General features: G+C 31.7%; 42 protein-coding genes, 1 long non-coding RNA gene and 3 other non-coding genes across 69 annotated transcripts; 23 read left to right on the top strand and 23 right to left on the bottom strand.

The window, feature by feature from the left end:
* Positions 1-40,336: 40,336 nt before the first annotated feature.
* Positions 40,337-42,327, bottom strand: Esg (escargot). Its single transcript, XM_026631988.2, has 2 exons — positions 41,982-42,327; positions 40,337-41,805 (listed from the first exon to the last, which is right to left on the bottom strand). The coding sequence occupies exons 1-2, from the start codon at positions 42,148-42,150 to the stop codon at positions 40,844-40,846; spliced, it is 1,131 nt and encodes a 376-aa protein (XP_026487773.1). The 5' UTR covers positions 42,151-42,327; the 3' UTR covers positions 40,337-40,843.
* A 27,523-nt stretch (positions 42,328-69,850) lies between these two features.
* On the top strand, positions 69,851-69,942 carry Trnai-uau (transfer RNA isoleucine (anticodon UAU)). The gene is given in 2 exon segments: positions 69,851-69,888; positions 69,907-69,942. It is a non-coding gene; the product is annotated as a tRNA-Ile (tRNA).
* Positions 69,943-108,700: 38,758 nt separating this feature from the next.
* LOC113394614 (programmed cell death protein 10) lies at positions 108,701-111,759 on the bottom strand. Its single transcript, XM_026632006.2, has 5 exons — positions 111,471-111,759; positions 110,897-111,074; positions 110,652-110,784; positions 110,097-110,258; positions 108,701-109,774 (listed from the first exon to the last, which is right to left on the bottom strand). Exons 1-5 carry the CDS (start codon positions 111,540-111,542, stop codon positions 109,690-109,692), a joined length of 630 nt encoding a protein of 209 aa, XP_026487791.1. The 5' UTR covers positions 111,543-111,759; the 3' UTR covers positions 108,701-109,689.
* A 1,116-nt stretch (positions 111,760-112,875) lies between these two features.
* LOC135194785 (uncharacterized) lies at positions 112,876-114,306 on the bottom strand. The gene is made up of 2 exons (XR_010309974.1): positions 114,224-114,306; positions 112,876-113,090 (listed from the first exon to the last, which is right to left on the bottom strand). It is a non-coding gene; the product is annotated as an uncharacterized LOC135194785 (long non-coding RNA).
* LOC113394616 (actin-related protein 2/3 complex subunit 5-B) lies at positions 112,946-117,058 on the top strand. The gene is made up of 3 exons (XM_064220688.1): positions 112,946-113,090; positions 114,224-114,291; positions 116,767-117,058. Exons 1-3 carry the CDS (start codon positions 112,946-112,948, stop codon positions 117,004-117,006), a joined length of 453 nt encoding a protein of 150 aa, XP_064076758.1. The 3' UTR covers positions 117,007-117,058.
* Positions 117,059-118,337: 1,279 nt separating this feature from the next.
* Positions 118,338-119,851, top strand: LOC113394615 (uncharacterized). The gene is made up of 2 exons (XM_064220753.1): positions 118,338-118,524; positions 118,788-119,851. Exons 1-2 carry the CDS (start codon positions 118,513-118,515, stop codon positions 119,430-119,432), a joined length of 657 nt encoding a protein of 218 aa, XP_064076823.1. The 5' UTR covers positions 118,338-118,512; the 3' UTR covers positions 119,433-119,851.
* LOC113394569 (protein timeless) lies at positions 119,845-134,546 on the bottom strand. The gene is made up of 17 exons (XM_026631919.2): positions 134,221-134,546; positions 131,260-131,363; positions 130,626-131,176; positions 130,284-130,437; positions 129,655-129,908; positions 128,864-129,147; positions 125,879-126,239; positions 125,524-125,715; positions 125,074-125,174; positions 124,492-124,690; positions 124,016-124,218; positions 123,084-123,574; positions 122,700-122,900; positions 122,326-122,506; positions 122,128-122,238; positions 121,174-121,365; positions 119,845-120,861 (listed from the first exon to the last, which is right to left on the bottom strand). The coding sequence occupies exons 2-17, from the start codon at positions 131,354-131,356 to the stop codon at positions 120,690-120,692; spliced, it is 3,744 nt and encodes a 1,247-aa protein (XP_026487704.2). The 5' UTR covers positions 131,357-131,363; positions 134,221-134,546; the 3' UTR covers positions 119,845-120,689.
* Positions 134,547-135,303: 757 nt separating this feature from the next.
* LOC113394598 (WD repeat-containing protein 55 homolog) lies at positions 135,304-138,918 on the top strand. Of its 2 annotated transcripts, none has more exons than XM_026631983.2 (5): positions 135,304-135,522; positions 135,842-136,176; positions 136,462-136,579; positions 137,731-137,899; positions 138,399-138,917. In XM_026631983.2, exons 1-5 carry the CDS (start codon positions 135,417-135,419, stop codon positions 138,895-138,897), a joined length of 1,227 nt encoding a protein of 408 aa, XP_026487768.1. In that variant the 5' UTR covers positions 135,304-135,416; the 3' UTR covers positions 138,898-138,917. The 2 variants fall into 2 exon arrangements, with proteins under 2 accessions (XP_026487768.1, XP_064076417.1); XM_064220347.1 differs by having other exon boundaries at positions 135,305-135,519; positions 138,399-138,918.
* Positions 138,919-142,158: 3,240 nt separating this feature from the next.
* On the top strand, positions 142,159-144,057 carry LOC113394600 (GDP-fucose protein O-fucosyltransferase 1). The gene is made up of 4 exons (XM_026631987.2): positions 142,159-142,396; positions 142,676-143,128; positions 143,237-143,522; positions 143,692-144,057. The coding sequence occupies exons 1-4, from the start codon at positions 142,294-142,296 to the stop codon at positions 143,990-143,992; spliced, it is 1,143 nt and encodes a 380-aa protein (XP_026487772.1). The 5' UTR covers positions 142,159-142,293; the 3' UTR covers positions 143,993-144,057.
* Positions 144,058-144,569: 512 nt separating this feature from the next.
* On the bottom strand, positions 144,570-146,042 carry LOC113394618 (large ribosomal subunit protein uL29). Of its 2 annotated transcripts, none has more exons than XM_026632011.2 (3): positions 145,956-146,042; positions 145,504-145,640; positions 144,570-144,818 (listed from the first exon to the last, which is right to left on the bottom strand). In XM_026632011.2, the coding sequence occupies exons 1-3, from the start codon at positions 145,956-145,958 to the stop codon at positions 144,587-144,589; spliced, it is 372 nt and encodes a 123-aa protein (XP_026487796.1). In that variant the 5' UTR covers positions 145,959-146,042; the 3' UTR covers positions 144,570-144,586. The 2 variants fall into 2 exon arrangements, with proteins under 2 accessions (XP_026487796.1, XP_064076718.1); XM_064220648.1 differs by lacking the exon at positions 145,956-146,042 and adding an exon at positions 145,813-145,834.
* Positions 146,043-146,696: 654 nt separating this feature from the next.
* LOC113394609 (alpha N-terminal protein methyltransferase 1-like) lies at positions 146,697-147,769 on the top strand. Its single transcript, XM_026632001.2, has 2 exons — positions 146,697-147,330; positions 147,498-147,769. Exons 1-2 carry the CDS (start codon positions 146,891-146,893, stop codon positions 147,730-147,732), a joined length of 675 nt encoding a protein of 224 aa, XP_026487786.1. The 5' UTR covers positions 146,697-146,890; the 3' UTR covers positions 147,733-147,769.
* Positions 147,770-149,578: 1,809 nt separating this feature from the next.
* Positions 149,579-151,845, bottom strand: LOC113394590 (uncharacterized). Its single transcript, XM_064220687.1, has 2 exons — positions 151,548-151,845; positions 149,579-151,368 (listed from the first exon to the last, which is right to left on the bottom strand). The coding sequence occupies exon 2, from the start codon at positions 151,359-151,361 to the stop codon at positions 149,790-149,792; it is 1,572 nt and encodes a 523-aa protein (XP_064076757.1). The 5' UTR covers positions 151,362-151,368; positions 151,548-151,845; the 3' UTR covers positions 149,579-149,789.
* Positions 151,846-156,984: 5,139 nt separating this feature from the next.
* Positions 156,985-161,593, top strand: LOC113394604 (plasmanylethanolamine desaturase 1). The gene is made up of 4 exons (XM_026631991.2): positions 156,985-157,356; positions 157,567-157,772; positions 159,734-159,952; positions 160,827-161,593. Exons 1-4 carry the CDS (start codon positions 157,101-157,103, stop codon positions 161,085-161,087), a joined length of 942 nt encoding a protein of 313 aa, XP_026487776.1. The 5' UTR covers positions 156,985-157,100; the 3' UTR covers positions 161,088-161,593.
* Positions 161,594-165,275: 3,682 nt separating this feature from the next.
* Positions 165,276-169,453, top strand: LOC113394581 (golgin subfamily A member 2). Its single transcript, XM_064220586.1, has 4 exons — positions 165,276-165,506; positions 165,594-166,553; positions 167,722-167,979; positions 168,619-169,453. The coding sequence occupies exons 1-4, from the start codon at positions 165,465-165,467 to the stop codon at positions 169,429-169,431; spliced, it is 2,073 nt and encodes a 690-aa protein (XP_064076656.1). The 5' UTR covers positions 165,276-165,464; the 3' UTR covers positions 169,432-169,453.
* A 2,601-nt stretch (positions 169,454-172,054) lies between these two features.
* Positions 172,055-178,679, bottom strand: Pss (Phosphatidylserine synthase). The gene is made up of 7 exons (XM_026631981.2): positions 178,294-178,679; positions 177,651-177,909; positions 177,153-177,463; positions 176,482-176,736; positions 175,483-175,705; positions 174,195-174,259; positions 172,055-173,692 (listed from the first exon to the last, which is right to left on the bottom strand). Exons 1-6 carry the CDS (start codon positions 178,455-178,457, stop codon positions 174,215-174,217), a joined length of 1,257 nt encoding a protein of 418 aa, XP_026487766.1. The 5' UTR covers positions 178,458-178,679; the 3' UTR covers positions 172,055-173,692; positions 174,195-174,214.
* A 1,199-nt stretch (positions 178,680-179,878) lies between these two features.
* On the bottom strand, positions 179,879-181,088 carry LOC113394603 (WD repeat-containing protein 82). Its single transcript, XM_026631990.2, has one exon. The coding sequence runs from the start codon at positions 181,086-181,088 to the stop codon at positions 180,144-180,146; it is 945 nt and encodes a 314-aa protein (XP_026487775.2). The 3' UTR covers positions 179,879-180,143.
* A 1,710-nt stretch (positions 181,089-182,798) lies between these two features.
* Kis (kismet) lies at positions 182,799-203,220 on the top strand. Of its 2 annotated transcripts, XM_026631916.2 has the most exons (16): positions 182,800-183,047; positions 184,980-185,183; positions 185,287-185,579; positions 185,649-185,770; positions 185,849-185,950; positions 186,059-191,903; positions 192,002-192,176; positions 195,314-195,401; positions 195,634-195,929; positions 196,006-196,095; positions 196,189-196,386; positions 197,068-197,305; positions 197,382-197,713; positions 197,851-197,997; positions 198,820-199,696; positions 199,974-203,220. In XM_026631916.2, the coding sequence occupies exons 2-16, from the start codon at positions 185,047-185,049 to the stop codon at positions 202,293-202,295; spliced, it is 11,262 nt and encodes a 3,753-aa protein (XP_026487701.2). In that variant the 5' UTR covers positions 182,800-183,047; positions 184,980-185,046; the 3' UTR covers positions 202,296-203,220. The 2 variants fall into 2 exon arrangements, with proteins under 2 accessions (XP_026487702.2, XP_026487701.2); XM_026631917.2 differs by lacking the exons at positions 195,314-195,401; positions 195,634-195,929; positions 196,006-196,095; positions 196,189-196,386 and having other exon boundaries at positions 182,799-183,047.
* Positions 195,488-195,565, top strand: LOC113394645 (small nucleolar RNA U6-53/MBII-28). The gene has a single exon (XR_003368592.1). It is a non-coding gene; the product is annotated as a small nucleolar RNA U6-53/MBII-28 (small nucleolar RNA).
* A 3,639-nt stretch (positions 203,221-206,859) lies between the features above and the next one.
* On the top strand, positions 206,860-207,970 carry LOC113394619 (probable NADH dehydrogenase [ubiquinone] iron-sulfur protein 6, mitochondrial). Its single transcript, XM_026632012.2, has 3 exons — positions 206,860-207,117; positions 207,365-207,541; positions 207,808-207,970. Exons 1-3 carry the CDS (start codon positions 207,001-207,003, stop codon positions 207,871-207,873), a joined length of 360 nt encoding a protein of 119 aa, XP_026487797.1. The 5' UTR covers positions 206,860-207,000; the 3' UTR covers positions 207,874-207,970.
* Positions 207,971-208,617: 647 nt separating this feature from the next.
* On the bottom strand, positions 208,618-209,216 carry LOC113394621 (uncharacterized). Its single transcript, XR_010309967.1, has 2 exons — positions 208,953-209,216; positions 208,618-208,765 (listed from the first exon to the last, which is right to left on the bottom strand). It is a non-coding gene; the product is annotated as an uncharacterized LOC113394621 (transcript).
* A 3,073-nt stretch (positions 209,217-212,289) lies between these two features.
* Positions 212,290-217,900, top strand: LOC113394613 (ras-related protein Rab-14). Its single transcript, XM_026632005.2, has 5 exons — positions 212,290-212,448; positions 212,880-212,989; positions 213,320-213,500; positions 214,477-214,659; positions 215,677-217,900. The coding sequence occupies exons 2-5, from the start codon at positions 212,884-212,886 to the stop codon at positions 215,846-215,848; spliced, it is 642 nt and encodes a 213-aa protein (XP_026487790.1). The 5' UTR covers positions 212,290-212,448; positions 212,880-212,883; the 3' UTR covers positions 215,849-217,900.
* A 774-nt stretch (positions 217,901-218,674) lies between these two features.
* On the bottom strand, positions 218,675-225,828 carry LOC113394583 (carnitine O-acetyltransferase-like). Of its 2 annotated transcripts, none has more exons than XM_026631947.2 (13): positions 225,595-225,828; positions 225,231-225,260; positions 224,901-225,140; positions 224,249-224,460; positions 223,962-224,112; positions 223,536-223,710; positions 223,152-223,336; positions 222,701-222,801; positions 222,274-222,393; positions 220,604-220,726; positions 220,080-220,278; positions 219,139-219,276; positions 218,675-219,054 (listed from the first exon to the last, which is right to left on the bottom strand). In XM_026631947.2, exons 2-13 carry the CDS (start codon positions 225,249-225,251, stop codon positions 218,839-218,841), a joined length of 1,881 nt encoding a protein of 626 aa, XP_026487732.2. In that variant the 5' UTR covers positions 225,252-225,260; positions 225,595-225,828; the 3' UTR covers positions 218,675-218,838. The 2 variants fall into 2 exon arrangements, with proteins under 2 accessions (XP_026487732.2, XP_026487731.2); XM_026631946.2 differs by having other exon boundaries at positions 225,426-225,824.
* A 1,465-nt stretch (positions 225,829-227,293) lies between these two features.
* On the bottom strand, positions 227,294-235,592 carry Kap3 (Kinesin associated protein 3). The gene is made up of 12 exons (XM_026631942.2): positions 235,390-235,592; positions 235,074-235,257; positions 234,288-234,526; positions 233,600-234,164; positions 233,415-233,515; positions 230,803-231,045; positions 230,554-230,728; positions 230,149-230,376; positions 229,958-230,076; positions 229,292-229,436; positions 228,087-228,159; positions 227,294-227,674 (listed from the first exon to the last, which is right to left on the bottom strand). The coding sequence occupies exons 2-12, from the start codon at positions 235,228-235,230 to the stop codon at positions 227,563-227,565; spliced, it is 2,157 nt and encodes a 718-aa protein (XP_026487727.1). The 5' UTR covers positions 235,231-235,257; positions 235,390-235,592; the 3' UTR covers positions 227,294-227,562.
* Positions 235,593-236,049: 457 nt separating this feature from the next.
* LOC113394573 (E3 ubiquitin-protein ligase Su(dx)) lies at positions 236,050-245,280 on the top strand. 2 transcript variants are annotated; one of them, XM_064220191.1, is made up of 14 exons: positions 236,050-236,200; positions 236,365-236,446; positions 236,849-236,975; positions 237,273-237,560; positions 237,652-237,893; positions 238,061-238,278; positions 238,796-239,103; positions 239,354-239,556; positions 239,663-239,956; positions 240,196-240,696; positions 242,905-243,000; positions 243,165-243,317; positions 244,429-244,560; positions 244,873-245,280. In XM_064220191.1, exons 3-14 carry the CDS (start codon positions 236,906-236,908, stop codon positions 245,008-245,010), a joined length of 2,643 nt encoding a protein of 880 aa, XP_064076261.1. In that variant the 5' UTR covers positions 236,050-236,200; positions 236,365-236,446; positions 236,849-236,905; the 3' UTR covers positions 245,011-245,280. The 2 variants fall into 2 exon arrangements, with proteins under 2 accessions (XP_064076261.1, XP_064076263.1); XM_064220193.1 differs by having other exon boundaries at positions 236,055-236,171.
* A 741-nt stretch (positions 245,281-246,021) lies between these two features.
* On the bottom strand, positions 246,022-250,502 carry LOC113394572 (alanine--tRNA ligase, cytoplasmic). Its single transcript, XM_026631925.2, has 2 exons — positions 250,382-250,502; positions 246,022-249,050 (listed from the first exon to the last, which is right to left on the bottom strand). The coding sequence occupies exon 2, from the start codon at positions 249,036-249,038 to the stop codon at positions 246,135-246,137; it is 2,904 nt and encodes a 967-aa protein (XP_026487710.2). The 5' UTR covers positions 249,039-249,050; positions 250,382-250,502; the 3' UTR covers positions 246,022-246,134.
* A 962-nt stretch (positions 250,503-251,464) lies between these two features.
* LOC113394602 (transcription termination factor 3, mitochondrial) lies at positions 251,465-253,087 on the top strand. Its single transcript, XM_026631989.2, has 3 exons — positions 251,465-252,070; positions 252,267-252,481; positions 252,604-253,087. Exons 1-3 carry the CDS (start codon positions 251,544-251,546, stop codon positions 252,879-252,881), a joined length of 1,020 nt encoding a protein of 339 aa, XP_026487774.1. The 5' UTR covers positions 251,465-251,543; the 3' UTR covers positions 252,882-253,087.
* Positions 252,549-257,041, bottom strand: LOC113394599 (endoplasmic reticulum-Golgi intermediate compartment protein 3). The gene is made up of 8 exons (XM_026631984.2): positions 256,760-257,041; positions 256,534-256,692; positions 256,314-256,450; positions 256,172-256,245; positions 255,899-256,064; positions 255,033-255,222; positions 253,115-253,316; positions 252,549-253,032 (listed from the first exon to the last, which is right to left on the bottom strand). The coding sequence occupies exons 1-8, from the start codon at positions 256,851-256,853 to the stop codon at positions 252,897-252,899; spliced, it is 1,158 nt and encodes a 385-aa protein (XP_026487769.2). The 5' UTR covers positions 256,854-257,041; the 3' UTR covers positions 252,549-252,896.
* LOC113394623 (reactive oxygen species modulator 1) lies at positions 253,854-254,360 on the top strand. Its single transcript, XM_026632015.2, has 2 exons — positions 253,854-254,079; positions 254,165-254,360. The coding sequence occupies exons 1-2, from the start codon at positions 253,949-253,951 to the stop codon at positions 254,271-254,273; spliced, it is 240 nt and encodes a 79-aa protein (XP_026487800.1). The 5' UTR covers positions 253,854-253,948; the 3' UTR covers positions 254,274-254,360.
* Positions 257,042-264,853: 7,812 nt separating the features above from the next.
* On the bottom strand, positions 264,854-271,048 carry Verm (vermiform). 2 transcript variants are annotated; one of them, XM_026631951.2, is made up of 5 exons: positions 270,832-271,048; positions 269,818-269,953; positions 268,229-268,359; positions 266,555-266,704; positions 264,854-266,318 (listed from the first exon to the last, which is right to left on the bottom strand). In XM_026631951.2, the coding sequence occupies exons 1-5, from the start codon at positions 270,881-270,883 to the stop codon at positions 265,159-265,161; spliced, it is 1,629 nt and encodes a 542-aa protein (XP_026487736.1). In that variant the 5' UTR covers positions 270,884-271,048; the 3' UTR covers positions 264,854-265,158. The 2 variants fall into 2 exon arrangements, with proteins under 2 accessions (XP_026487736.1, XP_026487737.1); XM_026631952.2 differs by lacking the exon at positions 268,229-268,359 and adding an exon at positions 267,959-268,071 and having other exon boundaries at positions 270,832-271,047.
* A 3,268-nt stretch (positions 271,049-274,316) lies between these two features.
* LOC113394605 (uncharacterized) lies at positions 274,317-355,797 on the top strand. Its single transcript, XM_026631992.2, has 5 exons — positions 274,317-274,328; positions 353,261-353,434; positions 353,619-354,047; positions 354,490-354,652; positions 355,556-355,797. Exons 2-5 carry the CDS (start codon positions 353,365-353,367, stop codon positions 355,779-355,781), a joined length of 888 nt encoding a protein of 295 aa, XP_026487777.1. The 5' UTR covers positions 274,317-274,328; positions 353,261-353,364; the 3' UTR covers positions 355,782-355,797.
* Positions 278,454-287,665, bottom strand: Serp (serpentine). The gene is made up of 5 exons (XM_026631953.2): positions 287,528-287,665; positions 281,850-282,010; positions 280,964-281,213; positions 279,677-279,998; positions 278,454-279,588 (listed from the first exon to the last, which is right to left on the bottom strand). The coding sequence occupies exons 1-5, from the start codon at positions 287,580-287,582 to the stop codon at positions 278,760-278,762; spliced, it is 1,617 nt and encodes a 538-aa protein (XP_026487738.2). The 5' UTR covers positions 287,583-287,665; the 3' UTR covers positions 278,454-278,759.
* LOC113394571 (adenylate cyclase type 8) lies at positions 306,773-328,614 on the bottom strand. 2 transcript variants are annotated; one of them, XM_026631923.2, is made up of 21 exons: positions 328,513-328,614; positions 326,233-326,898; positions 326,008-326,157; positions 325,661-325,776; positions 325,475-325,586; positions 325,272-325,399; positions 324,740-324,898; positions 323,735-323,873; positions 322,678-322,779; positions 322,317-322,408; positions 321,658-321,913; positions 321,229-321,312; positions 318,539-318,643; positions 318,006-318,217; positions 317,740-317,815; positions 317,448-317,670; positions 317,282-317,364; positions 317,101-317,202; positions 313,429-313,677; positions 311,192-311,341; positions 306,773-308,317 (listed from the first exon to the last, which is right to left on the bottom strand). In XM_026631923.2, the coding sequence occupies exons 2-21, from the start codon at positions 326,776-326,778 to the stop codon at positions 308,192-308,194; spliced, it is 3,210 nt and encodes a 1,069-aa protein (XP_026487708.2). In that variant the 5' UTR covers positions 326,779-326,898; positions 328,513-328,614; the 3' UTR covers positions 306,773-308,191. The 2 variants fall into 2 exon arrangements, with proteins under 2 accessions (XP_026487708.2, XP_026487709.2); XM_026631924.2 differs by having other exon boundaries at positions 326,233-326,790; positions 328,513-328,613.
* LOC113394570 (integrator complex subunit 2) lies at positions 330,876-335,001 on the top strand. The gene is made up of 7 exons (XM_026631920.2): positions 330,876-331,352; positions 331,458-331,831; positions 331,942-332,126; positions 332,195-332,543; positions 332,627-332,699; positions 332,819-333,002; positions 333,079-335,001. The coding sequence occupies exons 1-7, from the start codon at positions 331,063-331,065 to the stop codon at positions 334,996-334,998; spliced, it is 3,375 nt and encodes a 1,124-aa protein (XP_026487705.1). The 5' UTR covers positions 330,876-331,062; the 3' UTR covers positions 334,999-335,001.
* Positions 335,249-340,923, bottom strand: LOC113394577 (anaphase-promoting complex subunit 5). The gene is made up of 13 exons (XM_026631932.2): positions 340,595-340,923; positions 340,446-340,522; positions 340,161-340,377; positions 339,939-340,072; positions 339,552-339,664; positions 339,272-339,431; positions 338,972-339,159; positions 338,609-338,837; positions 338,272-338,422; positions 337,898-338,080; positions 336,708-337,142; positions 336,047-336,207; positions 335,249-335,965 (listed from the first exon to the last, which is right to left on the bottom strand). Exons 1-13 carry the CDS (start codon positions 340,722-340,724, stop codon positions 335,846-335,848), a joined length of 2,298 nt encoding a protein of 765 aa, XP_026487717.2. The 5' UTR covers positions 340,725-340,923; the 3' UTR covers positions 335,249-335,845.
* On the top strand, positions 341,289-344,107 carry LOC113394585 (frizzled-7). Its single transcript, XM_026631950.2, has 2 exons — positions 341,289-342,735; positions 342,819-344,107. The coding sequence occupies exons 1-2, from the start codon at positions 341,553-341,555 to the stop codon at positions 343,334-343,336; spliced, it is 1,701 nt and encodes a 566-aa protein (XP_026487735.1). The 5' UTR covers positions 341,289-341,552; the 3' UTR covers positions 343,337-344,107.
* Positions 344,843-345,651, bottom strand: LOC113394620 (protein transport protein Sec61 subunit beta). Its single transcript, XM_026632013.2, has 3 exons — positions 345,464-345,651; positions 345,186-345,388; positions 344,843-345,095 (listed from the first exon to the last, which is right to left on the bottom strand). The coding sequence occupies exons 1-3, from the start codon at positions 345,464-345,466 to the stop codon at positions 345,008-345,010; spliced, it is 294 nt and encodes a 97-aa protein (XP_026487798.1). The 5' UTR covers positions 345,467-345,651; the 3' UTR covers positions 344,843-345,007.
* Positions 346,275-351,442, top strand: LOC113394584 (2',5'-phosphodiesterase 12). The gene is made up of 8 exons (XM_026631948.2): positions 346,275-347,001; positions 347,082-347,205; positions 347,320-347,459; positions 348,462-348,624; positions 348,974-349,262; positions 349,821-349,941; positions 350,714-350,865; positions 351,303-351,442. Exons 1-8 carry the CDS (start codon positions 346,341-346,343, stop codon positions 351,408-351,410), a joined length of 1,758 nt encoding a protein of 585 aa, XP_026487733.2. The 5' UTR covers positions 346,275-346,340; the 3' UTR covers positions 351,411-351,442.
* A 4,083-nt stretch (positions 355,798-359,880) lies between the features above and the next one.
* Positions 359,881-361,359, top strand: LOC113394608 (uncharacterized). 4 transcript variants are annotated; one of them, XM_026631997.2, is made up of 3 exons: positions 359,881-360,049; positions 360,676-361,027; positions 361,151-361,359. In XM_026631997.2, the coding sequence occupies exons 1-3, from the start codon at positions 359,919-359,921 to the stop codon at positions 361,352-361,354; spliced, it is 687 nt and encodes a 228-aa protein (XP_026487782.1). In that variant the 5' UTR covers positions 359,881-359,918; the 3' UTR covers positions 361,355-361,359. The 4 variants fall into 4 exon arrangements, with proteins under 4 accessions (XP_026487782.1, XP_026487785.1, XP_026487784.2 ...); XM_026632000.2 differs by having other exon boundaries at positions 359,921-360,049; positions 360,679-361,027; XM_026631999.2 differs by lacking the exon at positions 359,881-360,049 and adding an exon at positions 360,109-360,411 and having other exon boundaries at positions 360,679-361,027.
* A 1,067-nt stretch (positions 361,360-362,426) lies between these two features.
* On the bottom strand, positions 362,427-367,164 carry LOC113394589 (RNA-binding protein 39). 6 transcript variants are annotated; one of them, XM_026631958.2, is made up of 10 exons: positions 367,001-367,164; positions 366,554-366,608; positions 365,956-366,004; positions 365,750-365,807; positions 365,421-365,500; positions 364,794-365,334; positions 364,443-364,709; positions 364,150-364,365; positions 363,770-363,894; positions 362,427-362,852 (listed from the first exon to the last, which is right to left on the bottom strand). In XM_026631958.2, exons 4-10 carry the CDS (start codon positions 365,750-365,752, stop codon positions 362,564-362,566), a joined length of 1,521 nt encoding a protein of 506 aa, XP_026487743.1. In that variant the 5' UTR covers positions 365,753-365,807; positions 365,956-366,004; positions 366,554-366,608; positions 367,001-367,164; the 3' UTR covers positions 362,427-362,563. The 6 variants fall into 6 exon arrangements, with proteins under 6 accessions (XP_026487743.1, XP_064076705.1, XP_026487744.1 ...); XM_064220635.1 differs by having other exon boundaries at positions 365,750-366,004; XM_026631959.2 differs by lacking the exon at positions 365,956-366,004.
* Positions 367,165-367,888: 724 nt separating this feature from the next.
* Positions 367,889-370,803, top strand: LOC113394612 (protein CWC15 homolog). The gene is made up of 5 exons (XM_026632004.2): positions 367,889-368,049; positions 368,173-368,358; positions 368,432-368,711; positions 370,156-370,260; positions 370,515-370,803. The coding sequence occupies exons 2-5, from the start codon at positions 368,228-368,230 to the stop codon at positions 370,650-370,652; spliced, it is 654 nt and encodes a 217-aa protein (XP_026487789.1). The 5' UTR covers positions 367,889-368,049; positions 368,173-368,227; the 3' UTR covers positions 370,653-370,803.
* Positions 370,804-372,937: 2,134 nt separating this feature from the next.
* On the top strand, positions 372,938-383,105 carry LOC113394596 (protein 60A). 2 transcript variants are annotated; one of them, XR_003368588.2, is made up of 7 exons: positions 372,938-373,446; positions 377,698-377,887; positions 378,352-378,506; positions 378,733-378,933; positions 379,504-379,612; positions 380,630-380,764; positions 381,594-383,105. XR_003368588.2 is itself a non-coding variant. In XM_026631982.2 (7 exons), the coding sequence occupies exons 1-7, from the start codon at positions 373,071-373,073 to the stop codon at positions 381,717-381,719; spliced, it is 1,257 nt and encodes a 418-aa protein (XP_026487767.1). In that variant the 5' UTR covers positions 372,940-373,070; the 3' UTR covers positions 381,720-383,105. The 2 variants fall into 2 exon arrangements, 1 of the variants encoding a protein (XP_026487767.1); XM_026631982.2 differs by having other exon boundaries at positions 372,940-373,446; positions 379,539-379,612.
* Positions 383,106-384,347: 1,242 nt separating this feature from the next.
* Positions 384,348-401,858, top strand: LOC113394579 (probable G-protein coupled receptor Mth-like 3). 2 transcript variants are annotated; one of them, XM_026631940.2, is made up of 9 exons: positions 384,348-385,740; positions 386,819-387,066; positions 388,258-388,441; positions 391,616-391,694; positions 396,574-396,758; positions 397,393-397,585; positions 399,775-399,965; positions 400,380-400,412; positions 400,953-401,858. In XM_026631940.2, exons 1-9 carry the CDS (start codon positions 384,765-384,767, stop codon positions 401,087-401,089), a joined length of 2,226 nt encoding a protein of 741 aa, XP_026487725.1. In that variant the 5' UTR covers positions 384,348-384,764; the 3' UTR covers positions 401,090-401,858. The 2 variants fall into 2 exon arrangements, with proteins under 2 accessions (XP_026487725.1, XP_026487726.1); XM_026631941.2 differs by lacking the exon at positions 400,380-400,412 and having other exon boundaries at positions 384,349-385,740; positions 400,953-401,856.
* Positions 401,859-402,728: 870 nt separating this feature from the next.
* LOC113394578 (sodium/hydrogen exchanger 9B2-like) lies at positions 402,729-448,721 on the bottom strand. Of its 4 annotated transcripts, none has more exons than XM_026631934.2 (13): positions 448,324-448,721; positions 426,272-426,498; positions 414,740-414,831; positions 414,117-414,216; positions 413,816-413,964; positions 412,980-413,211; positions 412,386-412,555; positions 412,090-412,304; positions 411,835-412,006; positions 409,725-409,879; positions 407,404-407,568; positions 406,552-406,756; positions 402,729-404,561 (listed from the first exon to the last, which is right to left on the bottom strand). In XM_026631934.2, exons 1-13 carry the CDS (start codon positions 448,540-448,542, stop codon positions 404,371-404,373), a joined length of 2,292 nt encoding a protein of 763 aa, XP_026487719.2. In that variant the 5' UTR covers positions 448,543-448,721; the 3' UTR covers positions 402,729-404,370. The 4 variants fall into 4 exon arrangements, with proteins under 4 accessions (XP_026487719.2, XP_026487722.2, XP_026487721.2 ...); XM_026631937.2 differs by lacking the exon at positions 448,324-448,721 and adding an exon at positions 441,852-442,065; XM_026631936.2 differs by lacking the exon at positions 448,324-448,721 and adding an exon at positions 437,645-437,734.
* A 6,667-nt stretch (positions 448,722-455,388) lies between these two features.
* Positions 455,389-472,537, bottom strand: LOC113394591 (sodium/hydrogen exchanger 9B1-like). 2 transcript variants are annotated; one of them, XM_026631962.2, is made up of 11 exons: positions 472,321-472,537; positions 464,016-464,079; positions 463,622-463,749; positions 462,432-462,660; positions 461,977-462,146; positions 458,932-459,143; positions 457,882-458,053; positions 457,326-457,480; positions 456,638-456,796; positions 455,979-456,171; positions 455,389-455,683 (listed from the first exon to the last, which is right to left on the bottom strand). In XM_026631962.2, exons 1-11 carry the CDS (start codon positions 472,328-472,330, stop codon positions 455,631-455,633), a joined length of 1,545 nt encoding a protein of 514 aa, XP_026487747.2. In that variant the 5' UTR covers positions 472,331-472,537; the 3' UTR covers positions 455,389-455,630. The 2 variants fall into 2 exon arrangements, with proteins under 2 accessions (XP_026487747.2, XP_026487748.2); XM_026631963.2 differs by lacking the exons at positions 464,016-464,079; positions 472,321-472,537 and adding an exon at positions 463,834-463,978 and having other exon boundaries at positions 455,390-455,683.
* Positions 472,538-481,428: 8,891 nt separating this feature from the next.
* Positions 481,429-499,583, bottom strand: LOC113394528 (sodium/hydrogen exchanger 9B2-like). 3 transcript variants are annotated; one of them, XM_026631872.2, is made up of 11 exons: positions 499,109-499,583; positions 498,942-498,999; positions 497,644-497,750; positions 493,442-493,679; positions 491,222-491,391; positions 490,728-490,942; positions 489,540-489,711; positions 486,513-486,667; positions 484,761-484,925; positions 481,836-482,025; positions 481,429-481,540 (listed from the first exon to the last, which is right to left on the bottom strand). In XM_026631872.2, exons 1-11 carry the CDS (start codon positions 499,131-499,133, stop codon positions 481,443-481,445), a joined length of 1,593 nt encoding a protein of 530 aa, XP_026487657.2. In that variant the 5' UTR covers positions 499,134-499,583; the 3' UTR covers positions 481,429-481,442. The 3 variants fall into 3 exon arrangements, with proteins under 3 accessions (XP_026487657.2, XP_026487658.1, XP_026487659.1); XM_026631873.2 differs by having other exon boundaries at positions 498,938-498,999; positions 499,109-499,580; XM_026631874.2 differs by lacking the exon at positions 498,942-498,999 and having other exon boundaries at positions 499,109-499,580.
* A 14,001-nt stretch (positions 499,584-513,584) lies between these two features.
* Positions 513,585-514,295, bottom strand: LOC135194773 (uncharacterized). The gene has a single exon (XM_064220566.1). It carries the CDS (start codon positions 514,293-514,295, stop codon positions 513,585-513,587), a length of 711 nt encoding a protein of 236 aa, XP_064076636.1.
* Positions 514,296-523,532: the final 9,237 nt, after the last annotated feature.

The following is a 523,532-nucleotide window of genomic DNA, read 5'->3' as shown; positions in this document are numbered from 1 at the left end:
TGTTAAGACATGACACTGTTTATGCAGAAGGTATGTGGTTTATAGCGTATAGATACGTATAGATTAGTGTCAGGTTTCATAGATTTTGCTGTCTCAATCGAAGTTTGCAAGATTTAACTTTCACTCCTCATGATGATTCATACTGTAGGCATAGTGTACGGCGCTCAGGGGGTAGACAGGTCAGATGTAAAACAGTTTCAATGAAATATAAACAATATTATTTTATTACTGATTTTGAAATTTCAAATTACATGTATTTCTAGTTACTAGAACTTAATTCTATCGAGTAAGTGACTTAGTTTACTCATATCTCTCGTATATAGGGATAATTATGTTAGTATAATAAAATACTATACATTTATTAGTTTTAAGCTTTTTCTGTGCTGTTTTTATGTGACGTACAATTAGTAAGTACTTTTTGAATGTTTAGCTCAATTTTAAGGATTTTTAATGTACATAAAATATATGTATTTGTCTTTATTTTTTTACTTCATCTATTGATTTAAATTAATTACAGATATCTTCAATTGTCTCGTCATAGTCTTTAAATAATTTTCGATAGTCCTAAAAAAAAAATATGGAAACTTTCCGTAATAGAACGTAAGTTACAATAAATTTAATAAACAGCGAATTTTCTCAGTTAAATCAGTATTTGGAACGTATCTAAAATTACTCTAAAGCATGACTTGAATTATATTACTTATTGACAATAAATATAAATAAATTTCTAATTTTTTTACATAAAAAGGTAAATAAGTCATAAAATCAAAATCGAAATATACTTTATTCAAGTAGGCTTTTACAAGCACATTTGAATCGTCATTTAACAAACTATATTAAGTGAAGCTACCACTGGTTCAGAATGCAGATTCTACCGAGAAGAACCGGCAAGAAACTCAGTAGTTACTCTTTTACAACATTTAAAAATACAAAGTTATGTTAGTTAAATACAATTACATGTGTATATAATACATCCTGCCTGGAAGTAAAGAGGTATTAAATACATAAGATTCATAATACTTATGTATTGGATGAACAGTGAGTTTGTATTCATGAGGAAGTCAATAGTGTAAAGTTAATTTTTTGTCAGGTGACTATCGCCATCTAATAGTAGTAATAGTAATACAGGACATGATTCGGAGAGATAGCGGACATGTCTGTGGCGTGGACACGCCTGATGCTCAAGATAAGGTGTAGCGCGTGTCCTGCGAAGCGCCTAATGGCCGAGATCGCCTCAGGCTCAACGTGCCTCACAGTTTAAATTGAACGTCAAGCTATCGATTTGCATAAATCACATCGTTACTATTTTCAATTATTTGACCGCTTATAAATTTATCCTTGACAATCTGAAACTATTTTCATTATCAGTCTATTCTTGCGATTTAAAGAATATTTTTGAATATTTGAACTTTACGTACGTAAGCTCGAAACTAATGAATCTTAGATAATAAATACTATTTTATTGTTACATTATTTACATATGGTCAAATGAAATTTTAAAAAGTTGTAATGCTATAAACTCGGTGTAGATTTTATTCTCACTAGATAGACTTTTCTTGCAATTTGTTGTTAGGTGTTTTAGTTTTTAAAATATTTAAAAAATAAAAAAAATGTACAATCTCTGTACAAGAAGTAAGTCCTTGATACTGGGTACTCCGTCCAACCACGGAGTCACAATAATGTTAATCAATAAAACGTAAAAGCATACAAACTTAAGTTTTTAATTTAAATTTTAATATATTATATTTTTATTTTTTATTTTATTTGGTTCTGCAACAATATGTACACTGATTAAAATAATATAATATAACAAAAATAAAATTATAAGTGTCACAATTACTTAAAAAAGAACACAGCATGCATAAAAAGAAAACAAATATTAATTTAATTTAAATTAAATCTTACATAAAGTAGCTTTTTAATTTTAAAACTACATAAAAAGAAATGTCAATCAAAAATAAATTATAAAAAACTATTTAATAAAAAATATATATTTGAGAAAGGATGCATCAACCTCTACATCATATTTCATTTATGGATTATTTATATATTATTTAAAATTAAAAAAAAAAATACAGTGTGGGCCACGTCTTCCAAGAAGTCCAGCGAAGATCTGCTGATGTTCAGTAAAAATATAAAATAACGCCAAAATTAAAAGAGTAAGTTTGAAATATTCAATACGTTCTGCGTAAGATTTGATTTAATTTGCTTAGCTTGCAACTAAAAGTTAAATACCTAATGATTTTTTCCTGGATGGACTCAAGTCTATCGATGTGATTTTTGTATCTAGGTGACCAAACTACGCTACTAGAAATTACTTCTCACCAATGCATTGTACATAAAAAAAATTGTAGTTGGTTGCTTGAAGTTTTTAGATTCTCTTATTAGAAATCCTAGTACTTTTGATGTCTTGAGGGCTATAATTTAATATGTTTATCGAATTTAAGTTTTTAATCAAAATTTATACCCAGATGTATATATATGTTATTTAAAATTATTAAATATAAATGATGGCCCAGTGGTTAGAACACGTGCATCTTAACCGATGTTTGCGGGTTCAAACCCAGGCGAGCAAGTCTAAATTTTCATGTGCTTAATTTGTGTTTATAATTAATCTCGTGCACGGCGGTGAAAAAAACATATTGAGGAAACCTACATTTCTTCAATTTTAGGGAGGCCTTTAAAATATTGATGTATATTTCGTTGCCTTTACATATATAAGTGAAGCTTAAAAAATCTTTATTTATTAGATTGTTTTACAAATTTTAATATATCCAATAGCGGTGAAATTGCTCGAGTCCCTGTTGACTTCACCGCCTCACTCAGTACTTACGAACACCCAAACTTTCCTTAGAGTCAGATGCTACATCGCAAAAATATATTAAATTCGTTATAATAAGTGAAACATAAATATCACGTAGGGATGATTTCCTTAATAATGCAGGAGTTCCCAATGAGCGATGTATGCAAGAAGACCATGCAACAGAGCTCGGGAACAATGGCCCCGCTGTAATACAAGCGCTCGAGACTTGCGCGGCCACGCCTGCCGCTTTCCGCGAACAACTTGACAGTTGATAAACGTGTACCTTATTTAAATATTTATGAATACGACCCCTCTGGTACGTCGTCATCGAATGATAACATAATTAAGAGGTTCGCTATATATGTAGGTATTATACCTCTCCGACCTTCACTCGCCATTGTCAATCGAAAGCGGTGATACTAATAAGGTTTACAGTTACTATATCTGTTCTTTGAACAACACATGTAATTACATATATGATATATTATACTAAATTTTAATATTAAAATATCTTTGTGACATTTAACTGCAAATATATAAAATAAACCTGTAAGTAGTTACGTGTAATTACTAAGAAAGATACCTTAAAACATATTTTTCAAACCGTTGACCTTTTATGGTGTGATGCAGTAAGGGTGTAGTCTATGAACAATTTGATCCAGTGAAATATTATATCCTTGATCGACATCTTTGTCCCGTAAAACCGAGGAGTTTGAAGATAATGGCTAAAAAACAGCTATGTCGATATCGAAACTCAATGTGAACGGAGCCTTGAACACAGCTCGTAATAATTAAAATTGACAAGTACGGCTTATATCTCGGCATCGTAGCGGCAGCGCATCAAACAGGTAGCTTAACTGCAAGCAGGCACGCGACACGCTAGTATATCTACCTTGCTTTTTTTTCTTAACTAAATATTACTTTTTGATAACTTTCGTATCATTAATTTCATAAATAGTATAAAAAATATTTCTTATGGAGACAAGCAAGTCTCATAATTATAATAATAGGCCTAGGCTTCCTTACCAATTAAGGAGTACATTCGAAGCTCATACCAGCTCTTGACTCTCTTATAACTCAAAAACTATTTGAGATAAACGTGTCAAATTTGGCTCATATATTGAGACTCACTAGGTACATATGTGTGCCAAATTTCATAAACGCATCTCAAACGGTTATTTAGATATTAACGCCTAAAAATCGTCATTTTTATCACTGACTGACCTTCTGATATAGTTCGTATATTAGAACTAGCCAAGACAGACCTTAGGCAACAATATATTATCCTAAGTTATAAGAATAAATTATATTTTATGTAGATATAAATACATTTCAGGAAGGACCATTGAACTTGGCACCCATTTAGATCTCACTTGTTTTGTCGTTGGAGTCAACAACCAAGGCATAAATCATAATATTGGACTTGGCTCTCATTTTTACATTTATGTTTTTGATGGGATTATAATATACTCGTAAACACAAACTAAGAACAGGATAACGGTGATTACAAAAGTTTAAATTTGCGTTCTTCGTATAAAAGAATCGTGTGTTCTATTCACTGGCCTGCTCATATACGCAGAAGAAATCGGAAAATTAAATCTTCATTGGAAATTTTAATTCCGATACATGAATGTAACAAAATACGTTTATAGAAACAACAGGTACCGAAACAAAAAGATTAAATCGTACATTAATAAAATTGTTTGAGTTTAAAAATTAAGTATTATGATTAAGCACAAATGAAGAGAAAAGCTGTTGTAATTTTTTTGCATCCCTATTTCTTACAACAGAGACCTGTGTAGCATTTTTGTTTAATGGGGCATTCTTGTCATACCTGGAAAATAAGCTTAGAAATATGCACACTAACCGCCTAGAGGCCAGTCTCGGTCGCTAATTAAAGCAATCATAATTCTTAACACAACAAGCATAGTGTCTCTGCTTATATTTACAGTTAAATACCCCTCTTATGCGTTATTAGCTTAGCGACATTTCCGTAAATATCATCTCGATGCGCAGGCGCATCTATATAACTTATATATGTAGGATAATAAATAACGTTTGTTATGACTGACTCCGTATTATAATTATACTAATGAACATTTTTACAATGAGCCGAGATGGAACATTGGTTAGAACGCATACATCTTAACCGATGATTGGGGGTTCAGGGAAGCACCACTGAATTTTCTTGTACTTAATTTGTGTTTATAATTCATATCGTGCTCGGTGGTGAAAGAAAACAACGTCAGGAAACCTGCATGTGGCTAATTTCAATGAAATTCTGCCACATGTGAATCCACCAACCCGCACTGGAGCAACGTGGTAAAATATTCTCCTAGCGTTCTCCTCAAAATGGAGATGTCTTAGCCCAGCTCTGGGCAATATACACGCTGTACATTTTGAACATTTATTTTTTACGTTTTATTTTAATTTGCTTTGGGATATATCTATGAAGGTGATTTTTAACAATGTTTAGTTTGAAATAAAATGTTAAGATTTAATATTATATTCAAGTAAAAAATCTAATTTATTTTCGTTTCATATTTTGTTTCCTAGTTTTTTCAATGTTTAATTACTTTGTCAAGTTAAATTTAAACGATACTACACCATACTTATTTAAGAACTTCTTCGAGCTATTTAAATTTATACTGCTACAATTAAAACAAGTGAGGTTTTCCGTATATTTCGGAACTCTTAAGTAATTGCATTTATTGTTCACTAAGTCTAAAGTTGCTTGTTGTCGAGAATGGTTATGATTACTATAAAAGTAGCAAACCTGATTAGGCGATTGCGCTATTGTTTGTTGGACGTTTTGGTCCCAATAAGGCGAGCACACCTGTTTACGCTACTAGATAGCTAACTTAGCCAACTTTGGAACATTATTTCATTTGTTTGTGACTCATAACTGTAACCAGTAAACTCTGAGCGTGAAATATGGAACAAACAAAAAGTTGATTTGGAAATTGCAAAACGAATATATTACAGTAGTTTAGTAATAATAATATGTAAGTAAAAGACGTGTGTTTTAATGGGAAACGTAAAAGCTTAGTACCTATGTAAAACTATAGACGAACTTTATTTAAAAAAAACAGTATGTATTTCAATTACCCTTTTAATATTATGGCATATGAGACATGGTTTACCTGGTGGGAACCGGTCACCTTTGCCCATAGGCTCTGCAAGCAGACAGTAATAACCACTCCTTTAAATGACATTGTGCCGCCATGGGATCTAACATTATATGTCCCTTGCGTCTGCAATTACACTGGCTTACTCAGCGTTGAATTTTTATTTGGCGTTAGAATTATCGATAAGTTGGTACTATGAACTATCTATACAGATCGAAGAGCATGTACCACTGTTTCAAATATATCGGAAATTGTAAGAAAAAAAAAATAAAAAGAAACAATTATAAAGGAATAAAATTTCTATTCTGCAACAGTTTGTACTAATGTGAGTAAGAAGCCTTAGTTGGTCGGGTCGACGGTCCGTAGGTGTTTATGTGTTATAATCGCGATTTACAATTGACAGAGCGTATTATTCTTTCATTGTGTATTTAACATCTGTTAACATATTTGGTAATCGTTTTAATTCTACTTTCTCTATCTTCTCGGTAACAATACTTGTAGGAAATTTAAGATATTATATGTTTTATTATTGTTTGTTAGACGATAATGCAGAAATATATTACTTGTCATCCCATTTTTGTTTATACGGATAATTTGTTATTATAGAATTTATTTTTCGTAAAATAAACAAAATAAACGAACAAAACACGAAAAAGGTGGAGATTAATCTTTATTAAATTATATGAAAACACTAAAGTAACTTACAACATAGATATTAAACTTATATATAGATATTTCGATACTAAAAAATACAATCTTGTTAATTAAATGACATTTTATTTTGATAGTGATATCCGATAAAGTAGAGTTTACACTTGCGTTAGAATACTTAAAGTAGACGTGCGTGAGAGGCAATATCTGGTGTTGTAGTAAGGATGCTGATTTGAGTGCCGTTACAGTATGTCGTGGTACTTGTGGTGCTGCGACGGCGCGGCGGTGCGGCCGAGGCTAAGGTGCGACAAGGGCGTGCGACGGACCGTTCCAATTTACGGGTCACGAGCGGACCACTCGCTAGCCGACCTATCTGCTTTTCCTCTATAATTGAATCCACTGGCGTGGGAGAGTCGACATGGCGATATAAAATAATCCATATCTGTTCCATTGTTAATCTTGCTTGTTATAACAATAAACTACCAAGATTTCCTTTATTGTCTTAGAATAAATTTATTTTCAGATTAGCATCCAAAGTGCTTGTATAGAATTGTGTGAAGCACTCACATAATTTATTGATATTACGAATAAAATATATTGATTTGACATTCCTAGATTTCATTTGCACCAACTGTTTATTTTTGGTTTAGGTTTACATATTATATTAGTTTACGTTTCACTTCAAATTTGTTAAATATGTTAATTTTCCTCGTAACACGTATAAAATCGGCTACATTAAATTCATTTTAACATATTTATTGTTTTAAGAGTACAACACTCGGTAATTAATACTAAAGACGAGCATATAATTCGATATTTAGGTCAGACGTAAAATGGATAATATTGCTTTACAGCAGCTCGTAAGCCTTTTTTGAAAGTGCGTCGGCGTCGGCGCCGCAGCGTCGCGGCACAGGTGCACGGCTGGCGCGGATCGAACGATAACACTACGACTGTCTATTTAAATACATTGAAACCGTGAAAATAGGATTAGCAAGCCGTAATGACTCAATGTTTTAACTACCTACTCTTTACACCAAGTCTATTGCAGATACAAACTAAATTATGTATTACAATGGTCAGGACGGGTACGGTCGATATAATTATCTCCAAAACGGTCTAGCTGTTTAGAATTTATTAATAGTGTAAAATATATATTTTTCCTTAATTGTATCTAAGAAGCCATTGCTCCAAATTTAGACATAGCTCGCAACCGTATATGCTCTATGGTGATCACATTATAAGGCACGTGAACTGCGATACGGCCACACGAAAGGTTAAGGGCACAAGGCACCACGTGGGAGGTGCCAGTTTAAGAAACCCGAGATCCTGTCTTGTTCACAAATGGCGTCCATATTCATTGCAACTTTGTCCTGCAAAAGCAATATGCAGGTACTTTGTTCTACTTCAAGTACTTTAAGCTATCTCGTTTGTTTGCAGTTAATATGAGAATGAATTGCAATTATTGACAGCAATGTTATATTAAACCGCTGTTATAGTACAGAAGGAGAATATGTGTAACATTACGTAACAAAAAAAAACTGTAAATCAACCTCCAACATTTACACACTCAGAATGTTATGTAGGAATCACGAATAAACAAGATTTGAGGTAACATTCACACCGTCAAATATCAAGAGGGATGTTTTATATGGCGACGGCTAAGTATAGCACGATTCGTGAAGGCGAGAATGGTGAACATGTGAGTTCGCAGGCGCAGTCGTGCACACGAGCCAGTTCATTATCGCGCGTGATGCATTTGCCGTCGCCCGCGCCGGCACCGCTCTCTTGCATCTTGTAAATACACTTGCATAGGAATGCCATAACCATTCATTAATTTTATAATATTCTACAAAATCGGAATATCACTTATAAAAACCTCTGTTATAAACAATCGCTTTACGAGTAGTACGACTTCCACGCATTTCCTTTTTCATTATTCATGAACATTGGGAAAAATAAACAACTACACCTTACTTACATATTGTTTTGCGACGATTGAGTTTAATTTGATAGACATCTTCAGTACGATTTCCAATGCAAAATGACATGTTAATGCTTGAGGAAAACCTTAAATTTCAAAACACGTACGTATTGTTGCCGTCATTCAAATAATACGTACAGGATATTATGACCGCGAGGGTAAATGGTTCAGATTTAAGAAGATAAGAGATGTTTTTGTTCTTCAAATATTATTTAAATGTCGTGTCACGATGTGTCTGACGTTTAATTTCAACGAAAATTCCGGAATGTACAGAACCTATCATCAGGCTTTCTATGAGTTTTATATATACTTTTAGTTATGTTACATATTTCTATTGCATTGTTAAAATACCGTCAACAGATCTCGGGCAGTCGATTCACCGTAGTCCTAATTCCGATCGGTGATTTACAACTTGTTAATAATACAGCAAGTTAAACCGCACACCCATAAATCAAGATCAAGACTGTAGCTTAAGACGAAAATATTGATTGTAATGCCTTGCTTTACGTACTTCGAGTTATATGTGTTACAATTTTTTGTTGTGTGAAGTTGGTATGCGAGTTTATGATCACGCTGCAATATAAAACTTGATTGAATATTCTCTCACATTTTTTGCCTTTTTTTATATTCCTGTCACTTCACCTTTCTTTTTTAAAGTCATCAATTTAGGAGACAAAGAACTTTTGCTTTCTGCGCTTTCATTAAGGGGAACTCTTAAAAAGCCAATTCATTTTAAAGCGATGTGTTAGGTTACATTTCACGCGCGGTAGTCATTACTACGGAGAGAGATTGCTGTAATAAATACAATTTTAACACGGTTAGATGTAAAGAATTACACGAGAGAAGAAATATCCGTTTCGGACGTAATTAGTAACGCAGGTGTAATTTGTACCGGTGATGGGCGTAAACCTTATTAGTGTTTTTAGGGAGAATAATTAAATTACTCGTATACTTTAATATTATCATTAATTGATTAACAATATTTACCTTCATCATATGAGGTAAGTAGCTATTGTTAATTAATTAAAATAATTTGTCATTTTGTTCTTAAACCTGTTAATGCAGAGTAACTTCAAGTGCCTAGCGTTAGCGTCCGAGATCTCTTGGAAGGTGGAACAATGAGGTCCATGAGTAGTAGACGTGCCGCGTGTGCCCGCACCGAGGTGAGCTGCGGGGTCACTGCTCTGACCTGTGCGTGGGCGCGCCCGTTTCCGCCCGCGAAACCAAATCATTGAGCTATACACTCCTAATCTTCGAAGATATTGTACTCACGACCGCAAACACATAAAACAATTGCTACCGAATTGATGCTCTCTACTTTCGATACTTATCGTGTTTGGAGGTGGACTAACTTTTATTTGAAGTTTCATTTATGTGCTACTGGGATATTAGTACTTAGTTGTTGTATTTTTGATTGATTATTGAATATAATTTTTTGAATTATTTATATCTTTAAAAAGATTACAAGTATAATTGTCTATATTTCGCACTCATTCTACGTTGCTGTTTTGGTAAGTATTGGCATTACTACAAGTATTAATTTTAAAATAACATTTTCAAATTATGCTACATGTAAAAGTATGAAATATCAATTATTGTTGAAAAGATTTTAATATTTGATAAACTAAGAAAAACAAAAATGACGTGAGTTACCGTTATGGAAATATCCGTATATTACAATAATTGAAAAAGTTTTTCCGGTTTCATTGTCTATAGTCACCATTTGCATTGTTCGTCGTTATCGGAACAATTAATAGTTTAAAACAATTGAGTTAAGAGAAGAGCCGTTAGTTCATTCCATCTGCGTCAAGGGAGCTCCGCCACACTACGCCGAAATATGTTTATCGGCCATCGTCGAAGCGTCGGGTCGAGCTCTTAAGAGTCCCCGAGGGCTAACAACTATGGAGAGGGTTTTTAATTTATTGTAAAAATCAATTTTATATATTTCATTTGGGTGTGCATTTCGATCATTTTTTTCTCTATATTTCGACAGATTTGCACCCGTCTTGGTCACAAGCTGACATGTTCGCAGACATGTTCGTGGTTAAAAAATGAATACATTATATGTATATCGCGAAATTTCAAACTGTACAATTATCGTAAAAACATTTAAGAGTTACGAATTCTAAACGAGAACATTTAAATAAAGTTTTAAGTATTTTTATTTATTTAATAAATTTAAAAAAAATAAATAGCCTATATAACAATTAATGTTACATTTTATTTATCTTTAATATTTCCGTGAAATCCTACTTATTCTCTATAATTTTTTTATCATTTAAGTTTATCATAAAAGAAAGTAAAATATTATAATATCGTAATTTTTATGTAGCAATAATTTACCTTTAATAAGAAATATACTAAAGTGTTGAAAGTCAGTTTCCACAATTGTGTCATGTTTGCAAGTCACAAAAAACCTATTAGCATACCCATGTAGGCAACTACAATGGTTGAATTAATTACAGATTATTTTTGTATGAATTAATGATATGAAGATAAGCGGTATATTTGTCTGCACGAACGTGTGTTTATAGGTACGTGTTACCTTTGTAAAAAATAAGTTTAAGTTATATTTTCAATGTACGTAAATGTTTAATGGGTTAAATAGTGTAATTCGTTTCTTGCTGATTTTCAGTATAATCTACATTCCGCTCTAACGCTAACGAAAATTTAATTAATTTACGAAGCTTTGTATTTAATTTCAAATAACATAACTGCTTATGGAAGCTCAATTGAATGAAGATCAAATAAAAATTATATTATTAACTTAGAAAATTAGGTAAGTATATAAAAAGTACTAAGTTGTTTATTATTTTATTAAAATTCTCTGTTCTCACGTCATTTGTATTTCACTGAGAGTCGGATAAAGGTCACGTACGCTTGGAGCAATCATAAGTCAAAAATGTTATAAATCTTTAGATGTTGCTTTCCATTATCTAAAGTGAACTTACAAATTATTATACTGGAGTAAATCGTGATTCTTTTGCTAAAGTTTTATTAGAATGATTTTAGTAAAAAAAACTATTTGTAAATAACTTAATTGTGTACTTGGTCTTATTGCTAGCTTATCTGAGGCTGATCTGAGCTGAGGTAGAGCCATTAAAATTCGTTTGGTTTTTCTACCCAGAAATTCTCAGTATGTCGGCTGTTTTACACTCTCATGCCTCAATGAGCAGGAAAAGCGGTTCTGCGTCTTATATTTCTCTGGTTGTTGTGTGATAGCAATCACATTTAATTCTGAGAGGAAGGGAATACAGAGTGTATGTTACCTACTTCTGTTTGATCAACACAACGTATCTCTTGTGCAGTTAGATAATTCTTGAGATTGGCCTTCGTGGTCGATTATTCGCTTTGGTGGATTATTATTCATTTCTATTTGAGTTTTTAAAACATGTAATATTTATAATTAATGGTCTCTACAAATTCAAAATAGTTTTTAATTATTTTCTCTAATTTTTTTACAAGTCTAAGGAGATGTCCATAATATTTCTTACTTTTATGGTTTCTAGCGTTTTATATACACCAGTATATACGATTGGTTTTAGTTATCTGAAATTATTAAAATTTGTACTACCTAATTTATTGTATAAGCTTTCTCTATTGAAAACTTCATCCGAATCTGTCCGACCATTTTAGTGTGGTTGATTAAATAACATCCACACTTTAATATTCATAATATTAGTAGGATTAAATTAACAATGGATTATTATTATAAAGTAACAATGTATCTAATATCCAATAGCCTGATAAGAGTAATGTCGTATTAGATACAATCTATGAAGCATCCATAGGTAAAAGAACTTTCATATGCCTTCTTTGTAAGCGTTTACACTCCAATATTTTTTGGCACCAAGCCATTGTATGCAAATGAAGAAATGAATGTTTTCACTGCAACAAATCACGAGTAACGGTTCCCTAAGTGAAGATTTGTCGGCCAATAATAATTATCTCGGGTTGTAACAATTCGTACACACATCGGCGCCTATACAATAAATTTATTTTATAAGTATATATGTACCTACGTACACGTAAAACATCACGAAATATTAAATATGTACCTTTTAAATTAAGATACTTATTCTTAGCTCAATAAGTATAACGAATTTAATTGATTGCTTATTAATCTTAAATCAATAGAAAATGTTTTTAACATAAAGAAAGCTTTTAAAAATCGATCTAAAGCTATTCTGCACTTTAAAGTATAAAGTCATGTCAGTGCCGTATCGTCATTCATCGGAGATACTTTGAAATCTTTCGGCGCGATAAGTGAAAGAAATCATAATTTCGTCAACCGATAGCAATGCTGTAAAGTAGTTTGCTGGTAGCAGTGAGGCAGTGACTAACGATTGATTCAATTAATGATTGCGTCCAGTCGTTCACTTGTCGCCGGACGCGGCCGCGGGATCGTCGCCGCATAGGCCACTGTCGACTCTAGTCTCCGCGAGTCCGCGTCATTGCACTCCGCACTCCGCACCACTCACTTCCCGATAGACGATACGATCTCACTTCAGTAGGTACCTACCGAATCAATGTCGTGATGTTTTAACTTCCGATCTAAAAACTAAATGGATGATGTTTTTAGGAGACCATTAGTGGGTCTTTATTGTTTGACTTGATGCTATGAAAATTGCTCGCTATTTCGTTTCTTTCAATCACATTTATTTTCGTAAAATAATCGAAGAGATTTCTCCGTAGATATATCTTTTAGGCATATTAGAAATCTGTGTCCATTTTATTAGATTAAAACGCGATGAATACTGTTCTGATAAACTTATTACATATTAAAAGACTATTAGTCCAATAAATAATGCAGTTGTCGTCTCGCGCGGTTTCAAGTTAATTTAACTTCTTTTGTTGCCATGAACAGAGATTAATAATAAGTCCTATTATTTAGCAGTAAGAATATTTTAACGGTCCCAAGAGCCTCTTAAGATTGTTTCTTAAATGTACCGAATTACTAATTTAATATATAATATCAGAAATAGAAAGATTGTGTCAGAGAAATTATGAAAACTATTTCTCTTACAGCTGTAGATTTGTATTCGATTCGTATTATATTTAAAGTCAGCTTTTAAGTACATACAAACTATAAATCTCAGTTTGTTAATTTACCCAGAAAAAATTTCCTACATTATTTTTTATTTGATCACTTCATATACATTCTTAATTAAGCATTTAAAATTATTTGATTACATTTAACTCTAACATAAGTATAACGTAAGTGACGTCAAAATTTAAACATTGTTTTCAACCAACGCAAGGCAATAAACAACGAAATATGTTTACCGTTGATTGATTACTCTTCCCACTATTTGAACATTTATGACCAATACCGACAAAAATAAGCCATTACAGGCCTATAATAAAGATAATAGTTCAATAGCAATACAAAGATCGAAGCTGTAACGTTTTTTAGCAGGTTGTTGGAGACCTCGCGGCACGTGAGAGCACTGGTGGGCGGACCGTTTCGACTTTTGGTAATTACATTTGGACACTTTAGACGGACATATGGATAAAATAGTAATTACGTTTCATCATAAATATTGTACTAACTTTTTGTCTGGTAGACTAGCCCAGCATTTTATTAACATCACGTCAAGTGATTTGGGTATCATAATCATTTCTTTACACGTAATAATCTTATATTAATAGAGAATATTTGTTTGTTTGTTTCATATTTAATTATAAACCATGTAGTATGTATTGAACTATTGTTAAATACCTCAAAGTACAACCTCATATCGCATCGTACATGACGTTGCGCAATGGGAAGTGTAAAATCCTACTTTTTTAAATTTATCAATTGTTTTACCTGAGGCTAAGTAGTGGCAGTATCGCCATAGATTCTATGTAATAATTTACTTCTGATATCGTCAATGCACAGTACACACAGTAGGAACTGTACTGTAGTGTTGCAAACAACATGATCGTTATAGTAAATTAAAAAATAAAAGTCGATTAAATAAAACATATTCTCTATGGTAGTTGATACGAACGAAGCCGTCTGCAGAAGTTTGTATTAAAGTTTTGTACGAATACATGAGAAAAATGCCTAAGGCCGATTGGTTAGAATTCGCGCATGGTAATAGTTGATTTGACGCCGTATATTTACTGAATATTATATAATGCAATTTTTGCAACTATGATATTTGGAGTTGAAAATAATTTCAGCTGTTTGCATTTAATAAATATAATTTTTTATACATATCCTAAACACAACGAATAAATAATTAATGATTTTTGTTGCTTTCTTTTTTATGTATGTATTTTAAGAAAGCAGATGAGAAAAATTGACCTGATGGTAAGTGTCACCTTTATCGGAACTGGAAAAGATTGCGTGGTACAAAACACAATAAAGCCCTACAAACGGTATAAAATTGCTTTTATTGTCAATAGATCTAGATTCATTTGTGCCAAGCGAAGCATTGGCATAGAAATATTTTTATTACTACAAACTAAAATTCGTATTACTTGCTCTTTAAGATGAATAAAGTGAAAGAAAATTTGGATTGTACCCTTTAGTTAAAGTTTAGCTGAAGAAAATCAATAAAAATAGAAAACAAAATATTCTTTAAGTAGGGTAAAATCAATGAATATTTACTAACTTCACACTTTTTTATCGTCTAAATAGTCTGACTACATGTCTGACAAATAAAAAAACCATAAACCACATTTTAACAAACTCACTAATTATGTTCTCGACTATTTCGATCTCTTTGTTTCACAACACACAACGTAAACAATAGAAAAGGTCACTGTGAAATCATTTAGAGTTTTCGGTTCTAAAACTTTCACTATTAAAATATAGCTCTAATAACTAGGTTAAACGGTTAGATCTTGGAAAAAGTAGAGCCGAATACGTGTAGGACACATCAATACGTAGTGGATAGACTAATATGAATCTTTGCTAAGATTGTACATACAATATATAAATGAATTTAGTTTTCGTGTAATTCATTAAAAATATTTTAAATTTTCCTATCATTTCATTTCTAAAAACTATAATATTTACTATAAATAACAGGTATTGAAAAAACTATTTTTTTACGTTGATAATCTTATGTTTAAATGCATATTAAGGTAAACCAAGTTTCCGACTCCTTGAAATAAATATCTTTTACTGCCAGGTTTGTTCTTATAACACAAATCCGCGAATGATTTAAAGGATGTACTTTATAAATTAAAAATAATTAATGTATAATGATTAATCATCGATACGAAATTAATTTTAAATGATATACCTACATCTTAAAATGAGCGGAGTTCGTTTTCGTTGATTTGCATGGAGAATTTATGTATTTGTATATGTTGCATAGATATATTCGCTTAGTTAAATGTCGCAAAAAAGTAGTTACTGAGTTTCATTGTCAGTTATTTTTTTAGTGTCCTTAAATAACTCCGGCTTCAAACTTCTCGTAAGAGATTAATTGAATATTCTGTATTTATTAATATGATAGCTATAAATACTCTTTGACTTATCATTTTAGTCATTTTCTGGTATTGATATACATATTACAAAGTCGCGCGCCGGAGGCTGGAGCGGATCGTGCGCGGACGCTCGCGGCTGATGATCATGCCCTGCAGCCACTTTGACTGTTGATGCACGATCTATTTGCAATTGTGCTGTAATTCACTTTATTTGCATGATTTCATGTATACTTGGCTAAGGTCATTCATAACCTTTTTAAATGTTCTATTTACATTGTTAAAACGATTCCATTTTGTCACAGATGACCAATATGGATGTACAAAAATAATTTTATACAAAATCATTAATGATGTATCGTGTTAAATCTGTCTTTTAAATATATATTCTTTAATGAATATTATCTTACTACGAAACACAATATACATATGGATGTGTGTATATTGTGTGTGTGTATATTTTTTCCATGAATTTGTTAGACATCCTTTATTCCGCATTCTTTTTTCGTTTCTTCGAACGGCAACAAAGAAGAACCGTCCTATATTTATAGCGACTACATTATAGATTCAAAAGAAAAAATTCCAAGCGATATTTTATAAATATCTATCGCAATATAAAATATTAATGCGTATTTAAAATTGTAACTCACAAAATTAAAAATAAATAAATTTAGGATAATGTTTATAATCACATTGCTATTATTAATATAAAACAGAATGTTTGAACAAGAGAATATGACAATAACAACAAAAACAATAGAAATATGAACAAAACAAAATGGAACTACATATATGCCATTAAAATATTTAGGATATTTCTAAAATATTATGTCAAAAGAGCGCCGGTTGGTTTTTCTTTGTCGGCTTCTAAAAGACAACTTGTTGCGTATATCATTGAAAGTTCCAAGATAAAATGTTAAAGTTTAAGATTTATAGACAAAGATAGGTCGTAAAAACTAATTAGCAAAACTTGTGAACCTATAAGTCAATATATACTCGTCGTTTGTGCTAACAGTTTTTTGTATTAAAATACGAAATTATATTTAATATCTACATATTTCGATTATTTAAATAATTACACGAAAATTATTTTGTTACGTTTAGTAAGTACCTCTATTTATGTAATGACAAGGTTTCGACTTAATCGTTCATAAATTATATTTCACGAACGTTAATATTATTTAACTAGTTATGTTTTAATAGGCGAAATACAAATCCTGCTATTTCGATATAGAATGGTTGTAAAAAGACTGACGTAGCGTCGTTTGAAGGTTTAAGCTCAGGTGCACAAGTGAGACATTCACCCCAAGCTCGCAGGCTCGGCACGCGTCCGCACTGATTTGGTCCTTACCTACTTGTAAAATATGTGACACTTGGCGCTTTTTATAAGACATATATATCATTATTTTAATATTAGTATTATTGTCATACATAACATCGTTTAATATTAGTATTATTGTCAAATGACTGGGCACATTACACGTATTTTTTTTAGGACTTGCTTTATTTTAATTACGGAACAGGATAAATAATTTGGAGAAATAACTAAGTAACATTAGTTTTTTATTATTTTTAATAATATATAAAATTAAAGACCACTTTTTTAAAATTGAAGAGAGAATGTACACGCCACACAAGAAAAAAGCGGCTGTGAACCATTTTTTTGGTATGCTTGATAACCTGAAACCATTACAAGGTTTTTTAAATCGTTTAGACAAAAAATCAAATGTATCTCTTTTACGGAAACTAATTTACAAATGGGCTACCTGATACTAAGTTTGACACCTTTGCCCATAGGTACTTGCAATACGCAAGAAGTACAAATCAATACGACGTTAATACTGAATCTGTGACTAACATATTGACATCTAAGGTATATGCCTTATGTATGTAATTACACCTGGCTCACTCAAAAAGGACCTCAACAATAGAAAACTCTTATATTTAGCGCTGTACTTACGGTACCAATAGATAGGTGGTATTTATTAGGTCTGCCCAATGCACCTTCACCTAGAAGAGTTCACATTATCACTATATACTTATACAATATTTAACTTAAGTGTCACAAACACTTAATACTTTATAGATATTTTACTCTAAAGATAGGTATATTAATTAATTACCAGAATAAGTACCAGCGTCTAGGTATGTACATCACATATTTCACCAGAAATCTGAAACCGTTATTCAAATTCAAAATATGACATTATCTCTAACGTATCTCTTACCTCATACAATTTGGAAATAAAGGTCTATAAACTAGACAATAGAAAACATTATTAATTATTTCTAATAAAGCATTAGCAGTTACACTGCGTATGTCCTTGTTTCAAATAAATTGTTCCAAACTTATGTAATTTTGAGATGTCTTACCGATAAGGCTAAACGTGACTTAACTAACCTCTTACTTAACACGATGTGCGCGGTAACCGTTGCGTTTTTAATACAAAAGATTGTTTGTAACTAATGTTAAAGTCATTTAGAGGTAACATTAATTTTAAATTATGCATCAGTGAAAATTAACATATAATGAATTGCCTTTGTGTGATCTTGCTCAATCATATTCATATTCTTACAATAAATAAAACAATGTACCTACTACATGATATTTCGTTTACTATCAACATATTATAACGTTTGTATAAATCTTATGGATTGAACACGAAATCTTCTCTGAAGTTGTTACTTTCTATTGTATTTTTAACAAAATACTTATCGTAAGTAATTTAATTAAAAGAATGTAGTTAAGAATCTAATATGATATACCATTTTTATGGTAATGTTACATAAATAATATAAATATTATTGCGAGTTAGTCACATTAAAGTGAAATGTAATAATTAATTCGCTTTGTTGTGAGATTCCTACAAAATATCAAAACATTACATTTTATTAGTAGTTGTATTTTCTATTGTATACAATCACAAATAAATCTTCATACAATGTATACAAAAATCCAATTAAACATTTATCCACAACTGATGGTATTTTGTGAAGCGTGTAAGCAATCCTAGTAGCGGGTAGTTATCGCATTTCGTTCCGGCTATGTCGGCTACGCGGCCGCAGGTAACCGTTGCATGTGGTCACCACCGCCCGCCAGCACGGACACCCTACACTAATTAAATAACTATCGACACGTGTCGAATTCGCGGCGACTGTATCGCACTGCTTTCTCCCAGTGACACACGAGAAGGCCCTTACTGTAAAGAGAAAATATAATTGCGGTTACTGTCGCCGATATAAATGATGTAAATAGCTATTTTACTGGCGAACAATAAAAGAAAATATTTAAAAATGTATTATTATTTACATATTATAATAGATTATTAGTGTTAGAAAGTGGTACGTTTTATTTTTTAACTAGCACTATAAAAATATTGCTTTTCTTTGTGTATTTCTTTTGTTTTAATAATTATCTAATTTTATATGCCGTTAAATTCATTTAAATTAGTAAATTATTAGTTTGTAGAACTAAGTATAACATAATTTCTTCGTATCTCTCATTCTATCATTATGAGACAGTTGACAAGAAATTAAATGTTATTTAAATTTTACTAAGACATACTAAAATGATTGTAAATTGATACAATAAATTGTCATTGCCTTATAGACAGTAATGACGCGTTCAATCCACGATTTCTCACGGGCAATACAGGCGTACTAATAGCGCTTGATCTGAATCTACGACTCGATAAACATGACTCTTGTATATCAATACTGACCGCCATAAAAATATTCTTGCACTACATATATTGACCATAGCAATATTATTAATTAATTTGTAAAACTTTTCTTATAAAATTGATTGATTTCATTTAGTCAAGTCAACCTAAGCATTATTTATTATAAAACAAAGTTGCAAACCACTTAATGGGGTTTGATACAGATTTCAGTTTCACTTTATAGAAAGAGCTATAATCGAAAATACAAAATGGGTAAACTATGACGATGCTTTATCGAAAATAAGCGACCCGCCCTGGCTTCGCACGGCTGCAATGCTGATACTAGATATACTACAGAATGTCTTACAACGTTCACAGCTTTTTTGTCTGTAATATCTTCGAAAATATTTATTTTGATTACATGCTGTAAAGGACCATATTGATCTATATTAAATGCACAATGTATTTACGGTACTTAATTGGATAAGGATTAATGCCGTATTGCTTAAAATTGCTTCGAAAATAAGTCATTATTTCTCGTAAAAAGTAAAGGATAAATAACGGTTATTGTGGGTTATCCCTAAGAGATAAACATATACCATCGTGAACTTTTTTGAAGACCTTTTTAAGGTGTACAATACTGTAGTACATTATTTTCATCTATCTCGTACGGTTCAGCCAGCGTTTGCAATGTAAGCGCAAAAATGTGTTTATTTACGACATCACTTTAGAAACCTCTAAAATAATCAGTGTTTCTCTTCTATATTGTGCATTTATTATACATATAAACCTTCCTCTTGAATCAATCAATCTATTTAAAAAAACCGCATCAAAATCCGTTGTGTAATTTTAAAGATCTAAGCATACATAGGGACAGACTGCGGTAAGCGACTTTGTTTTATACTATGTAATATGATATGGTTTCCGTACAGTTACGATAACGAAAACTTAGGAGATACGTTAAAATATACTAGAAAGTAGTGGTTTTAATAAGCTTATAGAAAATACTGCGATAGCACCTAAGACATATCTGAACGTAGACTTGAATTAAATGCAGGACTGTTTGATTAATTGCAGGACTCGCAGGGCTGCAAACCATACGATCTGTTTACTTTAATAAAGTTATGGATTCATTCGCATTATTGTCTATTTTTGCCTTTGACTTGACTTGGCCCTGGGCTGAAGCCCAAAAAGCCGTATGATAGATCCGGCCCTGACTGTGTGTCGATCAAAGATATATAATATAGATGACAATAAGGAAGTGTTTAAATTGAGCCTAACCTGCTATCATTATCGTTAATAAAAATAAGTAAATTCTTAACGAACAAAATACTTAAGCTACGGTATTTAAACTTGATGATTTATCACAAAGGCATAAAACGTTTCATTAAATGTAATAATTAACTTAAAATATATTCAAATACGAGCTACGATATTTTAACGAGATAATTGACCGTGATCTTCATAACGGTTCCGCTAAGCTACAATAGACTAAGTTCACGTTGTAGTTTTTGGAACACGTTCGCTTAATAATGGGTGTTTACGCTGTTCTTAAGTTCAAAAGTAAATAGATGTCGATCATAGCCTGTGTCTGAATTCCTTAGGCAACAATAATAGCTCACGCCGCCGCCGCCAATAACGAGGGCGAATATTTTTGAATAACTAACAAATATTCCAATATCGATTGAAACCATCTGAAACTAACGAATACCTTGATGTTGGTATTTTGAACACACGTAACAGGCAACACAGGAATTTGTATCCCTGTGTTTGATTACATAGTTGATTTGTTATAGGTTAAGTACCTGTAATCTAATTTATTTATTTGATTTTAAATTACATTTTGTAAAAAATGCTTTGTGTTTTTGTTAAACGTATTCTTGGTTATGTACGTAATGCGTGTATTTTTAGCTGACAGACATTTTACGAAAAGCATTTTATTCTCAAAAGCTACTCAACTTTGATAGCTTAAACTTGAGTAGCTTAAATTTCGTTTGAAATCAAGATTAATGGGTCTGGTGTACCATCCATTCTGAATAATTTCATACATATTTAAGGAATAAATTGCTTCATACTAAAGCAGTTTTATATCGAAGCCCTTTAAAAATTTAATTTATCTTGTTTGTCATGTTCTTGGTATCATATTATGCATCAATATATCACAGACTACAGACATGCTTACATGTCATTATTAAAGAGAAAATATGTATATTAACTTATGAGCGTAAAAACCTTCTCGGAAAAGATAAAACTACGCATCAATTGATATTTAACGTAAGATCATTGCGTCAGATTTTTGTTGTAATAACTACTGTCGAGGAAAAACATTGTTCCGTTCATACATATTTTTTATATTGTTAGGTTAGGTTAGTTCAAAGATATTTCTAAATGCAGTACATACTTTTATTGCCTTCAATATACTGTTGTTAATTATTATATAATTTACTGTTATTCATTTATATTCAAATTTTATAATAGTATTTTATATATTAATTATCATATGCTTTTAATTTTTATTTACTGTAAAAATATATAATTATAATGCCTAATAAAGTCCTTGATTTTTCTTTGCCTGTTTAATTTTATTAGAAAACTAATAAATTATTTTATGTTATATTAATTGTTTTTTAATATTAAATAACACTAAGGTTAAATAATAATATACATGCATAACGTACTTATAGCATGTTTTTATTAAAGTATTGATGTATTTTTAGTTTTCGTTGTTTCAAATATTTAGCTAATATTTGATTTGATCGCGATCAAAAACCCGTTATAAATAGCAAATATTTATAACGGAGTAATTTAGTGTAACGATATTTACGAGTCTATTAACATACAGGCAAAGAGGCGGTGGCAAGTTTGTAGCTAGATGATATAATTAAAATAGAGTTTAATGATGTCATATAAGAGTGTTACAAAAACTACTTGACGCTATATGATGTTGTAAAGTATTGAAAACAGAGATTTATGAACTACGAAGTTGCTAATTACCTATCAGATTAGGATACATGCACACTAAAGCATGCTTTTTTTTATAAACAGTAATACGATAAAAAAAATGCAAAACAAATATTTAGTAGTAATTGACTGGGTCTATTTTTTATTTTACATATTTTTAAAAAGCGGTTCAATTCTTTTATATATTTATGATTCGTTTTTGTTTCGTTATTTAAAGTATTACTAAGCCTCAACTTAATTGTAAACTGTACGTCGAGATGGAACGACAAAGAGAGTAAGTTGTAATCGAACTTAGTAAGAAATAATGTCAGTTAAAAGATTTGTGATACCAACCAGAATAGAAAGGTTACTGCAGTGTAGGTAGTACATAAAAAAATCGATATCAAAACTTTTTTGTCTGTAAATCACGGCAATAAATATTGTCTCATTTTATAGTTGTGTTAGCGAGTACCTACGCAAACTTAGTTATTTTTATATTTTTCAACTAGCTGTTACCCGTGGCTTTGCTCGCGTAGAATATGAATATTTACAAATTAACTTAAAATATTACGTTAATGTAAAACCGTGTATACCACATTGGTGTTTATTTCAGCCCTTAGGATAGAATATCCAGAAACGCTTAAATGCGCATTAACTAATTTTTAATCGGTAGCGCAAAAATAAAATTTCGAGCTTCTAACTTCAAAATGACGGACTTCCAGACTAACCTGAATACGAATGTCAACCCCTACTTTTTCCCTTTAGGCCTAAAATATCAAGAAACGCTTAAATACGTATCGTCTACTTATTTTTAATAAGTAGCCCAAAAATAAGGTTTCATGCTTCTAACTTCAAAACTGTCGGTCTTCCAGACTTACCTGTATACGGAATGTTAACCCAATATCCCTCCTTAGGCGTTAAATATCCAGAAACGTTTAAATACGTATCAACTCATTTTTAATCAGTAGCCCATAAATAAAGTTTCATGCTTTTAACTTAAAAAATGACGGACTTTCAAACTAACCTATATAAGAAATGTAAGAAAAAATAAAGTTTCATGTTCTAACTTAAAATAATTACGGACTTCCATACAAACGTTTTACCCCTATTTCACCCCTTTAGGGGTAGGATTTCCAAAATTCGCTACTTAGTGGGTGTCGTGATATGTTAGTTTTTAAGTGTACAGCATAAAATATAAGTTTTATGCTTCTAGTTCTAAAAATGACAATACTTTCAACAACTTACTACCTTTCACTCCCCTTTTCAACCCTTTACAGCACTTTTTTCCAAATAAAAAATCCTATGTCCTTTCTCAGGCTCTAGACAATTTGTGTACCAAATTTCATTAACATCGGGCCAGTAGTTTTGACGTGAAAGCGAGACAGACAGACAAACAGAGTTACTTTCGCATTTATAATATTAGTATGGAAGTATGGATTGTTATGAAAATAAATATATGAAGTGTAATGTCGGTGTGTATTGTGTGTGTATATTATATTATTACATAAATAATAAATAAATATTAAATAGAATATTACATTGTATTTGTGTAATTGTATAGTGTAATAAATAAATATGATAAATTAATAAACTAATTATAAACACAATAATAATTCACCTACATAGCTAATAAAGTGCGAGTCGGACTCGTGGACTGAGGGTTCCATATACATATTTATATATTACATTTTATAGGTATGTAAATAGCTCAGAGATGTACCAAAAGGGAATGATGCTTGAAGATATTTCCCTTTTTTAAGTTTTTTAAATATTCCAATGTAAGCAGAGCCCTGCTCCTAAGCAAAATGTACGCAGTGTGGGATCAATTTATATTGGTTTTTTTATAAACAAATAAAAATAAAAAAATCATGATTTTCAGTTTTTTTTTAGTTTATTGTGCTGTAATAACTATCTTCATGCCAAATTTCAAGTTTCTAGGACTACGGATTTTCAAGAAAAAAATACAATTCCCGTTTATTCCCTATTCCTTAGGAATTCCGAAATATCCTAAAAATAGTTTTTAGTTGTTGTTATAACCTACTTGCATGCTAAATTTGAAACCCCTAATAATTATAGTTACGGAGATAGAGCTACTTTGGTTCGAAAATATAAATCCCATTTATTCCCTATCCCGTGGGAATTTTAAAAAAATCCTTCTTAGTGCACCTCTAGGATACTCAGGTATAAGTGTGCCAAATTTCAAGTCTCTAGGTCCAGTGGTTTAGGCTGTGCGTTGTCTGTCAGTCACTCAATCACTCAGTAACGGAAGAGTTTTATATATATTGATATAAGATAATAAATTATTTTTATTGAACTTCTGTGGCACAGATTATATGAGTAAATAATATATTTTTTAATCTTATCAGTACGTATGTAAGATTAGTACCACACCTGACGAGTGTGACTTTTTTTTCCTTTCATCCAAATATTTGAAAATAAGCATTGAATCAATCAGTATTTCATTAATCACATCCGGTAACTAATTAAAAAAGGGTTCGTTTTGCGAACAGGTGGTAGAGATGTCTACGAAGCATAATTCATAACCTTCCCGATAAAAAACGTTTCGCATGTTTCGAAATCGCAAGCCTCTGACGTAAAAACTCATAAAAAAGGCGATCGTTTAATGATGTACAATATCGATTCGTTAAATATAGGAACCGAAAATAAGTCAAGCATATTGCTTTTCAACTTTATACGGAGTCTTTATAATGTGTTTATTAATTATGACACGACCATTTTGAAACATATACTGAATGTCCTGGAGATGAAGCCTTAAAATGATTAGAAAGATTCAAAGAAATGATTTTTAGCAGGTTTTACTTTTTTTGTATATCGATTATAAGTTTTTAAAGAATATGTTTAGTCATTTAGTATTTTACTCTGAAATTTAGTAAAATTATAACAAAACGGCTTTTTAAAACACAGTTTATAAGCCTCAAAATTAAAGTATTAAGTATATCAAATTTAATATAAAAATATTTCCAATTAATAGCGAAACCTTTAATTAGTTTACTTTTTAGCCAGTCAAGAGTAACATCTGCGGAAAATTAAGGTTTCTTACATTCAACACTCCAAAGAAATATATTTGTATATATTGTATCATTCTATATATTATATATTGAGATACCAGAATATACTAACGAATTTCTATGTATTTTCTAATCCAATATTTATAACATATCCTTTCTAGTGATGAGATTTTCATATTTCTTTCCCCTAATCATAGTGTAAGTAATCAAGTAAGCTTTGATTATTTTTCCTGTTTTATAAGAACGCATATGATTACAAAATTATGAGCGCTTAAAATTATTGTGACCAGAAACTTAAATTAATACACTACATATCTCCCGTTGTTCAGTAAATCACAGCGTTTATGAGTCATTCAAGTCAACGCTGTTCAGAACCGCGAGACCTCTGCGTTAATTTGCAATCTCAACTTCTCATTCTTGAGCCCTTTACATTACGATATAAATGATCTACGTTTTCGTATTTATATGTTATCCAGTGATCTATGATACACACTTAAATATTATTTCGAGTAATTTATATACTTGTGGTACCGTTCTGCGGTATATTTAAAAGCGAAGAGAGTATAAAATGTCCATAATGGAGTGGATTGACTGTTTTGAGAATTTATATGATTATTTATTATTGGTCCTAAGTCATACGCAATAATTGTATATTTAAGTGCCATATTTAAAAAAAATGAAACCATATTGAAACCAAGGAACAATTTGATATAAAGAAATAATATCGGTTGCTACATGCTTTTACAAATATTAATCTTTATACAAGAGTCTCTTTTATATAAAATAAATTAATTATAATTGATAAATATACTTTAAGCATATCTTACACATTTTATCATATCACACTGTTCCACGTTGAACGCAATTAAAAGGAGTTGTTTTCTTCTACGGGGAGGGCTTTGTTTGGATTAAATACATTTCCTCGTAATCCTTTTGTAGAGAAGGTTACGAGAGTTGATGCTAGAGCTTCCAGTTTTGGGAGCAAGCACGCACGCTAACTGCCTTCATGAATATTTAGATGGGCGAAGCTTCATTAGTCACTTGTTCGTCGTAGGAAACGGGCGTGTCAATATAATTTGTTCCCGGGGTTTATTCACCCTTGCGTTATTCCGTTTACGAAATCGATTTAATTATTATTTTATGTCAACAAATTAAGCCTAACTTCCATCCTGATAAATATACTACACATTTCATGCTTGTAAAAAACATACAAATGTTCTTGCGTAACAGATATTAAATATATGTAATAGTGAGTAGAGATTATTACAACTAAGATAAGCGTATAACACTCCACTTGATGTTAAATGATTGCTCGCGTGAACTTTCACACTATTAAAATTCATTCATCTGCTGTTAATAGTCAAACCCTCGCGAAATCAGCGCCATTGTTCCGTCAACGAAATGAAAGTTCTTTATTTGCATATTTGGTATTCGGCGTTATTATCTAGATTCATATTGTATGTCACATCAAAACAAGATTATTATCGCCTATAAGAAATTTCAATAACATTTTAAGCAGCACACATTATTATATATTTATATCACAGCGTTTTTTTATTACTGTATTGCTTATCAAGTGTGTTAATAACATTTATTTACGTCAAGGCCTCAAATAAATATCTACATATAGATGAAATCAATTTTTATTTATGACACAATCTATTTAGGTGTATCAACAATGAGTAAAATTTTCATGATTAAGTATCTTATGTAAACCACTTAGTACAATACTTCTCTACCAGTAATGATTAGTTCAGAAATGACACATAAGTAGGTACCAATACGTCACTAGCTACTAGCTACTAGCTACTAGCATACGAGTTTTATGCGCGAGGTAGAAAGAAACACGAGGCGTACATTATTGTTGTTGAACATGATGAGTTCTTGACGTTTGCTTATTACAATTGTGAAAGTAAGATATTTAAGCAGTTGAGCGTGGTGCCGCTGACACGGACAGGCGCAGCGTGGGCGCGCGGCTCCCGAACGCCGCCCCGGCGATACGTGTTGTGCCGCCAGACCCGGCCCTTCAAGACCAACTATGTACTTTAATAGTAGCTCATTATCATCATTAGTTAATAATTTCTATAGTTCCTAAATTTTTAAGCAGCTGTAAAGTATCCATAGGTAACGCGTTAGTTACGGTAATGCTATTTAGTCCAAGTACCACCTTGATTGTAATAGCGACGTATTTTATTAAGTTGGAAAAAGTACATTTAATAAAAATAACATAATTTATCTACTCACCGCAAATATTTTTGATCAAATAATAGTAATGCATAATTTATAAATAACATGAATATACAATATTATTTATGAATACTCAGAAGTATAAACAATTGCGATGATACACTCGTATCGTATCGAAATGAAAGAGTCGTAACACAAAATAAAAACTGTGGATGTTCATCAGACACGAAGCTATAAAACGAGCCCTAAAATGTTAAACGACTGCACAAAATTGGTGGTAAGAAGAAATTACAAAATAAAAGGATGAGATTACGGTACTTTGAATGATTTTTGAGAGAGTCCGTCTTAACCTATATTTCATTTTATGGGTGAACGATTTTACAGCCGCCTCGCAGACAATCCAAATGACTACGCCATCTTGTAGAAAGTTTCAGAAATAATATTGCAGTGATCACTCAGTTCATTTAACCTTCTGTTTATGTTTATATGTATTTTGGATAATGAGTAATCAATAAAATTCTGTAATTGGTGTCTCATATCGTATGTCGTATCGAAAGGGTAACTTTATATGTACCTGTTACGATCTAAATATTTTAATAAGAATGATACTATTAGTTGACGAAGATAAATGCTTAGTTATTCGGGGGCATTAACATATATTGTAGGTCAATTGAAATGGAGGTATCAGTGTACTAATCGGAGCAGGCTGTAACAAAGCGTGTCGCGCTGTGATCGACGCGTTGTCGTCGCGGCTCTATGACAAACGCACACTATGAGTGATTGTGTCCGTCCGTCGTACACTGGTTCTCTTTGTGCTTGAATAATCCACTGAGTCGTGATCTAGAGTCTAACGGTGTAGGTCTGCCAGCCTATTGAGTACGCTCTCGGTAATAGGCACAATTTTTCAAGCTTTCACATAACATCACTAATACTTGTTAAGCCAAAATCCAAATAATGATTTATGGTCTGTGAACTGAGTCGATACACATATGACATCATTATTTATGATATGTTATATTGATTTAAAAAAGCGTAATCAGTTAAAAAACTTAAGTTCTGAGAAGGGGATATACACATATAATGTGGCATAATATTTTTAAATGCTAAGAAAATGGTTCTGTGTGTGTTGTTGGGAAATAGAGCAAAAAGCTTTTTTTATGTAAACAGAACATTGGAGCAACACTTTTTTATAAATTTACATAATATTTTTTTATCTTGTTGGGAGCACGCGTGATTTTTCACACTGAGGTTAACGCGATTTGAGTTAAAATCTCAGGTCTCACCTGCATACAACCAGCCACCTGTTAACTGCAACTTGACTATATAAAAAAAGCAAAGGAGCGAGCGCCAGCCAATGCAAAAAACAAGAATCCAAGACGACACGTTTGGAAAATAAAAAAAAGCGTTCGCCCACCAGATGGTTGCCTCGACGCGCCGAGAAACTCGCTTCGAGCAGGTTGTGACTTACCACGCATTCTCATTTGCACTTATGAATATGGGTAAAAATTAAATAATAATTTAATCATTCAAATTACAATCGTATCCATTGATAAAAATACCAACATTTTGCTGTAATTTTTATTAGTTATCGTAATTTATTTAATTTTATGTAACTGTTAATCCAGTTCCGGGATTTATAAAATAAGCTTATTGAAATATAACATTAAACATTGAAATGTGTTACACAATTTTTAATTAATCGATTAAATATAAAAAAATACCTCACTGCTTAGGTGGAGGGATGACGAACGACGGCAATTTATTGTTATCGCGTAATACGTACTTATTCTGTATTACAAATTGAATTTTACTTTAACTCAATCACCAGCAAAATCATTTTGTTCAAATGAACATGACTTTAAGTTAACCTCCTATACTATAAAAAAATCTGTTTATATCTTCGGATTATAACGAAAAAGGGAACTTTTTTTTCTTTTTATTAATAATTATATGGCATTTTCATATAATTATTTAATATTAATTATGTATATTACTTTAGGTCATGAAAAATCCTTAAAAAAATATTTTTTTTTTATCAAATTACACAAATTATCATTTATATTTCACATTTTAAAAGTTATGTTATAAACTGCATATAAAAAACAAAAGGTGATTCGAGAATTTTAGACGAACTAACTTTTTTTATTACACCTCTCGAAATTGATTCAACTGCGCTCGTTTAGGAGAGTTAGCAGAAATTAATTGGCCATATGTTTTCTTTACATTGTCATTAAATTAGTCTTTCAAAAGATATGCCCCCATATGGTGCAATATTTTTTGTTTTGCAAAAACAAGTTGGAATTATTAAGCCGACAAAACAATCAAACAACTAATATGAAAAAAACGACGTTCCAACCTGTTTTAAATTTAAATAATGTGTCAAGTCATCTCATCACCTTAGTTCCTGTTCGTTCTTACGTATGTTTTTTAATTTATATTTGTAGAATGCTGGCGCATTTAGTTCAGTAACAATGAATTATCGAATAACAGTTTACATTTGCCCCGACATTTTTATTTAGTTGTACGTAATTTATTGGACGTATATTTGTAATAACACCTTATTAAGATATTGACACATACACATTATTAGGATATCACTGTAGGATTATTAGTAAATTATTTTTAAATTACTTAAAATATTTTGATATCAAATTATTTAGAACATTTTTAAAAGGTCAAACATGATATAAACAAGTGGTTTTAGTTACAATAAAAAAATACCTAATGTCAGATATTAAATGACGTTAGTACAATTAATTGCTTTAGCACTAGGTGGGAAATTGGTCCGCCTCCGCAATTAGTTCCCAGCTCACTAATGCTCGTGTAACTTATGGCCGACGATAGCAGCCGTCTTATGTCGCTCATTAATGGATAGTTTCCATTACTAATCGACTTCAAACAGCATTTCACTTTGTAATTTAAAGCGTAATTATCGCATTTGGCAAAGATTAGCCGTCGTGTATTTACAAAGCAAGGCCAATTTAAGTTTTACGTGTTCACAACTAGTTTAGTTGTCCAGACGAAATTATCCTTCAAAACATACGCAAATAGAAAGAAAATACTCAGCTGTTATTAATGTTTTTTTTCATAAATATTCTTATTAAAATATTTATGTAAATTATTCTTAAATATGTTGACGTGTGATGTTAATATCTTTGCGGTATTCTAAGCGAAATCAACGAAAAGAAATAAAAATCACATCTGTAAACTTAAACGTCAACTTTTTATTACTGACCAGTATTAAATAACAGGTGGACAGGAGCTCTCAGGAGGGAAGGAGTTTACCTGCATTAGTGTTGTGTGCGCACCTGTACCCGCATGGCTCATACCCACCTCTACGTAAATGGTGACACGTTGCGTGATATCCAACTAGCTTTTAAAGCATGTGTCGTATCAACAATCCTTTATATATTGATTGAATTTAACAACAGGCATGCTTACAAGTAATGAACCTATTCAGTACCATATAAGCACAGCTTTACATGCCTTACTAAGATATAATGAGGATGTTTTTATAATTATTCAACTCTCTTGATATAAATATGTTATACAATTTTTTTTCAAGATTATAAAAACAATACGTTTCGTTATAACGCCGATGTAATACGAGCATATATCTAATACGAACGTATGCAATAATAACGGCCTTTGTGTAACACCAAAATTACTCGAAGTAAATCAAAAGTAAGATTCAATCATTCGATAAAATAATAAATGATCCCACTCCGACACATCAACACTTAAATCGTTAAGAGCACTCCACATAATACTGCGCACGCGCTATTGACATGCACTTACGTATTACAGTGTAGTTGGAATATTTTTCTTGCGAACGTTCAGTTATCGTGATTGGTAGTTTGAGCATTAAAATGAATTATATTTATTTGATTTACAGGAAGCAGGTAGCTTAAGTGTGTTATATTTAATAATGCTGTAGAAGCAATGTCAGCTATTAAGACGTTCATGTAGGTTACAAAGATAGCCGGGAGCGGTTCGAAGCCCGGCGCGGATCGCCGCGATGGGGAGATGGCGGGCGGCACGGCTCCATCGGATCTTATCGTTTTATCTGCTATATTGATTGCGCCCGTGTCGAAAGCCTCGCCCGGTCAAAAAAAGACGCAAACGGAGATTGAAACTTGAACGTATGCGATGATTGATCACAATGTAATGGACACTGACACACGGATGCGATTCACTCAAAATACCAATGTGACAATGTTGTGGTATTTATGATACCCGTTTATCAATCACAGCGTGATGTATCTTACGTGATATCCATTAAGGCCTTTTTCTTATTTGCTTCAACGTGTACATAATATGTAAGCATTATTACCTATATAGTTTATACTTAAATATTATAGCATATATTAAATGTAAATAAAATACATTTTATTCTATTAATATTGCTTCTAAAATATATTTTATTCTTAAGGGTACGCCGTCTCTATAGAAATATAAATTACTGCCGAATATTTTAGGTAGGTACCTACCACAATATTACCAATTACCGAAATTTCACGCTCTTATCGACCCATAACGGTGATGTAATGAGTTTTAAACAGCTTTTTGAATTGCGAGGAACTCAAAATCTTTACATTCGAGCAAGATCGTAATCTAAAGATTGAAGATGTACTAAAGATTTTTCTGCACAAAATGATTTATATTCATGTTCTGGTAAGCATCACGATAAAAATATCAGGAAATTTTTGGCAAAGAAACGCTTTAAAATAATTTATCGAATGTTCGATTTTCCCTTGTAAAATGCCATCATAATTACAATAAAAAGGTTGCGAATTTTGATGAGGTTAATGTGTTGTCGCGGTGCAGTATATTATTAAGAATAATAACGGGTGATAAAGCTGTAAATTGCGAGTGCGTGAGGTCGAAGCACTCGGGCAAGTGCGAGACGGCGCGGGCGCCGCGCAGCGCGGTTGCCGGGAGCCGCATGCTCAGCGTCAATTGATTGATAATGTCTACCATCAAATCCCGAAACCGACCACATCATTTCCATTAACGTAATATCATGCATAATTATTTTCAATATGTTACGAAAATAATAAAATATGTAATATAATATAATTATAAACATATACAAGTATTCCTGAAAAGCGTAATGACTTGTCTTCCAAAATAGATAATACCATGCGTAATCTAGGCGATCGAGAGTTTTTAACGAAGCTGGCTTTGTCACAATAAGTTCGATATTATGTCAAAAGTCAATCGTTACGTCACTCTCTAGTGCATTTCTAATATCATGTCGTTTAAAATATCCTGCGACAAATACTTAATCTAATATGTGATTATGTATCTCCATTACTTTGTAAATAAGAGTAATTATGGAATTCCTTTTCGGTTAATTCCTAACTGTGGTAACTTTATGGGCCTACTTGAAGCTTATTTTTAATTTTTTTATGGTTATTTTTTATTACAACAAAGCCTTATATTATTTACCTTTAAACTTGTTGTTTACAATTTTTGGCCAATAAATTATTATTATTATTTCCTTATAAAGACTAGGCAGATGATTTTTTTTAATGTTACGATTGTCTTGCTTTGGATTATAAGAACCGCCGATCTTGCTCATATTATATTCTGATTATATTCGTGATATTCTAACCAGAATAAACGCAACTTTTACGCAACATTAAATTATCAAACATATTAATTTCAATAACTTGTATGCAATTAAAAAAATAAAAGTATTATGAAGAAGATGTAAGAAGATGAAGTACCTGTGTTTCTCCGTGTGTTTATTTTCAAAAATTTATTTTATTTTGACGATATACCTACATGTTTAGTTGATAATAGTTGAAATATCTATGTCTTATAGAGCATATATGAATGATGTAACGACGCGTGACGTCCACCTGTCGCGTGCGCGGCGCGTGCTTCCAACTGCCAACCGCCCGCACGCTCAACCGTGGCCGGCACTTGCAGCGCGGGCGCACCGACCGTGCAGTGAGCATACCGCGCACCAACACCTGACGCCGCTTATACTCCATAATGTCCTGTTACTATGACAACAATATTACAATTAACGCAAACTTAGAAATAACCATAAATCGTTTATAATTTCCTCAATAAAAGGTGTTCGATAATTTTTACTCCACTAAATCTCCAATTATTCTGAAGATATTTTTTTTCATTTTTATTGCAATATTTTCAAGACGTTTCTTTTAATATAATTAATTGTAGATATATCCATATGTATGGCGGAACTCGGAACTACGACCGCTTGTTAACTTTTTTAGGCACATACCTATGACTATACCCTGAATAGAGCCTAGCCATGGCATACCTAAGAGAATAGTTTTATTCGATCATGATGAATATTAAACATTCCATTATTTTTTCTTTCAATATTCACAAAGGTCTCCAACTGGTTTCCGTGTGTGCAAATGTCATTGTGCCAATGGCCACTCTAGTATCACGGACACAATACAGGGACTAATGAAAACAGTGATATATTGTTTACAAATTGTACGTTCACAGTTACACTTGTCTTCAGTTATATATGGTGCTATTATTTCTGTATCCGAAACGATCACACGAAATAATCTTACTCAATACAACAAATGCATGTCTTGGTTTATTTATAAGGTGCTTACTAAATCAGGTTATAAATAATAATGTTGAATAAATATTTGAATATATCTACTATGCATACTGGCAATTTAATTCTATAAAGACGCAAAGTCCACACAGGTATTCTAAAATCATAAAAAAATTACGTCTTAACCCAGTGGGAGACGTAAAAATATCGAGGATAATATCTGCCCGCTGGGTGGCCGCGGTGAACAAACAACTAGATCGCCTACGCTGCGTGCAGGCAAAGGTTATCAGAGCCCGCGAGAGATTACGCAAGTCAGTCTAGGATGTATAGCTATATATTCACACATAAATAACTTTTCCAACGAGAATGACATTAAAATGGACATTCGTGTTTGGCACGTGTTGAGGGTACATCGGCGCGTGCTCCGAGTATGACAGCACTAGCGCCCGCCACGCTCCGTTGCTCTACACCCTCTACCCCTATCACCGTGACATTACCACTTTTTACGATGCTCACACTAATATTCTTCTAACCGCCATGTGTGCGCCAGTTGGACTTAGAAGATAAGGTAAATTTAGTAATTCTATACAAATGTAATTAAAATTATGTACGATATATCTTTACGCCTTTCGATTCGGATAATGATCAAACACTGCCAAATTAAAAACAAGAAAACATAAAATGTAATTAAATATGTTATGGCCTGCATAAATTTATTGTTGAAATTATTGTAAATTGGGTAGTTGGATATCACTAGAAATATTTTAATGTGCGGATGACACGACGCTGGATAAGTGTCGACTCTTGGGTAAGAAGTATGTTGCGATGCTGCGGTAAACGCGCGCAGGCCACGCGGGGGCGGTGGCCGGCGAGGCGACGCCGGCTCACATTTACTATATCTTATTTATAATTACGAATGACGGCGTTCCGATACCCGGACCTGTTGCGATTTCACCTGTTATTATTGCCATTTTATTCATTGTCATTTCGTTTATTACGTCGCTTGTTACAGATTCTACGTCCGGAGATTTTAACGAATGGCTTTTAATGATGAGAGTATATCTTCGTGCTAATTTCTCCTTTAATGCCTGCATATGTAACGATTGCATCTTTAGTTAGTGTCGGCGACTTTATTGATATGATTAAGTTTTTATGTTTTCCAGATACACAATGTGAAAAGAAAGTAAAACGGAATTCAGCAATAATGTTTAACTTTCTTATAATAAATGTTACTTCTCAGATTATGCATTAATGATGCATTTTGAATACCGGCATTCTTAGTATTTAGTATTCAATAAAAGATCTTTACAATCGGTTTTATATAACCAAGGAATTTACCTATTTATTTTTATTTATATTCAAATGTTACATTTTCAGATAAGTAGTATTTGTTATCAAAACTGTCATTAGACTTTATATTGATAAGTTTCCACACTAATATTATATAATTGAAACGATCTTATACCTACCATCATAATTAGGTTCATTGAAATAGTAAAATCATAAATCACCTATGAAGTACACGGTTACGGTCGTTGCTATAAATACTAACTATAAGATCAATATTAATGATAGACTAGAATGAGTGCAGTAAAAAGTACGTGATATTATTTCGCGCATGCGATCTGTGGGTCGGTCGGAGTTGAGGGTCGGGCGCCTACGCGCAGTACCGTTACACACCGGTTAATTTTTAAATCGACAGGATTATTGTATTAAGTATTAACGCCCGCGCATTGCGCTCGACAGGTAACCATTCTGATACTTTCGTAAAATTATAAAAGCATTTGTATAAATAAATGAGTAAGAACATTTTTTATCACAGGATGAGACTGTTGTAATGAGTTAACGTTTTATCTTTGATTTTTATTATTTTTATTTTATTAATAAGTATATGTTCAAGTTTTTTCATGAATTTTATTATTTCAAAGTCATAATATATCAATTTGTAATTAAATAAATGTCACAGTCGTAAATAACAGTTATTACAATTGAAACAGTAAAAGAATATTACTACATTATTTATTTGAAAGGGTTAATTTGGATATTATTTTTATATATATTACCTACAACATACACGACTGACACTTTTTTTAAAAAACTATGTGATATTTTAATAAATAATATACATAGTATGATTTTGTAAGTTGTTACTTATTTAGCAGCTTTAAATATTTGTTTTCTACAATCTGAGATTTTTGCAGGTTCATAGATGTGCACTTAACATAATATGCCCAAACAATGTTCCAGTCTTTTATGTTTAATGCGTGTGCTAGGCTGTTTATGTTCTCTTTTGTACTTTAACGAACCCGTAACAAAGCCTCCATAAACAATCCATATCATAACTTACCGCACTTTGTGTACCGTCTCCTTAATTAAACAGTCTATACAAGGAAATAAGAAAGACAAAAAAACGAGTAAATGAAATAAATGCCCGACTTTCAAATTTATATCCTTAAGTTTCAGTTTTAATAATATACATGAAACACAAGAGCTTAATCGGGTATCTACACGATTGAAATGAGAGCGATGTGGTAGACGTCGCCGTTGATGTCTTTTGTACGGGGCGGATTTGGAGCGGCGCTTATTTATTAAATTGTACCCTATACCTTACTATTTCTCAGCTGTAACTACTATATAATAGCATTAAAATTATTATTGAAACGTAGTACGGAGCTTATGGACATAAAGTACTAGAATCCATTTAGACGAATCTGTAAAGGTTCGCTACCAGTGAATAATCTTTTGAAAGGCGTTGAAGCGCGTCGCACTTCGCCCACGCGTGGCCTGAACCATACCTTACCGTCTTGGCTGTAGTTATTGGCATAGGATCATGCGATTTATCGAGCCAACTCGCACTGTCGTACCTCAGAATACTCCAGACGCCACCTATACATTTTATTATTTCCATTGTTTATATTTTGGACAAGAAAAACTTATTGGAATAAATTATCGAGCCTTCCATAAATGTTAAATAGTGTGCGAATGTAAATTTTAACTTTATCGGCTTCGGCGGTGTTGAATAATTACTCCCCCTAAAAGACTTGAATGTATGAAGGAGGTTGGCCAAACACGTGCCGTGACTTTCGCACCTCCTATTGTATTCTCCAAGAGCTGTGACACCTACCAACTATGAGTTATATCTAACACATATTCTTATATATTTCATTGAAAATGACAAACTAAAGTTTAATGGAGAATTTTATTTGTCGAAAATAAATAATTTGCCGTAAAGTTATTTTAACCACTGGAATGCATATTTTTATGACTAGTAATAGTATAATGTTTTCTTTTTATTTCTATTTAATGAAGTTATTTTTTTTTAATTCGTAATAATTAGACCTTTGTTTAAAATATTTAAAAAAAATGTTAAAGTTATGATTTTGATCCCATATCATTCATGTTGCATCGTGCTGTACATCGTTTATCATCAAAAGGTTCTAAATCTGAAGACATTATAAATTGTAACATTGTCATATCAAGAGTGGGTTAGGTAATTTATTGAAAGGTGCGCATTGAAATCACGTTTATTTGTGCGCACGCGCCGACGTGCCACGTTACAAATCATGCTTATCGACCGAGCTCGACTTGGTCCATTGCCGCTGCTAGTTCTAAATCTAGACGGATCAGATACTCACCTACTCCTTGGTCTTCTCTATCTGTAGCGTCTTAATATAAAATTTGTTTTAAAGGCAACAAATATATTGCGTTGACAGTTGTTTAGTGGTTTAAAATACGCACATTGTTTAAAATGTAAAATTCCGCGACTGTAAAAGTAACAAATTTTTTCTTTAAACTTATACTGACTCTTAAGGACGTACATTCACTCTTAAATTAAGGTAGTAATTTAGGTTTATTTTCTTTTGATTAAACGTACCGTGAAACGATATTACGCCAAGACCTTTTGTATAAAATTCAATTAATTTATTTTTTACAATTAAATTCCATATTCCGAAAAGTAAGTCGTTAAGAAAATGTATTACTCGGTGAAATTATTTAGAAAGTTTCATTTGGTAACTTTTTTTTAATAAATACATATATATGCCAATGTCCATATTCATGTTAATAAATATTATTTTAGAAAAAAGATAATCTTGGCTGTCAGAATATATTTGTAACACTTATATAATAAAAAATTTGCAAGACTTAAAAATGGAAATTTACAATTTCTAGTTTCTTACAATAAATTATGAGTAGCAACATAGACTGGGAAGATGATGGTGGTAAGTTTGGAAACCTCGGAAAGCACGTTGATTCTGCACCTGATCTCTCGCCATTTGTGTTTAATGGTTCATTGTCGTCCCATCGGACTGCGACCTGAAGTAAACGAAAAAGAGTTTTCGCACACACGTACGCAGTATAATAACTCTTGAGTGGGCTAATCTTCATGTTTGCTTTAAAATATGTCACATAATAAATATTATTCATATTAAATTGTTACTTGTTGTTTTTGAATTTTTGTAATGGCTTTTAATTGAAAGACAGTTTCTAATAAGAATAATTGCTGTAACATTTATTACAAAGCCTATAGTATAATCACAGTAAATTAACAAAGATTTGTAAATGTGTCTTGTTAATTAAATCTTATAATAACAAAAGAAATCAATAACAAGGTCATATTAATATCGAAACCAGTTTGCCTTATCTTATCTTATATTGAAATGATCGATATTAGTGTAATAGAAAAGTTCAACATTTTATTAGACTATTAAGTGTGCAGTCTAATTGGTACGGCATATCGGTAGTCAATCTTGGATTAGATAATCACGATGCAAATAGGAACAGAATTAATTAATTAGAATGTGTTGGATTGGACGCAACGCGCGAACGCAGCGCACGCGCCGCGCCGCCGGCGGCGGCGGGTGTCGCCGGAGACCAATCACTACGAGTCGCGTTGCTCGCATGCGCACGTGCGCTCGCTAAGCAACTTCACCGGCTCTGTCTAATTGGCACTTGTGTAGGCTGATGTGAATATTTGCTGACTGTTAGCATTGATTCACGCAACGGTAACACACTAGCGGTAGCCAGTGCGTTTTTTATTATACTTTTCAATCAATGGCCAAACGACGAAAATGTTGTAATGTCCGTTTTTAAATATCGAGAAGAGCATTATCATAAACAAATAGTTTTTTTTTTTTTTTTTTATCTTTAAATGCGAAATAGTATTACATATTTTTTGAGATTATATCTAAATACTGAATTCGATTAAAACTTTATTCAACGGTAAAATATCTTAACTTAGAGAAACGTGCACTTGCTTGACAGGGTTAAAGGTTAATACAGAAAAGATTTTTATCTTATTGGACCACTTTCTACGTAGTTTATGATATTATGATAATAATCTCCATATTGATAAAAATCGTTATTTTCAAATATGTGATATAATATAATATGTCACAGAAGCAAAATTATCCATAGTTATAGTTTAATTCTATTGTATCAGGCATAGACTTACCTATGTATATTTTAAAATTACGTTTATTATTAATTGAAAATATCTCATTACTCTACTTACCATAAAATGAAATAGCTTTTATGTCTGTACTTTTAACATGTATCAGACGTTGTTAATATTGTGAATAGTACGATCAAAAACATCTTCGTTACCAAAGTCAAGGTTTATGGGACTGACTATCGATATTGCCACTGACTGATTTTATATTCAAATCTCATGATATATTTAGAGATTTATATTTGATTTGAAGGACCATAATATATTTTTAAATAATTCGTTCATTGGCGAATAGGCTACCTTACTATTTATTACGATGCTTACAAAGACACATGTACAAACAAATAAGCAGACTTTTTAATTCTTTTTTTTTAGGATTAATGTGTTTAGTTAGGTATCGTAGCAACAAAATCGAAATCTTTGTTTTATTTTTATTTAATTTGGCAATTTTATCATTCTAGTAAGTAAATGATATTACTTTATTATGAAAAATAGAAAGGAAAGTGGTTTCAAATAATAGATTGAATATAATTTTAAATTATTTTTTATTTTCTGCTTACGGAGGTAACGGAGGAGGAACGCAAATTGGCAACATTTTTATAATTTTACAGCCTCATGAATAGTTTTGTGCTTATAAATCTTATTAAATAATAAATCCCTAACATACAAACTTATAATTTTTACGAATATATTAATCATCTATAATTAAGGCACTTTGTACATGGCTTAGGATATGAATATATGCATCTAAGTGTATTACACTCGGCAAATGCCACATGACTAGCGATGCCGCAAACAGAGCGACTAAACGAGCTTACTCTAACTTACGGCTAGGTATCTTATTATACATTGGTCCGTTATGAAGCACAAAGTAACATAGCTTGAATGCTTAAACATAATATGCAAACGTTATTTTCTTTATATATTTATAAAAATAATTTATTTTAAATTAACAGTTATATTACAAGAGTGAGTGCTAGTTGTTGATCTTAATCTAGAGTATTCGAGATCGAGGATATTATGGTGTTCAGTCTTTCAATAAGCATGAACCGTTGCAGGTGGCGGATGTTGTTGATGCGCGTGCGTCGTTGGGAGAGCTTCACCGCGATACTCGTACGGAGACGTACCGGGCGCGCCACATCCTCCCTCTAAATGTTTACTTAACAACGACATGCGCGAAAAGGTCTTACCACACCCGGTGCACGAGTATTTCTTAACGTCTGAGTGAGTTTGTAAATGTGCACGTAAATTAGACCTATCAGCGAATGCACGACGGCAATGATGGCAAGAAAACGGTTTTTCACCAGTATGGGTTCGAATGTGTCCCTGTAACAACCAGGGTCTCGAGAAAGCCTTTCCACATAAATGACATTTGCACGGCAAAGTATGAGTTCTGATGTGCATCTTCAAGGCGCCCAGTGATGTATATACTTTAGCGCAATACTTGCAGCTAAATGATTTTCTCGCGAGACTTCCTTCTGCTGCAGCACAATGATACTGTTGATGTTTCGAAAGTCCAGAGTACGTCGAATAAGATTTCGCACAATCCGGGCACTGATAGCGTGGACGGCGCGGAGCAGATACAGAAACTCCAGAGTCAGAGGACACTGAACCGGGAGATCGAAGGTCTTCTGGGCAAGGTGGTGGCGAAATAGAGGAAGGTGGTGAGGCTGGCGAGTACCTAGCGTAAAGTTGTGGATGCGTAGGAGGTGAAAGAGATGGCGCAGCAGAATATAGTTCTTCCATAGGGTATGCAGGGTAGAGTGTTGGCAGATATGCATATTGAGGTGTCGGCCGTGCGAGTTCGGTGGGTATAGGTTCTAAACGTGCGCGACAAGCTGCAAGGTATTCTAGCTGTTGCTGAGGCCATTCTTTTGGTTCAGCTTTTATTATTGCTGTGGCAATAGGTGAAGTGGCTTTGCTGGGGTAGTTGCCAGTTCTAGACAAGTCTTCCGGCTTTGTGCTGAGATTTTCCGGTTCATCGTTTTCTGTTTCACCTGGTAACAAAAAAAAATGATAATTAATTTGAGTGGTATTAAAAATAGAAATCGGTTTCTATGCTACTGTTAATATTTAAGCTTCTAAAAAATTTTCATCAACATCTAAGGGTTATATTAAAGACTGAGGTTTGTATATTTTTATATAAAAAGAATATCAATAATATCGTACTTACAATGATAATCGTAATAAAGTCGCGTAGCTAAGTGGGCGGGGTGAGGCGGTGTAGTGGGCGGCGTCGCTGGACGCTCCTCCCGAACCAGCACCGGCCGCTTCTTCAGCGGACAGTGCGCATATTTTTTCGATAACAATGCTCTAGCAGTCTGCGAATCTTCCACGAGCATCTTGCACAATTTTTCACAAACACTTAACTTAATTTATTAAACAACAAAATCGTTTCAAGTTTTCACAAATTCACTAAAAGGTTATAAACAGTCCATTCATCGATCACTATAATTCTGCGTCCGAGTCGTAGTAATGTTGTGTTCGGGACGTAAGTGACGTACACGTGCTCTCGTCGACGTCCGGAACTCGAAGTGGTGCGGTGAGGGAAGACCGCGGCTTTTATGCGCTCCCCGTCAACGGCGGCCAGGTGGCGGCGGGTAGGCCGCGCACGTGCGTCGTACCCAATCGGCGGAGGGCGCGGGGCTCCGGCCAATAGGGGCGCGGCGCGGAGCGGGGCGGCGGCGGCACCTGCGCCTCCGCACCCGGCCGCATCGTTCTCAGTGCGATATGCCCAGCTTCAGCACCGTTCCGGTTGAAACCGTCGTCGTCTTAGCCAGCGATCTAATTTTTTGCGCAACTCTTGGGGTTAAGCACCTTTGAACTGAGCTATACATCTTTGTGAAACGGTCCCGTCAGTCTAATAATAATTGCGAGCGAACCGTCTCGTCGCGATTATTATTTAAATTCAAACTGGTCGTACTGTAAATCAAACCACCTTTTCTTATTTCATGCAGTTTTAACAGAATAGATTTAACGAATTCGTTTGATAATGAATATATATCTACATGTGAAAGATGTAGGTATTGCTGTCATACCTGAATGTATAGAAATAGCATTATATTTGACCTACTTCACTAAAAAGGAAGATGTTATAGATTCGTACGAGTGGAAGGTGACACATTAGTAACGACTAATAGAAATATTATAGAGGAGTGCGCAGACCTTGTCCTCCATAAACAGTAGATTCATCATTCCCTTTTCTGATTAATTGTGTCATGAATTTCATTTCCTTATTTTTACTTGATTAAAAATTAATTCGATCTTATAGAAAATATAACAGTTAAATATAATTATATACGTACCAGTAGGTAGGTGTAGGTATAGGTATATATAGGATATGGTGCATTTTCAAATTCTACTGTTTAGTAAATTATATTTTAATAGAAACCTGAATACGAATATAGAAAAATAGTTCTAAAACTATCCTTGTACTATATTGGGTGCATTGCATTGTAAAGCCAAAAATGCTTATTCGTTTGAATTTTATATAATAATTTAATTAATTTCTAGTACTTATGATTAATAGTTTACAATGATCGACAAGTGCTTCGTAACGAATGGACTCAATCAGCAGTTTATTAGACGTTTCAAATAACACATGTACGTGTCACTTGAATACTCAATGACTGTGAGCTACATTCCTTCTTTGCATACTTGCCTATCTAGCTCTATTAAAATAACTGATATAAACGTAGATAACTTAGTAGGTAGTACTGTCGGTACTCTCGGACCGATTGCCTTGTAGAATATTGAATTAAGTCAGTACAATTTACGTCTACATATATCCGACCTATAGGTAATATTATAACTAAGAACTAGAATCGAAAATAGTACCACTATTACAGGTGCTAGGATTTCTAGCATATTGGGTAGTTTTAGCGCAACTTTTGTGTTTCTTATGGGCTCTTCTTGATAGAATCTACATCCGGACCGGTAGTAGTATTGAATATATGTAGCACAAATCTGTAAAATAATATTTCAAAAATGCCTAAGCCTACATGAATAGTAGGTTTTGTTCTCGATTGTGTTATGCAGACACGAAAACGCAGACAATTTGGACAATCCATTAGTTATTCTAAGTACTAAATATCATTGTAACGTGCTACAATGATTATAATCTCACTACACGTAGCTAAATAAATACCTACATAAAATATTCATTATTCAAGAAGGCTCATAAAAGCACTTTTGAATCGTCATCTTAAAGTGTTGAATTAATATGTTAAATCCAAATTCCATTCATCAAACCATTATTTATATTTTAACTATTTTGTAAATTTTATTAAGTAATAGAGAATTATAGAGATTGCAATTGCAGAATCGGATAGTTGTACCTAATAAAATAATTAATTTAAAAACTACTTTCTCGATAACGGGAAGGACTGCGAACACGTTTTTAAAAGATACGTATCCTTGTTTTATTATCAAATCAGACTGGCCCGTCCCTAACCCCACCGTAACACGGAAGTATAACGACCATAAGTCTTTCATTGTTGTTTGTCGTCCAATGTTATTTCCCACAGACCATGTTCCCTGGGCAATTTAGTTTTTCTCACAGAACGTGTTTATCGTAGTTAAATAATACAGGTACGAATATTATTTTAATTTTTGCATTTTAAGGGATATATTTGCAACCACAGTGACTGTTATCGTTGCTCGATGTTAGTGGTGTTATGTACCTATAGCTTTACACAAAGGAACATGACAAACCTTTAGTTGCCTATTCTGCAAGATCAACGTTCATATAAATACTGATAATCCACATCATGATGACGAGGATCTTGTGTTGTGAAATTGTACCATGACTCAAGCTGTAATTGTGTCAAGGGATCGTCACGCGCATGCGCATCAATTCTTCGATTTTTGCACATCTGTGACTAATTTGACGTTGATCGGCGGTCAATTATTATAATCAATGTATATAATAATTTACAAGTGATAACTGTCTCAACTGACCGATTACTTTTAACTAATTACGGAACGACAGCAAAACAAAGCAATTAGTTTTATTTACTCATGTCATCGATAGTCATTACTTAAATATCTCATAGCGCAGCCCTTATGAATGAATTGATATCGTTATTTAGGCCTGGGAAACGTAAACAATTCTCAGGAACTCAAACAATACTGTAAACAAATGTAAATAGGTACTTAAGTATTTAAATGAATGACATCGATGATAACACCTTATCCATTATAAAAGTTATATAAGGAAACATAATCAATATTTTTTTAATTTAAATTTGAAACTAGAGGTAAGTACATTGCGTAGCAATCATACCTACACATTGATTTAAACAACGACATAGTTATTTTTTATTTGTTTCAATAAATGGCCAATTAATAATAATTCATAGTGATCACTTAATAATGATAATTATTCATTGATTAATTATAATTATAATTTACTTTAAGACTATTTTGAGTAATTAACTCAAATAATAATAATAATTGAATCGTGTACATTATTAAAGTTAGTAAATAAATAATCTAGTGCGATATAGCTTTATTATGAATATAAATTATCGATAATATGATAATTAGGAGGCGTCGATTGGTGTCAAATGGAGTGTCATCGCAGGACGGGTGTAGAGGGCGGGGAGGGTGTTTGCGGCGGCTGCGTCGACCAGGTGCGCGAGCGCGGGGGCCGGGGCGCGTGCGTAACGGTCGCGGCACGAGCTGCGCTGGCACAGGGGCCGTGCGCTATGGCGGAAATAGCGATGGACAGGGGCGCCGCGGGCAGGTGGTGCGCTATATGCCAGCCCGCTCTCAATGTCACACAATTGGCGGTTAATTCGTCGCATACATTACTCGATAGGAATAAAATCACTGTTGAGAGAGTTTAAAATGTGTTTTGTAACTATATACCACACATGTACCTATGTACCTACCAGATATTTTATTGAATTGCAATTCGTAAATATAATGCAAAGTAAAATTACAAATGATGAGAAATTCCGATCAGTGTAAGTATTTTGATTAGGAATTTTGTTGCTTATTTTACCAGAGCTAAAAATTCAAGACGTAGGCACCTATATAAATTAATTTTATAATTAAATTATTTATTAAATTAATTGCAGTTGAAATGTGTCGATCGTTAGATCACGGCGCACCTGAGCTGCGTCTACCTATCACCTATTGTTGATGCGTATCTGTATCATTGTTTGTTAAGTTTACCTTCGTACATAAAATGCTACACAAAGCAATATAGGCACCCATGAGCGTCGTCACTGCATTGAATTGAATCAGTGCACAGCTATGCCGGCAGCTGGCTGCGCGTGCAGAATCACATGTCTGTACCCGAATCGCACATCTGCATCGACCTAACCTCTCGACACGAAACGACGTACCTGCCGAGCGTTTCATATGATTTAATTCAACAAAGTACCTTTTGAAAGTAAGCGACTGGATTAGGGTCTCCCCCATTCATTGTTATGAGCATGCAGAGTAAAATGATGTAAGCGACGTACCCGGGTAAACTAACAATGATGTTTGATTATGTGAGCCCTTGATATTACATTTACCCTATTTTGAAATTGATATACGAAAATAAACTTTACTATTTAGTAGCATATGACTGAAATTTATTAATGTTTTTAGTACAAACAACGTTATTTAAGTTCAATTTTAAGCCTGAAAAATGTTTGACTTACACCGTTTTGATTTGTCAAACTAAACCTTGCAGGTAGGTGAGTAGTTTAATTTTAAATAATGGCATAGCTGTATAGTTCTATATAAAGCACACAGGGCCATTCAACGCTTTTATAAACACTTTTAATACAGATGGATTGAATAAGATTATACGGGTGTTATTTTTAGCGATGATCAGAATTTAAAAGTATAAGTATATATTTTTTAATTGAGTATGATCTGAATATAAAATTAGGCAATTAAAATAACTAAGGCATATTTAATTTTATATATTTTTATAATAAATCTATTTTGGATAAATTATAAACATTGTTTAATTTTAAATTTGTAAGTTACACTATTCGAGATATATTATAAAATTAGTATTCGAGTAAAATTCGAGGTATATTATTTTTATTTTTGTAACAGTATGTTTTTTAATCAATTTAAATGTCAAATAAGGACACCCTGTAGGTACAGGCAGTAACAGCTGAGATTTCGGCACACGCTATAGAGCGCGGCCGGTGCGTCACCGGCCACCTTTCACCCTCGCGCAAGTCGCGCATTCCCCTGGCCTCCTTACATACGCACTAATATACTCATTGCGCATACGTTCCTCAACACCACTTACATACTATTTAGTATTTAGGTATAGGGGACAATAATTAAATGCACATATTTTAGACCTTACCATTAATTTAAGTCCTAGTTGGTTATTCATTTTTTTGTCATACGAATTTTTGGTATAATTTAAAGAATATTATTATTGAGCCTAAAATAAATAATTATGTACTCGGCGTATTCTGATTATGCTGCTATTTATTACATGTTGTGCATCAAACAGAATTAAAATATGACAGTGTGAAGACACTTGCATGTGTTATAGAAACGAAAATATACGATGTTCAAGATTATTATTACATAATGAATGTTTTTGAATAAAACCTACAAAAACACCAGTTAGTTTTTAACTTTTATGAAAACTAGGATTATTTTTTAGTTTTGTTGTTTATTCTAAGTGATATGAGATTTTTTGTTTTATAAAAAAGTATAATATTAGTTAGATATAATAAGTAATGTTTTATAAGATGCATTATTTTTGCACTAGATTTGATAACTGGACGTATAGTAATAACGGCATTTTATAATAGGTAAACACGTACAATGTTTTTTATTGCGATCATAATGTACGCAAACAGTTTTTTTTTTATAATTGTCCTTAAAGAAGTGTAGGGAAACACCGATATCTCCGTTCCCACATTTAAATATTATTTTTTTAATTTTTCCGTTATTCGTATATTTTTTTGCATTGAAAGCTAACTAAAAAAAGTATGTATAGTGCAAAGGTAAGAAGGGAGAAACCTGGGGTTGGTGTCAGGGCAGCTGCATCACTGCGCCAGAGCAGGACCGAACAAGTTGATTGCTTGGGCTTGCTACAGGATTAAAGCAAGCGTAAATGACGGGTAACGGTTTTGATTTTTTGTGTGTTTCTTTTAGTTCCGCATTTTATGAGACAAATTATTTAATAGTTCAAATTGTACATCAATAATATCATCATATGTAATGATTTCTGTCAATCGAATATCAAACACGATAAGTGTATTCTGTTGTCGTTGGATCGTACCGTGATGTTATAAAATCTATAACTTTTATCGATGAACTTTTTTTAAATCAGACTGCTATTTTGCTAGTTCAAAGTAAGATAGTTCAAAGAACCAAAGGCAAACATAGATGTAAATGACGAATTATGCCGTAAACATATCAAATATTAGTATAAAACAAAATAGCTAGTGAAAGCGAACTAAAAATATCCAACATTTGGAGTACGCTAACTATTTTACACACCAATTGAACTATTTTAGTGTAAAATTGACTTACGAGGTCACAATATTGTCTTAAGAATGCCAAAGAAACCTAGATTCCTTACACCATGTGTATTACGTATATTTTATAGTATGTATGTGTAAATATTTTAGTAGACGAAACAGTTCAGTTCCTTATACTGATGTTTGTTAGCTATTAACGTTGTCAATAATAATAATTATTTTTGTGGAAAGAAGAGCAGAATGAAATTTGTTCGATACACGCAAATTCATATACGTACGTTTTCCACAATATTTCAATAATGATTAAGGTTGAATTCCGACCATTCTGCGAATCTAGTAGGTACATATAATAATACAACAAAATAACAAACGTTCGAAACGGACCCTCTCTCAGTTCTATATTTAGACCTTCAGAAACAATCTGAATAATAATACCTAATCTTTCATTGTCTAACGTATCTATTCTATTTAAATAATATGTAGCGTCAACTAGATATCGAATAAACCATAATTACTTAAAGCAAACTGCGGCACACCCGTTCCGGGACACCTTTTCATTTAATCAAAACTTGTTTGCACACCCAGCAAACGGTGTTTTGTTCGCAGAGGGCGACCTATCTGCGCCAGAGGAGCGCTGCATAGCTGCACCCGAACACCGGCACCGGTTTATTTGGCGTCGTCAGCTTTTCATAGACATTTTTTATGTATTGAAATTTATTAAAAGCGCAGTGAGGGTGCGCGTGCGCAGCGACGACAGAGATTCCTGCACCTGGCCCACGCGCGGCTGTCTACAATTGCACATTCTAAAAATCAACTATAAATATATATTCGTGTGCCTTATCGATTTATCCACAAACATAAACAATGCTCGTATATTCGCAGTAAAGGCTGACGAAATATTAAGTACCTAACACATTAAATCCCACCATAAAACAAAAACCACTAGCATCACCAATAGTTAGGCCAAACTTATATGTGTAATATTAAATATAAGAAAACAATATTTTGTATTATAATACTAGTGTTTAAGAATTCAAATTATTTTATTCATATTTAGACCAAATTTAGGTATGTAATATTAAAATATAAGAAAATAAAATTTTATTTTGTTTAAGAAATACAACAATTCACTGTGTTTAACATATTTTTACTTTTGATCATTTTTAAACCACCAAAAATATATCTTTATTGTTCTGCATTGTAATTGTTATTTATTTAGATATCTTAAACAGTAACTATATTATCATAAAGTAATTTCGATTGACTTTTATTTAAAGCAGTAGTAAAGTAATCTGAGAATGACATGTGTTTGTTTTGCAGGTTTTATTGTTGGCTGATAAGGAGCCGTGGTGTATTGCGTTGCTTGGACCACACGATCGAGCATCTAGTGCACGACGTGGAAGCAGTAAATCCGACCAATGTCAGTTTGTGCAGTGGATCGCGTGCGTGAACAGTGAGGCTGCGACGCTGTGGTCCCCGTGTAACGTAACGTCGATACGTGTCATACTATCGACCGCCCACTGAGCACCGCTTATGTGGTCTGCACTAATTCAAGAACCTGCTGGCTTCTACACGCTGCTAACTCCTTTTGTCTTAGTACTTTCCTGTCTTAGATTAGCTTGACCTCTAACATTTATAGCGGTAAACAATAACTTCATTGATCTAAGGAAATCGTACAAGTAAATATATCTTCTTATTTATTATTATTATGACAAATTACTCGAATAAATTGGTGCTCGGTATAGTATTCATTGTGGAACGGTCTTTACGTACACTTGATATTATACGATTTTAATAACATATATATATACATTATTTATTTTTATCTGATAGTAGATTAGAAGTAATGTTTTAAAAAATAGTTCCAATGCACATTTATGTCATTGATAAAACAATCAAGACAACAGTGAGTGCATGTTAGCTCAAGCAAGTCGGTCGTTGCATAGGGTACCTCAGTCCGCAGCTTCAACGTGGTTCTCGATCCGGCATTATACGGAAACAATGCGGACCACATTCGTGCATTGCGACCGCGGCGCTGTCGTGTTCGTCTGCGGCCCGATGTTTGCGATCATAAAGTGCCATTATGGTAACAGTACCTCTTTGTTGTTTTCGGTGTTGCCCGTCTCCCTATTTTCTCCGCTCGCCGTGTTAAAGCTCCGCGCGTCACGGCACGTTATGATCAAAATGGGTTACGACCAACTCTTGCGAAACTTTTACGGGCCAGCGTCTCCGTCGAAATCTCGTTCTGTTTAATGGCCGTCGAATTTTTAGCGCTAAAGAAAAGTAAATCATGTTGACGTGTCTTGAACTTAATTTTGTGATTGGATGTGGATGCGAACGTTTTCTTTCAGTGATATATCGTCAGACACAGTCAGTTAATTGGTTATAAATTGTTCTCTTTAAAATGTTACACCTAAAAATGAATATAAATATAATCAAATTAAATTATTTTATTGAGACTTGACAAACTGTTATTATTTCTTAACATTTTTATTATAGCATCAAGCAGATTTTTTACATTAGTTTTACTTTGATAAACGTTTTAACTAAACAAACCCTGATTTTATTAGATTCATTCTTTATTATTATTCTTAAAAAATGTTTTGTGTGTGAAATAATTATGGACTATCATTTAAACAATATAGAAACTAAAATAATATTCAAAATAATGTGAGCATAGTATTTATACGTTAACATAATCTAAGTATATTCATTACATCGATATTCATGTCCTATTTATTCAAATATGTATTACATAACATTTTTTTAACGTTTGGTTTGGTTATGTAATATTTTGCTTACAACAAACAGGAGTCATTTATCGATGCCAAACGTGTGCATTCAAACATTATCGAGGTGTCTTATTTTCCATATTGCATAAAAATACGTCACAGAAACACAACGTCAAGATTGTAACCTAATCACATGTTTACTAATATGCATTATCATGTAACTAATATTTATATGTATAACAATGTTCATTTACAATTGTAATTATTTAATTATATATATGTATGGCCGAGATGCTCGAATGGTCAGAACACGTGTATCCTAAATGAAGGACACGGGTTCAAATCCGGACAAGCGATACTGGGTTATCGTGTTACTCAGTTTCCCGTATCTGGTTAACTGTCGAATGAAATTTTACCATCTGTATTTCCATCACCCCAAACTGGAGTAGCGTGGTGGTATAAGCTTCAAACCTTCTCCATGACCATTATAGAAGAGGAACTCTATGGAGGTTTATGGACTGTTTAGTTTTAGGTACTTGTGTGATATGATTATCCAAAATTTATCTAAATGTCTACGTTAATTTTCATGTTTAAAAACAAATATAAAGTTTATGCCGCATAATTATTAAAGCTATGATTTATATTAAAATGGTTTCGTATATTTTAAGTACATAATGTCGGCTTAACAATTCAATATAATCTACTAACCTGGCCTTTGAAAGTGATACAGCAACTTTCCTTCTTACATTCACATCTTTATTACGATACTGTTTGGCTTTGTAATGAAGGCTGTTATTAGTATTGTGATTATGCTATTGTTTGAGAGTCGTAAAACAATGATTATTGAAAATCATTATGAAGACGTCAGCCAGTGATCAAAGTTTAATAAGAAAGTACGCTTCAATAAGCAAATATAATGGCCTTAATGATATGAAAGACAATGGAGTTCCTCTGGGTGCAGCATACGTTGTGACTAAAACTCACGTTCGGATTGCCACTTGACTGGACATAACTCGGTCTGGTGAACAAAACATTAAAACTTGTTTTGGTTATGATATGATTAATTTTCTTGGGCATTTGTGTGAACGCCTCGTCGTTATTTATTGTTCTTACAAGTAAATCCAAATAAGCGTTTATTTAGTTATATATGTATGGTGATACAGAATTAAGAAGTATATAAAGACATCAAAAACATTATACAACAGTGAAAATTATGATCTCCTACAAAAAGATTTCGGGCATGGAAGCCTACTCCACAGAACACAGTATTAAAGAGCAGAATTGTATGTACAAACACAACACAAGTATACTTCATATGCATAATCTGATTGGATGGCAAATCCGATAAGACTGGAAAGAGTTCAGGTTCAAGACCAACAGTTTTACGTACTTTTCGAGGCTCTTGACAACAAACACAATGATCTTCTAGACACCGGGCTGCTATTAAGAATTTCAATTAAGAAAAAAACAATATATTTTATTGACTCGAAGTTTTAACCCAAGCCCTCGTGAGTTGCGGCCTTAAAGTGAGCCACCACTACTAGACCAACGAGACAGTTATAAATATACATGTAAAGATATCATAAGTGATAGAAACAAAATATATTATATTTTTACTTTTTTTTAATCTAAATTTTAAAGACCGTGTCTAAATAGGATATTAACACATTGGAGATTTTTTAATGTATTCATACGGAACAGGTTGTCCAGGTAGGGCGCAGTATTGTTGAATGGAGGTGTAATCAGCGCTATTGAGTCGGAGTCGTCACCTGCAGAACTTGTTATTATTGTTTATAAGCATTCGCTAGGAGCTGAATGACGCCGCGGGGCCTGCAGATAGCGCTTTAACTCATTCAATCCATGAAAACCGAACTCACCCAACACTTCAACCGTTCGATTTGTTAAAATACCGGTTTTCATAATGAATATATTTTTTTATTACCAATAATGGCTACAAAATTGATATTTTTACGGCTACTAGTGTGCTGTGTGCACAAATTAGATTATTACTTATAATTAAAATAAATATAATAAAATATGTTATTAATAAAATTCATTGATAAAACATTTTTATTATTATATACATAATTATAATGTTTTACAAAAATCAATAACCAACAGAAATTCCATGACATTTTACACCGGATATTATCGTATGACCGGAAACACTTGTTTGGACGCTCTGCAGGTATGTTCCCATTGGATAATACGACTACATACTTACATGCGAGGCCCTCGGGACCCTCTGAACGCACGTGCAAGGACCACGAACGAGTACAATAATCTCCATCACATGATCCGGATTTTATTGCGTCGTACATCTTTTATGCCCTCAATACGACGAGTCGCTCCGCAATGAGCTAAGATTTTCTTTGTGACTTGAGTATGAAACATCTTTGTTAACTTAACCGTGTAATGAAAGGTTTTACATTAAGTTAAATAAGTACTTTTATATTTGACTAGAGTAGAAAAGTACTTTTATATTAAGTATTATTAAACTATGACGAATGTAAATTATTTATAAAAATATAAAGCATCAATGTGCATCAATTATGTTTGTGTTAGTATCTAATACATTTTATACGTTATGCAAAATATTTAATTGATATATTAATGTAAGATGATTTTTCCGATTAGAATTTTTACATCCAACACCACTGAGAATTGTTCCACATATTTTAAAGTCAGAAGTGCATGGTTATTAATCAAACAATGGGCATTCCGTGAAACAGTGTGTCGGCAAGATGCTCGATAAAGGTCTGGTAGTAAAACGATGTAAACGACTCCCGGTAGGCATTGACTCAGACGCAATAAGTATTTCGTGTTTATAGTTGAATGGTTTTGAATAATTGAAGAAGTTATTTATAAGTTTCCTCTTTAGAAACAAATCGTGTGCGCGATCGTAGCCGGATGCCGCCACCCTTCGGAGGGCATGCCTTCACAAAGGTATTTAGTCTATTTAAAGACATCCTGCTTAGTGCGGGGGCCCAAGTCTTCTCGCACGTGCGTCAAGTGTCCTGTGCTCGCCGACCTGTCAATTACTGTCACCCTCACCTATCTCCGCGCGTACAACGACTGCGCTGATAAACTAAGCGTTCGCCATACGTAGTATCAATTTGAGTATTATGTTTTACAAACGACTCGGTTTGACATTGAATACGTTATAATAACAAATGTACACGAACAACGAAGTACATATTAGGGAAGTTTTGTGAATTTAGTCTGCTTTAACATAACTTTATCAATTCTTGCCAAGTTGTATTCAACTTAATTTATATGTAAAATTTGATAGGAATGGTTTTTGTTACGCTCAGTCAACTCGCGTATTATACAAGAAGGATAAATTTATCTGATGAACACACCGGCAGCATAATGGAGCTGAAAACAATACGTTCTGATTATAAAGAGTAGTGAAGCGAAGATTATGGCGCTTGCTCTAGACAAGCGCGGGCGCGGCCGCTGCCGAGCGCAGAATCTAATGACACGAAGCCACTTGTACTACCTGATATTTGTACAACCTATTTGTAAGTACAATTCATTTTCTTCTAACATACTACTAAGTAAAAGTTTACAATATTATTTCAGTGAAACACTACTAGCTGTTCCCGCGACTCAATCCGCGTCATTTTTTCCGGAAATACCAATTTTTTTACATATATGTTCTTATCCAGATCCCAGGCCACCGATATGTCCATTTGTGATACATATTACAATCAGTTCAGCGGCTTAGATGAAGCAACAATCAGACTGATGAATTTACTTTTGCATGCTATAGCGATTTCTACAAAATTAGCTGCTACTATTTAAAAGCGCTACTCTAATTAAACACTGCCAATTTGTATGGGAATTCACTTACATTAAAAATCGTAAGTATAAGGATAACAATATTTATTTAAGAACTTATATAAGTAAGAAAATGAGATATACGACAGAGGGATATCACCTGCGTGCGCGCTTCCCGGACTACGAACACATATAGACGACAATCCCTCCCTTAGAATCTCACATGCAGCGACATTTCACGTCACACAGACGACAACCCTCCTTTTCTTTAAACGGGGCATTGACCTCTCTACGACGCTCCCCTCACAAATTTCAAACTATCGAAACCACATGTTCCTGACCTTCCTCTTTATGTTTTCAATAATTGTGATAAACGTTCTTCCGACAAAACTGGAATTATGTCTGTGTCTTTACATGAACTAAAACTGATGGCATTGATCAATCGAAGCGCACCGTCGAATCCCAACATTCTCCGAACTCACCATTAACATTGTTTCCGGCATCGATTACGTAACTCAATCAATCGAGTTCAAATATCGCACAGGCCATCTCATTTTCTAGTCGAGACACTTGCATAATTGGACCGATTTGCAAAGAGTGGCCGCATTGGACATCGAGGTAGGAGCGTAAGTCGTTGCGCAAACTAACAATCATCGTTGGTTTGACGATGAAACAGTGAAATCAATGTTTCGCTGTAACTCACCGCATCACTTGTTCCACATTTAATGGTGTATCTTATCTCGAAGTTTCCATTCATCAATTATGTTACGAGATAAAGGAGCGAATGTATCATAATTAATGAATGATACGATTGCGGATATAATTAATGAACAAAATATAAAAAACGGACAAACTGGCCCAACTGAAAGATTGCAATCCCTTCTTATTATAAAATTAAAGAATATTTTATTAAGCTAACATTCAATAACTATTATACTCATTAATGCTATTAATAAGGAACAAAAAATGTTTAGGTACTTTATGTAGATTAAGTTTTTAGAGCGATTAATCCCCGTAACACGATTGAAATTGATTATTCTTTTGTAATCATTACATTGAAATTATAGCATCGGTTAGCTAATTCTACAATTAAAGTTAAGCTGACTTGAATAATGTCAGTGTTTGTAATTTAATAGTATAGCGAACAGAAACGCGACTCACCGCCCGCGCCGCGCCAGCCGCGCACCCGGGCCGCCACCGCTTGCTCGCCTGCTCATAATTTCTCGCCGACCGCTGGTTACACCTACATGCAACACAGTATTTGCATGTCATATTTAATCATTCCCAAGCGCCACCGGCCACTAGTTCATAATATACAAGATTTAGATTAATAAGATCAATAACTAAGGAAGCGATAAATTCATTAGCTATTTAGTAAGAATCTTATTCACGTAAAAACACTTTAAAGGCATCGATAATTATTTATTTAATTAAGTCAACTACTAGTTTATTATACTTACTACACATTGCGGCTAATAGAATAAAGAACAAAGCTGCAATGAAGATACTACTAGAATAACGTCCATTGTTTATTACACCTATAAAGTTATTACATAAATTGCTTGCATGTTGAAGATATTGCTCGCATGTAGTCGGTACTAGTTCCGGGTAATCATTTCAGCATCTCGAAATCAAAAAATGTTCCTATATTGATTAATTAAATTATGCTATAATATTTAGTCGCTTAAAATTTTAACAATGAACATTTTTAATTAAATTAAATTTATACACGTATATAACGTGTATTTATGTATAAAGTATTAAGATAATTATCTGTCAGGTTCAATTTAATAATAATAAAATAACTATTTGCGTTTTAGTAAAACAGCACTAGACAATCATTTTTTATATATATGTACTTTTTTTTCGTATATGTTCTGAAGTTAATATTTCTTTTGAAACTTAGTACATATTTTCTTTTTTCTCCTTTTCTAATATAAACACATATAGCAGGGATTGCGTGATTGTACAAGAGATGAGGTATACTCGTATGTTGTAGTGAACATTCCATGTTCTCGGCTTATATATTACGGAGCAAGATTATAATATAAGAGAAGAGGTTTGCGGAGAACGATAATTATGTCATTTTATAGAGATCGTTTATCTAAAATGTTTGCATTATCATTAAATTGAAATTTAAATTAATTCGTCAAATAGATAATGGCGCAGTATATTTCATCATAGTCATAATAAATACTGTTATTGTAAACAAATTCAATCTAATTTCTTATTTAAAAAGTCTTGTATCTGCGAAGATCTAAATTTCGAAGTAGAAATAATAATGATGTCTAAGTTCACTCGATCACTCCTAAAGAGTCAAAGGCATCGTTCGTTTGACCTATGATAGTTGATTTCCGATAAGCGCTCAGATAAGGCTGTGAATCAACAATAATATATATCCGAACAATAAAGTAAAACAATTTCGAATTGTTCTATCGTAGCGACATGGCGCTTTGTCTGTGAAATAAACTAGACAAAGATAATTTCAGTTGTCTTTATAGCCAACCGGTCTTGTGAGTCACCCGTGATTGTTTAATTCAAGCTACTAAACGTGTCGCGGCGCATGCGCACAATCACAACAAGCCATATTTTCATCAGCCTAATTGTGTTTCAAGTAATAATTTAATGGGTACACAACAACTATTAACTATTTCGTTATTAATTGTTATAAACAACGTTATATGTGATTTAAAAATAAATATATTTTTCTACATGAACACGTTATTTTTATACGAAGTAATTGAAATATAATTTTATGATTTTTTTTATAAGTAATTTGCATTTATAATTCTTATAAATCACTGGTGATTTCTTATTTAGCTCATATTGAGCCGAGATAGCCCAGTGTTAACAAAAATGAAACTTCTAAGTTTGAGATTCAAACCAGGGCAAGCACCGGTGAATATTGATGTGATTAGTTTGTGTTTATAATAATTCATCTTGGGTTCGACAGTAAGTAAAGAATAACGTTGTAAAGGAAACTGTACGTGTCAAATGAAAATATGACACACGTGAGTCCGCCGCTCTATATAAGAGCAGTGTGGTGGAATAAGCTCCAAATCTTCTTCTTAAAGTGAGATTAGGCGTAAGCCCAGCAATATCTTTAACAGGCTGTTAGGTACTTTAATTGTTTTCTACTAATAACAAAACAATTATCTTTAGTATAGTAAGTATATAGTAGATAATATTTACAGATGTTTTTTTTTCAACTTAACTAATCATACTTAATTGCTGTTTATCAGTGCTTAAAGAGTTGATATAAATCAATTAACCTCATTAAATATGATATAAATTACTTTAATGAGTCTCACGTCGTAATATAATGCATTGATATAATTCTCAAAATTACGTTAATTTTAAAGGATAATATTATATACAATTATCCGTTATTCAGCATCCAATGCAAATAAAAGTGTTTATCTTTCGCTGACATCTTGCCATGACTGAATATCCTAACCTCTACCTTTTTATAAAATTAAAACCAATTTCTTAAGAAAAAAAGAAAATTTTATTCTTAATTTAAAAATATGCCTGTTATTTTTTCCAAATCGGTTATTCTTGAATGGCAACGAATTGTAGATTGTCTTCCATTTGATATCTTACCTACCTTTTTTCGCGAATATTGTTTTATTTTGTTAACTCGACGCAATTTATCGCTGATCGAGTTCATTTGATTGATGAATGAAGATTGAATCGGCCATTCAAAAGTTAAGTATTATCTGTAGTCGTAAATAATAGCGTGTCTATATAATTATTTATATAGTTTATAAAACGCTTATGTTATGTTAATAAACTTTATAGAAATAAGTTTTTTTTAATGTTTTTGTATTAAGGATAAAATCGTTTTAAAGCTTATGTATAAAATAATCGGTGACCTTGTACAGTGACATCTTATAATTTTATGTAGTTACTCATAAAGCAAAGCATTCAAAAGAAGCGACCACACTACACCTAAACTAGTAGATAATCGCGGGGGCATGTACCTGTTGCGTTGCGCGCTCCTTTCATGGCGTATTCTTCTTGTTATAGAGAGCACACGACACAATGCGGGTTTATCTGGACGCATTATGAGAATCATCTCCGCTCCCAGATCGCGCGATAATGCTCGTCGTCGCCGAGTCACAAAAGCGTTCAGCGAGGTGCGGCGGCGGCCCGGCGGGTCGGTGGCTCACGAGCACGGAGCGGCGGCGGAGTGGGCCCTGCGGTGTGCGGGCGGCTGCGAGCGATGTAAGGTAATCTCGAACCACGTTGACCTTTGTGAGCTACAGGCAACCGCTGTCGATCGTCTTTGTCTTGCGGCTTGCTTGTCAGCATCCTCTTGAGAAGGAACTTTGTTGTCTTTCTCCAAAAGAAAGTGGGCAGAGATATCGATGTAAGCATTGTTCCGATTTTGAGTTAATTCTATATAGTACTGTTGTCTATCTAGCAACTTTTTGTTTAGCATTTGAATAGAGCTCATTGTACGCAGCGCCAGAGGCAGGCGTGGCTTACAAAATCTAGTCTAGGTTAACGTGATTGACTGTCTTATTTTATTATATTTTACCATTTTTGTTTTAAATTATTTATTTGACTGTGCAATTTCGATATCTTAATGTATAACTAATATAATTTTTGATTTATAGACACATAGAATATCAAATTCAAACAAAACGTATCCTTGGTTACACAGAGGTCCGCGTCATATTACGTATCAAGGTTATTCTATTATCACCTCAATAGAATAGAAAGCGTTTCAGAGACTGCAGTTAAAGGAAGTTAGTGAGCTATTGTGAATAATAAAACGATAACATTCTCAGTGAGATTATCATTTATATGGTCACCCGTTTCAAATAAGCGTTGAAGAGTCGAGATGTGTCATCGGAAATCACTATAGAGAGCAACGCGTTTGTCAACTGTAGACACTTGGTTCGACCGTGAGATCGTCGCGACGTTTCATTCGTGAACACGCACCCGAATAAAGGCTTATTAACTTCATTCACATGCTTATATGCAGAGGCTTTATTCCTATAGAAAAGTGAACATCCTTTTTATTCTTGACTGCATGAATTAATATTTCTGTGTTTTTTTTTAATCCAATAATTAGAAGTCGGTGTGAACACTGCATTCTTAGTTTTAATACTTTTCTATATAATCATATTATAGATTGTACAGATATGAGATAAATTTAGATCTGAAATTGCAGTGACTAGAACACGTGAATCTTACCAAATATTGCGGGTTCAAACCCGAGCAATCAGCACTGTTATGTCAGTTTATAATAAGTATTTTTTGTGTTTATAATAAAAATTGCTATATCTATCCATAAATCCATAACCTGCATTATGTGATTGCAATTTTGTTAGAATTTGGTTATAAAATTTATACTATATAAATATTCTACGTTCTCTGACATTAATTGCCATGATCAAGTTTAACGTAGTTCAGAGAAACGATACCATTCTTCGTGGTTAATTTAAATAGCGCGGTCATCATTAATGGAACACATTATTAGAAACAAAACAGGTATCTCTCACAGATGACGCTCTAGCCATCGGCCAAAAGGGCAACTTCTGACAGATGCACCAATTTAATTCATGTCACCTACTTCGAGCCACTAACGATTAATAATGCCAATGTACGAGAAACGGTCAGCTGGCATATTTTTTACATTATCGCAGTCTCCGCCTTTTATTCGTCTGCTGACCCATATGTCTCGGTCGTAACGAATGCTCTATGCCGAAAATGTAGTAATTGCCAGACCGTCGACCGGTTAGACTATCGCTTCCATCGAATTTAGTAACTTATTGCTAAAGTTTGTGCTATTTTGCTGGAGTGATTTCACTTTCTTTAAGAAAATATTTAGATTTTTTTTTTTTCATAGGCCTTAAGATATTATGTTTAACTAACGATAAAAATGTGATATCTGGATTGTTATTAGCACTACAGTTTTTCTTACACATCCAAATTGATCTCTAAGTTGGTAAATTTATTAAAGTTAGAAGAATTAAAACTCATCAATAATGACACTAATGACAGTAGCGCCTGGCGATCGTAATGTTTTGACATAAACGACTTACACACGCACACAAACACAAACATTAATAACTTGTTGAGCAAATACAAAAAGTAACAATCCTCAGTAAAGTAAATACAGATTGAGACTTTTGACAACTTAATTCAATACTCTATAAAACTGCTTATCTAAAATACTTACAATTAAGTTAACAATAAAGCAAAAAAATATTTTTATGAAATATTATATGTTGTAAAATTGTTTTTTCGTTTTCAAAGAAACGTGCATAGCGCATACGCAGCAGCGGACATCTTTGAGATACGAGGTATTACATGAATGTGTAATCAGAGAGTTTATTGATCGCGGTAAGATTAACACCACTTCGCATTGTCTGACTTGGCACGTCTTAAATTTTCCCTTTTTGTGCCAATAACTTAAGGAATTCACGAATTAATTTTTTTCTTCACCTTTATGAACGTCGTCGTTTATCACACCAGGAAAGAATTATTCCTTCTTAAGTTGCGCTTTCTTAACTGTTTTCAGTTTTAAATTGTCATGTTTACCTCTTAGTTTGATTTCGATTTAGGACATGTTTTATTGATTAATAAATTCTTATTTTGTTTTCTTTTAAGAAAAAAACGCGAACGAATAAATGTACGAAATGCAAATAAAAATACTATACATTTTGCTTATATAATTTTAGATACTTACCAAAGAAAATCATTAATATAATGACACACTGTAAGCTCTCTCGTGTGCTATTTTCAACAGAGCAACCCTCAAGATTCATTTTATTTAAATAGAGTAGTATCCATTTACCAAAATAATTGTGTGATATAAGGGGGTGGCGGAGTCCCATGTGCGTGCGCATCCTGCGCCCCCGCACGTGCCGACCACGCGGCCGGAAGTGCCGCGCCATCGACACACTTATCGCGACCTTCGCGAATATTTATTCATATGCCCAGTATCCCTCAGAGTAACTGAAAATGTCCATGTTGTCGTCTAACGAACCGTTCATTAAAAGTAACAATAGCAACAAAAACCTAAGACCACTTCTATGTATTGTGAAATATATATATCAGACGATTCGGTTTTTATGAAGTACGTAGTGAACACACATGAAAAACTTGTATTTGAAAACGATGACTATCATTGTATTTGCATAGGAACTGTTGACAAAACTTATGCAGATAAGGAAAGACAGGTTGAGGCTTATCTCGATTCGAGGACATCCGCACGTCGCCTCGGACTTCGGACGTGCGCTATCAAACTAACATACATTTGAATATCACATCCCTGATCATGATCGGCCTCGTATAAGCGTTATGAAAAGATAAACTTAAAATAAAAGACCCGCTATGCCTTATATGATTCTTGTGATCGATAACATTTTAATAACTTTAAATATTTGATGGACAGATTAAGTATTCAGAAGTAACGATATAACAAATTGTTCATATATTTTTAAAAATACAAGAACTTGTAGGTATATGGAATAAAAAGAAAACACAAATAAAGATAGCTGATTGCAACAAATACACACAATATAATACACGACGGACTGAATATTTGACGTACTCGAAGGCACTACGATGAATATTGCAATTTCACCCAAGTGCTTCTAACGTTATAGACATTTCAATTTACGAGGCCAATTACCGTACAAAGTGCATTTATACAATTTACTTGAAACTTAAAATTCGATAAAACGAAAATACGCTACTGGTCATGACCATCGTAGGATTATTTGAATAAATAACTTTCATTAAAAACATTTTTTTAACTTTACGTATATGTACAAGAATATGAAATGCACGCTTATCTAGACTAAATTTAAAGCGAATGATACAGCGATGGGTTCCAGTTTCAAGGATGAGCCAATGCAAGTGCATAATGGACCTAACATCTTAGTTCCCAAAATTGTAGGAGCATTGGCGATATATGAGGTCGTTAATACTAATACCGGTACCAATGTCTATGGGTGGTAGTTAACACTGACCATAAGGTGGCCTAATTGCCAGTCCACATACCAAATTGAAATAAAAAATAAGTGTTTAAGAATAAATATGTACATATTTTTGTAATTTCAATTTATGTCTTTTGTGGTTTTACGCACGAGAAAAAATGAGAATATTGATCTAAAAGCTATATAAGTATTTGTTAGGTAGGTACATAAGTAGCGCAGTTTGTCACGGTTAACTGGAAACACAACAGCCCGATTGTTCCTCCATAAGGCTTGAACAATAACCTGTTCGAAGAGCGACGAATTTTTTCCAAAATGTTCTTTCATTCGAATTCAAAAAACTTAATGGAATTTCGCATTGCGCCATTCGATGTATTGTACAACGGTGTAGAATGTGGATAAAATCAACAACGCACTAAATCTCACATACCTACCTGATTTTTGAATGGTGGTTAAGAAACAATATTTGCTTTTCATGTTAAGAAAAAATGCACAAAAGATAAATTATTAACTCTAAATAAGAGCGTTCGACTGTGGATACGTATCCCATGACTTTGGATACGAAGGCTTTTACTAATGTATTTGTGAGGTAAGATAGCAATATGCATTACAATTTTTAAAGTGCAGGTAGCGAGACAAGATGCGCGCGTACTCGTAAATCTGTAAATGCGAGCGGTGGCGGAGCGCGATGTTCACGCCTACGGCGCGACTACACTCGGGACGTGCACGTTCACCGCTCCGATCTGCACGTTCTTAGCATATCTGAATCTGTACACATGCGGCGGCACACCACCATCACCTGATATGGGCAAAAATTGAAACACGGAAAGTAAATATCTGAGTAGGCTCTGCCCACATTTAAAACGTTTGGAGCTTTCTTTATGTTAACCGCATAGTGAAAGCAACAGAATTATCTCAACGCAGTAAGAGACAAGTTGCAAATATTACAAAAGTTTTCTTCGCATTACATAGCCTATTACAATTTGTGATAGGTACCGTATAAAGACCATATTACATTTTTGCATATAACTTGTAAAATAAAAAATTGAGAACATTCTACAACAAATATAGAAAATATAAACCACTCAGGGGTACAACTCTAAATCTAAAAGTATGTATCGAATTTAATGAATAAAAATATTAAAGAGTAAATGTTCTGTGCGAATAAAACACTCCCAGGCATTGGTATTGGAAATGTGTCCATGTTCAAGACTAAATGTAATATAACTGATATCAGAAAGACAATGACAGATATAATTCTACAAATATGCTTCTTAGTTCTAGTATATTTATACAAACCGCCCAATGAATCTACAAATAAATATAATTATTAGAAATAGCAAATAAAAAATATATCAGCACGGATTTGTACACGCTAGTAACCTTTACTATGCTCAATAGTCGGAGCGCGAGAGACGGAGGTTTTGCACATCTCTACCTGCTGCTGTAATCCCACGGCCTCGGCGCCTTAACAGGTGTGCACCTGAGAGTAAGCGCGCTTTTTCATTAAGTACACATACACAATCAAACAAAACGTTCGGCTCACATAAGAATGATGCCCGGAGTCCAGACCATTCATCGTTTCTCGAGGAATTCCTTTATGCTTATTGATCGAGCTTCGTGTTGTTTTTTTAAACGATTCATTATGACATTAACGATATCCGTAGTGGTATGTAAGTAAATAAATTCCTGGTGATATTTATTAAATTATTTGTAATGTAGCGAGATAATGTCTCCTAATTTCGAAACTCTGTAAGAAAAAATATAAATTTATTTGTTTTGTATTAATTGCTAATGTTAAACACATTCATTAAATATATTATTTACTTTAATCGTTCGAATGAAATTCGAGACTATAATTATGACATTGGATTTTTTTTATTTCAACATTATTATATCATGTTTAGTCAAAATATTTCCCACATCAGCACACGTGACTGTCGCATTAAATTTGCCAGTATGCACCGATCACATGCACGGTGCAAAATAAACATAATATGTAGTACTGAACTAAATACAGTATAATACAAAAGCATTTGTAGAATAATATTGAAAACAATATTTAACGGATTTTTCTGCATTTTGTATTAATTATACTAAGAAAAAAGTAATTTTGGTAAACTTAAACGGATCTTTAAAATAAGTACAATTATTAATAAAAACTTTTTAAAACGAGCTTTTATTTAAACTCGCTTGCATTAAAAAATATTATTCCCTTATACTTTTTTTATAAAACATTTGTACTTACTTATTTTAAAATGATATGACGTAACGCAACTCACTTTACCTGCAAACGATTTATATTAAACATAGATAGCATCAACCTTGAAAAATTCGGATGAGATAAGTAGGTAATATTTATTCAAGTATTTACATTGACACAGGGATCTGTGAAATATCTTAAGCAAGCAGACCGACAAGTCTCACTATTAGCTTTATACCTTTTTATCGATAAATTTGTTCTTGATTTACTGTACCCATATAGATAAACGTTTACCATAACCTTGATCTATCTACATTGAAAAGTATATCAAAATAAAGGTGTGTTTCGTTTACGTACAGTGCTATTGAACAACATTAAGTATTACTGACGTATTATTATTAAGCTTGTAAAGAGGTAATATTTTCCCACAAATATCTTTCTCATGATAGGTCCAGATGTTCCATGTTTTGTGACGAATTGAACAATTTCTTTACCTGCACCATCTAGTTCACTTTATTCGACAAACAATTGTCAGAATTATTATACTAATATAAATAAATTCGTAATAATATCTCGCATGAAATATTTCATTTTTGCTCTACATATACTTGTGTTTTTTTTTCGTAATCAATTCATAGTTTAGGTTATCATTTGAATATGTGTTTTGCTTTTAAATAAATGACGATTACTCAAAAACTGTATGTTGTTTTAGTTTTATATGCTGGTTAAACCAATGTGTATCAGATTTTCTAATTAGATCGAGTGTGTAGGCTGATTTAGGCGTACATTGTGGTGTCGGCATCGGTTGCGCAGCGCAGGCGCACTGGCGGGCCGTTATCGACTTCGACTGATCGCGTCGTGTTAATTACTTTCATTAAGGGCAATTGTCCTGCTCAATCGGACCGATCAGTCAGTTTGCCGCCATCCAATATTTCCAGTTCAGTCAGTGCCGTTAAATCATTCTAAATATACATTACAAACTATAAAGACGATGTATCGACTACATGCAATCACCTAGGGCATTCACTAAACTATCACCTATGGAATTTTATATATTATATTATTTATTATATAAACTTTCAACGATATTTAAACATATTTGCCTGACTCATCAACACACATACATAAATAACCTTTGTCGTAATACCAGAAATTGTCGTATAAGATACTTTTATTTTTGTAAAAAAAAGTTACTCAAAGGTTAACAAAAATTTATTAAAAAAAATGTATTAATGGCCAGCTATGACCGTTTTTGTTAAAACTATTTTTACTGTGATTTTGTGACTTGTTATTTAATATTACCGTGTTATGTATAGAATATATAAATATACATGTATGTATATTTGTATAAATCACTTATTAATACCTATCTGGGTTGCTAAGTCGCAATACATTTTATGAAAATGGTATTTGTCCTAGATTTAGTTTGCGCACGCTGACTAATAATCAAGTACAGGTGTATGAAATATGACAGCAAATTTAATTTGCGAATGCTATTTTTCGCATAATTGTTTAGGTTTATGATAATGTGAAACAAGTTCCAAATATTCAAAGTCTTAGAATAAATTACTTACAGATAAAATAAAACTTCTATGTTTTTTTTAAATATATTACAGATATATTTTATAAGCAAAAGCAAATCAGTGATCATGATCAAAATGATCTCTTCACATTTATTTTATCAGTCAACTTACACAATGACAAATAGTCTACAGAAAAGTACGCGTTCCTTTACTTCTTTTAAAAATATATGTCCTTATAAGTTTCAAACTCTGTCTTAAGGTTTGGTCCAAAATATAAAATATAATAAGAAAACATTTTTAATCACTAGTATCCTGTGCCTTACATAACATTGGGCGAGGCAAGGCAATCCACCAGAACCCCTAAGGCGAATGAGACTGTTAGAGAAAACATATTTATAATAAAACAATGACTTCTCAATTGACCTAACAAATGATGATTACACGTACTTATTATTGATATTTTCTATTTACTGTTTTCAAATTTATGGAAATCGCAGAAGATAAAACGTCATCTACAAATGAAGCATTTGTTTCGATGTCTTTCTGCACACTCACCTCACCTCAGACCTAAGAAGGGCTGGTGAAAGAATGTCAGCAGGTCATTGTTTTAAAAAATACTGTTTTTACAATGCAATTTTTATATTTATATTTAAAATTGTTTCTTAAAGTAACTTTAGTGGTTATATATTACGACAAAAGCTCTCTTCTGCAAAGCATATATATATATTTTTATTATTTAATTTACAACATCCACGAGCTCACAGTTGCCCGTGCCTTTTTTCACATTTTATTTTTATAAATTTTGGCGTTATTTTATATTTTTACTGAACATCAGCAGATCTTCGCTGGACTTCGAGCTTGTCGTCTTCTTGGAAGACGTGGCCCACACAGACTTTTTTTTTTCAATTTAAAATAATATATAAATAATCCGTAATAAATAATATATGATAATATATAAAAATACTGTATATAGTAGTTTTTTTTTATCCTAATTACTGCAATCCAGCGGGCCCTGCTCCGTGCTTGATCAGATAGAGCACAGCCTCGGCGGCTCTGATGTCGCGTTTATGTATAGATGTCTTGAGTCTGTGCTCTAGGATGGTCTTTTCTGAAACACCCGCCGCTCGGCCGATGAATCTGCCGATAGCGTCGCTACCATCGTCCGTGTAATAGACACAGGTGTTAGTGCTGCAAAGCATATTAATATCAGCTACATTACTCCCAAAGAAAAATACCAAAGATATTTATGCTGTGATGTGTGTGTCCACACTAAAATAAACAAGGCGTAACTCACACTCAGTAAACTAATCTTCTTAACCGCGAATGCTGCAGAACTCTGTCTACATGCCAATCCATTAATATGAGGGCATTGCAGCTTAGAATCTATGGGGATACCAAGAAATTTAATATGTCAATATAATCTACTATTTCCCCATAAAATGGTATGTCAGTTTTTACATATTTAATTACTAGGACACTACTAGGATATTGTGGTGCAGGCATGTATGTCTATACTCACTCTCTATTCCCTCAAGTCTATAATCTGATAGGACAAAAATCCGATACGCCCGACAGAGATCAGGTGAGGGCTAATAGCTTTACTTGTTTCCCAAGGCACGGATCAAACACTTCGTCACTCGTGTGGTAAATATAATTGATTGACAAAATAAACCAACACCTTGTATTGTTCCCATCTAGAATTAAATCCAAGGAACTCATGCTTGTGTCGCCTTACAACCTAACCATCAGACCAACAAAGGCCTTTTCTCCTCTTAAGAAGAGATTTAGAACTTATTCTAGATACTGCAGTACGAGTAGATACGCATGTGACTAAATTTCATCCAGATTTCCGTACAAGGATTCTTTTCACGGGGTAGAACTTGAAAGGAATGGTACTTGAATACGCAGTCGTGTAGTTTTTTTTAGAATCCCTCTAAGAAAAAGAGTAAAAAGATCGTTGTACCTAATATTAATATGAATTATACCCTTCATAATCGAATGCCCATTGACTGCATAGTTAATATAGATAAGTAGTAAGTGGTATTGGCCGTAATGCAGTGCCGGTGGCAGAGTACAAGTAAGGAGCAGCGAACAATAAAGTATATTCACCGATCGGTCATTAACATATCATTTGTTGCGCGCTAATCGAATGCCCCGGGGCCCGAGTTGTATCGGACAGCGTACCGCCACGTGAGGCTCAGAATCTTAAATTCTTGAGCATGGTATTCCTCCACCCACAAAATGCCTTTCATAATTAGTTATTTATAAAAGATTACCATTTCTATTTTAAAATAAAGTAAATCAATTTATCATAAAAATATGGTAGTTTATTGTTATTACATAATTATAATTTAAGAGTGTGCTTTGTTTTTAACATTTTATTTTGTTCCTGTAGAATGGTTTCTGAACTACCTGGATTATCTCATATTAAAACATCACGATTTTTTTTAAAATATTACAAATGAAATTATAAAAACAACAGCTAAGTTAGCACACAATAAAGACGAGGAGCAAGCCACAACACTCAAAACTGATAACCGTTGAGAAAGAAAAAATCTCGAATGAACACCACTCGGATAACCGAAAACAGTTTGTCCCCCGAAATGACTGAGGTGGAAAACGACCTAAAGAAGATAGCAGGAAGCCGCGGATTGTCCAGCACTTGACCTTAAGAAAATGAGGCAGATACATACCTATATGGCTGATATTTTATATAACAAGATTTATACGTAAAATGAGCGTACATCATTTAAAATATTTTTGCTTTTTATATCCAATTTAATAAACATAAACGTTACTTACCTACTTTTTAATTAAAGAAATATTATTTTAATTACTATCAATGAAAATATATATAGCTATTTATGTATTACGAAAATTTCTCAGCATTTATATTCATACAATACAATCAAAACCGCTAGCAGACGTTGTGTGCCAAGTATTATGTATAGTATAAAATCCTTATCCAAAAGGTTGTGCATTTTCTGCTATAATTTTAATGTACATTAGCTTAGTTTTTTCGATTAGAGAATACTAAAAATGACTCATTAATAAATATAGACTCTTTGCATCACCTTACAATTTAAATATAATTTACTGTTGTAGTATAATACAAATAAAAATTAACGTGCTTATAAGAAACTAACAATATTCAAATATATGTAATTATTTACATATATATTACAATTTAAATGCTTAATTAGTTTTTTCCATTTGCCTTATACAGCGAACTCCCCTAGATGAACATTAAATAATATCAAATAAATTCAATGCATGACGTAATAAAGTTCATTATAACGATGGATAGATAGGGCACTAGCGGAAGGCGCGGGAGGGGAGGGAACAGATGAGTGGCACGCGTTACATAATTTCGCTCGTCTGTTCATCGCTCCAGTGGCGCAATTGGTTAGCGCACGGTACTTATAAGACAGTGTTCGTGAGCAATGCCGGGGTTGTGAGTTCGAGCCTCACCTGGAGCATATTTTTTTACTTGTGGAAAATCTAACGAATATACCATGCATATTATAGTTAAGTAATATAATTGATTAATGTTTATTTAAAAATTACTGTTAATTTATTTCGTGAATAATTTTTTTGTTGCAATAAAAATGTTTTATTTTCATTTTCAGAAAAAATAAATCAAAATCAACTGTATTTTGTTAAAATAAACTTGACAATGAAGCGTTTTTGAATCGTCAATATTATAACTTTTTTTTTTTAATTTTGAAATTAGGCCTTTATTTACCTACATACTCATGGTTATATATGTATTTTAGTAGGCACATGTAAACCGTAACTTACCATGTGATAAAAATTAAATTATCTTCTCCTTCTACGATATATTATATAATAAACTTTTTTATATCAATTGTAAGTTAAGGTGTAGTTGTAAATTTGTTATTCACGACGTGTCGCTCTCGAGAAAGCGCAGTGAAATCGAACCGACGTTCGGCCGAATTTTTTATTTTCAACGAATGTTCGGTCGAACTTCGTATTCGGTTCATTCGCCCCATCTCTAGTTATTATGTTTAAATTACGTAAACGAATACACCATTTACGTGAATAGTAAGTTCGTGATGAATTCAATTAAATTGAATGTCATGTGTTTTTTTAATTGTCGTGTAAAAATGAGTTATTAGCAGTTTTTCATTACATATTCATACCTTATGTTGTATGTTCAAAAGTTTATTTGAATTCAAGCTAATATTAATACTATTTTTACTCTTTTAAGATCCAGTTTCGTATAAGTAATTAGTTTTGTCTTAAATTACAAATCTTACATTAAATGACATTATAATGTACTTACTAAACTTTCAATAAAGCATGTCAAGACTTAATAAATAAAGATATTTTTTTTTAAAACGTAAGAAAGAACTATTTTTAATAAACTAGCAACTAGTACTTCAGCGTATTCGGTAAATTTTCGACCGTATTCCTAATATTATATAACTCGGCCGAAAACCAAATATAAAAAAAAACAGGAAAATAGTAATTATTTCATATAACTAGTTTGATTCTCGAACTAGCAATATCCGTTTAGCGTGAATGTTCGAGATTCAAATGCAATTTTCCTAAAAAAGTCATATTTCACCAAAAAGGACACTTAAAATTATGCTAAATTCTGAAAAAAAATTACTTATTGTGAAGCTTGACTATAAACGGTACCAAAAAATTTTAGATTCGATCTGCTGCCGAATATACATATAATACTAATCTTTACGTATTAAGAAATAATAACATAATTCGGTGTCATGAAATATTTAAATATTAATATAATTAATGGCATCACACCGATACATAGAAGTTTATAATATACGTATACATTACCTTAATTATAGATAACCGTGACCGCTGTCGTTACAGCATAATGTAGTTCATTCGGTAGTCGGAGGGTGCTCGAGCACGACATTAGTAACTAATCTACTCGGTGCACGGCGCGCGACCTCATGCTCCTGACCTGCCCGACCCTCCGATCCCCGCCTGCGCCCGCGCATCGCACTCCGCCTCCCTGCACACTACAGTGCACTACACCACCTCGAGCCATTTGTTTACTCTTGCCCTCATCTGATTACAACAATGGAACGGTCCTTTATGACACGGAAACTCGTGTTACCTTTCTCCTAATCGACCTTACAAAAGCATTAAGTAATATCTCGAGATTCGCGGGAATTCTTGAAATGCTCGTTTTTGTGACCTACTTTTTTAAATTAGTTGCCCCGACCCGACACACCGACCCTTAGAAATCGTGAGGAATGTAAATCGTTGACCGTGCGCGAACAACCCCTTAGTCCAATCACAACCTATCAATTTTTTTAGCATCCACGCACGACATGCTATTCTTGGTCACATGAATGCGTGCACGTTTTAAAAGAATGTGGCGAGCTCACGCCGTAAGAAAACCGTATTTAACCGATGCAACCACAGCCCCGATAGGTACGACATTTCTTTACAACAATATAAGAATCGGTACGTACAGTAACAACGATATAAATATTAGATTACCAATTGATATAAAGTAGAAAGCAAACAGAACAAAGCTGGAAAGCAATAAAGATAACGACTCGTCGAGATATCACGTGATCAGCAATAATGTAGTCTACAGTCTCCACTGCATAGACATACATACTTTGACAATATAACATATCGAACATTTGATACTACACGCTATAACTTACCTATTAGTACAACATACATTCACTGCCAAGCGATCGTCTTAAATAAAGTTCCATCACTAATTACAATGGATTATAGTATTAACTTTAGAAATATGTTAAATAAATCTATTAACGTTTAGTTTATTTACATAGGAAAAAATATAAAGACCCTAATTTATTTATTTTATATACGTTGAGCAGACACGAATTAAAATTACAAACTGACGGTTTTGAGGAATCGAATCTTACATAGAAATAGTGTTAACATTTTTTTCTTATAGTTACTATGCAATTTTCACTGCCAATACTTGCACTGACTCACTTTAATAAATACCAAGAAACAACAACACGAGTTATTAACTTGTAATTTCTCTTGATTAGATACTTGAAAATATACAATGACCGGGTTTAGCATTGACTTTGTTACCAACAAAGATCACGAATTGCTCCGCTTTCGCCACTCACAGTAGCAGTCCATGAATAAATTAAAAAGATTCTGAGAGAGCATTGTCAAGATATTAACAGTAAACATGATATGTTCTTATAGCACTTTTGGTAAAGATTCAAAAGTAAATATAGTCAAATACAAAATAAGATAAAAGAAAACACATACTGTTTGTATTTATGAAATTAAATTTTTATAATTATGAAAATTCACGAAAGAAAAATACAAAAAAAAATTAAAATGTTAACTACACTTTAAAGTAGTTAAATATACATCAACTTATTTTTATGTATATGTCTAATATAGAAAACATATAATGCGATTTCCAACAGTTGTGATTTGTTCTTCTTGGATTGTTTATGGCGAAAGTTAGCACTTACCATCAGTAACCCATTTTCTCGCTTGTCAACCTTAAATTAGTAGAATATCAAATAAATTGAAAGATTTTCATCTGTTTATCATCATAAAGATTGTTTGAATCATTGACTCATTGTTATTGTATCAATTGTCTTTAAAATTTGACGAATTTGGATGATAAAAGTAAAAGAAATCCTTATTAAAGTGTACACAACATTAATGACATCGACAATAGCAGCGGTATAGATCGCATCATATCATAGGATCGAATGATGATGAATTAATGTGTACAATAGTCAGACACGTCGTGCACAGTCGCTTTAATAAACCTGCCTTAGAAATGAATATATATATAAATTCATTTCTAAGTAATTTTTTTAACTTACTTAACATAACCTAACCGGTATTTTAAATACTTTTTAAATCCCTCCCATATTTAATTATTTGGTCAATATACACACGGAGACGAAGTTTATGCTTTAGTATACATATACATATGTACATTTAACAAAATTGTAAAACGACGCTCATTTCGATAAAACTTAAATTTTACGATTCTAATTAACAAATTCTAATTTACAACGTCCCCTATAATTGCTGGTCGCAGCAATGTTGTTTATTCTGAGAAAATTGGCGTCTCTAAATCAGCGTTGACATTTATAGTCGAACAGTAAGTTCAAAGACAATGCGTTGGCAGATCGTTTGGGCATAATGTTCGGCGTTACTACAGTGGTAGGTAGTAGGTAGTAAACAGGAATCCACAAGCATGAGTCAATGTTGAGTGACGCGGGCGCCGGCGACGTCGGGTGGCGCAACGTAAGTCGCCACCTCGCAACCTCGCCTCGCCATTCGACGCTGCCCGATCCATCATACCACTTCAAGTGACTGCGTGACTGCCCATTGTTGCCGCAAAATTGAGAATGGTGTAAAAAATTGAGAGTGGAATAATTTAACACCAATGCATTACGTAACAACTATCATTGGACAATTCGGTACAAGGAACTTATTTTACAAATATAGTTAATAGGATATATCATCAATTCTTGTAAGTTCAACAAGCTCATATAAAGTAGATATTTAATATTATAGTTTCGCCCGGAATATGATTTGATTCTTGGAATATGTTATTATTATGTTGAACTTGAACACAAATAAATTTAAACTAAAAAAAATACATTGTTAAATTATACTTAATTATTCTTTATTTGTGTTAGTCATTTATTATTATTCAGGCAAAAGCAACTGATGAGGTCAAGTTTTAGAGCACAAAAACGGCATCTTAAACAAGTATGGTACACGTCCATGGCGAGCGGAGCGTAATACGATATTTATTGATTTCTGTCGGAGCGTCGCTTAATGAATGCGGAGCACATTTCACGATTTCTCACGATACGTTTGGGAACGAGATTTTTTCTCGTTTCATTTCTCTCCGCAAACAATAGATCACTGAACACGGATGGAGGGTTGGAAGTGCGTCGCGCCCGGTGCAATTGTGGCCAAAGCGACTGGGTGTAGTAAAAACCCAAAGATTTGGTCGTTTTTTCATTTCATTCGTAATGACTACATAACAAAAATTATGACTGATTGTAGATTACTTTGTATATTAAGTCTCTGCAATGAATGCTATCTCAAATATTTCCACAACATTTTCATCACAATTCTCATACTTTCATCATCCTTCGACTTTTATAAATTCAATAATATGTTTTTTACTATTAATCTATTTAAGTTAAAACTGATATCCTTCCATATAAAATATTTTTATTAGATATGAACGTATATATAATAAATAACGAATATTTTTTTACATTAATCCATCTTCTCCAAAGTAATCTTTGAACATTCAGAAACCAATGCATATGTCGGGCACTATACCATGGGGTCGATTGCTCCCCGCGTCGAATATAACTTGTTGTGAACTAGTTCCACGATATGTAACCTGTTGAATTACTTCCTCATTTAATTATTCAAATTTATTGCACTCTGTTCTGCACAAAATTATTCATACCGTAATAACATTATTCATATTATGCGTATAATTTTAAACTAGGTACCTGATATTTTTTTGTAAAGAAATGTTTAAGAAAATATTGCGTTAAATATTTCCATAACAGATGACATGAATAACTAATATTCATTCTTATCCATTCTATTTATAAAATCATGGAAGGGTTTAAATATGTCTCATCTACAGTACCTGACCGATACACTTACATATTGTAATGTAATTAGGTATTATTCCAATTTCCTTACCCAATAAAAGACAGCGGAAACTGCTACCTGTCTCGTGAGAATTGTCAGCGGATGTTGCAAAAGGTGTCCCGTTTTTTACACGCGAAGAGATTTGTTGAATTGAAAGAAAGTTAAAATTAGGGGTGATTCCGCCTTTCCGTCTCCTGCTTAGGGAGTACAAAAACACACTTTAGGTATGTATTCATAAGTAAAATACTATTGCTCGTCAGAACGTCGTCGGTTTCAAATTGCTTCAAATCTTTTACGTTACGATGTTTTCTACAAAAAATAAAGATTACGTAGACGTACTAAAAAACCTCCTTTTAGTATCATATATAGTATTAGTATTTAATTTTTTCCATCGTTTCATTTGGATAGTTGTTTAAAAGTTATAACATTGCATATCTAATGTTACAATGACGAAAATAAGCAAAAACAATTAGAAAATGTGTTAAATGTAAATTATATTATTTTTACAAGGAATAAATATTTTTATCTTTCACCTACAACAGTATTACTTTTCATGACACACATACATACAAAACGACTGTAATATCTCTTACGTAATTTGAGTGTGCATCCGTCATTATTTTTAAATTCCAAAATGAAGATTCTGACAATAGCAAGTAGTCCGCGTTCCCACACTGATCTATCACGATACGATCCGTACACTATTATGACTTTTATCACCTAATGCGATAGAAAGTTCACTAACCTTGATTTTGTTATCTGTATCATAATAAGGCATTAACAATATAAAAGCAATCTATCATTTGATATTAATATAATCAGTGATCGGCGCGGCGCGGCGCGACGGCTCAGCGGTAGATATCTGCATAGCTGGGCGGAATGGCGGTTAATCAGGTGGCCCGTTATTTTACATTGTGCTCGCCGTGAGTTCGAACCCGACGGAACAGGTTGCTCCAATGACAAAGGAGCAGATTCCATCGTCCGCAATCCGCGTCTGCGGGCTCCATATTATAAATAGTTCCTCGGAATAATCCGTTGTTGTACGTCACTCTGGCGCCCACCAACGTGGCCCTATTAGATACATTTTTTAATTTTACTAATAGCTTTACTAATGTTAGCTTAATGATTATTATAAATAAACCTTTAAAAATAATTCAATATGATAATATATATAACACGTTCTCAACCATGACTGCAATATTATTTTTTTAAGTTATAATATGGTTTAGTTAGGTTATTTTATAAATATAATATACATAATTATTTAGAGATATTAAAACAAAATTGCTTAAAAAAAACAACGCAACGTGTAGATTACACAGACGGTTATTCCACTGCGATAAACAAAAATATTTCCCACAAACAAAAAGCTATAAAATGAGTGTTTGAAACCTGCATAATAACAGTAGTAAAGCACAAACAATCGACTTTCATTTAAAAACAAGGATCAGTGCGCCACCTGCGCACAGCCTGGCGGAGCAATGCTTGAAGTCAATACTTTACTGCCAACCGGAACAATGGAGTGAAGGCTAGTAACAGTATTGTAAGAGCACGTGTAGCTAACAAAGTAGGCGTACTGTCTTATGCTAGCACCTGATTTAAATTAGTTTATGAGATCGTTTTGTTAAACGTAACTTACGAATTCTCTTTAAAAACGATTTAAATTTCGAAGTTCACAGACCATTATCTTTATAATTGTTTGTCAAATCATACTTGAATTACATAAATGAGGATGTAAATGTACCTTATTAAAAAACAAATAATATTTTCTAGTCATTCATAATTATCCACAAGAAATAAAATAGAAAATAACAATGAATCCCAGCTGATGCGGCACATTCAAAGATGTATCAAGGCGATTACACACCATTTTAAAATATAAACGATCGTAACGCCCTGGCTAAAAGGGTTAACCCTGGCAGCGGAAATTGATTTAAATTACACTATTAATAATTTTAATATAACATACTGCCCTATTTTTTTTTCTTTTAAACTTCTGTTCCAGATAATGAAATTATACAAGCGTTAAAATTCGGTCACAAAAAATAAAACCATGTTTAGGCAACAACAAATTTAATAACAGTTATTGATTTTTGATTTATAAAACAAATACTCATAATTAACTATTGTTTCTTAAACGTGGTAGTTTTGTTTGGACTACATTTATGATTTATTTTATACAAAAAATAATAATTAATTATAGGTAGGTAAGGCACTTTTAACGATTCTAGTAGAATCTTAACCCATTACTTGAGTCGGAAATAAATTATTAATAAGATTATGTTTGTTTTGGTTAATGGCTGCTATATAACTTATATTTGGGAGATCTATTTTTATACATAATTATTCGTATAAAATTAGATGGACGTTATACGTTACCAACAATACCATAATTACTAAAAAAAGGTCATTGATATATGCATGTGTTAAAACTTTAAGTATTTTCATATAACGAAATAAAATATTTCGAAAAAATCACAAGTACCACAAACACAGTATGAATAAATAGCCTAATTACTTCTAAAATATAATGTTGATTTTTTTACTAAGTTGAACGTGGTAGTATCGCTGCATATTTTCATTAGATAATGATAATAACCTGAATGATGACTTATGGAATGAAGTAATAATGTAATTGACTGTTGAACCTTTTGTCCAGTCCAAATATAAAAAAAGTTTAATTTAAAAAATAGTGTATCAGCGGTCAATTACCAGCGGGGTCAGTACCCAGCGGGCGTTATTCCGATTTTGGTCGAACAGATGGTTATTTTTTAACACTATGCCGTGACGGGGCGCTGAGTGTTGAGCGGGGTTGAGCCGGTGCGCCCTATAACCGTATAATTATATGTTGTAGTAACGCGCGCTCGTACATACAATTGGCCTAAACGAGAGCCTTCTTTGACGCGCCGCCGATTACGCTGTTTACCTCGATTATCCACGTGCTCACGATTTAATCAGTTGTAGTTATATCTAATAATTTAAAGGTTTGTTGAGTTTAAAATTAAGCAAATTAGTAATAAAATGCATTAACTACTTGAATAGATAAGATTGATATATGCTATTCAGTTTTACTCGGGTACAGTATAATTATCCCTGAAATTGTGGCTACTAATCAAAAGATATGATTTAATCAACAAATAAACATGCGTCTGTTCAACAAGTCACTAACTATCTGTGTCATCTATAGTTTACGGTTATATCGCACAAATGCCAAGGGCTACATCAATCAATCCAATGTTGTCGCAAGCGACTCTTAATCGACGGCTGCAGTCGAAAGTTGAGCAGCGACGTCGTGATTCCGAACTTAGCCTCCTTTGCACCGGTATACACATCGTTGTGAAAACGTGGCGTTCGGCCCGTCTCGATAATCACAGAGACAACGTATAAAAACAAATTATTAATCTCTCGATCGTGACTAACGATTTCGGATCATCGTTTACGCAAAAGTAGGTCGACAATCCAGATAAATATTGGATCAAAATTTGCGTGGTAAAGCTTTCAAATGTCGCATTCGTTGATGGCGCACTGACCGGTGCCGTCGGTACGCCGGTCACGCCGCGATCCGCCTTTACTGAAACTTATCTGCACACTACTCGTAACCTTTTATGATATTATAATTATAAATTTAAGTGGTGAATATCTTTTATTCCTAACGGTCTTCATTTAAAAGGTTTTAACTCTCAAATGTAGAGTAGTCATCAACATCCTTATTGATATTAAATATCATTGAAATACATTCGTATGGTAATTTCTCGACTTGCTGGTTAAATAAATACATGCCTCTAACTATATACATTTTCTTTAAACAATGACGATGATTTAATGACTCGAGTAAAGGCCTTTCAACCAAATCATTTTCTAGGATTGGATAACGTTTATCGTTGGCAGGTGCTAGTGAGCGGCGATAAATAATACCTCATAGATATCAGGCCGAAAAATGATTCTACTTAACACCTTGATAGATCGTTTTGACGGTTCAAATAGTTTACAGGGCTAATGAAACATAATAACCGACGATAAGCATCAGATGTGGAGTAAATTGTATTCATCAAAGACCTTGTTTGTGGTTTATTTTTTGTTAGGTCATTTTGTTTGTGATTTACTTTACTTTATTTTTTTAATTTAAGATAAAAAAATTATACAAATTATATACCTACATAATTTAAAAAGGATAATAAAAAAATACATCGACTGATCACTGTAAATTACTGTCAAGTACTGTTATTAAAAAAATGGTATCATGTATTAACGTATCTTTATTGAAATAACAAGACATATAATATAGTAGAAATGATATCTCATGTTATTATGTTTTCTTGTTATCTTAACGGTAAGTCCGTGTTCGCATTGACTGTAATCGTGTTCAATTAAAAATTTAATTTAATTGAACTTAGGTGAAGGGTATAAGGTATAAGGTCAAATGCTGACAAAAAGTAAGATTTGAATCTACACGACTTATATGAAAGCCACTGAAGTTACTCAACTTATTACAGTCGTTCGACAGAGTTGCGGTAAGCTGTCGCTTTATTAAAGCTTATTGTTTTAAGTACGATATTGCTCCATGCGTTATAGAATACGTCTGTATGTAGGCTAGCGAGATAATGATAGATAATACGACACAATGAAGCACGCGCCGCACCGGTTCGTTAGTGTAACTGTTGAGTCACGGACCCAAAGATCACCTGACGGGGTGCCTTTTGACAGCTCGCGATATTACATAGACGCCGCCGATAGTTGCTGCGCGCTCGCTTGCCTCGCCACCAGTCATCACTCGAGAGCTTACCAGGTTACATTCAAATAAACAATAATCATGAATCATAAAAGTCGCGCAGTTTATTCCATAGTAAAAAAATCGTACAATTGGGCAATTTTGGCATGACCACAAATATACCACTGTTAAGCCTGGTGTAAAACACCATACAAACTAAACATATTTTGATATAAATTTGTTTTTTTAAGTATCAATGTAAAGTTGTAATTTTATTATTCATTCCCTTTTTTCAGAGAACTTTGTAAATGGAATATAATTTCATTAAAGTGTAACGACGACATGGTACACGACCGTGAAAAAAAACATAGGTAATAAAATGTAATTAATTATAGTTATTGACAATTAAATCAAAATATTTTTTATTCCAACTCGATACATGCAAAACTTCGAAAGCTGTTCCCTTCAAACTAATATCAGTACTAGTTACTGATGCTATGCAACTCGATTGAGAGATAGACCGACAGATTGACATTAATGAACCTGGAAAATATGTTCATCATGAAACATACATTTTTTGGAAATACATTGCTATTTAATATGAAAACATTGAATAATCTACCGTAACAAAGTACCTATGTGGAAATAGATCTTCCACGAATCTTCTTTTGTTGCAATGACGACCTTCAACAGCGTGCGGTAATTTCACGACTTCACACAAAGACTGTCGAGAATAATTAAAGTAATTACTGTTTACAATAATTAATGACCCACATAACGTGATATGGTTTGATTGATCTCAACATAGTGACGGGATAATTATGCCTTGCTAGATACGATTACCACATGACATGTTAACGTCACTTTTCAATTACTGAATACTCAGTTTACTATAAATTTGCAAATAAATACAAACAATGTATTTTCAGGGTGCCATTGTCAAAGTAGAAACTGGTATTGTCTTTTACTGAAATGATAAACGTGTAAAATTAGAATTCAAAGCTAGACAGATAAGATTAGGCTTCTTAGAAATTAATAATATCTTGTTAAGAATTTGTCGTATATATTTTAAATCTGCATAAATTCTACATTCTAATTAGAGTTTTTTTTTCTCTTACTAACTACATAAATACGTTCATAGTGTCATTGAAAAATTCTTAATCCGATATAGTAATTTTTAAAGTTCTCGGATTAAAACCATATTCACTTTGGCTGCACAAATAACTTTATATAAAATGACATGTAGCATAAATTCTCTACGAATCTCCACAATCTGCGCGGCTTTACACAAACTTAATAGTATTATTAAAGCTTAAGATGAATTCAAAAACTATAGGCAAAAAAAATACATAATTTTTACCTAAATATTTTTGATTATTATTACAAAGACTTAATTATATGCAATATATTACATACATATAACCTATTTTTTGATACTGTAATTTTGAACATAATTTATTGATTTTGGTTCATTTTCTGTATGCTGTATTGCCAATATTTAATTATAAAAATATATTTTTAGTTAGAGCATATTAATTTATTTTATAAATAAAATGTAATAGAGGCGTATTTCTAATTAATGAGGACTATCGATTGTGCTTCAGAATAAGTGGCGAAGCGGCGGCGGGAGCGCAAGCGGCGACGTGCTGATAGCCGCGAGCTATCCGGTATATAGGCACTACATTAGGGCTCATGCGCCCGCCCGAGCGGCATCTTTGCCTTTGCCATAAAAGCATTTAACTTGTAATCACGTTTGCATTTCTCTTTTATATACACAAAAAGACGCAGAAGAGCGGTTCTTTTTTATTTAAAGATTACGCTAAATATGCTTATCTATTTTATGTTTTGTAAATCTTCTCGTACTTTATGTCTCTAAGAATATTTCACATAGATGACTATATTTGTGTAATAAAATATATTACATCTTAAAGGAAATTCCAAATAATAAATAAGAAATCGAAAATTGTCTACACGAAGCACATCCCTAATTAAGGTATTACGGCATGTAATCTAACCAAGGTTGACCCAGCCTCAGCCTAAACGCTGTTGGCATTTATTCACTGTTATCTTAACATTATTCAGAACACCTTACGGATACCTAAGCAGGTATAATGAACTACCATTTTAAGAGCCGCAGCAGTAAATCACGGTTACTTGATAAAGCATCGACTGCGCCTACACACACTAAGAAGGAAGTCTAGATGGAAGAAATGATTTGTTGATAACAATTTTTACAATTTATTTATTATATGTTTTAATGTATATGTAATTTAAGGAATTATTTAAGCACATACATTTAATCAAACTTCACTTTGGTATCGTGCCGAAATGATAAAAAAATAAAGCTCAATGTTAAGTAAATTTATTTTTATTAATCTATACATACATATATGCTTGAATGAAACTCTTTCAAAAGTCGTCAATAATCTTTTGTAAAAGCTATAATATAACATAAAAGCTACATTTATGTTACGTGGATTTAACTCGGAATTATTTCAGGTAGTTGCAAACTTAATTTCAAGAAGCGGCGATTACGGTGCGTGGGCGTGGATGACGCACCGCGATTGACTCGTCAGCGGCTATCGGACTCACTTAGCACTAACGCGAGCTTTATCGCTCAACACTATGCTGCTCGTCTGCGCCACGTAACGTGTGCCTTCTGTTCGTAAATATGCTATCCTATCACAAGTCATTTAACTAATGCCTAGATCTTTTTTTATGTCAATATTAAAATCTTATAATTCCCCAATTATAAAATACAACAAATTGTACAATATTATAGACTGCAAATCACAGAAAATATCTATAAATAAATAATTTATTAAATAATATTTAACGGATTTAATTTAATTATACTAGTGTAAATATACCAGGGACCGTACCCTATATTTTAGCGTTTTCGTTTTTAATACCCATTAAAAGTAAAAGTAACTTCACATTACAAACATGGAATTGATACGTTATTGCTTTCCTCTGTGAATTAAAATGAAACCGATTATCAATCGCCTTTAAGAGAACTGGGTTTATGGGAATTTTTATTTATTTGTTATTCAAATCGAAATTGGTACCGTAATATAGGGTTCTCACATATAATTTTAGGTTACGTTTACATTATTAAAATGCATAACAAAGAAAGTTAACAATATCGAAACGATTAATGTAAGCAATGCTTTATTAACGTCATTTTAACAAAGGGTTATATAACGGTTTCAACGATAACGACAATAATAGCAATAATTAGAATATGTATACATTGCAATTACCTTACAAATCTTTAAAAAGTTCACAAAAAACAAATCCCACATCGATTAATTTAAAACTCAATTAGCCAAATAACATTGAATCATCTTAAGCTCATTAATTGAAAATGTTTTTTCATTATTAAAATTAATAATGATCGGCTTACAAGGGTGAGCGCAAGGGTGGGCACAAACAGTGATGTGATGAGCGTTGCTAATCGACCACGCACCGTGTTGCAGCAATGTGCAGGTACAACATCCCTCACCGAACCTCACATTGGGGTCATGATAAAAACATAAAATATCATTTTTTTAGTTAATTCCTTAATTAAACCGCCACACATAACTAAATATATTAATAACAGAAGCCTAATGTAACTATGATTTTTATATTATCTGTATAAAAATTAAAGAAAATACCACAATTGGCTGACTATCAAGTTACAGCTTAAACTAATTGTTATTAGTTTTAAGGCGCACTATGAAAGGTCATAAAGGAAAGATAATAAATTCCCCCTTAATCTTCACCTTTATTCAATAATAATTTGTAATATAAAAACATAATAAGTAGTTATGGTATTCCCCGTGTGCCAAGAGTTAAATCGTCTCTTTCGACATACAAATCCATCTTAAACATATTTTATGTATAATTTATTGGAGGAAATAGATTATGATATATATAATAGCTATAAAACGTTGCATAATATACAAATCATGTATGAATATCATTTACAAATATGTAATGTGTGAATATGTCATTAATATTTTTCTTTTTGTGTATATGTTAGCAAATAAATGTTTGTTACTTCGACGGACTTATCACACGAAAAGCATATTATAATATTTTTTTTATTTTTACTTTCCGCGTTCGAATTAACGATGTTCCGTGCTTTTATTCCTAGATAGTGAAAATATCATTCCGAATTTAAATAGATAATTTTGTTGTTACATAGTTGCTTAAAAATATAACTAAAGTTACTGTAATACACTAAACAACAGTTAATCTGCATGTGTCACATTTCACGAATGTCATATTGGACTCTAAAAGAGGGGAGTAAAGCTTTCGATATTTGTAAAGTAAAGTTTAGATAAACAGAGATATCTGCGGACCGGTACTACGAGCTTACTCACCGTCTGGCGGCGCACGTGCGCGCGCGCCGGTAGGGACGGGCTCGCTAATCGCTCTAAGATTAGTGCCTTGCCTTTAATCATATCGATAACAATAATTCTATTTGTTGACCATGAAGCTTTCTTAAATGCTTTCCATGTTATTGAGTTCGTAAACTATTTCGTTTGTTTTGTAAAAAATATATCAACAAATTATTTCAATTACTTGTAGTAGCGTCGTACTCGTTGAAGTCGATACCATTTGCTTATTAAAAATTGAAGCTATATAACTGAATATAAACTAACCAATGTAAATTATTCATTAACATTTAATTTCTACATTTGTTAAAATATTATTTTTACATAGATTTCACGTGTTGAAATGGTATGTTACGAAACTGTACGTTAACATATCAAGAGAAGAGCCCACCCACACACTTGCGCGTTAAAACCTGTTAAACATATCTAAAATGTAATCATTACACGTTGTCCCCATAAATAAATATCAATAAAACGTTAACTTAATTTATTTACGACTTTTGATATAATATCTAAATAGGCAATAACTAAGCGCCATCTGATCATGTAACGGCTTATTGCGATTGTAAAATTAAGTTGTGATTAATATAATATAAATTCCTCGCAATCGAGCCTCGAGACCAATCACTAGGGCCGGTGTCCCGCGCACAATCGTATATATCAGACATTTAACACACAGTGGTTTCGCGGCTGGTCATTATAAATAGATTGTTGAGATACTACGACGTGTTTACAGACACTATCTGTCGATAGCCCGTCTAATATCAACCTAGCGTCATGCAATTAACTTTGATGACAAATAAGCTCGCATTCTCTAGTAATCTCATAGCAAGATAAAATAAGAAAACATCGGTACCTAATAATTAATAAATGAAGCGCATTTAGTTCAGCGTTAATATAAGAAGACATACATACCTAGGTATATATAAAATACGGTGGCATCATTTTTGTGTAAATATATTGAACTTTTAAAAACAAGCTAATATGTAGGTATATTGACAATTTTTTTCATTTATATTTCTATCAATAATTAATTATCAATAATTATGAAATAATTATATTTATATATATTTATTAAACGAATACAGCGAATAATCGTAGAACGCGTCTGCTTATCCTATTCGATAAAGTAGTTATTAAACAAAGCGACATACGAGCAAAGCCAAAACAACAACATCAGTGTGAACATATTGTAATATGTCAAAAAATAAACAAAATCTTTCAGTCATATTTCTATATATTTTATCACAATAGAAAAGGAATGACTTAATTAGTGTTTAACTTAAACACCATTCGTTAAATAAACATGGATGACAACTGGGTGTCATATTTTGAAAACTATACACTACTTAATTAGCAAAAAAGGACAAGAACAAAATGTACATTTACAATAATCCCAGTAACGAGATATCTTCACTTAGTTATTTCTGCTGTCAGTAACGAGAAATAACGATGTAGGAAGAACATGGAACTATTGCGTGTAGAAAACAACTGTAAGAAATGCCGTGCTCTATAATATTTGGTACAAATAAGTTTTGATACTTAAAAAAATTGTACATTGTATTCTAACTACTTGATTAATTCTACGTTTAAACATAATATAATTTTATTTTATTTTTTTTTTATTTTTGCTCGTTCAAGCTTAAACTTTATTTATACATATTATAATTTTGAAAATGGCAATGATAAAATAAATTTGGCACAATCTGCCGACATAATTAAAATATTAGAATTAGACTTGGACAACAACATTAGAATCGGACTTTATGGTTAAGAAGGAGTCATTAATTGCAAATGTATTCTAATAATTCAAAGCTAAATTTAAGCCAAAATTACAATAAAGTAGTTTTCAGAATCGTCATGCATTCGCTTATAAGTTGGACTGGTACTTTGGTACACGATTGTAGATTGGTGGCGGTCGCGGGCGCCACTTGCCGATTGTTCTGCTGTTCACGTCGCGACAAAAGGTAGACATTTACGGCAATTATTTGCAAATCCTATTAATAACTTATAGAAAACCTAAACTTATTAAAAATGTTTATTTTTACCCATATAGAATTATTAAACGAATATACACTTAATACGATTAATTAACGTTATAATGTGAGCTATACGAGTAATCATTAATGGAAAGACATCAGTTTTTAAGTATAATATATTTAAAAATATTTTAAACTTTGATTCAAGCAATAAATAATAGCAAGTAAATATTAAACATATACACTCAGAGCCGGTGTAATGGAGTGAACATTGACACACGCTAGGCGGCTAGACCAGTTCGGCGCGAGCGCACGCGGCACGCCACATTAATGACTTGTTGTAAATTATTAAACGCCTCGCCGCCGCCACACGGACAACGACAACGCCCAGCCACTTGTTCCATTGTTGGCAATCAGAACAAAATTGCGGAAACACTGACCACTTGCGATACAAACTGTTAATAAAACAATTATTGGTACCTACACACTGCTGTTAATTGTTGATTACGTTTTGTTCTTGCGTAATTTAAGATTAAATCCTACCGTTTTGTAAACATAAATCAAGAAATACATTACAACTCGTTATATCAAGAAAGCATCTTATGATTTAAGATTTGCTTTAGAGATAAATTCATACTGATATTTCAGTAAAAATTCTAAAATTATTCACGCGTAAAAAAATATTCTCGACATCAACTAGGCTTAAGCTAAGCTAGATGCCTATTTAATTTCAGCTATTTAACGCGACAACTGATAACTGGTTTATCGTCAAAAATGAATCCTAAAACATTACTATTGATTTCTTTTACTGTCTGTCTTTACGCATTACGTGTTATTGACACTTAAAACTTTTAGAAGCTACTGGATACGTGTTATGTGAGAAAAAGTATTAAAAAAAAAACTACGTAGCTAAAGAATTAAAGAGAACTACTACATTCGTGACATACAAGTAGTTAGTGAAATTAAAAAATGACAATATAAATATAACCATAAGATCGTCTAGATTTTAAGCTGATCTATTCCGCAACTAGGATATATCTGTGCGAACATGAATTTCGTAACTCCATACTAAGGTGGCCGAATTGATCGATGACGTGAAGCGTGCGCTCGCCGCTTGTCAATTATGTTACGAGTTCAGGGCCCGAGATACAGCTTATCTATGCCTAGCTATCTTTCTTCGCTTGCGTTAACGTTAACAAGAGAAAAGCTAAGCTATTAACGGATTGGATATTGACATTTAAAAATTTGTTCTATTTGGCTTACAAAAAACTTGAATATAAAACACGAGGTTTAATAAACTTAGTTAGGTATTTAAATCGTATAATTTTTGTCTAAATTAACACACAAAGGTTCTTTTTCGATTAAAAGTTTGATATTATCAGAATTTAAAACTACAGTTCAATTTTCAAACTAAAAAAGATTGATCAAAAGTTGTTTCAAGTCTCGTGTTACAAATGAAACCTAATAACAAATTTAAAATTTGTCTTGATTTTTTATGAATAAGTAGGTATAACTTTAACACGAACATTTTAACAAAATGAAGTACCATAATATTGTATGATACATATACAATAGGTATATATGATAATAATTTTTTACTTGTAATGTATATATTTTTAGTACCTATATCTTTGAATAAATGGAGTTGCATAATATGGATAGAAATTCACTTTAAAAATTCGTTTGTTCATTATAGGTGATGTATGTTTTGAGCAGCTGCCTCGGAATTTAATGCATTCTTTCGTAACAATAGGATCTTCACAGGTTGTTCCAGTGCAATGGGACCATCTCGCTTTCAAAGAAATTCATCGTCAATACCGCCAAAACTGCCTTTGCGTAAACTCTATTGTCCAAAAATTTGTTTTGTTAGCCTTTGTAAAATGACATCAGCTGATCTTTAATAAACATTAGCAACGTCATTTCAAAAATCTTATGCGAAATTAACCAATAAATACCTACCTTGTACAACGTGTTTCAATACAACGATGATTTTAAATAATTATTTACATTTGCGGAACTTTGTTTGCTGATAAACAATACATGGCAAAAAATACTTTGAAACTATTACATATTTCAAAGAACACACTAAAAAAACTAATATAAATAAATTGTTTATTTATGAACCGTTTGATACATTATTATAGCGTCTGATGATTGTAGTAAGGCAAGTTACAAATACTAAATCCGTATACCGAATCATGAAGCGTTGCACAAGGCAAAGCAAAGCAGGCGTGGTTTAATGTTACTCTTGTGGAAACAGCTGTACGCTCCCCTTTACCTGAACATTATGTACCGAGCACGTGTTATATGTGCCCTCGCCTTTTGGATAAATACGATTTGTATTTTAAGTCCTTACATCCGGACTGCTAGAGTACAGGACACAGGCGTCTTAGCCACTCGCACGGCTAAGCTTATTTGCATGTCGAAATTGCACAACCATAAAAAAAATTCAATGCAAATCAATTTATAATTGTTTTCTTACCATATTTAAAGAAATCGAATTTGCGCCTGTGGTTTTTATTAATATATGAATGTAAAAAAAATATGTTCGTTTCTGTTAATCACGTGTCTATTTATAGAAATATTTAGCACAAAGACAGCAAACAAACAGAACTTATTTATCTTAATATCTATGGGTAAATCAAGACGAAAATACTTTGACGTTTTATTAAGCATCATATCATATATAAATCAGTACTGAAAATATGTTGTAGATATAAGTATATAAGTTACTCACAGAGGTTGTATTGCATATTATTTAGTAGAAATTCATATTAACGTATTTGATTGAATATGCATCTCCTATAGGTACTTAATCAAACGTATTCAGATGAATCTCGTTTCGATCTAAATCACATACAAAAGAAACCGGATCAAAGATCTATTGCATATTAATATTGAATTAATTATAACTAGTTTTCAATTGTACTCCAAAGAGTAACTCTGTCAAATCCGTTTAACCGAACGTCTCCCTTTCAAAGTCAACAAATAAGCAATCGGAAGCTTCAGGCAGGTGTGTTTAATTCTTTCCCAAGACAAGGTTGGTATATTACTTGACAATAAAACGTTAGACGAAGCGTATTTGTATGTATGCATTAATTATCATAAAGTTCAATAAGTCCGTGGACATCATACATTTTCTCATGAATTTAGATTAATAACAAAGAAGAATGAACTCATCCACGTCGATATCGATTAACAAGTTTACCGAATAAAATTATATGTGAACGAATTATATTGCAGTAATATGGACTTATAAATAAATAAACATACCTGTTTTACAAAGATAATTTATTATCGTATTATTATATTTGCTTTATAATCAACCAAAATTAATGTTAGACAGGAAACAGCCTCTTTAAGAAATATTAACTGTGATCATTTGTGCATAAGATAGAATAGCTCAAAATTTTATGAGAATCGTAATTCATAAGTCAATAGGAATTGCGGTTTTGAGTGCATAGATCGCATCGTCGCAGTGTGTGTGAGTATGTTGCACTCGCTACACGTGTCGATCAAACGGAATTGAGGTTTTTAAACTAACCATCAATATGATTAATTTTTTTGAGGTTTTCATCTATAAATATTGCCTTAATAAACAAAAAAGATCATTGAAATATTAATATATTATAAGGTTGATTGTTTCAAATATTGTCTGTATTGTACTTATTCGATTTAACGTTATATTCACAACACTTTACACATACTGTCCTATCTGAGATTAAATAGTTGTTATCTATGACCAAATTCGGGGCATTAATTGCTTCAAATGTCGCAAAAATAAACGTATTAATTTTTATATAAGTAATGTATATTGATATAAGGTCAACCGAGGCAGCTCAGTGGTTGACTACGACAATTTTAAGAGAATATCGCAGGTTAAATCTGATCAAATCTCGGATGGTTCTGCCAATTGAGTATCCCGTAATGGGACATTCTGGAGGCATATTAGCTTTTTCTCAAGATATTAGAAGATTTTCACCTAGCCGTAGCTCACTTGTGGGATATTTATTTTTAATATAAAGTCATTCGTCCCGTAACCTCGATAAAACAATCGTTTTTAGTGGCGCTATATTTGCTCAAAGAAAAAGCCTACCCAAACAGGACCAAATAATTTCCTGTAACTGTATAGGTTATATTAACTTAATCGACAATAACGTTAACGTCACCATGTTTATTTGCCAAGTATGTACCTACTCTCAGGCCTATCTTAATACAGGTACAGGGAGCGGGGGTGCATAAATACCGGGCTCCGCGCGATGAGGGCACCTCGCCCATGATAGTCTGATATTGGACCATAGGAGAGCACCACAGCAGGTCTTTTGAAAATATATTTGTAGGAGGAAACGAAAGAACAGCGTTAACACCCGGCGCCTGTTGTGCCCAAGACGGAGCACTCTTATTGGAACACAATAAGTGCAAAGTTTATTTCTTACTGTGATCTTTAATAAAAACAAATTTTAAAATTCCATAATATATCAATACATATATTTAAAAAATAACTATAAAAACTCTACTTGTTGCTGTAAGCTATAATTTCAATCATAAAAGCTAATTGCCTCTCGTATCACGCGTTATCTAATCAGTTTCTGAAAGAAGCCAATGTGAATTCTGGCACACATGTGCTTGCGCGAGCGCACGTGTTCATTCATATATCTTATGCCTCAAAGGGGATCGCGATTCCCGACAGAAATAGGTAACATTAAGCAACACGTAAGTAAACAGGGTTCGCGTCGCCCTTGATAATGCACAAAGAAAATCCTTCTCCGCGCCCGATAGTCAACGGACTGGTATTTCTAAGCAGTGCAAAGGAAACACACGTGAGTCACGTTTTGTATAATAAAATTGCACCATATCACTGAAAAAAATATTTTAAGCCTCATGTTTATTTTGTCCGCACTGTTGCTCGTCAGCAAGTAAACATACAATTATATATTCTACTGACATTCAACTTATTAAATATAACAGATATATAAAGGTTTCTTAAATTACTTACACGAAATTTTACAAGTGTATGTTAATTATAAAGCTACTTTGTTTCGAAATTTAGATTATATCAAAAGAAACGCCAAAAAATCAATAGTTTCTCTTTTTCACAAAAAAATCATAGGTGTTAAATAAAATTTAATAATCCAACTTCACTGTTTTTATCAACTTAAAATCTTGTCTTGGATAATATTTATTTTTAATAAATATTTAATTAAAAACTCATTTAGAAAAAAGCAGAACATGGTGAAAATATAAATAAAAAAGTACGGATAAATAATGTTCTAATGTGTAAAATCTTTTATATGAACGATAATTTTTATTTTTGAAGGAAAATCGAATATTATTTAGACTTTTAAATTTCTTCGTTGTAAATATGGGCAAATAATTTTATGAGGACCTACAGACACAGATCGTGCACATATTTGCATTATGAATATAAATAATTCAATTCTAATAGTGTTTCATACATACATGTCGAACTGATAACCTCCATTTTATGGAGTCGGTTAGTAAAGGTAAAAAAATAATAAACTTCAAAGCAAATTTAAATTATTCCTATACCTAAGCACTATTGAATCGTCTTGTTAGATGATTAACTTGAAGGATTGTAACAAGATTTATTTGAAAAAGCTTTCTGATTACTATGAAAAAATCAAGTAAAGTTAAATTTGCCATTATGAATAAAAAAAATTATTGTGATACGTCTTTAAAGGTGTAAATAACATTTAAATTAAGAATGAAAAGATTTCAATGTCTGCAAAAATAAAAATATCTACGTTTTATTGATAAAAACTCATGGAAAATTTACATGCTATTGATATGAAAAAAAGATATCTAATGTTAAAAAAACAATAACAAATTGAATAAATACGTCGTTAAATCATACAAAACTTATTACATACGTTACAGTTCAGATATAGGGGTAGTCAGCAGCTAATTTTAATTTATTTGTGAGAGGGTCCGATACATCCAAACGAAATTTCTAATTGTAACATTTTTGTTGGTCATCCCTATCAATATGGCACGTCGCAACAGTCGTTAATTTCATTAAGAGCTTATTAAGCGGGCACGCGACCGTCGACAGTTGGGCTCGACACGCGGACGATATAATCGAAAACCTTATGGACTGGAACATAACTGCTGGTGTTTACGCTATAGAACACTATTTTGTTTTATGTTTAATTCAATCCGATAATTATAAATAAATATGACTCACGAACATCAATATATTAGCCCATTCCAACCACGAGAGGAACAAAGACAAATTACATTTGGCATTAAATTGACGGGATATAATTGGTCAAGAGATTAAATAATTTACTATAATCATTATGGATTCGCGAAAAAATGAACGTCGACGAAAATGTTATTGCAACTTTGAAAGCAAGATTAAAGTAGATATAATTACTTTATTCATAGAATAATAATGGCTATTTTAAATAAATATATATTTATCACAAACTGTCTATAGTGCACAATATAAAAGAGCGATTAGCGAATCCCATGGAATACATAGCCCAAAGTTACCTATCTTTATTCCTTCTTCGATTCAAATAAGCTATAGATCGACTCGCCTTATTATTGAAAAAAGGAAACGTATAGACATATGCGCGTTACAGCCCGCTTGTAATCGGGATGACGTCTGCATATTATAAGATATGCTGCGTGAGTTGTATGGAGAATACTTTTAATACTCTATTTAATATTCTCACCTTAGTGTCGTACGTTAAATTTTATAGAGAACCTTGTTTCTTGTATCAAAAAAAAAAAATATTATTTTTATAATAGTATTTTTAAACACAAATAAATATCATAATACAATAAGTCACCACACATATCCCACAATCTATCTCTCTCAATCTCGCGGTCAGAATAACAGAGTGAATGGCAATTTTTAAAATTATAAATTAAATATTATTTATGCAAGTAGGCACTTACAAGCACTTCTAGATCTTCATGTTATTAAGTATGTTAAAATATAAAACTACCACGAATAATAATTCAGAATGTAAATGCTGCTGAAAACATTGGACCAAAAACTGAGTAGGTACTTACTGTACTTACTCACTAATAAATACAGTTAATTAAAAATGTAAATAACAAATAAAATTATTTAAGTTGAAAAAAAGCTAGGTTTTTCTTTTGATGAGGATTACTATGTCTACTAAATGAAGTGAAGTATAAATGATCAATCGTTTTTTTTTCTTTGTAAAACAAAGATAAGAAAAAGCATCAAAATCGTATGAAAGTTGTCGTCGTGATTCCTTGGATATTTTGGATACAAATCTTTCACTAGAAGTTGGAACCACCATGACCTACCTACAACATGTATGTAATTTTCAGTCGGAAAATTATCAGTAGCAGGCTATTGTTTGAAAGTTGGCACTATTAACAGTCCATGCCTTGAAAAGTAAGTACAGCCGACGCCGACGGTCCTACGCATGAACTCTACGACCGTGTCGGATTGCCTTCCCATTGGAATATGATTGAGGGAATGGAGATTGCACCTGTGTTTGCTCAAACTTAGTCACTATAATACTTCCTTCACAAACTATTCTATGTTGAAAATGGTCTCCGTTACCGATACCCGACATCAACTTTATAGTTATAATTCGTAACTCATCCTTATTAAAGGAACAAAGGGGAACGCGAGTGGATGTATTTATCATTAATTTGATGATAAGCACAAACCACTACATTAAGCGGTCACGCAGTGATGCTCATCGTGTCATATGGTATGGACTATGCCATAATATGTCGTATATACTTACTTAAACCCTCAAAAAACGGGTTTTAAATAATTGACGATATCATCATCATATTTCATTAATTAATTTAAAAATTTAATATTGATCAAAACAATATTTTAAGCAAAAACGTCAAAACAATTGTTTTAAATTATCATTAGATAGAAAAGTCGTCGGAAAAATATATATTTTTCGTTTAAAGCAATGACTTTATGTTCCGCGTTTAAGGTATTATCCAATGTGTAGGCGCCTCTGCATTATCCATTGTGTACTTTATTGAGATAGGGATTTATTTAGTAATATTATTAATTGAAAGGTTTAGTTCACACAGCTTCCGAGGGGTAAGTCCGGGTGACCTGTCACGGGCGGCTCGTTTATTTGTTATTGTTGTATGATGTGCGATCGGTTTCCGAACACACTCCCACGACAGGGAACAGATGCCGGGTGCGGTGCGCAATGCGCTTGCGCTGGCGCCCGCTGCACCACCACTCATAATATTGTCTCACGAGTGACCCTTATTGGTCCTGTGGGAATAGATCCTACCCATGAGAATAGGATTGCAAAGTGTATGCACAATTAATTTACAATGAAAGTTTTCGTTTCATTGTTTGCTATTGTTAAATAAAATAATATTAAGGCGTACTTATTAACTAAATAATCATTTTTAATCCATTTTAAGTATTATGTATACATGTTATTTCTATTTTGTTTGAATACCTGTAATTTTGACGCTGTCGTTTTATTTGAGAGGAGTGTTTATCTTTGTTCTTCAGGAATTAAATTGTAATACAACAAACAGACACTTGACACGTCAAAACGGCGCATTATTCAACGTGAATGTTATTAGCATAGATTTGCCTGATGATCGTCGCCGGGAGACGCCATTGCATATGCGCCGCGGCCCCGCGCTTCGCCGCCACTACCTCGTCGCCAGCAGATGCTCCATTAATATTTTATTACGCATCGCATTAGACACGGGTTGCTATACAGTCAAAATTTCATCCTCACATCTGTCTGCTGAAACATGGAAATTTGACAAATCTGAAAACATTTAGGGAAATATATGTGACTGCCTGCCCGAGTCTATCAATATTTTGCTAGGCATACGTCTGTTACGGCAAATCTAGATTCTAGACATGAGTACATTAACCATATGTGCACCTGGTTCAGTTATTGAAGCTTTTTTATGCAATATTTTAACTATTACTATTTAAAAAAAAAGATAAAATGTCTACAACTCTTTATTTAGGGAGCTTTATATGCTAAAAGTACAGAAACAATAATATCAAAAGATATATATAAAGGAACATGCTACAGCTATTATTTATGTTTCAACAAAGCTTAGGTATTACTTTATAACAACATAATAATACTTAATTATATACATGTGCAGTCTCTTTGCGTCATTTTTTTCGTATGGTAAAACCGAAATATCTGTACGAGCACATGAAGTGATGTATGACGGTACCTAGCTCCGCAAGTATTATGACCGTCCATCCTGAATTAAGCAAAATCGTCGTTGAACTTTCATGCATCCCGCTCCGTATAATGTAAAATTTGAATGACCAGTATAAATCACGATAACAGTTTCGGTTATCGAATGTTAATATCTTCAATAACAAATGCTTTGTTTTTGCAACCAGGAACGGAGATTGATGTGCAACAATTACGGGATGCTCCTCAACCATAAATTCAAAATGTGTTGCATTGACAACTAGGTTTTTCTCAAGTCTGCTATGCTAATTTGTAAATGGTTATAAATGGAACTTTAATACAACCATCCATCGTCCATTTTAGGGGCATCGTAAGAAAATAATAGAATCCGCTTGGTTTTATGTCAGTCAACATATCATTCGTTCCATTGCTAAGTAATATTCTAGATTCAGATATCTAATACGAAACTGAATCGCTAAGCTGATTTAAAGTAAAACTTATTTTAAAGTTAGTAATTATTATATATCTATGTGCTCAGATTACAATATAAAACAATAAGCACACACACACTTAACATTGTAGTTGAGCAACAAAAGCGAATAGAAAATTAAAAGCGAATGCAAATTCTCGGTAGTTCTCACTATGACACGAAACGAAACGACACGTCTTTTTGTTAAATCAAAAGTGCTGTCAAATTTATTACAAATTTGACGTATAAAAAAATTACACACTACAGATAATATAATTTGCATTCGCTTTCGATTTTGTATTCGCTGTTGTTGCTTCACTATATTTTTTCGTGCTCTCCATATGTCTTTTAATACAAAATGAACGAAAGATATAAAATATGAGCCTACGTGTTTAAAAACTATGTACTTGGTACATGATAAAGGAATCTCTGTTACTTCACGATATGATAATCTTTTACATAATTAAAACTTAATTTTAAGTAACATATATTGGTATATTATTGATATGCATACAAATATATATACGCATTAGATATATTTTAGAAGTATTTGTCAATTGTTATAAGATTTTTTTCTTAATTCTCGATAAGGTTGCCTTTGAATTATTTATTCGCTAAATTGGTTTGACAAACATGAACAAAGACTCTATCACCTTATTTGTTCTGTATAGAAGTAACCTTATGGTTTATTTTTATTGTTTTGTCATAAAATAAATAAATTATAAAAATAATTAATCGAATCTTAAGATCACATAAAGTAACAGTAAAAGTCCCACTACTGGGCTTATGCCTCCTTCCATTTGTAGAGTAGGATGTTTATTAAAATATTATACCTCAGGTGAAATACACTTGAAGTCGGTATCATATTTTTCTGTTTAGAGATATATCTGACAAAAAAAATGTAGACGATTCTATGTACAGGCGTACCTACACAAAAAACATAGAATTATGTTTAAAAATTCGTCATATTATCATGGTGTCAAAGCGTCTGATACGATTTTGAAAATAATGCGTTATTTTACCTATTTAAATTTAATTTTCCTAGTTGTTGTAGTTTTTAACGTATCGATTTAACACCTTGACAATTAGTAGGTATATAGGTAAATATCGATGAAAAAATGTAATATATTCTAGAATAAATAAAATAATCCCAGATTTTCACCGTCAAATATTATATATATACATATATCACTTGCACATATTTTGATGATGAATGTTTTGTTTCGATAATTTCGACAAATAAAAGTATGCTCATTTGGCACGCAATAGCTTATGTTGTTGCTATTAGATATTTTGTAGCCCTAGCAACAAATATGTAACGACATTTTTTTATCAAACGGAACGGTAATATACTTTGGCAAAATTTGAAACTTATTCTTAAGTACCAATTCAACGAAACTATAATGATAAGTCATGATATTAATTTTGTACGTATTATTTCAACGCCTACGCAATATTTGATTAAAAATAGATTTTCCAAGTACATATTTGATATTTAATGTAGAAAAATAGAATGTAGAATTTTTGTAACCTTTGCATAAAATGTAACACCAACCTACCACTTTTTTTTCTTTTTTTTTCTCGCTGGAAAAACGCGTTACGCGCTTCCCCCACGTGATGGAAGGTGGGGGGGTGGGGCTCGCCGATGTCCAGGGCGCCGAGTGCGCCCCGGTCAACGGAATACCCACTAAAAAACCAGCGGTACCCTCTCCGTCTTTTCGACGGGCACCACGGGATCGCGACTTGACACTTTCGCAGAAGGAGCGCATCTCCGACCAGCACATCTCGCCACCAAGCATGGCAGCGAGACGTCTCCGCCCATAGTCGCCGCCAGGGTGTGCCTCTGGGGCCCCCACGCAGCACACTCGTAAAGGGTGTGGTACGCCGTGTCCTCTGGCGCACCACACTCGTGGCTGGAGGGTGACTCTTCCCGCCGCGCTATCCCGTGCAGGTACTTACCGAAACATCCGTGCCCGGTAAGTACCAGCGTCATTCTATACGACAGTGTGCCGCGCTTCCTCTTGACCCAGCGACTCAAGTGAGGACGAATCGCCTCCACTGTCGCCAGGCCCGCCGTGGGTGACCCCAGGTCCTCCTCCCATCGGAAACACCAACCTACCTACACCAACTAAACCGAACCTACCTTAAAAATTCAATTGACATTATTTTCTTTCCTGTATCACTTACGTTTGCTGAAAAACAAAATAGATGCCGCGATATTTTTATTATTAATTATTTTGAAAGCAAAGGTTTTTGTTACGAATATTAGCCCTTATGAAACTTTAGTTAATAAGCCATTTTATTTTAAAGTTTGTTACATTAATTTAACACAAATACCCATTTGGAATCAATTGGGTAGGATAATCAAATTATCATACCCAGAGGCAATTTATATTAATGAAAAACCTTTAATCAATTTAAGTATTACGTTTGTATTTAACAAAATCCTTTTTATATAAATGCAGTAACATACATTGCCTAACTACGTATGAATAACCAGTCATTACTTGAATACTATAATAACGAATACTTTACTATGTGTTGAAATAATAATTTTAAGGTCTTCATTAAACGTATTAACAATAAAAAATATATACCTATACCCAAACTTCCGTATTAATTTGACAAATCGTAAATAATATTATTGCAAGGAGTTATACAAAGAATAACTCAGGAACATCAAAAATCTTAATACAACAGTACTTTTACGTATTTTTTTTTAAATATAGGTCATACTAAAATGTGACTCGTGCTATTAGTGATCCACGACTGAAAAATTATCAAGCATAAAACTTTCATTTTTGTAACGGTTTTACTCGTCGTTATGGTTTTATTTACCTTTTATACTTGAACTATAGAAATGAACTGTATAAATGACAATTGATATAGGTACCACAAAAATGAACATATCGTTCGCTTTCATCTTCTTGTGGCGATGAGCGGCGCGGCGCCGGCACAGGACTGACACGTCAAGTTAAAATCGATTACGCCTCCGCCTTAAAGCTATGAATATTTTAACTGATCCGTATGATTGACTCATTGTTAGTTTCGGTGTCATAAGACGAACGTTCTTATTTGATCCGGAAAGAAAGTGAGCTATTGTATACCTCAATGTCTATAACTACTATTAATAGGTATCTAAACACTTAGGCAAACCGTCAACAATCAGTACAAATTTTAAAGAAAGTGTATAAATATTGTAAATTATAATAGACACAATAAAAATTATGCAAATATATAAAAATAGGTCGGCAAATACCTACTTGCCTACCGATTGTGTAATAGTATTTTTAATTACATTAATTAAACTACTTACTTATTAAAAATACGAACGTATTACGTACTTATTAAAAATACTATTAAAATTATAAATAAACAAAACAAATAAAAATTGCTTTCTAATATTAAATAAATCGAAGTTAGAAATAAACAAAAACGATATTAAGTAACTTTATTAAACATTACAATAAACATACTTAATATTTGCTATGAGATATTTCCCAGAACGTTCACATGTATCTAACTATTTATTTTACTTAAATCATTACGATTAGATAATAATCCTATTCGCTTCTGACATGTTTCACGGATTCACTGTTTACCTAAGTCAGTAAAAACCCGAATTTAGATTTGGATCGTCATTGACCAACTATAAAGAAATTGGTAAAAAAATGTGTACGCGGAAATATGTGAGGTCGTGGACCGCGGGTGCTTGTGTCAAGTGTCACGGGCAGGAATAGTTGAGACGCGTCGAGTTCAAGAGGCACGACCGTCGACCAGCCATTGTCCGCTGTCGCACGACGAGACGAATCACATTGCAGGCTTCATGACCCACGTCAACGCGGTCACGAAACTATTTTACCACCGTCTTTCACTAAAATGCATTAGAAACGATACCACAAAAAAAAATAACTTATAATTTCCCACGAACTCGCAATTTAGTAAGCCCGCACCTATGTCTTATTTTCAAAACAGGTCGTGTACGGGTCGTTAAACATGAAGCGCACTCTGTGTGTTAGATACATACACATATGTTATATACCTACACTATCAGCCAAAAGTTTGAGACTACGTTTTGTAAGACTGTCATCACCAATTAATTATTATAAAAGTACACATAAAAATTTAAAAATTCAGCACTTCTGCATATTCTACTTATTGCTATTAACAAATGTCTATGTGTTTATTTTTAAGTCGTCATACTAGGTATAAACATTTATTGATTCAAGATGACGACTGTATTTGTTGTGGGTTATTTAGAGCACTAATAAACGGAAGAGGTATTAAAAAAACATGGTGTGGCTTCAGAGCCCGGATTTCAATCATGTTGAATGTTTGAGCTTACAAGAGGACATGTGACTTTACATGAAAGCTAGAATTATATTTAAAAAGAAACAATCAATTAATTGATTGGCCCAGACTATTCACCAAAATTATTCAATGCAAAGAAACATTTTTTAATTCAATGATTTGTGGTGGATCTGATGTCACTTGAGAGGTGCTTAACCCCACTGTTAGTTAGAGTTGTAAAACATGCCTAATGTCGTTATTTTTTAAATTTAAAAATTTAAAAAGTTATTTTCCCTTTCTATGAAAATGTCTATTAAAGTTCTGCCTGCGCAAGCTTCTTGTATGAAAAAACTGTATAAGGACGACATTACCACACGGCACATATTATTTCGAAATATTCGGCGTGGAAATTTTTATTAAAAAGTAATGTGAAAATAATTTTAAACTCAACTTTGTTCTAATATCTCACTTTTTATGTAAGACATTAGGCATACAACAACAACAGACAAGACGTATTAAAGAACGTAGATATTTGTCAGTTGTAACAATACCTACCTAGACAATAAAGCTATACTCTTTTTTGGAATATCAAAATACTTAATTGTATTTCCTTATAGTTTGCATGTTGATCTTAAAATGTAATAAATACCAATATGGCTACAATGTTTTAAACATTTTCTATATTCAACTCTCATAAAAGTTGTTCAGTAATTAACTTTTAAAGAAGGTACAATAAAGGTATTAGAATTTTATTGATCTTTTGCCTAGGTCATAGAAAAAATATATAAATCTTATTAACACAGACCTGAACTCACGATTGTGCACACGCAAATTTGCCATATATGAGTAACGACCGCGTACCTCACCGAACGACGACCAGCCTCGACTGCGGCGTGAACACTGAAACGCCCAACCATACGCCCATAAAAGTACCCGCAGACACGATTTTCAGTATACAAACTGATCTGCTCAAATAAAACTGTGGTAAAGCTTGTGCCTGTGACAAGCCCATTATAAAATAAATTGTTCTAAAAGAATAACAATCGCCCCATCTCAGTTATTTTTACTACATCTACCGTACTCAACAAGAACTAGCAAAATGGACAGATTTTTAGTGTGAACGGAAAAATATCAGAAGCACTATTGCTTCGTTTTTACTTTTGTTACCCGCGACTATTCGCGGATAAAATTATAAATCAGATTTATAGCTTAAAATTTATTGAGGGCTAGATAAATTAATTTTTAGTTTTTCGACAGAGGATTCGAATGCTCGAACCCATTCGAAACTCATTGACATATATTCTACAATAGACATCATTATAAGTTCATGTAAACAATTTGTTCAAATACTTGTAAGCATTAGGACTAGAGTTCGCTGCAAAGTCAAAGTCAAAAATCTTCATTCAATATGGAAGTGATTACACTTGCTTATTGTTAGTCAAAAATCTATCACCAGTTCGGAAACTAACACCTAGGACCTGAGATAATAATAATAATAACCCCCCGTGGGATCACCTTTTCGTGGTGGGGGGTCTTACAGGAAGCAGATACAATAAATAAGGTTAACCATCTATAAAACCTATCCCATTAGGGAGATACAAATTTACAGTCGCTTATATCTGACACAAATACTATACCTTCCTACTAACGATCCCGAAACCCTTTTTATGGAAAAATGTCTAATCGAGTATACAATTTGCGGCCGCTACCCGGGGGTCGCCGGGGCACATCTGGAGCCGATGCTGGATGTAACAGCGTGCGATCCATTTGCGATGAGAAGTTGAACAGGCGTGCTTCCATCGCAAAATCTATTACAGCCGGTAACAGTTCCGTAGGACCATCTTATCGACCTCCACCTTCCACATCTACAAGTAATACGTCGCTCGCGAGAGTTGCACAGGAGACACTTAATGTCGAACAACTTGTGCCCACCGTTAGTACTAAGCGCAAAAAATGGACGCAAGACATGAACGAGTTCATACTGCGCACTTATCTTTACCTTACTAACATGGAAACAGATATCGTAGCCTATATATCACCTTTACATACAAAAGTCCTCGAAAAATATCCTCATATGCAAGTTAGCCGACAACGCGTTAACGATCAACGACGAGCCGTAATACGAAACAAATTGCTGCCACAGAATACAATTAAAAGTGTATATGAAGAAGTAAGATCCGATTTACAGACGTTTAACATAAACCTTCAACCAACTAGAAATTCCCATTCGACTCAAAATTACACACTCATAACACATGCACCGTTACACACTCGTATGCATTGGAGTAAGGAGCATAATGAAGCTATAATAAATATATACTACAGAGTTACATTAATGGAAACTAATCTAACGACATATAGGAAACGTTTCCATCTCTTTCGCATTTATCCGGCGGCTTGAAGAAATTAAGCAAGACGTAGCTAAAGATTTACAAATAAAAACAAATACAATCAATACAACGGTTCAAAATAGTATATCAGAAAATAATCACGAGTTAATTAATATTAACTTAAACAATAATTACACCCTTCAAGTGGATACGTTATTGTCTATACAACAGCCACTAATAATAAATAACGACATAGACCAAACGTTTAAACAAGCAATAGAGTATTATAGTAACATAAATCTTACTAATCGATCTTTTATACCAAAACAAAAGTCATCAAAGAAATTAGCGAAAATAGTAAATTATATTAATGAAAAAATATTACCCGAACACATTAATAAAGAAACAGAATTTAAGTCAACACAAACGATTATCTACTGCGCTGCATGGGCAGCAGCTAAATTGAATGGAGCTAAAATTCAAATCCCACATATAGAACGTAGCAATCAGAATCAGGAAAGAAAACCAAAGTGGCAAATAAGATTCGAAAGGAAAATAAAAGATTTAAGGAGTAAAATAGGAAGACTAACACAATTTATGAACGGAAATAGAAGTAGAAAGTTAACGAAACACGTCGAAGCCATCCTTGAACAATATAAAATTCATTCCACACACGAAAACACCAATACAACACTATTGCAATTTTTAGATACACTTAAACAAAAACTTACAGTTACCAGTAGTCGTTTAGCTAGATATAACAAATGCACACTCCGTGAAACACAAAATAGTAGGTTTATAAATAATGAAAAACAATTTTACCGAGAGTTAAAGAATGACAGCACTAATCAAGCACCTAGAAATTCATCCCATACACAAAATTATACAGATCCGGAAGAATTGCGAAATTACTGTGCAAACATTTGAGAAAATCCAATTAGACATAACACTAATAATGAATGTATTAATGTGAACAAAGTAAATTTAAGGAAACACAGGAAATGGTATTTGAATTTATTTCATTAGAGACATTTAATGAAGTTATAAGAAAATTGCATAATTGGAAAACGCCAGGTTCTGATAATATTCATAATTATTGGTATAAGAAATTTACATTCATTCACCCATTTTTGTACAATATCATTAATAGTTTTATTAAAAGCCCAGAATCAATACCAAATTATATAACAACAGGAACCACATATATGATACCAAAAGATAAATCCGACTATAAAAACCCATCCAAATACAGACCTATAACCAGCTTACAGACAATATATAAGATCATATCTTCATGTTTGACTCAAGAAATATACAATCACATAGAAAACAATAAAATTCTCACTGAACAACAAAAAGGTTGTAGAAAATTTAGTCAAGGCTGTAAGGAACAATTGATAATTGATTCTGTAATTTTAAAACAAGTTCAAATTCAGAAAAAGGATTTACATACTATGTACATTGACTATAAAAAAGCGTTTGACTCAATACCACATTCCTGGTTGCTACATGTATTAGATATTTATAAAATACACCTACAAATAATATCTTTCTTACAAAACACAATACTCAATTGGATTACTAGACTTAGGATCAATACCCCGGAGGGACTGGTAGTAACCACACCCATAAAAATTCAACGAGGTATTTTCCAAGGTGACGCTCTTAGCCCCCTCTGGTTTTGCCGTGCTCTCAATCCACTTTCTAATTCATTTAATACAATGCATGAAGGATACCAGTTAGATGATACCAACAGACAGACAAAATATTACATTAAATCATTTATTTTATATGGATGACATTAAACTTTATACATCTACTCAAAAAGATTTAGAGATCATAACAAAAAATATTGAACGGTTTTCACAGGATATTTGTATGGAATTCGGTATAAACAAATGTAAAATCAGCTCAGTAAAAACAGGCCAATTTGATAGGTACAGCTATTTTACAGAAAGTGGCGCCCAAATCGAACCATTAGATGAAAATGAAACCTACAAATAATTAGGTTATGATCATTCAAAGAAAATTTAACAAAATGAAACTAAAATGAAAATTGTATAAGAATTTAGACACGGAATAAACTCTTTACTAAAATCTAATTTAAACTCAAAAAATTTTATAAAAGTCATCAACAGTTACGCTATACCCACATTAACATACTCTTTTGCTATTATTAAGTAGACAAAATCTGATTTAAAGAAATTACAACGTATATTAAACACTACTATGACAAAGTACAGAAAACATCATCCCCGTTCATGTATTCAACTTATAACACTTCCTAGAAAAGATGGAGGAAGAGGCCCAATTGATATCGTAAATCTTCATAATAAGCAGATAACCACATTGCGAGAATTCTTCTACCATAAAGCTACATCATCAATTTTACATAAGGCTATAGTAGAAAACGATAACAAATTTACACCATTAAACTTGAAAGACAATAATATACAGAGAAATGAAATTTTAACTGACAGACAAATGAAAATGAAAGAATGGGCCCGAAAGTCTCTGCACGGAAGACACTATCAGGATTTGAACCTACCTAATGTTGACAAATTAGCGTCGAACGAATGGCTCAATCGTGGTGTGCTCTTCCCTGAGACGAAAGGCTTTATTATAGCAATACAGGATCAGGTTATTGAGACACGCAAGTATCAAAAATATATTATGAAAAATTCCACCTTACCGACAGACATATGTAGGCGATGCAATAGCTCTTCTGAAACCATACAACACATTACTGGTGCATGTAAAACAATAGGTCAAACTGACTACAAGCATAGGCATGACCAGGTTGCATATATAATACACCACAAATTAGCTTTAAAATTTAAACTTATAGATCCCAAGAATCGTACAGCTTACTACAAATATAAACCCCAAAGAGTTTTAGAAAATCAAACTACAAACAGACTATATTTTGACAGAGCAATTTAGCCGACAAAACTATACCTTACAACATACCTGACATCACTGTTATAAATAAAATAAATAAAACTGGCTACATTATAGATATTGCAATACCAAATACTCATAATTTACAGAATACTTGAAAAGAGATTTGAAAAGTTTAAACATAAATAATAATAATAATTTATTGGTTATTGGTGCAAAAGTAAATATTACAAAAGAAGCTTATATATATGAGTTTACAAAATAAGTATGAGTATTGTTAAATATTACTATTAGATAAGTACTCTATTTACATGTGGTTTGGTACTTTAAAAAGAGTAAAACTTATTATCCTTTATGGGTTATTTACATAATCTGTCTTAAGGATAATTAGCCCACCCCCTAATGGAAAATTAAAAGTAACATTAAATACATGCATAGCAGAGTCATTTGAAGAGGTAAAAACAAATTTAAGAAATAAATAACAAAACAAAAACATAATATAATTTTATATGAGGGAGAATGCAAAACAGCGCCACGGTTGAAAGCTTGAATGAGTATTTGTTGTTAGTGTTTGTGTGTGATGTGATATGATGTGTGTATGTGAACGTGTGTGAGGATGTGCTGAAATAATGTAATTTGTAGATCGTCAGATTCAAGCTAGAATTTTGTACTAAAATATTTTTCAGTTTCTTCATAATTTTTATTCAGAAGAAAATGTTATATATTTTTTATATTCTATGTATGGAATTTTGTAAATATATATATCTCTATTAATTTTATTGTATAAATGAGATGAACCGGCGAAAGAAACTCAGCGGGATATATTGTTATTTTTTTTAATTTTATTTTCATAAGTATAGTAGTATATACATATTATATATTTCATGTTTTCATGTATAATAATAATATACATATTTTAGTTTTTTGAAACAGCCTGGAGGCGATCATCTCATTCCCAAGGTGTGCAATCAACTAAAAAGTCATTAGTATTATAATATCCTTTAGCACACAAAAGCTCTTTAACGATTCTTTTAAATTTTACAATTGCATATTTTTGAACGTTTTCTGGGATCCTGTCGTAAAAACGTGTACATTGCCCCAAAAAAAAGTTACTAACCCTGTGTAATCGGGTACTTGGAGTAACAAGTTTATTCTTTTTCGTAGTATTAATGGAATGTATGTCACAATTTCTGGAAAAATCATTTATGTTTTTGCGTACATACATAACAATATCAAAAACAAATTGAGAAGCGACAGTCATGACTTTAATTTCTTTAAATTTACATCTTAACGAAACTTTTGGGCCCAGGTTATAGATTGCACGAGTAGCCCTCTTCTGCAATACAAAAATGGTATTAATATCAGCTGCATTACCCCATAGGAGGATTATTACGCCATAAGACATTATACTGTGAAAATAACTAAAATACACTAAGCGAGCCGTAATTGCTTCAGTCAAAAGTCTATTTTTTATTACCGCGTAGGCTGCAGAGCTGAATCTATTCGCCAATCTATTATATATATATCGGCCCCATTGGAGCTTAGAGTCTATTGTACTACTAAGGAACTCTGTTGTTTCTAAAACATCTAATGCTTCCCCCATTTAAAAGTACATTCGTTTTGACACATCTTACAATGGGAGTAGTGAATTTAATACATTTTATATTTTTACAGTAAATTATTAATACTAAACCAATGTAATCTTTCAGAGAGAGTTCACATCGTCATATATTAAAAGACGTATATTTATTTTAAAAATTAAAGTATCAGTAGTATCATCAGCAAACAATACTATCTCGAGTTTATTACCTAAAACATGTGGCAGGTCATTTATATAAACGAGGAAGAGAAATGGACTAAGAATTGATCCTTGAGAGATTCCTACAGTAACTGGAGCCCCGGGATTTCTCTTTCCATTTACACCAACCCTCTGAATCCGATTGCTCAGATACGAAATCAGAAAACTGAGTGCATTGACTCTAATTCTATAATAACGTAGCTTCCTGACCAAAGTTTCGTGTTTCGCCTTAGATAAATAAAAAAAATATCCTTAAGGAACCCTGTGACTCCTCCCAGGCCTTGTAAATATTTTTAACAAGCTCAACAGCAGCGTCAGTTGTCGAGCGACCCCTTTTAAATCCAAATTGTTTCTTATGTAGCAACTTGTTATTGTTAAAATGTACTAACATTTGATTGAGTAACTATTTTTGGTAGTACAGAGATGGGCCTATAATTATTGGGGTCTGAAGTACTACCTGACTTAAATATTGGTATTACTCTAATGTGTTTCATGAGGTCTTAAAACTTATATTACATTCTTCAACATTGTTTTTTAATCATGATTCAGCAACGATCGAACTTTCAAAAACAGTTGCAACATCCCGATCTGAGGAAAATAAATTATTATCAATAAATAAGCTAAAGTCGGAGATGTTGTTTTTGACTCTTCCTGTATCGCAATTAATAATTTTCCATGTCATTTTAATTGTATCTGGTGGGTCAATATTTTTTTTTATGTGTAATAATATGGCTGTATGACATACACGTTTGAATACTTAGAGTAGGCACTAACATAACTGATGAATGAAAAAGACCGGTTGTATGATAATTCACTATAAAGTTCGTACAACCTTTGCCTACACTTGTGAATTCCAACAGTCGCCCAATCATTAAATTTAGGGAAATTCCTAGAATTGACTGTCTTGGTAAGTAAATTTGGCATTAAATTCTGTTACAATTAATTTAAAGAAATTGTTCGTTTTTTTTTTATATTAATGTAAAAGTATTTGATGTGAAAAATATAGAAATCGGTCGCAAAAAACGCAAGCGTCTCAGTCAATGGTTCAAAATGATAACTGACTTCTCTATCTGCAAAGTTCAAAAGATTACTGGTCTCTAGCACTTTTTGTTTTTTTTTTTATATAATATATATTATTAATATAATAAATTTAAATATTAAGTGTTAAAAACATAGAACGTCGCTCCGTACGTGTAAACTGAATTAATGGAAAAGCCAAACGGATATCAGGTGAACAGTCTGCAATTCAGTTCAGTCGAACGGATTAAGCGTTCGGATCGCCATATCTAATTATCTAGTGCGTAGTATATATATGTATATCAAATCCGTAACCTAATGATTGCTGCTGTTCAATTCAAACACAAATATCTATAAATATTACATGTATGACATTCTTACATACAAAACAAAAAAAATAGAAAAAAAGGGCAAATTCTAATACTTACCTCAATTTTTTATTTCAAATTCAGGTCAAATTTTGACCATGAACGAACGCTATTTACATACAAAATGACGTGGGTCCCGAGGTAGTTTAAATAAAAACCATATCAAATTCTAATGTAAACTGTATTAGATTATAAGGTAAATAAAGTATTTAAAATTTACAGAATAACAACAAACAATATAATTATGTGCAAATCTAAATAATTATATCTCATTATTTATATTAATTTTCTAACCATAACCAATTCTTTTTTTACTTTTTACCAACTATTTTACGAATACTGAATATTTGCTTCGATTTTATTGACAACATTTATCGACAGGTACATGAGACATTATTATATTAACACTTTGTTATGTGGAATTGAGATATAATACATAAGAATCAATTTCTGCTAAGCATTCAGCATCTCTTCCTCTTAGATAGTAGTAGAAATTGTTTATTTGGAAAAAAATTCTAATAATTTTATTTTATTACAATAGATCGTAACACGAAATTTTATTGTAATTATAGAAAATTATTATTATTGTATCACTTTAACTTATAAAATGTTTATATTAAAAACTAGAATCAGAAATAAAAATATAAGTAAAAGAATATACAAATATATAATTTAGTTATTTGCTTTCTAGTAATAGAAAAAAGTAAAAAACTAAAGCAGTATCAATTTTTATTTTTTGTAGTTATACAACTTCAGTATTCATATACAGGGTATTATATAAAACAAACTGACACAATATTGAATATGTATTATGGACTATAAATTAAAAGGTGCAAAGTTTGTTTATTTTTATCTGTGTATTTTTAACAACTCTGATACATTTTCTGATTTAATGTCTTGGTTACAAATTATCAAACTACCTTAAGCTCTAATTTCCAAAATAATGTTCCATATCTAACAAAATGTTATTATTAGACTATAACATAATATTGATTTCTTATTTTTATATTTAGTGTTAAAAAAAATACTTACAAATTAGATTTTACTATTATATAACATTTATTTGTGGTTATTTCAATAAGGAATAAAAAACAAATAGTCGTTTAATTACTTTTGTATACATATTTAAGTATTTGTATATCCATCAAAGGTTTTACTCTGACTTATTTTTTACAGTGTATAAGATTTGATTTGTTTGGTAAATAAGATAAAGTGCACTCACAAATACTGCATTAGCCCTGAAATGGAAAATTTATTTTTAAAAATTTAATTGTCTTTTAATGAAGGAGTAAGTGAGAAAATAATTTTTAACAACAATTTCAAAAGCATTTTTTGTAGCAAAATAACAAATTTTGCCTTAAGGTCATAAATTATTAATTACCATGCAGTTTCTCATGGCTGAAAAAATATGTAAAAAAATGTGTTGTTGTCTAATCGTCTATATCTAATAATAGTGTCTCCCATAATCATTTAATTTTAATCAATGATATATGCTTTAAAACAGCTCCAAATATTGTGTGTGTGTGTTTTTGCATATTAGTAATAGCAAATTGTACTTACTGTCCTTCCTTAAAGTATTCCTTCAAGGTGTTAGAAAATCTTTTGGAATACTTCACAAATTCTCTTTTTCTTTGCTCTAGAGCCTGCTTTCCCTGACCAGGTGTATATGTGGAAACCTCATTAACTGCATCCAGTAGTTTTTTTATAGCTGATGCTATTTCTCTGTAAATATTAAAATATTTATAATTGCCCTTATTAATTATGTATTGGTTATCATATCATAGTTGTTTTTTAAATACAAATAAAACTCAACAAATAAAAAAAAATTGAGACAAAATCAGTAAGGCTGATATATGATTTGAATATGCTATCTAATATCACATTGACCATTAAATTTTGTCAAGATTACCATCCCAGCATAATGGTCTGTGTTGTGGCCACACTTCTAAAAAATCTCCTTCTGAGGATCAATCAAGAACATTCTGGACTATAATAGTGAAGAGCATCATACTTTGCTTACTAAAATGATTTTTTGTAACTGGTGTTGTCTTATGTCAACACCCTTATTGATCCATATTATTTACAGCCTCTATATTTTACTTTTGATTAACATACTTGATGGTTTCAAGAAAAGTCTTCCTGTCAGTAATTTCATCAGGGATCCTGCTTAAAATCTTTTTCAATGCAGCAGACTTCTTGTTAAGTTCCTGAAATGCTTCTTCTGATCTATTCAGTCTTAAGTCAGCACCTTTTAAATTTTGCATAAAGAAAAAACACTTACAATTTTGAAACATACAACAAAATCATATTTAAAAATATTAGTTATTCGGAGTAAATAAAATTAGTAAATTTATACAGACATTCAGCTTCAGTTAATGTTCCTTGAAGACGAAGTAAGCTTTCATTCATATTAACAGGAATATCAGCTCTTCTCATAATTCCAGCAACCAAGTCATAGTTAAGACCTGGCAGGGCAGCCTCAGCCTTCGTGAGAGCAGCTCGTAATGTTTGTGAAGCCCCCAAATCATATTTTTCTAACTGAAATTTGATATCATAAAGTTACTAAATTTGTTAAAGATAAATAAAAAAATTGTCAGTCAAAAATATTTGTACTAATTTAATGACACCTGTTTTCATAGATATCTATTCAAAGTATTATAATGATAATATTTAACTAAATTTTTATCTTAATAAGCCAAACCCAATTATGGCACTCTAAAATATAAGTTACAGAATCGTATATGACACAAGTCACAAATTGCTCTGATAACAACAATCAATGTGTGAAAGGACTTTACAATTATTTGTCAATCGCATTACTCGAAAATATTAATTTTGAAGCAGACATTTAACAAATAAAAACAGATTACTTTATAAGTATGGTTTACATGCTCTGCGTTATTTTTATAAGAATAGACTTGGGTTTTTATTTACCTGAGTTAAAACAGGACGTATGAGAACTGGTAAAACTAATGAGGTGACGGGCAACTCATCGCCCATTGTCATTCTGACCGAATGTGATTGAAATGTTACAACAAGAACAAACAATATAGAAGGAAAATGTAAGAATAATCGGAATAGCACTTATTAAACACAGTATGGTTTATTTAGAATGTAGACACTTTAAATAGTCAATGACAGCGACAGGAAATGTAATAAAAAAACTGACAATTTTGTTTGACAAGTGTGTAACTTGTCGACAGACGACAGAATATTGTAGCCATTGACTGTTAAAAGTTTATCGCAATATAGGGGTAAAGACATAGACAAGTATCTTAGTATTTAAAAAGTGTCCATCAAAATGTATGAAATATAGATAGCGCTTTTAAATCTATAAAAATACGCGCTAGCACTCTGTAAAGTAGTAAAATGAAATAAGAAAGCGAAAATTAAATATCCACCTGCAAAAATCAAATTTATTATTATGCCCTACTTATATACAAACAAAAATTGAAAATAGTTACTGTTCAAATCAGGATCACGTGGAATGCTGGTAGGAATGCTAACATCAATTCCCCATTAAATCGCGATTCAGGTCCTTTGGATAAAAAATGAACCAGACCTCCAGTTCATTTTTTATAAATCCCAATGAATAATGTTAATTTCAAGTAATACCCTAGCTTATTCTGACAATATAGTTCCGTAGACATTATGCCGAGTGAATATCCTTATGAGCTACTTCTATATTCCTTTAATGACGTAGGATATTTACAAAGAAGTACCACCATCTTATTTGAGACCCGGAAAATACTGAAACGTAATAAGTCTTACACAATTTCTGAGAATAATAATTTTTAATTCTTCTTTTTTATCGAATATATTTTTTCTAATACTGGTATCTCTTCTAAGTATAACATTTTATAAAATTGGCATTCAGCCTTGTCTAAGTTAATATATATCCCTTGTGCCTGTAATTGCCTCGCTCACCCTTCAAGCTGGAACACAACAATGGTACAGTTGGCCACAATTTTTCTAACCGCGTTTGCTGCAGAGCTGAGACTCTGTCAGCGACGATCAGTGAGGATTTTACTAAATTTTTGTCTTTCTAAACTACTAGGTTTCGTTCGAGACCTAGTGATGAGTTGGCATAATATAAGTATATTAAACAAATAAATTTAAACAATATTATGTATAGACTTTTATAAATTCTGAGCTTTCATAACTGAAAAAAAAAACCAAATACACATAATATACTAATCTGCACTACAATTACCACATCCACAGCTAATTTGACTAAAGTATACAATATAGAGGCATTACATTTTACAATATTGTCATTTGTCAATGTCAAATGTCAATGTAAATTTGTCACTAGAGTCGGTTTCTATTTTCACAACTGTTTCAGTTTAATTAATTTTTTTGATTAAAACTACGCTTTATTAGTGTTAAAGTTTGCTTACAATAAAGAAATGGCTAAGAATACTTCCAGTTCCGCATTTCGAAAAATTGACATTGATCAATACAACGAGGATAACTTCAAAGAAGACGAATCCGAACAATCCATACCAACTGGTCCTGATGAGGGAGAAGTCTGTGCATTACTCAATCAATATCCTTTTCAGTCTAACACCCGTTCCTACTCATTACAAATTAACATAAAAACAAAAATTTTACACTTTATCCGCCCTCATACCTTGGTAGTTTGTTGACATTATCAATTTAATGACTCATACTTGATTTAAAAAACGTATATTGGTATTTATCAACAATTAATAACTCCTACCAATAAAAGAATAACTGTAGTTCGTTTATTCTATAAAAATGTAATTATATTATAATAATAAATTTTAAAAACAAACAAAAACATTGATACTGCTTTTTGTGTTTACAACTTAGTACTTTAATTTATTTACAAACTTAAATGTACTCGCAATATAGATATTTGTGAATAAAATGTTATTGTAATAATCTTTTCAAATGTTGTGCATCAATGATCATACTCTTGAAAAATACTGAATGTATCGCTATGAGATTATAACTTTATAACCAATCCACACTAAAATTGTCCATAGATACTTATAGGTAATCATTTTTTTTATTTAATAGTGAAGAGGGCAGGTAACAGACTGCATTTAATAAACATTTATTATCTACTTTTGATCATATGGAACATACTATGAAACAATATATTCTAAAATAAGACTTGAAATTTATTGAAAGTCTTTTTAAATAAAGTTGCAATGTTAAAACTACTATACATACTAGTAGTAGTAATATATGACTATAAAAAAATAATAGGTTTGACAGTTTACATGTGTTGCACATAAAAAATAAAGTTAATGTTACAACATCATACACTGGTCTTGCTAATTGGTAACATGTCTATTGGTTAAAAGTAAAAACTAAAGGTAATGAAAAACAGAATATTGCATGAAATTTTGTTAACTTGTAAATTGTAATAGGTCTTATTAACTCTTCAAACAACAATAAACACTATAATATGAGTGGAGAATAAAAAGTCAGCAAACAGGTGTAACTTTTAACAAAATTCTTGATTTTTTATCATGTGTATTTAACAGCATCATCATTTTGTTACATTTGGACTTTCAATGATTGTAAATTTTAAAAATTATGTTCCACCTAGTATAGATGAAGATTTCAGAAATTATCTTCCATGTAGTAGTAGTAACTACATTGCTATTATCATACTCTGTCAATATTTTTTCTTAACCACAAAAATACAGGACGCTTTGTTGAAGCCCTTAAACATGTTTTGAACAATGCTCCCCTGGGATCGTCGAATCAGCAAATTAAAGTGAGTAGCAAGAAATTGCTTGTGTTACTGTCTATATAATATTTGATATTTCACATTGGCAAGAACACATGAACAACTTCTCAATTCCATGATTTTAGTTTAAAGGTATATTTTATATCAATGCCATATTTATGTATCACAATTATCTACAATAGGTTTAAGAAATCTCCGTCCACAGGTAGGTAAAACTACATTGATGCACTTTAGGGTTTTATGGAACTCCATAATGGTGATATAAACTCCTATGTAATACAGTAAAAAAGAATCAAGGCGAAACAATGATTCAATAATTACAATTATAATGAATGGGAAATTCATGTTTATGATAACTCTGCACAGTTTGGCAACAATCCGTTCCTTTTTTTCTCATTAGTAATGATATCTGAATGTATCATATCATATTGTATATTAAATTACAAAATATAGTCTACAAGTTAGCTGATGACTAGTAATTGTCGTCAATCTATGAAAACCACATTAAAGATTATATTGGTGTATAAACCGTACCGAAAAATCTCTTTCGTGTCTTGTCCATCTTACGTGACATTAATAATCTGTGCCCTGTCGGCACAACTAAAAGCCATTAAACTAAGAATTGAATTGGCGTTCTTTGGTTTGCCTTCGATAATGAATTTAAAAATTATTTAACATGGTGTACTTTTGAACGAGTATGATAACGTTTAAACGTGTTGTCTCTCCAAAAGCTGCTTAAACTTGCACTGATTAACTTATAGAACAACTCAGTTTGATAAAAAACTGAGTAACCAATCAATCACCAACACTTTCAAGCAGCATTGATATTTATCGACAAGCGGCGAACCGAGCACGCAAATCTTTACTCACCGACATATCCTGCGGGCAACAAGTCTTAATATGGCTGTTATTTTAATTATAATTTGTTTTTTTCCAAATCATAAAGAGACACGACTCATAATGCGAAGCATCAGAAAATGTATTACAATCCAAAATTATTACTTCTCATTTCAGCAACTATTTTTATAATTATACTCTTATTTGTTCGCAGAATCAAAATAGTTTGCATACATTTGTAAATCTTATAAAAAAAAAAAAAATTCATTGATTTCATGTGACATATGTATTAAGTACATTGTACGTAGGAAGGGGACATCCATTAATCACGAGACGTTTGAAAGGGGGGAGGGGTTGGATAAAAATCACGAAATATCACAAGGGGGGAGGGGTGGTGTAGTAAGATATCACGTGTATTTATTTTTTCGTCAAACACGCGATTTCTTAAAAATGGCTTATAGTGTAACCCTAAATGATGAAGTGTGATGACCGCGCTTGATGGACATGTGCGGAGTTCTCTTCGATCTATTCTTTCGGAATGCTTCGTTATACCTCCACCTATTTTACCGTAGTCCGAGGACATTGTTTAATTAAATATACATTATATGTTTTTTGGAAGATTACACCATTTGTTTATTATTATTTTTATGCCAATCAAAAACAACCTGCAACCATTCTGTCTTGACATTTTTATCATGGTCTTTAATTTCAGAATAAAATAAGATTATACTTTATACCTGTATTTAAAAATAATATTCTAAAAATTGTGTTGTAGGTATTAAAAATACACGTGATGTATCACGGGTTGTAGTCTTAAACCTCACCACGTATCACCAAGGGGGAGGGGCGGTTAAAAAATGCAAAAAAAGGATCACGTGATTATTGGACGGCCCCAAACTTAAAGAAAACAGTGAACACTTACGTAAAAAAATTAGTGACATCATATTTTTTTTCATAAATCCGTTTCACTAATTATATGCTGCCTATTGCTAATGACTATCTGACTCACTGTCGTTAAATTATAATTAATAAAAAACCAAAAGACTAATATTTTAAAATAAATAGAACAAATAAATTGGAATTTTTTATTTTCCTATTTTTTTCATATTTACGTCTAGCTCTCCAGAAATAAAACTACACAGTATTTAACAAAATATATGATATTATGCACCGATGTCTATATTGCACTAACATATGTATACATAATCAATGTAAATAATTATAAAATTGGTCGGCGGACAGGCAATTGGGCCACCTGATCGTACGGAGTTACAAGCGGCCATATATATTGGCGCTGTAAGAAATGTTTACCATTCCTAACAGTTAATTACATAAGGACCGCTTTAGTATAAATTTCGACAAACGTATTGTTTTTTGGTTTATTTTCCCCTTTTATGATTTTTTAGTACATACTTTACTGTATTGTTACTATAAACTGCATAGTACAATAAGTTTGCTAAAAAACAAAAATAAATCTAAATTATAAATCTCTTACGGGGTCCTATTTATATCATGTAATATCTATTGTTGGTTTTTTGTTTACAGTTGGAGCAGTATTATAGAGGAAGAGGACTCTTATTACATTTATTATTACTTAAAGCATATATATATATATATATATTATTTAATAATTTGCTTAGTGGTACAAATTTTTTTTTCTTTCAGGATAACGCACTTACTCTGACATTGAAAGTCCTACTCGCAATAAAGTCTGCGCAGATCGAAGAGGCCGTTGGTACTTTATCACAAGATGATATAGACATTTTGATGAAATACATTTATAGAGGATTTGAATATCCATCAGAAGGATCAAGCGGGCACCTTTTGCTATGGCACGAGAAGGCTTTTAACATTGGCGGTTCCGGTTCTATTGTCAGGGTCTTATCCGACAGAATGACAGTTTAAATTCTTACCAAATATTATACGCATTATAATTTATTTAATAAACTTTTCATTACATGGGAAACTTTTATTACCTTTCTACAGATTGCGTCTTGAGATGGATGGTATAATATAAATCATATTTCTACACTCGTGCTTTTTCATTCCGTTTTCTTTTTATTTGTTAAACAAGATATTATGAACATGAGTAAGATGAATGCTAGTGTTAGTGATTTACCATGTAACTATACTAGACTTGTCGAGAACAGTAGATCATGGTCAAGTGTTTGTATGAAAACTTTAATTTATGCACGTCATTTACGTAGCGGTCGATTTCGACGACGAAAATAAACTATTTTGTGACTTTTTATAACTCTGATAACTATAAAAAAAATATTCTTTTCTTTTTACTTAAAATTTATTTTCTCTTTTAGAGAAAGTATTTTTCCTCTAAACTACTCTAGTGGAGTTTATGGATTCATGTAAACGAATTTCATCCCTCATGACGTCCTCGCGATGTTTTCCTACACCGCTGAGCGGAAGATGACTTGCCCATAACAGTACCCGCAACTATTGGTACTAAAATTAATGATCTAATCGTTAGGCCATATTGTAACTGTTTTCTGTACAACGCGATTTATAGGCCCAGACTCAAGGCCAGGCGGTTTATTATTTTAAATGGATTATTTTTATTTTGAATATGAATAAGTTATTGTTGTCCTTCAAATAACAATATAACGATGAAATGAATGATTTTCGTTTCTCTTCGCTTCAAAATACGTATATTACATATATTAAATAATACAAGTTAATTATGAAATCATGCCAATGTATTTAAAATTTGTTTTACAGACAATTAAATTTAATTCGGACTTAACATACTAATAACTATACGAGCGATATCGCGGTTATATCTACTATCAGACTAATATGATGCGAAAGTAACTTTGTTAGTCTATTTGTTACCTCATCACTATTTAACCGGTGCTTATAATTATTTTAACTCAAAGGAATCGTGGTGAAGTAAAGCAAAGCCATTAATAACGAAATTATAAATTCGACGTGATTGGAATCGCAAGGAACAGATACATAGCATAACATAAATATAAACATCATCTTCCTGACAATGTCTCGGAAGTATAAGTTTACTTTCACATACGTATGATAGTAAATCTTGATTGAAATAAGGTTTAGTCAGTAGGTACAAATAATATCGTGCTATTAAGTATTTAATTATTGAAGTTTTATTTATCATAAGATGCTTTTCAAGTATATATAAATAATTTAATAAAATATATAAATGGATAGGTACTTAACGTTAAATTAAATGCAATTAAAGCAGTGAATGTTCCGCCACCTGCCAAGCTGCATCTACACAACGACGGTGAGCGAGTATTAAAGAAAGTAATCGTTAGTCCAGGTTACAGGCAGCCTCTCTTTACCGAGAGAATGCACTATATAAAGCAACTCAATACACTTGTCAGTCGATAGTTTTAGCTGTACCTTGGACTTACACTCACCAGCCGTACAATGGAAATACCGGTTAGTATTTTTTGTTTGTTGTGGCGATTGCACCGTAACTACTTGACGAGATCAATTGCTTTGCAACTCGGAAGTAATCACATTACATAATTTCTTATATAATATTGTTTCCGTTTTTTTTGACTCTAGCTTGAAAATTAAGCACTAAAAATTCTTACGTAAAGTGCTCTAGATTAATAATTATGTTATTATTATTCGTATAACATTCTTTGACAAAAAAAAATGACAATACGAATTTTATTAAATAAATTTATTTGTTGCAGAAATTAATAACATTACTATGCTGCGCTAGCATTTGCCTCGCATCACATTACACCCACACGATACCAGTAGAAGGTTATGAAACTGAGTTGCAGGATCTTGGTCAACATGTGGAAGTACCCGAAACTCCAGTTAAAGTAATAAAAATAACTAAAACAATTGCAGTGAAAATTCCTGTACCGTACCCGGTAAAGGTAGTGGAAAAGGTGCCTTATCCTGTTCATGTCAACAAACCATATCCTGTACCAGTACCTCACATTGTTAAAGTTCCCGTAGCGCACAATCCTAGCCACGGTCAGGAAGCTCTCGACGTCGGACATGGAAGCCAGTTCCAAAATCGTCAACACGACGGTAACTCATATCAAGTGCAAGAATCTCCTCATGATATCTCAACAGCCGGGGAACCGCACGATGGTTCTAACTCTTATGACGAAGGAAATCACGAAAACAGCTATGGAGCCAATGGTGAGGAAAATAATCAGGGCGGTAGCTATTATGCACACCCCTCGCAAGACATTCACGGATTTTCTGGCGACCAAGATGGCCATAATTCTTATCAATCGAATAGTTACGATCAAGCTATCCAGAACTATTTAAGCAATTTGAAACCAAATGAAAACATTGGTAGTTCAAGTGGTTATCATTAGCATTTATATTGTTTTAACATATAGTTTACTATAAGGTACCTGACTGTCATGAAGAAAGAGTTTCAACATTATACGAATATTACAAAAAGGTGTATTAGATAAACATTACGTACATATAATTCAAAGGTGCATTAATTGGTGCCAGGTAGAAAATGCCAAACGTGTCATTGTAAATAGTAGCGTGATAACTTTCACATAAACAGGGAGGACTTTAGAAAACATCTTAAAAACAGGTTTATGTTATCTGAAGGATTTTATGCATTTTAGATAAAATTATGCTCTTGATGTTTAAAATTAAATAAATGAAAGGTAACTGTTGGTGATTCAACTGTTACGAACTCTATTTCGAAATCGTTACTAGATGTGTATGTTATATGTAATATTGTTAATTTTGAAATAAATTATTAACACATTTTCTATACCAATACTTTTATTTACTGCCATTCTACAAACTTTTTTTAACCTAAAAAAATACAATTACATAACAAAATTAAAGTTTGCTTTCGAATGTCGGTACAATGTAAAAAAAAAGTTATGATATAATTTAACTCTTACAAAGTTACCTCCAAATATAACACTAAGATTAAGCAAAGACATAAAAAAACACCACGTATTATTTTTTTCTAATAAAATATATTATTCTTATCGCTAAATTACATCTTATGCTGACTGTATTTATTCTGTACATTTCAAGCAATGCTAGTGTTTGGAAAAGATGAGGTTGAACCCTAAAGAATGCCTATATAACTACAATGCATTTAATAATTTTAACGTTGTAAATATTTAACAGAATACGGCATATGCACATGAATACATTTACTTAGTAGCTATTAGTCACGACATTCAATCAATACCTACAACATTAATAAATAACTACTTCTACGATGTTGCTGCAATATCCCATTAATAAAACCTACTTTTCTATACAGCCGATACATTCTTTGACCGTTTACGTGACAAAAATACGTATTAAGCCTAATTCATTGTGAAGACAATTAGATTTTGAGTTCTGACACACGTAACTTAGCGTACCTGTCGACCGGATGCGGCGCTGCACGTCGAAAGTGTCGCGCTACTATCTTCCGCAAAACTTCTTCGAGAACTAGGTTCTAAAAGCTCGACATTTATATGTTTATTTTAGAAAATGTACAACACGGAGACTGAGCGACCGTACAACTCTTAATAAAATAAAGTTAAAAATTTAAATCATAGAACCATAAACTTAAAAAAATCCCAAATATTTCGAAAGTGCACGCACTAGTAGGGCGGCAGGTACTGCACGCGCGGGCGCTTGCCGGCCAGCTCGTGCCCGTCGGGGCAGCGCTCGTCGGGCGGCTTGAGGGAGCTGCGCAGCGGCTCGGGCTTGTCGTCCTCGTCCGACACGTACATGCGCGTCAGGTCGGACGCCACGGACGCCGTCTCACACACGCTGCACACGCACGCGGTATTACGACACGAGCACACACACATACATATACGCCCGCCTGCGCCGCTATTTCGATTTGGAAGATTAATCTATTCCATGATCGCGTTCACTTATTTCATGCATTCGTATGCCATTACAATTTGAATATTATATAACAGACATTAGATTTTCAGCAAAATAGTTAAAAAAATAGGAATATTTTATAAGATGGGAATTTCGGTTACAGAATTTTTTTTGATAAAACTTTTTAACATATAAATTATTGACCACTAATGTGATATAAAATATAGAAATTTGTAATCACTGATAGCTTACCTATTATTGTAATAATCAGAGTCCGTCAGTCGAGTACTGAAAGCGCTAGTTTCTTGCTTCACACTCATGATGGTCGGAAGTATGAGCGAGGAGCTCTCGAGGGTCCCGAGCTGGGTCACCTCAAGCGGGACGTGCGTTATTTCTTGAGGAGATAAGTCCTTCATTGTATCGTCTTCGACCGGTATAATTGATCTGCGAACACTTTTTTTGTTAAGAAAAAAATGTTTTAGTCGCTACTTAGTGGTACATACCCAGACGGGCTTGTACAAAGCCAGTCTGGGTACCACCCACTGATCAGATATTCTGTCGCTAAACCGTAATATATACTTAGTATTGTATTGTTCCGGGTTGAAAGGTGACTGATCCAGTGTAACTACAAACACAAGGAGCACAACATTTTAGTTCCAAAGGTTGGCGGTGCGTTGGCGATGTAAGGAATGGCTATTATTTCTATGGGCAGTGGTGACACATCAGGTGTCCCCGTCTAAGTATATCATAAAAAATTGGCTTTCAATAAATCACTTTTACCCAAATATCGGCATTATGAAACACGCTTTACACTGTCAACTCACCGTCCACCACGGAAAATTATATAATTTAGCTGTAAATATGCTTATTAACCATTCAAATTGAAATACAGCAATATCTTGAAGATGTCTTTTCTTCGTATTAAGTAATTATTTTTACGTAACTTTATAATAAAGATCAAGTCCAACTTTATAATGTTAATCAATTTATTGTAAAACCGTCGTAATTGAGGACAAGTGTTTATTTAAATTACATGTTTTGGGTATACAGAATTTAAGTTCCAAGTTTCTATATAAAAATGGGAATGAAACGCTCCTGACGTAAACATTCTTTGTATTTTTTTTAAATAGTTTAAAAAAAGACATTTAGATCAGAAGAAATCAGTTATAGTTAATTGATTATGACTAAACTATAATTATTACTCACTTTGCCAAATCTAGAGTGAGTTTGTATTTTTGAGATTTTTGTACTACGTCTAACCAGCCTGGTTTGTTAATAACAACTTCATCTTCGGTCGTGGAGAAAGATGATCCAGGCCTAGAAGAAAATAATGAAAAGTTTGTTACGTTTATAGGCAATTCTAACAAACACGCAAATATAATTCAATATAAGTAAGATACTTACATGGGCGTAAAATTCATAATCGTCGATAGTTTCTGCTTTTTGCTGTGTATTTGAAAGAAATTTTCGGGAGGTGGTGTTAACATTGAGCCCTTCGACATCTCTGGTAAGACGCAGTTTTTCGTCTCGGCTGAATGAATGATACTGCTCTCGGATATATCGCTCAGGGAGAACTTCAACTTTGCTAGAATAATACTTTAAATGTAAAGACATTTCGTACTCACATAATCTTATATGTAGTTCCAATGCAATCACAATCATAATATTTTTTATTTAATAAATGGAATAATTTAAGTATAAATAAATATAAGACAATAAGTATATAATAATATAAGAAAACTTATGATACGAATTAATAAAAGAAAAATATTCCTTACAAACATCAATAGGCGATATCTTGCCAGCCACTTCGTACAGGAAGTCAGGCGTCCAGAAGTTCGGTATGCTAATGAAAACTTTGCCAGTGTCTACTGGCATATGGAAACCAAGCTTATGTAAAAGTTGCAAGAATTTCAAGTCTTTACAAATTGAAGCTTGTTGGCAATTCCACGGCACCAAGGGTATGGATTTGTTCAGGACTATAAAACATTATTCATTATTATTATGTGAAAAAAAATCATTGTCATAAACAAACACAATTAACTGACAAAAATACAAAAAATCATCACAATAAGAAAGGATTCAAGATGTAGCATCGTCTTTCGAATTACTTTAAAACAATTAGGAATTTAATTTAAAATTTTAGTTAGGGATCTACTCACGCAAAGAATGGTACGATACTGGCGACAGGACGGGCAAGTCCGAGGGCTGTTTCAGTAATGTCTCGTATTCCTTTCCATTTGAATCAAACGTTTTCGTGGCGTTCGAACCGAACATGTTTTTCGCTGATTTTTCTAAATATATTTTCGCAAAACAAGTTTCCAAGAGAACGATTTGAACCCAATCCAAAAATTTAGGCATTCCATCCTGTCGGAGCTGTTCACACAATTTCCATATTTCATCTTCCCTATTTTCTTTCAACGTCTCGTGTGCTGCTTTGCTGTGGGAGTGCTTGTCGTTTTCCTTTTTCAAAAGGATTTCAAACTCATCTTTGCTGATGATAAATTGATTGTAAAGTTCCCTTACAACTGCATTTCTATTCTTAACGATGCCATCATCTTTGAACAGTTTAATAATATCACCGATCACGTCTGCTGAATTACTGCATTGCATGTAATTCCAACTCAACGAAGATAATTCTTCTTCGGTCCATCTATTAGAAAATGTAAACGCGTTTAAATTTTTAAATGAGAAAAATTAAAAAAAAATTATAACTTAAATTTAAGATAATATGTTGTTTTCATAATCGTACCAATTATAAGATTATAACTTTGAATAGTGTGTGGCTTGCCTTAACCAACCTTAGGATTTACAATCTTATATGCTAGCCACAAGAACAATATTAAATTTAAAAAAAAAGATCGACTTAGCGAAACTATGTGAAGCACATTTATTTAATCTTTTAGTGAGAAAAGTATTAATACAACCGTTAATATTGTTCTAATAAATGTTCACAAAATCATTTTGAAAACATGTACAATTTAAGTGCAAAGAAACATTGCTTAATGACAAATATTATTTTTTAAATCACGCAAGTTTCTACTGAAATAACCTTGTATATAAATGAAATAACATAGTTAGTAACCCACTTTACCTATTAGAGTCGCCCTCGGTCGAAAACTGAAACGATTTCTTCTCTTCTAGTGGTGGATTTAGTTCCTCAGCAGACAACAGAATCTCTTTCAAATGCTTATCGTCCTCGAAAATTTCTTTCTCTATGAGGCTAACGGTGTTTTGCATTTTATAAGGTTTCTTTATAAACGTGTTGATTACGTACTCAATTAAATCTGACCAATCCTAAAAATGGATAAAATATTTAACATAAATAAACCACTGAATTGTCAACATTCATTTCTTTAATTTGAGCTCATAATTCATATTGTGAGGCGGTGAGGGAAAAATAATATCATTATATACATGTTGTGTCGGATGAAAATCTGCCACATTAAAGCAGCGTGGTGAAATAAACTCTAATCTTCTCCTCAAAGGGAGAAGAGACCTTTAAACCAGCAGTGGGACATTCTCAGGCTGTTACATTTAAGAGATATATCACGTTATAGGTATACTTACGTCACATATTTCAAATTCCGATTTCCAGATAGATGTGAATGTTTTTAATATTTTCGGCTGAAAGAGAGAAATTAAACACCCGAGCTCCCCTCCGACGTGGTGCATAAGAGTGAAGATACAATCATTTACAAACTCTCCATTCCCCTCGTAATCCTCCAACAGAATTCCATACTGATACATTATTTCCGGGGATGAAAATCTAAAATAGAAGCCAAATTACTAAGTTAATGAAGTAACTCGTTATTATTATTATTCCTACACTTTTACTTTAAATACGTAATATTATTAATTTGAAATACTTGTAAAAAGTTGTAGTTATTATTTTGCTCGTTAACAATAATTCTGTACTTGAACATTAATATTGAGTAATTTCCACCAAGGTCCCAGTTACGTGGTGTTTCATTGGATATCTCAACTATTGCAAGCCCAGCAATATCCAATTTTACCAACATTCAAACCATTCCCTATACTGTTTATATTGTAAGCATACATAAATAATAAGAAAACATTTGAATTTCAATTCTATTCTTTAAGGATCAAAAACGAAATTACCTAATATTATAATAAGTTCAAATAACTTACTGTCTGATATGGTCGACCATTTTGCCGTCGCCTTTATAGTCTGGCATTTTCAATACATTGTCCAAGAATATTAGAAGAATGTGATTGGTAACAATGAGATCCTAAGGACAAGTTTAAATTAAAAAACAATATTCAAGTAGACATTTCCCCTTAAATTAAATAAAACAACCATTATAAAACTATTAGAAGATAAGAATAATAGAAAATATATTCTCCAAGGGTTTCAGTTGCTAGTACTTGCTTGCTACGAGCCTTGCTTGCCTTCTTAATAACCATTCGTTCATTCGATAATCAAAAATGTATCGTAGAAATCATTCACTTAGCCAAGTCATGTTAAAATATTATAAATAAACTCAACAATGTTGAACACAATTCTACATTAAATAACAAAGCATAACAGAGCGTTTTTTTTTTCTTTTTAATTAGAGAGAATAAAAGCGTTTTCCTTACTTGTAAATATTGTTTAGAATGATATTTCGGATTGTAGTATCTCAGAAGAAGAACTAATAGCAAACGCAGTTCTTCGGTTTCGCACATTTTTATCTGTAGCTTGATCAGAGCATCCTTATCGTCGTTACATATGTGAGCAGATTTTTTGTAAACGTCAATAGCTTGAATAAATTCTCGGATAGCAGTGACGACCTAAAGTAAGAAATAAGAGTAATTAATGTCTAAAGTATATGAATATCAATTAAAAATTAACTATCTACGAAATGAAAATGATATCAATTGCAAAATTATATGATTTGAAATATGATTAAAAAGAAATAGTTATTTTTTTCATTTCATTTTAAAGATCACTTACCAAATGTAATCTTCTTATTTTCGGTTTTAAGTCATTGCCATCGAGTTTAATAGCCAATTCGAACTGTTCGCACAAGTTGACTCCTTCAGCTGTGAGATACGAGACGATGTCGAAGGACAGCACCGAGCATACATGTTCCAAATCCAATTCAATCTGAGTTGCAAATTTAAGAAAGTAGGTGACGAGCCAAAAGAAATGTGACGTGTCGATCTCCAGTTGCATGTTCGTCAGTATCTGCGTGTGCAGAGTTCGGACCAAGGAGTTGTAGCCCTTCAAGAGGAAGTCGACTGTGAATTCTTTCAATACGTTGGAAATGTCTTCATCGGTCGGTGTATTGTGTGATAAGCCCTGAACATTTATACTGAAATAAAAATGAAAAATTTAAAATCATATTGATTGCGAGACATGCAATTTCAGAACTCTGGCAACTATTAGCGTAAACCCTAAATTGAATAGTTTGTGGACAAAGATGTATAAATAGTACATATCTATACTAATATATAAAGCGGAAGAGTTTGTTTGTTTGTTTGTTTAAACGCGCTAATCTCAGGAACTACTGGTCCGATTTGAAAAATTCTTTTTTTGTTGAATAGTCCAATTATAGAGGAAGGCTTTAGGCTATATAACATTACGCTGCGACCAATAGGAGCGCAGCGGCAGTGAGAAATGTTGCAAAAACGGGGAAAATTATTCACATTTATGGACTTTCGATGCGTGCGCAGCATAAACGTTTTAAGTTACTCAAAAAATGTGTATGAAAGATATATTCCTCTTTTAATAATAAAAAAAAAGTCCGTGACACTATATGTCTATTTGTTAAGAGTGTGCTAGCAGGCGGGGCGCGGCGGCGGATGAGGGGGAGGCGGGTCAGCCCCGCCGCCGCGCTCGCCACTCTCACCCGCGGGTGTAGTTCTGCGAAGTAGCAATGCACATAACGACTTAAAAAAATTAACATTCTTAATAGTTAAATTATTTATCAAAATTAGGTTTTGTTATCAGCTTATTAGTATTATTAATATTTTTTAGATTTATACTATGTAAAATGAAATTAAAAATATTTAGACTATTTAAAAGTCAGCAAAGTTATTACGATAATATATTATAGTTAAAATTATTGTTATTTTTGGAGGCGGTGTCAGCCAAGGTAGGTTTGTAAATATATGATATACTCCAAATTTGTAAATCTGGTCTATCGATAAATACACTTCTTCTTGATGTTTTTTTAAACCCTATACGTACATAGTGGTCCTATATAATGACAGAAAATTGGAATCAAAATTGAGTGTTTAAGCAAACATGTCTACCGTCAGGTATTACAATTCATGAACTTTTCTCCTAATCCAAGACAAAGAAAAGTCATTCTGATTTACTATTACATTTCCTGTTGAACGTTTTGTTTTTTTGGCAGAGTATGAATTTTGTTTGTGATTTATTTATTTACAATTGACTTTTTCTTTTGTCTTACATCCAGATGTCGATACACCTGCATCGAATTGTTAACAAAAAAAATATTCGCAATCGTACACTATTGTACAATATTTCTTTTATGTTTAAGAAAAGGGTTGTCATAATTGACCGTATAACAATAAGCAATAAAAACACAGATGTTGGTCATTTATTTAGACAAACTTTACCGGTAATTTTAAGAGGAACTAGAGCAGACATTGTAAGGTCTTGCCTTAAAAGTTCACCGTTATGGAAATTTGTCCATACCTTAAAACTATCTACGAATATGAGAGCACATTTGGGGGGAGGAAGTACAAATTTTCCTTCAAAGTTACTTTTAATAGGAGATGGAAAAGTACCTCATTCTGAAAATAAAATTGAAATTGATCGCGATTTAGGAGAAAAAGTGACTAGCATAGAGGATTTAATATCAAAAGTTTACCCTAATATCGTCGAAATAGAAAATAAAGATTACCAATGGATGTGTCAAAGGGCAATATTGGCGGCGAGAAATAGTAGCGTTGACGAAATTAACGACCTAATTTTAACCAAACTTCCAGGCGATATAACTACCTACACATCTATTGATAATGTAATGGATCAAGAAGATGCTGTCCATTACCCGCAAGATTTTCTCAATTCTTTAAACCCGAGCGGCCTTCCACCACATTCCCTGAAGTTAAAAATAGGTGCTGCGATAATTTTACTCAGAAATCTTAAACCAACAAATTTATGTAACGGGACCCGCCTTCAAGTAAAATTCCTTCGCAATAACGTGATCGTTGCAACAGTTTTGACTGGTCCGGCAGTTGGTCAAACAGTGCTTATACCTCGCATCCCAATGATTCCAAATGATGTACCTTTTCATTTTAAAAGAATTCAATTTCCCATTAAGTTATCTTTTGCCGTAACCATTAATAAATCACAGGGCCAAACATTTAAACACGTAGGAATCGATTTACGTCAAGACTGCTTTTCACACGGCCAACTATATGTCGCGTTGTCAAGATCGGGTTGCGGGCAAAATCAGTATGTTCTTCTACCACAAGAAAATAAAACTAAAAATATAATCTACGCTAAAGTACTGTAAAACATATTATTAAATCTTATTGACGATTATAATAACAAAAACCAACGTGAGCAATTAAACGATAATCATGATAGTGTTTCCGACAACTACGCGAACGAAGTCGCGGGCACAGCTAGTATTATATAATCCTGCAGATTTTGAGTTTTGTCTTCAGTTCAAATGTCAAATTGGGCCTATAAAAAGTTACCTAGATTTTTGAAACAATATAAAACTGAGTTTCTAAACAAAGTTCTCTTTGTATAAAACTAAATATGAAAGTTGCCAGCGCGCATATAAAGGCACGAACACGGAAAACAATTGAGAGTTATATAAACGAAGTCCTCCAAGTAACCGATGTGATACCGAAAACACGTGTTCGTTAAAACGAAATACTTACTTATTTCCGTATAACATTATTATATAAGTTTTGTTAATTTATAGCGATTAATAAACTATGTACATATACTCACATATTGGCTTTGCATCTTTTGACGATCTTTTTCCTTTTGCGTTCTTGGAGAGAAACGTTCACGCGGGCTTTGTTGTTAATTCTCTGTTTTAAAGGATGCGATTTCTGGTGAGCAGCTTTTTTTGCTGGCAATTCGTCTTCATTGCTCGAAGTCGATATTGCTCCTTGATTTTCTATTTGCGTACCGTAGCCGCAATCCGAATTTTCAGATATAACTGTTTTGATTTCATTTTTAATTCCGATTTTTTTGTTTCCTCCATTTTCGTTATTCATGGAATTATGTACCTATAATTTGTAATTGCAATTATCAATTATAGAAATAAACAATCGCTTACTTCACTTATACAATTAATGATCATTATTTGTATCAAAAGCTTGCGTTAAGACGTAACGCAAGTTTAGTTGAAGTCTTATATTTCAAAACGTGAACGTTTTGCTGCTTGGACGTAATGATGACGTCAGGCAGTGTTTATAAGAAAACTAACAATTGCCCGTATGATTGCAATGTCTTCTTTAATTTTCTATCAGAAACATGTACGCAAACAATAATAACACTAAACAAAACGTGAACACATAAAACACGAACTAACAACAAACAACTGTTATTTATAACCGACTTCAAAATAGAATACAGTTATTAATTTGGTTGCATTTTTGAATGCTTTTTGCCTCCATCAATTTTGAATTTTTTTTTAAAGATTATACTTAGCGTTCGGTCCAATTCAAATTCGAAAATGTTGACGTCGCTAGTTTTATCAGTAGGGTACATCGGTTTAGTAAAAAAATACTCACATTTTTCGGGCTCACGGGTTCCGAGCGATTGTATATTTTACTCTCGTTACTTTCGCTATTGTCGCCTGAAGTTTTATCATTTTCATTCTGCGATTGAAATGATTGCTTCCCAGTATCAATGTCGTTTCCAGAAGAATTATTATCCCATCCGTTGTTGACGGAGTTATGTCCTCCATTGCTTTTGCCACTCGCCCCGGTGTCGGATGAGTCTGACGTAGGATCTGATGTTACCATCGGCGATGAATGATCGCTACCTGTTTGATGAGTATTCGAAATATAATAAATTAAAAATATATATATTTATAGTTCTCACTATCTGTGTTCTGTGTAATTTTGATCCCGTGTTAAAGGTAATTCCATACTAATAAACAGACAGACAGATAGACAAGAATGATAATAGTTATTTTGGTAATTTGCAAATATCCATATCATCTATGAAATGGCAGTTTTTTTTATAATTACAGATTAACAGTTTAAAGTTAAATAAAAGTTACAGCCTGTTTTGTCAATCAACTGTTGGATTAGGTTATTCTCCATCTCGATTCTACAGACACTTTTATTTATATAAAACTTATCTAAATAAAATCGATAGCTCAGCTGAAGTCTTAGTTTGCACACATTGTTCATACCTCTGTTCGGTGGAGATGTATTACTCTCATTATCTTCAGAACTCTCCGAAAGGGATGTTTCGAGCCACACATTGAGCAGCTTATGCAATTTGGTTACGTGTTGATCTTTGAAAATTAAGGCTATTAGTTGGACCATAGTCACACCCCAATTGATCTGAAAATTAATGGAATACAAAACACACATCTTGATTCTTACCACAAATTTTATTCAAAGTATTAATTTATTTTTGCGTAATCAAAGCCCCTTTCGAAAAAATAAATAAAAAAAATTACCCTTCTTAAGTGATTTGAATTTCACATGACTGCATGCATGTCTACGACTACTTATAGCTAGCAACTTACCGCATCTGGTATCGTCATCAATTTTATTAGGACTTTGTCGATACTTTGACTGAATAAGTTCCATAATAGCTGATTTTGAATCGTGTGGGATGGATTAGAGAACGTTGGGTTGAGGTGATTAGTATCCTCTGGTATGTGTAAAATATTACGTAAGAATAAAAGTGTGTTACTGATATTCGAGCATTGTTCCGTATTTAAGTTCAACTTTGGTTCAATGTCGGCATTCTTTTTTAAAAAATCAATGATCACTTTACAAACTCGTTGGTCTGTGATCGCGGCCTTAGTTGAACAGAGCAAGTTGTTAATTTCAAATATAGCATGTCTGCCTATATCTGTTTTGTTAACAGTATCTACCGAAAGGAGACATTCCACGGGTATTGTCAAATTTACCAATATCTTAATTAATAATTCTATCGTCTTATCATCCTTGGTATTTAGTAAAAGAGGTATGAGGTCTTTGATAATGTTCTGACCAAAACTGATACTTCTCCTAAATGTGCGTAAATGTTTGTCTTCTGATAATATATTTTCAAGTATTGTTTCTAGAGCAGCTGGAAATTTAAAAACTCGATTAGAACTGTTAGTAAAACAACATTGTGTATTACAGTCAAGTATATAAAATAAAAAGACGTACCATTACAATTTTCGTTTACGTGATATCCATCTGTAGTTGCATAGCCAAGATTGCTAAAGGTATTATGTATCTGTGGACTTCTAAGAACCCACTCCATTTCGTAGCTGTAATAAAGAAAAACGAATAAAAATGATACCTAAAAAATAATCGGTAGTGATATAATAAGCACGGTATTACTTATTAAACAAGAACTTTCATATTATAAAAAATCAAAATAAACCCTTGGACTTAATATAAAATTTCCGTTACTAGTTATTATAGACGAGTTCAAAATTTAAACGCTTTTTTTACCAATTAAACAATATTTAGCTCATGTTAAAACATTATTGATTAAACATTCTTTTTCGGTTCACGACTATATAAAATAACCTCGAACAAAGTATATTTCGATATCAATATCGAGGTGGATTATTGCTGGATATTTTATATAATATAGACATAAAATAAAGACATTTACTTTAAGGAATCATATCGACGATTGGAAACTTCATTAAAATGCTTAAAGAACCAAGGGTTTCAAAATAATTATTAATACATCTGGCAATCCAACCCGGTAATTTTCCAAAGCCAAACTAAGTTACAATATCGCGAAAATTTTAGAAAAGTTGTAAGGATGTATTTAGAACCTTCAGGTTAACAATCAGTGGCAAATTTGCAAATGTAGGTAACAAAACGTTTGAAGTAAATTGCCAATTTTGCTGCTTCTTATAAAACTAAATTAAATAAATCTATACTAATGTAAAGAGAAAATATTTGTTTGTTCGTAATCGCTAAACTCTGAGGGTACTGTATCGATTTTATGATTAATAGTGATAGTTTCACTATTAGAAAGCTATTTTATACAAGTTAAATATAGGCTATATTTTAGTATAGTAATAAGAAAAATTAAGCCCGAAATTATGAGGTACTTGTAAAGAAAGCCAATGAAAAGGGGCTATCGAGATGCTTTATCCGCGGTCTCCTACATAGGAGACCACGGACATACATATGTATGTATGTAATCTTATATAGATACAAACAAAGTTCCCCGAGGGTGAACAGAATATAATGACGAACACGACTGACGTACTTAAAATTATGTATGTTTAATTAAATAACTAAAAAAAAATTGTGGCCGCGGAAATAAACAAGCCTTCTATTAACGTGAATTTAAAAGACAATACTGCTTTTAAATATTTCTATTTTGTTCTGGCTTTTATTTGTGCCAAGAGGGCACAGATTATTTCGCCAATGTCTCGTGCGATTTAAATATTACATACAAATACAGATACAATTTTTATTTTTTAAATTAAATATAAGATTTGTCACCTAGAATACTTTTTTCCAATTATAATAAATTAAGATTTAAGTGACTCGTATCACTAATAGTATATTATATCAAAAACATCTTAAAAGTATGGTACATATTTGACTTAATAGGTAACAATGAAAATATTTTTTCTTGGATTTACGAAAGCTAGTTTAGACTTTTGTGATATAAACACGATAAAACGCAGTTAATTGTTAATTGTACGATCCTAGTTAATATTTCCTTTTATTTTTTTATCATTTCCCTGTTTGTTTTCTATTTTATTTCGAAATATGAAACAAATTAAAGGTCCCATTGTCTCTTTAAAACGTTAAGCTATACTTTATACATACTATGAAATTAATTTGGACCATATTACTATATCATAAAAGGAGATTACATAAAACTGAATATAAGATAAAGCGTTTTATTTTATCAATTATCTACATAAACAACACTTCGCTCAGTTTCTATTCGTTTAAGTATATCTGTATAACTATACATACAAAATTACGGTGTCTAGCACGGTCCACGTGAGCGCAGTGAGTAGGTCACGCTTACAGTCGACTCGCGTGTACTGTGCACGTGCCGGTCGAACGCAATAGGTACGATCGACGTATAGACATCGCCCACTACTAGCTTTAAGCGTTGAAACGTAACACCAGACGGTTTTGTAAAATGTTTTTGAAATGATTATTAAACAATCTTTGTAGATATTTATTAATTCAATCACAATCCTAATTTTATTTTAACTATCTAATTAGTTGCTCAAAATTAACACATATTTACATTTTTTTTACATATAAAAAAAAATTAAAGTAAAACTTAGGTATTATTTCAAAATTGATATCTTAATTGACAAAAATTTAATACAGGAAATAAAAAAGAGATTGAATTATTTAATATAATCAGATCCTTCCATCATAGAATATATTGAAAACCATTATTTTTAGTACCTTATAAATGTTGATATCAAGTTCATAAAAAAACCTTAAAAAAAACTCACAATCAAATTAATGTGTTTAATTATATTTTTATTACTAAAATTATTTCAAAAATTTCAAATAATAATTTAAGAAATATTACTTTAAAAAAATGACATCACAAAGTATTTTATTCAATGTCATATACATTTATAGGACTAGTTGTTACTAGTACCTTGAATCTTGATAAAGTCTAAAAAAAAGATTAATTTGAAAAGTGTTATTATATTCAGCAATAACTTAATGGCATGAATTAATTTTTAACAATTACTAAAAGACACACTACACAAGTAATTACACAAAGAGACAAGCTTAGCTAAACAAATATAAAATTACATACTTATGATTTTATATCAATATGTTACTACGTTAGCTATTTCAAATATATATTACAGAGCTTAAAAAAATAAGAATGAGTACTTTATTTATGTGCTCTGACAATAGATATCCTGAAAAATAATTATTGTTATTTAGAAATTTTAATTCAATTTCACTCTGGTAATTAATTAAGCAAGTAAAATTAATATTTAAAAAAAATAATATCATTTTCATTAAAAAATACCCATATATTTTTGTCAATCATTTGATATTACATAATTCATAACTATGAGAATCAGAAATTAATAAGCATTGGCCAGTACAACAAAGAACAGAAAAGTAAGACAAATTATTACAAAAAATAAATATTACCTTGAATCGTTTTAGTTAAATATTTTATAGTTGAGACCATTAGCGCCGTGTAGACCTATTTATTTATTTTTCTAAAACTGTTTATAATAATAAATTTTATATAACTCCTCAAATTAATAAGGAAAAATAAAACAATCCTTATAAGAGTTTAATATTATCATATATTATTTATCATATATGAAGTAGCGTAACTAGTATTGACACAATTTATTTAAAGTCACTGGTATTTTAATACCACACTCAAATGTTTAACGAGTAAAATTCGACTGCGGTTACAAGCTCAAGATACAAACACTTTTTGTGTGGCTTGTACGATACCAAGTTCCAGTGTACACTGAATTTGACAATGACATTATCATTATCGGCGACCGCAATATCGGCATAAATAAAAACACAGCTGTTATCACTCTGTCTACATAGGAAGTAGAAAGTATTTTTTTTAGAGTTTTATAATAACTCCCACTATTTCTTTTTAATGATTCATTGGTTAGTATTTTTTTTTTGGCTTTTCTTAATATTTACTTTAGACATGCTTTATTACTTTTGAGAAACGTCAAATTGGTAAAAAAAATATCAAAGGTGTGAAAATATTCAATTATGAAATAAAATTACGATAAAGTATACGACAGCACTTAAAGATTGTGTTTATATTTGATACATATTTTCTGTTAATATGAACCACCAGTAATATGCATATTTTTTTCAAATTTGGGATAAAATATATATGTAAAAAGAAGGGGCACCTCCATTATATATGTTAAAGTATACACATTATGTAGATAAATACAAAATATATGTATGCTCCTCATATCAAACAAATATTGCTTATTAAAAATTAAACAAAATTTTAATTAATTGTATTTTTATTATTCTGGTGGAATTTTACAAAAAGCTACATAAAACAAAAATAGCGGCCTTGTATCGTATGTTAGTCAAAAAATATTATTTCTATCCGGAAGTATTGGTATTAATCAATTTCTCATATTTATAGTGTAGATATATATAGTGTATATATATATATATATATATATATATATATATATATATATATATATATATATATATATATATATTACATATACCTTGACAGTTGACATTGACATTTAGCATGGTATTGCTTTTAACTTAACCTCTGTAAAACAATTTTAGCACATTAAACATAATTCATTCGAAATTGTGTGAATTAAAATTATAAAATGACCCTTGACTTTAGGGATTTTGACAAAGATTCTTCTGATGACAGCAGCAGTGACTTAGGAGAGGATTCAGATATAAATGATGATATGTCCTTAAGTGAAAGTGGTAATATGTCTTACATCAAAACATTATTGTTTGAACTAAGTATAAGTATTCTTCAATAATTCTTTGCTTAGTCTTTTTGTATGTAAGGAAATTGAATACGTATTTAACTATATTTGCAATAGTGAACAATATACATAATATGAGGCTTATTGTTTTTTATTTACTTAAATATTTTAATTATTTGATCATCAATCATTTGATAATCATTTGATGACAATTACCCTAATATACCTAGCTCACATTTTTAACTGTCATGGGCTTATTGCAGCCTTTTTATGCCGTATCAAAATGAATGACTATATAATTTTAAATATTATAGGAGGAGAGGATGAAGAAGATGCAGGGAACAATATTAATCAGGAAGAGAACCTTGATAATTGTGATGATGAAGATGAAGTTGTAAAAGCTATTAAAGCAGAAAAAACAAAACCACGAGATCATCCGCCAAGTATTAAATGTGAAGATTTCATAGTAGATATTTCATTTCATCCTAATAAAAATATTATAGGCTTGGCAAATATAGTTGGAGATGTCTTACTTTATGAGTATAATAATGATGAAACAAAACTTATCAACACACTAGAACTACACACAAAAGCTTGCAGGGATATTGAATTTGATGATGAAGGATTAATTATGTTTACTACAGCAAAAGTAAGTTTTGTATAAATACTATTGAAAGCTAGTAGACATTGTTTTGCATATATATATTCATTAAAGTTAATGTACTGCATATTCAAACCCAACTGAAACATGAAAAAAAATATATATCAACAGTACAGGTATCAAATACACATCACAGTACATTAATCAAAAATATTATTCCTGAGTCACAAACCTCTGCATGGATTTTTGTTTGACTAAGGTTAAAAATGCGATGAGCATATTATTGTATTTTATAAGTACAGAATTTTTTAGGATTTATAATTTTTCTTATAGGATAAAGCAATAATGGCAACAGATGTAGAAACTGGAAAATTAAAGCAATGTTTTGAAAATGCTCATGAAGAACCAATTTATAAATTAATATCTTTGGATAGTAATAAAATAGTTACAGGTAAAGTTTAAAACATTTTAGATTACTATGTTAAGTAATTAGAGCCAGCTTTTCTTTCCAAATAAAATAAATAAAAACAGCTTGATAATATTTATTATAACTATGTTTGAGTGTTTAAGTAGCTAAAAACTAGGCAAAGTAATAAAAAGCCTTTCAATAATTGACATATAAATCAAACTTATGAAAAAAATATTTTAAAGTTCTTGTATTAGGTACTTCTGATTACAAATACCTGTTAGCAGGGCTTAATTTAGGGTACCCTCAATGCCTCCATATGATACGAGTTCAAGATTCAATAGAGATTTTCAAAAAGAACATAATTTGAACAATTTTCATGTTATATATGTATAGATGTAGTAAAATACAAGGTGTCATGCATTTTAGACTTTTATTGATTACTGTTTTAAATATTACTGATTCAAAAAGAAGAAAAAAAAAGGTTATCTGTTAATAAATTATTTAAAAACATAACTTACGAATGAAGTTATTCATATTAATTTGTAAAACAATACACCTCCACTCCTCTAAATCTAGCCTCAGTCAGTTCCACAATAAGGTTTTTCTATAGCAAAATTCCAGAGATAAATTTAACTTTGCCGATACATAAATTCAAATTATTAATAAATAAAACATATTAATTAACACAAGATTATATAGATGACAAAAAAATGTGAAGCTAATACTTGTTGATTTTCAGGTAGGATATATTATATATATAATTGTATTCTTCCAACATAATTTATCTCAAATGTTGGATAATAGTAACTACTAAGTTTCTTGATGGTTCTTCTCGGTATAATCTACATTGCGGACCATTGTTAGCTTTGTTTAGTATAGTTCTGTAAAAGGTTTATTCAAAAGTGCTTGTAAAGCAGTCTTGAATAAAGTATATTTATATTTTTGCCATTTTGTAGTAATTCTACTATGTTAACAATAATGCATCTTCTCCTGTAATCATATTCAAGACATACTTAAATTCTTCATGAGATTTGTACTGCCTTGGTAGTCATTTATTATTATGAGTTTTTGTCATAATCAATGTCGCTTGCACTAAAATTTAAGTGCCTTTGCCTGCAATAATAGTCAATATACAGTCAATATTTTCATAAACTATTTATTTCTATATATATACTAACTTATTTCAATTATAGGTGATGATTGTGGCACAGTTAAGCTTTGGGATATGAGGAAACAAAATCCTATATTTAGCCTAAAAATTGGAGAAGATTATATTTCAGATATGATAACTAATGAAGCTCAAAAGTACTTAGTTTGCGCTGGTGGTGATGGTATGCTCACTTCTATTGATTTGAAAGGAAGGTAAGTTCCATTTATATGGCATGTTATGCATACATTTATTGAGATGATTACACTAATAATATTACCTAAATATTCAATTTTTAACTTAGTTCTGAAAGGCAAACTTTTTGTAACTCAAAATATCCATAGTTTTTTAAATAAAAACATTTTGATTGTCAAAATGATAATACTCTGTTACTCTGATATATTGTATTTTGTACTTAAACCACATACATAATATAAATTCAATAGACTAATGCCTAGTTCCTAAATTTCCTATTTTATTGTTCCTATATTTTAAAACTGTTATAATACATCTGTAACCTACTATAATTATAATTTTTTACTTGACATTATACTTTTTTATCGGGATATGTTTGAAATATGCTTCATAGATAGTTGTACGATATGTAATGAAAATAGTAAAATGATTTAAAAAACTACACGAAAACTGCTTAACATAATGAACCAATAATTATAGATGAATGAATATAATCTCAACAAATATAATTATTTCTAGTAAAATATACACATCATCGGAGCAGTATGAATCAGAGTTAACTTGCATGGGACTATTCCGTTCAGAGTCAAAGTTACTAGTGGGATCATCAGTGGGTAAATTTTACTTGTTTAACTGGAAAGAATTTGGATTACATAGTGATGAATATGTTGGACAGAAACATTCCATACAATGTATGATACCCATAACACAAAATATAGTTGTGTCGTCTGGAGAGGATGGGATTCTAAGAGCAGCACACATGTTTCCACAACGGCAATTAGGAATTGTAGGACAACATAGTTTACCAGTAGAAGCTCTTGATATTAGTCATGATGGCCAATATATTGCATCTTGCTCACACGATAATGATGTCAAATTTTGGAATATTGCTTACTTTGAATCAATTGATACTATGATTGATGTGAACCACAAACAAAATAAAAAGAAGGATATGATCAATAATTTGCCATCAAGTAATATAAAAAATGCTTCAGATTTTTTTTCTGGTTTAGCGTAATGTATATTTAATCTGTTGATTAATGTTGAATAAAATAAACAAAAAGTTTAAATGTTCTTGTCTTTTCACTAAAAATGATTTATAAATAGATTTATGATAAACTTGATTTATCAGTACCTATACATATATGTATAGGTACTGATAAATCAAGAGACTTCTTTTTTGTATGCCAAACTAAAAAAACTTCTAATCCCATTATATACTTATTATATAAGATTTATACCAGATAATGCAGCCCTAAGAATAACTTTTTTTGGAATACGTGGCAAATTAGCAGCAGTTTCAACTGATGAAAAGTGACTAACACCGTCCATAGACATCAGCAACACTTACTGGACTTAAGGAATGGGTACTGGGTAGGTTCGTTTATTGAAGGAGTGTTTGTGGCTTGTGGGAAGCAGAAAATGCCTTAAAAATCGATCGGTTTTGACGATTTTTGGACATCAACCTGAAACGGATTCTGACGCGATGTCCGTAAATGAAATACATAGGCTGAGAGTTATCCGAGCGTTGTTGCTGACTCTGTCGCCGATGTGGTACTTCAGGGTATGAAACTGTTCATTCCGTATTCTGCGGTCCCCATCGGTGGCAAGTCCCAGTCCTGGTTTGGTCGTTTCTGCAAAACGGCTTCACGCCGAAAATGGGAACGCTACCAAGACTGGGCTAACGCATCGGCGTCTCGTGATGTAAATACCACTGCATTCAGAAAGGAATATAACTGCCTCTAGGTCCTTCAAAAACGTGATTGCTAGGGCGAAGACGGAGCATTGGCAGAATTGGCGAGAGACTGGTGCGCCTCCCTTCAGGAACACGTGCGTTCTGGTCTCTCGCTAAGGCTGTCTTAGGGAATTTCTGTCAGCCCTCTTTTCCATCTTTGCACAGAGACGGTGAGTCATTGGCTCATACCGCGAAGGAGAAAGCTGATCTTTTAGGCTCTCTCTTCGCGGCGAACTCGACTCTAGATGACCGAGGAAAGTCACCACCAACAATCCCGCGGTGTGATACCACGATGCCGGAGGCTACATTCCGGCAAAGTGCAGTTCGTAAAGCACTTCTTTCCTTGGAAATTCATAAGTCGAGTGGACCCGATGGCATCCCTCCAATCGTGCTACGGACTTGTGCTCCCGAGTTGGCACCGGTCTTAACGCGTCTTTTCCGGCAATCCTATGCATTCGGCGTCGTCCCGAACTCCTGGAAGACTACTTTGGTGCATCCGATCCCTAAAAAGGGCAACCGCTTAGACCCGTCCAATTATAGGCCTATAGCCATCACCTCCAAGGTAATGGAGTCCATTATTAACTGCCAGCTTCTGCGGTACCTAGAGGAGTACCAGTTGATTAGCGACCGCCAGTACGGTTTCCGTCGGGGTCGCTCAGCCGGTGATCTTCTAGTTTACCTGACTCATAAATGGGCGGAAGCAGTTGAGAGCAAGGGGGAGGCATTAGCAGCCAGTCTGGACATAGCGAAGGCCTTCGATCGCGTGTGGCACAAAGCGCTTCTTTCGAAGCTTCCTTCATATGGGCTTCCCGGGAAATTACTCAATTGGATTACCAGTTTTTTGGCAGATCGGAGCATCAAGGTCGTTGTCGACGGTGCATGCTCCGACTTAAAATTCGTCAATGCTGGTGTTCCACAAGGCTGCGTTCTTTCACCCACTCTGTTTCTTCTGCATATCAATGACATGTTGCAAATCAGTAACATTCACTGCTATGCAGACGACAGCACCGTAGACACCTCATACACCGGCCGTGTTAATATTTCTCGGGAAAACGTCGAAGAAAACCGGAACAAACTTGTGTCTGAAATCGAGTCTTCGTTAAACAAAGTCTCGAACTGGGTTCGGCTAAACCTAGTCCATTTCAACCCCAAAAAGACGCAAGTTTGCGCGTTAACTGCTAAAAAAACACCATTTGTCGTATCTCCACGATTCGAGAACATTCCGTTAGCCGCCACAGCTAGTATCGGAATACTTGGCGTCGATGTTTCGAGCCTCGTTCAGTTCCGCGGTCAATTGGAAGGCAAAGCCAAATTGGCATCAAAAAAGCTCGGTGTGCTCAGCAAGGCAAGACAGTATTTCACGTCGGCCCATCGTCTAAGACTATACAAGGCGCAAATTCGGCCTCACATAGAATACTGCTCTCACCTCTGGGCGGGTGCTCCCCAGTACCAGCTCCTTCTATTTGACCATATCCAACGTAGAGCGGCTCGAATTATCGACGATCAAGCCTCCTCCGATCTGCTTGATCCTTTGGCTTTGCGTAGAGATGTTGGATCGCTCTGCATCTTCTACAGAATTTATCACGGGGAATGTTCCGAGGAATTGTTCGGATTAATCCCGGCTGCTGAATTTCACCGTCGGACATCTCGTCAAAATTCCAAATATCACCCGCACCACCTAGATGTCCGAAAATCCACAACAGCGCGATTTTTAAGACACTTTCTGCCTCGCACAACCACTCTGTGGAAGCTTTCGCCGGTGGTTTTTCCGAACCGATACGACTTAGAAACCTTCAAGAAAAGAGCGTACTCTTTCCTGAAAGGCCGGCAACGCACCTGCAAGCCCCCCGGTGTTGCAGATGTCCATGGGCGGTGGTAGTCACTTTCCTGATGGAAATGGTGAGCCTCCTGCTCGTTTGCCACCTCTAATATAAAAAAAAAAAAAAAGATTAATTCAAACAATTCATCAGAACATTCCCCATAAGGGTGCGGTAATTTGCTATTTTATTTTTATTAAATCCAATTTTTTTTTAAAGTTACTGTATGCTAAGCTTAGTATTCCGACAATATTTTTTTTTTCCAGTTTGCAGTTATTTATTATCTTTATTCCTTACTGTTCGTCATGTATGACAGTATCATTAGGTATAGGTAGCTAAACTGGTAGAGGAAACGTCCACTACCATCTATAATATGTAGGTAGTATTAAATATAATTCAGAGGATAATAATTAATTTTATCACATGACGATTGAGTATACTAAATAATTAATAATTATTAATTAACGCCCGGAAAACCCATATTTTAAATGTAAAATGTATGTGGTATGATTTCTATCGTACTTATAATTAATCCTAAACAATCACTTAAATTAACACTTAATAATGGAATGTACCAAAATTTTTTTAAATTTTAACAGATTGTTGGGTTCATAATCATTTCTCATTATTAAAAGTGTTATTTGATATCAGGTAGACCGATAGTAAATCGGTATTCGGTTATCTACCTATGTCGTACGTCCCTACGTATTGACAATTGTTTTTTTTTTTATAAACATAACCTGAAAAATATCTTATAGTTAATAAAAGTAAAAAAATACTTTATTTATTTGTAGATAATCAAATAATTGTTGGTCTGCTGCAAAAATAACAATATGTTTTTGTCATTCCTTAAGTGTTCAAAATGGATAAAATCATAATTATAATAACAATATTTTTTTCATTTAATATTCTTATCATTTTTGGTACGAAAATTGACGGATATGTTATTTATTGTCCGTGTATGGGTAAGTACATAAAATTTTTAAATTTCCCGTTTTATTTGTTTGTTATTAAGGCACAAGTTGAAATATATTAAAAATTAACCTCAAATACTTGGTAGTAGACTTTTGTACAAGCCCGTCTAAATAAGTACCACCACTCATCACATATTCTATCGCCATTCAGTATTTTTTTAAGTAAAAGGTGAGTGTGTATTTACTATTACTGCGTTAACTATGGTAGAAAGGTTTAAAAAATAAAATATAATTTGTATGATATTAATGCATTTATTTCATTAATTTTAGGTAGATTTGGAAATCAAGCTGACCATTTTTTAGGGGCATTAGCCTTTAGTAAAGGAATAAATAGAACACTTGTATTGCCGCCATGGGTTGAATATAGATATGGGGAAATCAGATCAATTCAAGTTCCCTTTGATGCATACTTTAATGTTGATTCTTTCAAAAACTATCATCAAGTAGTAACAATGGAATACTTCATGAGAAATATCGCTCATGATGTATGGCCCCCACAAGAAAGAATCTCATTTTGTTATACACAAAGAATTGGAGAAATACAAAACAGCTGTAATGCAAAATCTGGAAACCCTTTTGGTCCATTTTGGGACACTTTTCATATCGACTTTGTAAAATCAGAATTTTATGGACCTCTTAATTATGATGCCCATAATGTTAACATGATGGAATTATGGAAAAAAACATATCCCCCTACTGAGTGGCCAGTATTAGCATTCACAGGTTTGTTTTTTTGGGTTGCCATTTGATAATTATTATAAATGCATACAATGCAATACTTATATTGAATGAATTGTATTATTGATATTGAAAATTTAAAACAAATTTCAGGTGCTCCAGCAAGTTTTCCAGTTCAGTCAGAAAATGTTTATTTACAACAATATGTTACTTGGAATGAGGACATTATTAATAAAACAAAACTTTTTATTAAAAACAACATGAGCGGTGGAGGTTTTCTGGGAATACATCTGAGAAATGGACAAGATTGGGTGAAAGCTTGCCAACATGTAACAGACAGTCCCAAGCTGTTTTCAGCACCACAATGTGTTGGATATAAAAATGAAAGAGGAAAATTAACAGCTTCAATGTGCCTTCCACAAAAAAGTGAAATAATCAAGTAAGTTTGAGTTGGTATAATATAATAAATATTATAAATATTTTAAATTAAAGAAATTATACTTACAATCAGAAAGAAAAATTAAAGATTAAACTTCCTTACTACATTGAGTGTGTTTAATGTCACATGTATATAAACTTCTCACTAATCAATATTTTCTTGTTTTCAGACAAGTTAAAAGAGCACTAAAAAAGTACAAGGATATAAAACATGTTTTTGTTGCATCAGATTCTAATCACATGGGAGAAGATTTTGAAAATGCTCTTAAATATATAGATGTCACTGTACATAGATTAAAACCAAGTAATCCTCATCTCGACTTGGCCATCTTAGGTCAAGCCAATTACTTTATTGGGAACTGTGTTTCATCATTCACAGCATTTGTCAAGAGAGAAAGAGATGTTAAAGGATTGCCTTCAGAGTTTTGGTCCTTTCCCGATAGAAAAAAATCTAAACATGAAGAGCTTTAAAAAATGAACTCAATTTTATTTTAAAACTGTTAGAAGTATTTAATAATCAGTTGATTGGTTATAATAATCTGAATGATTTCGACTGTTCAATTTTAAATTCATAAGTATTATTTAAATAAAACTATTTTATAAGAAAGTGTTACAATAATCTTTGATGATATTTTTCTATAAGATAAATAAAGACTGCAAAAAAAAGAATCTCTTTTTCTTCATCTTTGTGTAATTAGACAAATTTCTTCAATTTAATATTACTTAAGTGCAATTAGTGCAAATAGCAATAACCTAGTAACTTGCAACCTATAATTTTTGCTTTTGATAATGGTCACCAAATTCACATGTTAACAGTTTATAAACTACCATTAATTTTTTAAATTAAAATAAGAGGAATTTTCAAGAAAACAAAGTTATTGCTCCCCTTTTTAAGACAAAACTGTTCTGATTCAGACAAAATTATTTATGTAGATTCATTGTCACAGTTCAAATGCTCTGCATTTTCGAAAATTAACTTTGTATGGCCATTATTGCATGATAAAAATTTTAGGTAAATAATTTAATGCAGAAAATAATAACTCAAACAGTTATTTAAAAATTTATTTAAGCTTTTACAGCATACACTCTAGGTGGAAATAGAGACTTCTTTCGGATCTCTTTTTGAGTCTTGATTTTTGCCTCATGCTTAGTAAGAGCCTTGCGCATGGCACGAGTCTTCTTGGGTCTCAAATCAAGAGGCTTGTACTTTTTGTTTTTGTAATGATTTCTTAAATTAACTTTCATTTTTTGATGGTAGACAATGTAGACACGTGCTATGGCTTTCCTGACAACACGTCTGGAACAAAAAAGGAAAACTTATTGATGGTTACATTAAATTTTATAAGCTTATGTTATTAAACAAATTTTTAAATAACAAATAAATATAAGAATATAATATTTTGAAGAATTTTGTAGTAAGCAAAAATCCGGAATGAATCGAGTTGATAAAATACAATATTTTATAAGAGACATTGTTAAGTGTTTTCATAAAATACTAAAAGTACACCTAGTGCAGTGAGCAAAAAAAACAAAGCATAATATTTGAATATCAATAATTATTTGACTGCTTTTTTTTAAATTTATGATTTCAGTTAGTTCTGATTGTCTTAGCAACTTATCAGTTAGAAAATAAGATTTCTCTTTATAAGGTAATCAATACATTGATATGCTTTAGTAAATGGGCATTAATAAACAAATAAAAAAAATGTCCAATATAATAACTTTCTACAAGATTATTGCAATATGAAATAAAACGAGAATGAAATGTAAGCCGTGACACATATATCTAAGCTGAATCCAATATAATAATTTAATCACAATTTAAAGTTTTGACTTCTCACTATATTTAAGTACTTCTTGTTTTGATAGCAATTTATTTGTATTTGTTATTTTATAATTTAAGTAAAATTTCATATTATTAAATAAGCTAATCATTTATAAAATTGCTACAATTATACATACATTTATAAATATATACTCACATTTTAGATAGCTTTGAAGCAACTCCTCCAGTTACTTTAGCTACTCGGAGATTAGTTAACTCCGTTTTTAACTCTTCAAGTTGCTTGAAGAGTTCTTTTTTGTCTTTGGTGCGTAATTCTGAGCACTTAACCTTCCCCTGTTAAATTTTGATGGTTATAAATTAAAAATCACACAAATTTCATTTTACGTGTACTTAGAACTAAACAATAAACGTTGTTTTTCTATTTCATTATTTGTTTGATGGAAATTATATAAAACTGTATCAATAAATACTGTTATCATGAGGAATGTTTTAGGAAATAATTTACCATTGTTAACTTGAAAAAACTAAAAATCAACACATCAAAATATTTATACAATAATACTTAATAGTTATTTCAAATTTAAATTAAACATTCTCATTTGATGTGTATAATGTATTTAGATATTTTTAAAAAAATATATTACACACCATTTTCAAAACACCTTCTTGTCACCACCTAAACTGACATAAAGACAGATAATATTAGTGTTGCAAGCCTGCAAGCAAAAATTCTGTAGTAGGTTGCAAGCTTAAACGAAATTATTAAAAACATAATAATTATTTTAATAAATATAAATTAAAGATTAAAAAAAAAATGTTGTTGTATGAGTAAGTAAAAGTAATTGTCGTTTAATTAAGTTAATACATAATACGAACGAAAAACGGAATGCTATAGCTAGCTTCAAATGATAATGAATACGAAAAAGCAATGATTTTTTATTTATTAGGTATTTTTAGCAATAAATCATTTATAAAAAACTAATATTAACTAGTAGTACTATTATGTAATTTTTTTAGCAATTGTATAATATAGGACAAATAAAGGCACGATGTGACTATTTAGAGAGTAGTGTAGTAGTTAATGATTTGAAACGTAAACCTCACTGGCCACGGTACTTTATTATACGAAAATAATTGAAAGTCTTTATTTCGACACCTTTGGACGGCTTTTCCAATATGGGTATAATATTGGTAGAAAAAGAGACACTGGTTTGACATTGTAGACTTGTCTCAGCTCAATGCTTAATGCAAATATTTGCAATCATTGCCTATATATTGGAGTTCTTTTTAAAGAATAGGTACCCAAAATATTGACTTACAGTTAATGTCAATTTGACAGATATTTATTGAAAATATAAATAGCTAGAATGTTGTTTTATTGATGTAGGCACATGCGATAGGAGTTGTGGTTTTTAAATTTAAATGAAGTAAACATTTGGAAGAAAATAAAGGTTCATTTCAAAGATCCAAAACAAAATTGAACGTTGTAATTGTTTGTGCTGCCTATGCGTTATTTTAATAAAGTTACAATGGTGGCACGTTTTTGTATTTAACGTTATTCATTGATAACAAAGAAAATAATTATGACCGAAAAAAATATTAACTACAAAAAAGCTTCAGAATATTGGGCAGATATTCCAGCAACATTAGATGGAGTGCTTGGAGGTTTTGGTTATATATCAGATATAGATATTGAGGGTTCAACTCTATTTTTGAAATCAATTTTAGCATTAGAAAATGCACCTAAACCTGGATTAGCACTTGATTGCGGTGCTGGTATAGGTAGAATAACTAAGCATCTACTAGCACCCCTCTTTGAAAGAGTTGATGTTATTGAACCCGATGAAAAGTTTATTAATGCCATTTCAAGTTATGTTGGAGAAAATAAAATTAAAATAGGCAGTTTATATCAAACAAGCTTACAAAAATTTGTACCAGAGAGAAAATATGATATTATTTGGAATCAATGGGTTTTAGGTTACTTAACAGATATCGATTTGATTGCATATCTCACATGCTGCAGGTAAATTAATTCAAGTAAATACTGTAAAGTCGACATGCCATTATTCATAAACACAAAATTAGATATTATTGTTTATCCTTACTTATGTTGAATCTGGTCATTTTTAATTTTTATATGCTTTTGTACTAGTAAAGTAATTGTTTAAATGCTATTATAACTTGTTTCAGAGATGCCCTTTCAAAGAATGGAGTTCTTATTGTTAAAGAAAATGTCACTTCATCGGGAAAAATAGAGATTGATGAAACAGATTCATCAGTCACAAGACCCCTTAAGCAATATTTAAAAATATTTAAACTAGCCAAACTGAAAAGGATAAAACAGAGTAAACAAACCAACTTTCCTACGGGGATTTTCCCAGTTTACATGTTTGCATTACTCCCTGTTGACCCTGATGAATCTTAACATTGGTTTATGTTATAATATACAATATTTAATTAAATGTATGCCTTTTAAATCCCGAAAATTTATGTAAATAGTGCCACACCCACAACAGCACCAACCTAAAGTAACAACCTGCCAATGTGCCTCTACTCAACTAATACTTCCTATGATTTTGAGGAGCATATTTTTGAAGCATATTCCACCATGCTGCTCCACTGTCAGTTAATAGATACAGTTATGGCAGACTTTCACCTGATACATGCAGGTTATCTCATGAAGGTTTCCTTACAAACCTGCACTTGTTCTAATCACTGGGCTATTTAGCCTTTTTTTTCACACAGTATTTCCTGGGTGGGGAAAACGCGTTATGTGGAATTCCTACCCACTAAAACCCACTGTAATGGCCATACTCGGCACGGATTGGAGTGGCTGCGGGATCATGTCAATATAACGCATCCGTGACCCCTCCCGTGCAGTGTTCCGTTCGTGGCTCGTAGAAGTTCTCCTCAGGGAAAACGACCCGTGGCATAACCGCCGCGTCAGTCGTAGCCGTGGCTGACGAGCAAGCTCAAGTCGGCTCCGTTGCCCAGGAGATGACTGACCTGCACCCAAGTGGCTATTTAGCCTATTGCAACCTTATATAAATGAATAAAAATTAAATGTTGGCAGCACAAAGTTTAACATGCAGTACTCCGACCTACATGAGGTATCAATTTTTGTGTGATATTAAAATATATGATTCACATTTTATACATTAATATTATAAACATCATTCCTACATATTTGAATATTCTCGTAAGGTATATATTTTTATTTTCAATGATACCATTAAAACAAGATGTAGGTACAAAATTTGATTCATTACATTCATTCACCAATTTCGTAATAAATTAATATGAACAGTCAGTAAATTGTCTTAAATTTAATCTAAAACTGCATATTGCTTTCCGTCTGGTTCCTTGTAGTAGAAACACATGTGCAGGAAGTTTAAAAATTATAAATTCCATACAGTATATCAGTTTACATATATATGTATATTATACATTATTCAAAACTGCCTACTACATATAAGACCCTTATATCAAGGACAGAAACGAGAAAGGTTCGTTACAGTTAAGCTAGTTACAATCAATTTTGAGATCTCCCATTCAGTTAGACAAAAAATAATAATTATACTTACATGTAATGATAGAGAACCTTCTTAAAGATATGTAGCGCGACTGTGGGTAATTTTTCTGTTCGAGTGAATTTTGATCTCGAGCCGTTTATAAACATGTATTCTAATACAAAGTAGTAGTTAGTATATTCACACTTCCCCTCTTCAATATTTTTTAAATATACTTTACTCTTTCTCGAATCTTTTTTTTTTAGTTAGATAACGGTCGTAAATCCGGAATATTTATTTATTGAAACGCACAGTTAATAATTACTACATTTGACATTATTTTAAATGAATTATTACTTTTGAGTATTTTTAGTATAGCAGTATCCCATCATCGTGGTCGTTCTGCTTAATTCTAGTCAAGCCAGGTACGGGCATCGAGGTTTCCTTGCCCAGGCCGGGCATCTCCTCAAGCAAACAGTATGCATAAATTTGTATTCAGATTGTATGCATTGAATTGCTCTACCGTGGGCGCCAGTGTCAATTATCACGGTCACGCAGGTTGTCTGCTAAAATAATTGTTTTTTATGACTCAAATTGTTTTGCTCTAACATAAGTCTTCGGAATGCTACACCTGTAACCAAGCTAGTATTCATAAAAGACAACATTTACCGAGGTTTTTAAGTTTATAGCAATATCATGAATACAATACCATCACACCAAGAGACTCTATAATATTAATAAAACGTAATAAAACGACATGGGTACCAATATTATATTCTTTATGGCTTAATGTATACTTCATTACAAAATAAATAAAGTATTATACGAAAAAATAAATAATGGAAAAACTGACCTATTAACAAAAATCGCTGTCACAATAGAAACAGTAATGGGTAATTAGATACTAATAATACAAAAACATTCTGCTTAACTATCAAATTTTTACTATAAAAGTTAATTCGTTATTTTCTATTCATGCATCATAACGACGAATAGGAGATGTATCTACGTTGTAATTATTTATTTTTATATAGTTTCGTATGTATTCTCGATCACTGTCCGATAATATGGACCAACTTTCTAATTCAACTAATATTTCTAAGTTCATACAACTCTGTATTATTCTTTCTATAGACAACATAGTTAAAAAATCTGATTGCATTATGCGTAACTCTTTTAAGTATATTAGTGGGTTTTTATCTAATAACTTTACTACAAATTCATCAGTCAATTGAGTAGCTGTCCCTATTTGAATGAATTCTACGTTTATACAATTAGTCAACAAAAACATCAATTGTTCATCTGTAAAACTCGATACACAAGTTAATTTTTTTATGTTTCTAAACGGTAAAATTTCCAATTTTTTTGTAAATAGAGAAGTATGTTGAATTAAAGTGCAATTATAGAAAGTCAAAGTCTCAAGTAAAGGGCACATCTGACTTATATACATAAGAGCATTCAAATCAATTTGATCTACGTGTTCAAGATGTAACTTTAATAAATTACATCCTTTAACTTGAAGCACTTGTTTTATTTGATCGGCATAAAAATCGCATGATAAGAGCTTTAAATCATACAAATCTTTTAAACTTATTAATACCATTAAATCACTTTGTAAAGTATTATGAAAAACAGTCATTACACTAATATAAGGACACATTTGTACAGCTAATTGTAAGTGATGACTTGTAGCATATTTACTAACGTAAATTTTTAGATTAAGCGGACAAGTTTCAGGACAGTTAATGTGGATAAATTCTAGTACTTTACCAATTTCATCACAGCGGCCTATGTCTTCTAAATGTTGACAATTAATCAGCAAGTTTACATATCCCTCCCATGTAACAAATGTGTGATACAACTGAATGCTCTTTAAAGATTTTAACTTACTTATTATATTGATACTCTCGTTTGTGATGCATTTTGAACAAGACAGGTCTAATTTCTTTATTTTAGTGCAGTTTTCTACTATACATTTTAATATATTATCTGTACAGTCATAATTTATAAATAAATATTTAAGACAATGAAGTTGCTTTAAGGCCCGGATAATAGATTCCTCCATATCTGCAGTTTTCCAGCCACCAGAAAGAGAACCCAAATTTAAGTAAACAAGTCCAGACAACATATTTAGCTTTGAGTAGAAAACAGAACGCATCATTTTTGGTATTGTATCAATAGAAACGTATGTAACATTTTTCGTAAATAACACCTCAGTCATTTTTACAATTACATTCATTTGACTGACGAATTTTCCCATTGACCCCCGAAATCCCAACGAATGTTTCATTCTTTCTGAAAGTTCAGACAGAGCTTTAATAGCTTCATTTGCTAATTTGTCGTAAAGCATCCATGGGACATAAAAATCTAAATAGCGACGTATATTTTCGATTTTTTGGTTTAATGTAGTTTGAGCTGTGTTCGGATTTTGCTGTGCCAGTAAAGCAATTGGATTCATATTTGTTTCCGCTTGGTTTGCTATCCACTCTCCAAGTTTTATTAATGCCAGACATTCTAGTTGTTTCGGTTCTTTGTATCGCGTCATGATGAAACTACAATCACAAAATTTTATCGTTTTGAAATTGAAAAAACAAGAATTTTATTTTTAAAAATTCACTTAATTTATTCACATAATAAAATTAGCGACAAATTTAATTAATATTTCAAATTATTTAAATTTATAAAAAAATTACCACTGTACAGAAATTCAATCAATATTCTTGCAAGTTACCTTTGAAATTCCTTCCGAACTGTAATGCGCAGAAATTGAAACAATTCTCCGATATATATTTAACTATTCCTATGTTTACATAAGTTTATAAAAATAAATCGATAACAATTGATAATTATGACTTTTAATTCACTAAAACTGGTCACAATACTTCATTCCCCGTAGTTTAATGCTTTATATTGAAATTCAATTTTGCCAATGGACACACGAAAAATATAAAACGAACGCATAGACCGAATAACACAATATGTAACATGTCTATTTTTATCCCGGGCTTGAATTTTGATACTATAGCTGCAGTGATGTTACTATCGTTGCATTATAAATTCGCTTGAAACAGTTAGATTTAAAATAAATAAAGTGTAAAGAAAACACTGTTTAAAAAAACAATTTGATAGAATTTTTGCATACGGCAAGATGATGAATTTTTTTTACAAAATATAATATTTTGAATTTCATAATACAACCGGCCTTAAATGTTGTAGGTATAACATAGTAGTTACCTATATCTAGTACACAATGAAGTAAGCACGACCTTCAAGGAATCTGTCCGATTCCAGCCGCAGCGACCATTTTTTATAAGGAGACCAGCTAGGGCCGGAATTATATCCGTTCTATCATAAAGAAAAAAAAGAACACATTCACATAGTACCTACTTTTTCATAACATTTTAAATTTTTCATGTTCCAAAATTATTAGGTAAACAATAAAAAATAACTCATTCATAGTATCATTTCATAGTATTGTCCCAGGGATTCAATACGGCCTGAGACTAGACCATGAGAAATTATTTATAAATGTAAATAATTATGTATAAGTGTATTACACTTATACATAATTATTGTTTGTGCAAACACAGGTGAGCTCTCCATTCCCTATTCTTATATCACGGAGCGGTAAGACAAATCTGCTTTATTTCAAATAAAACTGCTACATTCTTAATTTCAGGGAGACTCGGGTTTGATTATATGAAGGGCCGTACAAACTAGAAGTCGAACGCGGTATTATAAAAAACATTAAAGTCAGAGTGCCAATTTTAAATGTGACTCCTCGTATTTTAAGCGGAAAATTAAATTGAATAACTTTTTCTTAAGATTGTCTTTATGTATAGCATGCGTCCAACTACGACGTTAAAGTTACAATTTTCGAGATATAGCTAGTTGAGATTTGATTTGATTGACATTTATCAGAAAGATATTGGTAAAAAAATATGTGACCATACTCCTATTTTGTATAATGCAATAATTAAGCGGAGAGAGACGGATCTACCAATGATGGCTTTTTGGGCTTCAGCCCAGGGCCACGTGGATAGAAGGGGGCCCCAGCTAAGTCAAGTCAAAGTAAAAAAGAAACAATAATGAGAAAGAATCCATAACTTTATTAAATTAAACAGATCGTATGGTTTGCAGCCCTGCAAGTCCTGCAATTAAGGAAAGCCATTAAATTAATTTAATTCAAGTCTACGTTCAGATATGTCTTAGGTGGGCCCCTAAGTAGTGTTAGCCCAGGAGTCCGGCCCTGGTTAGTAGTAAACAATATAGCTAAGCTATTAGAAAATCGCGTGCCATGCGTAAATCTAAGGTTTGTTTATCGTTATTCCTTCATCGAGTAGAAAATACTATCCATACGGTATTCCAACCATTAAAGTATGTACGCAAAAACATAAACGATTTTCCCAGAAATTGTGACGTACATTTTATTAACACTAGGAACAGGAATAAACTTGTTACTCCAAGTACCCGATTACACAGGGTTAGTAACTCTTTTTTGGGGCAATGTATACGTTTTTACAACAGGATCCCAGAAAACGTTCAAAATTATTCAATTATAAAATTCAAAAGAATCGTTAAAGAGCGTTTGTGTGCTAAAGGATATTACAACACTAATGACTTTTTAGTTGACTGCACACCTTGGGAATGAAATGATCGCCTCCAGGCTGCTTCAAATAACTAAAATATAATTATCATTGTACATGGAAAATGGTTAAAAAAAATATATATATATCTCGCTGAGTTTCTTTCGCCGGTACTTCTCAGGTCCGAGGTGCTAAATTCCGAACCGGTGGTAGATTTTTGACAATCAATAAGCAAGTGTAAACACTTCTATATTGAATAAAGATTTTTGACTTTGACTTTGAAAGGAAAAAAACCAAATAAACAACATTTGACAGCAAATTGACGCGATATCATTGGACAAGAGCTTAATTAATCTATGATATTTTCTATGGATATATGTAATAATGGCGTTTTGAACCTTGACGAAACTGTTAACGGAATTTTGGAAGTAAAATTAAAGTAGATATAAGTAGTTAAGTGTAATAGTATTGTATTTAATAATCATTTAGTAAAGCACAATATAGCTGAGTTTTTAGCAAATCTCATGAAATACGTAAATCTAAGGTTTGTTTATCTTTATTCCTACTTCCATTGGAACAGTGGAACATCAAAATTGCACTAGGAACCTTCGGAAGTAAGATATTATGTTCCTTGTGCCTATAGTTATATTGGCCAACTCACCCTTCAAACCGAAACACAACAATACTAAGTATTATTGCTATTTTAATTATTAAGTATGTGTTAAATGTTATTATTAATGCTAGTATTTATTGTTATTTGGTAGTGGAATATATGATAAGTGGCAGGTACCAACCCAGACGGATTTGCTCAAAGACTTCGGGCTGTTGCTGAGAATTTTTCAATAGAAATACCGAATAACATTTTATCGGCCTGATCTGGGCTTGAACCCAAGATCTCGGGATCCTTGATGACCTTAATAATAGCCACTAGACCAAAAATAAAATCAGGGTGGCTTGTTTCTCTGAATCTGGTGAGCGCCGTCGCGTCGTCGGGTCCCAGGCCTGCATCTGACGTCTGGAGCAAACGATGCGAGATATCATGTGAGTTTTAGGGCGTCCGCTAGCCAGTCACCGTACGTGTAAAAACCCGTCTCACACGCCGTGCCCAAATAGATCATACAAGTATTTTTTTAGTATACCGAATTACATTTTGTTACATTAAAAAATATTTTATAATTTTAACTTTTTTTTTTAAATTATATAAAACGTCACAAATGTGGCAATTCGCTAAAATCCGTGCCGTTAACCCATTTCCCACTTCCCATATATCGGTATTGCTGGCATGATACATAATTTTGGCATTTTCTTTGAATTTAAATAATAAAAAAAAATACATTTATTTTATCAGTGCAGTGAAATAATTTAAATAATAAAATTAGATTTTATTATCTAATTCGTTTGTTGTATTGGTTGGAAGTTATTTTGCATCGTTTCAGATCAATTTATTAGCTGTCATCCAATTTAAGGGTTAGTATTTGTTTGAAAATGTCGAAAATTTAATATGACAGATTTATTTTGCCTATAATTGGCTTTTATTAAATAAAATAATTATTCCATAATTTTTTCTTTGATGTAAATATGGATATAATTCCCATTTAATTTATGTGGTTATACTGGCCACACTCCCGCAATCTTTCAAAGTTTCAAGAAGTTTCGATTTCGTTCTTTTTGCATTTTTACATCTTCGGTTAACCACCGAATTCAAACTTCAAATTCGATATACTGAATATATCGGTAAGTTACCTTAATAGTTGAGTTTCTTAATTTGTGATTGATTATTACTTCAGTGCTTTAACGGCATATATCTTTTCAGAATATATTTATAATGGAGTTTTGAAGTTTGATAATACTTTATACAACGTATTTCTACCGACTTTAAAAAATTGTCTTTAATTCTTGTTTTTGCTTAAATGCGTTGGTTTGCAATTCAGAAAGTCGTAGTCATATTTAATTTGAGATTTACAGTGATTTTTGACCCATTGGAATGTTTCTCCGGAGTTGAAATCGTCATTTAAAGTAAGCAGGACTTTGAACCTCCAAAAGGTAAATTACTGCTTACATCCCTCGTTAAAGGTATTTATCTCTTGGTTATTTACTTGATTATTGAACCTATATATTTCGTATTGCAGGAGGTTTTTTTTTTACCCACCACATGGATTTGAAATATTAAGTGTGGACGGCTGCAGTTTCCTGGTTGAGTGTGTCCAGATAGCTGCTGGTGCAACTCCAAGGATGTTCCCTTAGATATAAACAAAATCCACATGTAGCTGGTAATTTGATGATGTACCAACTTTAATTTTTTATACAAACTTAGTTACACCGGCCTGGCGAACGGTGTATTAAATAATCAAATATACATTCTTTGAATGTCAGTGGCACCTAAATTTTAATATTTAATAAGATAAATTATAATGCATTGTATTTTCAAACATTCCTTTTATCCCAAGTGACCCACGCTGAGTCTAGCTGGCATATTTTTTAATTATCCATATTACAAAAGCTGTAACTAAATTAAGTAACAAAAGCTGTAACTAAACTTATTGTAAGATTTATAAATTTTGATTTCTCCAATTAAATAGTTATATAACAAAACTGTTTTCTTCAAATCCATACCCACAGAAAAAAGGTAACAACTTATATGATGAAATATCTAAGGTAAAGAATAGTCAAACAACACTAAAATGTACTTTTTTAGTAATAAAGCACTTAAACTTCATTAATAATTGACATATAAACAACTATCCTCTAGCTTTCCTGCAATCTTTGAGAGTGATTTCATGAAAAAGGATAAAAGTGTGTTAAAGGAAGCTAAGGCATCGCGTGCTATTTGATTTAACCAGTGAGACCATGCACATTGATAATTTTATCCGTCAGATGGGACCAACCCATTTCCTAAAGGATAATTTTAATGTTGCTTTTTTCGTTATATCTGATTTGTGATGTTAGATATTACACATCATATGCGACTAATTAATAAGGCTCGCTTGTTTTTTTTTTTAAAGAATAATTTTGCAAAATTATATAAAATCAATTTTATCGCATATCTACAAAGTTTTTTAAACGCAAAATGTCACACAGATTTTTTTTTAGATAGTAAAAATTATGTCGAATACTAGGACAGAGTCTTAAGCATTGTTAAATATTTACCAAAAAATTGTATCATAATATTATGTTCAAATAAAAACAGGATTTAAATGAGCATATTTAAGATGTAATGTCTAGTGTATACTGTCAATTTTGTTTATATTATTAAACCTACAAAAGTGAATTGTAAGCAAGCTCTGAGTTTGCATTTTCATTGGATAACAATATAATTTTCATAGATTCAAATAATGGGTTCAAAAATGCTTGCTCTTTTTATGCTTGATTCAATGCCTTTTTTCGTTACATACCTATATTTTACACTAAATATCACGTATTCCCCGTTTTATAAGACGTTTTCTATTTGATGGTATCACCCGTAAACTTTTTTGTCGCTACTGACAATATTGACATGAATAAAATTGATGTTTTTCTTATGTCTCAGATTGTTAGTTGTCATATTTGCCAAGTGATATGTCAAAGGCAAAGTGACAGTGAATTTGTCAAACTCGTGGTTATCAATCACGTACGATGTTCATGTACATTAATGATAAGCAATACAATTATCTAGCTTTAAAGATCATATTTTTTTTTTATAAAGTTTTAGAATCGTAAACATGACTTTACCATTACCTATACCACCTTGTGCAAAAAGAGATGGCTTAAGTGGTCTTAGCTGTGAACGCTTTGAGTACGCAAGTACTATGGCCACAACATTATTAGCTCCAGTAAAAACGGAGCGTGAAATTCTTGAACACTCTATGTCTGAAGATGATCCAAATGCCAATGTTCAACCAAGAAGTGAAGCAGGCAGGCCCCGGTGGGGTCCTCGTCACCGAGGTGCACAAGAACTTGCGGAATTATATAGTCCAGGTGAATATTTTCTCATACTGTTTTGTACCGTCAATTGAAGTTTTGAATTATTAATTACGTTAGTTGGAACGAGACAGTATTTCAGTTTAACCTTGATACCTTACTTATTAAGGAATTTAACATCAAGAAAATTTTACATTTATTATTCTGTACCATTATTTTCGAATTTATTTTAAAATAACAATTGCTTCAATATTCTAATATTTATAGGAAAACGGTTGCAAGAATGGGTATGTGTTGTAGTCTGCTGTACACTGTGCATATGTGCAGGCCTTCTAATGGCTAAATATCTACGTGCTGATGCTTCATTGTTACTGGCAGCTATAGCTGGTGTTCTCACAGCAGACTTTGCCTCGGGCCTAGTTCATTGGGCAGCTGACACCTGGGGAGCAGTAGATTTACCAATAATAGGCAAGGTATAGTCAAATAAATAAAAATAATGGCAAAGACTGTAGTGTAGTTGCAAAATTTTATATAGTTTGGACCATGCAATTCAAGCTTTTGCAGCTGTAGTATAATGCAATGTTTAATGTACTATATGACTGAATTCTTTTGCTATGTCTTGAGAGAAATTGAATAGAACCTTTAAAACCTGTATGCAAAGCTTAGTTTAATGTTATGCATGACATACTAAATTACTTAATTTAAAAAAAAGGAACAATTTTAAGTATATTAATATATAAGAATTTTCATCATAATTTTACATAAAAAAATAACCTGAACTCTTAAAGGAAGAAAGATGTTTCACACAATAAATATTTCCTGCAGTCTAGATGAGATTACAGGAAATAAACCAATCCACACTAAACATGACACAAGTAATGTAACTTGTGTTTGCTAGTTCAATCTGATTATCCAAACTAACTATACTCAAAGTTGAATCAGATTGTTCTGAATTCTCACCATACAAATTCACCACCAAATGTATAATACTACTTCTTTCACTATTTATTTTTGGGTGTAGCAATTGATCAATCGGTGTATAATTATTTTGTTTTATACAATTTACTTCTTGGTAGGGCTTTGTGGTTTGTTGTCTATCTGGGTAGGTACCACCCATTTATCAGATATTCTACCACCAAACAGCAGTACTCAGTATTGTAACTACATTGTAACTACAGGCCCAAGGGACATAACAGCTTAGGTCCCAAGGTTGGTGGCACAGTGGTGATGTAAGGGATTGTTAATACTTATAGTGCTATTGTCTATGGGCAGGGGTGACCACTTACCACAAACAAAAAAAATCTCTGTTTGTATACAAAACATCTGTTATCCAAATTACAAACAAGACAACATGACCAAAAGGACGATCTTAAAAGGTCAGCAAAAAACTGCTGTTTTCAGATGGCACATTAATGTAAAATAGCTTCAATGAAGATTAAAGAAATTATTCAAATAGTATTGATTTATTTATATTTCAATTAAAATTTATGCAAAAAAATTTGAATTAAAGATCATAATAGAAGATTTCAAGGCACTGTTTAGTTTATATGAGTTTAAGTTGTGTTTATAAATTTATTCTCATGCTCGGTAATAAAGAAAAACATGATGAGGAAATCTGCATGTGCAGGATGAAAGTCTGCCTCACGTCATCACCCAAACCAGACTACGTGTGGTATTACCGTACTACGTTGTGGTATGAGTCCCAAACCTCTTTAGGAAAAGTAAATTTGCTTAATAGTAACAATTTATATGCTGTTATATTTACCAATATTATGTATGTATATTAAAGTAATATTATTTTACGCGCGCATATGCCTTATGTCTGCTATGGCGGATAAGTACAGTTACAGCACTATTAAATTCACAAATTACCGGTAGTACGAAGTGAACCATCTTTATTACTTCGTTTTTTTTTTTTTTGTAACCTACCTAGGTGGATTTTGCAAATGGGTCACCTAAAGGCAAGTAGTGACCCTAAAAATTGGCGCCATTAGTAATTTTAACCACTTATATCGCCAATATAAAGAATGATTTGTGCAAGAAGAGAGTAAATGTGGATATGATTATAGTCTATTCCAACCGCAGTAGTAAAATCAACTTTGAAATTTTCGTGATATTATTGACAGAGATCTTGAATAATAATCTATGGTGTATACATTATGGATTCTCGAAAAATTGCAATTTGAATATCGTTGAAGTTGCTATCGTGACTTTTGAAGTAAAATGAAAGTGGATATAAGTAGTTAAGTAGAATGGTGTTATATTATAAATTACGATATATTAATCAGCAATAATGAGAGGAGAGAGTGAGAGATGGATGAAAGCAAAATCGCACTGTTTCGATTTCTCATAAATGGAATAAGGGCAAGCGAATGATGAATACATATTATATGCGTATGATATATAATATAGTAACGTATTTTCTCTTCGACAGAATTTTTTGCGGCCATTTCGTGAACATCACATCGATCCAACATCAATAACACGTCATGATTTTGTAGAAACGAACGGTGATAATTTTGCTATCACCATACCGGTGTTGGCGAGAATCGTTTGGCAGTTGCTTAGTTATGATACCTCGCAGATTGATGATCAATTTCATTGGATTGCGTATTGGTATTTGTGCTGCATTTTTGTGGCCATGACTAATCAGGTTGGTAATTTTTATTAATTTCGTACAATGCCGCCGGACCATTAAGTTTACTGTGATTAATTATTTTTAAACACTCTTCCAACTATTTCCTAGATAATAATCCTGTCTTTGCCATAGTTACCTTTCCTCTTGTAATGTATTAATTTGTAGGTAAGTATTGGAGGACTGGCATAAACGTTTATGAAATACTATGACGTAATACCATATTGATTGTGTTTTCAAGGTGTAAAGAAATTTTGTTAAATTTTCTTATCAGAATTTGATAAAGTACATATTATATTTTCATTCGTTATATCAATTAATCACTTAACAAACAATATTATTGCAAAAGTATTTATATGCATTATAGTTTAAAGGATTAAACATTCTTTGACAAAAACATAAGCTAATCTTATTAATATAATACTTGAAAAATTAATATAATTCGAAAGCCTTTATCAGTCCCACATATTATATACTGTAAATTTTGTTACAATACTAGTTTTCTTTTTAATAAGATAACTATTATTTTATCGTTGCCTTAAATTTATTGTTCTATATTAAAATTTCGCTCTGACTGGAATTTAAACAAAGTTTTACATCAATGTTTATTCATCATATTAAGTTTATTTTATTTTATGTGAATAATAACCATATTTTTACTTATCAAAAATAAAAAAGTCTTAAATTAATCTTCAAGGAACACCTATTCTTATTAGAGATCCAAATTGTTGAACTTTTAAGATTAAATATAAAGCCATAAAATTGAAAGTTCACTTTTTGGGACTGCCACTATTTGTATATACAGAAAAATATACAAATATAGTAAATATATAAAAGTCACTCGTATGAATATATCTATTTATACTTAATGAAAATTTGAATATTGTTGCAGATTCATAAATGGTCACACACATACTTCGGCCTGCCCGCGTGGGTGGTGTTATTGCAAGAGTGGCACATAATATTGCCGCGTCGACACCACCGCATACATCATGTGGCGCCGCACGAGACTTACTTTTGTATAACTACTGGCTGGCTAAACTGGCCTTTAGAAAAACTGCACTTTTGGTCGACGCTTGAAATTATTATAGAAGCTTTAACAGGCTGCAAGCCTCGCGCCGATGATATGAAATGGGCCCAGAAACGTTCCTAGAATTGATTCTGTCCATTGTAACAATTTTATACCGCTACAGCTAGACTTAAATAACTGTTGATATATTAATAATAACAATAATTTGCTACGAAGATTTTCTCGCTGTTATAAGTTATATTGCTTAAGGATAATTATTGTTATAAAAAAACTATACATATATTTACTAATGGGTCGGCAAGAAATCGTTTTGATATTTTTTGCATTTTTATAATAACTTTGGTTAGGTTTTGATCGATTAAATAAATAATTTTATCTAATTAAAAACTATCAATTTAACAAACGAGTGAATATTATATTCCGCCTGGGGTTTCCTTTACCTTAGCATTGTACATATAAGGCTACTGAAAACACATAAAAATAAGTATAATTGATATAATTTTCATGGGAAACGTCATAAATGTGTTAAGATTGTCCAAATATTAACTAAGTTGTTGTGGCCTTGCTTCTCTTTGAGATTAAAAGTGAAGAAGACTGGTTAAATGCAAATACGATAACCTATAAAATATTATTAATTATTAAAAAACTGTGATATGACGTCGTGATGACGTAGAAGCAGATGTGACGTAACTATAAAAATATTAAATGTAATAATTTAAATATCTATTCAAATAATAATATTAATAGGATGCAATTAATGATTGTATTGTTTGCTATACCAAAGTTTTGTAAAACCATTTTTTTATATAACCTTTAAAGTTTGCGTTAAATCATGTTGTATTTACCTACCCACATACGAATTACCTACTTGCATTTTTTACATTTATATATTATCATTAAGAGTACAGCACATACACAAAATTTAATAATATATTTTATTATAATTAAATTAATAAATCATATGGTTTAACTTAGTTGTAAGTTTTGAAGAATTATTTATAAAAATAAATTATCATTGCTTTAAATTAACTATTTTCATTATATGATCTTTTATTTATTTTTTCCACATAATATAGGTATATATGAAAATGCATTTGATAATGAAATTAGTGCGAAAGGGTAACATGCCAAATTAGCAAATACAAAGGTACAAGTTAATTTTACAAAATATTTTAGTTACGTTAACCTTTTGACTTTCGTATTTTGTTACCTAAAATGTATATTTGCAATTGTTATAAATAACATTTATCAAGACGGCCCTGTCCATGATACATTTTGGTCTTGACCCGCCACTGTTTATTATTTACGTCACAAAAATAAAACGTATAATCTCATTTGTTATCTTTTGATTAGGTTAATGTTTTAAGTATTTTATTATGAATGGTATATATTTTCCACCCTCTTTGTGTTTAGAACTGCAGAGCAATTTGTATGTTGCTTGTAGCGATGTCGCTCGTGCGACAGCTCGTATTCTGTGGTGGGTTTTTACTAGAGATGAAACGAATAGCAGTTTGGCCGTATACCGGATACCGGATATTCGGCCGACCATGTGGCCGGATAGCCGGGTATCCGGCCGCCGGATATCCGGTGAAATTTAGTCGATCGCAATTGCGACCCTTATTCTTTGTGGGCAGTTAATGCCAAACAATACCCAAATTTAACAATGTTTGCCAAAATCTACCTTTCTGCACCTTGCAACAGGATGTATAGTGAAAGACTTTTTTCTGAAGCTGGCCTAATTTATGAAGAGAAACGCAACCGCCTGCTACCTCACAATGCAGAGAAATTAATATTAGTACTAATTCATTCATTTTGTTTGTATTACATTAATTTACTATTGTGTGATTAGAAAGACTAACTAAAGAATCACTCAAAAATATGTTTCTTTTATCCAGTCTTTTTTATTCAGCCGGATGTCTATTCGGTATTCGAATAGTAGCTATCCGGTATTTGAATAGTAGCTATCCGGTATTCGAATAGTAGCTATCCGGTATTTGAATAGTAGCTATCCGGTATTCGAATAGTAGGTATTCGGTCGGATAGTATTAGGGCGGCCGGATAGGCCGGATACCGGATAGTTACTGGATATCCGTTTCATCTCTAGTTTTTACCAATTTCATTTTATAACCAGTTCATTGTTTTTTGTGACACTTGCTGCTGAGTTTTAATTGCAGAACTTATCTACACATATAATAAATTTGGAGTGTCTGTTTCTAATATTTAAATAATCGCTTTTTACTAAATGCATATGTATATATACACGGCACATATACCAAAATATCATTTTTACAATTTTTGTCAGTCTGTCTGTCTATCTGTTTGTTCCGGCTAATCCCTGGAACGGCTGGACCGATTTTAACGGGACTTTCATTGGTAGATAGCTGATGTAATAAGGAGTAACTTAAGCTACAACAATAACATTTTTGTTAAATTCAAACGTGCACGAAGTCGCGGGCACAGCTAGTTTATAAATATGCATACGATACTCAACTTTAACTGTCGCTTTAAATCAGTGCCTTAATTGACCCGGTAATAACTAATTGCAAAAGTACGGTAAAAGTTTATTCTGTTAGGAATATATGGGAAATCGGCTTAATTTGAGATATTATCCTCTGTACCATTTACAAAACACACAAATGAGTGAAATAATTAACGAATGATTAAAATACAATTTAGCAATAAATAATTATTAGACTGTACTTAATCACTACATAGTATAAAACAAAGTCGCTTGCCGCATTCTGTTTGTCCCTATGTATGCTTAGATCTTTAAAACTACGCAACGGATTTTGATGGGTTTTTTAATAGATAGAATGATTTAAGATGAAGGTTTATATGTATAATACACGCATAACATAGTAAAGAAACTGATAATTATATAGGTTTCAAATGTGATGCCGTATATAAACACTTTTTTTGGGCTTACATTGCCAACTTTGGCTGAATTCTACGAGAAAGATGAAAATAATGTATTGTTCACTTTAAAAAGGTCTACAAAAAAGTCCGGAATGGTATAAATGTCTATCTCTTTGGGATAAATTACAATAACCATTTTCTATTCTTATTTTTTACGAGACTAGCTTATTTACAGCTATTTTAAGCAATACAGCACAAATCCTTGTCCAATTTAGTACCTTAAATACATTGTGCATTTAATATAGATCAATATGGCTCTGAACGTACTGAAAAAGCTGTAAATGTTGTATATTCTGTAGTATATTTGGTATCAGAATTGTACCCTCAGCTAGATCATTACATTTTTTACATTAGCAGCCTTTAATTTCCCACTGCTGGGCTAAAGCCTCCTCTCCCTTTTGAGGAGAAGGTTTGGAGCAATTTCACCACGCTGCTCCAATGCGGGTTGGTGGAATACACATGTGGCAGAATTTCGTTGAAATTAGACACATGCAGATTTCCTCACGATGTTTTCCTTCACCGCCGAGCACGAGATGAATTATAAACACAAATTAAGCACATGAAAATTCAGTAGTGCCTGCCTGGGTTTGAACCCGATATCATCGGTTAAGCTGCACGCGTTCTAACCACTGGGCCAACTCGGCTCTTATAAAACCAATTTCAGTTATCGGCGAAAATCAATAATAAAACGAAAGCAATGAGGGTAAAGCAAACATATAATTACAATACATTCTATTATATTCTATTAAGGAAAGTGCTGAACGGAGATATACATTATAACATAAATTTTACTAAAAACCTACAACTTCAAAAACAGTTCTTAAGAAATACCTACAATTTAGTCTTATACACTCCGTATACTAATTACTGTAATGAAAATAATCTACTAAAAGAAGGAGCATAATTATATTAAACTAAAACCGAACTAAAAATAATTTTAAAAAAATGTGTTGTTGCATTAACTTGTTTGTCGTTTTTAATTATTTTTCAAAGATGATCTATGTGTAATGCATTAAATTTACACGAAATCGCATTTAACGAAGGATATATTTATCGTTTGATCTTGTAAGTGAATTACTATTATTAATGAGAACAAAATACTCTAAGCAAAATTAAACGACATATAATATTATATGTATAAATTTATATATGTAGGCATATAATATTCATATTACAGTTTTTCATAAAATTGTTATTGTAATATTTTTGGTAATAATTTAAATATTGTTGTTTAATAATCCTCAGTATTAGTGTTTTCGAAGTTTATGTATACAGTTTACTAAAAAGGGTCAGAACAGTAAAATAATAATAAAATAATAAACTTGAAACGAATTTTTACGAACGCATTTTAACAATATTGTCAGTGAAAATGTCATTAGATTGCCAGCATAACATTATTTATTGACAATTCATAAGTCAACATAATCGATTTTTATGTGATTAGTCGGATTAAAGTCATAAATAAAGATAATTGAAATAATTCTGATTATATTACTATTCAAAGTCAGAGTGAAAACTAAAATTCATAATATAATTTAACTAGAATTCAATTTCAGTTTGTTCTTCTCTTCTCCTTGTTAAAACATGGATATAAGAGCCGAAAAGTTAGCTAAGGCAAGAAAAAAGGTACCAAAATGTCATTTATTTAAGTTATCTTTTTACGATATTTACGTATTACTTATTAAATATTACATTTTACTTCATATATTTTAGTTAAGAGACCATCAAGAAAAGAAAGTTGTAACTGGTCAAAGAGAAGAAATATTGGACGAACAGAAGCCTAAAGGTAGTTTAAATGACAATTTGATGACTGTTAACAAAACTGTTCTTGATCGTAATCATGGAATAAATGGAAAACAAAAAGAATCTGTTGTTGACATGGACACAGACAAGAATGGTCCAGAAAGCAAATCAGACACTATTACTGAAATGCTTATATCAAATAAAGCAAACCTCGAATTACACATGAATGAAATGAGTACTAAACTAGCAAATTTAGAATCTCTATATGAATTAGAAATAAGTAATCATAATGTTTGCAAACAACAAAATATTGCCCTACAAAATGAAATAAGCGATTTAAAAACAAAGTATAAAATTGCTGTCAAAGAAGTTTCGACAAAAGATGAAGACATGGCACGATTAAAGGAGACACTTGATTATCTACATGAGGAAAAAAAGAATTTATTTGAACAAGTTGAATTAACAAAATCAATTTTGAATAGTAAAGAATTAGAAAATGCACAAATGTTCCATCAAATATCTTCATATCAGAGTCAAATTGATATGTTGCAAATTCAATTGCAACAATTATCAAATGATTCTTTTGGTACTTATGATCAAGGCTATAAAAAAAATCAAGATACTGAGACACTGTTAGACAAAATTTATGAGTTAGAACGTGGCATAGAGATGGTGCGAAGAGAAAAAGATGAACTAATTGAACATTATGACCATTTTGCGCAAGATAGAAATGAGCAACTACAGTTAGAAGAGCGTAAAAATGAAAAGATATCAAGGGATTTACGTAGACTTTATGATAGGGAGCAAAGTCTTGTTGAACAAATAAGTGAATTGGAAATACGCCTACAAAAAAATAATATTAGGAATGATGAACTGTGTCAAAACGAAAAACACAACCGAGAAGTCAAAAAACAATTAATTGCAACTAAAGTAAGTACACTACAACAAATTTTACATTTTACTTAAACAAATAATTTGCAAATTGAGTAGAAGTTTATTTTTATGCAAAATTGTACTATAAAAAAGGAAAACCAAAACTGAATTTTCAACTAATTTTGATTACCCATTTTAAATTTTAAAAATCTATCTCTTAAGTATAAAAAGTATGGTAAGTAATAAGTGTTATAAGACTACTTTTATAAAACAGATTATACTTTGAACTAGGGATGTTATGAATATGAAATTTTGGATACGGATTGGTTACGGATATAGGAATAATTATTATACCAGATATGGATATGGATATGAAATTATTTCGGATTATCCGTTAGTTTCGGATAATTTCGGTTACGGATATTAAATTTTTAAGGAATTATAAAAGTAAAATACAAATAGGTAATAAAATGGTTTTATTTTTATTTCACCATTTGGTAGGAAGTGGTGTCACCGGTACACCCTAAACGGTGTATCCTACCGAGGTACTGTCTTACTAAAGTACTTAAACTGTTCTACTTGGTGTGCATTTTCCACTATAAAAGTAAATTTTCACTGAGTGTCAACCTTTTCTCTCTATTGTATTCATTTAATAATCATTTTTTAACAATTAATTTATTGTGGACTGTATCATCATCATCATCATCATCACCACCTATATTTTGCTCTTCTCGTCACTTGCGCTTAATATTTCAGCTAGGACGCATTTTGTACCAATTCAATTTCAATTACGTAACACCTTTGTTTAATTAACACATTTGTTTCAATTTGTCGAACTATTTGTCAATGTAAAATTGCTAAGTTAGTTACAAGTATGATAAGGCGACAACAGAAGAAAACAATCAATGCGCGCGGTTTGTGTGTTGGATGCGCCCGACCGTTCAAAACAACTTGTCATAATGTGTCTCAATTAGGCTCCGCCCCTATCCGATTTTATCCGAAACTTTAATTTCGGATTCGGTTACGGTTATGGATATTTTTTTATATCGGATATCCGATAGTTTCGGTTACGGTTACGGAGCTCCCTAATATCCCTACTTTGAACCCCATAAAAACCCATAAATTAAAAAAAAAACAATTCTTAGGCTTAAAAACGATTATTCCCTGAACTGCGCTATCTGAAAGTTAATATTATTTGATATCATGTTACATATTTGAATTTTAGCAAGAACTTGAGGAAATTAATTTTAAATATAAAGAACTTCAAAAGCAACACATGTACTGCCAAGAAAAAATTCAAGCACTAACTCAAGCTAAAGAAATTGAAAATTATGAAAATAGCATATATAAGCAAGAAAATGTTAATATTTCTAAACTAAATGCAGACATAGTGAGTGACAAATTGGCTGCACAAAGAGCAACAGAACAAAATGAAAAGTTGAAAGTGGACATTGAAGACTTGGAACAAATTATAGTTAAAATGGTATCTACACATTGATAAGTATATCTAAATAAGGAGTTATTTAATATAAGTTTGTCTTACAAGCAATAATCATACTAATTATTAACTACCAAGTTGGGAATGTAGATTACTTAGTATACAGAGTATACTTTAATTTAGAATGCTCATTTTTATATAAATTTATATATATACATTATTGCACCCAATTATAGATTAGTAGAAGTATTAGAAAATTAAGGAAATTAATATAAATATCCTACTGATATCCACCAATGTTCTGAGTTTAATGTATAGAATGTTATGGTGCTTTGATTTGCCACATGTAACTTTATTATAGTCCAGTACCATTTTGTGTGGTTATCACACCCATGAATAATGGTTTTAGTTTCATTAAATTAAATACATCAATATTTTTTGGCAGACACATTCCTTAGCAAAGCTGTGCTATAAGATGGTATAGTGGGCAAATATCTTTAATATAAATTATAACAAAATGTTATAAATAAAAATATATGTTAATAAATCCAAAATATCAAAGTACTTACAGACTACATTGTTCGAAAAAAATAATTATATGTGAATTTAACCATATAGATGTGTCACCATTCTTATTTAGACTCATAATTAATGATTAGGTGCTAATATATCATTCTGTTTCAGGGTAAAGATAAGTTAGAGTTGACTGAGAAATGGACACATGAAAAACAATTAAATAAAGGATTAGCCCTGAAATTAGCAGAAGTAGAAGAGTGTGTTAAAAATTTGCAGAATCAACTAAAAGCTAAAGATGATGAAATGATAAGATTGCTAAACGAATATAGGGAAATGGAGAGAAAACATGAAAATACATTGAAAGATGTCAGTGAAATGAAGCAAAATTTAGATTCAGATAATATTCAGGAATGTTCACATGAAACACAAAACAAAACTGATTTAGATAAAGAGAAGACGTCACCTCTAACACCAATACCACAATCAAACACAAAAGTTAAACTAGACAATTTATGTATACCCAAAGAGGATGCGATGATCAAACTTCAAGAACGCTTTTTAAATATCATGGACGAAGTTGCCAACTTATCTGATGAAAAACATAGATTGGAACATATTATTCTCCAGCTACAAAACGAAACGGATACTATTTGCGAATATGTCGCGCTTTACCAACAACAACGAAGTTTATTGAAGAAAAGAGAAGAAGAAAGAAGTAATCAATTAAAAATATTCCAAGCTGAATGTGACAAATTAAAACGTCATTTAGAAGAATTAAGTGATCTTCTCTTAAGATTCGCAGCTGACGAGGAGCTAGCCTCATTTTTAAAAGAAGAAACTAGACATACTGATTTGGCTAGAGTGAAAGAATTGCTCGAAAAGCTGCAAAATTGTTCATTAATCAATCCCAAATTTAAAAACTTAGACTTAAACGTATTTTATCCCTGTCATTGTTGCTCTGGCCAACTCATCGATATTTAAAGTAATCAGTTAATAAACAGCAGTTATTTCTTCTAAATGAAGTAGTTTTATATTCCTGATTAAACAATTAGATAAACAATTTATTAATGAACAAGTCTATATTTTCAAAGTCTCAAAAATAAAGTTTTTTAATTAAGTATATACAATGATCATCTTTTAATATATGTGAGTACGTTTAATTTCTTATTGTATTGTACTAAAGTTCAAGTCATTTTTAAAATAGTATCCTCGATTTCTAGTAGGTCGTCGAAGAAGATGAATTTTAAATGCAAATAACATGCAGAAATAGATTTTAGTGTAATTTTATCTTAATCCTTCTATTTATCCATTCCGTTGCTATTAGGATGAGACCTTTTGGAATGGAATACTGACGTCAACTAACGACTGTCAGTAACATTAGCAAACGGTATCGAAATTATTTGTTTTAGTATTTTATGAATTTATGGCAATTTGCTTGGGAAATTCGTATAAAAGTAAACTTGTGTAACGTTAAAACGCGTTTTATATGTAGACTGGAAATAGTAGATGACTAGCTTAATTTGATCGTAATATATTTACCATTCGCTATTTACTGCAAGTTATTTTTTTCCTTTAAGTAAAAAAAGTTATTTTTATATGTATTTTATTCTGATAACGGTAAGCATTATCTGTATATGAACATTTTTTAAATCTTAAATTGACAAATTTACTAAAAACATTTTTATTGACTTCATCTTTTTGTTTGTCCTAAGCTATCTATCAATCTTTATTCATCATTACCTCATATCGCAGTTTCAAGAAGTCTTATCCTAACAGCATTTTGTTTTATTTTTTATAAATATTTTTATCTGTTTTTAAATATAATGTAAATATCAATAATAATTGCTTAATCAGGCTACTAAGTCTTTTTATTAGTCTGATGAGATTTTATTTATGATAATATATTTATTATTATATTTGTTGTTATAATAATTAATGATTCATATAATGATTCTATATCTATATCATATAATATTATTAATTGTAAAAATATTATATTTACAATTAATAATAGTAGTTATTTAGTACTAGTAGTAGTAGTAGTAGAAGTAGTAGTAATAATTAGTATAGTTACAATAGTAGTTACTTAGTAGGTAGTTATTTTGGGATTTCTGTCGGTCTGAATAAGCCCTGCCTGAACATTATTTTTCTCACGAATCGCTTACGATTGCCTATTAACATCAGCACTATAAAGAATGTTAACCATTTCTTACATCGTGGACATTGCCAATGCACCACGAACCCTGGGTACTAAAATGTTATGTCGCTAGTTACACTGGCTCCCCCACCCTTCCAACCAAAACACAACAATACTAAGTATTGTTTGATGGTAGAATATCTGATGAGTTGGTAGTACCTACCCAGACGGCCTTGCAAAAAGCCCGACTAATATAATCGTATAAAAAATCGTATTGTGTCGACAAACGCATCCTGAAGAGATTTCTAGATTTACCTAATTGTTTATTTATTTGAACAATGAGACGACTGTACTTGCTCAAAATAATGTTACTCAAAGATATTCATAAGAATTCAACTATCTTAGAAAGCGAAGTGTATTTAATGACTTATGTCTAAATAAGTCGTTAATGGTGCAGCCGACTGTCGGCTTGATACAATCACACTAAAAAGAAAATATTTTATCAAATTTATTTTAAATAAAGTAATTTATAAAATTAAAAAGTCTCATTGAATGTTATTATTGTTTATAAAATTGCATAACATTGCGAAATTAAAAATCTGTTCTCAGCGTAGAGGCAAATCGACAATATAACATAGAATTGACAGAAATAAATTTTGACTAGAACAGTGATGTCGTCGGTGAAAGCGGCCAATCTCATGGGAGACCAGCCAACTACATACGACATATTATAGTGCACAAATGTATGCGCAAACGCAGATGCACTCTCTATTCCGTTACTCTCATAATCCAATGGGACGGCAAACCCGACACGACACTGAAAGAGTTCAGGTGCAAGTCGGCTTTACGTGGTTTCCAAGGCACGAGAGTACACATCTAACTTCAAAGTTTTCGACAGAAAAACCAAATAACTTTTTATCGGCCCGAAATGGAATTTTAACAGAACGGTATCTATGGCCTTGTCAGGCCACTATACTAACGAGGAAGTCTGTAAAATTAAAACGATAATATATATATCCTACTTAAAATTAAAAAATATATATGTGGAAAATTTTGCTGTCTGTAAATCGCGCTGCCTAGTGTTTCTTGTAATTGGAGTAGATATATGCTTATGTCAATGTTATTACAATTGAAAAATTTTATTAAAGATGAATTCATAAAGTGGAAAATACTTTTACTTGTTTCCCCAGATTTATTTTATACCAGTCATTACATTAACATCTGTTGGCACATAAGTTTTGTCAAAAAAAATCCATACACAGATTTAGGCACAAAGTAACAACCTTGTAAATATACAACCGCCACGAACTCCTTTAACACATTGACGGTTGCATTTAGCTTCTGTTCGTCGTCCTACTACTCATTGACCGGAGACCTTAAAATTTATCAGAACTGGTTAAGCTTGAGCATAGTATGTAAATATCAAAACAATACAATACAAATTTGAGGTTAAATAAAACGACAACATAATTGAAGAACTTTATCTAGTCTAATCATACATTTATAGCAAACATTCTAATCACAACAAAATTAAAATTTTCCCTGTCGTTTTCGGCTTTCATGTGGAAAACACCTTATAACCTTACCCTTTCAAAGAACGCAAACGCTCAATTTTGTTTTTGTCAGTATTTAAATATAACCAATACTCAAATGATATAATAATTTAAGTACAATAAGTAGGCATACATACACTGTTTAGTTTCTATTGTAATCGTTTTCTCCTTCTCATAAAAAATATATAAAAAATAGTAATGTACTTCCAATAAAGAGTTTCCGTCTACTCAGTCTTACTCAAGGAATGTATGTAACTACTTTTTTATGTCATATCATCATATCATATCATGTCATAGGTTAGGACTTGACAATATGGACCGATCGTAAGTGATCGCCACTGCCCATAGACATATGTATATGTCCCACCAACTTTGAGAGTAATTTGTACTGTAAGCAATATTAATCATTCCTCATATCAAAAATGCGCCTGCAAGCTTGGGAACTAAGATGTGATGTCCCTTGTTCGTGTAGTTACACTGACTAAATGACCTTTTAAACCGGAACGCAACAAAACTAAGTTTTAATGTTTGGCCGTAGTATATGATGTTTGGGTGGGACTTATTCGGCTACGAGTTGCCACCAAGTAACGTGTCTAACTCAATGAAAATTTTAGTGTCTTTTTAATACACTGATAAACTTCTCGTAAAAACCATATTAATATTTCATTGGGTTTTTCACAATGTTTTTTGTGTTCGTCGGGTACGAACGATCTTTGTTTAAGATCTACTGGGGCATCTTGGCTCTCATTACTTACCTCTTCTTGTAGTATGTAAATAGATTAAATTAGAGGGAGCTGGTCGATGTGGCCAGGTAATTAAGATAACGTCGACTTAATTTTTTATAATAAAACAAGGCGCCCTAAATTATTATGACAGAAGGGTCATATATGTACAATAACAAACAAAATAATTGAATCGCATCTACTTTTGGGTGGTTATTGCTCTTTTTATTTACAATTCGAAAGAAGCGCTGCATAATGCGACTGAGGTGTCAGACGCTGATCAAGTGATTATAAAGGGAAACTAAAATGTTTTAGAACCACGCCATCGGATAGATCACAAAAGACAAAGCTCTCATTTCTGCTTTCGAACTATATATATTTTAATCATATATTTAATATGATAAATACGTTATTAATAATTATATTATCAAAATTAAAATATTGAACGTTTTACAGAAAACCTTTTTTTATTATATTACTTAATAGTAACAGTAACTTTCAATACAATTCGCACACACAACCGAAGCCAGGGAAAATATTCTACTTCCGACAAAAATATGTACATAGCACTCGTTAATTATTTTAATATCATGTGGAAGATTCAATTAACTACGTTTCTATATAATCAAATATTAACGTACAACACAGCATGAATGAGCAATACATCACTTTTTCTTATTTAACCTACAAAGTCCACATAAAACGCACGAGGTAACTAGTTTCAAGCTATCAAATAGTATTTGGTGTTGCTTAATAATTTAATAAAAATAAATAGCTTTAGTAAAATGTCATTCTGTATGAGCTAATTATGCTTGTCTTCAGATGTTCATCTGAAACAAAAAAAAACATCTTGATCATTTCAAATTATAAGACACGTAACTAATAATCTAACATCCACAGTGGGTCTGTACCTATAATAATCTATACGAATATAATTGAATTGTCCGACTATTATTTCAGAACTAGAATTTCTTTGTAAGTCTCTTGACTTTATGTATTATTGTTATTGTTACGTGTCTGTTTGTCCGGATGAAGATAGCCCTGAACAGCTAGAAATTTGAATATCGTAAGATACCGCTTAGTCTTTATTTCATCAAAATTATTTCTCGATAAATATGTAATGTTCATATACGTCGTTACATATTTGCTCAGCGTTAATCTGGGCATATAAGGAGATAATTATAAACATTAAAACTATACTATAATAATGCTCTTTATAGATAGATAGATTTAATTTCGTTAAACGTTTTCCTATTTCGGAATTTAAGTTATTTAAAATTGTAATAAAGCGCCAAAGTATAATATCTAAATTGAAGATAACGTTTGGGTTACCTGTATGACTTGTCGAGGTTCTACTCTTCTTTTTTAGGACTATCCACCGTAGCTTCCCTGTTTGGCTGAAAAGAAATAGAAATATTTTTATTAGTCTTAAGGACAAGCAAGCAGTGTCCTGGCGATCTAACAACACCCCCGTTGCCCCCACAAACTTTTTAAGAAACCATCTGGGTCCCTCACCGGTCGTCCAAGATCTGACCATATCGACGCGAGGCCCGGATCTTTTGCAATCCCGGAACCCTGGGTTAAGACGGGCCTGCCACCATGCAAAATTTGATGATGATCTCTCGAGTACTTAAGATGGGTAAGCGATAATCAACAAATAAACAAACTTACTTTTTTGATTGGCCATATTAATCAATAGAAAAAATATACGAATAATTTTAGACTTAAATTGACTTAAAGACTCGCCGCCGCAGGGCCAATAGGGCAATATACCTATCTTAGCAGTACGATACGATAGAGCCGCACATAGGTATGTTATTGATGTAGCTCGGCAAAATTAACACGAGTAGGTTTTCGTCACAACCCAAAGACGTGACTTGTATTAACACGCATCGTGTAGGCGGGAAGGTCGCACCATGAACATCGCCCTAATGTTTTCTAATTACAATTGTGTACTTTGTTGGATTTTCTTTTGTTTTCAACTCGAATAAATGTAAATTTGTATCAAGGTATAAGAATACCGTTAAAAGTAGTAGTAAAATATATAGAGCGGGCTGTGCGGTTCTAGTTGTGACTCTCGCAACATGCCATGGAGTGCGCTTAAGCAAGCTTAAGCAAGGCCGCCCAGAATATTATATTTATAATTATGTTAAATTAAAAAAAAATACTAGTAATAAAATACTAATAAATATATAAGATTCCTTATTCATAATTGTTATAACATACCGAATGTTTAAGACAAAAGGTCTCTGACTACAGGTGGTACTTATCAATGGTATTATCGATATCGGTGGAAGGGCTTTGTACAAACCCGTCTGGGTAAGTACCAACCATTCATTAGATATTCTACCGGCAAACAGCAATACAATCAGTCGTGTTCCGGTTGTTAGGATGAGTGAGCCAGTGTAACTACAGGCACAAGGAACGTAACATCACAGTTACTAAGTCGGTGGCGCGTTGGCGATGTGGCGAATCGTTAATATTTCTTACAGCGCCAACGTCGTTGTGACCACTTACGTACTACTATTGCTATTACATTGGTTCTACAGCGGCAGCGAGTCTTTAATAATACTATAGTTTTAATAAACAAAGTGTAATTATTAAACAATATTGTGTTTACCTCAAAATATTGATGATAAAGCACAACTCCATATACGCAACCAATTGAGACTAGAATTTGTATGATAAGCCATATGAACACATTCCACATTTGTGCTTGACCAAATAGTTCCTTGCCATTCTTTATACACAACATCGATTCAGTGACCATTATAGCTCCATAGACCCAGCACTGCGTTCCAACTCGTTTGCATCTCGGATCCGTAACGTAAGTATAATACTGCCTGAAATCAAAAGTTGAATATTATCGTTACAATATACGACCTATGCGTCTTAGCTTCGAATGGGACAAAAAGTAAGGTAAACTCAATGAGATAAACACAAATATGATGTATTCGTTAATCAGTTATTCGTGCGAGTCAAGCTTACCGTACGCACATCTTATCGTACACTCTTAGTTTATTCCAATACTTTGTAACAAACCAATATTTATCTTAATATTTGCAATTTTTATATCAAGAAAACGCTTAAATTTAATTTTTAAGTGTAAGGGACTGAGACCTGGACTATGAGTTAAGTGTCAAAAGAGAGGCCTCAAAAAGATTAGTGTTACTAATGACTGTGATGTTTATAGTTATATTTTTATGGGAATGGAAAGATAATATACGAACATTCTATGAGACTATTATAAAACGGAGAAAGTAATTTCGAGGTCTCCTTTGCAAAAAAAGAATTCATCATTGCTATGGATATCTTGTAGGACTTCAAAACACTGAACTACCCTTTCCATACTCTTTGCCTGATTTATGACTTCACCAGTTTATTCAAATGGTGGAAGAATAATCAGAAAAGAAGAATAATATCCAAGCACCAACAAATGTTACGCAAAAAATAAAATATTGATAGTTCCTGCATGGTTGAGTAAAGCTGTTCTAACTGGTCAAGCACTAAGTAAATTGTGTAAGTGTTAAGCCTAATGTTAATACCTAATGGTAAAAATTTTTGCTTGACATTAAAATTACACAATAATATTTTATAGCCTAGTACTTGCGATACTAACCTTACCGATGGGGCCACAATTACTCCAATCAAACATAGTCTTGCTATAACCAATGGATGTGATGGCGGCATTTCAAATATGTGTTTTAAAAAGAAAGTATTTAATTCTGAAATCTGCCAAAACACAACCAGCTGACTGAGTGCAAAGAATCTCATATATGTGCATGTTGGATCCAACCATCTTACAGGAGTCCAATAAACTGGTGTGAATTGAAGGATGGCTCTTTTTATCTTGCCTGTTGTAGATGATATATCCCTTGAAAGTTAAAAAATGTTCTTTATCTTCAACACAATATAATAATATAGTACTTTGCTATAATGGCTGGTAAATTATGTAAATAATGGTTGGTAATTTATTGCTGGGCTAAGGCCTCCTCTCCTACCAAGATTTTCAGAGTTTATTCCACCATGCTTATGCTGACACACAGCTTAATCACAATGTCGTCCTTCACTACTAAGCATGTGTGAATTGAATGATGGCTCTTTTCAACTTGCCTGTTGTAGATGATACATCTCTTGAAACTAATTATGAACACAAATTAAACCATAATAAGATTCAGTGGTGCTTGTTTTAGTTCCAATAATATATCTTTCTGTAAGGTTTAACAAATAGTATTTCATAATGCTTATGCATTTTTCTACTTGTAAATCTAGTAACTGGAATTTATTTACCTTATACTGACCCACTTATATTCTCTCATTTCTAATGCCTTACAAATTTTTAGACCACACCATATGCCAAAGCCATTACAAATCAAAACATCCAGTATAACAGAATCCCACCAACATTCTAAGAAATTTGGAAGTAGATGTGCAAATGCTATTTCTGTTATTTCCCACATAATGGATATAGCCCATAATAATCCCGTATGTCTAAAAAGTATAGCTTTAAAGGTCCATCCCAAAAAATGACCCCAAGCAAATACATCAACATGAGACCACATACGGGATAAAGTTAAGTCAGAGCAGTTAACAGCATATTCCTGAAACAACCATGAAAAATTATTTGTAAAATTAATACTTCAATTTAAAGGTGAGCAAAATGGACTACAGTCTATTTCAACCAAAGGAGGATAAATAAAATGGAATTGACATAGTATTGGTGAAATCTTGAATAATTTATGGCACTAGACACTAAAACACTGTTTTAAATGTAAGCAAATCACTCACCTTGTCCATGTCAATATGAAAATTTCGTAAGTTCGGATCAATCCAATACATTATTTCATATACAGTAGAATAGCTTTGAAATAATAAAAACAGCAGGGCAAGTAAGTACAGTACTGACATGCCAAATACAATTCTCCATACTGCTGGATGAGGTCTAGTGAATGGTCCATTGGGAAATGTAAGTACGGACACTATTAAAAAAAAGAAAATCACACAACATATTCCTGACCAAATGTTATCTTGAATCCTTGTTTCATCCCTAAAAACATTTCATAGTGTATTAGACTGGTACAAAAGGAAATCAGATAAAAAATTATATATATATTTTAATCCATACATTCATCATATTCATATGAGTATATTTTATAATAACAATAATATTATTACATTATTATATACTAATTCCCAGGCCAATGTTTTGATAATAAGTTTAATAGACCGTATATATACATAAATTTAATTCATACTTATAAAAATAATGTGTTGAATAGAAATGATGAAATTTAAGATATTAAATTCAATATTTAATTTAACTTAATATTTTTGTTTTACATTAGGACAATTATTTGACTTTGTAAGATCACTTAATTTACTACTAGAGCTGTGTAAATAACTAAAAACTAATAATAGATATTGTTGTTACCTGACAAACGCTGTATATATGACTGCAGCAATTGACACTGCTAATAAGGTTATGGTATGCGGTTTATAAAAAAATTCTAAAGATATGTCGTCTACTGGACGTTCATTTATATAACTAAAGGCATCCTTAGATTCATTGGAAACAGAAGCACTCCCAATTTCCATTTTAATTAAAAAAAAATAATATTTTTTCAATTACTATATTTTATTTTTATTAAATAAGCTTCCTAAGAATACTCATCTCTTAATCTGATACATATTATCCAAATTTAATTTTTAAAACACGTCAAATCCATTACACTTTGATATTCCTGCACTAAGAGCGAATTTTAATAAAATTTGAACAAAATGTGATAAAAGTCATAGATGTTATTACAACAGATTATATTAGATTGGATTGTATTCGTAGATAGCGAATGATTATTCATAATCATGGCCATTGCCATTACACCGATTTTGTGTAAAATGTTTTGTTACGTAAAATAACTTTGCTTTATTTTATTTTTTTCCAAATCTCAGCATTGAATTACAAAGTGAATAACTTTAACGTTGAATTTGAGTGTGAATGAAAGAGCAGCATCTCAAGATGGTCCTCTCAAATTTCCGAGACATTTGCCTCAATCTGTAGATATTTAGATAGTTTTCACCAAGGCGCGAGCTCGTCACGACCGAGATACAAGTTAGTTTTGATGAATATCGACAAAAGGCCGCAGTCCGTACGACCGGAAAACTATCACCACCACTGCCTTCACGATAATTTTGCATCTTATACAAAAAAGAAACGGAAACGTTTTAGGTTGAGAAAGATGTACGAAAAAAGATCACAAGCTGGGAACTAATTTTCTTAAGTGTTGGGCTTCGATGATGTGACGAACAAGGCATCTACTGAAGCGCCTCTACTGTATTCTGAATAAAAAATTAAGAAAATTTTTTTTTTTACCTGTTTTCAAAACTATAAAAACCCTTTTTTTCCTATTATTAATATGTTTATTATGTATTTGTATGTAGACACATTGAAATAAACAGTATTGGATTTGCCGCATTCGTACAAGAATTACTGAGTCAAACCTTATGAAATATAAACCGATTATAGATACGAATAACGTTAACCGATTATGACAATAATCGATTAACGTTATTAAATAATCGCTGGCGCACTAACCACACGTGTGTATTCGCAATTCTAGCTTAAGTATATAAAATACACCACTTTGTTTAACCGATTTTTCAAAGAATATTTAACCACTTTGTTTATCTAGTATCCGCTATAGAAGAATAATTTATACTACTTCAGAAACTAATAAATTTAATCCTCTGATTTTCTTTATCAAAATAATCTTTACAAAGATAAATAAAACTAACAATTTATAATTATTCTTTATTTAAATTGAAATATAATCATTTTATAAAATTACAGTATTAATTACTTTCATAGTCTTATGAACAAAGATATAAATTTCATAAAAGAATAGTCAAGACAGCAGTTGCTATACCAATTTGGTTTATGAAAGGAGAAATTGCATACTAAATTATATTAATTACAAAGGGCAGACTGCAGGTGGTTCTTGAAATTATACTCTGTTGTATTCACTTTGTTTAAATATCAAATTCTTAATGTTATTTATGTCTATTAGTTCATTTCATATGTATTCAAAAAAATAAACTGGAGAAGACATAAATTAATATAAACTAGTTTTTTCAAAGGTACTGTTTATTCAATTTATGAAGGCCATTCAGAAAATGGCATTTTTGAAGTTTATTATCTATGTAATAGTCTTGTTAACTTTACATTCAATTAATACAAAAGTTTGATCTTTACCTAGATTAGCATTGTCTTTATTTAGTTATACATTAAACATCGTCTATTGTTGGGAGCCAAAAAGCCATATTTGTACATGCTGATGCTAGTAACATATATTTTGGATTGAACTGAACACACTGAATAGGAGCTGGATGATCTCCATTTAACACACAGACTTTATAACCGGTATCTGCATTCCAAACATGTACTCTTCCATCTGTTGAGCCACTGAATATATATTGTGAGTCTGGACTGAATGATGCCTCAATAGGAATACCTTTGTTGTTAAGATGACCAGTAAATGTTTGTAATGGAGTACCATGGTAAGCATCAACTAATCTGATTATTGAACCATTTGTACTTATAAGCATTGTTTTACCATCCCTAGAAAACTTTAGCCCAGTCCAATCACATTCTTTCTCTTGATTTAATTTAAATGTTACAAATGGACCTTTGTCAAATGATCTTAAGTCATATAGTTTGATACTTTCTGAGTTCACCCCTGCTGCAAATATAAGGCCTTCTGGATCATATGCAGCAACAGGTCTTCCTGACAAGTGCATCAAGCCTTGACAATTTGGAGAACGCAAATCCCATAAACGTAAAGTTTTGTCTAAGGACCCAGATAAAAATGTGTCCTCCACTGGGGATAAGCATAGAGTAACTACTTTCTTGGTGTGCCCTGGAAAGTATCTGATATATTTGTTATCATGGAGTGACAAATATCTTATTGTATCATCCACTTTCGTCGAACTGTGGATAGCCGTATTCTTAGCGTGTGTAAAATGTATAAGATCAACACCATACTTTTTGCTGTTAACAGTTATCATTTGTGTTCCTTTTTCACAGTCATAAATAACGATTTGGTCATCTTCACTACAGGATATTAGAGTTTCACCAGTCGGTGAGAAATCTATACTGTTTATTTTGTCTGTATTTTCTCGAAACACCTTTGCCACCTTAAAACTTCTCACAACTTGGTCGACTAGTTTCATCATTTACAGCGTTGTTATAACTTCTATTAATAGGGTTATAAATTCGTTCAAAAAAGAACGTGCCGAAGATTTTTTTATCTTCTATAAGAATAGTTATGGAATGGATATTAGATATATTTGAGTTGTTTATTAGAACGGTTCATACCAAAACTGTCAAAACAAGACAATGCGAATGCCCAAATGCTGTTATTCAAACGTCAAACGTCAAGTCGAGTTGTGAACGTCAACCATATAACATAATGGTACAGCTTAACACACATTTTCATTTGATAAAGTACATTGGCCATGCGATAGTAATCCACGGAATGATAATGAAATTGTTCGAGTTTATAGGTTGTCATCTATAGAATATTTCTCATATAAACCAAGAAAATATTGAAGGAAATTTACTTTTACAAAATTATTAATTAATTACTTTTGGGAGATTATCCCAAAGATGGTTCACAAGTTTAGGATAATTAATTAACACCACAATATTCATCTTATTAGGATATGTGTGTGCTATCAATAAATTTTAGGTTAACTTCTCATAAAAGATAGTTAATACCGGTTAACTATCCCTCTGCGACCTATAATGATGGTATCTCTATTGGTATTTTCGGTATTTTAAGTAATATAACGAAAATCAAAGACCTTACTAAATTATTATTAGTATTAAAACTAATATTTTGACAGATTTTCAAAACTGATTTTCATTTGTTTTTATTTTATTAAATACATTTAAAATAAATGGAAATGCAGTAAGAACACATGATTATTTTAATCGAACAATTAAATAACAGTTAAAATAGCAATATATATGTATGTATAAATTAATACATATTTTTAATTAAGAAAACTAAAGACAAATCGTTTTATAATTAAGAATATTTAACAAAGAGGTGGAATCGCAAAAAAATTATCTTCCCCTGCCAACTTAAGAAAACTCTTTAATCTTAGTCTTAGGAAGAACATATACATCTTCGCTTTGGGTCTTGATAAGATAAGTTAAAAAGCTTATCCGACAAAGGAAACTAATGTTGGGCAATATTGACAAATTTCATAAATAATAATTATAAATTTCATTAGAGTCTTAGATATTACTTTAAATAAAATAAAATAATATTATATACCTACTTAAGCTTAGAAATAAATAAGCTGAAAAAGATTATCATCTCCTGATACTTATTTATGTATATATTAAAATTGAACACTATTATTTTTTAGTAGTAGTTTTTATCGCACGGTGGTGTATAATCTAAATACTTATTGTAATCGGTAATTAACGTGATAATTTTAATTATTTTGCCCTGCGAAACAAAATGTTTGTCTCCATATGCATCATGTTTTGATTTTACAATCTTCAATTAATGGTAAAAAAATGCTTTCTAATCATAAGCAAAAGCAGAATGCATTTAGATTAATTTTGTAATCATGAAAAATTGTTTAAGATGAATAGTATAAATAACTTAAACGATGATTTCATTTGTTCGTGTATTTCATTATTCTATAAATAAAAAATTCATAAACTTTGTGTTCTTATTGGTAATTATTATTGATTGTCTTAAAATAATAGACACATAATTTTTTTTCAATATAAATGTATATTAATTTATAATATCAGGGAGAACTTAATATACGACATTTGTTAATAATCTACGATAAAAATATTATTTGGCAGAATAATAATGGTTAAAGTCACAACCTAGAAAAAAGTAAATTTTCGCAGTCTCAACTCTCTAGTCGCAAAGGGAAACAAAATGGACGGAGTGTAGTGGCTACGATACTAATGATCTAAATATTGTGGGATAATTTGCAATTCGATTGCTTGGAATCTCAACAGTTGATTAATAATAATTACTACGTATACCACAATAGAATAATTTATCATAGACTGTATATTATACGCCTATAATCACCGTTCGGTTCTTTGAAATATGGTATCCATTTTGTGATCAATTGTATTGTGTGGCGCTTACAGTAAGTAACTTGTTATGAAATTAAATAACATTTTAATATTTTACTTTCTATAATTCCTAGTCATAAATTGTTAGCCAATCATTATTTATTTCTATAAATACTGTGTTAAATAGGTTGATGTTTAGATACTATTGATAGATATACATTAAGCTATGGTAAGTTATGTGCTAGAAGTTGTGCTAACCGCTAGAAAGGTGTTTTCTTCGATGTGTTATATGCTTTTACATATAAAAAAAATACCTTAATATCCTAATAATGTTTTTATGTATGATAAACGTGTCAAGTTAATTTAAAATTGTTTACTGTAAAAATAACTAAATATAGTTCCAATATTTACGCGGACTGTAATAAAATAGAAGATATTCATTTTTCTTATGCTGTGTAACTGAACGGGAGAAGTTGTAACGCTCTATGTTATCTTAGCACCATAAGCGTATAGCTTTTCCCCTTGGTTACACAAGCAAGGACTTCAGGAAGAACAGTTGGACAGAAATGGATTTGGAAAGGTTTTAATTACTTGAATTTACTTGTCAGTATCAAACTTAGATGCTATATGATATAATCAAATTATAATTTTTGTCCATTATTTTTTATTAATTTTCTTTATCTTTTTTCTTATTTGTTGTACATGTGATATAGTTGTTTATATAAAAGTAAAATTTTAAGTTATTTTAACAAATATACATTATCATGAATGAAAAATGCCAGATATTAAAATTAAGTACTGAAAAAATATATGGTGATGTTCCATACAGGATTGATGATATAAGTTGATTCCAGGGTAAATAATTCATTTTATTGTTCAGAATTCTAGCTTTATTTTTAATATGAAATGTAATATATTGTAGTATATAAGTAAATAATGTTCGATTCAAGGCACTACCATTGACTATATGTTTGCTTTATATTTGTATTGTATAAAAATAACACAAATAAAAAAAATAGATATTTATACATTGTTTAAAAGAATCCTTAATGATATTTTTAATATTAATTATATTTTATAATTGACAAAACAAATAAATTACTCAATTGTTGCTCAGTTGTTGCAAGTCACATATCATTGTTAAAAGTGATCAAAAATAATTTACATCAAATTAAAATTCTCTGAAATGTATTATATTATTTATACTTATCAGAATAGAGCTTTATTATTAAGTGAAATTATAATTTATTATTAAATATTTTGTAATTGGAAATACTTTTTGTGGTAAAAAAATATATATATTTTGTGACTCTTTTATATATTTTTTATTTGTATAGATTATATTGCAACAAATTATTAGTCTAATTTAAGCTTTAATTTAATAAAGTAATGAAAATTTACCAGTTTATTTAGTACATGTAAATTACTCCAGTTGCCTTGTAAATTAAAGGACATTCATTTATGAGAGGAAATCTGTTTACAGGTGTTACATCTGATTTCACATGAAAAAAAAAAAAAAAAATTATCTATTTGTTGTAAAATACTAGTTAATTGCTTATCATGAAACTTATTGTAAATAATAAATATTATAAGTAATAATTATTGTAGGATATATTTTCTATAACCAGTGAAAATTTTAAATTGAATTTGTAGAATTTCAAATATATGATTTTAATTTTACAGCATAATTTTTTTTTTTTAAGTTTCTAAATAAATTAGGCAAAATTTGTTGTGATTAGTAAACAATACTCATTCAACATTAAAACAAAATATTATTAACACAATTGGCGTAGTGCCAACTACATCAATTTTAAATGTAAAGAAAATTATCAAATCAGAATTAGATTTTTTTTTTCCATATTCATGATAGCTTTATGGGAGTATAACATTATTATTTTTTTATGTTTGATACACCAAGTGTTGCAAGATGGGAGTCAGATCCAGCATTGATTACTTGGGATATTTGCAAACTAACTGAAATATAAGTTTTGTCTTTATTATTTCAGATTAAGATGGGTGATCTAATTTGGAACATTCAATACAAACTCATTTTAATTCACTCTTAAGTGAGTGATGGACTCATATAATTTGTTTGGTGATGATGGAAGCGGTATGTTGGAAGGGCTTACTGATCTTGGTGGAGCAGACAGCTTTGCTGGTAGCTCTACATCTGGAGTAACAGGAGATAATAAAGATTCTGCTGAGAATAGGTAACTTAAACATACAACTTCTTATATCTTGGTATTATTCAAAGCAATCACTACTAAATATTTTTTTATAAAACCAAACAAAAAAAATTTTTTTTTTTTTTAGTTATAGGCAACCATACAATCCAAATAGTGTGGGACAAGAAGGAACAATACAAAAACTGGCATCGTTTGGGGGTGGAGGTGCTAGTGGCTTACCTAGCAGCTCACAGCCTGTGCCTAATCCTGGTCCTGGTCCACCAGGACCAGAGTATCATGATTATGGTGCCTATCCTCCACGGCCAAGATTACCTCAGCCCCCACATGCACCACTTCATCCGTCACATCATGTACATCCTTCACATTCATATCCCAGCTATCACCCTGGGCCAGAACCAATGTACTCCATACCTGAACAAGGTAATTAATGCTTTTCCATAAAATTTAAAATATTATAATCAAATTACATATATTACTGTTTATTTTAAGGGATTGCCGATATGGGTGTATGGTCAGGTGCACCAGGAGCAAATAGATATTCACCTATCACACCAGGATACAGACACTCCTATGAACATCAACAAAAGATGCATCAATATTCTCCTCAGCAGGTATGTATTATAAGCAAGCAAAACAATTAATATAACATTTTGCATTTAATAATATTAATTTTTTGTATAACATTGTAGGCATCTGGAATAGGAGGCCTTCAAGCACAAAATGGTGCATATATTCCAAGGCAGCCTCATTTTCCTCAACCAACATCACAACAAATTTATGGACAACAACAGGTTAGTATTAATAAAACAGAATAAGGTTTTATGCTTTATAATATTATTATAATACTACAATTAAATAGAGGTTTTCTAAATAACTAATAAAACTTAATTATATTTCAGAATTATCCAAATTATACCCAAATGCATCCTCCATCTGCAACAAGGATTTCTCAACATCCAACTTATCATCAGCAAATGGATGTAAATGCTCATCAATATGGTTTACCTCATAATCAGCAAAATCATGGTGCAATACCACAACATCAACCCCATCAAAATATACCTAGCCATCCAGGTGGTATTGGTCCAGGAATCCAGTCTCACCCAAACTCACATTTACACCATGCAGGAGCTTCCCCTTTACATCATGTTCCTCGTCAACCTCAAGTACCTCCCTCTTCTGTTGGACCATCACATGCAGTTCCGTCCCAAATGCCTTATGGGTCACCACATCATTCTGTCCCAATCAATTATCAGCCTCATCAAGTGCAACATCCTCTTGATGTTAATGTGACAAGTCAGTATAATTCCGTTAAACCTGGAGGAATGGATGCCGGAAGTCCACAATATCGACCCCCTTTTCCTCAGTTATCACCACAAATGTCACCAAGGGCACAGGTTTCACCAAGACAGCAGCCTCAATCGCAACCTCAACTGTCACCTCGACCCGTAATGTCTCCTGTTAAAGGACCTAGTGCGTCACCTCTAAGTACTCGTAATGTTGTACAACAATCGCCTGGTTCAGGTCCTCCTCCAGTATCTGCATCATTTTCGTCACAAAATACACTACAAGCTTTAGAACAAATGGTTTTACCTGCAAGTGGAGAGTACTCATTTCAACGTAATCCTGCATCTCCAGTAGTCGGTCACAATATAGTGCCTTCTCCAACACAATGGAATCCGAATAAAATATCTACTCCAATCAATACGTCGCCAGCAAACACTGAACCATCTTCAAAACCTTTAGAAACACCACCAATGCAAATCTTAAAACCAGAACAAAATAAAATGAGTTCAGTTTCCGTACCTAATAATGAAAATAAAAATTTGGATAAGTCTCAGTCTGACAATGAAAGAACGTCAGAAGACAATGCCTCTATGAGATTTATAACAAATACTCAGAAAGAAGCTACTTCAGTAAGCTTAAATAACTCTTCTATCTCACCTTCAACCAATTCATTAAATGTGTCTGTTGATAAAGTAGAACATAAAGAAAACAGTAGTACTCATAGTCAACTTTCAACTGAAGGAATATTTGAAATTGGACATTCCAAAGAAGAAAAAAAGAGTGATATTACAATAAATCATGAAAATAAATCGGACATCAATCTGAATGAAAATATCAACAAACAAAACAATAATGAATTATTAAGAAATCAAGGAACCAATTTGCCAAGTGGATCAATGAAGATTGATACGTCTGCTGATCATGCCACAAGTAGTGCTTCACAGCAAGTAAATATTTCAATTGGTCATCCGTTGCCAGCTAACACAACTAATAAATATGATAATACACCAAATTTAAACATTTCTAGAAGCCAAGGGTATCAAAGCAGTTCATTTCCAAATATACAGAATATGTTGCCTCAAGGGGTACCAAACTTAGTTACGAGCATTTCAACCAATATACAAAGTAATCAAAATTTAAATGTTCCTCCGACTTTTCAAAGTGGTTCCCCGGCAGCTACAACAGCAGTACCAAATATTCAAAACAGTATTCAGTCTAATCATTCAATACAACATCCAAATCTTACTAATACGGTGTCGTCAAGTATGCCAGTCCACAATCAACAAGGTAATTTGGCTTGTTTGCCACCCACTGTACCAAGTATGATAGGAAATATTCAACCAACATTACATACTTCTCCAAGTAATGTTACCAATGTACAACCTCCAACAACTATACCAAGTATTCAAGTTGGAATGCCTTTAAACCCTCAGAACATACATGGCAATCTTGGCCCTAATTTGTCATCAAATCAATCTAATGTTATGTCGAATATCCCTCATAACATTACTCCAAACATGATAGTTATGGGATCAAATAATTTGCCTCACCCAAGTTTATATTCTGCATCACATCATCAGGAGAGGGCAGCATTACAACAACAGATACAAGAAATATATTGCTTACCACCTTCAAATGAAAATCAAGAAAAGGTAAGGTGCTTACAGGAAAGGCTGTCTATGTTGCAGCAACATGAAACTAATGATAAATGTAACGGAGGACCTAATTGTATACTGCAAAATCCAATTTATGGATCCAAAATGGTAGAAAGTCCACAAGTGACCAGTACAACAGGACGTGGACGTGGAAAAGGACCTGCTAAGCCAAGAAAACCCCGCGTCAAGAAAGATAAATTAACTGCAATGTCACAATCTCTAGATCAGTTGCCTGTCTCAGAAGACTGCGTCACAGCAGGCACAGGCTTACAGAGTAATTCGGAGATTGATACAGAAGTGACGGAAGATATTACAAATTTAGACAGTAGTGCTTTATCAATAGACGAGATGAATATTGGAAAAGTAAAAAAACCTAGAGCTCCTAGAAAAAATAAAGAGAGAAAACCTCGTGTCCCGAAAGAACTAAAGGTTAACAAAGACTTGGGGGATAAGCCAGTAAAAGAACGAAAGAAACGAGAACCCAAAGATCCAAATGCCCCAAAAAGAAAAAGAAATGTCAAAAAGGGCATATCAGAAATGCATGCTGATACAACAACTTACAATGAATCTTTAGATAGAGATAATATAGATAATTTAAATGATGAAATGTTAAATAAAAGCATTGCTGTTAATGAAGCTTCGAAATCAAATATATCTATCACTCAAGAATTACCTTCATTGGATGACACGAATGTAACTGATTTTGATGATATTCCTGTTTCAAAAATTGCCATTAAAGATTTGTTAGAAGAAGCGGAAGCGAAAAAAGATCTTATCGATAAAGAAGATGAATTAGACTCCGTTAATCTGAAGAAAAAGACATCAAAGAAAAGAACATCTGGAGTGAGTAGTTGTAAAAAAGCGCTCAATAAAAAAACGCCTAGTGGAAAACGAAAGCGTCGAGGTGGCTTGATACCTGATTCTGATGGAGAACCCGATGATTTGATGTCTACCCCACCTCCATCACCTCCACCAGAAGGAGATGACAGTCTGAAACGTCGATCTGCCCGAAATACTCAACGTAAAAAGTACACGGACGACGTGTTGTTACGCTTGTCCGATGATGAATTTACAATGGCAACTCCCAAACAAGAAAGAGAATTGTTGGATGATTTAAGCCTTGACACTAAAGATATGAACAGACCGGAATTGACACCAAAACCCAATTATATGTATGTCAATACCACAGAAGAGGATTCAATGATAGTACAGCACGTTTTAGCATCTCGTATGGGTAAACGAGAAATAAAAAATGAAGTAAGTGAAAAAATAATAAAACAAGAAAAAGATGAAAACTGTCCTAATTTACTCCAAGAAAACCCAGACAATCAATCTCAAAACGAATCTGATGAAATTTCAAAAAAAGATGAAAATATTGAAATAGTAAAAACTGATTCTATAGAAGAAGAAATTCAGAATAAAGAAATTAATAAACTAGAGCCAGAAAAAGAAAGCGTGGAAGAAATATTACCAAAAACGATTGTGGTTGATGTGGAAGAATATTTTGTCAAGTATAGAAATTTTTCTTATTTGCATTGTGAATGGAAAACAGAAGAAGAATTATATAAGGGCGATAAACGAATATTCTCTAAAATTAAACGTTTTAAGCAGAAACAAGCACAACAAATGAATATTTTCGAACTCCTCGATGATGAACCATTCAACCCTGATTATGTTGAAGTGGAAAGAATATTAGACATGTCGGAGAATCAAGATCCAGCCAATAATACTGTTGTAAAACATTATTTGGTTAAGTGGAAAAGTTTACAATATGAAGATAGTACATGGGAGCTAGAAGAAGATATTGACGTAGATAAAATAAAACAATATAAAATTTTTAGTGAAATTCCACCTAAAGAGAAATGGAAGTTTAAGAAACGACCGTCTGCTGATCAGTGGGCACAATTGAAAGAGTCGCCATTGTATAAAGGAGGAAATACATTAAGACCATATCAATTAGAAGGTCTTAACTGGTTATTATTCTCTTGGCATAATAATCGTAATTGCATATTAGCCGATGAAATGGGATTGGGAAAAACTATTCAAAGTTTAACATTTGTGAATTCCGTTTGGGAGTATGGTATAAGAGGTCCATTCCTTATTATTGCACCACTCTCAACTATTCCGAATTGGCAGAGAGAATTTGAGGGCTGGACAGAAATGAATGTGATTGTTTATCATGGATCTCAGCAAAGTAAGAGTATGTTACAAGAATATGAATTCTATTACAAAAATGAAAAAGGTGAACCAATTAAAGAAATTACTAAATTCAATGTATTAATTACAACTTTTGAAATAATTGTAACAGATTTTCAAGAACTTAAATCGTTTAACTGGCGCTTGTGTGTTATAGATGAAGCTCATAGGTTAAAAAATCGAAATTGTAAATTATTGGAGGGGTTAAGACAACTTCATTTAGAGCATAGAGTTCTATTATCGGGGACACCTTTACAGAATAATGTTAATGAACTATTCTCGTTACTTAACTTTTTGGAACCTTCTCAGTTTTCTAGCAGTGACGCATTTTTGACAGAATTTGGTCAACTTAGGTCAGAATCAGAAGTTGTTAAACTTCAAGCTCTTCTCAAACCCATGATGCTACGTCGATTAAAAGAAGACGTTGAAAAAACTTTAGCTCCTAAAGAAGAAACGATTATAGAAGTAGAATTGACAAACATTCAAAAAAAATATTATAGAGCTATATTAGAGAGGAACTTCAGCTTTCTTCAAAAAGGTATAGCAGCAGCTGCGAACATTCCAAATTTAATGAATACCATGATGGAGTTAAGAAAATGTTGTATACATCCATATTTACTAAATGGTGCCGAAGATCAAATACAATTTGATTATAAACAAGCTAATGGTGAAGATAAAGAAGCTTACTATAAAGCACTTATTCAGTCTTCCGGAAAAATGGTCTTAGTTGACAAATTATTACCTAAATTAAAAGCTGGTGGTCACCGAGTTCTTATATTTAGTCAAATGGTAAGATGTCTTGATATTTTAGAAGATTATCTCTTATTTAGAAAATATCCATTTGAAAGAATTGATGGACGAATAAGAGGAAATTTGAGGCAAGAAGCCATTGACAGATTTTCTAAGCCCGATTCTGATCGGTTCGTATTCTTGTTGTGTACTAAAGCTGGTGGCCTAGGAATTAACTTGACTGCTGCCGATACAGTTATTATCTACGATAGTGATTGGAACCCCCAAAATGACTTGCAAGCACAAGCGCGGTGTCATCGTATCGGACAACAAAAAATGGTTAAAATATATCGATTAATATGCAGAAATACATATGAAAGAGAAATGTTTGATAAAGCATCCTTAAAACTGGGATTAGACAAAGCTATTTTGCAAAGCATGAATACTTCGCAGGGTAAAGAAACAGGCCTAAAACAATTATCCAAAAAGGAAATTGAAGATCTTTTAAAAAAGGGAGCATATGGTGCCGTCATGGATGAAGATAATGCTGGGGATAAGTTTTGTGAAGAAGATATTGAAATGATTTTAGCACGAAGAACGCAAGTTATACAAATGGAGTCTGAAAAGGGTTCTACATTTTCAAAAGCTAGTTTTGCTGCTACGGATCAAAGATCGGACATTGATATAAGAGACCCCGATTTTTGGAACAAGTGGGCTAAGAAAGCTGAAATAGATACAACAGAGAAGAAGGAAGATGAAGATTTAATAGTAACAGAACCGAGGAAAAGAACAATCATTAAAAGATATGGTCATGACGATGGTCCAATGGAAATGTCAGACATGGAAGTAACACCAGATTCAGATGAAGATGAAGAAGGTAATTTCTTTATTATATCGAAAAAAAATCTTGCTTTAAACTGTTCTAAAAAATCAATGTCAGGTAATTATCTTTTTATTTATTTAAAATATCAACAGGAATCAGCCTCAGAAGCAAAAGAAAGAAGGAGAAACTTGGTAGAAAAGGACGGCGATATGCTAGTGACGATTATGTGCCACGGCATGAAGGAGTCCCCATAGATGAAGAAGTCGTGTATGGATCCTGGACTAGATCAGAATGTTTTAAGATAGAACGAGGTCTACTCACATTTGGGTAAGCCTTTAATTTTTTAAATCCTTATGATCTTAAGAATGGACTAATTTTCGATCTTACGTTTTTTGATTGATTTAGTCAAAAATTCCTAAGGAGAACCTTTTTTGTTTTATTATGTAAGTGATTAAAACAAAAACAGAACTTTTAAACATATAACGTATGTAATAGTACTTACAATGTGTTTTGTTCACTTATACTTAGACCATATATAATACAAAACTGGAGGTTTCTTCGTTGAATCAGTTTAAAAAGATATAAGTAATATAAAGCCTCATGACTAGTAAATCTAACTAGTAAAAGTCCTGTGTAGCAAATATTTGGACTATTGCTAGACATATAATCTATAATGTTTGAACACCTGTGAATTTATGCTTTTGTTATTAAATCCAATCCTCGTTTATAGTTTTTTCAAATCTCATATTCTTGATTATCTCAGTAATATCTCATATAATACGGATATTAGAAAGAGGTAAGTATTGTTTATTAGTATTTTCCGGAATCCCACAAAAATACATATGTGATTGATATGAAAACTAAATAGTTTTTTTTTCTAAAAATAAGTAATTTATTTACACGATTAATTATTTCATTATTGAACCCGTACTTATATAAAAAATGTCGTGGGCGGTGCGTACGGTTATGTTTTACAACTAAGTATGAGCGGAGATATGGGCGCTTGTCATTTGACGAAGTCAATAGTGGCTACTTAAGCCACTAACTAACTAGTCTTATGTATAAAATTGATACTTAACTGACGTGATAGACTGCGCGTAGTGTAAACTATACTACTAGAAATGTAATGGCAGTGACTTGTTGTATTTTTGAAGCTGATTAAGAAAGTAATTTTTTTAACAAATATTTGTTTTTAGGGATTGCTGCACATGTAACATTAAATAAGCTTTGCATTAATATACCTTTTCTATGACTAATTTCTATGAATCATGAGTTATAATATGTACATAAGTTAAAATTTTTGCGGATTAGTTTTTGTAAACTCTATGAAAGAGCATTCCATCCACGATTCATACGTTTTTAGTCTAAATGTGAGAGTGTCAACCAAAAAAATATTTTGCGATATTATGTTAGAACTTGTGGTACCATAATAAAAAAATGTCTAGACATTTTGTAAGACCATTTATTGACCTTGGTTTTATTTGAAATTAAACATCTCAATTTCTGCTTTTAACCAAATGTGGCGAGCCGACTACGACCATCATTATTGACACAATTCAAAGGTAAGCCCTGGGATTTTCGCAGTGATCCGAATTTTTAAATTATCCCACGACAGATACATCATAATCAGGAAGTAATCGGCAATCGCTCACAATTATTGTATAATTGTACATGTATCATTGGCAAAAGAACAATTGGGTGCTGTTCTCATGTAATGTACATAATATGGTGTATGAGCTAACTCTACGTTTAGTCGATCTTCACCAGTTCTTGGATTAGAGAATACTATTGTTGTGCCAAACAAATAAGATATATCCACTTTATAACAAAGCTGTAAACCTTATAATTCAATAATAAATATCTAAAGTGTAAGAACGACAGTATTTTTTAGAATGGTTATGTGGATTAGATTGGATATGCATATTAAACAAAATATTTCACGATAGATTATGTATCTACTTATATTAACAAAAACAACCATAATCCTTCGAAAAATAACAGGTGTTTGAACTTAAATATAACTAAGGTGGTTAATCAATGTTCTTTTAAAATAACTGATGTTATAGTAAAAAATGTTTACTACTAGTTCTAACATAATATGGGAAAACTCTTTTACATCCGGCCTTTCACTTTTTGAACAAAATGGATGATGTCCTTTGAGAAGTATAAAATTTTAATTAAAATACCTACGACAAAACATATTAAGGGTCCGTTGCTATATTTTTTCCATAGTTCATGCAAAATAAAACAATTAATTTAACAGAAAAACTTATAATAACTACAGTTTACATCAATGGATGTATTTATAAGTATTACGTTTAGGAATGCCGCCAAAAAAAATGCATGATATATAATTAAGCTTTTGGTAACAGACATTCAATTCAGTTAGTTTAATAGATTTTTGTTATGTAACCAGTGGGCACAGACTCTTGCCAAATTCACGTAGGATGGAGAAGACACGAAGGAGAGTGATCTGTAGTGTTCAGTGAACAAAATCAATTAAATTTTGTAGATAAGAATAATAATAGAAATTTACTTATTAAACCTTAGTAAAGAACGTGCACATAATATCAAATGATATTATCTTGGTTGAATATGTTGTCTAGCAAAAGACGTTTCGTTTAGGTGGACCTTTTGTTAATTAGAGATATTAATCATGAGGCATTAAAGTTCTGGTCAATGTTAATGAAAAGATTTAAGGATAAGAATGAAATAAGAACTTTAAGTATTATTTCGACAGACATCTGAACCAGTACAGAAAAAAAATACATAAATAACTCATGAAATAACTTCGGTTTTGTGAAAAATCCATGACCGTGGAATGTGGCCTAACACGAAGTTGAAATATTTAACCATATAATGAGAGTGAACATGCATTATATACATGCTCATTGGTTAGTTTAAAACAATTTTGATGTTAACTTTTACAAGCCCATATTTTAAAATTATGAAGTAAAAGTTTATATTATGTATTTATCATTTTAAATGGTGTTGCTACTAATCATTCCCAATATGTTTCTTTTTTATCAAAAGTAAAAAATTAGTTCTGCAAATTCATCTTACAAATATTACTGATCTTTAAAAAAATATGTGAAAAATAATATAATCGTTCGTGACGTCTACTATAATATATTATATTTATTATAACCTTGCTGTAAATCTTAAAGCGAAACAAATTATAAAAGATATATACTTAAAAAAAATCGTTTTTAAATTATTTGTAGAGCTTATAATAACCAAACTACTGAGATATTATCATACATGGCTCAAATACAACTTCGTGTTTTCTTCTTGTTCGCCTAAACGATTAACATGGAAGCCCACATTTTGGAATGTAATTATAGTATATTTTAGTTTTTTGATAGTTAGTTATAAATCTAATAATGTCATATAATAGTTTTAGATATTTTTAATAGTATATTGTATATTAGTTTTACCTAAGTATTACTTTTACTGTCATTCAGATGGGCTCGTTGGGAAGAGATATTAGATAAAAATCAGTTTAGAAAAGGTTGGACACTACCAGTGATTGAAGATTGTGCACGAATTATTGTAAGTTTCTTATCTTCTAAATATAATTCGTTATTTATCATTTTAAAACTAGTGTAAATTATTAATATGTTTAAGAAAAACACTCAAACTTATGATGATTTGCCATGCTAATACCGAAAAAGTTTAAGACTTTTACTGAGTTAATTTTCAATTTTCTGAAGTTATTGTATTTGAATACTTTTATAATAACGCACATAGAGAACATAGTTTCATGTTTGGTTATGTATTGTAGGTGTTATATTGTTTGCGTCACTATAAGGGAGATGAGAAAATAAGAAATTTTATTTGGGATCTTATTGAACCTTGTGAGAATGGTGAAGTTACTATCTCAAGAAATCATAGTGGGCTACATAACCCAGTGCCGCGGGGTAGAAATGCAAAAAAGAAAAATAGGCTCAAAGAGATTCCAAAAGCTCATGATACTCAGAAATGGGAGGATCCTGGTCATTGGAGTTCAATAGATAAATATGATTGTGACGCCTATTTGGAAAGTAGCTATAAAAAGCATTTATTTAGACATGCTAATAAGTAAGTATACAATAATATATTATATTGAAAAAACTACTTAGATATTACTCTTTATTGACACATTCTATTTTTTTAGAGTTCTACTAAGAGTTCGTATGATGTATTATATAAAACATGAAGTTATAGGAGATTACGCTATTCAAATAGAAAATGGAACCCATGCCAGGTGAATTTGTTTTACATACTAGTAATAAAAAATAATATTATTTGGAATTAAGCTTAGAAGGTCAATATATAATATAATGTGTATCTGTTTTAGTACAATGGGTATGAGAGTGCCGCGTGGTGTGGACAGCGCGCCGCCCCGCCTGTGGTGGGACACCGAGTGCGACGTGTCGCTGCTCGTAGGCACATATAAACATGGCTATGAAAACTATTTGGCGATGCGTTCCGACCCGCAACTGTGCTACGTCGACAAACTTGGTCCACCTGACGATGCGGAGTGTACAGATATTAAGTAAGCAAATTGTACTGCAAAGTGGAAATTATTATTTGGCTAAAAATATCTATTTTATATTTCTATATATGCGAGTCACTGATTTTAGTAGAAAAAAATAAGTCATGCTGTATGCTGTTATATTGCTGAATTGAATTACCTCTTATTATATATTCTATTATTTAATTAAAGTTTAGTATGGATTGTGCAAAACCTTGTTAACTGTCAAGATGAAATATTTATTATTAACAAAATGTTACTGTGCAACCATCTATATGTGAAACACTTGTTCAAGTATTTGTTGTAACTTCTTTAAGATATTAACATATTTAGAATAGTGATTCCTGTATATCATTATAAAAATGTGTAGTACACCATACATCATATTTTTGTATGAATTAAATTATTAAAAGTATCTATGGTCTCATTCTTAACATTTTATACACATACATGCAGCAAAAAATTCAATTTATTTATGGCAATGTCCTGTCGATATAGTTTATTTCAGACATTTTCCTTTATAATATAATACTGTATTAAGTAAATCCCCACAGAAAACCTGACCTGTCAATTCTGTTTATATACGAATTATTTATTTCATCTTGAAAGTATACAAGGCGAATTTGTATTTCATATAAAAACACATACACATGTGCTTATGCATGATCATTTAACTTATTTTGAATCATTTCTTTGCCACAGAAGCGAGGAAAGAAAGGTGCTCGGGAGCGTGGCAGGCGATGAAGAGTGCACGGATGACGTGTCAAGCGGTGCGGGCGCCGCCTCGCCTGCCTCTCCGCGCGCGGACGACGACCTCTCGCTCGCCGCCACTCATCTGTGGCCCTCTATGCAGGATCTCAACACACGCCTTCGGCGCCTAATCACTGCCTACCAGCGCAATTACAAGCGCGAAGAACTCAAACTACAGCAGAAAGCTAAGGTTTGTCTTTTATTTTGAAACTTGTTTGTGTTTCTTAATTTTCTATTATAAACAAAATTTATATAATTACTTACAGATGGAGCGACGCGAGCGAATGGATCAACTCGCACGAGATGAAATTTCACAATGGCGTTGGACGCGAGCCGATGAGGAAGCTTTCCGAAGAACGGTCGCCTCTTACGGAGTCGAGTTTGATCCTGCCACTAAAAGCTTACGTTGGAGTCGATTTAGATCTTTAGCTCGTTTAGACTCCAAAAGTGACGATGCTCTGACTGACTACCTCAAGGCTTTTATGGCTATGTGTAAACGTCAATGCGGCCTCGCAGTAGGTGAAGCAGAATTACCGACTAGAGCAGATTTGAAAGCGGAACCTATTGGTGAAGAACGAGCCATTGCTACATTAGAAAGGTATGTTTATTATTGTAGTAAAGTAGTTAAAAAACCGAAAGGAGTAGAATCTGACGAAGTCATTGCTTTAACATTTGAAAATATCGTTATTATTGAACTTAATTTTTTTTTACTCTAAAATTATGCTTACATTTTAGAATTGATCTTCTCCGTGTACTACGCGAAGAAGTAGCGCCGCACCCAGCGTTGGAAGCACGCCTGGCGCTCTGTGAGCGGTCACTCGATGCCCCGCCCTGGTGGCAACCCGCACGACACGACAAACTCTTAGTTTTAGGAGTGTGCAAGTAAGCATGTTAAAAATATAGACAGTTGCAGTTTCTATCAATTGCTTGAGAGCAATTATTATTGTTCAGCTAATTACTATAAAATCTAAAAATATCGTATATATATTTCATGTTGTATCATTCATATTTCTTATAAATACAAGATTGTATTTATAAATGGTTAATTTTTACGGTATTCATTTTATATAGTAGTAACAACGTTTTATCGATCCAGAATGGGTGGAATGGATAGAAAATAATACAGTTTAAACAATGCAAGGATTGACATGAAATATAACTTGGGAAATCCATGCACAGTAAAATTACTCCAAAATAATTAAATGTCTAGGTGTCATGGTTATAAAGGTAAAGATCTTAAATTAATAAACCAGAAATATATATAACGGGCATATCTGGTGTAAAAGCGAATATGGTATGTTTACTTATTTAAGCATTGTGTTTTATATCAATTATTGTAACTTTTGAATGACCATCGTAAACATAAATTACCACCACTTTATTTTTCATAATTTATTAGCAACTTGTGCTTCTGTATTTGTTATATAGTTATTACCTGTTTCGATTTAGATAAAAATACTAAGCTGCTGTTGTTACTACAGACATAAAGTGTACAATTAGTAATTTTACTACGTGAACATGCTGAGACAAGTGAGGTGTAAAAAGTTATGGAAATGATTTTGTCTTACCCAGACAATGCATCAACCGTTCGTTTTAATTAACACTAACTGACGATGCTATAAATTGTTCTAAGTACTAAAATAATTAATCATCGGTTGTATAAAACCCTTCGTTTACGATTTCTAATATTCTTATGTATTACAGGCATGGCTTGGGAGATACTTACAATAAATTATTTTGCGACCCAAAACTACCTTTCGCGGATTGTGCTAGAAAATGGCATGCGAAATATAAAAGTGGAGCAAAAAGTGACACAGCAAAACCCACATCTGACGATGAAGAGAAAATAAATACAGAGGTCACCACAGAACCAAGAATGTCCCTAAGACGTAGCAAACGTACCTCAAACGTTCTCGAACGTGACACTGAAGATGACACGGATGCTTTATCGGAACTCGAAACTTTAGCAAAATTAGGTAGAATAGACGAAACTTTAACACCGGAACATTGGTTTTCGGAAAGAGCTCTTGAAACAAGGCTACATCATATTGCTCATGCGGTACAGAATTGCGAGTGGCCTTCGGCAATGTCAACAACTAGCTCTTCCAAAATCAGCGATGGAAACAGTACACAAGTAGAAGTCCCAGATGATCGTAAACAAAGTCAGAAACGTCATATTGCTATTGATGTTGAAACAGAAAGAGCTAAGTTACATGCACTACTTTCTTCACCGCAAGCCGCACATTCAGCCTCGCGTGAAACTCACAGATTACCAACTGTGCTAAATCAAGAGCGCGATGATGCATCTAGTGATTCTGGTTCTCGACGCTCTACACCTGCTCCTCCGCCAGCTCATCAACGCGTGGCACCTTCTCCCGCACCATCCGTTCCACCTTCGCCGGTGTCTTCTGCCGTGACTGTCGCGCCTGTTGACCTTTCGGCTCCATTAGACTTAAGCGAAGCACAAGATTTCTCTATTGGTCGTCGAACTCCACAGGCGGAAGCTTCGCCTGCCTCAGTTGCGCCGACTAGAAGTAGATTAGATGATACTCTTACAAGACTGATGAAAAGAAAAAATGTGGTATGTATAGATAAACAATTGAAAAAAAAAACGATATGATATATTTCATATCCTTAAATACATTTTTTCAATATGCAGTATTTTATCATTACTTTAGAGTGGTATGTACTATTTTTACATTTAGTGATAGTATAAAATCAATTAACATAAGTACCACAAATTCTGCTATATATTGAAGTAACGTTTTTCTTAAAACCGTTATTTTTTTATGTGTGTTATTTAATATTGTATTTAAAAAATAAGTTTATTGAAACTAATATGTAACATCTAATTTCAGCCTGCACCAGAACAAATTGTTAGTAAAGAAAAGAAAAGGAAGAAATTGGATGAAATTGTTCTAGGGCTTTCTGCGGCGAAAGGAAAAAGCCCTAGTAGTTTGGTAGGATCATGTGATCCCCCTCGTATTAAAAGTTCTACAGTACTTCCTGAAGTAACAGTAACCCCAGCAGCTCCGCCAAGCACTGCTAGTACTCCTCCAACACAAAAACCGTTTTCAGTAACTGTGACAAATGTACCATCTCCACACTCTTCCTCAAAAGAATTGTCGTCCTATTTACAACAATCACTGGAACAAAGCAACAAAAATCAAAAATCAACTACTTCTACAACACCTAAGCCTTATTCACATGAGGCTAAAGTTAATAAGTGGCTTGCGGAACAGACCAATGTAGACACCCGGAGACGTGGGTTTACACCACGGTTGGCACCAGATGAGCATGTTCCTGTCGTTCATCGTGTAACGGGAAAGAGACTTATAGGTCATAAAGCACCGCAATTAAAACATTTAGCACAGTGGATTGCAGAAAACCCAATGTATGACATTGATTCAAAGTGGACAGATGGAATTAAAGAACATGTTAAATTACCACAAGATGTACGTAATCCAAGACATTCCCCTATGCAACCTACAAGTTCTGTACCTGAGCGTAAAAAGGGAAGACCCCCAACCCTCGACACAGCTTCAACTAACGTGTTATCATCCAATACACATCTAAATCAAAATATTTCTGGCTTAAATCCTGCACTTCTAGCAAGCTTGTCTAGTTTAAGTGCTTTTGATCCAAAGACGTTAGCGGCAACTTTATCAAATTTAACTGGATTTGATCCAAAACTGTTATCAAGTCTTAGTAGTTTTGATCCTAAAAATAATCCTCTCCTAAACTCATTTAGTGGTATGCCCAACTTACTTGGAAATATATCAGGTGGCAACATATTTGCTAATTTAGCTGGTTTAGGTCTACCCGGTTTTCCTTCTCTTGATATGAATAGCTTAACGGGATCAAGTGGCTCTTCAGAGACTAAAAACAAAAGTAGAAAACCATCTGAAGCATCAAGTGCATCTACATCAAAATCCACAAATTCTCAATTTCCTTTTGTGTTCCCCAATCCTAACATGTTGTATCCTCAATTAGGTTTGAGTGGTCTATCGCCATTTGGAGTTCATTCTGGGATGTCATCTTATGATGCATTAGGATTGTTAAGTAGTAATCTAGCAATAAGTTCTTCCGCAACATCATTACATAATTCAAGCCATAGTTCACGTAGTACCAAAACTACTGCTCCTAGATCATCTACGGTAGTGACCAGTTCTTCTACATCGCGCCAACAAAAAGTGTCGGATCGCACTCAATCCGGTCATTTACCTCAAATACTTTTACCTCCTGATCCTTATTTACTGGAATCACTTTCCAAACAGACGATAAATTACGATACGGCCCTTAAAATGGATAAAAGAACTCGCGATACTGATACGCATGAAACTATAGCCACTGATTTATCTAAAGCTGACAAAAAGAAATTGTCCTATGATCCCCTCAGATCTCAAATGCCACCTGAATTTGCTGCTGTTCAAGAGAAACTTCTAAAAGGAGACAAAAAGGATATAGACATAAGTAAAATGCTTTTGGAACAAATGGCTTCTGGTGCCTTAAGCGCTAGCCTCGTCAGTTCGGCCGAAGCTAAAAAAACAAAAGACATTGACAAGGATTCATATGAAAAACTAGGTAAACCACCTGAATATATAACACGTATGCCATCCGATGACAATGGATCCACGGTAACTATTGCTCATAAAAGAACAATTGAAGAAATAAACAATGAACCAGAAAATTTAGCTATACAGTCAACACCAAAAAAAATAAAAGATAACTCTTTAGAAGTAATTAAAAATGTTGAAAAACAATCAGATACTACAAACACTGGAGAAATGGATTTAGAAGATTTAATAGCACCTTTAACAGTCATTAAAACTGGTATGAAAGCTAGTGATTTTGACATAAACAGAACAACAGAGTCCTCCAGTTCCTTAATTGTTACTAATACTGAAAGAGAGGAAAAAGTCCAACAAAATACATGTCGTGAAAGAGAAGTACAAAATGATAATGAAAATATGCAGAAACTAGATGGCTCTAAAATCGAGAATGATGGCAAAGAGGATGTTTCTGACGATGTGAACACTGGAGACGCGTCAAGTGATGGTGTACGTCGAGTGAATAAAAAGAAGGGTCGCAAGTCTTCAGAAGACTCTTCTTTTGGTCCACGGCGAGAACTTCGATCAAGTTCTGGACGACAATCTACAGAATCTTCATCAAATCATTAATAACATTATTATGAATGGAAATAGTATATAATAGTATATGTAATTAAAATAATTTCGATAATTCACCACCTAAAATCAATCAATAAGAGAAAATTAAAGTTATAGTTCGAAAAAATTAAGGCGCGCTATTGTAATTACGGCGGCCCATATACGATATGTGTAATTTAAAATCGAAATCAGCTTGATTTTTAATATCCTATCATGTGTAATATCAAATTGTTTTCAAAAACCTTTTTGTATAAATATCTGCACATGAAATGCATATTTACAATATTTTACTTATAATATGTAATATGTTCTATGAATAATATATCAAGGACGACTTTAAGCATAGACGTTTTTAAATCTCAAGTTTTGTAAATTTGTAGTTACATTTTTGAATAAAAATGTCAAATTAAAATCAAAGACTGGTTAATTCAAATTTAAATGAAAGGAAATTGGCATTTTATGACAATTTGTTAATGCTTCTTTAAATACAAGGCCATGATCAAGCATGAGGTTTAACATTGTCGTGTACCCGTTATTTATACAAATATAATGAATTTTATCTCGTCATATGAATGGCATGTTTATGTTAGATGAACACTGAGAAGTATTTACTATTTAACGATCTCGAAAATCTACGCTGTACAGCGTAAATAAACAGTTTTAACTCAAATCATTCTGATAAGTTTAATATTAAGAATGACTAGCAATATGGCTGAAGAACAATTTTCTGTAACTGAGTAAATGTAGTTTATAGAAAATTTAATAACTATTACAACTTTGACTTTTATATATTTTTCATTAAGTCAAATGCTGAATGTGATAAAATTATTTATTACATGTATTCTTATTATTTTGCATTGCTGTAATTGAATGATGAATTGTGTATTGTAGATAATAGTAAGATGACAAATCATAAGAATTAATAAAACATTAAAATGATTATGAGTTTATTTTTATACATCTTATACCTTTGTTCAACAATGTGGTATTGTTTTGTTGATCGAGGTCTTATCCATAATCAATATCTTAGACAGTTTTTGAGGCATAGAGCAAAAATTATAGTATAGTCAAATCAGAAAACCATCTTGTTTAGACATTATTTGAATAATTTTGTCAATATTATATTTTACCAACTAAATAACGTAAAATTAGTAATAATAACAATTTCCTTAAGTGTTAATATCACATTGTTCTTAAATAATGAAAATAGCCATTTCATTTGTTTGCTAAAATTGACACCTCACTCGTTCCATAACAATTATAATAATTAATTTACATGCGCAAAATTTGTCCTGAACTAAAAACGAAGAATATCGTCAATGGTCAACAACATGCACACGAAATTTTATATATATATAAATGATAGGTTAAAAAAAATATCTTTTACTATTGATGCAGTGTTAGTTTAACATTGAGTCTTCGAATGCTTAAAAACTTGAACATTCAAGAAAAAACTGCTAATAAAGAATGTGGTATTCATTTTTGTCACAAAGTCAGTGATGAAGGACTTATAATTTACCCGCAATAAAAAAGCTGAGCTGTACGAATATTACATTAACAGACAACAAATTTCACCATTGTACTATATAAAAGACCTCTGAGTTACTTCAGATCTAAACGATACGATACGAGATACGACACGCATATATTTAATATTTTATCTAAGGGATTTAAAATTCTTGTCTTTATACTCCGTACTATGAAGGACTTCAAGAAAATTTCTACCAAAATTAAAATATTCATGACTAGTTCGTCCCATACGGGAATTCAATAGCATTATATGGAATCCACAGTATGATGTCCACATCAATAGATAAGAAATAGTTCAAAAACGCTTTCTTTACCATCTCTCTTTTAGCGATTTACAGGTCAAAAATATCACGAGTTTAACGACAGACTTAAATATTATCACATGACCTCTTTTACAAATCGTAGAAATATTACAGATCTTATATTTCTGCACAAACTAATAAATGGAGTGATAGATTGTAGTAATCTTCTACAAAAGATTAAAATTAATGCTCCTCGCTTGCCCCGTATAAAAGCATATAACCTATTGAATATTCCTACATTTCAATCAAACTTAGGACATAACGCTGCTGTTCCAAGGCTCTATAGACAATACAACACACTTTCTAGAAATAATAATGACCCCGATATTCATCGCTACAGCTTGTCCAAATTCAGAGTGTGCCACACTAAGCTTTTAACCTAATACTAATATAATAATAAAACAAAGTTTAATTAATAAGCTAATTCTTCATTTTAAGTTTGTAATTTGTATTTTTATTGCTATGTATTATTTTTTCACTTTTTATCTGAATTGCTTTTAAATATTTTTTGCCTTTTCAATTAAAAGAGACCACAGCATGCATAGTGCATGCTGTGGTCTCATATAATTGAAGGAGCACACTATTTGTAACCCTTATAGTTTTATTTTAAGAATATGTATTTAGTGTGTATCTTTTGTTGGAGACTCATAAATTAAATACATAAATAAATAAATGACAACGTACAAAGGTATCTTAAGTTATGTTTATTTATTTCCCCAAAATTTTATTAGGTAATTGTAAGTTTTTAGAAATATTTATATTATTACATGGCTTCAAGTTTTTTTTTTTTTTTATAACTAATGCATGTTTTTGTCTTTATGATACAACTATGCAAAGTTGCTTGTACACTAAGGTAGAATAAAGGTGCTATCCTAGTTTTTGATTAGTTTCTTCAATACCTCGGTATATAGAGCCATGGCATTTTCAAGTTATATACACTAATTTACATATATATAATATACTAATATTATAAATGCGAAAGTGTCTGTTACGCTTTCATGACCAAACCACTGAACGGAATTTGATAAAATTTGGTATGAAGCAAGCTTGAATCAAGTAAAGACAGGCTACTTTTTTATACAAAATCATCATAATTATGTATGATCTTAATTTATATTTACATTATTATTTGACTCATCGTTCTAGCAAAATTTTATGGTTATATGGTTTGACATAAAAACGAATTTATGACTACATTTCAGTTGAAAAATGGTACCCCATGTGCCTCATCCGTCAGTACCTATGCGAAAATGATTCCGTTAAGCCCGCCGAAGAGACGGAAAGTTACCGCTGTTTTTTAGTGGTACCGGCGAGTTCCACATAACTTCAAGTAGGGGAAATGCGTAAAGCGTTTTTCCAGCATAAAAAAGGATTCCATGTACCTACTAATTTGATAGGATATGTTATAAATAATTACATGATTTGTTAAGTTACTAGGATAGGAATTTTGACTTTTACAATTATCTGATTAAAAGTAAATAGTAATAATACTATAGATATTGACAAAAAAAAAAAACATTTTAAATTAGGTAAGAAGACAAAACATTTGCCTTTTTTCTTTAAAATTATATACCAAAATCAACAGGCAGTGGCGAACTAACAGGAGTGCGGAAGGGGCGGCTCGCCCCGGGCCTCCAGTCTTGGGGCCCCCTCAAATGCATTCGTGTTTCCCTGATCAAATCCTAAACAAGACTTTAAAAATGTGCTTAGTACCTACATAATTTCATCAAGATCAAAACACTACACTCTACAGCCATCTACTTTTTAACACATAAACATAAATAAATATGTATAATAACAATAATAATAATTTAACACATCAATTTTGTGATTGTGAATCAACCAGGATAACAAGCCTCTACGTATATTGACAGTGTTTTTTGTTACTGTGAAATATATAATGTATCAATTATAAACAGTCTTACTATTGTCGAATATTTCCCGTGGAAGATAAAAAAATAATTTATTCACGTAAAATTATATGAAGACGAGACATAGTATGTGATGTCTATAATACCTAACTCAGAAATAACGACACAGGATCTAAATAAACTTTATACCTCTTTCTTTAAATTAATTTGAAAATAAAATTAAGACAGCAATGTAAAATTGATTTTAGCGATTGGGCTACTGTTGGCATTTATAAGAGTAGAAATCAAATATATTAATTATAGAATGAGAGGGATCATGAGACTACCTTTGTAGAACATGATAAACGCCATTCAAATACTTTTAAATAAGTTTGTATTCATACTAAATCTACTTATATAAGAAACAACATTATAATTTCAGATGATAAATTCAAGGCTACTTGGGATGCATTTACCCGTGTTAGCTCATTGCTGTGAACCTAAAAAGAAAATATTACCTATGGAATTAACCATTGGAAACAGATTTATGCACATTTGGATATGGAAGTAACATATGCTATTGAAACCTTTTTCGATAAAATACCCACCGATTTAACTTTCCACTTAAAATCATCTACTTTAAAGGTTAAAAATGTATATAAGTTATTATTGATTAGGAGTTCAAATTGAGCATAATATTAATGTTTTAAAAGATACTAAATAAATAATAATAAGTTTGTTAGAATTGTCACTTTGTTGTTTAGCTATATTTAGACGCTTTTACGGGAAAGAAATTTCACAAATCTGGCAACTTTTTGTGAATACATGATTTGGTGTAGGCTGTAGCTACCCGTCCCGAAGGCAAGATGACAAACTGGTAACACTGCTTAGTTATTCGCCGTAATGTCTATTCCTATTGTCTATACTCTATATTTATAACCAATAGCACGGTATTGGTGAACAATATTTTTCTTTAAAGTATTGTTCAATTTTGTAGCATAATCAACACTTACGGTTTAAATTGCTATCACAATAATGTATTCTGTTTCAAGGACTAGCCAAGTTATTAAATGTATTTCTCCTACAATTAGACCTTTGGTAATTCGTTGCATAACAAACAAAATAGAAGATGTGGGTACGCACACAGGGCAGGTAGGCAGAATAAAACGAAAATGACTATAGTAGTTTTTAAAATGTATATGAATAAATACAACGCAGCAGCACCAACAACTGACCTGGGTATTGCATTAACCATCAGGTTATGCATTTAAAAAAAATATTGACTAATAAAGTACCTTGGTAACTCAATAAACGTATAATGTGCATGTAAAATTTATACTTGTACACAAAAATTTATATTAAAGCCAGAAAATATACAATAAACTTGTAATTTTAATAGAAATGGGATTCTGATGACTATCGACTTGCCAGATTTGCATTGGCTCCAAAACAAGTAAACCAAAATTGGGCTATTAACTTAATAGCTGAAGTTCCACCAAAAGAAGTAACGGAGCGAGTGGTATGGTGTGATGGTGGAAGTGGGCCAGAAGGTCATCCGAGAGTTTACATTAATGTGGTAATTTTATTTGACTTTAAATTAACTAATATTAATCTATTAAAGTAGAAAAGCTGTCTCAGTCAATATTAAATCCAATTAATGTTTAGCTTTAAAGTATTAATGTGTATAAATCTGATAAATTTGAAAACCAAACAACACTTGCTACTATATAGTATGTATATAGGAACAGGTTTTTCATTTGATTTATTTTTAAACTATGCAATAGATATACATGGTATAATGATTTATAGATTAAATACATTTTTTATGTTTCTATTTTGTAGGACAAACCTGGCGATCATTCCTGTGGATACTGTGGGTTGAGATTTGTTAAGAAGGATCATCACTAAAAATGCTACCAATTCTTAAATATTTTTGTCTAAATAGAAATTGTAGTATCTGACTTTAATTAACTGATTGTAATAAAATTATTAAAAAATATATAAATTACTTATTTAATAAGTTAAAACAATATGTTATGGTCATATGCAACAGCAAATATTAACAAGTGATTATTATTGTGTACACAATAGGCACATAAAATCCTAATAAACACTTTGTTAATTAGTAATAGCAAAGTAATAAACTTTATTTGGATATAGAAGCTACTCATTTAAATCTAATGTCTTATTTTAGGAGTAATAATAGTACAAATATGTTTTTATGTAAAAATTGGTACTTTTGTATTATTAAAAGTATCAGAAAACATATTCCCTGCAGCTAGGTGGGACAATGGTATTCAACTTGAGATTTAAAGCTCAGTGGTGTGCCATGGGAAAGGCCTATGTCTAGCAATGGACTGACATGAATGATGAATCATACTTTTCTTGTCTGGTATCGTACATATTTATACATTGTATTAGTTTACCTATACATATTATTTATTAGGCACTTTATTTTTGCTGCATGATTATTTTTAACTTTATAAATAAATAAAACACATCTTCAGAGATTATATTGTTAACTATATGTATTTTTAATAGTTTTTATTTAAATATACACCAGAAAAAGAGTAACTTTTTCATTTTTTAAAAATAAAATGCTAATTGCTATATTCATATGAAGTAAATATTTCATTTTAAAATTAGTTAATATCTGTGTTTTCATTTTTTAGTTGTTGTCGTATATCTCTGTTAGATTGCAAGAGTTCTACCAATCTTTTATGAATATCATCATTTTTTTGTTCCAACAAATCTAAAGCTTGATTTAATTCATCCAGTTTTGTATCCAATAAAACATACTCTGCAAAATAAAAAATATTTTATTATATTCTGTGAGCAATTTTGGTTTAAACTAGCATTAGGGTGAAAAAGAGAAATATTATCTCTAAAAAAATCCAATAATATAATAATAAACATGCTGCATGCTTATAACATTCAAAAACAGGAATGTACTAAAACATACTTATACTTTTTTATTGGATATATACCTTCTCGAACATTTTCTTCGTTTTCTTCGTTACTTTCAATGTTATTAGATTCGGTATCATTATTAGGTTTATTATCATCAGAGCCTGCCATTTTAATGAATTTTGTAATATGTAAGTAAACTATTACTAGAATATTATAATCTTAATAATCAGAACTTTTTTAAACCAAAGTATTAAGTAAAATATGATAACTTTATGCTAGCTCTAATATAAATATTTAATATATGAAGATAAATGTCACAATTTGACATTAACAGGGTGAACAGCCCATATAAAGAAAAATTGGTGTTGAAAACAAAATAGATTTCCTTGCCAATCAATAAGGTCTAAAATATGATTAATTTTTTTCGTTTAAGTAAATGTGCGAGTTAAATGTACTCGTTTAACACTTTTTTCATATTAAATTTTAAATATGGCTTGGCATTCCTAAATGCACGAAAACAGCATCTCATAAAGTAAAAGTTGATGAATTGCCTATTTGTCTACCCTTTTCAGTTTTTTATTTATATTAACCCATTTGGCGCTTCTGTACCTGATTGGGTACAGCAAAACAATTGAGGATAGTTATCAAATTTTAAAAGTTAATGTTGCTTTTTTCGCTCATTTTAATAGAAAATATACAGTGTATTGAAATAAAAAACGAATTAAGCGAGTTTATTTAGTAACACTGAGAGGATTACAATTTATCAATATAATCATTAAATATTGGTAAGTACACCATTTTATTATTTTCTAGTGTTTACATATACCCAAATTTATTTTATGTATATTTGATTTGTAGTGTACGTCCTTATTTATCAAATAAATGATAAACTAATGTTTTGCAACTCATATTTTCAAAGTAGTCGCACTTGAAACACTACTGTACCTAGTTGGGTACAACGGCCGCATCTATATAACGATTGCACTTTTTTCTTCAGGTTTTTATTACAATGAGTTCGAAGCATCTTAACGTTTCTAAGTATTACAACGGCTTAGAGGAAACAGTCATTGAAGATGATAGTGACAGTGAGGCTTATTCCGAATTCGCGATTATACCACCAGAACCTAGCATCGTGACAGATGAAGAAGAAGGTGCCGACGAGGACATAATTACTGCCTCTTTACCTCGGGATGTACCTGGTAATATAGAGGTATTTAGGAGTGATAACGATACAATTCCATGTGGGGACCTTGACAGCAGCGATGATGAGCCTTTGGCTGTAAAAGCAAAGAGAAGTCGTCGTCAACAGCCAGATCAGCCAGTATGGCGTACGTGTTCACCAACATACTCTACTACAACTCAAGAAAGAACTGAAGTTATAGCTAGACAGAAACTAGTAAAAGAACAATTTCAAAATCTTACCCCAGTACATATATTTGAAAAAATATTTGATGATGAAGTGATTAGCTTGATAATTACAAACACAATTTTATATACTAATCAAAACAATAGACACACCTTTCAACTGGACTCTGTTGACTTGAAAAAGTTTATAGGCATATTGATACTATCTGGGTATCATAAGTAAAGTAGGTGTCGAAATGGTATCGAGATCCATGCCAAGACAAAGATTTCGGGATATAAAAAAGAATCTTCATTTCGTAAACAACGACGAAGCAAGTAATACCAGGGATAAAATGTTTAAAATTCGGCCATTAGCTGATATTCTAATAAATAAATTTCTTCAGTAGGGTTAGATGCACGACAATATTTCAATTGATGAATCGATGGTAAAATATTTTGGCCACCATCCTGCTAAGCAGTTTATCCGAGGAAAACCAGTGCGGTTTGGCTATAAAAACTGGGTAGCAGCAAGTTTAACGGGATACTGCTATGTTTTTGACTTGTATTGTGGAAAAGCTATCGAAGCTTCTACTGATCCTTTAGGATCAAGAGTAGTCAAAATGTTACTTCAGAAATTGTGGACTGAAAAAAGTGTCTCAAAACATTTTCATCTATAATACGCCGCTGTACACAATCGAGTACACCCCCCTCTGAAGGACCCTGATTATTTTTTTCTACTTTTTCCATACTTTTATTTTTATTTGATTCGTAAACAATAGTAAAATAAATGTTTCGTAAAAATATCACTTTTGTTTTTATTTTGGCGGTTAATGGGTTAAATAAACCATAAAATATAGGATTCCCAATAAAAAATAATTATTAAAATCTATTCACTACCGACGATTATATTATATATACAAAAAGGGAAGAATTTCCTAATTTCTTACTAAAAGAAGTGGAAGCTTTTCAACAAATTATTCAAATATAGTGTTACAAAAATTATCAAAAAATAATGTGGCGTAAAATTTAAAATAGAGAATTTAACATAATCAAATAACTTCTAGCAATAATTCTGAGATGAAAGCAAATTAACTTATTTAAATATTTATAAACTTATTTGTTTCGGAATATTTTAGATTTTCCTTAAAATATTAGTTTTCCTATTATACAAACGATTTTGCACAATTCAGTATTGAAATAGGGAAAAAATATTGTGATCGCCACCCTGTTTTAATGTACTTTTACATTATATTAGAAATAATGAACCATAAGCAATATGGAAGCTAGTCAAGTGACTTCCACTGACCACCAGTACCATAAATTGCCATCACAAGCATTGGACTAATATGATCGTATTCCTAAAATTTATTTTAAACAATTGTGTTCAATATTAAATTATTACATACTTAACATTGCTTATTTTTTATAATACATCTAAAAATATGCCTAAAACATACTATTTTACCATATTTGTATAATAAGAATATTTTGATAAAGATCAAACAAACATTGAAAAATGAAATAAATAAGGCTAGTTTTTTATTTTATACACGACACGATGTGTTTTTTTTTAGTGTATTCGTTTTAGCTGTCTTTAATACAACTTTATTTAAATATTTGTATCAACCTTCATACGATCTTTTCATAAGCGTTTTCAATAATTCCAATATCTTTTAGATATATTTTTTAATAAATCCATACACAACCAGACTGTTTAGTAAGTGGTTACTATTATCACACCAGGCAGTATGTGGAAATTTCTATTCTATTATATTATTATCGCTATAAACTATATCCTATAGAATTAGTATTTTCAAAAACCTGAAATATGATACTATTCTGTAAAATATATATAATATCGTATTAGACGTGATATCCAGAATAATTTATGTCAATTGTCGACGTCAGAGATTGTTCTCTCTCGCTCAGATTTGGAAGAAATATTTTGGTATAAAATTGCTTACCTAGAAATATTAATAATTTCAAACTTTAATTTCATCATACCCTTTTTAATGAATAATTAAATAAAAAATATTTTGAATTTTAGTTATTAGTTTCTTTTTTATCTACTTTATGTTTGATCTATTACGATTTACAATTACGACAGCTATCCGCTATATTATCTACATTGTGTGTGACTAATTGAGTATAGAAATTCTGAAAGTGAAAAATAAACCTAAACAAAAAGGTCTAATTAAGTTTGTAAAGTCTTTGATAAAATACATTCTAGTAAGTTTTTATTTAAGGAATATTATAAACATCTGTAAATACAATTAATTTAAAAAACCGTAAAAAAATTAGAGTGAGACGCCTTTATTTATATAAAAGTTAGTATATTCGTCAGCACCAGCACCTTGTTTTAAAATGTTGCGTATAACATCTTAATGTATATTGGTAGTTAAAAAAATTCAACGTCATAGTACACTAACTGTATCAGTAACTCAACTAAAGTAACGATAGTAGTAAACATATATTATAATCTATTGTTTTCAGGCTCCTTTTGTGATTGAATATAGAATGGATCGTTTTGCTGGAAATATTTCCATCAAATTTAATTATACCTTATCTATTTTTTTCAATATTCATTAACAACAACAATATATCTTATCACCAAAATTAGATATCTTAGCATTACTACTACTTTATTTCTATTTTTTCAGCAAAATGACATCTGGACCTTACAATTACTCGTATATTTTTAAATATATAATTATTGGTGATATGGGGGTGGGAAAGTCATGTCTTTTACATCAATTTACAGAGAAAAAATGTAAGTAAATATTGTTATAACTATTGTTTATTTAAATTTGCTTGCACAATTGCATATTCATGTCCTTATTTTTTTTTATAACAACAAATGGTTTAGATGAAATATATCTATAAATTTGATCAATTGCTTGTAGTAAATACAGTGAAGAATAAAATATTTTATATGTTATGTTTGTGTATTTTGCTCAGTTGATATAATTTATATCCATTATGGAAGTGAATGGCTCTTTGTCTTCAATTGCTAAATAAAAGCATATTAAATAAAGCTATACTAAACTTTCATACTACAATTTATACTGCAATGGTAAAAACATAAATATCCATATTACAGTTATGGCTGATTGTCCTCACACAATTGGTGTAGAATTTGGAACTCGAATAATTGAAGTTGCTGGTCAAAAAATAAAGCTACAGATTTGGGATACTGCTGGACAGGAAAGGTTCAGAGCAGTAACACGTTCTTATTACAGAGGAGCAGCTGGTGCTTTGATGGTATATGATATAACAAGAAGGTAAATTACTAAATGATATTTATATGTAGCAAATAATACATTCATTGTTGTGTACAACTTACTATATCAATGCATGATAAGCAATGTGTTTACTATTTTTGAATAAGAAAAGTTGCTTACAACGTTTTTAATACTAAAATATGACCTAACAATAATAAAAGCTTACTCATTATAATAAATAGGTGATAAAAATAAATTAGTAATTAAATATTAGGCAAGCTGCACTACACAATTCTTGTTTGTTAAATTTACAATCATGCCTCATGAATAGGATGGTCAATCAAAGCTAAATTTTTTAATTTTGAAGTTTTTGCATTTATTTAGTTCTTTATTTTCTTAATACTTAAAACGTTTACATAGCTAAACTGTAAATTTTAGGTGCTTTATTAAATCAAATGATAATATGTTGCTGTAAATAGTTTCAAAGAATATGGTAGTATTATGTGGTATGTAGCATCCTTGTATTATTTGTATGGTTTATTAAATCATCAATTGTATATATATTTTAATAAATTTTACAGACATGTCTGTGCTTTGAATTATCAAGTATTACATTATATATATTACTATTAATGTTACTCATATTTAGTATAATATTATTATTATTTGGCATCTACATATTGACAGCTGTTAATCCAACACTGCAGAAAAACATTAAGAAATGTTATTAGTAGTTATGATCAACATTGGTCAACATTGGTCAACTTTGATACTTTATTGAATTGTTAATGGTGAGATAATGTAAAGTGGTAATGTTTATAAATACATTTTTTACAGTAAACAAGCGCTATCATGGTTAGATGGTCAATATTACACGATATTTGTTGTATCAACATGTTTTTAATAAGAAATTGGCTATTTTAAGCCAAGATAAATCAGTCATTCACTGAAATTATAAATTGAACAAATCTATACTTTAAATGACCAGCATGTAATATTAAAGTGTGTAAGTTAATTCTATATAAAATTATTACAGATCAACCTATAATCATCTAAGTAGCTGGCTTACAGATACTCGCAACTTGACAAATCCTAGCACAGTGATATTTCTTATTGGAAATAAGTCAGATTTAGATGGTCAAAGAGATGTTACATACGAAGAAGCCAAACAGTTTGCCGATGAAAATGGATTAATGTTTGTCGAAGCTAGTGCTAAAACGTGAGTTAAATGTTTATATCATTATATACATGTAATTCTAATTTTTTCAACTTTATATTTATAATTGTGATCTAATTTTAATATATCCACTAAAAAAAGATGTCTGCTGTGTGTATTCATCATGTATATCTATAGTTATTATAAATCACAACTGTGATTCAGCACTACAATAATTTGAATACTAGTACTATAGTCTATTCCAATTGAAGAAGTAATGAAATTAAACAAATCTTAGATTTACTTATGCCATGAGATTTGCTTATAATTTAGCTATATTGTGCACTACTAATAGTTCTTAACAAATTTATCTTTATATACATTATACTATACTACGTTTATCTACTTTACTTTTAGTTCCAAAGTACTAATTACAGTTTCGTCGACGTTTATAATGCAATTGTTTTGCAAATCCATAATGAATATCATAGATTGGTCAAGCTCTCGTCCCTGTCAAGTTTAACTACAGATACAAGAGACATAACTTGGTGGTAGTTAAAATTTATTTCATATTACTGCTATGCATATTATAATTTATAAGTTATTATTTCTATAAAATAATATATAATAAAACGATTTTAGTAAATTTAGAAAGAAAGGGCATTAATCTCTCTATAAATAGAGATGCAGAAATGATTATTATTGATTTACAACTCAAGATCCAATACAGATCTCTGACTTAAATCAACAGTTTATGTACAGCATATGTGATCAATTTTAAGTAAAATCATTCTTATGATCAAGCAATGAAAATGTTCTACCACATGCTATCATTTAATTTTTGGAAAAAGAATTTGCATATGCTTTTTTTTGTATGAATTTAATCTTTTGTATGATAGAGGATTTTTTAACTAATAATATTTAGTATCTGTAACTTGTAATAGATGGACAGTTTACTCTCATTTGTCAAACATCTTATAGAGAGGATACTTAAAGACCAAACCTATACAATGTGTTCATAAAATCTATCTAGGTATTAGTATGAAGATAACATTGTACAAAAAATAAAACTAATTTCAGGGGCCAGAACGTCGAGGAGGCATTCCTCGAAACGGCGAAGAAAATATATCAAAGTATCCAAGACGGGCGACTGGACTTGAACGCGGCGGAGTCTGGCGTGCAGCACAAGCCGGCGTCGCCCGGGCGCCCGTTGGCCGCGCCGCCCGCCGCGCGCGACCACTGCGCCTGCTAACTCGCCCGCACGCCCTCGAATAGTGAATAAACGCTGTAATTATCCTCGATGAAATTATTTTTGACAAATGCGGTAGCGATAGACGCCTGTGTCGCGACTATTTTCGTGCCGGTAGGCGTGGCTAGGGAAGCGACGTCTGTCGCCGAGGTCCATTCTAACAAGCATTTCAAATTACACAATTGCTATAAAAGTAGTAATATTATCTGACATTTCACTGCTGTGTGATGGCCTCCCCTGTTTTAGTAGAATGATTAAATGTTAATTTCCTCTGGGTGATAAATGAAATCATACATTTAAACTTCGAGATAGATCACTGCATTCTCTCCATAAGGACATCCTGAATGCTGGTCTTTAATAAAAAGCAGTCAAACTCAAACATATAGGCAGCTTTTATAATAAAATAATAGTTGATGTTAAAACAGACTTGAAGTAAATATCCTAGCTTCGCCTATGTTTGTGCCGATTGTATATATAAATATATATATATATATATCTGTATGCAAAATTTTTATTTATACTTTATTTATAATTATAAAATTAGTAATATTTATAGTATGAGAAATATTGTTTGAAAAGAGCACCAAAATCTCATTTACATTCCACACAATTGGGTTCATGGAATTTATAATTATACATATAGGATAAGTGACTTGTTAGGATTGTAGTGAATTTCGTTAAAGATTGCACTTATAAGGATCATATTGGTTGGAATGAGTTAAAATAAACAATGCAGATAGTCAATGTATAACAGTGTAATAAATATAAAGCTAATAAATAAAAACATTTTAGCAGTTACGGATTAATTATTTTAACTAAAACTTTTAATTACTTATATAAAAAATAATAATCAAATGATGTATTAATAAATATTTAATCTTGTTCCGATTTTATCATTTAGGCTCTTAAAGATTCAATTGGTTAAATTATATTTTTCCGAACAATTATTAAATTACTGTTATTTCTCTATTTTTTTTTTTTTGTATACGGTATGTTATTAACGATCACTTGACACCTAGATATTATTGGTAGAGATTTAGAATTACGAATAAAGTTTGCTATAAGCAGAATATACAGAATAATTATATTTTTAAATTGGTTTTGATTTGAGTTACTCACTTCATATAATTAAATAAAATTTGTAAAAATTTTGAATATTCCTTAAGACATTGAAATAACTTTTACATCTCCTGATTTAATAATAAATATATATTTCTCTAAAACTAGTTAATATGTGAACCTTCATTCACGAAGGCCCTCATTCACCCCTCGACGTTAAATGAAATAATTTGAAAATTAACTTGAAAATAATGAAAAACATAAAGTAATATTGAGTTTCAACTAGTATTGATTATAATTGCATAAATTGTACTCTACCAAATTATCTAGGTCTTCACTGATTGGTTATTTAAAAATAAAATCATGGATACACTTAATTAACCTTAGCAGATTTTTGAGCAAAGAAATCTAAGGCTAGATCGTAATGTCAAGGTTAACTTTTACAGGTTGAATTGGGTACACAGTTTTTGTCACTAATATTAAAGGCTGTTTCTTAATTAATTCACCGTCAAGCGAAGATGTTAATCCATTTGGATTTAAAACCTAAAACTTTTTTGGCACTGATTTTGATAATCTTCATATATGTTGCTTACTAGAACACTTTAAATTATTCCCGAAATAGTGATTTGTTGTTTTCAGTTCTAAAACGGATTTCCTTTTAGTGGGGCGAAAACGACCCCAATTGCAAATGAGAGTTAATATTGTATTATTGATGCAAACAACAACTTTTTTAACAATATTTGAGCAGTTACTTCGTGTCCTACTCTAAATGAAAAATTATCATATCCAAGGATATGCTTTAATATTCTGTTAATTGTTTGAATAAGCGTATCAAATTATGTTACTATATAGATTGTGATGTAAATCTGAGAATACTATTGTTAGTAAATTAATGTTGTCTACTGAAGTTTCCATTGCTTTTGTATCTTAAGTAATTGAATAAATGTTAAATATGTTATTTTTAATCAAATGAATTATAATTTATTGCAATTTTAATTTTATTTTATTACATCATATTATAGACTTTGAAGTATTAAACCGTTTTATTTCTTACGACAAATAAAAAGGTATTTTATCAAAATAGGCAATTTAATGGTCTATTTTTTTAAGAAAGAATATGTGAATTATTTTTCTATTCGAAAGTTGGAAGAAATATTTTTTGTTAGTGTAATTAATAAATATGATTTATAAAAAAAATGACAATAAACAATAAAATTTAGGTTATAATATATTCCATTTATTTATTTAAACATTTTAATTATATATATATATATATAATTAAAATGTTTAGTATAGAGCCACATCTTTATATATATATATATATATAAAGATGTGGCTCTATTTTTTATAAAAAAATAAGTCCGTTGGATTCCTTCGATAACAATTTTTTAATGTAGATTATCAAATTTTTTATTAAAATAATTTGAAACTTCATTTATGGTGTTATGAAATTGATCTATATTTTTTACTCGAGAAAAAAAAAATAGGCGCATCACTAAAATTATGCTGCTGAACCTGCAGAAATAAATACACAAAGTTATATTCAATAATTTTATTTTGGTATTTGAGGTTAAAAAAATGAGACCGGGCATGCTCATGCACAACTAAAAGTCACAGTTTTTCCCATTAAAGACATAAGTTAACAAGTGTTTATGTTTTATATCTTTCATTTGCCGGTCTTGTGTAAATATCACATCTTTTTACAATATATAACATTAGTGTTATTAAATAAAATATTTCCCATACTTTCAAAATTGAAAATGAATAACGTATAGAAAATATTTTTTACCAAACCGTAAATATTTTGAATATATTACATATTTACAATGTAACTCTTAGTCTTAGATATAGTTATCAAAAATCATTTATGAATGTCTTATATCATTAAAGTAGATAATGACAATGCAAGCCAGCCCGTCACCACGGCAGTGCGCTCAGAGCTTGGACTGCGTGGCGCGCAGCAGCACGTCGTGCATGTCCGTGAGCGCGTGCTCGAGCGCGGCGCGGTACGGCGCGCTGGCGGTGTCGGGGTGCGCCGCGAAGGCCGCGGTGGCGAAGTTCACGTCGTCGTCGCGCGGGTTGTAGCACGTCGCGTACCCGTCCGGCACCAGCGGCCCGTAGCACATGAAGCCGTCGCACCGGCACGCCACCTGCGTCATACGGCCGTTCCCTCGGGTTATTATTAGTGTGTGACAATCGCGAGCGCCGTTACTGAAATTAGATTACGTAATCACCTGACTCGTGGAAATTCTCATGTGAGCGCTTCGTACGTATCCGGGGTCGGAGTATATTTTCGGTAATTCGATACCATTTTCGATCGCTATCAACTTCAATCCCAATAAATGTCTATCGACGCCTAAACCTTGTAATGCCTGTGAAAAACAAATTAATTACTCTACCACAAATCGACAAATAAACCAACTAGCTTAAAAAATATATTTACAATTTACATATCACGTACTTATGACTAAGTTGACAAAATGCCGATGTTGGAGGGTAAGTGACTCATAATTAGCATTATTGGTTCGAATATGTAAATATTAGCAGTAGGATATTAAACGGTCTTTATGAAATTTTATCCTAATTATTAAGGCTTTGACCGACACCGCACAAGCACCTCAACTGAAGAAAATCAAATCCAATCGAGGAAAAACGTACGAGGGAAAATTATCTTTACGAGGACTCTTGCCCGAAAATCTCGCGGTGTACAAAAGTGTAGGGAGATACTAATGCAGAAACAACTCTCACTAATGATAAGAGAATCTGATCTGACATTCTTTGTTTGATTAATGTCAACGCAAGATGGGTGCCGAGAATTCTCATATAAGATGAGTATCGAGTCGAATTTTTACTGGAGACATAACCGCCCAAGAAATTAAGGAGCCACAGCCGATCGGAAAACTATTATTTTGAGACTGTGGAGGAATCATTTTCGTCGATTTTAAAGATAATGGCGTCCCCAGAACTAAATGAAATCCTAGAGCGGTTAAAAATCCTACCAAAAAAAGAAGGTTCAAATGGACTAAATAAGTTGTACTTTTACGTGAACAAAAAAACAATTGGAAACAATAACTTCAAACAGAAACATACTCTATACGAAGAGTATTATTAGGTTAACTAAATCGCAGATCGATTTGATGGAATCTTACGCGAAAAAGCCCGCTCGAGCGCGTACCTGCACGGTGTAGTCCTTGTGCGCCTTGACGGCGCCGTGCAGCGCGGCGAGCTTGTCGCGCGGCGCGGCGCGCGCGTCCAGCATGGCGCGCGCGAACTGCACGGACTGCACCGAGCACGAGCGGATGGTCTCCGTGCGCCCGCCCGCGTACATGCGCGTCGCCGCCGACTCGTAGTGAGCGCCCGGCGTGCCGTGTAGCCTGCGCCGCATTGTCATTTCACATTTTCAGCATGTTATCATAATAATATAGAAATGCTTTTACTTCCGTACAAATTGTTATAAATGGATCTAAATGTACAAAATGCGACGCGCCGTGATTGTTAGAACGCCATTATGATGTCGCGTACCGTGCTAAGTGTTGTGACGTCAAATAAGCATGAGAACTGTGGGCCCGATGATTGAAATTCTCTTTTTTTAGGAGTAAAATGAAAACCAAAAAATAAACTAGACTAAAATAATGTTCGTTAATAAAGTTTTTATTCGCATAAACATACGAATCTGCAAGTTATTAAATACTATCTCACTTGTAAAAAGCATATTGCATTGCCATCTGGAGATAGCTGTCAGGGCTCATTTTGTGCGACTTGATAAAGTTCTTGCCGTATCTGTCGAACTTGAAGCAATTTAAGTCTAGGTCTGCAACTAATCTGTAAGAAACGATAAAATATCTTCTTTAGTGCAACAATAAAGTGAAAAATATAATATTTGTTGGTTAACGTGGTACAATTACACATGGCACAGGGCCCAAGGCCATTTTCACGAGATCTATATTTTCGATTATACAGTAAAAAAATCTATTTTATATTGAAATGGAATAACAACAATATTTGGAGAGTAAATGAGATTTTTTTTTAAATTATCTGACAGCACTGAGCGATAATAATAAAAACTGGTCAAGTGTCTGTGTCAAGTCGATAACACTACATTTTATTTATATAAGAACATTAAGTTCTTAAATATATACAAATATGAAAGAAAAATAAATACTGTATAAATCTTGACCGACTAAATGGTGACAAGAATGCCAGCAGCATTTCCCCGTTGAATCGCAATTCAGATTTTCTGGGCAAAAAACGAAACAGCCGTCATGTCACCAGTGGAGGCAATAAGGCGAGGTGTTATACTTTTAATTAAGCTTTTTGCACTACTACTCCAAGGGCCAAGTGTTTCGACAGCAAATGGGACATATCACTTATATTTACGTATCACTTGGTCATTTTTTTAACTTCCAACGGGGCTCATATTCTCGTTTGACAAAGTGCCCCAGAATGGGCTAAGACAGCTCTGATAACGAAATGATAAGTTTAACTATTTTACGTGGCACGTATCACCAAACTGAAATATAATATAACCGTTTGTCCTGAACTTCTTTCCGCCGTATTGGATACTATTTAATCCAGTAACGAAAATACAGTAATACCCACTATGGTGTACCTGCGTTTATGAATACACTTGTTAACTGTAATGATCTTGTAGGGGTACTGGTCCCTAGCTTACTTGTTGTTACTATTCGTAGATATTTCTTGAGTAAAGAACACTTTCTTGCTGGTCGGATCGGAATGATTTTATTTTAAAAATGTGTCGATATATATACAAACACTAGGAATAATATTATCCAATGAAATAATTACAGTGCATATTTACAAATTCTTTCGTCCAAAGAAAACGCTTACTTTTCTACCAATAGAAAGTTACACAATTTACAATGATAAAAATTATGATTCAGCCAATTAAAAGTTATACATTACAATTGAAAATATTTTGGAAATTAAACTACGAATTAAATGTTCGATTTTTCGACCAATGACGACGTCGCAATTTCGTATGTTCATTTCGTGTGTTGACACGAAAATCCGATAGAGCGCGCTGGGTAAGCGCCGTATGCGCTTGCCGATTTCCGCGTAGTATAAATAGCTCCCGAATTTGGTTTTTAATTTAGTCGGAGCGCGTCTCTGGACGTCGACGCATGTATGAACAATAATGTTGAATGCAATTCCTACAATCTCTTGCATTTATCTTTGTTGAGAATAGCTGCTGTTACCGAAATCGCGCAAGAGGACCTCATGATCATCACCACAACAACAATTATTATTAAACATTTTCGATTTATTTTCACAAACCACTATCTTTAAACTTGAGAAACTAGTCATTGTTCTATACTCCCAAAGTTATTTAAACATAAACAGTTACATACTTATCCAAGTTAGTTTTTGCTGTTGATATCATCTCGGCGACTTCTTTGTTAACGTTGAATGTGAGTCGGACAGGATCCTTCGGACTCGAAGATGAAGATTCAACCGGTTTATCTTGCTCTCTATAAAAATAATAAAAGTTATATTCATTTTCATTATATTAACTTGACAACATTATCCAGTGGCTAACATAATATACCATCTGTCTGTTGTTCTTTCACGGCCAAACTACGAACAGATTTGATAAAATTTGGTATGAAGCAAGCTTAAACCCAAAGGTTAAAAACGGTTAAAGTAAAAACCGTTTTAGCTTTTTATTTTGGTTTATTTTTTTTATGCCTAACACATGGCGACCAAACCCTTTAACGTAAGCAAAGCCGCGGGCGACAACTAGTAACATATAGAACAATGTGTCCAATACAAACTTACATGTACTTAATAATGAAATCAGTCAGTACAGCTATCGGTTGTCCTTCAGCAGGGGAATGTTCGTAAGTGAGGCCTGTGATGCCGTCTGCTCCGACGATGAACTAAGGGTTTGTAATGTTTTTAGATACTTAAAATACATTTAAGGATTCTATATAAGTATATGTATTTAGAAAAAAATTGTTTCTGTTCATTATTAATTTAAAAAAGATAATGTTTATTCGGCGGTGGAATTCGTAACATCTTTTTTTAAATTAATAGTTCTACATATATCATACATTTGTCAATGACCAGGCAGAACGCGGTTATTTTTTTTTTTTGTCAAGAAACCATAATAATGCCGTTAATCCTGCCACTGGAAAAGGCACAGTGTGTAATATAAAAAATTACTACCATCAACTGCATATTTTTGTACGGTTGTAATGATGATAATTATTACACGGCATTCTTCTACCTGTATAGTTTTGTCGAACCAGCGATTGGCGCCGTTGCTGCGCGAGCCGCCGCCGTGTATGGTCTGAGCGGCGGCGAGCGTGCGTTGTGGGTCGCCCTCCAAGCGCCACACGCCTGTCGCGGCGTCCAGACACAACACCGCTAGGCTCGTCTCGACGTCCAAGAGGGACTCTCTGTTCACTTTATCTGAAAAGTATAGGAAGGTGGAATATATTTCGTTCTGCTATTTAGATTTTATTATCCACCCAGTAATCCCATATATGATTGTTAGTTTTGTACTTTTAGTTATTTCTGCAAAAATCTTGTACGTTTATATTGGGATATAATAATTTAATTTTGTGATTTCTACTCTATGATGTATTTGATTAGATAAATTTAATCTTACCTTTACTGAGCAGCTGATAAGCCTTTGCCCAGTTATCTCTGTTTTCGGAGGTAAGAACACCAATTGTATCACTAGCTGGAGTCGATGATAAATCAACTACTTTCTTTAAAATTTGAGAAATTTGATCTTCATTTAACCTTTTGCCATCACTGCCCCAAAGATCGACTCGGAAAATCTGCAAATATTTATTAACAATAAATTTTTCTAGGAATTATAGTTTATTTATATACAATAAAGCACTGAAAAGCTAAACATGAGACGCCTAGCGTCTTTGAATGAGAGCTTGTAAGTTTTATTGGAGCGGAAAATAGCAATAGTAATAATTTCTCGACGCAGATATTTTTATATACTTTTTTTTTAAAGAAATATTTGTAGAAGCAATTTATTGATAACTGAATTAATTTATCAGTATTAAAAATATCTTACATGGTTATTATGTATTACAGTTACATGTTTAGAATCATTAAATGATAATTTGTCTCGTTTTTCAATTGGTATGCGGCAAGTTCCAAATATCTTTTTATATTGTGACATATCCAGGGGACTTTTTCCCATCATTTCAACTGGAATTTTATCACTAAAAATAAAAAAAAACAACATAAAATCTTTAGAAGATATTATATCTTTTTTCAAAAAGATATTAATTTTTGGATGGCTTTTGATATTAATTAAATATTATTAATTTGTAAAAAGAAAATGTAAAAGTAACTAACTTATCTATTAAAGCCTTGTAATCTAAGGCAGCTAATAAAGTTTTAGCTGCATACTTTAATTGGTCTTGCTGGTTGTTAAATTTACGGAAAGGAAAAACCAGGCCTGGACTAGAAAATACTACAACAGGGTCACGATATTCTAAGTATGCTGTATTAAGCCACCAATCTTCAAGCCAGTTTTGATGTTGTTCAGCTCTCTTTTCTAAAAGACTCTGAAAAATATATTATTAATAAATTAAAAATGCAATATCTTATCTTAATATGGAAGTTAATTTTGTTTATTTGTAAGGGCAGTTGAATTTTGTATTTTCTAATAAACAAATGCTATATAATGACAATAAAAGTGTTTTCCTGAGATGATACTACATAACGCCCATTTAATTTAAAAAAACCTAATAAAGAAAAAATTTCCGAAATTTTATAAAATCTTTTATTTTATCTAAAAATTAAAATTAATAATGTATTTAAATTATTTTAAGAATACAATCAACTTTTTTTAATTTAAAATTGAATTTAGAATGTGTAGATTCAATGTCACAAACTCTTATCTTAGTTAGTTACATTTGTAATAGGTATATATTTAGTAACATGAAATTATTTAACTTTATTTCCTTAAAGTTGACTATTATTGTGGACATTTATTTTGATTTACCTGTAATTTTTTCCCCATACCACTTTCAAATTCCTTGACAAGATTACAAGTTGTATTAAATTCTGCATCATTCAAAAAGGGTTGGACTGATTTCAGATATTTATTCAGGGTATCTCCAAGTTTTGGCACTGGCAGCCTTGGCAAATTTTGCACCTTACTTGAAGGTTTAGTTGATGTGTAATTGCATTTTATGTGAAAAGAGCTGGCATATGGTTCTAAAAGACAACTCTTCAAGGATGTCTATAATAAAAATAATAATGTTTAATTTACTGGTTTTAATATTTTTACTTTTAAAACAACTTTGCTACTTTTTCAACAAATAATACTTACTAATCTCAACCCACGAAGCATGTTAAATTCCTGCGAGATAAGGAAATAATTAAAATAAAATAAAAAAGTATATTTAAACTACAATTTCATAATTATTTATTTGTACTCTTTACTTATTTAACATATTTTTGCTCAATATGGTTCAAAATAATGACATTTTGAATGCAGGTAGCATAAAAATTTATGAAAACTTACTTCGTACTCGAGATTGGACTTTTGAACTTGGCTATTGATAGACATGAAAGTAACTTCACTAAAAAAGATATGTTATCAAAACAGCGATCTCATGCGATATAGGAAAGTGAAAGGAATCTGTTAGCTGGTAAGTAATTCACACATAAAATATCGCTTGCCATTCACTTACTAGTTTCTCAAAACCGGTTGTTTTATCAACTTTAAAACATGTAAACTGTATGAAACGCTCGTTCGTTTATACTGAAAATCTACAAGCACTAACTTTTTACCTAATCTTGATTCATGTACCTATTGTATAATACATAAATTAAGGAAAACACAGCTACTCAGTCGACACAAGCTGTATCTTTGTGAAATGCTAAGTATTACTAATATATATCGCTCGTATCATTTGACATTTCATCGGTAATGTATCCTCTATAAGTCTATAGGGAAGAGTTGTCATGTGTCAAATGACAAAAGAGTATATTGTTATGATGAGTAAATGTCAACCGTCATCTTCATGTTTTGTTGGCAATTGGCATTAATGACATTTTATTTTATGGTATATATTCTGATTTAAAACTAAAGACGAACAGCTAACGAACAGCTGAAGTAGCAAAAAACATATAAAAATTAAGTACTTTCTTATTAAAACTCAATTCTAACAAAATAAAATTTCATCGAACAATTAAAAACAGTTAACTAGTTGTATGTATCTTCACCCCCAACTTAAGACAACTCGTATATCTCTACACTCGTATCTCTCTACTAATTGTTAGACGACATAAAACAAATGTTTATCATTTGTACCATAATCATAAACAATTTAGGTCCGTCTACATCAGATATCACATGAGATTCTTTTGGACTTTTACCAATAAAGCTCTCTCAAGAGCAACAGCTTTGAAGAAAAAGACCGACAGTATAATACACATCTATATGTGTCTAGGTACTTCTTGTAGCCCGGGTTTTCCTTCAGGGAAGGCCTTGTGTCCTTACTATTATTTTCAAATTTTATTAAAACTCACTGTTTTCCAATTAAGAAAAGAGTAAGGATAAACAAACCTTATAGGTCTTCTATATAATGTACTAAAAACATTTAAACATAACATTAACAGCCTGTAAATTTCCCACTGCTGGGCTAAAGCCTCTTCTCCCTTTGAGGAGAAGGTTTGGAGCATATTCCACCACGCTGCTCCAATGCAGGTTGGTGGATACACATGTGGTAGAAATTCGTTGAAATTAGAGACATGCAGGTTTCCTCACGATGTTTTCCTTCACTGCCGAGCACGAGATAAATAAATTATAAACACAAATTAAGCACATGAAAATTCAGTGATTCAGGTAAGCAATTGGGTTTGTACCCGCAATCCTCGGTTAAGATGCACGCGTTCTAACCACTTAGCCATCTCGTCTCTATGTCTAACTCGGACTAAAACATTTATTGATTAATTAATAAAAAAGATTTTTAATAATACAACACTTACCAATATATGTTATGAAAACAATAAATTATTTATTTGAGATCTCGATATTATGATAATAATTCAAGGTCTAAGGTGTTTATTTACCTTTACTCTTCCTGCTATTGGAATAGGCTTATAGGTATTATTTAAGGCATACTCACTTTTTGTGGCAAACATATATTGTAAAAAAATAAAAAAAACAGTTTGGTATAAATACATATTTATTTGCACTTGAACATAATGCATAGTATCAGATATTTATATATAGTGTAGAATATAACAAAAATCGAATACTTTTTTATAAAGCATATGATTGTAGGTTTTTTATTAAGGTTTAAATAACTATATTAGTAAACATTATTTTTTTATTTGTTTTCTCTTATAAAAAGGAACTTTTATTGCTCTAATAGCATCATCATTAATATAATAATATAAGGGTAATGAATCAATGTTACAAGTTTTCTTAAAAGCTTGATGCGAAATAAAATATTATCTAATACGAATAATTATAAAAATATGTGTAAAAGTCGATATTCTAAAATGTTGAATTATATGCAAGTAGTTCAATAATTTAAAAACTTAACAAGAAAATAAATTATTTATGAGAGATCGAGTTAGATATCCAAATGAATCAAGCAAATATAATTGTCACTAGGATTTTAGTGTTATTTTCTATAACAATAAATATGTTAGGCAAATACTTTAAGCTTCTTAGTGAATTGCGTGTCGTCTTCTGACGTTTTTCCTGATAACGAATCTGATAATCCTAATAATTCGTCACTTTGTCCATCTTGGGTATTTCTAAAAATTACAATAAATATATAATTAAAAAAATCTTAAGGCATATAAAATACGCTTTTATTAAAAAAAGAAAATTTAAGTATTCACTATTTAAATATAATTTTCGGCGTGTATGTTTTGCAGAATTTCGAAATAGAATATAGCACTATAAAATAATGTTATATTAATTTCCTTATATTCCTTATGTGCCTAAACATATCTAATCTATAGTATTTGTTTTAGTTTATCTTATGGAAATACAATGATAGTTAAATATTAATTAATAGATTATTTTTAATTTTACCAGAACCCATTCGTTTCTCACTGTTAACTTTTTATTTACTTGTAATTTTCTTACTTAATAATCAAATTTATAAAATGAAATTAACATTATTTACATTAAGGATTTTATTAACATAATATAATACTTTACCTGCTGTTCGCTCGATTAAAGTCAGCCTCTCCAGAAAAACTGTCTGAATCGTCATTAAGTGATATTTGGGAATCTGTAAAGATGTAACAATCTATGAATCATAACATAATGGATGGATAAAGGTGTTGTGTTACGCAGACGACACCCTCGTCACGGCGACGGGGCGGGAATATCAGGAGGCGGCTCGTCGGCCGAAGTCGAAACAGCTTTCACCGTTGATCGGTTGGAAATACTGTGATTGAGAGTTTCCATATCCAAATTGGAGGACCTTTTTTCCACGGTCCACGAAAGGTGATAAAGATGCAGACTTAGTTGAACTAGCGGGCCCGATTCTGATCGAACGATAAAGCTTCGGGCAGCATTTTGTCCAATTTGGCCCGAAGCTGGTCAACACCGCTACCACCCTGAGTCGCCAGCCCGCCACGTACCGAACGTGGGAGAACCGATTAACTATGCCGGCAGGTCTATGTCAGGTTAATGAGATGTCACTGTACGTCAATCAATTTGGATAGACGTCCTCACCGCTCGCAATCGGGCTCTCTTGCGGAAGTAGCAGAGGGTCATATCTGTGAGCGGGATTAGAGGGTACTGTACAGTGCTGTGGACTACAGTGACACTTTTCGCGGTCCATTCTGAGAACTCCAGGCGGAGGTGCTCGCAGAGATGTACTGGTTCTGGGCAGAGGCGACGAACGACGGTCACCCACGGCGGGCCTGATGACAGTGGAGGCGGTACGTTGAAAAACGCAACACGTTCACGTTCAGGATGACCGCAGGTACGTACCGAATACGAATACTTCGGCAAGTACCTGCACGGTATAGCTTGGCGGGAAATGTTACCCTTCTTCCACGAGTATACATCTAAATCAAGTTATAGGTTTGGTTACATCAAAAGCATACTAATCATTATACCATATTCATGTAACTTTGTGCTACCGACCACTAGCTGGCGTTTTAATAGTTTCCTAGATCACACGACAATTTGATTTGATACGTTACTTGTACATACTAACTTTAATAAATATTTCAGTTCAACAACAGTGCGGAGTGTAATTTAGTAGCAAGTAAAGACAGGCAGGAGGAGGAAAGATAAATATACCTTAGATTTACATGTGTAGAAAAATAAAGAGGTTTCTTGATTGCAATTTACTAAATTGTTACAATTTATCAAAAAAAAAAAATTGTAACAAACACCAAGTTACATACCCGAGGTGGTGAGGCGGTGCGTGGTGAGGTACTCAGCCGAGAGGTAAGGCGGCAGGTCGTCACTCGCGTCGCCTGCACCGCCCTCCGCGCCCAGAGTCTCCACCACAGACAGCCACTGCCCGTTGTGGCAACGGAACCGCTCCAACTGTAGGATGAATGGATTTACTAATGTAAGTCTTGCAGTTTATAAAAATACTAGAGATGAAACGGAAGCCCGGTAACTATCCGGTATGGATATAGGTACTATTCAGCCGGATGTCCATCCGGCTGAATAAAAAAAAAGTTAGTTTTAGTTTTCGTACTGCACTAAGGGCAAATTATGGTAAATAATTACTAATTTCTCTGCATTGAGAGGCAGCAGTCGGTTGCGTTTCTCTTCATAAATAAGGCCAGCTTCAGAAAAAAGTCTTTCGCTATACACACTGCTGCAAGGTGCAGAAAGGTAGATTTTGGCAAACTTTGTTAAATTTGGGTATTTGGGTCGCAAATGCGATCGGCTAAGTTTCGCCGGATATCCGGCTATCCGGCCACATGCTCGGCCGAATATCCGGTATTCGGCATCCAGCCAAACTGCTATCCGTTTCATCTCTAATAAATACCTCGTGTGATAAGTAATAAAATAACTTTCGTTTGTTTTTATCATTACTTAATACAAGTCCAACTCACTTTAATCCTCGCGGCCCATTCGTTTTGCATTTGCGAGATGATATCCAAACATGAATCGCACATTTTTCTTATTTCCACATTTTTGTCTTGCATGAGATCGATGAGGTACGCCGGAGCTTCTGCAAAGCATGAGAGACAATGAGCGTTTGTTTGGGGCGCGCGAGGTGGCGCATCGGGCGGAGGCTACGAACCCGTGCTCGAGACGAGGTACTGCGCGGCGCGCGGATGCGACAGCAGCTGACGGAAGGCGAACACGGTCTGCAGCACGTGGTCGTCGTCGGCCTGGCGCTGCCGCAGCGCCGCCACTAGCGCCTCGCCCCCCCCTGCCGTCACCAGCGCGGCGGCCGCGCGCTCCTCCGCGCCCATCGCGCCCGCCGCCACCACCGCCTCCAGCACCAGCTCCGGGTCGCGCTGGTTAACTGCGGATGTTGTAACAAAGTATTTAAGTGAGTCATAGTTTCGAATGATTGGTAGTGCTCAAGTCTGTCTAGCCTGCTCTATTGAAAACTACTAAAAAAAAATTGTGTGCACCGACTAAAAAAATATGTCATCCTTAGGACAAATTATTACAAGTTTTATTTTTCTTAGAAACCTACCTGGATCTAATATCTTTAGGATGCACGGAATTAAGTTGTATCTTTCAACGACGGCATATATATCGATATTATTGTTCAAATTCAGAATGTTGCTCAGTGTTCCCATACATTCGATGACAAATTCTTCAGACGCCTCATCACTCGTAACCGCGCCAGCTATATCTCCTACGAATTCCTGAAACATATATCTCCATCAGAGAAAGTAGATCAATGCAAACGTTCGACAAAGCGCGGCGCCGCCGGACTGACCACGAAGAGTGCCTTGTTCTGACGGTGGTGCGACAGATTACGGACGAGCTTCATGAGCACGGCGTTGCGGTGTCGGAACGCGCGCGCCAGCAGCTCCCGCAGACGGCCCTCGGCCGACATCTGCTGCGCGGCGCGCTCGCTCCACGACAGGTTGACGCACAGCGCCAGCAGCACGTCCGTCGTGCCCGGCCCGCTCTCGCAACGCGCCTCGCTGTTCACGTTCAACAGCAGCATATCCGTCAACTGAAGGGGCAATAATGGAATGGTCAGACGCATAGATAGTTAACTGCAAAAGTATTTTAAAGATTATTAACTTATTATTTACAAAAAAAGAAGTTTTTTCAACCATTTGTATTGGAGAATAGCAGACTATATATTCTGCGGTCCCCATCGGTGACAAGTCCCAGCCCTGGTTTGGTCGTTTCTGCAAAACGGCTTCACGCCGAAAATGGGAACGCTACCAAGACTGGGCTAACGCTTCGGCGTCTCGTGATGTAAATACCAGCGCATTCAGAAAGGAATATAACTCTGCCTCTAGGTCCTTCAAAAACGTGATTGCTAAGGCGAAGACGGAGTACATTGGCAGAATTCGCGAGAGACTCGTGTGCCTCCCTTCAGGAACACGTGCGTTCTGGTCTCTCGCTAAGGCTGTCTTAGGTAATTTCTGTCAGCCCTCTTTTCCATCTTTGCACAGAGACGGTGAGTCATTGGCCCATACCGCGAAGGAGAAAGCTGATCTTTTAGGCTCTCTCTTCGCGGCGAACTCGACTCTAGATGACCGAGGAAAGTCACCACCAACAATCCTGCGGTGTGATACCACGATGCCGGAGGTTACATTCCGGCAAAGTGCAGTTCGTAAAGCACTTCTTTCCTTGGATATTCATAAGTCGAGTGGACCCGATGGCATCCCTCCAATCGTGCTACGGACTTGTGCTCCCGAGTTGGCACCGGTCTTAACGCGTCTTTTCCGGCAATCCTATGCATTCGGCGTCGTCCCGAACTCCTGGAAGACTGCTTTGGTGCATCCGATCCCTAAAAAGGGCAACCACCGCTCAGACCCGTCCAATTATAGCCCTATAGCCATCACCTCCTTGTTCTCCAAGGTAATGGAGTCCATTATTAACTGCCAGCTCTTGCGGTACCTAGACTCCTCTAGGTACTAGCTGCTTAGCGACCGCCAGTACAGTTTCCGTCGGGGTCGCTCAGCCGGTGATCTTCTAGTTTACCTGACTCATAAATGGGCGGAAGCTGTTGAGAGCAGCTAGTCTGGACATAGCGAAGGCCTTCGACCGCGTGTGTACCACAAAGCGCTTCTTTCGAAGCTTTCTTCCTATGGGCTTCCCGGGAAATTATGCAATTGGATTACCAGTTTTTTGGCAGATCGGAGCATCAAAGTCGTTATCGACAGTGCATGCTCCGACTTAAAATTCGTCAATGCTGGTGTTCCACAAGGCTGCGTTCTATCACCCACTCTGTTTCTTCTGCATATCAATGACTTGTTGCAAATCAGTAACATTCACTGCTATGCAGACGATAGCACCGTAGACACCTCATACACCGGCCGTGCTAATATTTCTCGGGAAAACGTCAAAGAAAACCGGAACAAACTTGTGTCTGAAATCGAGTCTTCGTTAAACAAAGTCTCGAACTGGGGCCGGCTAAACCTAGTCCATTTCAACCCCAAAAAGACGCAAATTTGCGCGTTAACTGCTAAAAAAACACCATTTGTCGTATCTCCACTATTTGAGAACATTTCATTAGCCGCCACAGCTAGTATAGGAATACTTGGCGTCGATATTTCAAGCCTCGTTAAGTTCGTCGGTCAATTGGAAGGCAAAGCCAAATTGGCATCAAAAAAGCTCGGTGTGCTCAGCAAGGCAAGACAGTATTTCACGTCGGCCCATCGTCTAAGACTCTACAAGGCACAAATTCGGCCACACATGGAGTACTGCTCTCACCTGTGGGCGGGTGCTCCCCAGTACCAGCTCCTTCCATTCGACCGTATCTAACGTAGAGCGACTCGAATTATCGACGATCAAGCCCTTTCCGATCTGCTTGATCCTTTGGCTTTGCGTAGAGATGTTGGATCGCTCTGCATCTTCTACAGAATTTATCACGGGGAATGTTCCGATGAATTGTTCGGATTAATCCCGGCTGCTGAATTTCACCTTCGGACATCTCGCCAAAATTAAAAATATCACCCACACCACCTAGATGTCCGAAAATCCACAACAGCGCGAATTTTAAGACATTTTCTGCCTCGCACAACCACTCTGTAGAACCAGCTTTCGCCGGCGGTTTTTTCGAACCGATACGACTTGGGAACCTTCAAGAAAAGAGCGTACTCTTTCCTGAAAGGCCGGCAACGCATCTGCAAGCCTCCCGGTGTTGCAGATGTCCATGGGCGGTGGTAGTCACTTTCCATCAGGTGAGCCTCCTGCTCGTTTGCCACCTCTAACATAAAAAAAAAAACCTGCACAAAGTCAGTTGCAGTTTAGGTTGATTGCTACTTTCAAGAATGTAAACAATAAAGTAATGAATAAGAGTTAATAATTATCATTTACAACTGTTGTTGGTTGAAAAATTTAAAAATGTTTATTATAATTACTCACCAGTTTGACACAGTCAGATTGTGTAAACATTTGTTTGACGCGGTCATCCATACTGAGGTGGTAAAGTATTTTCATTGCTAAGTTTATATGTTTATCATCACCTTAAATTGTAAAATTGTGTTCATTTACTTTTCAAATTCAATCTTATATCAATTTACATAATTTGCTAATATCGAATAACTTACTAGTAAATTGGATGAACTTTGGTAGCAAATTTATTTTGATCATTTTATTTCGCAATTTAGTATCGAAGGTCAAATTAAAGAGTAGTTTTAAAGTAACATTCACCAAATCAGCATTAGGAGAATCTAACAAAGGAGCGAGTTTTTCAATAATTCCTTTGGAGGCCATGGCATTCTTATTTTCAACAAAAATTGATAACTTTTGCAAAAATGAAACAATTAAAATCAGCAAATCAATATTTGAATGTCTTTCCATAGCTCCGATGAGCAAACCAACTATGTCCTTTTTATGCATTTTTTCTTCTACTTTTACATTATCTGCTATGTTTAAAAGCATGTAAAAAGCAACTCTAAGCAACTGTTCTTGTCTTTTGGATAAAGTCTTGAGTTTTCTCTTCAGTTGTTCCTCATCACTCTTAGAAAGGAATTCGTCTGATGCATGACACAGATCTTCATGATAACTAGACACAATAGATCTAGTTTTTTGAATATTGACATCAGTGACTGCCCAAGTTCCAGATTTAGGACGTCTTTTCGGTTCTGGAATACGACTCTTTGGCAATTCATTCTGAAAATTATAAAAATGCTAATTAAAAAAATATTACGTTTTTAATAAAAAAGCAAGCCACAAATGATTTGTTTTCTGATAGAACATTAAAAAAATAACAAAAAACATTTATGAGTTACTTGCTTTATCTGGTGTAAGAACTTGTTTTTTTCCTTCAACTTTTTCTTTCCATTGATCATATCGTTTGAGTTCATAATCAATAACATCCATACATAGTGAGCCAATTTTGTACTGAATTATAACAGAATGAAACTCTATATAAGTAGAGAAACAGAAAAATGTATAAACAATGTTTGTACTTAATTCAATACTACGTTTCCATTCTTCTCTTAAGACTCTAGAAAGAGCACTCAGCAGGGCTTCTGAAATTTATGATTTAATATTAATTTTACAAAACATGTAGACTTCTAAAACCTTTAGACACAAATTGCCACTATTTAATTTATTGAATTTAGTAAGCAAAATCAAGCACTACCCCATAGCGCTTTGAACAAGCTCATGTGGGTAGGTACTACCCACTTGTGACTTATTTTAGGCCTTTATAGCACTACTTAGTTTGGTTCTTGTTTGAAGAATGAGTGAAGCAGTGTAATTACAAATACAAGGGGCTTACTTAATCATCTAACTTATTTTATCAGTATGTTTTCTTTTATATCTATATATATTCAGACACATAATTAATAGATAACATTCAAATTATCGCTGCTCCAAACCTTCTCCTCAAAGGGAGAGGATTTACAGGCAGTTAATGTGATGTATTTAAATTCCTTTAACACAATGTGACAAATTCATCAGCACAAAAAAGAAATTTTACATCTTTCGTACATATTATCATTCATATTATTTAAAAAAAAAATGAAAATCCTTGCAATTAAGGTGAATGCATATTCAACATAAAAATTAAATTACCATTTCTAGCCAATTCAATTAAATTGTCTGGGTTCCTTGCAAGTTGTAATATTAGAGCAGATCCTTTAATTTTTTCTGGAATGTCATCATAAAGCAGTTCAACATAATCATCAATACGATTTAAGACAGCAACTGGAACACTTTCTATGGGACTCATAGCAGATGTTTCTTAACAAATTCAATCCTGGAATGGAATATTATTATAAAAAGTGTGCAAGCAACATTAAAACAATTAGGGACCCTTAAATTCTATCCATAACAACTATTTGGTCTAAGGATTAATGAAAATAATTTATATAATATTGATTATGCTAACAATCTTATAGAATGTTCTTCTATGTAGTCGTACATAAATTAACGAATTCCCTTCTATTAAATCAAATAAGGTTTTTAATAAAACTGTTATTGATCAATTGCTAAATTTAGTTTTATTCCCTTTTGTATTGGTAATTTAATGGCCTTGTAAACTTGTATTGGTATGCACTAATCACTATTGAGTATTGACTAATATCATAGTCATAGACTAAAAATTTTAAATGACAATTGGTCTAATTGACATTTCACTTTGAGAAAATCCAAAGAGGATTATCTATGTCGAATGTAATTTTTCTTAATTAAGATAAACAGGTCATTCAAAATCCTGCACAAATAATATTGGTTCAAAGACAATTGTTGAAATTATTTAAGTAACATATATAATAATGTCAGAAAATAAATTAACAATATTTTTTATCTGATTTTGATATACAAGTCATATTAATATTTATTAATATGAATTCTACTCCTATTTGATTCTTTGGAGCTTAGTTTTGTTAGGTTTGAATAATAGTTTAATTATATAAATATTTTGAAATAGAATCTTATAATTGATACGATTTTACAACATAAATAATATCTTTATATCTAATTTCATCAAATAATATGTAAAATAAAATTAAATCTCTTCTAAGCCCGCATGAATATGTTGTGTTTGTTTTATCTGTGAGCTCATAGCACTTTTGAGGTTTTGAGTCGAAATTAACACAATAAAGTGAATATGTATAGCATACAAAGTTAATCTGTGAAATAAGAAATTAGTAATCTGTTTTGTTGGTGCTAGTAAGTTGCTTAAAAAGTATATCCAGTAGGTAATTACTAACTTGTGACTAATAAATTTCAGTGTTATTTTGTTTATAATTACAGCTTAGTTGTTTGACGAAACATCATATTTACAAAATAAAACAGTTCATTGTTTTTGACAAACTTGACTATTGTGTAGTGACAACTGATTCTAAAGTCTATTTCCTTTCAGTCTTAACTTCTTCAGAAAGATAAGGAAAAACGATAATGACCTAATCGGAAAAAATTGCATACATCGGCTTTACTCAAAATTGGTAAATATTTATTAATTTAATTATAAAGTTGGCTCTCGTGATCAAGTAGTACCGTAATATTAGTTTGTAAAAAATCTAAGAAATTTATTGTTTGTGAATGTTTATTACGTGGAGTTAAGTGCTTAATAAAATTATTCAGCAGATTATTCATAATCAATATTACTGATTGTGACGTATTTTTAAATACTATATAGTTGATATAATGAAATTGAAATCAGTTTGTCTTTAATTATCAATTGAAACAACAACTTATCACTTCTTGTTTTTATACTTTAAATGATATAATGGTACAGTACTGTGAGTTGTTACTTTAACAAATAGGTTTGTTAAAGTAACAACTCACAGTACTGTACAATATAATATGTTAGAAAATTATAATAATGACTGTCCAATTACTTACAGATTTATAATGTGGAAAAGTTAATTGTCCAGAAAACATTATGATATAATCATATCACTATGACAGAAAGCATTACAACACTTACTGCTCCAATTTCTCTATCAACATATCATCAGCTGAGTTTAACTGGTAAGTATTTGAATAACTATTTGTTCTTTCTGGCTTAAATTATTAAATTTTGTGTCTTGAAGTATGAGTATTTTGAATACTGTGCTATATTTTGTTTTTTATTTATATATGAGTCAATTGTTTTTATCTATACAAGAACCAATTGATATATAAGATTGGATGCAAATATACAGAATGATAAAATACTAAATTCAGTAATTTGTTGAGTCATGTTTCATAAGAATTAATTAATCATCCCTAAAATTAACAAAATATGCAAAAACATATCATTCTAATTAAATCTATTTCGTATTTCAGTCGAATCAGCTAGTATCCGTAATTCTGGACTTTTTAAACCAAATCCCTATTTGCAACTTATAATAGATGATAATATTTCAAGAAGAACTGAGGTCATAAAAAATACATTGCATCCAAAATGGAAGGAAGAATTTACAGTTTTGGTTACACCTCTATCTCAACTAGTATTGCGACTGGCAGACCACCACAGTTTTCGAAAAGATCACATTATTGGCGAGAAAAAAATAAATTTCTTAAAAATTCTTCTTTATATCAATGGAAAATGTGAAAATGTGGAATTAAGTATTGGTAAACATGAAGTTAAAACATCATTTTGTTAGTATACAGTTTTTACGTTGAAATAAATTTGTGTAAGTCTAATATTGCTGCTTTATTTTAGATTTGATGAAGAGTGTTTCTCAGGATAATGCTTCTAATGGGAACACAGAAGTGAAGGCAGCTGAGTTAGTGTTGCTCTTAGATGGCTTAAGAATTGACCCATCCATTTTAAATCAGTCACATGAAGCATTAGGAGAAACTAGTAATTCCCAAAGCCCCCTTAGTGAAGGTGTTCGATGCAGGTTTAGAATAAGAAATAATTTAGAAAACCAGAGGTCTGTGGTGCATCTTCGAGCATTGCGTGTATGTATAAATATTTTTACTATGATAAAACTTGTATTAAATGAAACTTTTTGTGCAAAGGTGATTTGTGCACCAATTTATAATTGAGAAAAACTAATTATGATAGTTTTACTGTCAATTACTCATTTTCAATTAGTGTATTATGCTAAAAATTCTAAATATTATAGCCCCCGCCGGGTCCGCCTCCACTGAGCAATGGCGCCGTGTCCGTGAGCGCGTTGGAGAGTGGCGCTGGCCCCTCGCGGCAGGATGAGCCGCCCGTCGCGCCCGTCGCTACGCACCTCGCGCCCGCCCCCGCCGCTACCCCCTCGGCGACGGCCGCTCCCACTGCCGAGGAACCTCTCCCACCAGGATGGGAAATGCGTTACGATGTTTATGGGAGACGGTAGGATATTTACCAGACATTTTTCTATGAATCTATGTCTATATAAATAAATATGTAATCTATTTATTCTAATTTAAATTAAGTTTTTACCTTAATGTTTAATATAATTTAATAGCTATCAAGTAGTTTTTCTTTATTTTAAATCATTCACTGGTGACCCCATTAGTTCTGATAGGCTAATCGAAGCTTTTAACATATTATTGCATTTTCATATGATGAGCATACTTTGGATCCAAATTACTGACTATACTTTAGTCTGGTTATGCTCGAAATATTCATCATATTAACTTAATCTTCATCTGGTCCAATTTCATATTTTGCTTAATGGGGCGTTTGCTACGAAATCAAGTCGAAAGGGAATGAAAAGAGGCTCTTTAAATATTCGTGCTCGTTCCTGGACTTGTCTTTCGTCATTCGCGCGAATGTTTTAATCCAACTTAAGACATCAAAAAAGCGGTTATGTTATGTTAACCTTGTTCAATGACGAAAAAAACAAAAACTTTGCAAATATTCATAGGTACTATGTGGACCACAACACGCGGTCGACGTCCTGGGAGCGGCCGCAGCCACTGCCGCCGGGCTGGGAGGTGCGGCGCGACGCGCGCGGCCGGGTGTACTACGTGGACCACAACACGCGCACCACCACCTGGCAGCGGCCCGACACGGAGCGTCTGGCGCGCTTCCAGCACTGGCGCGGCGAGCGTCGCCACGTAGTGGCGCAGGGCAACCAGCGCTTCCTCTTCCCGCCGCCGCGCCCGCACGCTCCTCACTCGCAGCCGCTGCTCCTGCCCGAGCCTCTCGACGCGGACCACGACCCGCCCCCAAGTAGGATCACTGTTTACAAACTATACTTCAGTATTCGAATTGAAGTTTCAGTATTGTATACGTGTCAGTCGGCACATTTATGTCCTCAAATTTACATCTCATCGAAGACTAGGGTTAAAATTTCGTGATTAAACAAAAAAAATTTGACAGTTAATCAAAAAAGAACCACTTTATTGTAAAGAATGGAAGAATATCAACTTGAACAAACGGACGCAAATGGCTAAACTAAAATTACAAAATATGAAATCAGGCGGAAGTGGCGCGAGCGGCCCGCCCGCAGCGCCCAGCGCGGCGCCGAGCGCGGCGGGCGCGACGGGCGCGGGCGCGGGCGCGGCGGACGAGGCGCTGGGCGCGCTGCCGGCCGGCTGGGAGCGCCGCGTGCAGCCCGACGGCCGAGTGTACTTCGTAAACCACAAGAATCGTACCACGCAGTGGGAAGACCCGCGCACCCAGGTACAGTCGCAACCTGCACGTGTGAGGTGAACTTGTGTTACGTGCGAAGATTACATGTATCTCTACAGTGTAGTATGGTAGAACATAAAGGACAAAATATTTTTAGGGACAAGAAATCAGCGCGCTAGAGGAGGCTCTCCCCCCCGGTTGGGAGATAAGGTTCACAGAGGAGGGCACGCGATACTTCGTTGACCACAACACGCGCACCACCACATTCCAGGACCCTAGGCCGGGCGCGCCGAAGGGTCCCCAAGGGGCCTACGGCGTACCCAGAGCCTACGAACGCTCCTTCAGATGGAAACTTAGTCAATTTAGATACCTATGCCAGAGCAACGCTTTACCCAGTCACATAAAAATTACGCTATCGCGGCAGACACTTTTCGAAGATTCGTATCATCAGGTAAATTTATCGTTTAATCATCTAACGTAAACATGACATACAAAGCTCTAGATTTTATCAGTTGTTAATCAACAGCCGGCTTATCAGTTGGACTCATTTAAATGTGCGTAATTGTATATCATCTAGCGAGATATTCAAAACTGATAATTTACTTTGTTAATTTTGCCCCACTGTCATTGTAAATACCTTCAATTGTCCAAGTTAGATACTATATATTTTTTTATTTCTTTACTCTTCAGATCATGAGGCTACCTGCATACGAACTTCGGAGACGATTGTATATAATATTCCGCGGAGAAGAAGGATTAGATTACGGAGGAGTTAGCCGTGAATGGTTTTTCTTACTATCCCACGAAGTTCTCAATCCAATGTACTGCCTTTTTGAATATGCAAACAAAAATAATTATAGTCTTCAAATTAATCCAGCCAGTTATGTTAACCCAGATCACTTACTTTATTTTAAATTCATAGGAAGATTTATTGCAATGGCTCTGTACCATGGAAGATTTATATATTCCGGTTTCACTATGCCTTTCTATAAGAGAATGTTAAACAAAAAACTGACAATGAAAGATATAGAATCAATTGATCCAGAATTTTATAACTCGTTAGTTTGGATTAAAGACAACAATATCGACGAGTGTGGCCTTGAAATGTGGTTTAGTGTAGATTTCGAAGTTTTAGGACAAGTGATACATCATGAATTAAAACCGTCGGGTGATAAAGAACGTGTTACAGAGGTATGTTTCTTACATAATAGATAACTCGTCAAATTAAATTAAGCCATTGGATCGTGAAAAATGTTTGCATCACTTAAACAATTTCATTAATGTCTGTAAACATTTACCATAATAATATTTATATATTACTGGGGTTTACCAATGATCATAACTGATGTCTGAATCATGCTCGTGATCTCGGCAAACATCCGGTGATAGCGATTATAACAAAGTTTATACAAATATTTATATTTATTATTAGGTGTTAAATTTAATAATTATAAATTTATCTTGTAATTTAATTAATTTGGTCCTAATCAAATGCTATGGCTATCATTGATAAATTCATCCTTATTCAATTGACTGTTTTTAACCTTTTCTCAATTTTTTTATATATTATTGTAGTAAACATAAACCCAAAAATTAATTCTTCTAAATATTAAAAAAAAATTAAGATAATATTACTAAATTGGGTTTATTGCTATCACATTAGAAATTACTTTATCTAAAGAGATATTAAATTTGTAAACATTCGAATGATTGAACCTTAACAAATTTTATGTTGTTTTAGCTTCAAAACAAATGCATTAACTTTAACTAGACTTTTCTGTAACATTTAATTAATGAAATGTAAAAAATATGTTGATATGATATCTACAAACAATATATCTTCATAAAATCTGTCGAGAGAGACTTTAAACTTTCGAAAGCTTGGGAACCGAAACACACAGCTTTCGGTAGATCTATCGAAATTAATATAAGTTAAATTATAAAAAGTTTAATTTGTTTTTTCACGCAATAGGAACGTTCAGAACGATACGCGGCCCCTTATTCGGGTTTTTACCTACTATAACCACTATGTTGTCCGTGTTCGGTACGGTTCGGAAAGACTACGGGATCGTGTTAATATAGAAACCCGCGTCCCGTCCCGTACTTAGCTTCGCTCCTCTGGGCCGCCTTAAATAGTACACGCGCGACCCCAGGGCTACGCTCTAATTTTTAAGCCCCAGGTATCGAAGGTGAGAGGGCCGAGCCGAGACGACATATACGTCGTTTCCACTCCTTTGTTCGTCTTTAGACCATGACGGTTTCACAGAAAGAGGCTACGGCCCTCCACGCAGAAAAACTAACCTAACCTAACCGAAAGATCATAAACTATCAAAATTGCATACGTTCTATTGTAAGTTTAATCAAGTTCACAATCTTTCAATTTACAGTTACTCGCGTGCTACTTTATAATCTAACGTTAATTAACATATAATTAATAATATAATTTTACGGTAATATTTATATGTCACCGTAAGATTACAAACATCGGTAGATTACAATTTATCTCGTCAGATTGTAAACTGTCGAAATATTGTGAACCGTGAAATATGATTGCAATTTAACGCATTATTTTTCGCTATATTGCAATCTATCGATGGGAAGCGGTCAAATTGTGAACTGGCGTAGAACGGAATGCATGTCGCGCGCTGATTGGTTGAACGTTATGTGCCCCCGCCTTCCCGGCATCCGCCATATTATTTCACCGTAAAATTGCAAATACCGTTAGATTATAATCTATTTCGCGCAATTGAAAACTGTCAATAGATTGTGAACGTTTATTCAATTTGCAGTAAAATATAAACAATTTCGATAGTTCATAATATTTCGGTTAGGTTAGGTTAGAGTTTTTATAATTTAACTGAAATTTACTTCGATAGGTTGTAAGCTACCGAATAATAACGGTGACATATGATTGGTCGCTCTTACAATAAGACCGGCCAATCAGGAAGAGCTTTCGACAGTTGACAATTTGACGCGGGACAAATTGTAACTTCGATAGATTATAATATAGCGAAAAATAATGCGTCAAATTGCAGTTCACAATATTTCGACAGTTGACAATCTGGCGAGATAGATTGTAATCTAACGATGTTTGTAATCTTACGGTAACATATACATTTAATTGTCATTCATGCTGTAATTTCGTTTTAGAAGAATAGTAACTACTGAGTTATTCTCGTTGAATATACATTTTTATCAAGTCGTAGTTATATATTTAATTGAATAGTAACGTGACGATTCCAATGTATGTACATGTGTATGTTTGTCATTATCACTTAAATGCTTTAACATGTTTAGATGTATGGTGTATTGTTAGATCCTTTACAATCCGAGTGGCACGGGTATTAATTCTTCGTCGTGTTTTTTTTAATATTCAAGGTAAAATTTGTTTTCTTTCAGGCTAATAAAGAGCAATATTTACAATTAGTTACACAATGGCGTATGACTCGAGGAATTGAAGAACAAACGATCGCTTTTCTTGACGGTTTTAACGAGGTATTCTAGTTTATTATATAAGTTTTAAATTTAATTTACGTTTGATACGACACACTCGATACAGCAATTAATCGTATACACATTATTATGATGCCAAGTGTTTCTAAAGAGTACAATTATAGAGTTTCTCATCAACGATGTGATGATGTCATTGAAATTTGCAGGTGGTACCGTTGGAGTGGTTGAAGTACTTCGACGAGCGCGAGCTGGAGCTGATGCTGTGCGGCATGCAGGAGGTGGACGTGGACGACTGGCAGCGGAACACCATCTACCGCCACTACACGCGCACCAGCAAGCAGGTCGCTTGGTTCTGGCAGGTTGGCATTACTCTTTATAAAATCTGTAGATAGATATTACACAAAACTTCATAACTTTAGTTTATAATACTAGTGTAAAAATATTTTTTTTATGTATAATGACATTTTTTTTAAATTCTTAATAAAACTAATAGTGATGATGATGTCGTGTGACCGATTTTGGTCACACCAGTCAATCTTCAAGGGAAACGAGCCAACTATGCAGGATATATTATAGTGCCCAAGTCAGTGCGTCAACACAGTTCACTCTGCTTCGTCATTCATCATCCGATAGGGCGGTAAATCCGACACGGCGGCATAGAATTGGGGCGCAAACTAACGACTTCCGAGGAATATTCACACTTCCGACTTCGGGCTGTCACTGAGATTTTTTTCGACAGAAAAACCCAATAAGTTTTTATCGGCCCGACCTGGGTTGAAACCAGATTCTCAGGATCTGTGACTTTATATATAGCTACTACGAGGCATTCAAAAAAAAAATACTGTATATAAAATTCTAGTACATACACCTAATTCCAATAGAAGCGGAAGGTAGAGCAACTGTACGATAATAATATTCTATAATAATAGTACTGTTATAACTTATTTATGCTACATAACTTTTCCACTTAACTACTAATACCCATTAAGTTCCCGCCAGTGTCGCTGTCGAAGTTATAAGGTTGGCAAACTCCGACAAAAAACTTCGTCGACATTGAAAACTATTTTTTTATACTAATATCTTAGATTATTATTAGATCTCGATCAATAATGTCATGCAAATTTAAGGTCACAGTTGTTTTTTACCTTAAAATCTGTGTGTGGAATTGGCTAAATATATTAAGTACCTTTTAAAGTTTAAAATCCCTAGGGCCTGAGTTTGTCTTAAAACATAAAGTAAAAAAGTTTTTAGCTAAGAAATTCTTGGAGAAATCCGGAGTTTAGTATTTGGCAAAGTTGTCATTTCCTCGCCTCTGAATGTATTGTTTGTATGTATTTCTATATATGATTTAACTGTTGACAGTGAATATAAAATGTCTTCTCGTGCTAGTCATTTTTAATTTTCATAGCTTCATAAAATTTATTTCTCTAAACAGGGGAATGGTTACTGATACTCTGTGCATAATTTCAGTTTGTGCGACAAATGGACAACGAAAAACGGGCAAGATTGCTGCAATTCGTTACAGGAACTTGTCGAGTGCCAGTTGGTGGATTTGCTGAGCTTATGGGTTCTAATGGACCTCAACGCTTCTGTATAGAAAAGGTAAGGAGGTCTGGAAGAAGATTAACTTTAAATTTATACCTTACCTTAATAAAATATACATATCAATGTAAGGTATAAATTTAAACTCTACATTAAATTTCACTATGAAGAGGTGATAAACAATACAATAATCACAACCTGAACTTGCAATATATCCTTACATAATAATATAAACTACATTATTAATAGCCTGCCAATTCGGTTTGGTTTTTAAAATTGAACATTTTTAGTTGGTTACTAGTAAGCATTATTGAATTTTTTTATATATTAATAATACTAACTACGAATTATTTTTATTCTTTAATAATATAGGTCGGAAAAGACACATGGCTACCGAGGTCACACACATGCTTCAATCGCCTTGACCTACCGCCTTATAAAAGTTACGAACAGTTGTGTGAGAAATTGAACTATGCGATCGAAGAAACGGAAGGATTTGGTCAAGAGTAATAGATTTTGCTAGTAGCACTAGTAGAATATTGTAAATTATTAATACTTTAATTTAAATGCACCAACCTCCATGAGAGGTTTTGTTCAATTGGAATTGGTGCCGTCGTAAAAAGACCAACCAAATACTTGTATGAATATTTGTTTATTAAACAATAATTTTATTGTGTAGATATCTTTTAGTGTATTATGTCAGTTATATAAGATATATTTTGTTTGAACTATATTTATAAAGTTCGTCTATAAAGTTCAATAAAAATCTTTGAAATGTAATTTGTCTTATTCTTTTTTGATATTATTATTTATCACAGTGTACTAAAAGAGTTGTATACATATAATACAACTTTTATAAGCAGAATAGCATGTCCACATATCTTTTTTTCAATATACGAAAACATACTGTCCCTTGGCCTTTTATATATACTATACTTATATCTGATGTAAACTAGTGTTGCATATCGATAGTCCACTATCAATAGACTATCGATAGTTAAGGTGTTAGATATAGTATCGATAGTACTGTCACGTGTCAATACTGTCGATATATTACCGATATAATCGATAGCTCCCCATGAGCAATAGTATTACTTTTAACTTAAACTATCGATAGTCCAAAACTATCGATACTATCGATAGTATTGTTCACGAAGAGCTATCAATACTATCGATAGTTCTGCAATGCTGATATAAACATACATTGTTGTTTAAAATAACGATGATGGTATAAGATTTTATGAAAAAGTATTTATAGTGTAGCGCATATGGGTAGGTCGCAAAGAACAGAAGTTATAGGAAAAATAATGAAAAATAATATATAAAAAATTCATATTCAGTTATTTTTTTAATATATATATAAAATATATTGTGTATAAATTTAATATATAGTATGGTTATTTTTATTACTTTAAAGATGATGTTTAAAATTCGAAAAGCAATATACAGTTTGCATCTCAAATAAAAGTTAAATTTAGTTTCAATAAGTTTTATTTCTGCTAATTTACAAATAAAAGGCGATTATTTTACGAAAGCGTATTTCTAAAATCACTGCCAATCATAAGTGTAGCAATAAAGATACAATTTTTTTACTATAAAAAGAAATAAATAACAAAATTAAACTGCATTTTTAATTAATACAATTTAGAAGTAGCAAATTCGCGTGCCTTTTTAATAGCTTCATCTAAAGCCCTGATATTGTTTCCAGAGGCTTGAGCAGACTCTGCCTTACCACCACCTTTACCACCAATAATGGGTACAATGGATTGAATCCACTCAGATGCTAGTAAGCCTTTTTCAATAAGATTTTTAGGTACAGCTACCAAACAGAAAATTTTATTTGAGTCCTCATCAACAGAGAAAAACATTGCAGCTGAATTAGGCTGTAACTGCTTTACTTGTTTTAAGGCAGCATCTAATGCTTTTGTATTACTATACGCCTTTAGCTCTTCTATGATTATTTCCGACGATTTATCCCCCAAACATAATTCCTTCGCTTTTTCAATTACTAAATTGATAGTCATTGCTTTAGCAGCTCTTTCTTTGTCATCTAATTGTTTCTTTAAATTCTTAAGCATAGTTCGTAGCTCTTCTTTCTTCCAATAAGATATCTGGGCCTGAGAGACATCATTTGTAAGGTCAACAATTTTTTTTACAATTTCCTTGTGATTAATATTTTCACCTTGTTCTTTTATGAAATTAGCAATGTTATTTACTTCATTTTCCAGAATGCTCATTTTATTAATAGCTTTCAATGCTTCAGGCCCAGTTAATGCTACAATTCTGCGAATACCTTTTGCAATTCCTTCTTCACTTACGATAACATATTCACCAATATGTCCAGTTTGATGTAAGTGAGAACCACCACAAAATTCGACGGAAGTTTCAAAACCAGTTGATGCATCTGGATTTTTTTCCAACTCATCAACTGAAATGCCAACTGAAACCACACGGACTGGATCTGGGTAGTGTTCATCGAACATGGCACGAAGTCCTTTTATTTTTTTAGCCTCACTCAAACTGGTGTGTTTTGCGTAAACACGCTTGTTATCACTTATAATTGATTTTATTTCGTCTTCTGTGTCTTTTATTTGTTTAACAGTCATGGGACCTTTATTAGTAAAATCAAATCTAAGGCGATCTGGCATCACAAGAGATCCTCTTTGATCAGAATCGTTTCCAAGCACTTTTCTTAAAACATTATTAAGTATATGTGTTCCTGTATGATTGTTCATAACTAATCTCCGTCTTTCTGTGTCTATATGCAGTGTAACTGTATCTCCAACTTTAAGTGTACCTTCAATTTTACCTATATGAAGAACATAACCACCCTTTACCTGAACATTAGTGACTGTAAATTCTACACTGTCATCGTCAGACTTTACCATATAGCCTTCATCAAATATTTGCCCACCCTGCTCAGCGTAGAAATTTGTTTTGTCTAAAATAACACCACATTCCTGGCCACTACTGACCTCATTTACGAATTGTTTGTTACTGCGTAATGACAAAATTTTTGCAGAGCATGGTGCAAACTTATATTCAGCATCTTTATCAGTGGAAGATGGAACATAATTATATTTAGGGGAATCATCTGTGACGGGCACTCCACTTTCCTGTAAATGACTAATAGCATGTATATCTAATGCCAATAAATCTTCCTGGCCTAAAGTTTTTCCTTGTGATGATAATTGAGATTCTTTTTTTGCTTTTTCATAACCTTCCATGTCAATAACCAGATTATTTTCTTCACACATTAATTGTGTTAAATCAATTGGAAAGCCATAAGTATCATACATACGCCAAGCAACATCTCCAGGTACAGATTTAGAATCACCAAGTTTCTCTATTGTTCTGTTAAGCAAATTCCGACCTCGACTTAATGTTTTCAAAAACTGAATTTCTTCTTCATTAATAATTTGAACAATTGATTCTGGATCTTTTTTAATTTCAGGAAACACATCACCAAGTAGTACTACAACAGTATGTACCAATGAAGCGAAAAATCCTGGTTTGGCATTTAGTTTTTCTGATGCAAATCTTACTGCTCTTCTTAAAATTCTACGGAGTACATAACCTCTGCCGGTATTATCTGGGTGACCACCATCAGATAATGCAATTGTTAATGTTCTTGCATGGTCAGCTAGTACACGGTAAGCCATATCAATACCATCCGTGTCATCAGAACCTACTTTACCGGTATAAGGTCTTACTTTAGTGCCATTTTCAATGGCTTTAAAAATAGGCATGAAGAAATCAGTATCATAATTTGCTCTTTTATTTTGAATTACAGAAACTAATCTTTCTAATCCCAATCCACAGTCAATGTGCCTTTTGGGCAATAACTTTAATGATCCATCAGTTTCTCTATTAAATTGAATGAAAACCAAGTTCCAAATTTCGAGCACATCAGGATCATCCATATTAACAAGATGAGCAGCATCTCTTCCACCGATCCGATCATAATGTAATTCAGAGCATGGTCCACAAGGTCCTGTTTCACCCATTTCCCAAAAGTTGTCTTTCATATTCCCCGGTAAAATGTGCGATTCTGGAACTCCTAAATTTAACCAAATGTTCTTGCATTCTAAATCTGGTTCCAGACCAGATGACTCATCTCCCCCAAAATATGTTACATATAATCTATCACCTGGAAGCTTATATACTTGCGTTAGAAGTTCCCAAGCCCATGCACATATTTCGTTTTTAAAATAGTCACCAAAAGACCAATTTCCCATCATTTCAAAAAATGTGTGATGATATACATCTTTTCCTACATCATCTAAATCATTGTGTTTTCCACCAGCCCTTATACATTTTTGAGTATTTACAACTCTTACATATTGAGCCATATCAGAGTTGGGATCTACTGATCCTAAAAATATGGGTTTAAATTGATTCATGCCAGCATTTGTAAAAAGTAAGGTAGGATCATCCAAAGGAATTGTAGATGAAGAGTGAACATACTTATGGCCTTTATTGATGAAAAAATCTATAAAAGCTTTTCTTATTTCACTTCCAGTCATTGAAGTATTCATTATGGCGTTGATCTAGAAATATAAAGAATGTTATTGTTAATTTTTAAAATTTTTAGTTGGAAACGAAAATATTTAAAATTAAATTGAAGTCATTGCTTCAATATGTGGTAACATAAAAACACTTTTTTAAATTTTGTTATTATTAGATGTCTATTCTCTATCTATTCTTCAAGAAAAATCATATTACACTACTGAATGACAAAATAAGTAATTTGTCTAATTAATTTTATACAAATAACTTATTTTTTGTGCATAAATATGGTATTACCAGAGCTAGGTAACAGACTTAAGCAAAGCATGTATTTTATAATACTTTGCTTAAATTAAAATACAAATTACAAATATTCTTTGGAACGTATTGAAAATATGAATTATAAAATACTGACATTGTGTATTTGAAAGTATTTCATATTCAGACCACTTGTTTGAACTATTTTTTTCAAACCTCATAATTAACTTTCGCTCATAACAACTTTAACTTAAACACTTAAAAGTAACATATTGCTTACATAAACTTGGAATTTCGTTTTTTATGGATGATTGTACAATTTCAATACAAATTGAATACTAGTAAGTTTGTTTACAATGCAGCTTTTTGCTAAATGTATTTTAGTAAAATATATATTTAAGAAATAAATATTTCAAATAAGTTACTACTAAATTTTTTTAGAAGTAACTATAACATAAATACTAAATAAGTTTTTTAATTCAAATACTGCCCACCCCTATAGCTATTGCACCATAAAAACCTATCTTACATTAATTATACCATATGGGTCAATTTTAAGTGAATGTCACATAGTTATGGAGAAAAGGATAATTTCGTTTACAAATTGCCGCCTACTTTTCATTGATATATAATATTTTAAAAAATTATCTATATTTTTAGTAAAATTACTAAAAAAATAGGTAAATATTTAGAGACTAGCAAGAGTAACTAAAATATATTAATTTAAATAATAGAAAATTATAACTGAATGAGGACCATATTACGTACCTGACTTATCAAAAAAATTTTAAATATTTATTCAAGGGAATATACAATATATTAAGTATATTAATTGACAAAAGGTTATCTTAACACATATTATTTTAATGTATACACAATCAGAAACAGGAACTTAAAGCTAGTGCTAATTTCGTCACAAATGTTTCAAAAGGTGACAAAATATTAAATTATTTATTATTTTATTATCCATATGGATCAGAGCAGTCAAATACAGTGAAAGTAAGTAACCTTTTGACCGAATAAAATTAATTGTGTATGCAAAATTTGATTTCTTGAACTCGTAAATTCATGCAAATATAGTTCATTATAAAATATAAATTGAAACACCAATTACCTTGTACTTGCACAACGAAAAAAAATGAAAAAGTGTAGTTACTCCAGTGATAGAGCAATTAGAAACATGCTCCACATTGCACCACAGACTAACTACTTCAGTCTTCCGTCTAAATTTTAGATTCAGTGCAACGTTGACATTTAACAAGTATGCAATAAAATGACAACTCATGAACTCAATATTTCCTTTAAGTTGGCAAGGGGAGATCAATTTTAAACATTTTTGCTTTTTAAGCAGTTCTTTAACTGTCCTTAAAAAAAATATATTTTTAGTTTTTTTTTTCTAATAAAATACTATCTCAACGAAGTACCAAATATACTATAATTTTTTTACCTTTTTTTATTTTATACTTTCTATTGATTGTTAGATTAAAAAAATATCTATTCATATTGAACTCTTTAATATTTTAATTCTAAAAGGCATTCTTTTATTGCCACTATATACATATTAAAATAATGTGAATGTCAATTTTTTTTGCACCTAAAATGTATTTTAGACTTAATGAAAAAAGATGACATTTTAAATTTTATAAAGAAAAAAAAGTTTTTTTTGTTACTCTGTAAACTTTTTTCTTCTCTCCCAAAAATTGTTCGTTAGTTGTATTTAATAGTATTCTGTTGAAAAATAATTGAGCTTCTGGTAGCAATGATTATAATGTACCTCTTTATTTAGATTATATTATGAACTGACTGTCATTGTCGATGCTGCTGATCCGTGGCAAAATCTCCAAAACGCGGCGAATTACGTGTGGATATTGGGGAATAATATTTAGAGGGATTGAGGGTATATAAGCCTATTACTTAAAAATAAAAATTAAGTTAGATTCCAAAATAAATTTAAAGATTGAAATATTTTGTAATAATATAATTAAATTTAGTTTAAGGCAATTTAATTTGAATTATCGCGCTATTATAGGGTTGAGATAGTGGAGTTTTTTTTAATTACTAGGGAGGATTTCCACTATGCATGTGGGGATGTGAGCTAAAATGCTGATGCAACATTGTTAATAATGGGAAATTTGGGTTTTCGCAATTGATACACTCTGACTTCTGAAGTTTTGAGTATTCTACATTGTTTATGGATTTGACACTTTTTATTCAAGTGTAAAAATACAAATATATTATGAGTCTACATAAAATAATTTTAATGTTAGAATAAAAATATGTTTAATATAAAAATGGATTTGTGTCATTTGATTAGATTTACAATTGCTTACAATGCTAACATCAAAATAAGCAGAAATTTTAGTAGTGTAGTTTTGTCTAATTCTTTAGTAGGGGTTAAATATGATCAAAAGAACACCGTGCTCGAATCTGTGAGTGAAGATTTATCAGAAGTAACTCCATACTTTCCTGAATCATTTAATATAGCTGCTTATGTTAACAAATCTGAAACACTTCAAAACCTTATTAAACTAAATGTGAATCTTAGCAAGATTGAGAAGAAACCTCACATAGTAAACAAACTATTAAAAATGGATTTTGAAAAAGATATGAAAAACAACATATTTTTTATCAAAGATTTCGTTGATTCAGAAAATATTGGAAATTATATTACTAAAAATCCTCTTATCTTATGTGAAACTATAGAAAACTTTCAAGTAAGAATTAATTACCTACAATCAAAAAAATTTAGTAATTTGCAAATACACGAAATAATAGCAAGAAATCCTTTTTGGTTAATGTTTAGGTAAGAGTATTATTTAATTTTAAATAAAAATATCTCTAATGAACTTTTACACCTAATGTAGTATAACAGTAGTTTGTAGTTGTAGTTATTGTAAAATTAAATCATTTAATATATGAACTAATTATTAAAAATTGATAAAATTAATTAATAGGATGAGAATAATACTCAATATAGTAAAAAAACTTATGATTTTCAGCACTGAGAGAATAGACAAAAGGCTAGGATATTTTCAAAATAAATTTAGTTTAAATGGGAATGAAGTAAGATTACTTGCAACAAAGCAACCAAAAATAATAACATATAGTATTCAACACATCAATACAAATTCATTTGTTGTCAAAGAAGAAATGGGTTTTAATGATGAAGAGGTGAAAGCTTTACTACTAAATAAACCCAAAATATGGATGACAAGTAAGCCATGTATTCATTCATTTGGTCAAAATACTTATATATAAAAATGAGAAATGAAAAGAAAGTATGTATAATCAGAAACTTTATTAAAAATTTTAACAAGTCTAAAATATTTGTTTCAGGTCAAAAATCCTTGTTGGAAAGATTCAATTACCTCCATAATGTCATTAAGATACCCCATAGCTCAATATTGCATTATCCTAATGTGCTTCTTTGTAGAAATTTCAAGGTGAAACAACGTCATATGTTTTTGCAGACCCTTGGTAGAGCTCAGTATAATGCAAATAAAGAAAATTATATTCCACTGAAGGCTTTGATTGAAAACACAGATTCAGAATTTTGTAAAAATTATGCTAAATGTAATGTTGATGATTTCAATTTGTTTTTAAAGACTTTGTGATTTAGTATCTATCATTTAGCCTGCTTTGCCCAATACAATTTTGTTATGAAATGCATTAAGAGAGTGATACAATAGTGTGTCAAATATACCGGCAACAGTGAAAACACCTCCAACTATTGCACAAATGTTTGTAGCAAAGTGACCAATTGACCTGAAAATAAAAATATTATTAAAGTTAAATTATTAATAAACTTTGTTTTTATTGTGTTTATTTTTGTTAAGTTTCTACATACCTTCCTTTTTCAGTATATTTCACCATTAGAGGTGACAGTTCATAACTAAAGAATGCCCCTGGCATTCCAGATTCTGTATTAACATTGGAAACAGATTTTTGATGTCTCGTTACAGAGAACTGGTTAGTGTGTAATACAGTATTATCTAATCTAACATACACGGTTGGAACTATTTTTAAGTAATACTGAAACATAACAGCACCTGCAACAAGGTTAAAAAAAAAATAGGCTAGGTAATTTTTTAAATGTTAAAACAGGTTGAAGAATTCATGTATATATGGATCATGGATGGCCAAATCCGAAATTATAAGATATATGGAAATATTACAAAAGTATTTAAAATCTATTTCCTTATTCCTATAATTTAAATTTTTTTATCATAATTATTTTAAATATATAAACAAACATATATAATTCAATATTACGCTAATTTATCATCATGTTTTAAAGTGACTAGTAATTTAATCAACATTTTTTGAAGTAAAAACTGTTTTAATGTACGTATATTTGCAGCTTTTTTAAAGTAGAACGGCTGAGTATAAGTTAAGGAAAGTCAAGGCCAATGTTTTTTTTTTATGAAAACAAATGTAATAATTGCTGTTTCTTGTATTTAGTGTTTATTTTTAAGTGTTGTATTATTTAAGTAGTGGAAACGATTTGGTGCTATTATTTTATTAACGAGGAAAAATAAAACTAAAGGTGTTAGGAACGTTATTTGGTAAAATTGGACGATGTAACTTGACGTTTTTGACATTGACATAAGCATTAGTGTAAGATCAAATCTAATTCCTGTGAATTCCGTAAAGATATTTTGTACTTTTTAAAGCATTTATCATGCCAGTTCCCGGAGGCCTTTATCAAAATCAAGGACCTACTTGTTTTGATAAAATGAAAATGGGTTTTATGATAGGATTTTGTGTAGGCATGGCAAGTGGAGGTTTATTCGGCGGATTTACCGCTTTAAGGTTAATATATAAATTAGTATTATGTTAGAGTAAAATGTCATATAAAAAGTAAATAAAAAATTTATGAAGTATTTTTGAATTACAGATATGGCGCTAGAGGCCGTGAACTAGTTCATTCTGTTGGCAAAGTAATGCTTCAGGGCGGTGGAACTTTTGGTACATTTATGGCAATCGGAACAGGAATTCGCTGTTGATATATTATAAATTCAAATTGTAAATACTATTACTTTAAAATGTAGTGGCATATTGGTTTAATTATAAATAAAGTTTCTTTTTAGGATTATGGTTATATAAATTCTTTTCGTGTGAATCAACTCAACTAAAAACTTTCAGTAATTACATGTGCCAACTACAATAAAAGTATGTAGTTGGCATATGTAATTTATGTCTTAAACAATTTATTCATTCAAAAACAACCTGTATTTTTTAGTAAGTTTGAAGTTATGGAATATTAGAAATGTATAAAAGTAACAGTTGTGCAGAATTGTTGTAATTTTAATGAATACAGATAGACTGAATAAAATAAAATAAGACTCAAATTGAACATGTAAAATAAAAAAAATACAAAAATATTTTTTAATAATACTCCTACTTATGATTTACCACATTTACTACTGTGTCAATTTGAATAGTCTTAGCAATAGGTAGCAAAGCACCTGCAGAGCAGGATCAGGAGGATAAGATGAAAAAATGTTTGTAAGAATAAATTGTTTATATTGATTTAATTTCAAGTGTCTTTCGAACTTATGAAATGGAATTTAAAAAGCTAATAATTACATTAATTAAAAAGCAACTTTTAAGTAATGTCTGATTTCAAAACATTAACTTTAAGTAGACCATATCTCATATAAACATGTCACAGGCACATTGAATACATGCATAATTTTAGTGGCTTAATATAACCATTACCAATTTGATTAAAAAATTCAATTTTGACACTTTAAAAATCTTACCTTCATTGGCTTGTCCAATTACACCATCAAGAGGAGCAGTATTGCCACTCTCTATATCTGTTCCAAATGATAAATGCTTTATTATATGTGTTGTGTTAAAAACTGAGGAGGAAAATGGTTGGACATCATGAACATGTACATGATTTATGGTAAAACTTTTGCCTGGTGCTATGTGGAAACTTCCACCAACCTGAAATATAATTGTATTCATGTATGTGTCTGAATCTTGTTCAAATTAAAACATAGAAAACTATTTTTAGTTAGCTTTAGGACTTGACACAATAAAAATTACTGGTGATTAATTTATAATTAAGTTGAAGCAACAACCTCATTTTTTTCTGCAATATTTTGTTATTAATAAATTACATGTTGGTAATCCTTGATAAAGTTACAATGTTAACTTGACTACAAACAAAAACATGTAAAACTGGGTTCTATTTCTCTTTCAATTAGAGTGAATCTGGGAAACTTTCTAAAACAAAGTTATAGCTTAAATTACTAATACATTAATAGTCGAGTTAAAGCAATGCTAGCTTCACTTCTTGCAGGTGCACTTATTCAAGTCAGCACAGCTGGTGACTCGCCTAGCAGGCAGAGAATATGTAGGGCCACCCTAAAGTTATATTTAAAATTTGTTGCAGTAGTGTATGAGTTAATAGATGTTATTAATATGATACAAAATACTTGAGTAACATGAAATGTAATCATCTTACTGATGTGGCGCATGCTCATATTATCATACTCTATATAAATTGTTACTTCTGATATATGTATTTGATTATCATGATAAAGACGTACTTGATATCCCTGTATAAATAATATTACAATACAATAAAGCAGAAATCAAGTAGGTGATATAATAATACCCTATTCACTTCCATGTATCCATAAATCTGACAGCCTTCCTTGAGGGCCAGGTTAGTTCTATCTAATGATTCATCATCTTTACATTGTTCAATAGTTGACAAGTCAGGTAATGCCCATCTTCTTAATCTATAGGCTTCTTTGACATCATCACAAGTATTACAGCACCTTTAAAACAAAGTTTGTATTTAATCTTGAAATAATATGCTTAGGGTGCTAAGTAAAATTATTTCATAAAATTATGGCTTATTTAATGCAATATAAAAAAAACTTACTGGGTTTCATTGAAAGCTGCACCAAAGCAACTTCCACATGTGATCTTGGCAGTCTTAGTAGTATTTTGCTTAACCTAGAAATAGTCAATTGTATGATAGCTAAAATTAAATGTAAAATTCATAGTTAAGAAATTAAACATACAGGTGACAAGACTGGAAATTCTTCTTTTTTAGGTTCTTCTATAGGTGTGCCATTCAGATCTAAACGTCTCTTATGTATATTGTGATCCATTTGAAGATGCTGTTCACCAGAAGAATCCATAGCATCTAATACCAAATCTATGAGATTGAAAATTTAACAAATTTAATTTGTTGAGTAAAATGTATATAGTACTTAGAAATTTATAATGCAATATGCTTACAATCACAGGAAATCCTTGGTACTATTATGTCAAAATTTATTCTTAATTTATGTCCACGTGATGTATCAACAAATAATTCTTCTGATATATTAGGTGATAAATATGTATGCATTTCAGATAGAATTAGTAGAACCATTATAACTGCACCCGTTATAGTAACTGAAACAAAAAAACATTAAAATAATCCTCCAATAATATTAAATAAACAATAATAATTTATACTTACTAAATGCTCCAGTGGCTGTTTTCACTCTAAAGTCTTCTAAAGTTTTAGCATAAGCATCAAACTGCTTAAATTTATGTATAAATTGGGAGTCCATGATAATACCATAAAATTTTGGTAAATATTAGTGTACGAAAAATTGTAATAATCTATACAAATTATTGTACGTTGTTTACGCCGATTTATATTCTATATAATATAAATAATGCACTTTCGTTTATTACAGTTTATTTTTTAGTTTAACATTACCAATAAAGAGCACTTAAATTTCTTATTAATGTAATAATATCTGAATTTCGGCTATTTTATACTGTTTTTCGATGGTTTGTCGCTTGTGGAATAAGAATGAAGAAATGCTGATGTTGTCTATATGTCAACTGTCAAGTGAAGTGTGAAGTATCAGACTTTTTTGTCACTGTCAAGTATCATATTGCAACAAAAAAATGTTAGTGTCTAATACGAGAAAATCAAGGATCAAAATTTAGTGTTGAATATCGATAGTCTACTATCGATAGTCTATCGATAGTATGGTCATGTGTCAATACTATCGATAGTATGGTAAGCTGCCCATGAGTAATACTATTGATACTATCAATAGTATTGCAAAAACCATTACTTTTCACCTTAACTATCGATACTATAAATAGTATCAATGATCTTTAGTCAGTACATAGGTGAACATCATGTCAATTGAGCGTTAATAGATTGAAATTAGTCGACTTTTTATGGATAATTAATTTATTATAAAAAAAGAAATTAATAATAGTCCAAATGAAAAACTTTAATCAAAGTTTTAATCAAAGCTGATGATTTGATTATTTTTAATTGTTTTAAGGGCATACTGTAAATAAATTATTAGTGTAAATTCATTAAAATTGTATAATACAAATTTATTATTGGTTCAAAATTAATGACTTTATATTTTGAACCAATAATAATTTATGTCTTTCTCGTAGATTTCGCAATCCTAATAAGCTCTCATCAGCGCTCCTTGCAGGTGCTTTCAACGATAAATCAAAAGCGTGGGGATCACGTGTTGGGTGATAGAGATCGGGCTGGTTTTATAAAATCAGGGATTTGTAAACACCTGCTTACGGCACAACGGAGTTTCAATATTTGATCCTATTCTAAGCTCGCATTTGCGCGTCGTGGAGAGTCGTGGAGAGTCCTGGAGGATACTGAGACTTTGTAAGACAAATGTTGCATATGGTTTGATATCTCATAACTTTCAATGAAGCCGAAAGTTCAGGCACCGAATAGTGTAAGACGGCAGTGGAGGTTAAACTGCCTTGACGAGAACATATCCGCTGAATCTGCTCTAGTTCAAGTCTGGATTTTGATGTTGAAGTAGAGAAAGTTAGGTTGGCTTCAGATGTGAGCAATAATTCGAGTAAAGTCACGTTTGTCTGATGTGGTTTCCCAGGGTGAAGTGATGGTTGCGATATCCTTGTATTTTACTAGCGCTTTCAATACGACGACATGGATCGAGTAATAACTTTTATTTTGAAATCTCAAACAAAAAAAAAACATTATTTTACATAAATACAATATAAATTAAAACACAACCGACGACATAGATGATGAGTTCGTCACGATGAATTCTTTTCAAGGTCTGTATAGTTAGTCGTGACAGTTCAGAGCTGTTTCTCAAAAAAAAAATCATCCTCCTCAAAGAGGAAAAGTACGCTCTAGTATTTCTGTCGGCGCAACATGAAGAGAAGCTTCTGAATCATAGGGAACATTACGAAGTTACTGTTGTCCAGAGCTTTAGCGATAGTGGCTTAGACGCCATTGTAGTGAGATATGATAATGATTCTCACGCTTTTTCTACCGGGTTGCTATCGTAGTGTATGTACTTACTTAGTGGTATTGAGTTGTGGCTGGTTCATGTTACGATGTCGTTATTTATGTCTCTCATCAAACAGTAATACCGGAATCACGACCGACTGTTGCAGAGCGTTGCGTTCATCCTGGCTGGCTTGACGCATTTATCGTTTTATACGAAAAGTGTCGTTTGTAGCAAAATGCTTGTCCTGTTTAGAGACGCCCTCTTAGCTTAATTTTAAGGTTATCATAATTGTCATTGTAGCATGACGTAATAGTATTCACCTAGTTGTTTCTCTAAATGAGACAACATGCTAGCCATAGAAAGTGCAACCTGCACATATCTCTTTTAAGTGTTTTATCACGTGCAAATAATGATCTGGTTTTGTGCTGGTTTATGCTGGTGTAGGTAATCGATCAACGGGTGCGTGCATGTTGTAGGCTAGCGTTAAGTTTTATATCCACTATGGAGTTATACATTTAAGAAAATCGACATACGCTGAGCGTATAAAAGGGTATATAAGTAAGTTAGGAAAACTTATGATTTAGTAATACGTCTTAGTCTTAAGAGCGTAGTTTGTAAGCGTGGGAATTAATTTTAGAACACACACATAGGTACTTTTCAATAATACAGTTGCATTGTGCAGTGTATCGTACGCATCCCCGGAGATAATTAGTTGCTTGTTTTCGGTTCAACGAATAAATTAAATTTTCATTGCGCGTTCATAACGTAGGATTTATAAAAATACATTTAATTACTAGTAATGTATTAGCTATAAGGTTGTCACTCGCAAACGCAATTATAAATTATTTGTTAGCATAGGGTGCGGTCAGAGTGCATTAAGATGCCAAATATTCATTATGATTTTTATTGTTTCAACTGCTTTCGTCTAACTAAATAATAATAATTATTTTCTTGATATTTTAAGGTTGGTAGATATACCGAATTAAATTAAAGGAAAGACACATTAAATAATCACTATATATAAATAACGGAGTTAAATATAATTTTTTTCAATACTCTATTTTTAAGTAAAATATTCGAAATAAATATTTTAAATCAACTTTTCGTCCATTTCGGTACAAATACAATCGCTCGACAACTGATGCGACAATAGCACTTCTTAAACATATTTTCGATGCTTGACAAAAATCACAGAATGCTATTGGAGTATTCTGTGATTTGTCTAAAGCATTTGATTGTGTAGAACACGAGACGCTTCTTTATAAGCTCAAATACTACGGTATTAAAGGTAAAGCTCTTGATCTCATTGCTTCATATTTAAGTCAAAGAGTCCAGCAAGTTTTCATTAATGGCATTAAGTTTTATGGATCTACGTTATAAATGAGTGTTCCACAAGGATCAATTTTGGGTCCCTTTCTATTTCTAGTATATATAAATGATCTTCCTTTCTATGTTAAAGGTATTTGTGATATAATGTTGTTTGCTGACAATACTTCACTGATTTTTAAGGTAGACAGGAAAAAACTGACTATGACGATGTGAACGGTGCATTATCACAGATACACGATTGGTTTACAGTAAATAATTTAGTTTTGAATACTCAAAAAACAAAATGTGTAGTTTTTACCCTACCAAATTTATATAATATATCTATAAATGGTGGCCGTCTTGATGTAGCCAATACTACGGTTTTTTTTGGGAATAGCATTGGATTCCAAACTTCAGTGGAGTCCTCATTTATCGTCCCTGACAGGAAGACTCAGCTCCGCAGCATAAAAATTAACAATTGTGTCCCACGACACTCGCGCCCCACCCTTATGCTAACTTGTCTATGTGTGCGTAGACGTTTTGCGAAATTATAAGAGTCGGCTCGAAATAAAAATTGACGTGCTCTCACCTTGGGCTCTGGGGAGGGACTGAAATTTTATTGACAACGATGTCGAATAATAAGTCAAAACCGTCAAATTATTTTCTCCATACTAAAATGTATGGACGACGAATGCCAAAAAGTAAGCAATATTTAAATAAAAATTACTATAATATTGTGTGATATAATAGAAATTGAACACGGTGAACTTATTATTTACACTTTTGTGTCCCCATTTAACCAAAAATACATGTATAAACTAGCCGCTAAATAGCTTAAAAAATGTTAATAGAAAAGGTCGATTTCAGTGTTTGGAGTGATGTTGACGATTAATTTACCAAGTTATTGATACAAATTTTATAAATATCATGCGGTGAAACTTGAGATATATCTATTGAGATACTGAATGTATTTTTTTATCCATAATCAATGCTCCAGTTTTCAGATATTTTGAAAATAGTAAGCGCTATTTTGGCGTTCCGCAAGGACTGTCCTCTTAAGAAGAGTACTGCGTTTACATACTTATTATAAATGAATATAATATATTCATATTTTATAAATAGTATTACAATGAACAATTTAGTCTACAACGGTACAAAATATAACATATTATGTTAAATCCGCTTAAGTGATTCCTACGCGGTAATCAATGCGTTTGATTGAATATTATTCCAATATGTTTGGAATTATTACATATTATTATAACGGAACTCTGCGTGAGTAGACATAGGTACGTTTTACTTGAATTAGGCCACCTGGCGCTTGTGCACTTGAACTTTTACGAGAACCAGTAATTAAATGCTATGATATTTCAGGGTTTAGCCCTCATCAGATTTATTCAGCTCTGACTGATTGACTGTTTCCCATAAACTTTGATTTTTTATTATCATTAGCAATTTTATAAATACCGCAGTTACGACCGTGACAGTCACTGGACTACGGTCTAGTTTATTGCTTATTGATAAGCTATGTACTAAACTTCCGCCTAGTTTATTGATAGGACTTATAGTATTTTATACACCTCAGACACGGCTGTGATATCTGCTGGACTTTAGTTCCAATAGATATCTTATTTAAATAAACTTGGTATAAGCTCGAGGAAGGTTAACAGATCCATGGTAAGAATCTGAAGTTGATGGCGGGCGCGGGGCCAATTCAAACTCCTCCTACTTTTATATTTTTCAAAATTATTAAATATGTGAAGAAGCGACATCATTCAGACTCGTAAGAGGTGTTTAAGGAAATGGGATCGATATCTCATAACTCCAATTCTTATGTTACAAATTAATAAAACAAAATATTCATATCTATAATGTATTTAAAAGAAACCTTTTTTATTTTAAAAGTTTTATTTGATTCGTCTATAGTCGATTGAACTTATAGTCTCTGACGCTCTAAAAGAACACGGTTATTATACAAAATCGAAATTATATTTAACAAAGATAGGCAGGGAAGGGGATAGTGACAGTATTGAGAGAGCGCCTAAAAATAAATATTGGCAATAATACTCATAATACTCTAAAATACTCTCAATTCTCACTACAAACTACTTTTAGCGTTTGCCAAAAAACCTTATTTTTTTTGGTTTCGTTACTGTATTGTGCATGCAATCCATATATCTTAGATTTTATATTCGAATAGTTATTATTGGTGAGACTGATATCAAAAATATTAAATATTCGCAGTAGATGACATTTACTTGAGTTTGTAGATTGATTAGAAAACGATAATAATAGGGATACTGAGACATATTGATATTGTAGGATTTACATTATATTAACATACGACCGTCGACGTCCAGACACGCGCTCCGAGTAAGTAAAACTAAATACTGTACTGTACTCCGAGTAAGTAAAACTTCATTATAGTGATAATATACCTTTGATTTCGTGACTACGTCAAATATTTTTATTCTTATATTATTATTGTTCAATTAACATTTTGAACTCATGCAAATATTTGAAATTATTAGTATATTATGTCGTTATACTGAAACGAAATAATATCCAATATTGTGATGACAGTTTTTTAAAAACAAGAAGTAGGATAAATAAAAAAAAATAGAAAATAAAAAAATAAACAACGCTACTCATCTATCTCTTATTATCACTGTTATTCAAACCTTAACATTATTTCTAATCTTACGCTTACTAAAACCAACACAACCGTTTAATTAATCAGAATAATTATTATGAATTACGAAACTAGTATAGTTTCTCGCAATGGCCCGCACAAAAGTGAGTCTGAGGATTTCGTGATCCCTTTGACGTAACCTCTTTCTCCTACCCGACACTTGTCAAGTTTTGACAAATAATTGGAGGGTAGGAAATGTCTTATTTGCTTGCAAATTCTCTAAGATCGATAACTAACTGATATTTTTTTTGAATAGTTATTATTGTTTTTCCTGAATATCGTAATGGAATTGAATCCATGAAATTTGTGCACCGATAATGTAGAAATAAATTTGTAACACAGATTATACGGATAACTTCTCGAGTTATATGTGATGAAGCGTTAACAATGTGCAAGCTAAAAATATGCCACTCTTGCCCTCGTTAACTTTAATTCTAGTATACAAGATACAGCCTTATATAATATTATTTATTATTTCTATCAGAACCTCAATAAATTAATTGCCTTTGATTTGATAGCTCCGGTAATATGGTAAGACTACCTACTAATATCAGAATGTCTATGAGTAGTGTCTGGATAAAGGCTAATTTGTTATTTTTTCATTAGCTGTCATAGCTGTCATAATTTATTTTATAACATTTAGCAAACATTAAGCAAATCGTATCAAATATTCGCGAGAACGAGTTAGACAAGTCTTATTGCATCTTCGCATGCAACATATAACCCCGGAAGAACTTGTGAATTAAGAATCATGATTTTTACTTATGAAATATAAATATGCAGATATTTTATATTGAGCTATTGAATTCTAAGTCAAAAACTGGACCTCACTGATTTTTATAAAACTGCTTGTAATGTTTACAAAAAATATATATTCTATCAACATTTCAAAAAGCAATGGTAAAGTACCAGAGAGAAATATCCTGGTTTTTGACAAAGCCTTCTTCTTTTTCTAGATCCGCTTACGACAGACTAGTCGTCTAAGTAAATTTACAAAACTCATTCACATCTCAAACATATTCTCATCCGCATCATTGTTCGGACAATTAATTTCAATCATTGCCCGAAGTACGTTATTAATGTTCTGAAATAATGTGTACATCTTGCAGTGCTATTCTTTATGTCATATTTGTATAATATAATTTTTTGATGTTTCACGATGGATTGTGAGTTTGTTCTTACAGAATATCCTTAATGAAGTAAGGATTTCATACAATCGACGGCCTTACATAAGTCACAATATATTCCTAAAGCATTATACGACTCTTCCGGGCCTTAATCATATTTTTAGTAAGCTTATCACCGGCTCTTGTAAATCCTATATGCTTGATACGTAGCATCTTGTGTTTATCGAAATGAAAGATAATTTGAAGAAGATTCGATCGTCGTCGATTGTTAACACTGGCATTTTTGAACTCATAGTAGACATTTCATCGTTTAACATGTTTCTTTGGTAAGGATTCAGCGATGGTAGGGCAATGAGTGATTTGGTAGTCGATATGGATATGGATATGAATGGTAGGTAATTGAATGTCACAAAAAAAATTTCAAAACTGTTGCTATGTCCCGATAGAGATTGGTTTAAAATTGTAATAGCCAAATTATACTCGGAATATTGTCATGACACTTCAAATTTCACAATCAATAATTTTCCATGACATTTTAATTGTATTTGGTGCAGAAAATTAAGGAGCTTAAGAGTGCTTAATAATCGTCAGAAAATATTTCAAAATATATATTCATTTAATATTTTTTACTAGTTATTTTTATTAATATTTGCAAGCGTCCAAAACGTTGAGTTTGAAGTTAAGTAATAAATCTTTACTTGGCGGTAGACCTTCGTGCAAGTCCGTCTGGGTTGACTGTGTATAACCCACATTACATATACTACCGACAAGCTGCAGTGCTTAGTATAGAATCTAAAGTGAATTGAAGGACGCGTAGCAAAATCTTACTTAAACAGGATACTTTAAAGCTCTCAAATATCAAATTTCTTTTTTATACTCACCTGGCATTCATCGACATCACCGAAGCTCTCATTGATGTCAATGTCCGATCTGGGTTTAATAATTTTAGGCTAAATTAGCTCCTTTAATATTGTCACAATATCATGATGTATTTTTTAGGAATTATAAAAAAAAGCAGTTACTGAACAAATATTTGTAAGTCATATTAGTCTTAGTAGACATTTTCAATCTCAAATAAGATAAATAGATCAACAAAAGAAAATAATTTAATAAAGAAGCGCAAGTTCTATGATACATAGTTATAGAGTATTCACCAAGGTAAGAAAGAAATAATAAATGTATTCCAATTTTATATTTTTTATTTTTGTTCAAAAGATTTTAACAATCTAAACATAATGAAGTATTAAGTTTATCTATATTTGCAGGTAAACGTGGAGCGGCATTTATTATGTTTTGCTTAAATATTTAAAACAAACGTCAACTTTTATGATTAAGTATATTTGCAGTTAATTATGAAAAACTTATTTTATTATTTGAACAATTACATAAGCTGCCTTCCTGCGACACAGTCACAATAAATTGTATTTATTAATATTATTGAGTATTATTTACATGTGTACAGTCTTTTAAATTTTAATTAAAGAGATCACTTCCTAACGTTGAAGCCCTCTCCCGTAGGATCTAAAATCCATGGATAATTGTTAGGGCATTCCATACAAGTGAATAGACGTAACGTCTCTCCTGGTAGCTCACGAGTTGTTAGTGGACATGCATTTGGTAAGGAGCAGAAGGGCTGGCCTTTGACGTCACACTTTTCTTGTTTCCATTCCGCGAAATCTCTAAGTTGCGATAATTCGGTTGGGTTTTGCATCCATTGTATAACTTGAATAAGAGAAGTGAAATAAACATCGTTCTTTTCTAGCATCTCCTCAATGAATTTGATAAGCTCGTCTCTGAATTCTTTCTTTGATTTAAGCCATGAGGCGTGGAAATGAAGACCCAGAGGAGCACGGTTAGTAGAGTAGTGACGGTTGAAGTTGTGACGTAAAAGACGCGCGAACTGGTCACCAGTTTGAATGTTGGAACAAGAGTCAACTACGTGACAACCAGGTAACGATTCATCAAAGGTTGGGTCATCTCTTCTGTCCAGTTCATTCATTACCATTTCCCACACTGGATGACTCCTTGAAGGGCAGTTATGAGCATTACCGTTACATTTATGTGGCATACGGAAGTATAGCGTGTAAGGCCAAATAGGAACACGACCTAAAGGAGCTGTAATAGAAGCGTCATATACGAAGTACTGATCAGCCATCATTTCGAATTGTTTGTTTCCTCCAACACGCAGATATGGTGCTCGAACACCAATGATAGAAGCATCAGTGATATTTGCGTAACGTTCAATAATAAGACGTGCACCCGCCATTTCAGCTAACCAGTCATCGTAGCTGCCACTGGTCCAGTATTGTGGATCATCTTTGTGAGTTATTGAGAAAACTGAAATTTCATGTCCTTTGCGATGCAATTCTTGAATTCCTGCGTAGTTTGAATATTTGTGTGAAACGAAGAATGTTCCACGAATTTGACAACCATTAGGATTGTGACGGTTGCCATTGAATATCTGGTCATATAAATCCATGTTATCAACGTTAACGGCACCGTTAAAAGTAATAGTAATCATCTGGGGCACTTGGTTGGGCTCAATTCCGCCAGGAATACGAGTACCGTCAGCAGAACAGAAACAGTCAGGTAGTCTGCATTGGTTTGTGTCACAATCTGGAGCTCTGTTAGGGTCTACATCGACAGCTGCAAGAATAAGTCATCAAGTTATAGTATTAGATGATGACATTAATTTGTTGTATATTTTTATTTTAACGATGTAATGATAAATAGTGATAATATGTTAACCGGCATATTACAGCCTCATAACATAGACATTACTTATACGAAACAATGAATAATTAAAGGGATTACTAATAAGTATAAGCATTTAAAAACAAATTGTTAATCATGATCAATAAATCATTGGAAACAAATCTTACTGCAAGCATTTTCATCCGACTCATCTTTGCAATCAGGTTTTCCATTACAGAATAACTCTTTCTCGATGCAGTCACCACTACCACATGCCAGTTTTCCTTCAGGACAGATAGGTTCATCGGTCTTCAGGATTGGTAAAATTTTTCTTGGTTCTGAAAAATCAACAAAATTATCTTCCGAATTTACTATAGAGCCTTTTGGGATTTCGACTGATGGGTGCCTATGAAGATAGACTTTATCATTAGACGATAATCAAAGTGACCAACATGGTACTCTTGCTTCGTCTGTGTATAAAATATTGTTGTAATAGTGTTCCTACGAGAAGAGAAACAAGTGAAAAAGAATTTCAAAAAGCATGACAAGATGACGAAGTTAACGTAAGAAAGAATTAATGAGGGAAAAGAGGGACTTAGCACAAAGTTTATTAGAATATGGCTAAGTTCCTTGAAGTAGATTAGTTATTGGAAAGATACAGAGACGACGTTAATGAATTTATTACTTGATATTTGATAAGAAATTATGACTCATAAAGAAAATGAAGGGAAAAAGAAAGTTGCAATGTGAACGATATATTATCAATACTACCGTTGAAACAAAAATGTACTTTAGCGAAAACTCCTTGCGAGATATTTAGGACTATGCAGTATTGAAAATAATAAGTAGTCGATGCTTGCAAGAAACCCAAAATTTAGTTATCAAAAAAAAAACGTGGCTACTACTAAAAATGTAACATAATCTGTATACATAATTATTTGGACAAAAGGTTTATATATCCTATGTCTTACCAAGTGATTTAATAGATTTAAACATTTTTAAAGTAACCATGTGATTTTAAAAAATCGCTCGTTAGTTTTATTTAAGCAGTGGTGTATGGTACAGCGATGTGTTATGCAGAATTCACAAGTTATTATCGAACATATAGAAACCATTAGAAAGCTATTACGAAAACATGTTAGTCAGAAATTTTATTGTAAAAGGTAGATGTTAGTTATTTTTTTATGAATTCAAGCTCTAGCGTTAAAGTAGGTTATAAAAGATTGTGAATAAATTTGTCATGTATGAAAGATAGTAGAATAAATCTATTAAGATGCAGGCATTCTATTATGTATTATTTTTTAGATAATCCTACACCTTTTGTGTCAAGAGATTCATGTAAATGTAATTTATGAAATACTGTGTTGTTTTTATTTACATCAGTGTAAATATTTATATTTAGAACTGCAAAGTGTACGTAAGTATTATTTATCATGTATTGTTCATTAATGCGAAACTAGTGCATTCGTCCTGCTGTGGACATTTTCCTTAGTCCGGGGCCTCATGCATAATACCAAATCTACAGTGCGACGCGGCCCCTTCACCCAAGCTCGTTTGCTCGCTATTCGCGAATAACTTTTTATCGCACTTACTCTCGAGTTTGTCACAGTTGGTCACTTTACCCTTCCAGTCGCAGGTTTGTTTATCGAGATCGAAAGCCAGTCCCGATGGGCATGTGATCTGTTTAAGACCTGACCTAGTGCACCTGCGTCGATAAGAATAACATATTTAATAAATGTCTAATAACAGGAAGCGGACGCGGAAGAGGCTAACTTGTAGTTTAATTAATGTGGATACTACTATCCAGTCGGATGTTTAGTTAGCCCTTCACACGGCCACTCCCTCTTTGCGGCGGAACTTACTTTCTATTTTATCGCAATTCTTAACATGGGTTTTCCAGTCACATGTTTGACGGTCGATATCAAACGCCAGTCCGCCGGGACAACGCACTGAAGCGAGCCTGGTCACTCCATTTTCACCTCCTTTGTCACACCTGTACACAGCCATATTTTCAGCAAGAAAGCTCATTTCAGTAATATATATTTATTATCTAATTTCAATAGGATTTAATAAATAAATTATATTCTATAATTAAAAAACAATATTCCTGTTGAAGTCGAACCTTGAAGCTTAGCATCCTGTTTAACCTGTACGTTATGTCATACACAATTGTTAGACATGACCAAACACCCGCATAAAATATTATTTTATCAAGATTACAAATACATATAATTATTAAAATTAGTTAAAGAAAAACTATTTGTAAACATAGAAAATAATATACTGGTAAATACTAGTAACAATTTTAACTATAGACCTTCGATCAACAATACTATTGTTGATCGAAGTTATAGATTGCTGAAATATATTTTCAGCAATCTATAATTATAATTGCTCATACAATGATTACCACTAAACAAAAGTGCTTATACGGACATTAAATTTTTTTTATTGGTTTCCAAAAATTCATAATAAATATATAAAAGGCAACTTCGAGTAGTGGGAAGTACTAAAAAACTGTCTAAGTGCGAGCCGCAATCGGACATACGCACAGTGAGTAGGCTTTCATACAATACAATACGATTAAACAAGTTTTTTCAATTGAAGAAAAATTAGATATGACCAAACAAGTTCTTTAACTGTGTCAAATTTCTTAATATACTTAGTAAAAGTATGTAAGTACTATTAATAGCTATCATTAAATAAATCAACCGAACCAAAGAATTGACACCAAAACTTTATGATAAGGACTCTTATTAATTATTAATTAAGATAATCTAAAATAACAATAATTTATAAATACGGTCATAGTTGTAGTTCCTTCATCAATCAAATGTCTGTAGCAATTTATGAATAAGCATACAGTTATAGGTAGTTGTTGATTATTTTAATATAAAATCGAGAGCCTTCTATTATTTGGTATCGTGTTAATATGATAAATCCAGTTATTTTATATATATACATTTTCTCTTTGTTTTGGTTGGTTCTTAAAAAAACTAGTGAAAAGTTTCATCAGTTCTTTCATATTTTGAGTGAAATTTGTAGTAAAAGGGATTACAATTCTAATTCATTACCTACATTCTAGTACAAAAGGGTTTCAGTGACTGAAGTATATTTATTTGTCATTGCTTTGTCTCATAGATTTAAGTAGCAGTACATAACTATGACTAATATTCAAGGCACGATGGCGACCGTTCCATTCACTGGCTGGAATATCAAGTTCTTGAATACCAAACGATTGTATTTATTATCATCAACTCTGAACAGCCTTCAGTTGTATGTTGAAGTCTTATTTTTTAACTCAGATGAGTTTATACGACATTTATTTAGGGAAATAATTAGAAAGAACTTTATAATTTGATTACTTTTAGTAATGAGAGCTTTTGAGTTTAAACTTAAGCGTTTTGACTTCCTGTTCTCATTTATGATATTAGATTTAAAATAAACTGACCTCACGACATCACGGCAATCGCCTTCTGTGGTCAGTCGGAAGTATTCATCAGCGGGACGGGCATCGCAAAGCTGTTCCGGATTCACCTCATCTCCGCCATCGTCTTCCTGGCGTTTTACTCTTGTCGCGTTGATTACTAAGAAAGTACGAAAAATTTTTTCAACCGTTATTATCATTAGTAAATTCGCTAATAATGTTAGATGTTGCGCATCAATAATTGTTTTAAAGTGTGTTAAAATAAATACGTTGTTACGTGTAATATTGCGTTTTGCTATTGCGTTAAGACTTTTTAGCATTAGAAGTAAATACCGTAAAACAGGCATAACATTTATACTGACTTAACATGATTATTGAGTAACGAAGCTTAGCGTAAACCACGATTACCACACGCGGGTGAAAGAATGTAGTACCGTTTCATTTCGGCGTAGAATGTTGCTGTGCATTAGCTCATTTGTATAATGAAATGAATTTTAGAAATACTATTTGTGAAAGAATTATAGATAACTACTACATAAACTTAAAGCCTGTTTAAGTTGCGAAGTCAGTAAGCAAGTCGATGACGGCATTGAAAGGCAAAACGTTAAAAAGAAATCGAGGTCAACGCCGGCCACGTAAGTAACCGGTGTTCTTTCAATTATAATTTTAAAATATTTTTACGTAAGTTTATTTAAATATAAAGCTGATTAGATATTTAAAAAACAGACGTGGTCCTTAATAATGTGACCCACAGTAATCCATTACTTAATTTTTTTTTATATGGATTGCGTAATAAATTATTAATATTCTATTATTAAACACTACTACTACATTGATTAACTTAACCATTCTCACAAAAAAAAACAAATATTTAACATAAATACAATAAAGTTTAAAGCAAATTTTGCTCGATTTAAATGTACCTAATTTTAAAAATGATAGATTTTTATTGATTTATTATTTATAAGAATAATTAAAAATATTTTATTGATAGAAAATATTTTTAACAGTAAACAAATTATTGTTTTTGGTACTCACCAGAATAGGCGAGCAGTAATACCCCCAAACACAGGTACGCGTGTCGAGCCATGGCGCTCGGCGAAGACTGGCCGGTGCGTCGCGCTCTACAAGAAAGTGCAAGAGGTGCTTGCTGCCCCTCTTCACCTATTTATATAACCAGGCTGTTCGAGTTCAACACCAGCTGACAGACTCCACCCGTCCTGTACACACTATACCTTCCGTCGATATAAGGTATCATTCCGTTGCCGCAGCTTTTAATAAGCACACGGTGACGTTAACCAAGACAATGTGCGAAGAAGATAATTGAATATATTTTGGATAATAATATTATGAATAATTCTTTTGACATATAAACACATCGTCATTACTATAATATGATGAATTAACTTAGTTTACGTTTTAATTTTTTTTTTTAATATTTTACTAATTTTCATTCATAGAGCTTTTTTTAATCAATATCGATATTCTTTTAATCTGGATATTAAATCATACAAACATAATTCATACAAACAAAAAAGGAAATTATCGTTATATAACTCTTTGCAAATGTAAGGAAGTGTAATAATAATTTCGTAAAGCAATTCTGTACTGTCCTCTTAAACTATTTGCCAAGGCAAGCAAGCGGAATATTTTAAATAATATATAATAAAGTACTTGATATTTAACAAATTTAGAATTCATTTGGTTAATAAATTCAAAGGTGATTTAGAATGTAGAACATTTTTTACATAGCTATATATATATATTTAAAATTTGCTTGCTCTTTACGCGAGCCGTAAATAAGGACGATGTACGTCATTTGCATACTAGTTCTTCTAAAGTTATATAAAAGAACTTTTATTCATCACAAATATAATATTTATTAGAAATACGTTTATTTTAGATATTATTATATTGTACTTCACTTCTAAATGTTGTTTATATATTCTTTTTTTTGGTATAAGTAAATTTTACACAAACATAGTATTAAGTCAGGATACCACTTAAGTTTCACAAAAATAGTAATATATATTGATGCAAAAAACAATTATTGTACAGGTATTCTTAATATGATTGGTCTAAGTCGTATTCTTCACTATTTTAAAGCTCATTTAAAATGTCTGTTTACATTTATTATAACAATATTTAATTGAATATTTCAATTCCCAACAATACAAATATTCCGTTATTTTCCCACTGCTGGGTGAAGCATATTATTACCACTACAAGAAACATCAATGTTGATCGATGTACATATTCAGTTTGAATTGCTTTAATTCATTTCGAAATTTACAACGTTCCAAGTTTATTTATTTTTTTACTTAAAGTGAAACTTGATTATCAAATTAATCGTTTATGTATGAACTTTATTGAATAATATTCCTGTTTACTGTAACTAAGTCGCTTGGTATTTTATAGTTATTTGCTGAATAAATTTTCGGTGAATAATCACTAAATTGTTTACAAATTAGTATCTTTTAGTTGATAAATTTAGAGTCACTTTCGATTATTATACAAACCTGTATTTTTTAATTTATGTCAATGCCACGCAAATTTGGAGAGAAGATCCGAAACTATAAACTTTATTAACATAATTAATTTATTGAAAAAAAAGGAGATTGAAGGCCACGTTCAGATGAAAGAAAAAGTGTACCTACGAGTTTTAGTAAGAAATGTTTTCTTTTAATCAATTACAGTGTACATATGGAACACTTAGTAATGACTTTAATTTAATTTGTAATTTTTGTACCAGAAATACGTAACTACTGAATATATGATTAACAGGATACATAATATGTAGACAATTTAACTTACAATGACATAAAAATAATAAGTCTATTTGTACAAAGATGTTATGATTAGTATGTCAATAGCACAGATAGGGTAATAATACTAAAAAAAACTTTCTTAAAATAATAACAAAACTTTTTCCTTCATCATGATAAGTGCAGCTAAATATTTGCGAGAAGATGTGTGGCCTTGCGGCAATATCCGGGTATATCAGATTATGTAACATACAAGTACTGAGGCTCAGAGAAGACAAGGCGGAGGGGCTGGCGGTGGAAACGATGGAGCAGCGCGATCGCACTGCGTGGCACCGACCGCGGACGATCCGGAGTCGACGTGTTGTCGATTCATAATGTAAGCAACTCGCGCCTCATGACCTGACCTTCCAACATGTATAATATATCTAATTTAATGATATTTAAAGATATTTAAGCTCAGTGTACTTTAGATTATTTTATTTTTTATTTTATTTTATGTACATTGCTTAGACATATTACAAGTTAAAAAAGTAACGTTATATAAGTTTATACATATAAATTATTTATTATTATTGCACACGTATAAAAGACTTTAAAAAATGTTGGAAATCAACGAACGCTTTAGAATGAGTTGCATTAAATGATGTCCCCAAATTAGCGATTATATACATTTGATTATCGTATTGAATATACGTCTACTGAAAGTTGCAAATTTCGTGAAATTGTAAATTGCATTCATGTCAGGCATACCTTTCAAATATAAATCTGTCTGATACTGGTAGATATTTCATTGATTTGGTTCTAGTAGTGAAACTACATGATTTGTTTGTGTTAATATGATTACCAATGTAATTTTTTTACACGCCAAAGATATATTAAGTTAGTAATTAAAATTGTTGTAATATTTTATTAGTTTGTATGTCTTTAATGTGCAAAAATAATAACATATTTTGTGATATAATTTTAATGAAATAAATAAATAAATATTGGACAACATCACATACATTACTCTGATCCCATTGTAAGTAGCTAAAGCACTTGTGTATAAAGCTAAATCCAATTATCCAAATCGTCATTGATGACGATGATGTCCTGCTGACCGATTTCAGTCATGGCGGACATTCTTAACGGAGAATGACTGACTTTCAGCACAGCTGCTGCTGTCTGACAAAACTGCAAAGAGATCAGCTGTCTAGAATATTTTACCAATAAAAAAAACAGGATCACGGGATCCTTACGGCAGCCTTATAAAATAGCTACTCTGCCATCGAGGCAGTTATTTTTATAAAGTAGTGTGTAAAATCGTATTTTATAGGGTATGAATAAATAGTTTTATTTTATAGCTGAAAATAGTATTAATTAGGAATAATGGTATAAGTAGGAATATCGTATCGTAGTTACAATCTAACATAACAAAAGTTGTATAATATCGGTTATAAATCTTAAGAGTATTAATTTTTGAAGGAAAAATATAATTAATAAAACAGTTAACTATGTGTAAGTCTAATTTAATAAATAAATATCAATTAAAAAAAACGTATTTATATTGTTTGTGTTTTGTGTAACATTAATAAATATAATACTATAAATAAGCTATAAGTCGGCAGGCAGGTTATCTAATAAAAATAATTTATATGAATATTAATGAAAAATCTTTGAACTATTCTTTGCATAATTAATACTGTCGTTATAATACTTAATGTTAATATAAAAATTATAATTTTACCGAAACTAGTGGCATATAATAAAATTAATAATTAGGTGCCTACTGATATAAAAGGTCAAGTGAACATCGAATATGGCACGGAAAAATGTAATGACCGACTTGGTTAAACTAGCTTTTACGTCTTATTAGAGGGTATTAATAAAACCTACGAGACAAATGTATGCCGAGTATCCGGGTCATATATGCACGTAACAACTGCATATTGCTAAGAAACAAGCAATCGATAGTTTAAACGGTGAATCTTTGAAAATATTATGCAACAAATTGCACATTATGGAAAAGTGTTGATGATCGGAATATAGTTATTTTCACCAGTTAAGGATAGATTGTTTTGATGACTCTACTTCTATTAAGTTCGCATTTAATCATCGGATAAAAGGAAGTAGAAAGACATGAGATTTTTTTTCTAAAGTCATTGATAAAGGTTATAATTAACAAGCTTGTTTGTATACATTTAAATCAATTAAAATAAAAAGAGGTTTTTTTGCTTTGTACGTTTTGAGTTAACAGTTTCCTGGTTAAGTTTGCAAAAATGTACCGCGTGGTTGGTTTACGTAAAGTCTACCATTACTTTTGCCGTGTCTGTAAATAATCTCCGTTCTATACAATAGTTATGTCCTGTTTAATGTTTTAAGATAATCGAAGTATCAGTAATAATAATGAACTAAATAGCAAAAAAAGAAATTGTAATCTGCTGTTGAAAAATTAATTTTAATTTAGCAATTAATCAAAAACGTACAACAACAACCAAGATTTTATTATTCTACGTTAAATTTTAAAGTTTAAACGTTAAAATGCGACATCTACAACTTCTGTGTTCCTCTTTTTTATCCTTTTATTTTTAATTGGTGCGTTAAAAGCAAGAGAACATTTTTTATAAATTCATCTGTGTGTCACAAAAATGGATATAAACGTACACAAGACCTGAATAGCTATAAAAAGATTGTCGAAGCTTATATTCATAATAACATTTTGTTACATGTAACGTGAATAAAATCAAAATGAAAATAAGTTTTATTTAGGTAGGCTTTTATAAAAACTTTGATGCGATATATTAAAAAATTAAATTACATGTAAAATTAAAAACATTTTTGAATATATATTCTATTGAGAAGGACTGACGAGAAACTCAGTAGTTAATCATTTTCTTAAATTAAACAATAGTCAATTAAAATTTCACATTTCTGTTGGCTCAAATTTTAGAATGAGATGCGCAGAATACTAGCACGTCAAAGTTAAGGTACAGGCGACGCGCAGCGCCGCGGCAAGTAGGCGCACAAGAGTCAAGGATCCTTCAAGATATTTCCTTTCACTTGCGACAATGCATGCACACCTATGTATATCTATTAACAGAGAATAAATGTGGTTTGTATACATCTAAGCAATTCTAACTATATTAATAAGGTCACAAACTATATTCACAGAAGAAAAATTAGATAACGTATTATTTTATGTAGGAATATGATGGAATTATATAGATTCGAAATATCAAGTCTTTTAAATCGGTTAAAATTAATTAACCTTTTCATCCATATGTGTGAGTATCGAATATAGCTATAGCCTATAATATGTTGAATTCACAGAAGATATTGCAAGAGGTTTAAGTCATTCTTCCGTCTGATTTTGTCTTGACAAATTTAACCAATGAGGAAAACATAAGAGCAAATATCAAAAAGTTGACCTTGTAAAATTACCGAGTTGATTTGAGTTCTGAATTAAGATGTTATTTTAGTCAATATTCATTTATGCAAATAACTGCTCAGCTAATGTAATTATGAAATTAAGGTACATTTCCACTTTTTATTTCATTAATGATAACATATTTTATTTATAATTTCTTAATAATCCTTTTCCAGCGCTTAGTGTATTATTACGCAAGAGCGTTATTTTAAGAAATACAGGAGTACAAATAAAGAATGCTACGGCAGCGCACTTCACCTGATGACTTTCACTGCTTTCACTATCGCAGGCTGTTTTGCGCTTCTCTTCATGACTATGCTTACTTATATCAATTATATACGAAGTGTCGACTCTCTATTTATTTTGATGGCGCTAACAATAGTAGTATTGATTTTCATTGTCCTTATTTTGGTCCATTTACACCATGTATTGCAAAATCAAATGGAAAGTTTGTTGTGATGACGATATACAATATGCAGACGGCCGCTTTGAAGGTGATGATGTGCAACGAACCACCCACCGAGGCCAATGTGTCAGCTCAGGGAAGGCGGTGTGTTGGTGGCACACCTCATCTATTGTCTTGCTGTAAGATTGCGTACATCTACTTTGATGCATTAAACAATTGAAATATTATCTTCTATACAATTATATATATGAATGTAAAATCCTTTTTTTTTATTAGATTTTGAGTGTCAGGAGATTGTAATGTATTTAATTGCTGTACTTATTAAATAACATATAAAATATTTATAGTCCGGATAAAAACATCAACTTATACGGAAGTGTAAAATATTTATTACAAACATGGACATACATAGATACCGGAACATATTTCCGCTACTAATGGATAATAATTTTGTATGAATAAGACAATATAATATAACAAGATATTGTATATGATGGTGTTGATTGAAAAAATCTATGACAAATCAATAATATCAAAATATATTATTACTATATAGAAAAATATATACATAAGAATTGTTTACATAAAAATAGATACTGTACAAATCATGATCACGTGAAATCACACGAATTCTAGCAGTATTTTCAAATTGAATTGCAATTCGATCCTCTAGGCATAAAATTAACCAGCCCTCCTGTCACCAATTGAGGCTACAAGATGTTATACCTTTAATAAAGGTTTTTGTGCTATTACTCTAATTATACTATAATTTTTAATAATGGACTAATATTTGGGTCGTTCGTTCGCTTCAGGTTTTTCCGCAGCGGCTCCGTCTCTTAAAACTGTTTCCCTCATATGAGATGAGTCAATGTATTAACACATGTAGCGTCCCACATTAAGATGAGTCCTCGTTCCCAGAGATACAGTGTCAGTGCTTCAGGTCTCTTTTCATTATCACGACCAATTCCACGTGGCACAATGAGAACAAGAACGTCGTTTATTGTATCGTTAAGAGAACCGTGAACTCCATAAAGAAGAAAGTATGTAATCCAGTGTTCGAAGGACTATTGATAGATATAGATATTGATTTAAACCTATTATATATGTATTAAACATAAATATAATTTTAGTGGTTTCATCAAGTTCATAAACTAACAAAGCATCGATCAGCTTGGTATTAAATCGATTCGTACGTTTTTTGTCTTACTTGAGAAGTTGATACCGCTGACATACAAAAAGGTGAAGGACGGTGTCTTTTATGTTAAAGTATTTTTAAAATCGTTTATAGCTTTATAGTGTTAAATAAATATTTTTTATAAAAAAGTTTTTTTTTTATTGTTTAACTGTGTTATTTGTTTGAATTGAACTGTAAATCTATTTTTCCATGCTTACATGTAGTTATTTTACATTCACTTAATTAAGTACAATTTTTTAAAGAATTTGTCTGATATTGATAAGATTGTTTTAAATGTTTAAAGTTTTCACCTAAAGATGAATACAAAACGTTTGTCAATATGAAATGATTAATCACTATAATTCCATAATCTCACTTACACAATTTTTGTATTAAGCAAGATATTCTTATCTCCATTGTTTTATTGACAAAAACGGACAATATAACGTACATATATATACATTATTTCATTATGATTATATTTTTTGCATCACAAACTTGGCATTTCGTAGGCATTTCAATCAGGTTACGTGCACGAAGAATGAATAATAATGAATAAGGCTTACATATTCAATACAATTATTCTTTTTTTATTTGTTTGTGATGTCGTTCAGTTCGTTCGATCAGTTTAATGTACGTGTATTTATATTATATTTATATTTTATTTATATTGAATCAATGTTACAATTAATATCAATCTCGTTATGAAATAAAGTGTCTGTACAGTTCTAATACACAATTACTGAGAAAATGATTTACATGTGATCGTTATTTTATTTATTTTTTAATAACGGCTTATATATCCGCTTCGATTTCAATGGAATGTCTGATTTTTATTTTATATATTTAATAATTGATTATTAAGTGAATGAGGGATCTTTATTTGTGTAAATAAAAAAAAAAACAGGATGAATTTTTTATATTTTGTATTTATAATTTTATCCAACAGACTTACAGTAGAAAAATCACATAAAGTATTAAAACAGACCTATTAAATATCATGTGAATCTATATTACATACAGTTAGGTAGGTACTTAGACTACTGACGGGATTATGACCCAGTACATTTTATTACACGGACACATATTCATCGAATAAGTCAACACTGTTAAGTTGTCATTTATTTTATTTAAACCCGAATATAATGTCCTTGCAATTAATAATTGCAATTTATTTTATAACTAATTTGCACCACGCGAGGCGCGAGATCTCATTTAATAATGACCGTCGCCTGTTGGGTCATTGAGCCAGGGGTAATTGACTGGGCACCTGACGCAGGTCTGTAAATTGATGGTTTCTCCGGGAACTTCCTTGGATATGAGTTTACATGAATGAGGTACCCAACAGGCAGGAATACCTTCTACGGCACACTTTTCTCTCCATGGCTCAAAGTTCTTGGCCTCTGTGACGGTACGAGGATTTTGAATCCATTGGATTACTTGAGTCATTGTAACAAAATATACATCATTGTGAGTTTGAAGAATTTCATCAATCCAGTATAAGAAAGCTTCTAAGAACTCAGGATTATTTTTCAACCAGGCGGCGTGGAAGTACAGACCAAGTGGGGCTCTGTTTTGATCATAATGACGATCAAAGTTATGGTTTAAGAAATTGTAAAACTGGTCACCGGTAAGAATATTTGAACAAGAGTCAACCATAGCACATCCTGGTAAGTATTCGTCATTAGTGGGGTCTTCACGACGATCAAGTTCGTTCATTACCATTTCCCAAACTGCGTGACTCCTTGTTGGACAACTTTGCAAATTACCGTGGCAGCGGTGAGGCATACGGAAATACATAGTGTAAGGCCATAGAGGGGGGTTTGATAGAGGTGCAGTGATAGTACTGTCATACAGGAAAGCTTGTTCTTCCATCATTGTGAATTGATTATTGCCACCGACGCGTAGATAAGGTGCGCGAACGCCTACAATGCTGTTATCAGTGACATTTGCGAATTTTTCTGTAATTACTCTCATTCCAGCCATTTCCTTGCCCCAGTCATCAACAGTAGCATTGCTCCAAAATCGTTCATCATCATTATGCCTGTATAGAAAAATGAAACAGAATAGTTTTAAAACAACCATTTCATTATATAAAGCAAATGCATTCCTTAAATTTATAATGTACTTACGTGATCGAATGTACGGCAATTTCATGTCCCTTTCTGTGAGTTTCTTGCACGGCTGAGTAGTTCGTGTATTTGTGTGAAATAAAGAATGTGGCCTTGATGTCACAACCGTTTGGGTTTTTACGTTTTCCATTGAATATTTCTTTGTATAATTCGATGTTGTTATTGTTGATAGCGTCATCAAAAGTTATGGTGATCATTTGAGGAACGTCTCTTGCAGGTAAATCACCGGGGATGACTGTTCCATCTTCAGAGCAGAAGCAATCAGGTAATACACACTGGGAAGTGTCACATGGTGGAGCCCTGTTCGGGTCGTTGTCAATATCTAAAACAAACGAGAATGTTCCTAATTAAAAACTTCTATACTTTAGTGTATTTGATAAATTTTCGATATAATATTAGTTCTTATATGATTTGAAATAAAATAAACTTAAAAATAAACATCAACTTTATATTGTTAACGCACTCTGTTTTTGAAAATACATAATAAAATGTGTGCGTATCTGAAGTTATTAGAGACACGTGGCTTTCGGAACCTGTATGGGTACTTTCGCTTCGTTATACCGCTCGGGACATTCAACATCCATTTTGATTTCACTTTTTGATACAAAACATGGTGATCGTGATATATAGCAATAAATTCACATAACAGAAACTAGTATAACGTGTAAATTGTGTAACTAAATTAATTCATATTGAAATATGCAACAAAAATAAGCGATTACCAATCTTTACTTTGCTTGGTTGGATCGCTTGTGATATTTGCTATTTTTTATAAAATGTTAATCTATATATAAACAGTGACTAAGTTTGATATTGTATTCTGCATGCATCGTAACTAAATATGTTCACAGTGAAGTTCATTTTGCGCTCACAAGCAAGTCATTTCAAAAGCAATGAATCAAACTATGGTTCTTAGAACGCATACCGACTAGTAACATCTGAGGTCATAAAATTGTTTCATTAAATAGCATTGAACTTTCGAATTTGACATAAAACTAGGCTATATCATTTGTTTTCGTAGAAAACGTTGCATAATAAGAAACTAAATGTTAACATATTCAACAAAATGTAAATAAAATAAACACCCCATTTGGTTAAGGCACGTTGCGACATAGCATTGAGATGTTTTTTTAGGCCAAGTGATTGGCATTTCAGGTAAGTCGTTCGTCACGTCTTACAATCCAGTTTTTTTAGAGTTGTCAAGTTCAGCGATGTGTTTTACTCTTAGATTAGATCCTTAAATACCCAACAAAAATATAAGGCACATTTGTGAGTTATTTTACTTACCACACGAGTTCTCGTCGGACCCATCGGGACAGTCTTTTTCACCGTTACAGAATAGTCCTCGTTCAATGCAGGTGGCATCTCCACAAGCCAAGAAGCCATCCTGGCAGAGAGGCTCTTCGGTGTAAAGAAGAGGCTTTATCTTACGTTCTTTGTTCTTTAGCTTACAGTTCTTTACAGCATCTTTCCAGTCGCATGTTTGTTTTTCAATATCAAAAAATAGACCGGCCGGGCACCTGATAGCTTGAATACCCTATTAGTATGAAGCAAAAATATTTATTAAATTACCGTTTTTTATTTTAAGTATATTAAACTATAAAAATATTTTAAAGTGTTATGGTTTTTTATGTAATATAGATTTAAATATAGCCAACGAAAAATATTCACTTTTATAAATCTTGACTTAATAATAGAATAAAAATATTTTTGTAAATATAAAAGACCAATATAATAAATATAGCTTATCTATGATTTGTCGTAAAAATGTACTTCAAAGATATTTTAAATATATCATACTTAATTAAAATATTCGTTAAATTTTCATTAAAATAATACTGTAAATTAAGTATTTACAGTTTTGGCGAATCATATATATGACAGTTTTTGGAATTCCATCTGATAGGTATTTAAGTTTATCGATGATCAGAACAGACTAATTTAAATATAAACAAGGCCGGTAAGTTACGATATACATATTTATATCGTATTAATTCCAAGTTGTAGACTATAGCCTACGTACATAGACAGAGACAGATTACGAGTATGTAATGAGAATTTTAAAATGGTGTTTGTATCAGAGACGAACATTGCATTTGGCATTGATACATATGCCGCTGTTGGTACAAGAAAAGGTATGCGTGTAAAAGTAGTAATCGCCTATTGCACTGACCGAGGCGGTACACTGAATGACGTCGCGACAGTTGTCGCCCTCGCCGGCTACCAGCCGGAACCATTCGCCAGCGTCCTTGTCCTTGCATAGCTCTTGTTCCAGGCTGTCGTCTTTCTTAGAGTCATCCGCTTGTCGCCGATAGCGTTGCCCATTAGCAACTCCTGCAAAAGAATGTAATTAATACCAAATACCTAAATTAAGAAAATTCGTACTATAAATGTTTGTTGCCCCTTTAAAAAACTAATAATACCGAAGTAAATGCACAACGAGCTGTTACTTTTGGCTGTTGTATAATTAATAGTTGTATATTAATATTCAATCCATTATAACTTTTTCGTGTTTTTTTTAATCACGAGAGGTAAAATGTCACTTGAAGATGTACATAAATGTCAAAGGTGAAGTGAGCGCACGAGACATTTGACTTGCTCAAAATGTCAGCGCTTAAGCAAGCGACAAGGACGACTCTTTCTAAGTTCTTCTGAATATATCAAATTGTTATATTATGCATGGTATTTGATGCTTTGTGCGGGAGTTCTGATGAAATTATTATAATTCGAAAAGGTCACGGAATAGTTGATTTACTTGACCGCTAACTATGAATCAGGAAATCGGGGATATTTGCCTATTTGAAATATTACAAACCAGTTTTACAAAATTGAAGTCTACGATAGTTAGTTTGGAATAAATGAAATTTGAATGATAGTTTACCTAATTTAACTAAACAGTTTTTCGGCTACAAATTAAAATAATATATTGCATTTAATAAGTGTCAAATCATTGTTTGTTAAGAAGGAACACTAGAACTTAGCTAATACTTTATAAAAACGATTTAATGGAGATAGTTTTATGCTTATTAGGAGTATATGTGTGCGTGTGCGTAATATGCCAACGTAACTCGAGGAAACTAAACTCTCGCAATATTATCTAATAGAATGCTTACGAGAAGTAATAAAGTGGGTGCGAGTCGTACTCGTGTACAACTGCGCCCCACGACCGTATTAACGATATACCATTGTTCGTTTATCTCCGTCTTACTCTTATTTGTTGATGTTGCAAAACATCTAAAATCAGTCTCTTGGAAATAAATAAGGTTGATAAGTAAATAATGATTTATTGAACGAAATGTCGGAATGCTAGTAGCGGCTAGCAATCAATAATTCATGTGCTACATTTAAGACAGTAAAGACACCAACCTTGTGAATGTAAACAGGAAATAATACAACTCTATTATTATTGTTGACTGTTGCTTTAGAATATTTAAAAGGATTCATTAATAGATTTCTTAATTATTACATTTACCAGAGTGTCAAATCGTATACAGCTTACAAATACGTTATATAGCTAAATTAGGTTGTAACGTTGTATTATATTCGAAATTATACGATTAGCTTAAAATTTAAAAATATGTTTAGCAATGTTTTAAGTATTTCATTGCTCACACATAGTTATTCCATTTCTGATAGTAAGATATGAATAAAACATGACGCAATAAAAAAATAGTTGTCACCGGAACGATAAATGAGAACTTGTCCTCTTTGACCCGGATCTACCACGTGTTTGGGCAGCTATAGACTACGTGGAGTTGATCTTATGACATATAAACCCTTAGCAAAGTTCCTGTAATGATAAGCCATGTTTATTAAACTATATATAATGTTAAGCACGAACACCTAGAGCGCGTTGAAGTCTTTTATACGGGGACAATTGATTACTTTTAAATTCGTTTACTATTATTTGCGTTTAATCTAATTAGTCGAATATAGTACTCAAATCATTTTAAAACTGTTTAAGATAACTTTAAACGTAGGAATAAATTTATGTAATATTTGTTTTTTCGTAATGTCTTAAAATTGTTAAAAAAAAACTTTTATTTGAGTTGATTAGAATTTGTTGGTCTATTGATTCAGGCTTTACATTAGTAAATAAATCTATTATTGAATATTATTAACATATTCCAGTGTCTAGGTTGATGTATAAATGCACAGTTATGTGGCGGCAAAGGCGACGGCGCGGGCGTCGGCCCAACGCGCCGCTTGCATACCGATCACTAATAAATATGGAATGTAACCTTAAGGCTTTTCTTCTATTGGTTCTCTTCTGTCCAATTATGACACTAATAACGGGATTGTAATGAATCAGTACAGTACGTATATGAGGACTTTACGGTTACGACTGTGAATATAATGTGTGCAGTTAAATACTACTATTAATATTTATTTTATATTACACATTACGAGTATTCTTCATTTTAAAATTTGCATTAGTATTTGTTATTGATGAAAAGATTAGCATTTTGAAACGCCTGAAATATGTTGCATTTTTACAATACTTTCACTATTTATTTATGATCAACTTGTTATTTCATAAGTGTTTCGACCAACCGTGTTGTAAGAGTTTGTGTTACATATTTAGAGGTAAACTAAAAATATGTATGTAGATCACAATTTTTTTTTTGGAATATAAGTTTAAAATATGAATATTTATTAAAAAATAAACTGTGTACGTATAATTTATTTTTGCAATTTAAAAGTTTAATCTAATAAAAGACTTTCATTACGCTCTTGATTAAAATCGTGAGAAACGTAAAAACACGAATATTCGATGATACGTGACACCATGCTGAATCTAGACGTGAGCGCAATACCTTCTCACGATGTTTTAAAATACACAACGCTTTTTTTTTTAATTTAAGTAGCTCCCACGACTTGTTTGCGTTACAGTTTGGTAACTGCTTTATTATGAGATAAAGAAGTATGGTATCGCATATACTAAATTTTCAATACGATAAGCTTTCTTACTATAGTATGCTTAGACGAAGTATATATTGTTGTTTAACTGTTTTTTTTTTACAGATATAACTGACAACCAAAAATCATATTAATCGAGTAAAATAACGTGAGTTATTCCCTAACAAATCGTAAGATCCAATGAGGTATAAAACATCTAAGTCGTTATATGATATTAATTTGTGTTCGGATATCCTACAGCTTAGTTAAAATGTATGAAATTCTTAAATAGCTGAATGTTTATGCTTGCGTGTAGGCAATATTTACAACGTAATTGATTTGAACTCCTTTATTCGAAATTTAGCAGTCTATAATTTGATAAATGTTCAGTGAACGTAAAAATAAAGTATAAAATCTTTTAGGTATTTGGTATATCTAAGACTGACATCAATAATACACATTAGAATATTCACAAAGAAACAAACGTTTTATGTAAACAACAAATACGAATTATATCGAAATAAAAGATTTAAGTATTTAAAAGTACATTGATAAATTACCACTTAAAGTTTTCCTAATGTCCTAATTACTAATAGAATTTGATTGTGCCACTCGATAAATTTATACGTATGTCAATATATCATACCAATAATATAAAAATCCGAGTGTAGATTATACTTCTACTATACTATTATTAAGGTTTCTTGGAAAATCTCATAATACCTGTTTGCTAATAATGCATATACATAATGCACATACATATACATATATCTTGCTATAAATGAAGAACCGAGTTTCAATGCGCAATGAACTTTTATGTCCCTGTCTACTTTAGGATTGACATTTATTATCTCTGAATAACATCACGTAATGGATGAGCTGTTTGGAATAAAATATGACGAGTTTAACCTTTCGACATCAACCAACTTAATGGCATGGTTCGTAATTACACATCTTCTGTTGTACAAAAAAAGTGGCTTAAGAATCAGTGCAGATACTCGCTAATTGAAATGATTTTTACTGAAATCTATAAATTCAGAGGGAATCCAATTGTCTAATAATTAACAGCAGTTCGTAAAGTAAATATAATGAACTAAACTATCATTAAATTTATTAGATAATTAAATGATTTATTAATTGACTTTAAATTTGATTTGATTTGCATAATTATAGATTGATTGTTATCCCAGTAATTAAATTCTTCATTCATATCCTAATATTATAAGATTAGTAATAAAGAAATTAGCGATCTCACCAATAAAGAACCGTGTCGCATAATAAGGATTTACAAGCAATTTAAATGCAAATAGTACGACTTGATTTGTGCCAAATATTTGACCTTAACTACGCAACTAGTTATAAAATCGTTTTGTAAGTTTTAGATAATCTGTTACAAGTATAAATCGATAACTTATTAAAATAAATATTCAAAAAGTATTCAATCACTATATTATGTTATAAAATTATATTTAAATGAGAAACTAGTATAAAAGAAATACTTTGAAAGGGTTGTTTAGATTAGGCCGTAAATCTAGATTGTACCTACTTAAAAAAAATGTTATAAAAAGATTGTTATGCAATTAAATTTGATTGTAATGTGCTCAACAATATATTGGGTTTTCTGGTCGATCTAATTCATTTACATTCATAATATCAATTCGCATTTGAAAAGTATATATTAATTAGAGTATACTTTTTAATAAACATATTATATATACTGAGAAGAAATCAAAAAAATAAATTGCTCTTCGTTATTTTATATATATATTTCTCTTGTACGGATTGTACACAAACAGCCCTGTGGTATTTTGTGATATAGTGTATAAATAAGTGAGTTAATTAAAAAAAATTGAAACGTAATTTTAAAGCAGCCTAACATAATGAGGTATTAATGACCTTGACCAAAAACAACAATATTACAGCTTTTTAGAATGTTAAGTAAGTACAATATATAACAATTATTTTTTTAAATTATAAAATATGTATTTTAAAGCAATTAAAAGACTTCTTAAAGCACTTCTTATTTAATTTGTTTATATTGATACTAATAAGCTGCAATGAATAGTAAGGTTATTATTTTATTCTGTCCGTCTTTACTTTAATCTATTGTTTCGTCTATTTGAAAGATAAATAATATTAGTAGATCCTTTTTTTATCTTGTATATAAAAGTTTTCTAAAGAAAAAATACAATGAATACGACTATAACTAGTGATTGCGTATACAAATTTGTCATTAAATAGTTATTGTTATTTTAAGTATTTTCTAGTATTATCATGAAAGCAGTTCGAGCGCCTCGCACTGCTACGCGATTACGACGCGGTTCTGGAGTGACGTCAGCGGCGCAGCCGCAACGCAACACGGACCAAATGTGAAAGTTCTCCGCAACCACAATGCGCAGTCGCAGTAAGTCCTAATAATATGTATTTAATGAAATAAATTTTGTACTAAGAATTAAAATTCAAACTAATTTTACTAAAATTGAAGACACTCCACTAAAGGTTCGAGTGTGAGCTATCTTTTCTTACTGGCAGCTGTAGAGAAATACAATTTCCCAACGGTTGGCTAACTACAAAACTATGGCCAATTAGTTTTTGCTGAGACACTTATTTGATATATTTTTTAATTAGTTTCACTATACCGGCATACATATTACGAGCTCGATAGTTGTATATTTTAAAATTGTCCTTGAAAGGCTTGCAGCCTGCTTATTACATTCTTAAGTCATTTGATGCAAGGAGATCACGTTCTGACTGCATTCATTCGGAAACTTTGTAAAGACACGGTCTATCTCGCGACGGTCAGTTCGTGCAACTTCACTGTTCACTTTTAAGTAGCACTGGAAATTGACGCATCCACTATTTACTCTCAGATGTGCGGATGTGACGTCGCGTAACCTATGACGTCGCGAAATAGACGGCATCTGGAGACGTAAGATAAAGGTTAGGACTCACCGCAGGCGAACAAGAGACACGCGACCAGAGTAGCGACACGGGCGTAGCGCGCCATGACGGGATCACAACAGGTCGTTGCGCGGCCGCGGTGCGATTAAATAGTGGCCTCAATCTGCGCCCCGCCCGCCCCTCTCGCCTACAGCGCTTTACACTTCTGCCAACACCCTTTGCACTCATCAGCTGTGAATCACCTGCATCTCCAGGTGCATTCTTCAATCTACTATGCTACTACTTCTAGTGTTGATGCTAAGATGTGCTATTTGTACTCAATGAAGAATAACATTGGTCAAATAGTCTTATATTCGTCTCACCAAATACGCAATAATTCATATTTAACCTTTAAAATATTATAGTATTCATTTGATATCGCTTACATAATGCTATAATCAAGCATTCTTAGAGCATTGTCCCATTTTCTTGTAAATTTATTTTAATTATTTATTAAGTTCTAATTGTTCTCTGTTATTTAAAATAGCCGTATGCTAAATAAAAATATAAATAAAATATAAATAAAAATATAAATAAAAATATATTGACACCGTAGATGTACATAAAGCAGCTATTAATATTAAATCGTCTCGTATGTATAAGTAGAGTAGTAATGTGCTTAAATATAAGCATTTTATTTATCGTAAGTTCCTATTTATATTCTTACTTCTAGGCTTTGCGTACTCGTTTAATAATGCGGAAGTATGAATCGAACTAATTTAATGATTTACTTTAAGAATGTTTTTAAACATTAAATTCCAATAAATAAATAAATCCATAAGGTTATATAGTTTCATAGAGCAGTCCGGGTACATGCTTTCATAGACTGTCGAAGGTTTATATATTTTTGTTTTTGTTGACATTGTTTTATGTTTGTTTTATGCGTTGTTCTCTTGAAATATTTTCAAGAATGTCTTTCTATTTGTGTGCAATGTTAATTCTAATTGATCCAAATATATATAAAGAGTAAATCCTACCAAGTTACACGTTATTAAAAGCTAAGAAATAACCTCTTTTCGGTATTGTCCAAATAGTAATGTTAATTATTTTAATAAGAAAAATGATTTAAGCCTTTCTTGAATTGTTTATTGGTAAAATAATATATGATTTTTATCCTTAATTAAAAGTTAAAATTGGAACTAAGTGTTGTTATTATCTTCTTTATGAATAACTTCAACATACATACAAAAATAATTAAATTTTAGAGTAAGATATTCTTAACAGCTATAACTACCTTTGTAACATCCATACTTGAGGCGTCGTTGGTAAGGCTTTTTTCAAAGGCCAGATCGCTAAATATGCGGATTACATTCGTATAGATTGGAAAATATACCTTACATTTAATAAATCCAATAGTAAGATACAGATAATAATTATTACACTGAAAAGAAAGATTTTTAGTACATACGTAAATAAAATGAATATCCATGGTAAACGAACCGAATTCAGCAAACGGAGTTTTGTTAAAACGCCTAAAGCATTGTTTCTTGAGAGATTTACACAACTGCCTGTGCATAAGATATATTTTTTATATGCGAAACGTGCTTGGTATCTCAAAAATTTCGATATTCGTTTTTACAAAATAATTCATAGTATAATTTCATCTTTGAAGTAATATGTCGTGTAAATTCGCCAATCCGTAGTGAAGTGGCTTGGTGGGATTAACTCCAAACCATCTCCATCAACCATCATCAACCATAAGAGATGACCTTTAACCGTAGCGGTACAATAACGGGTTGTAAATCTTACGTATTTTTTGTTTTATTAGAAAAAAAATAAAGGTAATGTTTAATCAAACATACAATCAAATCTAAAACGATATTTTAATTAAACATATCACATCGCAACTTTTATCCTTTTCATTTGTGTACGCGAAAGTGTGTCAGCTAACTCTACCATTATGTTATCAGCTATTTTATATTGGAAATGCATTTATATGTATGTATATATCTGTATGCACAAACGTATCAGTGATGATTGATAAAATGTGACATCCATTTAAATGAAATACTTAACTTCATATTCTTGTATTATTTATAATCAATATGAGTACGTGAGCAAAAAGTTTAACAGTTATTTTTAAATTGATATATTTTTAAATATATGATCAATGCTAAATTTTTTTATATTAAAATTATAGTAGTTTCTCTGAAAGTTCATTATTATGATAAATAATCCCGATTGATTTCATTCATATTGAAACTTATATAATTGTAAGATTAGTTGCCCATATACTCTTGCGCTTTAAATAGTTCAATAAAATTAAAACATATAAAAGCCTTCAAAATATTAATTTAATATGTATTACTAGACGACCTTATGCTTAATAAAAAAACGTTTGATATAATTTAATAACTGAAGAAATTATGAATAGAATTGCAATAATTAAGCTCGAACTTTGCAATATTATCGAAAAACATTAATTGCATTACTGAAAGTAACATGCAAAGAATTTATTAATATATTTTTGAAAATAAAATAACTTAAGTATCGGAAATAAGGAAACAGAAATAATTGAAGAAACAAAACGATTGTAAGTGATAGAATTACGACGAAGAAAATGTCAAGGTTACGATAGCAACAAAGTCTTGTTAAAAGGAGAATATGCAGCACTCACATTTTAATCTTAATTTTTAATAATATAAGGATAAAATATATTAAAGTGGTTTTTACACTGCACTAGTTCAAAACATTATATATATTTAATTAATATAATAATTTTAATATTTTTTACGATGATTAATTGGGACTTCTATTTAATATTTGTAAAAAGAAATACCTCTTTGTATTGAACAACAGATCTTTTGTTTGAATCTTGAATAAAGTATAAATTTCTTTAAAATGATAAAACTACAGACAAATTCTTAGGCCTATCTAGTCGTATACGTACATTTACACTTTATATATCTGGAATTCATGCTCCGAGTAATTTCTCCACATTATTTCTAACATGTGAATGTTAGAAAGAGAAGGGGTATTAAGTTTGATAAAGACACTTAACGCTTAATAAAAAACGACAACACTAGTACTGTATGACGAGATCAACATAGAAAGGTGATAGTGATATTTAAATTACTGAATAGCCAACTCTTCCTAAGATACTAAACAAACTTTTGCAATATTTTTTCCATGAAAAGGTGCGTGCAGATTTATTTTCCGAATTATTTAAAATTTTAAATAAATTGTATTTGTGGAGATTACCCATGCCAGAAACGCAGACACATACAAACAGAAATCAATTGATCAAAAGAATTAATTTTCGTCTGCATTACAGTAAAGACAAAATTTTTGACTAACTATTTTTACGATTACGATAAACGACTTTTACGATGAATTATGTTATTACTGAATTTTTTTTTTGCGTAATAAAAAGATTATAAATAAAAATTAACTATTCTTTTCACTATTCTATAAGTTTAACGTTTTCAAGTTATCGGTCACTATTATTCAAATATAACATTCGATTAATTAAATCGTGTCGTTTTACCGGTTTTCTAGAAAGTCACTTCCGGCATACATTGTACCGAGATAAATCAATAGTGCGTTGAATCTTCTTCGTATGATAGGGTTAAAATGTCAAAGTTTTTTTTAGCATATATATTACGAAACAGTGTTAAATTATTTTGATAAGAATTAAATAACTCAAAATATATATCCTTTCATAATAAATAAGTGTTTCTTAATTTATAATAAAAAAGTAGTAATTATATAAAAGTTCGTAAGTTTATGTACTATTTTAATTCTTGATTATTTGCATGTAAAGTGGTTCAGTTCAGGTTACAGAGCAATAATTTATTAATAAGACCTGGTGCGTAATTAATTAGCACTATGTTGATCAAAAGCTAGAACTAATTACTTTTGAAAAAGTGGGATATGAGAATTATTAGGTATAACTTTAATTATATTGCCATCGCTCTAGCATTAACTTATAAATTATAATACAAAGTATGGGGATCAACATTAATCTTTATCATCGAATGTTACTTCACTTATAATAAATACTTTCATTCAGTTTAGGTTATCAAAAAGTTTTATCTTATGCACGTTTCTAAAACCTGAGTATACATTAAAACACATAAACGCATAATATATTTACAACCAAATAAATACATTATTATTATTAATATCACGATGAAGTAATTCCATAGTCAATGATAAATAACAAAGATTATAGACATCATTTTCTAAAAGTGTGACTTTTTACCTTTCAATTTGGCAATCTTGTTTAATTCAATTTTAGATTTTTATGCATAAAATAAAACGAATACATATTTAAGGCAAGATACAACAAACGTAGGTATTATGTAATACAGTCATATTTATGGTTGTGATATTTATGGAGAAATTGCAAAATGCAGTTAGTGTATTCATTGCTAAATAACATTTCTAAAATTTTTCGCTAAAAAAATAACAAATATAGATAAATTTTAACAGGATAGAATCATTTAAATGTCTTATACACTATGATACATGGGAGCAGTTACTTCGGTTTGTTAATATTATATTTTTTATTCACGTAATACCAAGTACACAGTACAGTGTAAGTTTTACTTGCCTTGACTTTGACTGGTTCGCCTCATAGAGCGGCATCTACCGTACTCAAATATCATTTATTTTCTTGTGTTATATATGCTTAACTTATTATTTAAAACTTACTTATTCATATCTTAAATCATATTCAATTACTTCTTTTATTTATTACAACTTTTAAAATAAAATAATTTTCATTAAAAAAATATATTAGGTTTGAATTTCAAATACCTTTTTTCGGTTAAAATATATATGCAATTTAAATAGACTTTCCTCTGTTATATAAAAAAAAATGTATATTAAAATTTCTGGTTGTATTAATAATAACAGTTAAAAGTAATTATAATTAATGATATTCTATTATTGTTATGAATTACTCACTGACGAATTCTTATCAAAACATTGTCTAAACTATAATATGGCGACCCTGTCGATGATTTCGTACAAGGCAATTCTAAAGTTAAAGTTCGCTCACTGCACAAACACAGGTACAGGGCATAGAGTATGCCCTCACTCTCATCTAAGGGCAAGTCAAATCTGATACGATAGAAAAAATATAAGGCGTATATTATATTGTGTTTCAACCATAATAACTTGACACTTGCAAATCAAAGTGAATCTTCATTTTATAATGTAATTATGATAATTATGTTCGTCTGTCCGATTTCGACGAAATATTATAGTGTACAATTACATTGTACAATTATACGAATATACAATTATACAAATATACGCGCAAATGCAGGTGCACTATTTATTTCTTCAATCTCATAATCCGATGGTCGATGGGACGGTAATTCCGACACGCATTTGACAAGAGGAGCAGATCCGACTGCTTGACTTGCTTTCCGAGGTACGTTAGGTAAACATTCCGGACAGTGTATAACAAACATTCAAAGGTGTAATTAGTTGAAATCCCTATATAGTATAAACCAATGGGCCTCATAAGAAGGCTCAAGGTCACCCAAAGGGCATTGGAGAGGGCTATGCTCGGAGTTTCTCTGCGAGATCGAATCAGAAATGAGGAGATCCGCAGAAGAACTAAGGTCACCGAGATAGCCCGAAGAATTGCCACACTTAAGTGGCAGTGGGCGGGGCACATTGCTCGAAGAACCGATGGCCGATGGGGCCGACGAGTTCTCGAGTGGCGCCCATGGACCGGAAGACGGAGCGTCGGTAGGCCCCTCACAAGGTGGTCCGACGTGAAGGTCGCGGGAAGCCGCTGGTTGCGGGCTGCACAAGACCGGTCGTTGTGGCGATCTTTGGGAGAGGCCTATGTCCAGCAGTGGACGTCCTTCGGCTGACATGATGATAAACCAAAATTGTTTCCCGCTGTCTGTATGTCTTCATGTATGCTTAGAACTTTAAAACTTCAAAACGGATTTTTTTAGTGGATAGAGAGATTCAAAAGGAAGGTTTATAATAGAAGCATAATATAGAGAAACACTGATAATTTAGGGGTTCTAATGTGATGTCGTAAATAAACACGTTTTTTGTGCTTACATTGCAAACGCTAGCTGAACCCCTATAGGAAAATAAAATAAATTTACTACAGTTTTGTAAGTCCATGCAGGTATATATGTCTATATCTTAGGTATAGCCCACGGTAACCATTCTTTATCCTTTTTTTTTTACGACAAATAATGGCTTATTTACGAAGTTATCCAATTAAGTACCTTAAACATATTGTGCATTTAAGATTATTGATCTTAGATATAAGGCCCTGAACTGACTGAAAAAGTTGTGGACGTTGATCGCTAGTATGTAATAAGTCATATTTTATATACTCATAAAGAAACATCAAAAAACAAAATCGATGAACAAAACCTGAAAATATGAACTTTATCTTCTATAAATTGCACCTTTAAATTTAAATATCACATTTTTTAAGAATTAAGCTTTATTTGTCACCAATGTTAAGTCTGATGTGAATGAATTAAGTTGTAGCCTTAATTTTAAACCTCGTCCGCGAAACTTCGCGTTTATTCAAAATATATTTTTTTAATTTCATTTCATTGTAAACTGCAAGTCTCTCATCTACATTTTGCACCAAAAGTATGAAATATTATTTAAATTAAATCTTTAATGTCAAATAGTATACATTCGTTCTGTTAGAATTGGAATTTTTCGATAACAATTTACTTTAATTTTGTTTACGTTTTTTTTTTTTTTTATATACAGCCGTAACACCGCTCTCAAACCGACCATGTGACTATTCCCTTCCTATCTTAGTTAAAATATAATTTTACTTTTATGTTTCTAATATTTAAATATCGGTTTGGCTCGTGATTTCGTCTATTTAGTTGGATCCATATAACGTTGATTTTGTGTAATAACCGTGTTATTTTAGAGCGTCAGAGATTATAAGTTCAATCGACTATAGAGGAGTCAAATAAAACCAGGTTTATCTTTTAAATGCTTTTCTAATATAAATATTTTGTTTAATTATTTTAATAATAATAATCGAATGTATAAGATACCGGTCCCATTTCCTTCAACACCTCTTACGAGTAGCTGAAGGATGTCGCCCCTACCCATCTTTATATATTTAACTGTTTTGAAAAATATAAAAAGGTGAGGAGGTTGAATTGGCTCCGCGCCCGCCATCAACTGTAGATTCCAACCATAGATCGGCGAACCTTCCTCGAACATGGGAAGTGCAATTTTATAGTGTGACAACACTTTGTTAAAGAATATATGAACTAACCCGCACAGCTGCACCGCCTAGTATCATTTCTTATTATGTAATTTGATATGCATTATTGCACGCGGCCGATGCGGCGAGCACATCACTCCACGCGTCCAATTTGAACCGAGTTGTCAAGCATCATACCCTTATATATGCTTCGCTGCGAGTATGACATTCGGCGCGGGCAGCCCGAAATCTATAGAGTTCTGTATGGAAAAAAGTCGGCGCCGAGATTTTTCCTCAAAAAGTGGCATGTCATTTTCTTCGCCAATACACGAACATATCTATGAATACACGAACGATTTCACCAAAAACGTATGAAAAAAAGTAAGCTTAATATAATGTCATTCCTTTAAATATCCTTTATTATTCCATGTATATGTATACATTTACTATGCAATCACATGAATTTATTTGTATGTATGTTTTTATGATTCTATGTATGTATGTATGTATGTAAACTCTCCAAAACAACTCGATCAATTTTGATTAAATTTTAGTATGTGCTTAACTGGGTCTACGGATGGCTTATATTGAACCCGGTAGGTGGCGCTGCGACCGATGTTATGTTTTATATATATAAAAAAAAAATGTATTAAAATAACAATAATTCATTCTCACGTATATATGTAAATAGTATAGTATAGTCCGTTACAACTAGTAACAATTTTTCGCTCTCATAAATAATTTTTTTGTTGAATTGTCACAATTTAATAAATTGCAATCAAGAATCATCATTATTTTTCTGCACATCTACGGCTGCAGCTCATCAAAATAAGACCATAACCGATTTTTTATGTGCAACTATCGACCCATAATTACTTGTACAAAAATCGGCTTACGCTATTATAAAACTTATATTATAATATATATTATATATAATATATTATTATATTATAAAACTGTTTAATGCGATCTTAAATTGAAATCTTAAATTAAACACAAAGAAAAGTGCTGAAGTTCCGAGATAAACTCGGTCAACCAGCTCGTTCTCGGTATCTAAGTCGCTGTCTTCAAATTCGGAACAATTATTAAAATAAGACATGTTAGTGAAATGAAACAGTTCTTTCCATGTAGATAAATATTTATTATTTTAACTTCTCTTGATCTAGAGAAACATGTCAGAAAAAAATAAGCATATTCTTATATTCTTAGTTTGTTTGTAATTGTAGTTACGTGAATCATGCATTCCATTTAAATGAGTTTGATCTAACATTGAACTAATCTGAATAAGTGCAAGAATATTTGACTATTAAGAAATATTTCTGTTCATAAGTCAAATTTTATTGTTAAAATGAAACGCATTTCACATTTTTTTTTTAAATAAATGAACTCTTTAACCTATACTAAACAAAATAATATATATATAAAAAATGATAATGTTTCTATAATCTATACTAATATTATATAGCAAGAGGGCGATTTTTATTAGTTTGTGATCTTCCAGATAATAAACTCCAGACCAACAACACCTATTTTAAAAAATCTATCACCAATTTAAAACTAAATTATTCCAAATTATCATAGGCTTTGAATTACCTTATCATAAGTATTTGATTTTGAATTGAATGTTTGTTCTTTACTCTGTATAATTTACGTGTCAGCGATGCAAAAACCAATCAGCACGGTGGGGGGCTAAGCTAAGTGGAACGGAGGGTGTCGATGTCGATACATATAAATTTTTGGTATTAATTTTTTATTTGCCATAATTATTTTTCGTCATATCTGGCTATCAGAAAATGTGAGTTGAATCGGAGATTTCATCTGAGATACAAATAAATATTGATAATACGTATAAACGTTAAACTTTGATAATATGTTACGTTTTTAACGTAACATAACCCACATTTTGATTTCAAAAAGAATAATCGCAGATCGTTATTAGTTTTGTTATTAAAGTCTAAAACAACTTTGGATTTGACGCCTCAATGGACGAGGGGCGTTACTTTCATGGGCATTCTCTTTTGCAGTTTTTAGTGCGGCCTATGTGAAATAAATATTTGTTGCTGTACATATTATATACACTATAATAACTTAGGTGCTTACTTTGTTAGTATGGGCCGCCTGTATAAATATAGATATAGACGTATGTCTCTATATAGACGTTCAAAGACTGTTCAAAATTCATTTAAATGATACTCCAATTGTTTAATATTTGTTGTTGCTCATGATTAATATCTACAACACTAATGTGTCATTTTGTATTCATTTTCCTCAAATGTAAAAAATATCAGATTAGGTGTTTATTTAAATTTAAAATATTAATATTAATTAATTATGTTGATTTTATTTTAAGTATATTTTTATAAATGTCCTTTATGAACATAAATTGTAAGACAGCATTTGAAAGTCACCCCAATTGTTAAATATTTGTTTTTGTCCATATTGTTTATGTAAAAAGTAATGTTACGTTTTTTATTTCGCTATCATTCAAAAACTACAAATTCTATGAATAAGCAATTTTCATTTATATTTATAATTTTAAGACGGCCATAGGCATAAAGTAGTTTAGTAGTTATTGTCTTACGCAACTAATATGCGCCATATTAAGCTTAATATATATTCAAGCATCAATAGCGCAATGGTTTATGGGCCGCCTAGCGATGTAAAAAGTCGAAGAATCGATCCTAACCGCTTGGGCTACTGTTGTCCCCACTCCTAACACAAGTGATAAGCTTAAAAGGAGGTGTTAATTGAAGTATTAGTAATTTCTTAACTAATTTGGGGTATTGCTACTATTATTTGTAACAAAAAATAATAATAAAAAAAATAATTACATATACATAGGTATATTATAAATCGATTAGATAATATTAATTTATTTTTTGATTAAAAATGCCACAAAATAAAATACTTTTTTTACACGAACGAAGTCTGGACGAGCTAGTATATAATATTGTAGGTCTAATGGCTAGCTCGGGCCACAGATTCCGTAGTTCTGTGTTTAAGCCTCGGGTGACACAAATAATAAAATTATAGGGTTTTCCACTGAGATTTTTTCAGTAGCAACCCGGATTCTGAAAGTTGGCAGTACCTATTTATTTTTCCCATGCCAAAGTAAAGCGGTTTATCCTATGTCTCTTTCTAGTCAAGTCGGATTCACCGTCACACCGAATTATGATAGCTCTCTTTTTTTTGGCTATACACTTGTATACATATTGTATAAAAGGCTAGTCTCCGTTGGGAATTGCAGCTGTGGCCGAAATCCGCCAAGAAATTATCATCATCATCATATTAAATTGTACAAAACGCAAATTAAATGATGCACCACCTGATTTCAAATAAACATTGTTGACAGATAAAAGACTGATGAAAACACAGATGTTGTATTTCTTGTGCCTGTAATTAAACTGGCTCGTTCATTCTTCAAACTGGATCACAACAATACCGACTACTGAGTCATAAACTGTTACCTATAATTGAAAATTCATGTTCTAATGTATATCAACTTTGTTCTTTGTAGGAAATAAGGATACTCTGATAAACACACACATCATAATATATAGTTTAATTGAAGCAATAATAATAAATAATAATAAAAAAACTACAAATTCTAAGGATAAGCAATTTTCATTTATATTTATAATTTTAAGACGGATAGGCATAATAAAAATAAAGGTTTAGTAGTTAGTAGCTTTTTTTTTTGTTTAACGAGGAGGAAATGCATTTACGCATGCCGCCCGTTCGGGGGACCGGGACTCAACCGGGATCTAATGCCCCGTGCCAGGGCACGCTAATGCTAATGCCCTGTCCTACCCATTAAAACCATCCTCAGGTTTCCACCATGCCGCCGAGTGGTGAGGCCACGGGATCGCCAAGGGCATGCAACCGCGACCCCACCAGCGGCAGCATTAAAAATGTATCGGTAGCCCAAAAATAAATTTCGAGCTTCTAACTTAAAAATAACGGACTTCCAGACTAACCTGTATGAGAAATGTCAAAATCTATTTCTCACTTTAGGTGTAAAATATCCAGAAACACTTAAATACGTATCAACTAATTTTTAATCAGTGACACAAAAATAAAATTTTATGCTTCTAACTTCAAAAATGACGGACTTCCAGACTATCCCATATACGAAATGACCACCCAATTTCTCTCCTTAGGGTAGAATATCCAGAAACACTTAAATGCGAATCAACTAATTTTTAATCGGTAGCCTAATTTTTTTAATAAAAATTCATATATTCGCTCCTTATATGTCAGTTTACAAGTGTACAGACTAAAATATAAGTTTTATGCTTCTAGTTCTAAAGATTACTTTCAACAACTTACAACCTTTCACCCCCCTTTTCAGCCTTTTACTATACTTTTTTCCAAATAAAAACTATGTCCTTTCTCAGACTCTAGACTATTCGTGTACCAAATTTCATTTAAATCGGTCCAGTAGTTTTGGCGTGAAAGCGAGACAGACAGACAGACAGACAGAGTTACTTTCGCATGTATAATATTAATATAATAATATGGATTTAATTGATGTTATTTAAATGTGCTTGCATTATTTTATTGCCACGCAGCATCACAACCTAAATTGGTGGATCGCAAATTGATGACAAATTGCATTTGTATTTTTTGCTGAACTCTACTACATTTGATTTAATTTGTTTTTATTGGTAGATTATTATTAAGTTATAAAAATAAGAACAATACAAATTACTTTAAGCTCAAGTTACAGAAATCACCACAAATGGTTATTATTTTATTTGGTTGTCATATGGAAACTCAAAGTAATTCGGAATTAAAAAATGCTTATCTAGAAACGGAGGGATATATATATATATATATATATATATATATATATATATCTTTTATTGCTTAAAAACAACTTAGGTTGCGATTGCTATTCTACATTTGACGAGTCTGTATAGTCTTTCATCTATCCATAACGGTACGATTTCTATTTCGCTAGAAGTTTTAAAAGTGTGACCAACCATGTCTACAGTCAGACGACTGTAGACATGATTGGTCACACTTCTAAAACTACTACTCGTTTGTTGAAATTAAGTTCGCTTATCACGGCCGCCAAATTTCCGCGAAAGATTATGTTCACTGAAACTCAAGATAAACGCAATTCTCGAATTCCAGCTAGTCATAAAAGCAACTAATATAATAACAAGGATCTTCGAAAACATACATGTCCCAAAACATTATCGAGCAAATGACGGGGCACTATCATATGACAGTCTGTAATGTCGTTGATCTTGTTGTATCTTGCGTATGTAAGGAATTCTATTTATCATGTATTGATAATAATTTAATAGAATGTTTTTCGTTTTCGTTATCTATAATATTCATAATACATCGTGATAAACACCTAGACAAAATAGTAATAGTAAAAACATAATAATAGACACTACAAAAAGCAGGTTTATCGCTAAATAGATTACATCCAGGTAATTATTTGGTGCAGAGGAAGTGGTCTATGGGTGGAGAGCCGTGGTGACCCAGTTGTGAGACATCATACACGCATCTTAACCGATGATTGTGAGATCATATCCGGGCAAGTATCACTGAATTTTCATACGCTTAATTTGTGTTTATAATACATCTCGAGCTCATCGGTTAACATATCATGATGAAACCTGCATAGCTATGTTCAATGAAATACAGCTACATGTGTATCCCCAATTGGTGCAGCCTGGAGGAATAAACTCTGAAACCTTCTTCTCGAAAGGACAGGGGGCTTTAACCCTCAGCAGTGGGACATTTACAGACTGTTACAGGAAATTACTGGACATGGTCTATTGATGGTAGATATGTACAAATTTGTAATACCGGTGATTAAATAGCTTGAGACAGCGCATGTGCCGAAAGATTTACTGTTTCAGCTTTTTACAGTGAATAGATTGCTGTGATTAATGTATTAACTTGATGTATTTATGTACATATTTGACTAGACAATGAAGACAGACATATTTGATCTTTATACTAGAAGTCCGATTATAAAGGACTTTTCATATGAGTTTATTGATTTTATTTTAAGCATATTTTTATATTGTACTTTTATCCGTCATGAATTCGTTTTGCATTGGCTAACTAACTAACTCTAAGGCACTCATCATTTCAAACAGTAAACCAATCTGTTATATACACTCATTATAGCAAAAATAAAATTAAACGTGTCAAGTTTAATTTCGTCCGTATTTTATAATTATAATAATTTGCTTACTAAATAAACTTTGAAATAGATGGCGTAAGAAGTCATTATTCCGTTGTGCCAATAGAAAATGCGTACCCGTATTAGGTAAACACACAAATAACTTTGTTCCGTTAAAACATGATTACGTAGCCTAACACGAACCCTAAATATGTATCTCGTTAATTCGATTAGAATGTCAAAAAAAAATACTAGAATAATATTTATTGAAACGCAAAAACGAATAGGATTGTATAATCGTGTCGCATCAACTTAATCTTACTTCCTCAATGAAGTGGTTTTTAACATAATAACTTGATTATTGCGGTTACAAACAAACATAATTTTCTTTCCCTCGCAACAACTTACCTTGACCAAATCGAGGATAACTCAACTAGCATTGTTCCAACTATTAATATTTGTTATTGAAGTGTTTTTGATACATATACAACCGTAGTGTAACTAATCGAATAGTAGTAATTGTCTAAGAAACCGTCTTAATGTCTTTGATCTATATCATTATAGCTAGAAGGCTATGTACATAATTATGTAGATATATAGAGTATTAAAAGTTTTCAGTTTTCTAAAGTTACTGCAATCTTTTCGACATAGAAAAAAGTTCGATGTTTGACAAAACTCTTTGAAGTCCCTATAGTTATTTTTAATTTGCTACTAATTTTAAGAGTAGGGGGGCTTACTGAGAGGGCTCTGCGATCCAAGAATAGGCCATCCTCGGCGAAACGCCCAAACGCAATGCTCCCGGTTTTTTAATACCTTCTGCATCTTGCATTGAGACGGACCTGTGTATTTTGTACACAGATTCATATTTGCGACTTGACCAACATGGACCATTTTTACAAGCTTTCATTTAACTCCAAATTTTTGTTTGTCAGTTTTTTTAGGTTAAAGCTTGCAAAATAAATTACAAAGTGGTTATAATCCTCTTATCGTATTAAGTTAAAATTTAATATGTTCCTGAATCATAACCTGATTCGATACCTAGGATTTGTTCCAGACAAAGGAACTCCTTAAATGCCATTACCATAGACACAAAATTTGTGTATTGTAAAAGCGATTTTAAAAATGGTTCAATACTTTTAATTTATTTAATGATATCGTGAAATTCTCCGACGTATGTCTATATAGTATAACTTTTCTTTAAAAGGAATAAAGAGCTAATGTTTTTTTTTTTACTTTAAGACTTATTTTTAAAAGTAAACGCAAATATTTTCGCTAAAACAGTAAGGACCTTGGTGTTACTAGAATTGTCAGAAATCGTAAGAAACGTATTTGTGTGATATCGTATGTGTCATACATTTCTCAGGAAATTAATTTTAAACTTATTTTTGTACCTTTGAAAAAATTGAATAGCTCGTTATGACGAGGTGACTTACGAGTACACAAGAGAGTTCTTGTTTCTGTTCCTTTAAAAAATTTAATGGCGCTGTACGACGGAGTCTTAAATATACCAAAGCTCTTGTTACACAGTTAATCACATTAATGGTATATTATGGTGACATAAGTTTTATGACTTGAACAACCAGAACACCGTATTTATATCTGTATAAATCTTTTCACATATTTTAAAATTTTAAGTGAAAAGTTTTATTAAGAAATAATATTTAAGCTACTACGCTGATGCAATAAAGTACACGCTGATCATACTTGATATTTGATAATTCACAGAATATTAAAAAACTTTTCTGCACTCAGATAAATACACGTTACTTGAAAATATGTATGATAATCACATATTCGTTAATATTAACAAAATATTGTACTTTTCTTTAATATTCACGAATACATTATTAAAGTCAGAGAATAATAATTCTCATGCCGTTCGAAAGAAATTATTTCATAGAGTGCATAGAAATAAGCAAATTCCATTTTAAATTATGAGTGAAATTCGAACACACGTGATAGTAGTTAAACTTAAAATTGACGTAGCGTAATTTATTTCGAGAAACCATAGACGTAAAAGGTCAAACAAAAAAGGCGCCTTCCGGAAACAGCGAATAAAAAAGAAGACTTGCATTTAAACATTTAGTTAGAAAGTTGAGTAATATAATTGTAATTTTGATGAGATACGAGTATAGCTTATACGCATGACTCCACTCGTATATATTTTAGTGTTTTGTATAAACGAATTTTACATATACATAAATAAAGTACAATTTTTGAAAAAAAAAAATCAATAAGTCTGTGTATTATTTAAACATTAACGTATTATTAATAAATGATGTGTAGATACACAAAACTTATAATATAATATGATTTTATTGTCGTGAATTATACATTTATTAAAAAAATATTTGTATAAATAATAAATAGGGAATAAAATGTAGATCAATTCAATTTTGTCCCCTAAATTACGATCTGACGTCGCTGCATTTTTACGTCACGATACTCATAGTATTTGTAGGGTCCATTTCATTCAATATTGTGTTTTATTTAACTTCTCTATTTAAATTATCTTATTGAGTTCACAGAAGAAATACATTATGAGGACATAATTAATATCTACATTAGAAATTGGAATTGAATTAAACTTACTGCTCCTGAGCTAGGAAAATCTTGTTTTGCAAAACGGTCCGTTTAAAATTATTGTTCCTGAATGCGACAAAGAATTGGTACATTTTTCGCTAACTGAAATAAAACAATACAATTTTTGAAAATTAATTGAAGTGTATATTATTTAATCGATTGTTTTTACGCAGCACTTGTATCTATTATATTATTGTATAGTTTGTCGATGTACAATTTTTATCTTGGTTGTTAACACATTGAATGAGATTTTTTCCTGTCGCAGCCAACTGATTGTATCCAATTAACATTGGGACAGTGCGCTGAATGAACTCCAAAGTTTTCAGCATCTTTGAAAAATTTAAAGTAAATATACTTTATTTTAAACTTATTAACCTATCATGGCAGCACTTTTTTAATATATTTTTTTCGCATATTTTTATATGTCTAATATTTAAATGCAATTTTTCGTTGCGCAATGTACCAGGCTCATTCGACACTGTTTTATGTGGGTCTTATAAGCACCTCCTTTAATTAAATTTCTCATTTATGTAATTACATATTAAAATATAAATCATGAAAAAAGAAACAAATGACCAAAACCTTATTACATAATTTTTTAAGATTAAGCGCTTAAGTGCTATAAAATCAAAATCGCCAGAAACGCCCTGCCTTTAAGAATTAAAAAGTCTCCGATTGTCATACATTGCTGACAATAAGCTTATATAATTTATATAGTTGAAAACTATATATATTGTAAAGTGGCATTCAATGATTTTATTTCCATTAAGTAAATATTAACATTTTTATGCGTGCCCACTGACACGCCCTATCTTTTCCCTTGTCGATAGCCAAGGAAAGTTTTTAAGTAAAAATATTCGTTGCAGTTTATACATATGTACATTTTGTACATATGTACATTTTGTACATATGTACATTTTGTACATATGTATAAACATATACACATAGTTTGTTGAGTTTTGTATTTAAGCGAGCTCTCTATAAAGTGTACTCATTAAATATAGATTTATTATAATATTATTTTATTTAAGACATTTACATACATTTTATTATATTCACATTTTAGTTTTTTACCTCTAAAAAGTAAAAATAAATTGTTTAATATTATTTTAATAATGAAGCTTGTGTATATTCTCTAGGCTATTTACCTTTTTGATAAATAAATAAATATTTCAAATTTAAATCGTTTTTGCAAACTTATCTTACTTGTTTTAATTTTTCTCACAAATTTTATTAACATTTAATCTTATTAATATTTTTATGTGAAATCCAATTTATTCGACCACAACAGTGCACGTAGCAATAATAATTAAACATGTCGTTTTTCCTTTAATATTATAATATTTAACATTATACCATTTAATATTTAACATTATAACCATATAATGTATCATGAATAATAACATCTATTAGCAAACCTAAATAAATAAATCACATAAAATTTTTTAAACAGTCACAAACAAAAATTCTCATTTTGGAAAGTATTTTATTAAGTTATAATTAAAACAAAACAATTAAAAACACAACTTTCTAACTACAATACAAATTAGTCTTTCTATAAGACATAGAAGACTAACATCCCATTTCCGGAAGTCGTTTTTTGATTTGACCTTTTATGTCTAATGTTTTCTTGAAATTATTCGAGGTGCGTCAAATTTATTTCCGTTTAATGTAACGTAAATTATAGGGAGTGGTTTACTATTCGAATATCTGTTATAGTTTTAAAATTAATGATATAATAATATAAAATAGATTCTTAAAAAAAATATAATAAACAGTATTTATATGTATTGTATTTGTATTTACTTAATATATATATCATATATACTAGTATAAATTATGAAATATATAAAAAAATATGTAATTATTATTGGTTGATTTCTAAGCAGGATAAATATATCTGTACATTTCATTATATTTTATTAACACATACATAATCTGTAATTAAAATGGTGGGAAAGAGTAGGTAACTACTGAATTTCTTACCTGTTCTTCTCGATAGCATCTACTTTCCGAACCACTGGTTACTTTACATCTAATTCAACATTGTAACATGATTATTCAAAAGGGCTTTTAGAGCCTACTTGAAACTTGCATAGATATTCTCATATTAAAAAGTATTTTTAAAGACACGGTAATGTTATTTGACTGAATGTGAAAGATACGAACCAAGTTACAGTTTTAGTAAATATCCTAGGCATCTCAAGTTAACAAGTCAATAAGATTTCGACGTCAAAATATATATTTTAAGTAAACTAATAAGTCTATTACACACTGATGCAGATGTTTATCAATTTGTTAATGGTCATCAATTAAAAATGACTGTTGGAATACTATCTATATTCGTTACACAGACGGACTGATCAGTTATAAGTGATATATTACAAATTATACACGCATTCACTTGAATTAAAATGTCCGTTGTTAAAAGTAAAACTTGCATTGGACTTCGGAATGCAATTTTGAACCAAAAAACGCATAAAAAGCATTGAATAAACTTTGGCTACCAAAAGGATAATAGTAGTTATAATGCAAAATGTTTTTAAATAAATATTACGATAATATATTGGTTTTATTTACACCGTAACTTCTTTTAACGTCGGAAATCACGTATATTTATATCTATAAATTTCTTATAAAACTAGTAGCTAGTAATGGAAATCTAAATAAATGACAGTGTTTACATCTGTTTCTATTCAGTTCGTGCTCAGCGATGTAGAGAAACATCGTGAAATCTGCATGTGGCAGATGAAAATCTGTTGCAAGTAAATCTATCAACCCGCATAGCAGCGTGGTGGCTTGAAATCATCTTCTCAAAAAGAGTGCCAGTTTTGGACCAGCAGTTGGATATTGAGTGGCTGCTACAAACTGTATTGTACTTTTATCATAAACAGAAATGTTACAGCCCACGGAGACATAAAAAAAAATATTGTGATTTAAAAAAACAAATCAATGTAAAAAAAATAAAAAATGTTACAAAATGTCTTTAAAATAGTGTGTATAAGATTATATTTATATACATATAAGTTTTATTTACGTAAGAATTATTAACATTAAGTCCTCAAAAACGAATTAAAAATAGTTACTAATGTTGGCAAGAATGCTGGCAGCATTTTCCTGAATCGCAATATGTAGTTAAACACGGTTGCTGACACTATAACAAATTATTTTCTCTTTTAAATCATAATAACTTCTATTTGTGTCTCAGATGGTTGGAATGTTTCTGCACAAAACGGTCTAATTTACAAATATCCTTCAATAGTAGCGACGGAGTCAGGTGGTTCAATCGTTTGTCGTGTTTACAGTATTATTAACTTTAGCAAGCTCTAGATATATGACCGGAATAAAACTAAATATATGAGAGGTATTGCTTTATTTATTTGCATTATTAGCCATAAAGGTTGTAAACCTTCAAATGCTTGAGCTAGAACACGTATAAAATAATATCTTAATAGTCACAATCACAGGAAGGTATATCGTTATAGAAGAAAAATAACTCAACAATAAGAAGACTTAGTATTACAATAAACATCTATATTATCAAGAATAATTCTAATATAAATAAATAAATACTAAATATTTGTCGAAGCGTGAGATTTCCCACGTAGCATAATGTTCTACATTACACAGATCCTTTCATTATTAAAACTTTAAGTATATATCATGTATCTACTTAGGCTAAAGTATCTAGGCGACTACTAAAACCACAATGCCTACTATTGTACTAAAATTCTAGTTATATAATTTTATTGCACGATCTACCTGATGAACTAACACTAAAGTAAGCGACATCGATACAAATAAAGCTATACACCTAACAAGAATATCACAATATTGCTACTTAGTACTCGAAGATGAAGATGAGGCAACACCAACTACAAATTTATCCGCAAATCGTTCTTATGTAACTTCGATTCGCGTATCCTTGCACACGCATGACTGCATCACACTACCGTTGACTTATGAAGTAATATTAACGGCACAAATAAATAACGTAGGTAGAGCCTATATATGAAATAACATCTGACATACTTTTGTTATCTGTGGCGTGTAACAATAGTCGTACGTTTAAGTCGATTCATCTGAAAATTACATGCTAATGAATTGCATTAACATAACCATCGAGATCGAGATAACTCGTCAACAATAGCGATTAATTACAAGAGGAAGAATATTTTAAATACAATTGTAAATAGTAGACATAACTCGTTACTTTCTAATTACTACCAGATATCAATAAGATAATTAGGCAAGAATTTTTATTGTAAATAGATGTTTATTTTAAGTTTATTAAGTGATAATATAATGTGAGACACGCGACATCGATCGTCGACGACGTCCGTATTGCTCGGAGGTGATGTAAGAAATTAGATAATTCAGTAAAATAAACTAAAGGTCACAAAATGAAATTTTATTTACGATAAAAGTAATGTCACTAACAGTCTATTAAATTACGACATTTACATGCATTTTTAATGGTTACTTGAAGAGATATTAAGATAAAACTACTAATGTCCCCTTAAAGTCATGAATATTTAAATATAATGAGTGAAAAAGTAGATTGTAGAATCGCCTATAGTAAAAAAATATCTTATTAAGTAGAAGTAATACATCACAGTTAATAAACTTTAAAAAAGTCAACAGTTTTGTATAGTCTCGATTACAACCGAAGATTGCTAGAAATTTCATTAAAGACGTGACCTTACGTCGTGCGATTGCACTTGGTTACGGGTTCTAGACTAGACTAGACTAGACTAGTGTGCGTGTGTGCTTTGTCCTATGTAGGCAGCAGCGGGTGTGCGAGTTCTCCTCGACTGTGCTGCTGGGGAGAACTCGCGACAGCATTCGATCCTCCGTTCGCTAATAAAGCATCTCTAACACTTGCTTCACATTGCTCATCCACCTGAAATATTTAAAAAATATAATAGTATATCGAAAAATAGCAATACTATTTTTATTTATGATTTTTCATTTGATGTATACAATAACACAGCAATAAAATAATGAATACACAAGCATTTCCGCAACAATAAAAAGTTGAATATTACGTTAAAAATTAAAATCATCCCCATTAAATTTCAGTCAATATTCTGTAAATAATAAAACGCTTCTACATATTTAGTTGCAGTGATTATACAACATAAATATTCATTTGTTTTTTTAATTACGTTGAATAAGATAAATGATTATTATCTAGGGACAGATGTTGATACAATTAAACGGATTAGTTGACATTAACAACAATAAAATTCAATTGTAACGATTGAAACCACTTAACATCCTAAGCACGGTTTAGAGTTAATTGTTACATATTTTTGTTCCTTCTTCGTTTGCTTCAAGTCCTCTTCTTTTATAGCATTGCGACAACAATCCGGACTGCCTATCCGGATAGGGCGACAGAAACAAGTCGGCCTGTCCGGGTAGACTGTCCGGATCGTAGCGACCAGTTTTCCGGCTCTTCAAGTTTTTTTCTTTCTTGCTTATTAGAATGATTCCTAAACATAAATGCGAAATAATAATTAATACATAAAATAAAACATACATAAAAGGGAAATTAGACAAACCGCTGCCTTGCTAAAGAGCGCGTGACAATATTAATTATGCTGCTGACTTCGTTTTGCAAGTCTTATGTTGTAATGTAATTAAGTATTTATTACATTTGCACCTACACTTATCATCCAACCATTTAAAAAGTATATAATTCAGTTATCATATTATATTTTGAAATTAGAACATGAATCAGAGCGCCTTGCAAAAAGGTTAGTAGGTAGGATATTATTTCATATCAATATTAAATTATTATAATAACAAATGTACGTAATCTAAACAGAAGCATCTTATTCAAGGTGTTAGATTCATCCAATCTAAACCACATTCAGGTCGGGGTTAAGTGAAATAATATTTGTATTTACAACACTAAGGGTATAATTATAACACACTGTAAACAATGAAATATTTAAAATTTTAATATAATTTATATTTCGTGAAAACGTAAAAAAACAAATGATCGCTATTATAAAGACATATATTATTATTATTTTTTTAGCATGTAGTGATAGCATGATGCTTTATTAAGTTATTCTTGTATGGCAACCCAATATCTCGTATGAAAATATTCACCTCAGTGCCCTTTCATTTTGACAGACATGTATTAACTGGCATATATTATTTCGTATGAAAGCAACGCGGCTCGGGCGCGTTTTTTGACATCCTCCGCTTTAGATAATTCCTCTTAGATAATCTCATATAAAAATAACCATAAAAATCTCCCGAATTTACAAGTAAAATCCCAAGTTGGCAGCTGCCGCCACCGCCGATGATAAACCGTATACATATGAAAGAGCTCATACACGCTATGCCCTGTTAACAACTGCAACTGTGCGCATGTCAAAAGGTTTGAACGGGTCGATTGGACAAAACTCGAGGACGAGATCTCTTAAAAATAAATTACGCTAAATCTACTATTATACTAGTATTACTATCTACAATTAGTGTGTCTTTACCTAATTACACGGCTCTACGTCTTATGTATTGCGATGTTTATTGTTCGGTCAATCAAGGATCAATTTAGGCCTTTTTCTATTTTTAGTATATATAAATGAATATCTTCTCTGTGTTAAACGTATTTTAGATGTAATCTTGGTTGCTTCGTAATTAGTAATAGTGATCTTAATGTTACTGATATTATAGTGTTTTTAAGAATAATTCGAAACTTAATTTGAATCCTCATTTGTCGTCCTTAACAAGTTAGCTCTGCAGCTTACGCGGTTAGAAAACTTAGACAACATTTGATACTACTCGATCAGTATAGCATAATTATTGTAATGGCATATTATCTTGAGAAAACGCTACAGATATTGATTTTTTTTCATTGTATAAAAATTCTATCTGATCTATAATGTAATAACAATTAAGAGACTCATTCCTGAATGTTTTTAAATAAATTGGAATACTCCCGCCATATGCGTGAGTATTCCAACAACCTTAAAGTTATTATAATTCAAAATAATATATATTGATAATTTTGATTGAATCAGTAACAATCATTGTATAAGTACGAGAAGTAAAAGTAAAGTTAAACCTGTGACAAAGTACCTATTTTTATACCAAAATTCCGCAAATATATTTATCAATTCATAAAGTTATATCTTATCTTTAAAAAAAAAAAACATTAATAAACAAAGCATATTGTTCGATATAATTGTTAAATTTCAGGCAGGATGTATAAATTTAGTGCTAATTATTTATAAACTTATATTATTAAATAAGCAACTACTGAATTTTTGCATTAGTTCTACATTGAGAACTTACAAAATCTTGTAAAATTACGGTTCAAAAGGTCTTGTATGAGCCTATTTGATTAAGTATATTATGATTTTTGAATTAGTTAAATCATTACTTCCCCTCAAAAAAGGAGACTTGGCCGTGGCAGTGGAATATTTATAGATTCTTACTTTAATTCTATAGCATCAAATGTAAAAGATATGATACAAATGTTAGTCTTCATTATACCGAAAAGTTGGAAAAATCCCTGCCACTTCATTTTATGAATATGATAGCTTTTGTTTAATGCATATCACGAGAATTCAAATTCAAGTTGTTTATGATTTTTTTTCTTTTATAGTTTTTATCACGTGTAATTATTTATGCCAAAATAATATTCAATTTTATTTTAATTCAAGGCCGTAGAAGTAGAAAAACTCTCAAAATAATTATGAGCGCACGTCATTAGAATAAGATAATTATTTAGATTTATGTATGATAAATGTACACTTACGACTGGATTATCTGTTAAGCCGGTGGTTCCTTCGCGTTTGCCTTGCAAGTAATACGTCATAAGTTGCCCTTTTCCTTTGACGGCGACAAGTCCTCGCTGTTCGAAATAGTAGCCGAAACTTTGTAGAATATGACAAGTTTCCTCCGTCACCTAAAACAAATAATCCGTTATTTTTATTAACAAAATCCCACATTATTCCAATCCCATATATTACAACATGTAATTATAGTTAACTACTTTTTATTAAATTATTAACATTAAGGCCTCAAGTATATATAATTGCTTTGTTTTTTCAAAATATTTATTTGCAGTATATTAATTAATTTAATATAATTAATTTTATGAAATAAATAAACTGTAAATAAAATAAACTATTTGCAATAATGTAAGTAAAAAGTACAATAAATATGAGTCAACATCGATGTTAATGATATTTTTAAATTAAATATAAATAAAACTTATTCAATATTACATAAGCATTTAATAACAAATTCTTTAAGCATAAATTACTTATTTAAAGTACCTACACTCAGTTTAAAATAAACCTTTTATATAAACATCACTAATGTCAATAACTCATATTTACCAATTAATACAATAGTCATACAATAATACCCATAACAAGTCAAATATTTCGAAGATTGATACACGAATAATTCACGATGAACATCTTATTTTTAAAACAGACATACATACAAAATACATAGTAAGATTTTTATGTACGTAAATCGAAAATATTTTTAAAAGTTACATAAGTCGTTGTATAAGCCGAAAAGGCCCAGTGGTTTGAACACCTAAATCTTAGCCGAATTTCTTGAGGAAACTATCATGTGTTGAATAAAAATCTGCTACCAATCCATATTGGAGCAACGTGTTGGAAAAAACTCTAACCTTCACTTTAAATAATGAGGAGGCCAAGTAGCTATTCATTTACAGTTCATTATTTTTTTTAATGAAATATGAATTAAAATTTTTAACACTTTCTGTAATCTGTAGTACCAATAGACAGTTTTGATTAATGTATTATTATTTTTTGGTTTGTTGTTGAATGATTGTATTATCAAAAATATTATAAAACAATTGATATTCCACTCTATGTAAACTGTGCTGCCATGGTAACGCCTATGAAACTACAGTACCCCTAATTTTAAAGTTTGTTTTAATTATTTCCTAAATCATTCTTTTAAAGACCTTTTAGTGTCTTTGTGCTACTGGTTCTTGGTTTAAATGTTTATATTATTTAATTTTATTGTGTTACAAACGGATATAAATTAACCTTTAAGTTCTTCATATCTACTTTAAGCTGAAACTGGTTAATGTAAATATCTGAAATCATCAATGCTTCCAATGAGTATTTTTACAAATTATCTAATTTACGATTATATATTCCTTTTTATTGAATAGACTTTTAAAACTCCGCACTACGACCCACGAAGATGGATCAGTGATCATTGATGAAATCCCGCGGAACAGCTAGTAAAGTTATACTAGTTCCCGGTACGATATAAACATACATTATACTATAAAAACACTATCACGATATGAAAGTGCCGTGCCAATCGTTCTAGTAATTTTCACCTGAGGACGGATGAACTACCATATAAACTTCTTATTTAGTGTTATTATTGTTAAGATTTTTTTTATAAATACAGTACACTTGTCTATTCAGTAGATCGCATCTATTTATTACATATGTATATAAATATAATTTATAAAAACTAGACTTCAAAATATTGCTAGCCATGCAGTGTAAATTTTAGAAATGCAATAGCCATCACTTGTATCCCCATTTTCATCTCCAACTAAGTATACTCAAGTTATGACTTTAACGATAATTGAGCTATAATGAGATCAAGATCACTACGACTTTCGTATCACGGTTAAACGTATTTATTTCAGCTGTACTTTTACAATATATTAAACTCCATATAAAACTTTCTATAAATATATATATTATATATTTATAGAAAGGGAACAAATTTCTTTAATCTAAACTCTATAGTGAGGACTGAGGACAAGGATAAGTATTTAAAAAATATTTTAATTTACATTATAAATTCCTAATAATAACATGACGACATATAAACCGATAACATATTGATCGTTTTAAAAGAAAACCTTTTTTTACTTTTTTAATAAAACGTAAACAAAAAGAAAAGCGTTAGTACAATAATATCGTACATTATTTAGTAATTCGGATGGATACGCGACAAGTGAAATTTAGAAAGCATCGATACCTGTATGCAGCCCGCCTTGCCCGTGCTCTCCATGCGCGAGGCCACGTTGACGGTGTTGCCCCAGATGTCGTAGTGCGGCTTCCTGGCGCCGATGACACCGGCCGTAATGGGCCCGTGGTTGACACCCATGCGCAGCACGAAGTGGTTGAACGACTGCTCGTTGATGGCCGCCAGCACTCGCTGCAACTCGAGCGCAAACTCCACCAAGCAGGCCAAGTGCGCCCAGCGGACCAGAACTCCGTCGGAAGGCTAAGCGGTGTCAATAAAGAAAGATACGTTTTAGATACCGTCGAATACCGAAGTCGTGAAAGCATTAAGCATATTTATATACATTATTTATTGTTAGTTTTCTTTTAAGACGACTTTAAACTACATTTTATCCATTAGGTATTTGACTATAAACAATTATACGCTACTGTATAATGATCTGACATGTAGTTTTTGTTTGTTAAATGCGAGATAAAAGAAACACACACGATCACAAATATAAATAGGCACATACATTACAAACAAATGGAGAAACAAAGATCTCTCTGAAAATTCAGATGAAAATGGAGATTAGAAAATATAGCCTGATATACTTAAATGGGACTTTAATGATGCAATGATAACAGGTATAGTCATGTGGGGCAAGTGTACGCAGCGGGACTGACCCCAACAACCCGTCCGTAGTAACGCACGGCGAACAGGACACCGCAGTAGATAGGGCACGGCCCTAGGAAGTTTCATCACCATTCCCCAAACCGGGAGGATGCGTGAACTACCGAGCACGCAGCGGGTAAGTGTGCGCATATTAAAAATCTAGAAAATGGAATATAACAACAGAGCACGATCCCCTTCCCTCATTACCCCGCGCGACTCGGCACGAAACGCATGTGTGACGCCGGCCGTTCGTTCCACCATTTTGAATTCAAGGGTAAGTGAAGTTTTTTTGCACAAATCATTACGTTTGTTAATGTTAATTTTGTAAAGTTTGTCATGTAAACTAACTTGAAATATTTTTTGAAAAATTGCTTACTTTCTTCGTATACCACGTTTTTTGTAGTTTGATTAAGAGTTAATGTTTTATTGCTTGGATGACGCAATTATGAACAATTTTGGTCGTATCCCGATATGACCGCTTGGGTTAAGTGTACGCAGAAGCTTGTCATGTACGTGTGCACTGTGACACATCTTTATTTGAAAAAATGACTGACATAACAACGATCATTCCACCTAATTTAACATTTTCAATATGTTCTGCACCTTCAACCAGCAAGGCACAAGTACCATTGACGACTATCCAACCTTTACCTAAGGCTACTTTACAAAACAGACGAAAAAAAGGCAAGAAGTCTATAATTGCTACCGAAAGCCCTTACAAATTGGGTTTAGAAGAAAAGAGAAGAAGAAAAATTAGCCAAAAAGAAAATACGATTGGATTTAAAACAGAAGCTAACAACAAAAAATACTGTTATTAATGAAACTAAGACTAAGAAAACTAAGACTGTTAGAAATAAGAATAAAGAAAATGAATACTTTTGTCCCCTGTGTGGCGAAAAATATATTTATCCACCGAATAAAGACTGGATTCAATGCAGCGTTTGTGAAAATTGGTGGCATGAACAATGTACTAGCTTTGAGAAAGGCAATTTTGTATGTGACCTTTGCAATAAGGAGTTTTAGGTTTTGTTGTTTGATCTCATTCTTAATTATTATATTCTTTTGTGGTGTAGTTGTTACTATAAGCGATGATTGTGAGCTTAAAGTTTTATAAATACAGTATTTCCTAGTCAGAGTAGATAAAATAATACATAATTACCTCAATTTGAAGTTGCGTACACATACCGCCAGGACAGCGCACACTTACCCGCACATTGGGGTATTCGTACGCATTTTGATAACCTTCGTTTTGAATTTTTTTTGTTGATTTTTGTGACAAACTGTGTTTGTTCTGTTTATAATTTTGTTAATTAATAAATAATTTGACTGATTAACCTTTTTTTGTTTTGTTTTACTCATAATTTTCGATTTTACAGCATCACAAAGCTTCAGTGCGTACACTTGCCCCACATGACTCTACATAGTTCATTAATACCAACATCGATTTATTCTCCTAAAATTTAATATATACTTAATACATTTTTTAAATGACTGACGAAAGTACAGCTTAAACCGATCGGTCTTAGAGGATAAAAATTCTGCACTGGAATTAATTATGGAACATAAGTGAGCGCTATGGAAGGTATTACAAAATTCATCACACAAAAGGCTTCATATGAGAATGAAAAGTTCTTCATTTTTGAAAAGATAGTTAGAAGTATGAAAATTTAATGTTAGCTTCTTCTGCTATGTATATTATTAGTAATATCAGCGTAAAAGATAATTATTACAGATTTTTGCAAATTCATCACCTAAGAGTTGGAAAAAAATGGGCCTGGGTGTCGTTTTAAAGTAAGAATTATAGGAAACAGTATTTAGGACTTTGTTTGAAGTAAAAAATATTTAGTACAGCGTTTAAAAAAAAACAATAACTAAGTTAGTATTTTTTTAGCGATGTTTGTTATTTATCTAATTAAGAAAGTTAATTTTAATATTTATATTTCAAATTTTTAAGCAGTATACTTATTGTTAATATTATTTAATTTATTTTAAGTTAGTTTTTGGTACAAAGTGTTAGGTCCTAAACAATATATAGGTTATAGCAACTTATGCAGTTTAAAAGAAACTATTAAAAAATGATAATCATTTTTTATATTTATCATTTGAATCGTATTTTGGCCGTAAATAGTATACGTAAGTTTGGTTGCCGACATTTTACTATTTTTTGTAACAGTTTCTGGAAATCAAATCTCAGCTTAAAATGAGGTATTCCGTTGATTCACTGTAGACATTTTTTTGGTTCAGGGTTACACCTGAGAAAGTGTGCCGTGACCGAGGAAAAAAATGAGAGTGTAGGGAATGCAGGTAACCTAAAAACTTTGATACTAAAAAAATATCAGTAGGTAGTATGTTTCCGATGGGATTTCCCATCGGTATACGGCTAAGGTATTACCATAATTTAAAGCTTACCTATTATGATTTATACTGAGTATATAACTACATGAGTAGTATATAAATATTACCTACATTACGAAGTAATATTAATTGATGCTTGTTTCCTAAAAAATAAATTGATCCCATAAAAGTTATCTCTAAATTCGTAATAGACGGTAAAATAAATCAAAGAAAACTGTTAGTGTTTATTTTTCGCCTCCATCTGTAACGACTATTAATTTGAGTCGCACGTTATCTAGATTTATTTTTCCTTTATACACAATGATTTATTATTATGACACTGTCATTTGTATGCTAAAACATATTCTACGTCTTTTGTGTCAGTTTACCAAATTTTAGCTGGATTAGTCTCATATATTAAGACGTAAATATCAATTAATATATGTTTTACTTTAATAGGTAGTCTCCAGCTCAATTTCTTCATGGTATTACCCGCATAGTACCCGTGGTACACGTATAGTACACCATTTTAAGTTCACTTTAATGCGATTTTTATTACTTAACATTCATATTGATTCATAATTTTCTACAAATTGAAACTTTCAAAAACTCTACTTTATGAACATCATGTTAAACAATTATGTTTATAATTTTTTTTTATACGTAGAAGTACATAAATATTTTTGTATTATATACCTGCATCTGTCGAGTGGGATTTAGGCCTGACGCAGCCATGTAAGTAGAGCTTATTGTTTTTATTTTTATGATGTCCTTGCTGAATTTGGCGTCTTCTAGCAGCTGAAATGTGAATGATATTTGATAAAAATACTATCGATATCAAAGTAAGCATTTTAACCACTACAGCGTGAATACTCACGAGATCGAAGTCCGATATAACTTCGTTGAGAAATCGTAAACATTCTAGGCCTTGATTATTGACCGTCTCTTCCGAGTAAAACTCTGCAACGAACAAAAACACCGGAATTAGAAAATATCGGCGGTCATGTATCGCGCCGGCGCTCCGGCTCGGCTCACATATCGACCTGTAAAGTTGGGCATGGAGGCGAACAGCACGCCGACCTCGGCGTAGCTCTGGCTGTACAGGTCGGCGTGGTGGTGGCGCGCGCCCATGAAGTGGCGCGCCACGTGCGGCGGCAGCACGTTGTGCACCAGCGCCTGGTTGCGGCGCCGCAGGTCGCCCGCCTGCTCCGCCTGCGCGCGCATGCGCTCCCCGCGCGAGTGCCGCGCGCGCTCCAGCGCCTCGCTCTGCCGACAACGACGCGCTATTAATAACCGACGCGACGCGAGCTCGGCGCGGACGATCACTATACTCACGTATCTGTTATACACGAGCAGTGCGATGGCGACGATGAGCAGCATCAAAATGTGTCGCCCGGTGTGTATCTGAGCGCTGAAAATATTTCGATTTCATAACTGATGAGTTTACTTTCAAATTTTGAATATTTCTGGTATTCAGGAATAATTTAAAACTGTTCTCTAATGTCATGAACGTGTCAGAGTATTCACTATATAGTGCTAACGTCTTTCGTTAAAAATATCTCTAGATTATAATTATTTTGATGAAAACAGGAGGCTCTCACAGAACATCGTAGAGCGCCTCGTCGTAGTCGGAGGTGGCGTTGTAGGGTAGTCGGAAGGGGTCGCGGTCGAGCGTGGGGCGCGAGGTGAGCAGCGCGGGGTGCAGCGCGGCGGGCAGCGCGTGAGCGGCGGCCAGCGCAGCCAGCAGGGCCGCGCGCGCGCCGCCGCCCAGCGGGGACACCCACAAAGCGCCACAAAGCGCGCCCGCGCCCACCTACAAAAGTCGGGGCTAAGCCAGTATCTTTTCTTCGAAGTCTTCTGTCGTCATTGAATCTAAATAACGAACGAGCTAAACCTTTATATTTTTTCAGTTTCGTTTGGTTTCGTAACACAGCGGGTGATTGATGATACATCGTTTGCACGGTTTCGACGGTTCATAGTAAAATAAATTCTCTTCGTTGAAAACGTATACAAAGGATATATTTAGACGACTGGACTTTTCGAGCGAATAGAATTATTTTCACTGCTGTATGTTTTAGTTTTTTAACAGCGAGGCATAAATTTACTGAAATTACAAACAATTCATAAAACTTACGTGATAATAATATGATGGATGTATACAACGCCGGGCTCCGCTATGAGCGGGTGCGTCGTCTCGTAAATCGTCTTCTAATAACGTCTCGAAACTACCGCAAATTATCTGTATTGGAAATAATTTAAATTGTGCTATGTATATTTTAATACGCAAAAAAAAAACCTATATTATAAGGAATAAATCGACAGCCGAACCTTAGCTCAGTAGTGAGACATTTACAGGCCACTACTATGAGTATCTATAATATAAACTAATACCTCCTTGTACAAAGACTCATAAATAAAAAAGAGTTAATTTCTTACCTTTGAGGTTTTTAAATGAACCACATTCTTTATTTAGATTTTAGACCAATAAACGAACAAACGTTGAACGGTTGTCTACTTCGGTAGATTTTCAATTACATGCGTACCTATTTATATGTATACTTATACTACACAATTTTCAAAAAGTGCTACGTTGTGTCAAAACCTCGACACACGTTTTCAACTCGCACTGTCTATATTTTAAAACAATTATATTGAAGGTATTTAAATGAGATGGATGAATAGTTTGGCGCAACAGCCAGTGGAGATCTCCTATATCGATTCTATAACGCAATATTAATCTTGTTTGATGCGAATATTTCATACTGGCCAAATATACATAACGTCGAGCGTTAAGAGTATGTGTCTGTTTTCTCATAATACTTTTTCAGCCGAGGCTACTTCTCGCACTTATGACAAACGTATGAATATTATTGAAAACGATAATTTTAGGTATTACTAGTTGCCATCCATAGCTTCTACCGAATTTAAAGGGAGTGCAGGTGTTAGATATATTTTTCCGTATAAAATGACTATAGATATAATCTATGTCCATGTCAAATTTCGTTCAGATCCCATGAGCTATTTCGGCGTAATTGAAAAACAAACATCCAATCTCAACTATTTTTAATGTTAATAATTAATAATTTTATTATTTCCAATGTATTACTGTTTTCCGAACTGGAAAAAAATAAGACGGATAGAAATATAAAAAACTAATAACGTATGTATATATGATACACATATTTGTAGCTTTTAATTTACTTTCGCGAAATTTTATTATACTTTACTTTTTTATACTTAAAAACTTTACATGATAAAACAAAAACACATTAAACTGTCTTCCATAAGAATACAAAATACACTGAATTTTATCTTTCAAACTTCTTCTTCCATTCAATCCTCGTAGGAGATTAATTTAGACTTCCTGTGCAAAATTTCATCCATTTAGACCCTCCGGTTTAGGCAGTGCGTTATATGCCTGTCGGACATTTCAAAGTTTTTTAAGTAGATTTTATATACAGTAGGTACAAAGTTATCTTAAATCAAAGCCAAGCCAAATTTATTTTACAGATAATCTATAAATAGCGTGTGAGTAACTAAATATATAATTGTATGTAAATATACAAAATAAACTGGGCACTAACTTCTAACAGTTTGGTACAACATACAATTGAAACCTTCTAATAAAATATAATAATTTTTACGTATTGTTTCGTTCAAAAACGGCATTATTATTTTTTTAAAGTTTTAAATCGAGTAGTAGTTTGGGATAAGAAAACTATTTTACTCGTAATAAAATCAAAGTGCAGCATTATTACAACAATTTATGTTGGCCTATTATTGTTAAAGTTGATATTTTTTATGTGCAAGCTGATCTAAGTTGAATCAGAAAAATCAGCCGCAGTACAATTTTTAATTTCGAACCAATTAAATTAGTTTAAAAACCTTCAAATACGCTTTCATCCTTGTATCTACTGCGATAATTTATAATACTAAATGCTTAAGTGTTTTCTCGAGTATATATTTTTATTAATAATATCTTATATATATGTATAATACGATTGCTAAAATATAATAACGATCCGATATTACAGAATGCCCCACATCTTTATTTTCTTATACGTAGTAGTAGGTAATAATGATGATAAATATTTCTCATTTTTAAATAGAATAATGGCATACCATCGTAAAATAGTAAAAAAATATCGTAAATGCTAATAAAATGACGGTGGGATGTAAAATATATTTAAGGAAGTTAAAAAAGGGCCCAGGCCCCGAAACGAACATTGCCTAGGGCGCGATTAATCCGGCCCTAGGTAGGTATTCTAAATTGGAAAGTGTAAACGGTAATATTTATGTGCAAAAAAGTTTTTAACAAATATGTTATTAATATTCTAAAAAGATAATACTGTGTGACAGAAAAGTTGAACTAAGGCTATCGGGACGATAACAAACGCCATTAATTAAGCGCTAACGTAAACTGCATTACTTTATTAGAAACTACAAAAACGATTCGATAAAGAAGTATGGGCTGTGGCTCAATTCTCAAATATAAATAATTTTAAATAATCAAAATTGGTTGTCATGTTATTGATAATGTTTTCATGATATTAAACAGCATCTACGAATATCATAATTATACTGCTAATAGTCTAACACACGAGATATATTTTTTTAAAACAGCTTTTATAGGTCAAACATAATATGGGACCTCTTTGGGATCCACCTCAGTCGATAACGTTAAATCAGTCCAACCATCGGTGAACATAAATAAAAAATACGTACGCTTCATATACACGTAGGAACATATAACCTCTTTCTTTTGAAGTCGATTAAAAATAGAACGTTAAGCCAGATAAAAGAAATAAAGTATATAATACTCACCAAAGGAGCAATGTTCGCAGCAACAAACATCGCTATGTTAAACACGCCACAAGTCAATTTCCAGTAAGGTGATATTGTTTTTTTCTGGAAAAAAGTATTATATGACATGTACGTGGATAGTGCTGCTCAATGAGATTAATATTTTTTACCAATTAAACTTTAACAAAAACTTTACATCATATTAAATTAGTATCTATTCATATATTATATGGTACTATTAGTCTTTAAATGGTGGTGGGTAAAATATAAATTTTTCAATGGCTACGAAAATAGCCTATGACCAACACTCGCATTAAATGTGCTAAATTTTAAGCAGAACTGTTCAAAGTATCATTTGGAATTAAAAAAATACTTTTAAACGACGCAAAACTTACATCACCTTAAGTATAAAAATGTGAAGATATAGACTATACTTTGGCCGGCAAGTACCTTATACTGCACGTATCTGTAGCAGGCGTAGTAGACCACGTTGATGAGGCCGGTCTCGAGCACGAGCGCCAGATAAACGGCGTGCAAGGACCAGGTGTGCGGGACGGCGAAGCTGGCCAGCGCCACGACCGTGGGCAGCAGTAGCAGCGGCGGCGCCACGGCCGTGAGCGGGCACGGGTCGCGGCGCCGCGCGAAGCCCGCCTCCGCGTCGGTCGCCTTGAACGTCAGGCACAGCGTCGTGGCGTCTGCGAGCTCCCTGCGCACGGGAATCGCTACCCTCAATTCCTCGCCCGTACGCCGTGCTCCGCGAGACTCTACCTCTTACTGATACGGTACAGTGACAGATGGCAAAGGCCGCCAATACAGTTCAAGAGATACTTTGCAGATGGATCGACTCAATGATAAATCATGAGGTATTTTGAAAAAGTTAATTACATACATGTACAAGTTGATAAACAAATTACGATTCATGTGTTCTAATTATTCTACAGTAACTGTAGTGGTGTACTTTCAAAAGCAGGTGAACAAGCTAAGTAACATTTTAGAACTTAAGAAACATGCTGAATTTTTTTTCAGTGTTTTTGTCTATTATTGCCATTCCAAATATAATATAATACAATACAATACAATAGAATGAAATAATCGTAGTATAGACTCACTTGTCGTCATCTCTATTGACGAGTTCTTCTTCTAACATAGCGAGAATTTTCACGTCCTCATTGTCCTTGCTCTCATCTTGCGGTGATAGAACCTACGAATAATGTACGAAGCGTATCTATGTAATCGAAAAGCAACAAATCAATATGAACGCTCGTGGTCGACAGCTCAGTCTGGTGCTCGAATGTTTCTAACAAGCTTTATAACTTGATGAATGATTTTTTTTCTTTCGAAAAGCAATGGTTATAAACGGATAAGTAGAAATGTAAACTAATGCGGACCGCGGACCTAGTGGCCTAGTGTCCTATATTCGGCTGCAGCCGGAAGGGGCCGGGCGGCCGGGGGTAGAACGAGTGCACTCACAGAATCCTCGTCGTCGTCTTTGAGGTCGGAAAGCGCGTCGGCGTCGTCCCCTCCCTCGCCCGCCTCTCCCTCCGGAGCACTTTTATCTTCACTGCCCTGATACTATAAAGTTATTTTTTCTTTACAATCTAAACATATTCAGAATATTATACAAAATGAAGAACGATTTCAATATTTAACAAAGGATAGTTTCACTGTATTAGTATTAATCTATGATATCTATCAATAAATAAAAATAATCTTGTTATAAAAAGCCTTTAGTCTGCAAGCCTTTTTTACTATCAAGCATATCGAGTGTTGTCATTCAATCGTGATAAGCCATGCTCCACCTTTTCTTCTGACCATAACACTTAAATCGATATTTGTTATGAATACATCTATATGCACGTAGTGTTTTGCAACTCAATAAATGTCTCATAACTAAAAATATAATATTCTCCAGACTCAATCATCTTTATTTTTAATTGATCCAAATTTGATAAGCAGATAAATGAAATAGATCAACTATAAACTTATGTTTTTTAATAAAAAATGGACCTGAAAAACTATTAAATACAAAGTTTACAAACAAACAAATATATTGACATTTTTTCTATATTGATGATTTACGAACTGAGGGAAAACAAATTTTTTAACTAAATAAAAAAAAGTTAAATAATAAAAACTATTATGCAAATAAGTCTACCCAATTGACCTATTTTATGTCCTAAAGCTTTCTACGAAATTGATTTGGGTCGTGTTTTTTATGAGATTTCAGTCAATTCCACTTCGGTATATTTTAAGCTGGCTGTAAGAGTATAATTAATTAAAGTATCATTGTTTTCCGTACATCTTAATTAGCAAAAATAGTTTTAAATATTATAATTATATAAATACATATATAGAGTACGTATGTATACTTATGCAATATACTGTATGAGTAATATAATAAGTATCTGTGACTAATATTGAAATGACAGCTATGGCCATTAGACTATAATTTTAAAATTAAATGATATATTATGGAATACAAAGGAATGTTGTTTAAATGTAGATAAGTAGTAAAATATCGACTGACCGGCTTGAGAACGCGAACAATGAAGTAGGTCTTGACACCCGCTTGCCGCAACATTTCCTCTCGGCGTTCACCGTGCGCTGGCTCTACTTCGAACTCGTCGTTCAGGAAACTCAAAGTCACCTCCGATACATGCACACGCCTGAAAAACATTCATTCCTATTATACGTATGACAGTAGACCTTTTAATGTCACTTCTTTTTCCAAAATTTTTTTTTTGGAAATCACTCAAACTAACTATACATAAGTACATTTTTATAATTTCGTTGTACCATTTCTGATATATATTACACTCATGAAGCTTTTATATTGAATAAAATGGAATGTTATGAATGATTTAGGTCAGTTTTTATGACCAAAAATGTAATATATAATTGGACATAAAATGGTTCATTAACGAATTCTGCGACGTGGAAAATCACCATAAATCTTCAATATAGCGCGGAGAATTCGTAACGGAAACTCGTCAACTAGTCCCGCTATGGCGTTTATAGATGACTGTGCAGAGAGATAATAGGTCAAGGACGTAGTTACGTATGACCAATCGGATATAGGAAAGATGTTGTAGTTAGTGAAATGTACTAAAGAACGCGGCATCAACTATCAATCATGTACTATCATTGAGTATTTTACTATTCCTTAAATGGTACTCAACCTAATATGTATTGGTGATTTCTCAATCGGATATACGAAATTGTGACCACTCACATTAAGATTTTAAGAAATATTAACTACTCCAAACCAAATTTATATGCCGCGAAACATAGGATCTAAGATGCTATGTCCTTTCTGTTGGACAAACCAATACACAACTTTCTGGTAGAGTTTGGTCGTCGAGTAAATGATGAGTAGGTAATACTAACCCAATCGGGTTGACACAAAGCGCCACCACCAATACATTATAAAAATGTGACTAACATATATATTTTCTTCAAAAAACCTTTCTGTATAAAATAGTTGTGAAGCTTAAAGTAAATACATATACACACTATAATGGTAAAGACTAACCCAGCCATTCCACTGCTCTCCATTTTGTTTGCAAGCTCCACATCCCGTGAATACACATCGAACTGCCACTGCCGTTGTCCTAACACACCCGCTAGTACTGCACCCGTATGGATGCCCACTCGCATGTCCACGGGTGAATTTGTTTTTTGTTGAACATATCTATTTTGAAAATTAGTTTTCAGTTTCAGAAACTCAGTTGATGAAATCGTTTTCTGATAGAGATCATGCGTAACACAAAAAATAATGAATTATATTATTACAGCTCATTCATTAGAGTTTTATAAAAAAGGCATATAGTATTTTATAACTAAGGCAATAATAAGGGCTTGGGTTTTTAATACATGGCCAAAATTTTACGCGAGCAAAGTCACATAACAAGTAATTTTTATTAATATACAATAAACTATTGTTTTTGTGGATTGTGTATTGAGACATTTTAACTCTAGCAAAAGTCATAACTATCGTTAAAAAAATGATGCTATAAAAATAAATCAATTGCATTATATTATTATTTCATATTAATTATACTTACTTAATTGCCTTAACCATTGATAATCCCATGTGCACACAGAGGACAGCATGATCGGGTCGCTCCACGGGAGCGCCACTTATACAATAGTAACAATCGCCCAGAATTTTAATTCGCAGCTGCTGATATTTCTATGAAAAAATATATTTCTTCTAATTATAAAATCTTTATTAGATATATTTTAATATAAAATAAGTCACACTCACTTCAGCGAGACGATCAAATCTTGCAAAGAGTTCGTTTAGTATTGCAACCAGATCTTGTGCTGAATATGTTGAAGAAATCGCTGTAAACCCCACAATGTCAGCGTACAGGATGCTGGTATGACGTTAACGGCAGATATAGTAAGCAATCATATGAAAACCTTTAAAAAATCCTATTTAATAACTTACCTAACATTTTCATGTCGTGACATGTATATTTTTTTAAATTGTGTATCTATAAGGCCTAAATCCTGTCTCATCTGCACAGCAACGTGTTCTGGAAGCACCGATAGTAACAATCTTTCCTAAAACAAACGTGATCGATGGTTATTATTTACCTGTATTACAAAAAATACAGCATCGAAAAATAGCTTCTGCCATTGGCCGTTTTCTACATATTTTCGGAATACAACTAACATTTTCTTTTTAATATAACACAATAATAAAATAAAATTTTAAGTATTATTTTCTTTATTTAAATCATCAAATATCGATAAAATGATGAGCTATGTTAGAATTCGACGTATCAAACTTACTTGTTCTTTGCTTTGTTGTTCAATTGTTAATTTATCTCGCAAACTTCGTTTCGTCTCTTGAAAAGAGCAACGCTGTTGTTTTTCGTTTACAGTATAAGCGGTGCCTCCCAACAACGTAGCTCCTAATAAGAGGCAAGCGTTTGCTATTTGCTGTCAAAGAATTGTACTTAGTTACAAAATAATCATATTACGAAGTTACATAAATTTGTAGAAAATGTTAGGTACCTGCAAGTAAAAATCATCGGCGAGTCTACTTTCCGCTGTGGAAGCATTGTAATACTGGACCGCTAAATATGCGGCAAATGATAATATGCTATATATTATCAGAAGCATGAAATGAAATGGTAATGTTGCAAGTGTGAAATATTGCAGCACAACTGCCCAACCGAGTAACTCGTTGTAGGAATCCCCAAGGCGTCGTGAGGCACTCACTAAAAGTTGCATCCACAGAACGAACCAAGCGACATGGTTCAGTGCAGATCGAGCGCGGCTAATAAAAGCGTATATAGCTGTCAGTAACAGGTTGACTACCAGAGCTACTGCCATTAACGCATAAGCGAAATGGAGATCTCGTTCTCCAGGTACAAGGGCCGCGAATGTTTGAAACAGTACACCAATCGCGAGTAGCCGGAGTATGGCACGTTGTCTTTGTCGTTGTGTGTATGCTAAATATAATTTCTCTTCTGATAAATCGGAAAACCTCCATGGTGGCACGAAACAAAACCAACAGGCGCTCTTCTTTAATGTTCGCGCTTGCACAGATTTCTCCATATCGTTAGCGCTCTACCATGTTAAAATAATTGAAAACCGACACTGATATTACCATCTTTATTAAGCAACTTTTCTACACATCCACTTTATAACAATACATTAGTTTCTTTAATTTAGTCACTCGGTGAAATCATTTGAAAATATTTTTTATTCATTAAAATATGTATGTTATATTTTTGTTGAGCCTTTCATAGAAAGCATATTAACAAAACCTATTGTATACTTTTAAAGTGTCAGCGACGAAGTTAAATGAAATATTAAAAGTAATCAAGAAATATTCTGAAATATTAATCGTTAACGCGAGTAAAGCCATTGTAGACATATCGTAGCTCACAAACCATCAAGCGGAGACTTTCCGTTAGCAGCGGCCTGATCGAGGACGCCTGTGTAATGAATAAATTACACGCTGAAACATTGTTCCGATATCCGTTCATTAACTCGGCCGTCTATTAAACATAGCTCACTCGAGGTTTTCTCCAAAGACATACGTAATACCTACTAATTTCAATATTGACAATCGTTTTGAGTCAGAGCATATATACATAAATAAAAGAGTGACCGTGAAAATCATAACAGACGATATTTGTTTCTCATATTTCTATATGATATACATATATTTCTTACGAATGAAAATATTTTTCAGGCGGACCCTATTAATTGTTAATGAATAGAATGAACTATTTGCAAAATATAATTTTATTAGTTGACTTACTGAATACATTTAAATAAATTAAATCAGCTACGTCATCATCATACTTAATATTATTGTTTTATTATAAAACTTTACTGTCATCTATTTAGATATTGCAAATTATTTTAAAATTATGTTTAACCATAAAAGCCAAAATGTTTGCTTCTTCTTTTTGGATATTTAATTTTATACTCATATAGTAATAGTGTTACTTATAAATTTATATAAAATACAAGTACAACACTATAACATTATTTATAGAAATTCTGCATTATAATTTATAAATTCATTGAAATACATGCAGAAATAAATAAAATTTTAATTTATTGCATTAATTAAAGATGAAAGAACTCTAATAAAGAAAATCTTCTATCTTTATTTGTTAGCAAGTACGTTTGAGAGACACAAAGTACAAAATATTATTTTCATAATCAATATATGTATATTAATATTAATCTTACAAGGTCTACTTTACAAAAATCTCTACATAATCAATATACAATGTGCCATATTTGTGTTTAAAAATCATTTAAATTGTAAATACAAAAATCTTAATAATTTAATTAAATATTAATAATTGCAATAAATCAATTATGAGTTATTTAAAATTAAAAAAAAATTGCAAACCATGATATTTACCATTGTTCTTCGTTCGTTTATTAATATAAAAAAACTATGTAAAAAGAAACTTTTTAATCTATAATGCTTTGGGCGTTCTTTCTAATTGAGCTTATGTACAATAGGTGCCCAGTTAGGCAATATGTATGATGCTATTAGTACATACATGAAATTAAAATAACAATATAAAATCGAACCTTTTTAAATGATTGATATTAATTATTTTTTATGTTTATGTTGAAATATTTCCCGCCGAAATCGTTGTTCAGTGATGTAAGAAGGCAATCTCGGTAAAAGACTCTTGTCATGCTATTGACCCAATAATTTATAGACCACTTCACACAGTATACAATAGGTTGAAATAGATAGTTTTTGTGTGTGACGGTATTTTAGAGACTTGAGGTGATTTAATGATAATATTATACTTGAGAATATTGAGCGGTACGGGATATAAACGAGGACGCGGGCGGTAGGGATCGCGGCAGCGCAAGACGGTATGCGCACGTGCTCGCGCGCGACTGCCGCGCCAGCCGCCGCCCTCCGCAGCAGCCGTGCACCTCGCCCGCCCGACCCGCCTTGCCGGCCCTGCCGATACCGCCCTGTCGCCCTGCCGCCCTGTCGCCCGGAGCAGCTCTTGCCCGATTCATTACATCGATTCAAACAATTGATATTTCAAAAGCGCTTAAAAATGTTCAGTGATAGTAGTGTATAAACTGCTTTAACTGTTTTGAAATGAATGTAGGAAACATTTGTATAATTCTAAAACTATTACAGTTACTTTATATAAGTTACATACGATTTTCTTCTGTAAACAAGAAAATTATATATTAGTGTTCTGGCCGTGCTAAAGTAAAGTGTTTATACGTCTTGAAATCCTTAAGCCATATTCACCAGCATGTATTTTTTAAATAAACAATCAAATAACAATTATTTATGAAATAACAACGATATATTGATAGTTCACTAATAACAATTTTATAAAAAATATTTTTATAGAAAAAATTACCTATATTTACTCACTAACTATTACCTTCATAACTTCCACTTGTTAATCAGATATATAAGTATTCTTACTTAGCGCCTAAGCCGGAATTTTAATAATTTTGTTCTATTATTTTCTTGCCTTTAGCTTTGCCACTGCTGATAATGGTAATTAAGTTCTTAAGAATTATTGCATTAATTGTAGAAATTCTTAAACCAAAATCTCAAATACCCATTTTTTATCTTTACGTAACCTTAATTTTGTAAAGGAAAAATGTATAATACAATTTAATTATTAAGAACCTAAGATAAATAATGAATTTCATAGAAATCTCATCAATCATATGATATATATTCCGTGTAGATACAGCCACAATTACTTTTCTGGCTTATAGTCAATAATTAATTTCCGTAAAAGGTCTCTTAAAGATACACGTCCTTGTTTTTATCCTAAATAGTGTACATATACATACGTACGTAAATTCTTCCAGACTATGACTATGAAACTCTATATAAAGAAAGTTAGTGTAAAAATACAACTTAAGCTTCACCGAGAATACAACATAAAGTATAAACTATAAATATATAAGTAGGCATCTACTTATTTGAATATTGTTGTTGTTGTAAAAGTTTAGCACACATAGCACGCATATCGTTTGAGAATAACCTTGCAATCGAACTTTTTTATTCTGTTAAAAAAAAGAAATCAAAAGTAAAACAACAAGCCTACTTTTTAATCAGTTTATCAGCAAATTGTAATACGTTAGTGCAAAAAATCATGTCATAGCTACTTTGTGAATAAAGTAACTAAAAAGTCATGTTTCTTACTTTTAAGATTATTAAGATTTTAAGACTCTACATTTAAGATGGCAACATTACGGTTCTCCGAAAAATTTTGAAGCATCCTATTATCATTACATAGCATACATATTTACGACCATTATCAAACGTTATGACTATATATTTTTTGCAACGATATATATGTACTACGCACTAGATACGGCGATCCGAACACTCACTTTGTTTGAATGAACTCAACTGCAAACTGTTCACCAGACTATAGTGTGACTTCAAGATTCATTCAGAGTGGAGGCGTAAGGAGCGGCGCTAATTATATGAAAATCGGAAATAAAGTATGAACCTGGCCTCAAATAACAATTCACTAGTCAAGTAATTAAAATTATTTATTATTAGTGTGATTACATACCTACCTAAAAATATTATAATTCCACAATAGAAAGAATCTTAATTTATTTAATGTTGGTGCTATGAAACTCTTGGCGTTTACGTCAATTTAGTCGCGCGAAAACTATTCTCTATCAGTCGATCTATCGCTGTTTTAATAGTTAGATGTCATCTAACGTAACGAAAGTTCTAACTCTAATCAGTATTTGAACAAATTGTTTACACGGACGTTCTTGTCTATCGTAGCAAGTGTGTCAATGACTTTTTGGGATTAGAAAATAAGATCTGTTAATTCAAGAAGGCGTTCTCCTCCGAATATTCTGTTTTAAATTTTTTTATGAAATATGTACAATGTCATTTAAATCATAATGATTAGTAATATTTAGATCGTCTTTATAAATAACCTTTAAATTATTTACAAAGTTTGTTAATTAGGTTTTAAATACATATTTTTTTTTAAAGAATACATCCCTAATAAACCACATGTTTTCATGAACTGAATCTGCCGACACGACTACTTTGGGCTTATAATTACAATAGTTTTTGCTTATATAATAAAGAAAAAAATATTGTCCGTAGATTAGTCCGACCTATAGACAATATTTATTTGTAATGTCAAAACATTTGAAGTTGAGTGACATACTGAATAAATTTGTTTTGTAGCCACTTATGTTTTGGTGTTTGATATCTCGAATTAAACAAAGTACCAGATGAGATCTTAAAAAGAAATAACATGACGAGACTTTCGTGTCAGTTTTAGTGGCAGTTTATATTAATCCCTGTTTTTACATTTTTAAAAGGACGCAATCATGGAAACCGTTTTTATGAAACCAGTACAACCACATGTGTTTAAAGCTTTAAAAGATGTTGATATACCGGCATTGGTTAAGTGCTCGTCCGATGAAATAAGACCTATAATACCATGTCTTGTTCGCATGGCTCTGATAGCTCCACTGGACGTAACAAAGTACTGTGCAGAGGCAAAGAAAGATATACTAACTCTTTTATCAGGAATTGACTTGGTAAATTTTATAGTGTCTCTTCTTTCCATCGAATTTCATGCACTTGAAGTAGACCTTAAAAAAGAACAGCAAATGCGGTAAGCTAAACAAATAAAAACTAAAGTAGCATTTACAAGTTATTTATTAACAACAGATAAACTAACAATACTAGAAACATTGATATTTATATTTTTTGTTTACAGACAAAAAAATGGTTCACAAAGCACAGAATCATTTTTAATTCAAAATATTGTTAATGGCATAGCAAATGATTTTGAGCAGTCAGACTCGGCTAGAAGGGTTCGTCTTGTTCTGTCAGAGTTGTTACAAATGCAAGCACAATTAACTGAGTACAACCAAAATAAAAACTCTAATGCTGAATCATCTGTGAAGCCATCGGAGCTCTTTGATAATGAAGTTTATCTTGAAGAAATTACAGATGTTATTTGTATTAGTCTTGCAGAGTTACCAAATTTGTTGAATATTTGTGAAATTGTTGAAGTTTTACTGTATGTTAATAAAGGCCCTATAATTATTTCTTGGGTTGTAGCAAACATGCCAGATACTTTGCTTGAAGGTAAGTAAAAATAATTTTAAATGAAGGCTCCATTATGATAGCACAAGGACACATTCCTAATAAAAAACAAGCCATAATATTTCAAAGATTAACTTATGATATTGTTATAGTGGCTGAGTCACTTGTGATCAATGCTGAGAGAAATGAGGAAGGCGGTATTCGAGCTAAGACTCTTTCTACATTATGTGATGCCTGCCCATATATTGCTGCAGCAGTGAGAGCAAAAGCCGTATCTTCTTCACGATTACCATCTTTAGTGATCAATCTAACTTTAATTCATCATTCAGAAGATCTGGTAATATTAGTGATGATTCAATTTAATTTGATAAAAAGTGATATGTCTTAATGTTTTGCTTTTTTTAGGTTTCTTTTATATCAGGACTTTTATTAGGTTCAGATCAAACTTCTAGAGCATGGTTTGCAACATTTTTGCGTAATTCCCATAAGAGAGGAAAAGGTGATGGTAATACAACACTGGTGAAATTACGGCAAGAATTGTTAAATAGACTTAAAGAAGCAGCTGCTGGAGTAGATGCTTCTGCCTTACTGAGATTGTACTGTGCTCTAAGGGGAATAGCAGGAATTAAATTCCAAGATGATGAAGTGTCAGGATTATTAAGATTAGTTACCCAAAAGCCTCCTCCAACCCCTGCAGGTGTACGATTTGTGTCCTTAAGTCTTTGTATGATTTTAGCATGTCCATCTCTTATGGGTTAGTACATTGTTTCTTAATTTCATAATGACTATATGTGTGTGATAAATTTTATTTTACTAATAACAAATCAAACTTTACAGCTGCATCTGAACATGAAAAAAAGGCTATTGAATGGGTGCAATGGCTGGTTAAAGAAGAAGCATATTTTGAAAGGTGCTTACTTTTTCTATTTTTCAATTATTATTGTCAACAATGTCTAATACCAAAGATAAATGCATCCATATTTTGTAATTCATGGAAAATAATTAATAAAAGAATATTGTAATTTTCAGTACTTCTGGTGTTACTGCTTCATTTGGAGAAATGTTACTTTTGATTGCAATTCATTTTCACTCTGGACAATTAGCAGCTGTAGGTGAATTGGTATGTGCAACACTTGGGATGCGTGTACCTGTTCGTCCTAATGGTTTAGCTCGCATAAAACAAGCATTTACACAAGAAATATTCACAGAACAGGTATAAAAAATAAAATAATTATGGTGTTAATATATTTAAAGTTTCCATAATAATTGGATATTTTCCATTGTTTCAGGTTGTAACAGCACATGCCGTAAAAGTCCCAGTTACAGCTAATTTAAACAGTAATATCTCTGGTTATTTGCCAGTGCATTGTATCCACCAATTACTTAAATCTCGAGCCTTTTCTAAACATAAGGTGCCCATCAAGAACTGGATATATAGTCAAATTTGTAACTGTATAGCTCCCTTACATCCTGTTATGCCCGCTCTTGTAGAAGTTTATGTTAACTCCATTCTTGTTATTAATAACAAAGGAACCAATGAATACTTTAACAAGCCTATAACAGAAGAAGAAATTCGAAGAGTTTTTAGAAATTCAATTTTTGGTGTCAATTTTGATTCCCATAATAAAAACTTTACCCCTATGGAGACTGATGGAGAATCATTCGTTGAAATAAATATAGAAAAACCAACATTAGCCTCACAATTGCTACTGATTTATTACCTTCTGCTTTATGAGGATGTAAGACTAGCAAACTCTGCAACTCTTATTGCCAATGGTAGAAGAATAAAAAGTTATTCAACTGCCTTTCTTTCTGAATTACCTATTAAATATTTATTGCATCAAGCTCAAAAGGATCAGATGAGCTATGGCGGACTTTTCAGTCCTTTACTCCGTTTGTTGGCGACACATTTTCCACAACTATCTCTTGTGGATGACTGGATGGATGACCAAGTTTTTGGAGATACATGTCGTCATCAAATTGACATAAACATTTCAGATACATCAATAGATGAAGCTTTTCAATGCATAGAGGAAAATCCATACAAAACGGGAAAAATCTTAAAAGCTATGCTAAATAAAAATCCAACAGATATTTGGCCTTTTGCAGAAATATTTGTCAGATATGTAAAAAGTGTGCTTGGAGATCAGGTTCCAAGGCATATTCAAGAACTATACCGTGAGGTTTGGCTTAGACTCAACACAGTTTTACCACGATGCTTATGGATCATGACTATCAATGCATTGCTTGATATAAATAATGGAAATATAAGAAATGTTACAATAACACAAGAAAATGTTTTAGTAGACCCTCTCCAGGTGTTACGTTGCGACATTAGAGTGTTTAGATGTGGACCCATATTAAAAATAATACTTAGAATTTTAGAAGCAAGTTTGGCAGCTTCTAGAAGCCAATTAAGTCGTCATTTATTGGACAAGCCACTTCTTGAAAAGAGTGGTCAACTAACCTCAGATTCAGAAAGAGAAGAGTTGAAAAATGCTCTAGTTGCTGCTCAGGAAAGTGCTGCGCTTCAAATTTTATTAGAAGCTTGCTTAGAAACAGAAGAAGACCAAACTAAACCAGAACTTATGTGGTCTTTAAGAGAGGTCAGAAGTATCATTTGTTCTTTTTTGCATCAAATATTTATATCGGAACCATCATTAGCTAAGCTCGTACATTTTCAAGGATACCCACGAGAATTAATACAAGTTACAGTACAAGGTATACCTTCCATGCACATTTGTCTCGACTTCATTCCAGAATTGTTAAGTCAAGCTTCACTTGAAAAGCAAATATTTGCAGTGGATTTAGTGTCACATCTGTCAATACAGTATGCGTTACCAAAGGCGATGTCTATCGCAAGATTATGTGTGAACACGCTTTCTACACTATTATCAGTCTTGCCAAGTGATTTACGTCTCGAACTATTCCAGCCGGTGTTAAAATCATTTGTTAGAATCTGTACAGCATTCCCTTCTCTCTTAGAAGATATCACATCCTTATTACTACAACTGGGAAGAATCTGTGAATCTCAAGTGTCATTGGGTCACTGTTGGAATGATACAAATATATTAGGCGAAAGTGCTTATGTAGCTTCTGATGTTCAAAGCGACAGCAAAGTTTTAGTAGCAGAAGTTCTATGTCGAGATATCAAAGTAACTATGTCAGAAATAATACAAAAGGCTCTATTAAATGATAAGCTCTATTAAAAGTTTGGAATACTTTTAATATTAAATTGGGTCCTTATATTACATTAGTATGAAATGAAATATATATATATTTTCAAATGATTGTCAAGCATCATCATAAAAAAGTAATCTTTTTTAGTAGTTCATGTACAGTTTACATACAGCTTCAATAGAATACATGATTTTTATTTGCAGGATAGAATTTTGTGGCAAAATATATCTTAAACATTAAATCAATAAAATTATTTTTATTGATTTAATGTGCTTTTGTTTGGTTGTAGTTAACATACAATTTAGTTTTATGTATTAATTTAAAACAAAATATTTAATAATAGCAATTACTTTTTGCATTAAGATTTGTTGTTCTTATTAAACTATGAGATGGATTTTTTATATAAATGATTTCTTTTTATTCTGGTAGATTATATGCATTTCAACAAATTATATTCTTATAAATAATATACACAATATTATATGTTTTAGTCCTTTCGAAACAACTTTTAGTATAATTTTCTAATTTTTTTTTGATAAAATGGATCTATATGATTAATAATTTCAAAAAATGCTAATATTTTAATTAGGGTTTGAGAATTTCCGACAATTTCCAAAACCCGGAAATTCCCAGTACACACCACACGACACTCCAACTGACACAGATACAATCATAATCCAAACGTCACTACAACCAATATGGCGGCATGATGGCGGCGCGGCAAACGCATTTATTGTGTTGTGTACTCAGTATTTACGTAGTAGACTAAGTAATTATTCGTTTAACTAACAGCTGGCGCTAGGCTCTAAAATTACGAAAAGTCGCGTGACTTCGAGACAAGAGACGTGCCGGGACCCAATCCCTAATTTAAATTCTTTAATAAACAATATGTAACATATTCATAGGTTCCACTGGATTTTGCGTTTCAAGCTGTCTGTACATCCAAGCACATTGATTGCGAGCTACTGTATTTCCAATATCATTATAAAGTTGAGCCTGAAATTTATAATGTTTATTTTAATATCAATAACAACAAATACACGTAAAAGAATCACATAGTTTTATCACCACAATTACCTGTAAGTACCAGGTGTGTAGAAGACGCGCTTGTGCTCCAACTTTAGCGAAGTTCTCCTTGACCGTGTCGAGTGCGTCACAGCACGCTTGCAAGACGTGCGTGCGCGCCTCGCCGGCCGGCGGCGCCGTCGCCACGCGACACTTGGTGTACAGCAACAGGCCTACAAACGAACGAAAATATGAGAAAAAATATCAATGATTAGTAGTTTTGTAGCCAGTAATAAGAAAATCAGTTTTACTTTTTTATATGTTCGTCTAAGGTCCGAGCACTCTTCGTTTAATTACGCAGGTTTGAGGTGCAAAACACATTTAAATGTGACTACGACATCAATCAGTTTTTGTTGTTTTGTTATTCTTATATTAGGATCTGAACAGACGTAGCCGTTCCTTTGTTGTATAATATATATTATCTTTAATTAATATTTGTTATTTCAGCATTTCTGCATGTTTATATTACCAAGCAGCATCACAATTAAGATTTAGGATTAAAATATTTTCGATGGTACGAAATATGATATTCACATGCAATATGAGTCTGCATTACAAGTCGTAGATTCATTCCAGTTGGCATCATTGTGTCCTTGAAGTTTGAGATTTAATTTTTAAATAACCCAATTATTAGATAATCGTAATTACTAAATATATTTAGTATCAAACTTACCTCTGGCCATATCATAAGCGCTTCCATGTTCCATAACAAGGGGTAATACTTTTCTCACTAGTATCAAGGCGTTTTTCGTACATCCCATATGAAGTTGCACATTTGCTATATGCATTTCCGCCGTAGCGGCGAGAAAATGTAAATTGTATTTCCTTGCCAGTGACAAGGCCTCATTTAACAGCATGATGTTCGTAGAACGAACGCTGCTGAAAGTATGCTGTACTTCTGACATCATTATCATCGCTTTTATTCGTAAGGACATGTAATGCAAACTGTCGTCCTCTGTTTTGCAGTAATCTAAAATGTCGTGAAGAGTCTCTAGAGCATCAGTTGCATCTCCTTTCAAGAAGTACATTTCTGCTCTTAATAGCTGACTTTCCCATCGATCATAAGACGCTAACTGTCGTATACTTTGATCTGCTTCTTCCCATTTGTCTGAAAAAATAGTTAATAATATTTTTCTACCAGAGTAATTGTGTGTATGAATTGTAAAAGAAAAAGAAGAAAGAAAATTTTAATGAATATTATTGTGTTATAAGAATAGGGAAATGCTATTAAGTAATTAAATATAGTCAATTCCATCCACAACAGCATAAAAGCCAAATTTTTGTCGAGAGCTAGAATAATGTATGATATTCATTATGGTTTTGTGAAAAATTGTGTTTTAAATGATAACTAAACTGTTATTGGAATTTTGTAAGTAAAATTAAAGTGGATATAAGTAGTTAAACGGTATAGTTATATCATGATGGAATATATTGTATTATAAATAAAGATATATTAGTCAAGAACTGACCACGAGAGTGAATGTGTGCGACATACTAATTATAAAATTTATGTTTAAAGTAAATTGGTTGTCAACATTTAAAAAGTGAGATATAAAGCGAAATCTTACACAATCACACTGCAGATTTGGATTATAGATAACCTGCATCACCTTGAAATTTAGCATTCATTATGTGTGAGAAATATAAATTTATACTGATTGCTGTTACAATACTTGTTTACAAAAGGCTTAACCTCACACAAACTCAAAAAAATAATCTTTATGAGAATAAAATAATTAAAAGGACTATAATGAAACAGGCTAGTCTTAAGAATGTTTGTTAACCATAACTGAAATTCTGAATGAATGAATTACTTAGAACCATATTCAATGATCGGCATAAACACAAATACAAGGGGCGTACCCGCTCGTAGCGCGGCGGCGGCGCGATAGGTGGCGGCGGCGGCGAGCACCTGCGGCGCCACGAACAGCGAGGCCAGCGCCGCCGCCAGCGCGCCGCGACCGCGCCAGCCCGCCGCGCACAGCGCGCCCGCCGCCGCCGCGCCGCCCTCCGACTGCCACACGCTGCCGTTGCCCACGTTGCACTCTGTACGGACGACGGTTGGTAAAAAAGTTTGGAGCGGTTTTGAAGTTGTAGTTTACTTACTGGTTACTTTATTCGTAATTAATGAAAATTAAGTCACCGTGGATATTTATGGACCAAAGAGCGAGCAGATTAATAATATCTAATTAGTATTTAATTATAAAAAGGAACTATAAAGACAATCAAAATCTTACTTGTATTCAAATTTAAGAGTAACTGACAATTTATTGATGCCATTTCGGTTTTTCCGTAGAGACCCCATAGCGCGGCTGTGTTAGCTAGACCCGCCATAGTTAAATCGGTCATAGAATGGCGGTAATTGATGAAGTCACCTTTCGTAATAATCTGTAAACGACAAATTAATATTTTTAGCATTTTTTTACTAAAAATAATTAGCCTGGGAAAGATGATGAGATGTTATTTATGTACCTCATACCTGTAAGATCTGATGAGTGTGTGCTTCCAGTAGGTCCAACCCTTGCTTGCTCAAAACCGTATCACAAAACAATCAAAACGAAGTATTTTTTTTACCTGGAAGACTTCAGCAGGCTTGACGGCATTAACGGCGGCGTGTTGCGCCATGAGCTGCATGGCGGAGGCGTCGGCGCGGGGCGGCCGAGGAACGCGCGACAAGAGCGCGGCACGACGCGCCCGCCCGCCTGCCAACGAGCCCCACGCTGCCGCGTGCGCCAGACATGCACTGTCCGCCGCCTCTTGTGCGGTCGCCAGTGCCTCACGGACGCCCTCCATCGCCACAGACCTGAGTGGGTTGTGAAAACATTACTGTTTCATTTAAAATATGCAATTTTAGAGGACAGTTTTTAATACGAAACTGCAAATGAATGCCAACATGTAAATAATCGAAGAAATATGCACAATTTCAATACTACTTACTTGTGACCAAATTGTGTATGCATTGCTGCCCTGTTTAGTGCTGCATATCGAAAATTCTTATTTCTGTCATTTATCATGTTTCCATTTCCACACATATTAAAAACAGCACGATCAAAACAGTTATAAAGTGAATCTTGAGCACCACAAAACTCCTTCATCCTGATACAATTTAAAAAGCTAAGAAAATGCTGAAAATCAATGGTTTGATTCAATGTTTAACCAATAAAAACAAATCCTCATGAAATTCAACTCACTCAACTTTAAAATATTAAATAAGTATATTTCATTCAATTTACTTACAATATCAGGATATTCAGGTATATCATTCATTATCTGCATAATAATTTTTTGAAGCTGTTTAGCTGGCATTGCCTTCTTTTCATTTATTTGCATTAAATTAGCTTGCTGAGCAGTGAAAAGTTCTGCTTGTTTTCTAGACCACTGGCATTCCTCAAAACTGCTACAAAGTAAAAAATAAATAAAAATATAGAAATTTGCCAATAGTATTATGTTGCTTATTATCCTCTTGCTAGCACGCACACTTTTGATTATTTAATTAAATATCTTGATAATTACTAACTTATCCCTTTCAATGATGTTCATCTTCATAAGCAATTCTTGAGGTTTTGATTCTTCTGGTATTACTGGAGATGTAGCTGTCCCTACTGTTGGCACCTCTACATTGTTGAGTTTCTATAATTTTAAACAAAATAATATTTATGATTCTAACCCATTGAAACATTAATTTAATTTTTCATTTTACTTACCTTGGTAATTTAACTATGGTAGGTAAAGCTTATGAATTAAATATTATAACTGAGTTTATTGTCTTATATATTAATGAAATGAATATTTCTTAAAAGATTTATGTTATTACAATTTTTTTTTTTTAATTTTAATATTAAAATTTCATAAAACTTCATATTTAATCTGTCTTAAATGGTGAGTTTTATTTGACTAGACTAACCTCTTTACTTAAAGATCTCATCATTAATCCAGGTCTTCCTTTTTGATAATAAATGCAGAAGGATTTATACAGTGAAGCAACTTGTACAAAAGTAAGCTTATTCAAGTACAACATTATCCTACGTAGATAGAAACCTAATAAGCAAAATATTTTGTTATACATTCATATACTGTACATAATATTTATATAATGAATGCCAGTTTCTAAGTAATAATAACATACCCAAAACACTGCACCTTGTTATGACACAAGGAACTGTTTCACTTTGTTCAATCATTAACTTATCGATGGTTGAAGTAACACAATCCATAAGAGCATTAACGCCATTTACATATATATTTTGAAGTCGTACACAAAAATTTTGAAGATGTACACTTAATAGATTGTATCTTCCGTCAGTTAGAAGTGCTTCCAACTCTTTAAACTCCATATCTGGACACTAAAAATATTTTTAATTACAATATGTTTGGCTTTCTAACATTATTTGAGTTTAGAAATTTATTTTACCTGAATTAATTTAAGTGCAAGAATGCAAAAATCTTTTCGATATTTAGGCGCCATGGTGCAGTCAATCATATCTTTTGCTAAAAACGTATAAAGTAAAGTAATAAAGTAAGTTATCTCAAGAATATACACAAATTTATAATAATACATACCTTCCATTTTTAATAATCCATATTCTCTAATAAAAGCCACGACAGCTATTTTGTGAGGTGTTATATTGTCAACATTACCTTTAATGTTTATTAATTTTATAAAATCAATGTTTTCGTTTCCTAAATCCATTATATAAAGTGAAGAATATTCTAATATTACAGATTTTTCGTTGTCTTTCTATCAGTTGAAAGAATCAAATTATGGATTGAACTAGAAATTTTAACGTTACATTCAAATTTATATATAATTGAATTAAAATTTCACTCAAAGACCATTATATCTTATTATAAAATATTTATTATTTAATTTTAATTCAGTAAACCACTTCTAGCCTAGTCAATTCAAATATTTCCCACAATATTGTCAAAGTGACATGAGTGTCATAAAAATTTATTGTTATCACAGATTAATTATGTAACATGTTTATTATTTGTGTATTTTATGTAGATAACTACCATGAATATCTAAAATTCAAACACTTGCAGCAGAAATATTCAATTCTTTACATACGAAAAATAAACGAATTTACATGTAAAAACGACTTTCGACTAGCTGTCAGCACCCATATTTGTACACTAAAGACCTATTTAATTATGTATCATGAGTATATAAATATAAAAAATATTATGCGAGGAACCTTCTAAATCTTATAACAAAAAATATATTTATTAAATTCTACCAGTTTTCGCAATAATAAAACAAATATTTCTTTACTTACAGTTTGTATAACTTCTGTTGAAAATAACCTTAATTCATCTAGGTTCTATCATCTATGTCAAGCAAGTGTAAACTTTAAACGAGTTAATGTGAAATGGGAAATATGGCCTCTGTATTCAGATTTTTGTTTTTAAAATAACATGGCCTTTTGATCTTGTGTTCAAAAGCTTAGTAATCAAAAATGATAATTTTTTTACTATTATAATTTGTTTTTATTAGGTTTACGTTGACCTCTATACAATGGAAAGACTTTTCATTTTGTATATTAATGCATTGTTTCAGTTGTTTATGTTAGTTAAAGGCTCAAGTGTGACGGTTTACCAAGGTGATAGCTTACCGCAACATGGACGATGTGAACCCATCACAATACAATTTTGCCAACAGTTAAGATATAATCAAACAATTTTTCCGAACTTGCTTAACCACGCCAAACAAGAAGATGCTGGCCTTGATGTCCATCAATATACACCACTTGTTAAAGTTAACTGTTCACCAGATCTAAAATTCTTTTTATGTTCGGTGTATGCTCCTGTTTGTACTATTTTGAATGAACCAATACCACCTTGTCGCCATTTATGTGAATCGGCTAGACATAACTGTGAAGAACTGTTAAACAATTTTGGTTTGAAGTGGCCAAAGGATTTGGATTGTTTAAGGTGGCCAGTCGTAACCGACGAAAATGTTGTTTGTGTTGGAGATAATAATGTTACTCATGAATCAAGGAAGCCTTCTGTGACTAAGCTTCCTAAGGTTGACTACAAGAATAATTATGAAAGGGATCCCACAAAATTGCACGGAGCCAAAAACATTGGTTTTGTATGCCCCGTGCAATTTAAAATACCGGAAAGTTTAGATTTAGAATATTCTCTGAAAGTTGGGGAAAAAACTGAATATAATTGTGGAGCACCCTGCAATGGAATGTTTTTCAGTGAGGATGAAAAAACATTCGCCAGATTGTGGATTGGTATTTGGGCTACACTGTGTGCAATAAGTTGCTTATTTACTGTTATGACCTTTTTGATAGATACAGACCGATTTCGCTATCCAGAAAGGCCAATAATTTTCTTATCAGTTTGCTATCTAATGGTTGCTGCTGCATATGTAATGGGCTGGAGTGCTAAAGATAGTGTTTGTTGTCAAGGTCCATTTCCTTCAACCATTAGTGGTACAAGATTACCCAATATCTCAGTTATCACTCAAGGAACTAAACATGAACCATGTACAATTCTATTCATGGTAGTGTATTTCTTCAGTATGGCTTCAAGTATCTGGTGGGTAATATTAACCCTTACATGGTTTCTGGCTGCGGGTCTCAAATGGGGCCACGAAGCTATTGAAGCAAACTCTCAGTATTTTCATTTGGCTGCTTGGGCAGTTCCGGCCATCAAAACAATTTCAATTTTAGCTATGGGTAAAGTTGATGGTAAGTGCTATTGTGTCATTGTAATTGAAAGGTTAAAAAAAAACATTTATTTTTTTAATATAATTTTAATTATTTGTTTGCAGGTGATATTTTGTCAGGAGTGTGCTATGTGGGACTGTGGGATGCTGAAGCTCTTCGAGGATTTGTGTTAGCACCATTATGTGCATATTTAGTTTTGGGCACTATATTTTTGTTTGCTGGCTTTGTTTCACTGTTCCGGATAAGGACAGTTATGAAACATGATGGAACTAAAACTGATAAACTAGAAAAGTTAATGATACGAATTGGTATTTTTGGAGTACTATATACAGTTCCAGCTCTTATAGTAATAGCTTGTTTATTTTATGAACAAGCTCATTTTGATAGTTGGATGGGAACTTGGCATCGCGATATGTGCTCTACTCCACTGTACTCCATACCATGTCCATTTACACATCAAGAAACTGAAAGGCCTAAATTTGAAATGTTTATGATAAAGTATCTTATGACAATGATAGTTGGAATCACATCTAGTTTTTGGATTTGGTCAGGGAAGACATTAGTGTCTTGGCACCAGTTTTTCGATAGAATAAAAGGCAGAAGAACTGAAGCATATGTATGATAAATAATGATTTTTAATTAGTTTTAAAGAAAGATTTAAAACTTTTTAATTTTAAATGTGACTACAATTATCATGACATAACATTTTAAAATTTCAGACACAAATTATTTAAAAAATATATTAATTTGCATATTGTCAAAGAATGAAACTGATCAGATTTAGCTTCTCTCAATTTTCTAGTAATAAAAGAAATCTCAAGATTATCAATAAGGCTGATAGTGTAAATATATTCATGAACTCATAGTTGTATAAAAGCTTCTTTTTATGTTTTCGTTTTATAAATCTTAGTACATAATAATTATTAACACCAGTTTTATAAAGCTACATCTATGCATTTAAACATATGTTAAAAAAATATTTATGAGTGTATAAATATTATGTATTTGTATGTAAAATTCTACATTTCTTACATATCTTTTAATTGTCAATCAATTTGGTAATCATGTGTTCAAGTTTTGAAGTGGTATTATTTTAAAAATGATTTTATTCACATTAATTATACAAAACAGAGAGGTTGAGTTTTATAAAAAAACTTTTTTTAAAATAAAGAAAGTTAAAAAGCACAAACTCTGATAAGTAATTTTGTGAAACTAATCAAGCTTAAGCCATATTGTGTTATAACTTTAATGATATAAGTACTTAAATCTCAAATTTAATAATAAGGCTGATCATGTATATACACCGAAATGAACTCTTAGATTTATCAAAATAATTGTAAGTAGCACTATGCCTCATTGATGTAAGTGTTTAATAAACAGTATTTTTTATAGATTGTCTTGGACTTTTTTTTATAAAAAAAAATATAGATGCAATAAAGTAAGATCACAGACAAATTAAAAAAATTGAGATATCATGAGTCTCTTGTTTGGAACAAAATTCTTTTCAATGTCTTCCACTAAACTTTCCATATTTGTTACTTTTAATAAATTAAAAATCAATGTAACTTTAGTAATAGTAATATATCTTTGTAACAGGAGTGAAGTTAACAGAAAAGAGAATAATTAAGCTTTATCGTTTACCTAAACTTCAATTTAGAATTCTAATAAAGTTGGATATTACCATAAACTAAAACAAAGATAAATTTCAGACTGAATATTTCTTTATAGTTGTCTGCTGTTAACATAAGTTGCATACAGTAATCATTTTTAATCAAGATCATTGTATTGCAAATCAGAGATAATTGACACAATCAGTGAACTGAGATAAGAAAATGTATCTCAACATCTCTTAATTAAAATAGTTTACATGAGAATTTGTTATAGAAAAAAACTTTCACAAAATAGAATTGTCCTATTAAGTGTAAAAAAATGACCATTTTCCTTTTATGCTATGTAAATGCATACTAATAATGACTGAGCAAAATGCAGTTGTATTTTAAAAACATTTATATAACTATTTAGTACACATATAATATGTTTTTGTTTGTTCCTTTTTTTAATAGGTTTTATATTAAATTAGTATTCTCTATAAGTGGGATTAGGTAAGACAACTGTAATAAAACGAAAATTGAAATACTTAAAATTTATTATAAAGAACAAAATAATTTATTCAAATTTAAAACTAGATACTTTCATGTATAATAAAAGCACTTCTCATAACATATTCTTTCACTCTCTTATCATAGTATTATAATTAATTATTTATTAAGTATATAATATCAACACAGCTTATTTAAGCTCTTGTGTATTTACCCCAAATATGCAACATAAATACGGATGCAATGAACAACAAAGACATAACCAATACTGGAACTGGACCCCTGAAAATAAAATTGTTTGTTAATCCTTAGTGTCTATTTACAAATCAATTATAATAAAGTTATTATAGTTACCGTCATCTTGTTACTTACACTTTGACGCCAGGAGAATCATCTGTATAGAAACGCCACATTCCACCTGATCCAGCGCCAGTGGTACGATTTCTGGCCGCTGTAGTGGTCGTAGTTGACTTACGTTGTCTGACGGTACCACCACTAGAAGATCGAGGAGCTGCACTTGCCTTGCTCGGAGAACGACTTCCTGATCCCACCGATGTAGAACTTGGTGCGGCTGGCTGAAATTAAATATTTCAGTATGAGAATAATATTTTCATATTTTTTTCTAATTAAGCTTAACTAATTTTTTGTACCATTTTTATGTTTAAATAAACTAAATGATAAACGCTTTCACAATACTAGGATTCTAGTTTTATAACGACAACAGCACAATGTATAAGACAGCCCTTATAGAAATTATAAATGCCACTAAGTTCGAGTTGGCGATCAACTCTGCAACGCGTTTAAATGAAGTTGACACGTCGACGTCGTGTGGTAGTGTTGCCAAATGAATATCGCAAAACGCTAAAAAAGTTTTAAGAAAATTAATATACTTATATTATGTATATAATGACCCATTTTGAGGTCAAAACGCTTTCAGCTAACTACTTACAAACTTTAGATTACTATTTAAATAAATCATACAATTCCGCTTTTCGTTACTCGAAAATTACATTTAATATAATATCAATTTACTAATAACAGCACAAATATCATAAAAAAAAATCATAATAAACTGCCATTATAATATTGTCCATTGATTATACTATGAATAAGATTGTTTTCGTAGCCTTTAATACAGATTAAAACATAAATATTAAATATAAATAACTCCTCAGTTCACGTAGTACATGTAAAACGTTTGGATAAAAGTGTTTTTCTTTTGTTTGCTTAAATTTATTTTGTGTTGTTTTCAAGTCAATATGAGTACGATGATGGAACTCTTATACTACACTGAATCATTGCAATATTTTTTTTTTTTATATTCTTTTACTATATTTTTTCTATATTATATTTTAAAATTTAGACTATATAGTAACATTTTAGTTTAGGTAGCTGACATAAGCAGCTTTGACAAATGACACATGATCATGACTGATCGTGAAAAGCGAATGCAGAAATCTGAATTATAAATGTCTCATCTGAATCTACTGATCCAATTACTGAGTGCTGCAATTTTTCAAAAATAGTATGGTTAAAAAGTGCACAGTTTTATTCCGTTCGTTTAAATCTTTGTTTTCGATTTCTAAAAGTAACAATATGAATCAAAATAAGTGCTATTTTAGGTATATTAAAGATCATGGTAAAGTCGATATATCATTTATTTTTAGTAATAAAGATAATGTGCGACAATTTAACCTGAGTAGAAAATCTTCAGAAACTTTGGATACGTTATGTACTCGTATTGCTACAAATGTACAAAAGATTATTAATAAGAAAACAAAGAATAAAGGCCCTAATAAAGAACAAGAAATTGAGGTAAAGATATACGATAATAAAAAGAATCCGATTTCTAAAGAGGCAACTTGTTCTGAACTATTTTCGTATCAGGAACCGATTTTAAAAATTTCGGACAATTTTTATGATATTATTCTTAACGCACCATGGGTTGTTAATTTTAATTTACCCAAAAGTATATTAATGGGGTTTCCAGTTTTTCCGGAAAATTTTGAAACTCATCATACAGATATTGAGCTCAGTATATTTAATTGGTACCGAGGTAAGGCATATAACGAGAAAGGAAATGATGTGAGTGATATACATATTGAATGGGAATTTATTACAAATAGCTATTACTATACACCAACAAAAGAAGATGTTGGTATGAAATTAAAGCTGGCATGTACACCAGGTATTGTTAGATTACATATTAAGGATATATTTAAGATTTTTGCCAAAATCGGTATATATATGTTTTATATTTCTTTGCAGTAAATAAAAATAACATAGGTCCTATTGTGGAAAGTGTGACAAAAAATACTGTGGAAGCTGGGCCTGGTCCTTGTCCCTTTGAAAATCGACATGTATTCACAGTAAATAAATTGAAAGAGAAGAGGTAATTCATATAATCGGTAACTCAAACTTAATATTCTTTATTGATATTATGAGAGTAATTGTGAGCTATTTAAGTAATTTAAGTATGTACCTATAAAATAACATATCTTTTCAGCTTTCGCTGTGTTTCATATAACATTTTAGCAGATTTATATTGTGACTCTGACTTTAGCCGAACAGTTTTACATCCATATTGTCCACCATATGCTTTACATATTGACTATAGGAAACAGCTTATCATAAAAGAATTAAAAGGTAAGCTAATGAGTATGAAATGTATAAGTTATAAGAAATCATAAAATTGTATTTTTAACAGGAATGTTATGGATATGTCATTTTGGATCTGGATATGGACATGGATATATTAATAATATTTTTAGGTTTCAGATAAGATTATGGATACGAAATTATTTCGGGTTATCCAATTGTTTCGGATATTTTTGGTTACAGATATTACATTATTTAGAAAAAATAATATGATATTCATATGACTCTAATTTTAGACTATTATTTAGTATTCGGTATAATCTCAGAAATAAAACTAATAACTTTAAAATACAATTAGTTACTCTCTTTAACTATAACACTATGCAAAACTAAATTATAATAAATATATTTTTATCCGGTTCAGTTATGGTTATGGATAGATTTTTATTTCATACATCTGATAGTTATGGTTACAGAGCTCTATATCATCCCTGATTTTTTAATAATAGAACTAAAATAAATGATAGCACAGTTTGTGCATTTTAAAATATAATCTATTCATCAATTGTGCTGCAATCACATATAGCCTATTCCAATCAAATTACAACAAACATTTTTTTGACGATTTACATAATTCCATGCGATTTGTTATGAGCTATTGCTATATCATATGGTCCTTGATTAATATATTGTTAATTTATAATAGAATACTTAATCACATAACTAATATACTTATCTAAGTTCTCGACTAATTATTTATTACATTATATATAACGTATATATTACATTATATATTAAATATTACATATATTATAACGGTTCATTATTTTACTTTATTTCTTCTTTGATTGGAATAATAATTAATACTTGCAATGTACATTCTATTTTTTTACATTCTAAACTAGGAAGGGACACTTAGTCTGTGGAAAATAAATTAACAACTTAATTTTCCTTAAAAAGTTTATTACATTTGTTGTAAAAAAAAAACTTAACATATCACAATTTTATTTTTCAATATATGAATATATTGAATTTTGATTATGTTTTCAGGTTACAATGCTGATATAATTTGTCTACAAGAAGTAGATTTAAAAGTTTTTAATAGCAGTTTAAAACCATTCTTAGGATGTGAGGGATTAGAAGGATTATTTTATAAAAAAGGGAAGGCTGTTGCTGAGGGGCTGGCATGCTTCTATAGAAAAGACAGATTTAAGTAATTAAATATTTATTTAATATGTTATTGAAAAGTTGTCAAAAAACGAAATTGCTCTAAAGGTGAAGTTCTATTGCATTTTATGCCAGCTGTACTATGTACAACTGCAAAGCTTTAAAAAAAACTCAAACTGTAATAAAAGTTTCTGTAAGAGCTCCTGCTTTTAATACTTATAAAAAAAAGTTAAGGCACATATTTATATAACATTAGCATGTCTGAAGAAGTAATAGTAAGCATCAAATACAATTAATATAATTCCTAAAGTAATTCTTAATGGCAATATTGATTAGGTTTAGTATGATTTTTTTCTGTGTATTCAATGAATTTAAATGATCAAATAATTTTCTAGGCTTATAGGGGAAGAAAATATATTTTTAGCAACAGCCTTAAAAACCGAAACATGTTTAAAATCAATTTGGGACGAAATTAAAGACAATGCACCATTATTGGAGAGAATATTGGACAGATCAACTGTAGCAAGTGCATCTATTTTACAATCAATAGAAAATCTAGATGAAATTATTTTAGTTGGCAATACACATTTATATTTTCATCCTGATGCAGATCATATAAGATTACTTCAGGGTGGTATTATTATATACTGGTTGGGAGATTTACAGAAAAAATTAAGAAAACAGGTATATTTGTCACAGTAGCAATAGCTATGTTTTAAATCATAACACTTTACATATGCACAACTAAATAATGAAACCGTTTAAATATATTTATGAATCAAATGAATATTTTAGTGCAGGCAAATATTTTGTGCTGTCCAACATAATTTTGGGTCAGGTTATGAATTGATATATATGGTACATATAGTACTAGGTTAATTTACTGTTACTTACATTAACACTAACCTAAGTTTGTATCAATTGTAGGTCTGTCAAATTTATTAATGGCAATAAAAAATCGAAGCTTTTAACTTAGGGCAAACTCATTTTGAGTTTGGTACTATTGACCCTAAATCTTCCTTAGATACTGTTGGTGATATTTTTAACTGCTATTCTATACAACAAATGTTTGAAATCTTTCCACTCATTCAATTTTGATAGTTTGATATATTCAACTGAAGGAAGCTATAGATTTTTTTTTTCTTCTAACAAATATATGTACATATTTTTTTCTTAAACTTATTTTATTTTAAGTATTATAAGCATTTCAATTTCTGATATGAATGTTTATTCACTTTTTAGTATCCAGAAAAAAGGATCAGTCTCATATTAAGTGGTGATTTTAATAGTGTTCCATCCTGCGGCATTTATCAACTGTATACAACAGGTTCAGCTACTAGTAGCTTACCTGACTGGAAATCAAGTAAGTTTATAATAAACAATTCAATAGAAAGGTCATCATATTGGAGCAAAAGGCCCTTCCAATATGAAGTTTTAATATGGTTGTTTTGGCCCCCGTATCCTAATATTATGTATTAACAGTATCTAAACAATCAAATTAATTTCACAAAATCAGTGTTGAGAGTAAGGTCTACTCAATAACATTTTAAAATGTTTAACTGATATACAACACAAAGCTTAAGCCGGTAGAACATAGATGAACTAAGATTGGATTTTTTTTAATTAATCTCCTGACGGGGTTATTTGGAAGATGAAAATTTGTCATTTCTGATGTTGGAATTATGGAAATCGGTATTTTAGCTTCTGTTGTTAATATAATATAGCTGTTAAAGTGCTTCTGAAAATTCATCACCTAAAAGAATTAAATTTGCGATGATAGTTTGTAGAATTATCGTGTTTTTGAAAATTCATCAACCAAGGGGTGAAGTTAAGGATAAAACTATTATGTATATGTCAATGTTTGAAATATGAAAATATGCACCTTGTTTGAGTAAAGACCAGTTGCACAGCGCTTTTTAATATACATCCTGTAAGGAGGTAAAATTCGAGATGAAAGTGTGTATGGAAATTCATAATTTTTTATTAAGTTAGAAAATGGAAGTCGGTTTTTTCTTTATAAGTAAAAGACCAAACGAAACAGTATTGTCCAATGGTATATCTAGATTTAAAAGTTTAAAAAAAAAACAAGTTCAACATACTAACCAAAAAAATATGATTATTAATAATAATTTTAGATCCAAACGAAGCAGTTACTGGTTTAAGTTTGTCACAAGAAATTTCTCTGGATAGTGCCTGTGGAACTCCACAGTACACAAATTATACTGAAGGCTTTGCTGATTGTTTGGATTATATTTTTTACGAAAAGAATAATCTGAAAGTAGAGCAGGTATGTATCAAGTGATTTTTATAATCTAACGCGGGATTGAATTTTTTTTTATCCTAAATCATTTACTTTCAAAGTTTTTAATTCAATTTTAATGTCAAACTGAAATAAATTTAGATCGTTCTACATTATTTATAAGAAAAAATATTTAACATTTGCTTCTGAAAATTGAAAAATACATTTTCATTTAATTAAACGAAAGGCAGATGGGGCGCTCAGAATATTATAGAGAAGGGAACAATGGCGAAGCACAAAATCAAAGGCGAATGCAAATTCCCAGTGGTGTACGAAGCAATTTGTACATTTGACATATAAAGAAAAAGACGCGACGTTTCGCACTATAGGCAATTTACATTTGCTTTTATGCTTCACTATAATGTTCCCGCGCTCTACCTGGCCCTTTTTTAAAATTTTGAGTATTAACTGATGGTTTTTTGTAGGTTATACCATTTCCCAGTATAGAAGAACTGAAGACACATACGGCATTACCCAGCATCGTTTTCCCATCAGATCATATTTCTATTATAGCAGACTTCCAATTTAAATAGATTATGAATAAATTAAATTTCATTTACACAAAGTCTTTTACTTTAGACATTAATTATCTATACTAATATTATGAATGTGAAAGTAACTATGTCTGACAGTCTGTTACGCTTTCACGACCATACCACTGAACTGAATTTGATGAAACTTTATATGAAGCTTTTTTACTTTTCTTAACCTGACGTCTTTGGCATAAGTTGTATTAAAAAGATAGGATTAATATTATGGTCCCTACACTTATTTTTCAATGGGAATTCCAATATTTTATACAACACAATACCATAATATTCATTTGTAATACAGTCAATACACAAATATTTTCAAAATTAAATGTTTGGGCCGACTATTAGCATTCCTAAAAGTAAGTAACGAATGAACGAAACGAATGAAAGAACGTACAAATAGTACCACCTTTGCTATGTTAATAACTATTAAAAAACATTTAAAAAAGAGTGTTCTTTGGGAAATTCGTTTATATAATAATAAAATAAATAATGCACATTATAAAATAAATATATCTTGGAAAATTATTAATTGTGAAACTGGTAGAGTGGCAGCTCCGAATTGACCTTGAATATAATAATAAGCTCATAAATAGTGAACGGTAAGTAAAACATTCTAATTTTGCAATCTCTTATTTCTTATAAAACGGTTGTCGAGTTTTTGATCAAAGAAAATGTCAGAGAATGTAATACAAACTTAATTTTACCATAGTAAACCAATAATTAGATAGCCATTACATATTAAAAAAACTGGTGAAATTATTATGTAAGGGTAATAAATTCAATTATTGATTCACCTTATTATGCCAAAATATTTATTAGTTGTGTTCAGCTTGGTATATCTTCTTACCTGATAATACGGTAAAGTCGTTCCAATTTTTAAATCTAGTAGTTTTTCGGACCCCGACAACCATATAATCAATCTTAAGATTGCAAACCATCAGCAAATATTTGATAAAATACCTTAAATCAATTATGAGCTTACTTTCATTGACACAATCTGCGTCTTAGAAAACAATTTAGATTTACTTGGGTACGATAATCGAGCTTATTACGGAAATCTATGAAGCCTGGGACTTTGGAGTCATACTATGCCTTTGGGATTTAAGAGAGGAGTCAAGCACCGATTCTTCGACCATTGCTATTTATCATATACATTTTTAGACAAAAATACATAAATAAAACAGCTACAGTACGACGATGCAAACAAAATTATCTCTATTTATATTAAATAAACTGTAAAAGCTGACGACTTATTAATAGCGAATCGAAACATCGAGTTTAGTTGGCAATCTTTTTTGGCCTTACGTTGATACCTATTTGCGTTGAATTGGCATTTGAAAGAGTTCCTTGAGTATGAAATTTTTGCCTCCTAGCTATTCTTTTGTTATATATGTACTTATACATAAACATGATTGGTTTTCTTTCGCCGGATCTTCTGAAGTCCGGATATTTTCTAGTGTAACTGGTGGTAGCTTTTATAATATTTGATTGAATAAACGAATTTGAATTCATGTTTCTGGTAACAGTTAATTATTTGTAACTTAGGATAACTAAAAGACATTATTTTAGTTATGATAGAAAATTTAGACTCTTGACATAAATCAGTGAAAAATATACGAAATAGTTATATTAATTTAAAATACGAAAAGAAAAAATAGCGTCCATACATTTAATATTTGATTGATATTATATTTGTATTAACAATTTAACACCTATTAACTATTTCTCATTATCTGTGCTTTGTTTTGATGTCAAATTTATACTGACAAGTGACAACTGACTGACAACAGTTTGCTAATAAATGCAGGTATTTTATTACTGTACAGTGTACATATAGGACTATAGGTACCTGGTGTATTGTGTATCTTTATGAGTTATTCTCATTTCTTTTGTCTCCTTTGATTATTGCACGCAGTTAGTTTCGTCTATTTGGTATATTAAGTATTAAAACATGTTGAAATTGTGTAATCAACCAAATTTTAAACCATGTAATCAAAAGTATGTCAAGAATACGTTTTTTGGTAAGATGAGAATATTTTTTTTGGTGTGCGCTTATGCTTATAAATAACTGTAAACAATGTGTTGATGTTGCTATATAAACAGGTATTGTAACTGTTATGGAAATTTCCGTCATGATTACACGTATATGAGTGCCGATAAGCAATGATATGCATTTTATAAAAAGTTTCATGTTTTCTTTGTTAGGTGGCAATGCTCAAATCGGCAAGCCTATTCACAATACGCCATCAGTAAAATATCCTCAAGTTGCATCTCTCAAGCTGCCTACCAATGTTGTTAACATAAATGAAGCTGAAATGGCTAGATTTTCTCCTTTAAGGGAAAGAGATTTATTAGGACCTGTCATAAATGCTTATAACATAAAGCATGAGAGGCCCGTATTTGATATAACTCTACAGTATGATCCACATATTAATAAATATGACTGCAGAGGTGCTGTTAGTTTGTCATCATCCATGCAGAGTAATGTTCCAAGTCCATTTAGCGGCAACCACACTCATTTGAACATGCCAGGATCACAGTGGGGTCAAGGGTATAAGTATTTATCGGACCACCTGCAGAATGCTCATTACCTCACTTTAAGAAATGAATATCGTGGAAAATTGTACAATAAAGGTATAGTTAATACTTATATCTAATTTTATTTAGGATAAAGTTAATTTTTAGAGTTATTTTTATTAAGTTTATAATTAGTAAATATGTTTATTTTTTATCATTAATGTTAAAAACATCAAAAAACTTTTGTTCATAATATATTTTCAATATTAATTATGAATTAAAAATAGGGTGGGTAAATATTTTTAGTATTTTTTTAGAATTAAAATTTATTATTAGAATAATATATATTTAAAAAAATATAAGTTATAAGAACTTATGTTGCATCATGGAATATAAAATAAGTTTAACGAGACATTAATTGCTTTTGTGGGGTATTTTCTTATCATTATTAATACCAAAACATAAACAAAGGAGATTTTCATTTGCTAACAGCTTAATTGCTTATTTAAAATTGATAAGTGAATGTTAATTTCATTATGTATATTTGTCCAAAGCATAGTTATAACAATTGGAGCAAGGAACATGAGCACAGAAAACAGTCCTACATTGAGTGCTAAAGAAAAATTAAAAAAAGCTGTCAAAGATTATGGTTCAACCGTTATAGTATTTCATGTAACAATATCTCTTCTGTCTCTGGGTGGATGTTACATCCTTGTTTCTAGGTATGTGGTGTTGTAAATAATGGCCTATTAAATTGTACTATTCATTTCGAAATTAGCTTTTTTTGTATTTATTATATATGCTATAAAACATTAAAACTATTTTTGTAAAAGTTATTGCTTATTTTGCCATTTTAAATTTAACCAAAATTTCACTATAAAAATAAAAAATGATGATATAGAAATTAAGGTACATACAATTTTTCATTTAACATTTTTATTGTGTTATGTCTCAAGAGTTTACAATATTGTTGTTGAATTAATCTTTTAACTATTTGCATGTTTTTTTTATGTGTGTTTGTATATTTTTATCAGCTTTCGATAAATTATTACATTCTCTTTATTCTAGGCTGTGTTCAATAGATTATAAATTAAATGTAGATATCATATTACATTTCATATAATATTGTTAGGAAATAGGAATGACAAGTAGCAACACCAGTGACGTGCCCATAAAAAGGAATGTCAAACAAATGTCAGGGAGTATTTGCTCATCGGTCATCGGAGGGTTCACACGATTTGGCTGTGTCAAATTAATTCTTTATTTTCTATCATTTAATAATTTACTTATGAGTTGCTAATGATTAATTATTTTTGGGAAATAGATTGTTTAACTTATTTAGTTAACATTATGTTATTCATAGCTGATATTTAATAATTTTTTTTATAAAGAAATCACTTCTGGTTCCTAAAAATATATTTATTATGCTGGAAGTAATTCAATTGATATAACTTTAATCATAAAATTTTTATATTTATAAAGTTTCATAAAAACTATACACATCACATATTATTTTTATCTATTATGATATTTCTAGCAATCTTAGTAGTATAAGTCTATAAAAGTAAAGTAAAAAAATTATTAGCTTTTGTTTGTAAAACTATTTATATATTTTTTTGTTTCAGTGGAGTAGACGTAATGGCAATACTGAAGTATTTTAATATTGGTGAAGGAGCACTCCTAAATGCAGTTACATCAAATGCAGGAACTTTTGTTATAGCATATGGAGTCCATAAAATATTTGCACCTGCAAGAATAGCTATGACATTAACAGCGACCCCATTTATTGTTCGTTATTTGAGAAATATTGGTTTTTTAAAGCGCAATAATGGAATAGGTGGTGGGAAATAAAACTATTTATGAAGAATATGCCTTTTATTTAACTTTTAAATCATGACATTGGTGACTAAATAATTCACATTATTATAATTATTACTTTTAATTGTATATATTTTGAAGTAAAATTTGATAAATTTAAGTCATTTGTAATACAATAACTATTTAAAGAAGCAGTTAACAAGAGTATGAGGATAGTACTTTCGTACTCATAGATATAATTTTTTATAAATATTTGATTAAAAGGAAAATATTAGCTTTGGCCTTTTTAATATTTAATGTATAAGATAACATACTAAATAATTAAAATAATTATATATTTATTTATTTCTAATCTAAAATTCATTATTATATAAAACTAGCAACCCACCCCGGCTTAGCACTGGTGCTGATACTAAATATACTACAGAATGTCTTACAACGTTACAACGGTCACAGTTTTTCAGACATTAGACAATACCAACCGCTATGTTCCTGCGTTTTAAATCTTTTATATCTTCAAAAATATTCATTTAAATTACATGCTGTAAAGGGCCATATTGATCTATATTAAATGTACAATGTGTTTAAGGTACTTAATTGAATAAGGATTAATGCTGTATTGCTTAAAATCGCTTCGAAAATAAGCCATTATTTCTCGTATAATGTAAAGGAAAAAAAATGGTTATTGTGGGTTATCCCTAAGAGATAGACATACCATCGCGGACTTTTTTGAAGAAGTTTTTTAAGGTCTACAATACTGTAGTACATTTTTTTGATCTCAAATGATGGCTGAACCCTACGGGATTCATCATCATCAGCCATCATTTGCAATGAATGCGCAAAAAATGTGTTTATTTAAGACATCAATTTAGAAACTTCTAAAATTATCAGTGTTTCTCTACTATATTGTGCATGTATTATATATATAAACCTTCCTCTTGAATCAATCTATCTATTAAAAAGACCGCATCAAAATCCATTGTGTAATTAAAGATCTAAGCATACATAGGGACAGACAGCGGTAAGCGACTTTGTTTTATACTATGTAATGATTTAACCTTATCAAAATAAATCATGCCCTTTGAACTACATATATATTTGGATAAGCAGTTTTAGATGAATTAGATATTTAAAAGAAAACAAGCAAAATCAATTCATGTAGCTTGCAACGCTACATATTTATTAAATGAAAATTGTTGCATAATACATTAAGACGAATACATTGATGGACATGTGGTAACACTCCAATTTACATCATTACATATTTACAATTGAAATGTAAATATTTGTAATTTAAAAAATTCTAAATGTATCTCTTGATGAGTATTCTTGGACTCAAGCTACACTTCCCATTTCATTTGGTGGCATCGGCGTGAGGAAAATTTCAAGTGTTGCCTTCCCGGCCTTTCTTTCTTCTGTACATAGCATTTCAGGCCTTTGTTCACAAATTTTAAAATCAAAATCAGACATAATCACAAATGTTACTGAGGCGATAGAGACCTGGAAGGTAAAGTGCCCTAATGATGATATCCTTAAGGAAGTTACAAAACAAAAACTTTGGGATTCGCCATTGGTCCACGTTACACTACACAGTTTGACACAAAATTTAACAAGTGCCCAAAACCGTGCCAGGCTTCTAGCTTTATCAACCGAAGAGTCAAGTCACTGGTTGAATTCATTACCCTCTAAAAATCTTGGAACACTTTTAGATAATGAATGTTTCCGCATATCAATTGGTCTCCGACTGGGAACATCGCTGTGCTCTGAGCACAGATGCCCGTGTGGAAAGGAGGTGGACTCTTTCGGTTTACATGGTCTCTCTTGCCCAAGGAGTTCAGGCACGGCTTTTCCGCCACGGTTCTCTTATACTTATACAATAAAAAGGGCTCTTGCCACCATCGACGTTCCTGCTCTTACAGAGCCTCGTGGAATTAGTCGCGATGATGGTAAGAGACTTGATGGATTAACATTGGTTCCCTGGGAACGAGGATGGGCCCTTGTGTGGGACGCTACATGCGTTGACACGTTGGCCCCGCCTCATATCCGAGAAATAATGTGAAGAGCCGGTGTAGCTGCGAAAAAAGCTGAAGCAAAAAAAAGATCTAAATATTCGTGTCTTATGTCAAATTATTTTTTTGTCCCATTTGCTGTCGAAACACTTGGCTCTTGGAGTAATGGTGCAAAAAGCTTCATCAAAAGTATAACACCTCGCCTTATTGCCTCCACTGGTGACAGGAGGGCTGGTTCGTTTTTAGCCTAGAGGATCGGAATTGCGATTCAATGAGGAAATGCTGCTAGCATTCTTGCCACCATTCCACGAGGTCAAGATTTATACAGTAACTATTTTTAATTCATATTTGTATATATATTTAAGCACTTAATGTTATCAATTCTTATAATTAGTTACTATATATGATTACTTATGTACCATATTGAAATTGCTTATTCATTAAAATTGGGATTTTTTATGGAACGAAGTTCTTTTACGCGTCTTACTGTGGAGTGAACTCACCTAACGAAAAGGCGTAATGCCCCACCAGGCGACTTTCCCTCTTTTTCTCTTTCTACATTATATACGGGTTAATATAACATTGTTTAAACGTAGTTTTTCTTATTTTTTTATTTCACAGGGTATTTTCATAATAATTTTATTGCTTCTCATCTATTCATTTTGAATCGTTGTTAATTTATTCCAATGTGTCTACCATTTAATACATAATATTGAGTAAATGCAATTTCCTGGGCTGTATACCCTAAAACTGACCCTAATGAAAATATTCCTACTCTTTCCTTCTTATTTCTGTAGCGAAGACCAAATTCTAAAAGCAACAAGAGTACGAAAACATATTTATATTATATTGATTTAAAATGCTATAACTTGTGACTTAACATAACATATTAAGAGCAAAAAAAGTTGTTTTAACAACTTTCTAATATTAATATAAATATTATTCAGTTATTTTTTTTATAACTGAGACTACTTTCACTTTTCACTTATTGAAGTGAACTTTATTAAAAAAAAACACAATTACAAAATCAATATTCTAATACCGCTTATCTTTTGGTTGTTTTAAACAGCTTTCAATTCAATTTATTTTAGTCAAGCAGCGTACTAATGGCGTTCTATGGTAAAGGTAAAAAATCTTTAGAACTTTTATAATATAAGTATCAAAATTGATGATTATAACATTGATTGAATTCACACTTGTTTTTAACGATTCCATAATTATGAAAATTATTCTGGAATGAAATAAATGTTCGTACCTAGCAACACTGGTCGCCTACTCATCTCGTTGTACAATTTGTGTATTTCAGCGCTGTATAACTATCGATAGTTTGACTATCGATAGTTGACCTCGAAAACTATTCAGGATATCGATAGTACTATCGATAGTATCGTTTTGATCAATACTATCGATAGTATCGATAGCTCTCTGACGCAATACTATTGATTACGGCAATACTATCGATACTATCGATAGTATCGCTAGCTCTCTGTAAGCAATACTATTGGTAGCAGCGATACTATTGATACTATCGATAGTTTAGGTTAAAAGTAAGATTATCGATAGTATTGCTCATAGGGAGCTGTCGATTCTATCGGTACTATCGATAGTCGACTATCGATATGCAACACTAGTGTATTTGTAATATATATGTATACTTGTCCATTTGTCCAAGATGGTTTTATGTGTATTCAAAGAGCATAAAACCACTATGTTATATTCATATCGTATAAGTTTACCATTAGTGTAATGCGTATTTCTTCGAGAATGATTGTTGTCAAATGTTTATGTAATGACTTTTTAATAGTAAAGAAAAAAGTCCATTACTTGTGAAATCGTAATACTAGTACCAAGATATAAAAATATGTTTTGCAGCAATTTATTAAACAATATATAATGTAGAACTATGCCATTCCTCAACTTGTATTATTACAATAACTACTAAGTAGGTACCTACTTCACACACTATTGTTTAGTGGCGGCTTCAGGCTAAGAGTCTAATACTAACAAACCGCTGTCTTCATACGACCGAAATCTATTCGTATTACTAGCATCATTTTTATGTGCCGATGGCTCTATATATTTTTATTTAACATAACGATAAAAGGTTCCAAATTAAAGCATACATTTGTTTGGTTCAGTTCTGGACATTCGTGAGACGTGAATGCAACGAAAATCTTGTTACACTTTATTAAAATTACTTCTATTCTTAAACGTAACTAATAAAATAATGTCAGTGCCTAATATTCCCGTAGAAGACACGAATGTTTTGCTAAATTCCAACCTAGACCAATGGTAAATATAATTAAATTTCTTTTTGTATTTAATTACCTACTTAAATGAACTAACAAAAATGTGAATTTGAAATTGACCATTGTGATACTGCTAGACGTCAATAACATTAAATATGATAAGAATGTCAAATGCTCAGTAGAGTGGGTAAACATGTAATATAATTGTTTATACTTACTGATAATACCTACATTTATACATTACATACATTTTTAATGTAGTATTTCATTCATTACAATTCAAGTTAGTAGGTCTAACCAGTAATTATTTCTACTAGCTATGTTTCGACGTATTTTTCTTTTAAATATTCTTACATTACAATGTTTTATTTTATTATTTCATATAAATATCACGGGCACCAATGGGTAAGTTTAGCTTAAATAAAAAAAAAACAAAAATTTACTTGTAATGGTATTTTCAAGTTGGTGAAGATTTGGGACCTTTTAGTATATATGTCTAACTATATACTTACTTATATTAATTTTATTTTAATATATTTTAACATCATCTATTTAAATTCCATCACAATAATTATAATATTCAATTTTTATCATTATAATAAATTCATTATTTAGTTTAGTATGAATTATAGCAATACATGTACTAATGTTATTAATATTATTTCACAGCAGTATTTCGGGTACAGATGAAAAGTACTTATTTGATTTTACAAAAACAGACGATGTTGATGGTTGGCAGGAACAATCTGATACTGTTCGCAGTGTTGGAATGTCGAAAGCAGTATTCGTGATACTTAAGAATTCTGAATTTAGAAGAGCGATATTTTTTGCCTTACTTAATCCTCAGCCAAACGGCGCAGGATTTGCTGGTATACGAGCTCTTGGCTCATATGACTTATCCGGACTTACAAAATTAAGCCTCCTTTGTAGAGGACAAGGTCAATTCAGTGGATTTAAAGTAGTTTTGAGACATAAAGGACTGAATAATGAGCCCAATTTTTCGTTCGAACAATATTTTCAGGTTTGTATCATTTTATAACGACATATAAATAATTCCAGAATGCGTTTTATCAATTATTTAAATTATTATAAAAAAAAAATTAATACGTATTATTACTGTATATATATTGTTTGGAAATTACAGGCTCCCAAAGACGAATTTGCTGTACGTACGTTACCATTCTCGGAATTCAAAGCTTATTACAGAGGGAAACGTGTTAATAACAACGAGACCTTGGATTTATCACAAGTGACCAGTATTGGTATTCAGATGTACGGTGGAGTTTATCAAACGGTCAAACAAAAAGGACCAGCAACTTTAGAAATCGATTGGATAAAAGCTGAATAAACTTATACATTTGAAAATAATAATAGATAAAGAACTCGTTATTTAGTGTCGCAAAATAATTAATGTAATAATAAAACTATGTAATTCAAAAGCTGATTGTTTGTTTTAACAAAATAAAAATTTAACGCTTCATTTAATCGATGTAATTTTTTTTCTGACTTAATATTTATTATATAAGCCAGCATAATTGTAAGCAAGGAATAATTACTAACTCCAACATATTCGACTTGCAAAAGTTTGACAATTTACACAATTATATTTAATTTACAAGCAAGGAGAATTTTGTTTAGACAAAATCATAACTAAAATATATAGTACCTACCCTAAATAGTAGGTAGACATTAGTTTCATAAGCGGATATAAAAACATAACTAGTTTTGCATGAATATCTCAGTAAGTTTATTGGGATTCTTTCTTAGTTTATTTGATTCAAGTCTAGTTCTTAGGTTTAAATATCGAGTGGAATAATAAGTCATTGGTTTTTTTGCCTAAACTCGATCATATCGAATTGCCGCGATTGAACATAAGACCGCAAATCAGTAGATTTGAGCGCTATAATAATTATATCCATTTGGCCAATCCCTTGGTATAAACAAAGAGGATAAAAGTCACATAACAGCCTGTAAATGTTTCACAGCTGGGCTAAGACATCTATTTTGTGAAGATTGAGTTTTCCTACCACACAGCTGCAATGCGAGTTAGTTGGATACACATATGGTTTTTTACCTTACGAAATTAAAAGTGGATAATCGTTATTTATTATTAAAAATAATTGCGCTTTCTCAAGGGCAACATCAGGTATTTTTCTAATTGAAACGTAGTTTTATATAATTTTTGAGAGCAACCTTGTAAATTTTACTACAATAATCCAAATCTAGTATGCATGTATCATACACGTCGCATCACTCTTTATAAATAGATGACAATTATAGTGACAAAAAAAATAAAGGATTGATAGAATTTATAGGGTAGGGTATTAAATTCTATAATGTTATATACTTTTGAGTAAAACGACTAAATTTATAGGTACCTACTTTTTCATTCCAATGAGAAAATAAAATACTTCAAAGTTTGATGAAATCACATATAATGTGTTATTATATTGCCTAAAATACAGAACACCACTAGATATCCTAAATAAAAATGTTAACTCAATAGTCTTTATTACATTTAAATTGCTTTGCAGTAAATGCTTAAATTGTACGTAGTTTATCGTTGTCGAGTTGGTAGAAGCAACGTGAGTGCTGTCATCGCGTCAGGAAACAGGGAGTGGTAATTGACGAGAGGCACATATGCTGCGGTGATGACGCGACCTGCAAACCATCGCCCGTGTAGGGAGTTGACCGACGCCACAGCAGTTGCTATAGTTGGGCATTTGCAATAAACATTCCCTTGGGGGGAGGCTTTGTCAACATACACATGTAACACACCTCCATGTTTATTGCACTCGCTGATAACATCATCTCTGATTTCAATATCCCAACTTGGATTTGTTTCTCTGTAATAAAAAGAAGAAGAATAATGCAATTATTTGAAAAATAATATGATCTTCTTTTTTTAATTTCTTTGTTTATTAAGTATGCATGAATAATTACTGTTATATCAACTAGGGATGTTAGGGAGCTCCGTAACCGAATCCGAAATTAAAGTTTCGGATAAAATCGGATAGGGGCGGAGCCTAATTGAGACATATTATGACAAGTTGTTTTGAACGACCGGGCGCATCCAACACACAAACCGCGCGCATTGATTGTTTTCTTCTGTTGTCACCTTATCATACTTGCAACTAACTTAGCAATTTTACATTCACAAATAGTTCGACAAATTGAAACAAAGGTGTTGTGTTACGTAATTGAAATTGAATTGGTACAAAATGCGTCCTATCTGAAATATTAAGCGCAAGTGACGAAGAAGAGCAAAATATAGGTGGTGATGATGATGATACAGTCCACAATAAATTAATTGTTAAAAAATCATTACAATACAATAGAGAGAAAAGGTTGACACTCAGTGAAAATCTACTTTTATGGTGGAAAATGCATACCAAGTAGAACAGTTTAAGTACTTTAGTAAGACAGTACCTCGGTAGGATACACCAATTAGGGTGTACCGGTGACACCACTTCCTATCAAATGGTGACATAAAAATAAAACCATTTTATTACCTATTTGTATTTTACTTTTATAATTCCTTAAAAATTTAATATCCGTAACTGAAATTATCCGAAACTAACGGATAATAATCTGGTATAATAATCATTCCTATATCCGTAACCAACCCGTATCCGAAATTTCATATCCATAACATCCCTAATATCAACATATAAATAAATTTGTGTCATTAACACAAAACCAGATTTTGTCACATTAATTATAACAAACTTTTTTTTAAAGTAATAACGTCTTGAATACATACGTGGCTGGGTCAAACATATTATTGAGCATGAAGCATTGAGTTGCTATTGGTGGAGCAACTTGTGGTTGTGGTGCAACTAGGGTTGATCCTGCACCCATGAGCACAGAAGCAGCAGCTGGAGGTATCTATTAATATAAAAAGTTATTTTTGAAAAATCAATAATGATATATCTTATGTTTTAATTATTGAAGTAAATTACAACATACTTTTACTATAAAAAAATATTATCCACACCCAAACTCAATGATACTCTACTAAAATAAAGGCACAATTTCTTATTTTTCTAAAAATAAAACCAAACAAATATTAGTGCTGAGCAACATTCTTTATCTTAACCAAGCAATACTACTACTTGTTTCTTTATAAACATCACAACTTACCTGTAACCCAGTGCCTTCTGCAAGTTTGAACATGAGTTGCAAACGTCCCGTTGCACCAAGATCGACACCAGCTCTGTCTAGCTCATCTGCATCAAAGCGTGTACTAGAGCCTCCATCTGTTCTTTCTGTTACATTACCCACTTTCATGGGTCTGCCTGCTAATTCAAATCCATTTAGTTGTTCCATAGCTTTTTTTGCATCAGGTGCATGATGAAACTGAAAAAATAATTTAGTGATATATTTCCTTGAAACATTGCTCATAATTACAATTATATGATTAATATGAAAATTACTGTTAGAAATCCATAGCCCTTGCTTTTTCCTGTGTCAGGATCAGTCATTAATTGAATGTGATCTATTTTGCCAAAAGGTTCAAATATTCCCCTTAACATATCTTCAGTGATATTAAAATGTAAGGATCCAACATACAATCTTGTTGGTCCATTGCTAGTTTTTGGTGCCAAATTTGGCAATGTATTTCCTACTCTATTTTTCTCAGCCTGTGTATGTTGAACGATTATTGGTACACCAAGTAATTTTTGCCCTGTAAGTCCAAGTGCCTAAAATAAAAACAATTATAAATTAAACCAAATTCATAACATCATGGCTAAATAAATGAATGAATATTTCTTTTCAATAATTACCAATGGTACAGATTCAGCATCCTTAAATTCGATATACGCTATTCCCTTAAATCTTCTGGTTTTGTTACATGTAATAAGTCTGACATCTCTTACTTTACCAACCGAGGAGAAAAATTCTTCTAGATCCTTGGCTCGAATACGTTGAGATAATTGCATGCAAAACACTGTACGTAAATCTCTCTCTTCAGGTGGCAAGTCATCAAGTTTAGGCTCAACACCTCTTGATTTAGACCTGTATTCAGTCCTTTCTTTCTCATCACTACGCTCCTTTTTGTTGGACCGCCGGTCTCTACTCCGGTCGCGTTCTCGACTGCGCTCTTTATCCTTACTATTACGTCGTTTTTCTTTTTCTCTCTCACGTTCCTTTTCCTTGTCGCGATCTTTATCTTTGTTACTGCGGTCTTTATCGCGATCACGACGGTCACGATCTCGGTCTCTATCACGTTCTCTGTCCTTCTTGTCATCTCTATCCCTTGATCGGCGTGAATCCTTATCCTTATCCTTATCACGTGATCTTTTTCCATCTTTTGATCTGCTTCTTCTACAAAGTTTAAGTTAATTTTTATATTCAAATTTTTATACTCGAACAACATAGTCCTGAAACTTAATTAAATAATCAACTCTTACCGTCGACTGCTTTCCTTTTCTTTGTCTCTGTGCTTATCAGAATACTTGTCCGACCGATGTTTTGAAGAGGAAGTGTTATCCTGTCACACAAAGCACAAGGTAGAAGCAGCGCCACAGCAACACACGCCGAGTGAATAAATAAAAATAGCATTAGTTTATTGAATAAGTTGTATGAAACAATTTGTGTTTTCATTAATGACATTGAAAGAAATATGTCATTTGATGAAAATCACATATGTGGTTTGTTTCCTATACTACAGACGACTGCTTTCACAATCATTGTTCATCCTAGAGGTGGTTGTTCAAGTCGGTCCCTGGTCTACACTTACCATTTGGAAAACCACTGACTAATGATGTACACAGCGCTAACATCACACAGGGATACTTCTGTAAAAGATTTACGACCCATCAGCGCATGGTCTGTTTCAATTTTTAAATACTGACTTGCAATGCATTTTCTATTAAAATGTTATGTTTAAAATATATTTCATAAATTAATGTAAGATGAAAAAATTAAGTATAGTATAGTCGATACCTCATTTCGGTCAGGTCGGTGAAGTATGCTGGACAATTACCACAAAGTTCTATAAATACAAGAAATGATTCGCAAGTTTAATTTTGTTTTATAAATTTTCAGTGCCTACATAACTGTTCAAAGATGCCATTTATACTCTATTTTGGACATCTTTAATCAGTTTAACCCATAGAGTTAAAATGTTTAAAGCACCAGATGCTTATATTTTGCATAAAAAGTTTATGATTTATTATAGTAGGTCTACAGATTTACTATGATTTTATGTACCATATAATGTGTTAACTAAACAATTGATACTGAAATTTGAAATGAAACGAGAAATTTTTATATTTGCCATTTGGAAAATAGAAAATGTTTATCAAAGAGGTAAATTTAGATAAGAAAGAGTAATTTTAATTACAATAAAAAATGTATGTTTTATATGCTTATAATATATCTATAGAAAATAAGTATACTTTTGGAACAGTTTATCAATTAACTATTTTTTTTAAATATATATGATATAGAAATTAATTTAATCTATTTATTTAATTACTTTTACTACATGACAATTTTTTTAATAAAAAATTATAAGGATAGAAAAGATCTATTTGCTTACCGATTTATTATACGGCGCTTCTAGCATGGCCTCAACATCTAAATCTTCAGCCATCCTGAAATAAAATTCGACAATTAATTACATGAGTTTTCTGTTCAATGTTAAACTACATAATAAAAAAAGAACATACGTAATCGTTTATATATAAGAATTATGTATAGTCGTTTTATGATACTTTAACTTTATATCTGGAAATATTACATGAAGGACTAAATTGAGTACAGCGATTTTGAGATCCAAGTTTTGACTAATTTACAAATGGTTAACATTAAAATGACAAATTAATGGAAATATGATTAATATACAGAAAAGAAAGAACCTAAAAATTATATTTCTGAAATAATGCCATGTTGATGTCAAATTTAGAATTACAAAATGGCGTACACATTGCTGGATTTTTCCATTGCTCCAATGATTTTAGATTTATTTAATTTATACATAATTTACCTTAGAATATAATTGTCCGTTGTTAGTTGGACAAAATTGTAATATTTGAATATATGACTTCGAGCAATAATCTGTAAATAAAAAGTAGAAACTCAACGCTTTCCTTTAAAAAATATTAGTTAAAGATACGCGTTGACGGCTGACAGTTGACAACTTGAGTCTTGCGTTGCTTGACAGTAGATAGATAAATTTTGAATAGAGTAGTATTTTATATATCAACTTTATTCAGGCAAGTGATGTGTTTGCTAGTGTTGTTATGACTCAATAATGAATGAATTATGACTAATGGTAATGAAGAACAATTTAGTATTATTTATGATTTACCGATATACATGAATATGTACAATTTGTTTGGGTAAATGTTTTATTTTCTATCAATATATTCATTATATCTGAACTTCGAAAATAGTGTGTATTTTTATTCGAATTTCATTGATATTATGTATAACTCAATTTCATATTAAACTAGTTACCTCGAAATTTTTTGTTATTAGTTAACTCCTTATACTTTGATACTTACGTAAACATTATAATATTTACAGTGTATAGTAAAATAAAATTCCCCATCCTAATATTTTGAACAGGTACAATAAATTGAAATTCATTTAGTTAAATCATGTTTAAGTTAATATGAATGTCGATTTCCACAACATAGTAGTTAATGGACTTAATAGTCTTAAAAAAACTACATTGGTACTGTGTGTGTTATGTATTAAAAGCCTTATTTATATGAATTACTAAGATTTATTAAAAATTATAATAATATACTATTGAAGCCATGATGTCGAATATATTTTCAAATCATCAGGTTATCGAAAAAAAAATAATTAATTCTCTATGTTATCTGTGTCATTTTAGAATTCTTTCAATTGAAGATATTAGATATTTTTTATTTATCAATTTTATCATCTGTATTCTGTATTGAGTACTTTGTTGTTGTTCGTTAATCACATTTTACAATATCATAATTCCTATATTTATTATTTCACGGTTTTTATCTTAACAGTCTTAATGAATTTATGAAATATCTTCCGCTTCAAACATTCTAAGTAAATAAAGTGTTTTCATACTTAAAATTTCACAATTATTTAAAAACATATTTATCCTACCATTCGAATAAACAATAAATTCCAATAAAGGATTGAACATAAATAGATTACTAATTGGTACAGGCGAACGAGTTGATTCAAATATTTGTTTCATAAAATAACTTAAAAACCCTATACAATGACTACAGCCGCTAGACCTACTTTTGATCCTGCTAGAGGTGGTCAGGGACGTGGTGAGAAGGATTTAAGTGCAATTTCTCGTCAATATTCCAGTAGAGATCTTCCTAGTCATACAAAATTAAAATACAGGTATGTTATAAAAATCTACTAATGTGAAGTTGGTATTTGTTTTCTATTTATAAACGAATATATTATTTTAAAGGGAGCAAGGTCAAGGAACTACAGAAGAGTTACGTTCAAGAGATTTCCGTAAAGAACTTGATGAAAGAGAAAAAGAAGTGAAAGGCCTTAATGCAAGAAGACAAACGGAACCATCAGTGAAACGGCTAAAGATTGATCAAGTGCCAGCTGCCAGCTTAGATGCTGATGACCCTCTTGAAGGAGATTCCACAGATTCTGATGACTCGGATGATGACACAGCTGCTTTACTAGCTGAACTGAATAAAATTAAAAAAGAGCGTGCAATTGAACAGGCCAAAAAGGTAACACTATATATTTGTCTTAACTTTATGGTAAGGTTATTTAAATATTAGCCTATAAGACATATTTTCGTCTTCTTAGATACACTTTTTCAGAATAACATTTCACTGATGATTAATTTCTCATTAATTATTGACATATATTACGATAAGTAAAAAAAACCATAGCTAATGATAAATTTTTACTCAATTCTAATAAATAATCTCCAATAAATAAGAATATTTTCTAAATTTTTTATTTAGTTTTATAATTATATAACCATTGCATAGAAAAAACAAGCCACTTAACACTATCTAGTGAAAAAAGTGTTACCAACTGAGGGTAATTTTTGTTTTTAAATCAAAAAAGTATTGCTCAATTTATATTAAAAATGTGTAAGGAGAAACTAGTAAAGTTATCATGAATTTAACAACTATAAAAGTTATAAAACTGAAAGTTTTAATCATTTAGAATAATTTAATTTTGTAGACCACAAAAAATTAAACTGCTTGCCAACTAATGTCATTAAATTTTAATATTAAAATTAACAAAAAGTGAGGTTATACATGAGACTAAATAGACTAAATAATTCCAGAAACAGTATCTGGAATTTTCATAGAATAATAATGAATATTTAAACTTTTCCCCGCTACGCTATACTGTTGTTGTCCAAATTGCATCAAAGTTGAAGAACTGAATAGAAATAGAACTAAAAATAAATTTACATTATTTACATTATATTATAATTGACATAATTTTTTTCTGATAAACTTAATACTAAAATCAAAAAGTACTTCTACTGAAAGTTTTAGTTATGGGTTCCGTTTATATATGGAAATAAATAAAAAAAAAATAGATTATCAACTTTATGTAATAAATTTCAAGTAAATTATTTTGATAAAATTCCAACATGCAAATATTGAATCAATATATAAGTGCAAGTACTACCTTCTCAGGCTTGTATAGGGTTTTAATGATATATAAATGTATAAATGAAACATTTAAACCTCTTAATTGTCGATGTATTAGTCAATTAAGTTAAAGTATTGATTATTAATTGATCTAAATAATAATAGTAAGTAAAAACTTGTTTAAATGCTTGTTAAAAATTTATTTGTCTTGAAAACACATCAACCCTTTGAGTGTTATTAATTTAGAAGTTCACTCTGATGATAGTGATATATCTTTCCTTTATAATCGATTGATACAATTCCTTCAAATTCTACCCAATCCCAAATTGGTGTGAGGTATCGGTGTAAAAGCATGTAGTCAGGGTGTTGGAACATCCGTAAAAACGAAGTCAAAGAGTGGGATCATATTTTTAATGAGTTCTAAATTTCTTTTACCACTTTAGTATCTTTATTCCAACTTCTGGCCCTCTAATCCGCGGATTTTTGACCCCCACCCACCGAACTGTACTGAACGACGACTATTTCTAATCTGATTAAATATATGTTTTTATTAAAGGAAGCCGAAAAGAAGCAAGAAGAGGAAAGAATAAGAATGGAAAACATATTGTCCGGCAACCCACTTTTAAACTATTCTGCCGCAGGACAGAAAAACGACTTAAAGGTGAATATTATTTATGTATAAATGTTAATTTATTACTCAAAAGATATTTATGTCTTTTCTTTCATTGTTAATTAATCTAATATTAATTATTTATATATTTAAAATTATTAAAAAACACAAGTTTTTGAATTCATTCTGAATTTACTTTAGTTAGTTTTATTTTTTATTACATCATGTAGAAATTTACTTTATAACTAAAAATAGTATTTTTTTTAGATATATTTATTGTTTTATCTTATGGTTTTCTTTAATAGGTAAAACGCCGATGGGACGATGACGTCGTTTTTAAAAATTGTGCACGTTCCGAACCTGAAAAGAAGGCAAATTCATTTATAAACGACTCCTTACGGTCAGAATTTCATAAGAAATTTATGGAAAAATACGTGAAATAAGTAGAATAATTATTGATTTACCAAGTATGTAATGTTGGACACACAAATTCATCTAAACGTTCATTAAATTTATCTATACATTTCATTGTGTTCATAAAAGTTTTCATATGTAAAAATACTGACATTAAAATATATTACACATATTTTGTCATTCGTTTATTTTATTTATATCTCAGAATTCTATACTTATATAATCCTTTAAGTAACGAAAATAAACAAAGTGTTGTACAAGAAAATATAATATAAAGATCTATGTAATCCTATATCAACCCTGACTTATGTTACATGAAATGAATTGATTTATTACTTTTTGATGACCTTCGCAATCGTTGGTTGATGTATAGTTTTGCGAATGACTATTCCAATAACTAAACAATAATAAAAAAAAAGTTACTTTCAAAGTTTGTTGTTTATTTTCAAAAAGAGCCTATGCTCCTTAAGATTTATTTTATTAAATGTCGAAGGGGCCTTTCTAATGATGCTTAAAAGAGCCGTAAGGGAGCCACACACTTATATATTCTAACGCCTAGCAGAAATATATAGTCTATTTCAACCACAAGAGGAAAAAACCCCTATTTACAACTATCATTGGTTGAGAGCTTGATTAATATATATATGTATATTCTTCGTCGATTGGAGTAGATGTTGTGTGTCGGTTACAAAGGAGGGTGGGTCAATACGCCAGTGTAACTAAAGGAACAAGTGACGTCAAATATTTATTCACACGATACATTCTTTTTTTATAAACAGAGGTTTACCAATGTTATAAAAAAAGAACGGTAAATTACCTAATTTTACACTCTTACAGCTCTCAGAGACATCAAATAACTTTAATGCCAATTGACTACTTTTACAAAAAGCATTTAAAAATAATAACAATCTCATTCAGACTCGTAGCTCTAAGTCTATCATGTCTAAAGATCTGACTAGAGCTTAAGAACCCCAATACGTTTGTAATTGTTTCAAAAATCGTTTTGTAAAATTAACCATTAAAAAAGGTATAAAATGCATCACCTTTCAGTCTACTGGTTGTCTTTTTTTTTATAATGTAAATAGTACGATTGTATTTGTATTGTATCTATATTGAAATCCTAAAACGGGTTAAAGACTCAGTTATTATTACCGAACGTCGGGTTGTATGCAACTTTAACAATGTTGTATCATTCGTTTGCTTCTAATCAGCTGCTTCCTACGCCTACGATGCCATACTAATTGTGTAATGCTTCGAGCAAATTAAAATAAAATGAAGGTAAAACACACATTTCTTACCACATAAGTAACATGATATTCTTCATAGTAGGATATAAAAGCGTAATTTTTGTATAATGGGTAAGTTAGTATTACTATGTTCTCGTACGTTATTTTTTTTTTAAATAATTAACTTTTTAGAAATTATAACATTTGTATTTTTTTGGATTTATACAAAAAATATTAATCGGTTTTATGGGGAAGTTTCAAGGATGCTAAATGGATTTATTATTGAACTTGCCTTGTTGTAAGGAAAATAGTCTTTATTTATTTCAAGCTAAGTAAGCTTTATAATATTTTTATATATTTAACTCAGAAATAATATTTTAGTAATTTCAAATATGTCACAAGATCTTTAAAGAAGCCTATAAGAAAAATGACGTTCTGTAAGCGATTACATGTATCAGCACTGAATACGGACGGAAAATTCGTTAAATCTTAAAAAAATAAAACTTGTATTGGCAAAGTTAAAGTTTAAGACACTAACTTTGCCGATGCACAACCTTGTTTGTTTGCATTTTGTAAGTATAATTTGGCTTAATAAATAAATTTCTAATGTTCGTAGGTTTTATTGAAAATTCAATAAATTCGGGCATTTTACTACCGTTACAATTTCTTCAATTGACTGTGTTGAACATGATTGGCATATTTGCCGATTGGCGATTTAGACTGGCATATTTGCTCTTCTAATTAATTATACGATTGATTTAAAATATACGATTAAAACGTTCAAAGAACTTACAAAATACGTATTTTTCTCCTTTCTTATAATTCTCAATATTCAAGAGGTCCATTATAAGCTTTCATTGGTCCGCGAATCTGTCTAAGAACTGGCCGGTCTTTAATAAAAAACTTATTTGTGTAGATTGTGTTTAACCGGTAATCGAGTGATCGAATTCAAAAACCGATCAACTGTACATACAGGAATGCGTACGGCTGTTCGGCTGCCGCTGTGATGTTTACATTATTTTATACGTTGTATGGTATAGTAGGTGAGGGAGGGGAGTCTGTGGCGAGCGCGGCGGTCGGCGGCCCACCTTGAGTGGGCAGGTTCAGTCATCAGTGGCTGCGGTTAGGTCCCGTCTCGGGTGTATTTGCGCCTTGTGCCGGTTTACTCGTCAGTTCAATAAGCGCGTTCACGGCGTACACTAGAAGTTAAAGCCAGCGAATATGACTAGATTGAAGTCGGCGTGGTTGTACGCGAGTTATACTATACTTTTAATCATCGGTTCGGATGCTGCACTGTCTGGACTTTATATCGATAATGGTGTCGATCAAACTATTATACATCATTCCATGACGCGACATGAACGGCAAGCCGTTGAACACGAAATCTTAGAGCTTTTGGGTCTAGGTGAGAGACCTCGACGCTCACAAGCCCCTCCTTTAGATCGCTCGGCACCGAGCTTCCTACTTGATGTATATAAGCAACTAGCAGAGGAACATGAGCAGGCTAGGCCAACTCGCAGCTCTGAGATGGCTCTCAGTGGTGAGGAACAACATGCCATCGATGAAAGTGATCTTATTATGACATTCCAGAGTAAAAGTAAGTATCAAGACTATTTTTGTTGTAATAGTATTAATAAAAACGTATTCTTTGTTTATAACATGTGTTGTTAATATACTTTATTAAACAACATTGTAAATATATGTATGTATATATTATGCGTAATGAGTGTTTTCTCAGAAGGTTATTTATGTTTAGCTTTATCAGTGAGTAAACACAACTTCAGTGAGTTTATATCGTCTGTTCGTTAAAATTAATTAGATTAGGTGTTACTAATTAATACATAATTATTATAAAATGACATGTGCAATTTTTCCGTCAAATATTTTAAAAATATATACTTATATTTTATTTAATAATACCGATTACCATTAACTCGTTCTATATATACATACTTTTTACTTTAAGTAAAACAAAATAATGTATTTGTAAGATCTTTAAAGGCTGCAGTACTTTACTATACTGCACTAAATAAAAATAAGACCTCTCATATCTGTTTGATGTTTATGGTCGAATCCGCCATTACCCTGAGGATACGGACGTAGGATCCATGGTTTGATGGAGGTCCAGAAATGCGAAAAGCCATTTTTGAATTTTTTTTTCTATAATATATGTACTTTGAGTTCTTCATACGAACTAAATGAAATTTAAAATTATTTTTTTATTCAGGATAGAAGTAAAATTTGCAATTCAAAGTTTTCGATTTAAAATAAATTGTTATTAACACTGAGTAGGTAGCTATAGGATGTAAGAATTAGTATGTAAGGCAAACAATAAATAATAGGTATTTCTTTCGTTGTCGTATTGTTTATATATTACTTAAGGTTTTCGTTATATACGATTGGATATCCTCGTAATTTTAATAACTAAAATTCTTTAAAATTATAGCCAAATAGTCTATCGCCTAACACCAATACTTAGTATTGTTGACTTAATATTTATATATATACATACATACATATATATATATTGTTGACATAAAATTTTATCTCCCAAAGTTGGTGGCACATTGGTGATGTAAAGAATGGTTCTCACAGCGCCAATCTATTTAAGTAGCATTTAATAAAAATCTATATAATAAACTAAAATAAAAAAAAATTCATCGGAATTTAAACTCAACTTCAAGACTAATCATCGATATTAATCAATACATTTTAGATGACAATTATATTCCTTTAGATATATTTTTTATTTGAATTATCACAATTTTATGTTTTCAGTAAAGTTGACAGTAGTTGGTAGGGACCCATAAGTTATAATTTTTTTTTATTTAAGTAATGTAGATTGGTAATGTAAAAGTCAGTTGAAAAAAACAACCATTTATTTAGCCCATTGTCAATATTTATTATTTTTGATCTTTTTGACCATTACCATATTATTTAGGAGAGCGTAATCCTCACATTAAAACTGGACCCTGCAGGTAAAAATGAGTCACTCGTGAAATGCTTCGCATTCCGACGAGCAGGGTTAACGATTCACATGATTTTTTTAAAATAACGAGTATTTATTTTATTAATATCATAAATGTGAAAGCTTGGATAGATTGATGTTTGTTATTCAATCTCACCAGAACGGTTGAACAGATCAGAATGAGATTTGGCACGGATATTTCTATATACTAGTCTTATAGTCTGGATTATCACACTTCTCACACATGAGCGAAGCCGCAGGCGGATACTATTTTATTAATTAATAAATATATTAATTAAATATTATTGATAAAAAAAATTGAATTGGCAAACAATATTTTCGACACTTTTGTTTTAATCCACTTTATAAATGATGTATACATACTATTGATAAACCCCACTTGAAATTTTTTGAAAAGTCTAATGTGCAGATTACATTTTTCTTATGTGTTCCTATACGGTAACTAAATAAACAAACTAAATGTAAATAAAAACGTTAATTTGGTAGCCCTACTATACTTAAATATTTAGGTCGGCATTGGCAAGACAGTATATTATTTTATATTATCTACTGGATTCAAACATTTGCCGTCCTCCTAATTGGTCCTTATTGTTCTATTAGCATTAAACGGACTTTTAAGAATTACATTGTTTTAATACTTCTTTGTTGGTGACTTTATCTAGAACAATATTTTACTTTTGTTATTATATTTTTTATTTCTAGTTTTTTCTTATATATTTAATAAAGGTAGGGAGACTGACAAATGGGTCAACTGATGGTAAATTATCCGCACTGCCCATGGACGTTGCACTGAGTAATATTAACTATCAATGAGGATTTCCAATAACCTTTGGATTTAAGATGTCATATCCGCGGTGGTGGACTAAGCCAGTCAGAGGCATGAACTGAATAGGGCTCGTAGTTTAAGAAGTTGACATACTTATACAAGCTTTTTATTCCGTTCACATTTTATGTTTGTTTAGTCAATTTGTTGCAAGTGAAATTTAAATGCGACTAAAATAAACAAATATAGAATATGGATATGGGCGAGGAAAATAATATACGAATTGATCGGCAAAAATCGAAGTACTTTAGGTTTAAAATGTATACGAAGTGCAACTTAGTATCTAAGTACAACTACACATACCTAAGTGAAACTGAACCTAAAATTCTATAGATATTAAAAAGATTAGCTGTTGTTGTACCGGCTCCCATATACATATTTTTATGGCACCTCGCTACTCCAAACTACCTCTTAGATAGGTACTAAGAATATTTTTAAAGCCTTGGGTAGGATTTGATCAAGAGAACATGGAGACGTTTAGAGGCCCCGGGACCATAGGCACGTGGTAGGCCATCTCTTTCGCCTCCCCGATCGCCCAACGCTGTATATCTCTTGTCTGGTGCAGTAATACCGGCTCACACAATATGGAACACAATAATACTAAGTATTGCTATTTAGCAAAATAATATGTTATGAATGGGTGAACACCCAGACAGTATGCACCAAGAAAAAGTATTTATATTTTATACATTAGTTATACATATTTTATAGAGGTTAATGATATATTAATATTCCATGAAAACAATTTGTATGTATGTACATAATACACATAAATATAACCATAAACATTATATTAGAGCGCTTATAGAAAGAAAGATAAAACGCAAATTAATTTTATATTCAGACATACAATATTTATGATACAAGGAATCAGGGTGACAGACGAAGGAACCGTATAAAACCTTCCTAAACTGTCTGTTTTAATGGATAACGACTCATAATGTTTATATTTAAGTGGTCAAATATTGAATGATGGTCAAATTTAAGTAAAACATTTTGCTATAAAAATATCGATGATCATATATATAAATATCCTGTTTAAATAATTGATTAAACCATTTATTTAATCAATCAAAATTATATAGACAACGTTTTATAGTAATTTATGCCAAATTCTTTAACGTAAACACGAACACGTGCATATAGAGTCAAGTTACATCAAGCTTGATAGAGGACACGCCACCTGCGACGAAGTATTTAGTAATTAGCATATTATTAGTATTTTCTCGTTGTGATGTTGACAAATCGATATCTTTGATTATCAAAGGATTATCATAGTACCTATATATGTCAAATTAGTAAAATGTAGTAAAATTGTGAATGAATATAACCCTTTTTTTATATGGCATAAGTTGGTGGATGAGCATATGGGCCACCTGATGGTAAGTGGTCACCATCGTCCATAGGCAATGGTGCTGTACGAAATATTAACCATTCCTTACATCGCCAATGCACCACCAACATAGGGAACCAAGATGTTATGACCCTTGTGCCTGTAGTTATACTGGCTTACTCGCCCTTCAATCCGGAACAGAACAATACTGTTTTGTGTGTACTGTTGTTTGGCGGCAGAATATCTGATGAATGGATGGTACCCAGCCAAACGGGCTTGCACAAAGCCCTACAACCAACCAAGAAACCTTTTTTTTTTAGATCGTATCTCTCAATATATGACAGAACGCTATGTATGGATAGGGCCTAACCTGGATGACTGTTTAAATAAATTAGTATATAGTGTAATTAGTAGTTAAATAAAACAATAATTTATAGTGATAAAAAAGCAAAGCAAAACTTTCAATTCAATCATACGCTAGAACTTAGAAAACAAAGTTAACTAAAATAGGGTAAGCCAGTTGTAGCACAAAAAATATTCTTTATTATAGATACTAATCTAAGACCACATTATAGCCGCATGTTAGAATAAGCTCTAAATATTTTCCTTTAGAGAAACTATAAGAAAGACATTTAAGGGCTGTTAATATGTTGTAGCATCGTATTGTTGACAGTGTCTGACTAATGCTTATAAACAATTCCAGAACATCACCTGGGTGCATTACGCCACGGACACGGAAGACATGTCTGGTTTGATGTAGCGAGTGCTCCGGGAGACGCCTCATCTCTCCTCACAGCAGAGTTACGCTTACACCAGGCACCTGTGCATTCAGAAGACCCGACTGCATTGTACACGGTGGTCGCGCATCGAGTTATAAGTGTAGATAATCTAGGGTAAAATTAAACATTATCTTTTTAAAAGTAATCTAAGTATTTACATAACTTCGAGTTTTAATTCACGGACTTGTTATAAGATATGTAGTATATTATGAAACTCTGATCTATCTATAGTAACAACGTAATGTTCATTCAAAGTCAAAGTCAAAGTCAAAAATCTTTATTCAATATAGAAGTGTTTACACTTGCTTATTGATTGTCAAAAATCTACCACCGGTTCGGAATTTAGCACCTCGGACCTGAGAAGAACCGGCGAAAGAAACTCAGCGGGATATATATATATATTTTTTTTTAACCATTTTCCATTTTCAACTGATCGTAATTAAATTTGACATTGACTTAGTTTAAGACCTGCATACAGACTTAGGCACATAAAGAGTGGAATTTACCAGAAAGAAAAATTGATACAGAAAGAGCTGCGAGGTAAACTGTCGACTAATGAACAAACTTTTGATTTTCAGAGGCATTGAAATGGAACGCATTGCAGCAGTGAACACTAGTATAGGAGCTGAAGGCTGGTTAGAGCTAAATGTAACGGGAGCGTTGGCAACATGGCTTGGTGCACCAGCTGACAACCGCGGTTTCTTTATAACCTTACATCCGCATTCGCAACCAGGTCAATATTTATCGTTAATTTATTTTAGGAAATAAATTTGTAAGAACTACTTAGTCTCTTATCCCATGTCCCCACCACCTGTCTATAAGCACCAAAAGGAAGTTGATGTGCACGTCTACCTTTTTAAATTGATAAAATAGAGATTTTTCATTAAATTTATTTTATCTGATTGCTGTAGCATATGAATAGGTATAATTATTAAAAATAAAAAACATTGTTGTTTCAGAACGTCATGTGAAACCAGAAGAAATAGGATTGGATGAGACCCACGGTGCAAACTCTGAGGGAAAGCAACCTTTTATGGTAGCATTTTTCAAGCATGGACCCAAGCTTGGTAGCTCTGATACTGGTGCACGACGAAAACGCGAGGCAAGACGTTGGCGTAATAATGGATATTCTGAAAACTATTTAAGGAACCCTTTAACAGGCTAGTCAAGATGATTTAACCGATTTTTCTTATAATTCATAAGCTTTTTTAAATGTTGATCAGTTCTAAGAATTAAAATTCTTTGAAGTTGTATCTTTGAACGTATTTATTTAGGAGCACTGGGCATTTGACTTTTAAAATAGAAAACGTCTCAATTAAAACAATTTTGATCAATTGTTAAAAAATATCGACACTACAGATTTCTTTCATTTTTATTTTTTTTTCAATATTGGCCACAAAAATATATTTTCTATGATATTTAATTTATAGTTTTATAAAATAAAGTAAGCAAAGTAAGTTATATGTTCAAACACACATTGTTTTAAGAAAAAAAATGTGTTGTTTTATATATAATATAAAATAGCAAGGAAATACAGTTTGGGAAATGGCCTCCTCTTGAATTTCCAATATTAATTTAATTTATTTCTTAATATTTAACACTTGCCAAGAATAAAAGGCCGTATGTACGAAGCTGAAGTATCGTATTTAACAATTAAAAATGTTTTCACTCAGTAAATACTCTGTTTTGCACGTCTTTACTTGCAATTAGCAATATTTTCTATTTTTCAGAAACAAACCGAATAAGACGTTTATTGAAATTCCAGATACGTCGCATTGGACGACCAGAAGCTGCGAAATACAAACACTTTACGTTAGCTTTAAGGACTTAGAATGGCAGGTAAGATAATAAATGGCTAGCTCATATTAACAAATAACATAATTACCCAAAATAACAAGTATATGAAATATTATTAAATCTTATATATTAAATCTTAGAATTAAAACATGAACGAATTTTTAATTTTATACATCCTGTGCACCTACAGCCAAGAATGTACTAAAGCTGCTATTACTACTATTTGGTTTACTCTTTCTGTGATTGGAATGGTAACATAGTAATAGTTTTTCTTATACCACGAAGTAACGGATTCCTGTCTACAGTCGGAATAAACGCGGTCAAAAATTGACAGCTAACTGACCTATTGACATTAAACTAAATTACGAATCACTAGGTCTATAATCTCTACAAAAAAATAACTTTAATTATGATCTACGCAAGTGATTTTTTTTCTACATACCAATGTTACGCGTGTGTCCGTCTTATTGTTGAGTAATTAGTAATTGTTAGAACATAATAAAACATACATTAGTGAATGGTGACAAAATATTATTATGTATATTATTAAAGTGTTGCGATGTTTGATTGTTTAAAAGAGTTTTGCTTAGGTATGATATTTATTAAAATTTATAGAAATAACTCGAATGACTAAAGTGAAGATCAAGCTTGGCCCATTTAATCAATGTTGTAATTGAAAATAAATAATGTATTTATTATAAATAAATCACGCTCGCCTTATATGTCTGCCGTACCGAGTTGGAAGTCAAATTAGAGAGATGAGATGTAGAGTAAATCTCCGCTATCATTCGTTTTACGATGACATTTATATATTTGCTAGCCGCCAGCGCTTCGCTCGCTTTTTAAGGGTAGTCGGTAGTCGGTAGTCAGGTGTTATGCATAAAAAGGAGCCTATATTCGTCCTTGGGGTTGAAGCTTGCTTCAAACCAAATTTCATCAAAATCGGTTCATTGGTTTGACCGTGAAAGAGCATCTGACGCATAGACAGACAGACAGAGTTACTTTAAGTCGGTATTTTAATATTTTTTACATTATATTTTATATATTATTTTTATTCAGGATTGGATCATCGCGCCTGATGGTTATGGAGCTTTTTATTGCAGCGGCGAGTGCAACTTTCCACTGAACGCACATAAAAATGCAACGAATCATGCAATAGTACAAACATTGGTCCATCTTTTAAATCCCACACAGGTTTGAAAAATCAATTGTATACCTATTAAAATAAGATTTAAAAATTTTCAAGATAATACTTTTTACCTGGTATACAGAAAGTATTACCAAAAAACTTTCGTGGCTGTCCACCGTCGTGAAGGGCGCTTACCACAGCACCTCTTACGTAGCACACTCTAAGAGCCAGATTGTATTCACGACTTATGTTACAGTTGCAGTTGGGGAGTTTCATAAAGTGCAAAGTTCATAAATTATCAAAGCGACAGCGAACTTTGCTTTCGTCTTAATAAGTCAACTGTTGATCATGTGATAAATCGAATACATATACTTTTTATATCGTATAATCGACCATTTACTAAAACCAATAAAATAAATATCGACGGACACTGATTAACTAACTTTTTGTTATATTACATTACATACATTACATTAACAGCCTGTAAATTTCCCACTGCTGGGCTAAGGCCACCTTTCCCTTTGAGGAGAAGGTTTTGAAACATATTCCACCACGCTGCTCCAATGCGGGTTGGTGGAATACATATGTGGCAGAATTTCGTTGAAATTAGACACATGCAGGTTTCCTCACGATGTTTTTCTTCACCGCCGAGCACGAGATGAATTATAAACACAAACTAAGCACATGAAAATTCAGTGATGCTTTCCTGGGTTTGAGAGAAAAAATTATAAAATTCATCAAGAACGCAACTGACAGTTCAAATATCATATCATACATCGAAATCAGTCGCTAAGTGACTACTTCTAGGCCAGCAGTAACAGAATACTTACCGTATCACTTATTAACATTTTATGTCATACGTTTTATTAAAGTATAATATGGATTTATTTTCAGGTTCCAAAGCCATCGTGTGCCCCAATCAAGCTTTCCCCCATTTCAGTCCTTTACTACACGGACGATTCAAATGTGATATTGCGTAAATACAAAAATATGGTAGTAAAGAGTTGTGGGTGCCATTAATGAAATAAAACGTCGTGATTTTATATATTGACAGCCAAAACTAGTCGTGATGTTTTAATAAGCTGAATTAGGTAGCTAAATATAGATTATCAGGTTTTAATTAAACAGGTATTTTTAAATTATAATTTTAATGTCACAAAATTTTAATAAAGTTAAACAGCTTTTAAATTTGATATAATTATTAATAACAGTTACAATAATAAATCAGGGATTTAAATGTTATCATTAGATTTTAGTATTTAATGTTTTGAGATAAAAAATAACTATAAAATGGTTTTTCTGAATAAAAATACTCAACGATATCATTGCTCCGTCCGCTTATTTGATAGAGTATTTAATGTTTCAAATATCATGAATCATTTACATGTACCAATAAGCTAATCGTTGTCTGTCTGCCGCTGTATTCGTTTACACCAGTGGTTCTCAATCTTTTTGTTACGAGGAACACTAATCTAATTCTTAGAAGTATATTATGTTGGGCAGAACACTTTAAATATATTTTGAATTTGAAATTCAAACAGGACACACCTTTGTAAGTTCAAGAATCAAAAAGGGATAAAAAAATGAGTTTGATATGGAATTATAAAAACAAAACTACCATGGGGGGCCACGCGTCCCCGAATATGTACATATATAAGAAATTTTAACATATTCGTGTCATTAAAAGACCCATGATAAATTCAAATGTGTCTTTCCCTGTTTTGTACTTAATTCTCTCGCGGAACACTTGTTACATAGTGTTTTTGCGGAGTATCGTTGTTTTGCGAACTATGGATTGAGGACCACTGACTGCAATATAAAAACTTGACCTTTTTGTTGTCCGTGAACACTTGTTAAGGCAAGTTCACATTAATATGCATTTTCAGACAAGTATCGTAATTATGAATTATCCTAGAAATATAATTTACTGTTTATAATTATCATAATTATATATTGTATTTAAATATAAAGTAGAAATAAATATGATTTTAATTCCATCAATGTTTTATGTGTAACAATAATCCTAATTCATTTATAAAACATGTTATGATATATGTTGTTAAAATTGTATTTATTTGCATTCACAAAAACAATACGTAGGTCTAGAAAGTGATTGATGATGTATGATGCTATAATATTTGTAAAAAAACTCGTGACAAAATTCAATATTATTATGTGAAAATCTATATAAATAATAATTATTTTAAAAATATCTTCTAAGTTTTTATTATTCAATTAGGGTGCTGTTTAATTATTGTTTATGATTCTTAATTTGAATACTGTCCGAATTTTATTAACAACTTTCGCATCACAATTAATTAATGATTAGTAAATAAGTTTCTTAAGAATAAGGTTGTATTTATGTAAAGGATCTGAATTACGGCAAATAAATACATAATGAAAAATGTGATGTTTTTTTGTTGTCGACCTCATTCTGAATGAATAACAAAAGAAAATGATGTATGAAGAAATTTACTATTCAATAAACAAGCTAGTTTTATATTACAATGGTCTTGTTAGTAATGTACTGTTAATTGATCGGGCGTGTTGTCTTCCCTTATACTCCAAATTATTAAAATTTTCACAAATATTGTAAATATAAAGGATAACAGATAATATATAAAAGAAAGTTATAAAATAATAAGACGAAGGAGAGATATAAAGTCAACTTTAAAAAGAAAAAATGTAACGCAAAGAATCGTCCGAAAGTCTAAAAAAAAAAACGAACTATATCATTTATAAAGTAAAAAAACCTTTAATCGAATTTCTAAGAGCTGTGTACAGTATACACTGTTAAGTAATATGTGATTGGTTAACTGTATATATTACAACTACCGTTAACTCATTAACTGTAGCTAAATACGGATTTCCAAAATTCAAATATAATAAATGATGAATTTCCATACGAACTGTCATAGGAGATGAGTCTTGAAAAATCTTTTTTTAGTGCTTTTTAACCAACCTACAGAGTTTCTGTGCAAAATATCATCCTTTTCATTTATCACTTATACTGTGCGATGCGTGTTAGTCAGTCATTTAAAAAGGTATTTACATAAATGCGGCTAATAATTAGAAGGGGAATTATTACATTTGTAGCTACAATTGTAGGTAATACGATATCTGTATTAAAATATTTTTTGATGTTACGGTAAAGTAGTTATTTAAATCTATAATTCTAGTAACCTAATATCAGTCGGTCCTTTGGATTATTAGAAATACAATCGTGTGGCGTTATAAATTAAGAATTGAGAAATGGCGATACCATTTTTTTAAAACTTTTAAGTCATATGTAGGATGGTCATGATTTTTCAATGAAAACATTTCTTATCAATTTACAATCTGGTAATTTTTTCTCGTAAGATATGATAAATAGTTAAGTATTACTATAGGATTCATCGTTACGAGACTCAAATTCTAGTTTTGAATATTTTATGGAAAACATTTAAATAGTTAACAAAATGTTCGTTTCAATCTATAATGCAAAGTAAGTTATATGATATAAATATATTTGTTTTAGTTGAAAAGTAAGTATATTTATTTTTTAAGCCAATCGGTCGGTAAAGATTATCAGTATTTGATAACGATTGAATCGTCATCTTTGTCGCAATACTTATGATTCCACGTATCATATACGATTCCAAGTGTTTAGTCGTAGTATTGTTTGGTGTACACATTAAGCAATAGTATACCTTACAGAGAATATCGTTGTGTTTAACAAAAAGTAAATATTAGAATAGATATGAGGATGTTAAAGCTATAACTAGATTTATCACAGTATATAGTGCGTATGTGTGTATGTGTGTGTGTGAAACTTGCGGATACGATTTTTAGTGGGGGAGGAGCGGAAAGTCGAGTCAACAGCTTCAAGGGCGCTGCAGCCTCCCGCGAATAGTAGTGATCATAGGAGCTTCGCAGCCGGCTTCATTCACCCGCCGCCGTTCAGCTACATCGCACGTTTCATATTTTTCTTTCAAATAAACAATGCATTCCGTTACGACAGACATTCTCCACCTGTTATAAGTTTATTTATTTGTGAAAATCACCGACTTGAGTTACGCTTAAACGATGTGGTCTTTGATTTTAGTATTTATAATTGTATTTGCAGTGGCGGGCACCATCGGTGCACTTAAAATAAGTGATGATCAGGAGAAACTAATTTTTCGTAAGTGTTGTCCTAGAAGCCAAAGCTTAATTAAAGTGTCTCAAGCTAATGGAACTTTAAGTGAACGCTATGAATGTGTTGATCGTGAAAGCTTAAAGAAAAGTTATGGCATTTTTAGTGAACCTCTTTATGTTAGCAGTCGAGTCGTTATCAAAAATGGTCTTCCAGTAGATTGTGATGAATTGCAAGCGGTACAAATTAATATATCTGAAACTGAAATTCTACCTTGGGAAAATGATTGCTATGACAGACTCGTAGCTGAAATCGTTAATGGAACTTTGAAACAAAATGTACCTAAAACAGTAGCAGTTATTTGTAATCGGAGTGAGGTAGAAATTTTAACTGATACAAAATTAAAAATATATGAATTTCGCAAATGTTGTCCTCGGGGACAGCGTTTTGATACAGTTTACCACGAATGTCGAGATGTAGCTAATTTTCCAAATAGTGATGAAGATTGGTTAGTACAACAACTCAATGTAAGCTCCGGTCAAATATTTGAAATAGAAAATGGCCTTCGTTGTAAACTTGACGAATACGCTGTGGAGTTACGTGATAGTGCTTACTTATTATCAGTTGAAGGAAGTACTTTATTTGCTTTAAGTAGAAGTGGAGAAAAAGATGGCAGATTCATGCCAGGTGAATGGTGTATGGATCAAGAATACGGGATTGATAGTATAATAGCCCAAGTCTGTACACGAAATTGTGATACTTTCAGTGCTTATTGTATACGAAAATGTTGTCCTCTAGGACAACACTTTAAACTCCGCCGGTGTGGTAGTTATGTTAGTACTTGTGTTCCTAACGAAGATCAAGAAGTATTATTTAATATTTCCACATACACACAACCATTACAAGAAGATTATGAAGATTTGTTTGGTAAGTGTCGATGCAACAAATTAATGTAAAGATATAAGTACCGTTTTAATCAAACAAAAAAATAGCCTAATATTTCCATGAACTCTTATACTTTAAATGTGATTTAAAGTGGTATATTACGTATATTATAGGTAATAAATTTTGATAATCTGTTTTAATGTTAGCAAATATGTTATATTTCAAAACATTAACGCTTATAAATAAAATATGTGACAGAGTCGTACGTATATCCGCGGTTATGACGACAGCTTTGTCCCAAAATATTACAGTCGGGAATGGCACAAACTCACACTCCAAAAACACACACAACACAAACTCCTTATCTTATATCCATATTATACAATTAAATATAATAGTGACTACTCACTAGTAAAACTGTAGTTATATCTTTAAAAAGTAAATATCTTCAAGAAAAATGTAGATAGGTACTAAAAATAAGTGAAATACCCGAAAGAGCTTGGCATTATCGTTTTACGCTACTGCAATATTGAATGGTAAATAATTTGATTTTTGTTGTGTAATCTATTGCCATACTTGTTTGAGTACGAGTATTACCTGTTTAAATTTTCCATTGCATTTTAAAAATAACAAAGTGCATTTTTTAAGGAAAATTATAACAAAGTTATAATACGAAGTAGAAAAAATTTATTACATAATGGCGATGATGATTTTCCTTCGTCTTTGCGACATATATATGTCGCGTAAATATTAAAATTTTAATAAGTTTGTGTTTCTAAGTTTTCTTCACTAATTAAATAATAAAAGGAAATATTTTATTCAGTAAACCGAAAAAGAGAGAAGAGCTTTTGAACTAAAAACGAAATAAATTTATAATTATATACTAATTAAAAACACAAAAAAATTAACTTTTGAATTAAAAACTAATAACATTATAAATCTAGGTAAATAGATTATGTGTGAACAGTTTCAGATCTATCGATTGTCTATAACTGATTTGAAATTCAGCTGCAAGATCTATACTCACTAACATATGATTTACTAAAAAAATCAATATAAGCTCGTAATAAAATAAACTGTATTTATTTTGTACTAAATATTTACTATCATTTCGTTTTAGACGTAGTAGGAATGAGAATAGGCTTGCAATGTCCCGCGGGACGATTTGGACTCAATTCATCAATTCCTGAAGATCAGCATCGTCTGACTCGAGAGTCTTACCTGGAGACGTCCACCACTCTTACGAATAACTATTGTCTAGAGGTGTTTGATCGGCGGGAATGCCCTGGCAATAATGATGTCATCGTCAGCGGCGTGCTTTGTTTTTTACCAGCTGCCCAAAGCAAGGATTTTCGTGTTTCTTTTATAGTAAGTAATAGGCTATGAAACGGGGAATTCTAAATACCTATCTATCATTTTGCATTTGTAAACAAGAAGAACAAACTCCTTGGATATCGTTATTTAAATAAAAAAATGCACAGTAATTTTACTTCTGATAATCTCTGAGCTATAACTTTAATCATTATAATTATTACCATCACTTAAAGTTAATAAGCAGTTACTTCAATCTATTGTCATTTGAATTGCTTTAATAATAAAGCTAAGTAGACAAAATAACAGAATATTGTATTTTAAAGAAAATAAATGCATACATAAACAGAAAATATCTAATTTAAATAATAAGATCATAATGTTAATTCGGCAATGACATCGCTTATGTTATTATTATAAATAAAATCATTTATCTTTGTTTAGTTAAATTAATTGTTTTTATCTGAATCTTATCTTCTTTATTTTAATTTTTTTTTGTATATTAAATGTTATCGATATGATTTTTTATAATTTTCTTTGAAACGGGAATATGTGGCATAAATTCAAAAACCGAAGAGAATACTATATTATTACAATTAATGTCTTAAACTTGTTCCAATAATGAGATGATGAAAGTTATCTTTGAGATTATAATTCTATTAATATTAAATTTTCATGTGTAGATGATCAATGGGTTGAAGATGAATTGGGTTGTATATAATATTGCTTATTTAATAATGAATCAGTTTCAGCTGCGAGCGGACATAGATATACTAGGTACACACATTCAATGTAGTATGTTTGTTTCAGTAATCTTTTATTTATAATCAAGGTTGTGTATTTACAGTAACAATTAATCAAAAACATTTTATAGATAAAATATATTATTAATCGTAAGCTTGCATGATAATATTATGTATCATTTGGGATATTTTATTTATATAAACACGTTAAAAGATAATACAAGAAGTTTCTTATATTTCTTTCAAATTACATTCAGGAAAATGTAAATATTGGTTTGCAAATTATAATGTTTTTGAGACGAATCCATTCGACTTCTGAAGAATCTCTCTCTTTTGTAGCGGTTAAATTACGACTTTTTTAGTTACGTATTGTGTTTATGATATAAAAGAACCATGACGGCAAATTAATTATATGCCTTATCATTCGACCGTTATTAAAGCGGTTCGTTAAACCCATCCTGGGTACAGCACCTCGAAAAATGTTAATAATTATTTTATTTCGTAGATAATAACAATTTCGAGTATATGCCTTGCACTGACTTTGGTCGTGTACTGTGTTTTGCCGGAGTTGAGGAACTTACATGGACGCACCCTGATCTGTCATGTGAGCATGATGCTGCTAGCGTGCTCTTGTCTCGCCAGGGTGCAACATAGTGCCGTTACAGACTACAGACTCTGTACAACGCTTGGTAAGCTCAGTTCTATATATGTATAATAATTATGGTAATGTCTATGTTAAGTAGAGTACCGTACTATTTTTTAATTGACCTTTATTTATATTTGTAATTTTATTTAATAAACACATTTTGTTTATTAAATACCAAATGCTACGAACTAACATACACGAGATATTCGCTGCAGCGAATATTCGCGCGATGCGAACGGCGTCGCATCTTGCGTCTGAAACAAATGTATGGAAATGTACGAACGGGATCGTACGAGCGTCAGGCGAAATAGTCTAGGAACCAAATTCGTATTCGCCGCGGAATAATGGACGTGGACTTTTTTTATAAGAAACTTTAAGTGAATGTCAAAATAACAGTTGTTTAACTATCATGTAGTGTCCTACATGTTTTTTTACGTTTACTTAAATTATTTGTTATGTGTATTTAAAGATATTTCTATAATATTTCGTTCTCGGTAAAGCTCTCGCTTTAGCCTCAATAAAAGATATCTAAGGGGCCTTTTTAATTTGCCCATCGAGGGAATAATAATATTCGTATATCATACAACTATTAATTATTTATATAAATATTTATTTTGAAAGTTAGTGCGCAATTTTTTAAAATTCCATGTGAGTCCCGGTTTCATTTAGTTATTGTAAGAACAATGGTACGAACATTTATTGAACACAAATTTTGATAAATTAGGAAGATTACTTGATAAAAAAACTATATGGACAGTAAAAAAACGTGGAGTCGGTATTTGTTAATTTTCAGCCTGCAGGTTAAGTATTACTTAAATTATATGCAATTAACATATGTATTAGTACTGATTATGACAGCTATCAGTAGCTTTATAATTATTTTAATACTGTAACTACGACTTAAAATCTTTTGAGCCTACTTGAATAAGTAATACTCATGAGATTAGATTTTTTTATTACAATAGGAACATTGAATTGACGTAATCTATTCTAGAAATAAAGATTCTATCTCTTAATTGTAGTGAGCCAGTGGACATAACACACGGATCGCTAAAACTAGCAGATTAATGTTTGTATTCATTATTACATTTGTGCTCTTAATTCACTTCATGTTTGACTGCGGACGAAAACAAAGTGGTGGCTTCAACTGTTTGACTGTTTCGGATCAGATTTGACCATGTATAGGTATAACCACCAACCTACAGTGAAGTGCGTTATGAGGTACGCTCTAAACTCTTTCCATAACAAAGGAGCATTTACCCAGGCGTCCTACATGTACCTACACTGTACAGACTAGTACGGAAGATTTATTTTAATGTTAGTTCTGATTTGACAAAGAGTAACGAAATAACAAAATCAAAGTCAAATACAATTTTTTCTAATGGAACTCTACAAGAAATATTTTGGTTTGATACATTTCTTAATTTAATGTCATTGGTTTGCTTTCACGTTTTATTTATTCAAACAGTCTTCATAAAATTAGCATAGCTCGTATTACAGGGAAGGGCAATGAATACTTTATATTCAAGTAAGTTACTTAGCTTCTTTGGTATATAGAAAAATCTACTGACACTACTATTATATCGTGAAAATGTTTTGAAATAGTACAGATACATTTGAAGTAATCTATATGTAAACATACATGTATTCTCAAATTTAAATAACAATTAAAATGTAAATACCATATGTATTAATATTTAACATATAAAGTTATATTAATATACAACATAGTTTAAGTATTTAAATATTGAACTTTTAATGGTTGTGTCATATTTACTATGACGCAATTTTCCTACCTTGTTTTAGAGTATACTCGCTAGACCACCTCAACTTCGCAAAGGAACCTTTTGGGGGTTATATGCTCGAAAATATTTTAAATATTTATAGACAACGCTTAAATTATTATTAATAAAATTCTTTGAAAGTAAAACCCGAGTACCTCCTATTTTTAAGTCGTTCAAAAAGGTGTGCGAGTAAAGCTGCATGTAAATAATGATAATAAATAAAATAACTTATAGGGATAAAATAAATGTTACAAAAGTATGTACAAAATGCGAATCTTTTTCGTAGCGTTGAGATGATAAAGTTGAATAAAGTAGTTTTGAATTAATGATCATTTTTATAACGTAAAATAAATGTGACAAAATAAAAGTATAAAGAAATAAAAATAAATGTATAATAATTAATAATAATAATATATAACCAATAAATAAATTAAGCAATGACATTATAAAGATAAATTTTCAGATTTTACTTGTTTTTGAAAAGCATCTTTTTGAGAGGAAAATTTAATGTGAAAGTCTTATGTTTATTGGAAAAAAGATCCATACGTACTGCACGGACAAAAAATTACAAGAAATCGAGACGAAAATTTGTTTGATTACTACGAGGACTAAGATTTAATTTGACCAAAGAGTAATCTAAGCAATTCAACCGTTCGTTTTAATAGTACAGGCGTGTTAGAAATAACAATAATATAGAAGAGGATTTAAAGAATACAAGTTTGCGTTGCTGACGTGGCTTAGCTTCAGGAGGTCTGATTTTATAAGAAACAAAAATAATTACACATTATGCAATTTGAAGTGGCGCACAATGACCATAATTATCAATTGATGAAACAAAAATGATATCAAATTAAAGAACGTTGAGAGCAAATTATCAATGCCATCGATAATTTTTTATATCTTGTGTTGTTTTTGAGATGGCATTTAATGTTAAACTTTCCTATTAATACATGTACAAAGGGTTTTATGACTGTAAAATATTTTCAAAAGATAAACAGTCGTCAATACTCTAATAATTCATTGTTATTAAAACATTATCTTTTTATCAGAACAATTCGAGTTACTGATAGAGGTGATGAATTATAATTATTAATGACTACTACTTTGATAGTAGAGTGTTTTTCTTTGTAATAAAATTGCAGAAATAAAATGAAAAGCAAATTTGAGTATTATTTGAATTATCGATTTAATTCAAATCGGTATGAATAATGAAGTAATTTCTTTATTTTGATAAATATTTTATAAAATTCAATTATAGTTGTAAGTTTTACGAGATTGATACGTAACATACTTTTCTTATACAGACAACATTTTCTACACATTGTAAACATGTTATAAACACGTAAAATGAAAATAATCCATAGGATGAAGTGTTTGAGACCAAATGTATGTTATTTTACCGTTTGCCGATGATTTGTTCATTGTTTGTACAGGGTACGGCATATACTTCGGTTTTGTGGCGGCGTTTGCTTGGCTCAACGTCATGTGCTTCGACATCTGGTGGACATTTGGGTAAGATTACTGTGTGTGTTAAATTTATAATGTAAATATCTGAATAATATTTATTGAAGTAATATTTTTAAAGGAATTAACCTAAGTAATACCGCTTAATATAATCGGTATAAATAATAAACACTTGTAAACAATAGTTTATTTGCATATTTTGCAGATTCAAAATAACAATAAAAAATATCTTCAAAGTTAATACATACAAAGTTTAAGTTTTGAAAGTTTTAATGAAGTTTTACGGTATACAATATTTGTATAGTCTAAACAAAATTAAATCCTTTCGCGTTAATAAATAAATAAAAAAGATAGTAAACTAGCTCGCTAGTAATGTTTTGTGGCTTTCATTGAATATTTACATGTATTGCATCGTAGCTTGTAGAAATCAATGGCGCTTGTTTCATCGAGACTTTTAAGAAATTGTTGGCAATATCGTTAGTTATGTGTTTACATTTGTCCGTAGAGTTTCTTAGTAAATCTACAGAACTTCTTCAAACGATTGCGCTTAATGTATACGATGTAATTATAGAATTATGAGATGATGAAATCATCATACAATTGTGTCAATGTTTGATATAAAAATTTGGGAAAAAATTTTTTTACATCATTTATAGTAATTTGAAAATTCGGATACTATAGAAAATAGCGATTGTTTATCGAAAAAGTTTACTCTATAAGTAGCAATAGATCTTTTAAAAACCAAATGTCATCCGAATTAATAGCAAAAGCTATGTTAAATCAACTATAACAAGATTACTTAAGTAATTGTGTCATCAATTCTTGGCAGGGAGTGGGAGGTTCACGATAATCTGTTTTGTCTTTTTACACCCTTGTGCCTCAATGTTAGACCAACGCCTAATTCTGAACTAGACAAGTGAGTGTTCTCTACAAATTAATAAGTTTGTTTGCCCATGGTCTACATTGTGATATATATTTCTTGTAAACAATGTTATTGATAAACATAATCTGTGTTACAAATATTACTTGGAAAATTAATCAAATGAAATGATGTCAATAATTCTTTTGTTTGTATTATGTTTGATGAAACGAAAGTACTTCTTGAGAATGAAGAATGAATGAGAATATTTATATTGAAACTATCTATATTTAATAATCGTTTTTAAGAGGTCACACTATTAAGGTATGTTTGATTATATGTCTATGAATGTCTCCTGCTGGACAATGGACATAGTCGTCTCCAAAAGCACGTTCGGCTCTTGTGTTCCAACCGCCATAAGACATTTTGCGTATGTGGGCCTTCACCCAATCAGGTATCCAGTGCCTAAATAGTTATATAAAGTTACTTAAGTTTAATTAATTTATTGATCTTAATTTATATTTCGGTATTTATATTTTCGTAAATCAATTTTATTAACCGCAGCGAATAATTTAAAAATAAACTTGTATCATTATTTGTAAGTGTTTTTAGAATTGTTTAACTGTTAGTGAATGAATCATTTTAAAACGTGACACTATTTGCAGAGAAAATTAGATACTGAAGTACCTAATATCTTTAAGCTATTTATGTTGTTACTGAGTAAAGCTTTTATATACAGATACAATTAATTTCTCATTTTGTTTAATTATAAAATATTTAATTTTTAAATTGATTTATTTATGATAAGAAAATATAATAGTGTCACTGAGTGGATTACTATTTTTGTAATAGTGTTGTTTTCACAATGATAATATTTTTATGAAAATATTTAATCTTTGTTATTACCTAAAGCGTAGATATAATATATGAAATTAATCAAGTGCTTTAAATTCCATTTCAACAATCATTTCTATTAGGATTTTATAATATTGTTTCATCTAACGGGGCCAACGACAACAGTATTTTTATTTTTCTTGGGTAGCGTTAGGAAGCGTTACAATATTTAACGTTATCTGGCAATAACTAATACACATAATAGTTATTTTAGCCTGTTGTCTTCCAGTGGGATAAAAGATTTTTAACTCTCTGTTACTGCTAGACATGACCTGGATTTTGTAAATCCAGATCATGTCACCATTTCCTTCGAAGCCTGTTTGTTGCTGTTTTCGGATGTGGATGAAGTTTTCGTCCAACAATCAATTCATATGCTAAAAAATTGGCCAGCGTAGTTCACCTATGCATCATTATGTTAGGAATATGTACTCCATAGGGAGAATCTTAAAAAAGTAATGATAAAAGTATTATATTTGTTTATGTCTAAATCTCATTGTCTTTGATAATAAAACACCTTCAAAGTGACATCAATAATTCCAGCGATCTTTTATAAAATTCTGTTGTTAAAAAATTCAAACTCATATGAGTTGAATATACATGTTTTTTTTTGTTTTTTTTTAGAAAAAAATCACATAAGCCCTTTTTTATATGTATAGCCATTAGAAATTTTTCAAATTTGTATTTCTATAGGCGACGCAGGTGCTTAAAACGTAATCGTTTACTAAATTTCTCACAAAATTCAATGGGATTCGGCCTAATGTTTCCGATGATAAATCCGGTCCCGAGTTAGTAGCACGGCTAGTACAATTCTCTCCTCTTTTAATATGCAATAAATACTTTATTATTTCACTGTATATAGTTGAATTACAATACAATGAATTATACAGACATTAATGAACCATTAAAGTTACATTTAAGAATTTTATGAATTGGTTTCCTTCTATATTTACTATGGTATGAATGTAAAACGTGAGTCATTTTGTCACGTATATAAATAATGAATCTGTTTGTGTGTGTTGTTAATGTCAGTCAACGTCATATTTCAATTAAACAATAAAAAAAATGAAATATCTAAGTTTAAGTTAATGAAAACCGACATTCACTTTACTTATTAGCCATAAAATAGGTACGGCTCTAATTAACAAACATCACTGTCAGTTGGGAATTTTCGGGTATTACACATCAACTTGTATAGTTCAAATAAAAACACTGAGCTAAAATTAAATCATGTGTGACGTGAGGAAGTACGTATCATAAAATTAATAAATGCTAAAACATTTGGTATATGTTAACGTGCGAGCACAATTGTTTACAGTACCGATACCTTCAGCATGAATATTCAGGTGAAGTTTCTTGCGTGTACTATTGTAGGGTATTCGTTCATAACCAAAACAAAAATACCGCATGTCGAAAGATAGTGAAATATTTACAATGAACACTCTACTAATTATATGTAATATTTGAATTGCAATCGACTTCATTTCGATTTATTTAATATGTCATAGGATGATTTGATAATTCGAATTTCCGCGAAAACACGGATGATTAGACGATGGTGAAAACATTAATCTTACACATTTGACTTGCAACACTGATCGACTCTTTTAAATCTGACACTATATGGTCTTGTCGGTCTCGTACAAGAAAATGATATTCACGCTTGTCACGTAAAAAGTGCAAAATTGTGAATCTGCGAACAACCAGCTAATTGTATAAATTGTATTATATACTTGTCACCTCCAACATGCGCGAAATTTTCTCGCATAAGCAATATATATATTTTTTTCAGTTAGGCATAAAAAAGCGTCTCATTTGTAAATAGGTATATTACTGGCTAAGAGCTCGTAAATCGTATAACAGTCACCTTATGATATTACTTAAAAGCGCTTAATAGTATGAGAACGGTAAGGCGTTAATTTAATGAGTATATATTATGAGAATTACGGTTTTATAGGTTTGTGCTTACCGATCGAGGGTAATAATTATCCAATAACAACGTTAACTTATCGCCACTTTTTCGTTATCACTTATTTGCCCACTATCAGATAATTATCGCAAAGCTTTTCGTATCGTTGAGCGCTTAATATCCGTGACTCATGAAGAGGGGAGAGTGGGAGGGTAGTAAAATTATATTGATGTAATACAAAACATACCCATTAGTTATGATTATAACGCCTTTAATGTTTTTCCTCAAAATTATCGAAATCAGTTTAATCGTTACACTTTAAAAATATTTAATAGTTATATCAAAAAAAAAAAACGAGATCCTGTTAAAGAATATTTTTATTTAAACAAAAAAAATGTTTTCGAGTTCAATATAAATATTATATAGATACTTGTTGTTTGTTGTACTGTATAGATGTTTGTTATTTGATGGCCTGGTGGTTTAATCAATTTTTTTTTGGTTAAAGTAAACCGCATACTGCCATTTGCCAAATGAATTACACCAACCAATATTATACAAAAAATCATAAGAAGTTCATGTATTCAATTAGTAGTTTACTTAGATGAATGTTTCGACTTTAACATTTTTTAAATATTTCAAAGAACAATTTAAATACTTATCAATATCATATTCATCAATTATAAGAGTTTGGCAAAATCTAAAAAAGTTATATTAAGCTTTGCGCCTGCAATCCCGAGGTTACGTCACACACATTGCTAGTCCATAAATTACGAAAAGAATATCCATCTTACGCTTACGCAAACTGATGGTTTCTTCTGCTTGTGTGTTTCTGCGTATTTTATATGAATACATTGTTTATACTTTTCAGACATGTTATAACAAATAATAAGAATATTTTTTTATAAAAATTTTAAATATCTAGTTACAAACTGAAATTGATTTTCCAAATATCTACGTAAATACGTTTATTATGGGTATGGTTGAATTTTCTAATTACTAACGAATGTTCGAATAAATGGTTTTTAAATGAAATATTATTTTTAAGTAACTTATAACGCCTAAAGCTAATCTATGCTGATCAGATTTTGAGATTGGCCGCTTTGGGCGAATTAAATTCATAAAAATATCTATATCTTTTCCCGTTACTACATCGTTGTGTAAACAAAGTATGCGTCATACGTTAGTAATGTTAAATCGTAGAAATTGTAAATAGTTATAATAAAATTATATTGCATTATTATAATTAAAGCTATGAATTTATATCTTAGGAGTGTCCGTACGGTAAAACCTTTGCGAAAATCCGGCTCAGATCGACGCAGATTCATCTGGTATTCTATTTACGCGTGGAGCATCACGATTCTGCTTACGTTGACGATGTTCCTCTTGGATCGATACCCCATCTCTACTGTTTTGGACGCTAATATTGGCAACGGGGCATGCTGGTTCGGAGCACGTAAGTTTATATTATGCATATGTAGTTTAGTAGTTATATAATACAATAAAACACCAAATATTTACTTACTAAGCCTTAGATGTAAGTGCTATGAATGTAAGTTCATTCGAACAATACCAGTAGTACCAGAATTTTATGTACGATAATATAAATTTTATCTGTTCTTCATTTGAAAATATATATGTTTTTTTTATCGATACAATTTTGTACGATAACATATTGGATTATCAATATTTGTCTCGCTAAGAATTCTGACAAATAGACACGTTACAGTTTTGATAAAATAATATATCATACATAATTAATAAAGAAAATATTAAAATATTCAATTGTAAAATTAACATAAGAATTTTATCAAGAATCCAGTATGTAAATGTTTAATTTGTTTTTATAATTAGCCTCGTGCCCGGCGGCGAAGAAAACTTCGTGAGGAAACCTGCACGCGTTGGATGATAATTTGTCATAAGTGCATTGAAGCATGTTGGTGGCATAATAGGAGATTGTGCCACCAACATGCACCTTTTCCTCAAAATGGAAAGGAGGCCCTGGCCCAGCAGTGGGATTTACTTGATTGACTGTTACTTTTATTTTACAATATGTAAATTCGTAACTTAATTATTTTCTTCGTTTCTAGTTCAAAATACGCAGTCCGACTGGCCGCATTATATATTTTTCGTAGTACCTATGGGCTTGGTGACGTGTACTAATTTCGTATTGTGGCTCCTTACGGCACGACACTGCGCCCAAGTGAAATCTGAAGTCCATCGTCTCCAAGCTGGTTCGGTGGGAGACCGAGCAAAGAGAAGATTTAGAATTGACAGAGCCAAGTATGTTTATTTTATTTCTTTTAAGTAGAAAATAAGCTTAATCACATTAGATCGTAAGAGTTATCCGTATAAAATTGTACTTCTTCGAATAACTATTAATTCTGTGCTTTTTAAATTCAAATTTTATCTATCTTTTCGAAAACGAGAAGGATAGCATATTTTTAAATCGAGGTTTATAAGTCATATACTCGTAAATTTGATTAATTATTTATCGCGCAATGATCACGCATACGTAGCATGTACATTCCGTACACATAGACTATCTCCTTTAGATAGATATCTCTGTTAATAATTTATTTTCGTTAATATATGAAATATTAATGTTTTATCTTATTTTTAACGGTCATAGATGGAAGGCTATTAGTGATATTAGGTGAGCGCAGTATCTATATTGATAACAAACTAAGAGAAGATTTAACATTAGAAATTCCCAACATGTATAATTCACGTTAATTTTATATTCTAACATAAATAATTCATATACAACTATAAAGCCGCAACAAGACAAAATTGGTACTAAAACAATTTAACCGTCTCGATCATTATTAATGGTCACTTTGCTCGTTAAATTGATTTAGCCGTCGCAGAAGTGACGTTGCTCTTAAATGAATGCTTAAACTATTGGAAAGATCTTTAACAAATACACAAAAACAATATTTCAAACGTTTCTTAGCCAAGACGACCCAGTGGCTAGAACGCGTGCATTTTAACCGATGATTGCGGGTTCAAGCTCAGGCAAGCTGATTATTCATGTGCTTAATTTGTGTTTATAATTTTATTCATCTCGTGCGTGACAGTGCGCGTAATGCGTCATCGACGTTGAAGGAAAACCTGCATGTGTCTAATTTCAACGAAATCCTGCCACATGTTTATCCACCAACCCGCATTGGAGGAGCGTGGTGGAATATGCTCCAAACCTTCTCCTCAAAGGTAGAGGAGGCCTTAGCCCACTAGTAGGAATTTTTTAGGCTAATGTATAAGTTTCCTTAACGAACAACAAATATTTTACCGGATTTGAAAGTGTGGTAGTAAATTACCGGCTAGTGTTAACTATTTCAGAAGATATTTGATGTAAAATAATAAAAAAAATATTAAATCTATACTAGTATATATGAGCCGAGATGGCCCAGTGGTTAGAACGCGTGCATCTTAACCGATGATTTCGGGTTCAAACCCAGGCAGGCACCACTGAATTTTCATGTGCTTAATTTGTGTTTATAATTCATCTCGTGCTCGGCGGTTAAGGAAAACATCGTGAGGAAACCTGCATGTGCTTAATTTCAACGAAATTCTGCCACATGTGTATTCCACCAACCCGCATTGGAGCAGCGTGGTGGAATATGCTCCATACATTCTCCTCAACGGGAGAGGAGGCCTTAGCCCAGCAGTGGGAAATTTACAGGCTGATTATGTTTTATGTTTTTATGTTATATAGGACTCTATTTCTTACCTTATTATGACTGATGGACCGACTCATAAACCACTTAGCCGTTCACAATTAAAGTAGATGTAGACGTAGCCTCGCTGTTTACACCTATATATAAATTAGGGTGTTAATGAGGACAATAATTTGAGCGCAGGCAAGTCATGTGGCGCAGGTAGTCAGACAAACATAATTATGTTCTATATATCAACAAAGTCTAGTACACCAAATATAGTACAAAATGAAAACAATTGCTTTTGCTTCAAGTACCTAAGTAGAATGTCTACTTATATGCTATTGATTGATTTTATGTGTTTTTTTATGTAATGTGTGTGTGTTTTTATATACAGGTAGGCGGACCGGCTAATAGGCCACCTGATGTGAAGTGGTCACTACCGCCCATAGTCATTGGCGATGTTAGAAATATTAACCATCCCTTACTTCGCCAATGCGCCAACAACCTTGGGAACTAAGATGTTATGTCCCTTGTGCCTGTAGTTATACTGGCTTACTCACCCTTCAAACCGGAAAGCAACAATATAGTGACAATAATAAAATATGTGTTACTATTACAAAAATGAAAATCATCGTGAGGAAACCCGCAAGGTTCTAATTTCAATGAAATTCTGCCACATGTGTACCAATAGCAGCAACGGGGTTTCATTAGCTCCAAAGGTTTTCCTCAAAGGGAGAGGAGTCCAGTACTGACACGTTTACATGCTGTAATTCGACATTTTTTTTTTACTTACATGTTTTTTTTTTATAGATATATACTTACTGGAAAATTATGGGTCGTAATGGGAGCGGGCTGGGTGTCGGAGCTCCTCTCCACCATAGTCTCCGAACCACAATGGCTTTGGAATATCGTGGATCTCTTCAATGAGTTACAAGGCGTGTTTATATTCCTTATTCTGATAGTGAAGCCGAAGCTATATTATCTTATAAGAAAAAGACTGGGTGAGTATTATTCTTGTGAATATTCAATTATTATAATATAGTATTGGATTGTAATGTGGCTTACATGAAACAAAGACAACGGTCATAAATAATGATCAATATCTGTTATTGTTTTTGTTTTTTTTTGTCTAATGTCTTCATTACTAAAGTAGGGTTTATTTGTAGAGGTGATAAATTAAAGTCTTCACATAGCTCTAACGTACGGCAACAATGTGTGAATAATTCATCATTTTGATTAATGGGGATTCTTACACGTATTTAGTATCGCAGAATGTTGTCATGAATTTGAAATTTATTTACCTTTAAGTTTTTACATATATTTTGACTTGGGGCTTAGAATTGAAAGACTCTTATGTTACATCTATATTATATTTTAAGTATATAGATTGTTTATTAAGGATATATTTTTTACAGTTCCTGGTTATTCCCGGGCTCCGATTGACACAAGTATATATTAATATTAATCGCTGTTGTTATTTTTCGTTATTAATAGCTAATCATATGTGCTAAAAGCAATGTATGCGTAATATTTTTTCAGTTATTTTAGTTTTCGTTTCGTATTCATCTAATAATTTAACAACATAAAAAAATAACGTTATTAATGTGGGCGATCAAATTGTTGGTAAAAAAAACTTGCTAAATACTGAACATGATAACTATATTTGTAACGCTATCACGAAAGTAATGCGTTAATCATACTTTAATTTATCTGGCTTTGCAATCAAATTACAATAACCGCGACTGCGATTACAATTTACTGATATTCGCGCCCTTACTGATACTTCACACCTACGCATTTAATTCATAGTGATTAATGTGCATGGATATGTAATATTTAATATTATATTAGTTCAGTCATTATGTCGGAATAAATAGCATGAGGACCAAAAACAAAAAACAGCCTTTTTGGTTTACCTGTATTTTAAAATGTATATATGACTGGACTATGTAAACATATAACATAATTAACTTTTACTAATATCACAGGGTTGGAGAAGCCGGATGCGCGGAACAACGCGACTTCATCAGGTCGGACATCCTCCACCTTCCTCTCAAGAACTATCAGTTCAGATGAGCGAACAAATTTGCGAATATCGTTACCGAATAACATTAAGCAACCTTAAAAACATTTATATTCTTCGTAGAGCGCTTACCACATGACATTTGCGTATAATTTTTAATTAATAAGGACACGATATATTTAAGCAAGTATGTTTTTAACTAGCATTGACACTCTCTGACTCTTGTTGCACGTTTTATTGATCACCTAATTTAGTAACAGCAGGTGAGCTGTATACTTGCCTCTGCGTGAGGTGTCTGGAAGTATTTGTAATTGTAATTTTAAAACAAATATTATTACGTTAAAACAATGTCGGTATGTGTTTAATATGATATATTTTCATTCCCTGTATTCGTTCTCATTTATTTTTATATACATATTGTAAAAGTATAGGTTAGTAAAAGATTGAACAGTAAAGACAGGTTAAGGGATACTGTGGTTTAAAACTGTTCTAAGTTCGGATCCACAACTGCCTGGTCGGTTTCGGTCGGGCATGCATATTCAATCATATCAATTTTATTTTCTGTTGCTGGTCGCACTCGTTCGATACGTATTTTGTCGTATATCTATAGATTTGCCTCAACAATGCTGTCGTACGATACAAGATCGAAGCCGATTGAGGTCGATCGATGAAGCAGAGAAGCACCTTTCTAAATTTTACTTTATATATAATCATATATATCCCTTCATCATATATGTATCATTAGATATATAAGTCAATTTAGCTCGTTGAATTGCGTGTTCGAGTTGATTAATATGGAAGTGCAAAAGCATGTTATAAGTTTATGATAGATATCCAAGTTCCGTTAACAGTTATTAATTTGTTACAAACTATCTCTGTACGAATAGGTTAAGCCTTATAAAATACACTTTAATACTGTTTTGTGATTAAATTTACCAGAATAGTTTTGTTTTTTTCTCAGTATTGAGCATTTTTTTGTTTTTAATTAAGCATTAGGATAAGTTTCCGTTGTAATTATAGCGTATGATTGAGTATTATAAATATATATACATATTTTAGTATTCTTATACAAAATTGCTGGATTACCGTCTATTCCGTTCAGTGATTCAATTAGGGATATTTACATACTTGTAGACTATCTAGTCATAGGATAAGATATGAAATGAATTAACGATATTGATCTTGCACAGAATAATTTAATGCAAATGAAGGAGTTATGCTTTTTAGTATTGCAATGATTATAAAATACTATAATAAAGTTTATCATCAGAACAATTCTAGTTGTTTTTTTTTACCTCTCTATTTCTATGTCATTATCATTTGAATAAATGTGTTTTTAATACTATGAAACAATATCCAGCCAGGCTGCTGGCAGTCTATTGGCCTTCGGAGTTGACTAATAATATCATTAGCAATGACAGAATGTCCACAACGTCACACAAACACTACGGCGTTTGAATTTTCCTTGTTATTTAAAAAATGTCTTAGATGTATTTCTTTACATTTAATTACATCAAAAAATAGTTTTGTTTACTACGCAATACTCTGTTAATAAATAAGTTATTAATTCAGAGACTTTGAATATGGTATTTTAAAGAAGCTTAAACATTATTATTTAAAACGAGATTGTCTCGATGTTTCCTCATGTTGCCACTGGATTTTCACTGATATCGTGATTATACCTATTACCTGTACCTAGACGTTTTGTAATCAATTCTACTATAATAAATAAAAAAATAAGTTATGCATATGTAATTATTTTAATAGTATTTTAACACATCTCGGGCTACTTAGCACCATTCCAACAATTAAGAATATGACACATTTATTACAGTAGTCTATGTTTAAGTGGTCCCAATTAGGAATGTGTTTGATACAAAATAAGTTCTTTATTTCTAAAAAGGCGCATATACATTTAATATATTATTTATATCACATTGTATAAGTACCACATGATTTTATCTCGGAGAAGAGGATATTTATATGTTAGCTTTATATATATATATATATATAATATATGGAATCAATATAATATATTATGGTGTTCGTGTGGCAAAATATATTAGGTTTTGTATGTAAACCTTATGTCTGTGATATACGTAAAGTTTTGTAAAATTTTATTCCATATTGTTCTAATGTCATGTTCAAATAAAATTCTTATATAAACACTGGTAATTTTAAAAACACATATTGATAACCTCAAATATTTGTTATATAATAATTTCTTGAATAGCATTTTTTTATATAAAATACATATTTATCTATTTGTACATTTTTTTTTCACTTTATTCTAAAAGTAATTAATTTAAATAATAGTTTGTAGATAATCACAATACTGTTTAGACTTACGTGCTATTTTTATTCTACCGCTAGTTTCAAAGTGCATTTAACCAAGATTGGTAACATATTCTGACTTAACTGGGTTATTTTTGCGAGCAAATAGGCAAATCGTCTACAGTTGCCTATTTGCTCGCAAAAAACTGTTTATTATTTTAAAACTTTAATTAATTTATATTCAAAATGTAATGTTAAGCCGTGGACTTGAGTCCTTTTAATTTAATTTTATATTTTTCCGATATTATAAAAACATGAGTATTTATTTACACCGACGATATTTTTGTAGTATAATTTCAATGGGTAATATGAGAGGCGTCTTATTTAGTTGCACTTTGAATTCTATTCACTATAACAATAAGATACAATTCATTTATTCACATTAATAGTTTAAATTAAATAATGCCTTTAATAATCTAAGTTTTAATATGATGGAAAGTTTATTAGCGAGGATTTCTCTATGCTAACAGGCAACTGCTTTATGAAGTATTCTTACTATCACATAATTATAAGATAAGCCTTCTGTTTCTGTCACTTTTCATCACTAGTGCCTTATTAATTTTACAATTTAATAATAATTATTTCATAGCCCATAAAGTCATTTTCTTCCGACAGTTTGTTTAAAGGCGGATAAACTTTTCGACTATTTGTAATTTGAAGACAAAATCTACTTTGTATCGGTACAAACATTTTTCCTTAACTGTCTACAAGCCCATTATAAACGCCTTATGTTTTATTCATTCGGGGCAAGATGTAATATATTATTATTTTTAAATTTTTACATATATTGAGAAAAAACTATTGAAACATAAAATTTACGGATGAAATAAGGAATATCTCCACAACAAATATTTAAAGTATAAACGGGTAAGGAATTGTAAGATTGTGTTAGCAGTATTTTTGTGGCATTTAATATGATTAATATGGCGCATTCCATCATCGCAACAGGTACCCATAAAACAGCTTGTTTGAAATATTAAAGAGTCTACTATTATATAATTTATTTAAATATGTGGACGGGAACTCAAGTATTAACAAACGATATTATCTCATGTGCGATGATTAGGTTGTACTGTGACCGGATTAGGTGTGCTGTATGCGTTGGGTGTTGTGGTCGGTACGGGTGAGACAGGAGGTGAGTTTTGTACTTCAGCCTCCGCTTCTGCATCTCGTTCTGCTATTTCTTCTTCGTCGATGATAGAAATATCACGGATAGACGGCCTATGTGATCGACGCCAACCTGGAAAAATAAAACAATTGTGTTATGTATAGTTGGAAATTCACAGTAACATATAACATTGTTTTTATACGTTCTTAATTTTTTTTATGACCTTAAACTTTCTCAATTTTAATCATAAAGACCACTCTTCCACTGTAAGAAGTATTTTCTTTTTGTTTTATATTTTTACCTAGCCTAATACTTTTAAACCGTATAATAAAGCAAAATATTAATAGATATAACAGCATTTTTTTGTAGATGTAATAAAGTACGCAAAGTAAATAAATTGTTTATAACAAAAGATAACAAGGTCAAAGTGTATCTGCTAGTTGCTTTTAGTAACATTTCTGTATGTTAGTTTAATTACAACAATGATCGTGTTTAAAATGGTGAACTGTGCGTCTATATTAATTCTAACATTTTTGTTATTTTTTAAAAAATATTCAACCGTAGAAGCTAAAGAAAATGTGAAGTTTGTTAAAACTTTAATCCAACCATATGAACAGGAAGAACAGCAAGACATAGATCCTCCGATATTTATTGACATATGGGAACATGCAATGAAAGATAAGGAGACTAATCTACCTGAAAAAAGTAGAACACTCGACGATGAAAACAGAGTAGCGAATAGTGTACAAAATAATAAAAGATTCTCCCGACACGCAAATAATGGATACTCGTCAATTTATCCTGTCGTGACTACACCTTATCCGAGCGTGCAATTTAATCCTAATCCGTATAGACAACCGGCAGGTCAGCATTATGGAGCCACACGATATACAAGTAATTTTAATAACTATCCTGTTCACCAAAGCTATGGTAACAATAGCTCTATTTATAATCGACAAACAAATCAAAATGCTACTTTTAATTATCCACCATATAATTCCGTAAGTTTTAGACCAGCACATCCACCGGGACAAAAAATATTTTATGGAAATGCATCTACAAATATAGCTCAAAGGCCATACAATCAATCTAAACCTCAGTATCCGAATACATCAGGTGCTCCACAAAATAACTGGTCTTCTAAGCCTAATTATTTAAATTATAATAATCAACTTACAAATCAAACAATGACAAATCCTAACTACAACCCACTTGGTAATTTAATTTTAAATGGATATGGCTCGAATTATACAAACCATAATTCAAATCCAGCTACCGGACGCACATCTTATTATTCGCAAATTACGACACCCACGACACCATGGTTAAATAAGACCTCTTCCAGAATTCCAGTTAGTGATAGAAATTATCCTTTTAACAATCATTTTAATCAACGAATAAACAATACAATAAACCAATATCAACATAATGGCTCACGTCTTAACTATCCCTCTTACAATACAACGAATACAGTACGTAACAATACAAATATTGGTTCATATCAATGGACATCAACTACTTCGCATAATACTACACGTTTCAACATTCCAAACATCCCGCAGATGGGATCTTGGTCAAACAGTTCAATGCCAAGAAATCCGATATATAATCAAAGTAATTCATTCAACAGAGTTAATCAAAATCAATGGCCTTATAATCAGTCACTTGGCAACTCGGGTAACATGAATAGAAATCCATTTTATAATAATGGTCCTCAATCAAGAATGCCAAACTCTCCTGTAAATAATTCCAGTTATTCACATCAATTGCCGTATGTTCCATCTAATTATCCCTTGAAAACAGATTTACAAAATAGTACGAGATATAACAATATTCCCAATCAAAACAACTACATGGAACCAAATCATTTCTTCTATACTCCAGGATATAACCTACCAAGTTACGATCACCGCAAGGATTCGGCTCAAAAGTTCTCATATACTTAGTTCACACAGTCGTATCATAGTATTACAATTAAGATGAAAAATGTAAAATATATCATATGATGTAAATAAATTTATTTTTATTTAATGATCACGCATAAAATTAATGTGTTTTTATTTTTGTTAAAACAATAAAGGATAGTTTTAAAAAAAGAACAAAATAGTACACGTAGATTTACCTTCTAGTACAGGTGGCTTAGTAGTCTTCGAAAGCAATCTTGGTCCAGTGATTGTGATGACAATGGCTCCAAGTGGAGCTGTGATGACAATAGACATAATACACACTGTGATGATGATTTCTGCGTAGTTCGTAAGTTCAGTCATCGTTTCATCATCCAGTGACATTTTGCGCACCTCATCCAATGCAACCGGTGCTAGAGCAGCCTAAAAATAAACTAATATTAGTTACATATGTATAATATGATTAACTATATAAGTTGTAGTGTAGCTACAGTGTATAAAATCTATGCATCTGAATGCTCTGGCTTATGCTCGTATTATTTTTTAACATCAGCGTTTTTTTTATAAATTCAGAGACATACGTACACTAATCTACTATACACTACTCTCCGATTTTAACAATAGTTATATTGTTGAAACTTATTCTATTTATTTGAAGATTTTAGGAAAGAAATATATATGCTTTTTTTAACCATATAAATTTGGTAAAACTGTTATAAGGATAAAGAAACCTCATAGTATTTTACAATAGTAAAGTTCATCTGGTTCATTGGAATTAGGATAGCTATATATATAACTGATAATGGATGATGGTACGTAACTGAATATAATGTCTATGAAGATTTAACAAAAAATTGCTTTAAGAATTATCCAACTGATAAAATTGACACTTTACTATAAATAAATGCCTTATGTAATAAGCCTCATGAACCCTCGGACTATTCGTTCAGGTTAGTTATTATTGTTTAAGTTAAATTTCTATGTAAGCCAGTCAATGTTTCTCGCGATATTCAATTTCAGAACAAAATGAATAGTATTGTCAAGCTCAATTTTGTTTTTATAAAACGTACCTGAACAGTGGCTTTAGCCATCCAAGCTAACCCTACGAAAATCTTTTCCTTCATGTTAAGATTACTACGGACCGCAGAGATACTGGTGAGAAGAGCACGGACGACAATACACGTGATGATGATCCCACCACCCACTAACACTAAATGTGGAGGTAGGTCTGCAATCTGTAAAAATAAAGACAGATAAAGGTGAAAACCTTGCTCCTAATATATATATTATCATATTTAAACCATAATGGAGGTAGGGAGTAAGGGGTTTATTACAGGACCAAGGAAAGCAGGTTCAAATCCGGGATTTGAGTTTACTTTGGATAACGAACTATGTAAAAAAAAATTATAAAACTACAATAATTTATTGATCGTAAATAGAGAATTCAAAATCTTATCAACTGATTTATCACAGATAAATTCAGGATGCAATCTGATTTATTACATACAAAAATGATTTTAGGACAGCAACTGTCACCAAGCATCCGATAGTTGTACTGGTATCTGTTATATTAATGCAAAAATAAGTCTTGCTTATCTGTAATTCCCTATATATACGTAATTATTATATCGGAGTTATTTGGCACAGACCCTACCTTTGCATGACCTTGGTGCTTCCTGGCAAAATTATAAATACTAACTAATCAAATAGACATACGTTTTCACGAGTTTTAGACACATATTTTACTACTTTTTACTAATATGATATATTCCTAACACTATCTACGTTATTTGCCTATTTTTACCTTTGTTATTTATCTGAAATGGCAACTAAAATCTACAACAAGCGAGCATTAAAAAAGGATTATTCCTTTTTTAATAAAAATTAATATTATATATAATATTATTATTATAATATTAATTCTTATTTAAAGTAGAAAATACAAGATTGGATAAATAATGGTTTTATTTCGATTTGTTTATTTTATGATTGTATTTTCATTGTTATTTCGAGGTAACTTGGGTATTTCATGAATTATTATAAATTAGCTTAAGGAATTTGTATCCCGTTCTGTGGCAAATCGTTGCCCTAAACATTTTTTGTAAACCGATATTGTAGGTTTCAATATGCGATAAATGAAAAGAGTTGAGGTATTGTGTTAATTCTTCTGTTGGAAAATATCGTAACGAAACCTGCCAGTTGCCACATGTCGAATGATATTTTGCCACATTTTTATATGCCTATTGGCACAGGGACAGGGCTATGGAATATTGTCGAATAATGGGACAAATAGAGGTTGTTACTTTTAGGGGATATTATCTACACATTAAATACATGCAAAACCTGCGGCAGTCATTGTCATGTATTATAAACTAAAATCTTCTTCGAAACACGCTGTATCTTCTGGTAAGTCATATGTAGTTTTTTTAAGTTAGGACACAAAAATATATGTCTCATTTATGAATAGATATGTGTAAATACTACCTAGACATAATTTAAAAAAGAATGGTAACCGATCAAAACTATATCTCCATATACAGCATCAATACTATCGAGGATGAAATAGATCAAGTATTAAAAGTGAACGGCTTTTGAAAATCTAATCTAACATAAGAGATTTATTTAGATTTTAGATTATATTTTAAATATGGTTATATAAATATTTCATTGTTACATAATAAAATAAACATTCAATATTAAAAAATAAACCAATCTATATGCATTGTCAGACAGATACGAAAATTAATAAATTTTTATAAACTGCTAATTTTGTTGTCTACGAAAATTGAATATATAATATCTAGTAATATTAAAATATGTATTATGCTGACAAAATTTAGCTAACTAGGTGTTTATTTCGAAATTTTATTATGAAAGTTTTTATTAAATTAATTGGATACGAGAACATTCGATCATTTATCATTAAATCTTATTTATATATGTATATGTTTGGTAACCATTGTTTTGATAAATATGTTATTATATGTTACATAAATATGTTCTTGAGGAATAAGCGCTAAAAATATATATATTTAATCACAAATTAATTAGTTGATTCGTAAGTTGTATTGTTACTAGACTTTCATTTATCAGTAGCGTGACTGAAGGTCAAAACTTGTATAAAATAAAATATTTAATCTTATATTTTTGATTTTATTTCAAAAAATAATATTTGTGCGAAGTCTAGACTGTATGAGAGGAAAATTTATTCAATTATAAAGTCTTTTCATCAGTACCAATATAAATTTCTCCTAATAAACATTGTGTAATTACTGAATTTAATATATCAAGAAAAAATATTTTTTTAGTTTTATCTATCCGGTATTCATTTTACGGTATTTTATGATTACCGATTTTAAATTACTTTAAGAAATATTTAAAATCAACTTACAACAACTTGAGCGCCAGTGATGGCGAATAACATAGGTTCGAAAAACATCCAGAATATTTCGAATGCAGTGGCAACGGGATTATCATCAAGTTCCCATCCTTGCTCTACCCACTCCTTGCAGGCCACAAAGGCAAAAGCTATCACAGCTAGCGGTCCTGAAATAATAAAATATAAATTAATTTGATATACAATAATTTCATAATTAATAAAAAAAAGCTTATTAGTATTTCGATGACTTTATCTTATATTATTAACTAGTTTTCGCCGGCTTCGTCCACGTTTTTGGACGATTTGAAGGCTACGAAGCCTTTAAGTATAAAAGAAGTATCTAGCTTGCTTCATACAAAATTTTATTAAATTCGGTTCTTAGGTTTAGCCGTGAAAGCGGAACAGACAGACAGACCGAGCTACTTTTTATAATATATATATTATTATAGTACCTATATATTATTATTACCACCGAGGATATTATTAGGGTCCAGTAACACTTAAACAATCAGGTTAAACGGGGCTAAACCCTCGTTGCGGGACACGATAAGCTACGATAAGATAATAATTTTCCCGTGCTCAGCAGAAAAGGAAAAGTGAATCTCAAGGGTATATCGGATGAAAATCTATAACACGTGTATCCACCAATACGAATTGGAACAGCGTTGTGGGTAATTTTACTAGCGATCTAACTGACGTGAAATTTATTATTAAAAGAAAATCGCGTAGCAAGAAATGTTAATTTATTTATTCGTTTGTGTAAGTATGTCATAAATAAGAAATATTAATAATATCAATATTGTTTTAAGTTGTAAATCATATGAAATATAGATAAAAATTTGTCCACGGATTATAGGTATATTCATTGGGAATTTTAACAGCCAAGGTCAACAATTTATTATTACAGCCGGTTATCCGACCAACCGTTTCGCGCCGAAAGATTTTTTGGTTGCACATAATATGGAATAAGTGATCTTATCTAAAGTTTCCATTCGAATGATACAGTGTAAAAGACAAGTTTATTCTACAATAAATGGCAATGCAACTAATATATTTATCTGAACTGGGATTAATAATGTATTGAAGCAAATAGCTTCGCATATAAAGTAATGTTTTTTATTACTCTGTAATAGGTAAAAATTGTTATTATGAGTGTACATTAGAATATTTTTGTAGATTTAAGATCTATAATTTTCTAATACATGTTTTAATGTATTTCCTAAGGGTTAGCCAGCGTTAATCATGTTTATGTGTCTGATGGCAATTACCTAATTAAAGTACCTAGACAGGCCTGCACATAGTCCTTCTATCAAGTAGGCTATCAAGTAAACACCGTACTAGCTCAGTCATATTGTGCAAAATATTTATAATTTATATATACAAACCTTCCACGTGTATCGCTCTTTCTATTAATGAAAACCATATCATTTTAATATATATAATTATAATTAAATTCATTGAATGGTGTAAAATAAGTGTGTTATTTTGACTTTGAATTATTGATATTATTTTTAATTTTTTTTATAAATAAAGTATATTGTTAAATGCATTGGTTTAATGTGACGTTAGATATAAGATTTGTGAAAAAAAAAAAAAAATAATAAGTTCGCGGAGATATAGACTGACTCAGATAGCGATTTAGTTTTATACTATTTGTAGATCCGATGTGGTCGTTATATCTTTTTCAAATTAAAATTACACTTATATAACAAAAACGTATATACTGTAGCAACTTGAAAAGACAATAATTAGTACAAAAATGAGAGGGTTTTGTTACAAGCCGTTATATGGCATGTCTGCGTTTGTACCTATAACATGGTATTGTTCGAGTGAAAGTACATAGGAGGTAATCTAAAAGTGTGCATACAATCATGAATCAATCACGCTATACGCGTGTGTTACTAATGTTTCGCTTTTCGAAACTATATTCCAGTTAGAAAACAATATTTCTCCGCAACAAAAAAAACACTGAAATATTACCGTGCAGTGGTAATCGACAATGCACATTTAAATCAAATAAATAATTTATTGGTATATTGTTATTATGTAAAATATGTGTTAGTTTAATGCAATAATGAATATATTTTATTTATATAATATAAATAAATTAAAATTTACTCACCACCACCGCCCCAGCCAATTTCTTCCGAGCCGAGGACTGACATAAGACCACCAGTGAGTAGTAACAGTACTCTTATCGGTACTAAGAAAGCATCATTTCTTTCTGGAATGTATTTAACAAGATATCCACAGAACACGCCAAAAGCAACACCTCCTATAACACTAAGTGGACCCTGAAATTATAAAGATTTAACGATATCATAGTGTATATACGTTATTTAATATCAGAAAATTAATGTAGTCTAATCCAATATACCTGAATAATATTCGTAGTAAGAGAAGCACTGGAAAACATGATAGACGAAACGATACCGAAAATAGCAACACTGGCAGCGTCATCGATACCCGATACTGCTAGTACTAATGTCGGTATTCCCTTAGAGACACCTAAACCTTTTTCTCGAAGACGGAACAAGCAAGGCACGATTACCGCCGGCGACACTGCGGCGAAAATCGATCCCAGGAGAAAAGCTGAAACAATTGTTCTGTTAGAAATAAGGTCAGCACACGACACTTTATCTTGACACCATTAATGATCTTATATCAACTCACCCCAGTCCCAAGGCAATCCAAGTAAAAGGTTACACATAACGGCACACAGACCGCACTCAATTGCCCAAGGCAGTAATGCAAGTTTAATAACAGTGAAGAAGAATTTTTTCATTGCAGTTGGATCCAGATCGAGGCCCGCTCGTGTTAAAATAATAGTTAAGGCAATTTTTCTGAAATTTATAATTTATAAAATTAATTTTGAATACATACTTCATTAAGATAAATGTAATCGATTTAAATAGTGTTTTTCATTGCAAGATAAAAGGTAACTCATATTTTGTGTACGAAAGTTATATAAAATATATCGTTGGTAATATACGATTTTTATTATAATAGTTAAAGCTTATGTAAATAAACTGTATGTACTCATTAAATGGGATCGATAAGCAATAAATTAGGCAAGACATTTGTATTGATATCGTAATAGTAAACAAAATTTAGTAACTGAAAATAGTAATTGTAATGTATTTTTGTACAAACTATAGGTGTAGTCCTAAACTCCTCGATTTGGGCAGGTTTATATCATTCATCAGGATAACAGTGATGGAAATGACACGTACTTACTGTATTGATTACTGGTTTAATTATACATACCTTATGTACGATGCGACGTGCTGATAATCCGCATCAAAGTTGACAAAGCCGATGTTCTTCATAATTATCCCTACAATTAGCATTCCTATAAGCGGCGGCAGCGTGGTAACTTTCATTATAAGCCAGCCTCCGAAGTGCGCGGCAATGGTTAGGACGGCCAGCATGAATAGTTGGCCACCCGGCGCCGCTGTATCCCCCAATATTATCCATACTAATACCCATACCATTATACCTGAAAGTGATCGCATTGTTAAGTGTTTAATTCATAATATCTTCGAATATGATTGCAGTCACGCAGAGTAACTGCGTAGATTTATTTATTATAGCGTACAAGTATGCGCACAAATATGAAATCAGCTGCAGGACCAGCAGCTTAACGTGTTTAATAGTTTAATAGTAGCCACCAGATTCATTAGTGCCACTGCAAACTTCTTAAAAATTTGGTAGTCCTACTCTTAGTTAGTTCCGAGAAACTAAAATTTATCCAGGATCTGAGAATCTTTATAGCTAGCAAACAAACCATCGATACGGTTTAGCTTTACAGTAAATATCATTAATCCCACTATTTTAAAATGGCCGTAACGAGATTTAACAAAAATTATTAGTCTATATCTTATTAAAAAATTCTTTGTTATGCAAAACGAAAGTGTCATGGCATGTTATAATTTAGTTTCGACATACATGTTAATATAATTACGTTTTTACTTCGATTCGATAATTCAAAGTAACGCGCAGTAAGAAATCAACAACAATTAGTATAAAAGTATACCGTAAGCGATTTACACGTACATAAATAAAGAATTCATTGCAATAGAATCATAATACTAAGTACTCACCAATAAGCAATATGGAAACGTTTTGAGCAAACCGCCTGTACGAAGGACACAAAGGATAAGGGCATATTTTCTGCCAGTGAGGAGGTTCCCACGATGGAATCCCGGATTCTTCTGTGTGACACTTCTGACAGCACGCGTACCACCACGATCTATGAATAGTATTTATATGAATTAAATTGAATAATAAAGCATTTTTTCATACGCAATGTTTATTGATTTAATTCGGACAGTCAATTAATACTGCTTATATAACGAACACATTGCGTACTCGTGTGAAGCGAATGGATTATTGTTTTGTTACCTTTCGATATGTTCACTTTGATGTGATAAAGCTTTCTTCGAATAAATAGAAGATGTTGTTGAGTATTTCTTATATCTTCCTTCGATGTGTGCTGGTCGATCTGAAGAACAAAGATGTAGTTAACTCGCGTCGAATGTCAATAAAGTGCCGTCTATGATGGATGTAACCGTGTGATATTACAGGTGTTCCTTTAAAACATATGTCTGTTTCACAAGCAAGTATACAAGTATACAATGTTCTCTATAAGATTCGATTTCGGTTCTAAATATATAGATTTTATAAAAGATTGGGTATTCTTAAACCTACGTCATTCTTCGAAGACATTTATGCAATTCATCCTTGATAATTAATAAATTTCTTAATTTATAAATCAGAGATTTTAATACATAAACAACGAAAGGTCATAATGAAAATAACGATTTTGCGAAAATGAGAACATTTTAAAGTGTACTATTCACTATATTTATATAGACTTTATTTCTATACTTAAATATACTATAATAATTTATTATTAAAAAGTTTGGTGCACACGACGCTAAGGGTTTCAAAGTAATTTATTAAGTTATTTTTTTCTTTTTTCTCAATTCTTCTTAATTGTACTAAATACTTTAAATTAATGTTACCCCATGAGGTGTCGATTTCTGCCGCCATGGCATTGTGAAGGTTACTTTTGCGGCGCGATGGCCCTTCTGCTTGAGCTGATACTCGGCCATTCCTGTAAACATATTTCGTACTTAGTAAATGGAATAATTTACAATTTCGTTAGATAATGATGCAATACGCTGTACGTTCAACTTTCAAGACATTGGCAACGCCCAATTACGATACAACTTTTTTAAAACAAATTTACTTAAACGATCACCGAAACCAGTTTAAATTAAAAATAACAAGATTCAAATTGGGGTCACAGTTTTATTTGTCACACGTCGGGGGATCAGTCTAATATCACGAGGTATGCGAATACTTTAATAATCTGCTTGATTGAATCGATTTCATAATTTCATGCACGAATACCTTAAAAATAGAAAACGCTGTAACCTTTAACATTTGTTATGGCGTTCGAAAGAAAATTACAAATCATTCGTTTAGTTTTTTACATAGGTATAAAAAAATTAAAAATATCTTATACTTTAAGAAATATTAAAAATAATGATAATTATAGAAGTAGTAGAATTATTTCAGAAATGTTCGTATTCGATTTAAAATGTTATAATTTTGCAGTGTTGATAAAATTTAAGATGATTATGTATTCAAGGGTAGATAAAGAATTTCTATCAAGTTCCAAGTTCCTAGGCCATGCACTTGCATAAGGCCAAACAGCGTTGCCCATAAAAGCAAGTAGCATGTGATTACGAAGGTTCAAACTAATAAGACTGTAGGTACCTGTATTTCTTGACCTTCTATTTATTCTATAAATAAGTTTAATTTAGATCACTTTTCGTAGTCAATTAATCAATGTGTATTTTTTTTTTAATCTTTCAGATATGTTATGGTATTAACATTTAGATTTTTGTTTTGTTTGAATATATATATATATTATAGTTTCATTAATATTAGGAATTACAATTATAAAAATTATTATTATTAGATGAAGTATATGCTTAAACATTTGAGTTAGTCACGAGAATTGCTTGGTAAATTTTTAATTTAGCTACAGTTGGATAAAATGAGCGCTCATGCGTGAATTTTTAAAAGTGACAATATGTTGGTTGAAGTTTGATTTTATAGCATTCAAATGTCTTCTCATGCTCATTATTATCACAGATGCTTGTTGTCATGGTTACTCATGCTATTTTAAATGATTGAACGTAATAAGCACCTCTTTTTAGACCATTTTTAAAAATCTGTTTGGTTATGCTTAATTATAATTCGTGCTAGCTGATCTGACCACAGGTGAAGTTTGGGTGCTCCGAGCGCTCTGTCTGGTTGATTTTATTTAGGAGAAAATAGCATGCTATTATAATTGTTAGAAAACATATGAGGTTGAAGAGCGTGCTAGTCTTATTGTAAGTCTGTACCTTCACATATGGCGAATAAGTTAATGGGTTTTAGGTTAGAAACTTAAATCCTGCAGCTTAGTGCGGATTTTTTAAATCACATTCTGCAAGTTTACAATTATTTGTATAATAATAACTTTTTTTATCGAATAATATATAGTCGCAATGTTTATTATATTAGCATTTTATTAAGTATAAATCAATAGGAAAACACGTTAACATTATCATTTAGAGGTTAAAAATAAGGAATAATTAATAAAAGTTACTTTGATAATTAAAATTATCATTATTTACTATTAATATAAAAACTATTTGTAGTTTATTATTACATGGTCAATATTATAACTGTTAATGTTATTGGCCAACCTGTAATACAAGGTGATGCATGACTAAAAGTTTTATCGCTAAAAACTGTGCGATATTATGGGTCAATGTTGATAATAATTGTTTTATGTGGCGAATGTCATGGCGAATGCGGTTTACTGAAGTTTATCGGCTACTGTCTGTGTGACGGAAGGATTGTTGATAAGCGATAGGCTGGCAACATGTCGAGTCACCACACCGTCATGTCAATGGAAAGAAATAGGTACCTACTAATCATATGTGGGTCACATTGGAGATATTATGCGTTCCAGTACGTACGTTATGTGGCCGGTACAGCAATACGTGCCGACATGTGAACGATTCTAAATGTCACGGTTGCGATCGCTTTATTAAATTTATATCAATGGAAATTAAACGTAGGGTTATTCAATGATCTAAAGGTTAAATGAGGTACTGGCCCAAATCTATTGTAAAGCGATTGTTTTGTCATGTTTTCACTCGCTTTTATAGTTACATTTTGTGTTATTTGAAAAAAAAATCTATGGTCGTTACCTTGTCTCAAGTGGAATAAAAAAATTACTTTGTTTTTTTTACACTTTATTTCAATATGATAATATTACTTATTGACAAAAATGATCTATATTTAATAATTGCTGTAGATCACAACTTAGCTAAAATATGTATTTAAAATACCAATAAAATAAATCATATTTTTTATGCTTCTTTTGTGGATAATTGCAACAGGATAAACGTTATATTTAAACTTACCAATGTCGGTTAGTTAGTGCGTCTGTTTCGAGCGATGAGTCTGATGGAAGATAGCTGTCATAGTGACAACTTAAGCTGCTGTGAGACATCCTACATGGCACTCAGTGAGTCTTATTTAATAAACTAGGATATTAACGTGCGTGTGTTACAAGAAGCTTGCGCGGGGGCATGCCGTACGAGTCAGCACGCTCCACACCTATGCCGCGGCGAGTGTGCATCTTATAAGAGAAGGTTCGGCTGCGAGTCAAGCCGCCCGCCGCGCCTCACCCCGGACACGTGACTGCTTCGGTGCGCTCAGTTTCGCCGGCCGGCTCCTCGGTCATTGGCCGTGCAAAAAAAATGGCTTAACCACAAATGTAAACCCTCAGATATAGGAAGCCATACTTAAGCACCGCCATGAAGGCGCCTCTATCTTGCTGAAGTGTCGAGCTACTGAACAGTGAACACAGACTGAATGAACGCACTGACTACGAGCTCACTGTTTAAAATTCCTCTTTAAACATTTGTAATACGACTCGTGTGACACTATACGCGCAACCACCGCCACTTTGCTTATCTACACACACTAACACACGTTTAAAAACTTCGAAGTTTGGACTATTCGCTTATTTTATATCATTCGCCGTTTTGGTGAGAATCTATTGAAAATGTAAAACTTTATTTATTCACTCACGCTAAGCGCTACGTTATATTAATTTCAACTGAAAATTGTTGTTGAGAATGTTTAAATTTTATAAGGAAGAGCCGACTGAAACACTCGTTGATTTTAGCATGTGTACGTAGCTGCGCAAGCCATAGAACAAATAATAGGAACCTTTCCATGTCGAATGGCCTTGAAACTGAAATATAACAAAGACACCGTGTAATTATATTATGATAACGAATACCTATAGGGTTCAGTTATGTAGGTACCTACTCCATCTCACTCTCACACTCGGTACACATTCATACAAAATTTTATTTAATAAAATAAAAATAACGCTTTAAAAACTTTCATATACATAATTAGAAAATATGAGTAATCATTATTCCAGCTATATTCAGATTAGAATACTACTATGAATCGGAACTCATAACCATTACTTATTTATAGCACGAAACATGTCTACCGCAGTCGAGGTAAGATTGAGGTAGGGCTTAATTGCCATCGTAGTTATAAATACGATGTTTCCTCGACTTTTAAAGTTGATTCTTTAATTAATTACAATTAAAACACTGTCATCATTTTCATTTTATTTTAATTATAGTTATATCCACTAATGTTAAAAAATAATAATAATTTCAACGTTTTCACCCGAGTCATGTTTCTCATTTATAATTCACATAAAATTCAGATTCTAAATATTGTTTAGATGCATGCGTAATTGAGCAATAGTAGTAATAGGACATAGTTGGTAGGTGAGCTTGGTAGGTATTTAAATAGCTGTAATATTTACCGGCTGGTACATATACCGATAACAATGCTAGCATCGCGCATTTGTACTGGTAGACTTTCAGTGTTTGTTTTCATGATTTTCATCTTTTGATAATAAATCATTTATTATGTTTGATTGTCCACTAAATATTTTTCTTTTTATTTCCAATTAAATGTGTTTGATTGAATACGTGAATTGTAAACGTACTTTTTCTGTTCGGTGATGAAGGTAAGTATAGGCAGGAAGTAATCATATCAGGGGAATTAGTTCCACGTAAGTATTTATGTGGAGAATAAGCTTTAAATTTTCCCTTTTAGAGAAAAGGATACTGGCCATTTACGAAATGTCAATAACTTTTTACATTTAGATAAAACAAAAAAATCAATTAATCAAAACTTAACAACAACAATAATAAATAAAGAAAATATATTTATTCTCGGTTTATAAAAATTCCATGCTAATAAACGACACTATTGGTCACGTTCGATTTTTAAATAAATAATACGGAATAGAGTGTTGTTTATCAATGAGATCTAAGTTTACAAAACTAATTCATACGATCAGCTTAAAACAGGGTTAGTAAGTGTTTTGGCCGACTGTATAATAAAAATTATAAAATCAATCTGTGGCAAGTCATGAAGCTATCATTTTTTCTTTGTTTTTTACATACATTTTATATACACGTACATATATATATATATATATATATATATATATATATATATATATATATATAAGTAGACGGATGATTTTCCACATATGTACATACACAAACTTAAAATTACATGGTTACGTTTTTCATGTGTTGATACAACCTGGTGGTAGGGCTTTGTGCTAATATCTATCTTTTTTTAAAAAAACCTATTTTATAGATTTTTGGATTTTCTAAATAATATTATAGTCTTTTGTAGCATAGTATTATGAAAATACATATGTACATAGCATTAAAATTACGAATTAAAATTCATGTAATAATTAAAGTATGAACATGATAATTTATTTACAAAGTATGTAAAAATAAATGTATTCTGTATTCTGATTTAAATAATAATCACTTTAATTTTTACGTAAAACGTATATGTATTGCTTATTTGTAAAAATATTATTTGGAAGTAACTTCGAATTATTATTTAACGTTCACAATAACTCAGTCTAATTTATTAATTTCGATTTTTAAATATTTATTATAATATATAAATATTTAAATTAAAAATAATAGCAAAAACAGTTATTTTCAATAATATTCAATTGGAAAACAAAAAAACACGAACAAGGTTTGTAGTTTATAGTAATAAAAATCGTTTATAAAAAATGTATCACAAATCGAAGATTTTTTCTTTTTAGATTTGAAACAATAAGAAAGCGAAATAGGTAAGGTTGTAACCTAACAATATTCAAATATGTTATTTAGATCTATTGATTTTATTTATTATATTTCTCTTATTATCTCATTTCTGGACGAAGGCTTTCTCGCCATTTGAGGAAAAGGCTTATTTTTTGAGCTACTTTACCACTCTAGTCTTTAAGTTCTTGAGGGCACTTAGATATTAATATTTGTGTATATTTACCATCTTATCTATGTATTGTATATAAAAATAAATATCAAATTTATATTATAGTATATCACCTATAAAGGAATAGTTGTAATTACGGCATTGTCAAAAATGTCTGGACTGTCATAGGTTCTATGATACATCATTATCACGTATCAATCATTATACGTCAAGTGACGTCATCAGAAATCTAATATGGTGGGAGGCCAACATATGTCTTGTTGCGAAGCGTTTTTTCGGTTTTTTTTTTATAAAAATTTTTTCAATGTAGATTTTCGTAGTCGTGATTTTTGTTATTTTTTATTGTAAGGTGAGTTTCGAATATTAAAACATGATTATAATATAACGGATTCACGTATAAATATTGTTTCGAATATCAAAACAGTGTCTAACTAAACACCCGTTAAAGAACATTTATGAGGCCGTAAATTTTTGGGAAGTTAGGTATCATGGCACAGACGTTATTAGATAGCCAACCCGTCATCATCAACATCATCAGCTACACTACTCATTTTGATAGCGAAAATGAAAAAAACCGAAACAATAACCTATCCTCGAGTGAATATTGTAATATAGTTTTTTCTAGACATATTATCGTCATCGAAAATTATTCTGATTCATCGCAGAATTTAATTATTCTATCGGCCCTGTCCTACAACGCCAATAGAATAATAATGAAGATTGAGCATATTTTCCACTATTGGCAATAGTGTTTTTCTTACTGAATTTCAGTCATTGCTATCGATCATAAAAACTCGGCAGACGTGCTTTACGAGGCAATGCAGTGTAGCACTACTAATTTCCTAATTCGTAGCTGCTTCCCAAAATTCCTCATCACTAAAGACTATTTAATATTGACTCCACTCACAAATCGGACCCAGAACCTCGAACCAGTTAAATAGTTACTTATATTAATAAGAAGTAATAATAACTATTACAAAAAAAAACTTTTGAATATTATACTTAATAGATCCAATTAGATAATATAATTGTCTGAAGCTCGTTTCAATTTGTAAAAGGTAATAAATAATCTAATAAATATTAAAAAAGAAGTTTAAATCCGGAAAGGAAAAATATATGTTAGGAAATAGGATAGTAATGGGTTATAAATAGCAAAATTGATACCGTAGCCACATGGTAACAAGGAAAAATAAACTGTCGCCTTACAACATATAGGAGTATGTAACGTAACATTAATTATATTGCTAGGACTTGTAATACAATAAATAGCAACACGAGTTATAAAACTCGTTATGCCTGTTACTTGACTACATACAGTAACTTTTTTTTGTTACAGAAAGTATACACTTGTTTTATTTAAAAAAAAAAACTAAATGTATGTTTGTGTGCGAAAAGTAATATACAGTTAGAAAATTTATAAACGACTACCACAAGACATTGCGAATTCGCACGCGAAAAATTAAAACAAAATATTAGTACGTTTACATTACGATACATTTATCTATTCTTAAAAACGCATAATACGATTGTAGTTATTTTTTTGTGTCTTAATATTTAACTTTGTGTGACAGATATTTATCTTTACAATTGGATCAAATTGAACATGGTGATGATGACAAGCAGTGTACGGCGCATCCAAAAGTTTTTTTTTCATTCAAGTCTCTATGTCATACTTATATTTAAAGCACTGTGTTGACAGTGCCTTTTACATATACGAATATAGAAATATAATACTATTTAAGTGAACCAACTTATCAATGTTTATTGTCATAGTTTTTCTTGCCAAGATACGTAAAGTAATAAATATATAATAGTAATAAAATAATAAGTAAAAAGTAATAATATAATAAAGTAATAAATAGGGTAGAAGATATGTAGAGAATTATAACATACTAGCTGTTACCCGCGGCTTTGCTCGCGTAGAATATGAATATATTTACAAATTAACTTAAAATATTACGTTAATGTAAAACCTCTGTGTATACCATATTGGTGTGCATTTCAGACCTTAGGGTAGAATATCCAGAAACGCTTAAATGCGCATCAACTAATTTTTAATCGGTAGCGCAAAAATAAAATTTCGAACTTCTAACTTCAAAATGACGGACTTCCAGACTTACCTGTATACGAAATGTAAACCCCTACTTTTTCCCTTTAGGCCTAAAATATCAAGAAACGCTTAAATACGTATCATCTACTTATTTTTAATAAGTAGCCCAAAAATAAGGTTTCATGCTTCTAACTTCAAAACTGTCGGTCTTCCAGACTTACCTGTATACGGAACGTTAACCCAATTTCCCTCCTTAGGCGTAAAATATCCAGAAACGTTTAAATACGTATCAAATCATTTTTAATCAGTAGCCCATAAATAAAGTTTCATGCTTTTAACTTCAAAAACGACGGACTTTCAAACTAACCTATATAAGAAATGTCAACCCCTATTAAACCCCTTAGAGGTAGAATATCTAGAAACACTTAAATACGTATTTAATCATTTTAATGAGTATCTCAAAAATAAAGTTTCATATTTTTAATTTAAAAAAATGACGGACTCCCATAAAAACTTTCAACCCTTATTTCACCCCCTTAGTGGTAGATTATCTAGAAACGCTTAAATAAGTATCTACTCCTTTTTAATCAGTATCCCAAAAATAAAGTTTCATGTTCTACCTTAAAAAAATTACGGACTTCCATACAAACGTTTTACCCCTATTTCACCCCATTAGGGGTAGGATTTCCAAAATTCGCTACTTAGTGGGTGTCGTGATATGTTAGTTTTTAAGTGTACAGCATAAAATATAAGTTTTATACTTCTAGTTCTAAAAATGACAATACTTTCAACAACTTACTACTTACTTCAATAAAAAAATATATGTCCTTTCTCAGGCTCTAGACAATTTGTGTACCAAATTTCATTAACATCGGGCCAGTAGTTTTGACGTGAAAGCGAGACAGACAGACAGACAGAGTTACTTTCGCATTTATAATATTAGTATGGAAGTATGGATTGTTATGAAAATAAATATATGAAGTGTAATGTCGGTGTGTATTGTGTGTTTATATTATATTATTACATAAATAATAAATAAATATTAAATAGAATATTACATTGTATTTGTGTAATTGTGTAGTGTAATAAATAAATATTATAAATTAATAAACTAATTATAAACACAATAATAATTCACCTACATAGCTAATAAAGTGCGAGTCGGACTCGTGGACCGAGGGTTCCATATACATATTTATTTTATAGGTATGTAAATAGCCCATAGATCTACCAAAAGGGAACGATGCTTTTGGGATTTCCCTTTTTTCAAATTTTTTAAATTTTCCAATGTAAGCAGAGCCCTACTCCTAAGCAAAATGTACGCAGTGTGGGATCAATTTATATTGGTTATATTTATAAACAAATAAAAATAAAAAAATCAGGATTTTCAAGAAAAAAATACAATTCTCGTTTATTCCCTATCCCTTAGGAATTTCGAAATATCTAAATATCATGCTAAATTTGAAACCCCTAATAATTATAGTTACGGAGATAGAGCTACTTTGGTTCGAAAATATAAATCCCATTTATTCCCTATCCCTTGGGAATTTTGAAAAATCCCTACTTAGTGCACTTCTAGGATACTCAAGGTATACGTGTGCCAAATTTCAAGTCTCTAGGTCCAGTGGTTTAGGCTGTGCGTTGTCTGTCAGTCACTCAATCACTCAGTAACGGAAGAGTTTTATATATATTGATTTCATATTCTTTTTGAATTTGTACACAATTGACCTTTGCTTATTTTAAAGACATTATATACCCATACAAATTTAAAAAAAAACACAATAATCAGAGCTTATATAATAAACGCTAAATAATTAATTCCCTGTCTTTTTGTCATTTGGATCCGAACCGAACCGTGGCGACGTAATTAAATTTGGCATAGAGGTAACATAGCACCTGTACTGAACAATAAGAGGGTAAATAAATTTGATTCGGCTGAAGCCGTAGGGAACAGTTAGTAGCAATATGATTCACGGTCACAAGCAAAGCAAAAAACAAAACTTTTATAATAAGGAAAGATGAACAAATATTAAGGTTTTTTCTAAAAATAAAAGTATCAGTATACATATAATAAGCGCCTACTTAAAATAATTTGCTATATACATGAAAATATAAATTGCGATTTAAATATGTCTTTACTCTCAATTTTTAAATAACAATTAAAGAAAAAATACAAAAATAATAATAATTACATAATGTTAAAGAATATAATTATTTATCTATACTCTTTTAATTGGAAACTATTAATTATCCTACTAATTAGACTTTTTAATTTGAAATGTGTTTGGATCATATGATTGAAACAAATCGGATTGAGGCTTTCAAAACATAGACAGTCATAATTCATAGAATAATTTTTATGATATATAACGAGCCGAACAAGCACGTGACTTAAGTATGTATATACATTACGACAGCCTTGTTCGGTGAGTCATGACGTTTTGTTTCGTACGTGAACGAATATTAGAACGTCCAAATAAATAGACCTCCTCTCCCAGCTTGCTACAGTAATAACTCAAGCAGAAGCTTAAAGGTGTGGTTTGTCTGTTCGGGTCGTACTACATTGGACATAAATACTGCCTTTCATAAAATACAGTCACGTGATGGTTGTAAGAGAAGGATGTAAATTATATAAGTTAAACGTTATTGTGTTACAGCAATGAGTGGGTACGCATTCAAGTTAATATAAAGTATGTAGAGCATACAAATCGATCAGTCTGGTAAAAGAACAACACCGTATAAGTCGCTTAAGAAATGAGAAGTAGTAGATTTAAAAACAAATATATTTTTAATAATAAAAGGGAATTAATAGTTCTATACTAACGTAGAGTCTAATGATGATGATCTCTAAAATTATCTAAGCTCATTTTTCATTTAAAATGTTCTTGCATATGTTAAATTTCAATGATATATAGTCGTCATAAAATCGTTCGTTTAAAAAATTTCCAAATAATTTAATGCAATATTTAGGTTAATATATCAGTATGAGCGTTGAAATCTTTTGCTCTGAGATAATAATAATATGGTACACGAAATAACTTACCGTCAAAGTTTATTTATAACAAATTGTATATAATAATACTATCTCTCTTAGAATCTTATTTTATGAAATAAACACAATATACTATTATACACATATACTTGACAAACGTTTATATAGATAAGAAAAATACATATATTTCAGTAGATTATAAGTGTAATTAAGCCTTCTCGTAGTCATATCACACTAATTGTAATATTTATACAATATTGTGAATATTAAATATAATTTCGGTACAATTTGTCATTTTTTGCCGCGGCAGAATAAGTAATTTCTTGAGTAGTGATGATTAATATATCGCGCACTTGCAAACGTTTTATTTTAATTAAGTACAGATGTATAGATATTTTCCAAGCCCATAAGAATCAGGACATTAAATACGTATGTGTTAGAATATGTAATAGAATATGGATAAATGTTAATAAAATTTCCTCTATATTTCGTACTCGGTGGAATATACAATTCAAAACGGTTATAAAGCTAATTTTAGTTCAATCTTGTAAAATGACGATTATAAGTAGGTGTAGGAACTTAGTTTAAATGAATATATTTTGATTTTGATCCATAATAAACTTTGATTAACAAAATTTTAATTACAATAAATCATTAAAAAACCGGCTAAAACAAAAGTAATATGTCTTTTATTCAAGTATATGTACACAGCCATAATATAAAATTATATTCAGTTTTTTCATAATATAATTTGTTAAGTAACTAGATATTAATAGATAATATTTGATATACGTTATATTAAAATGTAATCTTAATTTTATGCAATAAAATGATATTGATATTACTAGAAAAAACGTTGTGTAATAGGCACAAAAGATTTGTAGATTCATAGTTGATATTTAATATTATAATTTTTATTTTTTTATTTATTGATTATCGGAATTTTCTAAATGATATTTAAGGGTTGCTGTCAATGTAATATTTTGGATATTACAGTTCATTTATGAAAGTTGTTATCATCTTAATATACATGGTTTTATATATTATTTATAATTATTTCAAGTAATAAGTCAATGTATATGTTATAAATCTTACCGTTCCGAAGGCAGGTTTTCTCGATCTTTGCTTCCTTCGTCGGCCATTATGGAAACTTTTCTTTTACCGTCGTTAGAGGGAGCACTCGGGGTGATTGTAAATACTTGATTAGATGATAGTTGGTCGGTTGGTCGCGATATGCGTGTATCGTTGTTTTGATTTTTTAAATCACTCAGGTCGAAAGGGTATTCCTTTATCGCAGTCATTCGGACGCTTGTTTTGCGAACCTGAAATTGCAACATAGAAACTTTGTAGACAATTAATGTATACTCGGTATTCGTAATTGTGAAATAAAAATTATGATATTATTTAAAAATTTGTCAACTATGTTTTATTAAAAATAATAAAACCGTACAAATATTTTCTCATGAAATTTTTTAAAACAAAAATATGACTTAAGTTTTTATAAGTAATTAAGAGAACACATATCAATTTTTACAAACTAGACGGACGCCAAGATGTGTTTATGAAATATTATGTGCAAATCTTATAATCACAACACAATGTTGTGATTATAAGACAAATTAAAATTGATCCGTGCCATGAAGTTAACAAAATTGATGAGTAAAAAAATATACTGTATTACTAATGTATTTATTTTATTGTTTCATATTTTTGTGGCGGTTAGTTGTACTTCATACATAATGTATTTAATTAAAAAGTTTAAACCTTGGTGGTAATTCAAAGCATTAGCAATCAAAACGGCATATGCTTAAACTATTATATTTTATAAGGCGTTTTATTTTATTATTTATATTTATTTATATGATTATATATAATGTTGTGCCTAAGAGGTTTTTATATTTTCAATATGTTTGGGGTTAGACTTAAATGTTTCTATGAAGACAATTTCATCTTTTAACAATAACAATGCAATTTTTATCCGGAACGCATCTATATTATTATAGGTTACTATTATATTTCTTTAAAATGTTACATTAAAATAATTAAAAAAACTAATAAATATTATAGATTAAACTAAGTGTAAGATAGATAAAACAACTAAGGCTGAAATAAATAAAACAAAATAAAAATATTAAAATAAAAAGTGAAATATTAAAAATATTTTAAAAAAATATGTATTTATCTTTAATAACATTGATTTAATTTTATCCTTAAATTTTGTTTATATAAATGAAATAAAAAAAAAAATAATTTAACGCACCTTAGGGTTTTAGCTTTGCACATTTTAACCGAACACGAGATATTTAGTTTTTTATTTTTAAGCTAAGTTTTTTCAATGTACAGTTCGCGCGCGCGCTTCTCTATTGCAGACTGAATACTGAAATAATGTCTATCTGTTTCAGGTTCGTTATTTCCACCGCAGAGCCTCTAGAGTGTCTCGGATACTATATACTAAGTTAAGGTGTCCGTTCGTAACGATAATGAAAAACAATGAAACGTCAATTCGTTAATAACTTGTGAAGATAGACACTATGTGATTTCAAATTCGCACAAATATATATGTAAATGTGAATTATTTAGTCATGACTTGATGACGTCATTTTGTTGCTATTGTTTAAAAGCTATAATTGTTTTAAAATGTATCCGTTAGTATCGGTTAGTTTAAAGTATTAGCGATATAAATTCAAATAAAATAAGAAATTGAATATGAATGAATAAAACCAATATCTAATTATTGTTTGATCCAGCGCCTAGGTCATTTTTAATACAGTTTTGTGTTATGCTTAATTGCTTATTTTCGTTAAGTTTATGAGTTATGGCGTTTCAAAATATTTTATAAATAGTATACTTAATGATTTTGTTTTTTTATAAAAGTCGAAATTATTTTTTTAAGATTAAGCTTATAGTACAATAATTTTCAACTTCATACTTTATTGCTAAGAAGATATAGACAACATTTTTATATATATATATTGCATGATTATTTTTTTATATAAAAAATAAAAGTGTTCAATAAAACATAAACGATAAAAAATAAATAGATAAAAGGAAATTGTCACAAAGAAATAAATTACTCAGGTACATATTTTATTTTTTGTACTTGTAAATTAATGGCAATAAATTGACATTATTCAATTTATTGAGACGTTTTAGTAATGATATCTAAATTGTTTTCGCACCTATATAACAGAATAAACACTCGATTCTTCACTTCACATAACTATAACGCTCCAATAAATTATAAGTAATAACAAACCAAATGTTGACAATAGTTGTTTGCGGGTAGCAGCCGGCTATTTATTTGCTTAAGTGGTCTCATCACAATCACATGATCACTCACGAGGAGCCGGCCACGAGTTCCCAATAATGAAGCGAGAACGTAATTCGTGGTAGTTTACTGAGACCGTACAGCGTACACCATACCGCGCCGTGCGTCCGCGACGCCGCCGCACTGACGCTATGCGCTTATCGCTTCCCAACACAATTAATTCAATTGTTTAATGTTAGATTGTTGTGAAATATAATTTTAATAGGTAAAGGACGATGGCCTTACAAATTATACTCGTCGAAAAGGACATAATAAATTGGAATTGATTAAAATCTAAAATCGATTTGAATTTAGTAAGTATCTCTATAAATTTCTTATGCCTATCTATTTAATTCAAATAAGTATTATATTATATTTAAAAAAAATAATAAACATGTACCTATATATTATATATTTATAATTTTACATAATACGTGTATTAGGTGCCTGCACACATGTACGCATAAATATAGCATTTAGAGGTATTTTAATTTATAAGTAACGTTTTTAGTGTGCCCTTTCCCATATACATATATGGGAAAGGGCACACTAAAAAACACTATATACATATATATTTTTTACAATTGGTCCTCTGCCCAAAGGTTGCCTAGAAGAGATCGCTGTTGTAGCGGATAAGGCTGCATGTAACTTTATGCCTATGAAACAATGCCTAACGCAACTTTATACATTCATACAGGGCCGGATGTAGCGGATTCAAGCGGTCCCCAGCTAAGTGAAGTCAAAGTCAAAAATAGACGATAATGCGAAAGAATCCATAACTTTATTAAATTAAACAAGTCGTATGGTTTCAATTCTACGTTCAGATATGTCTTAGGTGGGCCCCTAAGTAGTGTTAGCCCAGGGCCCTCTAAACTTACGGTCCGGCCCTGCATTCATAGATAATTTATTGTGTAACTGTGTTAATCTTTTGTTAATTTGAGTGAAATAAAGTATGAGCCGAGATGGCCCAGTGGTTAGAACGCGTGCATCTTAACCGATGATTTCGGGTTCAAACCCAGGCAGGCACCACTGAATTTACATGTGTTTAATTTGTTTATAATTCATCTCGTGTTCGGCGGTGAAGGAAAACATCGTGAGGAAACCTGCATGTGTCTAATTTCAACGAAATTATGCCACATGTGTATTCCATCGTACAGCATTGGAACAGCGTGGTGGAATATGCTCCATACCTTCTCCTCAACGGGAGAGGAGGCCTTAGCCCAGCAGTGGGAAATTTACAGGCTGATTATGTTATGTAAAGTATGAATAAATAAAAAAATACACCGTGACTGCTCCGATAAAGTAATATTTACATTAACAAATTTTCACATTATCGCCATCGAATCGAAACGTTTTTGTTGCTGTTCAGCCGTTTTCCTATTCTACTAACACAACGATCCAGCTATGGTTGGATCGAAGTTGGATCGGAATATAATGGGAATCGTATAATAATCGATAAAGATAAAATGATGTCGTAAATAAACACATTTTGCGCTTACATTGCGAACGCTGGTTGAAACCACCGATATAGATCAAAATAATGTACTACAGTATTGTACACCTTAAAAAGGTCTTCCAAAAAATCCGCAATGGTATATGTCTATCTCTTAGGGATAACCCACAATATCCATTTTTTATCCTTTATTTTTTATGACAAATAATGGCTTATTTTCGAAGCGATTTTATGCAATACAGCATTAATCCTTATCCAATTAAGTACTTTAAATACATTGTGCATTTAATAAAGATCAATATGACCCTTTACAACATGTCATTTAAATGAAAATTTTCGAAGTTATTACAGGTTTAAAATTGCAGGGACATAGCGGTTTGTATTGTTTAATGACAAAAAAGCTGTGAAAGTTGTAAGACATTCTGTAGTATATTTAGTATAGCAGCAGCATTGCACCCGTGCGAAGCCGGGGCGGATCGCTACTAATCAATAAATGTCAATTTAAAGACTATACTCATTATAATATACTTTATAAATGTTGGTTTTCAGATGCACTCGCCGACTACCTACCTAATAGATACCTCGTCAGCTATGTTACATAGGGTATATATTCTCTATTTCTCTTCATTTTTCCGCATTCATACCTAAATGTGTCTACTTATTGTAAATATAATTATGTTATATTATGTTAAGTCTACTATTATTGTAAATATAATTATGTAATATTTACCATTATTTAGTGACTGCATAGATAATTATAATTGAAAACAGCGTTATTGAGTTAGCATCAATGGAAAATTGCGCAAGAAAGGATAAACGCGATGTAACAATGTCTTTTCAACGATTGTTAATATTGTATTCAAAGGAAAGTTTACAAAGAAACTATTTCTTAACTGCATGTTGGTAATAATACAATATTTATTGCAATTAGTTCTTTCGCAGTTTTACTTACAAATTAAGTAGGTATAGTATTCAGTAAGAAATATTATATTTTCTAGGCACGATTTGATGCTTTAATTATACAGATTATTTTAGTCATCAAATGTTTTGGTTGTAATTCGTTTCTGGGATATAAAATTCCGTAATGCATCTATACTTTAATCTCCATAAACTAATTCCATATTGTTCCTTTTTTGAATTTTATTATCCTGTATAAGATAATATTTATAGCCTATTCCAATGGAAGTTGGAAAAAAGATAAACAAACCTTAGATTTACGTATTTTGCTAATAACTCGGCTATATTGTTCACTACTAAGAGTGAATGATTAATATATCTTTATTTATAATACAACACCATTACACTTAACTACATATTTTCACTTTAATTTTACTTCCAAAATTCTGATAACAGTTTCGTCGACGTTTGAAACGATATTTTCTCGCAAATCCATAGTGAATATCATAGAATAATCAAGCTGTCTATCAATGATATCGCGTCAATTTGTTGTCAAATGTTGTTTATTTGACTTTTTTCCTGTTATAGTTAGAATATAGTATAGATAGTTACGTATTGTTGAACGCATTAATCTCGAAAACTGCTAATCGGAGTAGTCATAATCAAAACGGAGGATTTGAATTTTGGCTTTATTTTATATATTAAGAAAGATTATATGACTTCATTAGCGTACGTGTAAACGTGTACTATTTTGGCATATTAAGGACACGTATTCGTCATGTGTATGTATAATAAACATATTACATAACTGCATGTAAAATTCAAATTTATCGCGAATCCGCGAGCAACCAATATTATCTGATAAAACTGAATGTGTTGATGCATCTCATGCAGAAAATCGTTAGTCATATCTATATTATTATTAGAAATGAATAAATTTATGTGTATAGTATTGGTCAGTAAAAAATTATAATAACAGGAGCTCACGCTAGATGAGGAACCAGGTGTTTTTTTTAAATCCACATTTTGATCCGAGCGTTTTGTTGGTGGAATAATTAAAGTATAGGCAAGAATAAGAAATAATCAGCTCAAGAATGTACTGCATGGTATTGGTCTTATAAAGGTGATAGTTGGATAACAATAATTGTAACCAAGTAAAATAATGAATAGTTTTGAATTATTATCGCTATAAAGATCTATATGATAAGGGCCTAAATTAAACGTAGAGGAGCGCATCTTAGTGAGTGAATAGATCTATGCGATTATTGTCTGTAAATGTAAATGGGTGTTGCTTTACATATTGATAATAAGCGTAAAGAAAATTACTGTTCCGTATAAATATAATTCAGACAAATACAGATATGTATAAGGAGATGAGACAAATATTCGTCGCAAACGGCAAAATTATTTACGCGCTTAAATAATTGCCACTCACTATAAGCGGTTGGAAGTATGGTTTGTAAATAATTGTTTTGTATGTGATTCTTCATCTGTTCGTTGGTTTCTTGCGAAAAAAAAAAACTGATATTCGTACTAAGTTCTCGTACTAGTAGTCAATATGTCTAACTTAATAGCAAAGTAAAAACACATGACTTTACTGATAATACTTAGCGCTCTATAATTTGGGTAAAGATCAAGGACCCGGACCATGTGTTGACCACTACCCGGCCTTGATTCGCCCACAAGAATTTATATGTATAAAAATGAAAATTATATTCCTCTATTGGTTTATTCCTTTTGAACGGGACGCGTGTGTCTTTTCCCAAAATATGTAAGATAACATTTCATTTTCTTTTTATTATAAAAATTTGCGACAGGAGAGCTATTTCATTCTTCGACCAGTGTGTAGTACAGTTTACAGTAACTGTTTTTATTTTTATTTGTATATAATTAAGGCTTTTAAATAATATAAGCGATAAAGATATATATAATATATACTGGTAGCAATAAAGTTTACGCTGTGCGTTGCTGGTCAGTCAGGGCATAATTTTACTTTAAGTCACTAGCTCCCTTGACGAATAAAGTTAATAATAATGCTTATATACTTTATTACTTCTTAAATAATAACAAATACTAAATATCTAAGTGACCAGTCAAACATAGTTTGACTGTGCTAATATATATTCCAACTTGTTTAACGTATTTTTATTCATATTCCAAAAACGGTAAAAATGAAAATGTTATAATTTGATCGATTTTTTTGAATTATTTTGGAAGACAAAAAAAAAACAATACGATTATAATATCAGTATGATTTAAATGAATTGGCAAACAATTTACACCAATTTACGACGTATAGGTGATTCATTTTTAAATATATATAAATGTATATATATTATAACAATTTATAGGGAAATTGTGAAATTGGGCAATCTTAATATTGTAAGATTTTCCTAGTTGGCAAATTTAATTGAATAGATTCGATCACGCTTGTATATATACATAAACGAAATACCACTCATTATGAGTTCCCCAAAACTATAGTCTCGATTGACTTTCAATTTAGGAAAGTTCTTCCTTATAGACGAAGACGATCATTAAAAAAGATTTATTATAAAGTTTATATGATATAGGATGAAATAAGTAATCCGTACGAAATCGGAAAGGACGGCTACTATTAAATAACAGATACGTTTAAAGAGTCACATTGCCAAATAATTTATCAAAAATATAAAGTAACAATATTTTCCTTAAATTTATTAAAATAAATCAATCCAGTTAATTTATACAACCTTGAACTTTTCAAATTTGAAAAAAGAATCTTAAATATTTTCGGCGAATAAAGGATGTTCAAATAAAGTAATCTCTTTACTCAACTCATTGCTAATGTCGTAAGTCTCGTACGTAGCCAAGGTAACGGAATTATCAGATATTTTAAAATGTATTATTGTGTGTAAAATACAGTTTCATAATATTGCTTACTAAAAAATATTAACACTCAAGTTTGTCTTCAAGGAAAGGTGTATCCTTTATAATAGGACGACAATAATGACAACAGAGAGTTCGAGTGCAGGATCAACGGATTTAGTGTTTACCGTCGCACGAGAGTGTGAACACAGCTAACTTTGCCGACAAATATACGCAGGAGAAACCTTATTCGACTTCTCGGACCAGGATTTACATCTTCACGTTCCATATGAGGCATATATTCAGAGTATGGGCTATATGCTATGCTGGTCAGATTCTTAGTTCACGCTACAGTTGTGGTGTCGGCATCATCGTAAATTTCAACTTCCGATCTAACACAAGTCTTGTAACTCGTCAAAACGACCGTGGAAGAAGAAATACTTGTCTCGTTTCTTTAATCTGATCCACGTATCGACGGCCGGCAGGACAACATCAAAGAAGAGTTTATGCGTGTATCCTTCTTCGCGGAGACGGTCGCGTCACGTCGATATGATCCTACAGTGTTTCCGCCGCTCTTGTAATACTTTGAGTGCATTTGTCTGACAGAAATTCCTAGGGCAGAAAGCATGTTAGGAGGAGAGCCGTTTCATTTTTTTTTTTCTTAGAGGAGTCTTTGTGTTTTTCAATTACATGAAATGTACATGAAACTCTAGGCGTTTCACTCATCTCGAACTCATTCATTACGAACGTGCGAGATTATAGGTTTCCTGCTAAGCAGTTTGTAAATCCTTGCTTTGTTCGTTGATGGTACAATAAAAGTCTCAGCTTGTGGAACGTAGAGAAGATGATATTATCTACCATATCTCGGCGAACTCTATCGTCCTTTCGAAGTTCTCCCCCGATGAGAACACCAGCATATTATCGGCATAGTATTAGAAACTGAAACCGTCAGTATGGGGTGATGCACAGAACTGCGTCGTACGGATTCCACAAGTTAATGAAAAAAAGTCTAAACTCGTGTGAGTTATCTCTCAATAAATCATACGAATATTTATGTATAATAAATAAACTTGTATAACAATATAATTATACATAATTAGTTTGTTTATTATACGCGTATAAGTCATTGAAATTACAAATCTTAAATGCCTGGGAAAATCTCAATGTAATAATTTTATAGCCAAAGGTTTCAGTGACGGATGGTGTTTTTTTAAAACACTTTCTATTATATACACAGTTGTTTTAACAACTGTAATATAACGTGGTTTTCATAATGAAGTATTATTGTGCTTACAAAAACCGATTATCATAATGTAATGTGATTGAAACAATATTAATTGTAGAGTTATAACTTGTTACTCTTGATAACAATTGTTTTGATTTTTAATATGATTATTATGGAAAATTATATTAATAGATACCTCTTATGTAAGAAGTGATGTCAGTAATAAATTAATCGAAGATGATCTATAAGCAAGAACCTACTATTACTATAATTAGCTTTTGTTCATCTTATAGATGACCTGGTGACTAGTGACGTTAAGAGTGGCATTATATATAAGATCAATTGACAAAATAAAAGTCAAAATATTTATAGAATATCTTCTATAATGAATAAAGACACATAATAAAGAAAATAAAAAGGGATACCCGTTCGAAAAAAACTTCTAAATTGACAACAAACGGTGATAGAAAATCTGTGGATTTTGATGATTTTTTTTAAACCGCTTGGAGTACTTTTATTATATAGCTATATATATATATATATAAGGTATGCCACCAAAGACCGTGTCCTAATTTTTAGTAACGCCTACAGTTGGCACTCAATCTATATAAAAAAAAACTACAAAGGTTACTATTCGGATCACTAATTATAACGTAACAAGAAGGCATTGCATGCTCATTATATTATTTAAAATTCTTTAAAAAAACATGTATATTATTTTTTCCTCTAGGTATATAATAAACTATATAAAATATTACCTGAACGAGTTCTTGTGTGTTTGTGCACTTGACACAAGTAAGTCCTTCAGTTTATTATTATTATTCTTGAACAATATTTCAATGTTAAGTGTAACCAAATAGAATAGCTGATAAAAATTAAGTTTCTACAATTTTAAATTATAATAAATATAAAATAACTGTAACGAGGTCGTTTTAAGAATTTCTTTTTTTGTTTAATTAATCTTTGTTTAAAAAATAATTTTGATTTTCGCAAGGTAAACACAACAGATAATTTATATACTATTGAGTAACTGTATGTATCCTTTATTTTTTAAAATATTTAATTGTGATGCATGAATATATAAATAACAGGTCAGAATTTTTTTATTCAAAGTCAAATCTATTCATTTGTAAGAATACGATCATATCCAACTTATTATCCGACTACGGAGGGTATATGATTTCATTAGGCTATTCATACATTCGAGCGTATCTTCTTAACTATCTATCATAATTTGATAAATAACTAAACAATGACACAATTATTGGAAGCGTCTTGATCGTCTGCTGTTTATAAGGATTTTATTAGAGCAAGCATGCGACCACGGCTATACCCCGAACAATTGAATATATTGAATATAGTGAATATAATTATATTAAATTGAAATGTAGGAGTTGTCTTTTTATTTGATGGTAAATAATTGATATCTTATTAGGTCCAGTAATTAACGTAAACTGACGCATTAATTAATAGGCTCACATAGGATTTGTGACGTATATGTTTTATTTAATACTCGTTTCTGAATAATAAAGAATGTTTTCTTATTTACACTATTTAGTAAAAAAACACACGTTGTTTTCTAAGACAAAAGAATAATTTATGGTGTTTTACATAAAAAAACCCAAACGCATTAAATGACTTTTAAATGATTTCATTGTTAAGGAATAAATGTTAGGTTTTTATCCATGAGGGATAAAAAAACCCAGCGGAAATCGCATGTAAAATACAAATTACAAAAAACGTAAACGACCCTTAAATAAAATATCAGACTTAAAAGTAATTTAGGTATATTTTCTTCTTCGATACCAAATAGGGTTCTATTTGTTTAGAAAAACACTGCTTTTAAAAAATAGAAATTACAAAGCAGAGTATCGTTACAACTTTATATACTCCTTAATAATAAAAAAAATATCAAAACGCGAATATATATCGAGTTTGTATTGTAATATTTTTAGATGAGTTTGTTTTTGTAGTATGTTGAGAGAAAAATATTGGTATTCCATTTCCACACAAACCTATTGAGCTGAAATTTTACGAAAAAAGTTGGTACTAATCAGATGACACAAGGAATACTCTAATAGCTACAAACGAGTCCTTTGATTTTTGGCTCATTTGGTTTGTTTTGAAAATAAGTTCTAAGGCTATAATTTACTACAATAGCACAAGTATTTTTTTTTTATTAAGTGTAAATAGAAAATTTCCTGTAGGTTTTGTGTACACATTCGTAAAACGTAAATTGACGATGAATCTTTGGTTCATTCAATCATATGAAGATGGGGCATGCAGAGCTACGATTAAATTAGCAATTGTATACCGACGCCTTTGTCTCGTAACCCGTTCCAGTAATTAAATATGGCATGGTTCAAGCAAGTGATGTGTGAACACGAGGATCGTCAATCAATAGCGAGGTTAATCTGATCCAGACGTTACTAAAATCGTAAATAAAGTTTATGCCTATTTTGTTTATCTATCGCTTCGCACCTCAATCCATATGCACAGCTTTACCGCGTGGTCACGATCAAAATATTAACACAAGTTAACAAATTTTAACATTATAAGGAAAAATTTCATTCGTCAAAAAAGTTCTAATTGAATCCACAATTTTTGTATTATGTCAAAATACTGCAATATTTGATACAGTCACTTTACTTATTAGAATATTTTAATGTACATTTTAAAGTTTAAGTACAAATACAGGGAGCATGCGGGTCAGTAATAGTTAAACGTTTCAAAACAAACCATCTTGTATGCTTCTGAGTAACACTTTACACTGTTCCGTTTGCAATACACTCCGAAATATTTTTTTTATTAAATATTGGGAACGCACGGAAGATCCCGTCCAACGCTTTCAATACATGACAATGTTATGTGCGCTTCACACTGATGCTCATTGTTATGACGCTTGCCTTGTCCCTGCCAATTATCCCAATTGATATGTTATTGAAAATAATCGAGTTTCAAAGGTAAGCGCTATCTTTCACAATATTCACACTTGATATTTTTTAAATTTGTAAAACATAATTTTAAAAAAGGGCAGTTTTTCACATACAATTTCGCGTTTAAGTGTAATGTAATACAATAGATTTTTTAAGAATAATTTTTTTCGACTCGGGTTATCACAAAGTTTATGTGCTTATAAGGATGATTGTTTGTGTGTGTCTTTCACCTTAAATATATTGAAAGCAAATGATAATACTTATCCAAATTTATTTCATCCTAGGCGTAATTACACATATTATTTTGTTTTTCGTAATTACGTTGTTTTATTTGTCAAAATAAAAAAATCTATAAAAAACTGATGATTATTGTAAAACGCATCTTTAAGGGCCGTCAAGTAATAAGCGTGAATAAATAAAACGTCAATAACAAATGATTTAGGCAAAGGTTTAAGAACAAAAAAGTATATTCATCAAGATTTTTTAATCACTTTTATTATTTTATTTTAATTTTAATAAGTAATTCATGAAAAATTGATTGAATAGATCAAATATTAAATATACATAGGAAAATGGTATCAGTTTATCATTACTTTTAATTTCCTTGGTAATTAGCATTCAGAACTTGTTCCGAGTTACATCTTTGCGTGACAAATAGTATTTGAAGGTAATGTATTGAGAAATAGTTAACGTTGACTAAGAACGGTCTGTTAAATATTTTTATATTATAACTAACAAAACCCGGCAGTTGTCCTGCTTCTGTGTGTCTGTTGTGATAGCAATTGACATTGCTATCGGCTATTCGGATCGGTATGGAACTTGACAGCGCCATCGAGGAGTAAATTCAGAACTCCATCATATATGAAACGATTTGAAAAATTCCTTGTGTGCGAGATTTCCATTTTTATTATTTTTATACAATTACTTATCTATATTAATATTATAAATGCTAAAGTAATTTGTATCTAAGTAAATGTTGTTGTTGTTGTATAAATGTAAGTGTATCTTTCCGTCTGTTACTCTTTCAAGGCCAAACCACTGAACCAATTTTGATTAAATTTGGTATGAAGTAAGTTTTAACCCTAAGCACAACACTTGACGACCAACCCCTAAAACGTGAGTGAAGTCGCGGAAGATAACTAGTATTATATTTTTACTAAAAATAAATTATCAATACTACATATATATAACAATAAAATTAATATTTAGGTGTAGTTTTTTTAATACGACAAACGGATCGAAATATCTTTGATGTTTGTTTAATAGTTATGATGTTAGTGTATATACATTTGAGGGCCGTGTGTCAAAATATCATCTGTGGGCCAATGCTGCATGAAACTAATATGTTATCTTCAGGAATTAAGGTTATAAATATATATGTATTAAGTCGGATTCGTAAAAAGCAAAAATGTCAACCGATAATTGCTTTCAATAACGCTATTAAACTCTTTAATCTTAATCTTTAGCCATTAGAAAAATCTGACAAAACAAAAAACATGGAAAGTGGTATAAATATTATTGGTAAACTATTTTAGAAAATTACCCGTCATTATAATAAATGTGTTATTTATTTTCTTTTAATCTTGGTAAATATTTTAAATATTACAACACGTAGGTAAAAACAGTGCAACACTGATCAAAATGGTCTTATGTCTGTAAAGATATAGTTTAAGTTTCGACAATAAGTAAATAAACTCGTCTCTAGGTAAGTATAGGTAGGTTACCTATAGAACTTTGCCATCCAACCCAAGATTGTAGTTCAAGCCCTTAAAGTTCAAGTATTGTTACTTTTGGAATGCTCTGTGTTATATTTACAATATATTTTTTTTAAGATTATATATAAGAGGATTGATTGAGAAGATATATAAAAAAAATTATAAGATAATATATAATATTTTTATAACATTTAATTAAATGTTTAAAAGGATTTCTGATATTTCCAAAAGTATCTTCAAATATTATTTCATTTTTAAATATTTCTTTATTAATTTACAATTTCTTTCACACCCAGACAATTCCATACCTAAATAAAGGGGGCAGATTTAACCGGCTACCCAAGGCCTATATTACCTATATATAATACCCCTAATAAATAAGAGACAAGTCCTACTACAGGTTCAATGACTCTAATTCCATTATATAAATATAATTACAGATTTAACAATGCAAGTATGTCAGTATAATAACGTGGTACAATCCGATCGATCTCATAATGAAGGCATTTGGGTTCACTTGTTTTGTTTTGATGATATAGGACTATATATTAAAATTAGTAACAAGGAAAGACATAAAACAAATTAGCTTTAGCTATGTGTTTACGATTCTTTAAAAATCTGTTATTTTTAATAAATCTAAACCAACCGTTCCATGGAATTTGAGTTAGTTATTGAACATAAACGAGCGACAAGTTTATGAGGTATTGAATACAAAGATATATCTTTTGTGTTTAATATGCAATGAAGATAATAATGTTAAAATGACATTATTTTATACTTTTTACTGCGTTACGGACGAACATACAGCTCGAATGTGAAGCGGCGTTTTAGTACCCTATTATTGACAAAAAATAAAAATCGCGATTTATTTGGCTTTTTATTTTTTTAACTGTAATTTTTTTACCAAACTTCGATAATATATAAGTACTGTGTTTCGAAGAAAATTACAGGATGACCGCAAATAACGAGTTTTATGTTAAAAAAATATTTTTATCACATAAAGAGAATATGTTAAGAGCTTCCATTCGAATACGTAACCGTATCCCACCGTATGGAGGCGAGGAACCAACCCGCAAAATCGTTATTGTAAAGACTTCATCTTCCATACAGGTATTTCGAAATAATTGAATATACCCGTATTTGCGAGGGAAAGAGAGGATTCTGTTCAAAACGAGTACAGGAGTATATGTTTTTGAATTAATGCACTGAATACAGTTTTTAAATATTTCATGTTTCTTTATCTTGTAAAAATTAAACGAAAAATAAAGTTTAGTTAGAACAAAAACGGTATCTCATAAAGTCGACAGCGGCGCGGCGTGTGCTATAAAGTACTCTATCTGTCCCGCTAATAACACTGTTGTATTTAACGATTGTTATTTTTCACTGGTTTCAGTTACAAATATTATTTCACATAAATATCTATGGGGATATATAATAAATATACATAGAAGCAACTTTATGACAAGAATATTAACTATATTAAAAATATTATGTTTTGATTCAAGTAGTGTTTTTACTTTTTTTAATTTTAAAGTTTATTGCTGCACTGTTGGGCAAAGACCACTATATTTTAAGGATCTAAATCTATTACAATTACTTTTATAATAATGATATGAGGTTTTAGTTGATAACAAATTTAAACCTTGGATGTATTCGTATTATATAAAATTTACAATACAATGACAAATAAATAATCTATAACAGGTTACATTTTATATAATGTGGTACATTTTATTTACTGGCAATCTTGGCAAATCAGTGAATATATATTTAATGCGTTGATGTGATTATTTGTTGGTTAAAAAATAAGTTTCTAAAATAAAATAAGTATTTATATATAATACTTGTATTTACGACATAAATATTCGTTAACGATAAAAAAATTTGAAAATATGTCTCGTTTGCAATTAAAACATTTATAATATATATATAAGAATATATTATTATTTAAAACCCCGTCGTGAAACATTCCACTGGTGACAAGGGTATTGTAAATTTATCTTCCAGGGAATCGGTAACGGGATATTAGATGTAATGAAACTTTTAATATTTAAATTTAAAATATAGTTATAACGTTTAATATCTTTATATTTAGTATTTAAAAAAAAAAGTTAGTAAATTAAATTATAATAAAGTAAGATTTAATAAAGGGTAGGTTGTTAAGCAATTAACTAATTTAATTATTTAAATATAACCTAAAATTTATAAAACTAGTTGTAGTATTAATAATCAATTTAGTTAAACTTAATTTAGCTAGTTAAATTCTTATTAAAAATGGACATTGAAGATACGAACCGTAAATAAATATTCAGCGGCACTGATCACTACGTAATACTAACGGTTAAATTCGTCAACATTAGCAAAACTATGTAGAATATATTGCACTCTATGCGTTAAATCGGTCGCTGATGTCGATAACGTATGAAACAAATAATAAAGACAGGTGTAAGTGCGGTCCTCGAGTCACGAGGCTCAAGTGCCTGAGATAAGGGATAAGGGCGAGATGAGGCACGGCACTGAAATGACCAGCGAAGTACTGTCAGCGGCGACAGCACCGAGAGAACTCAGTGACCTACGTGGCAACAATAAGCGAGACATTCTATATCGTCATGGGTATTTCATTTTTTACGGTGTTTTTTTTATGGAAAGCGAGGTCTACGTCATTCGTTAAATGGTAAACTAATGTGTATTGTGATATTCCGTCGAAAGATTTCTATCATTGATTCAGATCATATGACAGATATAGAAACTTTATTTCTTCTAAGGATTGTTTAAAGACTAATGGTTAACAGATAGCTCCTGACAGTTTGAGACACACTTTTGATGTGATAAAGCGAGGTCCGATTAAATTACGGTTAGTTTGATATAAAAGAATTAAAAGTAGGTTTGTTTTTGAAAAAAATACTTTTATATTACAATCAACGATTATTATTTTTTTAAATGAAGAGATGGCTTTAATTAAACTTTTATAAGTAACATGTTAAAGAAAGATGTGATTGGTTGTTTTTCAACCTTAATTTTAATAATCTGTTAATATTTTTTATAGCTAACATCTGACGAATCTTAAAACGCGAGCGAAGCCGCGGCCGACAAATAGTAATATAAAAATGCAACAATTGTACACAAATTAAATGTCAATTTTTTAATATTTAAATAAATAAATAATAAAATTATATAAATAAATAAATAAGTAATAAAATTAAATAATATAATTAAATAAATAAAATTTATGCAAAGGACTTTTAAATATATGTATTGTTTATTTTATTGTAAAAGATTTACTGTATTTTCGTGTACGACTCTAATACTATAATCTAATACATTAATATTTCTTATTTTTTTTAAATAAATACATGTTAATTTTACATATTAATGTGTACAATACATATTAGAACTGTTTGTATGTAGGAGCCAGTTTCTTATAAGGACCGGAAGGAAAGGATGACGCTGTCGTTGGTACAGCCAAGCTGTTCCTAAAGGCTATAACGTAGTCGTATAAACGTATTGGTGAGAAAAAAGGCTTTCGTTGATTTCCAAATTGTCTTAAAGATACATAATTGTACAATCTATCACTTTCCATCAGCTGAGCCATGTGCTCGTTTTGCCCACTACGCAATAAAAAAAATATAATTTATCATACGGGATGGGATGGCAAATGGAAAACAGAAAGAAAACTACTGCCCATATATATTTGCGCTGTACGAAAATATTATATTTGGGGGCTACCAAGTAATATTCCTTGTGAGTGAGTATTGAGTGAGTTAATGTAATTGTAAGGGTGAGTTAAACCGAAACACAATAATACTAAGTAATGGCTTTTAGGGGTAGAATAAGCGATGAGCACCTATTATATATATATGTAATTGTATTCATATGTGTACACCTCATCTCTATCTGAAGGTATGTCTGATACAGATAGCTCTTGTTGTGATAAGAACGTCTGCAATTATATTCTTTTATGTACAATAAAATATATTACCATAATATATAACATTTTATTTTTAAAATAAAGTACATGCAACTCTAAATATTTGCCATTACTATCAAAGGTTCCGTAAATTCAGTGATGCAATTAAAACAAAAAAAACATAAACGAGATTACTGAGGGCGTGCATTATGATGTATTTAACCTGACTTGGTACGAATGGAAAGATTGGCTCGATAATGGCTGATACTGATTGATTTGTAATATTTGCTAACATAAGTTTATACAATAAATAAACATATTTACTAAGCCTTTAACATACCCGTACGAAGTCAGTCTGGGTATCTGTTCTTGTAAAAGTCAATATTATAATTCTTGTAATAATTAAATTTTCTCAGAGACGAGAATATGGTCCTATATCAATTTAGGTGATGATGTGGCCATTGCCTTTTATTGAATTACTTGATAAAGAATTCTAAAAAAACAACATGTTTAATCTTATAAAATTTAGATTTCTCTCGCGACATTTGTTATCTGTCTGAGATTAATATGAAGTGAGATGGATTATCAATAGAGAAGTACCATGTTAAGAACTTTACAACAGGCACTCGTGTTAATCAGAATAACTAAGCGATGATATTATTTATAATAATCATTTTGAAAGCTGTGCTTGCATTGCATTTTGCAGAAACTGCAGAATTACTATTGTGAAGCAAAAACTGATATGATAATTACAAAAATCATCAAACAATTTTTTGATATATGTATATATATGTAGATATATGATATAGATGCGAATATTTCGCAAGCGATTGTTCGATATTGAATTTTTTTAAATTATTTATTTTATACTATAGATCTATAAAGACGAGAAGTTTTTGGATGTGACCGCATTTAATTTGTATATATCATATATTTTTGGTACACGGCCGTTGTTCACTCGATTTCAAATATATAATTTCAAATTTATATATTTAGATAATATACTCTAAGTAATCAGAAGATGAAAAGTGGGAGAAGAATATGCGACTGTGATTAAAATCTAAAGACTAAGAGACATCAAGTAGCCAGGCTTATAACAGACTAAGCGTTATTATGCCTGCAATTCAGTCGGAATTAGCTTGACATGCATGCAATCGAGCAATCTATTAAATTGTTTTTGAGATTTAATCTCTGTCGATATAGGCTTTAGTCTACGGTCGCTTTAATTCTGACAAGTACGTTGACGTTATATTAGATAAGGGGGTTTTACAAAAAACCATTTCAAGTGAAATTATTATAAGACACAAATTATATATAATACGCATTTATAATACAAACGAATTCCTAAAATTTAACACGGCGCCTCTCACAATGAAAAATGTTTTGTCATTGAAACATACAGTTGTCTTACATTATAATGAACTAAACGGTATCATAGTTTGTGTAGATTTATTTAAAAAATAAATAACGTATTTTATAACAAATTTCTTTACTAAGTACTAACTAAGTTTCTCGACTTTGCATGGGTAAGTAAATCTTTGCTTTTAGTTTAGTTAAACAATGAACTATGCATTTTTATAAAAAATGGGAAATAATTATAACGGATGTAGTTTAGTTTAATTTTCATAAAGTAATGCTATGCTAATCCTTTTCAGAATAAAGAACATATTAATTTTAAGCGCTTTATGTTGATGAATGTTGCCTCTTACACTTTGCAATTCGAATCGGTCGTTTTAGAACTATTATGATGTATTTAAATAAACGCGTGATGAAAGGAAATGCAGGGCAATAATAATGAACCAAGAGCCGAGTTGGGTCTGTGGTAAGAGACAAGATGGCGAACTTCACCGATGATTGCGGGTTAAGACCCAGGCAAGCACCATTGAATTTTCATGTACTTAATTTGTGTTATAATTCATTTCGTGCTCGGCGTTGAAGAAAAACCTGCATGTGTCTAATTGCAATGAAATTCTGTGACATATGTATCCACCAACCCGCTTTGGAGTAGTAGGATAGAATATGCTCCAAACCTTCTCCTCGAGCTCTAGCTAAACATCCATACATATTTATGTGTTCAAAGGGCAAAATGGAACTCTTGATCTCCAATTTATGTTGATATATAGGACCTAATAATATGATCACTGTGCTTTTTCGGGAATTTCCATTCGCTTTTGATTTTGTATTCGCTTTTGTTGCTTCACTATAACGTTCGGCGCAGTCCACCTGCCTTTTTTTATAATCCGGTGGTTACAATCTAATTGCCACAAAAATACGACAGATAATACCTATTATTATACATATATATTATAAAAATGTATGTATAAACAATATTTATATAACTTATAAACAAATACAATTATTTACAATTATCCCTTTTGTAAGTTTTAAACGTTGGACGCACGCAGCATGCACAAGAATAGTTAGTTATACACTTTGTATAAGTACTAGCTGAATATACGGCATAATCCGCGTGAAATTTATAAAATTTTAAACTATACAAGCCTTCACCGATATTTTTCCTCTAGGGGCAAATATATAAAAAAGTAGCCTACGTCATTCCTCGGAACTAAATTTCATCTAAATCCATTCGGCGCTTTAAGCGAGAAGAGGTAACAGACAGAGTAACATCGCTATCTTAATATTAGAACGGATATAGTTACTTGGAGGTGCTGTCATTATTTGCATATGTACATTAATTATATTTTAATTCACATATATACAATTAATGATAGCCTATTGTTTAGTAACTATTCACCGACTACCTCCAATATTTATTAGTAAGGCACTCAAAATCTTGTTTGTCAGAAAATATAATACCCATATAATTGGGAAAAAAACTAAATCTTAGTTTATACAAGCTGTAAAATTATTTGTAATAAGCCTTAAACAGACAAGTTGAAAATTTTATGAATATTATCACACGAATATTTTGTAAACAAAAACGAAATAAAATCGACAGGTTGTCACATGATTGGAGATAAAAGACAAAAGACGAATTCTTTATAATGATAATTGTGTTGATAGATTGTTGTTTCCTTATTTTATGAAAAACAAATAAAAATATTCCACTGTCGGGCTAAGACCTCCTCTCCTTTTTAGGACAAGCTAAAGATGAATTTAAAGCACAAATTAAACTAATATAAGTTTGTAATAGTTTTTTATCATTTCGCAAATATATAATTTAGAAAATGCTACCATACTTGTAATATAATATTCTACTAATAAATAGTAATAATGTTAAATATGTATTTGTCTTAGTGTATACTCTTAGTTAGGTGTTTCATATTAATTAAGTACTAAATATTAGCTTACAGTTTGTCTTCAACTGTCTAATGAAGAGATGTATAATATATTGAGTCAAGATTGTGTGTTATATTGATCACATGTACATATTTACTTTTAATAATAGTAGCGTCTGCTAATTAATAGACCATCAGTGTAATTATACTAAGTAATATGTGTAAGGAGTATTTATTTATATATAATATTGAATTGAAGCCTATTGAATTGATACCATTGGTAAGCTTGACTGTATAATCTATGATAATGGATTTGTGAAAAATGGCGTTTTGAGCGCCGACCAAGTTGCTATCGGAACTTTGGTAAATATGCAAAACTAAAGTGGATGTAGGTAGTAGTTGTATCATGAATAAATATATATTAGTCAACAAGTGTTAAATAGTCTACACTATAGCTGAGCTATTAGCAAATTGTAATCTGTAAGGTTTGTTTATTTTTATACTTTCTTCGATTGGAATATATTATAGCTATATATATTATGAACTAGGAATGTTATGGATATGGATACGGATATATGAATAATATTTTACCGGTTGCAGATACGGATACGAAATTATTTCGAATTCTTCGATTGCTCCGGATTCGTTTCAGTTACGAATATTAAGAACTTTTAAAAGAGAATTGAAGATTGATATGGTACTAAGTATAATCATAGAAAAAAATTGCCTTAAAACACTTCGCTACTCTTTTTAAGTATAACACTGCGAAAATAAAATTATAAAAACTTTTTTTTATCGGTACCAGTCACGGCTTCGGATAGATTTTTATTTCGTATATCCTATGGTTTTGTTTACAGTTATGGAGCTCCGTAACATCCCTGGTTTGAACGATACACGATAGTACGTTCAATGTGTATAATATGAGTTACAATTTGTACATTCATTTTGTATTAAAAATAGATATGTAACAATATAAATAGAAAATTACATAAATATTTTCGGCTCCTGAATATAGATGATGAATGTAAATATGAGAACTGCTACTTATCGCTCTATTAGGTCTTGTGACCAATACAATGAAATGCAAACGCCATTTGTTATATACAGTGCGATTTAAATAAAATATTACTGTAGTTATTTCACTGATTATAAGGTGTTATCCCCAAGGTGATAATATTTTTACAGGTCGATAATCTTAGTTTGTCACGATCTCGGTAATGTGATAAACGAATCACATGGTTTCGCTTCACGGCCGAAGTGTAGGTATTGAAGCAGTCGTGGAGAATATTCGTTATTATTTAGTATTCAACACCATTCTTGGCTTCTCAAATTGTATTGTCGTAATAATTTAAACTTGTTTTTAAGGACTTTTTATATCTTTACAAGATCTTTAAATGCTATAAAAGGCAATAAAAACAAATACTTTACATGTGACCTATATTATAGTCATTTTTTCTGTTTTTATTTGTTATTTTTTATACTATAAAGATGTGTTATCAAATTGTTAGAAGGTAAATATTACAGTTTTTTTTATTTAACCAAATTTTTAAATATATATATTAACCTACAGCTAGCTGTAGGTTAACCTATAATACTATGGATATAAAAACATAATGGTTACCGCCGTTGCTGATCTGGATGTCCTGCCTGTGCCACCAGTAGTCTCTAGATGAAGCTTTACAGCATCCACGCCGGATCGCTTCGTCCGATTCTGAGGTGGCGATGCCGGTGAACGTTTTCCACTTCGACTGTCTTGTTTTACTCCTTTTTTGTCCCGTTTATTGACAACCTTATCTGGTCTTATTTTAGACTTCTGCTCTTTGGGGTCTCGAGTTTTCATTTTGTGTCTAGAACATATATCTCAGGCGTATTGAACATAAAACCTCATAATGATATCAGGTGTGTATCTTTAAGTTTTAAAGCAGCCAAATCGCTAACGTTGATAGATAAAGCAAATTTGATCGGAAGTATTTTGAACTAACTATTGACAGGAATTGATAAGATATTTGTCGAAGGTGAAGTGGAAAGAGTACTGATAAAAAATAATACAGAAGTCAGCTGTCTCAACTACGTGATCGTGGAGGTCTTTTGTGTTAGCACCTCGACGCGATCACGTAGCTCAGTGGAGCCTTGAACCGCAGCTGCGACGATGCCGTGAACTGGTCAGTTTCAGGATTTACACGAACACTTAGTATGTATGCACACAAACGATTGCCGTAATAATTGTCGTGGACAATGTGTATACACAGACGCCAGAGTCCGGTCGGAGCGCGCCGCGCACTACGCCTCTCTTGATGTTGTCTCAAATTAATTAAGGGATCTTGTGACACTACTAACCGAGCGCTATTTGAAGATCGTTAAAGCTAATGCATATTACTATTAACAATGATACAAATTCTATTTCACTCTGATTGTTTTTTAAAGCGTTCTGATATATATAAGTAACCGAGCGCAAATTTATTACTTTTGGATTTTTTCTATTATTTCTTCTCTCTATCTTATCAATAAATGTTATTTGCATTCATTTATTAAACCAATGCTAATATAATAATATGATATCGTACTTAAAAAGGCAAACATCCTAAAAACGAATTTATTAAATTACCCAAAGATTATATGATTTTTGTGTCAAAAATATAAATAATTCAATTTATCTGTCAACAGAAACAACTATTATTTTTATTTTTGTCTATATGTTTGTTCGTTCGAAGTAATATTTGAAAGGGGTAAAAGTTACAAATATAAAAATCGGTTTATTATGGAAAATGTAAGGTACCACTTAGCATACATTTCATAAAAATCGGATGGATGTATCCAAAGTTATATCAACTTAAGCTTTAGGTAGGTAAATACTATACCTAAATATTAAACTATTATCAGAGATTTTTTAAATTTCTACTAACAATTTTTATACTATATAAAACGTGTTCTTTAAAACGTAATATTGTTAGGTTTTATTATTTTTATCATGTAATATAAAATTATTAAATTAGCTTATCGATTATTTTATAGCAACGATTGCTCAGAGCTGGATTTACAGTAGCGGCATTCAGTGCTAGAAAAGCTCGAGACACTAGGATTTAGGATGACAAGAAGAAAAAATCTTCTCAATATCGAAAATACTTTTCGCTATCTTCCAAAATAGAATTAAAAAGATATGTATGTAATAAATGTTCTACTATGAATGAGTAATTTTGTTAATTTAATAATTGTTTATCTACTTTCGATGCAACCGTGAAAGCCGGCGAAATTAAAAAATGACGGACTTCTATACAAACTTTCAACACTTATTTCACCCCTTTAGGAGTGGAATTTCCAAAATTCGCTGCTTAGTAGGTGTAATGATATATTAGTTTATAAGTGTACAGCCTAAAATATAAGTTTTATGCTTCTAGTTCTAAAAATGACAATACTCTCAACAACTTACAACCTTTCATCCCCCTTTTCAACCCTTTACAGCACTATTTTCCAAATAAAAAGTCCGACCAAGCGTGCCTGAAGTTTGTGCCATGCTAGACTTGACGCGCTACTAATTTAGTTTGTGTTTGTGTAATGGTGTAGTTATAAAGTGTATCTCTTCTAGTAAATTGACTCAATGGAGGTATCATTGACAATCGGTAAGTATTTTATTGCTCAATAAGTACTTACTAATATTAAAATATTTATAACTAGCGACCCGCCTTCCCACGGGTGCAATGATGATACTAAATATACTACATAATGTCTTTATATACAGCCTTCACAGGTTTTTTGTTATTAGACAATACAAACAGCTGCATTTTAAATCCGTGATATCTTCGAAAATATCCATTTAAATGACATGCTGTAAAGGGCCGTATTGATCTGTATTAAATGCACAATGTATTTAAGCTATTTTATTGGATAAGGATTAATGCTGTATAGCTTAAAATTACTTCTTAAATCAGCCATCATTTCTCGTAAAATGTAAAGGATGGAAATGGTTACTATGGGTTATTCCTAAGAGATAGACATATACCATCGCGGATTTTTTTGTAGACCTCTTTAAGATGTACAATACTGTAGTACATTATTTTGATCTATCTTGTAGCGTTAAGACTGCGTTTGCAACGTAAGCGCAAATAAATGTGTTTATTTACGATAATAGATAGCGAGAAGACTTAGCTCTGCAACCTTCGGCGTGAAAAAGTCACTGTTGGCCGATGTCAGTACAACTATTATTTCATCGTATTTCTTTTGTATTTTAATTATTTCCTATGGCATTCTACTCTAGCGTGAAGTAGTCGATATTAATACGATTTCTGTTGTGCAGCAGAGGGTTTTTCATGAGAAGTAAATTTAAAGAAACTAAAATATTGACTGTCTAAAAACTGACTAAAAGATTTTTCGCAACGTCCATACTGTTACGTTGGCAACAAGGAAGAATTATTAACTTGTAACTTCTTTTACAAACTAAAAAGTTAATAATATATTTTTTTTTAAACTTATGTTGTTGACGCAAATCCTTGATTATAATATTCAAATAATGAGTTTGAAATTCTTCAAAGTTTTCTAGTGATCATCTATGTTCCGTAAAGAATTCCGATATAAAATTTTAACCTGTTAGAACTACTGGTGTAAGTCAATATTTTTAATTTTCTTTTTTGCTCTTGGTATATTTTTTTATTTTAGTGTTGCTGCTTTTATGTTTTTATGCAGCACCACGATTTAAAAATAATATTATGTAAATGTGAAAAATATACAAACGTAGTACCTAGTGCTTCAAATATATTATTTGGTCTCAGCGCCGACTTCTGAGTTTTGTAGTAAATAAAAATCCCAATTGAGTTTTTTTCGTTTTTTATTTTATTCATTAATTTTAATCTAATGGATTTGTTTGTAATGTTTCACTTTGTAATTTTAGTTTAACAACGCCATCTAGTAGGCACTGCCAAAATGATGTACTGACTTATTTGTGCGACTAACATGCTTAATGTCTCTGGCATAAGATGTCGCTAGTAGTACTTATAAGAATTTTGACATAGGTATTTATAATATGTTAGCGACATCTTTGATAAAGGTAGTCAACTGTTCACACTTTAATGAACGAGTGGCGTTTTATTAAAGTAGTTTATAAATATAGTTATTCTTGATACCAATAGATGTCAGTAGCTAACGTATTGAAAATATAGGTTAATATTAAGTATTGCACTGATTTGAAACCTTATATATGTAGTCTAGCCAATAATTTAAATATCGTAACGGTTTTTATTTTTTTTATTTTAACTAATATTTTTATTTGCTTTATAAAACAATGTGTAACATTTATCTTGCTACTGTTTTAGCTGAGTTCAATAAACTGCCGCGACTGTCTTTTGTGTGTGATATTTTCGCTGATTGTGAACCGATTTGATGTCTTGAATGTCTTTTTTATTTTTATTCTGAATAGTTACCAAAATATAGAAATTTGAGCTCATCAAGACCTGTTTCCTTAGCACGTTTTTATCCATACTCCACTGCTGAACAAGACGTTGTTTATCTGCGAACAAACAAAATTTTATAGTCTATTGTTCATGAACGGAATTTCTTCGCTTACCGAAAGTACACGTATATTTAAACTCTATTATATACCTCAGCGGTTATTGATTAAAGTGTTATAATTGGTATTTGTTTTACCAAGGAAACTTCGGACTATACTGGATCGTATTTCATCTAAATAGTGTTCTAATTAAAGTACGCTTAAGGTTTATAAAGTAGTGCCAGTATTTATTGTGCCCTGGCACTGAGTTGTGAAATAGAAGACTGTTGCCAGTGAACGAATGTCCCATGGTTTTTTATTACGTGAACATACCTAATACCCTTACAAACTTTTCATCCAGGTAATAAAAATATTTTTCGGTTTTTAGTTGCAGTGTAGTGCAGACAAATTGTTGAAGTTGGTTTTGATTTTAATTTACGAAAGTAATGAAAAAAATTTTTTTTTTTCAATTTTATTTGCGGGTTTAGGTAAAAACTGTAACGCTGATTGATATGGAAATTTCGCATAAACGTATATATAATAGATTAGTGTTTCGAGATGAACACAATTTATATTTAATATCAACGATTTTTTTCATTAATCATATAATCAATTGTTAATTTGGATGACATAAAAATCGTTTTTTACTGTGTGGCCGTTTTCTCGCCAAGGCCGGCAATAATTTGACCAAAAATTGTATTAGACATCTTATCTCAAAATTGCCTACAGAAAAAGACGAAAGTATAATATGAGATAATAAATATTTTTTGTTAATTTTGGTTCTTTGTGATGTTGAATTAACAGATTAAAATATTTTTTATTTACCTCGATATAATATTGTTATGATGCCTTTAAAGTTGAAATAAAAATATATTTTTGACATATTGTATGTATATGTATGTATATGTATATTCTTTTTTTAAATGTGTGGAGGTTGTTAGAAAGGCTTTGCATATAGGAAATTAAAAAAAACAAATTAAGATATAGATTAAGTTTAATAAACATCAACAATTAATAGATACGAAGAACATTTTTATTCTTATTATTTAAAATCGTATTTCAATTTGGTTTCTCTCTATTTTAAGTAATTAAAAAAGGTTTGTTTCAAAAGTGTGGTACTAAGTCGGTTTTTTGATATACTGTCCTTTTAAAGTTTTATACAATTTCTTTACCTTTTTATAATTTGGTATATTTTTTTATATATAAATTAATAGTTTATTGTAATTGAGCATGAAATGTTACAATAAATCAAGCATATTTCGTCACCAACATTTTAGTAAAAAAAGTATAGAATCTATAGGTATGGCAACACATTTTATAGATCTAATCATTGTACATCACAGTTTTAGAGTATATACTATAGTACAAATTATTTACATTTTTTAGAAATAATTGTTTTTTTTTTTAAGTTTTAAAATACGCATAATAAAAAAATCTAATCATTCTAAAAATTATTTTAACTAATAATTTCTTTAAGAAATAAAACTAACTTAACATAAATACATATACATTTTTAAGTAACATACTCAAATATAAATATATTTTAAGCAGCTCGCCATCCGAATGTAAGAAATGTTATAATTATTTATTTTATATTAATAAAGGTTAGGAGATCCTGACCTTTGTAACAATTACATTGAATAGATGTTAATTTTTTTATATTTAACATTACATATTTATTACCTTACAAAATACGAAATCAGCTTCCAAATCATATAATACAATATGTATTTTTAACGTATAAATAACATGACATGTTATTTTTATATGTTTTTGGCAAAGCAACAACCTTTAATAATACTATTTTATAAAATTAAAGCATAATTTTGATATATATATATAAAGTATTATATCAACAATTTTATTAACTATGTAATTTCTTGTAATGTAATCCGATTTAATCTGCGTTTCGGACCGGTAACCGGTCTTTAACTTTAAATTAACCTTATAACGACGATTCAAAAGGTATCAACATTTGGTTTATTTGTTTGTCAAAAGAGACTCTCGTATCACGTTAAGGAACCTCTTATCTATAAATAAAATGCTTAGTATTAAGATATGTAAATACATATAATGTTAGTTTTATAAGTATATTATTAATATACATAAAAGATTTCATTAAAATATAAATATTTTCGAACTTGTTTATTCAAAGATCTTAGTGTATCGCTGTTTTGATGAAGTTTTTTTTTTTTAAATATTTTATTCGTAACTATTATCATATGTTACAAAATAACATTTTTCCTTAGTTCGTATTATTTATAGAAGCATACAATTATTGCAAATACAATATTATCAAAACTAAAACAATATGTTTGTTAATTTAAGAAATGAAAACTTCGAAAATAAATATACAATTATAACATTAATTTATTATTTTACTATAATATTTAAAAAAAAACAGAAATGTATCGAATACAAAAATATTTTTTTATGTACTTTAAGCTTTGTTTTTTGGTATTGTTACAGGAAACCTCATTACGACTAGACTAGGCTTGAGTGTACTGAACGGTTTTTTCAATATCTTATTTAAAATAGAACATACTAATTTAACTTTTTTTTTTAATTCATTTCGATTGTCTCCTCCATTTATAATATTAAATAATTTACATCCGACCAGCGGAAAGATATTATATTAATAAAATGATTTTCAATATTAACCTGATTAGCAAATGCATTTCTCTACAAAAGTCAGTAAAAGATTATTTTATATTTTTAAGTAAGTTGTCCAAAGGCTGGAAAGTTTAGTCCATTAATTTAAAAAAATATATATTAGATCCATTTAAACTTAATCCCTTTAGAAATATTAATACTGATTTCAAAATCTCGTTAGTGTTTTCGTTTAAAATGTAATTAAGTACTTATGAAACTCATATGATTCACTAAACCATTTAGGTCTGTGACACGATTTATTGTTTAATTTAATTCTAACAACACTGTTCTTGATTCTTATTCCTATTCTCAAGGACATTATACATAAACAGACCCTCATGAGCCAGTGCCTAATTGGATAAATAAAATTACACGGAATGAAGAATTTACTTTGTAAAATTTCACAAGATATTTCTTTTTCCAATAGAAATCATATACTAGATAGATTAGAGTACTAAGCACAACACAAAATTGTGTCAAATTATAACTTTAATATATAGATACATATATACCTATACATAGCTGTTGTTGAAGCATGTTGACTAATTTGTTACTAATAATTGGTATAAATAATAATTATAAAATCCACTCGTCCACTCCTTTCATAACTCCTAGCGTAGTTGTAATATATTTGGTCAGATTTAATTAACAATATCTAATTCTCATTAGTTATAAATTATATAACCACTCCACGAATCGAAAACAATCGTTCTTCCTTTTCGGAAGATCCAAATGCTCCCTTTTCCGTAATCTTATAAAATTTAAATATTGATATTTATAGACAATTGACTTGAATTTTCTCATAACCTGCTATTTTCAGGTGACGCGCTAGATTTCCTCGGTGTAAATGTATCTGCAAAAAAAAAAAATTACAGTTTAACAGTTGTATCTTATTTGATATATTTACCTCTTAATAAAAATAGACACGTAATAATGAAATATCCTGATAAAAAATAACTAAAAAATGTAGACTGACATTTTGTAATTATTAGTAATTCCCAGTCGATTACTAGGATTTAAATAAACTGCTATTTTTTAAATAAAGAACTATGATAAAGTAGGTGTTACACATTGATACATGTAATAAAACGTATTTCCCAAACAAAGCGATAACTTTATTCGATTATTAATATATTGTTATTACTTACTATTCTCACAGTCACTTTGATTATTATTTAGAAGCATTGGACCTAAATTGTTCGTGAGGAGAAAACCGATAGGCGTGGTGACGAGTATAGCTTGTACTATCAATCGCATCAGCTCTTCAGCGTAAACCAAGTCTGGGCTTTCGTGTCCACCAGACATTAATACAGCGCTGATGGCTGTTGGACATAATACAGCCTGAAAAATACATTATAAATTTAATATTTTAATTTTAATAATATTAGAAGTTAAATTTATGTTCCATAATGATGAAAATTCAATTAAGATTCGAAATTTGAACAAGATATAAATTGTTTTTAAAATTCAATACATTTGATTTATATGATCTAAATGCCTCAAACGATCGTACTAAACTTTGGCACACGAATAGTGTGAGAAATGGAAACTGATGTATGTAATTTTCATTCAAGCAAAGCCGTACGGGCAGCCATGATAAAATGTAATATGACAGGCTGTTTCCAGCGATTCCTTCGACGTATGTTTTTTTTTTTAATTTCCGTATCTTTTTGTTAAATTCATTTTGATACCCAAGCCAATGAAATTGTCAGTTCATTCGTTCGAGTAACAAACAGGCAGACAGACAGAGTTTCGCATTTAAAAGGTTAGTCTTATTATATGGTTAGTATATGAATATTTATAATACCTCGACAATGGTCTTAGGAGTCCATGCGCAACAAACAAAGATCTTCTGTTTCAGAGTGAGATTCCAACACGCTAACGACGCAACTGTCAGTCTAACCGTCAAACATATAAGTAGGATGCCTAGTCCGATTAGCATTGTGTCGGATATCGAACTGTGTACCTGTAATCAATTTAATTACTCCAGCTTAATATTTGTCGAGAGCACTCAAATAAGGCAACCTCCATTATTAATTAATTAAATATTAACTCAATTATTATGACAGTATACTGATTATTTGAATATATATTAGTTTATGAAAAAAATACTACAATACATAAGTCGTTATAACTGTATCGGAGCTCTAAATATAATCTCAAATTAGAGTATTTCAATAAAAAAAATAACAGCAGATATTTTAAATCCACCTGAATAACAGATATCATAACCTATGAACAATCATAGAATATAAACTTAGAATAATTATTAAGAAGTCAACAACGTAAACATAACTAGACGTTAAATTCCATGTTTACACAACGAGTACGATTAATCTCAGTTGATATAAGGAGTTGATCTTAAACGAAGGATTAATATTATAAGAGTGCCAGCGAAATTATGAGATAGCAGCAGCAGTATAACGATTTTTCTATTTTAAATTATTGTCAGACTGATAAACACATGCTTTTCCTTTTATTCTAATAATACTAACCACGAAGAATGTTCCGGTGTACGCAAATAGTGCAGGCTCGCAAGCTGACCACAGCACGCGGTACACAGTAGCGGCTGGGTTCTGGTTCAGTTTCCATCCTTTCTTCGACCAGTGTGTCGCTGCCGTTGCATTACACGCCAACACGGCTACACCGCCTATGAAAAACAAAAGAACTGCTTTATCGTATCACAATAGGGAATAAAATATATTGAAAGTGATCGACATCTTTTATATCGGATATATTGTAAGTTGTAAGCGTATTTTATCCATTTCATTGAAAAGATCGGTAAATAGGAATGAATTCAACAAAACGCCAAATACTTTCAACAGAAACGTTATCTGTATTATTGAGCTTTAGATAAATCTCAAGACATCTGGTCACGTTAAATTGTGGTAATTGTATGTTGATTAAGTTAAAATAAAATATTAATAATCAAATACAATCTTGTTACTTTATACTTGTTCTTGTTAGATTTAAGGCAATTTAGATGTATGTTTTTCCTTTTAATTTTCGAAATGATAAGTAAAAATGCGTTAATAGAAATTTTCAGCTTACCAGTGCCACCCCATCCAATAGAAGCGGTGAAAACGTTGCCAAAAAGTCCTCCGGCGAGAACGAATAAAACCCTCAGCTCAGTGACATAGGTATCCTTTGAATTTGGCACGTACTTCGCTAGGCTCCCAAACGCAACACCTAAGGCTACCCCTACAGGTAGTGCTAATATTGCCTAAAACGGATTTCGGTATAGAAATATTTAGTATAGTTCTAGTTAATTTCTAACTTATTTTTAACTTTTGTCTCTTACGTATTTAAAGGGAATTACAGTGAGGTTAATTAAGAAAAGAGTACGTTAATTAAAAAATAAAACTGGTTTTCCTCCAATTACAGAAGGTACCCTACCCTACCTTTTGTAATATTTGATATGGACTAACAAACCCAGTTATAGATGTACTCATTCATGAAGGTGCGTTAAATTGCCGGCGTTTTAATAAAACAAATTCAACAAATATAATCTATTTCGTATTTTTTGGTGTCCTTGCTCTTTCACGCACAATATTTGATGACGTCTTAGAACTTGTAAGCATGAACACTCACTATACTACTCATGCTAATGTACTCCTATTCTATAATGGTGGCCGGCGCGCCTTCGTGAGTGAATAGATGCCTTAACGGTTTAGTTTATCCGTTAAAATAACATTGCTTAGGGTTCGTTAGTTGCTATATCAACTTAAGATAATTTTATATATGTATATGGATTGATATTCACACAATAATCCTTTATGTACAACAAGAACGTATTTGAATGCCATTCTATTGTCTTTTGTTGTTTTTCATGGTAATGTCTCTAAAAAACTGATTCAGGTTAAATTACTGGTACACAAATCATTAAAGCATTGATAACAATTTATTGCTTTTTATTTATTCCAAAATATTTTATTTACAAAAAAAAAGTTTGTGGTATTGTATTAAAAATATTGAAATATTGTTAAAATTCAACGAAAGCCTTTTAAGACAACTTTAAAGGTAAATATGCCAGCCTCGCTATCTGAATATAAAGTAAATATATAAATCATAAATAATGTACTTAAAGTTTTTGTTACTTACTTTCACTAAGCGATAGCCTTCGTGAGTTTCATAAAACATATAACTAAAAATCAATCCAAACGTGCCAACGCTCAAGGCTGTGTCTATGCCGCCTGCCGTGCATATGAACTGAGGCCAGTTCACTTTTCCACCTGCATTCTTTCCATGTTTCAACACAGGAGGCATCACCACAGGACATGATACAGATGCATAGATGGAACCCAAAAGAAATCCTGAAAAAAAAAGTCTGGTTCATAAGGTATTCTCTTGTAAAAAATTGTGTGAATTTCAGTTTTATAAATTTTAATATTCTAAAGGCAAACGTACGCTTGTAACTATACTGAATATATGTACTATATGTACATAATATCTGCGCGTATGAATGTAACGTATAAACGAATCCTTTTTTTGTTTTTCAACGAGCATTCAATGTACGTTAAACGTTAGCAAGGAAATTTACATATCTTATTTAAAATATTTTGAATTTATTACATTGCTTTTGTTTAAAATATAACTTTTCATTAAAATAAGTATAAAACAAAAGTAATTTTTCCCTAGAATTAAATATATTTATTGTTTTTCTCACATCATACCTAGTTTTAATTCGAGAGTCGTGTTTGATGTAAGGGAGCTGGAGATTTCCGCATACCGATAGCGCGGTATCGAAGGTATATAAAGGTACACCATGTATTGAAAAACCATTCAAATCTTTTACAAAACCATTTCTATAGAAGAATTTATTGATTTGGTTCTACCTCACATTGCGGCTATTCTGTTTTGCATCGTGACAAGTAGGTATATGTTTATTATGAGGAGCTTATGGCAACGAATTTAACAACGTTTTTATTTTATTCTATGAATAATTGCCGTCCTATTCTGTTACTATAACTAATTACTAAGTGTGCAGTTTGGAAATTTGATAGACTAACCCTTTTTTACAACTACATTCAAAATCAAATTCCAAATATGTTTTATTCAAGTAGGCTCATAAAAGCACGTTTTGAATCGTCGTGTTGCAGTTTTGAATTAATTATAAAGCTACCACTAATGATTAAATTGGTTAACTAATATAGTTCAAAAAATGTTATCAACTAATGGTGATAAATTATTTTTATTTAAATTTTACACTCGACGTAAATCGGTCAGCGGCGCATCGACGTGGTAGACATCAATTACATTTTTGAACAAGCTTTGCTATGATTTTACGTTTAAGTATATTATTTTAAGCAGATATTTTCTTGACAATAAAGCCACCTAAGTAATTTTGCGCTTTGTAATTATGACTTGATTTTGTATAAGTGTTCAATATTGGTAATTTGTATTAGGATATAAATATATTATCTCCTTAAATTTATTAGTAATCTCCGGTATAAAATATGTTTTGAGATAAAAATATTGGAAAATCTGTTAGTACTGAGTAGAATAGCTCTGTCGTGACAAACTATGAAGACAATGTGTTATTGTCATAACTAACAAGCCAATTACTTACTTTGATAATTTTCACACGTTTGCTTACTTAACACTTTTTTATGTGTCTCGGTTAAAAATCTCATATTATAAGAAATCAATAATCAATAATGCGTAATACTACAATTTAGTTTTACAGTCATACATTTCAATAGTCATTTCATGAATATAATATAACATTTATATTATCAGTGAAAATAAATATAAAATTTATTTACATAAGAAATATTTATACGAAGGCCTTAATTATATACAAATAAAAATAGTTACATTAGAAAACATTGCCGCGTCGAATGGTGGCAAGACTTCTATTTATTCGTTTTAATGATAAGATATATCACGTAGAGAAAACCTTTATTCAATATTTAAATTAGGTAATCCCTAAACATTCACTTCGTAATAAGTATAAAAAATTATTCAATATATTTTTTAATTGTTTTCAGTAATTATTTACGAATTTGATAATAAATGTTGATACTTAGTTCTCATAAAAGTCTAATAAGACATAAATGTACGCGGAACAATTGTCGAGAAGAGGACTGTAAACAATAGCGAAATTAATACTGGCTGGCGACATTTGGTAAATTAGACAAGTTATGAGCGCGAACGGGTTCCGAGTTACAGAATGTAGAATAATTTAGACGCTGTTAACATAATTATAATGTACGAGTATATGACGACTTTAACCCTAAGGCTATTTTGAAAATATATATATACTGATGAATTAACACTCTCACCCCGTTTTAAATCTGTTATTAAGCAAATATGTTTGTATATTTAATATTTTTTTGATATACGTTTAGGTGAAATTGGAAAGTTCGTGTTAATGTTTGTTTGAAATAGATTATGTGACATCAGATTACGAGACACGGAAACCGCAACGTATCAGCGCGCGTGTCTCTCAATCGCACGAAGTATCTAGTACATCATTTAATATATATGGTATTTAATTATATATTAAGTTTCCATAGTTCGACGATATATGATTGCTGCTTGCAGTGAGGATTACTTGAGCTTATGCTAAAGTCTTCAGGAATGTGAACTATTCTCGCTATTATATTATATTTAAACACAAGAGTTATTAGTAATTCCTAGAAAATACAGAATTGCTAGTATTACTTTGAAATGCCAGCGATTTTATGTATAATTTCCATAGACTTTTAGTTACAACAAAAGAGTTTGATAGGGTTCCCAGGGATAGTTGACAAATTGGATTTCTCGACAGTTGACGATTATCAATGCGTGTAGACAATACAATGTTTTTTGTTTTTGTGAAAATGCCGCTTTAACGTAAACGTTATCATCACAGTGTAATGTTGTACAAGTGATAAAAATGTAAATCGATTTATATGAGAAGAAGATATTTACAAGCGTAACGTTTATGTGTATATGTTTTTAAGTCAATGAATATTGTTGATATTATCGATAATATTAAAATAATTCGTTAGTTGCTAATATATTTTTGTGTGCCAATGCAAGTCATGAACATTAAAAAATCTTACTAAAATTGATCTAAAACATGCATAACATTTTTGAAAAATAGTCTTCGTGTATTTATGTATCTACTCGTACCTATTACGTTATTAATTATATACATACCCCAAATCCAAGGTAAATCAAGAAGGAAATGTGTGCACACTGCCACCAGCACAACTTCTGTGCTCCAAGGTAAAGCCCCCAAGGCTAATATTTGTTTCCAATTTTGTTTCATGAAACTAACGTCCCAAGCCAGAGAACCTTTGCCCAGAATGATAACTGGATATATTCTCCTAATACAAATAATGATTCTGTTATTAAAAGGTCGAATTTACTTGACATTGAATGCTGAGGAAATCTAAATGATGTTATTGTTGTGCAGTAATTTTATTTCAAAATATAAAAGAAATAAATGAGTTCGTGTTACGTGATCGCATGCGCACTTTTTTTCGCCTTTTGCATAAACAAAATAATTAAAAAATATTTTAAAGCATTTTTAGATGATTGATTATTTTAGGAGCTTGAGTTGTAAACTTTTAAATATAAAATAATTAGTTAGTTTATAATTATTTCCTTACCTTAAAAACGTATCAACATGAGGGAACGCTCGCATATCAACAAATCCGAGATGTCGGGCGAGTATACCCGTGAGTAAAGCAGCGAGTGCCGGCGGCAGTGTGGTCGTCTCTTGTAGGATGAGACCGCTCACCCAAGCTATTATTGCCACGATTGCCAGTCGGAACCATTGTCCCTTCACTCCCCAGCTGTCGCCCCACGTGTACCAAAGATAACCCCATGTTAACGCTCCTTAAATAGATGTAATACTTAACAAAATTGTACGGCTGTGATTTGGTCTGAAATTGATACTGTTGCTCACACTAGCAACAATATCCATTTAAATTGGATATCATATTGATCAGGCGTTCATTAATAATAGTATTAAATTAGTTTCGAGTATCATAATTATCTGTATTCTGAAGATACCTTACACTAAGATATTTACAAACAAAGCCGTATTTTTAAAATACAACTAACTTCTTTGGGTGCCCCACTACCCTTTGTGATGTCTGGATAGAGATACATCCCACTTATCATATATTTTTACGCGAAAAAGCAATAAGTTCCGGTCGGAAGGGTGAGTGAGCCAGTATTATTACCGGCACTGAAGACGTAACATCTTCTTAAGGTTAGTGGCAATATAAGGAATGGATTGTGTTTCTTATAGTGGCAATGTCTATGGGCGATGGTGGTGATGATGGTGACCATTTATTAAATTGTCAGACTGTTTTCCAATGGTAACTAAAAAATAAATTAAATTGGGAGACTTTGGGAACAACACTTTTAAACAGTCAAATGTTTCCGATATATTAAAAAATATATCAATAAATTATTAAAATGGAAACATTGTGAACAATGTCGTAAGACATTCATCGATTTGATGATTTTTGTTTTAAATTTTTCTGAATACATTTCGTTTGACGTTACTTATAAATCATGCATTTGTATTTTAAAAACTGATTTGTTGCTTCAAATATTGTTCATTTATACTTAATATTATGCAAATTTATACGAAACCATCTTATTGAAAAGGCTTCTAATTACAAAATCCCAATATTTAAATAAAGGGTGAAACAGTTATTTAGGGCTTGTGTTTTTATAAAATAAGAGCGTAACGCTTTAATTATAATATTTTAATAAGTACTTTATAAAGTATGAATAAATATATAATAAATATAAGTATTAGTAAATAAATATGCACTTTACTCACCCAATATAATTAATGTGATATAATGAAAAATTGTTGGAGTTTTTGACGAGATCCATGATTTCTTTTTAGGGAATCCATCTTCTTTGGTAAGTTTATCGATATTAATTACAGGCGTAGATTGTGCCAATCTGCAATTTTAATCATTATCGATTAAAAAATTAACAAAAAAAAATTTTCGTTACGCATATCCAGACGTGTATAAAAATTCTCACAAACTCATTATAGTGTCACCCGCGCCTCCTACACACGCGATTCTGACTAGCAAACTGTCGTCTTCGTTCATGAGAATTTGATTTATTATTATAAAACAAACTCCAGTAATTACCGCTCTTATAAAGATATGAAGAGCAATGAGATTCTAATTTTATTCGTTTAAATAGAAACGCTTACTTACATTTTCTCTTCCTCCTGGTGTACGAGATAGACACCTTTATCGATAACTGTCACGGTCTGCTTATCTGAAATAAATCAGGTCGGATATAACAGAAAGGCTTTGTAAATAATATTCAGCGTACATTTAGATGCGCGCTTTAATTGATAGCAATTCAGAGGGCATCATTCACGGTCACGACGCGACGCGACGACGTAATATCGAGCAGGTTTATATTCACTATATTAATATTGCATTCAATACGCTTGGTATTGGTCATTATTTATCATTAAATGTTTCGTGTTGATCATTCATATCGAAGCTAAAAAAAGATCGTCTTTTAACGAATTATAGATAGGTATACCTTTTGTGTCTGTTTAGTCCAACCATTTGACATAAAATTGGTTTTACAGTACGAATATTCAGTCGAATATACAATAAAAAAAACAACGTTTTCAAAGTCTGGTAGTAATACAATAATTAAATGTACTTGAATAACAATTTGGAAGACATTAAAATAATAATTAAAGTTGATAAAAAATAAGAATAATACTCTTGAATGTGCTAAAAAGTAATAATCTTTAGATATAAATTTATTCTCCATAAAAAAGCGAGGGGTGCCTTTTATTCTACTCTTCGACATTTTCATGACTTGGTCGGTATGAAAAGTAAACGATAAAAAATTTAAGACAACTGTTGTCAGGGTTTTTTAGGACTTATTTCGATTTTTCACTTTTTAGTCTTTTATTGCATCATTTAATTGGCGGTAATACAAGCGCTGTTACAGCCGATAAGAAATGTGTGGAAAAAAAGATCTAATATTTCGATATTTTTCCGTGACACTGAATATAAATAAAAAAGGGATTTTGTGTGAAGGGATAATTTTGTGGGCTTTCAGGCCACCAAACCATCAAACTAGACATTCATGTATAATATTTTAGGTAGATATAATTAATCTTAAAATAAATATCTAACGTAAAGAGTAAAGGTTTGCTAAATTGGGTTTTTGTAACACGTCAGATAAACGTTGAGTGAATTTTATAATTGAAAAATAAATAAATATAATGTTTGGCAATTTAGACGAATATTTGAATGAATACGAATGTTAGATAAATAAATAATTCAAGGTCAGAGTGAAAATAAATATTCACCGTTTATTTTAAATTTTTCAGTACAATAATTTCGATAAAAAAGTGATTTGAATCGTTTTATTTCATTTATTAAGTATTATTGCATTGTTGTACTTGTTGCTTGGCGTCGCATTTAATATATATAGTACAGATATCTGATAAATTAATTATTTTTTGTGTTCGTCATAAAATAACATAATATACCTACGTAGTTATTAAGATTACTTGTTATCGTTCAACGTTCGATTTTATACGTAATAGATAATACGTGACGTCCGAGAACCGACTAAGTGAGACCTACAACCACATTTATTATCCTCCACAGGATCTAGACGTACCTTGTAATTATGATATAGCTATTAAAACAATAAAAATATATTTATCATGTTGTTAACATCGATATCTTGGCTTACAGTTCTATTACTGTAATATAAATTCAATTAGAGTTTAATGTTTAATGCCATTAAAGTATAACTCTGGTTGTAAAAGATTTTCATATTGATTTTGTTTGAGGATATATACAGTTGTATTGTAATATCGATCAGGGGACAAAGTTACTATATGATCTCATTTTAAGTCTTATCCAACATCGAATGTTTCTCACAAAAATAAACCTTTGCTGAATCGTAGCTGGCGACAATTCTACGAATTTATAACGGTTTAGATACAATCCCGAATTAATTACGATCCAAATTCGATCGAATCGTAACTGGGTCGTTTTTTTTTAGTAAAAATTCGATTCGATTTAGTTGTGAAAAGTGTCAATTTGTTAGTAAAACTACACCTAGGATCAAAATTAGTCAATGTTCATCTAGTTCTATTATTAAAATTATTACTAGATATTGATACTATAATATGATCATCATTTCACTGTAAACTGCAATTGAACAACAATCTAACTGGGCTTAACAGTCATGATATAAATAACAGCTACTTTGTACTATTTCCGAAATACAATTTTAATATGCAATGACAATTAAGCTAAAATAAGCGGCTACATGTTATTCCATTTAAAAATAATATGCACATATCAATTAATAATTTGTTGAAATCCTAAACATTAACTGTTATGATGCGGTATGCTCTATCTATTTACTTTAGATGTTGTTTTCCTGAACTATATAGCCATTTAATCGCAAAGGTGCAGACTGTGCAGGAGATATTACAATATACATGTGTCTGCGTAAGTATACGATTATACGATATTCTATTTTCTTACTGTCATTGGGTATTGGGAGGGCTATCTGACATGAACGATGAACGAAGATCAGGCACAAGTATTGCGATTTTATGTGCTTTACGAGGCACAATAATGCAACATTACTAACGGCATTGGCTCTATACCAGGGCTATGAAAAATTTCTTTGACAGATGAACTCAACAACTTATTACTGACCTGGCTTCCATTCCGAGACCTTAAACGTTCCTCATACGTCATTCTCAGCTCTACTACAACAATTACAGATTACGTGAAAAGATATAAGGAACCCTGATGTAAAACCTTGGAGTATAAAATGATATATACATTTAATATAGGTTTTTATGACAGAAAAATGCAAGGGCATTCATAACAAGAATAATCAATTCAGTTCAAGTATAGTCCTTAACTAAGTACTCGTGGTGTCAGTTGTTTTAATTAGGAATACGCTAGCGCATAGAAGTCAAATATTTATTTCGTTACTCACGAGATTAAGGTAAACTTTGCGAGTTAAATTTGGCTACTATCATGTGTTTTGTGCATACAGTATAACGTACAACATCGTCATTGACTTATATTTTCCAAATATTGATAAAAGAAAGCCTTGTTAACTATTTGAATAAATATTAGATAATTTCCGCTTTATTTTTAATTGATTATTTGAAGTTTCGATAAGTCTATTATTTTATTTTTAGTCTCGTCGCAATGTATTAATTATTCTTAATAACTTGATTAACTTCTTGATCATATTTCAATGATCTAATAAGTATATAAAAAAGATTCATTTTAAATTAAATTAAATGGCGCTATCAGTTGCGGTGTGAGAGAAGGAGGCTTAAAAATTTACCATTTATAATATTAGTAGGGATATTTTAATAGGTATGGTTATAAATACACCTGTAGCTATTAATTTTATGCTTCACGTTATAATATACAGATAGTTGAAGTCTTCATTTATACAATATCTATAATATAAATAGGAATTAAAGTTGAAAATATTATTCAGTGAATGAAGTTTTAAATCACCTGAAACATTAAGTATAATTTCACTTAATTTATCTGTGTATATTTGATAGATTTTCCCAAGTCGTATTATTTCCTATCAATTTTTGTTATAATATACATTAAATAAACAATGGAAGACAGGCATCATTATAAGACCGCCCGCCATACAACGTATTAGTAATGAGCGATTTTAGGATTGTTACTATGTGGTGAAAAAAAGGATAATTTCACTTATATTATAAATGCGTCAGTGGTTGTTTTATTTGTTTGTTTTTAACCTTTACGTCTTAAATACTCAACCGAACTTTATTTTTTTACTTAACGCATGCCTCCTCATATGCGAGCAAAGTCGCTGCGGAAACTAATGAATAACAAACGAGATAGTGTATCTATCTTTGTGATTCTCTAAATCAATGCCATCATATTGGGTTAAGTGGTTTACATATTACCAACTGATTAGTTAAATTCAATATTTATGTTTGTATTAAATATAAAGAATTTATTAGTGCATTAATGATTACCTAAATGCCTATTAAGCCTATAGCTGAAATATACTTTAATTTAATATTAGCTCAGGCCTGCGACTTCGGTTGTATAGATTTTAGTTTGTAGATTTTCGTTTTGTCTCACTTCATATTAGAAACCATATCTTTTAAAAGACAATATTCAAGAGTAAAATTGTCCTTTTTTTACACTGACTGTAAAAATATATGGTTGTTGCTATGATTATGATAAAAAAAATATGCTTAGATATAAATTACATATATAAGAGCAAATGTAACTGAAGCAGTTCGTATATTGACCGAACTGAGCGTACCGCAGCAAAATGGGTCAAAGAACACATAACTCGGGAATAAGCTGGATCGAGTTTTTGGTCCAAAGATTTGCTTTGCGGACTAAAATTACTATTGACTTTAGTATTACTATTTAAATTTAAGAAACATAAAAAAATTTATGACATCGTTTGATTTATTTTTGTCAATACTATGGAATCCGGTACATACATACAACTACATAAATTTTATAAAATTAAAGAGCCTCGCGCGATCCGATTGTGTTAGTTTAGTGCATTCGGAGCATTATAGTTGAAATGGAGATATTAAAAGTGTAATTGATATTAGAAGAAAACTCGTGCATTCGACGTCAGAGGTACGCGTCCTCAGCACCCATTCAGCTCGTAACCGCAGGTGTACGTATGTCGAAATGTCGGGCAAAATAATAAAAAACGTATAATCGCGATTAAAACCCGAATGTTATGTATGAAATGGATAAAACACGTCGCGAAAGTTTAAACATCGTAATAAATTTATTGAATAAATTAAGCGATTACCTAAATTGGCAAAAGAAATCGAATTTTCGTGAGTTCTTGTCAGGTCCGGATGTTTTGTTATACGAAACGGTATAAGTTAATGTAATGTCTTCAAACTTCTACACATATAATAAAAATGGAGTGTCTGTTTGTAATAAACGGTACATATACTGAAAAATTGTTTTTACAATTTTTATCTCTCTGTCTGTTTGTTCCGGCAAATCTCTGGAACGGTTGGACCGATTTTGACGGGACTTTGGCAGATAGCTCATGCAATAAGGAGTAACTTAGGCTACTTTTATTTTAGAATTATATATAAAATCATAATAAAGGCACGCTGCAATGTGCAAATACTGTCCAGTATCGCGCGCAGCCCTCGCGCCGCCGCGCCGTCACCACTAAGATATATCTAATTCAGTACATACACCGAAAATTTTATTGAGATCTCCTTAAAATTATCATCTCGATACGACTTTTAGTTTTCGAGAAATTCATGGACAAACATACACTTACGAAATTAAGCATAGTGCTTGAAAGCCTAAATGGATCATCATATTCAAATATAATTCAATTCTAACGATGTTGCTTACATACATGTCGAACTGAAAACTTCCTTTTTTTTTGGGCGTTTAAAAAAGCTGACTAATACAGAATTCATAAGTTATAGTTAAATCTGCGAACAAAACAATAACTTTTTTGTTAAATTCAAACGCGCACGAAGTCATGGGCACAGCTAGTGAATAAATAAATTAGCAACAGAGGCTGTTTGACAGTTGAGTGTAATTTTGTACACATTTCTTCCCCATTTACCCATTCATCCGGTCATCCATTCGCCTATCCACCCTTCTAATTATACCTCGTTCCACGTATACCATCCCCTCGTCGAGTCATCCGTCTATTCACACATTATGCGACCTAACAAATATATTTGTGTCTTATTGTAAGAGAGATGATATCAACACGACCAAGACATGACATGACATAATACATTATATTGCCATGAAAGAAAAAAAAAATGTTACGTAAATATAAAGGAATACGTGATTGCTAACTTTATTGGCATATTTTGTAGTTACTCGTATTATGCGACGCGCGATCTTACAAATACACAGATTTTTTTTAAAGTAACTGAACGCGTTCTCTTTTGTTATTTATTATGTCCTAACAATTTGTTTGTAAATGTATTATACATATATAGAGACATTACATACGGTCTGTTTATTATTGTATGTTTAGATAAGTAGTACTTTTTGGTAAAATTATTGCAATTTAATAAATAGGTTTATAATAATGTTTTATTATTTATTGACAAGTATTCAAATACTTTTTTAGTAATTTGAATATTATGATATGTTTTTGTATGTTTTGTATGTATGGCTCTTCCACTCCATTTCGACTCTCCTTTCCCTAGGGTAACCACATTAAAAAGTTTGATCAAAAATTCAAGTTGTCTTCTTAGCGTTTCGAACGGAACAGATCGATAATGTACTGTCATATATATAATAAACAATATTGAGTACATGAAGTATGTATTATTATTATTTATATATGTTGATGATAGGAGAAGAAAAGAAAGTCTTTAAATTAACTACAAGACTCCTTTGTTAATGGTTGTTTTACAATTCAAGTAATCGTAGCAACAAACATATTTCTATATATGTATTATTAAAATTAGCTTCGTTCTAGTTATTTCTAAAAATAATAAAGAAACTATGTTTACTAAACGACCCATGTAAATGGGATGACGTATTAATCATAGATATTATAACAAAAGAATCCGAGGCCGTCTCGTCGTGTATAACAAATAGATTAGGGAATATTAAGTGACGCAATTTGAATACATATACAGGATTACGTTGGCTCCCAAAATAAAAATATTTTAGAAATAACCTTGTTAGTCTACTCTCAATAAAATTTGTGGGTATTCGACGTTATTTTTTTATTTATCTTTTATGATTACTCGACTGGAGATTCGGACATTGTTCATATTTAATTAAATACCCGTGTAATGTGTCTTCATTGTATCTTCAAATGTTTTTTTAAAAATCCTCAATAACGCAATTGATTTTGATGGTTACGTTATAAATTTGTCAATAGATTTGTAGACCATAACCATATATTTACTTAACTTTTTTAAGTCTGTTTAATTAAAATTTTATCATTTGTATAGAACTGTTTGTTTTAAAATACTCCTGGTATGTGATATTCACTGCGAGCAATACACATTTTTAGATAATATCTGAAGTCTAGCAGCACCCAACCTGTCATTTCTTGTGGGATAGCTGCTTCATCTCTTTGAATTACTCTCTTACAGTCGGCAAGCGTGTGGAACCGATATATAAACCCATTTGGGTTGACCTTAAAGCTAAAGGAAAACAGTTATATTTTTCAAATTATAGCCTTTGTAAAATAATTCACATACTTATTGTAAATTTTTAAAGAGTAACATTATATCTGATACATCTCTACAATCTGATACTAGAAACAAATTTAAATATTAGAAAATATGTTAATATTAGATTAATTTTGAACCGTTTCATATAATCAAAATGTTAGATTATATAATATCTATATTATGAATTTAATCATAATTATAACTGTATTATGGTTGACATGAAGGCCAGTAGTGTAAGGAAAGACGGGTTTAGATAAGCAATGGAAGATATTAATGGAATACATTTTACGTTAAAATATCAGTAAGTCGTGACTCGAGATTCGTTTGTCTACTTGTTTTGTAATGTAACTAACAATAATGTACTAAAATTTTATTGTATAGTCTTGTTAAAAATCATTATTAATGTGTAAATTATAGATAGCTTACGTATATCAGTAATTTTTATGTTTTTATTAAGTGTAACATTTAAGATAAGAGTAATATATAATGCGATATTCGTTTTAGTACTTAATCCTAACTAAAAAGTTATGTCTAGTCGCAAAAATACAACGTACTTTTTCGTATATATGTATATATATAATCTTTTATGATATGTAATGTCGAAGTCGTTGTTTATTTACGTACTAAAAATACAACCAATGATTGCTATTTTTAATTGAGACAATAGAGTCTAAGTAGGCTGAGAAACGTCTTCAATTTATTAAGATGCCACGCTAAGATTGACTCTTATATTTTTATACGGAGAACTTAAAAAACATGCAGTCGGAGTTGCCTTAATAAGTCAAAATCAATACCAAAATTTTAAAAGGTTCCGTAATTATGTTTTATTGACTCGAATATTACGTGTTGACGTATTTTCCGTTAAAATATTTTTACAAACAATGTATATGCCTTTGAATATCTGTAATTAACATTTTTTTATGTATTTAATTTTAAAATTAAAGATGATAGTTTATTACATGGTCAAAGGGTTGCAACAGGTCATGGAAACTAGTAGAGTCTGTTAACGGTTTAAGTCAATCGATGTGTTGACATAAATAGTAATTTTCTGCTTTAAAGAACTTCAATGTATAAGTATAAAAATAACTGGTTAATAATTTTTATTTAATTGATAAATAAAATAAATTTAATAAATAAATATTTTTTAAATGCCATAAATTATTATATTATATGGTAATAATAAATGGGTCAATACTATTTACCATAAAAATATTTTATCGCATTTTTAAAGTTAATTTAGTTATTTATTTTTGATTTAGCAAAAAAATAAAAAAAATAAATTAAATACTCACTTTCTTGCATCGCCTTATGCTAAATCCTTAGGAAACAGCTTTCAAAAATTTCCACTGAATTAAATAATTAATTTTTAAGTGGTAAATTATTTGAGCGACACAAAAAGTTGACCACAGGAAATGAGAAAAATCATTTAAATGACTACCGGCTACTCGTGCGCAGGGTAGATGATGCCGCGCAGCGAACTGTCAACCGTGGACACGTCATGAGCCGAATCAATAAATAATTGTCGTTTGCCGCTAAGGTTCTTAACTGCCTTGAAGAAAGACTTTGTAGTTGTCGCTTGAATACACCAGTTTTTGCATACTATCATTGTGCCTCTGGGAGCTACTACGTCTCTTAATGTTCTCGCTTAATTCAATAATTATATTGCAAAAATACAATATTTTTAATTATTTAGTTAAGTAATATAGAATATGATAATTAAATATATTACTGCATTTAAATAAACTTTTTATTAGTGGTTTTGTGTCGTTTGTACTTAAAGAAGAAAAGTTAACAATAATGTTTGTTAATGTAAAAATATTTATTAAAGATATTGTTAAAGATGTTTTGCACATAAATGAGAACCATATTAGTAGAAATTTTATAATAATAAAACCTGGCAACCAAACAATACGTCAACATGGAAAAAATTGGGCTGTCATAAAATTATTTAAAGAACTTTATGTAAAATAGTTTAAATCTGAGTTTTAAACCTGAAAAAGTGTAAAACAGATATTTTAAAACCAATCATAATAAAATATACGTATATACAAACATGAATAAATATATATCAACAATAATGTGGACTCTACCGAAAATTAAAGTGACAATGTCAAAACAAAATAATTAATGTATAAAATCCAAGAACATGTTAACAAGAGCCAGACAACGAGCGCACAACAATCCATCTCCGGACCTGCCGCTCAGCTCCGCCTCGCAGGTACAGGACCCCGCACAAAGAAGTAGTCTGGTGTCTGCAATTGCGTCGAGCTCGGGCGACGAGTACTTCTCTCTGCCGACGTCGCCAACACCTGTACGTCGAGCGGGGAGACGCCGGCCAACGACGGGCTTGGGAGCCAGAAGCCAACCGGCCTCGAACGGGGTCCCCACTTCCGGTGGTGGTGTGCAGCGCATGCGATGGACACAACCCATTAATGAAAATGTCATGCGCGCATACTATGGGGCTACAGAGGGGGGAACTAACCTGACGGCGTACCGTGTTAGGATGTTCTCTCTGTGTCAGGCGCTTGAACCAGCTATCAACATCTCGGCTCAACGACTGTTGGATCAGGTGCGGGTCAATCTGCGTAACAACAGGCTTAGTGACACCGTGCTTGATCGGATTCGCTTAGAAATATGTAATAGCGGTGTTACTTCCGCCCCGTCAGCCCGTAGTTGAGGGACCACTTCTTGTAACACCACAGGGCCCAGATCATGATGATGAGGACGAGGGTAACATGGCTATTACAACAAGTAAGTACAAACGAACATCTGGTCGGTGCCCGTCGACCACATTGAAGGTGGCTAGATGCGGGAGGTCAGACAAGCGTGCGAGCCTTTGGAAGCGATGGGAGAAATTTCCATCGCTTCTGAAGATGTAGCCACTGCAGTTCGGTCCGTTCCCAACTGGAAGTCTCCGGGACCGGACGGGCTGTATAGCTTTTGGCTAAAATGGTTGCGCAGCTCGCATGATTGCTTGACATCTCAGTTCCAGTCAGCTCTAGAGCCTGGGTCGATATCACAGTTCCTTACCACCGGAGTCACCGACCTGCTTCATAAGTCAGGTAGTGCAACGGATCCTAAAAACTATAGACCGATTACTTGTTTACCGACGGTCTATAAGTTCCTTACCTCCATTCTAAGAGATAAGATTAATAGTCACATACAGAATAATAGTATTTTGTCTGTCTCTCAGAATGGATGTTGGGGTGGATCACGAGGCAATAGGGAGCTACTCCTCATTGATATGACCATTAGCCAACAGGTTCGTCGTTTTCGAAAGAGTCTGTCGACATGCTGGATAGATTACAAGAAGGCTTATGATTCTGTGCCGCATACATGGCTCTCGAGGGTGCTGGAGTTGTATAAATTAGGTACAACTCTATGCAGTTTCTTGTGATCATGTATGGGGCAATGGCGGACAGTCCTTCGCTATCCAGGATATCGAACGATTCATGGTATTGACGAATCGATAAGGATTGAGCGGGGAATATTCCAGAGCGATAGTTTGAGTCCATTGTGGTTTTGTTTAGCCTTGAACTCTCTAAGTACTCTGTTAGAGAGTTCAAGGTTAGGCTATTGTTTATGGAGAGGAGGTAAAGTAATATCCCACCTACTTTACATGGATGACTTAAAGCTCTTTGCACATTCAGGTTCACAACTAATGGAGTTACTAAAGGTAACAGAAACTTTTAGTAATTCTATTAGAATGGAATTTGGAGTTGACAAGTGCGCGGTTGTGCTTGTAGAGCGAGGAGAGATTATGGAATCTGACGGATTACAACTTTCAGATTCCATAAACTTTAGATCACTGTCCGCAAACAAATCATACAAATACTGCGGTGTGTCGGAAGCGTTAGGCATCAATGTGACCGACATGAAACAATCACTGCACTCATCTTTGTTCGTTTGAAAAAAGTACTCAAAAGTCTTTTGACGGGTGGCCATAAGGTTCGCGCCTTCAATGGTTGGGTCATGCCGGTCTTGATGTACTCTTTCAGCATACTCAAGTGGACTCAAAAAGCACTAGACGCCTTGGGTAGGATAGTCCGTGTCCTGTTGACTGCATATCGGATGCATCATCATCGGTCTTCGGTGATGTGATTGTATATCCCACGGAGATATGGTGGCCGTGGCTTTTTAAATGCCAAGACCCAACATAACCGTGAGGTATACAAACTCAGGGAGTATTTTCTCCACACTGACTTGGATATGCACCGAGATGTAGTTACAATGGACTAGGGGCTAACTCCGCTCTCCTTAGGCAAAGAGAACTGGCGCAAACCTGTAGTACTAAGTACTGAGAACCGCAAGGGGGTATGGAAGACCAAGGAGTTATACGGACGCTTCTATCGGGCCCTTCATGGACCCGATGTGGACTTTATGGCGTCCGTATCTTGGCTACGCTTCGGCAACCTATTCGGTGAAACCGAAGGTTTTGTCTGTGCAATTATGGACGAAGTTATCATGGATGGCAATATCAAGGGATGGCACTGTGGACATATGTCGGGCGTGTCACACTCCGGGCGAATCCCTTAGACATATTATTTCCGGTTGTTCTCGTCTTGCTAACGGAGAGTATTTGCACAGACATAATCAAGTGGCAAAGATTATCCATCAACAACTTGCACTTCGATACGGTCTTGTGGTATCAGAGGTACCATACTACAGGTATGTGCCCGACCCAGTTCTCGAGAATGGTCATATCACACTGTACTGGGACCGATCTATAATCACTGACAGGACTGTTGTCGCCAACAAGCCTGATATAGTGGTAGATCGGTCAGAGCGCCGCATGTTAATTGTTGACGTCACCATCCCTCATGACGAGAATCTCGTGAAAGCTGAGAAGAATAAGCAAATAAAATATCTTGACTTAGCTCACGAGGTTGTTTGCCGCCACTGGTTGGCCTCTGTATTTTATATTTTTAAATATATTTTGTATTTTATATTTAAAAATGTATTATACATGATTGAGAATAAATAATAATATATCGAACTCATTGAAGAACATTCATAAATATATTCATAAAAATATGTTAAATTCTCCATAATATTATTTATGGAGAACCACAAAAGACATAATATCTTAGTTCCCAATGTTGGTGGTGCATTGACGATGTAAAGAATGGTTTATAATTCGTTCATCGCCAAAGTCTATATCTATGGTGGTGACCACTTACCATCACGTGGCCCATTTGCCCGATCAGCTACCTATATCATAAAAAAGTCATAAAATATCCTTGAAAAAAAAAAGGCTCTATCTTCATGAACGAAATAAAAATGAATACGCTAACTGTACTTTTGCAAGCTATTAAGATTTTTTATGTAAGATATATTGTAGGTGCTTGGTGGTTTCATAATATTATACTAAATTATTAAAATTGCTATGAATGTTTACATAACGAAGGTGTATAATAATATAGTAAATAGTATATACTAAAATAGTAATAGAATAGTACCATATCTATTTAATCACCAATAAATTAGTCTAGTATTAAAAACTTATATATTAATATATGTAAATTTTAGTCATCCTATAATTATTGTCCTGATGAAAAAGTAAAATGTTTAATAATTTAAAAAAAAATAGAAATAAATTAATATATTATTTTTAAATTCATAAATAATAATATTTCTTTATAATTGGTAAAATATACTAGAATCTTAATGATTCATAATTGGGTGGGGAGCTATTTTTAATCTTTATCGATTGCACTAAAATAGATTTTTTTGTATTAATTCTTAAAAGTATTAAGATATGATTATTCTTTTATTAGGCTTTATCTTATATTTATTCTTCAAAGAGATTATTGATATAAATAGAGTTAGGATTTCGATAGTATGTATGTAGATTATGTCATAATGAAAACATGATATCATAATATGTAGATTAAAAATAGTAGCGTTTTTAATTCGTTTTTATTAACTGTTCGTTTTTTATCAAAATGATATTGTTGATAACCTTACCTTCGTACTCTGTGCAATGAAATTTACGGAAAAAATGCCCAAGATATGGATTACGGCTATTGACACTAAAGGACAATTTGCAAATTGTCACGAAACAAAGGTCAAAGGTCAAATAAATAAAAATTAAGTGCGATCCTTGGCCTTGACACTTATATCTTACTTACTCTTACTTTATATCTTTGAGTTTACTTAAATAAGCGCCATTTTACTATGTGAGAAACGGTATATTCTATTCTAATAATTTAGTATATTATTATAGTAGTGTCTACATCTGGTTTGATATTTTGTTTCATTAAATCAATGCCTCAAGGGAAGCTGTACCTATTCTAATACGCGCTGCATGCTTAATGCGTATCGATGTAATAGATTTTCAGTTAGACTTTACAAAAAAACAGCCCCAAATTTATTAGTATAGATTTATGCCAGTACTATAGGTCTATTTGAATCAGTGATGTTTTATTGGAATAAAATTATCCTGCAGCATAAACCTAAATTGAGCTTTTGAAACCATTCGAGTTTTATTTAATACATTTAGTCGTAGACATACAAAGTATTTTTAGTAGTGTGTATAGAATAAACATGAACTGTAATATAATATTTTGACATCGATTTGTATAAGGTTTTGTAATCATTTTCGATAACCTGTTAACGTTGTTTCGATGTCGAGATTACCATAGTATGATGATATCCTTGGCTAAAAGTACTAACATACCAACTTTTTTTAAAGGATTGTAAATACGCTTCTTTATCATCTTTAATCTTTTTAAGAGCATAGTTTGTCAGCGTGGGAATTTATTTTAGAACACACACATAGGTACTTTCCAATAATACACTTGCATTGTGCAGTGTATCGTACGCACCCCCTAGACAATTAGTTGCTTGTTTTCGTTGCAACGAATAAATTAAATTTTCATTGCGCGTTCATAACGTAGGATTTATAAAAATACATTTATTTATGAGTAATGTATTAGCTATAAGGATGTCACTCGCAAACACAATTATAAATTATTTGTTAGCATAGGGTGCGGTCAGAGTGCATTAAGATGCCTCATATACATTATGATTTTTATTGATTCTACTGCTCTCCTCTAACTAAATAATTATTTTCTGGATATTTTAAGGTTGGTAGGTATAACGAATTAAGGCGTTAAGACACATTAAATAATCACTTACTTAAATTTTATAAATAAAAATAATGGAGGTAAATATTAATCAGTTTTTTTTTAATTAACTAAAGACATAAATCTTCTTGGTTAAACAAGTCAATTAAAATTATTTTATATTACACAAAAATCAGGGGGGCGGCCCGCTGACGGTATCTGGTCATGAAAGGTACTAACTAAGTATAGCATCAGTACAAAATGGAATGTATATCAACCGTTTTTGCTTAGCACTATGCACTATTTTAATTAAGCATTTAAATAATTAGGAATTAAGCAGACGAACTAAACGACATGAGTTTGGGTATGAGTTGGTGTTTGTTTTAAATTTCGTATTAAGAGAAAAAAATAAGCAGGATAGTGCAAAAATTACATTACATTCAGGTTCATTCGGGTATTCACTATGTTCATCCTTATAATTTTGTACTTTTAATTCGACATTAGGGGAAAATAGTTACCCTTCGTACACTTTTCCGATTTTATTTTTTTAAGATGTGATTAATTGTCGTATTTACCTAGTTTATGTGCTTAAGTGTAACAAATATATTATAGTTTGTTACAAAAAAGTCCAAAATTCTTATGACAAAAGGTTAAAGGGTTATAGGCTTTTTTCTACAGAAAATAATTGTACGAATGTACCCCACGTATTGGTATGTTAGGGGTACGTTCGTACAGTAAATGCGGTAAATTCGTACGCCATGGGGTAGATTCATACAGGGTAATTAAAAAGTCAATTAAAATCGTTCAATTTTTATTAATTATTACAAAAATATTTATTTATCAAAGAACTAACTTAATAATATGTGACTTGACTAATAGTCGATAAATCTTGAAAAGTAAAAATTAACAATTGCATCCCACGGCACTCGCGCCCCACCCTTATGCTAACTTGTCTATGTGTGCGTAGACGATTCGCGAAATTATAAGACTCGGCTCGAAATAAAAACTGACGTGCTCCCACCTTGAGATCTGGGGAGGGACTGAAAATTTATTGACAGCGATGTCGAATAATAAGTCAAAACCGTCAAATGATTTTCTCCATACTAAAAAGTATGGACGACGAATGCCAAAAAGTAAGCAATATTTAAATAAAAATTACTACAATATTATGTGATATAATAGAAATTTAACACGGTGAACTTATTATTTACACTTTTGTGTCCCCATTTAACCAAAAATACATGTATAAACTAGCAGCTAAATAGCTTAAAAAACGTTAATAGAAAAGGTCGATTTCAGTGTTTGGAGTGATGTTGACGATGAATTTACTGAGTTATTTATACAAATTTTATAAATATCATGCGGTGAAACTTGAGATCTATCTATTAAGATACTGAATGTTTTTTTTCATCCATAATCAATGCTCCAGTTTTAAGATATTTCGAAAACAGTAAGCGCTATTTAGGCGTTCCGCAAGGACTGTCCTCTTAAGTGTAGAAATACTATATATATAACATTATTATATATGAAAATTGAAAGAAGAAGGTCAATCGTAACACATCAAGAATCCGGCTTGTTGTGTATACAATGCATGTCTCACTCTTCACTTCACTTCCGAAATGTGCATGTTTCCTTACACACTTTTCCTTTAATATTAGAGAACACGAGGTCAATTAAAACACATATGTTAATTTAACTGAATCGTATTAAAACGTCATGGTGAGGCTCTACCCATTATTTCATACTGGGTTTAGCTTATTTTTACCTTCGCTTTACGTTAAAATTGGTTAAATTTTACAGTTGTGGGTTTATAATTATAGCGTCACGCGATGTTTTTTTTAAAATGAATAAGATTATATATTATGTAAATTAATAAGGAAGAAATGTTTTTATACTGTAATTATTTCAGCTAAATCGTATACGTGAAGACTATTTAGGATGAGAATTTAAATAACAATGCATATGTAGAGGACGTGGTTATTGTTTTGTCGGCTATGTCTTTCAGTTTGGTTTCCACAGAGCTATTTCATTCAAATTGATGAGATCTATTTAGCTTCTTTGCAATAGAATGTATGTATGTAGTTAGCGATAATACAGTAACAAAAATATTATATCATTCATTCATTCATTCAGAGAGCTGTAAATGTCATTCATGCTGTAACGTTTAAAATAGAAAATACGTATTTATTTATTTGTTCTTTATTTAACTTCAATTAACAAAACGTATTATTTATATACAGATAATTACACAATGAATGGTCGGAATGTGCAAAGTTGTAGGAGGTGCAGTAGGCGGTCTTATCGCTACAGTAGGGATCTCTTCCAGGCAACCTTTGATCAGAGGACAAATTGTTAAATATATAGGATGGGCCACTATAAATAATATAACGGTGTACTATATAAATATACGAAATATATTAATTATTTAATCATCGATATGTTTTACCTATTTGTTGAATTGAAGAAAATGGAGTAAAGAAGAGGCAGAATGTGTGTGTCATACTCACGTTCTGCCTCTTTAACGCGAATATGGAGAAAATTTTCTTTTGAGATTTTGAGAAAGCAAGGAATATGTTCATTTTTTCAAATATTAAATTAATACATCATTTTGTAACCTGTCGAGTATAAATTCTTGATTTAATAAAGGGTTATACTTAATAAAAAGGGCAATTAAATTGCTTTGCATTCAATTAACTCTTGTCAGCATATCCGAGAATCGGTAGGAGTGACTGTACTGGCCTAACTTTAGTAGGAGTAGGCAGAAACTTGCTTAATATTGTAAGCGATCGGATGGCAGTAACTACTCCTCTCCTAAGTTTTTTAATTTTTTTCACTTTATTCATCAATATTACTGAAAGAAATCTGACGGAGTAATATCTAGATTTTTGATAATTGCGCATATCGATATATGGACACCATCGAAAAGAACAAAAGGCTGTTGTGTCCAGTCGAGACAAAAGTCCAGCAAAATAAGATTCTGACAGCCGATGACTACTAGACTTACTCCGTTGATCTATACATAGTAGATATATTTTTAAATTACAATAGTCAGAGATTTACTTCACCATACTATAAAGTATTGAATACTGCATATTTAATTTTAATGAAAAATGTACAAAATAATATAAGGAATCAGGCAATAATTTATTTTCAAAATCTTTATTACTCACTACTGAGAAACAAAATACGAATGCAATTCTTACTTGACTCGTTTATTAAGTGTTCCAGTTTACGAGAGAATATTATTCTTTGAAATATTTTAAAATATATATTTTGTATTACATTGTTTGTTAAAAAATATGAAATTTATTCTGAGAAAAATAAAAATGTCTCTCATTTTTAACATTTTATTGCGCGTCTATGTATTGCAAGGTATCTAGGGTATTATTTTCTCTAACAAAATCGGAGTGTTGCGGCACAGTGCATGTTTGCGGCTGAAAGAGATCTGTAACAAGGAAATAGGATATTTATTTAGGTAAACTGCAAACTACAATTTACATACAGAGTATTTTTAAGTACTATAATTTCAGAACATACTGTTTAATATTAACTTTAATTGAAATATATCGAGGGCAATAAGATTTTAACTATTATTATATTATGTGAAATCTCCATTTAAATCGACTGTAAAAATAATATTATTGCTAAAAAAACCGGTTAAATTTCTTAACGAAAGCTTAAGTTATAATTAAAACCCTTATAATATTGTCCAATACGCGTTATATTGGTATAAAACTCACCTTCTGGAACAACTTTCGCATCATTCGAAAGTAAAATGGGTCCCAAAACGGTCGTTAATATAGACCCTAATGTCGACGTTATTAGGATGGCAATAACAATCATATTCGCATGGTGTCTGGCAATCCACCTATCTTTCGTTGTGGTGCCTTCTGTCCACAATGAATCTGCGGCCACTCGGACTAACACAGCCTGTAAAAGTAACAATAATTTTATTTGTGACTTTCATTTCTTTTCTTTACATTTTATTTTAAAATTGCGAAAAGTATATAGACTAAACCTTTTGTACTTTTTTTATAATAAATATATTTATATTAAATATAACATTCAATAGATGTTTATAAAATATGAATGCGTTCAACTAATCAATGTAATATATGCTTAAATCCAGCGAAGCCATAACAGTGATTATGCAGAACTATTAACAAAAGTTCTTTTAAATATTGTCTTTTACTTTGTACTGTTTGTATTTATTCGGGCATTATATTCTTCGTTCTGACTTTGTTCTTAGTATTTATCCTCTTTAGCTCCAAGGATTCAAACGCAAGAATAAAGATAACAGTTTTATGAGTAATAAGCCTAGTCTTAATTTTGTAACACAGGTAGTAGTAGTGCTTAGACAAACGTTATTAAGTATACATATATATAAAAATAGTGGTTATTTTTCACTGACAAAATGGGCCTTTAGATATTGCCACTGTATAAATATTAACAATCCATCATCGCCAATGCGTCACCAAACAAGATGTTTATTGAAACTGCAGTTTCACTGGCTCATTTATCCTTCGAATCGGAAAACAACACAATATATTTAGAATTTCTTTATATTGATGTTTGCCAGTTGACTGTTTGATGAGTGGGTGGTACCAACATGTAAGTTTTTCTTTGTATAGGACACCTTGCGTTGCGGATTCAATTGAGTAGAAACTTTGTAAAGTTTTTATTGGCACTTATACTAGGGGTTTCTGGATTATTAGCGTTAAATATTTGGAGCACTAATCGTATTCGACTTTTATTCATTTATTTAAACAAATATAGATCAATATAGTAGTGTTTGTAAAAATGACGTACTTAATGCCTAAAAGTTTTTTTTACATCGGAAATACACGAGCACGGTACAACTATTAAGATAATATTGAAATAAAAATACACAGATAAATATTAATATAAATTATCAATTTCTTTCATTACAATGCATACCTAGAATAAATTTAAATATCATAAAAATATACATTTATTCAAAGAAATCTTTGTTAATGAAAATAATAATAATTCCAAAATGTTGGTATATAAGTTTCGAAACTTTATACTGTATGCCTTATTGAGGGAGCAGATGTTCTCAAAGTATCCACACAATGCAACATATTATCTGAATTTACAAACTCAAGCCCGTGTTTACTGGATATTAAATATACAATCATAAATTGTGATTAAAAACAAAAGAAAGAGGAATGGTTATAAATTGTTCGTATTTGTGACGTCATATTAAGATAAAATGTGCGCCATTTATGGAAACACTGTTGAGATATCGCAGGCGATAAAAATCTATGCAGTAACTTCGCGTCACTTCCCCATATCTGTAATTGATAACAAGCTAAATGTAGCCGAGTTTTTAAATGAATACAATAACAGTAATTAGGTTTAATAAAAACTTTTCTATACAATAAACTTTGATTATGATTAGATAAAAATTGTAAAGAATTGCTGGGTTTATTAGATAATCGCGATTGCAATTAAATTTAATACCAATTCTTATTAATTACTTCTTGAATTTTGCTTTCTGGATTTTTTTTATTAGAACACGTGCATCTTGAATATTCATCCGTATGAATCTATATTGATAATAAAATTATTACGTTGCAAGGCATTGTTTTTTATACGATAATATATCTTGAAATATTTTATATATAATTGGTGGTAAGGCTTTGTGCAGCTCGTCTGGGTACTGGCCACTTAATAATATTACTTATTGTTTTTATGTTCTAATCTAAAGGATGAGTGAACTACAGGCAAATTGGAAGTAATATCTTAGTTCCAGCGGTTTGTGGCACATAGGCTATGAAGGAATGGTGAATATTTCTTATATAATTTAGATCGCCTATTTTTTAGTCTACCTAATTTATTTTTGATTCACTCTAAGCCATGTATTTTTGTTTTTATTTTTAGCAAATATGATTTTAGATAGCATTGTTCCTTATCATAATTAATAACATATATGTAACTTTTTAAAATAATCAATTTAATTACATTTAATTATAGCATTCTATAAATAAATCGATTCGATAGTTGTGGATCGATTTAATCGAGTGTATTACTGATTGTTTGAGTCTCACAGATAAAATATGATAATGATCATAATCGTTTTCATTAAATACTTCCTAAAATTAAAAATATTTATTTAACGAATTGATAATATCACTGAATACATCACAATGATATTTAGTAAAAGATAAGATCACTTAATAACATGTATGTATATTTATACAGAGTTTATATTATTAAGCATCTGCAGATGTTTGAGAGGCAGCTCTTTCCCAAATTACTGGCATGCGGCTCGTAAGTAAATTAAATTGGAGACCACTGGCGAGTCCGAACTACTTATAAGTCGTTAACGAAAAGGCCGTTGGAGTGTTGTATTAGTATCGGTGATGTAAACAATTTATATTTCTTTGAAGCGAGCGGGCATATTTATCAAATGTAACTTTAGTTTAATGATTAATTACCATCGCGTGCAACAAATACTAAAACTCATAGACGCAGTTAAAATGCATCATATTTTTCTAAGGAAACTAAACCATGGGCGTCAAACGATCTATTTATAGTAATAAAGTTAATACATTTATAATGTGTGTTTATAAACTATAAATGATAAATTAATATACAAACAAAAGGCTTGTGTTAATATTTTTTTATATGTATTAAAATACCTCGACAATGGCTTTAGGTGTCCAAGTTATAGCGATAAAAATACTTTCTTTTACAGATAATCCATTAACGACTGCGACTAAGAAAGCGGTTAGCATTCTTATGATAAGAGCCGAAAAAATGCAGGCCACTATCAACCCGAAATCCTTCAGTGTTATTTCTGATACCTGTGGAATTAAAAGTTTTATTATACAAATGTATAAATAAATATAGATATAAAAAATATGTTTATTAGAGATTGGAATGAAGTCGTTTTTGTAATTTACTATGAATTCAATAACAGACACAATAAAATAGAGTAACAACGTTTGGGAATTATTAAAATGTTATTAAGAATCCTGTCCGAATTCAAAAATATGTTCAAATTATTCAATATAAAACCATATACAATAGAAAGAGATGCAAAGGTCACCCGGAGGAAGTATAATGCTTTTTCCTTAAGTGATTCTGTTGAAGTTCTGTCCGTTTACTGTAAGCCGTGAGAACTTTGTTCCAAAAATGATATACACTATATAAAATGTACAATACTATTTCCATTCTATCGTATATTAGACAATAAGCGTTTTTTATAATTAATAGAGAATCAAACGTTAGAAAAGTGAATCGCAAATAAAGATTGCTGGTTCAAACGTGTGCATGCACTACTGAATTATAATATTATGTGCTTCGATCTGCCACATGCACACTTAAAACAGCAGAGAAGAATAAGCATATAATAATAATAATATAACTTTATGCTCAAATCAATAGGAAGCCATAGACGAACAGCGGGAAAATTACTTTATTTTTTTAAATATATTAATCTAATCGTTGGTTTTAGTGTAATTAAACTTCAGTTACATAATTTGTTTCAGTCGGTAAATTATATATTATGCATATAAACGGGTTACCGACACAACGTCTGCGACAAATTAGTCTTTGTGCTATCTCTGACACAGTGTTTATTTAAAGCACTACGTAAATCAATTTTAGTATAATGTTCGTTTCACACTAGCGAAATGTGAGCGAGTGAATAAAATGACACTTCGTTCTTGGTGGGTGTGTGAGGTAAATCGTAAAAACAAAAAATATTTTTAGTATTTTTTTTTAATAATGATATTAACATTCATTAAAGGTGTGTTTTCTCTTTAACCTCTTAATCATTTCATTAATTTTTACTGAGATTTTTATTTAAAAACTTAAATAAGTTAAGATATTGATTATTATTGAAATAAAATTAGGTAACATTTCTTCTCTTTTTAACATTCTTCTGTAATCATAATAATGATATTCGATGTTTAATTCGATATACACTTTACTTCATTGAAACTGTTACGTTGAAAAACCGAAATCCCCATAAAAATTACAGATTTTTTGGTATTTAAGTGTTACTGCAAATTCTTGAAAAAATCTTTATAACTATGTGCTTTGCAAATGGCACATCGTTCGTTGCACGTTCGATACGATTGCACCAATCTGCCAATCATAAAGTCGCCCGTGTGAAATAGCCGTAAGCGGCGCAGTGCATCAACGTAACATAAACCAATTATGTATCTACGCGTTCGTAACATAATTATAATAGACTGTATTCATATATTCAATAATCTCATACTGAAAACTTTTCATAGAAGAGTTATAATACCTTTTTGTTTTATTATGGCTTAGTTTGGACTCTGTGATTTGTTTTATAACAGCTTTTTAATTGCGTCACTACTGTTTCGTATATCTTTATTTGTTTTAAATTTGAATGTGTAAGAATTAATTTAAATAAATACCTCTAAGAAGTAGCCACTAAGTGTGAATAGCATCGGTTCAAAAATTCTCCACAGTAATTTGTAAACTTCAGAGACGGGATTGTTGTTAATTGGCCAGTCGCGTCGCGCCCATCGTGTAGCTGCTGCCCCCGCGCAGACCATAATTGCAACGCCAGCTTCACATGAAAATATTTGATAATGAGTACATTAGGAAATACATAACAATGAATGAAATCTTGAAAAGGAAGCCCTTAAACACTTAACACTAATGTACTGAATAAGAGTGTTAAGCTGCAGACAAATTATTGGAATTATTTTAGATTTACAAAAAATCGTTGTATAATTTTTTTATCGAATCGATTTGTATATTTCGATGACGGAATATGACATTTGAGTTACTTATCCTCTTGAACAATCAAAGCTAAGGTTTAACTTATTTCACTAATTAATTATTTCGGTCTGAGAGTAAAGATGACAAATGTGTGTTATTTTTATTGAATTATTTTATAAAATTTATTTCGAGCTGGCGGTTAATAAATACGAAATAAAAAATGCATGTCTGTATTACAGATTACTATTCTAAGTATTAACGAGTTTATCTGATTATCTAGAATGGAGTTTTGTGGTGGATTATATCCGAATCCCCGTCCATAAAATAAGCCTTTGCATTGCATTTTACAAACTATTTAATACCTACATCATATATTTTTCATACATATTTACTGGATATTATAATTGTTATATTGTTCCATCGGATAAATGTTAATCCTCTCAACGTTCACGGCTGTTTTCAGAACAAAGCAGTTATTTCGAGTTTAATTAAAGGAACTTCAGGAATTAAATCGCATGAAACTCGCGCGCATAAAATAATACAGTTGATTGGGTGTAATTGAAATGAAGGCCGATTAAGGAATATTACAATTAGTGTTAAGAAGTAGCACACTTGTCCTAATTGTTATAATATTTAGATAATGTTACAAAAGGACGTACAGATTAATTAGATTACACCGTTTAATAATATAATTGAGAAAGTAATTGCGTCTGTCTGTTACGCTTCAACGTCTAAACTAATGAGCTGAATTTGGTGGAATTTGATGTGAAGCAAGCTTGAAACACAAGCAAAGATATAGCCTTGTTTATACCAAAAGCTACGAACGCCCCCAGTATACGGCCGAGGTGCGGGCAAAATCTAGTTATATTATAAATGACAACAAATTTCATTTTTTTCTATAAAAAGTTAGGTGGCATTTCTTTATTTCGGTTATTTTGTATAACAGTTACATATTTTTGGCATACTTCTTGCCAATTATTGGATGAATTATATTATTTTGAAATGTGAGTGGGTAAAGAACATCTCCGAGGTGTCACAAATGAAACGCCAGCGTTTTACGTTTATAACGAAATGTATAACGTCAAGTAGAGCCGAGCAACGACCTCACGAATATTACCAGAACTGTTACAGCCTGACACTCCTAATTATAATAACCTAACCTAAACTGAAATGTAAAAGTCGGGATATAAAGCGTAAACGAATTAATAAATTTTCAATATACAAATATATAAAAATCTTATACATCTACATCCAAAACATAATGTATATGAATGCAATGTTATAGATAATGATAATGATAGGGTAAGTACATGGTGTATTATAAGCAACTGGCTTATTCAAAAATCTGGCAAATCCTCGAAATATCCAAAGGTTAATGACATACTTTAATTGAAATTGCACGTTTGAGCAACACTGGATTACAAACCTTTTTATATAAAATTCAACATTATAAAAGTTACATAAAGAAAAAAACCGATGACTTAAAAATTAAAATGGTGTCGTAAAATGTGTAAATTTACTACGTATAAGCGAAATTAAATCCACATTGTACGAGGCGAGTTTTATGCACTAGGATTACATTTTATGTTATTTAATATTAATGATTTGAAAATATTATTGAGCGTACTAGGAAATTTGATACGTAAAATATATTTTGTTTTAAAATTTTAATAATCTGTTCATTTTTGGGTCTGGTAAAAAGGTAAAACTATTTCTCACAAACTATTCTGTTCAGAAGGTGGTCGTTTAGAAACTAGACACGTAGACTGTTCTCCGGACACCTGGATTCATCAAGGAAGGAAAATTAGGTTTTTGTCTGATATATAGTCTGGGTTTTGCAAATGTAACGTGTTGTTTACTCTTATGGAGTTGGTTAGCATAAAATGTTACGAATATTTTTTTCAAGATATGCTTAAGTGAAATTGACTATTTATTTTATATTTGTAAGAAAATATCAGAGAAAAATTGTTTTATATTTTTTTCTCGTTGGTTAAATCTGTTAAAAGATAAAAAAAAAACTTAAAACTTAAAAACAACAAATCACCAATTTTAGTATTTTTTGATCGAATTAAATAAATCTAAGATTATATCCAATTATGTATGTCGATGTTTAAATGACTAATATGATTAATATGATTTGTGAGAAAATTCCTCGGATTCACAATAATTTATATTAGTATCGTTGTAGTCATACAAACCTCTTGCTTTACCGTGTTGTACGTATTCCTAGACAATTGATTGTACTTAAAACAATAAGAGTTATACGTAGTTCAAGTACCTTCACTCATTTCTAAGTCTATGTTTTTGTCGATCCATATTCATTGCTTGTTAAGAAAACCGAAACTGAGAATAGTATTAAAGGAAAAATATAATAAATAAAATTACATTTAATTTTAAAATTTGTCATTAGCTCGTCCATAAAGTTGTGGATATTATATTATCTAGCAATTTAGCTCAATATTTTAGATTGTTTGTTTTAGCTCAAAATGCAAGCTATAAATATGGACTTTAGTGCTTATAACCACAATGAAGCGTTACTGCGTGAGACAGTGTTTATAGCTTTAAGCTATAAAGTACTATGGATATTATTTCAATAAAATTCTTTAAGTTCATTAAAAAGTGTTAGCTGTAGTAATTTTTGGAATAGTTTTTTTAATATGTCATTTATACAATTTGCAATACTTTAATTGTTCAACGGTCGCTTTGTTCCAACTTACATATACCGCCCCAACTGAGGTATCCTCCCGCGTACATGATAAAGATACCTCCAGCAAAAATATGAAGACTTCGAATTGCTGGTGCATAAAAATCACTGTGGTCGGGCAGAAAATCTGCCAACACTCCCCACGTGACACCTAAGCCGATGCCGATGAAAATTGCGAGCAGCGCCTGTCACAATAATGTAGCATAATTTAATATTTTAAAGAACAGCGTAATATTTTATGGTATTATTTATTTAAAAAAAAATGTCTGTAGGAAAGTTGGGAAACTTAATATTACTTATTTTCACGTGAAATAGTTTGTAAAATTTAATTCTGTTTTATGTTATATTTAATATAATTGGCTCCGTTTCTTTTAATTTAAATAAAAAAATTAAAATAGAATGGTAAATAGTTTGACTGGTTTATATTTATAAAATTTGGTAATAATAAAATTAATCTTAAACGCCGAATCCTAATGAATGTATCCATGTCTTAAATTTAGGTAAATAATTTAAAAAAAAAGATATATAAAGATAAAATGAATAGCTTCCGTAAACATGATTAATAAAAGTAAATAAAACTGTTAGTAAATGTGACGTACAATCATAAGTCTTTAAGTAAATATTTATCTTTTCTATTCGCTTTAATGATTACCATACTGAACACGATAATTGTAACATTATGCCGTGATTTACAGGACTATTAGGTAAATGCTTTTACAATTCATATCGAGACGTGATGGCGCAATGATTGACATACTATTATATCACATTGAAATGCTCGCGTTCGTCGTCGGTATAGTTGAAGATTAACAATGATTATTAAATTCTTACATAATATTTTTATAATTCGTTTGATTGAATTCATTTCATTTTAAATAATGTTTTTGCTGACTCATGATTGGCTGTCTGTTTGCTTGATAGGTTTCAGTACCGTTTACGATATATTTTAACTTTTAAAGGCTGATTGTATTGTAGGTAGGAACATAAAATATAGGAAAAATAGCTTTTTGATTTAATTTAATTTACGACGTCAGACGAGGATGACGAGAATTTTAATCGAGGTTGGTTTCACGAGATTGTATTAAACGCATTAAAGACTATCTGGCTACTGATAACATCCTATTACTACTTAGCCCATAAAGCCAGGCCAACGTCCAAAGTACTTAAGAGTATTAAAACTAAGAGCGATATTGAATATTACCTTAACTATGCGGTATATGGGCGGCGATTGAGAGAATATAGCGCTGTTGATAACTCCAAACATGCCCTCGGTAAAGGCTGTATCTAAACCACCGGCGTTCGCAACCAATAATGCTATTTGGTTCTTCACACCAAATCCCTTTGAACCGAGCGCTATGGTTGTAGGCACAACTACTGCTGGTGATACTGACGATAATATGGCTCCAAGGTGTATACCTAATTATAAATAAATATTTATGGGTAGATATCAAAAAAATCGAAATGCATAGAATACGTGAATTTTAGTGGGTTTTATGTGATAATACGTGATTGTGTGCATTTACAAATATTCCCGTTTTCGGTAGTGAAGGAAAACATGTTGAGGAAACCTGCATATATGGAATGAACTGTTTTAACGTTATTTATTACTATAATACTTATTCAATCAAATTTTAAACAAATTAATTTATGATACAATTTCAAGGTTAACATTAATATTCTTTATATCCCACTTACCCCAGTACCAAGGAAACCCGAAAAATACGTGCGTGAGAAACGCCGTCGTCAAACACTCGATTATCCAGGGTAGTGTTGCCAATGTGAAAACTTTTACCGAATTGTTTTTTATATATTTCCAGTTCCATGAAAGCGGACCCTTTGTTAAAATTATAACTGGATAAATTCGCCTGAAAAAAAAATTCATTAATTAGCGATAATTCAACTATAAATATTTTTAATTATATTAAATTTTTTATATTTATCGATGTAAATACTTCATGGCGACGTAATACTGCAAGACAGAAGCGAAACATCAGAAAAGACAAATTATGAACGTTACAAACACGTTCTATCCAATCTCAGCTTTGAAATTTGAAAGAGCTTTTATTTCAAAAATTCCTAGAAAAGGCTATTTTTTACTTTTAAATACGTAACAATTTCTTGCTGGTACATACAATTATTTCATTTGATTGTATGGAAGCCCCAAACGCAGCACCGAAATAATTATTTAATATGACTTTTATTTGGATCAAGCTACAAAACTTTAATGGGATTAACGATAGCGCACCAATGTTATGATCAAAGAGATCGTGATGCTATTTAAACATCTATAAAAGAAAACTTTTGTCTATAAATCTAAAAGTGTCGTAAAAAAATACCATATGTAACCGCATGTTTTTTGTTTATGACAATTCATAGACAAAAACATGCAAGTTGGTATTTTTTTACTTCTAATAAATAAATGCAACATTCTACAGATTATAAAGTATTTTATTAAACTAAATTATTATCCTACTTTAAGAATTATTAAAAATAATCATAATAAGTCCGACTTAGAATAATTAATCATTCACCATCGTAAGCAATCTGTTGGAAAATAATGTTCCGTATCAAGTTATCGACAAGCTGGCATTGCGACGTTACTGTTGAATGTGATCGATTTCGCTTACGGTAGACGTTCCCACAGAAAATAGCTAGCTGAGTTGGAGATATTGTAGTTCGCAAGTGTGCAAACACAGATGCTGTCTCTAAAGGAAAGGACCAATGGCTGAACGTATTTTATGCACGGGATTGTAAACACTACCCGACTGAACCTGAGAGACTTTTAACGGAAAAATCCTATAAGTTTTATTAACCCAGACATTGAGATTCTCGAGATCTGTAACCTTATAAGCTTGCCACTACATCAAAGAGGCAGCTACTACGTCACTAATGCCGCCCATCATCGTGCTTTGACGTTAACATTTGCCGCCCTGACATCGTCGCAGCAATATTGACACACCTTGACTTTAGTGCCTATCGTGATCTGCAAGGCGTGTGATATAGTCATAGATAGATTCTTCTTTATATGTTATCAAGTAAAATAAATAACAATCTATCTCTTATGTGATTTGCAATAATGTTTTAAAGAGACTCGCTACCTCACGCGTTTGCTTATCAGACTATATCCAATCATACTACATATTAAAATTAAACATGTTTTTTATGGTGTCACATTAAAATATAATATAACTAATCTCAAGTTTCTACTTCAAAAAATGTTCTTTATATAAAATAATGCTAATGTCAGAACGACTTAGTTGTAGCAATATAATGTTATCAACCGCGCAGGAGATACTCGTTTAATAGTGCACAAGCACGCACAAGCAAGTGAGAATAGTCGCAGAATCAATGGCTACATATGACTTTCCACTACAATACTACCTACTACCTATTTTCTAACATCAGGGTACCACCGAGATTTTTTCGGCCAGAATTTAATGCAATCTGGTACATATTCCTAGTTCCTACTATTACTTGTGATTGGTGGTCGAGATCGAGATTCGGTCTGGAAGACATTGTATATGATATAATACTATCTGGTGGCAACATTAACGTGTGTTCACTGTCACTATACGTTGTTGTACAATCGCTGTTTGATAGGCGGATAATTTATACGAACAAATTGATTTGTAGGAACTTGTATATGATTGTTAGTTTTGGATTCGAGTAGGTGTAATTCAGCATGGAAAATTGTCGTAGACGTTCGAACGATATTGTGTTATCGATGAACAAAAAAAAGAATTTAGTATACGAGCGATATTAGAAGCCTATCAGTCTAAATTGTAATTGATTAAAAGTCATATAGGAAAGACATTGCAGTGTATTTATGTAGTTTGTATCATATTCGGTGAATGTTTGTTGGTTAGTCAAAAACTTTTTTATAAATGTCATAAGTGGCATATTTAAATAATTTACCTTAGATGAAAATCAATACCATTTGCTGAAGGATTATCCAAAAAATTTTTAGGACTGAAGATCCGACCCAGAGCACCTACTAGAGTCATTCCAACAACAGGGTTAATTGTTGTATATCTTTCTAAGGTATGTCCGAAGACATATCCAATTACAATAAGAGCTATCATGGTAAAAATGTCTGATCCGGGTAATACGGTTTCCTTGAATACAAACCAAGATGTTGCCCATAGTAATACCGCTGAAACAAACGAAGCGACAATTACACGCTACATGTAAACATATAATAAAATTGGAGTGTCTGTTTGTAATATTAAAATAACCGCATTTTACTTAATGCATATGTATGTATACACGGTACATATACCTAAATAACATTTTTTACAATTTTTGTCTGTCTGTATGTTTGTTCCGGCTAATCGCTGGAACGGCTGGACCGATTTTGACGGGACTTTCACTGGCAGATAGCTGATGTAATAAGGAGTAACATAGGCTATAACAATAACCATTTTGTTCAATTCAAACGCTTACGAAGTCGCGGGCACCGCTTGTAATAAATATAAATAAACGTAATCATGAAGATTATATTATATTTTTATGTCCATTACGTAATGAATACTGGCTACCTTTGATTATCTTTGTCCAACATTAATAATAGTGCCTTACCATAATTCACATTTATAATCTTTTGAAAAAATCACATCAATACTATTATTGTGAGTTTCTATTACTTAATACTTTTTCTTTTAAATTAAATAATGCTTAAACATCTGATACATAATAGCATTTTTTATTATACCCGACTTTCTGCTGTGGAATTTTTTAAGTGTACCATCAGATAGAAAATCCAAGAGCCAAAAGCCAAAATTCACAAGTGTAATTCATCATTGAGATATATTCTACAAAAACATATACATATATATATTTACTAGTGGTAGTGCCCCACTGCATCATACCTTTGGGTTGCAGCCGAATGGGCCGGCACGGGGAAGTACCACTCTCTCACTCAAAATCGGCGTAAAGTGGTAGCTATGCTACCGCGTTTCGTCCGGTACGTGAGAGTCCCGGAGGCTCGCTCCTGCTCCTCCCCAAAACATAATGGTTGTGCAGAATTTGGTTTCATTACCCCAGGAGGGTACCATCAGCGACTGCGGTGGAGAATCCCTCTCTGGGCATGCTTGCTCCATGCTCAGGACGTACACCACCTGAGCAGGGATGCCCAGGCTGCCCTCCGAATTCTGGCAATTGGGGGGCAATGGGGGGGCAATTTTGTGCTCGCTATTGTTCGGGGCAAGCGGAGCAGGCATCATAAGGCAACCCCTACCACCCACACTGTGAACTTCTGCAACATAAGGGGACTCAACTCCAACTTGAACACCGTTCACTTTCACCTTGAGACGGCGAAGCCGGCCTTGCTCTTTCTTACCGAGACCCAGATATTCTCTCCTGCCGATACGACATTTCTTTCTTACCCCGGGTACAAATTGGAACATTCCTTTGTACCACGAGCTGGGGTGTGCGTTTACGTCAGAGATGATATCTGCTCTCGACGCCTCGGCAGCCTTGAAGGGCAGGACATATCGATTGTCTGGCTGCGTGTAGACTACGACGACCATCCGCGAATCTACGCGTGCCTTTATAGGTCCCATAGCGGTAATGCCGAAACCGACCGACTGGTTGAGCACGTCCAAGTGGCTACAGATTCCATGCTGCAGCAGATCCCATCCGCAGAGATAGTTATTCTTGGCGATTTTAATGCCCATGTCCGAAAATCCACAACAGCGCGATTTTTAATACACTTTCTGCCTCGCACAACCACTCTGTGGAACCAGCTTTCGCCGGCGGTTTTTCCGAACCGATACGACTTAGGAACCTTCAAGAAAAGAGCGTACTCTTTCCTGAAAGGCCGGCAACGCACCTGCAAGCCCCCCAGTGCTGCAGATGTCCATGGGCGGTGGTAGTCACTTTCCATCAGGTGAGCCTCCTGCTCGTTTGCCACCTCTAACATAAAAAAAAAAAAAAAAACCATGCCGAATGGCTTGGATCACGCACTACCGATCATGCGGGTAGATCTGTTCTCGACTTCGCTTTAGCATACGATTTGACACAACTGGTCACCTCGCCAACGCGAATACCGGACGTGGAGGATCATATACCTTCCCTGTTGGATCTTCTGCTGACTTCCCATCCGGATGGCTACCAGGTTATCGTCGATCCCCCTCTGGGCTCGTCGGACCACTGTCTCGTCCGGAGTAGTGCCGGTGGCGCGGTACTCACGACCTCGTTTCGTAGGCTGCCGCCGAGTGTGGCACTACAAGTCAGCAGATTGGGATGGGATGCGGTCCTTCTTTGTATCCTACCCATGGGGGCAGGTTTGTTTCTCGCCGGATGATCCGAGCGTTGTTGCTGACTCTGTCGCCGATGTGGTACTTCAGGGTATGGAGCTGTACATTCCGTATTCTGCGGTCCTCATCGGTGGCAAGTCCCAGCCCTGGTTTGGTCGTTTCTGCAAAACGGCTTCACGCCGAAAATGGTAACGCTTCCAAGACTGGGCTAACGCATCGGCGTCTCGTGATGTAAATACCAGCGTATTCAGAAAGGAATATAACTCTGCCTCTAGGTCCTTCAAAACCGTGATTGCTAAGGCGAAAACGGAGTACATTGGCAGAATTGGCAAGAGACTGGGGCGCTTCCCTTCAGGAACACGTGCGTTCTGGTCTCTCGCTAAGGCTGTCTTAGGGAATTTCTGTCAGCCCTCTTTCCCATCCTTGCACAGAGACGGTGAGTCATTGACCCATACAGCGAAGGAGAAAGCTGATCTTTTAGGTTCTCTCTTCGCGGCGAACTCGACTCTGGATGACCGAGGAAAGTCACCACCAACAATCCCGCAGTGTGATACCACGATGCCGGAGGTTAAATTCCAGCAAAGTGCAGTACGTAAAGCACTTCTTTCCTTGGATATTCATAAGTCGAGTGGACCGTATGGCATCCCCCCAATCGTGCTACGGACTTGTGCTCCCGAGTTGGCGGCGGCCTTAACGCGTCTTTTCCGGCAATCCTATGCATTCGGTGTCGTCCCGAACTCCTGGAAGACTGCTTTGGTGCATCCGATCCCTAAAAAGGCAACCGCTCAGATCCGTTCAATTATAGGCCTATAGCCATCACCTCCTTGTTCTCCAAGGTAATGGAGTCCATTATAAACTACCAACTCCTGCGGTACCTAGAGGAGTACCAGCTGATTAGCGACCGCCAGTACGGTTTCCGTCGGGGTCGCTTAGCCGGTGATCTTCTAGTTTACCTTACTTATAGATGGCCGGAAGCAGTTGAGAGCAAGGGCAAAATCGAGTCTTCGTTGAACAAAGTCTCGAACTGGGGTCGGCGAAACCTAGTTCATTTCAACCCCAAAAAGACAAGTTCGCGCGTTAACTGCTAAAAAAACACCATTTGTCGTATCTCCACGATTCGAAAACATTCCGTTAGCCGCCACAGCTAGTATCGGAATACTTGGCGCCGATAGTTCGAGCCTCGTTCAGTTCCGCGGTCAATTGGAAGGCAAAGCTAAATTGGCATCAAAAAAGCTCGATGTGCTCAGCAAGGCAAGACAGTATTTCACGTCGGCCCATCGTCTAAGACTATACAAGGCGCAAATTCGGCCTTACATGGAATACTGCTCTCACCTCTGGGCGGGTGCTCCCCAGTACCAGCTCCTTCCATTTGACCGTATCCAACGTAGAGCGGCTCGAATTATCGACGATCAAGCCCTTTCCGATCTGCTTGATCCTTTAGCTTTGCGTAGAGATGTTGGATCGCTCTGCATCTTCTACAGAATTTATCATGGGGAATGTTCCGAGGAATTGTTCGGATTAATCCCGGCTGCTGAATTTTACCTTCGGACATCTTGTCGAAATTCCAAATATCGCCCGCACCACCTAGAAGTCCGAAAATCCACAACAGCGCGATTTTTAAGACATTTTCTGCCTCGCACAACCACTCTGTGGAACCAGCTTTCGCCGGCGGTTTTTCCGAACCGATACGACTTGGGAACCTTCAAGAAAAGAGCGTACTCCTTCCTGAAAGGCCGGCAACGCACCTGCAAGCCCCCCGGTGTTGCAGATGTCCATGGGCGGTCACTTTCCATCAGGTGAGCCTCCTGCTCGTTTGCCACCTCTGACATAAAAAAAAATATATATATACAATAAACTTACCACATATAAATACTGATATGTATTGCTTAACTTCAGAAACCGAAGGTAACGTTGAGGACATTTTTTGTAGACAAGTATTTTTCCATTCATTTTTGTGTAATCGTTTTCTGAAAAAAAAAAAAAATTTCATTCGACCCACTTTTGGCGTGGAATCTACATGTTCTACAAATTCAATATGCTTATGGTAGCGGCAGACATTCGTGTAATAAAATATATTAAATGATAAAGTACTAATATATTCCTTGTTGTATATGTATTGTCTTTATTATAAACGTGGTTAAGATCAAATAAGCGCGAATAAAATTAAATTTATTGTAATTCGCGAATTGTTACACATTAATTCTATTGTTTGTAATGGTAGCGAGTGTAGCGCCAGCAGTTTGAATACCGGTAACCGGTTTCTTTATCGCGTCATTTAAAAAGATTAGAATTAACCGTTACGATATTAAAAATGTTTTAAATAAGCCTGGAATAATAATTCAAGGCTTATTAGCTCACCAAAGAGACCAAGGCTTATTAGCTCACCAAAGAGACCAAGGCTTATTAGCTCACCAAAGAGACCAAGGCTTATTAGCTCACCAAAGAGACCAAGGCTTATTAGCTCAAAAAAGAATCTTCCTAAGAAAAAGTAATATGTGGATATTAAAAATATAAAATTAATTATACTAATAACGAGGTAGACTTTGTTTGTGTTCTTCTTTAATTGGAGTAGCCAAGAGACGTGGAAACTTTACAGCGTGATCGTTTATAGTGTAATATGAGAGACATAGAATTTTTGATGCGATTGAATTTAAGGGAACATGATTTCAGCGTGATCAGAGAAAAAATAGAGGATTTGGGCGGTATTTTTGCAATATTCATAAATTTATATAATAACATATAAAAAAAAATCTGCACGGGATTCAATCATATTTTATTAATATGTCATTAAATTAATGTTAAGTTTTAAATGATTAAATTGGTTTTTTTTTTAATATAATTCGAGTAATTTCATGTTAAATTTTCTATTTATTCGTGTTAATGATATAATTTTTAATATACTTTTTCAATGTTGTTTACACCTTTAAAGAGGTATCAGTTTAAATGTTACCCACATCCGATATTAATTTTAAGTGCTTAGTGATAAGTTGACGGTGTAACTTTTTCAATAAATACATTATAATATCATGATTAAGCGAAATTTACAAATAAATTTAGGGTTCCAATGTTAAGCTTCTTAATGAAATTTAATAAACAAAACTTACTTCTACTGACAGATATTCCAAATATTGTCATTAAAAAAATTTGTACTTACTCACGTTTTGGAGTTCATTTCGAATGTGACAGTTAATCTATTTTTTTTTGTTTTGTTTATATCTAAAAATAAAACACGTAATACATTTATAAATGTTTTAATTATGTGTCTGATCAATTAAATTACACATTTGAAAAATAAAAGTATAGTTGTAATTAAATTAGAACTTACCAATTTCAGAGAATTCAGGAGCCATTTTATGCCCTTATGATTTTTTTGGTATATCGACGCAAAGATCGCGTCGTTTATCGGGAGTACGACATATTTTGTAAACAATCAGCAATTTCGTCTTCACTATACACCCGTGTGTTCTCAGTTACAGTGTCTTTCATAATACAAGTTCACGCATGCGCATTGCTCTCAATTGATGTAATAGAAAACACATTAATCACTGGACGTCGAATAATGAATAAGAATGTATACATCCATAACCTGATGTTTGAAAATAATTACTGAGTATTATTCAACAAAATCGTTAAATGTGAAACATATAATAAATGCTACATAACCACTGTTTCGTCTGTGCGTTTGTTTAAATTAAAACACTTTTATTAAACGGTACAATATTAGTAAAATGAAAATATTTAATAATTACGAGCACGTGTGAAGAGCGATTGTACACGAGTAGATTACTGATCCATGTTTGTGCAACCGACTTGGCGCAAATTCAATAGGATTTTTATTTTTAGTTTTTCGTGTCGCTAAACCTTGTAATTATTGTTTGAAATAATGTCTCGTGTCGAGCAAGGTATTATGCAATCGGATACGTAATTGATGCATTGCGAAGCGTAAGCAAATTTATTACAAGCGTGTGTATCAAACGAAAAATAAATAGCGTCATGAGGGTCTAAAAGCTATTTTCTACACAAAACAAGCTATTAACCGACAACGTTCCACATTGATGGGTACTTCTTTGCATCGTATTAAAAAGACACGTAGCCTTATGCTGAGTAACGTGCAATCGTGGACATTATGTGTTCTCTTAAAAGAAAGTCATTCTGCTAGTAAACAATAACGTACGGTCGGAAGCGTTTTGCACGCGAGACCGGCTCTAGCTAAGTTGGCAAACTGTAGGTCTTTAAAGCGTGGGCAATTTTCTGTATAACAGTTACCGGATACTGGCTGCTCATTAACTATGAACGCCGTCATCAAGACGCTTCTTCAGTAGAAAAAACCACATTTAACAGAAGCACTCTCCACGAATAAATGCTCTAGCGAGGTGCTTTTGAGCGGACACGGCTACAAAGTGCATATAAATTGTGCTGCGAAATTGAAGCGGAAGATATAAAAGGAACTCTATAGTACACTTTTGAATGACAAGCTGAGGGCAACCCGCGTTGAAATCCACGGGCTCTATGAAAGAGCTCAGAAAAAGGTGTACTTGAAAACGGGAACGCATTATTGTTCAAAAGATTTCTATTACCAGTTACGATTTCTATGCAAGACATTCTACAGAAATTTAAATGGGTTTTAGTTGCAACGTGTAATGCTTAACAGATACCATATTTTCATAGATTCAAATGTGTTTAAGGCGTAGCTTATATTTAAATAAACAAATATAAAGATATTTTAATTTTATACATTTAAGTGTATTTATTGCATTAACTTTCTCATTAAAAACGATACAACCCGGGCGCCACCTATTATATGAACATTTATGGTGCGATGCTTGACATGAGTGCCATCTACAAACTAAGTTCAATCTCAACGGATGAGCCCATAGAATGCTTGTATGTTTGTTAAGCATTTTATTTAAATATTTCATGAATTTCTGTTGAAATTCTTGTTAAGCTTCAATAAAACCTTATTGACGTCTTGACGAAGTGTTAATGTGTAATATTTACCAAACATTATAATGTATCCACGTTAGATTATTATTATTATAAAAGTAAATCATGTGATTTCGGTAACTTGTAAAGTTGTAGGTATGATAAATTATATCCGTGACTATTCAATTTGCGCATTGTTTTTTATATTTCACTGGTGCCGTCTTTATCAGTTTTTATAAAATAAAAAGAGATACATGATATGCATTTTATTTTACTTATACTTGTTTGTATATTTCTTATACTTGTATTTGTACTTGTTCCAGAATACTTTCATTACTTATTTTTTGAGTTAGAATACGAAAATGAAGGCAAGTTTTTTCAAAATATAATATTATATTTATTTTTTGATGGATAGGGAGCAAAGTTGGGAGCGAGGCTTGTCAAATTCACAACGTGTTAATAATTTAATATAAGCCCTCATGCATGTTGCCTTGTTTGTATTCTAAGAAATAAATCATCTTATAAATTAATATTTACCTTTTTCATTCCCTTACTTAAGCCTCGATTACACTGAGCAAGTTTACTAGCTACAAGCCGATTAACTTACTAGCAAGTAAGCTCGATCTGTGCATTATATAAATTTCAGATTGTTAATAATTTTATATGAAGTTTAATACCCCGATACTTTAAACGCGATTTGGGGGCGTTCGATATAATTAGGTGCCAGACAATACGCTGTCAACTACGGGTATAATCATAGGGTTTGGGACAAGTATGCAGGTAGTTCCTATTCTAGAATCTTCTAGAATGTGACGTCGTTTTAGCATATAAAGCTACAACGACGCACAACGGCAACGCACCTGCATGCCCCCCGGTAGTAGTCACTTTCCATCAGGTGAGCCTCCTGCTCGTTTGCCACCTATAACATAAAAAAACGAGTAGAAAATTTGTGTGTCGTCATTACTATTGCCTGATTCAGCTGGTCGGCTAGCAGTTAGTAAACTCTCTCAATGTAAACGATAATTAAGAATCAATTTGTCGACCAATATGAAATAGGTCTCGCGACATAAGAGTTATGAGAATTTATTTTAAGCATTTAATGTGCTTTTGAATCGAATAATAATAATTTTCGTAGCTAATATCTCTAATTCCACCAACATGTTCATTGTACTAATACTAACTTTATTTTAACTACATATATTATGTACATAGTGAATATTAGTAATTTATTTTCTCTTTGATATTTTAATCACGTACGATTACTATATTTAAGAAATTATTCGTTTTGCTTACGGATAATAAAATTGTCGACGAGGAGTAATTGAGAAACCATTGGTTTGTTACTTACGGATCAGTAGAGTATCAATAACGGACTATGTTAAAAATTGTAAATTATTGTAATAAAGAGTTTTATTGTAATAATACCGTAAGTATTTATATTTTCATAATTTTGAGAATGCGAAACATATAAGAAAGATTTAAACAAAGGCACATCTCGAGTTATCTTTAATACTTGGAACCATAGAGATATATGTCAAAAATAATTTCTTGAATGGTGTTACCGTTCACCGTTATTCGTTCACGGAACTCTTGAAGTAAAGATCCTGGTCCTAACTAGGAAAAAGCAATGAATCAACATCAAAAAATATTTTAATGATACTAATCATGAATTTAAATAAATATCGATACATGTGTAGTGTTAATATTAAAAATATTTGCACCGATTTGCGTGAACTATTTGTACAAATCATTCGATTTCATTATCATATATATTTTTTTGCAAATTCAATTTTCGTAACGCTAAAAAGTTCCTTATTTAAATATTTATAACATTTCAATATTTCTCCGATGTTATTTCGCGTTTGAACTATGACAAAAAACAATTCGAATTATTTTATGTACTTATCGATCGGAATTGCGATTCAACGGGGAAATGCTGCTAGTATTCTTGCTACCATTCCACGCGGTCCAGATTTATACAGTAATTATTTTTAATTCATATATGTATATATTTAAGGACTTAATGTAAATAAAAATTGTTATGTAAATAAAAGTTTTTACAAGCAAAATAGTCAATCAAATGTTGAATGGATAAAAGATAAATCGCAAATAAGGTTTTAGTGCAAGCCCAAATATATCCATATATCTAATTCTGACTAGTAAAACCCCGATTTCATATAATTAAGTTTCGGCGTCTGACTGTCCAACTTAGACAACACAAGTTTACAATAATTAGTTTGGTCTTTGACTAAGACTTGTCAGACCTGAGGATTGACTAGCCAAAGCAAAGAGCGGAGCTTCAGCCTTGACTATAATATATACCTAGTCGAGTAATTAATATAGTTAATTTCAACCCGTTTCTCCGTCCGTTTGGTCGCTTGTATTCCTATTGTAATTTCATTAGTTTGAGTTTCATTTGTTCAACCGGATGTAAAATATTAATTCGACATTAAATTAATTACATGTATTTTACTTTTTACCTAAAATTATTGTTATTATAAAAATATTGACGTTTAAAGTTTTTAATCAACAACGTAATTATAAACCATTTTACGCGAAAGCTATATGGATATAATGAAAATATATATTATATAAATATTTTTAAGTGTTGTGTACAATGTTTAGTCCAAAGCCCTAAACAAAATTGAAACATTCCCTTCCAATCAAATAACAAAAATGCCTATCGGTTACTATCATCAGACTAATTTAGTACCTAAATATTAAATGAATGACATAAACAATCATAAATTTTACTATCTAACTTATATTTAGCATATTAGATAACCTAGTATTATATCAATATACGCAACCTACATCAATGATGAATATTTTTAGCAGTTGTTATGAAAAATGAATTACTGCTTCAATAATCCAGACATAATCGTAGGAAAAATTTAAAGGATTGATAGATATGTTATCTTAATCTCACTTAAATACAATAAATTTTGTGTATAATAGACATATTTATTTATTATGACGTATTGAGAAGTATTACGAAAGTAAAAATATAATACTATAAGGAGAATTAGTGTGACTTTCCGAATGTCATGCGTCAAGCTGTCAGGCGTCTTTTAAATTGATTCATTTTTTGGCGGGAAGCAGCGCGATATACGGTCAGGCGTATCATTGTGAACTGTTTTTGTAATAATATTAGCAAACCAGAAATTGATTAAAGTATTTTGTTAAAAAATAATTATTATTTTATATTAATGTAATAAATTTATTAAAAGTAAATTTGTTTTGTTAATAATACTATATCACTCATAAGTCGTATAATATTATTGCTCATTTTTTTGAGTATTGTCGTTCAAACGAGAAGTTTTTGCCAATTTTATATGTATGTTTATTAATGTATTTACTGCTGTATTTGTAAAAAAAGTATTAAGTTGTAAAAAATAGTAGTTAAATCATCAACTATGCTCTTAGTTGTTATGGTATTATGAGTGTCAATATCTATGATGGCTAATGTATCGCAACTGTCGACTTCCACTACACATATTACTATTTACTATTTACTATTATGTATGAATACGAGAAAGCAAATATTAACTAGAGCTGAAGTCGCCCTAATCAATCTCAAAGGAGAACTGCCCAGGACATATTATAAAGTAGTACAAGCTTGCACATAACCTGATGGGACGGCAATTCCGATACGACCGGAAGGAGTGCAGTGCATCCTATGTTCACAAACAACAACGTGGACAAATAACACTCCATAACAAAATCATATAATATTGTAAAAAGCGTAACGTAGGTGTATATATTTATATATTATATTTAATTGTATATGATTAATTGATGTGATAAAAAGAATAAATATTTAGGATAAATATCATTCTTCTCGGTCGAGTCTACCTTTGGAACCATTTGCTTTGCAATCATTTTAATCCAGTAAAATAACATTTTTTTAGTACATATACTTGACATTTTATAGATTTGTTATAACCATAATCATTCTGTTATAATTAGGTTGTTTAGGTTCGGTGCGGTGGGTTCTACTCTGCCGGAAAATACACGGACGGCTAGATGTATGTTTCCGGAATTATATGCATCGACGAATTAATTACTAACAAATTTTGACAAGTAGCGGTGTACTATTTCTTGCTAGTTTACACGAATTTATTACGAATTGGTTTGAAAATATCAATAACTTACACTTAAAACATCGTGATAGTTTTGAATCTCGATTATATAATTTAATGAATTATCATTTAATTTTTAAGCCGACCATCAGAATGAAAATTATTTAAAAATAGAGAGAGATATATAAAAACTTACTCGGAAGTCTATCTATTGGTCATATCTTTTTACTAAAGTTTGAGTTTAATTTTAGTTTGAAGTTATCAAAATGAAGGCGTAAATATTATTATCCTGTGTTACGGCAATATTTATCGTCGAATTTATTACCTTTGAAATTTTTAATATTGGAGAGCAAAAGAGAAAATTTACTGTTTCGGAAGACGAAGCTTAATACAAATCTACTATATTCGTTGTAAAAAGCTTAATAAACATAACGACGTATCAAACTTTAAATACAACCAAGTCAATATTGTGAAATAATTATTACCCAATAGATATAAAAAACGGGAACTTTTTTTAAAAGCAATTAAAAATTACAGTTTCATTGACAAATAACATGTTTTTATAATTTATACAAGATTCGATGTGTGCTAAATTTCAGATTAGTCGTTTGTGTGTAACAGGTTTAAAATCAATTGAGAGATATGACCCACATAGGTATATACTAACAGGCGTAGCGACGGATAATAAAGGCTTGTAAAAAGAGTATTAAATAATCCAAATTGTTTAGTTACAGTTGATGTCGAAACATGAAAACACGTTTCACATTTCGATTTCGTGCCGAATAATTTACGGTTTTGTCCAACCTGTCGTGTATGTCGTAAAACGAACATATCTAGGTAACTAATATTAAAGATCACGTGATTCCTCGGTACAGGTTTTGGCTGTGACCTCTAGTCGTAAAACTGATCCGTTGAATAAAAAAAAATCTTTATCGTACATCTTGAATGTCTTTATCGTGTAAAGCTTATTGTAGCAAATATAGTGATACGAAATTTTATATACGCTTAAATGTAATTATTTTAACTAATATTAATAATATTGCTTGCTGTGAAACAGGAGGTAAACAATCTATGGGCGTGCTTTGGGTGTGAGACGATTCGTATGCCGTGACGGCGAACGATATGACGCTCTTGCTTTTAGGCACCATCTCCGCCACCACTCTCCACTGGCTCGCATGACCTTGGCACTGTGTATTTTAGTAACGAAACTCTTTGTTTTTAGTTGTTTTACTCCGTATTTATTTATTTATTGGTTTCGTTCAATAACTATCATCGATTTAATGTTTCACATCCGCGGGCGTTCCGTTTGCAGCATTTTTTTTCTTTCTTTATTGACAATTTTTGAGTGGGTGGTACCCACTCAGTCGGAAGTATAATATATGTATATATATATTGCATGTATTATTTTTACGTTTGTACATAAGTCAAAAGCTCCGTTTAAGATGAGGCCGATATTTATTCATATTGCCGTCGACAATAACGAATTTTTCAGTGGCCTCTACATAAGGTCATGACGACATTATTGGTTCTTGACATAGTTTTATGAAAGACATTTTAAGAGATTTATAGAATACTCACTGAATAAATACACCCACTCAGTTATTCTTCCGCTAGACATCAATATTTTATATTGCGATTCGGTTTGAAGTATGAGGGAGCCAACAATGGCTCATTCTTATTATAAGCACAAGTGGACAAGTCTTCGGTTAACAATTCGTACAATATCCTAAGGTGGTCACTTCTTACCAATACAGTCTGTCTCTTTGCCGGCCTCTTTCCTTGCTTATATAATATTTCTTTGGATGCTTGCAATACTATAATTGAATACTAGAAATCATGAAACCCGCTCAGCTCAAATCTTTGAAAATGAAACAGATAGATCGGTTACATTCGGTTTTTTTATATAACTATGGATTTTTGTGTATTATGTTATACTAGCTGAGAGTAAAATTCGTAAAATCAGTCATAGTCAGTTGGACATGCGTGGTAGTTATATTATTAGGTCCTTACATATGACATTGGCGTTTTGTACGGGAGGAATATGAAGTCAATTTTTATTTTTTTTTAAATATATCTAATTAATCAAAGTATGCACCGTTGTTGTCTATGCATTTTTGCCATCTCATAGTTAGTTCATTGATCCCTTTACTAAGAAAACAATGAGGGTAAAAATCAATAAACTCTTTGAAGGTGGTTTGGACTGCCGCATCGGAGTTGAATTTTTTTCCTTGCAAGAAGTTGTCCAAATTCCGCAAAAAATGGTAATCTATTGGAGTAAGGTCCAGTCCGTCTAGCGGAAGTCGCAGTTATTCCAATTGTAGCTCATCTTACTTGTGCAGTGTGTGATCTTGCATTGTCGTGAAGCAGCAGTGGACTAGAGAGATTGATCAATCTCGGTTGTTTAGCAGTTGCTGAAAATAGATATCTGTCGTAATCGTTTGGCCAGATTTTAGAAAGCTGTAGTGAACGAAACAGGAGCTGAGTCAATTCAGTTTAGGGTAGGATTTGGTAGGGTTCAACCATTGCGACGAGCGCTTCTCGTTCGATTATTGTACAGTAACCACTTTACATCACAAGTAATGATTCGATTTAAAATCCCTTCATTATTGTGTCGGTTGAGCAAAGTAACACAGCAGTTGACCCGTATTTGCAAGTTCAATTCACTCAATTCATGGGGTACCAAGTCATCGTTCAAGTTTTTTTTACTTTCCCGATTTGCTTTAAATGGATTAATACAATTTTATCATTTACCCCGAAGCTATCTCTGAAATGCTTTGTGATGTATCCGCTTCCACAATAGCCTTTTATTCGTCATTTTCCACTTTGGTTTCCAGCCGGTCACAGGGTTGGTTCTGAGGGTCGAAATTTCCAGAACGAAAACTTTAAAATCAAAAACGTACCGTGCTTTCTTTTGCTACACCAGTGCGGTACACATTAATCTTTGTTGTTTCGGCAGCACTGGTGCCACGGTAGAAATATACCGATATTTCATGTTTTACATTGTTTGGTAATAAGCGACGCCAATGAAAAAATAATGAGGAAAAACCAAATTAATGTCTGATTTTAAAACTCAAACGTACCAATTAAATGAATTTATAAATTTAAATTGGAATTCTTAACCAAAGAGGAGATATTCAGATCTAAGTGGTCAGTATGACATAACGCTAATTTCATATGTAAGGATTTAATATATGTATAGATTCATTATTAGTTATCTGTAACATTTCGACTTAATGTGTTAATTCTGCTTGTTAAGGTTGCGGGAAGCCGCTGGATGGGGGTAGTGCAAGACCAGCCATTGTGGAGATCCTTTGAACGACAGTGCAAGTCTTCCGATTGAGATCAGCTAGGTGATTCTGAAACTCATATTTCGATTCCACATGTGGAATTTTTAATGAAAACTATATTTGGTATTCAGAAACTCGAATTAAAGATATACTAGCGCCACTTTGTGAGATTGTAAGTAACACGAACAAATTTTCAATGAGAACTGTATTATTTAACATTAATTGCGATAGTCAAACACGATTTCGATTTTAAAAAATGAAACTAATTTCGACTTAATACGTCAAATTAAAAGTTGATAGAGTAGAGTGGCGGAAGGCTCAAGTGAAAACTGTAAATCTATGTGATCTATTCAAAACGTGTTCGAGGACCAAATATAGCTACGCCTGGCTTTGGCATGATATTATCACTCGGAAAGAGTTTTTTCTAACATAAGTAAGCAAATTTTACTATTAATCATTAAAGCCAATGAAATCATATTTATCTTGCAGTAACGAATGAATAAGAATTCATTGTCAATGAAGTTTTAATGATATATAAAAAATATAGAAGAACAAAAACCTTTATATTAAACTTTAAGGCCTTGATTTGAGGTTTACAATTTTACAAAGATTTTTCTTTAACATATAATTGCTGATTTTTATATCAAGGGAGTTAGTTCCTTCTAATTAACATATCCATTTATTATAATTCTGTTTCAGATGCATTGCAAATTTATATAACGCTATAGCTACCAATCAATACCCATTAAAGTCAACAATATTTTACTAGAATATTACAGGAATATAATACAGGTATATATATAAAATATAAATAATGGGTAAACAGATTTAGTTTACTACAACCAGACACCATGACAAACTACACAGACAAATAGATGCTACATGGTAAAGATTTTGGAGCAATAAGTAAATACTTGAATTGAATCTTCTTTTAAAATTGAAGAAAAAGATACTGGATTCCTGCATACTGTCATGTCTAATCTACACTTGTATATTTAATAATCACACAAAAATTATTATTATAAGTATTTCAAGTCAATGGAATATACTAAATCTAAAACTAAAAGATAAATAAGTGCCTAGTTATTTGAAAAATATAAATTATTATAAAATATTAGGTATTGCGATTAATTTAATTATTTATTTAAACGATGTGCAATAAATAGTTAATGTTAGTTAATGTACACTATTTCAAAAACCATGTTATTAATATAAAAATATATAATTAAATTAATAGATACCTAATTAGAAATGTTTGTAGTTCAATTATTTATTTAAATTCAGTGTAATGAATTTTTAAATGTCAATTACTTTACACTACTTAGAAAAGAACGTCAATAATATAACAGAATATTATAATTATTTATATACAACTAGATATCTAACTGTAATATTTATATTTTGTTATTTATATTCTGTTTATTTGAACGGCAATGTAATAAATAAAGACTATAATAATAATAATGTGTATATCTATATACAAAAACTGTATTGTACAAATAATAAAACAACAATATGTATATAATTTTTTAATGTTTCATTTCAAATCTCAAACATTTTACCCTCATTGAAATTTGGGCTGTTTTGTGTAGAATTTTTAAAATCCACAGAGCAGATTAGTAGGGCTAAAATTTATTATGCTATAAAAAATTTGATGTTCCTATGCCAGATGCTGTTCCTCTATTTTCAAATTTTTTCAGCCATGCTGGTATGCTGTCAGCATCAAAGGTATCCCTAAAATAAATAAAATAGTATTAAAAATAATATTAAACATATTATAAAAAAAGCTGAAATATAACATACATATGTCTGTTACATATGACTTCCACATACTATACTGAATGTCTGAAAATTGATTTGAATCAACCAATTTAGGATAAAGTGATCACTCAAAGTTGTAGTTGTATATTATGTAGTACAATTTTATAGCAGTAGCACCTTCAGCATGCATTTTAAATAGGTTGAAAATGAAAGAATACAGTAAATCTACATAGGCATATATTTAATGACCAGCGTAGCGGCCATATAATGTAAAAATTATATAATTATACTGTATCGGTTTCATTCGCACTATTGAATTTCGAACATAGAAAATAAATATAGAAAAATAGGTACTTACTTAATCGTCAGGGTTTCACAATAAAAGTAAACGGAAATAATTAAAAGTAGTAAAGAATTTTCGATTCAATTAAATTCTTGGTTTAATAATAAAATTTAATTATATTGCTTGACATATTAAACATTTTTGTTGACATTGATAATTTTTTTTACAAAATGTCATGCAAAGGTAGTCTATGTTCAGACAGATATTAATAAAATGTGTCTGATTTTGCGTTACAAATTATTTTAAACTATAAAATCAATTATTTATAACATATTTTGCATGAATTATAACGTCATTGATTTTTTAAATCCTCAGTTTTTTAGAAATTTCTAATCGAAAATGTTTTTTAAAAACCGGCAATAAAAGTAGCTGCACTATCATCTCGCTTCACAGTTTTCGCTTCACACGATATGACATATAGTTACGGAATACTAAATATTTTTCAATTCAAGGTCGTATCTAAATGAGATTAGAAATGAAAACTGTTTATAATCCTAACGTGGTTTTTGCAGAATCGCACTACAGAGCTAAATAATTTGTCTACCTATTTGATCGAGTTAATCTCAGGATCTACAGTCCGACTTGTAAAATGTTTTTGCATTGGATAGCCTATTTATTGAGCAAGAATTATAAGAAAACACACACTACAACCGACCGTGGCGCAGTTACTGCTCCGTTACTATACTAATTATTAAACGTTACTACGTTTAATGCGGCTAAAACCACGCAGACCAGCTGGTATAAATAAATATAACAGAATTTTAAATTAAAGATATTAAAATAAAAGTGACAGGTTATTATTCAATACAAGTTGCTATGTCTAAAATGTAGTAGGTATATGATGTAGTTAGTATCTTTACATTGAAATGGATCATTAAAATATATAAAGGGAATCGATTGTTCTTTTGAAATCTATTGATAAATGTCACATTTGACTTGCTGGGAAGCGAGAAGTGGTTGTATACTCACATACATGCTAACTCAGGTTGACTCAGGCTTACTGGAAATGGCTGTTTCGGTAAGTACTTGCATGGGATACTAATGTGGGAGGCATCACTCTCCTTCCATGACTGTGGTTGGGAGCATTTCTTGGCTGCAATAGGTGGTGGAGCTCTCCAACTAGTCATGTCATGGAAGGAGGCCGCGGATCGGGATCGTGTCGGGTTTGTCACCGCTGACTCGCTTCGACGAAGATGAATGGGGAGGACTTCAGGGATTTGCTCACCTTCATAAAGGTTCACCGGGTGGAAGAGGGTGAAGGTGGAACTTATGTCTGTACTCCGGGAACCTAGCTTGGAGGCATAACCATCAGGGCAGTATAGTAGTATGAAGGGATCCTGATCAAAGAGGCGAGGTGGGTACGGTTGGGTTTTTAGTGGGTATACTGGTGCATTCGATGCCATCGGGTCTCGTACTTCATGGAGGAAACGCGTAATTACGTATTTCCAGCGAGATAAAAAAGGCGGTTTGGTACACACAAGGTAAATTTTTATCCGACACATGTAGATTTCCTTAGAATATTTTCCTTCACCACCGAACACGAGATGAATTATAAATACAAATGAAGAACATGAAAATTCAGTGCATTATTTACGTAGTACCACTAGTTCATTTCGGCTTTTTGACAAAAAAATCTTTTAAAAACAGACAGATCTATACGTATCGTATCGTCATAAGTATAGTATTTTAATACGCTCTACGGTACGCAAAATCAATTGTACTGTATTTTTTTTTAAATTTCTATTGTTAGATAACAAAGAGAGCCGTATGGATTTGTTTTAAGCCTCATACGTTATCTTCTTAAAACTTTTTATCACTGGCTTATCTTTATGCGAGATTAGTTTATTCCTACACAAAGAAAATTTAACAAAAGTCTCCAATTAAGAGACGCCGAATTGCTTAATAAATTTTGTAAGTCGTTATAAAGAAATTTTATTAAAAATTAAATTTTTACATTGTTTTTTAATTCGTAGTGCCTATTATTTAAAAAATGTGGCCGTCACGGTATGCCCGCAAGATGTCACAATAAACATCGAAATTCATGGTTATTAAGTATAGTATAGTTTCGTTAATAAATCAAATATATATTTTTTATTTTTATGATATTTAATATAAGCAACGAAGTGTATTGCGTACGTGGACTATATAAGGGAGCAGAGGCGGTGGAGAGGGCGCATAACGGCATCAGAGAGCGTAACGCCGTTTGTCATCTCGTTATAGGAGTCGCGGTCTCACCCCCAAGGTGCGCCAATAGATGCTACTCATAAATAATGAGCTTTTATTGATCAAAAAATGTCTGCAGTATTAAAGTCTTATGGTTTACTATCTTTTCTATTATCTATCATTTGTAACAAATTGAAGATAGCCATATCCAGCTCTTACTACCCATAACACAAGCATGTTTCATTTGTTAAAATAGTCCGATCCCAATAGTCCTTCCTGAATAAGTTTTTAAAAAAAAAGATATATAAAAGTGAATGGAATTTATGTTGATATAAGTGAAATTTTGTTTAAAAATCATTGGGATATTTAAATAAAAATATGTATTCTATACATCGCCAAGTATTGCTTAATCATAGATACATTTTCAAGGAGTTAGTTTTGTTTGTTAGTTCCGGATTCATGAGAAAATTACGATCTTTATTAATAACAGGGGAATTAAGAGCAGAGAAAAAATTGAAACAAAAATGTTTTCCGCGAATTTTCGCCTGATTATTATGCTCGAATTTCGACCATCGAGCGAACGTTACTACTACTGAATGTGTCCAATATCATACCACGTACTTAACTCAAATTCATTCGAGATATTGTACGATGTGGAGACAATTTACATAATTCCGTGAAACTGTAAAGTCACGAGTGAAAATATAACAATACGGCTTTAATAAAATCTTGCCGTATATAGATTAAAACGTTATTTTTATTTCAACGAAGGGTTGAAGTAGATTTGTATGTCATAGACCCGATAAGAGGGCGTATTTTTAATTAGGTGTAATTACCTATAGTGGAATATCCCAGTATAAAATTAGTTCCTATCGCATTTTCAGACAAAATCTGTTGTGTTTTATAGTTTGCAAAATAATTTTCTAATGAATTCTAATATATTTCGTGATAAGCACAACTAATTCCATTACATTTTATATTATTTTTATAAAATACTAGCGGCCCGGTACGTGCTTCACTACGTATAAAGTGATATAATACAAAAAAGAATTAGAACATCGATTCATTTCTTAAAAAAATATATTTACTTAATTGCTAGCTATTCAAAAAAAAATTCAAAACATTTGGATAAACAATATTTTTGGTTTTTCTATTTTGAGTGTGAATAAACAAATGGCTGGGGACCGACGACTCACGTCGGCTGGTGAATAAACTACCGACTCTGGAACAGGCAACATAAAGTTAGCCGTGTGAAAAACATGATTCTTCCAAATTCACACCACAAACGTGAAGTGATTGCCCTTGGGCCTTGTTGATGGACATCGCAAATGATAAACGAACACGATATTGTAATCGTTTGAACCCGAATGGTATATCAGTTTGAATCATAGGGATACGCGGTATCAAACAAACTTCACCTTTAGATTTACTAGTTAAGATCGTAGCTTCGATCAAATTTGGCAACAACTTTTTAACTGTCAATCTGGTGCTATTACACAGTTTTGGTGGATTAATATTTTGCAATAATATAATTAAAGAACCAACTTTCAGATTTAAGCAGTGCGGTGGCATACCAGTCGGTTCCAATGTATTTAAAAATTTAACTGGAAAGTTCAATGCCTCATCTTGATTCATAGCACTGTCAATTGATTTATATGTCGTGAATACACCTGGCAGTTTCTCTTGAATTTGAAAATGAATAGCATTGATATGAATGTTCTTTGGTGTTAAAATGGCGCGTTCTCTCAACCAATCATGATTTATATAATTCTGAAGAATATTCGGAAAAACACATTCAATCAATTCATCTATCGATTGCACAATAGTACAAAAATTGTTCGGTATAGCGATCAATCCATTGGTCCTTTCGATTTGTATTTTACCATCACCAATTTCTAACAATCGTTTTGAAAACTCATGGGCAGCTGGATCATTTTGTAGGTTATTACGCATATTAATGTTTAGTGTCAAAAATTTGTACATATCTCCAAAGAACTGATGACTTCAAACAGGCATTTATTTATTGTTCTAACTGATTTTTGTATTATTTCTAATGACAGCTCAATCATTTATAAAATAAGAAATTGTGTTACATGCCTGTATTTAATGCTATGCCATGGGTTATTTGGAAATAATAAATTGAATTAAGACGTATTACCTATTGAAACTGGTGAATGAGTGTACTCATTTTTAATTGATACTTACTTTTAATCTGACAGACAATTCCCCGTCTAAAAAATCTCCATTAACAAAATTACCCGCCATTTATTGAAATCATTTGTTACAAAAAATGTGATGAATGAAGAACCAATCGACCGATTTTGTGCAAACTTCACATAAACCATCTATTAAATAGTCCGAACAAACCCTGAAAATTTGGTTGGGATAGATGAGCCCGTTCTTGAGTTATAAAGTGACAACGAAAAATGCCACTTATTTTTATATATAAGATGACATTGGAAAGCATTATGACAATTAAAGATACGATTAAATGATTCGAGAGAATTGCTTTGTCGGAGGACAGTCATCGCATATTGCTCAGTGTAAATTGTATTGGGGTTCTCGGGCGATCATAGGCATTCACTTAGAATATTGTCTTAAACAGCTGGTGCCCACAAAATTGTGTCATTGTACGATTGCATTATAAAAGCTACGTTCCAAATTTAAATTGTAATAACAAAAATATTACATGTCATTTTTTATTAACTGGCTATACAATGAACTATTTATTCAAGCATTTCAATTTTTAGTAGGCGCTGGTCCTGGTCTACTTCTTCCGGCTGTAATAAGAATTATTATATTTACTTTCCGATCGCAGCGCCACCTCTCGGGTCTATCTAAAGGCAACACAGACATCGAAATCGGTCCAACTATTAAGGAGGACACACACGCACATTAATATGAAAAGAATATTTATAAATATAAATGTTATTAAAAACAAATTTTACAGTGTATATTTTATTTCTTATCTTATGATAATTATGAAGACACGTATTATGCAGCTTTAATTAGAATGGCAACGATCAAAAGAATTTATAAAAACATTACGTATTGAGCAAAATGTCTTTCTTAATAAAATCTGTTATACGTATATTAATTAAGTGAGTTTTACGTATAATTTATATGTTATAAAAATAAGAAAACTAAGACTATGTTTTATATTAAACTTACTAGATTACTTTTGAAATTCAAATCGAACGATTGGTTTAATCCCATAAAAAATAAATGACAATAATACAAAAATACTTAGAGTACTTCAGATTTTGAGTTTTCACAATAACTGAGCTCCATTATTTTTAAGGAAATGTTAGAGCTTATTCTACTATGCTTCTCCAATACGGGTTGGTGGAATGAACTGAAAATTATTGTTAAAAAATTTTAGAATTAAATATGCGATTTTTTCTCGGGATGGGTCTAGACATTTGTTAGTATAGTTTTGTTTGCTTCGGCGCAATCTACCACTTAATCAAAAACTCCCTAACTTGACTCTACACATAAATCACCGGTGAGTTTTCGAAGAATTTAATGTAAACTTTGGTTAATCCGTTATGCAATAATACTATTTGTCGTGACTTATTTAACTAAATATGTTATAAATGCATAAAATATTACTAAATCTGAGAAATACGAACGTAAAGCCAAAATACATTTGTTCATACATTAAGTTTGCATATTGATTGAGTCTGGGAATGTTACTGGAGAAACTGTCATGGTTGTTAGTATCACAGTAACAGATGCAACAATCAAATACAAATTAATTCAATTGTAGACATAATCGATTCTATTACTACTTGAATTCGAATATCTGATCAATTGATTGTTTCACGTAATTGCCGAAAAATTTGACCGATTAATTGTGTATAAAAAAATAAAAATAAAATATTTATATATTCAGCTCAGTTGCTTCTTCAAACAACTTGATATGGAACGAGCAATGTTTGGAGTATCTTTGACGATAAAGTAAGAAATTATATTATCTAGAGAGATACCTGATCTAATGACGTATTTCGTAAATTTAGCAGACTAACGTGATTGATCATGGTTTTGGAAAGAATAAAAGCCGTCGTAGCAATCGTTTCCGTCCACAGTTCTTCGGATGAAAACCGCAAGTAACATAGCGTAGAACGTCCTCCAACTAGATAGACCGATAACCTGAAGGTAACGGTGACCAGATTGGATACAATAAAACATAGAACGGGCGCTTCTTTATTTTTGACGGACCATGTTATTGGTCTCCTACTAAAACTCATAGCAATGATAACTAATAGCAACAATTATAACTGTATCAATGTTAAAATAAGCTTAAGTAAATTATAGATATATTTTATCGCTCCTTATATTGATACAAAGTTTTATAATTTCGCAGACCGAAGACTCAACGATGTAATTGTTCTTCCACCTCGCGCTCTCTGTCAGATGGGGGAGACAAGTTAAAATAAGTACAACAATAATTAAGGAAGGAGTCATTTGTACTTTGACACTCTTAGCGTAACAAATTATGTCTATTGGACTAAGAAATTAATTAAAAGAGATCCATTTATTAAATTTTACGAAAGAGCCTGGAATTTATGTTTAATATTGAATGGTATTGAAGATAACATAATCATAGGTATAAAAAATCAATTCTATAAGCCCCAAGTCAAAAAAAAATTAACTTTGCCGTTTCATAAATTAAAATCGTTTGTAAAAAATGCATTGGTAAAGAAGGCATATTATTCGATACAAGATTATATAGATGTTAAAAAGGGTGGAGTTAATGCTTGTTGACTTCCAGGTAGGATATATTACATACATATATAATTGTATTTAACTAACATGACTGTATTTTTATATGTCGAAAAAGAGTAACTACTGATTTTCTTGACGGTTCTTCTCGGTAGAAGCCACATTCCGAACCGGTGGTATTTTTACTTAATATGCTTTGTTAAATGATGATTCAAAAGTGCTTTTATAAGCCTACTTGAATAAAGTATATTTTGATTTTGAATATAACAACTCTCACTTCTGGACAAAAACTTAATCTCATCTTACAGATAATATTAACGAACACTAGTGTTGGTTCGAATTTGAACCCAAAGTCGTCGGCTTAGATCTATGTATATATCTACCGATCTCGGCTTACTCTATATATAAATTAAAGTACAATTATAATTAAAATTAATGGTTTTTCCTTATGTTTAAGTCTGAAGAATAACTTTAGTATACTTCTAGTAAGCTTTTCAAGTACTTAGTTATCTCAACAAAACAGACGTGTTAATAGCAACTTAAGACTCTTTTCGTATAGTATGTAGCCTTTATTCAAGTCTTTTGAATATCAAAACACGACTTTAAAAGGTGAATTTCGAATATTAAAATGTATTTAAAAACTCAGTTTATAAGGATGTATCGAACGCATGTAAAGGTTATACAAACTTAAAAGGATGTTTTATGTATTTTATTGTATCTTTTACGTTTAAGTGAACATTAAAAGAGACCTCGATTTAATTAAATTCATCAATAAATCAGTCATCCGCAAGTCGGTATAAAGGTCAGCAATTCTACTTAACGAAATCGTCGTACAATCTTACCTTTCTTCTAGAATTGGGCCGTATACTCAATAATCACGCGTTGCCGACGTAAATATTTGCTCTGTTTATTTTGATTCGAATAAGATATTTAATTAAACTTTTCCAAATTATATCTTTGATTTATTTGCAACTCAAATACTTGAATCCTGCCGCAATAGTGCAACGTTTAAATCTCTGTCTTATTGCCTTTACTAGTGACAGAAGAACTGGTCCATTTTTCGCCCAGAGAACCGAAATTGCACTTCAACGGGTTAATGCTGCTAGCATTCTTGTTGCCGTTTCACGTGGTTTTCATTTGTACATTATATTTTTTTAGTGAATTTTAAAATAATCAATGTCAGTCTTTCACATGAACTGGAATTAGTCCGAAACATTTATTACACCTGAAAAATAATGGGTAATTCGTTATTATGTGTAAATGTGCTACATCAGCAAATCCGAGTGAGTCTGAAGCAAATTCTGTTTGACGCAAATAAGACCAAATAAGACCACGTAAATAAAGTAGTGAGTTTTAATTTTTTTAATATTAATAATTGAGATATATATAGAAACAATAGATAATAAATGTTATTATTAATTAGACAATAAAATAATATAATTTGTTCTTATGATTCAATGAATAGAACTGAACGTAGAATTGAAACAATGTTTAAAATATATATACAAATTGAACGAAAAAATATAACGAAACAAAACTAGTATTTGAACTATTAGTCAGAATAAAAATATGGAGATTAAGCGTCAGAAGAGGAAACGGCAAACGTCAAAAAGGATGAAAAGCTTTCCGAGATAACTCGCTAATGAAAGTGTAAAATTAAAAGTTTAGAAATAAAAAACAGAACTCAGCGAGAGATTTTATCTCCAGAGTAATTTATTATAAGTGTTTTATGTGTTATATTAATAAAACTTATTAACTTAAAATATCACAGTTAACTCGATAAATAAATGACAAATGATTCCGTTATCAAATGGTTAATAAGCCAAAGTAATAGTACTCTTGTTAATTAGTTGAACCTATGGCAGAAACTTAGCGCAAATGACACAACTTTACAAATCGCTCAAAGGAAAAGCGAGAGACATGGGAGAAAATTACAGTTTCCGAGCAACATACACGTCAACAGGGAAATTAACACTACTTCAATATCAGCGCGTTCAAGTTTGCTGTGACGCTAAATGCATGATGCAACACAAATATATATATAAACTTATGATATTGAACCAACTGCTTATGACATTTTTATGAATCACAAAATACTAGACATGTATGTATGTATATACTTTTCATCTTACGTAAATTTACTCACGACCTGCCCCGACTTCACACGGGTGCAGTTTATTATTAAAATGAAACTATAGAGTACGCTTAGCGTGAAAATGTTTATATATTTATTAGTGTATATAAGGTTGTCATGATGGGGAAATAATAATTTTATTGTGGAAAAATATATCAAAATGTTTTCCAATGGCTTACAGGTTCAAATTTGGATATTTGTCTAACTTATCACCCATTTCACAGCGAAAAATATTTATCGTTGCATATTATTTGAAAACAGTGATATCTTCAAAAGTTTTCATTAAAATGTTATAGTATAAAATACAGTATTAATCTATATTAACAAATTATACTATTTTCCAAGGTATCTGACATATTATTCTGAAACTTCCTTTCTGGTGCCCATTGGAAGTGGACGTGTTGCAAATTCGTAAAAATATTTTAAAATTATTGAAAATTTCGCCAGCGAGTGTTTCTAATTATCAAAGTTTTAAACAGTGTTTTCGTATATTAAATATTATTGGTACTAATGTCATTGTGTTTGTACTGAAGAACGAGTTAAGGTGCAATGTAAAGAGTACCGCTGCTATTTTTTATCTTGATCGCTCCTATTAAAAAAAATATACGATGAGCCTACAGCGAACGCCACCCGGTAACATATTGATAAGCGGTAGCGAAAGCAAAAAAAACTTTATTATTTACCGGATTATAAACAGTGTGTCGATTTATATACACAATAGTATAAAATATGACGTTACAGAAGAATTAGAAAATAAAAGAACTAAAACACACAATACCCGTGAAACCACTAAAACCAGTACATTATTAGATCATATATGTACTGATATAAACAATCATTCATTTAATATATCGATAATTGAATCCGCCTTGTCTGACCACAAGCAAATATATCTTGAAATTGGCAGTCTATCACCGCAAAGAAATAAAAAGATAGACTATCAGGCACTTAATTATAAACAACTATACTTTGATGCACTAAACGCTACATACAATAATGAAAGTGACGATTATGATTATTTAGAAAACTTTATATCGAAATACATAATGAAAAATAAAATCAATAAAACAAAAATACTTAACCCACCTCGAAAGGACTGGATAAATAAAAATATTATTTATTCTATAAATGAGCGCAATAGCCTATGGAAGCAAAATAAAGCCTTACCGGGGAATGAAATCATACATAAGAAATTTAACACAGAACGAGACACAGTACTGAAACTCATTCTCAATCAAAATGCATAAAAGCGAATATTATAATAATCTATTTGATAAGGTAAAAAACAACCCAAAAAAAATGTGGGAAGTGATGAATAGTTTGGCTATGAATAAGATTAGGGATGCTTTTGCTCCTCCCAAACTGATGTCAGATTCAGGAATGGTTTTTAACGGTAACGAAATATGTGATCTCTTTAATACTTTTTTTCGTCAATTGGCACGGAGTTAGCTTCTAAAATACCGAAACCATACCATGAAAGTACACAGAACATTTTCATGTATGTGGTTACACACATAACATTACATTAACAAATTTCGTCTGAACTGCAAGGTGTGAACCTTGCAGTTCAGACGAAGTTTCTAAAATTATTGATAAACTAGACTGTAATACAAGCACGGGTTTGGATGGAATTAGCACAAAAGCGATTAAATGTCTTAAAGGTGTTATACTTGTAAGACTTACAAATTGTATAAATGTATGTCTTGCACAAGGAATTTATCCCGATTCACTTAAGATCGCAAAGGTCAGTCCTATATTTAAATCTGGTAGCCGATCCAATCCAAGTAATTATAGGCCAATATCTGTTCTGCCAATAATGTCGAAAAAATTGGGCGTATCTTATATAATCGTTTAAATGGGTATTTGATTGAAAAATAGTTCTTAAGTAAAAGACAATATGATTTCCGTCCAAAGTCGAGTACTCTCTCAGCTGTTGTAGACTTAATTACTAAAATTAAAATTAACATTGATAAAAAGAACATTGCATTAGGTATCTTTATTGACTTAAAAAAGGCCTTTGACACAATAAGTCATCAAAAACTTTTATCCAAATTATGTAACGTTGGCGTGACAGGAACTGCCTTAGCGATGTTTGAGTCATATTTAAAAAAAGACAGCAAGTAGTAAAAATTAATAACTTTTCTAGCGCTTCCCAAAATGTGACGTACGGTATCCCTCAAGGATCTATTTTAGGACCCTTATTATTTTTAATTTACATAAACAACATAGAAAAGATAGGATTAACTGGTCACCTTACACTATATGCAGACGACACTTGTCTTTTTTATTTTTATAAATCTATTCATGAAATTATAATCAATGCACAAAATGGTCTAAATTTGATAAATGAGTGGTTCAAACACAATTTCCTAACAATCAAAATTGCTAAAACTTCATTTATTATTTTCTTTGCTAAAAATAAAAAGATACCTGACTTCACTCCGCTAACGATAAATCACGATATATTACAGTGCTCTCATCATGGAAAATATCTTGGCTAATGGTAAGACGACAAACTAAATTTCAAGATACATATTAACCATATTAGAACAAAGTAATCAATATTAAGAGCAATCAATAGAATCTCCACTTGTGTACCAAAAATAATCCGAAACATTTTATATAATTCTTTAGTAAAATCTCATTTAGAATATCTAATACAGGTTTGGGGATCCACTACTACTTCAAATTTAAATACTTTACAAAGAATAAAAAATAAGATTATCAAAACTCTATATAAATATCACTATTCTACTCCAACGACACAACTTTATAATGAAACAAAAATATTGAATATATCACAACTATACATACTATACATGCATTCTAATCAAACAAATTAAATCAGGTTCCATTCAATCAGAGATAAGGATTTGGGAGAGACCGCATATTTCGAATTTAAGGAATAAATATAAACTTCATATTGATAATGTAAGAACTAATTATGGTAAAAAAACAATTCTGTTTGAGGAAGTACAGATGTTCAACAAACTACCAGATGAAATAAAACTATGTGATAGTATAGGGATGTTTAAAGTCAAACTAAAAAATCATTTAATATCCTCGCTATAGTAAATAAAGCCTTTTATACCCAACGGCCTAGATGTTAAAACTGTTTTCTTGCAAATGTATAGAAATCTTCATTGTATCTCATTTAAAGTGAATGTTAAATTCTTATGAGAAATAAAGTTCTTTATACCTACTAAGGATTAATAATGATAAATAATTCGTTAAAACTCAATGTTGATGGCGTCTGACTTAGGAATAGTTTTCATAAATACTGAGCCAGTGCCCGAGGGATAACGATCATTAATCAGCCGATGGCTCATTTGACTAACAAATTAGTCAATCGCCTTTTTGCTGATTAAAAATGTATAAGATCTTATCATGTTGTGAAATATTGTAAAAAATCATAATTGTAATAAAAAACTATGTGTAAGACAACCTTTGCTTTTAAATAATATTACTTAGAGTCCATCCGTATAATACCTTTTAAAAATAGGTTGTTGGTTTCACATATATATGTATATGCGAAAGATTAACTGATATTATATTGCAATTGAAAAATGTATTCACGATTTTTGTTTCCAGCTTAACTCTTGAAATAGCTGACTATTTTAAAATAAATTTCTTCTAAGACCATTCAAGCTGGATAAACAAGTACTATATTTATCCCTAATACACTCCAATAATAAATAAACTATATATACACCTATAAGTAAAAGTACAAATTTGTAATAGATGCAACAGGCCGATTTATCACTAAAGCGATCTTTTACAGACAATTTGTAAGTAGAGCAATAGATATAAAAAATATGGGAAGAGGTATTTCAACAAGTAAATATTTTTAGTTTAAAATAAAAACGGTTTGATACGAATGCATAACTAGATAATAATATATATACGGTATAGGCGGACGGTACAATGTGCACCTGTTGGTCAGTGATCATCGCCGCCCGTAGACATTGGTGTTGTAAGAAATATTACCCATTCCGTATATCTTCAATGCCTCAAACCTTAAAACTAAGATGTAAATGTTACACTGGCTTAGTCACTCTTTAAGCCAGAACACAACAATGCTAAGTATTGCTGTGCTAGCTATTTGGCGGTAGAATACTTTTTATAAATACATGTAATATATTATAAAAATGAGCATATAATATATTATATAAATGTTTTTAATTTTATTTTATTTACATAAGAATTATTAACATAACAATATACAAATAAGACTCACAAAAAAATTACTGTATAGATCATGACCGCGTGGAAAGGTGGCGAGAATGCTTGCAGCATTTTCCAGTTGAATCGCAATTCTAATCCTCTGGCCG

This window comes from Vanessa tameamea, chromosome 4 (genome assembly GCF_037043105.1).
Source record: "Vanessa tameamea isolate UH-Manoa-2023 chromosome 4, ilVanTame1 primary haplotype, whole genome shotgun sequence".
Taxonomy (NCBI): domain Eukaryota; kingdom Metazoa; phylum Arthropoda; class Insecta; order Lepidoptera; family Nymphalidae; genus Vanessa; species Vanessa tameamea.
The sequence above is the reverse complement of the archived record's forward strand: the minus strand, read 5'-3'. Positions and strand labels throughout refer to the sequence as shown.

What these genes read in the sequence shown, in the direction of transcription:
- LOC113394602 (XM_026631989.2), top strand. Translation starts at nt 251,544, where the DNA reads ATGTTTAATATAAAAATGGATTTGTGTCATTTGATTAGATTTACAATT. An exon ending in CCTTTTTGGTTAATGTTTAG is followed by an intron (nt 252,071 to 252,266) that starts GTAAGAGTATTA and finishes TATGATTTTCAG; the next exon opens with CACTGAGAGAATAGACAAAA. An exon ending in ACCCAAAATATGGATGACAA is followed by an intron (nt 252,482 to 252,603) that starts GTAAGCCATGTA and finishes TATTTGTTTCAG; the next exon opens with GTCAAAAATCCTTGTTGGAA.
- LOC113394570 (XM_026631920.2), top strand. Translation starts at nt 331,063, where the DNA reads ATGGAAACCGTTTTTATGAAACCAGTACAACCACATGTGTTTAAAGCT. An exon ending in AAAAAAGAACAGCAAATGCG is followed by an intron (nt 331,353 to 331,457) that starts GTAAGCTAAACA and finishes TTTTGTTTACAG; the next exon opens with ACAAAAAAATGGTTCACAAA. An exon ending in GAAGAAGCATATTTTGAAAG is followed by an intron (nt 332,700 to 332,818) that starts GTGCTTACTTTT and finishes TGTAATTTTCAG; the next exon opens with TACTTCTGGTGTTACTGCTT.
- LOC113394591 (XM_026631962.2), bottom strand. An exon ending in CATGTTGATACGTTTTTAAG is followed by an intron (nt 462,147 to 462,431) that starts GTAAGGAAATAA and finishes TATTTGTATTAG; the next exon opens with GAGAATATATCCAGTTATCA. An exon ending in TCAAAGTGACTGTGAGAATA is followed by an intron (nt 455,684 to 455,978) that starts GTAAGTAATAAC and finishes TTTTTTTTGCAG; the next exon opens with ATACATTTACACCGAGGAAA.
- Kap3 (XM_026631942.2), bottom strand. Translation starts at nt 235,230, where the DNA reads ATGAGTCCCATAGAAAGTGTTCCAGTTGCTGTCTTAAATCGTATTGAT. An exon ending in AAAGTTCATCCAATTTACTA is followed by an intron (nt 233,516 to 233,599) that starts GTAAGTTATTCG and finishes TTACAATTTAAG; the next exon opens with GTGATGATAAACATATAAAC. An exon ending in GCACCGCCTCACCACCTCGG is followed by an intron (nt 228,160 to 229,291) that starts GTATGTAACTTG and finishes ACATCTTTACAG; the next exon opens with ATTCCCAAATATCACTTAAT.
- LOC113394603 (XM_026631990.2), bottom strand. Translation starts at nt 181,088, where the DNA reads ATGAAACTAGTCGACCAAGTTGTGAGAAGTTTTAAGGTGGCAAAGGTG.
- LOC113394600 (XM_026631987.2), top strand. Translation starts at nt 142,294, where the DNA reads ATGGATAAAATCATAATTATAATAACAATATTTTTTTCATTTAATATT. An exon ending in TATTTATTGTCCGTGTATGG is followed by an intron (nt 142,397 to 142,675) that starts GTAAGTACATAA and finishes CATTAATTTTAG; the next exon opens with GTAGATTTGGAAATCAAGCT. An exon ending in GCCAGTATTAGCATTCACAG is followed by an intron (nt 143,129 to 143,236) that starts GTTTGTTTTTTT and finishes AACAAATTTCAG; the next exon opens with GTGCTCCAGCAAGTTTTCCA.
- LOC113394598 (XM_026631983.2), top strand. Translation starts at nt 135,417, where the DNA reads ATGACCCTTGACTTTAGGGATTTTGACAAAGATTCTTCTGATGACAGC. An exon ending in TTATGTTTACTACAGCAAAA is followed by an intron (nt 136,177 to 136,461) that starts GTAAGTTTTGTA and finishes TTTTTCTTATAG; the next exon opens with GATAAAGCAATAATGGCAAC. An exon ending in TCTATTGATTTGAAAGGAAG is followed by an intron (nt 137,900 to 138,398) that starts GTAAGTTCCATT and finishes AATTATTTCTAG; the next exon opens with TAAAATATACACATCATCGG.
- LOC113394623 (XM_026632015.2), top strand. Translation starts at nt 253,949, where the DNA reads ATGCCAGTTCCCGGAGGCCTTTATCAAAATCAAGGACCTACTTGTTTT. An exon ending in GGCGGATTTACCGCTTTAAG is followed by an intron (nt 254,080 to 254,164) that starts GTTAATATATAA and finishes TTTGAATTACAG; the next exon opens with ATATGGCGCTAGAGGCCGTG.
- LOC113394605 (XM_026631992.2), top strand. Translation starts at nt 353,365, where the DNA reads ATGTTGAAATTGTGTAATCAACCAAATTTTAAACCATGTAATCAAAAG. An exon ending in TGTCAAGAATACGTTTTTTG is followed by an intron (nt 353,435 to 353,618) that starts GTAAGATGAGAA and finishes TTTCTTTGTTAG; the next exon opens with GTGGCAATGCTCAAATCGGC. An exon ending in TGTTACATCCTTGTTTCTAG is followed by an intron (nt 354,653 to 355,555) that starts GTATGTGGTGTT and finishes TTTTTGTTTCAG; the next exon opens with TGGAGTAGACGTAATGGCAA.
- Verm (XM_026631951.2), bottom strand. Translation starts at nt 270,883, where the DNA reads ATGGCTCGACACGCGTACCTGTGTTTGGGGGTATTACTGCTCGCCTAT. An exon ending in ATTACTGCTCGCCTATTCTG is followed by an intron (nt 269,954 to 270,831) that starts GTGAGTACCAAA and finishes GTACTTTCTTAG; the next exon opens with TAATCAACGCGACAAGAGTA. An exon ending in GATTGCCGTGATGTCGTGAG is followed by an intron (nt 268,360 to 269,817) that starts GTCAGTTTATTT and finishes GGCTGTGTACAG; the next exon opens with GTGTGACAAAGGAGGTGAAA.
- LOC113394599 (XM_026631984.2), bottom strand. Translation starts at nt 256,853, where the DNA reads ATGGACTCCCAATTTATACATAAATTTAAGCAGTTTGATGCTTATGCT. An exon ending in ACCAAGGATTTCCTGTGATT is followed by an intron (nt 256,451 to 256,533) that starts GTAAGCATATTG and finishes TCAATCTCATAG; the next exon opens with ATTTGGTATTAGATGCTATG. An exon ending in AATTGGACAAGCCAATGAAG is followed by an intron (nt 253,317 to 255,032) that starts GTAAGATTTTTA and finishes ACCTTGTTGCAG; the next exon opens with GTGCTGTTATGTTTCAGTAT.
- LOC135194773 (XM_064220566.1), bottom strand. Translation starts at nt 514,295, where the DNA reads ATGCGTAATAACCTACAAAATGATCCAGCTGCCCATGAGTTTTCAAAA.
- LOC113394589 (XM_026631955.2), bottom strand. Translation starts at nt 366,607, where the DNA reads ATGGCTGAAGATTTAGATGTTGAGGCCATGCTAGAAGCGCCGTATAAT. An exon ending in ATGCTGAATCTGTACCATTG is followed by an intron (nt 364,710 to 364,793) that starts GTAATTATTGAA and finishes TTTTTATTTTAG; the next exon opens with GCACTTGGACTTACAGGGCA. An exon ending in AGGGCTATGGATTTCTAACA is followed by an intron (nt 364,366 to 364,442) that starts GTAATTTTCATA and finishes TTATTTTTTCAG; the next exon opens with TTTCATCATGCACCTGATGC.
- LOC113394584 (XM_026631948.2), top strand. Translation starts at nt 346,341, where the DNA reads ATGGTTAAAAAGTGCACAGTTTTATTCCGTTCGTTTAAATCTTTGTTT. An exon ending in TATCATAAAAGAATTAAAAG is followed by an intron (nt 347,460 to 348,461) that starts GTAAGCTAATGA and finishes TTATGTTTTCAG; the next exon opens with GTTACAATGCTGATATAATT. An exon ending in CTTACCTGACTGGAAATCAA is followed by an intron (nt 349,942 to 350,713) that starts GTAAGTTTATAA and finishes TAATAATTTTAG; the next exon opens with ATCCAAACGAAGCAGTTACT.
- LOC113394528 (XM_026631872.2), bottom strand. Translation starts at nt 499,133, where the DNA reads ATGGCTCCTGAATTCTCTGAAATTG. An exon ending in CGGGTTTCCTTGGTACTGGG is followed by an intron (nt 490,943 to 491,221) that starts GTAAGTGGGATA and finishes ATTTATAATTAG; the next exon opens with GTATACACCTTGGAGCCATA. An exon ending in CACCTAAAGCCATTGTCGAG is followed by an intron (nt 482,026 to 484,760) that starts GTATTTTAATAC and finishes TTACTTTTACAG; the next exon opens with GCTGTGTTAGTCCGAGTGGC.
- Kis (XM_026631916.2), top strand. Translation starts at nt 185,047, where the DNA reads ATGGACTCATATAATTTGTTTGGTGATGATGGAAGCGGTATGTTGGAA. An exon ending in AAATTTATGGACAACAACAG is followed by an intron (nt 185,951 to 186,058) that starts GTTAGTATTAAT and finishes ATTATATTTCAG; the next exon opens with AATTATCCAAATTATACCCA. An exon ending in TTATTTAGACATGCTAATAA is followed by an intron (nt 195,930 to 196,005) that starts GTAAGTATACAA and finishes CTATTTTTTTAG; the next exon opens with AGTTCTACTAAGAGTTCGTA.
- LOC113394612 (XM_026632004.2), top strand. Translation starts at nt 368,228, where the DNA reads ATGACTACAGCCGCTAGACCTACTTTTGATCCTGCTAGAGGTGGTCAG. An exon ending in CAATTGAACAGGCCAAAAAG is followed by an intron (nt 368,712 to 370,155) that starts GTAACACTATAT and finishes TTTTTATTAAAG; the next exon opens with GAAGCCGAAAAGAAGCAAGA. An exon ending in GACAGAAAAACGACTTAAAG is followed by an intron (nt 370,261 to 370,514) that starts GTGAATATTATT and finishes TTTCTTTAATAG; the next exon opens with GTAAAACGCCGATGGGACGA.
- LOC113394620 (XM_026632013.2), bottom strand. An exon ending in GATTCTCCTGGCGTCAAAGT is followed by an intron (nt 345,096 to 345,185) that starts GTAAGTAACAAG and finishes TTTTATTTTCAG; the next exon opens with GGGTCCAGTTCCAGTATTGG.
- LOC113394609 (XM_026632001.2), top strand. Translation starts at nt 146,891, where the DNA reads ATGACCGAAAAAAATATTAACTACAAAAAAGCTTCAGAATATTGGGCA. An exon ending in GCATATCTCACATGCTGCAG is followed by an intron (nt 147,331 to 147,497) that starts GTAAATTAATTC and finishes AACTTGTTTCAG; the next exon opens with AGATGCCCTTTCAAAGAATG.
- Serp (XM_026631953.2), bottom strand. Translation starts at nt 287,582, where the DNA reads ATGGCGCGCTACGCCCGTGTCGCTACTCTGGTCGCGTGTCTCTTGTTC. An exon ending in TCATTCAGTGTACCGCCTCG is followed by an intron (nt 281,214 to 281,849) that starts GTCAGTGCAATA and finishes TCATACTAATAG; the next exon opens with GGTATTCAAGCTATCAGGTG. An exon ending in ATTGCCGTACATTCGATCAC is followed by an intron (nt 279,589 to 279,676) that starts GTAAGTACATTA and finishes TTTTCTATACAG; the next exon opens with GCATAATGATGATGAACGAT.
- LOC113394618 (XM_026632011.2), bottom strand. An exon ending in GCTTCAAAGCTATCTAAAAT is followed by an intron (nt 144,819 to 145,503) that starts GTGAGTATATAT and finishes TTTTTGTTCCAG; the next exon opens with ACGTGTTGTCAGGAAAGCCA.
- Esg (XM_026631988.2), bottom strand. Translation starts at nt 42,150, where the DNA reads ATGCTCGTGGAAGATTCGCAGACTGCTAGAGCATTGTTATCGAAAAAA. An exon ending in ACTTTATTACGATTATCATT is followed by an intron (nt 41,806 to 41,981) that starts GTAAGTACGATA and finishes TTTTGTTACCAG; the next exon opens with GTGAAACAGAAAACGATGAA.
- LOC113394590 (XM_064220687.1), bottom strand. Translation starts at nt 151,361, where the DNA reads ATGACGCGATACAAAGAACCGAAACAACTAGAATGTCTGGCATTAATA.
- LOC113394585 (XM_026631950.2), top strand. Translation starts at nt 341,553, where the DNA reads ATGGAAAGACTTTTCATTTTGTATATTAATGCATTGTTTCAGTTGTTT. An exon ending in AGCTATGGGTAAAGTTGATG is followed by an intron (nt 342,736 to 342,818) that starts GTAAGTGCTATT and finishes ATTTGTTTGCAG; the next exon opens with GTGATATTTTGTCAGGAGTG.
- LOC113394569 (XM_026631919.2), bottom strand. Translation starts at nt 131,356, where the DNA reads ATGGAGTGGGTTCTTAGAAGTCCACAGATACATAATACCTTTAGCAAT. An exon ending in AACCCGTGAGCCCGAAAAAT is followed by an intron (nt 129,148 to 129,654) that starts GTGAGTATTTTT and finishes TACAAATTATAG; the next exon opens with GTACATAATTCCATGAATAA. An exon ending in ATTCTAAACAATATTTACAA is followed by an intron (nt 125,175 to 125,523) that starts GTAAGGAAAACG and finishes ACTTGTCCTTAG; the next exon opens with GATCTCATTGTTACCAATCA.
- LOC113394619 (XM_026632012.2), top strand. Translation starts at nt 207,001, where the DNA reads ATGTATTCTGTTTCAAGGACTAGCCAAGTTATTAAATGTATTTCTCCT. An exon ending in TGGGTACGCACACAGGGCAG is followed by an intron (nt 207,118 to 207,364) that starts GTAGGCAGAATA and finishes TAATTTTAATAG; the next exon opens with AAATGGGATTCTGATGACTA. An exon ending in CGAGAGTTTACATTAATGTG is followed by an intron (nt 207,542 to 207,807) that starts GTAATTTTATTT and finishes TCTATTTTGTAG; the next exon opens with GACAAACCTGGCGATCATTC.
- LOC113394604 (XM_026631991.2), top strand. Translation starts at nt 157,101, where the DNA reads ATGACTTTACCATTACCTATACCACCTTGTGCAAAAAGAGATGGCTTA. An exon ending in ATTTACCAATAATAGGCAAG is followed by an intron (nt 157,773 to 159,733) that starts GTATAGTCAAAT and finishes TCTCTTCGACAG; the next exon opens with AATTTTTTGCGGCCATTTCG. An exon ending in TTGTGGCCATGACTAATCAG is followed by an intron (nt 159,953 to 160,826) that starts GTTGGTAATTTT and finishes ATATTGTTGCAG; the next exon opens with ATTCATAAATGGTCACACAC.
- LOC113394577 (XM_026631932.2), bottom strand. Translation starts at nt 340,724, where the DNA reads ATGGATTTAGGAAACGAAAACATTGATTTTATAAAATTAATAAACATT. An exon ending in TGGATTATTAAAAATGGAAG is followed by an intron (nt 340,523 to 340,594) that starts GTATGTATTATT and finishes ATACGTTTTTAG; the next exon opens with CAAAAGATATGATTGACTGC. An exon ending in AACATCATTGAAAGGGATAA is followed by an intron (nt 339,432 to 339,551) that starts GTTAGTAATTAT and finishes TTTACTTTGTAG; the next exon opens with CAGTTTTGAGGAATGCCAGT.
- LOC113394573 (XM_064220191.1), top strand. Translation starts at nt 236,906, where the DNA reads ATGACAGAAAGCATTACAACACTTACTGCTCCAATTTCTCTATCAACA. An exon ending in ATAAAGAACGTGTTACAGAG is followed by an intron (nt 240,697 to 242,904) that starts GTATGTTTCTTA and finishes GTTTTCTTTCAG; the next exon opens with GCTAATAAAGAGCAATATTT. An exon ending in TTCTTGACGGTTTTAACGAG is followed by an intron (nt 243,001 to 243,164) that starts GTATTCTAGTTT and finishes TGAAATTTGCAG; the next exon opens with GTGGTACCGTTGGAGTGGTT.
- LOC113394613 (XM_026632005.2), top strand. Translation starts at nt 212,884, where the DNA reads ATGACATCTGGACCTTACAATTACTCGTATATTTTTAAATATATAATT. An exon ending in GTATATGATATAACAAGAAG is followed by an intron (nt 213,501 to 214,476) that starts GTAAATTACTAA and finishes AAATTATTACAG; the next exon opens with ATCAACCTATAATCATCTAA. An exon ending in GTCGAAGCTAGTGCTAAAAC is followed by an intron (nt 214,660 to 215,676) that starts GTGAGTTAAATG and finishes AACTAATTTCAG; the next exon opens with GGGCCAGAACGTCGAGGAGG.
- Pss (XM_026631981.2), bottom strand. Translation starts at nt 178,457, where the DNA reads ATGGAAATTGGGAGTGCTTCTGTTTCCAATGAATCTAAGGATGCCTTT. An exon ending in TTCATATTGACATGGACAAG is followed by an intron (nt 177,464 to 177,650) that starts GTGAGTGATTTG and finishes TGGTTGTTTCAG; the next exon opens with GAATATGCTGTTAACTGCTC. An exon ending in TTTATCATCAATATTTTGAG is followed by an intron (nt 174,260 to 175,482) that starts GTAAACACAATA and finishes ATTTCTTTTCAG; the next exon opens with CCAAACAGGGAAGCTACGGT.
- LOC113394571 (XM_026631923.2), bottom strand. Translation starts at nt 326,778, where the DNA reads ATGGAGAAATCTGTGCAAGCGCGAACATTAAAGAAGAGCGCCTGTTGG. An exon ending in TCAATGGTTAAGGCAATTAA is followed by an intron (nt 324,899 to 325,271) that starts GTAAGTATAATT and finishes TTTTCAAAATAG; the next exon opens with ATATGTTCAACAAAAAACAA. An exon ending in CTCCATGCCCAACTTTACAG is followed by an intron (nt 317,365 to 317,447) that starts GTCGATATGTGA and finishes TGTTCGTTGCAG; the next exon opens with AGTTTTACTCGGAAGAGACG.
- LOC113394583 (XM_026631946.2), bottom strand. Translation starts at nt 225,470, where the DNA reads ATGTCTATCAATAGCCAAGTTCAAAAGTCCAATCTCGAGTACGAA. An exon ending in ATGCAATATGCTTTTTACAA is followed by an intron (nt 220,279 to 220,603) that starts GTGAGATAGTAT and finishes AATGCGGCGCAG; the next exon opens with GCTACACGGCACGCCGGGCG. An exon ending in ACAAGGACTACACCGTGCAG is followed by an intron (nt 219,277 to 220,079) that starts GTACGCGCTCGA and finishes TGTTTTTCACAG; the next exon opens with GCATTACAAGGTTTAGGCGT.
- LOC113394572 (XM_026631925.2), bottom strand. Translation starts at nt 249,038, where the DNA reads ATGAATACTTCAATGACTGGAAGTGAAATAAGAAAAGCTTTTATAGAT.
- LOC113394616 (XM_064220688.1), top strand. Translation starts at nt 112,946, where the DNA reads ATGGCTAAGAATACTTCCAGTTCCGCATTTCGAAAAATTGACATTGAT. An exon ending in TGCATTACTCAATCAATATC is followed by an intron (nt 113,091 to 114,223) that starts CTTTTCAGTCTA and finishes AAAATACAGGAC; the next exon opens with GCTTTGTTGAAGCCCTTAAA. An exon ending in CGTCGAATCAGCAAATTAAA is followed by an intron (nt 114,292 to 116,766) that starts GTGAGTAGCAAG and finishes TTTTTCTTTCAG; the next exon opens with GATAACGCACTTACTCTGAC.
- LOC113394579 (XM_026631940.2), top strand. Translation starts at nt 384,765, where the DNA reads ATGTGGTCTTTGATTTTAGTATTTATAATTGTATTTGCAGTGGCGGGC. An exon ending in ATTTTCGTGTTTCTTTTATA is followed by an intron (nt 387,067 to 388,257) that starts GTAAGTAATAGG and finishes TTTATTTCGTAG; the next exon opens with ATAATAACAATTTCGAGTAT. An exon ending in GGCATGCTGGTTCGGAGCAC is followed by an intron (nt 396,759 to 397,392) that starts GTAAGTTTATAT and finishes CTTCGTTTCTAG; the next exon opens with TTCAAAATACGCAGTCCGAC.
- LOC113394614 (XM_026632006.2), bottom strand. Translation starts at nt 111,542, where the DNA reads ATGACAATGGGCGATGAGTTGCCCGTCACCTCATTAGTTTTACCAGTT. An exon ending in TACGTCCTGTTTTAACTCAG is followed by an intron (nt 111,075 to 111,470) that starts GTAAATAAAAAC and finishes ATCAAATTTCAG; the next exon opens with TTAGAAAAATATGATTTGGG. An exon ending in AACATTAACTGAAGCTGAAT is followed by an intron (nt 110,785 to 110,896) that starts GTCTGTATAAAT and finishes AAAATTTAAAAG; the next exon opens with GTGCTGACTTAAGACTGAAT.
- LOC113394596 (XM_026631982.2), top strand. Translation starts at nt 373,071, where the DNA reads ATGACTAGATTGAAGTCGGCGTGGTTGTACGCGAGTTATACTATACTT. An exon ending in ATAAGTGTAGATAATCTAGG is followed by an intron (nt 377,888 to 378,351) that starts GTAAAATTAAAC and finishes TTTGATTTTCAG; the next exon opens with AGGCATTGAAATGGAACGCA. An exon ending in ATCTTTTAAATCCCACACAG is followed by an intron (nt 380,765 to 381,593) that starts GTTTGAAAAATC and finishes ATTTATTTTCAG; the next exon opens with GTTCCAAAGCCATCGTGTGC.
- LOC113394581 (XM_064220586.1), top strand. Translation starts at nt 165,465, where the DNA reads ATGGATATAAGAGCCGAAAAGTTAGCTAAGGCAAGAAAAAAG. An exon ending in TAGCTAAGGCAAGAAAAAAG is followed by an intron (nt 165,507 to 165,593) that starts GTACCAAAATGT and finishes CATATATTTTAG; the next exon opens with TTAAGAGACCATCAAGAAAA. An exon ending in AACAAATTATAGTTAAAATG is followed by an intron (nt 167,980 to 168,618) that starts GTATCTACACAT and finishes ATTCTGTTTCAG; the next exon opens with GGTAAAGATAAGTTAGAGTT.
- LOC113394608 (XM_026631997.2), top strand. Translation starts at nt 359,919, where the DNA reads ATGCAACGAAAATCTTGTTACACTTTATTAAAATTACTTCTATTCTTA. An exon ending in AATTCCAACCTAGACCAATG is followed by an intron (nt 360,050 to 360,675) that starts GTAAATATAATT and finishes ATTATTTCACAG; the next exon opens with CAGTATTTCGGGTACAGATG. An exon ending in CGTTCGAACAATATTTTCAG is followed by an intron (nt 361,028 to 361,150) that starts GTTTGTATCATT and finishes TGGAAATTACAG; the next exon opens with GCTCCCAAAGACGAATTTGC.
- LOC113394578 (XM_026631934.2), bottom strand. Translation starts at nt 448,542, where the DNA reads ATGAAAACTCGAGACCCCAAAGAGCAGAAGTCTAAAATAAGACCAGAT. An exon ending in TGGATTGCCTTGGGACTGGG is followed by an intron (nt 412,305 to 412,385) that starts GTGAGTTGATAT and finishes CAATTGTTTCAG; the next exon opens with CTTTTCTCCTGGGATCGATT. An exon ending in TTACTACGAATATTATTCAG is followed by an intron (nt 412,007 to 412,089) that starts GTATATTGGATT and finishes TTATAATTTCAG; the next exon opens with GGTCCACTTAGTGTTATAGG.